This window comes from Pan troglodytes, chromosome 3 (assembly GCF_028858775.2).
Source record: "Pan troglodytes isolate AG18354 chromosome 3, NHGRI_mPanTro3-v2.0_pri, whole genome shotgun sequence".
Classification (NCBI taxonomy): Eukaryota; Metazoa; Chordata; class Mammalia; order Primates; family Hominidae; genus Pan; species Pan troglodytes.
In genome coordinates, this window is record NC_072401.2 from 53,974,505 (window position 1) to 54,494,691 (window position 520,187).

Sequence of the window (520,187 nt, forward strand, 5' to 3'; positions counted from 1 at the left end):
CCCCCATCTTTCCAGTATAGTTATGCCATAATTTTGTCTAGCTCAATATTCAATTCACATTATTGGGATTATGTGGAAACTGCACAATTGAGCCATGTAGTAACATTTCAACACTTTTCCTTTCTCATCTAATATTAACTGTCCCACTGGCTTAGTTTTCATGTATTTATTACCAATTCAACCCCAACCTTGTTGCTGATTGTCTAAGTCTCTCTCAAATTGTTCATCCTTATGAAGTAGCCTTCCCCAGAACCTGACTTGCTACAGTCTGGACTGGTTGCTCTCCAAGTCATCCTGAGGATTCCTGCCATCTGTGTTGGAGCTCCTAATGTCTTCCTCTTTCAGCATTGGCTCCATCTTGGCGGCAAACATCCTCTAGTAACTAACCGCCTAAGAAATAGGAGGTATTTTGTTTTTTAATAGTTTTTTTTTGTCTAAAAATGCTATTATTCTCCCTTCATAGTTGATCTATAACTTGGCTGGGAATAGAATTGTAGCTGGAAATAATTTGTATTCAGAAATTCAAAGGCATTTCTCAACTGCCTTCTAGCTAGTGTTACCATTGAGAAGTCTGATGCCATTTTGATTCTTGTTTTTGTGTGTGTGACCTCTTTTACTCTCTGGAAACTTCTTTGCCATCATGGTTCTGTTATTTTGGAACGTGCCTTAGTGTGAGTCTATTTTCATTAATTGTAATGAGCATTTGGTGAACCATTTTCAACCCAGCAGTGTCTTTCAATTATGATAAATTTTCTTGAATTATTTAATAATTTCCTCACCTGTGCTGCCTTCTTGAACAGTCACAAGTATACTATTTTTTTTTTTCTTTATTTTTGAGACAATGTTTCACTCCGTCACCCAGGCTGGAGTGCAGTGGCGTGATCGCTGCTCACTGCAGCGTCAACCTCTGGGGCTATTGGCGTGTGCCACACCTGGCTAATTTGGTCTATTTTTTTTTTTGGTAGAGATGGGGTCTCCCTATATTACCCAGGCTGGTCTCAATCTCCCCAGCTCAGTGACTCTGCTGCCTTGGTCCCCCAAAGTGCTGGGATTACAAGTATGAGCCACTGCACTTGGCCCACAAGTGTACTATTAACTCAATATCTGGTTTTCCCTCACTCAACTGTAAGTTCTCAAAGGCACAAACCATACCTTTTTTGTTTAGCACTCAGAATAGTACCAAGTACATAGTAGGACTCAATAAACTCTGAATGAACGAATAATAGGAAGAGACCAAATCTTGAAGGACTTTAAAGGACAGATTTTTCTCTATACTCTTTCTGAAATTATTGTATTAGTGTGCATGATATAACAGTGTGTGTGATAGAGGACTTTTTGAACTAGTCCTCTAGTTTTAGTTTCTCCTCAATTTTCCATCCTTGGTCTTTTTGTTTTTCTTTCTGAGAGATTTCTTCACCTTTATCTTCTGACACTTCTACTGGGTTTTTCATTTCTGGTAATAGCTTTAAAATTCCAATAGCTCTCTTTTGTTCTGCTAAGAATACCTTTCTTTGAAAATAATAACATCCTGATATTATTTCATGGTTACAATATCTCTTCCTATCTCTCTGCGGATATGTTCACTTTTTAAAAGTTTTATTCTCCTTGCAGTTAGTTTCCTCCAAGCTGCTTTTGCTGCTCTATTTGTTTTGACCTCTATACACTGTGTTAAAGGCGCTCCTCAGCTTGGTAATCCTTGCTGGTTTACTCATATATAAGAGTGGGACTTAAAAGCTGAATGGAAGTTCTGAGTGCCTTAGTGAGGCTTGCAAAGCGTGAGCTTTATTATAAAGCAGGATTTCTCAAACTCTGTAATAGTGGTATTTGGGGCCAGGTAATTTTTTGTTTGGGTAGGAAGGGAGTCTGTCCTAGAGTATTTTGCAGCATCTTCAACTTCTACTCAATAGATGCCTGTAAGATCTTCCCAATTGCAACCACCAAAACTGTCTGTAGACACTGCCAGATGTGCCAGGGGATGGGAGAAGTAGAAAACTGGCACCAGTTGAGAACCACTGCTATAATGTGATGTGGCTAAATCATTTATTTAGAGATTTCTGATGTCAGATGATTGTCTTTTCTTTGATACTGGTCATTTCACCCATAAAAAATTCTCCTATATCTTCCTGGAGGGTGAAGGCCTGGCTGCCAATGTTCTGGGAGCAGTAGGGGAAGGTGTGTATAGGCATGCATTTCCACTCAGTCTTCCACCATTCAGTAGGGCACTACCCACTCTCAATAATGTCTGGTGCCCCCAAGTCCAGAGACACTACTATTTTATTTTTTTTGACACTGACGGGGGGTGGGGGGGAGTCCCCACTGTGTTGCCCAGGCTGGCTGAACTCCTAGGCTCAAGCAATCCTCCCACATCAGCTTTCCGAGTAGATGGGACTATAGGCTGGTGCCACTGTGCCTGGCAAATACTATTTTAATCACTGTAGAGAAGAATCCTCCATTATTTTTCTAGAGTGGGGAAGAAGCATTCACTTGGCTGCACTGGGTCAGAAGAGGATTTGGGGAGCTCTAACTGCTTCTTAAATAGACTTTCAACCAGTTCCTCTCATTTTAACTACCCTTTACCCCAACTTATGAAGATACGTGATATCTCCAATTCCTGAGCTTCTGGCAGATTCCATAAATTAATCATTGGTTTTCCTTTCTGCTAGATTGGGGGGCTGTTTGTTTTTTTAAGGTAAGCTGAGTACTTAGCCATTAGACAATGTGCTAAATCAGGGGTGTCCAATCTTTTGGCTTCCCTGGGCCACACTGGAAGAAGAAGAATGGTTGTTTGTTTTTTTAAGGTAAGCTAAGTACTTAAGCGTTAGGCTATGTGCCAAATCAGGGGTGTCCAATCTTTTGGCTTCCTTGGGCCACACTGGAAGAAGAAGAATTGTCTTGGGCCACACATAAAATACACCAACAATAGCTGATGAGCTTTAAAAAAATCGCAAAAAACCTCACAATGTTTCAATAAAGTTTACGAATTTGTGTTGGGTTGCATTCAAAGCCATCCTGAGCCATGAGCCACATGTGGCCTGTGGGCCGCAGGCTGGACAAACTGCTGGTAAATCAAAGCTCCTTAACATGCTAAGGAAGGTCTTTCAGGATCTGGTTTCCACCTATCTGTCATTCATTCATTATTTATTTCCCCCTGTTATATGCCAGGCACTTGTGATGGGCATGGAACAAGAGGGACATGGTTCTTGCACTTATGGAATATATACTATTGTAAGGAAAAATTAGATTGATAAGTTATCTGTGACAAACAGTGAAAGAAGGCAGTGCAGTGGGTATGAGAGCATACTCAGTTTGTAGGAGTCAGACACTGGTCCACCATTCACCAACTTGCCCAAGCCAGAAAGCAGGAGGTTGTCCTTGAATCCTTACTTCCCATGTCCAAATACTACAAGGCTCATATATGCTATTTCTTAAGTATCTCTCAAATTTATTCTCCTAATTCCACTGCCAGATATAATCCAAGTCATTATCATCTCCTACCTGTGCAACTACAACAGACTCCTAAAAGCTCTATCTTCCTCAGGCATTCTGGCTCCTTCCAATCCATTCTCCACGGCAGCCAGAGGGATCTTCTAAAAACAAAATTCTAGTCATACTAGTCCTCTGCCTAAAACCCCTTAAAGGTTTCCCATTACCCTCAAGAAATAGTCTGAAATCCTTACCATAATTTACAAGGCAATATAATATAATGGTAATTCTTACAAATTGGGACTCTGGAGTGGAGAAACATGAGTCCAAAACTAGACTCCAGAACCTACCTGCAAGGTGACTTTGGGCAAGCTGCTTAACAACTCCAAACCTCAATTCTCTCATCTCACCTGCAAAATACAGTTACAGAATCTTCTCTATTTATTTATTCTGAGGATTAAATTATATTACAAGTACAATAGAGGGGGGCCACTCTTCCCCTCTTTTTCAGTGCTCCCCTTAGAGCTGTGGTTAGGAGTATTTACTCTGGAAACAGCCTGACCCTTTGGTACCTGTTTCCTCTTTTATAAATTGGAGATAGCAGCAACCCACCTCATAAGATAGCTGATTAAATTATGTAAAATGTCTAGAAGAGTGCCTGGCACATAGTAAACGCAACGTGTTTGCTACAATTCCATTCTCTTTCATTTCTTCCAACGTGCATCCTCTTTACTGCTTCTGCTCCGTCTACTCATCCTTCAGCACTGGGTTCAAATACCACCTCCTCGTGGGTGTTGCGGGGGTTCTCAACCCCGGCCCTGCTGCCCGACCTCCCAGGCCTGCTAGTTGATGAGGCAGCAACTTCAACCCTACCACATACAAATTCTAGCTGTCTACCGCGTATCCCTACAGTAACAACTTCAGCCTCTGCACACCTTTCCCAAAGAACCTCCCTACGGCAGTTTTTAAAGGACTCTCAGGCGGCACACCCTCGCGAGCGTCCCAGCATTTTACCTTAACAGTGACACCCCACAGCTTGTGAAGCCCACCGGAAGTGAGCTGGCTGGGGGCGTTCCCTCACAACCACCCACCTCCTACGCCCTTGGCGCCTTCCGGCCTCTTAGGCTAGGTCAGAAAGGAGGCGGAACTCGGTGATCTGGCTGGCGGTTTCCCGGCCGGACTGAGAAGGGGAGCGCGCTGCGCGTCGCAGGAGTAACCTACTTGGTCTCCTGCTTTCGCGACATGGCCTTCAATTTTGGGGCTCCCTCTGGCACCTCCGGTACCGCTGCAGCCACCGCGGCCCCCGCGGGTGAGTGATCCCCCTAGACCTTCACCCGGGAAGAAGGGGAAGGGTCTGGTCCGCCCCCTCTGTCCGAGACTCTCCGACCTGGGGATCCTGGAATCTCCCGCCGACGCGGAGACTTTAGAGGCATTGGAAAAGGGCGGGCGGCGGCAGAGTGGGCCGAGGCGGCACCCGAGGAGGCCACGGGGGTACTCGGGGTCCCACTAGAAGCTCGCTTGCCGCGCGTGAGTTTCCACAGGGCCCTGGCTTGAGCGGTTCGCTTCCCGCTGCCGGGGAGTCCTACTCAGAGAAATTGGAGGTTGCTTCCCTCTCCCCTTGCCCGAGAACCTCCCTCCCCTCTGCACCTCAGCCTCCTGGATGGGCGGGAACGCTTGCGTGGTTCCCGCTGCCGGACTCGGCGAGGATAGGGCTGGGGATCCACCGGCACTGCCCATTGACTCCCTTAGTTCCACCCCCGGCCCCCTGTGGTCCTCGCTGTGGGGTTTATCCGTCATGCTTCTTCCATCTGCCCCACCCCACCCCCACTCTGCTTTCTTAAACTGTTTGGAGCAAAACCAGGTTTGTTCACTTCTGTGAAACCTCCTGCTGATTCTTCTAATCCTTATCTTGCTTTCTTTTCTTTTTCCCTCTCCCCCTTTTTAAAATTTTGTTTCTTTGCCTACACGCCTATCAGGATTTGGTGGGCTTGAGACTGCCAACTCCACCGCCAGTGGGTTTAATTTTGGGGGTTTCGGATTAACTGCTAATCCTGCAGTGAACTTTAATATTGGGAATTTCGGTGTTTCTACTACCTCGGCGACTCCGTTCAATTTTGGTAACAGTCTGGCAAGTGCAGGTAGATACTGCGGGTTGTATGTGTAACCAGTGTTGGGAGCTGGAGTCCAAGAATATTGTGGTTCCTGGAGTTTGGGAAAGAACAGTTACTTGTCTAATAGGGAAAGGAAATTTATTTCCTTATCTCGAATCAAAAACATCTGTATCAAGTTTTTACTGCCTTAAAAGATGTGGTTTAGGAAAGTTTTGCAAGTTACAATGTTCCCTTATTAAATGTGCACTTATGTTCCAAATGATAAGCATTTGGATTATAATTTTGAATAGAATATATCTTTAAAATTATTAGGTAAGACTTCCAAAGTATAAACTCACCACCAGTCAAGCCCATCCTGGGATTCTTGGACTCCTGCAGTCATTTTTCATTTTTTCTGCATCTTTCATTGAGATTTCATTTTATTGTCCTTGTGTTTCCAAAGAGAAACAAGTCTTATACGAACAGCAGTAACCTGTTTTGTTTTTTAACTTGTGTTATAATGATAATAATGTATTTCTTTGGTCAACTCAGCAGATTAGGATACTATAAGATGTGTAATTTCTATAAGATTTGTAATTATAGAAAGAATCCCCAGTTCTTTGCTGGAATTTTGGGAAATGCTCAAAGAGAGCAGTTTAGTTTTATGTCATATAGCATCGAATTCTAAAAGGTAAGCTAGACGTCTTTGCATTCAAAAAGATAATTATGAAGATTTTCATATGCACGTGGGTTGTTTGCAGCTCATTAGAAATTTTGCAAAACAATAATGATATATACATTTAAAATAGGTTTATGTGTACTTTACATAGTGACACTGTAGAAAAAAACTTGTTCTTCAGCTGCTCGTATATGAATTTATCGTCCATAGTCTCTTACGTTATGCCTCTTGTGCCCATGCCAATTATATGCATTTGATAAACATTATTTACTCCCTAAAAGTTAATTGGGAAGTTTGTTATTTTGTTCATTCACTGGTTACTGCAATGTGATTATCACCCTAGCATCTGAGTTGAAAACAGTTCGAAGAATATTTGAAAACTTCAAAGACAAGATGATGCATTTTAATTAAGATGTATTCGAAGTAATCACATATCACTGTCCTTTGATGTGTTTACTTTTCCTTGTTTGCTTAAAATTGGCACTGGGTAAAACAGAAATCTTACTTTGAAATTTGTGTTTCCGAATAAAGCCACCCAGCTCATAATTCAACAACAATAAATAAACTTGTTGGTATTTGCTTGATTTCATGTTCATTTGGAGTTATCACTGTTAAGTTTTGAGTTATGATAATGTAACATGTTTTAACTACTTTTATATGTGTTAACCTTCAGCAAAAGGCTGATAGACTTTCTTGTTTACTTTTTATTTTGTATACTTGCAGATCTGCTGTTACTAAAACATTTTTGATGTTGTGGAGCATGATGAGAAACTGACTAGTGTTTCTATTGTGTAGCCAATTCAGATTATATCATAGTTATTCTATGGAAGTGAAGAATAATGAAAAGAAATTACAACAGTGCTTAGTACTTTAGGTGACTTTTATGAAAATGTTTATAGTTTGCAGTACTGCAGTAGAACCTACAAGTAAATAGAATATTTAGTTGTGCCTGCATGCAACATGCAGCTTACTCTTGAGTAGTTTTCCAAATCAGAATGAGGTGATTAATATAAAATGGTTGCATGTTTTTCTTCTTGTATTTTCTATATTGCAATATTGATGAATCTGTGTTGTATACCAGAAATAAATGAGATTAAAGGAAGATTCCAAAAAATCTGCAATATAATTCGACACTAATGGTTCAAACATTTGTCTTGAAAGGCTTTTTGATACCACATTGGTAATCAGCTGAAGACTGACAATAAGTTACAAAAATAACAAAACAATTTTAGATTGGCTAGCATTCCATTTATCTGTCAAATCTCTTCCTTCAAGAAACACATTCTTGTTGTTTGGAGGTAAGTATATTGGTATGCTTCCTTTGAAAAGTTACTTAGTCTTGACAGAGACTAAGTAGAAATATAAGTTAATTTAGACATAAATTAATTCACCAAAACCAAGGTTGCTAACTGGCAACAAGTCTGCCAATGTGATATGTTTGGCATGCTGTTTTCAAAACATTTGAATTCCTTGCAAAAAAAAGTAGTTGAATTAGGGTTTAAAAACCAATAAATTTTTTTTTTTTTTTTTTTTGAGACGGAGTCTCACCCTGTCGTCCAGGCTGGAGTACAGTGGCAAGATCTTGGCTCACTGCAAGCTCCACCTCCCGGGTCCACGCCATTCTCCTGCCTCAGCCTCCTGAGTAGCTGGGACTACAGGCGCCCGCCGCCACGCCCGGCTAATTTTTTGTATTTTTAGTAGAGACGGGGTTTCACCATGTTAGCCAGGATGGTCTCAATCTCCTGACCTTGTGATCCACCCCCCTCGGCCTCCCAAAGTGCTGGGATTACAGGCATGAGCCACTGCGCCCAGCCAAAAACCAATAAATTTTACATAGAAAATCCAGATTTCCTGTTTCTCTTGGGGTAAAAAATGGGAATATGTGACACTGCTAAACTACCTTTCTTGTATCTGCTGGAATTTAGGAACTGCTGATCTAAAAAACTATTCATTTTAAACAGTTCCACCTATCAGTAAACACATAGTCTACTTTACTCTTTACTGTTATCAGTCTAAATCTTCTAGGCATATGAATATGCAACACCTCCTCTAAAAGTACAGACATAGTCATTTTAGAATTATGGCAGTAGGCTTAATGTGTTTTCTCAGCTGTAACTGTTAACCACCCCTTTAATTGAAGGGTATATATTACATTGTGATATTTCTATTTTAAATGCTTAGTTCATTTCTTGTAACATTTTGACTTCTTGATTGGTAGTATAGTTTTTTAAAAAATTGATCTTGAAAGTAGAGAAAGGAAAAATTAGATCAATATATTTTGATTTTATATGTAGCAATTATAAAATAATTTTAAAAAGAAGTTGCCTTTATATATACAAAAGATTCTTCCTTTCTATTTTTGTTCTTTTTTAATTAGGTGGGTTTGGAGGATTTGGGACAACATCTACAACTGCAGGTTCTGCGTTCAGCTTTTCTGCCCCAACTAACACAGGCACTACTGGTAAGAGGCCATGTTAAGTCATTCGTAGAAGTAAATGAAGTAGAGGTCAGATTTTTTTTTTTTTTAACTTACGAAGTTCCAATTTTTCATTCAAAGGACTCTTTGGTGGTACTCAGAACAAAGGTTTTGGATTTGGTACTGGTTTTGGCACAACAACGGGAACTAGTACTGGTTTAGGTACTGGTTTGGGAACTGGACTGGGATTTGGAGGATTTAATACACAACAGCAGCAGCAGCAAACTAGTAAGTATGAGGTTTTCAGCTTCAAATACAAAACCGTAATGATACTAGCTGACATTATTGAGTGCATTCAGAATACTTTAGTGGACTTTTTATAAGAATTATTAATATATTCCAAAGGATTAGGAATGTTACTTTTCATGTTTAAATATGATAGCAACTGGGGAGAACACTGATTGGCACAGTTAGGATTATAAGGTCCCTGTGTTTAGGATCATTCCATTTAAATTTTTGTTGTTAAAAATAACAAATAGAGAAACTGCACAAAAGTACAGCTTAATGAATTATATATAAGTTTACAAAGGTTAACACCCTTGTAATCACTGCCCATGTCAGGAGATGGTTCCTGGCCAGCCAGTTCAGAAGCCTACCACATTTCCCTACCAATTGCTTCCCCATCAGAGGACCTGCAGTCTTGGCTTTTATGGTGATCATTTTCTTACTTTATATTTTGTCATTCAAGTATGTAAACAGTATTTGGTTTTGCCTGTCTTAAATCTCCATAGGCTCCACTTTTATCTCTCTTTTTTATTTATTTTTTATTTTTTGAGATGGAGTCTTGCTCTGTCGCCCAGGCTGGAGTGCAGTGGCACGACCTCGGCTCACTGCAACCTCCGCCTCCCAGGTTCAAGCGATACTTCTGCCTCAGCCTCCTGAGTAGCTGGGACTACAGGCGCACACCACCACACCCAGCTAATTTTTGTATTTTTAGTAGAGACGGAGTTTTACCATATTGGCCAGGCTGGTCTGGAACTCCTGACCTCGTGATCTGCCTGCCTCGGCCTCCCAAAGTGCTGGGATTACAGGCGTGCGCCACCGCGCCTGGCCTCTCTTTTTTATTTTTTAATTTGTTGAAGAAAACAGATCATTTATCCTATAGAGTTTTTTAGTCAAGACTTTTCTGATTGCACGCCTATGGTATAGTTTAACACATTCCTTTGTTCTCTGTATTTCTTGATGATTGGGTTAGATCTGGGGCGTACATATATATATTTTGTTGTTTTGTTGTTGTTTGTTTGCAAGACTATTTTATAGGCCTATTTTTTATCAGAAGACATATAATATCTTTTTTTTTTTGAGTGATCAGCCATTGAGCCATTGGTGATCATTACCTAGATCCATTAATTCATTAGGGGTTACAAATAGTGCCATTCCACCTGGATTCATTTATTTGTTGAAATACTTCTGTGAGGAGAAACTTGACTTCATCTGTTTGGTTGATTCTTTCTCTTTATTACTGGTTTTCAGAATAAAGAGTTGGTTATCTAGCATTCTCCAAAGATGACCAATTTTTTTTTAATGTCAGAAACTGCAGCCTTTAAACTAGTTACTATTTTTTAATCCATTGCAGTTACCATTCTTATTGATGCTTAAATTGTTACATCTTTGGCCAGTGCAAGCCTTTTCAAGTTGGCTCCCAAGTCCCTTTGAGACAGTCTGGTTATTAGTCTTTGATGGCTTCCTTACTAACCATCCTTACTAGGTGGTATGGCAGTAGGTTCCAGGGGTTGTTCTGTATGGATTAACTTATTCTCACAAGAACCCTGTGAAATAATACTTTTGTTATCCCCATTTTATGGGTGAAGAGAGGAACCTGAGAGATTGTGACTTACCTGTATACCTCTCTAGAAGAAGTACAGGGATGTAAATTCAACTACTCATTCTAGTGCTCTTTTCACTTTTCCAATCTGATGCCTCTTAAAATTACTTCTGTTTCATTTTTTTAAGTAACTTGATTGACTAGCTAAAATTCATCCTACTCAGTCATTGAAGATTAGTTATTAACTTATTAAACATGAATTTCAAGGATTGCCTAACAGTAGGATGAAGATAATAGAATAGTATTCTCAGAATTATTCTTTCAAGTATTCCAGTCATTCGTCTTTTCTACAATCCTGCAAAAATACAAAATTTGATGAAATATTTAAGTAGTTAAGGAAAGAACAGCAAAAGTGAAGTGTTTCCTTTGTTTCTTGAAATAAAGTCTCTCCAACTATGAGTAACTGTAGTTACATTTGGTTTTTTTAGGAAAATGGGAATTTGAATCTGGTGCTATTTTAAAATTGAAAGGGGCTCATTTTGTTATGTAATATCCATTTATTGTATATATCGTATGTCAGGCATTGGGTGTACAAGGTTGAAGACCACAATCCTTGCTTATAGTCAAGGAGATTCTAGGGTATCCACGCAGAGGAAATAACATGGCATGGTTTATGGCAGAGTATAATGCCTTTGGGACCAGTATAACTAGATCAGTGCAGTTTTTTTTAATGCATAAATGACCTCAGGGTCAGTGATGAGAGTTGGAGAGATAGATATGAATTGGATTATTAGCGTGCCTTATATGTTTTACTAAGGAGCTGTCCTTTAAGCAATTCTAAACTGTTGTAGGATTAAGCTAGACAGGAAAATAATCAGATTTTTAGAAGTATCTCTTAGAGAAATACAAAGATAGATTATAGGTGGGTTGGAATGGAGGCAGAGATCTGGTGAAGCTGTTGCCAAAATCTGAGCAAGATATAGTGAAGACCTGAATTAAGGCAGTGACAGTTAAGAATGGAGAGAAAAAACAGGATGTGAATTTGAGAGAGATTTAACTTGTAGAATCAATAAAAGCGAATGACTGGATAAAGGTATCTTGGGCTTCTGGGTGGCGTAACTGAAGGATCCCTTGCTCTTCACTAAGATCCAGAATACTAAAGCAAGAGCAGATGTTTGTGGGTAGATAATGAGTTTGAGGTGTCCCTTGGGTAGTTGTATATATTTATGAAAGCCATCAGAACATAAGTAGTATTTAAAGTGGTAGATATGGATGATGTAATTTAGGAGACCTGATTCCAGAGTAAGAGGAGAGTACTAGAACAAAACTCTTAGAAACACTAACACTTAAATGCTGCCATCTCCTACCCCCAAGCCAAGTAGGATTTTGACCATAAATTAGCGAGCAGCATTGTTAGGACCACTGCTTGTCCTATCTCAGTATAGAGATGCCCGTCCATGTATTCCTCATACTTATTAGCTCCCTTTTACTAATCACAGCTATTCCTATCTCAATTGGCAATACCTGTGAATCAAGGGGAAAAGTCACATTTGACTTTCTGACAACCGCCAGAAGTCCTTTCCAAGCCAAAGCATGGATTATCGAGGATCCTTCAGAAGACTGTTGGATCTTTCGACAACTGATACTTTCTGCTCTGTTAGCTCTTTCTGTCTTCACTACTCTAACTAGCTTAGATTCCATGGCCTTCCATTTCTATATCTCTTGCCAATATGCTAAACTTCCTTGTTTTTGTGTCACATTTGCCTGAAAAAACCCCAAGCCTTTGTAAGCCCAACTGTCTGTGTAGATATTGCTTGAGAAAGATCACACATTATGGAAGAGGGGATAATACCTCTCTAAATTCTTGGTCACCAACCTCAGGTCTCAATGTTGCCTGGTAATCCTGTGAAATTTCTACTTTCAACTTATTCTCCCGCTTTCTATAGCAGTAATTTTAAACCTTTATTCTCTTCGAATCTCAAATTTATCTGTTCTTACTTTTAGCAGATGGCCTTGACTGCTACTTCAAAGACAAAAAAGGGCTGAGCGCAGTGGCTCACATCTGTAATCCCAGCACTTTGGGAGGCTGAGGTGGGCGGATCACCTGAGGTCAGAGACCAGCCTGGCCAACATGGTGAAACCCATCTCCACTAAAAATACAAAAATTAGACGGGTGTGGTAGTGCACACCTGTAGTCCCAGTTACTCGGGAGGCTGAGACATGAGAATTGCTTGAACCCCATAGGCAGAGGTTGCAGTGAGCTGAGATCGCACCACTGGACTCCAGCCTGGGTGACAGAGCAAGACTCTGTCTCAGAAAAAAAAAAAACCAAAGAGAAAATAAAATCCCTTATTGCAATTCCTTCAACTTCCCTCCACCAAATCTATTTTTTTTCTCCCTCTATCCACCTTTTCCTCTTTTTACCTGACTCAGGATCTTATAACCTCCTGCCTTTTCAGGGCGCATGTGCTGTTGATTATTCTAGCTGTACTCCGTTCCGCAGTCTTCACCTTCTCATCCACATTTAAGTAACTCAAAGTTTATTTTTTCTTGAAACAGTAATAACAACAACAACAAAACTACTTTAATCCCACATTTCACTTCAGCTACCACTCTCCTCCCCTTTACAAACTATTTGCCAATCTGGTTTCTGTTTTCTTTATTTTATCAAATAAGTTAAGGTCATTAATCATCTCAGTAAATCCAGTGAACACTTACTGTTCTTTATGAAAAATGCTAACAAAGAAAAAAAGAAGTGATGTGAACCCTACTAGCTGGAGTCATCAAAAGTCAGAACTTGTTATTGTCCATCTCCTTTTTCCTTTTTTTAAATCACTGATGTATTTGAGAGCAAATCCCAAGCATGTCATTTCATGCTTACTTTACTATACTTCTCTCTTTAAAAATGTGTACCTCATTCCAACCCACAATAATTCCTTGGTACTATGTAATACCGCATCTATAACCAGAGTTCCCTATTTGTCTCAAAAGCGTTTTCTTATTTGGTTTGTTTGAATCATGATCCAAACAAGGACCACACATTCATTTTCTTGTCATGTCCCTTAAGTTCTTTTTAGTGTAGAGAATTCCCCATTCTGTTTTTTCCCTCATGAATTTTCCAGTTGTCTTGTTAAATGCCCCCCATTCTGTATTTTTCTTCTGCTTCCTTGTAATATTATTTAACTTTATCTCTCATAATTGTGGTAAATAAAGTTTGCTTTAGGGACTTGACGTTTGCTTTTTTGGTAAGAACATTTTGCAAGTGGTGCTGTGTGCTTCATATCACATCACATTGAGAGGCTATCTCACTTTTGGTGATGCTAAGATTGATCAGTAGGTTCAGATGGTGACAGCGTATCTTTATCTTACTACTTTAACCTAATGGTTTCATTCCTTGATGATCATTGCCTCAATCAGTTATCTTATTAGGAGTTGCAAAATGGTGATTTTCTAATTTCCTCCCTATCACACTGAAATTTCTTCTGTAAAAGGAACTTTTTCTTCATCCTCCAAGACTGCTTGATCACCCTGATGTACAGTTTGTATAGTAAAGGCAAGATAATTTTTTTTCTTTTCAATGGACAATTTTTGTAAAAAGGAGTTGGTGGTCTCATTATTTTTAATGGTATCCAAGGAGTTAGGATTTTAAAAAAATTTGATCTTTACTTTATAAAATTACCATTTTGAATGCATGGGCTTTAATAAATATGTTTCAGTTGTTGCATTTGGCCAGTGGGAGACCTTAACTTCTGTGACACTCCAGTCTAGTTTTTTCCTACCTCATTGTTAAGTCCTCCTTATTGCTTTTGTCCACTCATCTTCCTCTCTCTGTCTCTACAGAGATGTTACACATACTGTTGGCCTTTACCTCTACCCCATGGCTTAGCTGACTCCTTCCTTTAGGCCCTAACTGAAGTGCTAATGGAACTGTCTTCTCTTGACCCCTCTCTCAGGCTTGATCAGCTCCCTTATTTAGTACTCCCAGAACCTCTGTACTTCTCTGAAGGACTTATCACAGTTGTTAATATTTGTTTGATGTGTTTAGTTTGTTTAATGCACCTTGTCTACCTTGTTTACCACTGTGTCTTTAGTATTTGGCTCTGAGCACTTAGTAGGTACTCAGTAAGTATTTGTTGTATGAATTAATGGTGAATGAATGAATGAATGTGTTTATAAAAAACCAAGAGAGACTGTGTTGTCAGGAAATTTAAGGGAGAAGGGCTTTCAAGGAGGATGTGTATTCAACAGAAGGTGAAGATTTTCTTTGGGGGCCAAAGGAATAATCAACAGCATGGGAGGCTGACTGCATATGTCTCGATATAGAGATCACAGTTGATTCATCTCATTTAAAAGTTGAGGAAGATAAAGCCCAGGAATTTCTTGCTCAAGGATAGAAAGCGACCTTATAATAAACCAGGATTCAAGTGTTCTGAAGTCTAGTCCAGTTCTTGCCAATGTTTATATATACTAATTTGGGAATTAATACGTTTCTGGAGAGTAAAAGAGCCTCTCTCTAGCTCTGTAGAAGCTCCGTGGACCTTGTGGTACTTTCAATGTTTAGAGCGGAAAGAGAACTTAAACAATATCTAATACAGTGTTTTAAAACTCAGGTCATTTTGGTATTCACATTTTCTCCTTATCTACATACCATTTGTATTACTATTTAAGAATTTTCTTTAAATCAGTTTACTTTGAAACACGAAATACAGTTATTTTAAAGTAAAATTTATTGCTGCTATAAGTGGAAAATTAGTATCATTTGCTCTAAGGAAAAGGTAATTGAAATTAAGTACAAAGAAAATATAGTGTAAATAAATTCTAGGTAGATAACTTTGCCTTAAGCTCTGAGCCTTAGACTTGCTCCTCCCTTTGTTGAAAGATGACATACTTATCTCACACTTTGGGGCATATTTATCTGCCCTAAGAACTTGGCCCTTCTTTCCATTAGAGAAACTGGTATCCCAGAGAGGTTAAGTGATTTGCCCAAAGTTACACAGCCATCTAAAGTTTTAGCCTAGAATACTGATGGTTAATCCATTTGTTATTACTATATATATTTTTTAATAATGAGAGAAAGGAAAATGTTTAGTAAGCTGGTATTTGATATAACAATGATTTTTAGACTTTGTATCCCCCAATTTGTATTTATTATATAAATATAACAGCAATAAAGGTTATTTTAAAAAGTCCTACATCTTTACAAACTTTTTTTTATCCACATGCATCCCTTCCTCCCTCCCTCCATTCTTTCATGTGTAGGTTTAATATTGTGGACCCAATCTGTGTTCTGGTAATGGAATTAATTTGGATAACATCATTAGGGCTGGGCACAGTTGCTCATGCCTATAATCCCAGCACTTTGGGAAGCTGAGGCAGGAGAGTCGCTTGGGCTCAGAAGTTTTGAGACCAGCATGGGAAACATAGTAAGACCCTGTCTCTACAAAAAATAATTAAAAAAAATTAACCAGGTGCACATTGGTGCACTCCTGTAGTCCCAGCGACTCAGGATGATGAAGCAGGAGGATTGCTTGAGCCCAGAAGGTTGAGGCTGCAGTGAGCCATGATCTTGCCACTGCACTCCAGTCTAGGCAACAAAGTAAGACCCTGTCTCAAAAAAATATTATTAGAAAAACAAATTTAACGTTATAAGGTTTGGCCTAGTGTGTTAGTTTCCTATTGCTGCCATACCAAATTACCACAAACTTAGTGGCTTAAGACAATAAAATTTTATTATTTTATAGTTTCTGTAGATTAGAAGTCCAGAAGTGGGTTTCACTGTGCTAAAATGAAGGTCCTGGCAGTACTGTGTTATTTCTAGAGGCACTAAGGGGGAATCCATTCTCTTGCATTTTCCAGTTTTTAGAGTCTTCCTGCATTTCTTGGCTCGCGGCTCTTCCATCTTGCCATATGCCAACAGCATAGCATCTTCAGATCTGTTTGACTCTGAGCTCACTCTTCCACTTTTGAGGATCTTATGATTACGTTGAGTCCCTCCTGATAATCCAGGATAACCCTCTATCTCAACATGCTTAATTTAATCACATCTACAAAGGCCCTTTTGCTATGTAAGATAACATATTTATAGGTTCTGTAGATTAGGATATGGGCATCTTGGAGGGGGCCATTATTTTGCCTACCACGCCTAGGATCTGGATTAAGTTTTGTTTTGTTTTGTTTTTAAATACTAATTTTGGGTACATTTTTAGCATTAGGTGGTCTCTTCAGTCAGCCTACACAAGCTCCTACCCAGTCCAACCAGCTGATAAATACTGCGAGTGCTCTTTCTGCTCCAACGCTGTTGGGAGATGAGAGAGATGCTATTTTGGCAAAATGGAATCAACTGCAGGCCTTTTGGGGAACAGGAAAAGGGTATTTCAACAATAATATTCCGCCAGTGGAATTCACACAAGAAAATCCCTTTTGCCGATTTAAGGTATTATTAATACTATTTTTATCTTCAGTTGAAGATTTTGTATAACAGAAAATATATTTAGATTAATATCAAGATAACAATTGCTTGGATCTTTACTCCTTGAACATGGTATGATTATACTTTTATTTTGAAAATATAGAAATTATAAAATTGAAGTGATTTCATACATATGTGTGGTTGAAGGTGACCAGAATATGAATGAAGGAAGATGTGACTGGAATGTGATTTATAACTGAAGAAAAAAAATGTAAACAGGAGAATGGTTTGCCTGGCACCTGTAAAGGGGAGACACCAAACTACAATTTAGTGGTATTCATTTAACATTGGCCAGGAGAGTATACCCTAACCAGCAGACAGGAATTCCCCTTGGCATGTATAACCCCAAAGCTATTAAAACAATATTGCCCATTTTCTGTGTTCTTATTCCCTGCCTACCAAACAACCTTCTCATTTGTCTCTTCAGAAAATCTCTTTATCAGCCAGTGAGAGTATTTAGGTCCATTTGGTAATGCATTTTCCATAACAAATTATGTATTGCAATCCAGTTTATACCTCAGCCTCTTAGGAGTTATATTGGCCTACGTTGGTCTCTTAAACCTAATCAATATGTACATAACCCTGTGTTTGGAGCTGTAAGGCTGAGGATCAGATCCTTGAATAAAGTGGTCAGCCTGTCTTATTACAGAACATCTCTTTGTGTCATCACTAACAAAAAGTATATTGAGTGCATATAGTTGAAATTTTGATACATGTATTTAGTCGCTAAGAGGTATTCAATAATAGACATAAGTTGAATATAACAATAAAGTTGGTGTATAACATGGTAAAATGCATAATGTACACTTGAGTTAATTTAAATTCTTTTTTAAAAGTTGCAGATGAGTGGTGAAAAGGGATAAAAGGCTTCTATCTAAAAGAGCAATTATTTAGAAAAGTATAATTGGTCATATTAATATGTAAAAAAGCAACAACCCTGTTTCATAAAGTTTTGTATTATATAAACCAATAAAGTGATACAGACATTCTTTATAGTATTTGTAAGTTGACTGTCATTACTGTGATTTAAAAGTATTTATTTATAAATTACTTCTTTATATATTTAAAACTTAGTTTTAAGATTCCATGAATCAGATATACAGATACTCCTCAACTTATTATGGGTTACATCCCAATAAACCCATCATAATTGAAAATATTGTAATTCAGAAATGCATTTAATACACCTAACCTACCAAGCATCATAGCCTAGCCTAGCCTACTTTAAACATGCTCAGAACACTTACATTAGTGTACAATTGGGCAGAATAATCTAACATCAAGTCCATCTTATAATAATAATAATTTTATAATAAAAACTAAAAGATCAGAATTCCATGTATGGTTTACATGTATGTATATATGAATGCGTATTGCTTTTACACCCTATAAAATGGAAAAATCATAAGTTGAGAACAATCTGTATAGTGAAATAAATTATAATTAGTTGGTGATTTTTGCAGTCACTTTTATAATGACTTGCAGATGGTTCAGAAACAACCAACAATAATGAATATCAAAATTTTTTAGGGGAGAAAGCTGTTTAGTTACTCTCTCAAAGAGGAAATGTTAATCTTACTCTATAGGTTAATGTTATTCCTGGGTAAAATAGTTTTTCTTTATAATTTTGTGACCTCCTAGGGCACAAAATGGTGGGAAGAATCATTATTCCCTTAATTACCAGACATTAAGTTGTTTTTCCCATTTTAGCAGATATTAAGCTATTAATATTAAACACCTGATTTAAGATCTGTACATATTTTTTATATTGTTTATTTTGTCATTCCACAGGCAGTAGGTTATAGTTGCATGCCCAGTAATAAAGATGAAGATGGGCTAGTGGTTTTAGTTTTCAACAAAAAAGAAACAGAGATTCGAAGCCAACAACAACAGTTGGTAGAATCATTGCATAAAGTTTTGGGAGGAAACCAGACCCTTACTGTAAATGTAGAGGGCACTAAAACATTGCCAGATGATCAGTAAGTATACATAAATATACTGTTTATTTCTGTATATTTATTTCTGGTCCTAAGGGAGTGATCAATAATGTTTTTGTTGCTAAAGCACAAATTAATTCTCAGAGCAGAATGCCTTTTCTCAGCTAGTGATTATTCAGTATTGATAAAAACATTTATTTAAAAGTTTTTTTAAAATTTTGGATTTTTTAACTTACTAGATGCTAATAATTTTCTAGATTTTCATTCAGGCGAGGAAGGGACCATTTGTCATAGATGCGTGCAAATTGAGGGCCATAAAGATGTTATTGGAAAATGTTATTAACTCATTACTGTTCATGTTCATTCATGAATAAATATTATTGCTTTACTTCCCTTGACCTAAGTATAATTCTCAGTGTTAGTGGCAAGACATTTATTTTAGGATATTTGGAGGAATGATTATTAATGAGATGCAATAATTGAATCAGATTTTACTTGTGGTTGTAATTGCAGAGAAGCAACCCATAAATTTCACCAGAATTTCCTATAGTAAATAACATTTACATAGGATTTTGCAACTAAGCAAACCCCTTTATAAATATTATCTTATTGGCCGGGCACGGTGGCTCACGCCTGTAATCCCAGCACTTTGGGAGGCCGAGACGGGCGGATCATGAGGTCAGGAGATCGAGGCCATCCTGGCTGACACGGTGAAACCCTGTCTCTACTAAAAATACAAAAAAAATCAGCCGGGCGTGGTGGCAGGTGCCTGTAGTCCCAGCTACGAGGGAGGCTGAGGCAGGAGAATGGCATGAACCCGGGAGGCGGAGCTTGCAGTGAGCCAAGATCGCGCCACTGAACTCCAGCCTGAGGGACAGAGAGAGACTCCGTCTCAAAAAAAAAAAAAATACTATCTTATTTACCTGGTTCTTTTTAACTTTCATTTAGGTTGATTTGTAAATGAACATTACATGAAGTAAAACTTTCTTATTTTCCAAGATTTAAGAAGAAAACAGTTGGGCACAGCAGCTCATCATACCTGTAATCCCAGAACTTTGGGAGGTCAAGGTGGGAGGATTGTTTGAGACCAGGAGTTTGAGACTAGCCTAGGCAACATAGCGAGTGTCCGTCTCTCAAAAAAATTAAAAAAAAAAAAAATATATATATATATCATATATATTTATGTATACACACACACACACACGTAAGCTAAACGTAGCGGGTGTGCAACTGTACTCTCAGTTACTTGGAGGCTGAGGTGGGAGAATTGCTTAAGCCTGGGACATTGAGGCTGCAGTGATGATACCACTGCACTCCAGCCTGGGCAACAGAGCAAACCTTGCTCAAAAAAAAAAAAAAAGGAAACATTTTAATTGCCTCCTAAAACAACCATTTCTGAATTCAACTTAAACCCTTCTGAAATCACATGCTATGATATGCTGAGGTTTGTCGCTATGAGTTTTGTGCTCCATATTTTATAAATTGGTTATTCTTCCTTCAGGACAGAAGTTGTTATTTATGTTGTTGAGCGTTCGCCAAATGGTACTTCAAGAAGAGTTCCAGCTACAACGCTATATGCCCATTTTGAACAAGCCAATATAAAAACACAATTGCAGCAACTTGGTGTAACCCTTTCTATGACTAGAACAGAACTTTCTCCTGCACAGATCAAACAGCTTTTACAGAATCCTCCTGCTGGTATGTTTCTAGAATCACAGAGTTCAAAAAAAAAGAAAGATTTAGAACTAAACACTCCCCGTATTTCAGAGGTGTTGGTTGGTTATTAATGCTAATAAAATTAGTATCATCTTATCACATATCTACTTATTTGGGAAATAGTTTTGAATATTTGTATTCATTTAGTTTTTTATTATATAGCTAATATGTATATGTTAAAATAGAAATTTTGAGAAATAGTGAACTGAAGAAAAATAGTCCATAATCCATCTACCCAAAGGTAATTTACTAGTAAAATTTTGGCTTATTTTTTTCTAGCTTATCTCATTTTAACTGAATATTCAAGTAAAACCTGAATGTATTCTAACTGTAAAATATTCTGGATGGCATAACTAGATTGACTATGTGATAGATTACCTTTAGTTCCTTTCCCCGGAAGTAACTACTGTCAATTTATGGTACTATGTTTAATCCTTTATCTGTGATTTGAAATGTAAGCATATTTACATGTAGATCTTTTAAAAAAGGATTCTCCATATACACCTTCAGCTTGCCTTTTTACAGTATTTCTTAGCACTTTTCATGTCAATACATGAAGATAAATCTTACTGTATTTAAACATTGCATAGTATTCCATGGATACACCTTTACTTAACACCTCTAAGTTGTTTTCTTTTTACTATTATAAACTGTACAGTAATTAACAATATCCTTGTAAACATGTCTTAGAACACATTGGTATATATTTCTTTAGAATAGATCTCTGGTAATGAAATTTTTGAGTCAATATTATGTATGTTAGATATTGCCAAATTGCCCTCCAGGGAAAGTTCTACCGTTTATATTCATAACAGGAATGTTATTTTTCTGGCCACTGATGGCAAAATAATTAATTTAAAAATTAATACTTAATATGTTTATTAGCTACATTTATATTTTTTGTGAGTTACCTATTTGTGTCCTTTGCCCATTTTCTAGATTTTTTTGTCTTCCTTTTTGATGTATAGGAACTCTTTCTATATTCTGGAGGTTAATCTATTATCCTATAGGTTATAGATAGTTCCTTTCAATCTGTGCTTTTTTTGAACTTTATTTATTCTGCAAAAATTTGTATTTTTACCATGATCATATTTGACAGTCACTTTTCATTATAGCTTCTGGGTTTAGGGTCTTGTTTTAGGAAAGCCTTTGTCATACACATATTATAAAAATAGAAAATTGTTTTAGAAAAAATATTTTTTATTTGTGGTAGGTGTTGATCCTATTATCTGGGAACAGGCCAAGGTAGATAACCCTGATTCTGAAAAGTAAGTATGTCTTCATCTTGTTTCATTTAAGAACTAATATTTGCTGCTAGGAAAGCAAACATGGGAGCTATTAATTATAATTCTTACATATGAGGCAAGTTTATTTTCATTGTCCTGGCCTTTAAAAAATATTGATTATTGTCCAGCTAAAGCTTCAGCCAAAACAAAAAAAAAATAAGAAAAAAAAATTATGGTAAGGCAGGATAGCATAGTGAGAACTAACTAGGAGCGGAAAATCCTATTTGCATTTTCATTTAATAATGTAATGTTTTGACTGAACTGTATTTCCTCATTTGTAAAATAGAGAGGTTGAATAAAATCTCTTTGGCATAACATGGTTATCTCATAGTCATAGATCTGCCTTAGAGCCCTAGAAAGTTGATGTAAAATTACATGAGTGTTACTAAAACCTTCACTTCTTGTATTTTGTAGTAATAGGCTTAAGGTCTGAAAATTGTTCACTGCGTTTCTTCAGGTTAATTCCTGTACCAATGGTGGGTTTTAAGGAACTTCTCCGAAGACTGAAGGTTCAAGATCAGATGACTAAGCAGCATCAAACCAGATTAGATGTAAGCATTTAGCTTTTTATTCCCTGGCCCTGGAAGTAGGGAAAGGGATTATAGACATTTAATTCTTTTTAGTATATGTGCTACTGTTTTATCTTAATCAGGAAACAATGTAGCATACACTGCAATTTAATAGTTTTATACAACTACCTTCTTTATGATAGAAGTCCCCAAATCACATGAATCTGATTTGATATAATAATGAATTTAGAATTCTTGTCTTAGTGGATTAATTAGACTGTCATTTCCAGTTTCAGCCAGGGATTGCATATTATTATTTATGGGGCCTTATGAAAATGAAGGTTATAGTAATGATTATTTTATGTTGACATATAATTGTCTTGGTATATTATTGTATGTTGATGAAGCAAATTTAAAATTAATGCTTAAATATACTTAATATTTTATTTCATAAAGTAGACTTTTTTAGGAGACCAGGATGGGTGGATCACTTGAGATCAGGAGTTCAAGACAAGCCTGGCTGACATGGCAAAACCTGGTCTGTACTAAAAAATTCAAAAATTAGCTGGATGTCGTGGTGCATGCCTGTAATGCCAGCAACTTGGGAGGCTGAGGCATGAGAATTGTTTGAACCCGGGAGGCAGAGGTTGCAGTGAACAGAAATCGTGCCACTGCACTCCAGCCTGGGCGACAGAGTGAGACTCCTCAAAAAAAAAAAAAAAAAAAAACTTTCATAATTAAATACTTAAAGATTCTTAAAGGTCAGAGAAATTTCTATGATTTCAATTCTTTTAACTTTGCTAAGGTTTTTTTTTTTGTTTTTTTTGTTTTTTTTTTTTTTGAGACGTCTCTCGCTCTGTCGCCCAGGCTGGAGCACAGTGGCGCAATCTAGGCTCACTGCAAGCTCCACCTCCTGAGTTCACGCCATTCTCCTTCCTCAGCCTCCGGAGTAGCTGGGACTACAGGCGCCTGCCACCACGCCCGGCTAATTTTTTGTATTTTTAGTGGAGACGGGGTTTCACCGTGTTAACCAGGATGGTCTCGATCTCCTGACCTCGTGATCCACCCATCTCGGCCTCCCGAAAGTGCTAGGGTTACAGGCGTGAGCCACTGCGCCCGGCCAACTTTGCTGAGGTTTTATAACCCAGGAGCCTATGAAAATAATGTGTATTCTGCAGTCCTTGGGTGAAGTTTTCTATTAATGTCAGTGAGATCCAGTTGGTTGATAGTATTGTTCAGTTCTGTATTCTTGTTGTTTTTTCTGTCTGCTAGTTTGAGAAGAGATTTGAAATCTACAGCAACACTTACGGATTTGTGTTTTTCTCCTTTCATTTCTCAGTTTTTGCTTCATGTATTAATAGTTTGAAGGGCTGTTGTTATATAGGATTGTTGTGTTTTCTTGGCAAATTTACCTTTTATTATTATATCATATCCCTCTTAATCCTCGGTAAGTTTTAAATCTTCTCTAATGGCCTTTTCTTTTATTGTTTTTAATCGATACATAACTACATATTTATGGGGCATAGTGTGATAATTCAATACATGGATACAGTGTGTAATGATCAAATAAAGTAATTAGCATATCCATTACCCCATACATTTATCATTTGTTGGTATCATGGGAAATTCACTCCTATAGCTATTTGAAACACAATAAATGGTTGTGAATTATAGTTACCTATAGTGCTATAGAACACTGGAACTTAATCCTCCTATCCAGCTGTACTTTTGTATCTGTTAAGCAACCTTTGGCAGTTCCCTACTCCTACTCTTTCTCCACCTCTAGTAGCCACTATTCTACTCTTTTCTTCTACTAAATCAACTTTTTTTAGCTTCCACATATGAGTGAGAACATGCAGAATTTATCTTTCTGCACGTGGCTTATTTACTTAACAAAATGTCTTCCAAGTTCATCTATGTTGCTGCAAATGGTAGCACTTCATTCTTTTTCATGATTAAATAGTATTCTATTGTGTGTGTATATATGTGTACACATACACACCATGTTTTCTTTATCCATTCATCTGTTCATGGACACTTACTCAAGACACTCTGAAGTCTTTGTCTGGTGTTAACATAGCCACGCTACCTTTCTTTTGATAAAAAGTGTTTGTATGGCATACCTTTGTCCACCTTTTTGCTTTTAACCTACCTATATTGTTATATTTGAAGCGAGATTCTTGTAGACAGCAAAAAGTTTGGATTTAGTCCTACCATTTATTTGTTTTGTGTTTGTAGCCTCTGTTTTTCATTCCTGTTTCTACTTTTCTGCTTTCTTTTGGGTTATTTGGACTTTTTTTTTTTTTCAGCATTTCCTTTTAATCTATTATTTCAAGTCTTAGAGCAGTACTTCTTAGTAGTGGCTTGTGGTGGTGGTGGTGATTTTGTCTCCCAGAGCACATTTGGCAATATCTGGAGACTCTTGGTTGGGGAGTACTACAGGCGTCTAATGTGTAGAGGCCCAGATGCTGCACACATTCTGCAGTGTACAGAACAGTACTCCCACAACAAGGAATTACCCAAGATTAATAGTGCTGAAGTTGAGAAACCTTTCTCTAGGTAATACGATGTATCTCCTCCCACTAGAACTAGCAGACTTCCCTTGGAGCTCCCTTTCAGCATTTATGCTCATTTCCAGGTTTGAGGCTGGGTTGAAACCAGACTAGGGACGCCTGAGGGGAAAAATGGGTAAACTCACCACAAGTTTAATGGTACTTTAAATTCCTATCTTACCTGATCTTCCTGCCAGAGTTCCCAAATAGCTCCCCCATGTATTCCATCCAAGTTTTATAGCTATATTAAATGGGAGAGATTGGGGTTGCATATGCTTAGTCCATCTTGTCCAGAACTGAAATCATTCATATCTTTGGCCAGTGTTTCCACTGGGCTTCCTATTTTTTCTTTATTGAACTTCAGTAATCATTTACTCTAGATTGTAGTCTCTGTTTATAACATTGTAAATATCTTCTAGTTTCTCATCTCTTTGTTAATTCTGTCTTTGGTGTCTGTAGTTGAAGAGAAATCCTTAATTTTAATGTAATGATATCCATTAAATGTTTGCCTTGTATTTTCTTTTTGGGAATTTGCTTAAATAATTTTTCATCCCAAAGTCTGAGAGTATCCTACATTAAAAAAAATTTAGAGTTTAACCTTTCACATTTGAGTCTTTTGTTGTCATCATGAAGTTTACCTTTATATAAAATATGTGGTATGAACTCAGATTTATTTTTCTCTAAATAGTGGGTCCATTTTTTTTTTTTTTTTTTTTTTTTTTTTTTTGAGATGGGGGTCTCGTTCTGTCGCCCAGGCTGGAGTGCAGTGGCGCAATCTCGGCTCACTGCAAGCTCCACCTCCTGGGTTCACGCCATTGTTCTGCCTCAGCCTCCCAAGTAGCTGGGACTACAGGCGCCCACCACCACGCCTGGCTAATTTTTTGTATTTTTAGTAGAAATGGGGTTTCACCGTGTTAGCCAGGATGGTCTCGATCTCCTGACCTCGTGATCCACCCATCTTGGCCTCCCAAAGTGCTGGGATTACAGGCGTGAGCCACTGCACCCGGCCCTATATTTTTAATATTGCCTATAAAAATGTGATATTCCTCAATGATTATCAAAGAATTTAAATTACACTGTTTGCATATATATATGTGATCTATTTCTAGACCCTCTCTTATGTTTCATTGGCCAGTTGGTCTGTTCTTATACCCACCCATTCCACATTTTTTTAGTCTTATGGCTTTGTAGTGTATCTTAATATCTAGTAGCATGAATCTCTAATCTTGGTTCTTCTTTTCAAAGTTTTCTGGGTCTTTATGGGTCTTTATTCTTCCATAAAAACTTTAGAATCAATTTGTCAGAATGCTAGAATTATGGTTGGAATTGCATTAAATGCAAAGACTAATTTGTGGGAATTGAATTTTAATATTAAATCATTTCATCCATGAATGTGGTATGTCTCTTTAATCCTTGTAGTCTTTTATGTCCTTTAAAATAATTTTTAAATATTCCCTTTTAAAATCTTATGCGTTCTTTCTTGGATCAATTCCTAGATGGTTTTAGTATTTGTTAATAAATACTGTGGCTGATAACATGTCTAATTTTTTTAGTTATTACTGGTAGAAAATAATGTTGTAAGTACTCTTGTATCTAAAAACCCTGGTGATTTTTCAAAATTGGGATGGGGAGATTGCCTAGGTTTTGTAATATAAAACATGGCCACCTAATTTTGTCCTTTCAGCATGGCCTGGCATTGGAAAGTTTCTTTAAAAGGTGATGTGTGCAGGTGGATGTGCTAAAATATGTCTTGCACAATCTTAACCTCTTTCTTGTAACATGTTAATGTAAGCCAGTGGCATAGAATGATTAATTATGATAGAGACAATTATGGGATTAATTCTGATTGGGATGCTTTAATAAAATAGTGAGATTTTAACCTACCCTGTAAGGTTAAGACTTCCTAAGGCAGAATAGTGGGATTTCAGTCAGGTAAAACAGCAAGTCAAAGATCCAGAGGCATAAAAATGTATCCTGCTGCATAATTAATATCATTCCTTTTCCTCTGCACTCTTGATTACTCCCTCCAAGTATTCTGTAACAGTTAATGTTGAAATGTACTGTACTTGCTGTCAGTAGTTAGATACAGGGCTAATTGTCTATTAAGACACCCCCTAGATATCATCTTACACATCTTAACTTTTTCCACTCAGACCTGGTTGTTGGCTGTATTCCATGTTACTTCAGATTCCTTAATTATTTCTGAAGTATGTGTTGTCTTTTTTTCCTTTTGAGATAGGTCTCTCCCTCTCTCTCTGTCTCTCTCTCTCTCTCTCCCTCCCCCTCTCTCCCTCTCTCTCTCTCTCCCTCTCTCCCCCTTTCTCCCTCTTCTCCCTCTCCCTCTCCCTCTCTCCCCCTCTCTCCCTCTCTCCCTCTCTCCCTCTTCTCCCTCTCTCTCCCCCTCTCCCTCTTCTCCCTCTTCTCCCTCTTCTCCCTCTTCTCCCTCTTCTCCCTCTCCCCCTCTCCCCCTCTCCCTCTCTCCCTCTCTCCCTCTCTCCCTCTCTCCCTCTCTCCCTCTCTCCCTCTCTCCCTCTCTCCCTCTCCCTCTTGCCCATGCTGGAGTGCAGTGGCATGATCACGGCTCACTGCAACCCCAAACTCCTGGGCTCAAGTGATCCTCCCACCTCAGCCTCCTAAGGAGCTGGGATTACAGGCATGTAGCACTACACCTGGTTAATTTTTTATATTTTTTGTAGACACAAGGTCTTGCCATTTTGCCCAAGCTTGTCTCAAAATCCTGGTCTCAAGCACTCCTCTTGCCTTGGCCTCCCAAAGTGCTAGGCTTACAGGAGTGACCCACTGTGCCCAGCCGTGTGTGTGTGTGTGTGTGTGTGTGTGTGTGTGTGTGTGTGTGATGGAGTCTCACTCTGTTTTTTGTTTTTTGTTTCTGTGAGATGGAGTTTCACTCTGTTGCCCAGGCTGGAGTGCAGTGTCACGATCTCGGCTCCATCCCCCAGGTTTAAGTGATTCTCCTGCATCAGCCTTCCAAGTAGCTGGGATTACAGGTGCATGCCACCACACCCAGCTACTTCTTTGTATTTTTAGTAGAGACGGAGTTTCACTATGTTGGCCAGGCTGGTCTTGAACTCCTGACCTTAAGTAATTTGCCCGCCTCATCCTCCCAAAGTGGTGGGATTACAGGTGTGAGCCACCACGCCTAGCTTATTTTTTCTATGTATTGCCTCATTGCTAAATTTCCTAGAGCTCTAAAGATATCTTTGCATGATTCTTTTAAAAAAATTTTAGGTATGTAAAAAGGGAAGAAATATAAAGCACAGATTTATAGGGAAAGAGTTTATATTTTGAGAGATGAATCTCAGGCTTATCCCAAGATTAGAATTTCCACACAGGTGTAACTGATAAATAGTTGTGATATTTGATTAACCCTCCCCCCCAATTTTTTTTTAAACAGATCATATCTGAAGATATTAGTGAGCTACAAAAGAATCAAACTACATCTGTAGCCAAAATTGCACAATACAAGAGGAAACTCATGGATCTTTCCCATAGAACTTTACAGGTAGTAATTTGGATTTTCCCCCCCAGTGTTTATAAGACTATGTGTGTGAAATAATGTACTAAATATAGATTTTTAAAATAGAAAAAAAAATACTAAAATGAAAGAATAATGTGAAATTACAAGTACCGAATTCTTTCAGTAAAACTTTGAAATTGGAAAACAAGTCTCATAGGTTTGAGTGAGGAGAATAAAAATATCCTAAAGTTTATATTTTAGTGACAGTTTGAGGGAAAGCAGTGAAGAAATAAAGCATCTTAGTGCAAGGGAAGCTTCTGTGAGATTATTGATGTCTCATAAATTTCATAAAATAGTTTCATAAAATAGTTCAGAAAATTTTTTGAGTGCTAGAAAAAGGAGTGTAACCATAATGGTCGAAAAACAATAGAATTTCCAAATTAACAGGAGGAATTAAAAGAATAATAACTGAAATTATAAACTATCATGAAAACAGAAATATTACATACCAGAACCAGTGGGAAACAGCAAAATCTGTACTCAGAGGAAAACTTACAGCCATAAAAAATTCTCATTTAAAAAAATCAAATGTGAAAAATAAAGGAACTTAGTACTCATGTTAAATTAGAAAAGGAATATCAAGATAAGCCAAAAGAAACTAAAAAGAAAGATAAATGTGAAATTAGTGAAAGACTAAAAAATGTAATAGTGGAAAGAATAAATTAAAAAACTATTTCTTTGAAAAGACCATTAAAATTACTAAGCATCTCATCAGCTGGAAGAAGGGAAAAACAGAGTAAAATATACAAAATTAGTAGTGGGAAAAGAGGCATCACCATAGATATACAAAACAGAATAAGAAGATACTGCATGGGCCGGGCACGGTGTCTCACTCTTGTAATCCTAGAACTTTGGGAGGCCAAGGTGAGTGGATTGCCTGAGCTCAGGAGTTCAAGACCAGCCTGGGCAACACGGTGAAACCCCATCTCTACTAAAATACAAAAAAATCAGCCAGGCATGGTTGCTTGCGCCTGTAGTTCCAGTTACTTGGGAGGCTGAGGCACGAGAATTGCTTGAACCTGGGAGGCAGAGGTTGCAGTGAGCTGAGATCACGCCACTGCACTCCAGCCTAGGCTACAGAGCAAGACTCCATCTCAGAAAAAAGGAGAAAAAAAAAAGAAGATGCTGCATGTACTTTAGGGTAACAGATTTGGAACTCAGAGGAAGTTTTATTTTGATTTTTCTATGAAAATGAAAATTACCAAAATTAATCTACAGAGAAGTAAGAAAACAAATACCACAGAAACAGTTGGAAAAATGAAAGATGAAACATGAAAAAGGCCTCAGGGACAGATAGTTTCATTGCCAAATTTTGTCTAACCACAAAAGAGCTAATTCCAGTGTTATTTTAATTATTCTAGACAATTGAGGAATAATGTATACAGCTTCATTTGTTCTTTTTTCACAGCTTAAGATAATTCGCATACCATACTATTTACTCATTTAAAGTGTACAATTCAATGGCTTTTAGTATATTCAGAGACTTGTATAACCGTTATTACCACAATCAATTTTAGAACATTTCTATCACCCTACAGACAAATCCCATACCCATTGTCAGTCACTTCCCCGTTTCACTGCAAATCTGTCAGTCCTATGCAACCGGTTTTGCCTATATGGGTTTGCCTGTTCTGGAAACCTCATATAAATGGAATCATAACGATATATGGTCTTTTGTGACTGGCTTTTACTTAGCATAATGTTTTCAAAGTTCAACTGTGTTGTACCATGTAATAGTACTTCAGGTACTAATAAATGATTATTATTCATTTATTGCTGAATATTCCATCATATGGCTATACCACATTTTACTCAATTGATGGACATTTTGGTGGTTCTACTTTTTGGCTATTATGAATAATATTGCTATTAAAATTTATTTACAAGTGTTTGTTTGGACATATACTTCTATTTCTCTTGGGTATAAACCTAGGAGTGAAATTGCTGTGTCATATGCACACTATGTTTAACTTTTTGAGGAACTACGTAAACTGTTTTCCAAAGCAACTGTACCATTTTACATTTCTGTTTGTAGCATCTCAAAAAAAGAAATTATAAACAGCTATTTTAAAGAGATGCAAATTATGCTAAGTGAAAAAAGCCAGACTTAAAGGCTGTGTAAGGCATGATTCTATTTATATAACATTATACAAAAGAAAATTAGGGACAGATAACAGATTAGTAGTTGCCAGGGACTGTAGATGAAGAGAGAAGTGTGACTACAAGGGGCTTGGGGTGATGGAAATATTCTGTATCTTAATCACTGTGGTGGTTACACGACTGTATGTATTTGCCAGATTCATAGAACTGAACACCTAAAACAGGTGAATTGTCGTATGTAGAGTATACCTCAAATCGGACCAAAAAACCACATTCTAAATGAAGTATAAGCAAAGAGAATCCAGCTATTTATCAATTTCTTAAAAAATATACTATGACCAAGTAAAGTTTATTTCAGGAATGCAAGGTTGGTTTTAATAACAGGACATCTATCAACATGACTTATTATAGCAACACATTAAAGGAAAATATATAATAGAAACTGTAACCAAAAATGAATAGCAAATACTCAAAAAGGCAGAACACTAAAATCGCATTTAGAAACTAGACAACGGACACCCAATATTATCATCATTATTTGTTGCTATCTTGGAGGTTTTCATAAATAAAACAAGCAAAGAAATAATATAAACATTGGGAAGATGATTAAGTGATCTATTTTTGCTGATATGATTGTATATCTGGAAAACCCAAGGGAATAAACCATAGAATTAATGTAGTAAGCTGGCTAGATATAAAAGTACAAAAATCAACTTTCCTTTTTACTATCTGGAAATAGGAAAATGTTCCATTCACTATGGTGACAAAACTGTAAAATAGGAATATATTTCTGAGGAAAGTATAGGTATTTACAAATAGATAAACTATATTCTTAGATGAGAATACTTAATACCCACTTTACAAAATTAAAAATGAATTACAGCTTTTTAAAAATTGATTAAGCTGGGTGTGATGACATGGCACCTATAGTCACAGCTACTCAGAAGGCTGAGGCAGGAGAAGCACCTGAGCCCAGGAGTTTGAGGCTCTAGTGAGCTATGATTGTGCCTATGAATAGCCACTGCACTCTGTTGCCTGGGCAACATAGGGAGACCCTGTCTCTAAAAAAATTTTGATTAAAATTTCTTTAAGTTTATAAAGAAGGATAAGTGTTTGAGACTAGCTTGTTCAGGAACAAAAAAGAAATAGTGAAGGGGACTTCTTTACCAGATTTCAGAACCTATTTTAAACCTCTTATAATTGAATCAATATAGTGTCTGCATGGGATTGGACAGAACAATGCATGGAACAGAGTAGGGAATTTACAAATAGATGCAAGTGTGCTGAAAATTTAATATATGAGAAAGGTGGTATTTCAATTCAGTGGGTTTATTTAATAAATAATGCTGGAGTATAACTATCCATAAGGAAGAAAAGAAAATTAGACCATTGCATTGTATAAAAATAAAGTGGACTAAAGACTCTAAGAAACTTTCAAAGCTGTATGTACAGCCTGGGATTTGAGAGACATTGATCAAAAAGCTAGAAACTATAAACCAACATTGGCCACATAAAAAATTGTGTAGCAAAAGATACCAGAAGCCATTTGTCAATAGTCATGTGATAGAGTTTAGGAAAAGGAAATTTTGCAAACAGCATTCATTTTAGATTTAGTGTTCATATTCATATTATACAAAGAGATCCTATAATTTGACAGTAAAACCCAATTGAAATTTGGGCAAAAGATGTGTAAAGGCAGTTCATAGAAAAAGCAAATGCAAAATAGTTCTTAGTCATTAAAAGATGGTCCCTTTAATTTACTAGGAATCTGGGAATTGCAGATTAAAGAAAAAAAATGAGATCCTGGCCGGGCGCAGTGGCTCACGCCTGTAATCCCAGCACTCTGGGAGGCCGAGGCGGGTGGATCACGAGGTCAGGAGTTCAAGACCAGCCTGGCGAAGATGGTGAAACCCCAACTCTACTAAAAATACAAAAATTAGCTGGGCATGGTGGCGGGCGCCTGTAATCCCAGCTACTTGGGAGGCTGAGGCAGAGAATTGCTTGAACCTGGGAGGTGGAGGTTGCCGTGAGCCAAGATCACGGCACTGCACTCCAGCTTGGGTGACAGAGTGAAACTCCATCTGGGAAAAAAAAAAAAAAAAAAAAAAAAGAGATCCCTTTACACTCATGCGGTTGGGAAAAATTTAAACAACCACCACCTGTTCTTGACAGGAATGTGGGGAAAGAGTATTCTGATGTGTGGCCTATGGATCTAAATCATTAGGATCTTTTGAGAAAGCAATCTAACAGCTTTAGAACTGAAAACGTACATACTTTAAAACTCAGCCTCATTGTTAAAGATCTATACCAGTTAAATAGATATATGCACAGAAATGTTTATTATAGCATTGTAGTGTCAAAGCTAAAAAATTTATTACAGCATTGTTTATAGAGTCAAAGCTACAAAAATGTTTATTATGGCATTGTAGTGTGAAAACAAAATGTATATCCATCAAGACAGTAATTATTGATTATTGGTTAATAACATTTAAAAAGCATACAGCCATTAAAAATAACAAATTAGAGCTATACTTCTTAAGGCATTTCATGAGATTTTGATAATAAAATTATTTTAATTATAAAATTTAATGGTTAATATTGATAATAAAATTAATTTTGTTAATTATATATAATCCATTTTTAAAAACTTAGATGAGTAAAAAGCAGTCGGTCTATGTGTGTGTTTATGAAAAAGATATGGTTATAGGAGCATGGATGAGAGTATGGAAGGATTTGCACTGTTTTTAACAGAGTAAGCTGGGCTTGGAGAGTAGCAGCAAACCAAGAGTCTGCCTTTAGAGGCCGCTGCTTTAGACCCTTTCCCCCGATGCATTGTTAAATTGGAAAGAAAGAGAAGCGGCCTGGCACAGTGGCCCACGCCTGTAATCCCAGCACTTTAAGAGGCCGAGGCAGAAGGATCATTTGAGTTTAGGAGTTTGAGACCGGCCTGGCACAGTGGCCCACGCCTGTAATCCCAGCACTTTAAGAGGCCAAGGCAGAAGGAGCATTTGAGTTTAGGAGTTTGAGACCAGCCTGGGCAACATCGGGAGACCTCATCTCTACTAAAAAAGAAAAAGAAAAAAAATTAGCCAGGCATGGCGGTGAGCACCTGTAATTCCAGCTACTTGGGAGGCTGAGGTGGGAGGATTGCTTGAGCCTAGGAGATCGATGCTGCATTGAGCTGCCCTCCAGCCTGGGCAAGAAAGCAAGGTCGTCTCAGAAAAACAAAAACAACAACCAAAAAAAGGAACCATGTCACAGAGTGATATATACAGTTTAGTTTTATTTTGGATCTGTGTGTGTGTGCTCTCTCTGTATGATGAGCAAGGAGAAAGGTACAGGGGAATGAACATCAGTTAGCACTATTTGTCTTGGGGGTATGAGAGAAAATTTGTCTTTTACATTCTCGTATTGTTTCTTAACAAGTACATTTTGCTTTTGTAATCTCAAAAAAAATCCAAGAAATAATTTTTAGACCTAAATATTATAAACTCATCTTTAAAGAACACTTTATTTGGAAAGGCTGTGAGTAAATGTCTGAAACTGGTATTATGTTGTCTATTTTTTTGTACTGCTTTTAAGCCATACCATAGTTTTTGTCTGTTTTTTGTGAGAGAGTCTCGCTCTGTTGCCCAGGCTGGAGTGCAGTGGCGCGATCTAGGCTCACTGCAAGCTCTGCCTCCCGGGTTTTCCGCCATTCTCCTGCCTCAGCCTCCCGAGTAGCTGGGACTACAGGCGTGCACCATCAACGTCCGGCTAATTTTATGTATTTTTAGTAGAGACGGGGTTTCATCGTGTTAGCCAGGATGGTCTCAATCTCCTGACCTCTTGATCCACCCGCCTTGTCCTCCCAAAGTGCTGGGATTACAGGTGTGAGCCACCGCGCCCGGCCAAGCCATACCATAGTTTTAAAATTGTTGGCTTGGCAAAGTGTAAACCCAGCACTCTGGGAGGCCAAGGCTGGAGGATCACTTAATTAAGCCCAGGAGTTCAAGACCAGCCTGGGCCACATAGTGAGACCCCCCCCCACCCCGCCACAAAAAAAATTAAAAAATGTAACCAGGTGCGGTGGTGCACACCTGTGGTCCCAGCTACTCAGGAGCTGAGGCAGGAGGATCACTTGAGCCACAGAGGTCAAGGAGTGAGCTGTGTTTACGCCACTGCACTTCAGCCTGGGAGACAGAGCAAGACCCTGTCTCAAAAAAAACAATTAAGTCTATATCAGTGTATTTATGTGATAACTTTTGCCTAGTTAAAATGGACAGAAACATAATTCAAATCCTGAACTGTTGAACCCTACTGTTGTTTGATTTTCAGCTGATTTCTTTCAGCAACTAATTGTACTACTACTACTTGCATAACTAAAAAGAGATGATTCTGTTGTTATTGGTGGTTTTTATTTGTATAGGTCCTAATCAAACAGGAAATTCAAAGGAAGAGTGGTTATGCCATTCAGGCTGATGAAGAGCAGTTGCGAGTTCAGCTGGATACGATTCAGGGTGAACTAAATGCACCTACTCAGTTCAAGGTAACCACTTCTAAGACCATAATTCTAAAATTTGTTTCAGGTGGATCTGCAGACAAAAAGTTATGTAATCTTCAAGCAGGAATTTTGTATACTTGTGTTTCTTATCTCCAATTAGAACTTCCTTTCTAAAGTAAACTCAGTCATGGTTCTTTTGGCTAGTATTAGTGTTTCAAATATAATGTACAGAGAGAGAAATAGAAATTTTTAATAGATGGTTTTGAAACCATCCTTTCAGAAGAAAACATTGTCTTTTACAAGTCTTCGTCGGCAGTTGTAATTTGACTCAGTCTTAACTTTTAGGGCCGACTAAATGAATTGATGTCTCAAATCAGGATGCAGAATCATTTTGGAGCAGTCAGATCTGAAGAAAGGTATTACATAGATGCAGATCTGTTACGAGAAATCAAGCAGGTAAGTGTTACATGAGGCTGCATTATTTAAAGTGTGAGCTCACCACTTCACACCTATTAGGATGGCTGTTATCCTAATAAGAAAAGTGTTAGTGAGAATGTGGAGAAATTGGAACTTTCTTGCACTGTTGGGGGAATGTAAAATGGTTCAGCCTCTATGGAAAACAGTGTAGTGTTTACTCAAAAAATTAAAGATAGAATTACGATATGATCTAGCAGGTCTACTTCTGGATATATACCCAAGTACGTTGGAAGCAGGGACTCAAAACATATTTGTACACCCATGTTCATAGCATCTTTATTCAAAATAGTCAAAATGTGGAGATAACCCAAGAATCAATCAAGGAATAGAGAAACAAAATGTAGTATATATACACACAATGGAATATTATTCAGCCTTGAAAAAAGAATGAAATTCTGACACATGCTACAATGCAATTTGACCTTGAAGAAGTTATGCTTCATGAAATAAGCCACTCATAAAAGGGAAATATTTATGATTTCACTTATGAAAAGTACCTAGTAGTCCAATTAATAGAGAGTAGAAAGGTGGTTGCCAGGGTGTGAGGGGAGGAGGGGATGGGAGGAACTTAACTGGTACAGAATTTCAACTTGAGAAGATGAAAAGTTCTAAACAAAGTGGATAGTGTTGATTATTGCACAACAGCCTAAATGTACCTAATGCCACTGAACTGTATACTTAAAAATAGTTACAGGCAAAATTTTATGGTATGCCTGTTTTGCCACTGTTTAAAAAAGTGAATTATCCCTCTCCTCGCCAAAAAGATGAATTTAGAGGTAGTAGAGACACTAAAGTTTCCTAGACCTTGCTCCTTAAAGTGTAGGTAGTAGCCGCACCTGGAAGGTCATTAGAAATGCAAAATTTCAGTCCTTACTCCAGACGTACTCAATCTGCATTTTATCAAGATCATAGAATGATTTGTATGCACTTTAAAGTTTGAGAAGCAACTGCTCTAGATAATACCTTCCCTGCCTATATGTCGCATGTAAGTTATAAACATTTGGTTATTGATCTATCCCCTAAGCCCTCAGGAGATCTGGATGGAGGTAGGTTGAGGTGGCCAGAACCTCCAACCACTTTTCTAGGGTTTTCACATTGTGTGAAAAAGTTGGGAAACACTGCTTTGGCGTATTTTCATTAGTATAAATGCAGATTGGTTTAATGAAAATGAACAGTTGCATCTAAAGAAAATATATGAAGATGATTAACTTTGTGGAACATACTAGGTAGCTAGTGACTGTTGGCATGGCCCTGAGGATTTTAGATAAAGGTTATAAATGTCATCAACAAATCCAATTTTATTATGTTAGAATGGATATGGCTGGTTTTATGCAACCAAAAACTACTTTGGCTTCCAGGTTCTTGGATATTACACACATAACCAATTATATTCCATTGTTTTAAGTATTTGCAATAAATTAACAGGTTCCAGTATATTGAAATAAATAGTTGTATTAAATAGAGTTGATATATGCAATAAAACTGGGAATAATTTAAACACCTGTCTTTTTTAAAATTATGAGCAGTGTATTGTTTTGGGATTGAATCATGGTTCACCATCTACTTTATGACCTTGGGCAGGTTATTTACCTGTAGTTTCTTTAACTGTCGAGATGATAATGGTACCCCAAAGGGGGCTCAAAAGGATTTTAAATGAGTTAAGTGAGTGAATACCAGTACTGTTAAAACAGCACCTTAACCCATGAGGAGTCTTAAAAAAATGTTAGCATCTGTAGTCATCACCACCATTATCACTATGTACTTTGTACTTCAAAACATGAATATTCTCAGTTTTCAGAATGTTATTTTGCTAGTCATCTATATTTGAATACCTCCTTTGAGTTCTGTTTTATTATCATGCCTTTATCAAAAGTTGGTAAAAAAAACATTTTTGTTGGAAGATATTGTTCATTATATATTTGTTTGATTTTATTGTTCTTTAGAGTTTGTCTTTCACTGTTAGCAAAAGATGTAGTACAAATGTTTAAATATGCATGCCCTCTATATTTAGAGCACTTACTAGGTACTGTGTTGCTAGTAAAACAGTCAAAGTGGAGTCTTTTTTCCTGTGACTAGCTTGCAGTTTTAAGAAATTAATACATTAATATGTTGTTTCTTAATTTGTTCTAGCATTTGAAACAACAACAGGAAGGCCTTAGCCATTTGATTAGCATCATTAAAGATGATCTAGAAGATATAAAGCTGGTCGAACATGGATTGAATGAAACCATCCACATCAGAGGTGGTGTCTTTAGTTGACAGTTCACAAACTTGTGTAAAGGTTTGTGAAATGCATCTTCTTACTGCATCAGACCTTCCTTAAGAATGAAACCGACCACATGGAGGGAAAAAGAAAACAATTCTTTCTTGGCTTGGTTTTTTGAGAAGTTTACTGACAAATTACTGTTCATCAAATCTGAAATAGTCACCTCACAGCTCTTCAAAGAAAACCTTTGAAAGATTTATATCTAAAAGCTGTATTTACTTTAAAAGAAGTGCATAATTACCAAAATTGTATGTACTATTGTACATTTTTACAACAGCATTTTCTTAAACATAATCTGTGTTTAATGATTATTGTCCATTGAGCCTGTACTCTGCTTTCCATACCAAGTAAATATGAAATAATCTACTTTGCACATAACAGAAGAAACTATAATTACTTGGCTGTTGGAGATTTGTACTTGAGTATAAATGTACACCAGTTTTTGTATTTGTGAACTCATCTGTGGGAGGAGTAAAGAAAATCCAAAAGCATTTAATGTTTTGTTTTTGTTCTATAAAGATATGAAAATGTATTTTTATATTATTTTACTTATTTGGAATTTACAGAGCACACCTAAGCAATTAGGATATAACAAAATTACTTAACCATTTTTGCAACCATTTTGTTTTTTAAGCCTTTTTATTTCTAAAAAGATGAAAACTTACAAATAAATACTTAATTTGTAATTACTTTTATATAATTCTGTCTGGTGCTTTATTTGGCTTTTGAGGAATGACCATTTTTTGTCCACACAGGTACTAAATTCATAATCACAAGTCAGGAATTTTAGTCTTAAGTCTTATTTTTGCCTCCTAGGGATTTTTGTCAGTGCTGATGTATTTTGATTAGGGTATGGCAAGTAAAACTTACTTCAGATATCATCTAGTATTAAGAATTCCCTAATAATGTCATTAGTATTCGAAATACTAGAAAATCTGAGTTAAACAGATTAAGTAGTGTTAAATAGTGGGTCTTTAACCAGTGGATCATTTTAAACAGTATTTCTGACTACACTATATATTTGGGCTGCATCATGTTGGCCGCTTTTGAGATGCTTTAACTTTGCACTTCTCTGTGATGCTTTGGCTTGTATTGACAGGTGTTAGAAGAAACAGGCCCATGAATCTTGCTATTGTATTTACTATGGGGATGGTGAAGAGTGTGATGCACTGTATATCTGGAGTCCATCCTCTGAGAATCCACTGAAGAGATTTCTCCTCAGTTGTATAGGTTACAGTTGTGTAGACTAGGATTTTTTGTGGGGTTTTTTTTGTTTTTTTTTTTTTTTTGAGACAAGTCTCTCTGTCACCCAGGCTGGGGTACAGTGGCACAATCACGACTCACTGCAGCCTTGACCTCCTGGGTTTAAGCAGTCCTCCCACCTCAGACTCTTGAGTAGCTGGGACTACAGGCATGCACCACCACAACTGGCTAATATTTTTTATTTTGTGTAGAGATGGGGTCTTGTTATGTTGCCCAGGCTAGTCTTGAACTCCTAGACTCCAGCAATCCTCCTGCCTTGGCCTGCCAAAGTGCTAGGATTACAGGCCTGAACCTCCATGCCTGGCCAAGACTAGGAACTTTAAAACTGATTGTTTCTTTCCAAATTGACTGCCAGAAGTATGCAGCTACTTTTGCCAAGTTTATGGTGTGTAAATTTGTTACACTACTCTACTACCCTCTCATCATTCTTTCCTACCCATTATATTGCAATACCAACAGTGTTGGGACAGGAATTTCTCGCCTTGTCCACATTTTCTCCGTGGCCCAGAAGATCTGCATGTCCATCATTCTTACCCATGTAGCCAAGTATAGGAGTTTTTGTCCCTCTGCACACCCCCTTATAGTAGGAAGAGTTGTTGGTCTAATTGATGAGAATTGTTACTCACTGAGCTATATAATCTAGCGGATGGATCACTCATCATGCATACCATGGTCGCTTCTCTAGCCTTTGATTTTTCATGTTCTAATATTGCTGGTTGCTAGTTCAACCAGATAAATATACCAGACAGGGCCTAAGGTCAGCCTTTTAAAAAGGCAGGCCCAGTCATCCTGTTGGGTTTCTATCCCACTGGTGACTGCATATATAAGGCAGGCCTGTGGTCCTTGAGCATATAACTGGTTAGATAACTAGACTCAGTTATCGAAGCAAGTGTTACAGACTGAGTAGTTTGTGTCCTCAAAAAATTCATCTTGAAATCGTAACACTCAATATGGTGATTTTAGGAGGTATGGCTTTTGGGAGGTCATGATGAGGGTGGAGCCTTCATGAATGGGATTAGTGCTCTCTCTTGTCCCTTCTGCCATGTGAGATGGTGAGGAAAGGACAAGGAAGAGGGCACTCACCAGAAACTAAGTCTGCTGGCACCTTGATCTTGGACTTCCCAGCCTCTGGAACTGTGAGAAATAAATGTCTGTTGCTTACAAGTTACCTAGTCTACAGTGGTCTGTTACAGCAACCCAAACAGATTAAGACAAAGAGATGAGTAGACTATCCTTAAAGTTCTAATTCAGATATTAAATTGATGTTAAACACTAACAGTATTGAGCATACTGGCAATTCTGAAATATCTAATCAAAATCTTTTATTGAATTTAATCAGAAGTATACAGTTTTTGGGATTTTTTTCCATTGTAAGAGTAGTATACAAGTGAAAAGTTCTGTGACATATATCTGGACCAACTTTCTGAATTTGCAAAATGAATAACAAATATACAATTCTCATTTTATCCAGTGACTTTGGCCAACACGTTAAAAAATACATCATTCCTTTTGATCTCCTGTGGATCCCTATAGTTATTTCAAGTAAAGAATAAGAAAGATAAACAATGCATCAAACTACAGAGCAACAAAGAGATTTATAGCAGAAACACTGATTAAAATGATGACCATCCCAAACTGTGGAAGCAGCAGTTTGCCCGAGGATGCAGAAGGATGGCTTTTGGGACCTGGAACAGGAACTGGACCTGGAGCTGTTAACAAGAATACACAGTCACTGACACATCATTTTTTATGTCAAGTATCATCCACCTATAAAATATATCCTGAATATGTAAACAATGACACTAAAGTTGAAGTAGAAACTTACCTGAAATACTTCCAGCCAAAAGCAATTTTCAAATAAGTGTAATTCATTACAGATTTCAGGCTATATTTCCATATACAGTTGACCCTTAATATGGGCGTTGGGGTGCCAACCCCCACACAATGAAAACCTACATGTAACCTGATTCCCAAAAACTTAACTACTAATAGCCTACCATTAACTGGAAGCCTTACTGATAATAGAAATTGTTGATTAACATATTTTATATGTTATATGTATTATATACTGTATTCTGGTTGGGGCATGGTGGCTCACACCTGTAATTCCAGCATTTTAGGAGGCCAAGGCAGGAGGACCACTTGAGACCAGGAGTTTGAGCCTGGGCAACATAGCGAGACCCCATCTCTATTTTTAAAAAGATAAAAATAATTGATTAGCACATTTTGTAAATGTATTATATACTGTATTTTGGCTGGGCGTGGTGGCTCACACCTGTAATCCCAGCACTGTGGGAGGCGGAGGCAGGCACATCATGAGGTCAGGAGATTGAGACCATCCTGGCTAACATGGCAAAACCCCGTCTCTACTAAATATACAAAATTAGCCGGGCGTGGTGGCGGGCGCCTGTAGTCCCAGCTACTCAGGAGGCTGAGGCAGGAGAATGGTGTGAACCTGGGAGGCAGAGCTTGCAGTGAGCAGAGATTGCACCACTGCACTCCATCCTGGGTGATAGCGCGAGACTCCAGCTCAAATAAATAAATAAATAAACTGTATTTTTACAATAAAATAGAGAAAAAATATTAAAATCATAAGGAAGAGAAAACACATTTACAGTACTGTACTGTATTTACTAATACCCAAAGTTTACATCATCTGTTTATAAGATGAATTATCTGTCTGAAATGGCTGGCAACTGCAGCTGCAGACCTGAATCTATATATCAAGCAATTCAACTTTTTCTTGTAATGTCATGGCTTCTCTCTGCTTGTGAGACTTCCGGCCTCGCTAGTGGCACTTCCTTTGAGTCCTATGGTGTTATTCAAGGTTTTTGGTATTGCACCAAACATGACAAAAAATACAGGAGAACTGTGAGAGATCACTTTTTGCTGTGATGTGCAATTTACTGGAGATGAACTCCTCAGAGATGTTTAGCAACACATGGTGTTTTAAGAGGATACTCGAAACACCTGAACTCACTGCAATAGCAACAGGAGGTGGCCATGAAATGATTACAATGATACAGTATGTATTATAGTTAATTTTATGCAGTTAAGTTTTAATACCGCATCTTTACATTTACGTTTCTTTTGATTTTGAATGGTGCCACATATGGTCTGTGTGCACAAATTTGGATAAATACTAACGTTTTACAATAGATTTGTGTATGTTTTATGGTAGTAAATGATAAAAATAGACTAGCATCTACATACATTTTATGCATTCATGACATACTTTCTTTTTATATATATATATTTCTAGGTCATGCAGTTTGTCTGCACGTTTCTTCAAATTGATGCAAATATCCAAAAAGATTTCCAATATATTTATTTAAAAAAAATCCATGTATAAGTGGACCCATGCAGTTCAAACCTGTGTTGTTCAAGGGTCGACTATATATCATCAAGATCTGCTACGCTAGGTTTTATGTAGGATTTCACATGCTTTTACATTTCTATATAGCCAATATAATGATTTTCTGTTGTTCAAGTTCTCTAGCATTTTTTTTAGCAATTTTTCTATTTCCATTTTCTGTATATACATGCAAGGTAAAGTTTAACTCTGTGTGTCTTCTATTTCAAACAAGATAACCACCAACATACAACTGGATATACAGTCATCCCTCAGTATCCTTTGGGGACTGGTTCTAGAACCCCTGAGGATACCAAAATCCACAGATGCTCAAGTCCCTTATATAAAATAGCATACATAAATAAATAAAATAGCATACACAGTATTTGCATACACCTACACACATCCTCCTGTATACCTTATACTATCTCTAGATTTCTTATAATACCTAATACAATGTAAATGATATGCAAGTAGTTGTTGTACTGTATGGGTTTTTAAATTTGTATTATTTTTTCCCACAAATATTTTCGATCCACAGTTGGTTGAATCCCAGAGGATACAGAGGGCTAACTATAGCTGCATTGTTTTTTAAACACTAATCTCTGCAAGATGATAAAAAAAATAAATGTTTTTCCCTCCATATATACACTGCTGGAGAAACTCTTTCCCTTTCATTTGAACTAGTGGAGAGGAGCAGTGGAGTCCATCCACAGGATAAACTGTTTCATGCTGACCTAAACTCTTTTTGTTTGAACTACGGGGAAGCGTTGACTGGAAGTATCCAAATGGGATCACCACTCAGATTTCATAAATAAAACCAAGAAAAATAGCCAGTCAGATTTGTAAAAGCCCTCATATTATCAATGTACTTGCCATAGTTATAAACATGCAGTTAGATGTATACACACAGAGAAATGGATAGGCAGATGCACACATGCATTAGTACAGTCGTGCAACGCATAATGATGTTTCCATCAATGACAGACCACATGTATGACAGAGATCCCATAAGATTATAATTATAATAGAGCTGAAAATTTCCTACTGCCTAGCAACATCGTAGCCGTTGTAACATATTACGTGTTTGGGGTGATGATGGTGTAAATAAACCTACTGCACTGCCAGTTGTATAACTGTATAGCACATACAATTATATATAATACATAACATTTGATAATAAACAACTATGTTACTGTTTTATGTACTTACTATACTTTTAATCATTATTTTAGACTGTACTCCTTCAACTTATTAAAAAACGTTAACTATAAAACAGCCTGAGGCAGGTCCTTCAGGAGCTACTCCAGAAGGCATTATCATAGGAGGTGACAGTTCCATGCACGTTACTGCCTCTGAAGACCTTCCAGTGGAACAAGATGTGGAGGTGCAAGACAGTGATATTGATGATCCTGACCCTGTATAGGCCTAGGCTAATGTAAATGTTTGTGTCTTAGTTGTTAACAAAAGTTTAAAAAGTTTAAAAAAAGGTGATAAAAAAGCTTTATAGAATAGGATATAAAGAAAAAATATTTTTGTACTACTGTACAATGTGTGTTTTAAGCTAAGTGTTATTACAAAAGAGTCAGATTAAAATTAAGTTTATAAAGTAAAACAGTTACATTAAGCTACGGTTAATTTACTATTGAAGAAGGAAAATTTGTTATGAATTTAGTGTAGCCTCTGTATAGTATGTATAAAGTCTACGGGAGTGTACAGTAGTGTCCCAGGCCTTCACATTCGCTCAACACCACCCAGAGCAACTTCTGGGCCTACAAGCTCCATTCATGTTAAGTGCCCTATACACCTGTACCATTTTTTATCTTTTATATTTTTACCATAACTTTTCTATGTTTAGATACACAAATACTTACCATTGTGTTACCGCTGCCTACAGTACTCAACACAATAACATGCTGTAAAGGTTTACAGCCTAGGAGCAGTAGGCTATACCATGTAGCCTACATGTGTAGCAGGGTATACCATCTAGGGTTGGGTAAGTACACACTATGATGTTTGCACAACGACAAAATCACTTAACACATTAATCAGAACATATCCCCATCGTTAAGCAATGCATGACTGTATGTTACCACAGACCAGTGGTTCTCAGGGGGGCATTACTGCCCCAAGAGGCAGTTTGGATGATTGTCAAGAGTTTTTTGTTTTTTTTTTTTTTATCATTGCTAACAGCGGAGTGGAGGTAGAGGGCTAGATATCCTGCAGTGCTCTAGTTCTGGACCATGAAAAATTGACCAACTTCCTGCACAACTTTCAAATGTACTGCTAGACATACATGTAAGTTAAAACCTATTTAAAATAATCAAACTCAGAACCTAAAGCAGTTTTATGTATATTTTTAATAGTTTTGATAAACATTAAACATCAGTTTTTATTTAGTATCTACTCTGTTTCTTCACTCCATTTTCTTATACTTCCTGTATAGAATAGCTTTCAATCTTCTCTTCAACCCAAATTTATTTGCATAAATGTAAACATCTGTCTACTTTAGACATGATGTTGATTTTTATGGGTACAAATGCATCTCATCTATGGATCTTCTTTCTGGATAATATAAGGACTTTATAAAATACTTGTTATAAAGGGAGAATTGGGTTGAGAACCACTGTTCTTTTTTTTTTAATATATATTTTCTTTTTTATTTTTATATTTTGCTCCCAGTCTTCAGACTGGTAAGAACCACTGTTCTAAGAGTAGAAACTCTAGATACAATGGAAAACGATTATCGAAAAAACAAAGCTATATTGTCCCCAACACACACATGCACACACAAGCTTTTGGATATGACATTATACTCTGTTATTAAGATGCCTTAAACCCTTGCAACTTTGTTCCCTTTATTGAGGAAAAATAAATTTCTCACTTTTTCTATATTACAGAAGCAGGCATTTATCAACTGAGGAAATGAGATATTTCTTACTAGGATTGTTGATATTTCCTTGACTTTTATCTTCTAAAATATAAAGAGATTTTGAGTTAGTTATATTGTATATCTGTTTATCCAGAAAAGAAAGATCTGATTAAAAATTAAGCAAACTTGGTTATCTCTGTGAGTGGGTCTGAGGGGCAGGGTAATAGGTTTACGGGTATGTGTGGGGTTAGGGGAAGGGTTTAATTTGTTCTCATCTGTGCTCTTTGAATTTTTTTTCCCATCAATATGTGTTTACATAAAAATAAAAGTTAAAATTTTATTCACAAAAAGTATTTTCTACATATTGAACTTAGATTCCCAAGTACATTAATACCTACTATTGAGTGTTCACTATGTGCCATGCATTGTGCAAATGCTTTATGTACACTGTCACCTTTACTTCTTAGTCTTATTAGCCAGGTATAATTATCCATATTTCACAGATATTCCTTAAAACATTTATGAAATGTTTTGAGGAATGCCATGCATAAAATCACGGGGGTAATTGGTGCTAGAAATATCTAATTTCAAATTTGCTCTGAATTACTATGCTATACAGATGCTTCTCGACTTATGGTGGGGTTGTGTCTCAATAAATCCAATGTAAGCTGAAAATACCATAAGTCAAAAATGCATTTAACTCACCCAACCTACAGAACATCATGGCTTAACCTAGCCTACCTTAAACGTGCTCAGAACACTTACGTGAGCCTGCAGTTGGGCGAAATCAGCTAAGATAAAGCTTATTTTATAATAAAATATTGAATGTCTCATGTAATCTACTGAATATTGTACAGAAAGTGAAAAAGAGAATGGTATGGGTACTTGAAGTATGGTTTTTACTGAATGTGTATGGCTTTCAGACCATTGCAAAATCTAAAAATCCCAAGTTGAACCTGACAGAGCAGGAGCACCGTCATCTTGGACAAACATCACCACTTTAAATCCGAGCTCCCTTTCTAGCCTCATGCATTTCAAGGAAATCACCTCTTCTAACTACAAGCAGCCAGAAGGAGCAAACAGTAAAACACAGATAAAACAGCTCGGGCACAAAGGGAGGTGGGGGGAAAGTCTCTTGAGTAACTCCCAAACTTCGCCCTCATACAGTGGGCCCCAGTAAAACAGTGGGCCTTAATAAGCACATTCCTTTCTCTTCAGGTGCACTAAGTTAGGGAAGCTAAAAGCAGACTTGGGGAATATGCCTGCAGCTGCAGAATGATGTATGGGAACAGACACACAACGCTCCCTCCCAGATAAGCACAACAAAGAGACACAGAAGCAGTCCAAGCCTCTGATAAACTCTCCCACCCTAAATCCTTAAAAACTCTTAGTCTGTAAAAAAGTGGGCTTCTAACCTAACTCGGCCAGAAGGCGCCTCTCAAGTTTGTTTTTTCTAAAATAAATCTGTCCTAACTGGCAAGCCACGTTTTCGTGTTTCTTACAGACTGACCATTGTAACTTGGAGACCATCTGTACTACCAATGTGTGCCTAGCATAGAAATATTATGATATTACCATATTTTAACAGCTTTGAAGCCAAATACCAATTCTAGGTGCCCAGGATAGAAGTGGATAACTAAATCTGTTTGGAAGACAAGTGTAGCAAAAAGTGAACAAAGCTTGAAAAGTTTGAGTCCTGGTTGTCTCTAGCCTATTATAAATTTGTTAGCCTTCTTATGTTCCATGTTCCCATCTCTGAAGTGTCAATAATATTTATCTTATTGGATTAAATGAGCTCCTGTGTACTGTTTTCACATCACCTTTTAAAAAGCTACACATAGCTTTCCGGGAGAGGGCACAATACACTGTAGTCCCAACAAAATCTAGTGGCCTATTGGACGATATAGAGTGTGGTGAGGAGCACAGAATGGCTGGTCCCAGTATTGGCATGCTGCACAGTCCTCATTCACAGTTCTTGGATGATGCTATTTCTATGTCTACAGATTCCTTCACCCTGAGAAGCCTGCCTCATTCTGGAATAGACAGGCCCAGCTGGAAGCCAACTGTTCCAGTTTAAGATCAAGTGCCTTTTTTGATGTTTGGCCCAGAGAACCGTAATAGCAGCCTGCTGCTCACACTGAAAGAAATTCTCAACACTTTCTCTGTCTGGCTTGCAGACTGGGATATCAGAAAGTGTACAGCCCAGATGTCTTCCCCAGACCCCATAAGACTGAACTAACTGAATGATTATGGTAAAGGACTTAGAATCCATGGTGCCTCCACCCCCAATAAAGAATATATTACCAGGTTTTTCATTCAGTTGTATCATTTTTATTCCTAAACAAGAAAGAGGTTTTCAGATAATAACAAAGGCAGCTACCATTTACTACTATGTTACCACCATTCATTTTGCTAGGTACTTTGCTAGGTACTTTATCTCATCAGTCCTGCAAGACAGAAGCTTTCCTCATTTTACAGATGTGAAAGCAGGGGCATAGAAAGTGAAGTAACTTATATAAAGCTACTCAGAGGAAAGTGGCAGAGACTTCCTGAAGCCAGGTCTATCTGTCTACACAGCTCATGTTCATCTCCCACCATGCTCGGTGGCTGCCTTTCAGATAGCCAGATGAGCAAGATCCCAATGATGGCACTGTGCAAACTCAGGACTAGCGAGCTGAAGAGATGTAGACGCACAAGGTGTGTCATCAGTGTCACTAGAGGTTCACTTCAAAGTTGTGGCCAAATAAATCCAACAGTGCAAATTTGGGTCAATATAAAAGAGGTCCTGGACCGTTTTCTCTGAGCCTATGTTCTCTGAGCCTTTATTTAACTAATGGAAAACGTTGTTTCTTTATACAGCACGCAGCTTCCATTGACAGCAGCGTTACGTGAAGTTCAGCACTGTGTGGCTGGATATAGTTTTTAAGATGCCAAATATCTAATTTCCTTAACAGATCATCATTTCCATAATAACATAACCTGCAAAAAAATATTTCAAAGTACTACATGAACTCAGGAGAAAGGGATTTATGCATTGGACAGTGGCTTGCACCCTGAGATTCCATGGTTTTATAGTCCTTACAAATATTCCTGTCATGTACATGTGACTACTGATGGCTACATTTGATAGATGACAATTATGAGGCATAGAAAGTCCCATGCATATCTAATGGTGACTGTACTCCCCAAACTGGCATGTTCCCCTCTGGCATGCCTATCAGTTGCTTACCAGGTAGTGGAAAAGGTTCTGGAATTTTCATTCCTAAATGAGAAGGAAGTTTTCAATGACTTACAGTTTGCTCCACTGAGTATAATTTTCAAACTCTTGTCTGTTGAGCTTAAGAGATGCAAGCACCCAAGGCCCCAATGCACTATAGTTTCTAGCTTTTTATTTAAAAGTTCTGCTTATGTAAACCCTTATTATACAAATCCACACCAAGATTAGAGGAGTCTTCTGCCATAGCACTTCACTGAGCATGTTTATGCCAGGAGAATATCGTGTTTTGTTACCTGGAGATACAGGCAATGAGATGTTAGCCAAGACTAACAGTCAACTTGTGCGTAAAGGTAGGTTTCTATTGAATAACTTTAGCTGTAGAACCTGGAAGGTGTTGGACTGATGCATCCAGATCCCAGGACCCTTTCCCTCAGCCACATCCAGAGCAGAACTAACTTTCCTGCCCCAGAGACAATGCTCCAGGAGCACATGAATGCACAGGAGGAAAGAGACTTCTCTACGCTTCCCCAGCTAAATATTTGTAGATGACTGGCAGGTAGGTATAAGGGAAATATTCATGAATAATAGTCTCATGACAGTATTCTCTTAAATGCCTGGGAATCCTGCTCAACTCATTCTTGGGCTCAGGGAGTAAATAGAAAGCTGTCTTACCAGGTATTTGGGTGGGTTCAAGGATTTTCACACCTAAAGGCAGAAATAAATATTGGTTTGTATTAATCAGTTATCTTATACTGTTAATACTCTTCTTTTGTCTATATTTCCTCCATTTCCAACTTTCAAAAAAAAAAAAAAAAGGCAGGGGGAAAGAAAAAAGAAACAGCAACAACAAAAACACCTTTCAATGGCTCTTCATTCTCCATGTGACAGAGTCCAAACTCCTTAGCCTGGACTTCAAGAACTTCCACAATCTAACCCGTCTCTCCAACTTTATCTTCAGAAGGCAGTCCCAATATATCAGTTTTTGGATGAAACACTACTGGTTTTACATTTCTGCTTGGTTTAGCTCTATCGTAATTATAGTTATTAGCTCTGTGACTTTGGGCAGACTACTTAATCCCTCCTAACTTCAGTTTCTCACTTTGCAAGAGAAATATTTACCTCTTAGGTTTGTAGTTAGTGAAGATTGAAGGAAAGACTGCATAAAAGTGCTTGGTACACTGCACGGAGCGAAAAAAGGTACTCAATAAATGAAGTCCCTTTGTTCTTGTCTAACTCATTCCTCAAACTCTCCAGGCTCAGTAATATTTTTTTTTCTTTTTTGAGAGACAGGGTCTCGCTGTGTCGCTCAGGCTGTGGTGGGGTACAATGACACGATCATAACTCACTATGATTCTCCTGCCTATGCCTCCCAAAGAGCTGGGATTATAGGTGTGAGCCACTGTGCTGGCTTTTCACAATGTTCTTAATCCTAGGAATCCTTATTGTCTCCTAACCATGTAGCTAGTTTCAGTAAATAGATTATTTACCAGGTGAAACAGTGAGCCTCTGGCTTTTTATTCCTAAGGATGAGAATAAGAACTATTTAGTAAAAAAATGCAATCAGCTTGAAAATTAATTTGACCTTATACTTGACTTCCGTAGTAGAAAACTCAGAACGCTTTGAGAAATGGCAGAGGACAAGGTAACAAAAAGAAGAGATTTAACCCACTGGAGCCTAACTGATGATAAGAACTAAGGCTAGTGACCCAGAATCTCTCCTAGGTTAAGCACCTCTTGTTCGTTTTTTAAAAATTCAACCCAAAGACCTTGACCCAAAATTGGCATTGTATGTAATATATAAAATATGCTTCCTAACTATATAATACGTTATAGATAATTTGGAAAAATACAGAAAATTATTAAAAATTAAAGTTCTCTTAAAACTGCAGATCTCGGAAATACTCTACTCATTCTTAACATTTTTGGTGTATTTCAATCATTTTGCTATGCATACATATATATACATATACATTTTTAAAAGTTAATATTATACTCTATATGCAGTTTTATATCCAATTATTTACCATTGTATAAAGAGTACTTTCTTCTATCTTTAGATGGTTTTGAAAACATGATTTTTAAGTTGCTTAGTGTTTCATAATATAGATAGTATTTTATTTAACAATACCCAATGGCTGGACACAGGTTGTTTCTAAATTTTTGCTACTGTCAAATAAAAATTATAGGAGGCCATTGCTTCAGACTAAGTTTCTGCAGTAGGCCCCAACAGACCAGACTAAAAATCGAAACGGAGTCACCCATGCTAAAGTTCCACATCACCTAAACTAAGTTGTCTGACCTTCTAAGAAATCAGGAGAAAGAAATAACAGAATTTCCCAAATTGGCCATTTTAAAATCTTCAATCAGCTTGATAAATGAAGTTCCCGATGCTTCAATCCTTACACACAAAAAAGGTAGCCTGAAATAAACTGATGTTAACTAATCAGTTATTTTTCTACTGTTCTGTCTAAAAGTAATTAATATACTCTGTTCTTTGCTTCCACTTTCTTTGGCTCTTCTCTGTCTTTAAAGCCAAACTTCTGTGCTCAGCTCAATGAACGCTTATTCTATGGAATAAAGTGTTGCCCAATTCTAGAATCTCAAATAAAGCCAATTGATCTCTTTAAATTTGTTGTAATTTTGTCTTTTGACACTACCATAACACTGTGATAGGCATTTTTGTACACAAATCTTTGTGTTCATCTCTAATTTCCTTGGGACAAATATCCAAAAGTGTTATAACCGAGTCAAAAGGTACAAACATTTTTAAGACTAGTAATACATACTACTAAATTGCTCTCCAAAAAAGTTCCAATTTATAATCTCACCAGTAATTTATGAGACTGTTCCTGTCCCGGTATCCTTGAGGACATCTGAGTAATTTTTTTTTTTTCCAAGATGGAGTCTCACTCTGTCACCCAGGCTAGAGTGCAGTGGCGCGATCTCGGCTCACTGCAACCTCCACCTCCCAGGTTCAAGTGATTCTCCTGACTCAGCCTCCTGAGTAGCTGGGACTACAGGCGTGTGCCACCATGCCCGGCTAATTTTTGTATTTTTAGTGGAGATGGGGTTTCACTATGTTGGCCAGGCTGATCTCGTGATCCGCCCACTTTGGCCTCCCAAAGTGCTGAGATTATAGGCGTGAGCCACCCCGCCCGGCCATTTGAGTAATATTAAAAATAAAACAAAAACAAATACTTGAGGATAAGTTACACTTGGAATGTACTAAATAATCAAATGGATATAGCTAATGGCATATATTAATCAGATTGCTGGTGACAGAAATAAATACAAAGAATAGTCATTTTAATTTAGAAAAAACAACACTATTTGTTATGCCCTGCCCAATATCCTAGAGGTCACAAGAATGTGGGGAATAATTAGTCACACCTTCCTCTATTTGGTGGGATGACCTAAAGATTGTTAGACAGGAGAAACAGAGCTGCTATGTCATTTTTCTAAAGAATTCTACCTGAAACCCAGGAGAGTCTCTAATATACCAAACTAGTAAGCTAAGGTGAGCTCTGCCTTCCTCCCACTTCTCTTACCACGACATTCTTCCCTGTTCCCACATGTAAAGGGAGATATATTGTAAAATGTAAGCCCCCAGAATTTACATAAATGTCTTACCATGGTCTTCAAGCTTCTGGTTTTTCTCACCTGAGTTACAAAAAGAAGCTTATCAGTTTTAACAATGGAACAAAAGAATTGGCAGTTACTATAGCTACAGCAAAATTATTTTCAGTAAATATGAAAATATTCCCACCTGTAAAGGGAGGTATCTTGTAAAATGTAAGCCCCCAGAATTTATAAAAAATGTCTTACCATGGTCTTCAAGCTTCCAGTTTTTCTCACCTGAGTCACAAAAAGAAGCTCATCAGTTTTAACGAAGGAACAAAAGAATTGGCAGTTACTACAGCTACAGCAAAATTATTTGCAAGAAATATGAAAATATTCCCACCTGTAAAGGGAGGTATCTTGCAAAATGCAAGCCCCCAGAATTTTTTTTTTTTTTTTTTGAGACGGAGCCTCGCTCTGTTTCCAGGCTACAGTGCTGTGGCACGATCTCAGCTCACTGCAACCTCCAGCTCCCTGGTTCAAGGGATTCTCCTGCCTCAGCCTCCCGAGTAGCTGGGACTACAGGCATGTGCCACCACGCCCAGCTAAGTTTTGTATTTTTAGTAAAGATGGGGTTTTACTATGTTGGCCAGGATGGTCTCAATCTCCTGACCTCATGATCCTCCCGCCTCGGCCTCCCAAAGTGCTGGGATTACAGGCATAAGCCACCATGCCTGGCCAAGCCCCCAGAATTTATAAAAATGTCTTACTATGGTCTTCAAGCTTCTGGTTTTTCTCACCTGAGTCACAAAAAAGAAGTTCATCAGTTTTAACAATGGAACAAAAGAACTGGCAGTTACTATTGCTACAGCAAAATTATTTTCAGGAAATATGACTATAAAGAACCATTTGATATGTCCAGGAAACTACCCTACTAAACTTAAGTTGTCGGTCAGAGTCTAAATGTACCTTGGCTAATGAGCTGGAACATTCTCTGCCCCCACTATTAAGAAAAGTCATTACAAATAGCTTGTCTACCAGGGATCTCAAGGAGCCGAGAAAATGTCTTTGTTGAAGAGTCAGCTAAAGTCCCTGTGAAGTGATCAGTAGAACCTGTGACTGCAACGGAACAATAAAAAGAAGGGCTGCTAAGCAAGTCTTCAAGGCATAAAGTGTTTCACTTCTATCAGGACAGGAAGTATTTCCCCAAACATGAAATAAATTGCATGTTTTAAAAAGGCTGGAACCTCTTCTCTTTTCAACAAAGAAAAATTTATTGTAGCCACATGAGCCAAACACATGATAAGGAACCTATGTGCAAAGAAATGATTTGGGCCATATATCCTTCAGTGGAAACTTTAAGAGCATCTAATCACCTACATATTTTAGTTAAATCATAGTAAACATCAAGCGTCTGCATATTTGAGAGATGCAAACATGCTGAGTTTTGTATTTTTGTCTGAGTATTTGGAGTCACACAGGTTCATTTCAATGACTGAATACAGAGCTATACCTAAGAAGCCCTCATAACTGGTCAAGAATGACTCTAGCTCTTCATTCTCACCACCCGTATTCCCCAGAAAATTTCCATATTGTTCAGATCTCCACGAAGCCAATTCTCTTATTTGAGGAAGGTATATTTCCCTAGAATAGGTTCTTTATTTTTTTCCTCTCATATAGGCCAAGTCACTGCTTTATATCTGCAAATTTTCTTCAGCTAAGAAATACATTTGCTAAACAAGAAAGAGCTATTAAACATCCAGGTAAGGACTATTATTATTAACTTTGGAGACAGAGTTTCACCCTGTCACCCAGGCTGGAGTGCAGTGGGTGCAATCTTGGCTCACTGCAACCTCTGCCTCCCAGACTCAAGTGATCCTCCTGCCTCAGCCTCCCAAGTAGCTGGGACTACAGGTGCACACCACCATGCCTGGCTAAGTTTTGTATTTTTTGTAGAGATGGGGTTCCGCCATGTTGCCCAGGCTGGTCTCAAACTCCTGGGCTCAAGTGATCCACTCACCTCGGCCTTCCAAAGTGCTGGGATTACAGACGTGAGCCACCATGCCCAACCAAGATTATTTTTTAAAAATTAGAACATACTCACCAGGGTTGTAGACATAGATGGGCTGAAAATATTCTGAAATACAGACATGTTTTCATTACACGGTACTATGCTCAGATGTGAATGTCAGGATCAGTCTATTTCTAAATGTTCATTAAAAATAAAGATTGTGTTGGCTTATATTTAAGAAACATAAAAATACAGTTACTATAAGAGATATAAAATTTCAATTCAAAGACAAATGGATATGAATTCACTTTTATTTTTTTGAGACAAGAGTCTTCCTTTGTCGCCCAGGCTGGAGTGCAGTGGCACAATCCCGGCTCACTGCAACCTCTGCCTCCCGGGTTTCAAGCAATTCTCTTGCTTCAGCCGCCCAAGTAGCTAGGATTACAGGCGCCTGCCACCACACCTGGCTAATTTTCGTATTTTTAGTAGAGCCAGTTTCACATGTTGCCCAGGCTGGCCTCAAACTCCTGACCTTAAGCAATCCACCCGCCTCAGCCTCTGGATGTGGATTCATTTAAGTTACACGAAAAAAAAATTCACAGGAAAGCTAGCCAGAAAAACAGCTAGAAACAGAACCTTGCTTTTGAACTTTTTTTCTCTCTCTTCTGATACCTTTGGTATGTTTTTAAACTTTTTAATGAGGAAATCTTCAAAAGGATCCACCCAGAGCATGTCTTAATCCAAAGGCATTTTTGGTATCTTTAATTCAAATTTATTAGGCCTCTTTGATAATGCTGTTCCTTAATACTCTTAGAATTTTCTGTCTGCCTTCCCAAATCTTTCCCATAGTCCTCTAAGAAAGATTTTTTTTTTTTGGTCACATCCTCTTATTTTTCCCCGAGGAAGTTAAAATCTACCGCATTACCCTTCTGTCATCCCATTCTCCTCCTTCCTTGACCTATATTCATGCCATTCCTTCATTGGTCTCCCAAATGTTATTTCCTAAGATAACAAAATATAGGAACAGGAGCTAGCTCTTTGCATAGGAGTCAAGTGGGAAATGGCTGAAGATGTAGGGGAATTAAGGAGTCCTTAAACTCCTATAAGGTCAGGCTCAGATGACAGTGGCGTGTTCCCTTCATGCCCAGGCCAATGCAGTGTCTGAGAGAAGAGCCACAGGCAAGTCTTGGGGTGGGGATGAGGGTGGCAGTGGGGACTGGCAGCAAAGGCTCCTAGGCTCTCCACCTGAAAAGGTACTAGCAGTAGTAGCACAATTTAGCCTTGAGAAAATGATGTTTGACAGAACGACAGTACAGTGGTGGGGTGGCTCTGACCCATAGCTATGAGAAGTAACTGATAAAATTCCTATTATAGGGATAAGACTTTAAAGCGTATCTTACCTAGGTTCTCAATACAGTTTTCGGTTTTTAGTCCTGAAACACAAAGATAAAGCTTTATTAGTTAGACATAATCTACCCTAGTAAATATTTCAATTAATCTATGGCTATTGGTAACCTAATCTGTCAGCTCCTGGTTTATCAGACTCATAATTAGTAAGATGCAAATATCAGGCTGGGCATGTTGGCTCATGCCTGTAACCCCAGCATTTCGAAAGGCTGACACAGGAGGATCTCTTCAGCCCAGGAGTTCGAGACCAGCCTGGGCAACATAGGGAGACCCCATTTCTACAATTTTTTTTTTAAAATTAGCCAGGCATGGTGGCACACACCTGTAGTCCCAGCTACTCAGGAGGGTCAGGTGGGAGGATCGCTTGAGCCCAGGAGGTTGAAGCTGCAGTGAGCTGTGATCATGCTACTACACTCCAGCCTGGGCGACAGAGTGAGACCCTATCTCAATTATTTAAAAAAATTGCAGAACAATTATATTTTAGTATTTATAGTACAGCCACCAAACAGCCATATGACCTCTGACAAAACACCTAAGCTTTCCGGAATTCAGTTTTCTTATCTGTATCTTTTACTAGGAGACTGCTTCAAATGACTTTCAAGGGCCCATCCAGGGCTAATACTTTATCATTCTATTCTATACTTAGTCGGCAAAATTTAGGAGAAAATTTACCTGTCCAATTAATCCTCTCTTCAGATACTAAACGTCCTCAACAGCAAACCTATCCCTCTACTACAACAATTCCTATCCTTTGAAGAAGAAGAATCTCAATCAGACCTTCAACATCCTTTAACATTTGAACAAAGATCCTTCACATTCATATAAAGAAAACGGGTTGGCATGCCCCAGAATATTCATTTGTATATGAGGAAATCCACAATATTTGGAGAACAGAACGTGGCATCTGACAGTACTTTTTGAAAGGCCCTAGATGCTCTCACTGGTGATGCCCTAGAAAAAGTTGTCAGCACTGCAGTGATTCCCCTGAGACTTGACAGAAAGGGGAATCTACCAGCCAACAGCACTAAGGTAAGAAGGTTAGTGAGACAGTATACGATTTGGTGCAGTATGAGCCATACGGAAGGCCTACCAGAATGCATAACAAAGGTCCAGATGCCTCGTGGTCTCTACTTCATACCTGATGAACACACTAATCTAATCTGGAAGTTCAGCTACCTGAGGAGGAGCCTCTTTACCTACAATAGGAGAATCCCTAGAGAGGCTTGGCTCCTAAAAAAGATATATACTTCTATAATCTGCTCTCAAGTCCTGCTCCATTTGTTGTGAGTGTCTGAACCAAAAACCCAGGTGATTTGGTCCACTTTCTACTGGTCCAGAAAATAACAGATGTGTTAGAATCTGGACAGTGCCCTGAGGCTAAACTCAGGCATTTGACTAAACTAGAAATTTAAAAATTGGTTCTAGAGATTATTACAAAATGTTGTCTCAGGGTGTGGTGGCTCACACCTGTAATCTCAGCACTTTGGGAGACCAAGGGCGGGTGGATCACCTGAGGTCAGGAGTTAGACACCAGCCTGGCCAACATGGTGAAACCCCGTCTCCACTAAAAATACAAAAATTAGTCCAGCGTGATGGTGCGTGCCTATAATCCCAGCTAGTCGGGAGGCTGAGGCTGGAGAATCACTTGAACATGGGAGGCAGAGTTTGCAGTGAGCCAAGATTGCGCCACTGCACTCCAGCCTGGGTGACAAGAGCAAAACTCTGTCTCAAAAGAAAAAAAAAAATGTTGTCTCAGCAGGAGATGAGTGAGTACAAGCCTCATCCAGAGGGCTTATTTGAGGGTAAGGTGAAGGTGAGGGGAATTGTGGATAAGAAGGCTACAGATGTAAGTTGAAAGGTGCAGCCTGGGGACCAGGCACCAGGGGGATTTTAAAAGCCTTTTGTCTGTCGCACAAGTTAGAGCATGTTTCTCAAAGTGTAGTTTTCCAGCCACATACTTCAGAATCACCTGGGTGCTTATTAAAAAGGCAAATTCCAGGACCATAGCCAGGACTATTATTGCTACATACTTTCTAGAGGGGGATGCCTTGTGATCTGCATTTTAAATAAGCACTCCAAGTGATTTTTATGCACAAAATTTTTGAAGGCCTCCTGAATAGAAAAGAATGGGTATCTTTACTTATTATTATTTTTTCTTTTTGAGATGGAGTCTCACTCTGTCACCCAGGCTGGAGTGCAGTGGCACGATCTCGGCTCACTGCAACCTCCGCCTCCTGGGTTCAAGCAATTCTCCTGCCTCAGCCTCCTAAGTAGCTGAAATTACAGGCACCCACCACCACACCCAGCTAATTTTTGTATTTTTAATAGAGGCAGGGTTTCACCATGTTGGCGAGGCTGGTCTTGAACTCCTGACCTCGGATGATCCACCTGCCTCATCCTCCTAAAGTGCTGAGATTACAAGCATGAGCCACTGTACTGGCCTCTTTAATGTTTAACACAGAGTCATTTTGTTAAGATTGCATTTCTCCTCCCTATTTAAACTCTGGATTTAATCTTCTGTTTAGCATTTTCAATAGCAGTAATCAAACTATTTTGAGTTTCTAAAGAAATAGCAGGGTTAAAAATGGATAAGAGAATTGGTCCAGAAATAAAAGAAGAGGCATAAATATATAAGGAATGAAAAAGGAAACCTAACAACAGATTCAGCAGATGTAAAAAGATATGAGAATATTATGAACAGCTTTATGCCTACTAATTTGAAATACAAAGGCAAATGGACAAATTCCCAGAAAAATTTAACTTACCAACCCTTAAGTAGTTTAAAATTTTTCCAGAAAGAATATACCAAGATCAATTCAATTTTTATAGACAGAGTACCAGAGAGAAGGGAGTGGCACAAACAGAGAACTCCAGAGATCTGCAAAGGGTTTCCCTCAAGTATTCAGTGGAGTGCTGATCAGATTATATGTGTTAGAAAACTACCCAAGGCCAGAGAAAAAACCCACAAGGTCAAGAATAGTGTCTATTCCCATCAACCAGGCTGGAAAACCTTATAATTCACAGGCATTAGGTAGAGTATTGAGAAGGGTACAGCCTCAGCAGTGAGAAATAATGAGGCCTGGATTAAAGTGTCTCTGGTTCTGCCTAGAAAATCTGAAGAATAAGCCCTAAAACAATCAAACTGTTCTAAAGTAAATTAACTATGTACCAGAACAAAGCTCAAGAATATTTTTAGAAATATAAAATTACCATGCACACAACAAGGTAAAATTCACAGCATCTGGCACCCAATCAAAAACTACCAGCAAAGAAGCAGGAAAATACAATTCATCATGACAAGAGAACTCAATCTAATGAAACTAACCCAGAGCTGACACAAATGTTAGTGTTATCAGAAAAGTAAATTAAAGTAGTCATTACAACTGTATTCCATGTGTCCAAAAAATAGTTAAAGGTGTTGTCTTACCTCCAGCTGCCACACAAAATACCCTGACTGGATGGCTTAAACAACAGATTTTTATTTCTCATAATTCCAGAGCTGGGAAATTCAAGATCAAGGTAATGGCAGGTTCAATTTCTGGTAAAGGCTTTCTTCTTGGCTTGCAGATAGCCACCTTCTCACTATATCCTCATATGTCAGAGAAAGAACAAAGCTATGGTCTCCTTTCCTCTTCTTATAAGGACATTAGCCCCATCATGGGTACTCCCAGCCCTCATGACCTAATCAAAACCTAATCTAAACCTAATTACTTCTTAAAGGCCCTACCTCCAAATACCATCACAGTGAGGATTAGGGCTTCAACATATGAATTTTGAGGGGGATACATTCAGTAGTGTATGTCATTACTACTAACAGGTGTTAAGTAGAGACGTGGAAAATATAAAAAGACCCAAATTGAATTTCTAGAGATAAAAATTCTGAGATGAAAAATACACCAGATAGAATTACTGACAAACTAGACACTGAAGAAAAAAGATTAGCAAACTTGACATATTGTGGTATGCAGAATAATACCCTTCTTAAAGAGGTCTACATCCTATCCCCAGAACCTGTGAATATGTTATTTTACATGGCAAAAGAGAACAATGGTTGAAGATGCAAATAATGTTGCTAATTAGCTGGCCTTCAGGTGGGGCAATTATCTTGGATTTTCCAGGTGAGCTCAATCTAATAACATAAATTCTTAAAAGTGGAAAAAACAAGAAGTAGAAGAGATGATCAGAGAGATGCGAGGTGCGGAGGACTCAACATGCTGTTTCTTTCTTTTTTGAGATGGGGTCTCAGGGTCTCCCTCTGTCACTTAGGCTGGAGTGCACAGTGGCGCGGTCGTGGCTCACTGCAACATCAACTCTTGGGCTCAAGCAATCCTCCCATCTCAGCCCATCACAGGCAGCTGGAACTACAGATGCATGCCACCATGCCTGGATACTTTTTTTATTTTATTTTTTGTAGAGACAGGGTCTCGCTATGTTGCCCAGGCTGGTCTCAAACTCCTGAGCTCAAGTGATCCTCCTGCCTCGGCCTCCCAAAGTGCTGAGATTACAGGCATGAGCCACCACACCTGGCCATCAACATGCTGTTTCTGACTGAAGATGGATGAAGGAGGCCACAAACCAAGGAATGCGGGTAACCTCTGGAAGCTGGAAAAAGCAAGAAAACAGATTCTTGCCTAAGCTCCTGGGAAGGAATGCAGCCCTACCAACACCTTAATTTCAGCTCAGCAAGACTTATGTCAGGCTTCTGAAATACAGAATTTTATGATAATAAATCTAGATGTGTTGTTTTAAACCATTAAATTTGTGGTAATTTGTTATGGCAGCAATGAAGTACTGAAATATACAAAACAATAGAAAACATCTAAAAATGAAACCGAGAAAAATACTAATAACAAGAAACATTAGAGTTTCATTGAGCTGGGGACAACCTCAAGCAGTTTAATATACATATAAACAGAATCCCTAAAGGAAGAAGAGGGGGTGAAAAAATATTTGCACAAACAGTAGTCACAACTTTCCAAATATGATGAAAACTATGAACCTACAAATCCATAAGTTCAATGAACTCCAAGCACAAGATACATGAAAAAAAAAATGACACTAAGTTACATCATAATCAAATTGGTCCAAATAAGTATGATAAATACAAAGTCTTAAAAGCAGCCAGTGGGGAGCAGGGGAGCTAAATAAAGAGGAGCAGAAATGAGGAGCACAGCAGATTTTTTTGTCAGAAGCAATTTAAGTAAAACAACAGAGGAACAGTAAATTTGTAAACTACTAAAAGACAAAAAAAAGATCAATCTAGAATTCTATACCCAGTGAAAACAGCTTTCAAAACTGAAGGTGAAATAAACTTTTCATACATACAACACTTAAAGGTAAATCTGACGAAAGATGGAAAAGCCTTACACACTGAACACTATTTGGATACAGCTGACAGAAATTAAGACCTAAATAAATGGAGATTTTATGCTGTGTTCATGAGTTGGAAAAGTATATTTTTTTAAACTCTTCTCATATTGATCTATAAATGCAAGGCAAGCTTAATCAAAATCCAAGCAGAAATTGTAGAAATTGACAAGGTGATTCTAAAATTCATATGGAAGCATAAAGAACATATAATCACCAAAACAACTTTGCAAGAAAAGAATACAATGAACACTACCTGGTTTTGAGGTTTATTATATAGCTATAATGATCAATATATGATACTGGAATAAAGATAAATCACCAGGCACAGTGGCTCACACCTATAATCCCAGCACTTTGGGAGGCTGAGGCAGGTGGATCACTTCAGGTCAGGAGTTCAAGGCCAGCCTGGCCAACATGGTGAAACCCTGTCTCTACTAAAAATACAAAAAATTAGCCAGGCGTGATGGCACATGCCTGTAGTCCCAGGTACTTGGGAGACTGAGGCAGGAGAATTGCTTGAACCCAGGAAGCAGAGGTTGCAGTGAGCCAAAATTGTGCCACTGTACTCTAGCCTGGGTGACAGAGCGAGACTCTGTCTCAAAAAAAAAAAAAAAAAAAAAAAACAAGATAAGCTACAAATTCAGAGAAAATATTTGCAAATCACATATCAGACAAAAACCTTGTACCTACAATACATAAATAATTCTCAAAAGATAAGAAAACAACCTCATTAAAAATGGACAAAAATCTTTGAGCAGGTGTTTCAGTAGATATATACAAATGGCAAATAAGTATGTGAAAAGATGCTCAACATTATTACTCATTAGGAACATGCAAATTAAAACTACAATAAAATACCACCACATATCTATTTAGAACTGTTAAAAAGACATCTATCAAGTGTCGGCAAGAATGTGGTATAGCTAGAACTCTTATACACTCCTGGTGAGAATGTAAAATGGTACAGGTACTCTGGAAAACCATTTGGCAGCTTCTTTCAAAGTTACACATATACCTATCATATAATCCAGCCAATGCATTCCTAGGCATTTACTCAAGTGTAATGAAAGCATATGTCCATACAAAGACTTGTATATACATGTTCACAGAAGTTTTATTTGTAATAGCCAAGGACTGGAAACAACCCACGTACTCATCAACAGGTGAATAGACAAGTAAACTGTGTTATATCCACTATTCTACAACAGCATAAATAAACTATTGATACATGCAACAACACAGATGAATCTCAAAACAATTATGCCGAGTGAAAGAAGCCAGGCAAAAGAGAGAACATACTGTATGATAAGATTTGAATGAAACTCTAGACAGTGCCAACTAATCTGTAGTGACAGAAAGTACATTAGTAGATGCCTGGGGGGACTGGGAAACAGGGAAAGGGAGGAGAAAGGAATTGCAAAGAGGAATGAAACTTTTGTAAGCAACAAATGTAAAATGCTCATTGTCTTGACTGTAGTGATGATTTCATTGGCATATACATATATCAAAACTTACTAAATTTTACTTTATGTGCAGTTTATTGCATATCAATTATAACTCAGTAAAGCTATTTAATTTTTTTTTCTTAATTATGAGGATGGGATGAACAGGACAGGACTAGGTTTTGGATCTGGTCTCTAGTTCCCTACCAAAAGAAGCCCTCCACATCCCTGACTTGTTAAATACTGGAGATTACATGGCTGTCATGTTAGCAGAGAAGTCTACAGTAAGAAACATTAGACGCAGTCTGGACAAGAGTAAATAAAGCCCTCCCACAAGTTCCCTATCTCTTTCAGATCCAAAGAAATTACAAATGTCTATGACTATACTCACAGCTGATTAGAATCTCTGGCAACAAGGCTACGTCAGAATTTGTAGGTCACGAGGACTTCCTCTTTCTGCAGGGCTGCTACTGCTAGCCTGTTAACTGGGCCTAATCGAGACAGACTGTCTTATCGAAAGAAAAGTCATGATTCACTAAACCAGTATCTTATTATGCAATACGTTCTCTCTGAACTAAATTCCCATAAGGCTGGACGAACTCTCGAAAGCTCCACTGTCATATGGAAATCTTACCTCCAATAAAGGGCCAAACCTGGCTCCTAAAACCTAATCCACTTTCACAAACATGTGGCTGACCTGCCATTAGATCTGTGGTTTTTCTAAACAGTGGCTGAGGTGTTCACAGGGCTACCAAAGAATATTTTTATTTATTTATTTATTTTAAGATGGAGTTTCACTCCTGCCGCCCAGGCTGGAGTGCAATGGCGCAAACTCAGCTCACTGCAACCTCTGCCTCCCAGGTTCAAGTGATTCTCCTGCCTCAGCCTCCCGAGTAGCTGGGACTACAGGTACCCACCACCATGCCTGGCTAATTTTTGTATTTTTAGTAGAGACGGGGTTTCACCATGTTGGCCAGGCTGGTCTCGAACACCTGACCCCGTGATCTGCCCGCCTCGGCCTCCCAAAGTGCTGGGATTACAGACGTGAGCCACCGCGCCCAGCCTCCAAAGAATATTTTAAATTTCAAGAAAAACACAGCCAGGCTTGATATCTGTCAGACACCGTGTGAACTATTAGCTTGAGGTAGAACTCAGTTTTAAAGCTACACGTTATATCATGTTACAAACTGTTTGATGACATATATCTGTTCTCCCACTGCTATAAAGAAATATCTGAGACTGGGTAATTTATAAAGAAAGGAGTTTTGATTGGCTCATGATTCGGCAGGCTGTACAGGAAGCATGGCAGGGGAGGCCTCAGGAAACTTACACTCATGGCATAAGGTGAAGGGGAAGCAGACTCGTCTTACATGGCCAGAGCAAGAGGAAGAGGGAGAGGGGGAAGATGCTACACACTTTTAAACAACCAGATGTTGTGAGAACTCTATCATGATAACAGCACAAAGGGGATGGTGCTAAATAATTAGAAACAGCCCCCATGATCCAATCACCTCCTTCCAGGCCCCACCTCCAACATTGGAGATTACAATTGAACATGAGATTTGAGTAGGAACACAGATCCAAACCATATCATTTGCAAGGTAGGTCTTTTTAGCAATTGTTGTCGCAAAAAGCAAGTATATGTGAAAATCAGTGTGGAACAGGAAATGAGATAGTACACAATCTGATTCCAGGGTCTGAGAAGCTGTGAATGTCCAAAAAGCAAACACATCCCATTAGCAAGTAATTATTGTTAAGAATAAAATAATAGTACTTTTAAAAAGTATGTGCTATTTTTTCAAATGTTTACTAAGGTGTTAAGATATAAATATTTATTAATTTGGGGTATTGATAAATGCCACATTGATTTTCACATATACTTGGTTTCATTACAACAATTGCTAAAAAGATCCAGCTTTGCAAATTTATGATGTCATCAAACAGAATGTACTATGATATAACATGTAACTTTGAAACTGAGTTCCACCTCAAGCTAGTAGTTCACCCAGTGTCTGACAAATATCAAGTATGGCGGTGTCTGTTTTGAAATTTAAAAATATTCCTTGGTAGCCTGGTGAATTTGCTATAGCATTCAGGGACATTTCAGCCACTGTTTAGAAGTACGAATTTCTTATGGTGTTGGATATGTCACTTCCTATTAGGCCTAGAGACATGGATCTTATTGATGTCTCAATCCTAGACAATCCCAGACAACAGTACAGAAACTTTGCTACTCCCAGGAAATGCTAAAGAAAGGTGCCAATCAGAACCAATGGAGATACTTAACATTTAATAAGCACACAAGGGCTGGGGTAGATTTATAACAAATAAATCTGGATAGTCCTGTAGGCTCACCTTCTTTCCCCCTTTTGATGGCTTAGCAGAGAGCTGGCTCAACAGGTCTCAGTAAATTCTACAAAATAATACTACTAGCCACTGGAGTCTACAGGCTCCTCCTTTCTATCAAGGCTACTTTCCAGCCAGGGAACAATATTCCCTGGCCCTCTTACTCTATAAATTATGTAGAGCATTATACAGGCACGCTTCTCTCTATGGAAACATTGACCAAAATGCCAGATAATCTCTGCCTACTCTGTTCAGTAAAAAAGAAAAAAGAGAGAGTTCAGGGGATGATATGTGCTCTACTATTTCTCTGCATATAAATTTTCTTCCTATAAACCTGGTATATTTGCCCTGCAGGGTGCAGGGAGCCCCAAAGCCATGGCTTCCCACCAGGTATTTATAATTCATTCACCGTCCTCCCAATTGAGGTATAATTTTCCAATGGAGTAATTTTTTTAAGAGATGGGTGTCTCATTATGTTGCTCAGGCTGCACTTGAATTCCTCGGGTCAAGGGATCCTCTTGCCTCAGCCTCCCCAGTAGTTGGGTCTACAGGCACACACCACTGCACCCAGCCCCAATGGAGTAATTTTAAATGATAATGGATGTAGCTTGATTATACAGCTAACATTTCAACTTTATCGCATTTTCTAGAAAAATAGCATAAAAGTTAGTTAACCTGGGCTAATTTTCTATTGAGGAAGGAGAAGGGTTTCTGTAACTCCTTTTCACTCACATCAGCTTGGATTAATACCAAGATTAATGCCTATGACCACCAGGAACTATATTATCTAAAGAGATGTTGATATTCTCTCTGCTTCCTAACGAACAAAGTTTTCAGCTAACTAGTTTTTGAAAAACTCACAATATATTTTTATCTTGGAAATCACAGGCAAGTTTAAAACATTGTGGGACTGTGTTTAGCACACTAAACGTAATGCAGTAAAAATTTTTTTTACCCCTTTTAGAAACATTGTCTTTTTTTAATCCAAAGGCTCAGTTATATCCAGTCACAATGGAACAAGATTCTCACTACATCCTCCTTAGCTAGGGCTCTTAAAACACTTGGCCATTGTTCTTCACACTGTTTCAAACTGCCTGTCTTTAAAGGTTACTCCAGGGAGTTTTTGATCCTGACTTTCCATCTCTAGATGGCGGCAGAGGACTCCAGCCCAGGGTTAAATCAACACACTCGAGTACAATGGCTGACTGTCATAGCTCCCTAAACACATGGTACACGTGCGCCTCCACAATGACCTGCACTTCTCCACGCGGGTCTGAACTCTGGCATTTTCAGAATCAATCCAATAGAACCTCTTTGGTTCTTTCATAATCCCACTCAGAAACATGGAGTCTGTGGGCTCCATTGCCCACCTCAGCCCATCAACCAGACCCCTGTGCTACATTTAGCTTGTAGCCACTGCAGCCAGGGCTTTGATATAACTAACGGTTCCACAAACGGCATCTGGCCAAAGGCATCAAAAACACCAAAAGCGGTACCATTTCTGTCAGCCCAGCTGCAGCCGGGTTTTGGCTGTGCTATGCTGATAAAGTTTCACAAGATTGGTGTAGGGAGGGAGGGAGACCCTGGTTTGTAGTGTTTTCTGATTTCCATGGTATAACTCTAAACTATGCCCAACTTCAGGCTACTGTCACGTAGGGGGAGCAGGAAAGAAGACATGCATACCCACGATCAGTTCCCATGAGCTCGTCTAAACTGGCCCCAGCTGGCTTGGTTTTGGGTCAGGTCCAATGTATGGTTGGTGAGAATGAGCACTTTTCCTTTTTTAAAAACTGAATTTTATTGTGTATATTTAAGGTTTACATGATACCATGAAATACATATGGATAGTAAAATGGTTACTATAGTGAAGCAAATTAACATAGCTATCATCTCACATATTTTTGTATATGTAGCAAGAGAGCTAAAATCCTTATTTAAGTAAAATACAATTTTACTGACTTTAGTCCTCATGTTACACATTAGATCTCCAAATCTGTTCATCCTACCTGTCTGCTATTTGGTATCCTTTGATCTACATCTCTTCAGTTCCTCTCCCCACACCTGTGGTAACTACTGTTTCATTCTCTCTCGTTTTTGATCTCATATATATTCCACATATAACTGAGATGATGCAATAGCTTTCCGTGTCTGGCTTATTTCACTTAGCCTACTGTCCTCCAGGTCCATCCATGTTGTGGCAAATGGCAGAATCTCTCTCTTTTTTTAAGACTGAATAATATCCTATTGTATATATACCTCATTTTCCTTACCCCCTTGTCTGCTGGTGGACATTTAGGTTGTTTCTATATCTTGGTTACCGTGAATAATGCTGCAGTGAACATGAGAGTGCAGATATCTTTATGAGGCAGTGATTTCAACTCTTTGGGGTGTATACCCAAGAAAGGGATTACTGGGTCATATGGTAGTTCTGTTTTTCTGGGGGGAGGGAGCGGAGGGGGGACTCTTGTTGACCAGGCTGGAGTGTAGTTGTGCAGTCTCAGCTCACTGCAACCTCCTCTTCCTGGGTTCAAGCAATTCTCCTGTCTCAGCCTCCTAAGTAGCTGTGATTACAGGCACGTGGCACCACGCCTGGCTAATTTTTGTATTTTTAGTAGAGATGGTATTTCACCATGTTGGCCAATCTGGTCTCGAACTCCTGACCTCAGGTGATCTGCCCGCCTCGGCCTCCCAAAGCGCTGGGATTACAGGCGTGAGCCACTGTGCCTGACCAGTAGTTCTATTTTTAATTTCTATTTAAAGATAGAAACCTCCATACTGTTTTCCATAATGGCTGCACCAATCTACCTTCCTACCAACAGTGTTCCAGGGTTCCCTCTTCTCCAAACCCTAGCCAGCATTTCTCATCTCGTCTTTTGTCTTTTTTCCCCTATCTTTTTGATAAACACTTTTTCTTTCAACCAAATTTACTCATTTCAGCTTTCATCTGCTCTAACTAGAATCGTTCTTCTCAGGTGCAACTCAGATGCAGGACTAGGGTGAGGCAAATAAGGTGCCTAGAGAAAATTTAAGGAGGCACTCTCAGGAATATACAAGTGCAGGTACAGCCCTAAGAGTGAGGACTTCCTTAAAATTTTCACCCTAGGCACCTCAATAGCCACACAGCTTCTGCCATCCAATCATAAGTGGATCTGTCCCTACCCAGACATCAATGTCTCATTAGCACTTCTCTACCACCCAGCCTTTTTTATCTCATAGTACCTTGGCTACATTTAGTCAAGATCTAAAAGTCTATCCCACTTTGAGGCCTACTGCACACTTTACTTGACCCAGCAGCGATGGTTTTTGGTTCAGTTAGGCAATCACACCTTCAAGACCCAAAAAGGCCAACCCCTCACCAGTTTACTCAGTTTTGCAGAAGAATATACAGCAGTGAATAAAGCATACTGTCTAGCAGCAGAGCAGCATCAGATGTGTTCCTTTAATGCAAGTCTTCACAGGAGTCCAGGGCTGTTCTTTTGCCTCCAAATTACAGCTCAGGTTCAAGGAAACAAGATTACACAGGTGGGTGTAGGAGCCTCTCTAGTTTAGTAGCCTCATGCCACATATAAAATACAATATATTTTGAACCTATGCAGGATTGGTACGAGAGTACTGCTGTCCTTCCAGGACTCAACAAGAAGAACACCTGGGTATGTCACACCACATTCAGGAAAGCCCAAAGCTGTGGCTTCTCCTCAAGTATTTATAGTTCATTCACAATCCTCCCAGCTCAGATGCACTTTACCAATCAAGGGTTATGTTTACCACAGGCAATGCTGTAAGGTCACACAGCTGTCATTCCACCTTTCATAGATTGCAGAGAAAGAGTGCTGGAAGATCACCAGGAGGCCATTTTCACAGAAGACAGGAGAAGGAGTTTACTAACCCTTTGCTCACACACACTAAGGCACAACACCATAAAATTTCAGAATGTTGGGAATAAAGAAAACAACCTAAAACCTTCCAGATTTTTGTTTTTAAAAAGTCTTATTCAAAGTTTTAGTAATTAGAATGGCTTCATACCTTTCAACAACAGCTACAGAACCTAGAAGTCACTGGAGGAATATCTTCAAAATTCCAAGGAAAAATAGTTTCTAAAATAGAAATGCAAATCTACATAAACTATTAATCAAGCTTAAAGGCAGATCTCTCAGAGATGCAGAGACTTAGAAAATTTTCTTTAGTGGACCATTTCTCCGAAACTTCTGCAGAACCCCCATCCCCACCACACCAAACAAAGTAGTAATCCAAGAAAGAGTTGCAAATCCAAGAAATAGGAGATCTCTCATAGGGAAGAAGCAATATCTCAGAATGGTAATGAGAGATTTCAGGATGTTCAGCAGGCCTAAAGAGCTTATCATAGAGCAGTATGATGAGGGAATTATCCAGGGGAAAGAAGAAATTTATATTTCTGTCAAAGGATTTGGAGGTGAATTACTGATTGGATATTAAAAAAACTAAGGAAACAAACAAAAAAATCATAGAACAACCCTGGGGTAAAAGAGGGATTTAAGCACAGAAAAACCACTCTAACTCAGCTATGACTTGTCTTTACTATGCTGGGAGAATGGGAAGGGGGAAATGGACGTACATTGGGAAGGAGGGTGTTGGCTTTCAGAAACTTTTGGTTTACTGATCTAACAGCCATTTCTAATTCCCTTTTCCTTTGTCTCCCCCACACACTATATTCCCTTGGCTGGAGAAAGGCTAATTACCCCCTTCCCAAGCTTCTCTGGTAGCTATGGGTGACCAAGAAACTGTTCAAGTCAATGACCTGTAATCAGGAGTTTAGTAAGGGTTTCTGGGAAAGCTTTTACTTTCCTTACTGAACAAGTAGATTTGGCTGTCATCCCCTTTCCTTTCTTTTTGTCTTGGACATGGATTGATGCCTAGAGCTGCAACAGTCACAAGTGCAAACATGAATCAACAAACAAAACATGGTAAGGATGGTGGAACAGAAAGAAAGAGCATGAGTGACATGACATGGATGAGCCACTGCGCTGACTCTGAACAGCCTGCCTCTAAGACTTATTAAATGAAAGCTCAGTCAGGTTTTCTGTTATTTACAGCGGAACACATAAAAAATTCTTAACTAATACACGTAGATGAGGGTTACATAATCATTCTCTGTAGTAGGAAGTCAATACATGATGTCTAAAGATTTAAAAACCAAGAAATAACATGTTGAAGCATGTTATTTACTTGGAAACATGACAGTAAGCACCTGAAGAAATAGCTAAAAGAATGAAAACTGGATGCCACTGAGGAGTGGAAATTGAGGAAAGGTGGGGCTGGCGACTGCTATTTTTCTTTTTCTTCTTTTTTGAGACAGGGTCTTGCTCTGCTGCAAGACTGCAGTGCAGTGGTGTGATTACAGCTCACTACAGCCTGGACCTCTTGGGCTCAAGCAATCCTCCCACTTCAGCCTCCCATGCAGCTGGGACCACAGGCATGTGCCACCATGCCTGGCTAATTTTTAATTTATTTTTATTTTAGTAGAAATGGTGGTCTCCCTATGTTGCCCAGGCTGCACTATTTATTTATTGTAAGCCTTATAGTAGGGTCTCTCAACATCAGCACTACCAACATTTTGGGCCATATAATTCTTTGTTGTGTGGGGCTGTCCTATGCATTGTCTATCAGTGTTTCTGGCCTCTACCCATTAGATGTCAGTAGCAATCCCCCTTTTCCCCAACTGTGACAACCAAAAATGTTTCTGACCATTGCCAAATGACCCTGCAGGGCAAAACTGCCTTTGGTTAAGAACCACTGCCTTATAGTGCTAATTTTTTTTTAACTTTTAATAATACTGTAAATGTACAATTTTCATAAAATTAACTATGGGTAAAGAGATAGTATGAAAGAAGCTAGATGGAATGTCATTTCACCTTTCAAACACCTCTCACTCTCCTTTCACTGACCTTTCCCTAAGCCTAAGAATCCCACTCCTTCCCTCCCAGCCAAGCACAGACAGAGCAGACACTTACCACCTAGAAATGCACACTCATAATGGCTGCAGGTCTTGTTTATGCTTTGAAGGATAAGGTTATTGCCAGCCCCTTCCTGTGACACTTGAAAAACCTCATTCAGAGGTATTAAAGTAATTCTTTCACTTTCTTTATCAAGAAAATTTTCAATGTCAACTCCAAGGCATGTGTAGATGGATAACACAGTGAGCTCATCATTAGCAGCCTGAGGTTTGGCTGAATATGCCAAGGTAAAATGGCCAAACCTGGCTTGGTTTAGCCCTCCAAATGTAAATGAAGTGCCCTGGCTTGTTCTATATACCACATTTTTGGAACTGGCCTCACAAGGTCTTCTCAGCAACTGCAGGGCTCTTGTGAGGTAAAAGTGGAAAGCTTTGAACTGGAAGCCATAGATATAATCTTCTCGAGATTGGCCAGCCATCTTCACAGCTTCACTGAACAGATGGTAAAAGGGAGTTTGCTCTTGAGCTTCAGAAATATATGCCATCAGGGCTATTCCATGGTTATCCTTAAAATTCACAGGGAGAAAGATTTGAGTCTTTCGGGCTGCCCATTTGGCTTTTCCATTTTCCCACACAGTATCTAATTGCTGGTGGCTTGCTTTTTCCTCCTTTAGCAGTTGGGGAACGTATTTAATTTCCATCCTGTCTGTACATTTCAGGTATTCATCATCAAATGCATTATCTGCCATGTCTAACACTTCAGCCTTCACCTTCAAAGGAAAAAGAAATTAATACTCTTGAAATAAGAAATTTAGTGAATATCATTTTCTCTCACATTATTACCCCCACCTTCTCATCCCTTGCCAAAATTCTCGCCTGACTTATAACCAATTTTGGGTAGGTTTTTATGCAGGAAGTATATTCCGTCGCTATTGATAACTTTTCTCAGCTGTGACATATTTGTGTGAAAGAGTAAATGTCAGTGGGTGAGAGGTATGGGTGAGATTGTGCCTGTAGCTCATTTATCTGGACATTATGGCACAGAGCAAAGAACAATGGATGTGAAGCTAAAGAAATGGGTGGCAGTCCTGGCTTTGAACATCTTAGCTAGATTTCTTCGACCCTTCAAGGCTGTTGGGAATTTGAAGTATCATATGCAAAATATTATTCATGATCTATAACACATAATGACAAACATTACCCTTTTCCTTTGGAGTTGCCCCCTCCCTTGTCCATATGGCCTGGGTAGAAATGATTTTGCACCTCCTGGATAAGCAGGTGATCTAAAGTCTAGCAATCAGAGCTCCCAGAGGAAAAAAATGGATCTTTCTTCCTCTAAAGCTGTAAGCTCTAAGGATAATATTGACCTAGGGCTTCCAACAGTTATTCTTTAGTCCCATGGAGAATTCTGTCTTAAAATAAAGCAACAAATAAGGCTTGCTGAGCTGAGAGGTAGAGATGAGGCCCCGAAAACATACTTTAGACACTGGGCCTAACTGTACTCTTCACCAGTTGTAAGAATCAATAAATTCCCTGTTTGCTTCAGCTAGTTTGAACTGTATTTCAGTCACATACAACTGAAGAGGCATAATACCACATACAACTAAATTATACATATACATATGTTCACATACCATAAGAAGCAGGGTGGTGTAATGTAATTAACACCACTTTGAAGCCAGGCAGATCCGAGTTCAAATCCCATTTGTTACTAACTAGGTATGGGAAAGTTACTTGACATTTCTAATCCTCAAGTTTTCAATTTTAAAAAAAATGAGGATAAAAGGCCGGGTGCAGTGGCTCATGTCTGTAATCCCAGCACTCTGGGAGGCCGAGGCGGGCAGATCATGAGGTCACGAGTTCAAGACCAGCCTGGCTAACATGATGAAACCCCATCTCTACTAAAAATACAAAAATTAGCTGAGCGTAGTGGCAGGCACCTGTAATCCCAGCTACTTAGGAAGCTGAGGCAGGAGAATCGCTTGAAACCAGAAGGCGGAGGTTGCAGGGAGCGGAGACTGCACCACGGCACTCCAGCCTGGGCAAAAGAGCAAAACTCCATCTCAAAAAATAAAAAATAAATTAAAAAATGAAGATAAAGTGGAGGATATAGTATTTAACTGTGGGATGGCTGTGAGAATTAAATTACGTGATGAACATATGCAAAGCCCTCTGCCCCATGCCTGGCACATATCAAGTCTTTAACATGCCGTGGTTATTATTATTTTTTCATAAGGTCTTTCTCCAGTGTGATGTGTTTTTTTTGTATTATTTCATGCTAGGAATATATGTATTATACTGTTAGTTCCTTAAGGGTAGGATCTGTATCATTTTTATCTTTGAATCCTACACACCTAGCACAGAACCTGGCAAAATATTCAAGTGAACTACATTAGAACCCTGTACTCTGGCTTATGGATCAAAAAATAAGATGATCAAATCTCCCCAGGAATACCATTTATGAGTTTCTACAAATAAAAGGATAATGCCTCTTCCATTATTCTATACTTGTATGGTGCACAGTTGCATAAGTCTGCTTAGGGACCTCAGTTGGAGACTTTATAGACATATTTAGCCAGAAGCTGTTAAAGTTACAGATTCAAAAAAAAAAGTTACAGGTTCCATGTGAATGATACTTAAAAACTCTCTCTCTCTCTGTGTGTGTGTGTGAGAGAGAGAGAGTGAAAGAGAGAGAGACAGAGAGACAGAGAGAGACAGAGATACTAACTTGTAAAAGCAAAACAAAACTTGCTTCCATATCCTGCTCTAGGTATCTCCTTTCCCATCTCTCTTCTCTCCCTCACGAACAAACATCTTGAAAGAGATGTCTGTCCTTGCCATCTCCACTTCATTTCCCACGTATAGCTCAACCCTCACCATTATGGCTTCCCACCCATTTCTCCACCCAAACAGCTCTCACTTAAGGGGGCATTTCTTCTTAGACTCTTTTGCAGACCCAACATATTCCAGTTAGCCATTAAATGTTGGCGCTCCTCAAGGCTACGTATTTTCTAACTCTCAACTCTACGCTCCCCAGGCAGTTATATACATGCTTACAGTTTCAATTATGATCTAAATATATCTGATCTATCCTGTAAGTGCCAGTCCTATATATCAAATTTATCTGCCTACTTAACACCTCCACTTGAATGTTCAAAGACCCTTCAAACGTTAACATGTCTAAGACGAAACTTACAATCGTACAGCCACAACGACCTGGTTCTTATTTAAAACCATTTTTCATTTGCGAACTTTTCCTACATATTTCCTTCTCAGACACACTGTGTGGACACTCTATCACTAAGTTTAACAAACATCTCCAGAGTTCTTTCTATATGCCAGGCACTAAGTGTTCGGCAACCTTGTGAGGTAGGTACTATTATTAGCCCCCCGCCTTTTTTTTTTTTTTTTAACAAAGATGAGGAAACTAAGAGATTGAGACTTACATGGAATTGGAATTTGAACTCAGGCAGTCTAATTCCAGAGTCTTGTTCTTTTTTTTTAGACGGAGTCTCGCTCTGCCGCCCAGGCTGGAGTGCAGTGGCACTATTTCGGCTCACTGCAAGCTCCGCCTCCCGGGTTCACGCTATTCTCCCGCCTCAGCCTCCCCAGTAGCTGGGACTACAGACGCCCGCCACCACGCCCGGCTAATTTTTCTGTATTTTTAGTAGAGACGGGGTTTCACCATGTTAGCCAGGATGGTCTCGATCTCCCGACCTCGTGATCTGCCTTTCTCGGCCTCCCAAAGTGCTGGGATTACAGGCGTAAGCCACCGTGCCCGGCCGTCTTGTCCTCTTAACCAAACTGTTCTGTTGCCTCTAAAGAATCAGAATGTTTCCAATTATGAAGACCATGGACATTTATGTAGCACTTGAAAAACAGTGTAATTCTGTCTTCATTACAACATTTATAAAAGGTTAAACAAAAAATAACACCATTTTACAAACGAGGGAATTGTGCCAGCTTCAGAAACTATCTTGATTACTAGCCACAGAGAATTCTGCCATGGAAGTCATTAAGACCCCCGTAGTCCTGGGTTTGTAGGTCAGTTTCCTGACATGGGAATTTGAGCTTCAGGAGATCAAATCACTGCCATCTCATAGCCAAGAAATGCACTTTCCTCCACAGCACAGAATGTACCAGAGTGCAGCTTGGGTGCCAATGCCTGATTTATCTTCAAGACTTCAACACCGTATAAGACACCAGACCCTGAAAACACCTCCCACATTCCTTACATTATATCAGAGTTGATCTACTATGTTCCTGTCTTTTCCCTATGCCTCTAACCAGTCTCCAAATGTCTAATTTTAGACATCAAGTCTTTCTGGCCAGACACCATAGCTGATTGTGTATTTTGTATGGTGCGTGCCTTGAGCAGTGACAAAGTTCATAAATGCCACCACTATTCAGGGACAACTGAACAGGTACTAAAAAACAGGTACAAAAGGCTAGGTGAACAAGGTGATTATATTTCTCTGATATAACCACTGAGAAAAAAAGCCCATACTGATGAAATTCAATTACCAAAAATTTCTTACAAAAATATGGAAATGACCTAAAGGTCAAGGAGAGAAATTGGCTAAGCAAATCATGAAACAATTATAGAACAAATACACTTAAATTATGTTGCAAGAGTATATTGAAAACCAAATCAAAACCACAATGAAATACCACTTCATATCCTCTATGATGGCTATAAATGATGAAAAACCAAGTAACATGTAACACAAGGATGCAGAGATATTAGAACCCTAATATACTGCTGGTGGGATTGTAATACCATGCAGCTAGTGTGAAAAAGTTTGGCAGTTCCTAAAAAAGTTAACATAAAATTACCATACAACCTAGCAATTCCACTACTAGGTGTACATCCAAGAGAAGTGAAACATGTTCACAACAATAGGCAATTTTGCTATGAATCATAAATCATAACCCCCAAATTCATTCTTACATATATATTTCCTATATATAAGTAAACTTTACTCTGTAATGCTACCAAATAACCAAATAGTGTTTGTAGTATCTCAATATGTCAAGACTATATGATTAGAAAATGTTTTAAAAAGAAAAATAAAACACATGTTCACATAAAAACTTGTACATAAATGTTCACAACACCACTATTCGTAATAGCCATAAAGTGGAAACAACCCAAATGTCCATCAGCTGATAAATGGATAAACAAGATGCGGTACGGCCATGAAATAGAATATTACTCGGCTATAAGAAAGAATGAAGTACTGATAGGACTCCTGAGAACATTATGCTAAGTGAAAGAAGCCAGACACAAAAGGTCACATATTGTATGATTCCATTTAGGCGAAATATCCAGAATAGGCAAAACCATAGACACAGAAAGTAGACAGTGGTTGCCAGGGAATGAGGGATGGAGAAAATTGGGGCTGACTGCTAATAAGTACAGGGTTTCTTTTTGGGCTGACGGAAATGTTTTGCAATCAGATAGTGGTGATGGTTGCAGAACATAATGAATATACTGAAACCACTGAGGTATACAGCTAAAAATGGTGAATTTTTATGGTATGTAAATTATATTTCAATAAAAAACATACTGCAACACAGGCAACAGGATACACAATGATTCTATAGAAAATGGATTAGAATATTAAATTCAAAAAAGGATAACAGTTTAAGAATTTAAGGTATTTTTAAAAAGGCATCTAAAATGGTGCACAAATACCCACAAGTAATGTGGCAGCTAACAACGTGGGGAAAAAAAATCAAGTGAAATATTATATTTTACATAAAAATATGTTACAGGATACTTAAAGAGTCATTTGCAAATAAAATCATAAAAGTTCTGCCAGAAAAAAAAATGTGGGAAAATGGTCATTAATTAAAAAACATGTAATCAAACAATGCAGCATTATCTTATTTGGAGAAAAACATATATTCAGAATATCTGATGACATGCGTGACATGCAGCATAGTATTAACTTAAAATGCAAAGAAAAAATTCTATGTACAGTGTGAACCCATTTTTGTAAATTAAAAACAGTATACACATAGAAAAAAGCCAAGAAGCCTGTATACACCAACAGGTTGGGAATCATTCCCTCTGAGTGGAGGAATTATGAATAATCTTTACTTTCCTCTTTTTGCTTAATTTTAATTTTTTCAACTTTTTACAGTTAATCTGTCACATATTTAAAATGAAAAGAGCTACTTATAATAAATTAATTTACCTATCCTACCTACTTTCATTTCCACCATCAAGACACACAGATGCCTCAGGTAATGTTATATCAAGAATTTCCATTCCAGGCCAGGCGCGGTGGCTCACGCCTGTAATCCCAGCACTTTGGGAGGCCGAGGTGGGCGGATCACGAGGTCAGGGTATCGAGACCATCCTGGCTAACATGGTGAAAACTCGTCTCTACCAAAAATACAAAAAATTAGCCGGGCGTGGTGGCAGGCGCCTGTAGTCCCAGCTACTGGGGAGGCTGAGGCAGGAAAATGGCGTGAACCTGGGAGGCGCAGCTTGCAGTGAGCCTAGATCGCGCCACTGCACTCCAGCCTGGGCGACAGAGAGAGACTCCGTCTCAAAAAAAAAAAAAAAAACGAATTTCCATTCCAATGACCACATGCTTCCCATTCCCAACATTACCTGGAAAATGTCCACTAGAATCATGGTTGCCAGCAGCATGGTGACTATTTCAAAATGTCCCGTCTTCATTTTTCTAAATTAAAATAAAGAAATTTCAATTCAGTAGACTCAAAAAAGAGGTGTAGGGAAGTAGAATAGGATGATGTGTATTTTTTCATTTAGAATGTGAGTGGATAGCATCATGGTCAGGAAGTGATTATCAATAAATTCCTAACGGGCTACAAGAGCCATTAGGCTTTATCTAGTGGTCTAATGCTCTCATTCTACAGACGAGGAATCAAAAACGCCTTAGAATTTCAGTGATTTGCTCAAGATTAAGTCTGTGCATTTCCATACTCCTCCAGACATGTCATCTCTCCCACCACAGTCACTGGGAGTCATATTTTCTTCCCATCTCTAAATCTCCCCTCAGCATGCACAGGAAATAACACAATCAGACTAAAAAACAGCAGTCTCAAATTGGTCCCCTAGCTCCCAGTTTCTAAGAATTCCCCAGGAATATGTCCATGCACATTATCCATTCTTCTATCCTCTTTGCACATTGTCATGCCCTTTTGAGTGGGACAGAGGAGATGATGAGGTCAGTAGTGGTACAAAGCAGTGGATTGTCAGAGATGGCCCCCTTCCCCCAAATACAATCAAGAGAAGCCTGAGGGTAAAATAAGTGTCTTACATAACTTTCTGAAGGCGGGAACAAGAATAAGTAGGAACTGGGTAGGCAGCAATTCTAAGATTATACAACTATTGGCCGAATGCCTAATATTCATCCCAGTATTTATGATAATGTAACTCAAATGAAGCTTCTATTTTATCCTACCAATCACCATATTCTGGATTCTAAAAATGAGAATGAACAGCACAGGGGAAGGGAGAAAGTCTTCCCTTTTATAGATCATTTTGGCCTCAATTTCCCATATTTCTTCAGAAGCAGTTTTGTTTTGTTTTCACTAAAAATACTAAAATATAGTACCAACATGCTACTTTGCGTTAAACTTCTCTTTCCAAAAAAGATTTGAATATAAGATGATAGATATCTGTCACAAGGCAATATGTTTTAAGCAAGCTTTGATCAGGATTTTCCTAAAAATTGTTCATTTCTTTAGTCTGAGTGTAAATAAGTCAAAAGGTTTACCTGGCTTTTGTGCCTTTGGAGGAAGTTTAAGTGATGCTAGGCCTCAAACTGACTCCCCACTCTCAGTTGTGGTAAGCGAGTCTTCAGGATGGGATGTTGTTGACAGTGAGAGCTGAGACAGGAATGCTTTTCTTTTTATAAACACCCCCAGCAGTGGCTTGGCAGTGGCACATTACGCTACTTGTGTTCTGCTATTTATATCTGGCCCCCCCACACTATGCCTTGGAATCACTGCTGTTAACACTTTAAATCTCCAAGAGGCTTGTAAAGCCATAGCAATTCCCTTTAGCCACACAGCACATTCAGTTCTGAGCCCACAGTTCTGGGCTTCTCTCAGAGAGAAATGACTTCCCATTCCTAATCCTTTGACACTGAGATATCAAACTAAAGCATGGATTTTACTCTAGGCTAAGTGATTCACATAACTAGGGAAACTTGCTTTGTTAATCACTGGCAATGGTGACAGCTATCACCATTCGCTCAACTAGCTTACTATATTTCAGGTACCTTGTCAGGAGTCGGGATACATAAGCAAGTAAAACAAAGTACTAAAAAGCACTCAAAATCTAATAAAAAACATGAATACGCATACTTAACCAAAATACAACATGTTAAGAATCCCAAGTATAGACAAAGTCCAGTGATAACATTAAGGAGGGAAGGATTTGGTAATGCCTGCCACTACAGCTGTCATTTGAGTAACGCATACATGGTAAATATACTGACTGCAATGCTGAGGAACACTTAGGGTTCACTGACTGTGGATTTAAAAAACACAAAAATGTCCAAGGAAATTCACACATACATACACCAAAATACATTAATAGAATGTTGATAGTAGCACTATTCATCATAACCCCCAAACTGGAAACCAAATGTCCATCAACAGTAGAATGGTTAAACTGTAAGTGAAATTTTATATAGCAATGAAAACGAACAAACTCTGACCATATATAACAATGTGGATAAATCTCACAAACAAAATTTTGAGTAAAAAAAGAGATACAAGCATGTTTATACTGTATGATTTAATTTATATCAAGAACAAAATTAGGCAAAACACTTCCAAGGCATGAGAAGTCAGAATAGTGGTCACCCTGGGTAGTAGCTAGTAACTGGAAAGGGCACAGAGGAGCATCTCAGATGTTAGCTGGGTTCTGCTTTTTGCTATGGATGCCAATTACATTGACAAATTCAGTTTGTGAAAATTCAGTGAGCTATATACTTATGATATGTGTATTTTTTTGTACACACATATATTACTTCAAGAAAACATTTTAAATTATCATGAAATACACCTATATTTACAAAATCCAACTCTACTCTTTAGAATCGAGATACGTTCCAACCTTTTCCCACCTCACTGGCTTGGCAATCCAAGATTAAATACACAGCACAGACTCACTCCCAGAAATAATATGATTTTTTAAAAAGCAGGAGTTTGGTTAGAAAGAAAAGAGAAAGTTTGCATGTTTTCAAGCCTTAGGCTCACAACAACCTGCTTTTAAGTTCCAAGCATGTAGGCCTACAGGAAATGAGGTAGAGAAGTTCTCCTGTCGCTGGCCTCCATTCCTGTTTTGTTCCAGTTTTTAACTAAATTTCTTTCATTCATTCATTGAACAAATATTTGAGTCCTTACAATGTGCTAGGAACTGTTTTAGGTACTAGAGGTATACCAGTGAACAAAATGGATAAATATCTTGCCTTTGTGAAGTTTATATTCTTGTGAGAGAAGGTAGTCAAATAACTAAAATAAGTACGTAAATTATGCAAGTATGTTACAATGTAGTGAGTGCTATGGTTTTGGCTTTTGTTTATAAGTAGCACAAAGGAGACTAGGAGCGCATGGAGTGTTTGCAATTTAAATTGGATTGTTAGGGAAGACTCACTGAAAGGTGGTATTTGAGCAAAGACTTGAAAGAGATCAGCCATGAAGACTGTGGCAGTCAAACACAGTGAATAGCACCTACTAAAGCCCTGAGACAAGAGAATGCCTACTTTTGTTTGAGGAATAGTAAGCAGGCCAATATGGTTGGAACATACAAGATAAGGTCAGAGATGTAAGGGGGTGGTGGGAAGACCATGTCAATCTTTGTAGGCCACTGTAAGAACACTGGCTTTCACTCTAAGAGAAAAGGAGCAAATCACAGGTTTTAAAAAGAGGTATAAGATGATCTGATTTATTTTTTAAGAGGATCACTCTGGCTGTTATGCTGAGAATGGTCTGTAGCGTGAATGTAAGAAGACTAAATGACAGGTTATTATAATAATGCCAGCAGAGATTATGGTGGCTTGAATCAGGAAGGCAGCATTAAACGTAATGAGAAGTAGATGTGTGTGTATGTGTGTTGTTGCTGTTGCTGAGGTGGTATGAAGTGGATGTCTGAGTGTATGTTTATGTTGTTGCTTTGTTGTTTCTTTGGTTGTTAGAAACAGGCCATTTTTATTTGAGCCTGTTAAAAATCCGACTTTTGTAGATAAGACACAGTATTTCCTGATACGATAAGAAAAAGCATTTGTGGGTTCTAAAAGTCTACTGTATTTTCAAAAATGTAATAACTCACAAAAAAGTAAATGGAAATGATCTATAAAGATATCAATTTATTATACAGTTAAAGTGCTTGTAATCTCAGAGATTTGGAAGCCAGGGCAGGAGGATGGCTTGAAGCCAGGAGTCCTGGCCTGGGCAACACAGGGAGACCTTGTCTCTACAAAAAAATTTTAAAAATTAGCCAGGTGCAGTGGCACATGTCGGTAGTCCTAGCTACTTGGGAGGCTAAGACAGGAAGATCTCTTGAGCCCAGGAGTTCCAGATTACAGTGAGCTATGATGGTGCCACTGCACCCCAGCCTGGTCAACAGAGTAAGACCCTGTCTCAAAAACAAAAACAAAAAAAAATGTTTAGACTTAAATGCAGGATATAATTTGAAGATTGAGGCAACAGGATGTACTGACAAACTAGATGTGGGCTGCAAGAAAAAGAGGGGAGTAAAGAATAGTTCCAAGATTTTTAGCTTGAATAGCTGGAAGGATGGAGTTGTCATTGATTGACATGGAGAAGATCATGTGTGGAAAAAGTATCCTGGAACTCAAGTGAAGAAAATATTTACAAAAGAAAGGAAAGATCAAATGTGTTAAAAGCTTCTGATAGGTCAAGTAAGATGAGGACTGAGAACTGACCATTGGATTTAGCAATGTGGAGGATATTGAAAGTTTTGATTAAGAGCAGGTCTGATAGAACAGTGGAGATGAAAGCCTGGTTAGAATGGCCTAAGAAAGAATGAAAAGAGGAATTGGAGATGGTTAATATCTTCAACTCTTTCAAGGAGTTTTTCTATAAAGGACATAAAAGGAATGAGGCAGTATAGCTTGATGATGGGACCAGGGAAAAGGTAAAGAAGAGAGTCCAAGAATTTTTTTTTTTTTTTTTTTTGAGATGGAGTCTCGCTCTGTCACACAGGCTGGAGTGCAGTGGCACGATCTCAGCTCACTGCAGCCTCCGCCTCCCTATCTCGGCTCACTGCAGCCTCTGCCTCCCCAGTTCAAGCGATTCTCCTGCCTCAGACTCCAGAGTAGCTGCCCACTACCAAGCCTGGTTAATTTTTGTATTTTTAGTAGAGACGGGGTTTCACCATGTTGGCCAGGCTGGTCTTGAATTCTTGGCCTCAAATGATCCGCCTGCCTTGGCCTTCCAAAGTGCTGAGATTATAGGCATGAGCCACTGTGCTTGGTCAGAAATATTTTTAAAGACAGAAAAAAACCAGCATGTTGGATATGATCTAGTAGATAGAGGAAAAAACTAATAATATAGCAAAGAGATGGTAGAATGATTGGGTCAATCTTCTTGAGTAGGCAAAAGGGGATGAGACATAGCATACAAGCAGATGAGGTGGCCTTAGATAAGAGCAGGAGAGGTTCATCTAATATGAACAGGAGGAAAGGCACAGTATATTGGCAGATGCTGGAAAGAAGTGGGTTGCAATAAAAATTCTTTTCTACTTGCTTCAATTTTCTCAAAAAAGTAGTAACAAAAGATGATGGTTTAAGTGACAGAGATTTGAAGAAATTGGAGAAAGAATGAAATAGTCATCTAGAAAAGGAGAAGAGTGAATGCCTTATGATTGCTGGGCTGCATTAAGGGACTACTTGAATTTAAAATGAAATCACTTAAGATGGTTGTATTTTTCTCCAGCTACATTCAGTTCCATGGTAGATGCAGACTAAGCTAAATTGGATTGAATAAAGACTGTAGCTTTTTCAAGCAAGGATAAAATGATTATTTTATTGAATGATTATGGGCAAAAGATCTGAACTGACACTTCACAAAGGAAGATATATAAATGACAAACAAGTAGAAAACAATGTTCAACATTATTAGCATCAGGTAAATGCAAATTAAAACCACTATACATCCACTAGAATGGCTAAAATTAAAGACTAACAACATAAAATGTTGATGAGAATATGGAGCTACTGAAACTTTCATACATTACTGATGGGAATGCAAGATGATACAGCTATTTTTTAAACAATTTGGCAGTTTTCATAAAGTTAAACTTATATATTTACCATATGACCCAGTAATTCTACTTACAGGAATTCATTATACTTAAAAGAAATTATTAAAGTGTATGTTCACACCTGTCAAATGTTCACAGCAGGTTGATTCATAACAGTCAAAAGGTAGAAACAACCCAAATGTCATCAACTGGTAAATGGATAAACAAATGAAATAACACTCAGCAATAAAAAGGAACAAATGTCCTCAAAATGTTAAAACATAGGGTTACTACATGATCCAGAAATTCCACTCCTAGGCATATATCTTGGGTATATGCCCAAGATCCAGAAATTCCACTCTGAGGCCTACATCTTAGGTATGTTATATGTGCACGCAATCACTTGTGCACAAATGTTCATAGCAGTATTATCTATAATATAATATAAATATAAATATATCTATAAATATAATAGTCAAATGTGGTCTAGATTTCAAGCCAAATGTCCACCAACTAGTAAATGGATATACAAACTGTGATATACCCACACACTGGAATATTATTCCACAATAAAAAGGAATTAAGGCTGGATGCAGTGGCTCATGCCTGTAATCCCAGGACTTTGGGAGGCCGAGGCAGGCGGATCACTTGAGATCAGGAGTTCGAGACTGGCCTGGCTAACATGGTGAAACCCTGTATCTACTAAAAATACAAAAATTAGCCAAGTGTGGTGGCGCGTGCCTGTAATCCCAGCCATTAGGGAGTCTGAGGCAGGAAAATCGCTTGAACCCGGAAGGTGAAGGTTGCAGTGAGCTGAGATAGTGCCACCGCACTCCAGCCTGGGTGATAGAGACAGACTCTGTCTCAAAAAAAAAAGGAATTAAGTACTGATACATTTACATGAAATGTCCAGAGTAGACAGATCTATACAGACAGAAAGTAGATTAATGATTTTTTTAGGGCTGGACGTATAATGGGGAAATGAGGAAGACTGTTAATGCGTGCTAGGCTTCTTTTTAGAGTAATGAAAACATTTCATCTCCCCAAAAAAGTCACCACATGTCCTTTGTAGTCAATCTCCTCCCTTCACCCAAGGCTCTGGAAGTCACTGATCTTCTTCCTGTCACCAGTTTTGCCTTTCCCAGCATGACATGTTAACTATTATCATACAGTCAGTATGTAATTTTTTATGACTAACTTCTTAGCATAACACTATGAAATCTATCAATGTTGTTGCATGTATCAGTAGTTCTAAAAATGATTGCAGTGATGGTTGCACAAATCTGTACACACAATAAAAACTATTTAAGCCATGCACAGTGGTTGGAGTAGCTAAAGGAGGATCACTTGAGCCTAGGAGTTCAATGCCACTGGGGCAACACAGTGAGACCTCATTTCTTAAAAACAAAAACAAAAACAAAACCCATACAAGTGAATACTTTACATGAATGAATTTTTTTTCTTTTAAACTTTTATTTTAGGCTCAAGGGTACATGTGTAGGTTTGTTATATAGGTAAACTCGTGTCAGAGGGGTTTGTTGTACCGATTACTTCATCACCCAAGTACTAAGCCTAGTACACAACAGTTATTTTTTTTTGATCCTCTATCCTCTTCCCCTTCCCACCCTCCACCCTCAAGTAGGCCCCACTGCCTGTTGGTCCCCGCTTTGTGTCCATGTGTTCTCATGATTTGGCTTCCACTTACAAGTGAGAACATGTGATATTTGGTTTTCTGTTCCCGCATTAGTTTGCTAAGGATAATGGCCTCTAGCTTCATCCATGTTCCTGTAGAGGACATAATCTCATTCTTTTTTATGGCTGCATAGTATTACATGGTGTATATGTACCACATTTTCTTTATCCAGTCTTCCTTAATGAATGGTATTGTATGTGAATTATATCTCAATAAACATGCTTTGAAAAAGAATAAACTATTAATACATGCCACAATATGGGCATGAGGGAACACATTTTTTGGGTGATGAAATGTTTTATATCATGATTGTAGTAGATGTTACATGATGATATACATTTGTCAAAAGTCACAGAACTGTACACTTCAAATTTGTGAATTTTATTTACATAAATCATACCTAAATAAGGCAAATTTTAACAAACAACAACAAAAACTATCTTGCCTACATACTCCCTGAAATTTGTGTACCCCCAGATATATATGTATCCCAATTTGAAAACTACCACAGTAAAGTATCTGTAATGCAATGGCCCATGAAAGATGAGGAAAGAGAACTAGGTGAGTCAAAGGAGCCTAGGGTTGTGGTAAGATAAATACGAGGTATTTATATCTTAGAGACTGGATGCCAAGGCAGGACATTGCAGTGGTGAGTGCAAATTTCTATCAGCCAAAGACCAAGCAGGATCAGATACCTCGGGGAAGGCCAATGACCGCTAGAGGTCAGCACCAGAACAAGATATTTCTTCAATGGCAGGCCACTGCTCTTAGGAAGAAAAAGAACTCTGAATTTCAATATTTATTCAAAGAAAACTTTCAACTTTGAAGTGACTAAATTTTAATTGACAAGATTAAGTGTTTTTACTGTTACCAAATTTTAACTGACAAGATTAGTGTTTTACATGGGGGTTTGTGAACTACATTGATTTCCAATAAAGAGAAATACATATTCCTTTTTGCACATGATTCCTCACACTATGACATACTGACACTGGGAAAAATTGTAGTTTGTTCTCTGTTCTCTGTTAGTTCTAGCTGTTAGTCTGGTCTCCAGCAATGGTGACATTTAATTGCTAGCTCAGTAATTTAGTGTTTTTTTATAGATTTTGGGAAACTGTTTGCTAAATTCCCCCATCATAGCCTCCTGGCATTGGGCATTCTAAAGACAAACAATTTCTATGTCCTTTCACCCTGTTCGGTGGGCCTCCCACAAACTCAAGATGCACTCCTTTGCCCTTGGCGGGCATCTTCTTAAAGAAGATCATAAACTGGTTTGTACCCCAGTTACCTTCCCTAAGCCCAAAGGGAAACCTAGGAATTCTATCATGACAACTTTGATTTTAGAAAACTGGAATCTTTTGTCCTTTCCCAACTCATTCTGCTACTTTGTTATGTTCAACTTGTTAAATATAATGCTTTTTCTAAGAGACCTTAAAAATTCTCCAGTTTGCCCAAGTGATGGTGGCAGCCACTCCAGTTGGCCTGCCATCATCCCAGCTGTGGCAGGAAGGTGTGGCCAGGGCTGCCTGTTCCACAGAGCAGGCAGGAGCCCTGCCCTCCTGGGCAGGGGTGCAACCGCCCAAACTATGGCAGCAGACTCAGGTATCCCTGCACTCTTGGGGGCCTGGGAAGGCCCCCCTGCCCTCACAAGCTTAAAAGTGCCTGCTCCCACTGCTTGGCTTCTCCCTGCTGTTGGCTCCTGCTCCAATCTTGGAGCAAAGTCAGGCTGAGCCTGGGTGTCATGAGCAGTGGGAGGCAGAGTCCCAGGTGGAAGGGGGTGGGTCTCCAGTAAGGTCCTTCTGTCAGGTCAGGGAGGGCCTGAAGGCTGGGGCCCAGGCTGCCAGTTCCACTGACTGGAGTGGACACTGGTGCCTTTTCCAGGCCTGCCCATGACCACCCATGGGCCAACCAGTGTGCACTTCCTCCCTTCTGAGGCCCATAAATAGCCGGGCTCAGCCAGAGCTGAGCAGACGATGGGATGACCAGCAGCAGAGAGGAGCTACCCTCTCTGCTAATTACGCTCTCTGCTAATAGCTTCAGAGATCTGCAGAGACTGCCGAATGACCTGCCTGCAGAGAAAAGCAGACCTCAGGATGACCAGCGAGCAGAGAGGAGCTGCCATCTCCAGGGCCTCCTCTCTGTTGAGAGCTGAACACTTGACAGACGACCTGCCTGCCCACAGAGGGGAGCTACCCACTGTGGGTCTCCTTCTGAGCAGTTATAGCACTAAATAAATCTCCTCTTCTTCTTCCTCACCCTTCATTTGTCTGCATACCTCATTCTTCCTGGACGCAGGACAAGAAATGTGGCAAAGGCCCCACTGGCAACAGAGGTTTACAGGGGAAGAAAATCAACACCCCAAAGATCCTATAACACAAGGAGAAGTATGAAAAGAAAAAAATCTCTGCTGCTAAAAGATTCCCTGAAAATTACTAGGGTGTTTCTAAACCCCTACATCAATGCTTTCTAGGGTTTCAGTCCAGAGGAGCCACAGGAGTCTGAATTCTCTTTTCTCCTTTTCTCTGTTCTAGAATCAGGTCTTCCACTCCCAATTCCTGTTAGGCATACTTCCTATGTGCTATTTCTTTCACCTTTATCCTATGTACTTCTTATTCTGGCATTATCAACCTTTTCCTTCCTTCAGACTACTAAGGATAATCTTAAAGGTTACGGAGTACAGACAGACTTTATAAAGGGAATGAAACACATATCTATTTAGTATTTTCAAAATAATGCGTATTATCCCTACACCATTCAATATATAATGATTAGATTGCTTTATTATATTTAATATATTGATGTTATATAATACAACATATTCATATATGTATATATTATTATAATGTAATATTATATTTGTGGACACATCCTATTGGTAGATTTTAGGCCTCTAGGCTTTAATTCTCAACTTTCTTTCCCCCTATTTCAGTGAGAGAGACACATTCTTATCAAGGACAAGGAGTCTCTATGGTAATGATTTCAACGAGTGTGTGTGTGTGTGTGTGTGTGTGTGTGTGTGTGTGTGTTGGAGGGTTATATCAGAGTGTGGGAGGTTCAGGAGGTCCTTGAATAAGGCCATTTCATTATACCATTAATGAGAAAAAAAACTGATTCTCAGCCAGGACCACTGTCTGTGTGGAGTTTGTACATTCTCCCCATGTCTGTGTGGGTTTCTCCAGGGACTCTGGTTTCCTCCCACATCCCAAAGATCGTCATGTTAAGTGAACAGGTTTGGAAATGAATGAATGAACACCAATTATTGTAAAATAAAAATTCCAAAAGTATACAATAATAATACAAATGCACAAGATTAAATGATTCAGTACAAAAGCACTCAGTGAGCTCGCCATATTTGTAATTGTTTGTTTTTGAACTTTGTGGTGGTAAGCGGTGTGCCTCACAATTTTTGCTTTGCAAACACTTCCTCCTTGATTGAACTCACCACCACTATGGCTACCATTACTCACGCCTGTAATCCCAGCACTTTGGGAGGCCAAGGTGGGCAGATCACTTGAGCTCAGGAGTTCGAGACCAGCCTGGCCAACATGGTGAAACCCCGTCTCTACTAAAAATACAAAAATTAGCCAGGCATGGTGGCAGGTGCCTGTAATCCCAGCTACTCAGGACGCTGAGGCAGGAGAATCGCTTGAACCTGGAAGGTGGAGGTTGCTGTGACCCATGATCTTGCCACTGCACTCCAGCCTGGGTGACACAGTGAGACCCTGTCTCAAAAAAAAAAAAAAATTTACTCAGTATTCCAACTCCCATCTTTCTACCAACACTGATAATTGAAGCAATATTGTTAGTATATTTTAAAGCATCCACTTTCAATATTCTCTTTTTGGTACTCATTTTGTAATAAGAGGACGTTAGCACTGTTACCCTTCCCTTCACCTCCTTTCTGCCTTTCACCTCCCAGCTTCCATCAGTAGTTCTTTTATCTTTATGTTGTCAAAATGTAATAACATTTGCTTTTTGTTCTGTAGCCATGCTTTAAGTAAAGGTCTATTCTAAAATTAAAAATCAAAAGTATAGTTTACTGCAAGTTTATTGCAACCAGCTATATACTCTTTAGTATAAAGACAAGACACAAGTTAGAATTTTATTTCCATCTCTGCTGTTTCAATGTCATGATCACTATTCACACTCAAAACAAAACATTTTTATGTCAAGATCAAATGAATATTCCTTTCCCATACTCCACTAATCCCTTAAAATCATGCCCCACTTTTGTCTCTTTCATATTTAGATCACTAAAATTTTTTATTTTTCCTTTAGTTTCTGAGTGCCTTTTTTGGTGGTGATGGTAGTGGTGATCGTGGTGGTTGTTGGGAAAAGTAGTATTTGTCTCCATCGTGTACCTAATGTGCTTCTATTTCCAATTCTATTGCTTGGAATCCATTTTGTTCTTATTCTTGAAGACCAGTTCTAACCTGGACAAACTGCTCTCCAGGCCAACAACTAGGAGACTAGAAAATCTTTCAATTGAATCCCTGGGTACTTTTTCCATTTCTTGTACTCTACAGTGGTCTTATTTTTTTAATTTATTTTTTGTCTCATGCTACTGCATCTACAGCTTTTTGCTTCATATTTATCTTTGTTTTGTAGGAATATATTCTGAAATTATTTCCTTAAAAAAGATGCATGGAAGATAAACATTTTCAGTGCTTTCATTTTTGAAATGTGAATCTGATGAACAGTTGGCTAGTATATAATTCTAGGTTCAAAATAATTTTTTCCTCAGAACTTTGTATAATACATGAAACTCTAAAAGATTTGTATAAATTCAATGTTTAATGCCAAAATTATTCTATTTTTCACTATCATTGTTTTAAACTAATTTTCAAGTGCAGGCTTTATATTACTTTTAGCTTTCTTGTTTTTATGTTCTCCGAGTCTCTGTCAAATAATGATATATAAATACATGACTACTTAAATACCTATTGGGAAATTCTCATCAAAGGAATATATATGGCACAACCGGAGAGACCTTATTGTAAGTCCGTTTTCTAATTTTTTCAACAAAATTCAGGATTTTTTCCTAGTTTCTTTTTGTGAATCTTGTCTTCCTAACTACAGATTATAAGCTTCTTTTAATCTCATTTTAAACTCCTCATTTCTCTCCCCATTACTCCCAGCTTAAAATGGTATAAGGTACAGAGAATATATTCAAGACCTAGTTAAGAGAGATTTGGTCAGTGATGCTTTTAACTCTTTCTGAATTATGTCTTGAATCTAGTATATGCTTATTTATAATTGTAACAAGTTTTTGCAATGACTCATTCCTTCATTACATTTAATCTACAAATGTTTACTGAGCACCTACTATAGGCTAAGCACTATTCTAGGTGTTGGGATGTTGTCAGTGAACAAAATAAAAATCCCTGCCTCCAGGAAGCTTCCGTCCATGAAGTAGTAGAGAAAAAGAAGGAAGGCAATAAACAATGAAAATCAGAAATTAGTAATTACGCAGTGAAAGAGATAAAGAATGAAGAAGTGTGAAGTGTGGGGAGTTGGGGCACACTATAGTATTAAATAGAGTGGTCAAGGTAGGCCTCACTGAGAGAGTGAAATTTAGCAAAGACCTGAAGGAGGTAAGGGACTTAAATAAGTGATTAGCTGTAGGAAAGCATTCCTTACAGAGAGAATAGCTAGAAGTGTATTGTTCAATGGCCACTAGCCACCACATGTAGCTACTGAGCATTTGAATGTGACTTGGGGCCGGGCTCGGTGGCTCACGCCTGTAATCCCAGCACTTTGGGAGGCTGAGGTGGGCGGATCACGAGGTCAGGAGATCAAGACCATCCTGGCTAACACAATGAAACCCCATCTCTACTAAAAATACAAAAAATTAGCCAGGCATGGTGGCAGGCACCTGTAGTCCCAGCTACTCGGGAGGCTGAGGCAGAAGAATGGCGTGAACCCGAGAGGCGGAGCTTGCCGAGAGCCGAGATCGCACCACTGCACTCCAGTCTGGGCAACAGAGCGAGACTCTGTCTCAAAAAAAAAAAAAAAAAGATTTATTTTTCTTTCACATAAGGATGAGATGCTCTGAGATGCTTAAATCTCTGCAAAATGGTGGATCATTTTTAAATGCTTAGCAATAATGATAATTTATAACAATAGCTAGCCTTTATTAACTACTTAATTACACACAAGGCACTGTATATTTTATATTGACTAAACTGTATAGTTCTCATAATAAACCTAAAAAAATAGTTATTAACTTTTTTCCCAAGGTTGGAAACCCCCATGAAGTCACTATCATTAGAACATAAGTCAAATTTAAAAGAAAACTAAAGATACTTAATGCTTTTTAATGTAAGCTTACTCTCTCTGGAACAGGATATCTTAGCTTTTAAAAAATAGGAAGCAAAACTAAAAGGGGTAATCCCTCTTGCAGATAAGAACAGTGGATGATTACATGAGTAGGTCTGGTAGCTTTCTTACATGAGACCATCATCCATAATGACTTTCTCTTCTGAAGTAATTCTTTAGTGAGTTCCTGTCTATTCCTACTCCAAATACCAAACTCAAATGCTCTCTTCTTAGCATTTACATAAAACTAACAAAAGGTACCTTCAAACTATTCCAGAAACATTGCCATCTAAAATTGTCCTTTAGGGAAAGAGACTCTAGAAATTCGTGTAAAAATCCACTTCAGTGGTTCAGAATCCTTATTCTTTGGCATTCTTCTCATTTACTCTTTAAACCAACATTTACTGAGCCCCTAACTAAAGTGACAATTCAGTTGAAGACTAAAGAAGTAGGAGTTAGGGAAACAAAGAAAGGAGGGCCTTCCAGTCAGATAAAAAAGTATGTACAAGGCACTGATGGCATACATAGCACATGTTCAAGAAAATGCAAGCCATTTAATACAGCTGGACAGCATGATATGTTTTATGGAACACAAAGAGTTAAAAAGTTGGGGAGGAAAGAGGAATCAGATCATAAAGAGCCTTGTGTGTAATGCTTAGAAATTGGAACTTTACTGAAATGGCAATGGGAAACCATGAAGTAGAGGAGAAACATAATCTGATTGAAAAGGTCACTTTCATAGAACAGAAGAATAAATTACCAAGACATTTTAACGAGAGGCAGGAAGATGTGTTGGGAGATTACCTGAGAAATCCAAGTGAGAAGTGGTGGGAGCTTGACCTAAATCAGTGGTAATAAACCCCAAATCAAAATGATTTGGTATCAATTATATAGCGTAGGGATGTGTAGAGAAATAGTGTATTTTGAGAAAAGGAGTTTAAACTGACCCCCAGATTTCTGGCTAAGGAGTCTGAATGGTTAGGAGCAACATCAAGATAAAAAATATGAGCAGGTTTTAGGGAAAAGAGTTTTATCTCAATGTAATGAGTTTGAGGTTCCAGCCAGATACTGTAGAGAAGCTATCCAATAGGCAACTGACTAGTTCAGAGAAAGATCTGAGATAGTCATTTAAATTTGAGAGTCATTAGCTGCAGTAGTTTGTTACTGTTGCTGTGCAAACTATCATGACTTAGTGGCTTAAAATAATACACATTTCTTATCTTAAAGTTCCTAGATCAGAAGCCTAACATAGATCTCTGTAGGCTAAAATCAAAGTGTTGGCAGGGCTAAGTTACTTTCTGAGAGTCTAAAAGAGAATCAATTTCTTTGCTCATTCAGGTTGTTAGCAGAATGCAGTTCCTTGAAGACTTAAGATTGAGACCTGTGTTTCCTTGTTGACTGTCAGCTGAGGGCTATTCACAGACTCCAGAGGCCACCCACATTCCTTGGTTTGTGGTCCACTTTCTCCATCTTCAAAGCCAATAACAGCAAGTGGAATCTCTCTCATAATCAAATACCTCCTGCCTCTTCCACTGCATCTCTCTAACTGACTGCTCTGTCTTCCTCTTCCACTTTTAAGTGCCCATGTTATTACAGTGGGTCCACCCAATGTATATATGTATTTTGAGGTCCATAACTATAAGTCCAGTGTTCCTTTTGCCATGTAATATAACATATTCACAGATTCCAGGAATTAGGGCATGGAAATCTTTGGGGAATAATTATTCTGCCTACCATGTTAGCCAATAGGTGTGTAGGCTTGCAGATAGAGAGCATAATACCCTAGAGAACACTAGCATTTAGGTGCAGAGAGAGACAAGATTTCAAGAAGGAGATTGAGAAGGAGAATAAGAAGCCTCAAGAAAAGAGATTTTCATGAGAGAGAAAACAGTTGATTGTCACAGGCCAAAATAAATCAAACTGATATGAAATAAAAAGGGTTCTTTGGGCTTGGTTATATATTACCAATGTACTTATGATATCAGTAACTTATGATTCCACAATATTCTACAACAGTATTATGTTCCAAAATAGAAAAACATCTAACATCAGTAGGTTAAGAAGAAAATAGGACAAAGGCTTGAATTTGGGGTATCTTATATGTTAATTAGACTTTATAAACCAGGAACTACGGAAATGAGTTTTTTAAGACCTGACTCCATGCAAGGCAACAGGATGAGATGGAAGATAAATCAGACAAGGTTCCTTGCCCTGGAGGGACCTCTCAGGCTGAACAATCACCCTCACCATTTGACATCTATAGGAAAGTAGGTTCTGATTTCCTAGCCAGTGACTCACAAACAGATTTCTTCCATATAAACCCACCACATCTTCTTTGCTAATTCTATGTGTTAGTGTTACATATCTAACTTATATTTGGCCAGTGGTTTATTCTGTAGTCTTCATCTCTGTCAGACATGTACAAACTTGATAGTTCTCCAACTTGTGTTTATAAAGTTTGCCTGCTTTTTCTCTTAAGTAAATCCTCCTGTGCTTAATGCTACTAAACTTTACTAATTCATTTCTCTAAATTGTCAGAGTCACTCGTTACTTTAATTTAGGTGTCCATACAAATTGGGATTGCCTGAATATGTAATGAGAGTACTGAAAGGACATTTCTTTTTCCTTTAAGCTACCTACAAGGAGAAAAATTAGTTGAGAACATATTTAAGCAAAGAGCCACTTAATTACAGTTTTTTTAGTTAAAGAAAGAAGAAAGGTTCAATTCACAGCCTTTTAAATGCAAGACCAAGAAATAAACTTTTAAAAATAAATTTAACAGATTTTTTTTTAAAAATTCAATTCCATATTATAGTCAATTAAAAAGTAAGGATAGAGAAAAGGACTGGAGATGCAAATATAGCTTAGGAAAAAAAAAAAGGAAAAAAAAAACAAGAGAAAATAACGAGAAGACAGCAAGAAAACAAAATTGATCTTTGGACCTTGCAAAGCAAATATCTGCTATTAGATTCTTCCCCTGCCCCACCAATCCAAAGGCAACCAAAAAGTCTGTTAAATTAAGTTTAGCCTAAAGCTGTCTCTTTACATATTTTAAGTTCAGTCTAAAGGTTTCTCCATACATTGTGAACTATAACCTAAAGGTTTCTCCATACACAGTGAACTGTAACCTAACTGGATGTGTAAACAGACTGTAATCTACTCTTGTGCCAATCACCAAGTTTCAGCCAATCAAGGGCAGCCAGCTCTTCAAACTATGCTCAGATAAGGCAAACTTCAAGCTGTAATCAATCCAGCTGTTTCCGTACCTCACTTCCATTTTCTCTACATCACTTTCCTTTTTCTATCCATAATCTTCTTTCACCACACAGAGCTCTGGAACCTCTCTATTCTGGTTGAGGGGCTACCCAATTCACAAATCATTCTTTGCTCAATTAAGCTCTGCTAAATTTAATTTGTCTAAGGTTTTTCTTTTAACAAGCCACAATTCCTGCTGTTTACAAATTTTAATTCAATGCACAGAAAAAATAAATACCCTATGGAATGAAAAACAAGCTGCTTCTGCAGCAAAGACTACAGGCTTGTTGTGTTTGTGTGTATGTGTATAAATAGATAGGAAATTCCTGTTACTTTTCACACCTCTTAAATACTTTTCTCACCTCTTAAATATTGGTTTTCTTTTTCTTTTTGGCCTAAGAAACAGAAAGATAGAAATGAATATATCTAAACATATGAATCAGCAGTGATTGATTCCTAGAATTATGAAGCTTACTGAGTCAGTAACTGTCAATATATGCATTTAATCAACTCTCTATTTAACTCAAAGTCATTCTTCCTTTACAGCAACCAGTACCTTGTGAAACTTTACACCTCTGGCAATTTAAGGAAGCTCAGTCTCTGCATTAGGTACACTAATCAGACCAAACTCAAGCAATTCATTCAGACTGTCAAAGGTCTAATGTATAGTAATTCATGTTGTACTCTTTCTTCAATTTTAAAGACTACAAACAAAGTCATTGTTACAATAGCTGACAGTTTTTGAGTTTAAAAAATGTAATTTCAATAGTAAAATGAAAAAGGCATTCATACTAACCAAAGTACTCATGAGAGCAACTGCAGAATTTGGTTAAATTCTGAATGAAGTTTGAGTCTACTTAATCATATGGTACTTAATCATAACATAGTAATTATGAGCAATTAGCACTTTACTCACAGACTTTGACCAACTCAGATGGGATCCCCTAGTTTCCAACACAGTTGCCATCTACAATTGTTAGCATGCCATCAGAAGATTCTGAAGAGAGACTAAAACATGGTCATAGCATAGCTTTGAATATTACAAATAAAAACCAAAGTGAGTTGCTTTCCTATCAATGTTCGAAAGTAAATTATTCTTTGAAGGATTAAAAGAAAAGCCAAAAAACTTGTAACAGAGATTGCTTCACAGAAGAGTATAACTGAATCTTTTTAAACTATGTGCATATATAGCACATTGAAAGCCAGTATGCTGTAATTGATTTCTGGATCCAAAGTGCCTCAGTTCAAATTCCAACTCAGCCACTTTCTAGCTATGTGACCAATTCACAGCCATGTGACACTGGACATGCTTCTAACCTCTCTGTATCTAGGTCTCCTCATATGTCAAATAGGGATAATAGCAGTTCCCCTCACAGGGTTGTTGAAAAGAGCCAGAGTTAATAGATGCAGAGTACATGTGGCAAATAGGAAGCACTATATAAGTGTTAGATAGCATTATTTTTTAACTTTTTATTTTGAGTTAATATTAGATTTACAGAAGATAGTACAGAGAGTACCCTTATTTCCTTCACTCCTCTTCCCCTAATATTAACATCTTTTATGACCATAGTACAATTATCTAGAAGAGGAAATGAGCGTTGGTACTTGGAACCAATTGGAACATTGGAATATTGTTAACTAAACTTCAGACCTTCTTTTAATTTCACCAATTTTGCCACTAATATCCTTTTCCTAGGTTCCTGTCAGAACCCACATTGCATTTAGTTATTTCTCTTAAGTCTCCTCCAACCTGTAAGGTATTTCCTAGTAGATGGCAAATTTAATAAAATAATCAAGGTAAACATCACTAATAATAACACATATCAATATTATGAACCCTGATACAACATACTGAAAAGAAAACATAATTTTGTAGTTTTCATGCCAAAAATACAAAACCTCATTCCAATTATGAGAAAATATCAGATAAGACAAACTGAGGGATATTTGATAAAACAACTAATCAATACTCTTCAAAAGTGTCACTATTATTTTTTAAACTTTTTAAAGAATTAATAGTAAATAATCTTAATGAATATGTGTAAGCCATGATAAACTACTAAAGTATGGCTAACTCTTCTTTAATTCTAATTTACAGGTGATTCCCCTCTTATTAGTGGAACCTAATTCAAAAGTTCATTTGATAACCCACTGTTTTCTACCAAGATTTTTCTCATGATACTTAGAATCTGTATTTCAAGTTCATTATGAGGAAACTATTTTAGCAGGCTAGCCTAGAAATCTAATCTAGTATGTATTTTTTTTCCTAGGGAGAAAGGTATTCTAAATCTCAATGTGAGATGCCAGGAATACATTTCTTTCTCCTCCTCAGCCTGATGGGCAACAGGAACTTTGCGCCTTTCCTGGTCTCTTCACACACACTGTCCACCCCCAACCCATCCTCCCATTACTCTGGTGCTATTAAACTATAATGCCGGTTCTTGGCAATTTCCAGGCCCGCTGCCCCCTTACTCTAAACCTGCAACTCTTTTTCTCTTCCCCTAACCCTTGATTCCTGGCTTTTAAGACCTATTTTTAGAGTCCTTAGTTTTAGAATATGTTCAAAGGCCTCTCTGGCTTTCCAGACTCAGTTTCGGGCTCTGCATATTCATCAGATTTTGGGAAGACCCCACAAGTAGAGGTAAAAAGTCTCCCTCCACTAGTTTAACCCTTAGAAGCTTGATCTACTAACTGGGCTAATCCCTGGCACCCTTCCAAAAATGTAAACTCAAACTGCAAGGGTTCTGGAAGGAAAGGGACCTAGAATGAGCAGAGAGATAACACCTAGGGTTACTGGGACTCTGAGAAATAATTTAGAACAAAAGCTAAAGAAGGAGAAAGGTAGTGGGGTAGAGGGATGGCACTGAGGGAGCAGCACTGTCACCGAAGTCTTAAAGTAGTTTCGTTGCCTCCTTCTCTGTCCTTTCTGTTTCCTCTGGAAGGTCACAAGACCTTCATCTGGTATAAATCCTTAGGGACAGGAGTTGACCTGCTGGCTACCTATTGCACTGACATCAGTTACTGCCTCAGATCAGAGATTCTGTTCCTCACAGCTAAATGCAGAAAAGAACACAGGCTTCTCTCTTTTTACCCAGTCCCTGGAATAAACATTGGCTGTTCTGAAATTTTCTAAGGGTTACCACTACAAATCACAATGGGGAAGTAGAGGATAAACTTTACCAACAAAATGCAAGTTTTAACAAGTCTCACATAATCATTCTCCTCTTATTCAATGAAATATAAATTAAATGGGCTCTAGACACCTTCGCCAGCTTTCTTAATTCCTTTCTCACCAGGACCCTCAGATTTTATTTATCCCAAATTGTTCCACATTTAGTCTTCTGCTCTAATCTTCTTTTGCATTTTCTATTTTCCAGGGAGGCTTGGGTCTGGGAATTACATTGTCAGACCTTTGAGATGCCTTTCACTCCCGTTTCATCTCAGAAAGGAATTCTTGTGTTTTTCATTGCTGCTGTCCCCTGACCCCGCTTCTTAACTAAATGTGTTAAGTGATTTGGGGGAGTTATATAAACTCTTAAAGGCCCACTTTCTTCTTCTCTAAATTGCCACTAATGTCCTTTTTACAGTGCCCCTTCTTATAGAATTATTGTGAGGACTAGTGAGACACTATGTACATTACGTGCCACATGGGAGACATTTAACAAATGATGGCAATTATTCTGGACTCCATCACTCATCCAGTTACCACCACATACCCAGCCACCAACTGCACAAATACAAGGTGAGAGGTAGACACTCAGAGCTGAAGAGTGAGCCACATTTCTCTGACTACACCTTTTACTGCTCATACTGAAAGTAAGAACAGGGAAGTAAGAAACACAGAAAGTAAGCTAGGTTGTAGATTCAAAGGTGAAACCAGGATGTTAGAAAAGTCTTAGAAAAATGACAAGAGGCCAGGCATTGTGGCTCACGCCTGTAATCTCAGCATTTTGGGAGGCCAAAGCAGGAGACTTGCTTGAGGCCAGGAGTTTGAGTCCAGCCTGAGCAACATAACAAGACTGTCTCTAAAAAAAGAAAGAAAACAAGAAAATTGACAGAAATGTTTTATTGGCTTTTCATTACAAAGAAAATAGCATTCAGCACAATGTATAAAATTTTAGAAAACATAGCCTAAATATTTATTTATTTATTTTGAGACAGGGTTTCACTCTGTAGCCTAGCCTGGAGTGCAGTGGATGATCATAGCTCATTGCAGCCTTGATCTCCTGGGCTCAAGTGATCCTCCAGCCTCAGCCTCCCAAATAGGTGGGATTACAGGTGCACACCAGCACAATCAGCTAATTTTTTAAATTTTTAGTAGAGATGGGGTCTCACTATGTTGCTTAGGCTGGTCTCAAACTTCCAAGCTCAAGTGATCCTCCTGTTTCAGCTTCCCAAAGTGTTGGGATTGCAGGCATGAGCAACTAAGCCCAGCCTAAATATTTTAAAAGTATTATTTTTGTTTTGAATCCAAAAGAAAGTAATTTAAGTATCAAGATTATACAAGAAATAAAATAGCTAGAACAAAAAACATCTTTCCTGTCTTATTTTTTTTTATATTTGCACTCTCAACTATATCTATTTAAAACATTAAGTTTAATAACACTTAGTTCAAACTGGCAAATGATGTGTCCTGAAATACTCCTTATAAATGGTCATTTTACTATATTCTATTTTTTAAAAATACAAATAAATCCAATGAAGCTTCATACCTTGCAGACATAGCTCTTCTAACATTCACATGCAGGGGTCATCTCTCCAAGCAAGCTCCTTTGTGCATTTATTCTCTTTCCAACTAGCCCTGAAATAATATCGACCAGATCTATTTTCTCCTCTCCTCCAGCTTCTCTGAGTAGCAGAAGCAATAAACTAATAATGGTAAGTGAAGCTACTATTTCTCCCTTCTTACTGAATCAAGCTTCCTTCAGTTAGTTGCTTGTAAAGTTGCTCATTGCTTAATCTCTCACGTTTCTATCCCCTAACAATAGGCATGTTGTTTCCCAACTGGAAAAATTAACATGAACGTCTACATTGACCTGGCAGTTGTCGAGTGCAGTCATTTTCCAGGCAGCCAACTAAAGGCCATGCACAGAGCTGCTTTGTTGTGAGAAACATGATTTCTCTGAAGTTTATGGTGATGCTGAAGTTGTTTTGTACAACCCACTGTTCCTGGCTCAAATACATACAAATGACAGCAAACATTCTGACAGAGGTACAGAGGACATGGAAAAGAGGGTTAGTCTATTCAATGAGCTGGCAGAACTTGATCATTTCTACTTCTGTGTTCTAAACTTTAACATATGCGACTTTGAATTTTACCTACAATTTTAAAGGAAAGTAATTGGTTTTAAACCCATATTCTTTTTTTCTTCTGAATTCCTGTGGAAATAAATTAAGTAGCTTTTCTTTGACGACTGTTAATTATACCCTAATAAAATTAACTTGGCAGTAGACTTGGCAAAAAGTAATATTCCAAGGTAATTAAATTTGGTTATAGATAAAACAAACAATATTTATATACTGTGCTTTGCCAGGTTGAAAAAAGAGACAAATAATAGCTGGTTTTTTTTAGTAACTCTTCTACCAAAAAGGTAGAGAAACACTGTTTTCTTTTCAGAAGAGGAATGGTAGATCAAACTCTTAATTAATTTATAAGAAAATGACAGAGCTGTAGTTAATAAATCAGGTATAGCTTAAATGTTCCAGGAAGATTCTTCCTGTGCAATAAATTTAATTAAGCCAATGAGAAACAATCCAATTCCAGTAACAAGATAGAGATAACCTGTATGTGATCAGCATGAACAGGCATAGTTAAAAAACAAAGTAAATTGAACTACCAGTAACTATTTTTCAAATCCCTAATCACTGGAAACTAAAGCTTATTTCTTCTTTTTGTGCTCAACTTTCAGGGAACAAATAACTGCCCTTCCTTTAAAGTCAGAAATTTGGTACACACCAGCTGGGTGCAGGGGCTCATGCTTATAATCCCAGCATTTTGGGAGGCTGAGGCAGGTGGATGGCTTAAGACCAGGAGTTTGAGACCAGCCTTGCCAACATGGTGAAACCCCGTCTCTACTAAAAATACAAAAATTAGCCTGGTGCGGTGGCACAGGCCTGTAATCCTAGCAACTTGGGAGGCTGAGGCACGAGAATTGCTTGAATCTGTTTGCTTGAATCTGGGAGGCAGGGGTTGCAGCAAGCCGAGATCGTGCCCGTGCACTCCAGCCTGGGTGACAGAGCGAGACTCTGTCTTAAAAAAAAAAAAAGAAAAAGAAAAAAGAAATTGGGTACACGCATGTTCTCACTTACAAGTGGGAGCTAAATAATGTGTACACATAGACATAGAGTATGGAAGGATAGACAGTGGAGACTTGGAAGGGTTGGGGGCGGTGGATGATGAGAAACTACTTAATGGGTACCATGTACATTATTCTGGTGATGGATACACTAAAAGCCCTAATTTCACCACTATGCAATATATCCATGTAACAAAATTATATTTGTATCCCCCAAATTTATACTGACAAGGAAAGGAAAGGTAGATGGCTACCAGTGGCTCTCTCAAGCATGAGAAGGTCCGTATGGTGATAGGGTAGTCACTGAAAACTGGCCCTTATTTTGTGCATGCACTTGCGACTGCAATGTTTGGGGTAGCACATATCAAGGATGAAGTCATCCTTATAAAATGTGAGCACTGGTATATCTCATTCTCAAATACCAGACTGCATTAGCAGAATACAACCTTTGGAAATCTCTTCTTATGTCAAAGTCCCAGAAAGAGATAAAGCATATTGACCAGGCAGGTCTCAAAATCCTGACTTCAGGTGATCTGCCCACCTCAGCCTCCCAAAGTGCTGGGATTACAGGCGTGAGCATGGCGAAACCCCGTCTCTAATAAAAATACAAAAAAAATTAGCTGGGCGTGGTGGCAGGCGACCGTAATCCAGGCTACTCAGCAGGCTGAGGCTGGAGAAAGGCTTGAACTCAGGGGCAGAGGTTGCAGTGAGCTGAGATTGCGCCATTGCACTCCACTCCAGCCTGGGCAGCAAGAGCGAAACTCTGTCTCAAAAAAAAAAAAAAAAAAAAGAGAGAGATACAACCTAAACTCAGAAACATCCTTATTTAAAATTCATTGTCAGCCAGGTACAATGGCTTATGCCAGTAATCCCAGCACTTTGAGAGGCTGAGGTGGGAAGACCACTTGGGCCCAGGAATTCGAGACCAGCCTGGGCAACATGGCGAAACCCCAACTCTACCAAAAATACAAAAACATTAGCTGGCTGTGGACGTGTGTGCCCATAGTCCCAGCTACTCAGGAGGCTGAGGTGGGAAGATGGTTTGTGCCCGGGAGGCAGATACTGCGGTCAGCCGAGATCGCGCCATTGCACTCCAGCCTGGGTGATAGAGCAGGTCTAAAACAAACAAAAAATTCATCATCACTTTGGAACTCTTTTCAATGGCATTAAAACATGCACTATTCCTCAACGTCTTAATGATTTTAATGTTATTTATACAATTTACTCCAAGTTTTGAGGAAAAAGAGCCTTACCCAGTGCCTAATGGCTACCTTGAATATAGCCTGCAGAATCTGTCTCATTTCTGGGACGGGTATTTTAATAATATTATAAGAAACTCACAGTAGTATTCTACTAAGAGCTCTTAAAAAAAATCCACTGGCAGCTCCTTAAAGTCATTGGCATGCCTAAATCCCTTTATAAAAGAGCATCAGGTACTATACTACTGTACTTTTGAGAGGTGACAGTGTGCTGGCAGTCCTCACAGCCCTCACTTGCTCTCGGCACCTCCTCTGCCTGGGCTCCCACTTTGGCGGCACTTGAGGAGCCCTTCAGCCCACCGCTGCACTGTGGGAGCCCCTTTCTGGGCTGGCCAAGGCCGGAGCCGGCTCCCTCAGCTTGCAGGGAGGTGTGGAGGGACAGGCGCCAGTGGGAACCAGGGCTGCGCATGGGCTTGCAGGCCAGCTGGGGTTCCGGGTGGGCGTGGGCTTGGCGGGCCCCGCACTCGGAGCAGCCCGCCAGCCCTGCCGGCCCCAGGCAATGAGGGGCTTAGCACCCGGGCTAGCAGCTGCGGAGGGTGTACTGGGTCCCCCAGCAGTGCCAGCCCACTGGCACTGCGCTCCATTTCTCATCGGGCCTTAGCTGCCTTCCTGCGGGGCAGGGCTCAGGACCTGCAGCCCGCCATGCCTGAGCCTCCCACCCCCTCCATGGGCTCCTGTGTGGCCCGAGCCTCCACGACAAGTGCCACCCCCTGCTCCACGGCGCCCAGTCCCATCGACCACCCAAGGGCTGAGGAGTGCGGGCACACAGCACCGGGACTGGCAGGCAGCTCCACCTGCAGCCCTGGTGCGGGATCCACTGCGTGAAGCCAGCTGGGCTCCTGAGTCTGGTGGGGACATGGAGAACTTTTATGTCTATCTCAGGGATTGCAAATACACCAATCGGCCCTCTGTATCTAGCTCAAGGTTTGTAAATACACCAGTCAGCACCCTGTGTCTAGCTCAGGGTTTGTGAATGCACCAATTGACACTCTGTATCTAGCTATTCTGGTGGGGCCCTGGAGAACCTTTGTGTCGACACTCTGGATCTAGCTAATCTGGTGGGGATGTGGAGAACCTTTGTGTCTAGCTCAGGGATTGTAAACCCACCAATCAGCGCCCTGTCAAAACAGACCACTCAGCTCTACCAATTAGCAGGACGTGGGTGGGGCCAGATAAGAGAATAAAAGCAGGCTGCCCGAGCCAGCAGTGGCAACCCGCTCAGGTCCCCTTCCACACTGTGGAAGCTTTGTTCTTTCACTCTTTGCAATAAATCTTGCTGCTGCTCACTCTTTGGGTCCACACTGCTTTTATGAGCTGTAACACTCACCGCAAAAGTCTGCAGCTTCACTCCTGAGCCAGTGAGACCATAAGGCCATTGGGAGGAACGAACAACTCCAGACGTGCCGCCTTAAGAGCTGTAACACTCACCGCGAAGGTCTGCAGCTTCACTCCTGAGCCAGTGAGACCACGAACCCACCAGAAGGAACAAACTCCGAACACATCCAAACATCAGAAGGAACAAACTCCAGACGCGCCACCTTAAGAGCTGTAACACTCACCGTGAGGGTCCGCGGCTTCATTCTTGAAGTCAGCGAGACCAAGAACCCACCAATTCCGGACACATCTTGGCAACCACGAAGGGACTTTCGCCTATCGCCGAGCGGTAAGACCATTGCCTATCGCCGAGCGGTGAGACAATCGCCTATCGCCAAGCAGTGAGTACCATCAGACCCCTTTCGCTTGCTATTCTGTCCTATTTTTCCTTAGAATTCGGGGGCTAAATACCGGGCACCTGTTGGCCAGTTAAAAGAGACTAGTGTGGCTGCCGGACTAAAGACACGGGTGTCAGGCTGTCTGGGAAAGGGCTCTCTAACAACCCCTGACTCTTTGGAGTTGGGACCGTTGGTTTGCCTAGAACCAGCTTCCGCTTTTCCTGTACTTCTGGGCTGAGCCGAGGGTCGACAGAGAGGAAAGCCATGCAGCTCCAGGGTCCCGAAAACATGTTGGCTGACCCTGCGGCCATGAGCGGCACTCTCAAAAGCATGTCGCCCAAGCAAGACTCACCCATCTATCCTATCTATCCTCACCCTTGCCACCTGGGTCCTAATGCCTGCCAGACAAACTTCCTCTCGCCTGTCTTCTCTGAGGTTAGACCCACTTCTAAAAATTGCTACCTGTCCCTGGTGCTTTTCTAGTTTCTCCTATAAGAATGATTTATAGTATAAACTCCAGGACTCTGTTACCTTCTTTAGGCACCCAGGCTCACCAATCAGAAAGACATGATTTTTGCCCAAAGCCCCGTCATAGTGGGGACTACCTGGAATTTTAGGATCCCTCCTGAGACTAACAGGCCTAACAAAAGCTATTCCTGAAGCTAGGATATGGGGAGCCTCAGAAATTGTATCCTTCCTATTCATATAAGTGAGGAAAAAGGTGTCACTCTTCCAACCCTGAAGATCCCTTCCCTCCCTCAGGGTATGGCCCTCCACTTCATTTTTGGGGCATAACATCTTTATAGGGCAGGGGTAAAGTCCCAATACTAACAGGAGAATGCTTAGGACTCTAACAGGTTTTTGAGAATGCATCAGTAAGGGCCACTAAATCTGATTTTTCGTGGTCGGTCCTCCTTGTGGTCTAGGAAGACAGGCAAGGGTGCAGGTTTTCGAGAATGCATTGGTAAGGACCACTAAATCCGACCTTCCTCAGTCCTCCATGTGGTCTGGGAGGAAAACTAGTGTTTCCGCTGCTGCGTCAGTGAGCACAACTGTTCTGATCAGCAGGGTCCAGAGACTGTTGCGGGTTCTTGGGCAGGGGTTGTTTCTGCTGCTGCATCGGTGAGCGCAACTATTCCAATCAGCAGGGTCCAGGGACCGTTGTGGGTTCTTGGGCAGGGGGAGAAACAAAATAAACCAAAACCACGGGTGGTTTTGTCTTTCAGATGGGAAACACTCATGCATCAACAGGCTCACCCCTGAAATGCATCCTAAGCCATTGGGACCAATTTGACCCACTAACCCTGAAAAAGAGGTGGCTCATTTTTTTCTACACTATGGCTTGGCCCCAATATTCTCTCTCTGATGGGGAAAAATGGCCACCTGAGGGAAGTACAAATTATAATACTATCCTGCAGCTTGATCTTTTCTGTAAGAGGGAAGGGAAATGGAGTGAAATACCTTATGTCCAAGCTTTCTTTTCATTGAGGGAGAATACACAACTATGCAAAGCTTACAATTTACATCCTACAGGAGGACCTCTCAGCTTACCCCCATATCCTAGCCTCCCTATAGCTCCCCTTCCTATTAGTGATAATCCTCCTCTAATCTCCCCTGCCCAGAAGGAAATAAGCAAAGAAATCTCCAAACGACCATAAAAACGCCCGGGCTATAGGTTATGTCCCCTTCAAGCTGTAGGGGGAGGGGAATTTGGCCCAACCCGGGTACCTGTCCCCTTCTCCCTCTCTGATTCAAAACAGATCAAGGCAGACCTGGGGAAGTTTTCAGATGATCCTGATAGGTACACAGATGTACCTACATAGATGTCCTACAGGGTCTAGGGCAAACCTTTGACCTCGCTTGGAGAGATGTCATGCCACTGTTAGATCAAACCCTGGCCTTTAATGAAAAGAATGTGGCTTTAGCTGCAGCCCGAGAGTTTGGAGATACCCGGTATCTTAGTCAAGTAAATGATAGAATGACAGCTGAAGAAAGGGACAAATTCCCTACCAGTCAGCAAGCCATCCCCAGTATGGATCCCCACTGGGACCTTGACTCAGATCATGGGGACTGGAGTCATAAACATCTGTTGACCTGTGTTCTAGAAGGACTAAGGAGAATTAGAAAAAAGCCCATGAATTATTCAATGATATCCGCCATAACTCAGGGAAAGGAAGAAAATCCTTCTGCCTTCCCCGAGCGGCTATGAGAGGCCTTAAGAAAATATACTCCCCTGTCACCTGAATCACTCGGGGGTCAATTGATTCTAAAAGATAAGTTTATTACCCAATCAGCCGCAGATATCAGGAGAAAGCTCCAAAAGCAAGCCCTGGGCCCTGAACAAAATCAAGAGGCATTATTAAACCTGGCAACCTCGGTGTCCTATAATAGGGACCAAGAGGAACAGGCCCAAAAGGAAAAGCAAGATCAGAGAAAGGCCAGAGCCTTAGTCATGGCCCTCAGACAAACAAGCCTTGGTGGTTCAGAGAGGACAGAAAATGGAGCAGGCCAATCACCTGGTAGGGCTTGTTATCAGTGTGGTTTACTAGGACACTTTAAAAAAGATTGTCCAATGAGAAACAAGCTGCCCCCTCGTCCATGTCCACTATGCTGAGGCAATCACTGGAAGGTGCACTGCCCCAGAGGATGAAGGTTCCCTGGGTCAGAAGCCCCCAACCAGATGATGCAACAACAGGACTGAGGGTGCCCGGGGCAAGTGCCAGCTCATGTCATCACCCTCACTGAGCCCCGGGTATGTTTAACTATTGAGGGCCAGGAAATTGCCTTCCTCCTGGACACTGGCGCGGCCTTCTCAGGGTTAATCTCCTGTCCTGGATGACTATCCTCAAGGTCCGTTACCACCCGAGGAATCCTGGGACAGCCTGTAACCAGGTATTTCTCCCACATCCTCAGTTGTAATTGAGAGACTTTGCTCTTTTCACATGCCTTTTTTGTTATTCCTGAAAGTCCCACACCCTTATTAAGGAGGGATATATTAGCCAAAGCTGGAGCTATTATCTACATGAATATGGGGAAAAAGTTACCCATTTGCTGTCCCCTACTTGAGGAGGGAATCAACCCTGAAGTCTGGGCATTGGAAGGACAATTTGGAAGGGCAAAAAATGCCTGCCCAGTCCAAATCAGGTTAAAAGATCCCACCACTTTTCCGTATCAAAGGCAATATCCCTTAAGGCCTGAAGCTCATAAAGGATTACAGAATATTGTTAAACATTTAAAAGCTCAAGGCTTAGTGAGGAAATGCAGCAGTCCCTGCAACACCCCAGTTCTAGGAGTACAAAAACCGAACAGTCAGTGGAGACTAGTGCAAGATCTTAGACTCATTAATGAGGCAGTAATTCCTCTATATCCAGTTGTACCCAACCCCTATACCCTGCTCTCTCAAATACCAGGGGAAGCAGAATGGTTCACGGTTCTGGACCTCAAGGATGCCTTCTTCTTTATTCCCCTGCACTCTGACTCCCAGTTTCTCTTTGCTTTTGAGGATCCCACAGACCACATGTCCCAACTTACATGGATGGTCTTGCCCCAAGGGTTTAGGGATAGCCCTCATCTGTTTGGTCAGGCACTGGCCCAAGATCTAGGCCACTTCTCAAGTCCAGGCACTCTGGTCCTTCAATATGTGGATGATTTACTTTTGGCTGCCAGTTTGGAAGCCTCGTGCCAGCAGGCTACTCTGGATCTCTTGAACTTTCTGGCTAATCAAGGGTACAAGGTGTCTAGGTCAAAGGCCCAGCTTTGCCTACAGCAGGTTAAATATCTAAGCCTAATCTTAGCCAAAGGGACCAGGGCCCTCAGCAAGGAATGAATACAGCCTATACTGGCTTATCCTCACCCTAAGACATTAAAACAGTTGCGGGGATTCCTTGGAATTACTGGCTTTTGCTGACTATGGATCTCCAGATACAGCGAGATAGCCAGGCCCCTCTATACTCTAATCAAGGAAACCCAGAGGGCAAATACTCATCTAGTTGAAAGGGAACCAGAGGCAGAAACAGCCTTCAAAAGCTTAAAGCAGGCTCTAGTACAAGCTCCAGCTTTAAGCCTTCCCACAGGACAGAACTTCTCTTTATACGTCACAGAGAGAGCCAAGATAGCTCTTGGAGTCCTTAGACTCGTGGGACAACCCCACAACCAGTGGCATACCTAAGTAAGGAAATTGATGTAGTAGCAAAAGGCTGGCCTCACTGTTTAAGGGTAGTTGCAGCAGCGGCCATCTTAGCGTCAGAGGCTATCAAAATAATACAAGGAAAGGATCTCACTGTCTGGACTACTCATGATGTAAATGGCATACTAGGTGCCAAAGGAAGTTTATGGCTATCAGACAACCGCCTCTTAGATGCCAGGCACTACTCCTTGAGGGACTGGTGCTTAAAATACGCACGTGCGTGGCCCTCAACCCTGCCACTTTTCTCCCAGAGGATGGGGAACCAATTGAGCATGACTGCCAACAAATTATAGTCCAGACTTATGCCGCCCGAGATGATCTCTTAGAAGTCCCCTTAACTAATCCTGACCTTAACCTATATACCGATGGAAGTTCATTTGTGGAGAATGGGATACGAAGGGCAGGTTACGCCATAGTGATGTAACCACACTTGAAAGCAAGCCTCTTCCCCCAGGGACCAGTGCCCAGTTAGCAGAACTAGTGGCACTTACCCGAGCCTTAGAACTGGGAAAGGGAAGAAGAATAAATGTGTATACAGATAACAAGTATGCTTATCTAATCCTACATGCCCATGCTGCAATATGGAAAGAATGGGAGTTCCTAACCTCTGGGAACCCCCGCTGGATGCCACAGGGAAGTTATGGAGTTATTGCACATGGTGCAGGAACCCAAAGAGGTGGGAGTCTTACACTACCAAAGCCATCAAAATGGGAAGGAGAGGGGAGAACAGCAGCATGAGCGGCTGGCAGAGGTAGGGAAAGACCAGCAAGGAGGAAAGAGAGAAAGAGAAAGTCAGAGAAAGAGACAGAGAGGAAGAGACAGAGAGACAGAACGTTAAAGAGGGTGTCAGAAACAGAGACAAAGAAAAGGAGTCAGAAAGAGGGACAGACACAGAAAGTCAAAGAGAGAGTTAAAAAGAGAGGAAGAGACAAAGAAGTCGAAGAGAGAAAGAGAGAGATGGAAGTAGTAAAGAAAAAACAGTGTACCCTTTTCCTTTAAAAGCCAGGGTAAATTTCTGTCTTCCTAGCCAAGGCATATTCTACTTATGTGGATCTTCAACCCATATCTGCCTCTCAGACAGTTTGCAAGAAATAACGAAATCTATTCTTACTTTACAATCCCAAATAGACTCTTTGGCAGCAGTGACTCTCCAAAAACGCCAAGGCCTAGACCTCCTCACTGCTGAGAAAGGAGGACTCTGCACCTTCTTAGGGGAAGAATGTTGTTTTCACACTAACCAGTCGGGGATAGTATGAGATGCCGCCCAGCATTTACAGGAAAAGGCTTCTGAAATCAGACAACACCTTTCAAATTCTTATACCAATCTCTGGAATTGGGCAACATGGCTTCTCCCCTTTCTAGGTCCCATGGCAGCCATCTTGCTGTTACTCGCTTTTGGGCCCTGTATTTTTAACCTTCCTGTCAAATTTGTTTCCTCTAGAATCGAGGCCATCAAGCTACAGATGGTCTTACAAATGGAACCCCAAATGAGTTCAACTAACAACTTCTACCAAGGACCCCTGGACCGACCTGCTGGCACTACCCCTGGCCTAGAGAGTTCCCCTCTGAAGGACACTACAACTGCAGGGCCCCTTCTTCACCCCTATCCAGCAGGAAGTAGCTAGAGTGGTCATCGGCCAAATTCCCAACAGCAGTTGGGGTGTCCTGTTTAGAGGGGGGATTGAGAGGTGACAGTGTGCTGGCAGTCCTCACAGCCCTCGCTTGCTCTCGGCACCTCCTCTGCCTGGGCTCCCACTTTGGTGGCACTTGAGGAGCCCTTCAGCCCACCGCTGCACTGTGGGAGCCCCTTTCTGGGCTGGCCAAGGCCGGAACCGGCTCCCTCAGCTTGCAGGGAGGTGTGGAGGGACAGGCGCCAGTGGGAACCAGGGCTGCACATGGCGCTTGGGGGCCAGCTGGGGTTCTGGGTGGGCGTGGGCTTGGTGGGCCCCACACTCGGAACAGCCGGCCAGCCCTGCCGGCCCTGGGCAATGAGGGGCTTAGCACCCAGGCCAGCAGCTGCGGAGGGTGTACTGGGTCCCCCAGTGGGCTGGCACTGCACTCGATTTCTCATCAGGCCTTAGCTGCCTTCCTACAGGGCAGGGCTCGGGACCTGCAGCCTGCCATGCCTGAGCCTCCCACCCCCTCCATGGGCTCCTGTGTGGCCCGAGCCTCCCTGACGAGTGCCACCCCCTGCTCCACGGTGCCCAGTCCCATCGACCACCCAAGGGCTGAGGAGTGTGGGCACACGGCACCAGGACTGGCAGGCAGCTCCACCTGCAGCCCTGGTGCGGGATCCACTGCGTGAAGCCAGCTGGGCTCCTGAGTCTGGTGGGGACGTGGAGAACCTTTATGTCTAGCTCAGGGATTGTAAATACACCAATCGGCCCTCTGTATCTAGCTCAAGGTTTGTAAATACACCAGTCAGCACCCTGTGTCTAGCTCAGGGTTTGTGAATGCACCAATCGACACTCTGTATCTAGCTATTCTGGTGGGGCCCTGGAGAACCTCTGTGTCGACACTCTGTATCTAGCTAATCTGGTGGGGATGTGGAGAACCTTTGTGTCTAGCTCAGGGATTGTAAACGCACCAATCACGCCCTGTCAAAACAGACCACTCGGCTCTACCAATCAGCAGGACGTGGGTGGGGCCAGATAAGAGAATAAAAGCAGGCTGCCCGAGCCAGCAGTGGCAACCCGCTCAGGTCCCCTTCCACACTGTGGAAGCTTTGTTCTTTCACTCTTTGCAATAAATCTTGCTGCTGCTCACTCTTTGGGTCCACACTGCTTTTATGAGCTGTAACACTCACCGCGAAAGTCTGCAGCTTCACTCCTCAGCCAGCGAGACCACGAACCCACCAGAAGGAACAAACTCCGAACACATCCAAACATCAGAAGGAACAAACTCCAGAGGCGCCACCTTAAGAGCTGTAACACTCACCGCGAGGGTCCGTGGCTTCATTCTTGAAGTCAGCGAGACCAAGAACCCACCAATTCCGGACACACTTTTAAGAGTTTAGGATTCTACATTAATCTGTTCTGTCTATCTATATTATTTCAGGTGTCTATTACATGCCTGGCAACCTCTTCCCTAGGAGTGAGTCATCTGTCTTCTAACACTCAAAACAGGATTCTTTTAAGTCATACTTATTTATAATAAATGGAAACATTAGTTTCCATTTCTAACCCACTTTTCACTAACTTAACTGAATAAAATATCCTTGATACTACCTTTTTTCTTTTGTCAGGCAATATATTATTCAGAGACCTGGTGAATGCTGAGTTGGAAATTATTTTTAAATAGCTTACATTAATCTCTTTTAACTTGGAAACATTTTAAAATTCTACATTAATTGGCTAACTTAGCAGCATTAATAAAATTTCAGATGAAGCACAGATTACAGATTTTTTAAGCTGAAAGGGTGATTACTTATGGAAACTAGATTCCATCATTTCCTGGGATGCTCCTATGTCTTTAAATTAAAAGCAAAACTTATTTAAGTGGGTGAACCTGGGAAAATAAAATAAAGTAGTCCAATTCTGGAAACAATAAAAAAGGCCAACACTGCTAAGAACACAGAGAATGTATCTGATCTTTTTTGCATTTAATCAAAGAAAAAGAGCAATGAGATATAATGACTTAGAGAAAGAAGAAAACAACTAGGGAAATTTACAGGAGTTTGACAGTTATCTCTCTGCCTCTCCAACCTCAGCTTTAGTTTAAAATAAGTATGGAGTCAGTATATAATACATGCCAAATGAATAACTAGACCTTCACTGTCCAATATGGTAGCCACTAAACACATGTTATTATCAAGCATTTGAAATGTAGCTAGTTCAATTTGAAGACTTAGTAATAAAAGGTAAAATATTTCATTTAACATTTTTATATCCACATTGATTACACATTGAAATGATAATATATTTTCATGCTTAATTAAAGAAAATATATTTAAATTAATTTCATCTGTTTCTTTTTACTTTCTAAATGTGGCTATTGGAATATTTAAAATTATGTCCATGCCTTGCACTGTATTTCTACTGGATAAAGTTAGAAAAGACAGTAAGTTCTACAAAGTATAAAGGACAAGAAGATACCACGATATAATGAAAAAGGCTTCATGAAGACATCAAGACTTAAAGGAAGGAAAGGATTCAAAAGAGGAGAGGAAAGTGCATTTTCATGCTAGAAAAACCATATTATACAAATATAAAAAATAGGGATCTCTCAGGCTCACCAGATGAGGGGATGCTGTGAAAGAAGGTAATCTTCCTCATGTGATGTCAGAGAGTATAGAGCCAGAACAAGTCACAATCCTGAAGACACGTCTGACCCCACACATCTACAAAGCCAGCAGAAATCAGGCAGACTAACTTCTACAATAAGGCAGAAAGTTTGAAATTTGGAACACACGGAAAGGACTTGGTGAGTTTTGTTCACTGTTCTATCTCTAATACCCAAAAGAGTGCCAGACATGTGACAGACATCTAAAATAAACATTTGCTGAATGAATGAGTAAATGAATAAATGAACTACTATAGAAAAGGGTAGTGCTTTCCAGGACACTCTAAGGCAGGAACACTGGGAGGAAGAGCAGTAAAGAGGGAGAGAGTGTTATAGAAGGAGAGAGCATCCATATTAGCACCTGCTAAAGCCTAATTAGGCTTATTTTGTGGTTCAAGGAGATGAAGTGAAAAGGTTACAGCACAAAACCAATCCCTCTCCTTACTCTGCATAATTTTGGATCTATCACCTGAAGAAGTGAAGAACTAAATAAACCTCCCTCAGTTTTCAAACTGTGATTTAGCTCTGAGGAAAAGCAGACAAAGATGTGTCTACACGGGGGAGGGATAGCCCCCTCCTCTAGGGTCATACACAAGCAGCAGCCTCTGTGAGGAAGATTATGCAGTAGTCTTCTTCACAGAGAAAAAGGAAGAATTTTTTTTTCTCCCTGTCTTCTCCTCTGTCTCCTTCTGAAGTATCTACATAGTCCCTGACACATGGTGGGGGCGGGGGGGAGAACCTGATATAGTCTGATATAGAACTTGTTAGGCGAAATGTGTGTGTGTGTGTGCGTGTGTGTGTGTGTGTGTATCCAGTGTATGTGCGTATCCATCCAGAGGGAAGAAAACTAAAGCAGTGGTCATCTCTGGTGGTAAGGTTCTTATTACACATTTTCTAATGTTTGGTTTTTTGTTTTTTTGAGACGGAGTCTCTCTGGGTCACCCAGGCTGGAGTGCAGTGACGTGATCTTGGCTCGCTGCAACTTCCGCCTCCTGGGTTCAAGTGATTCTCCAGCCTCAACCTCGCAAGTAGCTGGAATTACAGGCATAAGCCACCATACCCGGCTAATTTTTGTATTTTTAGTAGAGACAGAGTTTCACCATGTTGGCCAGGCTGGTCTCGAACTCCTGACCTCAAGTGATCTGCCTGCCTCGGTCTCCCAAACTGCTGGGATTACAGGCATGAGCCACCATGCCCAGCTCTAATGTTTTTTTAAAATATCAGATATTACTTTTGCAGTAAGGAAGAAAATAAAACAATAGAAAATAAAATACAGTAGTCCCCTTGTTATCCTTGGGGGATACATTCCAAGACTCCCAGCAGAGTACTGAAGGAGAAAATTGTGATCCACAGTTTTTCTACACAGCTAAGTAGTAATTCACACATGAAGGCAAAAGGAAGAGTTTAGTCTTGTTTTATGTAAATTTGAATTATGTCTATTTTCTATTTAAAATAGTATAATGTAAAAATATGTTTAATAATATCAATTTCCAGGGTCTTTTTTAAAAAATTAAGAATCCCTATTTAAGAAATTGTCTTACACCAAAGCTATATGACAACACTTTAGCTAGTAAGCAGAAATATTCACTATTGTTTGTCTATATTATTTGAACTATGCTGTTGCATTCATGCACTTTCTGTAAGTGATTTTTATGATTAGTATGCTATTTTTATATTCATGGTTATTATAATTTAAAATATTTTTATATGCTATAACAATGTCAACTAATCTTTTATTAAGTGGTTGTGTTTGTGTTAATGCTGAAAAACAGCTGAAAACAAGCTAGATGTGGTATGCCAATTCAGGAAAGGACACTGATAATAATAATAGCAGTTAATACATTTTGAGTGCTACATATTTTTCTAAATGATTAATATGCATTACCTCTTTTAATACCTAGTTTATAACAGCCCTATGAAAAAGGGGTTTGAGACCAGCCTGGCCAACATGGTGAAACCCCATCTCTACTAAAAATACAAAAATTGGCTGGGCGTGGTAACACATGCCTGTAATCCCAGCTACTTGGGAGGCTGAGGCAAGAAAATCGCTTGAACCCAGGAGGCGGAGGTTGCAGTAAGCCGAGATCATGCCACTGCACTCCAGCCTGGGTGACACAGAGAGACTCCATCTCAAAAAAAAAAAAAGTACTATTATTATCCTCAGTCTATAGATGAGAAAATAGCCTAAAAAAGTTGAGATAACTTGTTCATAAATAACTGAATGTGGGCTGGGCACAGTGGCTCACGCCTGTAATCCCAGCACTTTGGGAGGCCAAGGCGGCAGGATCACCTGAGGTTAGGAGTTCAAGACCAGCTTGGCCAACATGGCTAAACACCATCTCTACTAAAACTATAAAAATTACCCAGGCATGTAGGCGCGCACCTGTAATCCCAGCTACTTGGGAGGCTGAGGCAGGCAAATCGCTTGAATCCAGGAGGCAGAGGCTGTGGTGAGTCGAGATCACACCACTGCACTCCAGCCTGGGCTACAGAGCAAGAATCCATCTCAAAGATAAATAAATAAATAAATAAATAAATAAATAAATAAATAAATAATCAATCAAGGGTGGATTTGAACACAGGCTGACTCTAGAGCCTTCCCTATTAACAACTATGCTCTACTGTGTTTCTAATGCTGAGAAAATGAAAAGCAACATTAAAAAATAATAACAGATAAGGATTTACGAGCTCCAAGAACACATTCCTTTTACTTTACCCATATTCCTGAGGGAAAATTAGTCTTTCTCTACATATGTTAAATGAATTAATGGAAAAGAAGGAAAGAATATTCCAGCTACTTGGAAATTAATTAAAATACAGTAGCCCCCTCACCTTATCCTTGGGGGATATGTTCCAAGACCCCCAATGAGTGCCTGAAACTGCAGATAGTACTGAGCCCTGTATATATTGTATTTTTTCCTGTACATATATACCTATAAAAAAGTTTGATTTATAAATTAGCCACAGTAAGAGCATCAACATTAATATATAGAACAATTACAACAATATTCTGTAATAAAAGTTAAGTGACTGTGTAGTCTCTCTCTCTTCAAATATCTTATTGTACTATACTCACTTTTCTAGTGATGCTGTGAAATGATAAAATGTCTATGTGATGGGATGAAGTGATGGAGCAAGATGATGTGAGATTTCATCATGCTACTCAGAAAAGTGCACAATTTAAAACTTATGAATTATTTCTAGAATTTCTCATTTAATGGGGGACTACTGTAAAAACTTTCAAAGGTTTTAAAGACTAGTCATGGTTGTTAAAGAATTTAAATGCAGGATTATATCTAAATAAATATATAATTTCAAGATAAAATGCAAATGATAATTCTCAAAAAAAGAAGTTGAATAAGATAAAATAATAATCTAAAAGTAATAAACTGGCTATAAATTCCCCAATTATACCAACTTTTATTGGTAAAACTAGGAAATAGGAGAAAATTCTTGAAAGAAAGTTACAGTGATTTTCTCATGTTACAAAGACAGGAGCTAAAAAAATATTATTGACGGTTGATGTAAATAATTAGAAAAATTCAGGTAAAAATCTTTTTAAAGAATTTTAAGAATATCAAAATGTAAAACAATGTATTCCTTTCAAATTACTTAAGGAAGGCCAAGCACCGTGGCTCATCCCCGTAATCCTAGCACTTTGGGAGACCAAGGCAGGAGGATTGCTTGAGGCCTGGAGTTCATGGCTGCAGTGAGCTATGATTGTGCCACTCGACTCCAGAATGGTGACAAAGTGAGACCCATCTCATTAAAAAAAACAAAAATGGCTTCAAAAAGTTAAATAAAATATATTTAAAGTTAGAAAGAAATCAAAGAAAACATAAAGAATCAGCAAGGAAGCATTTTAAAAATTACAGATTACCAGTTATAAAATATAAAATATATTTTATATATTTTATATATATTTTATATATTTTATATATATTTAAAAATTACAGATTACCAGTTATAAAATATAAAATACAGTAAATATATTTTATTAAGCTTACCCATTAGAAAGCTCCTTTGATATGATTTTCTTAAACATCTACAAGTGACACACTTAAAACAAAGATTTAGGAAGCTTAAGAGGAAAAGATAAAGACAAAAAAATAGTAATTACATCAAAGTAGAATCTCAGAGGTAAAACTATCACATGAGCAAAGAGGATCACTTTTTTTTATGATCCCTAATACAACTCATACAACTTCATGTACTAAGTAACAGTGCTAAAATATATATAAAGTAGCTTTCCACCATGGCCACCATTGGAGGGCAGCAGCCATGACACTGCACTACCCTATAGCTGTGGGCCTCAACAAGGGCCACAAGGTGACCAAGAATGTGAGCAAGCCCAGGCACAGCCACTGTGGGCGCCTGACCAAACTCACTAAATTTGTGTGGGACATGATTCCAGAGGTGTGTGGCTTCACCCCTAACGAGTGGTGTGGCATGGAGTTACTGAAGGTCTCCAAGGTCAAACAGGCCCTCAAATTCATCAAGAAAAGGGTAGGGACAAACATCTGCGCCAAGAGAAGGCAGGAGGAGCTGAGCAACGTCCTGGCTGCCATGAGGAAAGTAGCTGCCAAGAAGGACTGAGCCCCCTGCCATCTGCCTATAATGAAAGCTTTGCAGAATAAAATAAATATAAAATAAAGTAATAAAATTAAATTAAATTTAAAAATAAAATAAAGCAAAACAAAATAAAATATATAAAGTAAAAATTGTTGAAAATGCAAAACAATATGGACATAAATACAGAAATACAGGGAAACTTCTTTAGGCACTCATTTACAGGTAAAAATATGAAATTGAATAAAGGTCATCTGGTGTCAAATAATATAGGCCTTACCTATTATAAGAGTTTGGACTGAAAAGCAAAAGTGAGATAATAAAAAAAAGCTTTTCAGAATATTATTTTGTATAGATATGTGAAGGATGAAGGGTGGGTGAAAGGACCAAAAACAGAAACACAGTCTTCCTGAATGAATGACAATCAGAATTCCGCTGCCCAAAGTAGTCCGACAATTAAATGGATTTCTAGGAAAAGCTACCTTAAGAAGGCTGGTTACCATCTGGGTTTTCACAGTGCTTTCACATTCTTATCACTTTCAACACTACTGCAAATAGGAAGGGACAGTAACATTTAGAAGAGAACAAAACAGAAACTCTTGGAAGCAGGAAAGGTGCATGACTCAAAGAGGGAAATTCCTGTGCCATAAAAGGATTGCTGGTGTATAAAATGCTCTATATACGCCAATTATCAATTTCCTTTCATGTTCAGCATTTCTACTCCTTCCAAGAAGAGCAGCAAAGCTGAAGTAGCAGCAGCAGCACCAGCAGCAACAGCAAAAAACAAACATGAGTGTGAAGGGCATGGCTATAGCCTTGGCTGTGATATTGTGTGCTACAGTTGTTCAAGGTATGCAGTACTTTTTATTTCTCAACCTATAAGTTCCTTTTCTAATGTTTCAAATGTCTTTTCTTCCACTTTTATCCTAAAAGACATGATAAAGTTTTATTTAATCTCACAGATTAGAAGTTACTACAGCTTTAGCACAGAAATGGTGGACATGTTTAAGATACTAGAGATGATTATTGAAACTAGAAATTATGAACTTCATGGAATTTTTGATTTGGCTAGAATATCTGGCAAAAGCCTTTAGCAACAGTTTTAAATGTCTGTTAAGAAGATTTTATATAGCGATCATGTTAACAAGCTTCCCGGGAAAATATTTGAGGATAAAATCAAGGGGGCAAAACAAGCTTCACCTCCAATAAACTTCCTTCATGCTTCCCATTTGTTAGCGATTTGCTTACTAATTTAGTGAGAAAATAATCAACATCTTACTTAACTTTTCCCAGTAACAGTTGTGTTAAGTGCTATTTGACAAATTACTATCTTTACCCTTAATGAAAATTCTGCTCACGTTCACCACCAGCTATAAACCACAGCCATCTGTTGCAATCAGATGCATTACTAACTAATGCTATGATCTATTCTAGGCTTCCCCATGTTCAAAAGAGGACGCTGTCTTTGCATAGGCCCTGGGGTAAAAGCAGTGAAAGTGGCAGATATTGAGAAAGCCTCCATAATGTACCCAAGTAACAACTGTGACAAAATAGAAGTGATGTAAGTAATGAACTTGCTGAAGATGACAATGGTGCAGGCTTTTTTGTTTATGTATTTGCATCTAAACTTTAAGACTCTTATGTATGTTCTTTTAACAGTATTACCCTGAAAGAAAATAAAGGACAACGATGCCTAAATCCCAAATCGAAGCAAGCAAGGCTTATAATCAAAGTAAGTTACCAGAGTACTCCCATGTTATAATCTGTTTTATCCAAGACAGATCTTTTGAAAAAGAAAATAATGTGGACAACTACAGAAAGATTCTGCTATGATCCTGTGTGAAATATTCTGTTAAGGGGTCCTTGGTTGTAACAGCTTCCCCTTCTTACTACATGTTTTTAGATGTCCTGGGGGAAACAAGAACAGCCCAAGTAAATAAAACTCTTGTTTTCTTATTCCAGAAAGTTGAAAGAAAGAATTTTTAAAAATATCAAAACATATGAAGTCCTGGAAAAGAGCATCTGAAAAACCTAGAACAAGTTTAACTGTGACTACTGAAATGACAAGAATTCTACAGTAGGAAACTGAGACTTTTCTATGGTTTTGTGACTTTCAACTTTTGTACAGTTATGTGAAGGATGAAAGGTGGGTGAAAGGACCAAAAACAGAAACACAGTCTTCCTGAATGAATGACAATCAGAATTCCACTGCCCAAAGGAGTCCAACAATTAAATGGATTTCTAGGAAAAGCTACCTTAAGAAAGGCTGGTTACCATCGGAGTTTACAAAGTGCTTTCACATTCTTACTTGTTGCATTATACATTCATGCATTTCTAGGCTAGAGAACCTTCTAGATTTGATGCTTACAACTATTCTGTTGTGACTATGAGAACATTTCTGTCTCTAGAAGTCATCTGTCTGTATTGATCTTTATGCTATATTACTATCTGTGGTTACAGTGGAGACATTGACATTATTACTGGAGTCAAGCCCTTATAAGTCAAAAGCATCTATGTGTAGTAAAACATTCCTCAAACATTTTTTCATGCAAATACACACTTCTTTCCCCAAATATCATGTAGCACATCAATATGTAGGGAAACATTCTTATGCATCATTTGGTTTGTTTTATAACCAATTCATTAAATGTAATTCATAAAATGTACTATGAAAAAATTATACGCTATGGGATACTGGCAAAAGTGCACATATTTCATAACCAAATTAGTAGCACCTGTCTTAATTTGATGTTTTTCAACTTTTATTCATTGAGATGTTTTGAAGCAATTAGGATATGTGTGTTTACTGTACTTTTTGTTTTTATCCGTTTGTATAAATGATAGCAATATCTTGGACACATTTGAAATACAAAATGTTTTTGTCTACCAAAGAAAAATGTTGAAAAATAAGCAAATGTATATCTAGCAATCACTTTTACTTTTTGTAATTCTGTCTCTTAGAAAAATACATAATCTAATCAATTTCTTTGTTCATGCCTATATACTATAAAATTTAGGTATACTCAAGACTAGTTTAAAGAATCAAAGTCATTTTTTTCTCTAATAAACTACCACAACCTCACAACCTTTCTTTTTTAAAAAAAGATCTATATACTTTCCAGGACATTTGAGATGCCTTTAACAATTTTGCCTTATATTTCAGAAACATACACCTATCCGTCATCATGAAAAACTGTTTAGAAATATATTTTAATGGGTAGGTGGGAAAGACAGTTGTTTCTTTTGTCGGCGTTGGGGGGTCTTGATAGTCCAAACCCCCTTCTTACTTGGAGAAAATCCCTTATGTGAGTGTTGGTGGGAGGCCAAAAGAGAGAAGCCAAAGACAGGAAATCCTCTCCTGTAGCCACAACAAGGACTCAGCCATGCTGTTTCTACCCTAGACTTTGAACTCCAGCTGGCATCACAAAGATACTATTAGTAAGAAAATTATTTCAAGCCTGGCAGCAGCAGGAGAAACAATGAAAGTCTTACAGTAGTGTCTTCCCAATGTGTGTTCCTGTAGCATGACTCCGGCTAGTCCTTCCTATCACCTAGTTCCCTTAGGTCTTTGTCCATTTTCCAAGACTTATTCTCCATTGTCCTGTGGATTCTTCAACCTCCAACTAAATTCTTTTTCTCCTTAAGATAGCCAGAGTTGGTTTCTCTGCATGTAACCAAAAGCCTTGACTGATAGCAGTACTCTCTATATAGGCACCCATACATTTGAAAAATAAAAATATTTATTATAGGATTATAATCAGATATATCTATATTGCATTATTATATAGGTTATAGATACAATATAGATTTATAATAAATTGTTATATAAATCTATATAAATATCTATATAGAGATGCGACTTCCATATAAATTCCCTGGATAGTTTTAAGACCTGAATCTGGCTGGGTGCGATGGCTCACATCTGTAATCCCAGCACTTTGGGAGGCCGAAGCGGGCGGATCACCTGAGGTCAGGAGTTCAAGACCAGCATGGCTAACATGGTGAAACCCCATTTCTACTTAAAATGCAAAAAATTAGCCGAGTGTGCTGGCATGTGCCTGTAATCCCAGCTACTCAGGAAGCTGAGGCAGGAGAATCGCTTGAACCCGGGAGGCAGAGGTTGCAGTGAGCTGAGATCATGCCATTGCATTCCAGCTTGGGCAACAAGAGTGAAACTCCACCTCAAAAAAAAAAAAAAAGACTTGAATCTAATCTTTGACTACTTACAGTGATTTTTTTTTAAGTCTCTTTAAAAATAAAAATTCACATAGTCAGCTGGGCATGGTGGCTCACACCTATAATCTGAGCACTTTGGGAGACCGACATAGGTGAATGGCTTAAGCCCAGGAGTTCAAGACCAGCTTGGGCAACATAGCGAAAATTCATCTCTATAAAAAATATGAAAATTAGCTGGGTATGGTGGCACATGCCTGTAACCTCAGCTACTTGGGAAGCTGAGGTGGACGGATCACTTGGGTCTGGGAGGTTGAGGCTGCAGTCAGCTGTGATCACACCACTGCACTCCAGCCTGGGCAAAAGCCTGCCTCAAAAAAAAAAAAATCACAGAGTTAAGGCTGCATGATAAATTGGTATTTGTAAGAAGTATATTAAATATTATAGGCCAGTACATTATTATTGAGAAGAAAACACATACCTAAAGTTCTTCATAGCAAAATAAATATATGAAATATTAATAATTAACATATTTGAGCCAAGATCCTCCCCACCTTGGTACCTTTGCACATACTATTCTCTCTGCCCATTTCTTCACTAAGCTAATGCCTACTAATTGCTTAGGTCTCAGCTTAAATGACTTTTTCTCCAAGAAGCCTTTGAAACCACCACTTCAGCTTCAACTAGATTAGGTGTCCTATTTATTTATTTCCATAACACTCTCTATTTTTCCATCATACTACTTACTGCAATTGTAATTAATGAATGATTCCTGTGCCTAATACCTGCTCTCTCATAAGTGTAAAAGAAAGCCGCTGTAGCCCAGGCCAACAGTACAGTTTCTGGTGCATATCAGACCCTATTGAATGGCAATATAAACTAAGGGAAAAGGAATTTACAGCAGAGGAATGACACAAGGGAATGTACAGTAGTAGGAAGTATAAAGTGATTTTTAGGAATCATAATTAGATTCGTTTGGTTGGAAGGATGAAGGACATGAAACTGTAAATAAACAACCTTGAATTTTACTCTGTACAAAATGGGGATTCAATAAATGTTTGTGAAGAAGAGAGTGACCCTATCAAAGTCATTGGAAAATATTCTGGGAATTGCATGAATGGTTGATTGAAAGTGGGAAAGAGTGGAGGAGGAAAATCAGTTGGGATTTGCTGCAATAGCTGCAATATCTCAGGTCTGTATTTCCAAAACTTCAAGGCATTCTCATATCATCTTTACAATTTTTTTTAACATTTCTCTGTTTGATCTTCATTATATTTTTAGAAACTCTGTATACCACTTTATTTTACGTACATTTACATGAAAAGTAAACTTTCACTACTGTACATGTAAAATCGGTAATACATGCCATGGAAATAAAATGTAATGATAAAACAAAATACAATGAAAAAATACTAATATTCCCCCTGATTTAATTAATCAGAGGGTTTGAAGTTAAGAAGAGAATAATTCACTGATACTAAACGTTATTATCAATGTACATGGTAGTGTCCCACACTTTGGGAAACACTGGTGTGAAAAGTAATGGGGCTGGCTCTGCAATAAGTTAAACATAATTATAGTAATTATATATTACTATATAATCCAGCAATTCCATTCCTAGGTATATACCCAAAAGAACTGAAACAGCTCTTTAAACAAAAACTGGTACACAAATGTTCATAGCAGCATTATACACAACAGCCAGAAAGCAGAAACAACCCAAATATCCATCAACAAGTGAATGGATAAAATGTGGTATACACACACAATAGATTATTCGGCCATAAAAAGGAATGAAGTACTGATACATGCTACAACATGGATGAACCTTGAAAATATGCTAAGTAAAAAAAGCCAGACACAAGGGACCACATATTGTATGATTCCATTTTATAGGAAACATCTAGAGTAGGCAAAACCATAAAAACAAAAAGCAAATTAGCTGACTGGGGTTTGGGGGAGGTGTTAATGAGGAGTAACTACTTAATGAGTATGGGGTTTCTGGGTGATGAAAATGTTCTGGAACTAAATTATGGTGATGGCTTCACAGCACTGTGAAAGTACTTAACTCCACTGAATTGTACTCTTTTAAATGGTTAAAATGGTAAATTTTATGTTATTTGTATTTTACTATCATAAAAAGAAGAAGGGCTACACTAAGGTGGTATTGGTAAGAGTAGAAATATAATGACAAGTACACCGTACAAAAAGAATCAAGACAGTGATAGATTGGATGTGAAAGTTGAAGCTGAGGCCAGACACGGTGGCTCACGCCTGTAATCCCAGCACTTTGGGAGGCCGAGGCGGGTGATCACGAGGTCAGCAGTTCGAGACCGGCCTGGCCAACATGGTGAAACCTCGTCTCTACTAAAGATACAAAAAATTAGCTGGGCGTGGTGGTGCATGCCTGTAATCCCAGCTACTTGGGAGGCTGAGGCAGGAGAATCGCTTGAACCCGGGAGGTGGAGGTTGCAGTGAGCCGAGATCGCGTCATTGCACTCCAGCCTGGGCTACATAGAGCGAGACTCCATCTCAGAAAAAGAAAGTTGAAGATGCAAAAAAGAAACAAAGAACATGTTAAGGATTTGAATCTAAATTTAAAGCAGAGAAGAGACAAGGAAAAAAGGTTGAACTTCTGAGGTCTGAAAGAATAGTTCTGTCACTAACAGAAATAGGGATATGAGGGGGAAGATGTAGTTTAGCAGAAAAAACTGCAGATTCGATTTTAAATACATGGAACTTAAGATGCCAAACACTCACAGTGACTTAAAATTTCAGGACTGTTTCCTCTAATTAGCCAAGAAGAGCTTTCAAACAAATGGAGTAGTTTTGGATAATGCTATTAGAAAAGGAAAGATTATACTTAATTATTTTTGGCTACTGAGTACAGGACCTAATATGCCCACATGGAATTAATATACCTCTTTGTATCTGTTTCCGAAAAGATTTTCATAGCCAACAATTATAAATCTTTATGATATGGTCAGCACATTCTGTGGATTATAAGTAGTACACACACAAAAAAAACTGTTAGGGTTTTTTTTGGAGAAGGGGTGAATGAGGCAATTTTAGTTGCTTCTTCTTGCCTTGTCTGCAAATTTTATTAACCAGACACTGGTAATGAAATTGAGCAAGTCTGAGATTATCACATGACACTGAAACCATAGTTTCACTTAAGTACCTAAGAAGAATACGTCCTAAAAATCCTGGCACCGTAAGTACAGATGTATTCATAGTTCCTTAGTGCTGCTCAATAAACTGCTACTAAATTGGAAATGCCCTAACGTGAATTATAGACTCCATATAATAAATCCTGACTTAGCATTCTTCTTCAAATTGTTCACAAAGACAAACTGTCAATAAGAAGTTGAAGAAAACTGAATGATAATCTAAAATATGGAATAACAGGCACTACTGAACTATATCATATCTCAAGATTCCTCTTCTCAAAAGACAACCAATGATGAATCAATTAAAATTAAAACTAGACACTTTCTAAAGATTTTGATTAAAAATGGAACAAAGTATCACAAAATTCTAATTTATTTTGTTGAAATATCTTATTTATGGGAAGGAGAAAGAAATGCACCATACTTCCCCCAAACACATTTACTTTATTATAATGTCCTCCAATTTTGTCTCTTCCTCCAAATGATGAAATCTGCCATATTTGTAAAAGTCCTCTCAAGTGCACGAGTTCAGAAACACTGCATAGCCTAAAATGTATCCAAACAGAAGCTATTCTGAGCCTCTGCCTCCTCCAATGCCATGATGATTGTTAGGGTCTACCACCCACTTTGCCAGCACTCAGTTTGCCCTCTGCTTAGGCTGGCTATGAAGGATGAGACACATGGGTAATTGAAAAGTATGTAACCAGTATTACCAAACACTGTGAGCTCAGGGAATCTTTTGAGAGCTCAGAGTGAAAACTGTGAAGGGGAAGCTTTGCCCTGCTCTCCCATACTTTCCAAGGCATATTCTGCACCAGCTGAGGGGATTCCCAGTCCACAGAAATCACTGATGTCCTCCTGCTCACTTTTTAGAAAATTTCTTCTAAGCATAACAGTTTCCGGGAAAGCATTTTTGCCTTCGTCTGTGCTCATTAGTCTGTCAGGGCAGACTGTTCCTTTTTTCATTGTTGTCTTTTTTGGCCTGATGCCATAATCACAGGCTTAAAGATAAATCAATAGCAACTGAAACGGAAACTAAAGCAGGATACTTCCTTAACTTTCATTTTCTTTCAAAATTATCCTCAGATCAGTGAATTCTAGGAAAGTGATTATACCATAAACGTTGCAAAAATTGAGAGAAATATATAAAAAGAGTTATCATTTAGATTTTTATTCAAATGACACATGCAGTCTTGGCTTTGGGTGAAATAAGTAATAGTGGGCTTGCTACTGTCTCTAAAAGTTTGATTTTTTTTTTCTAAATGATTTTCCATGTTGACCACATTTGTCAGGTTTCTACCCTGAGCAGACCCCTCATTTAAAACAAGAAGAGAAGGGTCCTTCGTTTGACTCTGCTCACCAGGTACTGTTCTGATACTAATTCAATTTCCTAGGCAATCTGATCCCGGGAAAGGGGTGACTTGGATACCAAAACCAATCATCCTAGTCACTGAAAAGGTTCTCATTGAAAATGGATACACTGTCTTTTAATTTTCATCTTAGTCTGTTTTAGATTTGGTTAGCAGAGTTAACTCTCTGAGAATATGCTTACCGTGGATGATTAGGAAAAAATGAGAATTTCTGGACTGGAAAAACTGAGGACCAGATTTTATAGAATCCTAACACGGCATTATCACCTCTATGAGTCTACCAATCTTCCTCACTGGTTGGTTGGCTTCCCCCTTTACCATTTTTTGATGACATTTATCTGTAATTGCACAAGCTTTCCTCTCCTGGCCACTTATTTAAGTAACATTCATACTTTATGGCTCATCTGAGGTCTTTTTTTCTGAAGGATCTTCTGAAAACTTCTGACCTTAATGAGTACAGTCTCCTGTGAACCTCCACATTATTTATTTTCTATACCACTCATTTGGTACTGATCATAAAGTTTCTTTTATTCTTTTCTTTTTTTTGAAACGGAGTTTCGCTCTTGTTGCCCAGGCTAGAGTGCAATGGCGTGATCTCGGCTCACTGCAACCTCCGTCTCCAGGGTTCAAGTGATTCTCCTGCCTCAGCCTCCCGTGTAGCTGGGATTACAGTCGCCCAACACCACGCCCAGCTCATTTTTTGTATTTTTAATAGAGACAGGGTTTCACGATGTTGGCCAGGCTGTTCTAGAACTCCTGACCTAAGGTGATCCACCCGCCTCGGCCTCCCAAAGTGCTGGGATTACAGGCATGAGCCACCTTGCCCGGCCCATAAAGTTTCTCTTATGGATATTTATTGTTTCATAGTTTCTGGTCTTCCCAATTAGAATGTAAACCCATCAAGGATAAATATTGGATCTTATCCCTTCTAGTACTCCCTGAGATTAGCTTAGTTCCCTACACAAAGTGCACAGAAAATAATGAGAACGAGCCTACTTCTCCTTCTTCTAACACCATCCATGGCCATATACGTGATATGCACTGAGGATATTTGCATTCCTGCATTCATTCATTCAATGCTTAATTACAGATAAAAAACAGCAAATAACTAAGAAGCTTTTAGGGGTACCACTCTACATTTACCAGAGTTCCGGAATGAAGAGTCTGTCCTATAGCTAGCTGAGAATATCTATATTGATTTGACCTACTTAAATCTAAACTAACTTCTGGGGAAATTATAGTCTTCTTAAATTAAACTTGGTTCTTAAAGCTAAGGAAAACAATAATACTCATGTCCAGATTCAGAAATCTGATGAACAAATGGAAATACTTCTTGAAATACAATCCTGGTATGCTGTTACTTAAAGTCTGTAAAGATTCATTCAACCATCCTTCTATCCAATATTTACCAAATGCCTCTCATATGCATTTTAGTTCCCTGTTCTCCTGGGGCATACATTTTAGCATGGAGAAACAGACATTACACTAATTTAAAAAAATGAATGAACTGAATATCAGATAGTATGAAATGCCATGTAGAGAATTAAAGTCATGTCTGCTTCAGATTGTGTGACAAGAGAAGGTACAAGCCAGCTAAAATTTAAATGTCCAGAAGGAACTCTATGTGACGAACAGGAGAAAAAGCATACCAGATGGAGAAAACTGCCAGTGTATGGGCCACTGACTGGATTGTAGTGGTTGAGAAGGAATGATATGAGGTTGGACAAATAGGTAGCAGCCAGATCATAGAGGATTTAGTAAAGCAGCTTAATTAGAAATTTGGATTTTATTCTAACTGGAAGTTGTTTGAGGTCTTAAGCAGAAGAGTGACATGATCACTTACATTTTTAAAATAAAAAAAGTAAGCGATCATGTTCCACTGCTACATATGTACCCCACAAAATGAAAGCATATGCCCAGAAAAAAAATTATAAAAAAATCTTCGTAGCAGCTTTATATGTAATAACTAAAATCTGAACACAGTCAAGGTGTCCATCAACAAGAAACAAACTGATATGTTTGTGCAATGGATTACTACCCATCAATAAAGAGAAACAAATTACTAATTCATGCAACTACATCGATGAATCTAAGAAACATTATACTGAGCAAAAGATGTCTTGCACAAAAGAGTATATACTCAAGTGGTTCCATTTATATGAAGTTCTAGAACAGGCAAAAATAATCTATGGTGAAAAAAATAGAAGAGTGGCTGGGTCAGAGGTAGAAGTTATTATAAGAATAAAATGAGTCAATATGGTCAATATTCACAAAGCAGTTCAAACAATGCCTGGCACACAGTTAATGTAATACAATGTTTAGTAAAAATCAAATATTTTATCCCTAATAACAGATTTTTAGTCCATTTATCAAGTATCTCCTTTTTACATTGTCTTCTATATAGAGACATTTTAGCTGACAACTTAGATACCAACTAAAATAAAACTGTCACCATCTCTCATTTTGATTGTTTAATGTTGAACTTTTCTAGGCCTCTTCCATTCATGATGTCAGACATTTCTCTGAAATTTGTTGGCATTCTATTCACAGTAAAATGTTTGTTCTGCACAAATAGGTATGGAAGGATCCCTCCATGTCACTATTTCTCATAAGACTTTCCCTCATCAGAACGAACGCCTCTTTGTTAGGTGAAAGTCTTTTGGGTTCTGTCAGTCTCTACCTCACCTCCCTCTCTTTTGCCTTCCCGGTTTCCCACAGCTAATTCCACTGACTTATTCACTTGAAAGCTTAGCTCTATTCCAGTTCCTAGAACAGATTAACATGGGATTCAGCTCTCTAGCAAATTCCATTTACCCCAAGCAACTCACTCTCTGCTTTAATGATGGAGTTCCTACATTTGAGGATCCAAGTTTTATGTGCACCCAGTTTGCAGATACAGGCTTTATTCTTGGCCCCTGATACCAGGTTCTGAGACAGTATCTGCCTGGTACAGTAGCCTGATCCTAGGATGGAAGCTTTTCCATTCCCTGACCAATCCCTGCATTGTTGCAGCCCAGCTGACTATGAAAAGAACTCCCATATATTTTCCTAGGTTCTAAATATCACTTGCCTCAGATCTCTCATTGCAGGGTGGTGCCTGCTTTTGAAACAGTATTTCATCTTGGATTCCCTGTTACTAATCATTTGCAAAGAACACAACCAAGGACCACTATATCCATGGATACTGCTAAATTTCCACTCTCAGGTTCAACATGTGTTCCATTATGTGAGTATCATGTGCTTTCTACTGCTAGCTACTATGAATGATCAGTCAAGTACTATTGAATGCTGTGAAATTAAGTTTTGCCACGATTCATCATCCAGTTAAAATTGTGCCAATTTCAGTAATCACTATTACTAGCTCAATGGCCGACACTTTTTTTTTCTTTTTCTTTGCATTTAACAGTGTCTTGGAGCTGAACCCCATCGTAAATCAACCTGTTTCCCTTCTGTCTCAAGCTACTTTCCCAAGGTCTGTCTCTATGCATGCGCCCCCCGCTTTTAAATTCATTTCCTCAAAAAGCACCCTTTGTTTTTTACAATAACCCTAGGATAGCTATGAATCCTTTTCTCACACCATTCTAGATACCATCTTATGATGTTTTCATTCAGGGACTGCTATAAGACGTGAAACTTGTTTTAACACACCACAAATCAGATACCCAAATGAGCAGTGTTTTCCCTCAAAATAGTTATGTTGGAGGCTATTTACTTAATCTAATGGTGTTATGAATGATCAAAGCATTTATTGAATTATTTAAAACTTGCCAGTTCCAGATCTTTGACCCTGTCAAAGCAGGCCAGTCCTATTACTTTATAGTATTTGATCAAGGAGCACTGTCCAGGTAAATCACTGTTCTAATAATCAGGCACAACTTGCTGTTACCAAAAAATTAGGTTTACCTATAAAGGATGAAAAATTTCTATTACTGGGGATATTTTGAAAAATAACCTCTGAAAGTAACTGTAAAAGTTTGTGTTGAGAAAAAGCATTATAGTTAGAATGGATTGCAACCTTTGTTTTTTTCTATATGCAATGAAGTTCTTTTTTTCAAGAAACAGTTCATGTTTTGGAAAGTGAAACCTAATTCACTATTACCAAAAAAAGAGGAGCAGAGGGAAATTCCGTAACTTGGAGGCTACAATAAATAATATCTTCGAGTCTGCAACATGGGACTTCCCCAGGAACAGCCAGCAGGTTTTGCTAAGTCAACTGTAATGCCTTTATCCAATCAGAATTAGGGAGGGAAAATGGCTTTGCAGATAAATACGGCACACTAGCCCCACGTTTTCTGAGACATTCCTCAATTGCTTAGACATATTCTGAGCCTACAGCAGAGGAACCTCCAGTCTCAGCACCATGAACCAAACTGCCATTCTGATTTGCTGCCTTATCTTTCTAAGTGGCATTCAAGGTAAGGAACATCAAAGGATACTTAATTTGTAAAACGAGAAATAGGAATAGGTATAAATTCTAAAAATACAGAAATAATGTATTTGTAAAAGTTTCACTGCATGCTTATAAATAAGAGGGAAATAGAGATTCCCTCAGATCATAAAACTTATATGAATTGAAGTGAGAGAAACAAATAGAGTAAGAGAAAGAGAAGGAAAAAGGAAAGGAGGACAGAAGAGATGGGGAAGAGGGAGGATAGAGAGAGAAAATGTGAGGGAATGCGGACAGAGATGAGATACAGATACTTTCTTACCTAACTAAGCTCAATGAACCACATGAACTGTGCTTAAGGGTTTGACTTTATAATCAACAAGCTGCAATTCTTTTCTTCCAGATAATCAACTATTTAATCATTTACAGTTGTGTTATGATGTGATCCATTCCTCCTCAGATTAAGTGACTATTTGCTGATATGGGGATATAGGTTCTGCTAAATACCACCAGTCTACATTAAATGCCTAAAATGAACACTGTGCTAACCTTCTCTGCTGTTCCTCTTTTCCTACAGGAGTACCTCTCTCTAGAACTGTACGCTGTACCTGCATCAGCATTAGTAATCAACCTGTTAATCCAAGGTCTTTAGAAAAACTTGAAATTATTCCTGCAAGTCAATTTTGTCCACGTGTTGAGATCATGTGAGTGAAATCCCATCTGATTATCACTTCCCTGGTTGTAATTATATACTGTATTAAATATGTAATGATAATAAAAAAGGATCAGTAAAGGGTTTGTGATGATTCTAAAACTAATGTACAGCAAACAAAAACATGCAGAGTGAAACTTAAATGTCTGACTTCAGAACTGCGTATGCCATCTGTTTTATTGACCCAACACAGTTTTAAATATTTTCATCCCTATTTATTTCTACAGTGCTACAATGAAAAAGAAGGGTGAGAAGAGATGTCTGAATCCAGAATCGAAGGCCATCAAGAATTTACTGAAAGCAGTTAGCAAGGAAAGGTAGGTTTGCCGTTGCTTGCAGAATTGCTCTTTAGGAAACGGCAATCTTGGGAGTCAGAAATACTTGCATTGTGGTTTGCTGTGCAATCACTGGTTTAAAAATATGTTACCACCACGCCCTCCCCTACCTCCATTTATTTAAATGCTGAGGCACCATCTTGTGTGATAAGTATCAGAAGTTACCCTGATTACCTGTCAACCTTGAAGTACAGCTATAACTATCTAAGCAAAACTGACAACATTTTCCCCAAGTCTTCCATGGTTGAAAAAAGCAACCCCTGTAATCCATAATGAATGCATAGCAGCAGGAAAACTCAGTTATCTATGAACTCAGTACTTTCCAAACAGAACCCAATCTGAAGCCAGAGTCAGAGTATCACACTTTTATATCCCCTTTCTCTTCTTACAGGTCTAAAAGATCTCCTTAAAACCAGAGGGGAGCAAAATCGATGCAGTGCTTCCAAGGATGGACCACACAGAGGCTGCCTCTCCCATCACTTCCCTACATGGAGTATATGTCAAGCCATAATTGTTCTTAGTTTGCAGTTACACTAAAAGGTGACCAATCATGGTCACCAAATCAGCTGCTACTACTCCTGTAGGAAGGTTAATGTTCATCATCCTAAGCTATTCAGTAATAACTCTACCCTGGCACTATAATGTAAGCTCTACTGAGGTGCTATGTTCTTAGTGGATGTTCTGACCCTGCTTCCAGTATTTCCCTCACCTTTCCCATCTTCCAAGGGTACTAAGGAATCTTTCTGCTTTGGGGTTTATCAGAATTCTCAGAATCTCAAATAACTAAAAGGTATGCAATCAAATCTGCTTTTTAAAGAATGCTCTTTACTTCATGGACTTCCACTGCCATCCTCCCAAGGGGCCCAAATTCTTTCAGTGGCTACCTACATACAATTCCAAACACATACAGGAAGGTAGAAATATCTGAAAATGTATGTGAAAGTATTCTTATTTAATGAAAGACTGTACAAAGTAGAAGTCTTAGATGTACATATTTCCTATATTGTTTTCAGTGTACATGGAATAACATGTAATTAAGTACTATGTATCAACGAGTAACAGGAAAATTTTAAAAATACAGATAGATATATGCTCTGCATGTTACATAAGATAAATGTGCTGAATGGTTTTCAAAATAAAAATGAGGTACTCTCCTGGAAATATTAAGAAAGACTATCTAAATGTTGAAAGACAAAAATGTTAATAAAGTAATTATAACTAAGATGAAATGTCTTGTGTGTCACTTGGTTGGGATATTTATTTCATAAGAAACTTAGATTGGAGAATCTATGGCCTGGAGAAGAAGGTGGCATGGGCAGAAGACAAATGAGTTAGAGAATTACCACTCTCTCTCCTTCCAACTGTAATCTCCTGAAAGGCCCATCATATAAGATCCTACAGAACTAATGTAGCATAACAGAGCTTGGCCTAATCTCCAAATCCCTATAGCCAAATTTCTTTTTTTTTTTTAATCTCTTATTTTTTTAGACACAGGGTCTTCCTCTGTCACCCAAGCCGGACTGCAGTGGTGCAATCATAGCTCACTGCAGCCTCGAACTCCTGGGCTCAAGTAATCCTTTGACCTCAGCCTCCAGAGAAGCTGGGATTACAGGTGCAAGCCACCACATCCAGCCCTATGGCCAAATTTCTCTAAGACATATCCACTTGAATATCCCATAGGAACTTTAGTTTAAACTCCAAAATAAACTAATTCTCCTCACCCTGAGATCTGAGGACGTTTAATTGCACCATCATCCAATCAGTTTCCCAAACCAGAAACCTGGGAGTAATTCTATACTACTTCTTCCTTTCCTCCCACATCCAATTACTTACTAAGAAGATCTTCACAATACGTTTAGTTGGCAAATTATTAGCATCTAGAATATGTAAAGAATTCCCATAGATCAAAAAGGAAAAGACAAGGCTGGGTGTGGTGGTTCATGCCTGTAATCTCAGCACTTTGGGAAGCCAAGGCAGGAGGATTTCTTCAGCTCAGGAGTTTGAGACCAGCCTGGAAACACAGTGAGACCCTGTCTCTACCAAAAAAAACAATTTTTTTTAGCTACTCAGGAGGCTGAGGCAGGAGGATCACCTGAGCCCAGGAGTCTGGGGTTACAGTGAGCTATGACTGCACCACTGCACTCCAGCTTGGGCAACAGAGTGAGACCTCATCTCTAAAAGAAAAAAAAAGAAGAAAAAAAAAAAAGGAAACAGAAGTGAGTAAGAATTTCACAGAAGTAAGAACCATAAGCCCCTAACATACAAAGATGTTCAACCTCATTTGTAATCAAGGAAATGTACATTCAAATCATTGTGAAATAACATTTCACACCACTAAACTGGCAAAACTTTTAAAGTTTGATAACATCAACCATTGCCAAGGATGCAAGGCAATGAGGAACGCTCTTCCACTGCTGATGAAAGAAAAAATAGCTATGACTACTCTGGAAAACAGTTTGGCATTATCTCACAAAGCTAAACACTGGCATACCCCATGTTCCAGCAATTCTACTACTATGTATATACCACAGATATTCTTGCATAGGACATACATCAGAATGTGATATGGCCGGGTGCGGTGGCTCACACCTGTAATCCCAGCACTTTGGGAGGCCGAGACGGGTGGATCACGAGGTCAGGAGATTGAGACCATCCTGGCTAACACGGTGAAACCCCGTCTCTACTAAAAATACAAAAAAATTAGCCAGGCGTAGTGGCGGGCGCCTGTAGTCCCAGCTACTCGGGAGGCTGAAGCAGGAGAATGGGGTGAACCCAGGAGGCAGAGCTTGCAGTAAGCCGAGATTGCGCCACTGCACTCCTGCCTGAGCGACACAGCAAGACTCCGTCTCAAAAATAATAATAATAATAATAATAATAATAATAATAAAGTGATAGCAGCATTGCTTTTTTTTTTTTTTTTTTTTTTTGAGACAGGGTCTCGCTCTGTTGCCCATGCTGGAGTGGAGTGGCGCGATCTCAACTGGGATTACAGGGTGCCCAGCCAAGAATTGCTTTTTTATCAGATTGAATTTTTTTTATTTAACAAGCTTCAGTGTGCAGTACACTGATCTTCCTAGAAAGAAACAATAAAATCGTTGTAGTATAATTTTAACATAGTTCATTCAATTGCAAATACGCAGTTTATTTTTTAATAATGACTGTATTTTAAAACTCACATAATTCATGAAAATCTAACCATTAGCTCTCCCTAGCCAATACAAGCCATCACCAGAATAGTACTGCTTTTAGTCTCTGTAATTATTCTACTTTTCTTTTTTACTCCTTTCCTGAGTATTGCAAAAACACACTTAGTTCTAATCTTTTTGATATTTTTCATCTTTTGGTGGGGCCATTTTTTTCACAAAGAATCTTATTATGTTCAAATTCCCAATTCCCATGACTTCATTGGATTACTTCCTTTCTGGCATATGTTCTTTTTTTTTTTTTTTTCCTTGAGATGGGGTCTCACTCTGTCACCCAGGCTGGAGTGCAAATGGTGTGATCTCGGCTCACTCCAACCCCCACCTCCCAGGCTCAAGCAATCCTCCCACCTCTGCCTCCCATGTAGCTAGGACCACAGGCATGTGCCACCATGCCAGCTAAATTTTTTTTGGTATTTTTGGTAGATAATACAAATATGAGGCTTCACCATGTTGCCCAGGCTGGTCTCAAACTTCTGAGCTCAGGCTATCCACCCACCTCGGCCTCTCAAAATGCTGGGGTTATAGGCATGAGCCACCATGCTCAGCTCTGGCATATGTTCTTCATTTGCTTTGTTTAGATTCACTTTTATATGGCAATGTAAAATACAGTAAACTTGGTATTCCATTCATAGCACAGGGAGACTTTTCAGGGCATATTACTTTGTATTTAATATTTCTTGAATTTTTTTTCTTTCCAACTTTTATTTTAGGTTTAGGGAGTACACATGCAGGTTTGTTACATGGGTAAATCGTGTGTTGTGGGGGTATGGTGTATAGATTATTTCATCACGCAGGTAATGAGCATAGTACCAGATAGGTAGTTTTTGAATCTTCATCTTCCTCCCTACCCCCACTGCCAAGTAGGTCCCAGTATCTATTGTTGCCTTCTTTGTGTCCATGGGTACTCAATGTTTAGTTCCCACTTATAAGTGAGAACATGCAGTATTTGGTTTTCTGTTCCTGTGTTAATTTGTTTAGGATAATGGCCTCCAGCTTCATCTGTGTTGCTGCAAAGGACATGATTTTGTTCTTTTTTAGTATTCCATGGTGTATATGTACCACATTTTCTTTATGAAGTCCACCGTTGATGGGCATCTAGGTTGGTTCCATGTCTTTGCTATAGTGAATAGGGCTGTGATGACATACATGTGCACGTGTCTTTATGGTAGAATGATTTACACTTGTTTGGGTATATACCCAGTTATGGGATTGCTGGGTTGAATGGTAGTTCTATTTGAAGTTCTTTGAGAAATCTCCAAGCTGCTTCTCACAGTGGCTGAACTAATCAGTACCTCTTTCAGTGATACAAAGTTAAAACCAGGTAGGAAAGATGGTCTTGAATGGCCAATGCCACCCCTCTCCCTTCCCCTGGCAGTGGCCTTGTGGCATAGAAAGATAATCTGTGCACTTGGGGGAACCCAGTAATGCTCTGTCACAGTGGAAAGCAAAATTGGGCTGAACTCAGTGGATGCCCACGGAGGGAGCATTTAGACCATCCCCAGGCAAAGGGGAATCACCCATCCTAGTGGTTAGAAGTTGAGTTTTGGCAAGTCTTGCCTCTGCTGGCTAAAGTGCTCTGGGGTCCTAAATAAATCTGAAAGGCAGTCTAGGCCACAAGGATTGCAAGTCCTAGGCAGTCTTAGTGCTGTGCTGAAGAGCCAGTGGACTTGGGGAGTGCACAACCTAGTTGGGGGAACATGACCTAATGAGACACCAACCAGGGCAGCAAAGAGAGTGCTTGCACCACTCTTCTCAACCCCAGGCAACACAGCTCACAGCAATAAAAGCAACTCCTTCCTTCTGCTTGAGGAGAGGTAAGAATAAAGAGGACTTTGTCTTGCAACTTGGATACCAGTTCAGCCACAGTAGGATAGAGTGCTGGGCAGACAGTCATGAGGCCCCTATTCCAGGCCCTAGATCCTGGATGACATTTCTAGACATGCCCTGGGCCAGAAGGGAACCTGCTGCCTTGAAGGGAAGGACCCACTGCTCGTAGGATTCATCACCTGCTGACTGAAGAGCCCTTGGGCACTGAATAACCAGCAGCCAATACCCAGGTAGTACACAGTGGGCCTTGGGTGAGACTCAGATATGCTGGCTTTAGGTGAGACCCAGCACATTCCCTACTGTGGTGGTCATAGTGAGAGATTCCTTCTGCTTGAGAAAAGCAGAAGGAAAAGTAAAGGAGACTTTTTCTTGAACCACAGGTATCAGCTCGGCCACAGTGAGGTAGAGCACCAAGTGGGCTCTTGGGTCCCCAATTCCAGCCTGGGCTTAGATGGCATTTCTGGACCTGCCCTGGCCCAGAGGGGAGCCCACTGCCCTGAAACGTGAGTCCCAGGCTGGGCAGCATTCACCATAAGCAGACTGAAGAGCCCTTGGGCCTTAAGTGAACATTGGTGTTAGGTAGCCTGTCTGTGCATCCCATGGGTCTGTGGTGATGGGCATGAGTAAAAGGCTCCTCTGCCTCTGGAAAGGGGAGGGAGGAATGGGAAAGACTTTGTCTCATAGTTTGAGTGCCAGCTTAGCCGCAACAGAATAGAGCACCAGGGAGATATCTAAGGTTTTTGACTCCAGTCCCTGGCTCCCAGACAGCATCTCTGGGCCCATCTGGTACCTGGGAAAACTTGCTGCTTGCAGGGAAGGATATAAGCCTGGCTGACTTTTCCACATGCTGATGGTAGAGCTGTAGGGCCTTGAGCAAACACAGATGGTAGCCAGGTAGTGGTTACAGTGACATGCCTTGGGTGAGACCCAGTGCTGTGCTGGCTTCAGGTCTGACTCAGCACAACGTCAGTGGTGGTGGCCACAGGTGTGCTTGGTGTCACCCCACCCCCAACCCCAAGCAGCTCAGCACAGAGAGAGAGACTTCATTTGTTTAGGAGAAACTAAGGGAAGAGAACAAGAGTCAGCCTGGTAATCCAGAGAATTCTTCCAAATCTTATCTAAGACCACCAAGGCGGTATCTCTTTGAGTCTGCAAAAACTACAGTATTACTGGGCTTGGGGTATTCCTAACGCAAATATGGCTTAGATAGCAACACTCAAATATCTTCAAATACCTGGAAATATGTCTAGCAGCAAACTTTTCAGTGGAAACCTTACAGGCCAGGATAGAATGGCATAACACATTTAAAGTGCTGAAGAAAAAACATGTTTAACCTAGAATAGAATATCCAGTGAAAATATCCTTTAAACATGAAGGAGAAATAAAGACTTTCCAAACTCATTCTATAAGGCCAGTATTACCCTGATACCAAAATCAAAGACACATCAAAAAAGAAAACAACAGGCCAATATCTCTCATGAATATTGATGCAAAAATCCTCAATAAAATACTAACAAACCTAGGCCAGGCATTGTGCCTATAATCCCAGGCCAGGCTTGTGCCTATAGTCCCAGCACTCTAGGAGGCCAAGGCCAGAGGATCGCTTGAGCCCAGGAGTTCCAGACTAGACTGACCAACATGGCAAAAACCCATCTCTACAAAAAATACAAAAATTAGCTGGGCATGGTGGCGCATGCCTATGGTCCCAGCTACTCGAGAGGCTGAGGTGGGAGGATTGTTTGAGCCAGGTTGAGGCTGTAGTGAACCACAATCATGCCATTGCACTCAAGCCTAGGCAACAGAGTGAGGCCCTGTCTCAACAAACCAAAGCAAATCAAACCTTTTATACATATAAGCTCATTAGGCCAGAGCTTAATTCATTTACATTAAAAGTTATTACTGATAAGGAAGGTTTTACTTTGCCTTTCAGCTATCGAATTTTTTAAGTGTCTTATTTTTTGGTTCCTCAATTTCTCCATTACTTCCTTTTTTGGTAAGTAGTTGAATTTTTAGAGTGTACTATTTTGAGTCCCCTCTTTTCTTTTCTGTATATTTTTAGTTATTCTCTTACTGGTTACTTTGGGGATTATAATTAACATCCTAAACTTGTAACATCCTAGTTTGAATACCACCTTAGTTTCAACAGTAAACAAACACACTCTGCTCCTATACATCTGCATCCCTCCCCTTTGACAATTGTTATTGTCACAGATTACAGCACTGTGTGCTCATTAATACATATTTATAATTATGGTTTTATGCATTTTTTAATTCACATAGGAAAAATGAGAAGGTACAAACCAAAAGTGCAATAATACTGGTTTTTATATTACCTACATAGTTACCTTTACCAGTATTATTCCTTTATATGGCTTGGAGTTAGTATCCTTTCATTTCAGCCTGCAGGACTGCCTTCAATATGTTGTGTAGAGCAAGTCTACTAGTAATAAACTCTCCCTAGCTTCAGTCTATTTAAAAATGTCTTCATTTCTTTTTCATTCTTGAAGGGTAGTTTTGCCAGATATGGAATTCTTCATTGACAGATTTTTTTTTTCTTTCAGCACTTTAAACATGTTGTTTCACTGCTCTCTTGCTTCCTTGGTTTCTGATAAGAAATCAGCTGTTAATGTTATCTAGGATCCCTTGGATGTATATGATGAATCACTTCACTTGTTGCTTTCAAGATTCTCTGTCTCTTGAGTTTTAGCAGTTTGACTATTATGTATCTCAGTGTGGATCTTTTTGAGTTTAACTTGCTTGGAGTTCACTGAGCTTCTTGGATTCACGCAGATTCATACGTTTCATTGGATTTCGTTAGTTTTCAGTCATTATTTCTGCGAATAGTCTTCTGTCCCTTTCTCTCTCTTCTCCTTCCGAAACTCATATTAAGCATATATTGGTCCACTTGATGGTGTCTCATAGGTCTCTTAGGCTTTGTTCACTTTTCTTCATTCTTTTTTCTTTCTACTTCTCAGCCTTGAAAATTTCAATTGTCCTGTCTTCAGATTTGCAGATTCTTTCTTCTGCTGGCTCAAAACTGCTGTTGAACCCATCTACTAAATTTTTTCACTTCAGTTTTGCACTTTTCCACTCCATCATTTCTATTTGTTTCCTTTTTTATAATTTCTATCCCTTTATTAATATTCTCATTTTGTCTGGTTTCCTTTTGTTTTTTTGTACATGATTTCCTTTAGTTCTTTGAGTATATTTAAGACAGCTGATTTAATATCTTGGTCTAGTAAGTCCAAAGACTGTGCTTCCTCAGGGACCTCACCTTAACTTAATTACCTCTGTGAAAACCCTATCTCTAAATACAGTCACCTTCTGAGGTACTGGCAATTAGGTTTTCAACATAAGCATTTGGTGGGGGAACACAATTCAGCCCCTAACTTGTGTTTTCTTTTTTTTAATTATGAAGGAAATGAATTTAACAAAATGGAAAAAGCAAATATTTTCACTAAAAATGCATTAGAGCTTCCTAATCAAAATATGTAAAGAATTGATAGATATTTACAAGGTCAAAACTCTGACTCTACTTGACAAGTGGTCTTAAAAAGGTAGGAAATGCAGATGTTAAACCAATACAAAGTAAAATATCAATTTGTAAAGAAAATGGAATTAACACTAGTCTCTAGTGCCAATTTTCGCATGCTAAATGAACAAAAGTAAATAAAATGACAAGAGGATTGTGAAACAGATACATCTACATACTGATAGCCCAATCTTTCTGGCAAGCAATCTGTCAAAATGTTACAGAAGATACAGGAACGTTTTTTAACCTTTGTCCCTACAGTTCCAAAGATGGGAAATACCCCAAGAGAGTAAAATCTTTTTTAAAATAGTAAGATCACTGTTGTATTACTGAGACATTATTGGAAACAACTCAAATACGCAGAACTGAGAATGAAGAGGCTAGAAATATGAGAACATTTTACAAATATATGAACTATGTAGACACAAGGAAATGTTCAAGTAAAATAAGATTAAAGACTGGTGACAAGGGGCAGATATATATAAAGGTGTGTGTGTGTGTGTGTGTGTGTGTGTATAAATCTCATGTTATTCCCTTAGTTAAAATTCTGCAGTGTCTCCTCCCCACATAGAGATTCACAAGGCACTTCATCGTCTTGTTCCTGCCACATTTCTAGACCAATTTCTCACCACTCCATTATTCACTCTACCGTCCACCCTTGCTAAAGTACTTGCAGCTTCTCAAATTTGGCATACCTTCTCCCGCCTCTTGCTTAGAATATTCCCCCAACTTCTTCTTGTAACAAATTCCAGCCAATTCTCCTTTTCAGACCTAACTCAGACAGCTGCGTCTGAACCCATCAGCCAGGGTTGTGCACTTCTCTGTACCTCCAATTATTCTGTACAATCCTTTATCATACCACTTCTTCTATAATAAGTGTTAATGTACATGCTGTTTTCCCCCACTGAACTGTGAACTCTCTGAGGAAATCATTGTTCACATATGTGACCTCAGAGTCTAGAACCATAAGAATAAAAGTTTGGTGGATGAAATGAATGATAAACAGTAAATGAAGATTTTTAAGAATGTGGATTTTTTTCTTGTAAAATTACTTACATAGGCAATTTTAAAGTGACATTTTAAATAAATATGGATATTTTAAGTATAAACATGTTTTCTTTTCAGGATAATTTTTCTTCAAGTTAGTCAGCAGCTTCTTAGTAGCTATTGTTACATATCATCAGACTACAAGCTGACTTGCCTAAAGTCACCAAACAAAAATGTTGCTATTGTCAACATTTTGCAAAAGTTGTCCTTTACATCATGTCCTTAACATGCTCTCTCAAAACTGTTTATTCACAAACCTAACCCAGTCCTTAACTTTTACATGAGAAATATAAACCAAGAAGCCAGATAATAAGATTAGCAAAGGAAGAACTTGATCCTTTCTCTTAGTGACTTACATGCAGACAGGATATAAAACCTCCCACAGCTAGGATTTGCCTGCATGTAACTCACCATGTTGTATTTAGGAAGGAAGGAATGACTCCCTGCGTGGGGAGAGGAGAGGGAAAAAGAAAAATCAGAATATTCTCTTGGGGCTTCTAAGACTTTCAAGAAATAAACCCCTTTCTAGTCAGTTTAATACTAACAACAGCTGCCGAGAGGAGGGGAAGTCCACACTGTGAGAAATTCAAACAGGCCTGGAGGTTTCTTTATGAGAGAAACTTCTCCTCTCACAAGTAAAAAGGGAAGGCTCTTACCGTCCCTGCCACAGAGTCAGTCACACTGGATAATTAAACAGAACACCTCGATTCCACAACCAAAAAGATTCAAGAGGGAGGCTGGGCCACACTTGTGAAAACTAAGAATTCCGCTTTGTAAAGTTCTTTGGGGTTACATTAGCATTTGGATCCCCTACGGACACAGAACTGGAATTTTTCAAGGCACAGGAAGTTAAAATTCTTGTCCAAAAAGGAATTGGTAACTGTTGATTTCAACTCTAGATCATCCTTGGCTCCATTCCCAGGGCTGTGAGAAACGCCTGCAACATCCTCTCATCAGGTTTCTGTTTCTCCTAAAAGCCTTGTCTAGCCATAAATGCAACGATCAATGGGATTTTCTCCTTCCCGCTGCCTGCTTCCTGAGAGAATGTGGTTGCTCTCAGACTTTGCATGACAAGTTCCTAAACGAAGCCCAGGAAACCAGTGTCTGGACAGGCCTGAGCTGGGCGCAGCGGCCCCAGCCTGCTCAGAGGGGCGGGGCCCTACCCTACCATGGCAGAACAGTTTCACCGCGAAGCAGGGTCAGGCGAGAGAAGCCCTCCCATTCCGCTTGCTATCTCAGAAAATTAGCCCCTTTTTGGGTAACAAATACGATCTGGCCTCAGTGACTCCCAACTGACCCCAATACCGCCTTTCTCTTATCCGAAGGGCCTCTTTCCCAGTCACTGAAGCCCACGGCCCAGGGTTACCCCTAAGCCCAGTGCCCTGGCCCTTCTGGGGCCGTCGTTCCCTGCTGGCCTCACCCAAGCCTCGTGTGAAACCTGCAAAACGGGCCTCTTCGCTCATGGCCACCGCCGCTGAGAACCTTCCCACCCATCCCCAAAAGCACGGCCATCTCGGCTGGGGAGGCTGCGGGCCGCTCAGGGGACAAGAGAGGAGAGATCCTGAAGGCACAACCACTACCTTTTGCCCCCAAAGTGCTTCTCTTCGCCTCCGGCTGGATCAGCACTGGCAGCAAAGGTACCCAGCGGCAACACGAGCAGCACGAGCTAGCGTTGAGACCTCCGGGTATAACCTCCTCACTGAAGAAGGTTCTGGAAGACCAGTTGGCTGGGCATGCGCAGTACACGCACCTTGGGCCCGGCTGAGGTCGCTGCGTGGGAGGCCCCTGGAGCCAGGCAGCCCTTTGCAGACCCTGTCCAACTTCCAGACCTGCCGAGCCAGCTCCCAGCTCCTTCCCTCATGCGTGTGCGCTTACTGGGTGCTAGGCACTGTGTTCAGCACCATGCTCAGACGGGGAGCGTCGCAGCCTTCCTTGCCTAGTGGTGGAAGGAAATGTTAACCATAGGGTTGCAGGGAAACGTAGCGTTGCCGCGGACACGGGCTCAGCAAGGCCTCTGCAAGTGTGCGGTGAGAGCCCCTCTGGGGTTCAGGGAAGTCTTCCCAGGGAAATGATGCTGGCCTGGGTAACTATGGTGAGTAACTACTATGCAGGAGGGCAGGAATGAGGAGCATGCACAGTCACTCCAGGCAGAAGAATGGCATGAGCAAAAACAGTGCCATGGGAAGGAGCATTGTCCCCTTTGAAAACTGAGAGAAGGGCCGGGTGCAGTGGCTCACGCCTGCAATTGCAGCACTTTGGGAGGGCGGGCAGATCACTTGAGGTCAGGAGTTCGAGACCGGCCTGGGCAACGTGGTGAAACCCGGTCTCTACTAAAAGTACAGAAATTAGCCCAGCATGGTGGTGGATGCCTGTAATCCCAGCTACTTGGGAGGCTGAGGCAGGAGAATCGCTTGAGCCTGGGAGACGAAAGTTGCCGTGAGCTGAGATTGCACCATTGCACTCTAGCCTGGGCAAAAAAAAAAAAACAAAACTCGGTCTCAAAAAGAAAGAAAAGAAGAGGGGAGGGGAAGGAGAAGGAGAAAAGAAAAGAAAACTGAAAGAAGACAAAGTGATGGGAGCAGAGAGCTGTGCAAGAAGAGGCTAGAAAGGTGGGTAGCACCAACAGTGCTGGGCCTTAGTTCTTATCCTAAGAAATTTCCATCCTCCTTTCTTTGCTGGAAAGAACAGCCACTAGCCCTGTGATGCTTTGCAGTTGACAATCCGTCCTTGGCATTAATCTTAACACCCTGTGAGGTCTAATAATTTTCTTAAATGAGGGAGATGAAGCTCACAAAAATTAAGTATTTTGCACACAGTCATTAAGTGGTAAAGCAGGAACGTGAACCTATTTACACTCTATGCATTGCCACAGTCAGTACCAAAATTAAGCATGAGCAAATGGATAAGCTGTATCAATGGTCACCACGTGTTTTCTTCAAAAAGAATTCTGTAATTCCATTTAAGTATTAATAATCTGTATAGAAGTCAGTCAAAAAATGTGCACCATGTGACATGAAATGCTAATATCCATTTTCCTCCAATTCTACAGCATGCATTGTCAATGGGAAGAGGGGTAAATTGCTCCCAAGGGGGACAAAAATTGGTTCTTGGAGAGCTAAAAAGTTTTAGATATTGCAATGACTAGTGGCCTACCAAGGTTCAACCCTACCCAACAAAATCTTATTTCTTAGCATTTGATTTCTCTCTTTAGGAAGAAATTAAATTTAGTTTTCAGTTCATTTTATTTTTTCTCAGAGCAAGGTGAAATGTGTGTGTGTGTGTGGGTGCACATGCGCGCACACACGCATGCAGTGCTGAGTCCATAATGAAAAAAAACGTTGAGAAACATTGTTTTACAATAAGGAAATCTCCAATCTTTAGCTAGTCAACCAAAATAAAGATCATGTTTCTTAACTTCCCCTACAACTAGGTGTAGCCATGTGATTAAGGCCTGCCTCCATGGGAGGTGATAGAAAATGATGGGTGCAACTTCTAGGATGTCTAAAAAGGAGGGACATGCCCTTTTTCTGCCTTCTCATCATCCTATACCTGGAAATTGGACATGGTGGCAAGCCACCTTTGGCCATGTGCATGAGGGCAGCAATCTAGAGATGGTGACAACACAAGAAAGGAGAAGCCTGGAAGACCTCATGGGAAAGAGCCACTATCCAAGTGCTAATCCACCTACATCTCTCAGGGAGAAATAAGCTTCTATCTTAGCCACTGTTTTCTGGTTTTTTTTTTTTTATTTTTCCATAAGTTATTGGGGTACAGGTGGTATTTGATTACACGAATAAGTTCCTTAGTGGTGATTTGTGAGATTTCGGTTCACCCATCACCCAAGCAGTATACACTGCACCCTATTTGTAGTCTTTTATCCCTCACCCCGCTCCCACTCTTCTCCACAAGTCCCCAAACTCCATTGTATCATTCTTATGCCTTTGTGTCCTCATAGCTTAACTCCCACATACCAGTGAGAACAGATGATGATTGGTTTTCCATTCCTGAGTTACTTCACTTAGAATAATAGTCTCCAATCTCATCCAGGTCACTGCTAATGCCGTTAATTCATTCCTTTTTGTGGCTAAGTAGTATTCGATCGTGTATATATAAACCACAGTTTCTTTATTCACTCATTGATTGATGGGCATTTGGGTTGGTTCCATGATTTTGCAATTGTGAATTGTGCTGCTATAAACATGCATGTGCAAGTACATTTTTCAAATAATGACTTCTTTTCCTCTGGGTAGATACCCAGTAGTGGGATTGCTGGATCAAATGGTAGTTCTGCTTTTTAGTTCTTTAAGGAATCTCCACACTGTTTTCCATAGCGGCTGTGCTAGTTTACATTCCCACCAGCAGTGTAGAAGTGTTCCTTGATCACCAAGTCCACACCAACATCTGCTGTTTTTTGATTTTTTGATTATGGCCATTCTTGCAGGTGTAAGGTGGTATCACGCCGTGGTTTTGATTTGCATTTCCCTGATCATTAGTGATGAGCATTTTTTCATATGTTTGTTGGCTATTCATGTATCTTCTTTTGAGAATTGTATATTGATGTCCTTAGCCCACTTTTTAATGGGATTGTTTGTTTTTTACTTAATGATTTGTTTGAATTCATTCTAGATTCTGGATATTAGTCCTTTGTCAGGTATATAGATTGTGAAGATTTTCTCCTACTCTGTGGGTTGTCTGTTTACTCGCTGACTGTTCCTTTTGCTGTGCAAAAGCTCTTTAATTTAATTAGGTCCCAGCTATTTATCTTCATTTTTATTGCATTTCTTAGCCACTGTTAATTCGGGTCTCTTACATGCAACTGACCCCTTATTCTAACCAATCTATTAATTTAAAAAATAATACTGTAGCAGGAATGATACAGAATGAGCTTACCACTAGTAGAAAATGACCTGGTCCCAGAGGAAATTAAGGTGCTTTAAGTTAAGTGGGCAATATAAGAAAATATCAATGTAGCCATCTATTATACAGAAGGATATGCCATAAATAGTAAGGGAATTTGAAAAGTATATTATTTATCTGGACTTTAATATTTCCCATCTGGAAACCACATCTCCAACCTTTGTTGTATAACATTAGTATATTCATTATATAACCTATTCTTCACACAGGTGAGCAGCTGTGAATGTGCCAAAGGCTATCAGTGTTGCTGGTTTCACATCCCTTACTATAAACCACCCATTTATGTGAAATGGAAATAAAAACATGCAGAAATTCCCTTGGATCTGAGACTAGGGTTTCCCCCAGCACAATCAAGTTTGTGGTTAATTTAGTTAGCTCAGCTAAAGATACTAGCCAATCAGAGTTTAGGAGAGAAATGAATATCCTAAATAAATATGATCCCCAAAATGTGTTCTCTAAAGAATTTCTCAGGCTCAAAATCCAATACAGGAGTGACTTGGAACTCCATTCTATCACTATGAAGAAAAGTGGTGTTCTTTTCCTCTTGGGCATCATCTTGCTGGTTCTGATTGGAGTGCAAGGTAAGGGGTTCTGAGTTAGGTTGTAAAGTAAGAGAAGTGATTCACTGTAAAAGAATCTTGATTAGCCAGATAAAGGTGAATGTTCTGCCTGCATTGAAGAGTAATATTTGGTCAGTCATAAAAGCTTCTCAGTGACATGACCAGTTATCCAAAGTTCATAACTTCGATCTGCCAAGTCAAACACAAGTCTTTGTAGTCTAGGTGTATGAATTCCTAGTAAGTGTTCAATAAATGTTCATTGAACTGGGTAATAATGAGAACTCTACCTCCTAAATTATTTTCTTCTCCCTGATACTGTTTTTTGCTAAGTATATCTGTGGCTAACCAATTAAGGATCCAACCAATAATCAGAGAATTTGTCCCTAATCTATTTACTATCTTTGTTACCTTGGACAAATTACTTAATCTTTCTAGACCTCAGTTTCCTCATCATCTGTAAAACAGAACTTTGTAGTTATACCTTTTCTGACTGCTACACAATGTATGGCATATAGTACAATAAGTACCAAGTAAATATATGAATTTAAGAATTAAGATAATGTATTTTAAGGGGTTTTCAAAAATTTAAAACACTATTGAAAAGCAAGGCAGTGGGGAGGAGAGAGGATGAGGATGAAAGTGGTGATTGGTTACAAAGGAGTGCTTTCTATTCAACACCAACACCAGTTCCATTCCTTAAGGTCAGATAATAAATAATAGATGGTTTAGGAGTTGCTTAAGAAACTGTGATCAGCATAGCATACATGAATTAGTTATCTGTTTGTCTTGTGATAGGCATTTATTAAATATTGTGAAAGTCTCTTTTTCTCCCACGGACTTACGGTGTGGTAGTTAAGAGCAACGCCTTTGGACTCAGAGAGATCTGGGCTAAAACCCTGCCCCTGCTCCCTAAAAGCTGTATGACTTTGTTCTTAATCTTTCTGAACCTTAGTTTCCTTATGTATAAAATAGAGATGATACCTCCTTCAAAGGTTTGTGGTGATTATTTTTAGGCACTCGGTAAATGATAGCAATAATCATGACTCAGTCAAGTGTATCATTTTGATAGATCATCTAAACTGAAACATTGGCCTATACTGATGTGTTCTATCTTTTTCTTTCCCTCAGGAACCCCAGTAGTGAGAAAGGGTCGCTGTTCCTGCATCAGCACCAACCAAGGGACTATCCACCTACAATCCTTGAAAGACCTTAAACAATTTGCCCCAAGCCCTTCCTGCGAGAAAATTGAAATCATGTAAGTAACAACCCAGCTAACATGCATGCACCATATTGGCAAGAACATTAAATTTAGCATGAGTTTTACCCTTGGAGTGCTTGCCCATACAAACACTTAAAAATCAGATGGTTACCCCCTTCATAAATTTGGGTAGCTCCTTTCTTTTCTTCTCCTTAAAAATGCAAGGAATTTCTGGTAGATTAGGCCCCAAGAATGACACATGTTTATTGTACAAAATGTTTAATGCAGGTAACACAATAGAAGAAAATAAAAATCACTCATAATTCTACCCTTCAGTGACAAATACTGTTAACCCCTTAGTATACAGTTTTCTAAATCTTCCTTACTTGCTTCGTGTGCACATAACATAGATATGTTTTTACATACACATATATAAGCGCAAAAATTAAATCATATACTATACACTGTTTTGTAATCTACTTTTTCATTAACACTATATCATGAACATTTTCTCGTGTCAGTAAATCTCTAATAATGTCATTTTTACTTAATGTCATTTTTAATGGCCAAAGTGTATTTCATCATATGGATAAACCATAATTTATATGACCAGGGTTATTGTTGGAAATATAGATTATTTCCAAATTTTTACTGCTGAAATAAAACTTACTGTGGCAGTATTGTGCCTGTAATTCTTTCCTTTCTAGAGATTAGGATTGCTAGGTTGAAGGATGTGTGCATATTTTGTCTTTATAAGTCATCCTTGACTACTCTTATTCTCAGACTATACAGAAAAATTAAAGGAATATTTAAATTATTTCCAGACAGTCTACTGTAAGTAATTTTTAAAATTTAACCAGGGCCGGGTGCAGTGGCTCATACCTGTAATCCCAGCACTTTGGGAGGCTGAGGTGGGCAGATCATGAGGCCAAGAGATTGAGACCATCCTGGCCAATGTGGTAAAACCCCGTCTCTACTAAAAATACAAAAATTAGCTGCGCGTGGTGGCGCATGCCTGTAGTCCCAGCTATTCGGGAGGCTGAGGCAGGAGAATCGCTTGAATCCAGGAGTTGGAAGTTGCAGCAAGCTGAGATCGCACCACTGTACTCCAGCCTGGCAACAGAGCGAAATTCTGTCTCAAAAAAAGAAAAAAAAAAAAATTCAACCAGTGACTCATCTTGTCCTAGGAAATAATTTTAAGTAGTTTCATTAGAAAATTCAGCACAATTCATACTGATTTTCATTATTTCTGAGAAGAAGCATTTAAATTATTAATGAGAAAAAACTATCTCATTGCTATTTCTTTGGCAGTGCTACACTGAAGAATGGAGTTCAAACATGTCTAAACCCAGATTCAGCAGATGTGAAGGAACTGATTAAAAAGTGGGAGAAACAGGTTGGTGAAAAGGAAGATCAAAATTTTCTTTCTTTTAGAAATTAACTTTAGAAGACAAAGAATCTGCTTTTTCATTAACACTATAAGAATACATAACTTTTAAGAATACATTTTTCATTCATATTATGGTGCTTCTACTTTGTTCCTAGGACAAAATTAGGTTCCTACATATAGTATCCCCTCTCTGTCTCCCACTGGAAGAATGTGTGTTCCTTGGGGGTACAGAGCTTGTCCTTATTTAATACAATAAATATGTAATGAATTGAATGGTAGACACAGGATACAAAGATAATAAGGTATAGTCCCTTCCTGTTGTAGCGCATATGCTAATAATTATGGTACAATGTGAGAAATATAAAAGTATGCACAAGAATCTTGATGACATAGAGGAGGGAGTACTTAACTTTGCTGGGGGAATGGGGCAGAAGAAAGTGTTAAGGAAGATTTCTCATGTCAGGTGATATTTGATTTGGGTCTTGAAGGATAAATAATTTGCCAGGAAGGTAAGGACGGCATGAGCAGAAGAGTAGAATCATGAGAGAACCTGCTGTGTTCAGGGAGCCTCCATTAATGTGGCTGGAGTTTGTGTGAAGAGAGTGAAGGGACTGAGGCAGAAAAGTAGATCAGGACAAAGCGGGAGGAATCCTGCATGGCATACTAAGGAGTTGGATTTGAAGAGAGCCACAGAATATGTGGGTGGGAGATTGGGTTCTGGAGTCTCACAGACTGGAGGTTCTGCCACATACTAGCTGTCTAGATTTGGGAAAGTCACCCTCTCCAGAACTCAGCCTCCTCCTATGTAAAACGTGGATGATAATAGTGCCAACTTCAGAGGGTTGTAGCTGGGGCAGGTGAGTGGTAAGCAAGGTTGCCAGGAGAATGTAATAAGCCGGAAGAATAGACAAAAGACAGCCAGTTTGAAGGCTGTTGCCTCCTCCTCAAAGTGAGCAAAGTAGAGAGAATCTAAGGGAGCCCCTCTGAGAGTGAAGTGACTTTAATGTGGTTTTGAGACTATGTGGGTATGAGACGATGATCAGGAGAGTCCAAATAAAAGGAAGTAAAAATGGTAAGATTCAGAAACATTGCCCTTTTTCCCCTTCTTCTCACAGGTCAGCCAAAAGAAAAAGCAAAAGAATGGGAAAAAACATCAAAAAAAGAAAGTTCTGAAAGTTCGAAAATCTCAACGTTCTCGTCAAAAGAAGACTACATAAGAGACCACTTCACCAATAAGTATTCTGTGTTAAAAATGTTCTATTTTAATTATACCGCTATCATTCCAAAGGAGGATGGCATATAATACAAAGGCTTATTAATTTGACTAGAAAATTTAAAACATTACTCTGAAATTGTAACTAAAGTTAGAAAGTTGATTTTAAGAATCCAAACGTTAAGAATTGTTAAAGGCTATGATTGTCTTTGTTCTTCTACCACCCACCAGTTGAATTTCATCATGCTTAAGGCCGTGATTTTAGTAATACCCATGTCTACACAGATGTTCACCCAACCACATCCCACTCACAACAGCTGCCTGGAAGAGCAGCCCTAGGCTTCCATGTACTGCAGCCTCCAGAGAGTATCTGAGGCACATGTCAGCAAGTCCTAAGCCTGTTAGCATGCTGGTGAGCCAAGCAGTTTGAAATTGAGCTGGACCTCATCAAGCTGCTGTGGCCATCAACCTCTGTATTTGAATCAGCCTACAGGCCTCACACACAATGTGTCTGAGAGATTCATGCTGATTGTTATTGGGTATCACCACTGGAGATCACCAGTGTGTGGCTTTCAGAGCCTCCTTTCTGGCTTTGGAAGCCATGTGATTCCATCTTGCCCGCTCAGGCTGACCACTTTATTTCTTTTTGTTCCCCTTTGCTTCATTCAAGTCAGCTCTTCTCCATCCTACCACAATTCAGTGCCTTTCTCCTCTCCAGTGCACCTGTCATATGCTCTGATTTATCTGAGTCAACTCCTTTCTCATCTTGTCCCCAACACCCCACAGAAATGCTTTCTTCTCCCAATTCATCCTCACTCAGTCCAGCTTAGTTCAAGTCCTGCCTCTTAAATAAACCTTTTTGGACACACAAATTATCTTAAAACTCCTGTTTCACTTGGTTCAGTACCACATGGGTGAACACTCAATGGTTAACTAATTCTTGGGTGTTTATCCTATCTCTCCAACCAGATTGTCAGCTCCTTGAGGGCAAGAGCCACAGTATATTTCCCTGTTTCTTCCACAGTGCCTAATAATACTGTGGAACTAGGTTTTAATAATTTTTTAATTGATGTTGTTATGGGCAGGATGGCAACCAGACCGTTGTCTCAGAGCAGGTGCTGGCTCTTTCCTGGCTACTCCATGTTGGCTAGCCTCTGGTAACCTCTTACTTATTATCTTCAGGACACTCACTACAGGGACCAGGGATGATGCAACATCCTTGTCTTTTTATGACAGGATGTTTGCTCAGCTTCTCCAACAATAAGAAGCATGTGGTAAAACACTTGTGGATATTCTGGACTGTTTTTAAAAAATATACAGTTTACCGAAAATCATATAATCTTACAATGAAAAGGACTTTATAGATCAGCCAGTGACCAACCTTTTCCCAACCACACAAAAATTCCTTTTCCCGAAGGAAAAGGGCTTTCTCAATAAGCCTCAGCTTTCTAAGATCTAACAAGATAGCCACCGAGATCCTTATCAAAACTTATTTTAGGCAAATATGAGTTTTATTGTCCGTTTACTTGTTTCAGAGTTTGTATTGTGATTATCAGTTACCACACCATCTCCCATGAAGAAAGGGAGCGGTGAAGTACTAAGCGCTAGAGGAAGCAGTCAAGTCGGTTAGTGGAAGCATGATTGGTGCCCAGTTAGCCTCTGCAGGACGTGGAAACCTCCTTCCAGGGGAGGTTCAGTGAATTGTGTAGGAGAGGTTGTCTGTGGCCAGAATTTAAACCTATACTCACTTTCCCAAATTGAATCACCGCTCACACTGCTGATGATTTAGAGTGCTGTCCGGTGGAGATCCCACCCGAACGTCTTATCTAATCATGAAACTCCCTAGTTCCTTCATGTAACTTCCCTGAAAAATCTAAGTGTTTCATAAATTTGAGAGTCTGTGACCCACTTACCTTGCATCTCACAGGTAGACAGTATATAACTAACAACCAAAGACTATTGTCACTGACACACACGTTATAATCATTTATCATATATATACATACACACATTCTCAAAGCAAATGATTTTTCACTTCAAAACAGTATTGACTTGTATACCTTGTAATTCGAAATATTATCTTTGTTAAAATAGAATGGTATCAATAAATAGACCATTAATCAGAAAACAGATCTTGATTTTTTTTGTCTTGAATGTACCCTTCAACTATTGAATGTTTAATAGTAAATCTCATATGTCCTTATTTACTTTTCAGCTTTCTCTCAAATAAAGTGTAACACTAGTTGAGATAACACATGAAAGCTCTTTAAAGGGTCGATTGGGAACAGGAGAAAAAAACAACCTATGGAAGATATGACAACACTGCCTTACAACAACATTGATTTAAGAGTTATGTGAGGCTGGGCGCAGTGGCTCACGCCTATAATCCCAGCACTTTGGGAGGCCGAAGTGGGCGGATCACTTGAGGTCAGGAATTCGAGACCAGCCTGGCCAATATGGTGAGAGCCCATCTCTACTAAAATTACAAAAATTAGCTGGGCATGGTGGCATGCGCCTATAGTCCCAGTTACTTGGGAGGCTGAGGCAGGAGAATCACTTGAACTCGGGAGGTGGAGGTTGCAGTGAGGCAAGATCATGCCACTGCACTCCAGCCTGGGTGACAGAGTGAGACTCTTGTCAAAAAAAAAAAAAAAAAGCATTATGTAGAATTCAATGTATTTCCTAATCCTCAAGAGTAACACTATTCCAATGAGGTGTGTACCCAGGAAGCCAACACGTCATCTTTTCTATCCCTAAAATTGTATATGTTTAAATATTGTAAAGCCTCAAGTAGTTATGATGGAGACCTAAACACTGAAGGAATTATTTAAGGGTCCAGGAAACTTGGGCTGGAGGCATTACGCAGCGTGGAGTCTCTAAGAAGGTTGAGAGTGAGACGAAGAGCATCAGCCTGTACACTTGATGTACACTTTAGAGGCCAGACGGGTGTAATATTCGGGCAGATAACAGCTGCTAATGGTAGACATGAATCCTCACAAGGGCCTTCACCTGAGAGGCAACAGGACTCTGGAAGGAGCTAAGATCCTGGATTCTGAGATATCCTGGTTAGAATCAGGGGCCCACTACTTATTAACTGTGTGACCCTGGTTAAAGTATAATATTTAACCTCCCAGTGCATCATTTTCCTCATTCCAGATTGTTGTGAGGAGCAGGTTCAGCATAGGTCTTGGTGCAGAGAAAGTCCTCAATGTTTGTCCCAGATCCTCCCTAACCACTTACCTCTGCTGCATCTTCCTTGCAGCAGATGGATCCTACATCTCATAGAGAGAGAAATGTTTCCAGCACTGAAAAAACATGTTGGAGAAATGAGACTAAAAGGCTTCCTGACCAGTTCTCAATATCTGTATTTTATAATCCTAGTCCAGGCCATCGTCTCTTTCCTGAGCTACCTCAGTAGCCTGCTGTTTTCCCTGTTGGCTCTTCTTCTCAACATTTCTCTTGCTTCCCTAACTTCTATGACAACCAGAATAATCTTTTTAAAAAATAACTTACAGAATGCTGCCACCTTGCTTAAAATCCTGCAGCTTAGCATTAAGTCAAAACATACCATGAGCTGGCCTAACATAAGCTGGGATCTGCCTGCTTCTCTGATCATGCTCCCTCTACCCTCTCCTCCTTTGTTGAGCCTCAGCATCACCTTTTTTCTGTATGTCTCTTGAGCAAACTGAATTCATTGCCTTCTGGGGTTTTTGTTCCCTGTGGTTCTGGGTTGTACTATATCAACTTGGTTAGTCTTACAACTACATTTCCCAGAATCTCCTTCCCTGTGTGGTTCTAGGTTATAGTTAGCCAAAGAAGAACTCATGTGAGATTTGGGAATCAAAAGTGAAGGAGTGACCCTTAATCTTGATTAGACATATTGACAGACACACTGGTAGCCAGTGGATCCCAGCTTGTCCTTGCTCTTTTCCTCCACGTTCAGCTTATGCTCAGGACTGCTGGCCTCATGATCAGTGATGGTCCCAGGCCCCCCACCCAGATATTTGGCAGTGGACCCACAGAGGCGGTAGTTACACAGAAGCAACAGCTCCCATAGACCCTAGCAGCCCCAATTTGGCGCTGAACAGGCTTAACTTCTTGGATTTTTCACACAAGCTCTATTTGTCCAACTGTCCCAGTGCTTCTGATGGACCAGTCACTGATTCTTCCTCTGATCCCCTGGCTCTCCCTTCTAGATGTTCACTCCCTGAGATCCTTCCTCATCTGTGAGATCTGAATCCTATAGTAAATTTTTATCCTCATAATACTCATAGTGGCTCTGCTTCCCTGAAACACCTGGGCCTACACACACTTCTTTGCATGGCGGTTCTTGCCTCATCACTTAAGTCTCAGTTTAAATGTCACTTCACAGAGTCCCCTTCTCTTATGACCCTTAGTAAAATAACCACTCTTTCCCCAGACTCTCTCTCTGGTAGTGGTAGTGGTTCCAGTGTGTGTACCTTATGGAGTTGATGAAAATATTTAGAACTTACATTTTTGTCTAAAAAACAAGAAAAAACTGAAAATTGACTGTAAATCATTTGTCATGTGCTAATTTCCTGAGGAAAAGGTGAGATCGCCACAACTGAGGGGCTGGCATGTGCCCTCACTCAGTCATTCACCTTCTGCAGATTGCAACATGAGTTTCCATTTATGTGCATGTAGTTAAGGGGATTTAAGGATTACAAGACAGAGTGCTCACTAAGCCAACCTTCACAAAATGGGCAAGTGGCTCTAAAAGACTCCTGCTAAGAAATTCCTGTGGAAGATCATATTAATAATGCTAATATAAACTAACAAGAGAACAAAACATACATAGATGGGATGGCTGTTCTAATTTTAACTAGAAGGGTACACAATTTTAAAAATCCGGTGGCTAGAGTCTGTTTCATTTTCTTTTATCATGATTAGATATAATGATCAAACCATCACAATCTAAAATTACCTTTTAAAATAATGTGTGTACTTATATCTTCCCTCCTACCCTACCACATGTACAAATTTAGGTTCCTCGACCATGGAAACTTTGTCTTCCCCACTACTGCATGCCTAGAGCAGTGCCTGGCACTTAGGAAGCTCCTAATATGTATTTTTTAGTTGATTGACATATACTTCACCCTAAATTTTCATTTTAGGCCTTTTCCAAATCAATTTCAACTACTCTTGTCATGTTCATCTCATGCTCATTTCTGCCCCTCAGCATTGCTCATTCTTTTATTCGCCCTGTCCTACTTTCCAACTCATCTGACTCCCACCTACACATGATTCAAGTCCCACTTTTCCCATGACTCCATCCCAGAATCCTCCTGGCCACACTGATATCCACCTCCATGCCCTGTCATAAAATGACTTTAACTAGTAAGGATTGTTCTATGATTAAAATCTTCAGTTATTTTGCTATACTAGAAAGCAGTCTGTGCCTGAACAAATTTTATACATTAGAGCAATGGATAAAAGACTCAGACGTATTTAATCTGTAAACTATTCTTATGAATTTAAATGCTAGTGGCCAGGTACCATGGCTCACGCCTGTAATCCCAGCCAAGGTGGCTGGATCACTTGGGGTCAGGAGTTTGAGACCAGCCCGGCCAACATGGTGAAACCCTGTCTCTACTCAAAATACAAAAATTAGCTGGGCGTGGTGGCACACGCCAGTAATCTCCACTACTTGAGAGGCTGAGGCACAAGAATCGTTTGAACCCAGGAGGCGGAGGTTGCAGTGAGCTGAGATCGTGCCACTGCTCTCCAGCCTGGGCAACAGAGTGAGACTCTGTCTCAAAATAAATTAAATAAATAAATAAATAAATAAATGCTAGCGATCTCTAGGTCAGTTAACTGGGAGGAAGCTATCTGTAGTTGTTTTATCCTTACTGGGAAACTGGAAAGTTGCCTTCTTATTGGAAAGGAAGATAAAGAGAGACTACAATCACAGATACTTTAGGTGCTGTCTCGTTTTTGGCCTATATAGAGAGGAGATGAAATTAAATGAGAAAGAAAAACAGGCAACACTTCTTAATAGGGAGTGGAATTAGCTCCCAAGTCATCAGAAGCCAAGAAGTCACTTGAGGCATTTTGATACCCACATTGGTTTAAAGTTCTCAGGAGGGAACTTTCAACTTTGGACCCTACATTTTAAGGAGATGAATAAATCACAAAGGAACAGTCTAATCTAAGTCCATTAATAAGATTATGAACTGGGGCAAACTGACAAAAGATTAGAGGGAAAGGTATCAAGTTATACATAACTAGTTGCTTTCTTTAAAAGTCTGCTATACAGATTAAAAAAAAAACTCTTCCTTTAGATATAATATACTGTTTCAAGTCAACTGTTTTAATAAAGAATTTGTTTTGCTCAAAGAAAAAAAGAAGGAAGGACTTGCTGGTATCTCCATCTCCAGAAAACTAAATCTTGGCCTCTGCCTTCTGGTAGAGTATAGGACCAAGTAGGTACAGCCATCTACCACCAGCTTTCTTTAACCATTGGAGTAGACAACCTGCATTTCCTCTGGAATGAAGAACTAAAAATCACAATCTATTAGGTAAGAGGATACATGTCAAAATAAACTATATAACAGAGAGGGAAAAAATGTGTTGCTTAGAAAAAGAAATGCCAGCAATCACTTCTGCAATACCGAAAGCCTCAGAATTTACCTCAGGGCAGATGTCTCTTTTGTATGGAGCCTTTGATTAGGGAGAGATGGGCCTAGGACTTTTGATGGTATGGAAGTTAAAGCAAAACTAAGCTAAATTTCTCTGAATAATGGGGAAACAGGAATGATCTCTGGCAGCTAGGGAGAATGTTGGGGACCTTGGATCAGCAAAAAGAGAGGCAGTGGAGGTGGATGAGAAGCGAGGGCCTGTACCAATGACAAAATCTATCAGCCCTGATAGATTTGTCCAGAGGCAAGGCCAAAAGTTTTCACTGCCCACAGGAGCAAAGAAATACATGGGCTTGTGGGGAAAACTCATAACAAAGCTGTAAAAGAGAGAGAGGAGGAACAAAGTACAATAAAAGGCCGGGTGCGGTGGCTCACGCCTGTAATCTCAGCACTTGGGGAGGCCAAGGCGGACGGATCACGAGGTCAGGAGATCGAGACCATCCTGGCCAACATGGTGAAACCCCGTCTTTACTAAAACTAGAAAAATTAGCTGGGCGTGGTGGCGCATGCCTGTAATCCTAGCTATTCAGGAGGCTGAGGCAGGAGAACTGCTTGAACCAGAGAGTCGGAGGTTGCAGTGAGCCGAGATCGTGCCACTGCACTCCAGCGTGGCAACAGAGTGAGACTCCGTCTAAAAAAAGAAAGAAAGAAAGAAAGAAAATGCAATCAAAAATTAAATTAGCTTTAAGGACTATAATTCTCTATGAGATTTCTGTTGAGTTTGTGGGCATGTCAAATCATGTAACTTTCCCGTTAACAAGAAAAGCATGAGCTCCCTCTAGTGGCTAATCTAACAGTTTTTTTAAACAATAGGCCAAACATCGCAGCTCACACCTGTAATCCCAACATTTTGAGAGGCTGAGGCGGGAGGATCACTTGAGCCCAGAAGTTTGAGACCAGCCCGGGCAACATAGCCAGACCCACCCACCCGGTCCCTCATTTCTACAAAAAAATTTAAAAATTAACCAGGCATGGTGGTGCACACCTATAGTCCCAGCCACTTGGGAGGCTGAAGCAGGAGGATAGTTTGAACCAGGAGGTTGAGGTTACAGTAAGCCATGATTGTGCCACTGAACTTCCAGCCTGAGTGACACAGCAAGACCCTGTCTCAAATAATAATAATAATAAAACAATATATTTTAATCAGAAAAGGATGAAGACATGACTGGCTTTTCCGAACACAGTCAATATCACTGGTTTCTAATGAGAAAGGTAATAACAAGGATTCACACGTTAGTCACTTACTGATTTTCAGGTAAATTTTATCTGCGTGTGTCCAACATATTTTAAGTTCCTGCTTTAATAAATCACACAGTTGAAGAATTGGAAGAGTCATTAGAGATTATCCATGCATTCATTCATTCATTCAACAAATATTAACTGATTACCTATTATATGCATGCATTGCTCCAAGTGTACAGGATAGACAATGAACAAAACAGTCATCATTAAGCTCATATTCTAGTGCATAAAGACAGGCAATAAACAACTAAACTAGTAAGTATACGATATATCAGAGACGGATAAGGGTTATGGAGAAAATGAAGCAGGGGAAGGGAGTGTGGGGTGAGCAGAGGGCTGTGAGGTCAGGGAAGACATCTCTAATAAGTTGTCATTTGAGCAGAGACTTGAAGACAATGAGAGAGCAAGGCTTGTGGCACTTGAATCAGAGGAAACAGCAAGTGTGAAGGCCTGAAGCTTGACACATTTAAGGCAGCTAGGGGATCATTGCAGGGTTGAAGGGGTGCAGAGCAAGCAAAGGGGAGAGTGATGGGAGAGGAGCCCAGTGAGATAGTGTGGGGTCAGATCATATAAGGTTGTGGGCTGCTATAACAAATTACCACAGACTCGATGACTTCAACAACAAACATTTATTCCTCACAGTTCTGGAGGCTGGCAAGTCCAAAATCTAGGTGCCAGCAGATCTAGTATCTTTGTATTTGATGAGGCACTCTTCTTGATTTGCAAACAGATGTTTTCTCGTATCCTCACATGGCAGAGATCAGAGAGAAAGGAGGTACGCTTTCTTGTGTCTCTTCTTATAAGGATGATAATCTCATCATGAGGACCCCACCTTCATGAACTAATTACCTCCTAATACCATCCCATTGGGCGTTAGGGTTTCAACATATGAATTTGGCAGGACACAATCATGCAGTTCATAACAGCCTTCTATGCCACTGAAGAACTTCAGCTTTTACTCTGAGTGAGAAGGGAAGTTGGAAGAATAACCTGATCCATTTAAGGCTCTCTCTGACCACTACACGGAAATACAGTGTAAGAGGGTAGGGGAAAATGCAGAGAGACCAGTTAAAGGTCAATTACCAAGTGTGTTTCCAGGAGAAGGGAGAGACCAACTGTGTCCAATGCTGCAGGTTAAGTTAAATAATGAAAATTGATGTGATTGGTGATCTTGATAAAAAACAGTTTCAGTGGAATGGTAGAAGCAAAAGATTGACTGGCAGTTTCTTAAAAGTTACACGTAAACCTACCATATTGGTCCAGTCATTCTATTCCTAGACATTTACCAAGATATTTATGTCCACGTAGAGACTTGATGGCACGACATGGTGGCTTAAGCCTGTAATCCCAACACTTTGAGAGGCCAAGGGGGGAGGATCACTTGAGGCCAGGAATTCAAGACCAGCCTGGACAACATAGTGAGACCCTGTCTTTTATACATATATATATATATATATTTTTTTTTTTTTGAGACGGAGTCTTACTCTGTCACCAAGGTTGGAGTGCAGTGGCGCGATCTCGGCTCACTGCAACCTCCACCTCCTGGGTTCAAGCGACTCCCCTGCCTCAGCCTCCTGAGTAGCTGGGACTACAGGTGTGCGCCACCACGCCCGGCTAATTTTTTGTATTTTTTAGCAGAGACGGAGTTTCACCATGTTGGCCAGGATGATCTCGATCTCCTGACCTCGTGACCCGCCTGCCTCGGCCTCCCAAAGTGCTGGGATTACAGGCGTGAGCCACTGAGCCCAGCCAAAAATATATTTTTTTAAATTAGCTGGGCATGGTGGCACACCACCTGTAGTCCCAGCTACTAGGGAGGCTGAGTTTAGCAGTTCAAGGCTGCAGTGAGCTATGATCATGCCACTGCACTCCAACCTTGGTGACAGAGCAACACCCTATCTCTTAAAAAGAGACTTGAACATGAATGTTCACAGCCAAAACTGGAAACAACCCAAATATCCAGCAACTAGTGAATGGACAAACAAATTGCAATATGTCTATATGATGGAATACTACTCAGGAATAAAAGGAGTGAACTATTGATACATACAACACCATGGATACATTTCAAAATAATTATGCTAAGTGAAAGAACCTTGACCTCAAATAATAGGTACCGTATGATTCCATTTGTATACAATTCCAGCAAACACAGACATATCTTTGGTGACAGAAAGCAGATGTGTGTTTGTCTGGGGATGGTGAGGCACAAGGAACCTTTGGGGATGATGGATATAGTCACTATTTTGATTGTGATGATGGTTTTATGGGTACAGACATATGTCAAAACTCATCAAATTGTTCACTGGGTAGTTTGCTGTACCTCAATTATATCTTAATAAAGCTATAAAATAAATACATTATAACTTTAAAAATAAAGGATGGAATTTCACATGAAAGCAGAGATGTTGGCCTTAGATACCCAAATTATTTAACATCTGAAAAATATATATTCAGTTAGCCACTCTTAGTCTTAGAGTTCTCATTTATCAAAAACAAATCCTGCCTTCCATGCTGCTGGAGGTAAAATGAACTGACCTATATGCCCTCCTTAGAATAGCAATTAAAGCCTTTCATATCAGGACAATATAACCTTCTCGGCTCTTTCCCTGCTGCACCCTGCCTTCCCAGCCTTTAGTCACACCAAACTTATGGCTATTGTTTCAATATACCAGACATTTTCAAGTACCTGTATACAGTCTTTTTTCTTTTCTTTTTCTTTTTTTTTTTTTTGAGACAGGGTCTCACTGTATTGCCCAGGCTGGCGTGCAGTGCTTCACTGTGACCTTAACCTTCTGGGCTCAAGCAACCCTTTTGCTTCAGCCTCCTGAGTAGCTTGGACCACAAGCCTGTGCCACCATGCCTGGCTGATTTTTCAATTTTTTGGTAGAGATGGGGTCTCACTATATTGCCCAGGCTAGTCTTGAACTACCCAGCTCAAGTGGTTCTCCCACCTTGGCTTCCCAAAGTTCTGGGATTACAGGCTTGAGCTACCACACTTAGCCAGATTTTGTTTTGAGAATACTTTTTTTGCCCTCACTAAAACAACCTAGCCAAAAAATTTTAATTTAAATCTATTCTTTTTAAAAAAGATTTATTTCTTACATTTATTTCTTAACTTCACAGGTAACTGACTTGATAATTAATAAATAAGTCATTCTCCAAAAGCAGCTGAATAACATGGTTTGTGGAGCATTCTTTATTTTGTGCGCAGGTGTGATTACAGAGTTGTTTTGTTTGGGGCTCATTTTATCAACGTCACAGATGAGGTTGGCGTTCTATAAAATTGCTTTGGTTAAGCAGAACCCTATTGTCTGGCTATTTTGCCAGACCAGCAACCAGCTACCAGCTGTTAGGCTATGTTTTTTCTCATGTAGTTACAATCAAGACTGTCTAGATTGAAATCTCATCTTCCTCACAGGCTATGAATTGAGGCAGTCAACTTCCCTGAGCTTGTTTCCTCTTCTGTAAAATGGAGATAACAATAGCACCTATTTTAGAGGGTTGTTCTGAGGATTAAATAAGTTAATACAAGTGCTTGGAATAGTGCCTGGCACAGGGTGGGTAATTAGGTGTTTTTTTCTCTCTCTCTAATTCACAACACCCTACCTCATTCATTCAACCCTTATTGATTTTTTACACCTTGAGATTGTAGAAATGTATTCTCCTCTTCGAATTACCAGGATCTGAATTAAAAACTCTGACTGAGGAGTGCTTACAAAGCTTATAACGATGGTTGAATTTTAACGATTAATTGCATTTCTTAATGGTCAACATGATCACATTTTATCCAGCCCTCTTTTCCCTTGTATGGGTCACGCTAAGTTGAAACAACCAAAACCAAAATAAAAACATATCTAAAATCATACACATTAACTTATATGACCCTCGTTGCTCTTTTTTCCTCCTAAGAGGGAATAGTGCTATCTAGCGCCACGGTTCTTTTCAGTTTTGTTTTGTTTTTTATACGGAGTTTGGCTCTTGTTGCCCAGGCTGGAGTGAAATGGCGCAATCTCGGCTTACCACAATCTCCGCCTCCTGTGTTCAAGCGATTCTCCTGCCTCAGCCTCCCTAGTAGCTGGGATTACAGGCATGCGCCACCACGCTAGACTAATTTTGTAATTTTAGTAGAGACGGGGTTTCTCCATGTGGATCAGGCCGGTCTCGAACTCCCGACCTCAGGCCCGCCTTGGCCTCCCAAAGTGCTGGGATTACAGACGTCAGTTTCTAATTTTAGACTGCGGGATTAAAAATAAACAATTAATCCTCATTTATGTGCTTCGTATCGGTGTCGGGATGACGACAAATGCTAACACACGTGAAAAAATTTACATTTTAGATCCTTTCAGAAACGCAAGGCAGTATTAAGTAGTAGCATATGCCCAAGGGCGAGGGGCGGGTCGGCGGTGGCTGGCTCTCCAATACACCACAGAGTTATTTTGGCAACGAGAGTAATTTTGACACACTGAGGCTTCCGTAGCATAGCTCTCTCTAAGCACCGCTAAGGTGTCGCTTGCCTAGAGTCCCATGCGCTGTTTCCGGTCATACCCGGAAACACGAGTACAAGCTGCAGCTGGCGGGGATTGCAGGGTGCCGGCCGTCTGAGTTTTTTTAAAACTGCTCGCTGCGAAGTCTGTCTGCAGCCAAAATGTCCAACAGAAACAACAACAAGCTGCCCAGCAACCTGCCGCAGTTACAGAATCTAATCAAGCGAGACCCGCCGGCCTACATCGAGGAGGTGGGAGTGCGGCGCGGCAGACGCTAGAGGCCGGGTAGTGGATGGTTGAGACGCCGGTGCGGGAAAGCATGGAGTGGGGCTGGGATCCAGGCTCGCCGCCTATTTTTCTGTTAGGTTCAGGGGTCCCTCCAGAGGAGAGAAGGGGTTGGGGAAGGGACATGCCTTAGGGTTCGTTCCCCACCTCTTGAAAATCTGTTGCCCCTTTGGATTTTCTACCTGCCCTGCTGTCGCTGAAACACCTTTAAAACCTCATTTTGTTTTAAGATATTTTTCTTCGACCGCACGGAGGTGGAGAGAGAGAGAAATGGGCCGCACCCAGCCACCAACTTCCACGCGGGTTTCTCAGCCTCTTTTCAGAAATCCCAAACTTGAATTAGTCGGTAACCTTTGATGAATCGTATGTTAGAATGCTTTCGATTGACGTCCGTTTCTGAGAGCAGGCTGTGTACCCTGGACTGTGCCAGGAAAGGGGGGCGGTTTCTCAAGCACAATGGACAGACTCCGGAGCTTAGTATATTTCGTTAAGCCAGGATTCAAACTTACCGGAGACTGGCATGACTCGGATGTCAGAATTTGCTTCGGGAAAAGATTAGGTTGAAAAATTAGGCCCTCATTGTGATGGGCTTTGTGTACTGACCTCATATAAGTTGTGAACATTAGGGGTGTTTGAACCAAGTACCGACAAAACGAAAGTGGTTTTTGATATATTAATCTGACAGGTGCTTCCTTCAGACACTCATTTATCAGACAGGCATTAAACAGGTATCTCTGCTAGGCATTTGCTGCAATTACATGTTTGTGCTTCTACCAGATTGTGATTTGTTCAGTGGCTAACACAATTACTTATTTTTTTCATTGCCCTTCTCACTTCCCTCCTCCCCTAAATTTTCACATATATGTATTTTATGAGTGCTTTTTAACACATGGCAATCTCAGTGGCTTAGGTCGCCAGTAGAGAAAGCCTCTCCAAGGATCAAGGTAGTGGAAATAAAGAGTAGGAAACAAGTACAAGAAGTTAAGTAACATAGGCAAGGCTTTGAGATGCTTAAAGCATTGTATAGCCATTCGCAAAGAAAGTGGTAAGTTGAGAGTCTATATAATTCCGTTAGATAACTCCTGCTGCTGACTGTTGTTAACCAGTTGTGTAACCGAAGCAGGTTAATCGCTGAGCCTATGTGGGTATTTTAATATGTAAGAAGGGGGTAATAACTACTTCTTTAATTCACTTAAGTATATATGCAAAATCACATATAACTACTGTGTGTTGTTATTCTAGGTAGGCGTTGGGGTACAGTAATGAATAAGACAGATAAGAAAGCATTCTTCTCTTGGACTTACATTCAAGTGAGTGTAGACTTATTATGGTAGAGATTATGAAGAAAATAAAACTGGATGGGAATAAGTTAGAATTGGAGGCTTCTGATTTAGACCCCGTAAACAGGGAAGGTGGCTCTGCAATGATGATATTGAGCCAGGCAGGTAAACAACATTTTAGGTACAAGGAATAGAAAGTGCAGAAGCTACTGGTGGAAAAAAAGCAGAGAAGAAGCCAGTGTAGCTAAAGTGTAGTCAGCGTAGAAGAGGGCAGTGGAAGATGATGTAGGAAATGCAGGCAGGGGTCAGCTTATTCAGAGCCTCTTAGGCCCTGTTAACGAGTTTAGATTTCACTCTGAGCGCCTCGGGGAGTGATTGAAGAGTTTTAAGCAGGAGAGTGACATGATCTGACATATTTTTTTAAGAATTTACTCTGGAAGTTACATGTGGAATGGCTTGTAGAGGAGCAACACTGGAAGCAGGGTAACTAATATAATGGATCTCAGAATAACCAAGCAAGGGATTGTGGTGTCATTGGAATTATGGGCAAAGATTCGTGCTGTTCTACATGGAGGTAGAGCTAGTAGAGCCTTGGGATTTCTGGTGGAGTGGATGTGGGGGATAAGGAAAAAAGAAGGAATGAAGGATCACCCAGGTTTTTTATTTATGTGTCTAGGTAGATGATAGTGCCATTTCCTGAAGTTCATTCATTTGACAAATACTGTTGATTACCTGCTATATGTAAGGCACAATGCTGGGCCCTGGGACTACATAATATTGAGCTGTACCGATAAAAATTCTATGCTCATTAAATGACATTCTAGTAGGGGGTGATATACAATAACAAATAATATAGTATGTTAAATAATGAAAAGTGCTGTGAAAAAAAGACAATAGGAAAGTACTTATGTATGTTGGGGGTGAGATGGGTATTGCAGTTTTAAATTGGATAGTTAGGGAAGGTCCTCTTGAGATAGTAATCTTTGAGTGAAAACCTGAAGGACATGAGGGAGAGCTGTGCATATGTTTAGGAAGAATGATCTAGGCAGAAGGAACAGAAGGTATAAAGACCCTGGGGTAGGTATGCCTGGTAGATTTCAGGAACATAGAGGCCAGTGTGGCTCCAAATGGGGAATGAGGAAAGGGGGTGAATTTGGGATTCTACCTCCCAATGAGATGGAAGCCTTTACAGGGTTTTGAGCAGAAGAATACATGAACCACCCTATATGAGAATAAGATCACCGTTACTTGAGGATAGACTGTATGTAGGAGGGCAAAGATAGAAGCAGAGACACCACATAAGAAGCTATTGGAATTATCCACAGCAAGAGATGATGCTGGGTTGAGTGGTGCTAGGATGGTAACAGGAAGTAGTAAGAAGGGTGATTAGATCCTGGATTGGGTAGGTAGAGAAAGCCCTGGGGATTCCCAACATTTAAAGGCCAGTGAGTTTCTAAGTAACTGGAAAAAGGGACTGAGAAAGCAGCCAGTGAAGTTTCGAGGAAAACCAGGAGGTGTTCTGGAAGCCAAGTATAGAAGATGTTCCCAAGGGAGGGAGAACCCAAGCACATCAGATGCTGATGAGTCAAATAAGATGAATACCAAAAGTTGACCACCATTAAATTTAGCAACATGGGGTCGAGCACGGTGGCTCACACCTGTAGTCTCAGCACTTTGGGAGGCCAAGGTGGGTGAATCACCTGAGGTCAGGAGTTCAAGACCAGCCTGACCAACATGGTGAAACCCCATCTCTACTAAAAATAGAAAAATTAGCCAGGTGTGGTGGCAGGCACCTGTGATCCCAGCTACTCCAGAGGCTGAGGCAGGAGAATTGCTTGAACCTGGGAGGCAGAGGTTGCAGTGAGCCGAGATCGCGCCACTGCACCCTAGCCTGGGCAGCAAGATGAAACTCCATCTCAGAAAAACAAAACAAAAAAAAATTAGCGACATGGATGTCATTGGCTACCCTGATTCATTGAGCAGTTTGGGAAGAGGAATGGGTGCAAAAATCTGATTACAGAAGGTTTAAAAACAATTGGAGTATGATTCTATGTATATGAAATGTATATGAATAGAATATGTCCAGAATAGGTGCATCTATATGGATGGAAAGTAGACTAGTGGTTGCCAGAGCTGAGGGTAAGGGGTATAGGAAATAACTGCTAATGGATTGGGGTTTCTTTTGGTGATGATGAAAAAGCTATGGTTGTACAACTTGGTGGATATACTGAAGAACCGAACTGTATACTTTCAAAGGGTAAATTTTATGGTATATGAATTATATCTCAATTTAAAGGATTTTTTGAAAAAGGAGGGCAATTAGGTAACATATGGACAACTCTTTAAAGGACTTTTTCTGAAGAGAGAAATAGAGTAGAAGGTACAGAGTAAAGTGGAATCAAGAAAGGATTTTTTTTTTTTAAGACACAGTCTTGCTCTGTTGCCCAGGCCAGAGTTCAGTGGTGTGATCACGGCTCACTGCAGCCTCAACCTCCTGGGCTCAAGCAATCCTCCCGCCTCAGCCTCCAGGGTAGCTGGGACCACAAGTGTGCAACCACCATTCCCAGTTGATTTTTTTGTAGAGATGAGGTCTTGCTAGTTGCCCAGGCTGGTCTCCAAGCTGAAACCATGCAATCTTTCTGCCTCAGCCTCCCAAAGTGCTGGAATTACAGGCATGAGCCACCATGCCCAACCAAGAAAGGTGTTTTTTGTTTTGTTTTGTTTTGTTTTTAAGATGGCAGAAAGAACAGCATGTCTATATACTGATGGGGCAGAACCTGTTGAGGCAGGAAATGGGAGGTGGGGACTAGTGAAGCAAAGACCTTGATTGAGTGACATTACAGGGTTTAGAATCTAATGCATAACTGGAGGGGCTAGCCTTAGATGGTGGCCTGATAGCTTTTGTAATAGGAGAGAAGGTAAAGTAAATGGGCACAGGAGAAGATAGGTGGTTAAATGGAAATTATCCTCAGATTGCTTATATTCCTAGTGAAATTGGAGATAAGATCATCTGCTGAGAATGGGGACAGGGAAAAAGTGAGGTTTGAGGACAGAATGCAGAGTATGAAATGGTTGTCCAGAAAAGTGGGAAAGTGAAGGGACTAGAGAGAAATGTAATGAGATTGCTGGAGTACACGCAGGGCTTAATTGAGGTTTGTAGTTATGAATTTGTGCCTATAGTCCCAGCTAATTGGGAGGCTAGGGCAGTTGGATTGATTAAACCCAGGAGTTTGATGCTGCAGTGAGCCATGATAGCACCACTGCACGGAAACCTGGGCGACAGAGCAGGACCTTGGCTCTAAAAAAAATTAAAATGAAAAAAATAAAATGACACCAATTAGCCGATTTTCTCCAACCATGTTCAGCTCTGGGAGTGTAGCTGTAGAGAAGGAAAGCACAGGGTGGGCATTTTACCAAATGGGTATAATGATAAGAGAAATGGGCAAGTGAGTTGAAGTATATGCATGGAGGTGATTATAATGATTGATCATGGAATTGAAGCTGGATGAGAAGGGAAGTTGGCGTGGGGGTTACTTAGGTGCAGTGGAAAGGTAGTAGGCTTAGTAGACTGTGGATTCTGATGAGATTGAAGGATCATTGGAGTTTGGAAAATAGGAGATGTGGTTGGAGAGGAATATACCTCTAGTTGAGATTATGGAGTTGTAATATAGTTATTGGTAATGACAACATTTAGGGTGTGACCATGGAAGTGAGTGCTAAGATACAGTAAGTTCAAGATGATTAGAGGAGGAGAAGTCAGGGTAATGAGGGGCCAGTGTATTGGGAAGACCCTCCATGTGGATACGAAATCACCAAGTATTATAACAGGAATTGAGATAGAGGGTGAGAAGACAGTGAGCAAAGAGCTGAAATGTTGAAGGAATGTGAGGATAACCCTAGTCTTTAGATGACTACAAGGAGGAATAGTGGGTCTTGTGGCATAAGATTCAAAGCTGGGGGTGAGGACAGTTGAGGAGAAAGGATATTAATCTGGAGGGATATGAGTGCTCTGGAAGTAGCATTGATGAAAAAGGAGGATGCCTACTGACTCATCCATGCTGGGAGAAAGAAACGATGTAGCAGTGTGTCAGGAGAAAACCACTGTTCCCATAGAGCATCTGAATGACTGGGCTGTTTAAAAGAGATTTAGATGCCTTGGCCCCACCCCAAGAGTTTCAGGATTCTAGTGGAATGAGGATTACAGTGAGGAGGATGAGGGATGGCCAGGGAATACTGGGCTCTTGTGGTGACTGATGCACATAAAGGGTGTAATGAGATTAGTCCTGATCATCTCAAGGCGGGTAAATAGTGTTAGCTGGGCCATGGGTGGGGTGAGGGAAGAAATGGGGTGAGGATTTTGTCAGTAGCATAAAGAGTTGTGTAGCCCTCTCCTCACTCCTATTCAGTGGAGGTGTCGGGTCAAGAGAGAAGTGGTTCTATCTGAAGCATGTAGGGACTTGACTTCTGTTCTTAGAAAAAGCCTGGCAGTTTTGTTGAGGAAATCAAGTTGTGTTTTTTGACCATGCTAAGTTTACGATATCTGTTTAGACACCTAAACAGAGATGTCAGACAGGTGACTGGATATGTGAATTGGGAGTTCACTGGACCAGGTAGGGATGATGAGAAAGAGTGTGTGTGTGTGTGTGTGTGTGTGTGTTTGTGTGTGTGTGTGTGTATGTCACATAATTTAAAGACATAGACTATGTATGGGTGGAGAGTAGTTAGCTGTAAGGCATGGAACTGTGGAATTGAGGCCTGGTGAATTCCAACATTTGATTATCAGGTGGCTGTTACAACTAAACATAAGTAAGTGAGTTGATGTGCATAAGGAGCTTAGTACATAACAAGTGCTGAATAAGTGGAAGCTATTATTATTTCCATGTGTCTACTGCTATTGGCTGTTAACACATCCTGTCTAGAGCTCTAGCATAAAGTTACTGATACTTAAAAGAAGAGGTAAAAGAAGAGGGGAGCCAGGTGCTATGGCTCACACCTGTAATCCCAGCACTTTGGGAGGCCAGGGTGAGAGGATCACTTGAGGCCAGGCGTTTGAGTCCAGCCTGGGCAACATAAAGAGATCCCGTCTCTACAAAAAATAAAAATGAAAAATCAGCTGGGCATGGTGGTGAACGTCTGTGGTCCCAGCTACTTAGGAGGCTGAGGCAGGAGGACCTCTTGAGCCCAGGAGTTTGAGGTGGCAGTGAGCTATGATTGTGCCACTGCAGTCCAGCTTGGGTGACAGAGGGAGACCTAGTTTTTTTTTAGTTTTTTTTTTTAAGGTACCAAAACAGATATATAGACCAATAGAATAGAACAGAGGCTTCAGAAATAACGCCACACATCTACAACCACCTGATCTTTGACAAACCTGACAAAAACAAGCAATGGGGAAAGGATTCCCTATTTAATAAAACGTGTTGGGAAAACTGGCTAGCCATATGCAGAAAGCTGAAACTGGACCCCTTCCTTACACCTTGTACAAAAATTAAATCAAGATGGATTAAAGACTTAAACAAAAGTCCTAAAACCATAAAAACCCTAGAAGAAAACCTAGGCAATACCATTCAGGACATAGGCCCGGGCAAGACTGAATGACTAAAACACCAAAAGCAATGGCAACAAAAGCCAAAATTGACAAATGGGATCTAATTAAACTAAAGAGCTTCTGCACAGCAAAAGAAGCTATCATCAGAGTGAATAAGCAACCTACAGAATGGGAGAAAATTTTTGCAATCTATCCATCTGACAAAGGGCTAATAGCCAGAATCTACAAGGAACTTAAACAAATTTACAAGAAAAAAAAAAACCCATCAAAAAGTGGGCGAAGGATATGAACAGACATTTCTCAAAAGAAGACATTTATGCAGCCAACAAACAGTGAAAAAAAGCTCATCAGCACTGGTCATTAGAGAAATGCAAATCAAAACTACAATGAGATACCATCTCACGCCAGTTAGAATGGCAATCATTAAAAAGTCAGGAAACAGCAGATGCTGGAGAGGATGTGGAGAAATAGGAACTCTTTTACACTGTTGGTGGGAGTGTAAATTAGTTTAACCATTGTGGAAGACAGTGTGGCAATTCCTCAAGGATCTGGAACCAGAAATACCATTTGACCCAGCCATCCCATTACTGGGTATATACCCAAAGGATTATAAATCATTCTACTGTAAATACACATGTACACATATGTTTATTGCAGCACTATTCACAATAGCAAAGACTTTGAACCAACCCAAATGCCCATCAATGATAGACTAGATAAAGAAAATATGGCACATATATACCATGGAATACTATGCAGCCATAAAAAAGGATGAGTTCATGTCCTTTGCAGGGACATGGATGAAGCTGGAAACCATCATTTTCAGAAAACTATCACAAGGACAGAAAACCAAACACTGCATGTTCTCACTCATAAGTGGGAGTTGAACAGTGAGGACACATGGATACAGGAAGGGGAACATCACACATTGGGGCCTGTTGGGGTGAGGGGCTAGGGGAGGGATAGCATTAGGAGAAATACCTAATGTGGATGACAGGTTGATGGGTGCAGCAAACCACCATGGCACATGTATACCTGTGTAACAAACCTGCACGTTCTGCACATGTATCCCAGAACTTAAAAGTATAATTTTTAAAAAGGGGTGGCAGTGGGGGGGTGGGATTTTGACTGGAGAGCTTCATGTACTTGAGGTATAATTTATATTTCTGACCTGTTATTTTTCTGCTGATTTGAGTGCTCTGCATACATGGATATGGTAGTAGGGGTCATTTATTTTTATTTTTATTTTGTGAGACAGGGCCTCCGTGTTGCCTAGGCTGGAGTGCAGTGGCATGATCATAGCTCACTGCAGTCTCGACCTCCCTGGGCTCAAGTGATCATCCCATTTCAGCCTGTTGAGTAGCTGGGATTACAGGTGCACGCCACCACACCCTGCTAATTTTTGCATTTTTTGTAGAGACAAGGTCTCCCTGTGTTACCCAGTTTGGTCTCGAACTCCTGGGCTCAAGTGATCCTCCCACTTTGGCCTCCCAAAGTGCTGGGATTACAGGTGTGAGCCACTACACCCAGCAGTCGGGATCATTTAGATAGTAACTGGCAGAACAGGGCTACAATCTGAATTTGGGATTCATGCTTCTCTGTTCTTACACCATGCTGCCTAAACTTGTAGTGATAATTCCAAGGAAAAGTTCTTTAGATTATCTGTGATGTGCTCAGGTCTTTAAAAAGCGCACTTTGAAGAATGCAGATAAGGCAAAAGGAGTGTTTTTATATACTTTTGCATTACCTTTTTCTCCATGTGATCGTCAACAGTTTCTACTAAGAATTTCTCTACTGAATGTCTGTACTGAGAAAGTCATGTAATACAATGTGACAAACTTAAATTTTATTTTTCTATAGTTTCTACAGCAGTATAATCACTACAAATCCAATGTGGAGATTTTCAAATTGCAACCAAATAAACCCAGCAAAGAACTAGCAGAGCTGGTGATGTTTATGGCACAGGTAAGAATATAATTGCTTAAATAAAGACCGGTATTAACACACAGTTTGCCGAATGTTTTTTCACTAATACTCAACCTTATTCCACTCTGGAATGGGAACTTAATTAAAATATTTTTCTAACTTTCCCTTTTTGCAAATTTTATTTTCTCCCTATCATGAGTTAGAGAATGTCACTAGATCTTTTTGCATAACTAACCAGGACAAAACTTTAAGACTATTTTTTTTTCTTCAAATTCATCATAAAAGCAGGTACTAAATCATGCCATAAATATTACTAAGACTAGAGAACCCATGATAAATGTTGGAGAAATTAACATGTAGAAGGAAAAGAAGGTTGTTTGGAACCATCTACTTCTATGAAACATAGCCTTTTACTCTCGTTTTGCAGAACATCCTAAATGTATGCATCTGAATTATAGGAGAGAAAGAGAGCAACTTCAGAAGAGCCTTTGCTTTGTTACAGATTAGTCACTGCTACCCAGAGTACCTAAGTAATTTTCCTCAAGAGGTGAAAGATCTTCTCTCCTGCAATCATACCGTATTGGATCCAGATCTGCGAATGGTAGGACCAGTAGTTGGATGAATAAATTGTGCTGTGTTCATGTGTGCTGCGTTCATATGTATTTAAATGAGAACAGCCTCTAAGCTAATTATCTTCGGAAAACGTAAATTATAATGTATTATCCTTTCCTAAAAATCCTTCTATGGCTTCTCATTTATACTTAGAGTAAAACAGAAACTTAATAACCTGGCTCAAAAGTGCCTGCATGATCTGCTTCCTGCCTGTGTTTCTGATATCATATCGTTTTCAGCTACACTGTGATCTTTCTATTCTTCCAGCACACTAACCCTACAGGATGCTCTTTAACCTTTTGAGATGATTTCTTCTAGTCATTCAAATCTCATATGCATGTAGAATCCTAATCACAACTTGTCATTTTTATAATGCCTTAAATTAGTAAACTTACCCATTAGACAGTCAGTTTGAGCATTTCATCATTGTCCTTTTAGTGGTTGGGGTTGAGTCCTGGCTGACATTCCCTTCATGAGGCCCGTGTACCTGTTTGCCCCACTTGTTGTGAATGTCAGCTGCTGGTGGCCCTCAGCTGCCCTTTCTCTGGAACATTGTCCTCAGCTAAATCGGAGTCCTAGTGCCTGGGAGGTGTCCTCCTACCCTAGTAGCCCACAGCCCATTATCATGTGGTACAAAAGCCCAGCCCATTACCTCAGGGTGGCTCTGACTCCAATGCAGGATGTGCTCCAGTGTTTTCCTGTGTTGGGACTAAAGCTAGTCTCCAGTCAAGGACACATCCTTGCTTTGCTTTGCGTGTCTCTGCACTATCCTCCTTCCTTCACTTCCTTTCTGAGATCATACCCCCAACAAATCACTTGTAATAAATCAGTCTCTGCTTCTAGGGACTAAGACATTTCCAAATTTAATACATCTGCTTTTCAAACCTGTTTACAGCAGATAAGTACGCAAATATGATCACAAAACTTACTAATATCCTATAGCACAACTTGTAGAAATGCCAATTCTTTAGATGAATATTTGTTTTCTTTTAGACTTTCTCAGGTTTTTTGTATTTCTATCATTTTTATACTACTTTAGGATTTTAGTAATTTGATTAGGCCAAAAAGAAAAAGAATACTGTCTCAGACAAGCCAAGGTTTCAGGCCCTGGGTTGTCAACTGATTGATACTCAGCTGGTACATGGGACCTGGCAGTATAGCCCAAGGGACTCCAAACTTGAACCCCTAGTCTAAAGGCTTTTACCTATGTCATGTTACTCTTGAAGTCCTTGTAGGTCATAGAGATTTGATATTTTGAGTATAGAGACTTAATGGCTTTCCAAGTAATTAGGATTTCTTTAAGTTTTATTTTCCTGGCAGTACCCCACCAAACTGGTCTGTGGGCATTATTAAATTAATATATATGCCAGGTGCACCTGTAGTCCCTGCTTCTTGGGAGGCTGAGGCAGGAGGATTGCTTGAGGTCAGGAGTTTGAGGCTGAGGTGTGGTATGAGCATGCCTGTGAATAGCCACTACACTGCAGCCTAGGCAACATAGCAAGACCCCACCTCTAAATTTTTTTTTAAATGGAAAAAAATGTGTATGTATATTTCTTTATAGTGCTTTATGATGATTAGTAGGTTTTTAAAAAATAATAGAGATTTCCGCCAGGCGCGGTGGCTCACGCCTGTAATCCCAGCACTTTGGGAGGCCGAGGCAGGAGGATCACCTGAGGTCGGGAGTTCGAGACCAGCCTGACCTACATGGAGAAACCCTGTCTCTACTAAAAATACAAAATAAGCCAGGCATGGTGGTGCGTGCCTGTAATCCCAGCTACTTGGGAGGCTCAGGCAGGAGAATTGCTTGAACCTGGGAGGCGGAGGTTGCAGTGAGCCGAGATCGCGCCATTGCACTCCAACCTCTGTCTCAAAAAAAAAAAAAAATAATAATAATAGAGATTTCCTTTACTAGGAGATAAAGGATTGCGTCTGTATAGTTAGCATTGCTCTTTAGAGGAAGCATTGAACACACTGGAAGAAGCTCTTTTTAATTGGTTATTGGGATAACCAACAATTCTTATCAGCCACTGGGCTATCTTTCTACCTGGTGTATTTGCTATTTTTCCAAGACTTTTTGAATCATTCCCAAGATTTTGTTCACTCTGTCCTGCTTACACAGATAGAAACATTGTATTTTTTTTGGAAGAAATAAAATATCCATATATAGTAATTCTTACCTACTTAGTCAAATCAATAAAAGTCAAGTTATATGTATTTCATTGACATTATAACTATCTTTTTATGTACTTTAAAACTTTTTTTTAGTATTATTATTTTAATTACTTTATGTTCAGATTGTCACCACCTTGCCAGGGGAAGCTTCTTAGTCCTTTTAGCAATTTCCCTGAATTTTTTTTTTTTTTTTTTTTTTTTTTTTGAGACAGGGTCTGTCACTCAGCTGCCCAGGCTGGAGTACAGTGGTACGATCTTAGCTCACTGCAGCCTCAAGCTTCTGGGCTCAAGCAGTCCTCCCACCTCAGCGTACCAAGTAGCTAGGACCACAAGGTGTGTGCCACCACACCCAGCTGATTTTTTTTTTTTTTTTGTAGAGACAAGGTCTCACTACATTGCCCAGGCTGGTCTTGAACTCCTGGCCTCAAGTGATTCTCCCACCTCAGCCTCCCAAAGTGCTGAGATTATGGGTGTGGGCCACCATGCCCAGCCTTGCCCTTGTTTTTGAAAGCATCCTTGAATTCTGGCAGAAATAGTTCCAAATTCATTCTTACCGTTTTTCCTGCCCCAAGACTTGGAATCAACTATTCTTCAAGGATTGTATTTCATCTAATGAAGGATAACACAAAATTTGGGTGATAGGGCTACATGTAAGAGTTGGTGGTAAGCAAGAGTGCCACAGCTGCTAGGCGCATCAGCTCATGCCTGTAATCCCAGCTACTTAGGAGGCTGAAGTAGGAGCATCATTTGAGAAGTTTCCAGGAGCTTGAAACCAGCCTAGGCAACATAATGAGACTCTATCTCTTAAAAATGGAAAAAAAAAAAAATAATAGCTGGGTACCTACAGTCCTGGCTAATCAGGAGGCTGAAGCAGGATCGCTTGAGCTCAAGAGTTCAAGACTAGCCTAGGCAATATAGCGAGACCCGTCTCAAAAAAAAAAAAAAAAAAAAGGCGGGGGGGCAGGCATGCAACAACTGCTGTTGAGCCATTCTTAGTGCTGATGGTACTTCAGCAGAATGCCTTGTAAGGTCATAAACTCTCATTGATTATTCCAATTTAGTGTATTATGTTGTTATCCCACCTGTCTTTATGGATTCAGGGTTTTGCCATATGGTGACACTACAAAGAGACCTTACTTGACCTCCCTGTGGCCCTCCCTCAGTCACTGTTGATCAATTACATAACCCTGTTTTACTTCCTTCATGACACCTCTTTTCTTAGATCCTCCTTTTTATATGCTTACTTGGCTTGTCTGACCTCTGTTCTGCTCTATCCCCAGTGTAAGCTCCATGAAGGCAGAGACTGACTATTCTGAATCCTACAATAGTGTCTAGTTAGTAAAAGACATTAAGGTCTTGGGACATATACGCTCTATTTTCTCACCTTGTTAACTTTACCATTGTCTTATGGTATGTTTTTTTCCTTCCCGAGACATTTTGCAAAGCTTTGATCTTGCTGAGAAATAAGAATCTCATCAATCCATCAAGCCTGCTAGAACTCTTCTTTGAACTTTTTCGTTGCCATGATAAACTTCTGCGAAAGGTAAAGGGCAAAACAAATATTTCCCTGCATCTTCCTTGAGGCGACATAAAATTTTGTTGTCTCTTGAATTATCGATGCTTTACATTGTTAATAATAACTTTAACAGGAAAAAGCAACCATTGTGTGCATGCTATATGGTGTTAATAGCCATATTTATTGAGTGCGTACTTTGTGCCAGGCACCATTCTCAGAGCTTTGTGTATTTACTCATTTACTCACAAAGCCCTATGAGAGAGGGATCCTCATTATTATTATTCTTACTTTGCAGATGAAAGGGCTGAGGTTAAAGAGAGATAGAGTAACTTGCCCACTCTCACACTGCTTCTTAGTGGTGGGATTGGATATAAGCCCAGGCTCTGGTTCCAGAACCCAAGCCTTTTACTACTGCACCATACTGGCTGGCTAAATCAGGACATTGGTACTCACAGCTATAACTGACCCACTCCCCCACAAAAAACTTTTTTGTTGTTATTAACATTTTCCCATGATTTTTCATTTGCTTATATAAGATTAGAAGCTGAAGATTTATGAAAGAAATTTAAGATGGAAAAACTTGGCTGGGCACTGTGGCTCACACCTACAATACCAGCATTTTGGGAGGCTGAAGTGGGAGGATCACTTGAGGCCAGGAGTTTGAGACCAGCCTGGGCAACACAGCAAGACCACTGCTGTATTTAAAGAAAAAAAGGAAAGAAAAATTTAAGTTTACATTCATTAATTTAAAATTTTTTTCAAAGTATTAAGAGACTACCACTGTTTGATTTTAGCAATTGTACTTCTTGGTCTAATTTGTGGAATAAAAGTGGTCCATGGGAGCATGGTGTGGGCACCAGTGATATATGCATTCACAGTATTTTCCTGCATGCAGTTAGGTGCTTGGTAAATTGGAGCATTTTTTTTTAATAACACTTTTATTGAGATATAATTTATGTAAAATTCATCCACTTAAAGTGTACAATTCAGTGTTTTTTAGTGTATTCACAGCATGGTACAACCATCACTGCAATCAATTTTTGAACATTTTGTCACCCCCAAAAGAAACTCTATTCCAATTAGTAGTTAATCCTGTTCCTCATCCCTTTTAGCTCTAGGTAATCACCAGTCTACTTTGGGTCACTATAGATTTGTGTGTTTTGGAAATTTTATATAAGTGGAATCATAACAATATGTGGTCTTTAGTGACTAGATTCTTTCACTTAGCATAATGTTTCCAAGATTCATTCGTGTTGTAGCACGTATCAGTACTTTATTCCTTTTTGTTGCCAAATAATATTCCATTGTATGGATATACCACATTTTGTTTATCCATTCATCAGTTAGTGGAAATTTAAGTTATTTCCACTTTTTGGCCACTATGAATAAGGCTGCTATGAATGTTTGTGTGAACACTGATGTTTTCATTTTCTTGGATATATACCTAGGAGAATTGTGCCGTATTACATTAAACTCCATGTTTAACTTCTTGAGGACAACTTTGCTTTGCTTTGTAGTTGCTTTTTTGTTTGTTTGCTTGGTTTGGGTTTCTTTTGGGATAGAATGAAAAATAGGTAAAATTAAGTCATCCTGTACATTCATACTGTTCTCCAAATTTAGCAAGGTTAAAAATGTTGGTTAGGTTTAATGTATATATTTTTGTTTCTTTTCCTCAGACTTTATACACACATATTGTGACTGATATCAAGAATATAAATGCAAAACACAAGAACAATAAAGTGAATGTAGTAAGTACTCTTCTGTCTTCCATGTTTGCAGCATTGTACCATCAGTGTATTAAGTCTTCTTTCTCCTCCTTTTCTGCAGGTATTGCAAAATTTCATGTACACCATGTTAAGAGATAGCAATGCAACCGCAGCCAAGATGTCTTTAGATGTAATGATTGAACTCTACAGAAGGAACATCTGGTAGTGTATATATATTTGTCTCTTGAGAAGTAGACTCTTTTTTCATTTGTAATTAATACAGAGCACATATACAAATACTTTTCTTGAGCTTGAGCTCTTTAATATATTTATGTCATAGATTTAAGTTGGAAGTAAAAATAGAGGCAATTCAAATGACTAATGACATTGGTTATCATTTCTTGAGCAGCTACTGAGGTCGGGCACTTTGACATGACCTCACTTAGAACAACTTGAGAACAGAAGATGTAGCTTATCTGGAATTATCCCCATTTTATAAGTAATGACATGGAAGTTCTTAGAGTTAGTAAAAGTTTAGCTATTAAGAGGCAGAGCTGAAATTCAGACCCAGATCTAACTGACTCCAAAATCTGTGCTCTCTCTTCTGCCGCTCTGAAGATTTTCAAGTCAATTCATCCTATTTATATAAAATATCATGCTTCGTATACTTCAGTTTGTTGATACAGTGTCCCTAACTCATTTCTTTTGCTTTTCTTATTGACTAACATTTTTTTACTATAAAAGTAATATTCATTACAGCAGAAAATTTGGAGAAATTTAAAAAGTGGTTTTAATCAATTACTGTTAGTATTTATGGTATTTCCACCCAGTCTTTTTTGTTTAATGTGAATTTTTAAATATGGTTGAAATTTTTCTGTATTACAGTTTTTATTTTTTTTAATTTTTATTTATTTATTAATTTTTTTTGAGAAAGTCTTGCTCTGTCACCAGGCTGGAGTGCAGTGGCATGATCTTGGCTCACTGCAACCTCTGTCTCCTGGGTTCAAGCGATTCCCCTGCCTCAGCCTCCCGAGTAGCTGGGACTACAGGCATGCACCACCATGCTCGGCTAATTTTTTTTGTATTTTAGTAGAGACGGGGTTTCACCATGTTGGCCAGGATGGTCTCAATCTCCTGACCTCGTGATCCACCCGCCTCGGCCTCCCAAAGTGCTGGGATTACAGGCGTGAGCCACTGCGCCCGGCCTATATATTATAGTTTTTAAATTCTCGATTATTTTTGTTTGTTTGTTTTTTTGAGACAAAGTCTTGCTCTGTTGCCCAGGCTGGAGTGCAATGGTGTGATCTTGGCTCACTGCAACCTCCGCCTCCTGGGTTCAAGCAGTTCTCGTGCCTCAGCCTCCCAAGTAGCTGGAATTACAGGCACATGCCCAGCTAATTTTTTGTATTTTGTGTAGAGATGGGGTTTCACTATGTTGATCAGGCTGGACCCGAACTCTTGGCCTCCAGTGATCTGCCTGCCTTGGCCCTCCAAAGTGCTGGGATTACAGGAATGAGCCACTGTCCCCGATCTTCTCAGTTGTTTTTTTTTTTTTTTTTTTTTTTGCGCTTGACTAGCTTCCTATGTCATTAAAAATTCTTTAAATAGTCCGTCTTAATGGCTGCAAATTTTGTCGTAAGTCTGGGCTAAAATCTGATGAAATGTTTTACCTGTGGTTGAGTAATTTAGCAACTCATATCTTTTTAAAATATTACAATTGGGAATTCTAGTACGTCACAAACATTTGTTATATCATTTATTTTGTGCCATTGTCTGTGCTATGAAATACAGTAGAATGAAAATTTACTTCAAAGCATTCATTGTCTTCCCCCAGGAATGATGCCAAAACTGTCAATGTTATCACAACTGCATGTTTCTCTAAGGTCACCAAGGTGAGCACCTGTAGGGCTGTGTGTAAGCTCTGTCTGTGGATGGTCTGCTTCTGCATGCAGTTAGAAGAAAGCATCACTCAGCATAAACTGCATGCCTGCACACCAGGCATGCAGTTAGAAGTAAGCATCACTCAGCATAAGCTGCATGCCTGCACACCGGGCATGCAGTGATGTGCAGGCATGCAGTTTATGTTAAGTGATGCTTTCTTTGTTCCTATACTGCTTTCCTGGGTCATCTGAACTTTAAAAGAGTCAATAGAATTATGAGTTTTTAAATTGCTATGTAATAAATGATAGCCTCAGTGGTTTTTTAATGTTTTCTCCTGTGATTCTTGACTTCTGTTGGGCTTCGGCACTGCTAAAAGAAATTTAAGGTCAATGTTTGACTTTTGTCTGTTAGAAGAACTGCAATGTCACTTTTCTTATAGGGGATGTAGAAATTCTCGACAGTCTTGAAGGATAACTATATAGAGCCTAGCAGTTTTTATCTAGTTTTTAAAATTATTTATTAGAGAAATAACATAAAACAATTTTTAATTAAGAAAAAGTGAACAAAAATCCCACCACTCTTTGAATTTGTTCTTCAGATCTTAGTTCATGCACATGTATAAAGCATGCTCAAAAGGATTTATTCTTTATTTTAAGCTGAATCAAGTAGCTGACTTTTTTCTCATTGGTCTTTAGATATTAGTTGCCGCTTTGACATTCTTTCTTGGGAAAGATGAAGATGAAAAACAGGACAGTGACTCCGAATCTGAGGTTAGTTTAATCATAGCTGCTTCTGAATCTTACCTTTTATTATTGCCCTGAGTACACATTGTAAAGTCTATGACTGCTGAAGTTAGAAAGAAACTTAGATGACACCTTTGCCCTTTTATTGAATTCTGCCATGCTATTTTACTCTACTTGGAATTTGTCACTTGTATTCAGTAAGATTGGTTATATAATTAATAAAACAGATTTATTCAACCTTGATCTTAGTTTTAAAGTTATACCTATATCTCACTATGTAAATTTAGGATGAAAATTGTCACCAACATTTTTTTTTTTTTAAGACGGAGTCTCGCTCTGTTGCCCAGGCTGGAGGGCAGTGACGTGGTCTCAGCTCACTGCAAGCTCTGCCTCGCGGGTTCATGCCGTTCTCCTGCCTCAGCCTCCCGAGTAGCTGGGACTACAGGCACCCGCCACCACGCCTGGCTAATTTTTTCTATTTTTGGTAGAGATGGGGTTTCACCGTGTTAGCCAGGATGGTCTTGATCTCCTGACCTCACGATCCACCCGCCTCGGCCTCCCAAAGTGCTGGCCATCACCAGCATGTTTTTGAGGAAAAAAAAAAATCAAGATTCATGATGGCATAAAATATTAAAATAAGAATTTCTAAAAAAAAAAAAAAAATTATCCTTCCCCATTTTAGTGTTTTGGTAACCAAAGTACTGGAATATGTGATAACGTCTTTTAAACAGTATATGACTAATACATTTTATTGTAAATGGCAACCTAAATAACAAAAAGAGAGAAACTCTCTAAAAGCAAATGATACTTATTTCAGAATAGGGCAGTGGGAATACATATGCCATAGTAAACTATGTACATATTTGTAAAGGAAGACAACGGTCTTTGTTTGTGTGGTTTTTTTTTTGGAGCCGCGGACCTTCACTGTGAGTATTACAGCTCTTAAAGATGGCACGGACCTAAAGAGTGAGCAGTAGCAAGGTTTACTGTGAAGAACGAAAGAACAAAGCTTCCACAGCATGGAAGGGGACCCAAGCGGGTTGTCAACAACAGTTTTTAAAGGAAAAATGAGGGCTGGGTGCAGTGGCTCACACCTGTAATCCCAGCACTTTGGGAGGCCAAGGCGGGCAGATCACTTGAGGTCAGTAGTTCAAAACCATCCTGTCCAACATGGCAAAACCCATCTCTACTAAAAATACAAGAATTAGCCAGACATGGTGGCGTGTGCCTGTAATCCCAGCTACTTGGGAGGCTGAGGTGGGAGAATCACTTTAACCTGGAAGGTGGAGGTTGTAGTGAGCTGAGATTGTGCCATAACTCTCCAGCCTGGGTGCCAGAGTGAGACTCCATCTCAAAAAAAAAAAAAATAGTGCTACAGTGAAAATCTTTGTATGTACCTGTTTGTGCACACGTGGGCATATTTTTTCCACCTAATTTTCTTTTTTCCTGTTTTTTGAGACAGGCTGGAGTGCAGTGGCGTGATCTCAGCTCACTGTAACTTCCCCCTTCTGGGCTCAAGTGATGCTCCTGCCTCAGCCTCCTGAGTAGCTGGGATTACAGTTGTGCACCACCAAGCCCAGCTAAGTATTTGTATTTTTAGTAGAGACACAGTTTTGCTATGTTGGCCAGGCTGGTCTCAAGCTCCTGGCCTCAAGTGATCTACCCACCTTGGCCTACCAAAGCGCTGGGATTACAGACGTGAGCCACTGCGCCCAGTCTAAAAGTAGTATTCATTTTTAATAGCTGTGTGCAAAGAGTATAAGAACGAAGAAGTGGCTGAAAGGTTTACTCTTTCATTCTATGCAGATTTTCCTTGTTTACAATTTTACAAAGTAATTTCTTCTTTAGGATGATGGACCAACAGCAAGAGACCTGCTAGTACAATATGCTACAGGGAAGAAAAGTTCCAAAAACAAGAAAAAGTTGGAAAAGGCAATGAAAGTGCTCAAGGTGGGACTTGTATCTGGAAAATGAGATAGGAGTGATTAGAGTGAAGAATATGTTGTCGTTAGCCAGAGCTTTTAAGAATTTAAAATCAGAGTACCATTTTCAGAATACTTAGAAATGTTAGATAAATTTTTAAGCACTAATATTTTAGATGAATAAATGTATTCAGCTCTAGCAAAATCAGTGACTTGGATAAATTAGTTTAATTAAATTCACTTTTTACTTGTTCTGATCAAGGTGGCTTGTATTATGGTATCTTTGCTAGACATGTTTTGTCAGAAGAGTACATAAATGCAGTACATTTCATATTTTTGTAATGATTATTTTGAAAGTCATTAATTTGGCCCTTGTGTGTTTATTAATTGTATTAGTTTGTTTTCACACTGCTATAAAGAACAACCTGAGGCTGGGTAATTTATAAAGGAAAGAGATTTCATTGACTCACAGTTCTGCATGGTGGGGGAGGCCTCAGGAAACTTAAAATCATGGGGAAAGGCAAAGGGGAGGCAAGGCATGTCTTACATGGTGGCAGGAGAGAGAGAGCACTACAGGAGATCTGCCAAACACTTTTAAACCATCAGATCTTGTGAGAACTCACTATCACGAGAATAGCATGGGGAAAACTGCCCCTATGAGCCAATAACTTCCCACCAGGTCCCTCCCTCCAGGTCCTTCCCTCGACATGCAGGGATTACAGTTCGAGATGAAATTTGGGTGGGGACACAGAGCCAAACCATATTATTAATGTTTGCATTTCCAAATTCCTGTAAGTCTCATAGGTGCTAATGGTTGGAACACATTCCCCACATTTAATCTTAAAAGGCAAAAACCAACTTTAATTCTTCTAGTTGAAAAGGTTTTTAGAACAAAGTTTTTTTTCTTTTTAAAGAGTCTAATGGACTTATAACAGCCTTATTAGCACATTAAGTTCTAAGAGCGTCATCACTGTAACTCAGACTGAAAATGTTTTTCCTCTCCCTTTCAGAAACAAAAAAAGAAGAAAAAACCAGAGGTGTTTAACTTTTCAGCCATTCACTTGATTCACGATCCCCAAGGTACGTAATTATGACGTCCGAGTTCCTTGTTGGCCTTATCTCTGCCTATTTTATTTCCTGCCTTTGGGGTTTTCAGGGAATATAAGATCCCTGGCATTTAGTAGATAGTCAATAAATGCTTAGTTGTTACTAGTTGGTTGTAACCTACAAAATTGTCATCTAAAGCAGTGATTCCCAGTCTATCGCAGAACAAGAAAAATATGGAAAAACGGATCTTTCTGAGATTCATGTTTTTAACAACACAATTGTAATAGGCCATTATACTTGACCAAATAAACTGGCAGTCTTTTGTTGGTCCTTTTTTTAAAAAAAAAAAAAACCTAGTCTGTGGAAACCAAAAATCTGGGAAACCTTGTTCGAGAACACAAGTTCTCAAACTAGGCCACACATTGGTCTCACCTGGTGAATTTATAAAAACTGTACTGATGCTTGGGTCCTGTTATCTCCAGAGAATCTAATTTAGTTCGTATGGGGTGTAGCTGGGCATTGGGGCTCTCAGTACTCTAATGTATGGCAAGATTTGCTGACCCCTGCTCTAGATCAGTGTTTCTCAAACTTGCATGTAGATACAGATCACCTGGGGAGGTGGGGCCTGAGCTTCTGCATTTCCAATAAGCCTCCCCGGTGGACCAGCAGCTGCTGGGTCTGTGGACTACCCCTTTAAGAAGCAAGGATCTCGAGAGCTATTAAGTGAAGCGAGCACCTGTCAAACAGTCACTCTAGATGTTGATGCTAAAAAACTTGGGAATTATTAAGACTTAACTTTGGGCACCATTACATATATTGACATATTCACCTGTTTGTCAGTCTATTCACTGATCTAACTACTGTCTTTTCCTACGCCTGTTACATAAATGTCACATAGACCATAGACTCACAATGTACTTCTTTCATCCTCTCCTTGCCAGATTTTGCAGAAAAACTACTAAAGCAGCTTGAGTGCTGTAAGGAGAGGTTTGAAGTGAAGATGATGCTCATGAACCTTATCTCCAGATTGGTGGGAATTCATGAGGTTTGAATTATATTATGTTTCTCTTGGTGAATATTTGAAGTAGAATTTACCGTGGTAAAAGAAAAGCCATTAGGTAGAGCAGTGGCTTAATTTTATCCCTCATACATTTAAACACATAAAATTTACAGAAGAGTAACATCTCTGAAAATAACTATTTTTATCACTTCATTTTCTTTGCAGTAATGTGGACGTTAATTTGTACATATATTCCATTTATGGACAGGCTATTTTATTCTCTGCTTTTTTTTTTTTTTTTTTTTTGAGACAGAGTCTCCCTCTATTGCCCAGGCTGGAGTGCAGTGGTGCAATCTCGGCTCACTGCAACCTCCACCTCCTGGGTTCAAGTGAGTCTCCTGCCTCAGCCTCCCAAGTAGCTGGGACACAGGCGCATGCCACCACACCTGGCTAGTTTTTTTGTATTTTTAGTAGAGACGGGGTTTCACCATATTGGTCAGGCTGGTCTCGAACTCCTGACCTCATGATCTGACCACCTTGGCCTCCCAAAGTGCTGGGATTATAGGCGTGAGCCACCGCACCTGGCCTGTTCTGCTTTTTTACTTTCTTTTTGTTCACTTTGTTACGCATACACATTTTCTTGAGCCAATATAATGCACATATTTTAATTGACTTACTACATCTCACTGTTTGTTTAACCCTTCTTGGCTTTCCTGACTTCCAGATCCCTCTAGTAGGAAATTGTCATGTTTACAAATGTTAGTTGCAAGAGCTCCTCAGTGGTATATATATGGGAACTTTACACATACTGTTAGACTAGATGCCATTGTAGAAAAAGAGATACCCAGAAATTTAAGCCATGAAGAAATGACCATTAAGGTTTTTCCTTATCATTTTGATCTCGTGACTGGTGCTGCTCTGAACATACATTTAAAAAAACAAAAAGAAAAGAAAAGAAAAGCACTTTTCAAACAATATAGACATATATCAAGTTGAAAATGAAAGTACACATGAGTGAAAGTAATTGTTCCCTTTCTCTGAGAAAAACCTGTTAACATTTTGCTGACTACATTGCTTTTTCTCCATGGCTGTAGTCCCAGTGTAGGATCAATTCTTGTTACATTTGTGCAGCAATTTCATTCAGACTGAGTTGGAGCTCTACAGGAAAGAAAAAGTGATTTGTGATTTAAGCGTGGTTTGAGGGAAATGATACTGGAGTTTCACAACTGACTACAATTGAACATCCATCATTATGTTCAACCAAAGTCTTCCCTGCAACTTCTCAGTGGCCCATCCTACTTTTGCTCTGTGGCTAAAATAGAAAAAATTAGTTTATTCCCACCTAACTGATATACCTTGGAAAAGACCAGTTTATTTCCAGTTTCTCTTCTTGAAGTTAAACATTACCATTTCCTTAATAACCCTGGTCACCTTTGTTTAGGTGGACTTCAGAGTGTTAACGTTTTCCCTCTGAATTATGGTGCACAGAGTAACTCCTTCCGTGTGGTTGGACCCAACTCCTTCCACGTGGTTGGACTGGTATACAAGAATATAACCAGGAGTGAGCTTTGCTGATTAAATTATACTCGGTGCTATTCAGATTTGAATTCCGATCTTGTCTGTTGTTTTGGAGCCTTGGTATCAATGCTGTTCTTTCCTATAATCCCCTCTCCTTAGAACACTAAAAAGTTAGTTTCTGCAGCCACACCAGTTTTAAGAGTAGAAGAATGTACATTTTGTTTACCTTTCCTTCCTCTAGTTCATTCTGCATGTACTTGCTTCCTCCTTTACATAATGAGGATAGCAGCATAGCCTCATTTGAGAGAATTCCTAGCCTTGGTTAATATAGCATATTGAATCATCCTAGGGCATGATTGCTTACTGAGAAAAAAACGAAAGTGTTCCGCAGTTAGTTGAGCTTGGTGATATGTTTGCATTGAGAAGAAATGGAACTCCATAGTGTCAGCTGCATCAGTATTAAAGTCGGTTTTCTCTCCACAGCTTTTCCTCTTCAATTTCTATCCCTTTTTGCAAAGGTTTCTGCAGCCCCACCAAAGAGGTAAGCTGCCACTTGCCATGTTTCTTTGGTGGCCTTGGTAATAGAATAAACATGCAAAGTCTTTTGTTCTGGAATCACTAAAGACAGGAGTGCAGTGTGCTCTACATTAGAGATGTGAAGAGAAGCCCTTGTTTTCTTTCTAGAGTTTGCTATGGGTTTGTCGTTATCCTCAACTTTAAGAAACCATTGTTTTTTTAAAACAACAACAACTGCCGGGCACAGTGGCTCAGGCCTGTAATCCCAGCACTTTGGGAGGCCAAGGTGGGTGGATTACCTGAGGTCAGGAGTTCAAGACCAGCCTGGCCAACATGGTGAAACTTCATCTGTACTAAAAATACAAAAATTAGCCGGATGTGGTGGCAGGCACCTGTAATCCCAGCTACTCAGGAGGCTGAGACAGGAGAATCGCTTGAACCCAGGAGGCGAAGGTTGCTGTGAGCCAAGATTGTGCCCTTGCACTCCAGCCTGGGTGACAGAGCAAAACTCTGTCTCAAAAAGAAAAAAAAAGAAAACAACAACAACAAATTGGTTTCTCAAAGCAAGTCTTCTTGTAATACTGTAAATACTCATGGAAAATTCTTTTTTAAAAAATTGACGTTTTATTGCATCTTCATTTAAGATTTGATCTTACTGCTCACATTGACCTCGCATGCATTCTCAGTGAAAAACAACACAAAAGCAGGAAAGAAGAGATGATTGTTCTTGTCTTTGAACCTGAACCAAAGTAGGAAGGAAACTAACATTTATTCAGTATCTAACATGGACCAAGCACTGTGCTAAGTGCCTTACGTACGTCATTTTTTCTAATCCTCACATTAATCTTGTGAGGTATACAAAGAGAGGGAAAAAAAAGACTAGAGTCACTCAGCAAATAAATGGAAAATCAGGATTCACCTCACTTCTTTTGCCAGTGGCCTTGTTACCTATGCTATGCTGCCCCTTTGAAAAGAGACTGTGTGTGTGTGTGTGTGTGTGTGTGTGTGTGTATGCATTCATTCAGCAAGTATTTAATGATTTTTATGCCAGGCACTGCATTAAGACAGTACGAATTCCATAGTAAACGTAAAACAAGGTCCTTACCCTCATGGCTTACATCTGGAGGCAGATGTAGATGTGCTATATATAATATGTCCAGATAAAGATAAGTGTTTTGAAGGAAAAGGAAGCAGGATAAGGACAATAGGGAGTGTCGGGATGGGTTCTGTTTTACATTGTGTGGTCAGGAGAGACTTTTTGATAAGGCAGCTATTGAGCAGGGACCTGAAGAAAGTGAGGGGGTAAGCCAAGCAGATATCTGGGGATTGAGTGTTCCAGGTGGAATAAGCAGCAATACCATTTAGACCAGAATGAGCTTGCCATGTTTGCTGTGGTCCTCAGAGGCAGGGTGATACACTGACCGTGACCTTTCTGTTCTCTTATGTTTTCAGAAGTAACAAAGATCCTTCTGTTTGCTGCACAAGCATCTCATCACCTAGTACCCCCAGAGGTGAGAACCTGTAACCTGACTTCTGGACCTAGGGCATGGATGACAGTGTTACTGTTAGGTACTTCAGGATCTATCGGGGGAACCTGCCCCCGATAATTCAACGTGGGTTTTTTTCTATTTCTTGTCGGATGGTCTGAGAAATGAAGGGAAAGAGTACAAAAGAGAAAAATTTTAAAGCTGGGCGTCCAGGGGAGACATCACATGTCGGCAGGTTCTGTGATGCCCCACAAGCTGCAAAACCAGCAAGGTTTTATTAGTGATTTTCAAAAGGGGAGGGAGTGTAAGAATAGGGTGTGGGTCACAGAGATCACATGCTTCACAAGGTAATAAAATATTACAAGGCAAATGGAGGCAGGACGAGATCACAGGACCAGGGCGAAATTAAAATTGCTAATGAAGTTTCGGGCACGCATTGTCATTGATAACATCTTGTCAGGAGACAGGGTTTGAGAGCAGACAGCCAGTCTGACCAAAATTTATTAGGCGGGAATTTCCTCATCCTAATAAGCCTGGGAGTGCCACGGGAGACCGGGGCTTATTTCATCCCTTATCTACAACCTTAAAAGACAGATGTCCCTAGAGCGGCCATTTCAGAGACCTACCTCTAGGAACACATTCTCTTTCTCAGGGCTGTTCCTTGCTTAGAAAAATAATTCAGCAATATTTCTCCTATTTGCTTTTGAAAGAAGAGAAATATGGCTCTGTTCTGCCTGGCTCTCAGGCAGCCAGACCTAATGGTTATCTCCCTTGTTCCCTGAACATCGCTGTTACCCAGTTCTTTTTTCAAGATTTCATATTGTTTAAACAATTTGTGCAGTTAACACAATCATCACAGGGTCCTGAGGCTACATACATCCTCAGTTTATGAAGATGACGGGATTTAGAGATTAAAGACAGGCATAGGAAATCACAAGAGTATTGATTGGGGAAGTGATACATGTCTATGAAATCTTCACAATTTATGTTCAGAGATTGCAGCAAAGACAGGCATAAGAAATTATTAATTTTGGGAACTAATAAATGTCCATGAAATCTTCACAATTTATGTTCTTCTGCCATGGCCTCAGCTGGTTCCTCCATTCGGGGTCTCTGACTTCCCACAACAAGGGTCATTTTTCCCACAAGGGTTACTGTCCCCCCTTCCCTCACCGTTTTCTTCTTTTAATAGATAGAAGAGACACTAACTCTTAAGGGGATCTACACAGAAGTTCAGTTGTACATCTCATAAAAAGTGAAGTTTCCTTCAGACAAGTTGTTTAGAATTCTGATTTTCTTTAATAAGCAAATTTTGTATAACTAGGGGAGGTCAAGAATATTAGTAAATTTATAGAGTAATTCCTTTCTTTGGTTTAGTCTGAGGATAGCCAAGAAAAACACTGAATTCCTAAGTGGAGTGTTTTCTTCTGTCTTCCTTAATCTTGATTACTTCCAATTCCTAAACTGAAGGTGGAAGGCTGGGTTTTCCACTATGAATAATCTATTGTCCTTTCATTCTTAAGTGTTTGTGTATGCAGACATTTAATCAGCACCCATCTCTTTTTTGTTTCCAATTCAGATTATTCAATCATTGCTTATGACTGTGGCAAACAATTTTGTTACCGACAAGAACTCTGGAGAAGTCATGACAGTAGGGTATGTAGAATCTGGTTGGAGGCAGAAGATACATTGTTTTATGGACTAGATTTGCTATAAGTTACCAAGATGTAAGATTGTAGCTGGTAGTATCACCTCTATAAAATTGGTTTAAAATATATTTCAGTCTTTTTGGGAGGCTTGATAATATTTTTATTGGTCAGAATTTTGAGAAGGGAGCCAGAGAAAAGATACTTGTCCTTCTAATTAGCATTTTTGTTTTTTAGCAGTTTTACTTTTACAGATGAATAATTGATTAGCAAACTAAGTGCTTTTCCTCTGATCTCCCACCCTGAACTTTGTACTGCTAATAAAATAAATATTTGGCTCCTAGTTCTGGAGCTGGGAAGTCCAAGGGCATGGCATTGGTGTCTGTCTGGCACCTGGTGGGGGCCTCGTTGCTGCATCATTGGCAGAAGGCACAAGGGGAAGAGAGCCCAAGAGCCAACAGAGGGCCAAACTCACTTTTTTATAACTCACTGGTGATAAGGGACCTTCTCCCAAGATAACAACATTAGGCCTAATCACCTCTTAAGAGTCTCTCCTCTTTGAACTACAAACCACTGCTCAACGAAATAAAAGAGGATACCAACAAATGGAAGAACATTCCATGCTCATGGATGGGAAGAATCAATATCATGAAAATGGCCATACTGCCCAAGGTAATTTATAGATTCAATGCCATCCCCATCAAGCTACCAGTGGCTTTCTTAACAGAATTGGAAAAAAACTACTTTAAAGTTCATATGGAACCAAAAAAGAGCCCACATTGCCAAGACAATCCTAAGCCAAAAGAACAAAGCTGGAGGCATCACGCTACCTGACTTCAAACTATACTACAAGGCTACAGTAACCAAAACAGCATGGTACTGGTACCAAAACAGAGATAGAGACCAATGGAACAGAACAGAGCCCTCAGATATAATACCACACATCTATAACCATCTGATCTTTGACAAACCTGACAAAAACAAGAAATCGGGAAAGGATTCCCTATTTAATAAATGGTGCTGGGAAAACTGGCTAGCATATGCAGAAAGCTGAAACTGGATCCCTTCCTGACACCTTATACAAAAATTAATTCAAGATGGATTAAAGACTTAAATGTTAGGCCTAAAACCATAAAAACCCTAGAAGAAAACCTAGGCAATACCATTCAGGACATAGGCATGGACAAGGACTTCATATCTAAAACACCAAAAGCAATGGCAACCAAAGCCAAAATTGACAGGTGGGATCTGGTTAAACTAAAGAGCTTCTGCACAGCAAAAGAAACTACCATCAGAGTGAACAGGCAACCTACAGAATGGGAGAAAATTTTTGCAATCTACCCATCTGACAAAGGGCTAATATCCAGAATCTACAAAGACCTTAAACAAATTTACAAGAAAAAATCAACCCCATCAACAAGTGGGCAAAGGATATGAACAGATGCTTCTCAAAAGAAGACATTTATGCAGCCTAAAGACACATTAAAAAATGCTTATCATCACTGGCCATCAGAGAAATGCAAATCAAAACCACAATGAGATACCATCTCATACCAGTTAGAATGGCGATCATTAAAAAGTCAGGAAACAATAGGTGCTGGAGAGGATGTGGAGAAATAGGAACACTTTGACACTGTTGGTGGGACTGTAAACTAGTTCAACCATTGTGGAAGACAGTGTGGTTATTCCTCAAGGATCTAGAACTAGAAATACCATTTGACCCAGCCATCCCATAACTGGGTATATACCCGAAGGATTATAAATCATGCTGATGTAAAGACATATGCACACGTATGTTTATTGCAGCACTGTTCACAATAGCAAAGACTTGGAACCAACCCAAATGTCCAACAATGATAGACTGGATTAAGAAAATGTGGCACATATATGCTATGGAATACTATGCAGCCATAAAAAAGGATGAGCTCATGTCCTTTGCAGGGACATGGATGAAGCTGAAAACCATCATTCTTAGCAAACTATCGCAAGGACAGAAAACCAGACACCACATGTTCTCACTCACAGGTGGGAATTGAACAATGAGAACACTTGGACACAGGATGGGGAACATCACACACCGGGGCCTGTCGTGGGGTGGGGGTAGCGGGGAGGGATAGCATTAGGAGATATACCCAATGTTAATGACGAGTTAATGGGTGCAGCACACCAACATGACACATGTATACATATGTAACAAACCTGCACGTTGTGCACATGTACCCTATAACTTAAAGCATAATAATAATAAAACAGTGAAAAAAAAGTCTCTCCTCTTTAAACCATTACAGTGGCAATTAAGTTTCGACATGAGTTTTGGAGGGAACATTCAAACCATAGAACCCTGGAACAAGTGATTTATTATTGAAGCACTCTTTTTTCCTAGGGCAATTTAGTAGCCCTTTTGGTTGATTAAAAAACACTTCTTAATGAGTATAATCACTGGTTTAAGGATTGTCTAATCTGTCCTGATAAGTAAGTGATATGCTGAACAGCAGCTTTTTATTTTCCTTGGAAAATATTGCAGGATAATAGCCCTAAAGACTTTAACCTTTCTTATTTGAGCTAGTCCCATCTCTTCTTACAGTTGGCAAGTAAATGCTTCTCTGATTTAGTGTGCCGGACACTGTTCCTTATTCCACCAGTAGAGGAAATGGCAGTAACTGGAATAAAAGCCCTCTAAGGCTGCCTACCTCACATTCTCTAACATGCTGCAGTTTTGGAGACCTAAGCTATATAAAACCCAACGTGTTTTCCTTTTGAGTTAATCTTTTTAGGAAGTCTTCCTGTGTTGAATCATGAAAAAATTGCTATTCGGGCTCTTTTAAACTTTGTTTTTCTTTTTCTAGAATCAATGCTATAAAGGAGATAACAGCTCGATGTCCTCTGGCCATGACTGAAGAACTTCTCCAAGACCTGGCTCAGTATAAAACACACAAGGATAAGAGTAAGCTGCATGTTACTCTCTACACACCAAAGAGTACAGTGTGACTCCTTTTTACCTCATTGTACTCTATGGGCCAGAATTTCTAATTAAAAGTATTATTTTACAGATGTAATGATGTCTGCTAGAACTTTGATTCACCTCTTCCGAACACTGAATCCTCAGATGCTGCAGAAGAAATTCCGGGTAGGTAAAGCACACTTATGTTGGTCTAAAGGTTATGGTCTCACAAACTGAGAGAAATTTCCTACAATTAGGATTTTAGTACTTATGATGCTTCTGTTATGATTACATGGTTATGATGCACACGGTTGTATTCTTTAAGCTTGGAATCAAATACCATGGCCCTGAATATTTTATAGTTGGCACATATTCATTGATGATGACTGTGTCTTGAAGACCTATCAGGCTGTTTCAGCTTGAAAGCTTTTAATGTTATTAACAGATCGGAATCTCAAAGATCAGTCAGTAGCTGATGCCAGTTTTGTGAACAGGCTATTGCACAGCCAGATATTACCTCTTTCAAGTTGGAAGGGAGGAGGGATGCATGTATGTAACAGAAAGAGAGATGACGTTTTTCAAGACTTAAAAAATTAGAGCAGTTACTCTCTAATAACTACCAGTGTCTTGATCTAGATCAAAACACAACAAGAAAATAGCGGACAGATTGCTGGCTGGGGATTTATTTTGACCTGAGACATAAGCAAACTGTTTCTGTCATTTGGTTACCAGCATTTTTTATAGTGCTCCCTTTTAAATTCATAATTTTGTTAGCTGGGTGTGGTGGTGCGTGCCTGTAGTCCCAACTACTAGGGAGGCTGAGGTGGGTGGATCCCTTGAGCCCAGGAGGCGGAGGTTGTAGTGAGCTGAGATTGTACCACTGCACTCCAGTCTGGGCAACAGAGCAAGACCCTGTCTTCAAATAAATAAATAAAATAAATTCATAATTTCAGAGACTACCTTTCATGATTAAGGTTTTATGAGCTAAGCAACTTATTACAAACAATTTCTTTTCCTTTAGGGTAAGCCTACAGAGGCCTCCATAGAAGCAAGAGTACAAGAATATGGAGAATTAGATGCTAAAGATTACATTCCAGGAGCAGAAGTTCTGGAAGTTGAGAAAGAAGAGAATGCTGAAAATGATGAAGGTTGATTTTTATTTCACCCTTATTTTGGGCAAAACACTCCTGCAGTATCTGTGCAGACCTTTAAATTGTATACTATTTGAACATTCATTCAGCAGATATTTATTGAGCAATGACTATGTGCCACACACTGTTAGAAGTATGGGGGATCAATTGAGCATGGTTCCTCCTCTTGCGGAACTTATGTTCTAGCATAGGAAATGCCTTTTCATGACCTTCGGGGTGGCTGCCGCTCATCCAAGGGCATGCTGTTTGGTGCTTGAGAAAGACAATGATCTTGTGTTTGTTGCCTAGAAAAAATTACGGGGGTTAGCCCTTAGAGGAATCCCCCAAAATTCTCCTTGTTGAAGGAGAATGCATGTTGAATTTGTGGGCAAATACTCGAGGAACTCCATTCTAATTTCCAGAGTCGTGTATTCTTCCTGTCCATTCATTCATTATTCAGCAAATCTTTTTTTTTTTCCCCCACGTTGGAGTCTCGCTCTTGCCCAGGCTGGAGTGCAGTGGTACGATCTCAGCTCACTGCAACCTCCATCTCCCAGGTTCAAGCGATCCTCCTGCCTCAGCATCTTGAGTAGCTGGGATTACAAGCGTGTACAGCCATGCCTGACTTATTTTTTTATTTTTAGTAGAGATAGGGTTTCACCATGTTGGCCAGGCTGGTCTTGAACCCCTAACCTCAGGTGATCCTCCCATTTTGGCCTCCCAAAGTGCTGGGATTGCAGGCGTGAGCCAGTGCACCCAGCCTATTTGATCAAAGCCCTCTTAAGCATTTGCTGTGAGCCAGCCACTGCCAATGCAAAGATGAATGGTATTATTTCTGCTCTAGAGGGCTTCCAAAGGGCTGAAGAATGAAGTGTTAACAGGATTTATGATTGGAGTGGGTGGGGGCATAAGGGCAGGAGAGCAGTCAGGTCCACCTCGGAAGTTTTTTTTTTAGTTTTTTTTTTTTTTTTTTTTTTTTTTTTTGAGACAGAGTCTTGCTCTGTCGCCCAGGCTGGAGTACAGTGGCGTGATCTCGGCTCACGGCAAGCTCCGCCTCCTGGGTTCACGCCATTCTCCTGCCTCAGCCTCCCGAATAGCTGGGACTACAGGCACCCGCCACCACACCCAGCTAATTTTTTGTATTTTTTAGTAGAGACGGGGTTTCACCGTTTTAGCCAGGATGGTCTCAATCTCCTGACCTTGTGATCCGCCCGCCTCAGCCTCCCAAAGTGCTGGGATTACAGGCGTGAGCCACTGCGCCCAGCCTTTTTTTTTTTTTTTTTAAAGGGCTTTGGAGAGATGGTGACTGATGAGCCAGGTATTTGGCAAGGAATGCTAGAATAGCAGAGACTTTCCAGGCAAAGTGTGAGCAAAGTCTTGAAGGATTTAGGGAACTAACTATTAGAATGTAGGATACAAGATGGGACATAGAAAGACAGGAGGCTTGAGATAGAGTTTGGAGACCTTTTCATACTTGGTTATGTATATGCCAGACAAAAGAGCTGGCACGTTCTCTTAAAGATCATAGGGAGTCATGGAAAGATTGCAGTGTCTGTGATTTAGAAAATTTAAACTGTGGTGGCTCCATTAAGAAGCCTGATACCTTTTTATTGAGGTGTCTTCAGGATTCTTTAACATCCCAAATATTCTACCTCAGTTGTCTGAATGACTAACTAGATTCTCATACATGGGTAACACGCATAGGACAAATTAGATGCTTGCTGCGTGGCCAGGATAAATGTACAAGTGCAGTTTTGATGGACACAGTTGGTTTAGTTGAAAGAACATGACCCTAAAGGTAGACATGATTTTCATGATTTCAGTGTAGGATGCCTTTTTAGCGGTGTGGCTTGGGGCACATTACTTAACTCTGAGCATCTGTTCCTTTTCTTTGGAGTTATGAGGGTTAGAGAGAGTGATTTGTAAGGTTTTGACTCATGGTAGATACTTGATCAGTGCCTATTTCCTATTCCTTAGATTAACTAAAGGCACATTGCTTATTTAACAATAAATATTGCTCAGTTCTTGGTTAATAATGTATCTGTTCAAGGTTCATTACTTTTCTGTTGCTTGCTTCATCTCAACTTTATGTTGAATGTGCAACATAAAATGGCAGTAGTGGGTTTGCTTTTTTCACGCAGATGGATGGGAAAGTACTAGTCTCAGTGAGGAGGAGGATGCTGATGGTGAATGGATTGATGTGCAACACTCTTCCGATGAAGAACAGCAAGAAATCGTAAGTCTGAAAATTTCATCTTATAACCTGGTGTTTATTAAGACGTAATTTATTCTGGGCCTTGTTGGGAGGCTACAATTTAAATGGCTGAGCTCTCACTTGAGCTGGTAGCCATTTAAGCCCTTGTGTGGTTTCAAGTCCAAGAAGCTGAACAGCATGCCCATGGAGGAGCGGAAGGCCAAAGCTGCAGCCATCAGCACTAGCCGAGTTTTAACTCAGGAAGACTTCCAGAAAATCCGCATGGCCCAAATGAGAAAAGAACTTGATGCTGCCCCCGGGAAATCCCAGAAGAGGAAATACATTGAAATAGACAGTGATGAAGAGCCCAGGTAAAATGGCACATCCACTTTAGTACTTCAGTCAGCTCATGTGGTAATGAAAGCATCAGGAAACAGAATTCCATTCTTGTTTCATGTGTTATTTTTCCCTCACCCCAGGGGTGAATTACTTTCTCTTCGGGACATTGAACGCCTTCATAAAAAGCCAAAGTCTGACAAAGAGACAAGACTAGCAACTGCAATGGTGAGTGAGCATATCATTCCTAGTTTTTTAAACAGAAAGCAAATAAAATGAAACATAAGCCAGAACTTGTATAGCCACAGAATGGCAATTTTTAAAAATGTTTTAAATAAAGGTATAATTAACACAGAAATTAAAATGCACAGATATTAGATGTTCAGTTAGAGGAGGGGTTTTGTTTGGGTTTGCTTTTGTTAGTATGTTTGTTTGTTTGTTTTTTGCGACAGTCTCTCTCTGTCACCCAGGCTGTAGTGCAGTGGCACAATCTCAGCTCACTGCAACCTCTGCCTCCTAGGTTCAAGCGATTCTCCTGCTTCAGCCTCCTAAGTAGCTGGGGTAACAGGTGTCTGCTACCACGCCCAGCTAATTTTTGTATTTTTAGTAGAGTCAAGGTTTCGCCATGTTGGCCAGGCTGGTCTCAAACTCCTGGCCTCATGCGATCCACCCGCCTCAGCCTCCCAAAGTGCTGGGAGTATAGGCATGAGCCATTGCGCCCAGCCGGTTAGATGAGTTTTGACAACTGTATATAGCCATGTAACCACCACTCAAAACAAGGTAGAGAGCACAGGAAGGCAGTATTACATGTCTGTATTGTCGGGAAGCCACTATATTTATCAAAGCTAAGAGAAAAGTAGGAATGTGTTTACAGTCACCAGTGAAAAGCCAGAGCCAGTTGGAGTCTGCCTGTGGCTAGTGCTGTGGCTGCTCATGTCTGTGTCCTGCCTACATTTCCAACATCATTTTCTGTATCTCCACTTGTTTGAGACACTGTCCCCTCCTAGTTCCACCTCATCCTCTGTCTTCCATGTGTCCTTTCTCCTCCACACCTTTGTGTGCACTGTCCCTTCTTCCGGAAATGCTCTGTCTTTCCCCTCCTTTCCCTTACCATGAATGCCTTCATCCTGCAAAAAAACAAAAAAAAAACAAAAAACAGTCTACCTGTCTCCCTTTCTAGGAAGTTCCCCTGACCTCACCAGGCTAAATTATGACTTTTCTTCCACCGAGCTCCCCTTGCTCTGTTATAATACTGTATGGCCATTTCTTGGTCCCAAGGAGCAAAGACTGTGTCCTGTCCATTTTGTGCCCTTGGCTTCTGACACAGAGGAGACATTAATGTTGATTAGATGACTCCTAAAGTATGTTGTTGAAGAAGAAATATCAAACTTTTTGTTCTGGTAGGCTGGAAAGACAGACCGAAAAGAATTTGTGAGGAAGAAAACCAAAACAAATCCATTTTCCAGTTCGACAAATAAAGAGAAGAAAAAACAGAAGAACTTTATGATGATGCGGTATAGCCAGAATGTCCGGTCAAAAAATAAGCGTTCCTTCCGAGAAAAACAGGTGAGTTCCACTTGAAGCTTGGGTGGCAAGAACAGCACTGTAATTCCAAGACAGCTTTACATTTGAGACGGACTTGCGGCTTCTGAAGACTGGGCATTATTGTGTGTGTCTTGGGAGCATTGTTGGAGAGCATTGTTGGAGAGTTCCCATTAATGGGAGCATTGTTGGAGAGCATGGAGAGGTGAGAAGGATTCAGGGTATGTAAATCCCAGACCTGACTTGATTGAGACTCAGCTGTGGGACCAGAGGGGAATCCATTTTCCTCCAGTATAAGTAAAGGAATGCAAGCTAGATCATCCATGAGGTTCCTTCCCATGCTAAAATTCTCTGACATTTGACCTGTGAAATATAATATCAAAATTAATTGAATAACTTTTTAGTGCCAATTTTATGCCTGGTTTTTTGAGACAGGGTCTCACTCTGCTATCCAGGCTGGAGTGCAGTGGTGCAGTCACAACTCACTGCAGCCTCATGGCTCACTGCAGCCTCGACCTCCCAGGCTCCAGTGATTATTGCGGGATCTGGCCAGCAGCCCGCAATGCAACGGGGCTCTTTCTTTATTCCCAAGTGGAAAGGCAGGTCGAGAAATAAAAGACACAAACAAGATAGTGAAAGTTGGGTCCAGGGGTGGTCACTGCCTTCTGGTCCTGCGATGCTGCCAATGCACTGGATATACCACCATTTATTATTAAGTTTAGTGAGAGTGGGCGTAGGTTAGTGAGGGATTTAGGGTCGTTTGATTATGAGGTGAGATGGTCACATGGGGATGAAGTAATTCTTTAACATAACATTGGTATGCAGAAGTACAGTATACAGAGATAAGAATTTACAATATAGTGTGTGCATCAGCAATTTCTAACAGAGCCTTAAAACAGAAACACAGTCTATCCATAACCTACGTTTAGCAAGATATTAATCAGCAGTAACAGTTGCAGCAAAAACTGGTTGTAAACAATCAATAGAAACAGGACGTGAAGCTAGACAACTGGTTAGACCACAAATTCTCAGAAGGTAGTATGCCTTACTCTTGAAGAGACCTACAAGAGCCGTGGCAAGATAAGGGCGTTTATAACCCTATCTTATCCATATGGACAGGCGCCCCTCATGCATCCATTTATAGGCTCTCCACAAGGGTCACATTCCATTCCCAGAGCTATGAACATCTGCTTTTCTGGGATAGGAATCTTGGTGATGTGAAACCTCCCTGACTGCACGTCCGTTCATAGGCTCTCTGCAGGGGGAAGCACATCATGTGCTGTTGGCTCATTCTGGCAGCCCAACCTGGCATTGTTTTTACACAATCTTGCATGCAATTTTGTATTTACAATAATCAGGAGCATTTCATCTTTTATTCTGTAGCAATAGATTCAGGGGGTCTCCCTACAAGTGATCCTCCCACATCAGCCCTCCAAGTAGCTGGGACTACAGGCGTCTGCCACCACACCCGGCTAATTTTTGTATTTTTTGTAGAGATGGGGTTTTGCCATGTTGCCCAGTCTGGTTTCGAACTGCTGGACTCAAGCAGTCTGTCCACCTCAGCCTCCCATAGCGCTAGGATTATAGGTGTGGGTACTTTTCTCTTTTTTTTTTTTTTTTGAGACAGAGTCTCGCTCTGTCACCCAGGCTGGAGTGCAGTGGCGCAATCTCAGCTCACTGCAAGCTCTGCCTCCCGGGTTCACGGCATTCTCCTGCCTCCACCTCCCAAGTAGCTGGGACTACAGGTGCCCGCCACCACGCCTGGCTAATTTTTTTGTATTTTTAGTAGAGACGGAGTTTCACCATGTTAGCCAGGATGGTCTTGATCTCCTGACCTCGTGATCTGCCTGCCTCGGCCTCCCAAAGTGCTGGGATTACAGGCGTGAGCTACTACCGCGCCTGGCCCCAGGCGTGGGTACTTTTCAAAAACCAATAATTTTGTGCGGTGATATCTCAGAAACAGTTTCAGAAAAGCAATGCAAAATAAATAGTGTGTTGGCATGATCCTTCCTGTATGTGCCCTTTTGAAAGCCCTGATGTTTACAGGCTTTGGGATTACATTTTATCCATTCATGGCCTTTGAATGGTAATCCCATGCTACTTAGGCAGCTCGTTTATTTCAGTTATTCATTGTGATAAAACAAGTTTATGCTTTTGTATCTTTCTCTCCTTGTGGTGTAGCAGTGTATCCAAATATCATTCTGAAGAATTGCCAGGATATCAGCTCTGGGTTAAACAGTCTCATATTGTGAATCAGTGTTCCTAAATAGCTAGCCAAGGATCAGCCTGCCAGCACTGAATGTAACGGCCAGCCCTCTAGGGCAGTGCTGTGTCTGTGGGTTCCAAGTCAGTATTCACTGAATTAAGGTACCATTTAGCTCTCCCTGTTGACTCTTTCTAGTTCTAAACTGTGTTCAACAACATCATTTAAATAATGACAGCATTTTTAATAGAAGCTGTTGAAACTGAGGTGAAAGGAAAGGTGCCACTTAGGATTTTAAGTACTCTAAATTTTGCCACATTCTCCTAAAATTATAATAGGATTGACTTAAATCCATTAGTCTGTCCTTCACTGGCCCTTACTAACATTTCAGGGTTGAGGAAGTATTAATTACCCTGTTGGTAGGCCTTGTTTCATTATGAGGTTTCTGTGAGCTTGTTATATTTTAGTTAGGGCTCCCCCCACCCCTACTTCCTTTGTTTTTTAGCATGCCTTTTCTGGCATGAAGGGAAAGCCCAGCTTTGCTCCTTGCAAGCACCTCGAGTCATAAAATAACTCTCAAAGATTGAAGAATCTTTTTGAGAGTAAATTAAGATTTCATTGGACATATGCACTTGTTGGTTCAAGAATGTTTTTTCTTGTTCTCCAATTTTCTTGTCATTTGGAACCTGATATTAATCAGAATTTCTATGTGTGTCTCTTTGCCCTGTATTTTCTTCAAGATCTCTTCATTATAAACATAAACTTCTAAGTTCCTGATTTTCTCTGTTCTCCCCTTTAGACCAGTACTGTTCAATAGAAATATGATGTGAACCACATATATCACTTAAAAATAAACAAGTAAAAAAAGAGGAAATTGTAACAATATATCTTATTTAACCCAGTATATCTAAAATAGTATCGTTTCAACATGTAGTTCAACATATAAAAATTATGAGTGAAATATTGTACATTTTTGTTTTTGAGCTAATTGAAATCAGCATGTCGTTAACACTGCAGCACATCTCAATTTGGACTAGCCACATTTCAAATGCTCAGTAGTCACATGTAGTTAGTGGCTACCCTATTGGACAGAACAGTTACAGAGCATCCCCAAACTGCCCTGTGACCCCAAAGGCCCTGTGAGAAAGGAGCATCACACTTCACACCCTCCCCTACCCTTTGGTGATATTTCAGTGTCTTAAATAAAGGGATCTTACCTGGCTTGAAAGTGTACGTGAGGTCTTACTGTAAATTGTTAGAATATGAAGAGGTGACTGGGATGAGACTAGAAGAGGGAAGTAAAGCATAGGATAGGGAAGGAGAGGAGGATCTTGCAGTAAAGCCTGTAGAAAGATAAAAGAAGAAAAGGGGGATATACCTGTTCCTTTTCTTTAATTGGTGGCATTTGAAGGGGAAGGAACTGAAATATGTGTGAGAGTAGGCTGTGCTTTGCTACAAAGCTTAATGAGTGGGAGTAAATTCCCATAACCAACATTAGCTAACACATTTAGTTCTTAGCATGAGACTTCACTATTCCAGGGCTTTCCATTTATTAACTTGTTTAATCAGTAAAAAACAGTATGTGCAGTTACTGTGATTAAACCAATTTTGCAGATGAGGAAAATAAGATAGAATTAGATGAATCTGGAAAATACCTCCTTAGCCAAATTAAGTTGAAATGAACTTACAGATTTTTGTTCTGCCTTAAGTATCCCAGCTCTTCTGCTTTTCTGGAAAGACATACCAAGACCCAGGTGTGAGTTAAAGGCAAAGAGTCAACTGGAAATCATAAAATCCAAAAAGTTTGAACATTTGTATGTAGAGCCAGGTAACTTCTACCCCGAAACTGTTTTAGGTGTATCTTGTTAAAATTTAAGCTAGAATTTTAAAATAAAAATTAAATAAAAGCTAGAGATTTTTAAAAGTTTCTAGGACAAAGAATAGTGCTTGGGAATTAATGGAATAGTATCCATCACAAACTTAAGATGTATACATTGGTCTTAGTTAACTTTAATTTTGGTTTATTTTTGATCATCTTTAATACTATGTTTGCTTTCTTTTGACATGTAAAACTTTATAAGGGCTTTTGTAGGTTTGCTTCAGACACTGATCCTTCAGTCTTCTTTTTCTGTAGATGTTAAATTCTTCACCTTCCAGTTCTACCCTGGGGATCTTGAAGAACCCAGCCTCTGGTTAGAGACAAACCCCAGGAGATGAAAGCCTAGACTGAGTCTCATTATGATATACAATTCACTGTTTTCATTCTTTATGTTCACTTTACATACTTCCAACACAAAATAATTAAACAAGTTAAAAATTAGAGCCTGTATTAACTAGAATAAATATTTTGCCATAAGCTACAATTGTCAGGGCTTCAATTTCTGAGTTAATATCTTCATGTTTGAGCCATTATAAAGGGTTAGTGTTAGCATATACTTAGAACATTTTCTTAGTAAGGTATCACTTTTCTTTGTTTCAGATTTTATATTGATAGAGTTATCATAAATCTACACAAGTGCTGAATGCCATTTTAAAGTCTTTGAGTGATCCATACATGCCATATTTAGTGGAATATATGTGATATTGGGAAAGGTGATTGATTATGAAGAAAAATCTGTTTTCCTGTTACTTTTAATTTAGACAATGTATTCCATCCACAACTCCAAAATATTGAGAGCCACATAGACCAAATAAGTATTATTTATTATCCCTGGAGACAGGGATAATAAATAGTAGTCTCTGCATTCCATAGCTGCTCCTGTTTTGAGCTTATGCCTCCATGAGTTGGGAACAGCAGTCAAGAGTTTTGCATATTTCCTAGCAGTAATATGCCCCATCCTCGATTCAGATGTGATCTGTTTTGGAATATTTTATCATTTATAGTTTTTCAGGATGGTGTATTGACTTGGTGATTCCTTTTTAGTAAACTTTCATGTAACCAAATTCGTATAATAGGGTACCCAAGAGTTATCATGTTTCAATACTTTTTTATCTTACAGTTGGCACTACGAGATGCACTTTTGAAAAAGAGAAAAAGAATGAAGTAACTTCCTGGCAAGTTTTCCATTCCTAGAAGAATGCTAAGTTTGTGTCATTGCTCTGAAAATTGGTAAATCAAGCATGTTTGTTTACATTAAAAAGTCCAGACACACTGTATTGTGAAAACTGCTGAACATGTGGCAGCAATTTTGTGTTTTTATTTTGGAGACGGCTAATGGTAGGAATGTTAATGTAAATGGTGGTAATGTAAAATCATTTCATTTATCATTCATGCAAAAAAAAGTATGTATTGAGTGCCTATTCATTGTCACTGTAGATGTAAAACGAATGAGCTGTAACCCCTTCACTCAAGGCATTCACAGCTTAGCTGTGAGGGTGGACACACATATGTGTATTTACAGTGCAGTGTAAATAGTTCTGTAGTAGAGGTTAACTCCATATTTCTGTGAGGTCACTGAGGCCTTATGGACTAACTCTGTGAGGATAGGAGTTATATATTCTTATAAAACAAAACAAAACAGGACAATGTTACAAGAGTAAGAGGTTCTTACTTGTACATAGGCTTTCCTGCTGAAAACAGGCCCCTGCTGTACAGATTTTGGGTACATAATTTAGCTCTTTTAGTCAATCCAAGAGATTTAAGTGACCCCCTGTGTGGTTTTTTTTTTTTTTTTTGAATGCCATGTAAAGGCTTTTTGGTTAAGACCTCACTTTTAAAACTGCCTTAAGTATAAATAGTACCTTTGGAATATATTTAGTTCATCATTTGAGCTGCCTTCATACTGGTTTCCTCAGCCTTCCTTCAGCCTGTAATATTTTTAGCTCACTGTTTACCTTGTCTCAATAAAAGGTTTCTAATGCCAAATACGTACCTTTGTATGTGGAGTGGTGTGTGGTGTTCTACGTTCCACAGGCGTGCTACATCCATTTCAGGGGACAGTCTGTTTGCATGCAATTTTTTGCATTTGGAAATAGTTTGGTGCCTTTTGCTTCAGCTTTCTCAGATAATGTTGTGGTAGATGTTACCTCAAGTTAGAGTAAAGAGCAATTTTCTGCACTCAGAAAGCATTTTCTTTTTTATTTATTTATTTGTTTTTTTTTTTTTTTGAAACGAAGTTCACTCTTGTTGCCAAGGCTGGAGTGCAATGGCACGATCTTGGCTCACCACAACCTCCGCCTCCCGGGTTCAAGCGATTCTCCTGCCTCAGCCTCCCAAGTAGCTGGGATTATAGGCATGCGCCACCACGCCCGGCTAATTTTGTATTTTTGTTTTAGTAGAGACGGGCTTTCTCCCGATGTGAGGTGATCCCAGAGTGCTGGGATTACAGGCGTGAGCCACTGCGCCTGGCCTAGAAAGCAATTTCTAAAACCAGTGTTCTTATTTCCTTTCCAGTTTCTTCTGTTCACTTTCTACATTCAACTTCAGTTTTATTTCAATGAGACTTAGAGACTTTCCCTAAAATGCCCCAGATTGCTGTTGGGGGATTAGTCAAGTCACCAGAGTCAAGCCCCAGCAACTACAGTGCTTTACAGGAAGTGTTCGATGCAAATTTGTATATTTTAGACCTGAAACTGCTCCTTTTTTTTTTTTTTTTTTTCCGCATTTTTGAACTGGGTGTCTCCTCCCGTGTCTGGATCCAGAAAGTGAAAAAAATTCAATTCAAAAATAGCAACAAGTTTTTATAGCTTTATTGTGTGAATTGTGATGGCGCCTGGAAGTTTCATCCTTCCTCTAGATTTTCCCACTCAGATACCAAGAGACCAAAGTCCATTCTGTGTTCTGACTTCTGTTCTTCTACTGTGCCCTCACCCTCTTCTTAACTAGCCTTTCTTACATGCAAGACAGAAAGATACCGTATGTGGTTTATAAATGCATATTCTGAACTTTTATTTCTTTAATCCCATAGTATCTTATTTCTATCTGATTCCTTTTATTGTTTTCCAAATCTTCTCTTGAGAATATTTTGTTTGCTATCCATTTGAAGATGAGATTCTCAGAAGGGTGAATGCTTCAGTAGAGGGTAGGTGAGCTTGCAAGGTGAATTCTACTTTGAAGAAGTCATCAGTGTCTGAACATGAGCTATTTAGTCTCAAATTTTGTCAACATAGAGAATGAAGCCATTCAGGGATGAACTTAACTTTGTCCAGGCTCATAATATATAAAAGTGGTATATAAATCCAGAATGCTGATATATTAGCTATATGATCTCAGCAAGTGACCATGGTTAATATAAATGTTATTTCTTCATAGTCTAATCCTTTGAAAATTTACTCTGTATAGACTTGCATTGCAACTCCATTTCAACTAGAATGTTTACTCAGAATATTCTGTTCTTTAAACTATTTTAGATAACACATTTTAAAACCATATATAGATAATATAGTTCTACCAAGTGACAGTCTTTCATCAATTGCTTATGTTCTTTTGAAATGTACTTTACGAGATTTTTAAAAAGATCTTAAATATGAATAAAAATATAGGACAATGACTTGTAGCCTTTTCTCTTACAAGGTCAAGGCTCTAGAAAGAACCTTTCCGATCCTAGCAGAGTCTTTGGTCTGCACGTGTTTACAAATGCAAATAAAAGCAGAGAACACAGCTAATTCTGTACTGCTTAAATAGCATAAGCTTATATTTGTATAGACCATTTCTTAGGTAGTAAACTTATTTCCTTCTGTAGATTCTGCTTTCATGTTTTGTCAGTCCAATCCCAGTGTGAAGATGGTTGAATAAAACTATCATTTATCCACATGATAGAGTATTATGCAGCCATTATTATAATAAGCATTTCCCATTGTAAACATTTCCAGTGTTTACAATGTCTTTTGTTCTTTTCAAAACAGGCTGTTCGTGTTCTTTTCTGCCAAGGCAGGCAGATCACCTTGTTCTTTTCCAGCCCAGGCTGGAGAGCACTGGAACAATCTCAGCTCACTGCAACCTCTGCCTCCCGGGTTCAAGCGATTCTCCTGCCTCAGCCTCCTGAGTAGCTGGGATTACAGGTGCCCGCCACCACACCCAGCTGATTTTTGTATTTTTAGTAGAGACAGGGTTTCACCATGTTGGCCAAGCTGGTCTCGAACTCCTGACCTCAAGTGATCCACCTTTCTCAGCCTCCCAAAGTGCTGGGATTATAGGCGTGAGCCACTGTACCTGGCCACTATTATTTTCAAAAGCAGAGTATAAAATGATAAAGAAGCCTGGGCAACATGGTGAGACCTTGTAAAAATTAGCCAGGTGTGATGGTGCATGCTTGCCATACCAGCTACTCAGGAGGCTGAAGCAGGAGGATCGTTTGAGCGCCGGAGGTCAAGGCTGCAGTGAGTAAAGTTCAAGCCTCTGTAGTTTAGCCTGGAGCGAGACCCTGTCTCTAAATAAATAAAATGATCAAGTGGTTTTAAGACAATTTCTTTACACTTTTAATCTCTGAAATTGAGATGTTTAAAAATGTTTGCAGCCAGACAACAGTCTTGATGTAGTTGTCATTGCCTGCACATTCACAAACCTGGTCTGCTATTTTCACTTGACATCTGCTAACATGAAGCAGGGACCAACGTCAAAATTTGCAGAATGGGAATTAGTAGCCTCTATGAAAATTCCAGAAAAAAACTGGAATTTTAAAAAAATTCCAAACTCTTTATCGACATATAAAGAAGAGTACAAGTACCATCAAGTGTACTTAAACTCAATGAATTTTCACAAGCTGAATACATTCCTGTAACCAGCACTCAGATTAAGAAACATTACAAACACCTTGAAACCTCCTTCGTGAGTGGAGAACTTTTAAGAAATGAGGCATCACTAAGACTTTTATTTTTTCTTTCAGAGACTGGGTCTTGCTCTGTCACCTAGGCCAGAGTGCAGTGGTGCAATCAGAACCCACTGCAGCCTTGAACTCCTGGGCTCCAGAGATCCTCCACAGGCCCAGGCCAGTATGCCTGGCTATTAATCATTTTTTAAAATTTATTTTTAATAGAGACAGGGTCTCGCGATGTTGCCTAGGTTGGTCTCAAATTTCTGACCTCAAGTGATCCTCCCACCTTGGCCTCCCAAAGTGCAGGGATTACAGGTGGGAGCCACCATGTCTGGCCAGCACTAAGATTCTTTTTTTTTTCTTTTTTTTTTTTTTTTGAGACGGAGTCTCACTCTGTCACCCAGGCTGGAATGCAGTGACACGATCTCGGGTCACTGGGATTACAGGCGCACACCACCATGCCCGGCTAATTTTTTGTATTTTTAGTAGAGACGGTTTCACCATGTTGGCCAGGCTAGTCTCGAACTCCTGACCACCTCTAGTGATCCACCGTCCTCGGCCTCCCAAAGTGCTGGGATTACAGGTGTGAGCCACCACATCCAGCCAAGATTCTTAATGGCACAGAAAAGTGGTGTGGTGTGGAAAAACACGGGTATCTGTAGTCAAATGGTGATTCAGGAGAATCTAATTCTGAATGCAAAGAAGCTTAAGCAATACCTTAATTTATTTCACTTTTTAAAAACATAGAAGAGTAGATATGTGATTTTCAAATAATTTTGACAAAAAACTTAAGAAAACTCTTCCAATACATACACATTTTTAAATTCTAGTAAGACAGCGTATCATAGTTTAAATGGCAGTGAATTTTTCTTCAAGATACATAAAATAATGGTGCTTCGTATAACTACAATTTCATAAATATGCATATGAAAGTAGTTCTAGGTTTGGGTGATGGGAATATAACTGATTGGATTTTTTCCTTTACATTAAAAAAATTTTTTTTACAGCTCATGGCCATGAACTCCTTTACATTTTAAATATTTTGTAATGTTGCTTATCAAACATTTCTACTAAAAATTTTTTTAATCTAAAATACTTCTAGTTCCATCTTCGTAAGATCCAATTTTGTTGTACTTGCTATTCCTAATATCTATGTTACCATCAGAGGTGTTTTTAAAAGAAATTTGGCCAAGGAGGAAAAGAAAATTAAGAACAAAATGGAAACCCTAATTCTGGGAAATGTTACAAAAGGGGAAGTTTAAAAGAATTACATGGAAACTAAGAATAAATGATATTCAACAGAACATCTTGTTTTAAGGATACTTAAATCTTTTTAAATCTTTTAAACATTTTATCATTTTGTGATTTTTAAAAAACATACATATAGAAAATAATGAAACTTGTTCATCTCCAAGTTTTATTCAGTGTTAATATTTTGCTTTTTTAAAAAATTAAAAACTAGAACATTAAGAGTATAATTATGTCTCAGCCATTTCCCCGCCTCTTCTCAGGGATAACCCTTATCTAGAAGTTGATGAGCATTAAGAGTATAACTATGTCCCACTCAGCCATTTCCCACCCCCTTCTCAGGGATAATCCTCATCCAGAGGTTGATGCCTGTCATTCCTGTAGTTATTTTTTCTTTCCCTTGTATATTTGTATGTATATATAAATTTTTACATAAGCAGTATCATTGTATAAATTCTTTTGCTATGTAACTCAACATTAGATTCTTGATAGATGAAGATTCATTTTAATTGTTGTGTAGTTTCCATTGTTTATTCATACATCCACAATTTATCATTCTACCAAAAAGCAGTTAGGTTGTTTTCCACTTTTTTTGCTATTTAAAAACCTTGCAGGCTGGGCACAGTGGCTCACGCCTATATCCCAACACTTTGGGAGGCTGAGGCAGGCAGATCACCTGAGGTCAAGAGTTTGAGATCAGGCTGGCCAACATGGTGAAACCCTGCTCTACTAAGAAATACAAAAATTAACTAGGCATGGTGGCACATCCCAGATACTTGGGAGGCTGAGGCAGGAGAATCACTTGAAGGCAGGAGGGGGAGGTTGCAGTGAGCTGAGATCGCACCACTGCACTCCAGCCTGGGTGACAGAGTGAGACTCCCTCTCAAAAAAATTAACTGATTAATTAATTTAATTAAAACCTTGCTGCAGTAAGCATCTTTGAACATGTCTTCTAGGGTTCATGGTCTTAGAGTTTTTTCTTTAAACAAAGTTTAGATAGAAAACTAAAAATGGGCTGGGCACAGTGGCTCACGCCTATAATCCCAGCACTTTGGGAGGCCAAGGCAGGCGGATCACTTGAGATCAGGAGTTTGAGACCAGCCTGGCCAACATGGTGAAACCCTGTCTCTATTAAAAATGCAAAAACATTAGCCAGGTGTGGTGGTGTGCATCTGTAATCCCAGCTACTCAGGAGGCTGAGGCAGGAGAATTGCTTGAACTTGGGAGGCAGAGGTTGAGTGAGCTGAGATCACGCTACGGCACTCCATCCTGGGCGACAGAGCAAGATTTTGTCTCAAAAAAAAAAAGAAAAAAGAAATCCAGAAAACTGAAAATGAAATCACTGGGTTTGTAGGGTCTGCAATTCTTCAACTTTACTAGGCAATATTGAATTACACTATATTCTCGTCAGTAACTCATGTAAGTTTGTATCTTACTACATCCATGTCAACAAGATGTTATTAGACTTTGAAACTTAAGACAACCCTTTGTTTATGAAATGGTATCATGGTTTAATTTGCATTTCATTGATTACTAGAGAGGTTGAAATAACTTCACATTTTTATGTTCATTTGGGTTTTCCTCTTTTTATAGCCTTTTGTTTTCCTTTTTTTTTTTAGTAATAAAAACATAGGAGATCTTTACGTATTCTAGATACTAATTCTTTATCAATTACCTGTGTTGCAGATATCTCCACAGATAAACAATGCGATATCTATGATAAACTAAGTTCCCATGTATACTTTGGGCCTAGGATTTTCAAAACCATTTCTGGATCCTTTTTAACAGTCCTTGCTCTAGCTTCTCTCTTTCCTCTCATATTTGACTATAAGCAGCAAGAAGCCAGGTAGCAACTTTGACATTTTGCTTGGAGATCTAGCTAGAGTACCTAGTTCCTTAGGTACATTTTTCTGTGTTCCGCATTCCTCTAGGTGATCATGTTAAACATTCTGGCACTACATAACAAAGGAACCTCTTACTTCCAGTTTCCAATAACATTCTCACTTCTGAAGTGGCTAGTGCTGGCAGTCTCCTTCAAGACCATCAGACTGTTTCTTTCTTAGGATGGTTTGTTTCTCAAGGGATTTCTACTAATCATCAGACTTCTACTAATCATCAGTCTGTTAGGAACTTTAGGCTCTCATTAACATTCTGCTCAAAATTATTACAGTTTCTCCCTACTACCAGTTCCAAAGCAATACATTTTTAGGCATGTGTTATGGTAGCACTACACTTACGTTCCCAAACAAATCTATATTGATGATCTATTTGTCACATACCAACTTACCTCAAAACTTAGTGGCATAAGGCGATAAACATTATTTCACAGTTTCTTTTTTTTGGGGGGGAGGGGTACAGTCTCACTGTCACCCAGGCTGGAGTACAGTGGTGCGATCTGGGCTCACTGCAACCTCCATCTCCTGGGTTCAAGCAATTCTCCTGCCTCAGCCTCCCGAGTAGCTAGGATTACAGGCACCCCCCACCATGCCCAGCTAATTTTTATATTTTTAGTAGAGACGGAGTTTCACCATGTTGGCCAGGCTGGTCTCAAACTCCTGACCTCCAGTGATCTGCCCGCCTCAGCCTCCCAAAGTGCTGGGATTACAGATGTGAGACACCGTGCCCGGCCTGCTTCACAGTTTCTATGGGTTAGGAATTTGGGGGTGGCTTAGCTGAGGCAGGAAGGTCCACTTCCACTATGGCTCACTCAGATGGCTTGACAAGAAGCCTCAGTTCCTCTCTGGCTCTTGGTAGAAGCTCAGTTCCTCAACAAAGGGACTTTCTTTTTTCTTGTTTTTCAATTTTATTTACTTCTTTTTTGGAGACAGGGTCTCACTTTGTCACTTAGGCTGGAGTACAGTGGCGTGATCATAGCTCACTGCAGCCTCAAATTCCTGGGCTCAAGTAATCCTCCTACCTCAGCCTACCAAGTAGCTGAGACTAGAGATACGTGCCACCATGCCCGGCTAATTTATTTTTATTTGTTTGTACAGATGGGGTCTCACTGTTGCCCAGGCTGGTCTCCAACTCCTGGGCTCAAGCAGTCCTCCTGCCTGACTCTCCAAGTGCTGAGATTTGTGTCCAGCCACAAAGGGACATTTTCATAGGGCTTCCTCAGGACATGACAATGGGCTTCCTATAGTGAGCAATTCAAGAGAGCAAGGAGAAACCCACAGTGTCTTTTGTGACCTAGTCTCGGAAGTCAACCACCAGCAATTCTGATTCTATTCATTAAACCAAGTGACCTCAGATGATCAGCCAGCCAACGTGCTGGGATGACAGGCATGAACCACCATGTCTGGCAAGAAATTTTGTAATTCCTTTAAGTTTTATCCTTAAAAACAAGTGATTGATTATAAAAGTTGTATTTCTTCATCCTAAAATTGGTAAAAAATAAAAAAAATGTGTTTAGTTTCTACTATCCATTTAGTTGTTTTTTTTTTTTTTTTGAGACAAAGTTTTGCTCTTGTCACTCAGGCTAGAGTGCATTGGCACAATCTCGGCTCACTGCAACCTCTGCCTCCCAGGTTCAAGAGATTCTCCTGTCTCAGCCTCCCAAGTAGCTGGGATTACACCATCACGCCCGGCTAATTTTTGCATTTTTAGTAGAGACAGGGTTTCACCATGTTGGCCAGGCTGGTCTCAAACTTCTGACCTCAGGTGATCCACCCGCCTCAGCCCCCCAAACTGCTGGAATTACAAGCCTAAGCCACCATGCCTGGCCCTTTCATTTAGTTTCTACTATTCATGTACACATGTACCCTGTTTTACCCACAGACAACTGTGCTAACCGTTAAGAATGTCCCAGCCTTACTAAGATTTTCCTAAGTTTGTCTCCCAGACATTGGGAACTCAAAGGTGAGGAAACTTAGGTGTGAAGGTGGATTGTGGATTCAGACCTCCTTACTTGGAGGCCAGTGCAGAGACACACCAGCAGAGTGACCTCGGGTACATGGCTTCACCTCTCCAAGCCTCACGCTCCTCATCAGTAAAGCGAGGATTAGTGGAACCTACCTGTTGGCTTGTTTTGATGATTAAATGAGATAATGTCCGCAAAAAATATTTAGCAGATAAATGTTCACTAAAGTTTGAGCTTTTAAAAAATGTTTTACCAGCCAGTCGCGGTGGCTCACGCCTGTAATCCCAGCACTTTGGGAGGCCGAAGCCGGTGGATCACCTTAGGTCAGGAATTCGAGACTAGTCTGGCCAACATGGTGAAACCCTGTCCCTACCAAAAATACAAAAATTAGCCAGGTATGGTGGTGGACGCCCGCAATCCCAGCTACTTGAGAGGCTGAGGCAGGAGAATCGCTTGAACCCAGGAGGCGGAGTTGGCAGTGAGCCGATATCTCGCCGCCGCACTCCAGCCTGGCCAATAGAGTGAGACTACATCGCAAACAAACAAACAAGCAAACAAAGTTTAACTGAAAAGTCTTTCCTGACACCTTTTCGCTACTGAAAATCTTACAGCCCTCCCGGCCGCAGCCTACACTCCTTCGGCCCAAGCAGGTGCGTTGGAACCGGGAGTTGGTGAGAAGCCGGCTGCCGGCAGCCCCAGCCCTTAGCGGCCCCGCGGTCAGGGACCTCCAGGCCCAATGGAGAGTCGGGGCGGGCTAGTGGATGCGCGGCGGGGACGGGAGGTGTCGCCGCTCCGGCTTGCCGGTGACAGGGGCGGGCGGGTCGTGCGCGAGCCCCACCTCCAGCGATCGCGGCCCAGCCCCAGCTCCTCCTCCTCCACGGCTTACCCCGGCTCCGACAGCGGCTGCAGGTCTCTAAGTTGCGGCCGCTGGAGCCCGAGCCATGCGGACCGCGGACCGGGAGGCGCGGCCGGGGCTTCTGTCCCTGCTGCTGCTGCTGGCCGGGGCCGGGCTGTCAGCCGCCTCGCCCCCAGCAGCGCCGCGCTTCAACGTGAGCCTGGACTCGGCCCCCGAGCTGCGCTGGCTGCCCGTGCTGCGGCACTACGACTTGGACTTGGTGCGCGCCGCGATGGCGCAAGTCATCGGGTGAGCTGGGGCCCTGGACGGGGTCTGCGGGGACACCGGCCCTGCGGGTCGAAGTCAAACGCGCGCTGCTCAGAGTGCTTTAAACGGGGACGCTTTACTCCCCGCCACCCTTGGAGAACTGGTTTTGGCTGCCGCCCTGAGCAGCGTCGGGGTTGGGGAGAATCCAGCGCGGCAGGTTCGGCTTTCAAGTTCGGTGTCACCCGTGGCACGCCAGTCCTTGAGCCATTCCGGGTCAGCGTGGCGCGCGAGTTGTCGCCCGGGCTGCATAGCTACCGAGGAGGGGCAACCCGCGCCTTCCTTGCGGGCCTCGCGGGCCTTCCAAGCTTGCCCCTTTGGGACCAGCCTCACTCGCCCTCCCCATTCCGAGTTTTCTTACCCGCCGCCTTCCCCCCGCCCCCTTCCCCCCACTCCCGGGAGGCTGCAGATTGAGTGACGCCGCGCCTGGGCGTTCCACTGACTGGGGAGCCGTGGCCCTGAGACCTCACGCCCTAAGGTTGTAGCCCCGCTCGCAGTGCACACGCGGTCGCACGCCGCCGACCTCTGAGCGGGTCAGACGCCCTTGTGCTTTTTGTTTCTAGGGACCGAGTCCCCAAGTGGGTGCACGTGTTAATCGGAAAAGTGGTCCTGGAGCTGGAGCGCTTCCTGCCCCAGCCCTTCACCGGCGAGATCCGCGGCATGTGTGACTTCATGAACCTCAGCCTGGCGGACTGCCTTCTGGTCAACCTGGCCTACGAGTCCTCCGCGTGAGTGCCCCAAGCCGGCGCGGAGTAACGCGGAGCTTGCGGGGTCCTCCGACACAGACTAGCGGGAGGAGACATATTTTCCGTGTGATAAAAACAGGGAGGTGCCTGCTTGCCCAGAAACCTCCAGCGCTTCCTCTTTGCCTCTCTGGGTAAATCTGAGCTGCACATCGTAGGCTTCGAGAGGGAAAGCAGATTCTCCGATTCAACACTAAACTTTCCCTCTACGTGTAGCCCCGGGTTTTCTCTTCCCCAATCCAGGTAGCGTACTTTTAAAATTCTGCTCAAAGGCCGGGCGCGTTGGCTCACACCTGTAATCCCAGCACTTTGGGAGGCCAAGGTGGGCAGATCACGAGGTTAGGAGTTTGAGACCAGCCTGGCCAACATAGTGAAACCCCGTCTCTACGAAAAACACAAAAAATTAGCCAGGCGTGGTGGTGGGCGCCTGTAATCCCAGCTACTTAGGAGGTTGAGGCAGGAGAATCACTGGAACCCGGGAGGCGGAGGTTGCAGCGAGCCGCGATCGCGCCACTGCACACCAGCCCTGGCGACAGTGCGAGACTCTGTCTCAAAAAAAAAAAAAAAAAAAAAAAAAAAAAAAAAAAAATTCTGCTCAAAACGTACTTTTCCAGAAAGTTTTTGAAACTAAGCCTCCTCTCATCTGGACCCTTTAGTTAACTCAGTGGCCTTCCAGCTCTATACTGACAGTGGCTCATCTCTGCCCTTATTTGTCGCCCTGCATTTATCCTTTCATGTGTGTCGTGGCTGAAGTGTGTGTCCACCAGGGCTGGGGCGACAGGGAACACTGCTCTAATAGGGCCAGCCAGTGTTTGGACCGGGAAGTGGGCATGATAAAATGTGCATCCAGGCTGGGCGCGGTGGCTCACGCCTGTAATCCCAGCACTTAGGGAGGCCGAGGCGGGTGAATCACCTGAGGTCAGGAGTTCAAGACTAGCCTGGCCAACATGGTGAAACCCCGTCTCTACTAATAATACAAAAAAATTACCAGGGCCTGGTGGCGGGCACCTGTGAATCCCAGCTACTTGGGAGGCCGAGGCAGGAGAATCACTTGAACCCAGGAGGCAGAGGTTGCAGTGAGCCGAGATGGCACCATTGCACTCTCCAGCCTGGGCGACAAAGCGAGATTCCATATCAAAGAAAAAAAGTGCACCCAGAAGTGAAAGCAACATGGAGTGTGTGGTTGATCCCAGGCAAAGTGCAGGGGACCACTAAAGGTTTATGGGCTCAGTAATAGGCCCTGGAATAAAGAGAGGTTTTGACTTGGTTTCTTCCTTCAATACTTATTGTTTTGCCAGCAGACTAGCTTCATCTCGTAACCTCTTGTACATACTTAGAGCTTCTTGCTGCCTAAAGATGATGGGGGTAGAAAAGATCTTGGAATAATGAAACTTACTGGCCCAGGCATTTTCCCAGAACACCTAGGCAGAGTAAGCTAAAAAGCACTGGGACTGCCTTCCTCTTCAGGAAATGCTTTCAGGCACAGAAAAGACACAGGTCTGCTAAATAACATGCTTTTCAGTTGAACTAAGTTATTATAATTTTACCACCTCCCTCTCCTACCTCCAACTTTTTCCTATTTTTAACTTACAGCTTTCTCAATGAAAAATCACGAATCATTTTTACCCTCATCTGTTGGAGTCACCATATTCAAACAGATTAAAGCAAAAGTTCTAGTAAAAACATTCTAACTTTTGGATTTGATACTAAGGTATTTATTGAATTGCCTAATAGCACCATTCAATTCACTAGCATTAACAAAGGAAATGCTTTCTTCTCATGTTGGAAGTAAGCCTTCTTGAATTAGAATAATACTAGCTACCCTTTATTGAGCCTACTGGGTGCCAGGCACTTCATGAACACAGCCCCGTGGGGAAGATGGTATCATCTGTTTTGTGATGTGGAAACCAAGCCTCAGTGGGGCCACCTTGCTGGAAGTCAGGTGGCTGGTGAGTGCTAAAAGCATGGGAATCTCCAGTTCGCTGCAGTGCCTTTCAAAGCAGAGCCTGTTTCCTCATTTGTCTCCCGTGCTTGTGCACTGCTGCATCACACTACAACATTTGGGCCTGAGATGGAAGTATTGTTATCTTGCCAATTTTGAAAAATCGCCTTTGAGAGAGATCCCACAAACTTTGCTTTAGTACTTCCCATGTCTTACCAGTCCCCTCCCTGACCTGAACTCTTTGAAGTTAAGCTCAGAAACCTTGGAGGGAGGCCGGCCACAGTGGCTCACGCCTGCATTCCCAGCATTTTGGGAGGCTGAAGTGGATGGATCTCTTGAGCCCAGGAGTTCGAGACCAGCCTGGGCAACATGGTAAAACCTTGTCTCTACAAAAAATACCACAAAATTAGCCGGACGTGGAGGCTTGCGCCTGTGGTCCCAGATACTCAGGAGGCTGAAGTGGGAGGATCGCCTCAGCCCGGGAAGTCACGGCTGCAGTGAGCCGACATTGCACCACTGCACTCCAGCCTGGGTGACAGAGACTCAAAATAAATAAATAAATAAATAAATAAATAACAGAAACCTTGGAGGGAATTAAAACTGACCAAGTTTCCGTCTTTATTTTATTTTATTTATTTATGTTTGAGACGGAGTCTCACTCTGTTACTCAGGCTGGAGTGTAGTGGCACGATCTTGGCTCATCGCAACCTCCGCCTCCCTGGTTCAAGCGATTTTCCTGCCTCAGCCCCCCAGATAGCTGGGACTACAGGTGTGCGCCACCATGCCCGGCTAATTTTTGTATTTTTAGTAGAGATGAGGTTTCACTATGTTGGCCAGGCTGGTCTCAAACTCCTGACCTCATGATTCACCCACCTTGGCCTCCCAAAGTGCTGGGATTACAGGCATGAGGCACTGTGCCCTTGCCCAGCCCAAGTTTCCATCTTTAAACAAACAAACAAAAAGTAACACTTTTTTCCCCAATTATAAAAGTAACATGTAATCATTGTAGAAAATCAGTAAATGTAGAAAAGTAAAAAAACAAAGCTAACCACCATCCTGTTATTTTACAAATGACCAGAAAAACCCTTCAGGATATTTTCTCTCAGTTTTGTTCATGTGGATATACATATTTTTTCCTCTGGTATTGGACATACTGTATATAAATATTTTTTCATGTACAGTTAAATATTCTCAGAGAATATGGATAGATACTTAACAAGCCTCCTCCTCTTTTTCTCACAATACTTCTGTTCATAGAGATTCCCCCTTTTTTAAAATTATGATCTCTGTGCAAGGAGCTGGAGAGAGAAAGGAAAAATGCCAAGTCCCTTAAGAGCCAGCCATTTTCCCAAGGGGACAAAATGAAACATTTGTGAAACAATGGTTTAGTGTTACTTTATTTGCTCTGAGGAATTCATATATGGAGAGGTGAGCTTGAGCTGGCTTTGAATCATGTGTTAAATAGAATACATGCTGCCATGCAGAGGAAAAAGCAGAGTTCAGAGGTGTCCTGAGCCCAGGATGGGTTAGTTTCACTTCAGATTTAGACTGAGGATGAAATTCTCACTTACTATGCTTATGATGCCCTCCATGTGTGCTAAGGGTAAAGATCCTAGAAACACTGAATGAACACAGATGAGTTGTATCCAGTTGTGTTTTTCATCTTGAATTGTTAATCTATATTCTTATACAAGCATTATAGCACATATATCAGTTATAAGGAAGAAAAACTTTTACTTTGAGGATTTGTTTTACAAATGAAAAACTCCTTTTCCTTTTTTTTCTTATTTGTCTTATTCGTTCATGTTGGACTTTTCCCTTTTCTCAGATTCTGCACCAGTATTGTGGCTCAAGACTCCAGAGGCCACATTTACCATGGTCGGAATTTGGATTATCCTTTTGGGAATATCTTACGCAAGCTGACAGTGGATGTGCAATTCTTAAAGAATGGGCAGGTATAATCCGTACCATATAAGATAAAAAATCAGAAAGATTTGCAAACTCAAGTTAGCAGTCATTTGGATGGCCTGCTAACTTAAGTGTGTTATCAGTATAAGACACAAAAAAATCACACCCCTGGAAAAACAAAGCCAGAAGAGAGGTTTGCATCAATTATGCTTATAGGAAAGACGGTCATTTATTATTTATTATTGAGTGTCTACTTAAAGAGGTCACCCAGTTTTCCATAGGGAAATCTCTTTTAGAGAGTGATCAATCATCCACTTATGCAGAGTCAGCTCTTTCCTCTGCTTTCCCATGCCCAGGCTGCTTCTGGAATATGGAGGGGCTGGGTAGTGCAATAACTAGAAACACCCAACTTTGGGATCTGACAGTCCCAGGTTTAAATCTTGATTCTATCAATTACTGTACTTCCTTTGTGAACCTGAGAAATTACTCATTCCCTAATTTTGCAGACTACAGCTCATGGAGGCTCATAACTACTTTACTGCGATAGTTATAAATGTTAAATGAAGTAGTCTATGTAAAGTTGTAGCCAAATAATAAATGGTCCTTCATTCTGCAAGTGTGATTGACCCACACCACTTTCTTGTGTATGATCTTTAAAAAATTATACTTAGATTTTTTGTTTATAGCATGGTCCCTTTAAAACTATAATCTAGTGTGTGCTGTTGTCAACTGTGTAAACTTTTAGAGAGACAGAATTAATCAATGTTCATTGAGTACGCAAAGCATGTTTTGCTGTAAAACAGAATACAGAGTGCAAAAGCCAGATTTTGGCTGTAAGGACAAGGACTATATTCCCTTTGTTCTTTGCATTTAGGGGTTGATTCACAAATACTAAAAACTCATTTACTAACTACTCAGTCATCTGCTTTTACAAACACTTTTTTTCATAAAAAATTCAAACAGTACAGAAATATTTAAAGTAAAAGTTTCTCCTTTCCAGTCCCATTTCTTTACTTCGCCACTATTAACAATTTGATTTCTAGCTGAATTACTTTAAAAATGATTTTAAGTGGTAACGATAATATAAATGCATAATAAATTCTCAAAGGAAATCTGCTAAATATTAAGTTATTACTGAATGAAGGATAATATTATTTGTTATTTATTCATGTTTTTTCTCCATTGTTCTATAATGAGCTAATACTCTTATAAAGAGACAAAGGAATAAATGCAATGAAAATAAATTATTTCAGCTGCTCTGAAACTCACTCTAATAGTTGTTGCTTCATTTGTTTTTGTTTTTCCTGGAGTTCCCATGAAATAATCTATAGAGAAATAGTCTGTAGAGGTAGTTTTACTCTCAGTACTCAGGTGACTGTTACTGAATATAGACAGTTTACACTTGGGTATTGCTTTTCTATGGAGGACTCATGGCCAAGAAATTGTTTTATGAAATTAAGAACAGGTTATCCACAAAATAATTCATCTCTCATTCTTGTCTAGTGTTTGTAATCTTAAAAGTATTTTTGGCTGGGCGCGGTGGCTCACGCCTGTAATCCCAACACTTTGGGAGGCCGAGGCAGGCGAATCACGAGGTCAGGAGTTCAAGACCAGCCTGGCCAATGTGGTGAAACCCCGTCTCTACTAAAACTACAAAAAAAAAAAAAGAAATTAGCTGGGCGTGTGGGTGGGTGTCTGTAATCCCAGCTACTTGGGAGGCTGAGGCAGGGGAATCGCTTGAACCTGGGAGGCGGAGGTTGCAGTGAGTTGAGATCGCACCACTGCACTCTAGCCCAGTGACAGAGTGAGACTCCATCTCAACAACAACAACAAAAGTATTATCATACACAGGACCTCATTCGATCCCCCCAGCAGCCCTGTGAAGCAGGCATAAGTCAACATTTTAATCTTTACTTTCTAGATGAGGGGGCCCAGCTTCACAGAGACTGACTTGCCCCGAATCACAAGGCCTCTAGAGACATGGCAGAAGTAGGGCCAGAACCCAGGCGTTAGGCCTACTGATAGTTTTTGTTTACAGCCTTAATTAGGCTGGAAATTATTACTATTATTATTATTATTATTATTACTACTACTACTATTGTTTTTATTTTTGAGACAGAGTCTCGCTCTATCACCCAGGCTGGAGTGCAGTGGCATGATCTCGGCTCACTGCAACCTCTGCCTCCCAGGTTCAAGCAATTCTCCTGCCTCAGCCTCCCAAGTAGCTGGGACTATAGGAGGGTGCCACCACACCCGGCTAATTTTTGTATTTTTAGCAGAGATGGGGTTTCACTATGTTGGCTGGTCTTGAACTCCTGAGCTCAGATAATCCACCCACCTCGGCCTCCCAAAGTGCTGGGATTACAGGTTTGAGCCACCGCACCAGGCACCAGGCTGTAACTTAAAATTCCCTGCTAAGGGTTTGTTTATGTTAACTGACTAGGCAGAAACAACTGGGAAGTACAAACAGAAGTAAAGACAGATTTTCAGAGCTGCAAGATAAAATATCTTACAAATTATATCTCAAAATTATTTATAATTATGTATCGTAATTGAAAACTACGATGTGACTTTTGATCTCATAACTTCAATTTTCTCAGCCCTCCAAGAGTGACCCTGACGATCACGGTGTCACGCAAATGAGGTGGCCATATAATTACTTTTTATTTTCCATATAATTACATTTGAGTAGTAAGGAAGACTTATTTCTGCTTTACCACCATGCGTGGAGATGAGACATTCATGGAAGTCCTCAGTAAGTCTGAGGGCTGAGGTCATTTATAAAACTAAGGACACTGCATTCTCCCTTGTAATTCAGCCACCTTAAATTATTTTTACAAGCAGATAAGGTAAAAATAAATAATTAAATGAAAAACATTACTGACCTAATTTTTCTAAGGAAAATATCAATCTAGGACTATCTATTTCTTAAAACATAATGGTATTAGTTAACTTTTATTGAACAGTATGAGTCAGATACTGTTTTAAGTACTTTTTTTTTTTTTTTTGAGACAGAGTCTTGTTCTGTCACAGGCTGGAGTGCAATGGTGCAATCTTGGCTCACGGCAACCTCTCTACCTCCTGGGTTCAAGCGATTCTCCTGCCTTAGCCTCCCGAGTAGCTGGGACCACAGGTGCATGCCACCACACCCAGCTAATTTTTGTATTTTTGGTAGAGATGGAGTTTCACCGTGTTGGCCAGGCTGGTCTCAAATTCCTGGCCTCAAGTGATCTGCCTGCCTTGGCCTCCCAAAGTGCTGGGATTACAGGTGTGAGCCACCATGCCTTGCCAAAGTACTTCTTTGAAAATAAAATTTGGTATCAGAAATAACTGATAAAGGCTAGCTGTGGTGGCTCACACCTGTAATCCCAGCACTTTGAGAAGCCAAGACCGAAGGATTGCTTGAGCCCAGGAGTTTGAGACGAGCCTGGGCCACATAGGGAGACCCTGTCTTTAGGAAAAGCAAAAAAAAATTATGTATATATTTATATATCAGTCAGGTTTGGTGGCATGCACCTGTGGTCCCAGCTACTTGGAAAACTGAGGTGGGAGGATTGCTTGAGCCCAGGAGGTCGAGGCTGCAGTGAGTCATGACTGTACCATTGCACTCCAGCCTCGGTGACATACAGAGTTTGATTTTTCTCCTGCAGGTTACATAGTGGTATCTTGCAATCACTGGAGCTTGTGACCTTAATTTAAAGTAGGAGTGATGCCTATAATTCATGGGATAGTTGTGAGGATTAAATGAAAGAGCTTCGTTAAAGGATTTTTAAATATTTAAAATTTAAATGTGATTATTATTGGTGAACAGTCCCACTTTGACCTTCTAACTTCACAGAGCTTATAAAATATGTGATATTCATCTCTTATAATCAAATCAAAGCAAGTTTTATTTTATTTTATTTTATTTTTGAGACAGAGTTTCGCTCTTGTTGCCCAGGCTGGAGTGCGATGGCACTATCTCGGTTCACTGCAACCTCCGCCTCCCGGGTTCAAGTGATTCTCCTGCCTCAGCCTCCCTAGTAGCTGGGATTACAGGCATGTGCCACCACGCCCGGCTAATTTTGTATTTTTAGTAGAATCCAGGTTTCTCCACGTTGGTCAGGCTGGTCTTGAACTCCCGACCTCAGGTGTTCTGCCCACCTTGGCCTCCCAAAGTGCTAGGATTACAGGCATGAGCCACTGCTCCTGGCTTCAAAACAAGTTTTAAAGTAAGACTCCACTTGCTACTTCTAGGATGGGGCTTCTTAACCTGCTTTGTGCACCCCTTTGGTGAATACTGTTTTATAAATACATAAAATAAAATACGTAGGATTACAAAAAAAATCAGTTGTGTTGAAAACAGCCATTTCAATGTTACACTTTTTCTTAACACATTAAATAGTAAGGTTTAGCAGGGGGTCTAATAACTACCATGATTTCAAAGTAGTAAATTATGGATAGTGTTTCAAAATATCTGCAGCCAACATTGTGTATGTGAAAATATCTGTGATTTCTACTAGTGGCAAAATTATAGGCACCACTATGATTGTGTGATTTGTTGCATGCATTCATTATAGAAGGAGTTAAATTTCAGTTAGAGGTTAGTGAAAATAAAGATGCATCTTTTTTTTTTTCCCATCCAAGGTCACAAATCTACTAAAATCTATCTGTGGACCACACCCCCACCCACCCCAGCTTAAGGTTAAGAACCTCTGTCTTAGAAGACTATTTCAGAGTTTTATTCTATTATGTTGGAATTTATAAGAAAAAAATCCAGAAAATTGTGGGGCAGAACAGGTGATTTCAGTGTATTTGATTGGAATGGTGAAATGATCCATGTTATCTCTTGATTTCAGATTGCATTCACAGGAACTACTTTTATTGGCTATGTAGGATTATGGACTGGCCAGAGCCCACACAAGTTTACAGTTTCTGGTGATGAACGAGGTAATCAAAACAAACCCCTGTGTAATTTTAGCTACATTATTGTTCAGTTCTATCCAAGCACTTCCTTCACTCACCCAACAGAATATACAGAACACCCACTATGTGGCAGACACTTCCATCCCAGGGGGAGAAAGTGGACAGTATGCGTGGAAGCAATGAAGATTTCAGGTAGCAATAAGTGCTGCAAAGAAAGCAAAATAGGAAGCTGTGATAGAGAGTGAAGGAGGAGGTGGGGTGGTTAGTACAGGTCAGAGGGTCAGAGAAGGCCTGACCCATGTGATCCAGGAGCTAGTTCTGCAGAAGCCAGGGGAAGACCATTTCTGGTGGTCTTACTGCAAGGATGAAGGCCGTAGGTAGTAATAATAAGCTTGGTGGATTTCAGAAGCCAAAGAAAGTCAGTGTGGTTATGGCATGGGAGTAAGTGGGTAGTGACATTAGAAGTGAAGAAGAGGCTGAGGCCATGGTGCAGGGCCACAATGAAGAGTTTGGTTTTTAAGCATAATGGAAGCTGTAGGGGGATTGTAGGCCAGGGAGTGAACAGATGTGATTTATATTTTTAACTATTACTTTTGCTGCTCTGTAGAGATTGGGTTGTGTTAGGTTAAGATGGAAGCAGAAGACCATTTGGAAACTACTGTGATAATCTAGGGGATATAGGATGCTGTTATACAAGCAACATTTGTAAAGCACTTTCTGGTTTACCATGTACATCCTCACATGTCTTCTTCTTAGACCCTCACAACAGTCCTGTTAGGCAGGGCTGTTATTTTTAACTCCATTCGTTAGGCAGAGAAAGAAATAGGCTGTGAGATGAAATGACAGCTAGTAGTGGGAGAGGAAGTTCTCAGATTGCTCTCCTGGGTCCTGACCCAATTGCTCTGTTCATTGACATCCCCACTGCCATTCCCCAGATCTCAGGGCACACCATTTAGTTCCACAGTATGTGGGAAATCTAGAAATAAGTGAGCTCTGTGTCTGTCCTCAGCGTGCAGCTGAATCAAGGAGAAGGATATATACAAGGAGTATCTTGAAGTTTAGTGTTCCTCGTCTGATGAACCCTGATTGACTTCATGGTGTTGTTTTTTTGGGGTTTTTGTTTTGTTTTGTTTGTTTGTTTTTGTTTTTTTGAGACAGTCTCGCCCTGTTGCCCAGGCTAGAGTGCAGTGGGCGATTTCAGCTCACTGCAACCTCTGCCTCCCGGGCTCAGCCGATTCTCATGCCTCAGCTTCCTGAGTAGCTGGGATTACAGGAGGTGCCACCACACCCGGCTAATTTTTATATTTTTGGTAGAGATGGGTTTTCACCCTGTTGGCCAGGCTGGTCTCGAACTCCGAACCTCAGGTGATCCACCCACCTCGGCCTCCCAAAGTGCTGAGATTACAGGCGTGAACCACCATGCCCGGCCAGTGTTATTGTTTATTCTTATCTTTTTACATAAGGCTTTACCAGGAAGATGGTGATTGAGTATATATCAGTGTCCACAGTAAGCAGTTCTTTATCCTAATGTATTTCTTCCACATTTTCTCATATGTCAGCTATGTATAGTACTGGTTCTCAACCTGTGGTACCCAAACCACAGCATGACAATTACTAAGGTTTTTAATAGAATGCCTATAATTACATGTATATTTATTAAAAATGACTGGCTTTCATTTTGCAACTCAAGTTGTTTACCAAACTTGACTAGTAGAATCTAAGGTATGAGCAGTTAAAAATAACCAAGTTAGTCTACAACATACGCATTTAATGAAATACTGTCAAACTGCTTTTAGCCAGGCATGGTGGCACCTGCCTGTAGTCCCAGCTACGTGGGAGGCTGAAATGGGAGGATGGCTTGGGCCCAGGAGTTACAGGCTGCAATGAGCTGTGATATTAAGTCTCTGGACATTATGGGGGGTGCCAGCAATGCCTCAAAGCCACCCTAGGAAAGGATAAAGATATGAGGAGGACTAATGAATGCCACAGGGCATGGGGAGGCTTAACAAAACACCTGGTGGGTAACACCTCAAGACTCCAGGGCCAGCCTGCCTGGGTTTAAATCTTATTGCTGTAGCTGGGTGACCACGATCAAGGAGTTTAACCTGTCGGTGCTTCAGTTTCCTCATCTCGAAAGCAGGGATGGGCCGGGCGCGGTGGCTCATGCCTGTAATCCCAGCACTTTGGGAGGCCGAGGTGGGTGGATCACGAGGTCAGGAGATTGAGACCATCCTGGCTAACACAGTGAAACCCCGTCTCTACTAAAAAAAAAAATACAAATTTAGCCGGGCGTGGTGGCGGGTGCCTGTAGTCCCATCTAGGCGTGAGGCTGAGGCAGGAGAATGGTGTGAACCCGGGAGGTGGAGCTTGCAGTGAGCCGAGATCGCGCCACTGCACTCCAGCATGGGCGACAGAGCGAGACTCCATCTAAAAAAAAAAGAAAAAAAAAAAAAGCAGGGATGATAATAGCTGCTATGAGGATGAAATGAATTAACGAATATGAAATACAGCAGTCCCTGGCACAGAGCAAGGGCCACAGAAGTGTTTTTGTTGTTGTTGCATCTCCAGGCCTGGCCTCCTCTGAGTCCTAGACTGGAGCATCCAGCCATCTTCTCAGCATCTCCACTCTAACGTCTACTAGGCATCTTACACTTAACATGCCTAAGCAGATCTCTTGCTTTTTTCTTTTCCCTATTTTCTACCCAACTCTGCCTCTACTCAAATCTGTCCCTCTCCTCGTTTCCCATGTCTCAGAAAATGGCACCTCTACCCAACCAATTGCTACCAGAAATCATCACTGACCCCTCCCTCCCTAAGTCTTATCAGCTCTGACAGCAGAACTAGACTGTACCTGTCCATTCTACCTCCACTGCTGAGCTAGCCCCCATCACACCTGTACTGCCTGATCAGTCCACCTGATCTCCTTGCTACTATTTTTACTTTCTTATAATTCTTCCCCTACCCAGCAACTAGAATGGTCAGGTTGTTCCCCTGCTTAAAACCTACTGTGACAGATATTGCATGATTTCACTTATATGTGGAATCTCCAAGTTTGAACTCATAGAAGCAGAGAGTAGAATAGTGGTTGCTATGCACTGAGGAAAAAGGGAAATGGTCAAAGGGTACAAAGTTTCAATTAGACAGGAGGAATAAGGTCTGGTGATCCACACAGCAAGGTAAGTACAGTTAACAATCATGTATTATGTATTTCAAAATTGCTAGAGTGGGTTTTTAAAAATTAATTTTGTTATTGATACACATTACATGTGCATATTTTGGGAGCACATGTGATGTGTTACATTCATATAATCACATCAGAGAAATGCAAATCACATTTTTATTTCTCTTAATGATTAATGATATGGAGTATCTTTTCATGTGCTTACTGCCCATTTGTATATCTTCTTTGGAGAAATATCTATTCAAGTCCTTTGCCCATTTTTTTTTGTTTGTTTTGAGACAGAGTCTTTCTGTCTCAAATCACACATTCATAAATGCACGATCATGTGCGCACAATCTAATTGTGATATGTTACCTTAAATATTTGTCTTTTCTTTACACTAGAAACATTCAAATTCTAGCTATTTTTTTTGGCAGGGGGGGCATTAAAAATTTTTTTTTTAATTTTTTTTTTTAGTAGAAACAAGGTCTCACTATATTACCCAGGCTGGTCTCAAACTCCTGAGCTCACGCAGTCCTCCTGCCTCGGCTTCTTCCCAAAGTGCTGGGATTACAGGAGTGAGCCACTGCACAAGGCCTGTTTTTTTTCTTTTTCTCTTCTTTCTGTTTTCTTAAGACAGAGTCTTACTCTGTTGCCCAGGCTGGAGTACAGTGGCGGGATCTTGGCTCACTGCAGCCTCAATCTCCTAGGCTCAAGTTATCCTCCTACCTCAGCCTTCTGAGTAGCTGGGACTACAGGCATGTGCCATCATGCCTGGCTAACTTTTGTAGAGGTAGGGTTTTGCCATGTTGCCCAGGCTGGTCTAAAACTCCTGGGCACAAGTGATCCACCCACTTTGGTCTCCCAAAGTGCTGGGATTACAGGCATGAGCCACTATACCTGGCCAATAGTAGCCATCTTAATGGGTGTGAGGTGGCATCTCATTGTAGTTTTGATTTGCATTTCTCTAATGATTAATGATATGGAATATCTTTTCATGTGCTTACTGGCCATTTGTATATCTTCTTTGGAGAAATGTCTATTCAGGTCCTTTCCCCATTTTTTTTTTGTTTTGAGACAGAGTCTCACTCTGTCACTCAGGCTGGAGTGCAGTGACTCAATCACAGCTCACTGCAGCCTTGACCAACAGCGCTCAAGCAATCCTCTTGCCTCAGCCTCCCCAGAAGCTGGGACTACAGGCATGTGCCACTATGACTGGTAGTTTTTAAATTTTTTGTAGAGATGGGGTTTCACTATTTTCCCCAGGCTGGTCTAAAACTCCTGGGCTCAAGCACTCCTCCCACCTGGGCCTCCCAAAGTGTTGGGATTACAGGCTTGAGCCAGCACATCTGGCCCTTTGCCCATTTTTAAATTGGAATGTTTGTTTTGTTGTTGTTGAGTTTTAGGAGTTCTCTAAATACTCTGGATATTAATCTCTTATTAATGCAAATATTTTCTCTCAATCTGTGAATTGCCTTTTACTCTGTTGATACCATCTTTTTTTTTTTTTTTTTGAGACAGAGTCTCTCTCTGTCACCCAGGTTGGAGTGCAGTGGCCTGATCTTGGCTCACTGCAACCTCCGCCTCCCAGGTTCAAGCAATTCTCCTCCCTCAGCCTCCCAAGTAGCTGGGATTACAGGTGCCCGCCACCACGCTCAGCTAATTTTTATATTTTTAATAGAGACAGGGTTTCACCATGTTGGCGAGGCTAGTGTCGAACTCCTGACCTCAGGGGATCCGCCCACCTCGGCCTCCCAAAGTGCTGGGATTACAGGCATGAGTCACCGCGCCTGGCTAATACTGTCTTTTAATGCGCAGAATTTTAAAAATTTTTGTGAAATTCAATTTGTCCATTTTTTTCTTATATTGCCATTACTTAGCCTTGAATGAAAACTTTTGTTTGGCAATGAATCCCCTAACAGACTTTTAAAAGTTGTCCAAAAGTAATTTTGGGAAATGATTGCAAATTTGTATTTTTTTAAAATGTGAGCACAAATCACAGGTGTGGAAGATTCAAGTTCTCTATGTTCTTCCTAATATTTATTAAGACACTTCCCTTGATGACTACATAATTTTATTTTGCCTGGCATAATTAATAGAATTATTTCCTTTGACATAACTATCATTGTATCCTGGTACAAAAGATTCTGCTTTCAAAACTTGAGTGAATATCTCTCTATATTTCCTTGCTAAAATAACATATCTGTTTCATGTGTGTACATATATACACACACATATATAACATATATACTCAACTTGGCAGATAAAGGCTGGTGGTGGGAGAATGCTATCGCTGCCCTGTTTCGGAGACACATTCCCGTCAGCTGGCTGATCCGCGCTGTGAGTATATTTAATGTGGAGCCCTCCTTAACTCCACCTCCACCTTCTAAACTGTTCTGTGTCATTTAACAATGTTGCTTTTAATGTAAGGAGCTCCTTAAAAGAATAAGCATCTAAATGTCTGCAAAGTGCATATAAATCTTTTTGATAAATGTCAAAGATAAAGCCAGACACTAGTTAAAATGGTAAGGACAGATTGTAATCAGTATATGCTATTGGAGTAAGGAAGAGTCCAGTGTGAACTGAGCTCAACTTCGGTTTGTGCAGAGGTGATGGGTATTTTAAAAGGTGAGGGAACAAGGAGCTTAGGATAGTCAGAGAAGTGAAAAGTGGAAAGGCGGGATCGGTTCATGTGAAACCAATTTGAGTTTGCGAACTGGAACTTAGAAGTTATGCTCCAGGCAGGGCGCAGTGGCTCACGCCTGTAATCCCAGCACTTTGGGAGGCCAAGGAGGGTGGATCTCGAGGTCAGGAGATTGAGACCATCCTGGCTAACACAGTGAAACCCTGTCTTTACTTAAAATACAAAAAATTAGCTGGGTGTGGTGGCATGTGCCTGTAATCCCAGCTACTCGGGAGGCTAAGGCAGGAGAATGGCGTGAACCCGGGAGGCGGAGCGGGAGGCTGAGGTAGGAGAATGGTGTGAACCTGGGAGGCGGAGCTTGCATTGAGCCGAGATGGTGCCACTGAACTCCAGCCTGGTCAATAAGAGCAAAACTCCGTCTCAAAAAAAAAAAAAAAAAAAAATGAAGTTATGCTCCTACCCTCCTACAGAGACAGGGAGACAGGGGCCCTACCTTCAGTATTGGCTGGAACAAATGGCAAATTCTTTTGACAGCCTGGAGTTTTCTCAGACAGGCACTTAAAGGGGGACTAGTCATCTGAGAGACGTGGCCTTGAGCTGTTAGAAACTATTAGTATTTGTTCGAGTCTTTATAAGCCAGGGTCAAGGTCTAATAGAGAAGAGGTCTCAGAGGAGCCTGGCTAGAGTTTGGTTAAGGAGAGAATCTTGTCATAGGCTAGAGTTTTCCACAATAGCTGATTGAGATAGGAGATAATATTATGCTCTTCTACAGAGACAGATGTACTCTCCTTTTAAAATGTCCATTTGCAAATATCCAAACTAGCAAAGCAAACACATTAGAAGGCAGCTGTGCACACAACAAAAGGAACATCTGCTCTACAAGAACCTATTAGAATGTGCTGGGTTCCAGGCCACATCTACAGTAGTCTCCCCTTATTCTTGGTTTCTGTTACCCACAGTCAACTGTGGTCCAGAAATATGAAATGGAAAATTCCAGAAATAATTCATCGGTTTTAAATTGCACAATATTCTGAATAGTGGGATGAAATCAGTCACCTAGTAACTGTCTCAATTATCAGACTGTTACGCATCTCAGTGCTTGTGTTCAAGGAGCGCTTATCGTACTTAATAATTTGCCACAAAGTGCAAGAATAGAGATGCCAGCAACTTGGGTATGACAAAAAGAAGCTGTAAGGTGTTTCCTTTAAGTGAAAATGAAACGGCCTCATTTGTCTGGGGTGATACCTTAGATTTGTTGTCTCAGGGCCACAGAAAACTAGAATGCGGACACACCAGTGTGAGGTTAAGACTGGAAGTTTAACAGGCGAAAGAAAGAGAAGAGCAAAGAGGAGTCCCAAAAAAATGAGTTGCTGCTTCTGTGGTGAAATGAAGGAGGTTTTATGGATGAGCTTGAGGAGGTGGTATCTGATTTACATAGGGCAGCAAAGATTGGTTGGACCAGGTGTACCATTTGCATAGGGCATGAAAAGCTGTCTGCCCCCACCCTAATCTTTTATTATGCCGATGGATTCTCTACCTGGCTGGTGCCATGTTGCCTGCTTCTTTACTGTACACATGGTGACAAAGAAAAGGGAAGATGGGCCAGGCGCGGTGGCTCACACCTGTAATCCCAGCACTTTGGGAGGCCGAGGCAGAGAAGTGAGGAGGTCAGGAGTTCGAGACTAGCCTGGCCAACATGGTGAAACCCCATCTCTACTAAAAATACAAAAATTAGCCAGGTGTAGTGACGGGTGTCTGTAATCCCAGCCCCTTGGGTGGCTGAGGCAGGAGAATCGCTTGAATTCAGGAGGCAGAGGTTGCAGTGAGCCGAGATCACACCACTGCACTCCAGCCTGGGAGACACAGCAAGACTCTGTCTCAAAAAAAAAAAAAGAAAAAAGAAGGGAAGATGGAGCCTCCGTTTTGAACATACCTGGCTCCCAGGTAGCCCTTTTCTGTTGGCACAGCTGCTGGCATTCACCCGTGCAAGCTTCCAGCTTGCTTGTCTATGTTTGCAGCTCGATTTTTCAGGCTGCTCTTTGTTAGAAAAGAATAACTTCTTGGGCTACTTTTTGTTAGAAAGGAAGCCTTGCCAAGGACTCTTTTACCCTCACTATCTGCCTAATTTCTTTCTATCTCCTGTATCAAAAAGGTGAAAGTTCTTGATTTGATAAGGAAAGAAAAAAAATCCATATGCTGAGGTTGCTATGTTCTCTGGTAAGGACGAATCTGCTGGGTGTGATGGTGCTCGCCTGCAGTCCCAGACACTCAGGAGGCTGAGGCGGGAGGATCCCTTCTGCCCAGGAGTTCAGGTCCAACAGACAACATTGAGACCCCATGTCTGAAAAGAAGTAAATAAATGAAATAACAAAAGAAACTCTGGGACCTAGACTAAAAAAAAAAAAAAAAAGGAAGAAGAAAGAAAGTCCATGTCTATTAGCAGTCACTGCCCATTTCCTCCATTTCCTGAGATAGATGAGGCATTTGCACTCCCTGACTTTGTCGCCTGGGTAAAATAAGTCACCAGTGCCTTCAGTATTTTTTATGGATGTTCTTTTGCTTTACTGTCACAGGTTAGAGAAAATGAATTTGATAGTAGTTGGGGGATGGTATAGGCAACATAAGCAAACAAATATTTCATCACTCCTATTACCTCTGCAAAGGCCAAGGGAAAATTTCTTCTTTGCCTTCTGATGGTTCACTGAAAAGTCAACTCACAAAAGGCAGATTAATTGGAGAAAAGGCATACAAATTTATTTAACATGTACATGACATAGGAGTCTTCAGAATGAAGACCCAAAGATACAGGGGACATTGTCCATTTTTATGCTTAGGTTTAACAAAGTATGGAATGCCATGTAGAAATATGATTGGACAAAAAGGTAGATCCAGTGCTAATAGATGGAGTGGGGAAACCCAGCTAGGCCTGTGTGTCTAGATTCTTCTTGGCCTCTCTGACCATACATTCCCTTCTTCCAGGTACAGGGCAGGATCCTCTCTGGAAAGGGGATCATATGACCTACAGTCAAACAAGTTAGGACAGATCATTTCTTTTTTTTTTTTTTGAGACAGGGTCTCACTCTGTCACCCAGGCTGGAGTGCAGTGGCATGATCTCGGCTCACTGCAACCTTCATCTCCTGGGTTCAAGCAATTCTCCCACCTCAGCCTCCCTGAGTAGCTAAGTATAAGGCAGGAAAACTCTACAAAGCCCTGCCATGGGTTTTGTAGAGTTTTCTTGCCTTATAGTTATTGCTGTTAAGGTTTATGGTGCTGAATGACGGAGCCTTTGCAGACACCAATACCTTGAATTGTTCTTTTGTTTGACCCTATCACCACCTCCACCCTTGACAATGTGCCCTGGCAATATCCAGGATGGGTGAGCATACAGTGTACTTCCTTTAAAACATGGCAGCAGAGTGGTTGGGAAGGTGGAGACAGGAAGAACAGGCCCTCCACTGAAGGATATTCTTGAGCAGATCCGCTCTAGGAAGGAGCCCATATGGAATCTGAAGATTTGGGGAGTGATCCCCTTAAGTATCCTTGCCACAGGCCTTTGGAAGTCTTCATGGGCCCTCGGGGTGTCTGAACACCAATTAAGCTCAGGGCGCTAATGTAGCGCATGCTCTTTCATCCCCAAGCCATTGCCAGTCTAGTCCATCGAACTAGAACCCTCCTCCCCACTGCCACTCCTCACCCTGCAACCACCACTTTCACCACTCACTTGTGTTTGTCTCTTTAGCTTCAATTAATGCGATGCTTCCCAGCAGTACCTCCTCCACTGCCCTTGGTGAGGATGGGACCCCTACTGTGACGTCCATAGCATCTTATTCTCCTATGTGAACTCTCATTACACTGTGTCACCATTGGTTGTTGACTTTTCTGTCTTCCTCAGAGGCTTGGGGAGAGTAGGACCAGGCGACTCATTCACTGCTCTATCCCCCACCAGCACAGTGCCTGGCACAGTGTAGATATTCAAGAAAACCCTGTTGAAATAATAAATGAATGAAGAAGCACAAAAAGTCCTTTGTGAGGGTGATCTGCCTGGAGAGCACACAGCCCGTGTTTGCTGAGCCAGGCCTAGGGCTTGTCAACAGTTCTCTCCTCCTGTCAGAATTTCCTGCTGCTCCTGGCTCCCCTTTGAAGCTGAAATTTCTTCCATCTTAGGAGCCCTGATAACAAGAGGATAAGGTCAGAGCAGATCAAGGTGATAGTCATGACATAACATACCAGGAGAATGTGCTTTGGATCATTTTTGCATCATCTGGTGTGGACCCAACTGCAGGTGGGGTTGCTCACGCAAGTTCATCTTTTTGTTCAGACCCTGAATGAGTCGGAAAACTTCGAAGCAGCTGTTGGCAAGTTGGCCAAGACTCCCCTTATTGCTGATGTTTATTACATTGTTGGTGGCACGTCCCCCCGGGAGGGGGTGGTCATCACAAGGAACAGAGATGGCCCAGCAGACATTTGGCCTCTAGATCCTTTGAATGGAGCGTAAGTAGAATTGAAAGCTCTGGTCATTTTGTATCAAATAATCATTTTTTTAATTGGTGAAATGAGGGGTATTTTAAATTTGTTCATATGTCTCCTTTGCTATGTCATAAATTGCCTTGGACAAGACAAGATGATGTGCTCTGTTATAGGTGGTTCCGAGTTGAGACAAATTACGACCACTGGAAGCCAGCACCCAAGGAAGATGACCGGAGGTAGGCTGCTACGTGCTTTCTGGTTTGCAGTGTTTTCTTGTGGTCAGGAGAATATGCCCATTCTGTCACAGGAACTGGCAAGACCTATGGGTGCTATCCTCTCCCAGAAAATGTACCTGAGCCCCTTCGCCAGTGCCTTGGCCGGGAAGGGAGTGTTGTGTGGAGGAGAGCAATGGGCAGAGCCTCTCAGCAGCTGGGCGGGTGTTGGGAGGCTGTCAGGGTCAGGAGCCCTAGAGCCCACCACCAGCTCTGCTAGTGACTCACTGGGTGGCTCTCGGGCCTCTGTTTACCAGTCTGTAAAATGAAAGCAAAGGGCCAGGTTCACGGTCTTCTAGGCAAGATATTTTTAGAAGGAAATTATTTCCCTTATTTAAATAATAAATAAACCAGTCAAGGGTTTTTATTGTCCCTTCAAGTTGTAAACATTCTATAATTATAAGTCAGCACAGTTCCAAAGTGCAGGTAGCTATATACGTTGCCTTGGCTTTACTACCCCACAAGTTTGGCCACTGTTCAGTTCTGCAGCCACACATTTTCATCATCCCAGCTTTCTGGAGCAGATGGTGCCAACCGTCCCAGCTGCTGGATGAATTCCACTGTGGTGGGCTGGGCCTCAGCAGGAAACAGGCTTGGGGCCAGAATCTGTTTTGGAGAAAGGGAGATAATGAGACTGGAGCTTGCATTCTGCCTCCCAAAAATGACAGCTGATGGGCTTCAGTGCTTGTTGAAATGCCAAGTGAACTTCGACCTTTGTCCTTACAGAACATCTGCCATCAAGGCCCTTAATGCTACAGGACAAGCAAACCTCAGCCTGGAGGCACTTTTCCAGGTAACTTGTGTCACAGTGTCCTGCATACCTAGGATGTTTGGTGTTTTGTTAATAGTGAATATGAAAAACTCCGTGAAATCTTCTGGTAGATGAAAACGTTAGGGTAAAAGTTTTATTTGGTTGAAATCATTTATTAAAAGTGGTGGCTCACACCTGTAATCCCAGCACTTTGGGAGGCCTAGGCAGGCGGATCACGAGGTCAGGAGATCGAGACAATCCTGGCTAACACAGTGAAACCCCGTCTCTACTAAAAATACAAAAAATTAGCCAGGCGTAGTGGCAGGCGCCTGTAGTCCAAGCTACTGCGGAGGCTGAGGCAGGAGAATGGCATGTACCCGGAAGGCGGAGCTTGCAGTGAGCCGAGATTGCGCCACTGCACTCCAGCCTGACAGAGCGAGACTCCGTCTCAAAAAAAAAAAAAAGTATATGACATTTTCTCAACTTGCTTTTATATAAGTTAAAATGTCCATCTTCACCAAAGTTTTTCTTTATATTAAAAAAAAAAGGCATAGTTGTAATATATGTTCATTGTTTAAAAGAAAAAAAGAGAAAGAATTAAAAAGTCAGGCCAGATGCGGTGGCTCACACCTATAATCCCAGCACTTTGGGAGGTCAAGGCAGGAGGATCACTTGAGGTCAGGACTTCGAGACCAGCCTGGCCAACATGGTGAAACCCCGTCTCTACTAAAAATATATAAATTAGCCAGGCTTGGTGGTGTGTGCCTGTAATCCCAGCTACTTGGGAGGCCGAGGCAGGAGAATCGGTTGACCCTGGGAGGCAGAGGTTGCAATGAACCAACATCATGCCACTGCATTCTAGCCCAGGTGACACAGCAAGACTGTCTCAAAAAAAAAGTCTATATCACCTCAAGATACACTAAAGAGTGGTTATGTTCTTTCTCCAGACATTCTTTTTTTTTCTTTTTTAGTAAAGACAGGGTCTCTCTATGTTGCCCAGGCTGGTCTTGAACTCCTGGGCTTGAGTAATCCTCCCACGTCGGCTTCCCAAAGTGCTGGGATTACAGGCCTGAGCCACTGCACCCGGCCCTCCATAGATATTCTATGTGTATTTCTTCTACCATGTAATCTTCTCTATAATATGACTTTTTCCTATGCAGGTTTTGTCGGTGGTTCCAGTTTATAACAAGTAAGTGACTTGTTAAACATGTCTGTTCACACATCACTCCAGAACAGTGAACTCACTCACGTACTGTTTGGCTCAGCAAGGATCTGAGGGCTCCTGTAACCAGGCTGTAGGGGCACTCCTGTGGGGGCACTCCTGTGGGTACAGCTGCAAGCAAAACAAAGTCTCTGCTCTCATGGGACTAATATGGGTGGGGTAGGGGTGGTAGTGATAAACAAATATAAATCAGGTGAGAAGTCCATGAAGAAATCCAAAGGTAAAAAGAATAGAGTGACCCTGAAGGAGGCTCTGGGAATTTTTTTTTTTTCTTGAGCCAGAGTCTCGCTCTGTCACCCAGACTGGAGTGCAGTGGCGCAATCTCGGCTCACTGCAAGCTCTGCCTCCCAGGTTCACACCATTCTCCTGCCTCAGCCTCCCAAGTAGCTGGGACTACAGGCTCGTGCCACCACGCCCAGCTGATTTTTTGTATTTTTTAAGTAGGGACAGGGTTTCACCGTTTTAGCCAGGATGGCCTTGATCTCCTGACCTCATGATCCGCCCACCTCGGCCTCCCAAATTGCTGGGATTACAGGCGTGAGCCACTGCGCCCGGCCAGCTCTGGGAATTTTAAATTCAAACTTGGCCTTCCATAGTGTTGTCAAACTAGAAGGAAAAACACTTTGACTGGCTGACCTCTTGATTCCTACATTTGAAATATTCTGGCAGTGAGGTGTTCATCCTAACTCAGTCAGGTAGCTGTGGACAGCCTTCACCTGTTAGGAGCTCCTTAGAAATAAATTCTGAATACCTTTGGTTTTCTTTTATCCTCCGGAGGAATTTCCACTCTCTCCGAAGCTGTTCCTTGTTCCACTGACAATTCGCTTAGTTAATGTTCTTTTTTAGCCTGTACCCTTGATAGCAGCATTCTGTGAGCAATGGTTCCTCTAGTGTATAGCCTAGGATTTTACTCACATTCTTTTTAATTTCTTTTTCTTTCTTTTTTTTTTTTTTTTTAAGTGAAAGCAGGCTAGGTGTGGTGGCTCACGCCTGTAATCCCAGCCCTTTGGGAGGCCAAGGCGGGTGGATCACTTGAGGTCAGGAGTTCGAGACCAGCCTGGCCAACATGGTGAAACCTCGTCTCTACTAAAAATACAAAAATCAGCCAGGCATGACGGTGCACGCCTGTTATCACAGCTACTTGGGAGGCAGCGGCTGGAGAATCACTTGAACCTGGGAAGTCGAGGCTGCAAGTGAGCTGAGATCATGCCATGGCAGTCTAGCCTGGGCAACAGAGCGAGACTCTGTCTCAAAAAAAAGAAAAGAAAACTAATTAGTCAGTATTCTGCTACTCAAACAAATGAGCTATTTGGGTAACAAAGCATACCCAGTGGTCTGCTAGTAAACCAGCTCTTTGTGTGGGAAGGGACAAATGAAAAAATTCCCAAATTTGTAGCATTTGTTGACTTCCATGGTGTGAATACTCCCACATGGCTGATTTCAGGCTTATAGTTGGCTCATACACTTCCTGCATATTTAATAATTGGCCCTCACCAGACTGTAGGAGCTAGCTCCAATGCACTATTGACTGTACCCTTCATAGCGGGGCACAATGTTGCCCTTTTAATAGTCATTTTTTAAATGGGGGTTAATAAACTACTTTTGTGTTCTTATAGTTTTTTTAGGTAATTATAGAAGTGATGAATATATCTGGCTGGGCACGGTGGCTCACACCTGTAATCCTAGTACTTTGGGAAGCCGAGGCGGGTGGATCACTTGAGGTCAGGAGTTCGAGACCAGCCTGGCCAACATGGTGAAACCTCATCTCTACTAAAAATACAAAAATTAGCCAGGCGTCATGGCACGTGCCTGTAATCCCAGCTACTTGGGAGATGGAGGCAGGAGAATCACTCGAATCCGGGAGACAGAGGTTTCAGTGAGCTGAGATTGCACTCCAGCCTGGGCGACAGAGGGAGACTCCGTCTTAAAAAAAAAAAAAAAAAGAAGTGATGAATATATCTTTTAAAAATTAGTATTATAATAAAATAGTTACATTTATTTTAATAAAACAAAGCATTTTCTCTGCTTTGAACAGCCCTCATAATTTTACATGGTGGCAGTGGCCAGTTGGCTGTATTATAATTGAGTTAAGCATTCTCCAGTTGTTAGATTTTCCTCTATTAAAACTCTGAAATAAACATATTCGTTTGCCTCTCCCCTGCTTACTTTCAGATTATTTCCCTTGGCTGAATTCCCAGAAGTAGGATTACTGAGTTAACAGTTATGAATGTTTAAATGGTTTCTGAAATGGTTTGGTCAAAATAAAATTGTTAGAAATCATAAACAGTTTACCAAGTAGTGTTTTTCTCTGTTGTATACTTGAAAATTCAAGAGAAACTGCTTTTAAGTGACAATCACCATGGAGCCAGAATTAACACAGACTTTTGACTCTCAGGCCCTTTACATGTAATGATTAACCTCAACTGAGGCTGTTCAGTTGTATTAGGTTAATAGAAATAAGTGTAGCTGTATCTGAAAAAAAGAAAAAGAAAAACAACAACAAAGTAGTCTGAACAAAGGCAGTTGGCTCTATGCTGCCCCCTTGTGCCATGCTGCAAAATTACACCCACCTGCAATACATCTCCATCCTCTGCTGTGGCTCATCAGTAGAGAAAATACTAAAACAGTAATGGAGAGTAGAACTATGACTAAAGTAAACGAGCAATTAAGGTCCTGTTCAGGGAACCTCCATTACCCTTGGACGAGCTCTGCACTTGCTTACAGTGCTGTCTTTAACTGGGTGTATGATTTAGCTGTGGACCCAGTGCTACTAATTCTGCCTGTTTCTGAACAACCCAGCTCCGATATTTTGCACATGCACCTCAACTGGATTCCAAGACAAATGTGTGTGCATGTGGGCACATGTGCTCAAGTTGTTTAGGTCTCTTGTTATACGGAATGTGTAATCAATGACACTATACTTTTCATCCTTAGATCTGGGCAAGGTGGAGAGGCGGGGCAGGTGCCTTGATCCTGGAGCTTTAGAGGCCCTCCTCTGGAATTCCTCTAGTTGTGATACCACCCCCCCAAAGCATGGTGTAAGGAATCTGCTGGACCAAGGGCATTTGCCCACCTGGAGTCTGCCCAAGTTCCCAGGACCCTGTAATTGTCAGCCTGAACAGCCCCACCTCCACTTCCAGGGTTTGTGTTTTCCTCTTCCCTGGGTGGTATTCTCCTGATGGTGGTGCACGGCCACTGAGAGAGAGCACAGGGGCAGGTGCTTGCTGGGGAATGTGAAGGCGGTGATGTCACATGTGTGCAAGTAAGGCCCTTGTGGGTAGGACAGAGCCAGGGTGAGGGCCAAGGCTTCGTCTCCCCCACTGCCTTGGGGTAGAGCTCTGAGGAGTCTTGAGATTTTATTTATTTATTTTTTATGAGACAGAGTCTCACTCTGTTGCCCAGGCTGGAGTGCAGTGGCGCAATCTCAGCTCAGTGCAACCTCCGCCTCCCAAGTTTAAGCAATTCTCCTGCCTCAGCCTCCCGAGTAGCTGGGATTTCAGGCACCACCACACCCGGCTAATTAAGTCTGAGAATTTTAAGTTCCAACTTGGCCTTCCACAGTGTTGTCAAAATAGGAGGAAAGTGCACTTTGACCTCTTGATTCATAGATTTAAAATATTCTGGCATAAAGGGCCTTGTCCCAGATCTCAAGTGTTAGGGAAGCACTTGGTCATTTTCTTCCCTTTCTGGCATATTAGAGAAAATGATGTGTACATAAAATTTCCTCATAATTTTCAGCCTCACAATTTATACTACGGTAATGAGCGCCGGTAGCCCAGACAAGTACATGACTAGGATCAGAAACCCGAGTAGAAAGTAAGTCAGCAGAAGAGCGAGTTCACCCGTGCTGTGAAAGGTTTGTTGTTACTGTTTTGTGGAGAGGGGGTGAGGTGGGTGTGTGCTGGTATTTCTTACAGAGGGTGGTAACATCCTTAAAATGTATACATATATAATATTTTCTGACAAGCATCTAGCATTGTCATTTGTGTCAGATTGTCATCATTAGATATTTTATTTGGAATTGTTTGTATGAAAACCAATCTTCGGCGGGGCGTGATGGCTCATGACTGTAATTTCAGCACTTTGAGAGGCAGAGGCAGGCAGATCACTTGAGGTCAGGAGTTCAAGACCAGCCTGGCCAACATGGTGAAACCCCATCTCTACTAAAACTACAAAAAAACTGTTAGCCAGGTGTGGTGGTGGGTACCCAAAATCCCGGCTACTCAGGAGCTGAGGTAGGAGAATCACTTGAACTCGGGAGGTGGAGTTTGTAGTGAGCTGAGATCACACCACTGCACTCCAGCCTGGGAAACAGAGTGAGACTCCATTAAAAAAAAAAAAAAAATCAGTCTTTGAATTAAATGCATTTTTTTCTTCCCTTACAGATGATTTTTTTAAAAATGAAATTCTTGAAGAGCTGCACCTTAAAAAATAAGACAAAGTGAAAGTATTGTATTATGTTACAAACAATGCAGGCTCCTTCCTCATTTAACTTTACAACCTTGCGAAGTGGGTCCAGGAGATTTGGAGTTTGTGGTAAAGCCAGTAATGGGCATTGTCCTGCATTCCCTTCCCTTCATGGTTTGCCTCGATCCTCTCTAAGCTTCTATCCTGGCCTGAATAACTCAAAGATAATTGGTCTCAGAGATCAAGCCATATCCTCAGGCCTTATTTCCATCTTCTCATGATTCTGCCATCATACCTTTGCTTCTCCGCTAATGAAATGAGCTGGCAAGACCTCTGTTCATTGTGAAGTGCTTCTGAAAGAGCCTAAGAAAAAAGGCTCATCTGAAAGAAATGGAGAACTCTATTTCGAACCAAGCCTGTTTGAATGTGTGTTAGTCTGATCTTTGATCATGTGTTTCCATGTAATGGGAGTCTCGTTTTTTATAATGTTTCTAACGTTTTATTGAAAAACCTATGGCCCTCCTTCTTTCTCAATAGCTACTTTCTTACTGCTTTTTGAAAATAATATGCAACCAAATTATTTCTTAATGTCACATAAGTAATAAAATGTCAAAAGAAATGTTGGCAAGGAGAATAAAAAAATTTCCAAGCAACTTAGCGTTATGCTCTCGCTGCTTTCTTTACCTCCGAAGTCTTATGGTTCTGAACGGCTGTCCTGAGAAAGCAACTCTCTTAGTTGTGATGTTATTTAAGTGTCAGGATTCAAGGGAATGAACAGCTGCTTGGTAGAGTTTGATTTTTCACATGTGCGTGAAAGAAATGTCCTTGAGGATGAAGTCAGAAAAGGTTAAAAGTGTAAAAGAAAATGTGCCTGAAGCAGCACTCAGTCCATGAGAGGGTTATTTTGCCAAGGCTAAGGACGTGCCCGGGAAAAAGAAACACCAGTCACAGGAGGACCTGTCCTGTGCTTTTCCCAAAGAGGGTTTGAGGAACTTCGGTATTTAAAGGGGAAAGAGCAAGCAGGAGGGGGGGATAAAAAGAGGGTAGACAGTGAGGCAAATGGTTACATTCTTGTGAGCTCTTATTATTGGTGCTCAGTGAATCTACATTTAGCACATGAAAACAAGGGAATGGAGGGAAAGTCAATGATGCATTTGTCTCGTGCTCAGTAAATCTACATTTTACATAAGATAAAGCAACCGTGTGAAATTACAGCTATGTTTGGGAACAAAAGGAAGGCAGTTTTGGAGTGTCTCGGTTCCCAGGCTTAACTTTTCCTTTGGCATAGTAAGTAGAATGTCTAGAAGGAAGTGTTATCCAGGTACAGAACATCGCTCCCCTGACATACTGCAGACCTCTCTAGTGGCCCAGAATATTCATGTTTCTTCTTGGACAGTGTCGTATAAATACCGTTTAATTTTCATCATCCAATGCCCTTTTAAAAATCAAATATGAGAAGTAGTTTACTCATGCCAGCTGTATCACACATCACACAGCCATTGAAACTAGAAATTTCTACTCATTAGTCTTTTTTTTTTTTGAGACAGGGTCTTGTTCCACCACCCAAACTGGAGTGCAGTGGTGCAATCTCGGCCCACTGCAACCTCTGCCTCCAGGGTTCAAGCGATTCTTGTGCCTCAGCCTCCTGAGTAGCTGAGATTACCGGCATGTGCCACTATGCCCAGCTTATTCTGTATTTTTAGTAGAAATGGGCTTTTGCCATGTTGGCCAGGCTAAATTTCTTTATTTTTGTTTTGTTTTGTTTTTCAGACAGAGTCTCCCTCTGTCGCCCAGGCTGGAGTGCGATGGCACGATCTCAGCTCACTGCAACCTCCGCCTCCCGGGTTCAAGCGATTCTACTGCCTCAGCCTCCTGAGTAGCTGGGATTACAGGCGTGCGCCACCATGCCCGGCTAATTTTTGGTGTTTTTAGTAGAGACAGGGTTTCACCACGTTGGTCAGGCTGGTCTCGAACTCCTGACCTCGTGATCTGCCCTCCTTGGCCTCCCAAAGTGCTGGGATTACAGGCGTGAGCCACCGCGCCCAGCCTGGCCAGGCTAAATTTCTACTTATTAGTCTTATTCCATTTTTGTTTTCTTGAAAATATACCATGATCTTCGGAAATTTGGGGAATACCCTAATTTTAACCAGGCAAAGCCAAGGCATTGAGGGCTGTTCCTCAGGAAAATGATTTAAGTAATCCAACACTCTAGTTGCTTTTCAGATATTTGTGCTTTTTGTTGAAACCGCCTTTGCAAAGATGATGACAGTGAGAGAAGTCTAGCATGGCTGACTCCATCTTCCTTCTAGCCTCACAGGCTGGCTGTCCTTGCTCGTTCCTGGGCACAGACCAAGCTAATCGTGGGAGGAATTTAGTTTAGAGTTTAACTTTAAAGAAAGGATGATAATAACCCCACCCTCAGACTAACCTCTGCCCTGCTAGGTAGTAAAGCCACCTTTGTAAAACTAATGGAAGGCTATGAGATTACGATTATGGGAAGAACCCGAATTCTGCTAAATGTAGGCGTAGTTTCTATAATCCCTTACTGCTTAGGAGTCATGTGGCTAGAAGTCAAAGATTTGTGACTTCCCCAATTGTTCCTGTAGAGAACATCACTACTATAGCACCTAAGATTGGTCTTTTGAGATGTTTTTCAGACTTTTGCATTCTGGCAACCACTGGACCCCACCAGGACCTGTGACCATGAGTCAGCTAGTCCTGTGGCCCTCACCCAAAGGGCATACTCAGTGCATAAAGACTGTTTTCCATACCCCTGTAATTTCATCCCCAATCAGCAACCCCCTTCCTTAGCCCCCAGCTCACCAAATTATCCATTAAAACCCTAGCCTCTGAGTTCTTGGAGAGACTGATTTGAGTAATAACACCCATGCTCCTGCTAGGACTGTTAATTGAACTCTTTCTCTACTGCAATAGTATGATCTCAGTGAATTGGTTTTGTCTGTGCAGTGAGCAAGAAGAACCCATCAGGTGATTGTCAGGCCTCTGAGCCCAAGCTAAGCCATCATATCCCCTGTGACCTGCACGTATACATCCAGATGGCCTGAAGCAACTGAAGATCCACAAAAGAAGAGAAAATAGCCAGTTCCTGCCTTAACTGATGACATTTCACCATTGTGATTTGTTCCTGCCCCACCCTAACTGATCAATTGACTTTGTGACAAGACACCCTCCCCACCCTTGCAATAATGTACTTTGTGATATTCCCCCACCCTTGTGAATGTACTTTGTACGATACACCCTCCCCACCCTTGAGAAGGTACTTTGTAATATCCTCTCCACCCTTGAGAATGTACTTTGTAAGATCCACTTCCTGCCTGCAAAAAATTGCTCCGAACTCCACCGTCTATCCCAAACCTATAAGAACTAATGATAATCCCACCACCCTTTGCTGACTCCTTTTTTGGACTCAGCCCACCTGCACCCAGGTGATTAAAAAGCTTTATTGCTCACATGAAGCCTATTTGGTGGTCTCTTCACACAGATGTATGTGACAGTGATAACAGTGTCACGTGGTTTAACTACAATGTGTCCAGATATTGAATTTTGTTTAAGCCTGCTTGGGATTTGTTGTGCTCCCCAAATTTCAAATTTGTGTCTTTTGTTCAATTTTGGAAAATAGTCAGCTATCTCAGAATTGCTCACCTACATTCTCTTGTGTCTTTTCTCCTGAACTTTAAGTATGCTGAAGGAGCTCAGAACACACTACCCCAAATATGCCACTTTGGTATAAGGACTATTTTGAGCTAAAGGCACTTACAAAACCAGCAGGGAAAAGAAATTCACTCTGACCCTCCCCATTTTCTTCCTGAAAACAAGAGATAAAATCTCCATTTGGAAGATGTCCTTCCAATATCAGGAGGAAAGTAACACTCTTATCAACAATCTAAATATCCATCTAGGCATGAATGGATAAAGAAAATGTGGTATGTACACACTGTGGAATATTATTCATCCTTTAAAAAGAAGACAGACAGGCACAGTTGCTCACATCTGTAATCCCAGTTACTCGGGAGGCTGAGGAGTGCTTAAGCCCAGGAGTTTGAGACTAGCCTGGCCAACATAGCAAGACCTTGTCTCTAAAAAAAATTTTGTTTAAGGCTGGGCGTGGTGGCTCACGCCTATAATCCCAGCACTTTGGGAGGCCGAGGCAGGTGGATCACAAGGTCAGAAGTTCGAGACCAACCTGGCCAATATGGTGAAACCCTGTCTCTACTAAAAATACAAAAATTAGCTGGGCACGCACCTGTAGTCCCAGCTACTTGGAAGGCTGAGGCAGGAGAATTGCTTGAACCAGGAAGGTGGAGGTTGCAGTGAGCTGAGATCACGCCACTGCACTCCAGCCTGGGCGACAGAGTGAGACTCTGTCTCAAAAAAAAAAAAAAAAATTTGTTTAAACTTTGCTGGGAATGGGGGTGTGCACCTGTAGTCCCAGCTACATGGGAGGCTGAGGTGGGAGGATCACCTGAGCCCAGGAGTTTAAGGCTGCAGTGAGCTATGATCATGCCACGGCACTGCAGCCTGAGCAACAGAGTGAGAACTTGACTCTAAAAATTAAAAAAGATGGTCTCGCTGTGGGGGAGGAAAAATCAATTCCTCTACCCATCTTATGTCCTCAGCTGGGGCCTTGTAAATTAGACTGACAAAAGACAGATACATAACAACAAAAAAGATTAACAATTGAAAAAACAAATAGAAGTTGATTAACATGTGTACAGAATACGCAATATGGAGTACCCAGAGAAGAGTAACTCAAAGGTTTGTTTTGAACTTGTTTTTATATGGCATCTTAGCAAAGGAACTATAAATTTTTAGAGAAGTGACAAGACAAAGGAAAAGGACCTTGAGTCTCTCGGGGCAGCAAATTGTGGGAAGGAAAACATATAGTAACAAAAGATAGATGAAAGTTAATTGGCTGGGTGTGGTGGCTCACACTTGTAATCCCAGGACTTTGTGGGGCTGAAGCGGGCAGATCACCTGAGGTCAGGAGTTTGATACCAGCCTGGCCAACATGGTGAAACCCCATCTCTTCTAAAAATACAAAAACATTAGCTGGGCATGGTGGCGGGGACCTGTAATCCCAGCTACTTGGGAGGCTAAGGCAGGAGAATCACTTGAACCTGGGAGGTGGAGGTGAAGGTGAGCCGAGGTCACACCATTGCACTCCAGCCTGGGCAACAAGATCGAGACTCTGTCTCAAAAAAAAAAAAAAAAAGTTAATTATATGAATTGGGTCATTCTTGTCATGACCAACTAAAAAAGTCAAGACCAGGTGCGGTATCTCAGCGCTTTGGGAGGCTGAGGCAGGAGGATTGCTTGAGACTAGGAGCTTGGGCAATGTAAGGAGACTCTTGTCTCTACAAAAAACAAACAAAAAAATTAGCCAGTGTGGTGGATCATACTTGTAGTCCCAGCTACTCGAGACAATTGCTAGAGCCCAGGAAGTCAAGGCTGAAGTTAAGCTATGATTGCACCACTGCACTCCAGCCTGGGCGACAGGATATCTTGTCTCTAAAAATTTTTTTTTAATTATAAAAGGGCATTTAGAGGACAGGAAGAAAAAGCACACAGGGCACAAAACATTGCTCCAAGAATGCAATTCTTGGCAAGCTTGACTGCTGAAACCGTCGTTAAAACCTGAAACCAGTTTTATCTAGTAGCTACTGAAACAGCTGCTAAGACTGTAAGATTAATTTTACCCACTGCAGCCACTCACCAATCAGAGTTTGCCCCCTCCCCAAAACTTTACTAGTGCTGATGAACATTCTTTCAAAACAATATGTAACATTTCTCCTTTTTATAAAACTTCCAATCTTCTCTTTGTTCTTTGAACGTACCGAAGATCACCCTGTCTCTGTGGACGACCTGGAACTGCAATTCTTGCTTCCCCCCAAAAATGTTAAATTTGTCTCTATATTTTATTTGACTTAAACAGTAGATAAACGCTAGTTTGTACAGTTTGGTATGTAGATTTCTCTGGTGCCATGTCCAGGCCAATAAGGATCTAGAATTGTCTCTGGGGATTAGCCTTTGTCCTTCCTGAAAGAGGAAGAAGAGGAGCAAGACTATCTTCTTTTTTATTTTTTTAAAGCCGAGGTCTCACTCTGTTGCTCAGGCTGGAGTGCAGTGGCATAATCATAGCTCACTGCAACCTCAAACTCCTGCACTCAAGCAATCCTACCACCTCAGCCTCCCAAGTAGCTGGGACTACAGAGTCTTGCTCTGTTGTCCAGGCTGGAGTGCAGTAGAGTCTCGCTCTGTTGCCCAGGCTGGAGGGCAGTGGCATGATTTCCACTCACCACAGCCTCTGCCTCCCGGGTTCAAGCAAGTCTTGTGCCTCAGCCTCCTGAGTAGCTGGGATTATAGGCGTGTACCACCAGGCCTGGCTAATTTTTTTTTTTTTTTTTGAATTTTTAGTAGAGACCGGGTTTTGCCATGTTGGCCAGGATGTTCTCAAACTCCTGAGCTCAAGAAATCCACCTGCCTTGGCCTCCCAAATCACTGGTATTATAGGCATGAGCCACTGCATACTCTTTGCTGCTTTTTTTTTTCTTTTTTTGAGACAGAGTCTCGCTCTTGTTGCCCAGGCTGGAGTGCAATGGCATGATCTCTGCTCACTGCAACCTCCACCTCCTGGGTTCAAGCGATTCTCCTGCCTCAGCCTCCCAAGTAGCTGGGATTACAGGTTCCCGCCACCATGCCCGGCTAATTTTTGTATATTTAGTAGAGACGGGGCCTTACCGTATTGGCCAGGCTAGTTTTGAACTCCTGATGTCAGGTGATCCACCCACCTCGGCCTCCCAAAGTGCTGGGATTACAGGCGTGAGCCGCCATGCCCAGCCTGTTTGCTGCTTTTTAATTGCCTTTAGCTCAAAATAATTTTTTTTTTTTTTTAGGAGACAGAGTCTTGCTCTGTTGCCCAGGCTGGAGTGCAGTGGCGCGATCTCGGTTCACTGCAAGCTCCGCCTCCCGGGTTCACGCCATTCTTCTGCCTCAGCCTCCCGAGTAGCTGGGACTACAAGAGCCCGCCACCACGCCCGGCTAATTTTTTTAATTTTTGTTAGAGACAGGGTTCCACCATCTTAGCCAGGATGGTCTCTATCTCCAGACCTCGTGATCTGCCCACCTCTGCCTCCCAAAGTGCTGGGATTACAGGCATGAGCCACTGCACCCAGCCTAGCTCAAAATAATTCTTATTTCAAAGAGGTGTATTTTGGGGTGACATATTTTGGTTTTCTTCACTGCAATATGACAACCTGGAGGACATTATCTTAAATGAAATAAGTCAATCACAGTGCTTACTGGAATAATTCCATTTATGTGAGGTATCTAAAATAGTCAAACTCATAGAAGCAAGAAGTAGAGAGTGGTTGTCAAAGGCTAAGGGGCTGGGGAAATAGGAAGTTGCCATTCAACTGGTGTAAAGTTTCATTTATATAAGGTGAATAACTTCTAGAGATCTGTACGTCGTGCCTATTGTACACTTAAAAATCTGTTAAGAGGCCAGGCATGGTGGTTTATCTTATAATCACAGCACTTTAGGAGGCTGAGGTGGGGGTGAAACAGGAGAGTTCCCTGGCTCCCCTTGCAGGACACTCAACAGGGGTGTTGATCTCTGTTCAGCTGCCACAAGCTCAAACCCCTTATAGGAGCGGGAGGATACAGACAGGCAGGTGCAGGAACCAGAGTGAGCGCTTTTGGGCTCTGGCCCCAGGGCAGCTTCTAGGGGTGGTGCTTTGACTCCTGAAGCCCCAGTAGGCATGCTACAGTGCTCTTTTAACTCTGCCATCCACAGATGGCTTAAGTGTTAACCAGCTCAGTGTCCCCTTTGTACCCGGGCCCTTGTCCAGCACCCAGAAAGAATCAGGTTACACACAGACTTGAAGAGTGGTGAATATGGGGGTTTTATTGAGTGGTGGAGGTGGCTCTCAGCGGGATGGATGGGGAGCTGGAAGGGGGACGGAGTGGAAAGATGATCTTCCCTTGGAGTTCAGCAGTCCTGTGGCAGAACTCCTCTCCAACTGTCCCCAGCTGGACTCCTCTAGATATTCAGATGCTCCTTCTCTGCCATGCCGTTCTTCAGTTCTTTGGCTCTTCTGCTCATCTCCTCATGGACCCAGGGATTCGGGGTTTATATGGGTACAGGATGTGGGGTGTGGCGGGCCAAGATGCAACATTTGGGCACGAAAACAGGAATGCCTGTTCCCATTTGGGGCCTCGGGTTTCCAGGCTTTAGGGTGGGGCTTTTGGCAGGTAAATAAATCAAACAAAATAAATAACTTTCCAGTATTTCCCCGTCTCCTGTTCATATCAGGAAGATTGCCTGGGTCTATGACTTTGAGACCAGCTTGGGCAACATAGTGAGACCTCTGCCTCTACAAAAATAAAAATATTAGCTGAGAGTGGTGATGTGTGCCTGTAGTCCCAAGTACTTAAGAGGCAGAGGTGGGAGGATCCCTTGAGCCTGGGAGGTCGAGGCTGCAATGAACTGTGGTCATGCCATTGCATTCTACCCTGGGTGGCAGAGTGGGATCCTGTCTCAAAAAAAGAAGAAAATCTGTTAAAAGGGTAGATTTCATGTTGTGTTCTTACCAAAATAAAATAAATTTTAAAAACAAGAGGCAATAAAATTTTTTAATTAAAAAGTTAAAATTTATTTTTTTATTTTGAGACAGCATCTCACTCAGTTGCCCAGGCCAGAGTGCAGTGGTGTGATCTCAGCTCACTGCAAACTCCACCTCCCCAGTAGCTGGGACTACAGACACATACCACCATCCCCTGCTAATTTTTTGTATTTTTTGTAGAGACAGGCTTTTGCCGTGTTGGCCTGGCTGGTCTTGAACTCCTGACCTCAAGTGATCCACCCACCTCGGCCTTTCAAGTGCTGAGATTACAAGCATGAGCCACCACCCCTGGCCTAAAATAAATAAATAAATAAATAAATAAAATTGAAAATTTTGTTTAAAAAATTTTGGCTGGGCGCAGCAGCTCACACCTGTAATCCCAGCACTTTGGGAGGCCGAGACAGGTGGATTGCATGAGCTCAAGACCAATCTAGACAACATAGCAAAACCCCATCTCTACAAAAAATACAAAAATTAGGCGGGTATGGTGGTACATGCCTGTGGTCCCAGCTACTTGGGAGGCTGAGGCAAGAGGATTGCCTGAGTCCTGAGTCCGGGAAGGTCAAGGCAGCAGTGAGCTGTGATTGTGCCACTGCAAATACCAGCCTGGGCAAGTAAGACCCGTTCTCAAAATATATATATATATTTTTTTAAATAAAAATGGCTTGGCCTACAGAGCTTGCATGGCAGATGGAGAGAGCTGGTTTTCAAAATATTCTGTTTTTAAAAAGTACACAAGTGACTGGGCATGGTGGCTCACGCCTGTAATACCAGCACTTTGGGAGGCTGAGGCTGGCGGGTCACCTGAGGTCGGGAGTTCAAGACCAGCCTGACCAACATGGAGAAACCCTGTGTCCACTAAAAATACAAAATTAGCCAGGTATGGTGGCACATGCCTGTAATCCCAGCTACTCAGGAAGCTGAGGCAGGAGAATCACTTGAACCCAGGAGGCAGAGGTTGCAGTAAGCCGAGATTGCGCCATTGCACTCCAGCCTGGGCAACAAGAGCGAAACTCTGTCTCAAAAAAAAAAATAATAAGAAGAACACAAGTAACAGATTTCTAATATAAAAATAAATCAAACAGTACATAATGTGATCCTCTGCCTCTCTTCCCCACTTGTGGATGGCACTCTCCCCATGAGTACCCCTAGTGATAACTGCCATCTGTACTCATTAAGACATTTAAAAATGCATAAACGTTTTAAAATGTAGATTCTATTTTTATTCAGGTATGATAAGGCCAACAGATCAGGGGACAATTGCCATTTAAAAGATAGCTTATTACTCCTCGTTCCCAAGAGGAGAGGTTACACCTGCACAGCCATGGGAGAGAACACTGAGGTTGGTCACAGGCAGAGGACAGGAGAACTGTGGTTTTCGAGGGAAGGAATGGGTGAGGCAGGGTAAGGCGGCTAAGCAGGTGGAGGACTAGCTAGTCGGAATAGTGTCAGCTGACTCCTGACTGTAGACTGCACTGAGTTGTCTGATATATGATGTCAGGGTGATTAGGGTAGAGAGATAATGGCCTTGAGTATGAAAGTCCAAAAAAGGAGGGATTTGGTGGTAGGGCTCTAGATTGGTTAGTTTGCATCTCAGGGATCAGCTAATCCCGGGAGGTGTAGTCTCTCCCTGGTCAACAAGGCCCCAAAATGTCAAAGCATCAATATGGAAACTAGAAAATATGGGTAATACCACATAAAAAAATCTCTTAGGTTATTTTCCAACTTTTCCTAATCACAAATTATACAGTAATAAAAATCCTTATGTAGATTTTTGCATGGGTGTATAATTCTGTAAGATACTTAGAAGTATAATTTCTAGATTAAAGGATTTACATATTTTAAGTATGTAATTTAATAAATTACAATTAAAATTTAATTTAATTCCCCAAAAATGAAACATTTTAACGATCCCAGCAGTAGTATATGGAGAGGGTCCTTTTTCTCATACTCTCAGTAATACAGGATTTTATCAGTCTTTTAGTCAACTTGGAGAAAGAATGTTAGCAGTCAGCCACTAACAAAAACTAAGCTAATATCAGACAATGTTAATATCAGACAAAAGAGAATCAAATGCAAAAAGAATTTTAAAAGGCAGAGTGATATTTAATTTTTATGTCACCCTCTACCAAGACAGTTAAATGACAATAAGGCTTCATGTGTAATTACACAGTTGCCGATGGCAATTTTACATGGTTTACATTTAATATCTAATTATATAGCTTCAAAACGTGTAATGCAAAGACTCAAATACAAGGAGAATTTGCTAAATCTGTACTTGTCATAGAAATCTTCAAAATACCTCTTTCAAAGATGGTCAGATCAGGAAGAATAAACAAAGATAAAGAGGATCTGAATTAATATAATTAACAAATTTAGGCCGGGTGTGGAGGCTCACGCCTGTAATCCCAGCACTTTGGGAGGCTGAGGTGGGCAGATCACTTGAGGCCAGGAGTTGGAGACCAGCCTGGCCAACATGGAGAAACCCTGTCTCTACTAAAAATAGAAAGATTAGCTGGCCATGGCAGTGGGGGTGCCTGTAATCCCAGCTACTCGGGAGGCTGAGGCATGAGAATTGCCTGAACCCAGGAGACAGAGGTTACAGTGAGCTGAGATTGTGCCACTGCACTCCAGTCTGGGCGACAGAGCAAGACTGTCTCAAAATAATAATAATAATAATAATTAACAAACTTGACCTACTAGATATAGACAAACAGAATATCACTTTCTTTGAGAATTTCCATGGTGCATTTAGTACCTGCCAGAACACACACACGAGCATCTTAGATTAACTGAAAAAGTAAGTTGTCCAAGAATAGTGATTAACCACAGATTAGGTTATATCCTAAGGAAAGTGTCCATAGAAAGGGCAGGATATTTCAAGCAGGCTTTGCAAACAGAAAAGCCAGCCCCAACAAAGAATGCCTCCTATGTGTCTTCCGCTGAGGACTCCCCTTGGACTCCAGAGCCCCTAGGCCCCTGTGTCTTGTCAGCACTCTGCTATTTCAGGGCTAAGGAGCTCAGGCTTCTCAGATGTGGCCTGGGAAACACAGTCTTCTAATCCAGGAGAGTAAGAAGATTTAGGACTGACGTGGGTGCTGTTAGAGAAACCCATCTCCTTGGGTATATGGGAGATACCCCGACTATGCAGTCGCCCCCTTCAAATCCTCCTTGGGGGCCTGATCTGACTGACGTCAGGGGGTGCCTACTGCTTCGAGGCAAGAAGCCTGAACTTTCCTTCCTGTCACTGTGAATACTTGGCCAGGGCTGTGAATGTCACCATTGCTTTTCAGGAAGGAGACATGGCAGACTAGGGCTGCACCTTCTTTATGGGCTCTGTAGGTCTGAAAGAAATCAGATCAGCCTGGGATCCCTCAGCCAACTCTGAAGAGAGGACGGGGATCACGCCTGCCTGTTAAAGAGATTTCTGCCTTGTTGTGTCTCATGGTAAATAAAAAACCCAGCAAAGAAGGTAAGAACTTTCTGTCTAGCCTAAAGTAGAAATGGGTGAGAACAGGAGGGCGACAAACTTATGTTTTTACCTAGGAAATAAATACAGAGTTGTTTTGAGACAAAGGTCAAAGACAGCTCCTCTGTTATCTATCAACTCATCCAGATGGGGTCTTTGCTATCTGTGTGATGAGATCTTCAAGTGCTGGGTGACCATTCTGCCCTGGATTTCTTGGGCTCACTTAGTGGACAGATAAACACTTTTTTTTCCCGCCTAAGAGACAGAGTCTCACTATGTTGCCCAGACTGGAGTGCAGTGGCTGTTCATAAGTGCAATCATAGCACACTACAGCCTCGAACTCCTGGGCTCAAGCAGTCTTCTCACTTCAGCCTCCTGAGTAGCTGGAACCACAGGCATGCCGCACCACCACCCCTAGCTAATTTTTGTTTTTCATGATAATGTGAGGCATTGATGATGCTAAGTCAAATTCTAGAAGGAGAGGGGGTCTCACCCACGTGGGGTGGATGTACTAATCACCTGGAGAGATGGCTCAGCTTGGGAAATCATCAGGGGGAGAAGACAGCTGGTGATTACCAAAGGTGCTGATTCAACAATCTCGGGCTCCCTCAAGCTCGTTTTCTGTGGCTGACCTTATGAAGTTTTCACATTTTTAGTTTTTCCCTTGAGAATTATTCTACTTCCCCTTTCTGTTCATTTCCTTTTTTTTTTGAGATGGAGTCTCGCTCTGTCACCCAGGCTGGAGTGTAGTGGCGAGATCTTGGCTCACTACAACTTCCACCTCCCAGGTTCAAGCGATTCTCCTGCCTCAGCCTCCCAAATAGTGTAGCTGGGATTATAGGCATGTGCCACCATGCCCAGCTAATTTTTGTATTTTTAGTAGAGATAGGGTTTCACCATCTTGGCTAGGCTGGTCTCGAACTCCTGAGCTCAGGGTATCCACCCGCCTCAGCCTCCCAAAGTGCTGGGATTACAGGCATGAGCCACGGCACCCGGCCATTTTTCTTATTGATTTCTACAATGTTCTCTGCTTGTCTGTAGATGACTCCATCTTCTTCTCTTAAGCAGCCATATGGGATACCTATTTAGTCAGAGCCACTTTCTAATTTTTCTTATGTGTAAAAATTTTAGAAAAAATATCATTTATTGATTTTTAATTTCAAAAGCTGTAATAGAAGTATATAAGTTAAAAATGGAAATCTCTCACCCAACCTCTTTCTCCAGAGGTAATTACTGTTAATAGCTTGGTGTATAGTCTTTCATTTTTATATACTTACTGACTTTTTTAATATAGATGATATCACACTAGGCGTACTCTTCTGGAATTTGCTTTTCTTCATGTAACAATATATCTTGGGGCCGTTTTCATATGATTACATATCGACTTGCCTTGTTCTTTGTCATGGTGGAATACATTCCATTGTTTTTAAAGCATCATGATGTATTTTGTTGATTCTTTACTGGTAATTATTTAAGGTGGTTTTTATTTGAGGAGGAGAAGAACTTTAAGAGATTTTTGAGGATGTCATTTAAGAAAATTCCTTATCTATGTTTTTCATGACGATGACAAACATTTGCAAAGTACTCCTCATATATAACCTCACTTCACACTCCTAACAACACTGTAATGACGTTACCATTATCCATAAATAACAGAGAAACAGATGAGACCATGGAGCCCCAAGGCAGGGATCACATGTGCCTTTGCTGTTATAATGGTAGCTAGGTACCCCTTTTCCCCTTCCACATGACATAGGAAAACATATCCTTTTTGTCCTTGGTGACAAAAGGTCACCAAGAGTTAGTTACAACTACCTGATGGGAGACTTCATTTCTTTCATCTCTTGTGGTTGTTCTAAATAGTTTATTGGCCCATGATAGATATCAACTTCCTTACTCTAGGCAATGCTATATTTCTATCTCCAATAAATTCTTTGTAGGTCATCTTATTCTGCCACCATTTTTGAATTTATAAATTCATGAGAAAAAAAGTTGCCTAAGGGCAAAAGAGGATTTATTTAATAAAAATCTTTGACCCAGCAATAATCAGTATCCATCCTGCTGATTCATGCAGCATTGAAATAGTATGCCTTTTACTGCCTCCAAGAACATGTTTTCGGTTGTTGATATTTTAAAATAAATATGACATCAGATTCAGTCCATCAACATATATTGAGGTTTTATTGTATACAAAGCACTTTAAATATATTATTTATGATCCTTGAAGATACATAGATGAGAAAACTGAGTCTCTGAGAGCTTAAGTGCCCAAAATTGAGTGAGAAGGTGAACAAAAATTCTCACCCACATCAAACACTCTTAAATACACAACTTGGCTATGCAGGCAAGTTACCAATGTATCAAAGCAACTTGTGAGTCATTGATAAGCAGAATCATTGCTGAAGTCCCTTCTAGTTCTAAAACTGTGCAAATATTTAGGAGCAGTTTTGTTGGTTTGGACATGATGGCTTCTCACTTTACCCCAAACTCAGATTCTGGTTTCATGACATCTCATAGAACTAGGAACCATTTTGCACACAAAAAGAGATCACAGTCTTTTTTCCTCTGGTTGTTTATTCAAAATAAATTAGCCAACATAAGCAAGGTAAGACTTTAATTTTGATTTTCAGAGAAAAAGACAACAACTCTTTGATAATCCCCACTATCACAACCTTCAAAAATAGCGGAGGAGAGTGGGGTAGAAATGAGGTAGAGAAAAGAGTAAAAGAAGTGGGATTCACTCTTGATGTTAAGTCAGTACCTCTCACATTACCTCCTGAAGAAGAACTAGAGAAAGTGTCATCTTTGTTGTATAAAAAGAAATATGGCATAATGATCCAGCAATCCCACTACACTTTGGGTGTATATCCAAAGGAAGCAAAATCAGTATTTTGAAGAGACAATTGCATGCTCATGTTTATTGTAACATTATTCACAATAGCCAAGACATAGAATCAACCTGTATGCCCATCAGTGGATGAATGGATGAAGAAAATGTAGTATATATGTACAGTGGAATACTATTCAGCCATAAAAAGGATGAAATCCTGTTCTGTGTGACAATATGGATGAATCTGGAGGACATTATGTTAAGTGAAATAAGCCAGGCACAGAAAGACAAATACTGCGTGATCTCACTCATATGTGGGAGCTAAAAAAATTGAGATCATGGAAGTTGAGCATAGAGTAATGATTACTAGAGACTGGGGAAAATAGAAGGAAGCAGGAGATGGGGAAAGTTGATTAACAGATACAATGTTACCGTTAGATAGAAGGAATAAGTTCCGGCACTCCATTGTACAGTAGGGTGACTATATCTAACAATAATGCATTGTATATTTCAAATAGCTAGAAGAGAGAATTTTGAATGTCCTAATAACAAAGAAATAATAAATGTTTAAGGTGATGGATATGCCAGTTACCATGCTTTGATCACACAATGTATACATGTATCAGAATATCACATTTGTATCCCATAAATATGTATAATTATTATGTGTCAGTAAAAAATAAATAAGGCATAAAGTTTATTCAGTTAATATTTATGGAATCCCTACTACATGTCAGGCACTGTGCTAAATCCTGGGGATAAAATGATGAATTTTCTTACAGTCTTTCTCTGAAGGAACTCACAGTCTAATAGTAGAGAGATACAAGATTAAAGACTGTAATATGGTATTGCAGTGATGGAAATGTGAACAGGATATTCAGGAGCTCAGAGGAGGAGCAGGTCAAGCTGGCTTCTTTAAGGAAGGTGATACTTAAAGTGAGCCTTTAGCAATGAATAAAGTTAGCCAGCTTAAGAGAAGTGGGATAGAAAGAACATTCCAGGTAAGAGCAGAAACACAGAGGTCATGGTAGTTAAATCACAGAGTTTGAAGAAAGGAGAGAAGAGAGACGAGTGTTGGGAACAAGCCCCCCAAAATCTGGCCATAAACTGGCCCCAAAACTGGCCATAAACAAAATCTCTGCAGCACTGTGACATGTTCATCATGGCCATAACGCCCATGCTGGAAGGTGGTGGGCTTACTGGAATGAGGGCAAGGAACATCTGGCCTGCCCAGGGCGGAAAACCGCTTAAAGGCATTCTTAGGCCACAAACAATAGCTTGAGTGATCTGTGCCTTAAGGACATGCTCCTGCTGCAGTTAACTAGCCCAACCTATTCCTTTAATTCGGCCCATTTAGTTAATCGAATATATACAGAAACAATGCTAATGACTGGCTTGCTGTTAATAAATACGTGGGTAAATCTCTGTTCAGGGCTCTCAGCTCTGAAGGCTGTGAGACTCCTGATTTCCCACTTCATACCTCTATATTTCTGTGTGTGTGTCTTTAATTCCTCTAGCACCGCTGGGTTAGGGTCTCCCTGACTGAGCTGGTCTCGGCAGACGAGGCTTTTGGGGAAGATTTGTTGTTGTTGTTGTTGTTGTTGTTTTAGGCAGAGTCTTGCTCTGTCGCCCAGGCTGGACTGCAGTGGTTACACATCTTGGCTCACTGCAACCTCTGCCTCCCAGGTTCAAGCCATTCTCCTGCCTCAGCCTCCCAAGTAGCTGGGATTACAAGTGTGCACCACCACACCCAGCTAATTTTTTTGTATTTTTAGTAGAGATGAGGTTTCACCATGTTGGCCAGGCTGGTCTCAAGTGATCAGCCCGCCTTGGCCTCCCAAAGTGCTGGGATTACAGACATGAGCCACTGCACATGGCCTGGAAGATGGGTTCTGTTTGGAGTCTGAGACACCCCAATCAAAGTGTTTAGCAGGGAGCTGAGTATGTGGGGCTGAAGTTTAGGGATCATCTGGGATGGAGACAGATCTAAGAGGTAGGAAGTGATAGCTGAAAATGTGAGAGTTAATTAAACCAGCCAGGGAGCATATACCACGTGAGATCAACAGATATTTGAGACTAGAATGCAAATAAAAATCAACATTTAAGGGACAGACAGAGGAAAATGAGCTCAAGAAGCAGAGACAGTAAGTAGTCAGGAAGATGGGAGCAAACATAAGAGTTTAGTATCACAGAAGCTCAAGGTGTAGAATTGAAATAAAGATGTGGCCTGGCCAGGCGCAGTGGCTCACGCCTGTAATCCCAGCACTTTGGGAGGCCAAGGCAAGCGGATCACAAGGTCAGGAGATAGAGACCATCCTGGCTAACATGGCGAAACCTCGTCTCTACTAAAAATGCAAAAACAAAATTAACCGGGAGGCTGAGGGGGTGAGAATGGCATGAACCCAGGAGGCGGAGCTCACAGTGAGCCAAGATTGTGCCACTGCACTACTCCAGCCTGGGTGACAGAGAAAGACTCTGTCTCAAAAAAGAAAGAAAGAAAGAAAGAAAGGTGTGGCCTATGGAGACAGATGGCCTTGCTGTTCTGGCAAGGTAAGGACTGAAAAGATGAAGACATTAGAGGCATCAGGAAAGGCTTTGATCAATAGTGAGGATGAAAAAGGTGATTATGAGAGGAAGTAAAGAGAAAACTGTAGTCTACCCTTGAGATAAATCTGGATGAGAAGACAAGAGAGGTTGGGTGACAGTTAGAGGAATATAGGAGGTCAAGGGAGGAGGAGGTGGCGGATGAATTGCTTTGAGAATGCAAAATAAGAGATTTCAGTATGTTTCTAGACTGAAAGGAAAAGGCAGTGGAAAGGTTGAAAACGGGAGACCTAGGGAATGACAAATGGAGGGAACTCTCAGGGGAGGAACATCTTGTGCACTTAGACTGGAGAGGTGGGGAGGATACTCTCACATGATTCATAGACAATTTGGCCCACCCGATTTAATACTCTGCCTGAATCTCGTATTACAGATTCTCTCTTCATTTTGTCAGCAAACAGCTCACTGTCCTCTGGATCTGCTGCATCCTGCAGGAGCATTGCGCTTAAACTATGGGAAGCGGCACCTCCACCCAACATCATTTTGCTTTCCAGAATGCAGAGAGAGGTACGTGTTTCCCACTTTCCAAACCAGCTGTGGGTACCACAAAGCCCATATTGCATGGAGAGGGTTGGGGGTTCTGAGGGTAGAAGCAGAAAAACCCTTAAATTTCTCCTCAGGCCAACTCTTAGAGGTCAGCTTCTCCTCCTTGTGACATGCCCACCAAAATGTCCAGTTGAAGTATATTTGACAGAATTAACATTCGCTCAGGAAGTTAGTGTTGTCCATTGGGGTTGATCCCAAACTACCCAGGTACAAATGAATGAAATAAGGTTGGGAAAAGAGGGGATGAAACACATTCCAGGCAGAGGGTAGAGCACGTCCAAAGGTCATGAGGTGGGAAGAAGGAAGCATGAGCTCCCTCTAGTGGCCAATCTAACAATTTTTTTAAAACAATAGGCCAGGAGTTGTGGGTCACACCTGTAATCCCAGCATATTAGAAGGCTGAGATGAGAGAATCTCACCTGGGCCCAGGAGTTTGAAACCAGCCTGGGCGACAGAGCAAGGATCCTATCTCTACAAAAAAAAAAATTTTTTTTTTGAGACGGAGTCTTGCTCTGTCGCCCAGGCTGGAGTGCAGTGGCACGATCTCTACTCACTGCAAACTCTGCCTCCTGGGTTCAAGCGATTCTCCTGCCTCAGCCTCCCAAGTAGCTGGGATTTCAGGCGCCCGCGACCACGCCTGGCTAATTTTTGTGTTTTTAGTAGAGACCGGGTTTCACCATGTTGACCAGGCTTGTCTTGAACTCTCACTTCAGGTGATCCGCCTGCCTCGGCTTCCCAAAGTGCTGGGATTACAGGCGTGAGCCACCGTGCCCAACCTAAAAAAATTTTTTTTGTTTTTGAGACCGAGTTTCCCTCTGTGGCCCAGGCTGGATTGCAATGGCACAATCTCAGCTCACTGCAACCTCCACCTCCTGGGTTCAAGCGATTCTCCTGCCTCAGCCTCCCAAGTAGCTGGGATTACAGGCGGGTGCCACCATGCCCGGCTAATTTTTTGAATTTTTAGTAGAGACGGGGCTTCGCCATGTTGACCAGGCTGGTCTCGAACTCCTGACCTCAGGTGATCTGCCCGCCTCGGCCTCCCAAAGTGCTGGGATTACAGGAGTGAGCCACCATGCCCAGCAAAAAAAAAAAAAAAAAAAAATGAATTAGCTGGGTGTGGTGGCGAGCACCTGTAGTCCTAGACACTCGGGAGCCTGAGGTGGGAGGATTGCTTGAGCACAGGAGTTCAAGCCTACAGTGAGCTATGATCATGCCACTGCCCTCCAGCCTGGGTGACCGAGTGAAATCATTTCTAATATGGTAGGGATATCAACTGTGATATAAATTGCAAATATTTTTTCCCAGTTTGTCACTTGTTTGGACCAATTTTGGAATTAGCTTCAGCTCAGGGTTTCCTTATCTTGTGAATAACACGAATTCAACCCACACACGCCACAGGCTGAGACTTCCTATCTCACTGAATTCTGGGTCAGCTCAGCTCCTGCTACCACAGGGGCTGGTAGGCAGAGATTTATTAGATCACGCAAGGTACAGAAACTTCCCCAGCTCCTGCCTTTTCACAGACAGTCCAGTTACCACTCCCTGCCATGCACAGAACCCAGGAACTCACTCTCATCCCCATACAGGTGTTAAACCCCAGCTCCTGAGACATGTGTCTGGTTGAGATTCCCCTGGGGCCTGCCTGACTTCAGTGCCTCTAACTGCCTTTGGCTATGGGTTCCGTCATCATTTCTGGCACCCGGAGATCTCCCTTCAATGCTTTTGATTTCAACTATTGGTTAAAAAGAAATTTAGCTTATTTTATGCAGCTTTTTTTAATGTGTTGGAGTGTGAGGGAGTCCTACATCTGCTTAAGCATGCCATTTCTTATTGGAAGTCGATATTAGGCTCTCTATTTTCCTTAAAGGGATGTCATAATTCATTAAGTTTTTATTGCACCTTTTGGCAAGCTTATACTTCCATTACAGAAAGGTACTTCTTCCTAGAGGCATCATTTTTTTCCTTTAAATCAGTGTTGTATATAGAGACATAAATATTCTTGACAAAGATAATAAAAATAAGAGGGTAACCATCAAAAAAATTCTGTGTTCTATCTTTCTTAAATAATTTACCTATTCTCCCACACCCTACTGTGCATTGCCTTGGTTCACAATTTTCTCACAGTGTTGTTATATGTAGAGTTTTTACAGCCCAGGTGTATTTGTAACTTGTACCCTAATAATTTAGTTTACACATGGCCCAAGTAAGAGGGGCCTATACATTTTTGCATTGTGCTATTAAAAATACATGGTGGGATAAAGGATCTTAAAAGATCCTGCACTTTCCAGAGCCCATCTCAATTGAAAGCAAGCCAGCTCCCCACCACACCCTACCAGATAGTCAACCGGGAGGAAGAAAAAAAGAGGGAGAATGAAAGGTGTTGCCCACTTCTGCTGCCTGAGTAGCCAAAGCAAGACTGAGGATGTAATACGTATGTCTCATCATTGGCAGCACTGGCCATAGAATGCTCAGGGCAAGGTGTTAGCAGACAACATTGATGCCCATGATCTTCTTCAGTGGTCCTTAAACTTTAGCGCAGGTAAGAATTATGTGTGGAGCTTGTTAAACCTTCAGATTCCTTCCTGGATTCCACCAGTAGAGATTCTGATGTTACAGGTCCAGGGTGAGGTGTAGCAACCTGCATGTTTACCAGGAATCTCTAAAGAATCTGTAGCACCAGCCCTGGACCTTTCATTCACTATTCTCTTTTGTGTGTGAGTGTGTGTGTGTGTGTGTGTCAGAGTCTCTAGCCCAGGCTAAAGTGCAGTGGTACGATCTCGGCTCACTGCAACCTCTGCCTCCCAGGTTCAAATGATTCTCCTACCTCAGGCTCCCAAGTAGCTGGGATTACAGATGCCTGCCACCACGCCCAGCTAATTTTTGTATTTTTAGTAGAGATGAGGTTTCACCATGTTGGCCAGGCTGGTCTTGAACTCCTCACCTCAGGTGATCCACCAGCCTCAGCCTCCCAAAGTGTTAGGATTATAGGTGTGAGCCACCATGCCCAGCCTCATTCACTATTCTGAACATGGTTTTACAGAAGTCAGTCAGTGGGGTTCAACCTCATCGCTTACTATTTAGTGAGTGCCTTTGAGAAATACTAGTAGTATGAATTTTTTTCATAGGAAATCAAATTTATCTTTGTTTAAGTTCCTCCCAGCTTCTCTTTTCCCATGTCACCATCATCTTTCCTCTTAGGGAAATCAGCAAGAATTCTATTATCTGTCTAATGCAAACTAAACATATTAAATCAATCTGTCTACTCTTTATGAGGTTGACCTGAGTCAGCCTGCAGGATTTCTAATCCAGCTTTATCCACAAATAGTCCATTCATCACCAGCAGTGTACCTAAGCCTTGGAGCTTAAAAAGAATCTAGTTATGTGGACAGCTGTTCCCTTCTCTGGCAACAATACTTGACCACAGGTCCTAAACCTTATATAAAGAATGAAACTCCACACCCTAACCTGCCCTACCTGGTCACCTAGCACAGGTCCTGGCAAAAATGAGAGGCCCAGTGGCCATGTGGGGGACTGCATGGTCAGTGCTGTCTATCTTATGACGGGGGTGCTTAAAGCCTGTAGGGATATCATGGAACTGGGGATGGCAAGCATGGGAGCTGGGACACAGTTGCTACCCCCTGACATCGTATGATGCATTCATTTGAGTATTCGTTTATTGTTTGTTTTTCCTAGTCTTCATCTGGCCCCGCCCCTTTTCCAGATGAGGACATTGAGGCCCCAGATGACTTGTCTGAAACCACAGAGCTTGTCAGGGCAGTTCTAGGTCTAGATCCCAGGTGTCCTGACATCCAGTCTATTGTCACAATATCAAAATGTCCACCCCACCCCCGCATTATAACCTGTCAGGGATGCTGCATCCTTGCAATCTCATGAGTTGACATCTCCTTCTCGGAATCCTGGCAGTCCAACCTTTTCATCCCTATACAGAAATGTTTTCATCAATACATGGGAATTCTAATCAACCTACAGTGATATGAGTATAACCATCAGGCAGGAATGAAGGGGAGGGGCAGGAAATGGGGAAAAGCACTATTGCCAGCAGAAAGGGAAATACTTCCTATGGGCGTCAATGGGTAGTGCTTCTGCTCCATCTTGTCCTCACATATACAGTGGGAGAGGGCTGAGCAGCTTCCTCTCCCTACCCCCAAACCCCTGGCCCAGGGAGTCCGAGCTCACAGGCTTGCTTCTCCATCGGTGTCATAGCCTTCAAGGCAGCAGCCCTGATCCAGAGATGGTACCGGCGCTACGTGGCCCGCCTGGAGATGAGGCGGCGTTGCACCTGGAGCATCTTCCAGTCTATAGAATATGCTGGGCAGCAAGACCAAGTCAAGGTACAATGAAATGTGGGACGGAGCCGCCTCCTGCTCTCCCTTGGGCAGCAGGGCTCAGGTGCTCCTAAAGTGAGGCCAACTGGACTACTTGTGGGTTCTCTTTTCGCTCACCTCTAAAGCCACGTCTCCTTGGGTTCTTCTGCAGCTCCATGACTTCTTCAGCTATCTCATGGATCACTTCATCCCCAGCAGCCACAACGACAGTGAGTATGAACTGCCACATGTCATGTCCTCCTGTCGCAAGGCCATAGATTACACGGTGAGGTGGGGGATGCACAGGGAGTGAAACCGTGAATCTGGCGACAGCCAGGGAATAAGCAAGGGGCTGACGAGTAAATGGCAGACTGGGGTTTTATGCCAGGTTCTCCTGAACACACAGCTGGAGACAAGAGTTTGGACGCAAGGAATTCATTTATTAAGTTCAAGAAACCCTGGGGGTGGGAGGGAGTGGGGAAGGGATTCAGGAAAGGAATCACAGCCAGTCCAGCAACTCAGTGTGCCTAGGAAATAGTGCAAAACGCAAGCCTCAGAATTATACCCCCTGCAGGCAAAGGGAACTGGAGTTTTTCTGTGTCAACTCCAGGAGTCATTGGTTGAAAGCGGCTGGGGAGGTGGGAGAGAAGTATAGGAAGGAGGCTTTTTCTTTTCTTTCTTTTTTTTTTTTTTTGAGACAGAGTCTCGTTCTGTGACCCAGGCTGGAGTGCAGTGGCATGATCTTGGCTCACTGCAACCTCTACCTCCCGGGTTCAAGTGATTGAACCTCAGATACCCAAGTAGCTGGGATTACAGGTGTGCACCAACACACCTAGCTAATTTTTTATATGTTTAGTAGAGATGGGCTTTCACCATGTTAACCAGGCTGGTCTTGAACTCCTGGCCTCAAGCGATCCACCTGCCTCGGCCTCCCAAAGTGCTGGCATTACAAGCGTGAACCACTGAGCCAAGCCAGGAGGTTGTTAATTCCATAGCATTTCTGGCCTGCCATCCGGATCCAGGAAATAAGTCCTCAGTCTGGAGATGCCAATGCTGGCAGCTGGAAGCTGCTGGAAGGCACTGCCAGGTCTGATGCACCTGTTCCACTCACTAAATGCAACATAAATACCTGTGATTTTTCCACACTGGCTTTCCCCTTTCCTTCTGCTTGCAAATCCAGGTCCCTAAATTTCTGTACTCTCTAAGTCTGACAAATCTTGATCTTTTAGAATAAAAGTAGAAAGCATGACTTTTTCCTCCTGCCCATCCTAGACTGTTGTCACTTTCTCCTTCCTTTTTCCTCTTCTGTGCTGGAGCTGAAGCTGAAGCCAGATTAACCATGTCCTGCTTCAATAGTCCAGGGAAGGACTTTTTTTTTTTTTTTTTTTTTGAGACAGGGTCTCACTCCATCGTTCAGGCTGGAGTGCAGTAGTATCATCTCTGCTCATTGAAACCTCTGCATCCCAGGCTTATGTGATCCTCCCATCTCAGCCTCTTGAGTAGCTGGAACTACAGGTGTGCGACACCATGGCTGGCTAAATTTTTAAATTTTTTTTGTAGAGGCAAGGTTTCCCTATGTTGCCTAGGCTGTTCTCAAACTCCTGGGCTCAAGCAATCCTCCCTCCTTGGCCCCGCAAATTTCTGGGATTAGAGAGCCACCGTGCCCAGCCAAGGACTATTCTATAGTGCCCACAGACTGCATGATCAGATGATCATAAGCTGATCCCCCTTTTCTATCTGGACTAGGGGACTTCCTGACCCGCATATTCACTGAGGACAGATTCTCCCAGGACTCCGAGATGGAGAAATGCAGTGACTATGAGTCCATAGAGGTACCCGACAGTTACACGGGGCCACGCCTCTCCTTCCCACTCCTGCCTGACCATGCAACTGCCCTGGTAGAAGCATTCAGACTGAAACAAGTAAGCTCACCTGGGGAACCTGGGTCACTACCAACTCCATGAAATGTGTGAAGGGAGACCAAACCCAGCACAGAAAGAATGGCCCCAGATTTAGGGTGTTCATGTCATGTGTCCACTAGAGAGATTCTACCCCTGCTGTGCTTAGCCAGGACCTTGCAGTCAATCAGCCGGTACTGATGATTGACAGCTTTTCTTCCTAATCACATAATCTCTCATTGTTCATTCATCCCACACATAACTACTGAGCACTGCTTTGTGCCCCACATTGCTCTGGGCACTGAGGATACAGCAGTGAACAAAACAGATAAAATCTCTGCCCTTATGGGGCTGGCATTCAATCGGGGAGGCAGACAATGAACAATAAATAACAATAAATAAGACAATTATGCAGTATATTAGAAGGCGATGAGAGCTATGGAAAAGAATAAACTAAGTTACGGATGGAAGAAATAGCAATTTTATAGAGTTGTCTGGGAAGGTGATTTCTGAGCAAAGATCTAAGGTGGTGAGGAATGCGCCGGAGAAAGAGCGTTCCAGGTAAAGGGAGGAACACATGGAAAAGCCCTGAAGCAGAAACTTGCCTGGACTGTTCACGAACCTCAGGAGGCCACTGTGGCTGGAGAAGAGGGAGCCAGGGGAAGAGTAATGGAGGTGAGGGGGTGGACTTTTATTCTTCCGAAAGAGTCAGGGAGACAGCAGACATAGGAATGACATAATCTGACTTGTTTTTTTGTTTTGTTTTTTTGAGACAGAGTCTCGCTCTGTCATCCAGGCTGGAGTACAGTGGCGCGATCTCAGCTCACTGCAACCTCTGCCTCCTGGGTTCAAGTGACTCTCCTGCCTCAGCCTCCTGAGTAGCTGCGACTGCAGGCACCCGCCACCACACCCGGCTAATTTTTTTATATTTTTAGTAGAGATGGAGTTTCACCATGTTAGCCAGGATGGTCTCAATCTCCTGACCTCATGATCTGCCTACCTCGGCCTCCCAAAGTGCTGGGATTACAGGCGTGAGCCATCATACCAAGCCCTGACTTGTTTTTTAAAATAATCATTCTGGTTGCTGTATTAAGACAGTGTAGGCGGCAAGGGCCAAAGTAGGGTGACCAGTCAAGAGACTACTGCAATCGTCCAAGCGAAAGATGACAGTGGCTTGGAACTCTGATGGTAGGGTAGAGGTAGCGAGATAGTCAGCTTCTGGCTCTATATCAGAATTCAATCCTTCCCCTCTTCCACATGAATGTAACTCATTGCAGGAGGAGCTGAGCTGATATATTCCAGTAATGACAGGATCACTAAGTACCATCAACACACCTGCACTTAGTCATACTTTACTGAAACAATCACATAGTCTTCCCATGCTAAAGGCAAGGAAGCATTTAATAGAGTAGAGAGGAAAGAGAAAAGTAGCTCAATATTTGCAGGGGGGACAAGTGGGAATGATGAGAAGCAGAAACAAGGGCAGAAGTTGAGTGATAAAGAAAGAATCCGTGCATAGTCCCAGGAGCAGTTTACTGGGGTTACTTTTGGGGTCTTAGGTGATGGGGGTTGTTAAGCAGTAAAGGTAAGGACCATTTTCCCTCACGAATATCAGTGTTGTTTTCTTCCTTCCCTCCTCTTCCTCCCAGTAGCAGCTCCATGCTCGCTACGTCTTGAACCTTTTGTATGAAACCAAGAAACATCTGGTACAGCTGCCAAACATCAACCGGGTCTCAACCTGTTACAGCGAGGAGATCACAGTGTGTGGTAAGAGCTGGTCAGAAACGGCTTTCCATGCTGGACACAAAGAAGAACGCTCTACCTGTGTGGGGATGCAAGAGGAGTGGCGGGCTGCAGGGAGATGTGATGATAAGCCAAATTTAACCCCTTCAGATCCACGATTTGCATATTCACTCCACATTTACCTAAAAAAGAGGTGGTGGTGCAGCGAAGGGGATCATGGACCTCAGGGCCCAGCCTCTGCTTTATTTTCCCAAGCAATTCCTACTGACTCAAACTCATGTTCTTCATTCAAAACAAAATCTCTGCAAATAACCAGACCCTCCTTGTTAAAAGATGGTTTATTTAATGGTACTTGAGAAAGCCCCGATGACTAGCAAATTATTCCTCCCATCCACACACATTCCTCTCCTGGAAAGAAGTCCTGTTAATGACTGTTTTCCCCATCTTATGTTTCCAGTGATTTTTAACATCCACTGTAGACAGACATCCCACACCTTAACCTAGTGGAGGCTCCAGTGCAGGAGGGATTGTAACTGGCCCTGCTAGGGTCACCTGCAGCCTGCAGATGGTCTTGCTTGCCTTGCAATGTTCATAAAGTTTTTTTTTGTTTTTTTTTTTTTTGAGACACAGTCCCGCTCTGTCGCCCAGGCTGGAGGGCAGTGGTGCAATCTCGGCTCACTGCAAGCTCCGCCTCCCGGGTTCACACCATTCTCCTGCCTCAGCCTCCTGAGTAGCTGGGACTACAGGCGCCCGCCACCACGCCCGGCTAATTTTTTGTATTTTTAGTAGAGATGGGGTTTCACCGTGTTAGGCGAGATGGTCTTTATCTCCTGACCTCGTGATCCGCCCGTCTCAGCCTCCCAAAGTGCTGGGATTACAGGCGTGAGCCACCCGCCCGGCCCATAAACTTTTAAAAATGGTATTTCAACATTGGAAATTTGGAGGATTTTATATTATGATCTAGATTTTGCTTTAAAAGTCTCCTGAAAAATCTTTTAACACTGGCTCATAAGTGAGTAGCTGCTTTCTAGTTTAACGTGGGCAAAATCTCTCCAGTTCTCATCTAGGTTTGCAACCCTGCACTGTTCTATCGCATCTTTGCTTCAATAAAAATGTAGCTCATTTACTATTTATAATAATCCGGCAGAAAAAATATGATGCCTTCTGCTTTCAATACTATCTCTGCAATAAGGAGAAATTAATATTTATCCTTATCTTACATATGGAAAACTTTGTAGGGTTTTTTCTGTCAGATTCTTCTGGGTATTTTCTTTCTTATAATAAAAATCAGAAGCACTGGTAAGGAACAATCAGCATTGATATTCTTTTTCTATCTTTGTTAGGAGACTTACATGGCCAATTGGATGACTTAATCTTTATATTTTATAAGGTATGAATGTTCAAATTAAGTTGCTTTCTTGCTCTGAAGCTTAATTTAGAAGCTCAAATTCAGTATCAATTGAACAAATGCTTAAATATTACTTGAAGTTTTAAAATATTATTATTTATTTTTATTTTTTTGAGATGGGGGTCTCAATCTGTCACCTAGGCTGGAGTGCAGTGGTGCGATCTAGGCTCACTGCAACCTCTGCCTCCCAGGTTCAAGCAATCCTCCCACCTCAGCCTCCCGAGTAGCTGGGACCACTAGTGCATGCCAACATGCCCTAATTTCTTTATTTTTTTCAATTTTTCTTTTTCAAACCCTTGTGTCGAGGGCTGACTTTCAGTAGATCACAGCGAGGGAGCTGCTTTGCTCAGTGCGAAATCCTGACCCAGAAGCAGGTCATCTACGAACAGTTTAATGTCAGGTTCCCCACGAACGTGCCGTTGCATGACGGGTGAGGGGGCGGCCGCCTTTCCGGCTGCACCCGGTTTCCCAGGAGGAGGGACTCTCCGCACCGGCCTCGGGTACCTGCGCGCTTGCTGAGCCGAACTGCCGGCCGGCGGGGATGGCCGGAGACTGGCTATCCCAGGCCACTGGGAGACTGGCTATCCGAGGCCAACTGAGGCCCTGCAGCGCTGCCCTGTGGTTCAGCCTGGGCGGGATTCTGACTTAGAGGCATTCAGTCAAAATCCCACAGAGGGTAGCTTTGCTCCATTGGCTCCTTAGCCAAGCACATACACCAAATGTCTGAACCTGCAGGTTGGTACTGAGCAGGATTACCATGGCAACAACAGATCATCAGTAGGGTAAAACTAACCTGTCTCATGATGGCCTAATTTTTTTTTTTTTAAGACAGAGTTTCGCTCTTGTCACCCAGGCTGGAATGCAATGGCACGATCTCGGCTCACTGCAACCTCCGCGTCCCAGGTTCAAGCGATTCTCCTGCCTCGGCCTCCCAAGTAGCTGGGACTACAGGCGTGCACCACCACGCCCGGCTAATTTTTGTATTTTTAGTAGAGACAGGGTTTCACCATCTTGGCCGGGCTGGTCTCGAACTCCTGACCTCATGATCCACCTGCCTCAGCCTCCCAAAGTGCTGGGATTACCGGTGTGAGCCACCGCGCCTGGCCTACGATGGCCTAATTTTTAATATTTTTTATAGAGACGGGGTTTGGCCATGTTGGCCAGGCTGGTCTCGAACCCCTGAACTCAAGTGATCCACTCACCTCAGCTCCCAAAGTGTTGGTATTACAGGCGTGAGCCACTGTGCCCAGCCTAAGATATTATTTTTAATAATATTTGCTACTCTGTTGCAGCAAATAAATAATAGAAAAGTCAGCATTGCATTATATTCTAGTACATTTTTGCAAACTATTTAACAAACTTAAAATGTTTGGTTAATAACTAGAAGGGGCCAGATGCAGTGGCTCATGCCTGTAATCCCAGCATTTGGGAGGCCAAAGTGGGAGGATCACTTGAGGCCAGGAGTTTGAGGTCAGCCTGGGCAACATAGTGAGGCCCTGTCTCTTAAAACATAAATAAATAAATAAATATTTAGCAATTGATTTTCTTTCTTTCACATAAAGAAAACTGATTATTATCAAAACAACCAAAAGCTATTTTCATATATATTTTAGTTATAATGTGTAGAACATATAACAAGGGAGATGAGTATAATATTTTTTAATGGAATATTACTTTCTACACATACTACATTTCCCAAAGCATTTTCCCATGCATTATCTTGTTTAATCCTGAGAAATCTATGGCAGGTATTATTATTTCTAGTTAAAGATAGTGTGGCCAGGACTTAAAACTGGCCTTTGGATCACAAGTTTGGTGCCCTTTGCTCCACACCACATGGCAACACTCAGGCTTTGTCTAAAGGAGCATCTCCTAACCTTAGCCTCTCTGGAAAGGAAATATAAGACCAATAGAAGATACTTCCATCATTTACTGACATTTCATGCTTGGAGGAGACCTAGAAAGCACAGAATTGGTGTTAGACATGATGTGATTGTCAAATGCCTACTGGTTTTAACCTGATTTCCTATTTCCTTCCTCTCATTCATTCTTTCACTGGTCTCCTTGTTGAAAAGAATGGCCTCCCGTCGCCAGAACGGTCATATGTGTTCAACGGTGACTTTGTGGATCGAGGCAAGGATTCAGTAGAGATCCTGATGATTCTTTTTGCCTTCATGCTGGTTTACCCCAAAGAGTTCCATCTTAACAGAGGAAACCATGAGGACCATATGGTGAACTTACGGTACAAGTCAAAACATGCTTGAGTATTTGATGTTTGTTTGTTGTATGTAAAACGTTATTTCTCCAGAACTTCTTATTTGTTAAATGCCTTTAAAACTAGTTTTCCAATTTTTTTAAAAAGCAGAATACACAGTATATAACATTCAAAAAAAAATTTTTTTTTTTTTGGAGACAGAGTCTCACTCGGTCGCCTAGGCTAGAGTGCAGGTGCAATCTTGGCTCACTGCAACCTCTGCCTCCTGGGTTTAAGTGATTCTCCTGCCTCAGCTTCCCGAGTAGCCGGGATTACAGGCACGCACCACCATGCCCAGCTAATTTTTGTATTATTATTAGAGACAGGGCTTCACCATGTTGGCCAGGCTGGTCTCAAACTCCTGACCTCAAGTGATCTGCACCGCCTTGGCCTCCCAAAGTGCTGGGATTTACAGACGTGAGCCACCGCACACAGCCAGATTTTCTTTTTTTTGAGATGGAGTTTCACTCTTGTTGCCCAGGCTGTGCAATGGCACAATCTTGGCACACTGCAACCTCCACCTCCCAGTTTCAAGCGATTCTCCTGCCTCTGCCTCCCAAGTAGCTGGGATTACAGGCACCTGCCACCACTCCCGGCTAATTTTTTTTTTGTATTTTTAGTAGAGACGGGTTTCACCATGTTGGCCAGGCTGGTCTCGAACTTCTGACCTCAGGTGATACACCTGTCCCAGCCTCCCGAAGTGCTGGGATAACACGCATGAGCCACCGCGTCCAGCCCAGATTTTTTTTTTTTTTTTTTTTTTTTTTTTTTTTTTTGTGACGGAGTCTCGCTTGGTCGCCCAGGCTGGAGTGCAGTGGTGCGATCTCGGCTCACTGCAAGCTCTGCCTCCTGGGTTCACACCATTCTCCTGCCTCAGCATCCTGAGTAGCTGGGACTACAGGAGCCTGCCACCACACCCGGCTAATTTTTTGTATTTGTAGTAGAGACGGGGTTTCACCGTGTTAGTCAGGATGGTCTCGATCTCCTGACCTCGCGATCCACCCATCTCGGCCTCCCAAAGTGCTGGGACTACAGGCGTGAGCCACCATGCCCAGCCCAGATTTTTTTTTAAATTTACACATTATTTTACTATTCCAATGAAACCATTGAATTTGTTTTTGCATACACATACTCTATCATATAAATGATAGAGAGTCATGATAGTAAAGCAGGAAATACAGATAAGTAAAAGGAAGAAAATTAAAATATCCCATAATTTCTCTACCCAGGGATAATGATATAATTGTAAACATTTTGGTGATTATTCCTCAGTCTCTTTTCTATGTATTTAAGTACATATACCCAGAATATGCATTCTTCTAAAAATGTGATTATGCCCTGATTATTGTCACCCAGTTTACTCTAATATCTATTTGTGCTTCTAAATCTAGATATGGCTTCACCAAGGAAGTGATGAATAAATACAAGGTGCGCTGCCTTTAAAGACAAAAGTTTCTCTCAGTTCAGATAAGTTGAGTGAATTATTTGATAACATTTTGTTTATATCATTTTTTCCAGGTACACGGGAAGGAAATACTAAGAACCCTGCAAGATGTTTTCTGTTGGCTTCCACTGGCCACTCTGATAGATGAGAAAGTTCTAATTCTTCATGGTGGGGTGTCAGACATAACTGATCTGGAGCTTTTGGACAAAATAGAGAGGAGCAAGGTAGTGGTTAATGAAATAATACAAATTTCACCATAATGCCCAGTTTCATTGCCAATATAAATGTCATCTTACATGCTGACTGCAGTCAACTGATTATGGCTGTTAAGAGTGTGGAGGCCATTAAGAGTATGGAGGCTGGGCACAGTGTCTCACACCTATAATCTCAGCACTTTAGAAGACAGGAAGATTGCTTGAGACCAGGAGTTTGAGACCAGTCTGGGCAACATAGCAAAACTCTGTCTCTACAAAAAAATTAAAAACTTAGCTGGGAGTGGTGGCATGGGCCTGTAGTCTTATCTACTTGGGAGGCTGCAGTGAGCTCTGATTGCCATTGCACTCCATCTTGCAGGGACACAGTGAGAACGTGTTTCTAAAACAAAAAAGATTGAGAATCTGCAGTTGGGCTAGGGGGCAACTGTGCTGTAGTCACTTAGTCATGTCTACCATGTACATGCCAGTGGGGAGTAGCAACCAGTGCCGTGTTATCTGCCATTGGATCTAGATAATTCTAAATACTACCTCTCAATTATTGCCACCTAAAGAGCCTACGTTTCCCAAATAATTCATATTACCTTCAATTAAAGTCAAGAAATATGTATTTAGTGCCTACTACTACATTCAGAGAGCGTGCTAGTTGGCAGAAAAAAAAGATGAAGATCAATTTCAGTTAAACTCAACAAATATGCTTTGAGTGCTTACTATGTGCAAAGAAAGTGTTACAGAGGTAAAAAGATGAAACAGAGATGGTGCCTGCCCTAAAGGAACACAAAATAACCAGAATGTGTTGGGGTTGGAGGTGGAAGAGTACGAGACAGAATGTATGATTTACCAATAACAATAGATTTCTATTTTCCATTTCATTTTGGAAATGGAAAGCTAGGAAGCAAAGGTTCTATTTTCTTACACTTAACTCTTAAACTTGACTCATCCCACACAGGAAATGCTGCTACAACATCCATGACAACATTTTCCTGGGAAGTTCCAAAGACAGGGAACAATCAGTCTACTTCAACTTTGGGCAATTCTAATGGATATGGATATGAAAGTCTGTGTATATGAGACATACATGAAATGAAAGAATACAGCTTTAGAGTGAGACAGACCTGGGTTTGAACCCTGGAATAGGCAATTGTTGGCTGAAATGGCAGTTTGGTTCTATGAAGTTGTCCAGAGACCCAGGTTTCTTGTTACTCTGCCACCCCTAATGAGTGGTTTCTAGACTTAGCTACCATTTAGAAAGTAAGGACATGACTCCTTGTGGTTTGGTAACTAGAAATTGCTGTGTCCCTGTACACCCAAACTCAGGGTTTTCACTTACACATCTGTTTTATCTTTTTTTGTTTGTTTGTTTTTGAGACAAGGTCTCACTCTGTCATCCAGACTGGAGTGTGGTACCACGATCACGGCTCACTGCAGCCTTGACCTCCTGGGCTGAGGCAATCCTCCAGCCTCAGCCTCCCGAGTAGCTGGGACTACAGTCACACACAATCATGCTTGGCTAATTTTTAAAAAATTATTTGTAGAGGGCCGGGCGTGATGGCTCACACCTGTAATCCCAGCACTCTGAGAGTCGGAGGCCAGTGGATCATGAGGTAAGGAGTTCGAGACCAGCCTGACCAACATGGTGAAACCCCTTCTCTACTAAAAATACAAAAATTAGCCAGGTGTGGTGGTGCACACCTGTAATCCCAGCTACTCAGGAGGCTGAGGCAGGAGAATCGCTTGAACCTGGGAGGCAGAGGTTTTGGTGAGCTGAGCTCGTGCCACTGCACTCCAGCCTGAGTGACACAGCGAGACTCCGTGTCAAAAAAAAAAAAAAAATTATGCTGGATGCGGTGGCTCATGCCTGTGATCCCAGCACTTTGGGAGGCTGAGATGGGTGGATCACGAGGTCAGGAGATCAAGACCATCCTGGCCAACATGATGAAACCCCGTCTCTACTAAAAATACAAAAAAATTAGCCAGGCATGGCAGCGTGCGCCTGTAGTCCCAGCTACTCAGAAGGCTGAGGTAGGAGAATCACTTGAACCCAGGAGACAGAGACTGCAGTGAGCCAAGATTGTGCCACTGCACTCCACCCTGGCGACAGAGTGAGACTCTGTCTCCAAAAAAAAAAAAAAGTATTTATAGGGATGGGGTCTCACTATGTTGCCCAGGCTGGTCTTGAATTCCTGGGCTCAAGTAATTCTCCCACTTTGGCCTCCCAAAGTGTTGGGATTATAGGCATAAGTGACCACACCTAGCCATCAGTTGTATCTTGATTTTCTCACAAACTTTCAACTCAAACATTCTGTCCAGCTGCATGTATGTCTGGAGGCAGAGACAGCAAGCCACAGTAGAGCAAATTATCTCATGGGAAGAATCATATTTAATTATGTAAACATAGAAGAAGGAACTCTGGGAAAGAATGCTAACGAAAAGTTTATTTTCTGTGGCTTAGCAAAAAACTAACTTCCCAATGTTTGGTTTGCAAAGCTCTGGAGAGAGGGTGATGTAGCAAATGATACAGTCCAAGGACTACTTGAGAGAGAAGTACAGAGAGGTATGGGCTCCAGAGTCAGACTATCTGGATTCAGTCCTGGAAGAGTCTTAGTATTTTGTGCCTCAGTTTTCTTATCTGTACTATAAAAGATGCTATCTTATAGGAGTGGTATGGTGGTTAATCAACTAATTTATAGAAAATGCCCAGAACAGCGCCTATTTGGAAAAGGCTCAATACATATTAACACTATTAATCTCCTCAAGTTAGGGATGCTGCTTGGAGCAGATAACAACATCCTTAAAATAAAATTACCTGGGCCGGGCACAGTGGCTCACGCCTGTAATCCCAGCATTTTGGGAGGCCGAGGCGGGTGGATCACGAGGTCAAGAGATGGAGACCATCCTGGCCAACATGGTGAAACCCCCGTCTTTACTAAAAGTACAAAAATTAGCTGGACGTGGTGATGCGCACCTATACTCCCAGCTACTCGGGAGGCTGAGGCAGGAGAATTGCTTGAATCTGGGAGGCGGAGATTGAGCGAGCCGAGATTGCACCACTGCACTCCAGCCTAAGTGAGAGTGAGACCCCTATCTCAAAAAAAAAATAAAAGTAAATAATAACGTTTTAAAAATTCAAGTAATATTTAAGCATTTGTTCAATTGATACTGAATTTGAGCTTCTAAATTAAGCCTCAGAGCAAGAAAGCAACTTAATTTGAACATTCATACCTTATAAAATATAAATATTAAGTCATCCAATTGGCCATGTAAGTCTCCTAACAAAGATAGAAAAAGAATATCAGTTCTGATTGTTCCTTACCAGTGCTTCTAATTTTTATTATAAGAAAGAAAATACCCAGAAGAATCTGACAAAAAAACTCTACAGTTACTAAGTTTTCCATATGTAAGATAAGGATAAATGTTAATTTCTCCTTATTGCAGAGATAGTATTGAAAGCAGAAGGCACAATATTTTTTCTGCCTGATTATTATAAATAGTAAATGAGCTACATTTTTGTTGAAGCAAAGATGGGACAGAACAATGCCGGGTTGCAAACCTAGATGAGAACTGGACAGATTTTGCCCATGTTAAAGTAGGAAGCAGCTACTCACTTATGAGCCAGTATTAGAAGATTTTTCAGGAGACTTTTAAAGCAAAATCTAGACCTTAATATAAAATCCTCCAAATTTCAAATGTCAAAATACCATTTTAAAAATTTTATGAACATTGCAAGGCAAGCAAGACCTATCTGCAGGCTGCAGGTGACCCTAGCAGGGCCAGTTACAATCCCTCGTGTACTGGAGCCTCCCCTCCACTAGGTTAAGGTGTGGGACATCAGTCTACAGTGGATGTTAAAAATCACTGGAAACATAAGATGGGGAAAACAGTCATTAATAGGACTTCTTACCAGGAGAGGAATGTGTGTGAATGGGAGGAATCATTTGCTAGTCATCAGGGCTTTCTCCAGTACCATTAAATAAACCATCTTCTAACAAGGAGGGTCTGCTTATTTGCAGAGATTTTCTTTTGAATTAAGAACATGAGTTTGAGTCAATATGAATTGCTTGGGAATATAAAGCAGAGGTTTTGGTGAGCTGAGATCGCACCACTGCACTCCAGCCTGGTGACAGAGCGAGACTCCATCTAAAAAAATATAATAATAAAATACCTGAGAATCGGAAGAGGTGGGACTGGTGGACTGGCCCTCACTGTGTGCCAACAAGGAGCAAGAAGGTTGTTATGAGTTGGTTTACATTTTGTGGCTTTGCACTCTCTATGCCCAAGATTGGAACTGCCTAGAAAGTGATTAACGCTTGTCCAATGTCAGATAATAAGCTCTGTTCTATTCTCTTCACTCTGGACTGTCCTTCAAACATCAGTCAGCTCTGCTGCCCCTCTCTGGGTGTCCTTCTTTGTTCTTGCCCTAAGCCAGTCCAAGCTGGGACATGGCTTTCTTGTATCACAGTCCTTAGATCTATTTGCAGAAAGTTCTCGTTCTTTGATTATGTGCTCACACAGAGTTCCTTTTGTGAACAAGCCCTTTATTGTGGATATACCATGGAAGTCTTCCCCCTCGGGGTTCACCATAGCACTGAGGCACAGCAGGAATGGCTGCTCTCTCTTTTTGCTCGCTGCTACAATCTGCTCTGTGGCCTGACCCCTGATCAGAATTCGTGCCACTTATGTCCTCAGCCCAGTCCCAGTGCCATGATGACCGCAAGTGAGAGGGACTCTATTCAATTCCCTGTGGCAAGGAGTGTCTTTCTGATTAGGTCCAGGCTGAAAAGAGGAGCTCCCTCCCCTCCCCTGTCCTTCCCCAACAGGCAAGATAATGGGTACAAGAGCACTTCCTCTAAAGTACCATTAAGTGCTGCCTCCTCTGCAGCAAGAGTCAAGTTTTTCCTCTTCCTATTTCTCACCTATATACTTTGATTCTTTTTCTTTGTTTTAGCATCTGTGGAATGACAGGAAAGTCAATGAGGACTGGCCTGAGACAGAGTTGCCCTTTCCTATCCTTGTCTAAAAAAATCACTGGTCTCCCAGACAGAAACGATGAACTAGGTTAGTGTTTCTCGAATTATATGTGAAGGACCAGGTTTTATAAACTTCCAATTTGTTGCAGATCAATACTTTCGTAAAATACAATAAATATGAATTATTAGAAAAATGATGAAATAATATGTAAAACAACCCCCCGTGACATGTGTGTACCTATGTAACAAACCTTCACATATACCCCCAAACCTAAAATAAAAGTTAAAAAAAAAAAAGAAAAAGGAAATACAAACAAAAGATACAAGCCCACTGATCATGTGCTTGACTGTCATGACAATATCATATTGCTATAAATGTTTCTCAGACTTACTCTCAAGGGCTGTACTTACCTTGTCCCAGGCCAGGAACAGTGAACCGACCAGCACGTGTCTGTGGGCACCAGTGTTTAGGACTGACCTGGGTGTCAAAGTGGTACTCTCAAAGGACCTACAGTTCCTTCCTTCCTTCCCTTCTTTCCTTCCTTTCTCTCTTTCTTTCTTTTTCTTCCTCTTCTTTCTTTCTCTTTCTTTTTTCTTTCTCTTTCTTTCTCTCTCTCTTTTTTATTGTTTATTTTTTTTTGAGATGGAGTTTCACTCTTGTTGCCCAGGCTGGAGTGCAATGGTGCAATCTTGGCTCACCGCAACCTCCACCTCCCGGGTTCAAGCAATTCTCCTGCCTCAGCCTCCCAAGTAGCTGGGATTAAAGGCATGCACCACCACGTCCAGCTAATTTTGTATTTTTAGTAGAGATGGGGTTTCTCCATGTTGGTCAGGCTGGTCTCGAACTCCCAACCTCAGGTGATCAGCCTGCCTCGGGCTCCCAATGTGCTGGGATTACAGGCGTGAGCCACCGCACCTGGCTTCTCTGTTTCTTTTCTTTCTTTCTTTCTTTTTTCAGGGTCTCCCTCTGTTGCTCAGGCTGGAGTGCAGTGGTTCAATCTCAGTTTACTGCAGCCTTGACCTTCTGGGCTCAAGTGATCCTCCCACCTCAGCCTCCCTAGTAGCTGGGACTACAGGCATGTGCCGCCATGACCAGCTCATTTTTTTGTATTTTTTGTAGAGACAGGGTCTTGCCATGTTGCTCAGGCTGGTCTTGAACTCCTGGGCTTGAGTGTTCTGCTGGGCTCAGTCTCCCAAAGTTCTAGGATTACAGGAGTGGGCCACCACACCTGTCTGGGCCTACAGTTTCATTCCAGCATCTGTATCTCTTTCTGGACGTGTTTAGATAGTTTCCACCATGAGGTGCAAAACGAGACAGAAGAGTGAGAAGCAGATGGAGGAGAAGAGAAAAGCCAACCAGAAGAGCTCTGCACAGGGACCCATCCCATGGTTTCTCCCCGAAAGCCGCTCTCTTCCCTCTTCGCCCCTTCGGCTTGGCTCCTACAAGGCCCAGAAAACCAGCAGGTCCTCCAGCATCCCCTGCAGCGGTTCCCTGGACGGGCGGGAGCTCTCCCGGCAGGTGCGGAGCTCCGTGGAACTGGAGCTAGAGCGGTGCCGGCAGCAAGCAGGCCTCCTGGTGACCGGAGAGAAAGAGGAGCCCTTCCGCTCAGCCTCAGAAGCAGACTCTGAAGCCGGAGAGCTGCGGAAGCCCACTCAGGAGGAGTGGAGGCAGGTGAGCGTGGCCAGGCGCTGCTTCCTACCATGTGGCTGCCAACAGGTCAAACCTCTCCCTTCCATGGAAACTCAGGGTATGTTTTGAGGCCCCTCTTTCTCTCTCTTTCTGGGGTAACAACACCCCAGAAGGACACTAGTATTTGCCTAATGACTCATATGTTTTAGAGTTTTATAAAAGATGGGGTTGTGTGGCTGTTAGGCTCTATTGCCTGATAATACTTGGGTTAGTGATTGAGCACTAGTAGGGTAAGAAGATAAGCTACGATTTGTTGGATGCTATTGTGTGCTATTTTTTTTTAATGTGTCAGTAATATAGCTGCCATAGTTCAAGGCCAAAAGGGCTAGGCAGCCGCTTCTTTCCTCTGTTACCAGGCAAGAGCTGTCCCCAGATCTCTAGAACTGTGTCACATGGCCACCCCTAGCTGCAGGGGAGACTTGGAGAGTAAGTAGTATGCAGCGAGGCACCCTGCCACCCCAAACCCGCAGTTCTGTCAGTACGGAAGAAGGAAGAGGAGAATGGACATTGAGTAGGCGCTAACATTACTTGCCAAAATAGATGGCTTAGGCAGCCGACTTCTCCGATGATGACTATGGCAGAGAGAGCCCTGAAAAGGCTGTTGTAGCTGTCCAGGTGGGAGATGATTATTGTGAGCTTGTTTTGTTTTTGTTTTTGTTTTTCTTTGAGACAATGTCACTCCAGTTGCCCAGGCTGGAGTACAGTGGCATGATCATGACTCACTGCAGCCTGTACTTCCCAGGCTCAGATGATCCTCCTACCTCAGCCTCCCCAGTAGCTGGGACTACCGGTGTGCACCACCATGCCTGGCTAATTTTTGTATTTTTTGAAGAGATAGCATTTCACCATGTTGCCCAGGCTGGTCTTGAACTCCTGAGGCTCAAGCAATCACCCACCTTGGCCTCCCAAAGTGCTGGGATTACAGACGTGAGCCACTGCACCCAGCCTGAGCTGCTGTGCCTGGCCTGTAGTAGTGTTAACAGAATTATAGGAACTTGCTGGTATTCAACCATTTCTGACCCATAAGAATGGCAATCTCGTACAGTTCACCCAATAAATAAATGAATTCAGCCGGGCGCAGTGGCTCATGCCTATAATCCCAGCACTTTGGGAGGCTAAGACAGGTGGATCACGAGGTCAGGAGATAGAGACCATCCTGGCTAACACGGTGAAACCCCGTCTCTACTAAAAATACAAAAAAAAATTAGCCAGGCATGGTGGTGGGTGCCTGTAGTCCCAGCTATTCGGGAGGCTGAGGCAGGAGAATGTCATGCACCCAGGAGGCAGAGCTTGCAGTGAGCCGAGATCGTGCCACTGCACTCCATCCTGGGCGACAGAGCGAGACTCCGTCTCAAAAAAAAAAAAAAAAAAAAGAAAGAAAGAAATTCAGAATTATTTAAGAGCTAAAATTAGCAGAACTTGCTGATTGATTGGATGGAGGGTAGTGAGAAAGAGAAGTTGCAGCTGACTCTGAGTCTAGAAGCCTCGGAGAAAGAGATGGTGAGTTTAGTTAATGTTCTGTCAGTTATTGATCTGGGCTTCAACACCAATTTAGAATTGAAATTATAAAGTATAGGTCTTTCCTTTTGCAAACTGACTCAGTGTTAATGTCTTGATATTTACAAATCGAATGAAGTTTTTCTTTTCAAAAGTACTTTTAGAAAGCATTAAATGTTGGCTAAGTGTGGTGGCTCACGCCTGTAATCCCAGCACTTTGGAAGGCTGAGGTGGGAGGATCATCTGAGGTTAGGAATTCGAGAACAGCCTCTGGTTAACATGGTGAAATCCTGTCTCTACTAAAAAATACAAAAATTAGCTGGGCATGGTGGCACACGCCTGTAATCTCAGCTACTCGAGAGACTGAGGCAGGAGAATCGCTTGAACCTGGGAGGTGGAGGTTGCAGTAAGCCGAGATTGCACCACTGCACTCCAGCCTGGGCAACAGAGTGAGACTCTGTCTCAAAAAAAAAAACAAAAGAAAAGAAAGTATTAAATGACAATGACCAAAATTATTCAGTTATTTCATCTGAGTATTGTATGACTGGCAGTTATTGTTTTCCTGAGTATTAATAATAGAGTAGAAACTGAAATGCTAGAAAAATTTCTCAACTCTTCTGCAATTATTTATTTGTTTGTTTGTTTGTTTGAGGTGGAGTCCTGCTCTGTCACTCAGGCTGGAGTGCAGTGGCACGATCTCGGCTCACTGCAACCTCCCTCTCCCGGGTTACAGTGATTCTCCTGCCTCAGCCTCCTGAATAGTTGGGATTACAGGTGTGCGCCTCCATGCCTGGCTCATTTTTTTGTATTTTTAGTAAAGACGGGATTTCACATGTTGACCAGGCTGGTCTTGAACTCCTGACCTCAAATGGTCCACCTACCTCAGCCTCCCAAAGTACTGGGATTACAGGTGTGAGCCACCATGCCTGGCCTCTTCTGCAATTTGTAAAAAAAAAAAAAATTCTTAAACTACTTTAAGAAATAAAATGTCAATTGCATTTTTCCAGGACCACGTCTGGGGTCTTGTGAATATGCAAGAGACTCTCTTGCCAGTCCCAGGACTTGCGCCTTCTCTTTAGGGCAAATGTCCAGTAGCCTGGAGCATTGGCACTGACTGACGACTACTGGCCATGATCAAAGCTTCTAGCAGGACAACTTCATCTGTTTTACATACTGAGCTTTCATATCAGATTTATTTTCAAGAAAGTGGGTATATGCTTGTCGACAAATATGTAGGCATGCACACATTCATTTTGTGAGTAATAAGAAATTCTGGAACCTTAGAGGTCCAAAATATAAATGTATGTCAAATATTGCTTGCATGGACATTTATTCACTTATTTTTATTCAAATATTTTCCTCCTCCTCTTCCTTTCATTTGAATGACTGTGGATGAATATGTATCTAGTTTTTGGGAAGGAAATCATCTCTTGGTCTTCTCAGGTTGTAGATATCCTGTGGAGTGATCCCATGGCTCAAGAGGGCTGCAAGGCCAACACTATTCGAGGAGGAGGCTGTTATTTTGGGCCTGATGTGACACAACAGTTGCTACAAAAATACAACCTGCAATTCGTGATCCGTTCACACGAATGCAAACCTGAAGGCTATGAATTCTGTCACAACCGCAAGGTGGGTGCTCCCTCTGCAGCAGTACAGGCTTGTGTGTCACCAAAGTAGTCCGAAGGGCTCAGGCCTGGATGAGCAAAGGCTCTCAGTTTCTAACAACCTACAGACCTTGTATTTGTTACCTACTTGCTCAAAGCAACTAGGTCCTTTACAGTCATTTATCCTTGACTCTTATGTCCTCTTTAAAACCCAAAGTTTGATTAAGGCCACTGTCCACCAATGCCCTGACTGACATGGTCCCATTTTATGAATGGAAATATAAGGCCAGTGTTTTCTCAGCCACACCTCTATTCTTCAGGTCGCTCCCCAGGCAGGGATTCAGGATCATTTGTCTTCTCAGGAGCACAATTAACATCCTGACTAATCTTTGGACATCTCCAAATCCTACAATATTTGTCTCACCTAATACCACTGGTTATACTGTACAAGTTTCTTTATTGCAGGACTTCTGAGTACCTTTAGTTTCCTACCACTGTAAATCTTCAGGAAGAGATACAGTATCTAGCATTTCCCAACGTATTGACTGTGAAAACTTCTTTCATACACCATCTGAGGAGCCACAACATTCCGTAGAAAACTGCTTTAAGGCACCACATCAGCTCTCAGAACTCATCTTCTTGCTCATTGCAGTGGCCATCCTGGTTTATCATACCCAGCTTGCCTCTAAGTTGAAGCAAATATGGTGTTTTCTATGACCCTTGCTATTTTCACTTGGGATAAAAATGTGAAGAAGATACATTGTGAAACTATCGGAATTCAAATTTCTATGACTTGAGTCACAACTCTTGCCCTATTAGCATTGATGACTTTAGAAAAAAAAAAAGAAAGAAAGAAAGAAAGAAAAGGATTCCCAGATGAGCACTAGGAAAAACAGCAGCTTCTGCAGTTGAGTTGGGCCACATAGGATTGAGGGTGAAGGTTTCTTCAGTGAATGTGAACGCCTGTCTCTCTTCTGTTTTGATGTAGGTATTAACGATCTTTTCTGCCTCCAACTACTATGAAGTTGGCAGCAACAGAGGGGCCTATGTCAAACTGGGGCCAGCCCTGACCCCACATATCGTGCAGTATCAAGCTAACAAGGTGACGCACACACTCACCATGAGGCAAAGGCAAGACTTTTCAATGAGTGATTTTCAGAAAAAAAAAAAATTATAGTGTTCATAGAATCTTTGAATGAAGTGTCAAACGTTATATTTATGCAAATTCTACATGAGAATTCAGAATTTGGCTATGTCAGCATGAAGTTCTATTAATACAATAGACATTAGAGTAGGAGTCTCTTCCTTCTCCTCCACACACTCCTAATAGCTCTATCTACCCATCATTAATGGGAGAAACACATTTGTTTTCTGCAGAAATTATTCTCAGTGGGGCACAGTGGCTCATGCCTGTAATCCCAGCACTCTGGGAGACTAAGGCAGGAGGATAGTTTGAGCCCAGGAATTCCAGACCAGCCTGGGCAACATGGCAAAACCCCATCTCTACAAAAAATTCAAAAATTAGCCTGATGTGGTGGCGTACTCTTGTAGTCCCAGCTACTTGGGAGGCTGAGGTGGGAGGATGGCTTGAGCTTGGGAGGTAGAGTTTGCAGTGAGCCAAGATTGTGCCACTGCCCTCCAGCCTGGGTAACAGAGCAAGACTGTCTCAAAAAAACAAAAAAACAAAAAAAAAAAAAAAAAAAAAAAAAAGAAGAAGAAGAAGAAATTATTCTCCATGGCTGCGTCTTGGGTAAAGTCTGCTTACTAAACCACTAAGTCTTTCTGAAGTTACTCTTCTATTTTCTCTCATCTTTAACGGGTTTGTGTTACCCCTACAAGCCACAGCCAGAGGTTCTTTCACTGTCTGGAGATTTTGCAGGTGAAATTCAGTGCACAGATTTGTTAATGAGGCCCCTTTCTTTCTGGAAGGAAGCATATAATACTATTCGAATGGTAGATTTTGGCCGGGCGCGGTGGCTCACGCCTGTAATCCCAGCACTTTGGGAGGCCGAGGCGGGTGGATCATTGGAGGTCAGGAGTTTGAGACCAGCCTGGCCAACATGGTGAAACCCTGTCTCTACTAAAAATACAAAAAAATTAGCCAGGCGTGGTGGTACACGCCTGTAATCCCAGCTACATGGGAAGCTGAGGCAGGAGAATTGCTGGAACCCAGGAGGTGGAGGTTGCAGTAAGCCGAGATCGCACCACTGCACTCCAGCCTGGGCAACAGAGCAAGACTCCATCTCAAAAATAAAATAGAATAAAGTAAAATAAAAATAAATAAATAAATACATAAATAAATGGTAGCTTTTGAGATGATTCTGAGTTCTTAGTTGAGAGATTACAACCACAAAATGTTATAAAGAATTTATATGGACAGTCTCACAGTAAATTTATGCAACAGATATTGTTATTAATTTCAGTTTTGTAGAAGAGATTATTAAAGAACCGACGTTAAATCATCTGACCTGTGGTTACACAGCTAGTCCTTGAGTGAAGGTAGTCCTTGACCGAGGCAATTCTATTTCAGAACCCACACTTTTAATGTCTATGCAATATTGCCTCCTACAACGAAGATGGCCTCAGAGTATATAAGACGCTAACAGATACAGTTTTAGTGCTATTGAACATGCTTCTTTAAGTATTCAGCCTAACAGAGTTAGAAATTAAGATCGGCAAAGCTAGCATAAATCAGGTGGATAGAGAACATGTTAGTATTTAGCATTTACCCTTGTGTGAGTGCTGTAAAAGTGCATTATTTTAAATCATTCTCAAGTTATTAAATATAGGCCAGCCTCACTTAAAAAGAAGAATTATGTAAAAATATAAACCTACCAAGTGAATGTCAGACCTACTGTGCAGCAAAATCATCTGTGGAGCTTTATAAAAAATCAGCCATTTGAGCCTCATCCAACCCTACCAAATTAGAATCTCCAGGGGTGAGCCCTGGTACCTGGAGTGCAGAACTATGATCCCATAGGATTTAGGGGTTGTCACTGCAAAGAGTCACTCTAGGATTCCCTACAGTGAATCCTACAGTGAATAGTGTAGGATTCCCTGCAGTAGTAATAGTAGTAATAGTAATGTAGTAATGTAATGTAGTAATGTAATGTAGTAATGTAATAGTAATGTAGGATTCCCTACAGTGAATAGTGTGTTTCAATAAGATAGTCAAAAAGCATTCAACTCTTTGAAACCTTCATTGATTGCATTAAATAAGTACAACATCACCTGATTTACCCAGAAATCACTTATCCAGTGACTTCAACTGTATGAAGCATAATGGAGAACTTAGAAAAAAGGAGGGAAATGTCTCTGAGCAGCCATAATTGATGATGTCTCAATGTCCATAAACCGAAGATAACATCCTTGTTTTTCTTTTTTCTTTTTTTTTCTTTTTTTGTGAGACAGGGTCTCGCTGTGTCACCCAGGCTGTAGTACAGTGGCATGATGACAGGTCACTGCAGCCTCGACATGCTAGTCTTAAGAGATCCTCCCAACTCAGCTACTTCACACCTGGTACTACAGGCGTGCACCACCATGCCCAGCTAATTTTTAAAATTTTTTGTAGAGACGAAGTCTCATTATTCTGCCCAGGCTGGTCTCAAACTCCTGAGCTCAAGCGATCCTCCTGCCTTGGCCTCCCAAAGTGCTAGGATTACAGGTATGAGCCACCATGCCTGGCCTGATAACATGCTCTTCTTAGAGGAATCCTCAGTCAGAGTCCATTTACTTTTTGTTTCAATCCACTTCTCACAATAATAGAGAGCCAGCTTGGAGCCAGCATAGCCAGATAGGTATCTGGCCTCACTCCTTGGTAGCTATGTGACCTCGACCTAATTACTATCTCTGTCTGTAATGGGCATAATGGACTTCATGTTATCGTTCTTTCTTCAATGAGTGTTGAGGGATTTAATGAGATAATCCATGTAGAGCTCTGCATTTAGTAAGTGCTTACTAAGTGTTACTTGACGTAGGGACAGGAAAGCCTTGTACATCCAGATAGCTTTCAAGGGCATTGCCCTACTCCATCCCTGCATAACTCTCCATGACTACAGATTACCAGGAGCAGCTTAAATGCTTTGTCTAACTAGTGGTTCTTAAACTTTTTAGGAGTCCCATACTTCTGTTAGCCTCTGATAAAACAACAAACTGTCTACAAAAAATTCACATATGCTCACATACCTGTGAAATTTGGGGTGAATTTTAGGTGGTTCACACTTTCTTTTCCTTTTGTAGAGACAGGGCCTTGCTCTGTCACCAAGGCCAGGGTATAGTAGCATGATCATAGATAGCTTACTGTAACCTCGAACTCCTGGGCTCAAGCAATCCTCCTGCCATAGTCTCCCAAGTAACTGAGATTACAGGCATGCACCACCATGCCTGGCTAATTTTTAAAAGTTTTTTTTGTAAAGAAACCCAGCCTAGCTGTGTTGCCCAGGGTGGTCTTGAGCTCCTGGCCTCAAGTGATCCTCCCGCTTCAGCCTCCCAAAGTGCTGGGATTATAGGCATGAGCCACCATGCCTAACTGGTTCACAATTTTTTGTGTTTTTTGAGACAGGGTCTCACTCTGGTTGTCCAGGCTGGAGTGCAGTGGCACGATCTTGGCTCACTGCAGCCTCGACCTCCCAGGCTCAGGTGATTTCCCCACCTTAGCTTCCCAAGTAGCTGGGACCATAGGCACGTGCCACCATGCCAGGCTAGGTTCACACTCTTCTAAGGATCTATGTAGCCCACTTAAAGACTGTCATGTTAAATGCCTTCAATTGCAGTAAGATTTTCATCAAACATGATTTAATTTTTTTTAACTTTTAACACGGGAAAAGATAGGTTATCTGGTCATTATTTATAGAATGATTGGTTCCTCAATAAGACATTACAAGTAACGTATGCTTACCTTTTATCTCTTTTTATATTCTTTTTTTTTTTTTTTTTTTTTGAGACAGGGTCTTACTTTTTCACCCAGGCTGGAGTGCAGTGGTGTGATCTTGGCTCACTGCAGCCTCTACCTCCTGGGTTCAAGTGATCCTCCCACCTCAGCCCCACAAGCATCTGGGACTACAGGGACACGCCACCACGCCTGGCTAATTTTTTTTTTTTGTACTTTGAGTAGAGAGGGGGGTTTTGCCATGTTGCCAAGGCTGGTCTCGAATTCCTGGGCTCAAGGAATCCACCCACCTTGGCCTCCCAGAGTGCTGGGATTACAGGCATGAGCCACCACGCCAAGCCTCTTTTTATATTCTTGTTCATTCAACTACAGATATTTATTGAGCACTTACTTTGGGCCAAGTACTGTGCCCAGCATTACTCTATTGACCCAATAAGAATGAAAAAACTAAACTAGTGTTATTTTGTTATTCATAAATTTTGCCTTCTGTTTCACATGATAATAAATTACAAGAAATGCACAACAATTGTGATAATAGATACTATTTGGTGAGTGCTTTCTATGTGCCAGGCTTTCTTCTAAGTGCTGTACATGAAATTACTCATTGTAATCTTCACAATAATCCTGTGAAGTGGAGACAGGTACCATTTTAATCACTGTTTTACGGGTGGGAAAACTGAAGCACAGGATGATTAGATAACTTTACCACAGAGGTGATCCTTCTCCAGAACTTCTTCTCTAACCACTGTCCCATACCAGGAAGGACAGCGGCATTCCCCATACTCATCCTGTTTGTGTACAACAGGGAAGAGTAAAGGAGCTCTCCCTCAAAAACTGAGCTCTTGGGAGACTGATATGTTAAGAAAGAGAGAGTGGAAATATAGTAAAATCTCTAAGTATTTTTTCTATACCAGTGTGTTAAAATGTCGCTTTTCATCTCCTGTCCCAGGATTAGCAGAGTGGAGGAGTCGGCTCTGAGAGCTCTGAGGGAGAAGCTGTTTGCTCATTCTTCAGATCTTCTCAGTGAATTTAAGAAGCATGATGCAGATAAAGTCGGTAAGAATGATCAAGTTAAAGATTCACAGAGGAAGGAAGCTAGCCAGAAAATCTCTGTCTTACACTAGTTAGCAAATAAATATTTGTTGCTTTAATGAGTGACCAAAGTTCCCTTTGGCTATATCCTCCATTTTATTCAACTTAATGTCTCATTTATTCTAACTAAATTTTAAAATTGTAAGCTTTTAACAAAGTATGAACTTAGCCAAATAGAGAGGGTGAAAAGAAATAGAGTCACGGAAGGATAACATGGCCAGAACCAAGCAAAGAACAAGTGGGAGAAGTTATAAGAGTATAAGACTGGCAAAAGATGAATGACTTGACTTGTTGAAGCTGAGTCTGTGTTTACCTAGGTATTTCATGATTTATTATCCAAGCTAAAAATGTTGTCTGCTCAACTAATGGAATTTCTAATGGACATTGACAAAATATATCCCTATTTAAAAACAGCAGTAACATTTATGAATTCATAGTAATATCTTTTCACATACACATACTGTAGCCTTCCAAGAGTTTCAGTGGATATATTCTAAGGAATTTAGGTGGTTTAATTTTTTTAAATAACCAATGCTGTAGATATATAATATTTTATGATATCATTTACAAGACTTTTATGTGGCTTGCAGAAGTATTGCCAGATTTAGTAAACAAAAATGTAAAATGCCTAATTAAGTTTGAATTACAGACAAACAGACAACAAATAATTTTTATGCAATATTTGGCACTTTTATATACTTTACTGTCTGTCTTCAATTAAAATTTAACTGGACATCTTGTATTTTATCTGGCAAGCCTAGCTTCCAGCCAACTCTGCTACTATCAACAAAAATAGTGACAGTGCCCATTATTTCTATTACCTGTAGATAGTAAGAAGGATGTCAGGATAAAAATATACACACCATTGGGCAGGAAACTAGACTTCTAGGTGACAAGGCAACAAGTTAGCTCTCACCTGTAGGTTTAATCACCTTGAGTGACTGGGCAGCAGCGGTGGAGTCTGTGTTGCATCTAGGACTGCCATGGCGGATGCTGAGGCCACAGCTGGTGAACAGCTCAGCAGACAACATGCTGGAGTACAAGTCTTGGCTGAAGAACTTGGCCAAGGAACAACTGAGTCGCGAGGTAACGGTGTGGTAATGGTGGATGAGAGCACATGTGGACTACGATACTCGTTAGAGAGAACTTGATTCAGAAACAACCAACTAGTAATAACCCAGAAAGCTGGATGGGTGAGAAAGGGGAATAACTATTTCTTGAGTTTCTATGTGTCAGGCTTTTGTGTTAAGTGGTTTTCATACATTGCCTCAGTTAATCCTCAAAACCACTCCAAGAAGTACGTATTATCAGCACCATTACACGTATGAGGACACTGCCCACAGAGGTTAGCAACTTGCCTGAGGTCATAGAACGACTAAGTTGGGACTCAAGCCAAGGTCTGTCTTACCTCAAGGCCCATTTTCTTTCTTCAACACCATGGTGCTTACCCTACTTAAAAAGTATTTATTCAATAACTGCTTATAAAATATGTAACGTATGTGCAACCTTGGGCTAGGTACTTCTTTTAACAGTGTTACTGCAATATAATTTACATACCATGCAATTCATCCATTTAAAGTGTATAATTTGGCTGGGTGCGGTGGCTCACTCCTGTAATCCTAGCACTTTGGGAGGCTGAGGAGGGTGGATCACTTGAGGCCAGGAGTTCGAGACCAGCCTGGCCAACACGATGAAACCCCATCTCTTCTAAAAATACAAAAATTAGCTGGGTGTGGTGGCATATGCCTGTAGACCCAGCTATTGGGAGGCGAGGTGGGAGAATTGCTTGAACCCAGGAGGCAGAGGTTGCAGTGAGCCAAGACCATGCCACTGCACTCCAGCCTGGGCAACACAGCAAGACTCTGTTTAAAAAAACAAATCTGAAAGGCTCCAAAGTCCAAAACTTTTTGAGTGCCAACACGATGCCACAAGTGAAAAATTCCACATCTAACACCTTTGCTTTCTGATGGTTCAATGTATGCAAAGTTTGTTTCATGCACAGAATTATTAAGAATATTTTATAAAATTACCTTCAGGCAACCAGGCACGGTGGCTCATGCTTGTAATCCCAGCACTTTGGGAGACCGAGGCGGGCAGATCACCTGAGGTCGGAAGTTCGAGACTAGCCTGACCAAAATGGCGAAACCCCGTCTCTACTAAAAATACAAAAATTAGCCGGGCGTGGTGGTGCATGTCTGTAATCCCAGCTACTTGGGAGGCCAAGACAGGAGAATCGCTTGAACCCAGGAGGCGGAGGTTGCAGTGAGCTGAGATTGGGCCATTGCACTCCAGCCTGGACAACAAGAGTGAAACTCCATCTCAAAACAAACAAACAAAAATTACATTCAGGCTAGATGTATAAGGTGTATATGAAACAAAAATTAATTTTATGTTTAAACTTGGGTCCCATACCCAAGATATCTCATTATGTACATGTAAATATTACAATGTCCGAAAAAATCCAAAATTCAAAACATTTCTGGTCCCAAGCATTTCAGACAAGGCATACACAACCTGTATGTGCAACCATCACCAGTCAATTTTAGAAGATTTTCATCATGGGTGAGGTGCTTCTTAAACCACTAGATTATTTGGTGGGCTGAACTGGGTAGAGGGAATGGAGGGATGGCAAAATATTTTCAGGTTTTTTCAAGAATGTGTGATTGTCAGGGTTGATTGTGTGTTAATTATATATTGGAACAAGCCTAAGCATATGACAAAGAAGGAAAATGAATTTTTTCTTGCAGAACATACAATCAAGTTTGCTGGAAACATTGTATCGAAACCGATCCAACCTAGAGACCATTTTTAGGATCATAGACAGTGATCATTCAGGTAAAGGCACTCATTATTCTATCACTTTTGAAGCACTGCAAGTATTTTACCTTAAACCCTTAATCTCCTTCCTGATTCATCCTCATTCATCTCCACTCAGGCATTTGGAGAGCAAGGTAAGAAGATTAGTGCTTATAAATGACAGAAACTAGGAAAGTACTTGAGTAGTATAAGCAGCCCATAGAGAAAGAAGTGGGGCAGAGAAGAATGAAGACAAACTGAATGAGAGCTTCTTATAGGAAGAATAATTATTAGAAGATGTGATATCCTCTGGACATGGTGGCTCCTGCCTTAATCCCAGCACTTTGGGAGGCTGAGGCAGGTGAATCACCTGAAGTCAGGAGTTCGAGACCAGTCTGGCCAACATGAAGAAACCTAGTCTCTACTAAAAGTACAAAAATTAGGCAGGCGTGGTGGCACATGTCCGTAATCCCAGGTACTTGGGAGGCTGAGGCAGGAGAATTGCTTGTACCCGGGAGGCGGAGGTTGCAGTGAGCCGAGGTCGTGCCACTGGACTCCAGCCCCGGCGACAGAGTGAGACTCTGCCGCGGAAAAAAAAAAGAAGAAAGAAAGAAAGATGTGATATCCTTTATATTACCATCGAAGATAGCCACAGAGTAATGAAAAGTGCTTAGAATAGAAAGGCGTTTGCAACCTCACTCCCAAAATGTTTTTTTAACTTTAAATTTCGAAATAATTATAGATTCACAGGAAGTTACAAAAAAAATATGGTGAGGTCCTGTACATCCTCATCCTGTTCCCGCAATGGTCCAAAGGCTTTTTTCAATGTTATTATTGGTTTCTTTTAAGGCATAATTCACAAACCATATAATTCACCTGTATGAAGTATGCAACTTAGTGGTTCTCAGTATAGTCACAAGATTGTGTAACCATCACCACTATCTAATTTTAGAACTTTTTTTTTTTTTTTTTTTTTGAGACGGAGTCTCCCTCTGTCACCCAGGCTGGAGTGCAGTGGCACAATCTCGGATCACTGCAACCTCCACCTCCCGGGTTCAAGTGATTCTCCTGCCTCAGCCTCCTGAGTAGCTAGGACTACAGGCGTGTGCCACCACACCTGGCTATTTTTTTTTTTTTTTGTATTTTTAGTAGAGACAGGATTTCACCATGTTAGCCAAGATGGTCTCGATCTCCTGACCTCGTGATTCACCTACCTAGATCTCCCAAAGTGCTGGGATTACAGGCGTGAACCACTGCACCTGGCCTAGAACATTTTAATCACCCCAGAAAGAAATCTCATACCTATTAGCAATTACTCCTCATTCCCTATCCCTCCTCCACGAGTCCCTGGCAACCACTAATCTACTTTCTGTCTCTATGGATTTGCCTGTTCTGGACATTTGATATAAATGGAGTCAAAATATGGCCTTTGGTGTCTGGATTATGTCACCTAGCCTGTGTTCAAGATTCATCCATGTTGCAGCAGTATCAGTTTTTCATTCCTTTTTTATGACTGAATAATATTCCACTGTGTGGACAGAACTTTTATTTATCCAGTCATTAGTTGATTGACTTTGGATTGTTTCTACTTTTGGCTATTATGAACAATGCTGCTATGAACATTCATGTGTGACTTTTTGTGTCAATATGTGTTTTCAGTTTTCTTGGGTTTATATCTAGGAGTGTAATTGCCTGGTCATATGGTGATTCTATGTTTAACTTTTTGAGGAATTACCAAATCATTTCTCACAGTAGCTGTACATATTTATATTGCCACCAACAATGTATGAGGGTTCCAGTTTCTCTACATCCTCACCAATGCTTGTTATTTTCCATTTTTGTTTTTTGTGGGGTTTTTTTTTAGTTTTTATTATACCCATTCTGCAGTTTTGACTTTCATTTCCTTAATAACTAATGATGTTGAACATTTTCATGTGCTTATTGGCCATTTGTATATCTCTTTTGGAGAAATGTCTATTCAAATCCTTTGTCCATTTTTAAATTGGGCTATTTGTCTTTTTATTTGAGTTGTAAGAGTTATTCATATATTCTGGGTACTAGGATAGTATCAGACATATGCCTTGCAAATTTTTTTTCTGATTTTGTGGATTGTCTTTTCACTTTCTTGGTAGTGTCCTTTGATGCCCGAAAGTTTTTTTTTTTTTTTTTGAGATGGAGTCTCGCTCTGTCACCTAGGCTGGAGTGCAGTGGTACGATCTTGGCTCACTGCAACCTCCGCCTCCTGGGTTCAAGCAATTCTTCTGCCTCAGCCTGCTGAGTAGCTGGGACTACAGGCACCTGCCACCATGCCCAGCTAATTTTTGTATTTTTAGTAGAGACGGGGTTTCACCATATTGGCCAGACTGGTCTTAAACTCCTGACCTTGTGATCCGCCCACCTCTGCCTCCCAAAGTGCTGGGATTACAGGCGTGAGCCACTGCGACCAGCCTGATACCCAAAAGTTTTTAATTTTGAAAAAGTCCAATTTATTTTTTCTTTTGTTGTTTATGCTTTTGGTGTTATAGCTTTTTTTAGCTATAAAACTGTTGCATAGGCCGGTCACGGTGGCTCACGCCTGTAATCCCAGCACTTTGGGAGGCCGAGGTAGGTGGATCACGAGGTCAGGAGATCGAGACCATCTTGGCTAACATGGTGAAACCCCGTCTCTACTAAAAATACAAAAAATTAGCCGGGAGTGGTGGCGGGTGCCTGTAGTCCCAGCTACTCGGGAGGCTGAGGCAGGAGAATGGTGTGAACCCAGGAGGCAGAGCTTGTAGTGAGTTGAGATTGTGCCACTGCACTCCAGCCTGGGTGACAGAGCGAGACTCCCTCTCAAAAAAAAAAAAAAAAAAACTGTTGCATAACCTAAGATCACAAAGATTTACACTTATGTTTGCTTGTAAGAGTTTTAGAGTTTTAGCGCTTACATTTAGGTCTTTGATCCATATAGAGTTAGTTTTTTTTATATAGTGTTAGGTAGGTATCTAGCTTTACTCTTTTTGCATGTGAATATCTGCTTGTCCCCCATCATTGTTGAAAAAAACTATTATTTCCCCATTAAATGATGTTGGGACCCTTGTAAAAAAATCAGTTGACTATAGATGTGTGGGGTCCAAAGGATTTTAATGGCCAGAATAAATTAGGATATGTTTGAGATGATTAAATGCAGGGTTTCTCAACAGTGGTACTGTTGATAATTCTTTGTTTTAGGGTCCATCTTGTGCATTATAAGATGTTTGGCAGCATGTCTGGCCTTTCTTTATTAGATGCCAGTAGCACCTCACCTCCATCTTAGTCATAACAAACAACAATGTCTCCAGACATTGCCAAATGTCCCCTGGAGGGAGGGGAGCAAAATTACTCCCAGCTGAAAATCACTGGTGAGCCAGTGGGTTTGTGTGATCCTCTTGGGAGTTTAAATTAGATACTAGGATTTGTGTGTCTCTCTGTTTAGCAGTAGGGAGCAGGTGTCCTTGTAAGAATGTCAGAGAAAATGAACATTAAAAACTAGACTAACTCACTGAAGTGATTTCCTCCCTCTGATAAGGGTTCATCTCACTGGACGAGTTCAGGCAGACCTGGAAGCTGTTCAGCTCTCACATGAATATCGACATTACAGATGACTGCATCTGTGACCTTGCTCGGAGCATTGATTTCAACAAAGATGGCCACATTGATATCAATGAGTTCCTGGAGGCCTTCCGCCTTGTGGAGAAATCCTGCCCAGAGGGCGATGCCTCAGAATGCCCACAAGCTACAAATGCTAAGGACAGTGGCTGCAGCAGTCCAGGTGCACACTAAGAACAGCCTGGTCTTCATCACCCAAAGTGCCTCATAGGCAATGCTCAGCTTCTCACTAGACTATCTCCCTTATTCTCCATGTGAAACTTTATGCTGAAAATTTACCTATCCATATGCATCAGAATCACCTGTGTATTTCAGTGTGGAGCGGTGGGTTGGGGTGTTGTGTATGTATGTGTTTTAAGTATATGAGTGCCCCAACCCCACCTCACAATCTTCACAAAGTAGAACTTAGGTATAGTGTTTTCAAATTCTAAAGTCCACTTCAGTTAAGAACCACTGACAATGTAACTCTCTCATTGTTTTTATTTTATGCTTTTTTTTGAGATGGAGTTTCTCTCTTGTTGCCCAGGCTGGAGTGCATTGGCGCGATCTCGGCTCACCGCAAAGTCCGCCTCCCAGGCGATTCTCCTGCCTCAGCCTCCTGAGTAGCTGGGATTACAGGCATGCACCACCACACCAGGCTAATTTTGTATTTTTAGTAGAGACAGGGTTTCTCCATGTTGGTCAGGCTGGTCTTGAACTCCCAACCTCAGGTGATCTACCCTCCTCAGCCTCCCAAAATGCTGGGATTACAGGCATGAGCCACCGCACCCAGCCTATTTTATATTTTTTATTTATTGTCTTTAACAATGTCTATTGGTAAAGGAAAGTTATTTTTAAAAATTGTATTGTAATTCCATGACCCAAGCATATGGATTTTCTTCATTATTTACTTTTTCTTACTTGTTACTGTAGTGTTTATATAATTTTATGTTCTACTTTTAAAAAAGTAAATTAATGTCTAATTGTAAACCCTTTCCCATGTGCTTCCCTTGTGATTCTGTATTCTTCATGATAATTAGTTTAATGCTTGCATAATTTTCTTTGAAGTGAATGTGCTATAATCTATGCAGCCCTTCTCCAATTGTTAAACATGTGTATTATTTCCACTTTTTCATTATTAGAAATAACACTAGGGAGAGTGTTAGGACAAATACCTAATGCATGCGGGGCTTAAAACCTAGATAACAGCCGAGCGCGGTGGCTCACGCCTGTAATCCCAGCACTTTAGGAGGCTGAGGCGGGCGGATCACGAGGTCAGGAGATCGAGACCATCCTGGCTAACACGGCGAAACCCCGTCTCTACTAAAAAAATACAAAAAATTAGCCGGGCGGGTGCCTGTAGTTCCAGCTACTCGGGAGGCTGAGGCAGGAAAATGGCGTGAACCCGGGAGGCGGAGCTTGAGATCGCGCCACTGCACTCCAGCCTGGGTGACAGAGCGAGATTCCATCTCAAAAAAAAAAAAAAAACCTAGATGACAGGTTGATAGGTGCAGCGAACCACCATGGCACATGTATACCTATGTGTATACATATGTGTAACAAACCTGCATGTTCAGCACATGTAGCCAAGAACTTAAAGTAAAATAAAAAAAAACAACACTGTAGTTAATAACATAGTGCATACAGCTTATTTTACACAAATCTTTTGAATTTTACATTTTAGTGGTATAAAATCCCAGGAATGGGATTACTTTGACAAAGGATGTTGTATTAGTCTAGGTGCTTCAGAGAAACAGAACCAATATGAAATTTACATAAGTATTTACTATTAAGAATTGGCTTACATGATTATGGAGGCTGAAAAGTCCTGAGATCTGCAGCTGACAAGCTGGAGAACCAGGAGAGCCAATGGTGTCAGTTACAGTCTAAGTCCAAAGGCCTGAGACTCAGAAGAGCCAATGGAGTCAGTTCCAGTTCATGTTTGAGTAGGCAGGAAAAAACCAATGTCCCTGCTCAAAGGCAGTGAGACAGAGAAAAATAACTCTTTCTTATTCAGCCTTTTATTATATTCAGGCTTTCAACAGATTGGATGACGTCCACTCACCTTGGCAAGGACAATCTCCTTTACTCAGCCTACAGATTCAAATGTCATATCTCATCCAGAAACATCTTTACAGACACACCCACATATAATATTTAACCAAATATCTAAATATCCTGTGGCTCAATCAAGTTGACACGTAAAGTTAACCATCACAGGTATGAACATTTTAATGGCATGATACGTATTGCCAGGTTGCTCTTCAGAACTGGGCATATCAATTCTACCATAAACTCATAAGCTTTTAGTGGGATCATTTCTAACTTATGCAAAAGGTGAATGATAGTGCTTCCATGATATTTTACTATGCATTTATGTAATTAACATCCAATGTTGGGAACAAGCCCCCCAAAATCTGGACATAAACTGGCCACAAAACTGGCCATAAACAAAATCTCTGCAGCACTGTGACGTGTTCATCATGGCCATAACGCCCATGCTGGAAGGTGGTGGGCTTTCCAGAATGAGGGCAAGGAACATCTGGCCCGCCCAGGGCAGAAAACCGCTTAAAGGCATTCTTAAGCCGCAAACAATTGCATGAGCGATCTGTGCCTTAAGGACACACTCCTGCTACAGTTAACTAGCCCAACCTATTCCTTTAATTTGGCCCATCCCTTCATTTCCCATAAGGGATACTTTTCGTTAATTTAATATCTATAGAAACAATGCTAATGACTGGCTTGCTGTTAATAAATATCTGGGTAAATCTCTGTTCAGGGCTCTCAGCTCTAAAGGCTGTGAGACCCCTGATTTCCCACTTCACACCTCTATATTTCTGTGTGTGTGTCTTCAATTCCTCTAGCGCTGCTGGGTTAGGGTCTCCCCAGCCAAGCTGGTCTTGGCAATCCAAAGCTGTCTCCACAACCTTATTTTATTTATAAACTAAGGAAATTGAGGTTTAGAGAACTTGCTGTGTATATGTGATCTAAGTTACTAACACAGCCAGGACTGGAGCCCATGATTTCTGCTGCCACCTAGGATTCTTTCCAGTTATACCCATGACTGTATTATCTGTTTGGATTGTCTATATACAATCTATGGCTCTTTCTTGTGTGACAAGCAGACCCTATCCCTATAGTGACCCCCAACCCCAGTGATTTTCCACCTCATGGTGTTTGTGCCTTTGTGTGATCTCCCCATGAGTGTAGGTGGGACCTGTGACTTGCTTCTAACCAAGAAACTATGACACAGGTGATGGGGTGTTACTCTTGTGATTATATTACATTATATAAAATTCCATGTTAGTAGACTGAAGAAAGAGAGATTTTCCTTGCTGGCTGGACAAGCTAGGAGCTATGTTAAGGAAACTCACATAAGGAATGATGGGTGCCCTGTAGGATCTGCCAACAGCCTCCGACAAATGGCTACAAAAAGCTGGGGTCTTCAAAAATATATTCACAAGGAAATACATTCTCAAATAAGTTGTGTTAGTTTGGAAGCAGGTTCTTCCTTAGTTGAGCCTCCAAATGAGAATGCAGTCTGGCCAACACCTTGAATAAAGCTTGTGAGACCCTAAGTAGAGGATCCAGTAAAGCCATGCTCAGCTTCTTTATCCACTAAGTTTGTGGTAATTTGTTCCACAGCATAGAAAATATACCTTGCCACCAGGCGCGGTGGCTCACGCCTGTAATCCCAGCACTTTGGGAGGCCGAGGCACATGGATCACTTGAGGTCAGGAGTTCAAGACCAGCCTGGCCAACATGGTGAAACTTCATCTCTACTAAAAACACAAAAATTAGCTGGGCATGGTGGCACATGCCTGTAGTCCTAGCTACTCAGGAAGCTGAGGTGAGAGGCTCGCTTGAACCTGGGAAGCAGAGGTTGCAGTGAATCAAGATGGTGCCATTGCACTCCATCCTGGGCAACACAGTGAGACCCTGTCTCAGAAAAAAAAAAAAAAAAAAAAAAAAAATATATATATATATATATATACACCTTGCTTCCCAGAAAACGTCCTATTTTCTTATTCCACTATTCAGGAAAATCTGAATTTTCATCAGTGGGTAGAATCCAGAGAAGCGTCAAGGTCATTTTTGGTAAGGCATTTCAGTGAATACTTACGACCGTGGGTTTATCTTGCCTGACTTAGTAACTGAGAGGCAAAGTATTGGTTGCAAACGCATGTCTGCATCTGTCTGTCCTATCTTGTGCAAACAGCTCAAATTCAACAAAGTGCTTATTTATTTGAGATTGTGATTTATTGTGATTAAAAGTAAGCAAATGCTCTAAGACATCAAAAGAATAATTCAGAGACAATGGGGTAAAGCCCTGGGGGTTTACTCATATAGAGAGATACAAGAGGGAGAATAGCCCAGGAAGTCCATCTCTCTCCACCAAGGGCAAGGGGCTTATCAAGACAGAAGCCACAAAGCTACATAAGGTAAAGTGATTGGTCAGTCTAAATGAGTCTTTGGTTTGTCAATTCAGGATTTGTTGATAGTGGAGGTTGATGGGGGGCTTGCTGAACCCTGAGATCCTTTCTTGAGTCTAGATAGCATAGTCACCAATTCACATCAGGCTGTTCTGCTTATTCTGATGGGTTTTCTGCGAAGCTGTTGTTCCGGTTCCTTCTTCAGGGGCCCTCACTACTTGCTGTCTTATACTCTTCAGCCTCAGTATCCCACATGTCCTGTGCACATATGCAAGGCTCACAAAAAATTTCCTTAGTCAGTTAACACAGTGAATTAATAGGGGTTTGCTTCAAGGGAGTTTTAATCTAAAATGAATTTTTTAATTGTGCTAGAAAAACATAGCAAAATCATACCTCTAATCCAGTGATTTACCCTTGACTGCTAATTAAAATCATCAGGAAGAACTTTTCAAACCTAGAATGCCTATGGCCCCCTCCAGACCAATCAAACCAAAATCTCTTTGTGAGACGTCATGCCACTGGTATGTTGGTACGTTTGAGTTTTGCTTTATTTTTAATTGACTATTATTATTATTATTATTATTATTATTAGAGATAGGATCTCACTCTGTCACTCAGGATGGGGTGCAGTGGTGTGATCATAGCTCACAGCTCACTGCAGCCTCAAATTCCTGGGCTCAGATGATCCTCCTGCTTCAGCCGCTTGAGTAGCTAGGACTACAAGTGTGTACCACAATGCTTGGCTAAGTTTTAAAGAAAAATTTGTAGAGACAAGGTCACGCTACATTGCCAGGCAGGTCTCAAACACCTGGGCTCAAGCAATCCTCCCTCCTTTGTCTCCCAAAGTGTGGGATTAAAGGTGTGAACCACCACACCAGACCGACAAATAATGATTATATACATTTATGGAGTACAATGTACTGTTTCCTTACATGCAGACATTATGGAATGATCGAATCAGCCTAATTAACCCTAATTAACATATCCATCACTTCAAATGTTTATAATTTATTTTGGTAAGAACATTGAAAATAATCTCTTTTAGCTGTTTCGAAATCTACAAAACACTATTAACAGTTATAGTCACCATGTTGTACATGGCACACCGGAACTTATTTCTCTCGTCTAACTGAAACGTTGTACCCTTTGACCCAATGTCTCCCCTTTTCCCATCTATCCCCCTGTCTCTAGCCTGTGGTAACCATCATTCTACTCTCTATTTCTATGAGTTAGACTTTTTAAGATTTCACATATAAGTGAGATTATGTGGTATTTATCTTTCTGTGCCTGGTTTATTTCATTTAGCATAATGTATTCTAGGTTCATCCATATTGTCACAAATGACAAAATTTCTACTTTAGGCTGGTCTCAAACTCTTGAGCTCAAGAGATCCACCTGCCTTGGCCTAACAAAGTGCTGGGATTACAGGCATGAACCACCACACCCAGGAAAGGTTCTATTTTCTACACATCCCAGCCAATACTTGTTGTCACTCATCTATTTGATAACAGCCAATGTAACATGAGTGAGGTGATAACTCCTTGTGGTTTTACTTTGCATTTTTCTGATTATTAGAGACGTTTATTGGTATGTTTGAAATACTCCCCAGGTGGTGCTAATGTGCAGCCAGGCTTAGTACCGTTCATCGAATTGGTTTACCCTGCAATAATAAAGGGTGATTATTTGGTAAGACTATCCTACTGCTATCTGCACTGGTATAACCATCAATATGAGAAGTCAATTCAGAAACCAAACCTTTTCAGATTTAGATGACTAAACTGCTAAATACCCTCAAATTATATTAACAGACCCAAGAACTCTTGATGAAAACAGATTAAAACATACAAAGTTATCCAAGAATTATTAATTTTTTAAACTGGAAATTTACTATCATTAGTTTTTCTTTAGAAAGCTGGGACATATAAACCAGTTGAGACTTTACATTAGTACCACTCTAAAGATCTTCTCCCTTGGTTTTTACGCCTGAATATCCAACTGCTTTCTAGACATCTCCACCTACATCTCTCATGAACATCTCAAATATAACATGTTCAAATGTGACAATCTCTTCACCCCCAAACCGTTTTGGCTCCTAATTTCTGTATTTCAGGTTGGTACCCCACTTTCTATGCAGTCTGTTACCCAGGCTTAATTCCTCTACCTCTCTCACTCCCCCAGTCGCAACGGTTTCCAAGTTTTGAGAATTCTGCTTCCTAAATATTCCTGATCAACTCTCTCTTCTCCATCCCCACATCCATGGCTGAAATGCACACCTTCACTGTCTCTGGCCCTCTCCTGTTACAGCCTCCACTTCCTTGAGCCCCTTGCTCGGTTTGGTTCAGTCCCATCCTCTATCCTCCCCACCCTTCCCAAGCATCCAGAATGATCTATCTAAAATGCAAATTGGACTGTGTCACTTTTCAGCCTAAATCCTCTAAGTGGCTTCCCCAAACCCACAGCATAAAGTCTAAGTCTTTAATATGGAATGCCAGGCCCTTCACAGGCTGACTCCTGCCTGCCCTCCCATCTCATCCCTGCCCCTTATGCTCTAGCACAACACACTGCTCCTGATTTGGGCTTTTTGCTCACATTATTCCCCTCTCTGGCACACAGTCCCTCAGATACCAATGATCTATTTCTCTTTATCTTACTTGACCTATCAGTAGCATTTGACAGTTCAAATTACCATTCTCTTTTTTTTTTTTTAACTACCTGACAGCTTTCTCAGTCTCAGCTCACTGCAACTTCCACCTCCCAGGTTCAAGCGATTCTCCTGCCTCTGCCTCCTGAGTAGCTGGGATTACAGATGCGTGCCACTGTGCCCAGCTAATTTTTGTATTTTTAGTAGAGACGAGGTTTCACCATGTTGACTAGGCTAGTCTTGAACTCCCGACCTCAGATGATCCACCGACCTTGGCCTCCCAAAGTGCTGGAATTACAGACATGAGTCACCGCGCCCTGCCAGGCTGTTTTTCAACCTCTTTTTTCTTCTATCTTCATTCATTCCTTTGTTGATCTCATCCAGTCTCTTTTTTTTTTTTTTTGAGACTGAGTCTCGCTCTGTCGCCCAGGCTGGAGTGCAGTGATGCAATCTCGGCTCATTGCAAGCTCCGCCTCCCGGGTTCAAGCCATTCTCCTGCCTCAGCCTCCCGAGTAGCTGGGATTACAGGTGACCGTCACCACGCCTAGCTAATTTTTTGTGTTTTTAGTAGAGACGGGGTTTCACCGTGTTAGCCACGATGGTCTCGATCTGCTGACCTCGTGATCCGCCCACCTCGGCCTCCCAAAGTGCTGGGATGACAGGCATGAGCCAACACACCTGGCTGATCTCATTCAGTCTCATTGTTCTAAATGCAATCCATATGGTTAAGACTCTGAAGGTTGTATCTCCACCCGAGACAACTCCCCTAACACTTAAATATTTAATGAACATCTCAAACTTAACATTCCCCAAATAAGTTCACTATATTTCCCCTACATCTCTTCCTCCCTGGTCTTTTCTAATTAAATATCAATGCCATCCTACCAGTTCACTCAGGTGAAAGACAAAGCAAAAACTAAAACAAAACCCTTGGAATAATACTTGACTTCTCTCCTCATTTCCCACATCTGATCGATCTTGTTGACTTTCCCTTCAAAACACATCTAAAATTGAGCCATTTTTACTCCCCATTGCTACCACCTTAAAATCATTAGTCCAGTTATTTATTAGTCCATACTATTTCTCGCCAGTGTCTCCAATGCTTCTTTTGCCTCTATTGAAGTGCTTCTCAAATGTTTTCATCTCAGGATCCTTTTATACTCCCAAAAAGTACTGACGATCCCAAAGAACTTTTGCTGATGTGGCTTATATCTATTGATATTTACTGTATTAGAAATTAAAACTGAGAATGGCAAGGCATAGTGACTCATGTCTGTAATCCCAGCACTTTGGGAGGCCAGCTGATAACACATGGAGCAGAAGAATCACCCCAGTTAACTCACAGAATTGTGAAATATCATAGATGGTTATTGTTGTTTTAAACCACTAGCTTTTGAGGTATTTGTTATGTAGCAGTAGATAACTCAAAACATTGACAATCCAAGGAATTAAAGTTTAGTTGTATTAATCAAAATAGAAGGATAATTTCAGGAAGGGCACATAATTCCCAGAAACGATCTTTTCTGAGAAAATGCTAATAGTCATAAAAGAATTTCTCTGTTTTAGCATTTTTGACATGTCTTCAAGTTGTAAATAAGTGTTTTAGGTTTTGGTTATTTATTTAATTAATTAATTAATTTATTTATTTATTGAGACAGTTTTCACTCTTTTTGCCCAGGCTGGAGTGCAATGGCCCGATCTCAGCTCACCGCAACCTCCACCTCCCGGGTTCAAGCGATTCTCCCTCCTGCCTCAGCCTCCCGAGTGACTGGGATTACAGGCATGTGTCACCATGCCCAGCTAATTTTGTATTTTTAATAGAGACGGGGTTTCTCCATGTTGGTCAGGCTGGTCTCGAACTCCCAACCTCAGCTGATCCACCCGCCTTCGCATCCCAAAGTGCTGGGATTACAGGTGTGAGCCACCGTGCCCGGCCTTGTTTTGTTTTTTTTAAAAAAAATTATTACTAATGCTGGACATAGAACTCACATGCAGACATAATTAGGGTTTCATAAATCTCTAAAGACCATTATTTTATTTTATTTACTTATTTATTTGAGATAGAGTTTTGCTCTGTCACCCAGGCTGGAGTGCAATGGCACAGTCTCAGCTCACTGCAACCTCTGCCTACCGGGTTCAAGCGATTCTCCTGCCTCAGCTTCCTGACTAGCTGAGATTACAGGTACACACCACCACACCCAGCTACTTTATTTGTACTTTTAGTAGGGATGGGGTTTCACCATGTTGGCCAGGCCGGTCTCGAATTCCTGACGTCAGATGATCTACCCGCCTCAGCCTCCCAAAGTGCTGGGATTACAGGCATGAGCTACTGCGTTCAGCCATAAAGACCATTATTTTAAATTTGAGTGTTTATTTCTATAGAAATCAAAACCTCCTTTAGTCTGCATTTTAATTATTAAAACAAAGGGATAAAGTTTTTAATCCCTGTGTTAGTGTCTTGAAATATTTCTCAGTCACAGACTCAGAGACTGTTAAGAATTATAAGGAATTTCAGATATTAAGTACAACCTCTAAAGCATTTCTCTGGAGAAAAACCTCGAAAGATACAGGTGTCCTCCAGGCTTTGTGGAAATGCTCCAGGGTAGAGGTCACTGCTCCTACAGGCAGCCTAGTTCTGTATGTGGAGAGATATATGAATTAGAAAGTTTTTTTTCTTTTAACTTTTATACCAGGCATCGGCCTGGTATAAGAATGTGGAGTCAGAAGATTTGGATTTCAGTTCCTGGCTGTAGGATCTAGGTTATCTGAGCTACAGTGGCCACCCTGAGCTTCTGCGACTCTGCTTTTCAGGAGCAGGGAGAAGCTCTACCTACCTACATCAGTGTGTCGAGATTTCTGGGGGCGTGGGGGGATGGGTGGGGGAGATGCTAATTAACATACACAAAAAGACACAGAATTGTCATTGCCATAACCCTCATCTTAGTCTTAAACTAAATGATACAGAGCTGAATCTCTTTATTACTATTGATTGATCATAAACTGGTTTATTTTTCTCACAGATGAAGATAATTTTAGACATGATTTTTTTGTAAACAGATTAGTTATTAGATTTCATTTTAATTTTTTTAACTTTTTTCTTAAAGACAAAGTCTCGCTCTTGTCCCCCAGGCTGGAGTGCAATGGTGCAAACTCAGCCTACTGCAGCCTCCGCCTCCCGGGTTCAGAGCTCCTGAGTAGCTGGGATTACAGGCGCCTGCCACCACGCCTGGCTAATTTTTGTATTTTTAGTACAGATGGAGTTTCACCATGTTGGCCAGACTGGTCTCGAACTCCTCACCTCAGGTGATCCGCCCACCTCGGCCTCCCAAAGTGCAGGGATTACAGGCGTGAGCCACTGCACCCGGCCTAGATTTCATTTTAATTTTTGAACTGTTTTAAACACACTCGGTTTTTTTTTCTGTTCTGTAAACTAATTTTTATGGTTCTATTTATGGCAAATGATATTGATTTCTCTAGTACAGTATTGAGGTAATACTATCTTTTTTTTTTTTTTTTTTTTGAGATGGAGGACGGAGTCTCAATCTGTTTCCCAGGCTGGAGTGCAGTGGTGTGATCTCAGCTCACTGCAACCTCCGCCTCCCGGGTTCAAGCGATTCTCCTGCCTCAGCCTCCTGAGTAGCTGAGATTACAGGCGTGTGCCATCACACCTGGCTAATTTCAGTATTTTTAGTAGAGACAGGGTTTCGCTATGTTGAGGCTGGTCTCGAACTCCAGACCTCAAGCGATCCGCCCACCTCAGCCTCCAAAAGTGCTGGGATTACAGGCGTAAGCCACTGAGCCCGGCCGTGTTTTCTTTTAAAATAAAATTATCTAGAGTTTGAAAATCTCTTTGTCTTGCAGATAAAGTACAAACTCTGTGACCCAGCCTGTGCCATATGTGCAGTCTCAAAACTCTTTCTAGACACTTGGATCTTCCTGCAGCCTGCACACACACCACTCCTCTCACATTCTGTTTCCCCTCCCTGACTTGCCCTCCTTCCTGTGGGCCTGGCCTTTATTCTTCAAGACCCAGCTTCAACGCCCTCCCCTCTGTGCAGCCTTCCCTTGACTGCTTCCTCCTCACTGCCTCCTCTCAGGCACCAGCTTGCCTTATGTTGCTCAAGGTAGAGCCTGAATCACCCACTCATTGCAGTGACTGGTGTGCATGCCGGCGGCCTCCACTGCTCTGCGAGTTCCCTCAGAAGACAGGGCAGGTTTCATGTGTCTGCGTGGGCACACAGTAGGCACTCCATAAATATAATTTGAGTTCACAAATATTAATAAGGGTCCAAATATCCTTGTTTCTATGTTGGAATCCACCACCAGTTACAAATTCAGTATGAAATGTCTCTAGGAAGATAATGGTCAGAAAAAAATTGCATCACACAGAACCCAACCTAGTCACCACAACACCAAAAATTCATTTTTTCTTTTAAACAGAAAGATTAAAAGCCAACATGCACAAACGTTTTTATTTAAGTGATAATATTCTGGGGTTGTGAGCACACGGAGAAACAGGCACATTATTGGTAGAGGTGTAAATCAGAGCAAAAAATGCTCATTCTCTTTGACTCAGAATTCCATTTTCTATATGACTGTTGACAGAAACACTCTCAAGAATGCAAAGGCCATATGTACCAAGACTTCCTGGAAACATTGTTTGTAAAAGCAAAAGCCCCGAAATCTACCCATAAAGTCCACTAATAAGAGATGAGGTGAGCAATTATCCCCATCCCTATGTTCCAGGAAATACTATGCGGCCACTAGGAAGCATGATCTATGATTCACTGTGGGTACTCTTGGGGCTTGAGATCTGGTGGGATTTTCATTTTGCATTCAATGGTGCACCAGGAAAGACTTGAATGAAATTTCGGAAGCCAATCTGATTGCCAAGGCTATTACTATTCAGTATCTTTTGGGGTTTTTCTTATGATGATGAGTTACTTTTGTAATTAAAAATTACGATAAAATACATATTTTAAAATGAAACTAGTTTGATGTCTCTTTAGAAAAGGGCCATGGCCAGGCATGGTGGCTCATGCCTGTAATCTCAGCACTTTGAGAGGCCAAGGCGGGTGGATCACCTGACGTCAGGAGTTCGAGATCAGCCTGACCAACATGGCAAAACCCCATTTCTACTAAAAAATACAAAAGTTAGCTGGGCACGGTGACAGGCGCCTGTAATCTTAGGAGAATCGCTTGAACCCCCGGGGAGGCGGAGGTTGCAGTAAGCCGAGATTGCGCCATTGCACTCCAGCCTGGGAGACAGAGCAAGACTCCGTCTAAAAAAAAAAAAGGGCCACTACACCTCACTACATTATTTTTTTAAGAGCCACTAGATGTCGCTCTGAGCAAATGCTCTGTGTGGCAACAGTAGCTGCTAGAAAATGCTGATCCCTTATCACCAACTAGCTAGAAATAGCAATGTTACCAGGTCACAGGAAAACGCTGACTCCCAAGGAAGAGTCCCCATAGAATGCCTGCCTATGCTGGCACCAAATGGTAGAAATCAGGAAAGGAGAGGAGCAAACACACAGAGCTGAAGGGGCCGGGACGTCTGATGGGGGTGTGCAGGGCTAAACTTGGACCCAGAGTTAGAAAAGGGGTCCTCCCAGCCTAAACTGGGCACTTCATGGTCACAATTACGCAGGTCCCTCCTTAATTCTGGGCCATGATTTTATGTGTATTAGCTGCCTAGCCTTCACAATTGGTTTTGTTACCAAAATTTGTCCCTTTATGTAAGACCTTACAAGCACCTAGGAAGTTTTGAGAAAAAAAAAATTGGCCAGGAGTAGTGGCTCACACCTGTATTTCCAGCACTTTAGGAGCCAGAAGTGGGTGGATCACTTGAGCTCAGGAGCTTGAGACCAGCCTGGCCAACATTGTGAAACCCCTTCTCTACAAAATTACAAAAATCAGCTGGGCATGGTGGCACACGTCTGTAGTCCCAGCTGAGGCAGGAGGACCACTTGAGCCCGGAGACAGAGGTTGCAGTGAGCACTCTAGCCTGGAGGACAGAGCGAGACTCTGTCTCAAAAAAAAAAAAAAAAAAAAAAAGGAAAGAAAAAGAAAAAAAATTAACCCAAATCGAATCAAGCTTCTGGATCTACCTATTAAATTATAGGAGCTACAAGGCCCAGAGGAATGTGTTAAATGATGCCAGGAGGCTGTGGTCAGCGAAATCCAGACTGTGGGGACTTGGCAAGACAAATGGTTTCTTCAACAAATAAACTAAAAGGAGGCAAACAGAGAGAAATGAAGGGAAACCTATAGATTAAAAGAGACTTATGAGACATATCAACCAATTGCAATGTGTAGAACTTACTTGGATCCCTAATCAAAGAAGCTGTTTGTTTTTTAATTTCTTTTTCTGATAAAATGTACAGCAAACAAAGAAACTGTTTGTTTGTTTGTTTGTTTATTTATTTATTTATTTATTTATTTTTGAGACAGTGTCTCAGTCTGTCGCCCAGGCTGCAGTGCAGTGGCATAATATCGACTCACTGCAACCTCCACCTCCTGGGTTCAAATGATTCTCCTGCGTCAGCCTTTCAAGTAGCCTGGATTACAAGCATGCACCACTACACTGGGCTAATTGTTTTTGTTTTTGTTCTTTTGAGACGGAGTTTCGCTCTTGTTGCCCAGGCTGGAGTGCAGTGGCATGATCTCGTCTCACTACAACCTCTGCTTCCTGGGTTCAAGCGATTCTCCTGCCTCAGCCTATTAGTAGCTGGGAGTACAGGTGCCCACCACCATGCCCGGCTAATTTTTGTATTTTTAGCAGAGAGGAAGTTTCACCATGTTGGCCAGGCTGATCTCGAACTCTTGACCTCAGGTGATCCACCCCCCTCAGCCTCCCAAAGTGCTGGGATTACAGGCGTGAGCCACTGCGCCTGGCCAGAGGTTATTTTTTAAAAATTCTTAGAGATACATACTGACATAGTTACTGGGATTTGTTTCAAAATAGAGGCAGGGGTGTGAACAAAATGAGGCTGGCCCTGAGTTGATCGCTGTTGAAGCTGGGTGATGATTACATGAAGGTTAATTATACTATTTTCTAACCTTTTTTGTTTGAATTTTTCTATAATAAGCAGTTTTCAGACCTCAAGGTGGGAAGAATAAATGACATACTTGCCAAGGCAAACAAACTTTCTCAGGGCATGACTGGAGCCAGATGAGAACCATCCTTAGTCATTAAACCTTATGAGTGGAAAAGAGTTAAATAAACAAGAGTTCCATTTATTAGTTTTGTTGGATTTGGGGTGGAGGTGGAAATCACCTAATCTCTTTAAGCCTCGGCTTCCCCATCTGTAAGATGGGCATCATACAATGATATTTTTCAGAGAACATGAGATCTATTAAAGTAAATTAAAATGGAGACCAGGCCTGAAGAATCATTGAGCAGACAAAGCCAGCTAGGCCTCATAGGTGATCTTAACCTCGCTTGATTTGCAAACATAAGAAAAACTTATTTCTTGTAAATGTCTGTGTTAAAGAAAAACAGAACTTAAGCTCCACCTATCAGAAGTAGCCAACAAACTTATCTAAGTAGGGACTTTCCAGTAGTATAGACCAAATAAGGCAACTTTATAGCTGTAACAAATCAAATCTTTCCTATGTGTTACTTAGGTATTCATGGTATAAAAGCCTGTTCCTAGGGCTGGGCATGGTGGCTCACGCCTGTAATCCCTGCACTTTGGGAGGTGGAGGTGGATGGATCACCTGAGGTCAGGAGTTCGAGACCAGCCTGACCAAAATGGTGAAACTCCGTCTCTACTAAAAATACAAAAATTGGCCAGGCATGGTGGCGGTTGCCTGTAATCCCAGCTACTCAGGAGGTTGAGGCAGGAGAATCACTTGAACCCGGGAGGCGGAGGTTGCAGTGAACTGAGATCGTGCCACTGCACTCTAGCCTGGGCAAAGAGTGAAACTCCATCTCAAAAAATAAATAAATAAATAAAATAAAAGAGCTGTCCCTCTTTCATACTTCCTTAATGGAGCCCCTAAACTGCTCCTGGTTTGGAGCTGTGTGATTCATGATTCATTGTTTGCTCAAATAAACTTTAAAAATAATTTTTATTGTGCCTCAGTTTACCTTTTTAACAGACTAAAATGAGAGCAGCACATACAAAAGTATTTTGAAACCCATAAAGTGCAACCTAAGTGCTAAAAGTTGTTTATGTGATGACACTAGTTCATTTATTCACATACATATTCCATGAACTCTTATGGAATACCTAACTAAGGGACAGATACTGTGTTAGGCATAGCAACTACAAAAATAAATGACAGTTTTGCCCTACTTTGTCTAATTCAGTGTTTCTCAACATTGGACACATTGGAAAATACCTGGGCCTGGGTGTCACTCCAGACCAATTAAATCCAAATCTCTGGGAATGGGTCCTGGGCATCCGGATTCTTAAAGAAATTTTACAGGTGATCGATTCTAGCCTTAGCCAGGATTGAGAACCATTTGCCTAACTGATCTTTGATCATGAGTAGTTCTGAAACAATCATTAAGAAGACCAGGACTGGGAACAGTGGCTCATGCCGGTAATCCCAGCACTTCAGGAGGCTGAGGCCAGGAGTTCAACACCAGTCTGGGCAACACAGAGACTCTGTTTCTACAAGGAAATTAAAAAAGTTAACTGGGTGTGGTGGTGGCAGTGCACCTGTAGTCCTAACTATTCCAGAGGCTGAGGCAAAAGGATCGCTTGAGCCCAGGAATAATAGGTGACAGTGAGCTATGATTGCGCCACTGCACATACACACACAAACACAACACTGGGTCTTAGTTTCTACAGTTTTCAAGCAACTTTTAATGACCAGAAGTACCCTCCAGGAATTCATTTCCTAGAAGGATAGATCTTGTCCAACTGTGTACTCTTTGTGGCCATCTGACCCCATCTGACCTCCCAATTGCTGACACAAAGAGTCAGGCAATTTCAGATATCTCCAGTGGAATTTTCCATTGTGTTTCTCTTCCTTATAGGGATTTATTCTTTCTGATTATGCAAGGTTTTGGGTTTTGAAATTTTCCCAGTTTCAGATCTGAGCAAGGGTGACTGGCCAGAGTTCCTAAGTCACATTCCAAGTTAGACCTTTTGGAGTTTGCACCCCCTGAGTCATGCTGAAACCTTGGGGTTTGAGGTAGTAGAACAGTGAGCCTGGCCACACTATCCTATCCAACACAGAACTCCCCAGCAGCAGCTTCCTGTTTGATTTCTCTGTTTTTCCAGAAGAGTCCAAAAAGAAAGAAATAGGAGCAGCTGAAATGCCTAAGAAAGGAAAGAAAATCTTGATTAGGAGACTCAAGTTTCTGGGGAGACAAAATGAAATAATGCTGTGAAAGCACAGTCCCAGATTCTCCAGATCTCTTTACTGGATGCCAGAGCTGTGTAAAACTACAGATAAAAGATTTATTTGCAGTGGGGATCTTATTTTACTTCTTCCCTCTCCATATTCAGGCATCTTTCTTCCTCAATGCACATTCTCAAATGCAAGACACCTGCTGGGATATTTCTGGGCACAGAAAAGGTCTGGAGGGAGCCTGGGCAAGATGGTGAGACTCCCGCTCTACAAAAAATACAAAAATTAGCCAGACATGGTGGCACATGCCTGTGGTCCCAGCTACATGGGAGTCTGAGGCAGGAAGATCACTTGAGCCCAAGAAGCTGAGGCTGCAGTGAGCTGGGTTTGCATCACTGCACTCTGGCTTGGGTGACAGAGTGAGACCCTGTCTCAAAAAGAAGAAAAAGGGCTGGGCGCAGTGGCTCACGCCTCTAAGCCCAGCACTTTGGGAGGCCAAGGCGGGCGGATCACAAGGTCAGGAGTTTGAGACCAGCCTGGCCAATATGGTGAAACCCCGTCTCTACTAAAAATACAAAAAAAATTAGCCGGGCGTGGTGGCACACGCCTGTAATCCCAGCTACTCAGGAGGCTGAGGCAGGAGAATTGCTTGAACGTTGGAGGCAGTGGTTGTGGTGAGCCAAGATCGCGCCACTGCACTCCAGCCTAGGCGACAGAGCAAGACTCCGTCTCAAAAAAAAAAGAGAAAAAGTTCAGAGGGAGTAAAGCACACACTCTGGAATCACAGACCCAGCTCCATCCCTTCAAATTGTACAACTTTGAGTACAAATGCTTACATGTTTCCCTATCTGTACAGTGAGTTCATGATAGTATCTACTTCATCAGGTTGCTGAGAGGATTAGATGAGATAAGACATGCAGAATACTTAGTACAGGGTCTACCACACAGTATGCTATTAGGTTTACCATGGTGAGAAGTCTCCTAGAACAGTGCTTCCCAGCTTTACTGTGCATATGAACCACCTGGAGATCCTGTTTAAAAGTACATGTGGGGCCGGGCATGGTGGTTCATGCCTGGAATCCCAACACTTTGGGAGGCTGAGGCAGGTGGATCACTTGAGATCAAGAGTTCGAGACCAGCCTGGCCAACATGGAAAAACCCCATCTCTACTAAAAATACAAAATTTATCTGGGGTGTTGTGGCGTATGCCTGTAATCCCAGCTACTTGGGAGGCTGAGGCAGGAGAATCACTTGAACCTGGGAGGTGGAGGTTGCAATGAGCCGAAATTGCACCACTGCACTCCAGCCTGGGAGACAGAGCGAGACTCCATCTCAAAAAAAGAAAGAAACTAAAAAAAAAAAAGCACATTCAAGGTACAGAGTTTCAGTTTCAGATGATAAAAAAAGTTCTGGAGATGGAGTAATGAGGTTGTACGATAATGTGAATGTACCTAAAGCCACAGAACTGTACTTAAAAGTGGTTAAAACAGTAAATTTTATTATGTACATTTTACTACAATTAAAAAAAATAAAAAGCACATTCAATAGCATTTCTAGCAACTTCCTAGGTTAGGCTGATGATGCTGGTTAAAGACTACACTTTGAGTAGCAAGGTCCTCTAGGTAATGAACCACCACCATCAAATTGGTATTACACTTTACAGTTTACATAGGCATTCTATATTCCTTGTCTCTGTGATCCCCATGGTAACAGTACATGGTACTGTGTCCAGGCCAAATGCAAATCTTAGTCACCTGCAGACAACACCTTGACCTTGGGTAGTAGCCCTTTCTATCAAATTAGGGCTGTCTCTCTCTATAGGCAAATAGGATGTTATCTGAGAGGTCCTTGACTTTTTCCTGTTTTGACTGCTCCTTTTTTCAGGTCAAGTCTCCCAAGTAAATGCTTACTACATCAGTGTAGTCCTTGCCTTCCCATTTATGTTTCGTGTTCTGGCTAAAGACAGGCCCTCCAGCCTAAATAGGGAGCATTTGTTTTGCCACAGGATGCCTGTCTTCCTTACACCCTGGGAGTGGGTAGGCTATTCCTATTTCAAACATTTCCCTGTGTATTTACCATCTTTACTGATACAGTATATCGAAAACTGCTTTGTCGTGCCTGTTGAGTTGGGACAGACAGCATTGTTGAAATTCTAGTCTTCTTTGTTTAGTTGTCACTGCTACCAACAGCCGCTGAAAATAGAGCTGAGAGCTCTCAACCATGCTGTGTGAGCTGCACAGCCAACATCACATGTAAAACAAGAGTTCTCAAAGTGTTTCTCAGGCTAGTGAGAGATTATTCCCCTCAAGAGAGCTCAAATAGGATGCTAATGAGTTTATTTGCTAACAGCGGTTTTCTGTACCGGATGTTGATGCAAGTTTAGACTTTGGGCTGTCATTCTTCATCTTTCCTCAGAGGAGTCTGCAGTAGCCCTGCAGTAATGTGTTCATTTCCTGAGCTTTTAGGAGTAAGTATAAGATCACTGGACCATCCTTAACTGCACTCAAAAGAGCAAGATGTCCTGTCAACTTTCCCATTCTTACAGCGAACCATATTGCAGAGACCAAAGTGCCTGCTGCTGGCCCCGCAAATAGTAAGGTACCCTAGAAACCAGTAGCAGAAACTCTCAGGGGTCTCAAAACTCAAAGATGAAAGGATATGGACTCCAGGGTTCAAGTCCCTTAGAACAGTATTTCTCCACACTAGAATGGTCTAGGGAGGTGAGTGTTTTTTAAAAAAATATTGATGCCTTGGTCCCATCCCAGATCAAGTGAATCAAAATGTCTGAGGGTGGGACCCAGGCATCAACAATTATTTTAAAAAGTAAGTCTAACAAGGCCAGGCATGGTGGCTCAAGCCTATTATCCTAGCACTTTGGGAGGCCGAGATGGGCAGATCACTTCAGGTCAAGAGTTTGAGACCAGCCTGGCAAATATGGTGAAACCCCATCTCTACTAAAAAATACAAAAATTAGCCAGGAATAGTGGCAGGTGCCTGCAATCCCAGCTACTTGGGAGGCTGAGGCAGGAGAATCTCTTGAACCCGGGAGGCAGAGGTTGCAGTGAGCCGAGGTCACACCATTTTCTAGCCTGGGCAACAGAGCAAGACTCTATCTCAAAAAAATAAAACAAACAAACAAAATAACCAAAAAAAGTAAATCTAATATACAGTCACATTGTAAATCTCTAACTTAGAAAAATTTCCCCCCACTTAATCAGGACAAAAATTATAGTTGGAGACAAAGAGGCCACAGCTATAATCATCACAAAACATCATAAGATGCCATGGTTTTGTTTTTGTTTGTTTGTTTGCTTGTTTGTTTTGAGACGGAGTCTCACTCTGTTGCTTAGGCTGGAGTGCAGTGGCGTGATCTCAGCTCACTGCAACCTCCACCTCCTGGGTTCAAGCAATTCTCTGCCTCAGCCTCCCGAGTAGATGGGACTACAGGTGCACGCCACCACGCCAAGCTAAGTTTTGTGTTTTTAGTAGAGACGGGGTTTCACCATCTTGGCCAGGCTTGTCTTGAACTCCTGACCTCAGGTGATCCACCTGCCTCGGCCTCTCAAAGTGCTGGGATTACAGGCGTGAACCACTGCGCCCAGCCACCAGACGCCACAGTTTTTATTACAAAATGAAAACTCCTTTTTTTTTTTTTTGAGACGACGTCTCACTCTTGTCCCCCAGGTTGGAGTGCAATGGCGCAATCTCAGCTCACTTGCAACCTCCGCCTCCTGGATTCAAGCGATTCTTCTGCATCAGCCTCCCAAGTAGCTGGGATTACAGGTGCCTACCACCACGCCCAGCTAATTTTTGTATTTTTAGTAGGGATGGGGTTTCACCATGTTGGCCAGACTGATCTCAGACTCCTGACCTCAGGTGATCCGCCTGCCTCGGCCTCCCAAAGTGCTGGGATTGCAGGCATGAGCCACCGCTCCCGGCCCAGCAAAATGAAAACTCTTGTGTCAAAGCTAAGCAGCAGTTTTAACCACTGGAATTATGGTCACCCTGAGAATGAGAATTTGCCCTTATGTAAGAGCACAGAACCAAGGGCTAGTATTGGCCAGGTCCAGGTCCATTCTGCCCACGTGCAGTAAATCAATCACTGTAACACGGGTTTTGCAAAAGAGGGAAGATTTATTCACAAAGCCCCAGCACTAAGACAGGAGAACAGCTCTCAAATCCACCTGACCGAAGATAAAGCTTAGGGATATTTATGCATTAGGGAAGTGGGATGGTCTAAGGCATGGGGAAAGGTGATTGGCACTGGGGGAAAAAAGACGTTAACAGGTTTGTTCTGCACAAGTATAGTCAGGGCTCATGGCATTTCATAGGACATATGTACAGAAAATGGTGGTGTTAGCATGATCTGAGGGTGGAGTTTTTGGCCTTCTCACATCAAAAGGCCACCTCTTGAGCACTAGTGCAGGCCCAGTTGAAGCATTGGTGGTTTCCACCAGTTTGAACTAGACAGGAGCTGGCCCAAATTCCTGAGAAACAACCATCTTTTTGCTCCCATTACCATGGTGACCTACGAACACTGTCTACAAAGTAGTGAAGGTTAAGTTTCAGCATTCAGTGGCAAGGCCTTCAGCTACCTTGGCTTTCAGCTTCATGGAAAAAGGAAAACACATAACAAAAAGCAAGTGCCCGAAAGCAAGAAAGGCAGGCAGACCCGATCAAATTTACTCCTTGGTGTCAGGGCCAACGGCCACCTTAGGAACTTGTGTACTGCTGACTTGTCCCGGGAAGGACCTGGAGGGCAAAGGGGTTTGGTGTGCCTCACACAGGCAACGCTCACCAAATACCAGCTGGGTGCTTTGAATTTTGAAATAAAAACAGTTTCAACTATACAAGGAAATTTCCTAAACTAATCTTTACCTGGGAGATAAATTTAGAATTAGCTCTTCCATGAAGTAGAGAGAAAACAGAGCTTGGCAAAATGTTAATGCTTTTATCAAAATCGCTTAAAATGATTATGGATTAAAACTTGACTTTGAGAATTCCTGGCCACTTTGTCACATTTATACTTCTCCTTCCCCCGCCCCAATAAGAGACATATTTGTTTGACATGCTTTATTTATTTTTCTTGTTATTTTCTTGTTGTTGTTGTTGTTGCTGTTTTGTTGACAGGCAGGAATGCAGTGGTTCCATCTTGGCTCACTGCAGCCTTCACCTCCCCACCCTCCCCCACACCCTCCTCCTGCTCAAGCAATCCTCCCACCTCAGCCTCCTGAGTAGCTGGGATTATAGGCGCATGCCACCATTCCCAACTAATTTTTGTATTTTTTGTAGAGATGGGGTCTCACTATGTTGCCCAGGCTGGTCTCGAATTCCTAGGCTGCCTGCCTTGGCCTCCCAAAGTGCTGGGATTACAAGTTTGAGCCACCATGCCCGGCCTGGCTGCTTTTACTTTTTCCCTTTTTTCTTTCCTTATTTTCAGCTGCAGGAATGTAGCCAATTCAGAGGCCTTATTCCCCATAATTTGGAACCTTCCTTTGGATTTGATCAAGTCAGATAGAGTTGGTCAAACCCAAAATAAATCTAATATATTAGATTTATAATTTATATTAGATTAGATTTCTGAGTGCTCTAATGGTAAGAAGAAATTAAGACCAGCTGGTTGTTAATCTTTAGCCATTAAGGAGAATTTCCAAAACAAAACCCCAATTCAGCTACTTACCTAGGAATGGGGCTCAGGCTGAAGACTGCTCTCTGCCATCCTAGAAGCAGAAAAAAAACCTCAAACTCGCCTTACCTGTTCAAAGCAAGTTGAAACTCCAGAAAGGAGTTGCCTGCTCTCCATCATTATGGAAGCAGGAAAAGCTCACTTTCCTTGTTGAAAGTGAGTAAAACTCCAGAAAAGGAGTTGTACAGCAAAATAAACCTTAGATTTCAACCAAATTTTGGGAGATCAGGGATTCTCTGGAGGGGGCAGCTCCCACGCCTAAGCAAATTGACCTATTAGTTTGAGCAATAAAGATAGCTCCGGCCAGATAGGAGACTTGCCAAAGGTCAAGGGCATCTCCACCTGACTTCCTTCATGGTTGCCAATCTGTGAACCAAAAAGTATCTGAGACAGGCCTCAATCAACTTAGAAAATTTGGCTGGACACTGTGGCCCATGCCTGTAATCTCAGCACTGTGGAAGGCCAAGGCAGGCAGATCACTTGAGGTCAGGAGTTTAAGACCAGCCTGGCCAACATGGTGAAACCCCGTCTCTACAAAATTATCCAGGTGTGGTGGCAGGTGCCTGCAATCCCAGCTACTCAGGAGGCTGAGGCAGGAGAATCACTTGAACCCAGGAGGTGGAGGGTGCAGTAAGCTGAGATTGCACCACTGCGCTCCAGCCTGGGTGACACAGTAAGACCCCACCTGGGGAAAAAAAAAAAAAGAAATTTTAGAAAATTTATTTTGTCAAGATTAAGAATGCATGCCCAGGGGCCAGGTCTGTGCCTTCTCCAAAGATGATTTTAAGGGCTTCAATATTTAAAGGGGAAAGGACAGATATTGGGGAAAGAGAAATAAATTTTAAAAGATGTGGGTAGATAAGAGACAAACATTTGCATTCTTTTGAGCCTTTGGCCATCACCGAATACACAATTTACACGTGAGAGGGCCATAGAGGAAAGTTACTTACATCTTCGTCTAACTCAGCAAATCTGCATTTTTACATCAGTGGAAGCAATCAGACATGCATTTGTCTCAGGTGAGCACAGGGATGACTTAAGAGTTCTGTCCTTTGTCCTGCATCTGTGAAGATAGGCTGTCAATTTACCTTGCCAGAGTAAAATTCAACAGAACAATTTTAGGGTAAAGATCTTGGGGCCCACAAGAAATTTCCTAATGGGCAAATTGTGATGAAGGTATGTAGCTTTTTAAATTCTTTGTACCTATCTTATTTAGGAATAAAATAAAAGGCAGGTTTGCCTGACGCAGTTCCCAGCTTGACTTTTCCCTTTGGCTTAGTGATTTTGGGGTCTTAAGATTTATTTTTCAGGGCCGGTCGCGGTGGCTCACGCCTGTAATCCCAGCACTTTGGGAGGCTGAGGCGGGCGGATCACGAAATCAGGAGATCCAGACCATCCTGGCTAACACGGTGAAACCCCGTCTCTATTAAAAGTACAAAAAATTAGCCGGGTGTGGTAGCGGGTGCCTGTAGTCCCAGCTACTGGGGAGGCTGAGGCAGGAGAATGACGTGAACCCAGGAGCCGGAGCTTGCAGTGAGCCGAGTTCGCGCCACTGCACTCCAGCCTGGGCAACAGAGCAAGACTCCATCTCAAAAAAAAAAAAAAAAAAAAGATTTATTTTTCTTTCACATGAGAATGAGATGCTCTGAGTAGTTTGAAATTTGTATAACTATCTGTTGGGACTCAGAAGACAATATCCCCAAACAAAGGCCTCAGAAGCGAGTTTTCCTCTGACCTTCTCCTGTCCTCCTGTCTCTCAGTCCCATTGTTCCCAAGGCAGGTCATAGAAACCAGAACCCTGTTTCCCGAAAGCCAGTCATAAAACTTAAAATAACATCTAACTTTCCCTCCATCTTTTTTTTTTTTTTTTTTTTTTTTTTTTGAGAAGGAGTCTCGCCCTGTCACCAGGCTGGAGTGCAGTGGTGTGATCTCAGCTCAGTGCAGTGCAACCTCCACATCCTGGGTTCAAGTGATTCTCCTGCCTCAGCCTCCCGAGTAGCTGGGACTACAGGCGTGTGCCACCATGCCCAGCTAATTTTTGTATTTTTAGTAGAAACGAGGTTTCACCATATTGGCCAGGCTGGTCTCAAACTCCTGACCTTGTGATCCACCCGCCTCAGCCTCCCAAAGTGCTGGGATTACAGGCGTGGGCCACCGCAGCCCGGCGCCTCCATCTTTCTGTGTGAAACCTGACCATAAAGAAATGATCTGACCTACCTTGTTTGACTGTAGGTCATAAGACCCCCATTCCAGAGAGGGTTCTGCCCCATCCCCAGCAGGAAGGAATGTATGCACACAGAGGCCAAGAAGAATCTGAACAGACAGGCCTTACATTTCCCCACTCAGTCTATTGGCATTGGATCTACCCTTTTTGTTCAATCAGATTTCTACACAGCTGTCCATACTTTGTTGAACCTAAGCATAAAAATGGACAATGTCCTCTTTATCTTTGGGTCTTCACTCTGAAGACTTCTGTGTAAATTTGTATGCCTTTTCTCCTATTAATCTGCCTCTTGTCAGTGATTTTCAGTGAACCTTCAGAGGGTAAAGGGGAAGTTTTCCCTTGGCCTCTGCATATCTATAGTTTTGTAAAGAAGAAAAAAAATGAATTCACGGGAAAACTAGAGTCCTAGGGAATAGAGGTGAAAAAAGACTTACAGTTCTTGTAAATCCTTCCTTTTCCACAGCCTATCATTATTTTAATTAATTCTTTTTCGAGATGGAGTTTCACTCTTGTTGCCCAGGCTGGAGTGCAGTGGCGCAATCTCGGCTCACTGCAACCTCCGCCTCCCGGGCTCAAGCGATTCTCCTGCCTCAGCCCCCCGAGTAACTGGGATTACAGGCATGTGCCACCACGCCCAGCTAATTTTGTATTTTTAGTAGAGAGATGGGGTTTCTCCATGTTGGTCAGGCTGGTCTCGAACTCCCGACCTCAGGTGATCCGCCTGCCTCAGCCTCCCAAAGTGCTGGGATTACAGGCGTGAGCCACCACGCCTGGTCCGTAGCCACTTTTAAATAGCAGAATTAAATAACCTGCTTTTCAACATTGACATCCTGGTAAAAACAAATGGGTTAATGGTGTCAACTTCCTTTATGAAATTCTAATAGAATGTCTTTTCCTACAATCAGAAACACATTTCTATTTGCATCTATCTTTATAATTTAAATAACAACTTGAATCTGTTCCTTGCTCCACAAACCTTGTAATGGTGCTTGGCTTAAACAATGCAATTTTGTTTAACCTGAAACTGTAGCTGCTGTTTGCTATTAGGAAAAGTAGCACTTTAGAATTTGTTTGGTATATCGTAAGAACAGATTCCTAAAATTCTATTTTATTTACCCAGTAAACATAAGTCATTGGGCTAAAGAAGACACTCAAGGGCAGCAACCTCTAATTCAGAGCTTTTGCTTGAAGAACAATGTAGCAAGAGTACATGAGTAATCGGGGTAAAACAATCCTTTTTAGTTGTGAAACAAAAATTCTGAAGTAGGAGATGCCTTGTGATTTGAGAAGTGCCCCATTGTTGGAGCCATTTTTAATACAGTTTCCTTCTCTGTACTTAGGGGATAGCAACTTTATAAACTCCTCCACCCTTTTAGGAAATTTAGAAGAAGATACTTGAAAGAGAGTAAAATAGAAAGGATTGAATTCACTGGTAAATAAAATTTAAGGGAGCCCACTGTTTTTGACTGAGCTCCTGCACTTGGCCCCAACAGACCAAACCAAAATGGAGTCACTCACATCAAGCACCACACAATCAAACTGAAACTTTAAAAAACAGAACAATTTCCAAATAGGTAGTTTTCCCAAAAACCAAAGAGATTCACAGCAACCACTTGTAAAGGACCCAGTTAACCTGAGCAGACATGATAAGGAAGCCCCCTCTGCTTTAACCCATCAAGGAAAGTAACCTGAAGTAGTAACCTAATGTCACTTTTTGCCCTATGCTGTTTCCTTGTTCTTGCTCAAGCTATCTTATAAAAACCAACTGTTCTGCCATGCCCAAGGGAGCTCCCTCTAGTTTATAAACAGGATGCTGCCTGATTCATGAATTGCTAACACATGTCAGTTAGTTCCTTAAATTAAATTCACTGATATTTTGTTTTTTAATGTATTGTGAGATTCAGAAGTGGGAGTAATTTTAGGCAAAGATATTCTCACATTCAAAGAAAGCTTGATCTATTCTCTCAAACAATGATGGACCAAATTTAAAAGATTACCTAACTGAAAGTCATGGGAAACCAAGCTCTGAATCTACTAAGTGACATAATAATGTTTTTAATATTTATACGGCCAGAAATTAATGTCACTTTTGGCATCGTAAACACTGCTGGTGGCTGGGTGTGGTGGCTCATGCCTGCAATCCCAGCACTTCGGGAAGCCAGGGAGGGTGGATAGCTTGAGCTTGGAGTTCAAGAACAGCCTAGGCAATATAGCAAACTCTTGTCTCTACAAAAAATACAAAAATTAGCTGGGCATGTGGCAGGTGCCTCTAGTCCCAGCTACTTGAGAGGCTGAGGTGGGAGGATGATGGCTTGAGCCTGGGAGGTGGAGGTTGCAGTGAGCTGAGATCATGCCACCGTACTCCAGTCTGTGCAACATAGTGAGATCCTCTCAAAGTAAAAGAAAAAAAAGAAACATTGTTTATTTTGGTTTTGTTTTCTAATCAATTTTCTCTTGTCAGTCATGTATAAAATGGCTTTGAATTTCCTAGCATTTTGTGAAACATTTTTCACAATTTTTAATATATACTGTGAGAGTGCCCCATTTTCCTGCTCTTCTAATTATATAGATGGATGTGACCAAATTGTCTAGTAGTATGGTGTAAAAATATGCTGAATTTATTTTCCAAGTCACAGTTGCCAATACCAGATGAGTTCGTGCCTGTAAGTTATTTAAAAATACTTTACAAAATATTAAAATATATCTTCTGGCAATCTTTCTTCACAAATATTTTTTTTTAAACCTTCTAGATACTTTTACAAAATGGCAATAGACAAGAGGTGAACATTACAGACCAATGTTCAGTGAGGCCAGTTAGAGAACTGAAGTTCAGACCAAAGTATTAATACTTTGAGGCACAAATAATTGAATTTTTTTAGACAAAGTTATTTTCCTTGGTATTTATCCAAATTTGTACATTTTTATGTCACCTGAATCTAGTAAAAATGCTAATGGTCTCAAGATAAAGGTTTAATTGCCAAGCTACTGTGAGGGTAGTTAGCAAAGCTGATCAGACATTGGATTTAGGATTAGTTGTAGCTTTGCCACTTTGTCTGAGAGCAATGGTTAAAAATGACTTTGAACTATATGGCCAGAGCAGGATTCAAGTATTGGAAGTATTATCTTTGGAATTGTAATTTTTGCAATTCCTAAGTATATTGATTTTCCAGGGCTGAAGTAACCACAAACTTGGTGGCTTAAAACGAAAGATGATTGTTTTGTACTTTCAGAGGCCACAATTCAGAAATCAAGGTGTCAGCAGGGCCATGATCCCTCCGAAGGCTCTAGGGGAGAATCCTTCCAGCCACCAGAAGCTGCAAGGAGAATCCTTTCTGCTTCTGGTGGCTCTTAAAGCTCCTTGGCTTGTGGGATCATAACTTCAACCCCTGCCATTTTCACTTTTTTTTTTTTTTCCAGATAGAGTCTTGCTCTGTCACCCAGGCTGGAGTGCAGTGGCAGAATCTCAGCTCATTGCAACCTCTGCCTCCTGGGTTCAAGAAATTCTCCTGCCTCAGCCTCCCAAGGAGCTGAGATTATAGGTGCGTGCCACCAAGCCCGGCTAATTTTTGTATTTTTAGTAGAGATGGGGCTTCACCATGTTGGTCAGGCTGGTCTCGAACTCCTGACCTCAGGTGATCCGCCTGCCTTGGCCTCCCAAAGTGCTGGGATTACAGGCGTGAGCCACCAAGCCAGGGCATCTCCTACCATTTTGTTAGTCCATTATTTTTGTTGCTATAACAGAACACTTTAGACTGGGTAATTTATAAAGAAAAGAGGCTTATTTAGCTCACAGTTCTGTAGGCTGGGAAATTCAAGATTGGGTAGCTGCAACTGGTCAGGGGCCCACACCACTTCAACTCATGGAAGAAAGAGGAAGGGGAAGCGGGTGTGTGCCAAAAGATCACATGGTGAGAGAGGAAGCAAGAGAGAGAGTCTAGGAGGCTGAACTCACTGGTATAACAACCTGCTCTTCAGTAATTAATCCAGTCCCACAAGAATGAGAACACTCTCCACTGGGAGGGCATTAACCTGTTCATGAGAGACCTGCTCCCATGACCCAAACACTTCCCATCTCCCAATACTGCCACACTGGGGATCAAATTTCAACGGGAGTTTTAGTGGGGACAAACCACATCCAAACCATAGCAGCCTCCTTCTTCATATGACTGTCTCCCCTGTTTCTTTGGGTCTCAGATCTCTCTCATTGGATTAAATCCAGCATTATCTCATTTTGAGATCCTCAACTTAATTATATCTGCAAAGACCCCTATATCCAAATAAGGTCACATTCACAGAAAAAGGAGTGGGGTAGCTAGAGCTTATGCATATCTTTTTTTTTTTTTTGAGGCAGAGTCTTGCTCTGTCACCCAGGCTATAGTGCAGTGGTGCAATCTTGTCTCACTGCAACCTCTGCCTCCCAGGTTCAAGCAATTCTCCTGCCTCAGCCTCCTGAGTAGCTGGGATTACGGGCACCTGCCATCACGCCTGGCTAATTTTTGTACTTTTAGTAGAGATGGGATTTCACCATGTTGGCCAGCCTAGTCTCAAACTCCTGACCTCCGGTGATCTGCCTGCCTTGGCCTCCCACAGTGCTGGGATTACAGGTGTGAGCCACCACGCCCGGCTGAGCTTGTGCATATCTTTTGGGGGGACACAATTCAACCTACTGCATTGACCAAGTTCCATGGATTACACTCACCTTTCTCATCTGTCACGTGCTCCTTGGACTTGATGATATGCCAAGACACAAGCTAAACATGATACATCTTCTGGGACTATCAGCTTTTTCAAAATTTTTAAGAAAAATTTAAGAAATTTAACTGGTAATTTAATGTTAATATTATAATAAATATGTATTGTGGCATAAAATCCAAAATTCACATGAAATTTTAAGACGAAATGTGAGACTCCAGCATATTTTTTAGTTAGGCCATGACTTATTTTGGCGAGGCCTCCAGAAGAATGAATGGTATTTACTGTTTTGCTGATAGGGTACCTCAGGGTGAAAATCTGGGATTTATCATCACAGCTTTCATTATTTACAAGCAAACTAGAAATCTCTGACATGTAGTAATTTGTCATTTTATCAAGGTGGAAATTTCAATCATTTGTTGCCATAGGCTGCTTTCTAGGAACAAATTACCTACTGAGTCTTTCCAGTTGATCATATAGCTTGGGCTCCTGGGCTTAACAATATTTTTCTCTGGTTCTCACCTATTCTATGGGAGATATGATAAAATACAGGGTCATATGTGAATTTTAGAATTTGCACAAGTGATTTATTCAACACATATTTATTGTTTGATTGTATGGGATATAGGAGAGAACCCCGAAAAGAACCAATTCTTGCTCTTTCCAAACGGATAGATAGTTATAGACATTGTATAGATATAGATATAAACATAGACATAGATATGACATAGTACAGGTCTACCATATATCTAGAATTTATGTCAAAATAGGTGGCATACCTGCCATCAGTGCCCGTGCTTGATCAGGATAAACATTGCCAAGTGATCTTGGTGCTCTTTCCTGCTGAATCCTGATACGGCTTCAGGAACAAAAGACAGCTGTGCTTCCTGAATACCTTATTCACAAGACTGGTATCAAAAACAAGAGTGCTATATGTTGCTTTAACCAGTGATTTTGATAACGTTACATTTAGAGCAATGCTTTTTATTCATGTTTTTTTTTCCTTGAGATGCTTTGGCATCATTATTCACTTAAATTCATCCGAAAAATGAGAGAGCATTAAAAGTAACTCAATGGCTTTCAAAGGTTGCCTAAAGGCTTCACTGTGCTTACTTGATGGCAGATGTACAACCCATCACCAATATCCATTCTCTTTCCCATGGCAGACATCACTAAGGGAGCAGGACATCTTGCCCCACTGAGCAAAATGTGGTCTCATAATCTCAACCAAATTGCACCAGTGCACCAAGCTGTCATACAGGTAAAATCTGCTAGCCAATCCTGGCCAAGGCAAGTCGTCAAAAAGACCTAGAATAAATGAATTCTGCTAAAAACCAAGCAAAAACTTCATAGTGTTACCAGAAACACACTGAAATGATCTAATCTACCACTCAAGAAAGTGATTGGCTGTTTAAAGTCAAATGACTTTGGGAGGCTGAAGCAGGAGGGTTGTTGAGCCCAGGAGTTCAGGACCAGCCTGGGCAACATAGTGAGTGAGACTCCCATCTCTACAAAAAAAGTTTTTTAATATATAACAAATATAAATATGTCTGGTGCAGTGGCTCATGCTTGTAATCCTAGCACTTTGGGAGGCCAAGGCAGAAGAATTGCTTGAACTCATGAGTTCGAGACCAGACTGAGCAACATGAAAAAAAACCCATTTCTACAAAAAAATAGAAAAATTGACTGCGCTTGGTGCGGTGTGCATGTAGTCCCAGCTACTTGGGAGGCTGAGGTGGGAGGATCACCTGAGCCCAGAGGTTGAGGCTGCAGTGAGCTGTGATTGTGCCACTGCACTCCCAGTGACAGAGTGAGACTCTATCGCTTCTTCGCCTTTTGGCTAAGATCAAGTGTAGTATCTGTTCTTATCAGAGTGAGACCTTGTCTCACAATCAATAAGTAAATAAAGTCAAATATATGGCTGCAAAGACTTCAAAACTAAAAGCCATTGCTACACACTCTAATTATAAAAATTTCCATCTAATGCTCAAGGGCTTGGAAAAGATCCTAATGGTTATTTTATCTCTATTAAAGGCAATTGGATGTGCTTGTGCCCAAGTGGAGACATTTATATTTCATGCCTTTTAAAAAAATTACTATAATTTAGATGTAGTCAATAGGTACTTGGTGAGACTTTAATGCAGTAATAAACACCGAATAGATAAACTTCTCCATCTGTACTTCCTTAATAAGAGGAATAGAGTTCGATGTGCAGATATCTATAATACAACAATTTTCCAAGATCATTGTCTATTCTAACATTCTTTTGACAATGACTAAGACTTTTTACTCATGTAGACATACAGTTCTCTCACTTGATAATATTAATTTAATCAGTCTGAGCAATTTCAATTATATAAAGTAGGAAAGATAGAAAATGAAGACCAAAGCCCCGTTTTTAAAACACAAAGAATGATAAAGAATCAGATTGGTGGAATGATGACTCAATTATTATGTAACAGGCTGTACTAAAACATTCAAAAACAGTGACTCACAATGGGTCCATTTTCATCCAAGGTTCCACAAATCACTTCTTATATTGCTTTCAAATCAATTTGAATAAAAGTAACTGCCTTTCTTAACCAAAACAAGAAAAAAATACAAAACTATCACAGAAGTGTAGGCATTATACAAAACTACTGAAAGTTAGGAGACCTGTCAGGGCCGAGGGAAAATTTCCCCTTTACCCTCTGGAGGTTCTCTGAAAAAGTCATGGACAAGAGCCAGATTAATAGAAAAGGCATATAAATTTATTATTAACATGTGCACAAGAGCCTTCAGAACGAAGACCCAAAGATACAGGGGACAGTGTCCATTTTTATGCTTACATTCAACAAAGTGTGGAACAATGTGTAGAAATATGATTGGACAAAAGAGCATGCTACTAGACTGAGCGGAAACTCAGCAAGGGCTGTCTGTCTAGATTCTTCTTGGCTTCTCTGAGCAGAATTCCTACTTTTCCTTCCTTCTGGGTACGGGGCAGAACCCTCTCTGGAATGGGGGTCTTGTGACCTACAGTCAAACGAAGTAGGTCAGATAATTTCTTTTCTTTTTTTTTTTTTTGAGGTGGAGTTTCGTTCTTGTTGCCCAGGCTGGAGTGCAATGGCACAATCTTGGCTCACTGCAACCTCCGCCTCCCTGGTTCAAGCGATTCTCTTGCCTCAGCCTCCCGAGTAGCTGGGATTACAGGCACCCACCATGCCTGGCTAATGTTTTGTATTTTTAGTAGAGACGGGGTTTCGCCATATTGGCCAGGCTGGTCTCGAACTCCTGACCTCAGGTGATCCACCCACCTCAGCCTCCCAAAGTGCTGGGATTATAGGTGCCAGCCACCGCACCTGGCCAGATAATTTCTTTACGGCTAGGTTTTACACAGACAGGCAAAGGGAAAGTTAAGAGTGAAAAGGTGTTCTGGTTTCTATGACTTGCCTTGGGAAAGAGGGATTCTAGTTTCTAGCACTAGCTTTGGGGGATAACGGGACTGAGAGACAGGAAGGCAGAAGGTCAGATAAAACTTTTTGCTTCTGAAGCTACTTCTGAGGCCTTCATTTTGGAGTAGTGTTCTCTGAGTCCCAACAGAATAAAGAAAAGGTATGGAGAGCACAACTCAAAGTAATTTACATAAAAGAGGAACTAAGGAAAATGTTTCTATTTTTAAAATATATATATATACTTTTTTTTTTTTTTTTAAAGATAGGGCCTGGGTCTGTGTTGTCCAGGCTGGAGTACAGTGGCTCAATCATAGCTCACTTCAGCCTCAAACTCTTGAGCTCAAGTGATCCTCCTACCTCAGCCTCCCAAGTAGCTAGGACTACAGGTGAGTCACCACACCTAGCTAGCTAATTTTTTTTTTTTTGTAAGAGACAGGATCTTACTATGTTACCCAGGCTAGACTCAAACTCCTAGGCTCAAGTGATCCTCCCACTTCGGCCTCCTGAAATGTTTGGATTACAGGCATGAGCCACCATGCCTGGCCATGGCAAATATTTCTCTGCCCAAATAAATGTAAATACAGTGGAACACTTAAACCAAGGATCCTTGGTTTTGTAGTGAAGACAGGACCCAGCTACCACTGCCCCCCCATATTCTGCACCTTGAGCCTTCCTCATTATGAACACATTTTCTACAAAGCTAAATATAGATCGGAAGGGCTTATAAAACATTGTTGAAGATACTGCTGCATCATTTGAAAATGAGTTCTTTAAAAGCAATGGTATCTTCACAAATGGTTTATTTGTATCTTTAACACACATGCACACACACATGGGAAAAAAGAACTCAAAAACAAGGAAACTCTGGAAACAAATGGGCACAATAAATACATTTATTTTAAAATTTTGATGAGTGCTTAAATTCACTAAATGGTATTTTAGCCCATAGAAAAATTTCTCATTTAGAGGAGAGCAAACAAAAATGAGCCATACAGATCCACATTACTCCTTAATTAAAATGGGAAATTGCTTATCTCCATATTAACAAAGATTAAATACCTAACTAGAAAAAAATATTTGGCTGGGCATGGTGGCTCAGGCCTATAATCCCAGCACTCTGGGAGGCCGAGGCGGGCGGATCACCTGAGGTCAGGTGTTCAAGACCAGCCTGGCCAACATGGAGAAACCCCGTCTCTACAAAACTAGCTGGGCGTGGTGGCGCATGCCTGTAATCCCAGCTACTGGGGAGGCTGAGGCAGGAGAATCGTTTGAACCTGGGAGGTGGAGGTTGTGGTGAACTGAGATCGTGCCATTGCACTCCAACCTGGGCAACAAGAGTGAAACTCCATTTCAAAAACAACAACAACAAAAAAAAAAAAAAAAAAAGAAAAAATATTTATTGTGATCAAAACAGATTTATCAAGAACAGGAACTTGGTGGATAATATGAGAAACATTTTAGTCTATTACTATAAATTGCACAAAATGCCCATGTTAATTGCCTGCTTATAAAGGGCATTCCTTTGACTATTTTGGAAGGTAAAGGCAATTTGAAGGGAACTTCTTCTGGATAAATAATGTTCCATAAAAGTCACACATAAAACCAAGCAATCATGTGCCTTTGGATTTCATAACAAAGACAGGAACAAACCATGACAGCCCCCTCTCCTTTTGTTGAGGGCTCCTCATTATAATCCATGGGAGTGGTTGGGAGAAATCATCCTAGATCATTCTGCATGATGGTTGGTGAGGTTTCACACATTATTAGCTGTCTTGAAGGGTTGCTCCACTAAAACTCATTCCATGTAGTAAAGTCTCATCATTTTTAAAGTCTCAGACTTCATATCCCTAATTCTGTTAAATTCTCATAACTCAAAGCAGGTAACAAGATCTTTGAAACAATAGGACAGAAGCTCTCAAAATTTTAATTTGATTATGGAGGGTTCAGAATATATTACCCCAAAATATGGCACACTGGCATACTGAATATTTTAAGCTGAGGGATTTGAGAAATGGCAGGTGCTGGAAGGACTCTCTGAGCTTCCTTTGAAACAGCTTACAAGACCCTCATGTGAGAGGTGTCCTCCCTATATCTGCAGAAAAGGAGCATCCTTATCTCCAAAGACGGAAGACTGCTGAGAGGAACCCGAATGAATGTGCCTTGCCCCAGTTTACCACTCTTAGCTCATACCCCTTTTTTGTCCTATCACATTTTCCCACGATTTTCCACTCTTCATCGAGCTCGAGTTTCACCATTTATTTGGGTCTCCATTTCCTTATGAAGGCTCCCACAACATGTAAATTTTGTATTAAATCAATTTGCATACTTTTATTAGTCTATCTTTATTCAGTCTAATTTACTGGGGCCTCAGCCAATGAATTTAAGATGGATAGAAGGAACATAATTTTTTCCTCCCCTACAATTGTGAACAAGTAAATAGAATTCATTTATTCGGCCAATGTTTATGGAGTGCCCACTATATACCAAGCATTGATTGAGGTCCTGGGAATTCAGTGGTAGGAAAAACAATCTTCCTGCCCTCATAGCACTTACATCCATTCCTGTGGGTGTAGATACACAAATAAATAAATAGCCAAGTATTTTTAGAGAGTAATTAGTGTTACTAAGTGAATAAATAAGTGGGGGTAGGATGGCGACTGTTGGGTGTATTGATGGTAGGGTTGTCCTGCAGCCCCTGTCTCTCTCCCATCCCACCTTGTCTCTGCTTCATCCTACTCTGCAGATACACATTCTCTACTTCTCTGTGTACTCATCTGGTGAAGACATCTACTCCACAGCTCTCAGCTCACATCTTCCTGGTTAAAGAAGCCAGACCGGACTGAAAAAGAATACAGATATGAATTCCCCTAGTCTAGTCAACTATAGCCAAGATAGAAACATTTTAGAAAACAAAAGATAGAGTTTACTTACAAAGAAAGAGGGAGTTAGACTTTGGAAAAACAGACTTTTCAAATTAGAAAACAAAAACATATATTGTATATGTATATATTATATATGTGTGTGTATATATAGATATATATAATATATAATATATTATATATAGTATATATATTATATTATATATAATATATAGATATATATTATATATCAATATATATTATATATATCGATATATATTATATATATAATATATATATCTATATATCGATATATATTTTTTAGACAAGGTCTCACACTGTTTTCCAGGCTGGAGTGCAGTGACATGACCATGGCTCACTGTAACCTCAAAATCCTGGGCTCAAGCAATCCTCTTGCCTCAGCCTCCTAAGTAGCTGAGACTACAGGCATGCCCCACCACACCTGGCTAATTTTTGTACTGTTAGTGGAGACAGGGTTTTGCCATGTTGGCCAGGCTGGTCTTGAACTCCTGACCTCAAGTGATCAACCTGCCTTGGCCTCCCAAAGTGCTGGGATTACAGGCATGAGTCACCATGACCGGCCCCAAACAAACATTTAAAGGAAAAAAAGCCCCTCAAAGTTACCAAGATTATAATAGTTACATTGGCCAGCTTGTGGTGGGGAAACAGCACCATTCCCACATGATTAGCATTGTCACAAAGGTTATGATGTGTCTTCAGACATTCCTTAGCAAAAATCAGAGGTAAAATTATTTTGGTTAGGGAGTTTAGTTTTACAAGAAATAAGTCAAGGTTTTCTTATTTTAGAGATCAGAACTAGTCGGGGTGGTTTTGGTTTATCTCAGGGTGCAAAGCTTTGTTTGTCCTGAATTTGATTTGTAAAGTGCTCAATCATGTTGGAAACAGGGTGAAGTATCAGCTTTTGCTTCTACAAGTTATAAGGTACAAGCACAGCAGCCAGGGCCCATCCCCATGAAAGGAAGCAGTTAAGGAGGTCCCTCTGCACCGGACAGGCTTCCAGAAGAAAGTGCTTGCCACTGGCTGGACATGCTAAGCCTGGTTAAGCCTAACGACATAGCCATAGACTTCTATACTGCAGATTCCTGAGTCTCCGTGTTTGACCACTGCTTTTCATAAAGCATTTTCATGCCTGTTCATACAGCCAATCCCCTCATAGCCTGTGAGAATAGTTAACACTTATGAAGCACTTCCTCTATATGCCAAACAGTTAATGAACCTTTGTTAAGCACCAGGCACTATTCTAACAATGTTGCATGTCAACTGTTAATCCACTTAATTCTCATACTATTCCTATGAAGGTAAGGTATGATGATTGTCCGTGTGTTATGGATAATAAAATTGAAGTAATTTGCCCAAAGTCACACAGTTTGAAAGTGGTGAAGTTGGAATTTGATTCAAGGTATTCCAGCTCCACAGTCCATGCTTTTAACCATTGTCCTAAGTGGCCTCTCCAGAAATGAGTGTTATTCTAATTTTACAGACGAAGGAATAAGCGGTTTGCAGAAATTATGTAACTTGCTCAAAGTCACTATTAGAATTATAATGCAGCCGGGCACGCTGGCTCACGCCTGTAATCCCAGCACTTTGGGAGGCCAAGGTGGGCGGATCACAAGGTCAGGAGCTCGAGACCAGCCTGACCAACATGGTGAAATCCCATCTCTACTAAAAATACAAAAAAAATTAGCTGGGCATGGTGGCGCGCACCTGTAATCCCAGCTACTCTGGAGGCTGAGGCAGGAGAATCGCTTGAACCCAGCAGGAGGTTGCAGTGAGCCTAGATCACGCCATTGCACTTCAGCCTGGGCGACAGAGCAAGACTCCATCTTAAAAAAAAAAAAAAAGAATTATAATGTTGAGATTTTATATTAGGTCTTTTGACTTCCCACCAGGTTTCCTTCAATAATGACAAGAGCAGTAACAAAGTTAACACTTTCATATAGGGCTTACCATGTACTATGCACTTTACTTACATGGGCTCATTTCATCCACAGCTCTGTGGCATTCGTATTATTATTACTGCCATTTTACATGAAGAAGTTGAGGCATAGAGAGGTTAAATAACTTGCCCAAAGCCACACAGCTGGGAAATGGCAGAGTTAGGATTTGAACTCAGGCAGTCTGTTCTCAGAATCTACACTCTTAATTATGACATCACACAGCCTCTCCATGCTGTACACTTGTGTTTCTCAGGGGGACCCAGTAAGGGAAAAGAGGAAAGGGAAGGACACTAACATTTACTGGTTATGCTTCTGTATCCTCTCATAGATTATATTATTGTTGACATTTTCACTGCCCCTCTATATCAGATGTGTCCTTATGGGATTATGCTTTGCATTGATATTAGTTTGGACATGACTTGCTTTGGCCAATGACATGTGAATGGAAATGTTGCCACTTCAAAGCAGAAGTTATAAATGCCACTGTGAGATTCTGCCATCTCTCGTTTGCCTCTGTCACAAGACCTGCCTTTCCCAGAGAGAAGTTGCTGCTTTTTTTTGAGACAGGGTTTCACTCTGTTGCCCGGGCTGGAATGTAACGGCACGATCTCTGCTCATTGCAATCTCTGCCTCCTGGTACCAAGCGATCCTCCCACCTTAGCCTCCTGAGTAGCTGGGACTATCGGCATGTGCCACCACTCCTGGCTAATTTTTGTATTTTTTTTTTTTGTAGAGATGGGGGTTTTGCCATGTTGGCCAGGCTGGTCTCCAATTCCTGGGCTCAAGCGATACACCTGCCTCACCTTCCCAAAGTGCTGGGATTACAGGCATGAGGCACTATACCCAGCCAGAAGCTGCTTCTTCAGTGTTGGTCTTGAAATGAAGATTTGGAGCAGAGCCACAGCTGGCATGCCAAAGATATGAATGTGTACAAGAAGTACCTTTGGGTAAGCCACTGAAATTTAAGACTTGTTTGTTTCTACAGCATAACTCAGCCTAAGCAGACTTTTATGTGTGTATTAAAAGTTTAAGGCTGGGCGTGGTGGCTCATGCCTGTAATCCCAGCCCTTCGGGAGGCTGAGGCAGGTGGATCACTTGAGGTCAGGAGTTCGAGACCAACCTGGCCAACATGGTGAAACCCACTCTCAGGCCAGACGTGGTGGCTCACGCCTGTAATCCCAGCACTTTGGGAGGCTGAGGCGGGCAGATCACGAGGTCAGGAGATCGAAACCATCCTGGTTAACATGGTGAAACCCCATCTCTACTAAAAATACAAAAAATTAGCCAGGCGTGGTGGCCGGCGCCTGTAGTCCCAGCTACTCGGGAGGCTGAGGCAGGAGAATGGCGTGAACCTGGGAGGCGGAGCTTGCAGTGAGCTGAGATCGTGCCACTGCACTCCAGCCTGGGCAACAGAGCTTCCGTCTCAAAAAAAAAAAAGAAAAAAGAAGTTTAATAATTTTAATCTTCACAATAACCCTATTAGGTAGGTATAATTAGCTCCAGGAAGAAACTAAGATTCTTAGAGGTTTTGTAATTCGCTCAGAAATTTAAAAGTGTAGGAGCAAGAGTTTAGGTTTCCTTCTTCCTAACATAACCCTTGTTTTGTTTATGTATCTATCACACACCCTGAGAAGTGTGCTTTAAGAGGTGCTGCCCACTCACCTACTACACACCAGGAACGTGAGTGACTAACTGCAATTAGTCAAGGCAATCATGGTGGTTTCATTCCCTTTGACAGTAATAGGTTTGCCAGTAAATGGGTCTGTGAGCCAATTATGACCATAAAACAGGAAGATACAAATTGAGGATCTGAATACCAATCCTGCTTCAAATACAATTCTGTCCCTATCAGCACCAGTCACAGGTTTTGGTTGCCAGTTAAACTCATATGATATAACAGGCTTCATTCTAATACTTCATTTTTTAACTTTATTGAGTGATACAATACAGGAATACGGAGTGCATAGTATCTTCATGTCATCTGGAGGCTCAGAGGCTACTATGTATCATTTTCTTGGCCTCCATCACCTTTCTAGGGTGTGTATAGCTCCTGAGGAAGATTGAAGTGCCCGGCTTCACTTGGTAGGTCTCTCATCAGTTGTCTGTCTGGGTGCCAACTCATAGCTCTCCCAGTTCACGTGGAGATCCACAGATAGGGGATTTCACAGCAAACAAGGCAGGTAGTCAGTTCCTAGCACAAAGCATTCCTCAACTAGCTTAACTTGGTAGTTGCCAAGGGAACAGTGCTGTGAGAAGGCAGACCCAAGGTCACCTTCCCAGGTAGACCTAAACATGTTCAGAGATGTTAACCCTTACTGATAGGCAGTCGGCTGGAAGCTTCAAGAAAAGATTTCCAGGCCCTCAAAAAGAGACACAGACAATAAAGTCTCACTCCTCTGGACATTTTTGTGTCTGAAGTTGATGCTTGGAACTACATTTTCCTGGCCCATTCAGTTTCCCACACTCCACTCTAAGACATCTATCTTTATAATATCTCCACTTTCATCAAATTTCTTCCCCAGTTCTTACTTTCAATGGGTATCTTGCTTCCTGTTTAAATTAGAAAATGGAAGCAATGAGATAAAATTTTGACACATTCCCACCACCACAGACCCATCACTTTCCTTTTTAATCCATATTCTCCACCTTCTCTCCTGTTACTACAGATATATTGTTTATAAACCAATCCAAGGTTTCCCTTGCCACTGTGCTTTAGACCTTTTCCCCAAGGACGACTCTAGCACTGTAAACACCTCCTCTTTTCTAGCCAAACATTTCCATCAGTGTATTTCCTTTAGTATTTCCTATTTTAAAATATGTCTCCCTGTTGACCCCACATCCTACTCCAATTATTGGCTCATTTCTCAACTCTCTATGACAGCAAGATATCTCACGGGAGTTTTCTATGCTCATTTCCAAATATTCTAGTCTCACTTATTCTGAATTAGGTTCTCTGTTACTTATAACCCAAGTTACCTTAAATATTAAAATCTTTTAACTCAAAACTTTTTTCCTTTGAATACTGATTGTTACTATGACTCAAGATTATTAAATTGGGAGAAAGAGTGCTTTGATATGAGAAATTTGTCACTGAAATGGCAGCATATTGTTAACACCCTTCAAAAATGACCAAACAGAATAAAGATATGCTCATATCGAAACTTGAACAAGGAAGATACTGCTTTGAATTCAATATCTACATAATTTTTGTCATAATGTATTCATTTACTTGCCTTAGTATGAAAGTTTTGAGAGATTATGATTTAAGACAAATGAATGTCTTACTTTTGCAATGTACTTTGCAAAAGTACTTTGTGTACTTTTTCAACACTAGATGCTTTGTATTTATTAACAAGAAAAATACCAATTATATAAGATTAGAAAATTTTAAAGTTATTTAGATATATTAAATGAGGTTCAGAATCCTATTATCTTTATTATATGTTTATTCTGTATCTTTATTAGATATCTAATAGCACTTCTAATCCATAAGCAATCTCAATTATATAATGTGTTATAACTGATCTTAAATAAAAAAATAAACCCGAAATTTTATGAGTTTTCCACTGCATGAGCATATTGAATTGTGGCAGTAACATGGTGAGGTCCGCAGGGTAAAACAATTCCTCCACCAGTTTTTTTCTTTAGAGATGGAGAATATGAAGTGTTTATGATAAAAATCAGAATATAAAAAAGAGCCTGAAAGGCTGCAGCAATGTAGGGAACTTTACAAGTTGAAATTTAAACTGGAGCGTCCTTGGGAGTCAAAAAGAACAGCTGCTCAAATACAAAACTGCTTAACAACAGCACTTGTGGAAAATAAGCAGGCAACAAGTCTGCAATGCTACAGTGTCTCCTAAAAAGCTACTAAAATGTTGGACTACATTGAGAACATGATTTTTTTTTTTTTTTGAGGTGGAGTTTTGCTCTTGTCACCCAGGCTGGAGTGCAATGGCGCCATCGCGGCTCACTGCAACCTCCACTTCCTGAGTTCAAGTGATTCTCCTGCCTCAGCCTCCTGAGTAGCTGGGATTACAGGTGCACGCCACCACACCCAGCTAATTTTTAGATTTTTAGTAGAGGCGGGGTTTCCATGTTGGCCAGGCTGGTCTCAAACTCCTGACCTCAGGTGATCCACTCGCCTCGGCCTCCCAAAATGCTGGGATTACAGGCATGAGCCACCGCACCCGGCCTGAGAACATGATTTTAACAGCCAACATTTACTGAGCACCTTACCAGCCTTGCTTCACATGGAGTAAGTGGCTTTCAGACAAGGAAAGTATTCAAAACATGGAGGTGATTGTCTTTTCTGCTCAATCTGGGTACAGTGTACACAGACAGAGTTTATTCAAGGAACCACCAAGGAACACTTGAAAAAGCAGGGAAGATTGCCTAGAGAGCAGGCACGGGGGTACCTACTTGCTGCTTAAGACTGCAGGATCATAACGAAGCAAACTACAATCAACAACAGGAAAGCAGATTTCATCCCAACACATAAGGTAGAAATTTGTAGTGGTAAAAACTATCAAAATTGTGAAAGAGACATTAAAAAGAAAGGGGGCAGGGTGCAGTGGCTCACTGCCTTCCAACACTTTGGGAGGCTGAAGCAGGTGGATTGCTTGAGCCCAGGAGTTTGAGACCAGCGTGGGCAACATATGAGACCCCTGTCTCTAAAAATAAAAAATAAAAACAATTAAAAAAGAAGATAACTAGGTACTATGTACTACCACCTCCTATATATTTGTTATTCATTGCTGCAGAATAAATTATCCCCAAACTAAGTGGCTTAAAACAATACACACTTACCATCTCCCAATGTCTGTGGGTCAGAAATCTGGCATGGCTTTGCTAGGCCCTCTGCTTCAGGGTCTCTCATAAAACTACAATCAAGGTGTCAGCCAGGTCTACAGTCAGCTCATGTTCTGCTGGGGCAGGAACCACTTCCAAGCTCAGTTAGTGGTTGTTGAGCAGGTTGAGTTCTTTCTGAGCGGCTGGACTGAGGGCCTCAGTTCCTTGCTGACTGTCGGTGGGAGGCTGCCCCAGTTTCTTGCCAAGTGGCCCTTTCAGTTAGAGCAAGTGCTTAAGAGCCAGGAGAGAATACCAGGCAGATGGAAGAAGATGGACAAATATGAGAACTTTTTAGGCATTCAGACCAAAACTGAGGTAGTTATTAAAGATGAGTCTGAGCTGTCCTGTTTGTGCAATTGGATAAAAGATGGTGCCAAATTACTGAGATATGCATAAGAGAGGACCAGATATGGGGAGGAGAGGAACATGAGTTTGATTTTTAACATACATGTGAGATGTCTGAGACACTAGAGACAACAAGTGGAAATGAAGGTCAGAGAACTGACCTGAACATACAAATTTGTAAGAGACTAATATCTAGATCGTGGTTGACAGCTTTACACTATTACATCTCTCTCTTTATACTGTTACATTTCTCTTTTTTTTTTTTTTGTTTTTTGCTTTTTGTTTTTAAAGACAGAGTCTTGCTCTGTTGCTCAGGCAGGATGCAGTGGCGTGATCTTGGCTCACTGCAACCTCCATCTCCCGGGTTCAAGCAATTCTTGTATCTCAGCCTCCCCAGTGGCTGGGACTACAGGTGCACGCCACTATACCTGGCTGATTTTTGTATTTTTAGTAGAGATAGGGTTTCACTATGTTGGCCAGGCTGGTCTCAAACTCCTGACCTCAAGTGATCCGCCCGCATTGGCCTCCCAAAGTGCTGGGATTACAGGTCTGAGCAACCACACCTGGCCATTGTTACATTTCTTATTGACTAATGTGATAGGTACTTTGACCTATTTAGTTGTCCATTTGCAAAGATCTCAGTCTGAAACTAAATAAGGTGGGTGGGGTTTCACACAAACCTTTGCTGTTAAACGTATTATCCCCTTCCAACTGTACCTCCCCAGTTCCCCCTACCCCTATGTTATTTTGAAAACATCTTGAGACTAACAATTAGGTTCAAGAAAATAAAAGTATGTGGCAACTTAATGATCTCTATATTCTGGTAGTCATGCCTTTGTGTGATGCCCTATCCTGACGGTGGGTAGGACCTGACTGGCTTCTAACCAATAAAACATGGCAAAAGTGATGGGCAATCTCTCCCATGATTGTGTTACATCATATGGCAAGGTGATGGATGTCACCCCCGTGATCATGTTACATTATATGAGACTCAGTCTTGCTGCCTTCATGAAGCAAGTGAGCATGTTGAAGAAGCCCATTAGGCAAAGAACTAGGGGTTCTAGGGCCATTAGTAGCTGAAGGCACACTTCAATCAACAGCCAGCAAAAAAACTGAAGCCCTCAGTTTTACAGTTATAAGAAAATGAATTTTGCTAACAACCTCAGTGAGTTTGTGGAGCAGATTCTCTCCCAGTTGGCTCTGCAGATGAGTACACAACCTGGCTGATACCTTGATTGTGGCCTGTGACCGAGAGTGACATGACATACCACCTTCTGAAATGCTGAAGGAAAAAAGCCTTTTGCTCTAGAATAGTAAATCCAGTGAAAATATCCCTCAGACATGAAAGGAAAATAATTTCCAAGACAAAAGCTGAGGGATTTCATCAACACCAGATCTGTCCTACAAGAAATGCTAAAGGGAGTACTTCAGTCAGAAAGAAAAGGATGTTCATGAGCAGTAAGTAACCACCTGAAGGTTAGTACACAGAAAAACACAGAATATTATAACACTGTAATTGTGGTGTATAAACCACTCTTATTCTAAGTAGGAAGACTAAATGATGAACCTATCAAAAATAGTAACTACAACTTTCCAAGACATAGACAGTACAGTAAGATATAAACAATAGGTTAAAAAGTGGGGGGAGGGCTGGGTGCGGTGGCTCACGCCTATAATCCCAGCACTGGGAGGCTGAGGCAGGCGGATCACCTGAGGTCAGGAGTTTGAGACCAGACTGGCCAACGTGGAGAAACCCTGTCTTTACTAAAAATACAAAACTTAGCTGGACGGGGTGGCAGGCACCCGTAGTCCCAGCTACTCGGGGAGGCTGAGGCAGGAGAATTGCTTGAACCCAGGAAGCGGAGGTTGCAGTGAGCCGAGAATGCCCCACTGCACTCTAGTCTGGGTGACAGAGCAAGACTCTGTCTCAAAAAAACAAAACAAAACAAAAAAAAGGTGGGGGGAAACAAGGTAAAGGTGTAGAATTTTTATTAGATTTATTCTTGCTTGTTTACACTCTAGAATGTAAGTTATATGAGGAAAGGGACTTTGTCTTTTTCACCGTTATATTCCCAATGCCTATAGTTGAATGATTTAATACGTTTTGCTATACCAGTGAAGATTACTAGTTCTGATGAGCATCATGAGACCCTTAACTGGTTGTAACAAAACTATGAAACATAAGGGTTTGCTTTTTCTATCAGCATAATTTCAGACCAGTAACTCAACCCATTAAAATGTGAGCTGTCACTTTACCTCTTTTAGTAACTTTGGGTACTCTTTTCTTTTGGAGGTGCTAGAGGTATAAACTACACTTGAATAAGTTTCAAATCGTAAGGACAAATATGGTTTCATGCTTTATGATTATTGCTCCACTACTGTAGCCCTGGGCTGTCCCAGAGGAAAGAGCATGTGCTAAAGCAAAGTGAGAAAGGAGAAAGCAGAATTTATGTCATCTGTCATGTCTGTTTGGAATGCTGTAACAAAATACCATAGATCAGGTGGTTTATAAACAACAGAAATGTACTTATCCCAATTCTGGAGGTTGGGAAGTCCAAGATCAAGGCATTGGCAGTTGTGCTGTCTGGTCAAGGCCCACTTCCTCATAGACACATCTTCTCACTCTACTCGCACATGGCGGAAGGGCAAGGTGTCTCTTCAGGGCCTCTTTCATAAGGGCACTAATCCCATTATTGAGACCGCTGTCCCCAAGACTGTATTGTCTTCCAAGGGCTCCATTTCCCAATACCAACACCTTAGGGGTAAGAATCTTATCTACTGTACTAAGGACTCCAAACCGTAGGCACCTGCCATAGCTCACTGTGGTGAAGATGGAGAATGGTGGGAGTGTGGGGTCGGAGAGGTAACAACCGGACTGGAGACAGAGACCAGTTTAGGATGCTCACCAGCAAAAAATTACAGCTGGGGTTGGGAAGATGTCCCTTTGGCTCTGGGCTGAACTGTGCAGCTATGAGGCCTCCTGTCTTCTCTACTACAAGCCATCCTGAGTGACTGAGTTCAGCACAGCAGCACTGATTCTGCTGATGTTTCTTAATGAAGATCTTGGTGTTCTGTATTTACAAATTCTCACTCCTGATCCATTTTTCTTTAACCGTACGTTAGCCTGAAAGGTAGTCATTAACTCATGGTTCATTATGTGGTGTCAACTTTAGGAAGACCTCACCTATCTGAGCTGGTCTGGTGACGGTAATACAGTTCTTTCTCTGATGGCAAGTGCCACCTTAGGATGGCAGTAGTGGTGGAACATGGGCACAGTGCAGCATTCACGAGTGCTCTGTAACACACAGCTGTCTCCTTCATCAAGACAGTGACCTTCCTTCTCTTTCAAAAGTTGTGTCCTATTCCTGACCCCAGAAGGCAGATAAATACGTTATTTTCTAGCCCAGGCTATCTTGTCTTTAAGTAAACCCACTTCTTTAACAGGAAATCATTGCCAAGAACTCCAGTGCTGAATTTAAAAACGTCCAGACCCTTTTCCAACCTCTTCTTCTTCTGTACTTCTAACCCCCTCCAATCTTAGGGAATCATAATCATTGGTTTTAAAGAAGATTGTTTTTAACATTCAGTTATAGTTGTGTACCCCTAATAAGAAAAGTCGCCTCATCATTTTCACTTGCCTCATCTTTTATTAAGAATAAAATACTTTTAAGATGTAAAAAAAGGGAACCATGACCAAGGATTAAGTGAACGTATCTATTTTTATTATGAAACATTAAATTTTGACACATTGCCTCATTTGCTTTTTTAAAATCTATTATCTGACTTAAACCTATTCAGCAAAAATGCCAATAAATTATATTAATCATACTTTGGGTCTTTTTAAAACTAGGAACATAATATGTTTTATGATAAACAATAATACTAAATCTGAGTTGTATGAACTGTTAACTTGAAATTTGTTTTAGATGTTTAGCTTAAAACAAAAAGAAAACCAATCACATTAATACACTGTTGCAAAAGTTTCTCCGGAATGCCCTCCACATCACTGTGTGTCAGCATCCTTCGGCTTCTTCACTGAGGTATGGAATGCAGCCATATGTAGGTGTCAAGGCACTCATTCTAAGCTATCCTATCCTGCACATCTTAGCAATCACATTAGATGGAGGGCTGATGATATGCACTAACTCCCAGCCCAGGCTATCTTGCTTTTAAATAAACTAATTTCTTTAAAAGAAAATCATCAACTAAGGACTCAAATGCTGAATTTAGCAATAATAATTCCAATTCAATACACATTCAATCAAATGTGTTAGTACTTAAAAGTCACAAATTTTGCAAAGTAAACAACCAATGAACTAAGGCAAATAGCATTGTCACCACATGCCTTAAAATGGTATATTTTTGGTGTTTGAAGCTCTTTGCAAATTACATTTTGGGACAGTTCAGATGGATTTAAATAAAAGATGTGTGTTCTACATAAATTCAGTTTTAAGGTTTTCAACATGGATGGCAACATTACAAAAATATATCAATAGTCTTAATAGTGAATGTTTTCCACCTGGTTTCTAAATCTTTATTTTCCGTGGAGGTAAACCAAAGTTTAGAGTCCATCTTCAGAGTAATGATATAATCTCTATTGTTCCTAGAGATTTGAAAACTAGATATGATCTAGATCCTTGCCAGGATCTTCACTTTCATCATCCTCATCCTCTTGGTCTCCAGATTCAAGTTCATCCTCTTCTTCAACCTAGAGGAAAAAGACGTATTTAATATTGTGACAATCTGTTCATGTCACATTCAACATTTAACAATATATACTACTGATAATTTTTTTTTTTCTGAGATGGAGTTTTGCTCGTTACCCAGGCTGGAGTGCAATGGTGCGATCTTGGCTCACTGCAACCTCTGCCTGCCAGGTTCAAGCGATTCTCCTGTCTCAGCCTCCCGAGTAGCTGGGATTACAGGTGCCTGCCACCAAGCGCCCTGCTAATTTTTGTATTTTTAGTAGAGATGGGGTTTCACCATGTTGGCCAGGCTGGTCTCGAACCCCTGACCTCAGGTGATCTGCCCACCTCAGCCCCCCAAAGTGCTAGGATTACAGGTGTGAGCACTGTGCCCAGACAAATTTTGTATTCTAGTAACTATAGTAGAATATAAGCCATCTGATTTCTTTGATTTGATGCCAAGGCTCTCTGTCATTTCTAATATGAATGAGATATATCAGTTAACTTTGCTGATAAATGGCTACACCTCTTTACACACAAATCTGAAACAAACATGGCAAAAGATAATGACATGCTTGGGTGACTACAGTCTTGTTACCAATCAAATCAATTCACTTTCTAGGCTTACGGTCCAAAAGAAAATAGTCTATAAGTACTGAAAACTGAACCTAATCTGTGTATTAAGTAAATTCAATAAAAACAGTGAAAACAGTATAGATGGTACCATATTCATGAACCCACATATCCATTCCTATAATACAGGCACAACTTTTCCATGTTACATTAAAAATCTTTTAAATGCATTATACTAAAACATAATACAAATCATTTTTGGAGACATTTTAATCTTACTGGATGACCAAGATCCTTGAGTTTATTCTTCAATGACAGTATTTTCTGATCTTGATCGGCCAAGAGCACCAAGAGATCATCTTGTTCTTTTTTAGAATCTGTAATTTCCAACTCTAGTTTGTCTTTCTCAGTTTGTAAAATGGCAATGGTACTATTAGATGAATCCAGCTGCTCTTTAATGGCAGTTCTTTCCTCAGACAGAGCTTTAATTTCATTCTAGGAAAAGAAAGGTGAAAGGCAGGAATCTAAAATTAGCACTCACTTTCCTAGAGTTTTTAATAAATAGTTTCTTTCTATGACAAATCACTGTACCTGTTCAACCTAAGGAATTTAGGGGTGGAGGTTAAGGGTACAGGAGGTTTAACACACACACTAACATGAATTTATTAGACTGTTCATCAAAAATGGTTATTGCCAAAAAATAGTTTAACATCCAAAAAATAGTTTTAGTTAGCTATCCCTGAAAACACCTTTAAGAGACTTAAAAAAAACAGTACCATTTCAGATAATCAAAGGAGTAAACAGAAACACAAAGCATTTTACAGAACAAGTCTGATTAGTACCAGAATTTTAGAACTCAAAGCTCAAGTTAAAAAAAATTTTTTTATCCCAACTTCAAGCATACAATTAAATGAAAATAACTTCAAATAAAAATCTATGGTTTAAAAATAAAATAATTTGGCCACAATCCAAAAAGCACAATTATACATTATTTTCCTTATTTTCCTTAATGTGACCTCATTCCTTTCTTCATGCTATTTATTCTGATGTCTCTGTCACACAATAATATGCTGACAGGATTTAATGTGCCTGTGTTCCACGGCTTATGGAAAGCCTACATGTGGCTTGTGTATTAGCTAAATTTGTACTCCTTGTTTTGTTATTGTGATTAGATGTTGATCTTAAAAAGAAAACACAGGCCGGGAGTGGTGGCTCACGCCTGTAATCCCAGCACTTTGCGGGGGGCCAACGCGGGCAGATCACCTGAGGTCAGGAGTTTGAGACCAGCCTGGCCAACATGGCGAATCCTCGTCTCTACTAAAAGTACAAAAATTAGCTGAGCATGTTGGCAGGTGCCTGAAATCCCAGCTACTCAGGAGGCTGAGGCAGGAGAATCGCTTGAACCTGGGAGGTGGAGGCTGCAGTGAGCTGAGATCATGCCACTGCACTCCATCCAGCCTGGAACACAAAATTGAGACTCCGTCTCAAAAAAAAAAGAAAGAAAGAAAACAAAAATATTTTCAATAAATTTTACTTTTATAGTACATGCATATGTATGCTTATCTTACATATTATCATTATTTGAAATAGTATTTTAAAAGCTTCATTTGTGGCTGGGTGCGGCAGCTCACGCCTGTAATTCCAGCATTCCAGCACTTTCGGAGGCCAAGGCAGGTGGATCACGAGGTCAAGAGATGGAGACCATCCTGGCCAACGTGGTGAAACCCTGTCTGTACTAAAAATACAAAAATTAGCTGGGTGTGGTGGTGCACGCCTGTAGTCCCAGCTACTCAGTAGGTTGAGGCGGGAGAATTGCTTGAACCTGGGAGGCAGAGGTTGTGGTGAGCCGAGATCGCGCCACTGTACTCCAGTCTGGTGACAGAGCGAAACTCCATCTCAAAAAAACAAAACAAAACAAAAAAACCCACAACAAAAAAAATCTTCATTTGTGCCATCTTAAATCATCAATATAGGAGTGAAAATGTTGTGAGATAAAATTACACATCATTAGCTTTCTTCATAAATCTAAGAATTTGAAAGATATATAAAATTTCCTAGAGTTCATTTCATATTATATGCAGTAAATAAACGTTGCACCAAAAACAAACCTTTAACTCTTTGGTCTCTTGTAATAATGCTGACAGTCTTCCTTCTACATCAGTAGTTTTGGTGGCTATTATAGTCTCGGTCTCTCCTTGTACCTCAACTGATTTTGCCTGAAATTAGAAATTGGAAAAAAAGATGTCTCTTAAACATTACAATCAATATGAACTCCCAAAGGGTTATTTAATTTTTTTGCCATTTTGATATTTTACTTTCACTAACAGAAGATATAATTCCTTATGTATTTATGTGCAACAAAGTGCTCTCCACTGTCAGATGAGCTGTTCCCACATGGAAGAGCATCAAATCTCATAAGAGTACGAGGAAGGCTGGACTAAGGTGCCTCAAGGTAGGTAAGCCCAGAAAAGTAATCAGCAAGGCAGCTCTAATGTAACTGTAACCCAGCATTTAATAAACACAGAATATTTTTCAAAGCCTTTCCTTCATAAATTTCCTATAAGTCCATACTACCACCTTAGATAGGTAGATAAATTGAGCCAAATATCATTATTAGTGAAATGCAAATCTTTTCTCAAGTGCTAGAGGAGACACTCCTGAATAACAGTTTTTCAGTCTTTCCTTGTCTTTTTTCTAAAATACTAGGAAGTCGGGTGGTGACACAACAAATATCTAAAAATGTGGAAGTAGCTTTGGAACTGTGTAATGAGTAGAGGCTGTAAGAGAGGTGCATGGTAGACAAAGCCTGCATTACCTTGATGAGACTGTTGCTAGAGATATGGACATTAAGTGATTCTGGTGAGAGCTCAGAAAGAAAAGAGCGGAGTTGGAGAGAAGCTTCATGGTCATAGTGAGAAGAAGAATGCTGGCAGAAATATGAATGTTAAAGGTGCTTTTGGTGAGGTCTCAGATGAAAACTAGGAACATGTTACTGGGAATCGGAGGAAAGGCAATCCTTGTTATAAAGTGGCAAATAACTTGGCCAAATAGTGTTGCAGTGTTTTGTGGACAGCAGAACTTGTAAATAATGAATTTGGATATTTTACTGAGGTTTCTAAGCAAAGTGCTGGAGTGCAGCCTGGTTTCTCCTTGTTGCTTAAAGTTAAATGTGAGAGAAGAGAGATAAATTGAAGAAGAAATTGCTAAGCAAAAAAGAATCAGAATTAGAAGATTTGGAAAATTCTCAGTCTACCTATATTGCAAAAGTATGAGAAGGAATGTTCTGGAGAAAACAACAACGGTTTCTGAATATTTTATGATAGCAGAAAAACTGCCAGCTTGGACTGAAGGGACAGAAATAGAATGTAATACCAGCAAAATAAACTATTAAGTAACTGAATAAACTAATCTGGTGAGACTGACTATAAAACGACTGTCACCATGAACATGAAGCCTATGTTACTAGAATACCGGCTAGTAAGTAATCTAAAGAGAAGGTGCTATCTGATGAATTTGTTTCTTTTTAATTGTGGCTAAGAAATAATACATCAACCTTGTCTTTATTACCTTCCAGAGAAAAAAGAGAAAATACTTACAAACGCTTCTGTTTTCTGTAACAGTTCCTGCTTTTCTGTCTGTAGTTTGGTGATCTCCACAGATTGTGAGTTTAACTGAGACTTTAAAGTTGCCAGTTCCTAAGAGACAAAAATAGTTGAGTCATAACATTAAATGGTATTAATTTCATCAAGGAAATATTTACAGGGAGACATTTAAAAAAATGATTTACAACCTCCTAGTTTTAAAATCTAACTCTAAAGAACTATTCTTGAACTTTGGGTTCAAGATGGAAAATTCAACACATTCATTTACCTCTGCTCCCTCCTGAAATCCCATGCAAAAAAAAAAAAAAAATCATAAAAGACAGGAAGGGAGGGGAGAAGGAAGAAAGAAAGGAAGGATGGGAGGGAGAGAGGAAGAAACCCACAAAAACAAGAACAGTAAGAGAAGAGCGCAATTGGGGAATTTTGAGAAAGCAAGTAACAGTGATAACTAACTCAGCACACCTGAGAAAGCTGAAAGCTAGGATGACCACTGAGAAAGTTAAGATAGTACCTGACTTACAATGAATGCATTAACTACCAGAAAGGTTAGGAACTGGTATCATTAGATACCTCTGGAAGTACAGATAAAAATGAGGTTAAAAACTGCAGGCCTGGTTAAAAGACTATTTAAGAAATAGATCATCAGATCCCTGTCTCAATCTTAGGCATCAGGCAACCGTTCCTCCTTTCCTGGATGAAGACTTGAGGTTTATTATGTGGCTGGGCAAAACAGGACATCTTTAGACTAGGGACCACCAAACACAGATGAAAGCAGTAGTACTATAATGAAAACCAGGGTATTAATTGAAAGTTTTTATTAATGTTGAATTTCCAAACTTCTCACCTTCTCCTCCCCCAAAAAAAGTACAGGAAAAGAAAGGCAATTATAACAATGGCTCTCAGCAGGAGTGATTTCTCCCCATATCCCCCCATCCCCGAGGACATTTGGTAATGTCTGGAGACACTGAGTAAGTGGTGGGACAATGGCAAGTAAAAGGCTCTTTTCTTTTGGTTCTCTTTAAAATTTCTATCATGTACATTTGTGGCTTTTCTAATTTATTTTGTTTAGTTATTAAAATGAGTTATAGTTTTCTATATATAGTACTTTACTATATATTATAAAAAACAAAACTATCACTTAAAAATACATATATTTTAACAATCTAAAGTTTATAAAAGTAAATAAACTGGAGAAAGTAAAAAAACTAAAAGGCAATTCTCTTTTTATAAAAATATCTAATTAAAGTTTCACTGGGAAACATAATTAAATGGCTTATTTTTACTTAGAATTTACAAACTAAGGCTATATATTAGTAACTTAATTCCCTTTAATTTTAATACAGTTCTAGTATAGGTACACTTAATAAAACCAAGAGCATATTAATCTTCCCACACAAATAAAACATTGTGAACAAATATTGGAGACCTGAAAATCCTCAAATGATAAGTGATTCTTTTTTTAAAAAAAGGTCAGATATTTAGAATCTACTCTGAGGTACATGGACATTATCAAAATAAGACAAAATTTCTCTATGTTCAGTCATTTCTCTTTCAAAGCAGCCATGTCAGTGGACTAGGGCCAGTTGCTTAGTGGAGAGAGAAGGAAGACAGTTAGTCCTAGGTTAGTGAGGATGGTCATTTTTTAGTATTGCTTGGATTAAAAAAAAAAAAGAAGTATGCATTTCTTTTATAATAAGAAAGAAAGGAGGGAAAGAAGAAAAGAGAGAGAAGAAAAGAGAGGAGGAAAGAAAAACAACCCCAGAACCTGTTTAGGGATAATATACTCTAGAGTTTTCTTCCAATTGCTACATTATTTAATTGTAAGTATACAGAGTTCATTTCTCTCTTTTGATTCTTTTCTTGAACAATACATTTAAATTTTTTCATTGGATAAAGGTAAATCTGTATGATCTAGTTTAACAGGAATTTATAAATACTATAAGCAAGTAAAAAAAGTTTAACTTGCTTTTCTAGATGTTATAAATTACCACAGAAAAAGTTTATTTTGCTTTTTAGCTGGAGTCATTTAATTGAGATATAGGTAAGTTTACCTTTCTTCTCTTTTCCAATTCTAAATTCTATATTTTCTAGACAAAACAGTTTAAAAACCCCATACATTTAGTCAAGCAATTATCATAGTATATTAAAATTAGGCATAAGATTTTACATTTTCATATTTGCAAGTTATAAATTTAAATTTTTCCTTGTTAGTTCACTGATAATCTATAAATAACATGGGTGAGATGCTGAGATTTTTTAAAAGGAATACCTCTGAAAAATAAAAACACAATAAAAAGTAAAGCACTATTACCATATAAATAGAAACAGCTTCTGGATTTTCAAATGGCTGTCTTAACTTAAATTTTACTTACAATTGCTAATACAGTTCTAGATTTGTGAAACTATAGGGCTGTTATTCTATTATAATTAAAACATGACAAAGTAGAATTGGATCAAAGTGGAAAATTACCTGTTTTAATTCTGCAACTTGTTCAGAATCTCTAGCTGAAACTATTGCTGAAGACTGTTCATTTGTGCCAGATGTTTGGGAAGATTTCTGCAAATAGCACAGAAATAAACTATAAAATATATTCAGTCTAAAGAGATGAGAAAAAAAAAACAGAACTGTACACATATAAACTATATCATATGTGCTTACCAAAAAATTCACACCAACCTTTTAATTTTTATGCCCAAGATAAAATTCCAACACAGCACATATTGTCTACAACTTTTTCATGGCTAAAAATCCATTTGTAGGCTGGGTGCGGTGGCTCATGCCTGTAATCCCAGCACTTTGGGAGGCCAAGGCCAGTGGATTGCTTGAGCTCAGGAATGCAAGATCAGCCTGGGCAACACGGTGAAACCCAGTCGCTACTAAAATACAAAAAATTAGCCGGACGTGGCAGCGTGCACCTATAATCCCAGCTACTCGGGAGGCTGAGGCAGGAGAACTGCTAGAACCTGGGAGGTGGAGGTTGCAGTGAGCCGAGATTGTGCCACTGCGCTCCAGACTGGGCTAACAGAGCGAGACTCTGTCTCTAAAGAAAAAAAAATAAAATTTTTATTTTACCGAGCAATTTATTAAATCTAAGCATTTACCTGCGTTCATATGGAGAAAGAGCATAAAAGCAGACAAAGCAGACATTTATTAAATAATTTCCACCTATTAGAAGAGTAAATTAAATCTCACAACAATGAACTAGACATTACCACTACCATTTTATAGATCAGGAAACAAGTTTAAAGAGGTTAACTAAATTGCTTAAATTCAATGAGCCATTGAAGCTTAAACAGTTTGACTCTAAAGCTCATCCTGTAAAATCTTTTTTTTTTTTTTTTTTAGATGGAAAGTCTCCCTCTGTCGCACAGGCAATGAGGTGAAGTGGGGTGATCTCGGCTCACTGCAACCTCCACCTCCTGGGTTTAAGAGATTCTCCTGCCTCAGCCTCCTGCGTAGCTGGGACTACAGGTGCCTGCCACCATGCCCGGCTAATTTTTGTATTTTTAGTAGAGACAGGGTTTCGCCATGTTGGCCAGGCTAGTCTTGAACTCCTGACCTCAGGTGATCCGCCCACCTCAGCCTCCCAAAGTGCTAGGATTACAGGTGTAAGCCACTGTGCCTGGCCCATCCTGTAAAATCTTAACATACGATATTCTGGTTTAAGAGATCCAAGGGGAAAAAAAAAAGGCAGGATAATGAGAACCACTCTTGAACTCTTATTTTAACTTTTTAAACATTTACTTACCATATTTTCAATCACAGAGTCCTTTTCAGTCAGCTGGCTTTGTAAAAGTTCCTGATTACGTTTTAATTCTTCTATCTCTTCTCGCAATCTACCAATTTCTTCTGGCTGAATGCCATTCATCTGAGCCCCCTCACTGTAAGAACCTTGATGCTGATTGTCTTTTCCTGTTAGACAGACATAACATTTTAAAAGCCAACGGGAAACTTCAGTTTTTCATTTTTGAAGTAGAAGATTCAAATATGTAATTTTCTTCATTCAATTACTTTGGCAGCACTTTTGCAATCACATTTCATCTTTGCAGAATGGTATATTGATAAAAATAGTGAACTGATAGTATTTTCCAGATTTCTGGGAGAAAAAACAGCACAGCCTTGACTAAACTGCATGGTCTGGTGATCTATGATTAAGAATTACAGTAATTTTAATTCCAATTCTGTCAATTGAATATGAGAAAATAAAATCCTTTTAAAAAATCTTCACAAGCACCGTAGGATAATACTATTTAAAAGCAGTGGAGCTCTTGCCATTTTCCAGGCACAACTTAAATTTTTCATTTATTATATCATTTAGTTCTCAAATGTTATTACTATCTTCATTTTGCAGAAGAGGAAACTGAAAGATTACAGCGGTCATTCTTAATCAGCTATACATTAGAATCACCTGGTGGGCTTATACTAGTTACTGATCCCTGGACCTAATCCCAGATTTATTAAATCAGAAACGCTATTGTGGTATCAGCATTGGTTTTTTTTTTTAATAAAAGCATCTCAGGAGATTCTAATATACAGCCAGGGTTGAGAATCAATGGGCCAGATAAACAGGTAGCAAGAAGCTTGGACTTCAATCTCTAAAGGTCCAGTCTTAACTGCTCTTAACTATCATGCTATTTTGCTTTAAACTCCGATTTACATTTTTGTCACCATGATTAAGGTTAGAAAAATACTAGTCCACAGAAAGAATCTTTTACTTTGTCTAGCTCTTGAGGAAAGAATGACCTGAGTGCTATCATAGTGATGGCTTAGCTATGCTTACCTAGCTGTATTTTAAGAAGATTATACTGGTCTTTGTGCTGCTGGATCTGTGATACTTGCTGTGTGACTGCCGTCTGGAGCTGTTCATTTTGACATTTTAATGTAGAAACCTGCTGCCTTAATTCCTCAAGTTGGAGATCCTGTGAAACAAAACATAATTCATGTGTTTTAAAGTCATACTAGTTAGCATTAAGAAGGTGAACACATTTTAAAAATTAGAGGTCATATTGGGACAGTATGCTAAAGTGCTTAACACTTCCAAAATCATTCAGTAATTAAGCAACTTGGTGTGTTAATATATCCATCAAGGCCAATTAACATGCAGCAGAACTACAAGATTTCAAAGAAGGCTCCATTAATAAACATCATGGCATAGCCTGCAATTATAGTGGGAAATAAAATGAAAAAACTCCATTTTATGGTCATAAAACCATTTAAAAATTTACATCAAACTATTTAAGAAATTTAGTATATGTATGTATACATATGCTTCTATATTATTTTTAATATTAAAAGCCAATGAGAAAACAAATAAAGGAAATTGAAAAAAGAGCTTCCAACTTTTACCATCATAATAAAACTATAGTTGGTATTTGATGTATTTTTTTTCTTTTTTTTTTTTGAGACGGAGTTTCGCTCTTATCGCCCAGGCTGGAGTGCAGTGGCGCAATCCAGCTCACTGCAACCTCTGCCTCCAAGGTTCAAGCAATTCTCCTGCGTCAGCCTCCTGAGTAGCTGGGATTACAGGCGCCTGCTGCCATGCCCAGCTAATGTTTTTGTATTTTTAGTAGAGACGGGGTTTCACCATGTTGGCCAGGCTGGTCTCAAACTCCTGACCTCAGGTGATCCACCGGTCTCAGCCTCCCAAAGTGCTGGGATTACAGGCGTGAGCCACCGTGCCCGGCCGGAATTTGATGTATTTCTTTATTTTCTTCTAATTTTTTCCCAATCCATGGTTTAAAATTTGTCATAATAGGTATATATATAATTATGTAGCCTTTAATCTACTTAACATTCTATCATAATTTCCCCATATTGCTACATAGTTTTCAAACCATAATTTTTAATCCTATCTAATTAAGTAGATGCAATACAATTTATATTCAATGTTTTTGATGCTAAGGTTGCTTTCCATTTTTTTTCTTTTCTTTCTTTCTTTTTTTCTTGGGTTTTTTTTTTTTTTGAGACAGAGTTTTGCTTTTGTTGCCCAGGCTGGAGTGCAATGGTGCGATCTCGGCTCACTGTAACCTCCACCTCCCAGGTTGTTCAAGCGATTCTCCTACCTCATCCTCCTGAGTAGCTGGGATTACAGGCATGTGCCACCATCCCCAGCTAATTTTTTCTATTTTTAGTAGAGACAGGGTTTCTCCATGTTGGTCAGATTGGTCTCGAACTCCCGACCTCAGGTAATCTGCCCACCTCGGCCTCCCAAAGTGCTGGGATTACAGGCATGAGGCACCGTGCTCAGCCACTGCACTCCAGCCTGGGCAACAAGAGCGAAACTGTCTCAAAAAAAAAAAAAAAAAAAAAAAAAAAAAAAAAAAAAAGAAAAGAAAAAGAAAAATGGAAAGCAACCTCAGCATCAAAAACACTGAATATAAATTGTATTGCACCTACTTAATATTGCTTTCCATTTTTCAAAGTGACAAATTTCATTACATCATATATTTTAGTCCATATAATTGTTTTCCTGAATTTTGGAGAATTCCCTTAGGATGAATTATCAAATGTCATTCAAAGGATATAAACATTTTATAGTTCTAGATGCTTGTGGACTAATGCCAAATAGCATTCTAAATGGTAAGAATATTTAAAATGAACATTTCTAAGGAAGAGTCATTAGAGTAATTGTGTCAATCACTCTTTTCTTTTGCCAAATCAACTGTATTTGCAGCCCCAAGTATAGACTCTATATCACATTCCAACTATTTGTTTTTTTCACTGTTCCAAAGATATTATTACATTTTAGCAACTGGAAATGACTCCATCTTTGTACCCAGATATAGATGAAAAATCCTAATAACCATAGGTAGTTTGATGATTCAAATTTTACCATTCTAAGATTATAATTTATTGATTGATTTACTTTTAAACTGAAAAGCTTAGAATGAATGCTAAATATACCACAATATTTTCATTCTTTCTTAAAATTTTAATCTCAGTAGGCTGGGCGCGCTGGCTTATGCCTATAATCCCAGCATTTCGGAAGGCTGAGGCAGGGAAGGGAAGGGATCACCCGAGGTCAGGAGATCAACACCAGCCAACATGGTGAAACCTCATCTCTACTAAAAATATAAAAATTAGGCAGCGTGGTGGCACACGCCTATAATCCCAGCTACTTGCGAGGCTGAGGCAAGAGAATTGCTTGAACCTGGGAGGCGGAGGTTGCAGTGAGCCGAGACTGCGCCACTGCACTCCAGCCTGGGAAACAAGAGCAAGACTCTGTCTAAACAAAAAACAAACTAATCTCAGTAATGTAGATTGTGAGGAAGAAAATAAGATATAAACAGTTGTCAATTTAAAGGGTTCTATCTATGCTTTTACTTGCCACACCTGCCATAAACTGTGCACAATTAGTAGACAGGTGTGGAGAGCAGTAGAGGGAAGGGGATGAATCTGTCCCACAGGGTCTGCCACTATTGTATTTTTTTATGACACTGGAATTTTAACAATATTAATAACCTCATTTTTCAGCACTTTCTAGAATTCCAATCAAGGTAAATATCATAAGAAATTAAATGAGAGTAAAAGTCAAGAAAACATTCTGAAGGAATATAATGAAGGTTTAGGGTACTCAACACAATGCAAGTAATGAAAGTTCACTGGTATCCTGGAAAGAAAATGTCAACTGATGATTCCGCAATTGTAGTTTCATCTTTATCCACTCATCATTATCTAATAAATCAGCTGCATGGTGCTTAGCACATATTAAGCACTCTGTTTGTTGAATACTCAGATGCTTTGAAAAATGATGGGTTTTGCTTTCTATATCCTCTTTCATTTGAAATGTCAGAAAAAAAGGCTTCCTTAAAGCAGAAAGTGACTACTGGTAATCAGAGGGTATATACAGTTCATTAGTACTTACTTGCTCTCGAATCATATTTTTGTAGTGAGTCACAATATTGTCATGCTGTTCTAATGTTTTTTTCACCTCTTCTTCTTTTTTATCTTCTTCACTGGACTTATAAATAGCCTTAGTTATAACACCTATAAAAGGAAGCTTATTTAAAATTTGTTTTAAATACTATTTTACTACTAAGACTTAGTAAAAACATATAACCTAACTCCATGATAGGTAAGAAATAATCTTTTCAATCCTACTGAAAGCCAAATGTCCTTCAATGGGCTACAGATCAAGAGCTAGGAAGAAAATATACCTTTAGAGTTATCATATAACCTGTATGCATCCAGAATATACATGTACAATATAAATATAATTACTTTCCATCAAATATCAATATAAATCTTCAGTCTTACCTTCAAGTTCTTTTACCAGCTTCGTAAACTCATGATCAAATATCATGTATTCTGGACTGGGAAAGTTTGGCTGGGGTTTCTGAGATGCTCTGGAATACAACTCATGTTTGCTGATAAATCCTAGTTTCTCTATGAAATTCTCTTTGCCAATCCTCTTCTCAATCAGTTGTTTTAGCTTCTCTCTACGGAGATAAGCATATTGAGATGCTTTAAAAAAATAAAATCAAAACAAAACATAAAAGCTTGGTCTACATAATGCTTTGGCAAAAAAAAAAAGCATCATTATCTCTTGATGCCATTAGAAAACCATCTTCCCCTTACTTACTTCATGTAGCTCTCAAGTGAGTTATCATTGAAATAAATCGAAATGCCCAACAAAAGGGCACATAAGCCTTGGACCAACTGCTCTTCTTCTCCAAGATTTTCTGCAATTTGTCCTGTAAGCTGAAATCTTTGTTAAGGAGGCTAAGGATTGAAAATATCTAGTATATTTTGCAATTTGAATTTGACATACATTAATACTTCACATAAGAGTTCCCATAAGAAATTCCATATATAGGCTAGGTGTGGTGGCTCATGCCTGTAATCTCAGCACTTTGGGAGGCCAAGGTGGGTGGATCACCTGAGGTCAGGAGTTTGAGACCAGCCTGGCCAACATGTCTCTACTAAAAACACAAAATTAGCCGGATTGTGGTTGCGCACACCTGTAATCCTAGCTACTCAGGAGGCTGAGTGAGGCAGGAGAATTGCTTGAACCTGGGAGGCGGAAGTTGCAGTGAGCCGAGATCGCGCCACTACACTCCAGCCTGGGCGACAGAGCAAGACTTCATTTCAAAAAAAAAAAAAAAAAAAAAGAAATTTCATATATATATTCCAACCCAGCATAAAACAAACCACACACACACAACTTAAACAAGCATCATAACAACTTTAACAGTTTAAAAAGTTGCAACACAGATAAGATAGTGGAGAATTCAAATATTTTGGGCATAGAGCTACTTCTAACTGAGGAGAAAAACTAAAAAAGATATAAATACTTACATGTACGTTACTAAAACATAAAGGATACGAATGGAACATTGGCTGAATTGTGAAGAAAATGCGTTACTGCAATGGGACAATTGCTTAGCCAGGTACAAAGCAACATTAATAATCCAACTCTTGTTTGTATTTTGCTTCCCTGCAACAGATAAATTGGTAGAAATCTTTCCATTCATTTTATATTTTTCAAACTTAAAGTTGCCCTAAGATCCCTTCCATTTGCATGAAAAGAACTTTAACATCTTACAAGAGATGAGCCAGAAATCCAGTTTTAAAAAACTAAACAAGAGAATAAATTATTGTATGCACCACAGGCTGCACTTCCTAAAATGAACAGAGTGCAGAAATTAGAACTGATTCATGTTCAGAGGCATATACTGGGTTATTTAAAATATGATTAGTTTAAAAACCTTGTCTGCTAAGGAAAAAAATCAGTGTGGAGGCTTTAAAATAATCTATTAATCCCAAGACCCTTTACAATAAATTTGCCAAGCAAATTTATGATATTTCTGTCAGAAGTTTAAAAACAAGTTCCTGATAAAAGGAAAATTCTACTTCCTTCAAAAAAAAAAAAAAAAAAACAAAAAAATCAAGAAAAATACAAAAAATAATCCCCTGAATCATTTAGTCAAATTCCATGAGAGAATATATTCTCTAACAATAAATAAACCATACTACAAATTCAGTCATCACACACCAGATGAGAAATCACAAACATAATCAAGAGGAAGATTTAAATTAGCCAAGTGCCCCCAAACCATTAACAGCTGCCAAGTATAGTTAATAATGAAAATTAGCATATCCAGCAAAATTAGTTTTCAAAATTTTAATACAACACATTTACATCTCCTAGGTAGAATATTCTCTTAGTTCACAATATTGACAGTGCCCATATTTATATTCCTATAACCTGTATCTTTTTTTAAAAAAACAAAACAAAACAAAACTTGTTTGAAATAAAATAATGAAAATCAGAATAGTAATGCATCACTTTGGGGAAAGTCTCATAAAATGTCCGAAATATAATTCAAAGATCTAGACAAGGAATGAATTTAAAGTAATCATCACTGTGTTCCGAAAAATTTCTACCACCCAGACTATTCTAATTTCACAAACCTTGATGCCAATATCTTGACTCTTCTATAATCTATTTTTAGGTATATTTAATATTGAATTAAGTTCAAACAGGACCTCTTCAAATGATTTGCCAGGTAGGCACTGATACAAATTTAGTTTTTACATGATGCATTATTTTTACTGTTTCCTTGCCTCTACGTCATTACCATGCCCACAATATATCTTCAAGTCATCCATGTAAATTGGAAAGTTAAAAACCAGTCACTCTCAACTATGTGCCACAGAAAACTTACAACTACTCGAGTTACAAATGCAAATGTTTTGTTCATCTACCTGGTTATATATAAGTTCATTATTACTTAGCATAACCATTTGCAGGTACCAAATATACCAACATTGTATATATAAGAACATCCTATCAAATCACTGGCTGATGTATGAGTAAAAAAAAACAGAATAAGATTTAAATCAGAATCTTTCTAAAAGCATGGCTTTTGGGGTCTAATTGAAGGATAAGAAGAGCAAAGTCAAATATAACCAGTTAAAAGACAGAATGAAACACTCCATTTATTACAGAGACAAAAAAAGATAAAGTACTCAGGAGTGAACCTAATCAAAATGGTATAAAATCTAACCAAGGAAAATTTTAAAACACTCCTAAAGAGCACAAAAGTGGACATAAACCAATAGAAAGCCACCATGTTCTTAGATAGGAGACTCAACATCACAAAGGTATTAATTCTAAGTTAATTTATAAAATTAATGTGCCTGTAATCCCAGCACTTTGGGAGGCTGAGGTGGGTTGGATCACCTGAGGTCCAGAGTTCGAGACCAGCCTGACGAACATGGTGAAACACTGTCTCTACTAAAAATACAAAAATTAGCCAGGCGAGGTGGCACGCGCCTGTAGTCCCAGCTACTCAGGAGGCTGAGGCAGGCGAATCACTTGAATCTGGGACGTAGAGGTTGCAGTGAGCCGAGATCACAACACTGCACTCCAGTCTGGGTGACAGAGTGAGACTCCATTTCAAAAAAAAAAATAATTGTAAAATAAATTAAAAATAAATAAATGAATAAAATTAATGTGATTCAAATAAAAATTACTAAAAGGCTTTTTTTTTTTTTTTTTTTGCTTCTGGAACAAAACAACATGATTCTGAAGATCATATGAAAAAAGTGAGATTAACTAGGGACACTGTAAAAAAAAAAGAAAAAAGAAAGAGAATAATGGATCATGAACAAGCAGGAATCAAGAGACAGAATACAAAAATCCAGAAAAATGGGCCCATATACAAATGAGAATTTAGTATATGAAAAAGTAGCATACAATTATCAGTTGAGTTACAAATAGACTTAAAAGATTTTGGGACAACTGGATAGCTATCTAGAAAAAGATCAGTGGATTTGTATCTCATACAGTTCGCTGAGAAAAACAGAACAAAGAATTAAATGCAAAAAAAAAGAAACCAGAAAGTATAAGATAAACATTGAAGTATAATTCCTTACAAAGTCTTTTTTGGGGGGAGTGGAGACCGGGTCTCGCTCTGTCTATCAGGCTGGAGTGCAGCAATCATAGCTCACTGCAGCCTTGAACTCCAAAGCTCAAGCGATGCCCCCACCTCAGCTTCCAAAGTGTTAACATACAGGTGTGAGCTACCATGCCTGGCCTAGTAAATTCCTTAAAATCTGAACATGGAAAGGCCTTTTCTAAGTATGACTTAAAATGCAGAAGCCATAAAAGATAAGTCTGAGAAAAAAAAAATCCATAACAAAACACCAAGGTCAAAAGACCAATGACATACCAGAAAAAAAAAAATCTGTAACTCATATTAAAAACAAGGGTTAAGTACGTTAATATAAAATGGGCAGAGGATATAAATAAAAGGAAAAGTACACACCTCTTTTCAGAGCCCCTAGAGTGTGTGAACCATTGAGGAGATTTGAGAAAACAAATGGAGGCTAAAACTGTAATTTGAGAGCATTCTCGGGGGTAATTATAAACCACAGATTTTACACGATAAAAGAGAACTACAAACAAAATATTTGAAGCTGCGGGCTGGGTGCGGTGTCTCACACCTGTAATCCCAGCACTTTGGGAGGCCAGGTGGGTGGATCACCTGAGATCATCAGGAGTTCGAGACCAGCCTGGCCAACATGATGAAACCCTGTCTCTACTAAAAATACAAAAATTAGCTGGGCGTGGTGGTGCGCACCTGTAATCCCAGCTACTCAGGAGGCTGAGGCAGGAGAATCGCTTGAACCCGGAAGGCAGAGGTTGCGGTGAGCCAAGATCGTGCCATTGCACTCCAGTCTGGGCAACGGAGTGAGACTCCGTCTCAAAAAAAAAAAAAAAAAAAAAGAGCATGATGGAACTTTCTGGGATTATGAAAACGTTCTACATCTAGTTTTGGGTTGTGGTTACAGAGATACACTCAAACACCAAAAATCATCACATGAAACACAGAAGGTCTGTGCATTTTATTGTATATAAATTAATACCTCAAAAAAAAAATTCCCTTTCAAATGACTGACATGTATACTTATAAAATACTTTCCCTAATATAAAATTCTGCAGGCTAAAGCTGCAAAATATGTATGTGTGTGTGTAAGTTAATGACACATGTTAAATCATGCTGATACACAAAGATACAATTCATAACAGGACCTCATTTATTACTACCCACATTATTCAACTGAAACCCATGCCCAAACATAGATATTAAGGTACACTCCTTTTCTGCCAAATACTCACACAAAACAAAACAAAACAAAACAAAAATAGCCCTTTCCCCACACACAACAAAAACGAATCCTCAGTGGTAGCTGTAGCATATGGATTATATTCAGAATAATCCATAATATTTCATTTAAAATATTTCAAATTATAAAATTATACTTACTATTGCACATTTTAAATAATCTAGTATAAAAATCATCATCAGATTCTTTCATATGCTGATTAATTAAAGACAAAATTCTTAATCCTGAATTCTACTTCCTTTGAAATGGCTTCAGAGGAAATAAATAGGCAAGGTTGGAGAAAAAACACAAAAAACCGAAACCAAGGAAATCCAGAAAGTGCAGGCATCCCCAGAAGAAGCACAAGTATAGATTCAGATTCTCATTCCCACTGTGTTTAGTAACACCAATACAATATCCCATGGAGAAAAACTGGAGAGCCATTTACAATAGAAATAAATTGGCTGACACGCAAAAGTGTGAGTAGAGTGTAACTTCAAACAAGCAGTTAAAAAAAAACCAATCAGCAAAACCCAAGACAGAGAAAAAGCTTTGCTATAAGAGGAAAATGCCTAAGCTTAATCAAGTGATACATACCCGTCTGTCGATCTTATCACCCTGCAAATTATACATTACAAATTATTCATACATATTACTACTTTAGAAAAGTCTAAATCTGGAAAAATCCCTCAAATACTTTTTCATAGTCTCTCTACAAACTCAAGCCAATAATTTGGGACAGGATGGTTCTAATGATACTTCTTTTATACAATAAAAAGTTAGAGGATACATTTAGAGGCTATATATTTTAGGAGATAAAGGATAATTTTATAGCACTGTGATTACTTAAGAGTGGGGAAGACACCACCATCTTTAGCACTTCTCATCAGGCATTCATTGTAATTTCAATGTTAAAGTGAAGTCTGTGGTGATGGTGATGAGAGAGATAATTACTGTTTGGCTTTAAAATAAAACTGTTGTTAACAGATAGCAACATGAGAATGCCAAGTAATAAGTAAAGACATAAAAATTTGGGATAGTTTTTTTAATCTCTAAGAGATAAGTGATAAAGACAAAATAAGCTTTCAATTAAAGTAAACTAATTTTAAACTTCAACTTCCTTTTCACTATAGTTACTTTTTAAGCTTTCATTTATAATTTCTATGGATGGAGCTAATGTTTCTTTAAAAGCTCAAAATAAGGAAAAATTCAACGAGTGTGGCAGGATTAAAACTAAAGAAGGACACAACCACATTATTATGGGGAGTGGGTAGGATAACTACTGCTAGAGCAGTGTACAGAACAATTTTAGATTTAGTCACATTTTTACTTTCCCTGAGTGACTCTAAACGTCAATGACTTTAGAGTTTTGCTAAAGCATGAACTTGAACTGTTCAATAGCAAGGCTGGTACATGTGGGGAAATCACGTAACAAAAAGTGACATTCCTAAATGCCTAGCAACTACACTTCAATAAAGCTTTGTTGTTCTCATTAGGAGTCTAAGATATGCAAAAATTTTTTGTTATGTTTTCCTCCATCTTACTAGGTAAATTATATGCACCGGGGACTTAAGGATTTAAGAACTCACAAACTTCAAGGGGATATACTGTATAACTATACATACAAGGGACCACTGTTCCATTGTTTCTAGATGATCAATTGCTTTGGGAAGAGAAAGAGGGAAATACACAGCTATGAACTATTTTACTCCCTCCCATAAACTAACCTGAATTCAGTTACTGAGAAGAAAGAGAAAAATGACATGCAAGAACACTGTGGATAATTTAAAAACAAGACAAAACCCTCAAAATACCTTTCTGCCCAGAACATGTATTTTCATCACGATGCAGACCTTATAACTATTTAGCAAAACTATTCCTCTAAGAGTATTTATTGCTTTTTCTCCACAAAACTGTTTGATTATGATGAACTAATTAGCAGAATAAGTCTTCTCTGTCCTTTTTCATCTGCATCTTCTAAAGACATCCTTAAATCCTGTATCACTGACATCAAAATGTATAGAACTTTTTCCCTTATGCAAAACTTTACCTGTGAAAGAATATTGGTGCACTGTTGAAGTAAAGAAACTGGAGGGTTGCCAATACTTGTAGCAAGTTGAACCCTGAGCAACTGTTCTTTCTGGGTGGCATTTTCTTGCAACGCATGGGCAAGGGCCACAGCAGCACACCAGTTTGAAAGTGAATCAGTAGAAAACAAACCTCCACATAATAACTGGCCAGCTGAAACTGAATTACCTGTTGCTACAAAGATGGCAGGCAGACAATAAAAATATATTAGATTTTGACATAAACCAAATTTTAAATAAATTGTTTTCTGTACACATAAAATAGTGTGAAATACCATTAAATATAATCATTAAACATGTATTAATGAGTAGTATTAAATATACTTTCAAAATGATAAAAGTCTGCTTTTCAAAGCAAAATGAACAATGAGAGAAAGTTATCTTGGAAGAAAAGTAATAGAACAAAGAAACACAGGTGGAGGCTGGGCATGGTGGCTCACGCCTGTAATTCTCGCACTTTGGAAGGCTGAGGCGGGAGGATCCCTTGAGGCCAGGAGTTGGTGGTGCATGCCTGCAGTCCCAGCTACTCGGGAGGCTAAGGCCTGAGGATCACTTGAGCCCAGGAGTTTGAGGCTGCAGTGAGCTATGGACTGCGCCACTGCACTCCAACCTGGACAAGAGTGATACCTTATCTTCAAAAAAAAAAAAAAAAGGATAGAGAGAAAAGAAACATAGGTTGAGTATCCCTTATCCAAAATGCTTGGGACCAGAAGTATTTCAGAAAGAAAATGTGGTATATACACACAATGGAGTACTATTCAGCCATACAAAACAATGAGATCTAGTCATTTACAACAACACAGATGAACCTGGAGATCATTATGTTAAGTGAAATAAGCCAGGTATGTAAAGACTAACATTTGTTCTCACTTACTTGTGAGAACAAATAAAAATCAGAACTAAATTATTTACCATCAATGGTAGAAGGTAAAATTTATTTGCCTTTATTTGTGGGATCTAAAAATTTGTGGGAATTCATGGACACAGAGATTAGAAAGGTGGTTATCAGAGGCAGGGCAGGGTAGTGGGAAGTTAGAGGGAAGATGGGGATAATGAGTACAAAAATATTGTTAGAAAGAATGAATAAGATATACCATTTGATTGCACAACAGGCTGACTATAATAAAAAATGTGTATATTTTATTTTTTGTTTTTTTTTTTGGAGACAGGGTCTCACTGTTTGCCCAGACTGGAGTGCAGTGGTGCAATTTCAGTTCACTGCAGCCTCAACCTCCCAGGCTCAGGTGATTCTCGCACCTCAGCCTCCCATGTAGCTAGGACTACTGGTGTGTGCCACCATGCCTGGCTAGTATTTTTTTTGAGATAGAGTCTCACTCTTGTTGCCCAGGCTGGAGTGCAATGGCGTGATCTCGGTTCACTGCAACCTCCGCCTCCCAAGTTCAAGCGATTCTCCTGCCTCAGTCTCCCCCATAGCTGGGATTACAGGCATGCACCACCATGCCCGGATAATTTTTGTATTTTTAATAGAGATGGGTTTTCACCATGTTCGCCAGGCTGGTCTTGAACTCCTACCTTCAGGTGATCCACCCGCCTTGGCCTCCCAAAGTGCTGGGATTACAGGAGTGAGCCACCAAGCCCAGCCTAAATTTTTGTATTTTTAGTAGAGATGGGGTTTCACTATGTTGCCCAAGCTGTTCTTGAACTCCTATACTCAAGCAATATATCTGCCTTGGCCTCCCAAAATGCTGGAATTGCAGATGTAAGCCACCACGCCTGGCTTAAGTATACATTTCAAAATTACTTAATGAGTACAATTAGATTATTTGAAACGCAAAGGCTAAATGTTTGAAGGAATGTTAAAAAAAAAAAAAAGAAGCATTTCAGATTTCAGATTTGGGATGCTCAACTTGTATTACAGTATTTTCGGCATTAAACTGATGATGATAACATTCCAAAAAATTACCTTAATTAAAAACAACATTTCTAAAACAAACTTAAGGAAATGCCACATTTTGATCATTCTACTACATCAGGGTCTTATTTTCATTAATGATCAATAATTTTTTATGGTAATTTTTTACCAAATTTTTTTTGGTAAATATAATTAAACAGACTTAAATTCTAACAAAAAACCTCAATGTGTGTAATTAAAATGAGTTTTATTGATGTTTCCAATTACCTTTATGAAACTGCTCTTGAAGTTTAAAAGTTAACAAAGGTAAACATTTAAAAAATTTATCTTAGGTAAGATGAAATATTTAAAGACCCCATAAAAAGGGTAATGACTCTAACCTATACTAGAACAACAGACTGAAAGTTAAATGTGATTTAATGGTAAAATTCATCTTCTTTTTCTTAATTTTTATTTTTGAGGCAGAGTCTCTCTCTGTTGCCCAGGCTGGAGTGCAGTGGCACAATCTCAGCTCACTGCAACCTCTGCCTCTAGGATTTGAGCGATTCTCCTGCCTCAGCCTCCTGAGTAGCTGGGATTAAAGGCACCTGCCACCACGCCCAGCTAATTTTTGTATTTTTAGTAGAGACGGGGTTTCACCATGTTGGCTAGGCTGGTCTCAAACTCCTGGTCTTAGGTTATCTGCCCGCCTTGGCCTCCCAAAATGTTGGGATTACAGGCGTGAGCCACCGCACCTGGCAAAATTCATCTTTAGAATGACAATTATAATTAACAATAGATTCTGTTTACTGGCATCTATACATGCTAAGTTTTGGCGTGAGTACTTTATGTAATGTAATGCATGTAACTGCATTAATCCTCACAATGTTCCTAATGGGGTATTAACCCCACATAGAGATGAGTATTATTATCCCCCATAACTCAGTGAGGCTCAAGTTAAAAAGTTATATGGCAGAAGTTATACAGCAAAAGTGAAAATTCTGCAATGCAAACTCTGGTCTGACTCCAAAGCCTGTTGTCTAAATTTACCTGCAGGCCTTGGAATTCAGGTGTTTTTGTTTTTGTTTTTTCTCTCCTAAGCATGCAAAGTATTTTAGGCTAAAGCATAAAAAGAAAGAATCAATTAAAAGCTTGGAAGACAACGATTTACTTTTTCAAATAAAAATTAGAACTAAATTATTTACCATCAATGGTAGAAGGTAAAAGTGTTGACACGATTTCTCCTTGTCCTTTTTGGTTTTTATACAAGAAACACTGGAAACAATAGAGAACAGCACAGCGCAAAACAAATGGCTGCCTTTCATTAACCATGGACATGAGAAGTACTACAATTGCCGGTCTGTTGCATTTAAAAAGAAAAGAACAAAATGAAACATTGCAACCCAAGTATACAAGTCAATAACTAGTCATTTTTGTTGATTGAAGAATCATAACCAGAACACCAGCAAGTTAAGTATTTCCATCTCTATTTCACAGAAAACTGTAGCTGACAGAAGTGAAGTGACTGCTTGCTTAAGGCATACAGCTAGGATGTGGACGACATGATATCTGAATCTAAGTATCTAAATTCCAAAGACTACCAACTCTTTTAAAATATCAATATCATTTATCTTGTCAGATAATTTCTAGTTTCAAAACATACAACTAAACTTCTTTAAAAAGAGTAAGATGTGTATATGAGATACATTAACAACCCAAAGTTTTTACTTCCTCAGAGTAATCTCAGTATTTCCCTTTTTCTACCTTGGTGGGTTTGAAGGTGCATTTACAGATGCAAAGTAGTCTTGGTTTACTTGGCAGCCTCGAATAACTTCTGATACAGTATTTATGGTCTGTTAAGGGGAAGAAAGAAAAAGAACATTTAGAGAAATTAAGTCAAGAAGGAAAACATGTTTTCAATAGAAAAAAAATCTTATATCCCACTTTTTAAGTGCCAAAATTCAGGCACAAAAACATCAATGATAACATTATAATCTTGTAACACTTCCTCAAGGGAAAATTTTAAAGCATTAAGCATGGGTCTCCAATAAAATAACACTTGACAGGCATTTTAAATCTCAAAAACTATACTATTCTCTATGAGATAAAATATTTTATAAAAACAGAAAAAGGTTTTAAAATAATAATCAAAGAACAAATTTAAAGGGTTAAAAAATTCAATTTAAGGATAAAGTTAAAAAATAAAAAGACTATTTCAAAACATGTTATACAAGATAAATATATACCATTTTTGTTAATTAAAAATTAATTTTTAAAAAGACAAATTACCCAGAAAGTCTACTAATGGAGTTGCAGAAAGAGAACAGAAAAGAGGCCAGGCGTGGTGACTCATGCTTGTAATCCCAGCACTTTGGGAGGCCCAGGTGGGTGGAACACTTGGGGTCAGGAGTTTGAGACCAGCCTGACCAACATGGTGAAACCCTGTCTCTACTACAAATACAAAATTAGCTGGGCAAGGTGGTGTGCCTGTAATCCCCATTACTTGTCAGGCTAAGGCAGGAGAATTGCTTGAACCCAGAAGGTGGAGGTTGAAGTAAGCCGAAATAGTGCCACTGCACTCCAGCCTGGGAAATAGAGCAAGACTGCCTCAAAACAACAACAACAACAACAGCAACACAAAACAGAAAAGAGAAAATTATCAGGCAATGCCAAAAACATCCTCAGAACTGAAGGATGTATATTTCCAGCTGAAAGTGCTCAGTGAATGATGATAATAACTGGGGAGCAAGGGAGTGGGGAAAAGGTCCACAGTTCAGCACATCATCAGTAAATTTCAGAAAATCAAAAATAACAGATCTCAAAAGTTTCTAGAGAGAAAAAGATTACAATAAAAAAAAAAAGTAGGATTATAATGGCTTCAAACTTCAAACTTCCTAATAGCAACACTGGAATGATGTTTGGAAAGTTGAGTATTAGTGATTTCCAACCCTGAATTCCATATCTAGCCAAACATTAAATTAATTCTGAAAGTAGAGAAATGACATTTTCAGACATGAAAGAGCAAAAAATAAAAAAATTTCTCATTACTTATTCTTTTTTTTAGAAAATTAAGACAAATAATGGCCGGGTGCAGTGGCTCACGCCTGTAATCCTAGCACTTCACGAGGCTGAGGTGGGCGGATCACTTGAGGTCAAGAGCCTGGCCAACGTGGTGGAACCCCATCTCTACTAAAAATACAAAAAATTAGCTGGGCATGGTGGCAGTCGCCTGTAATCCCAGCTACTCTGGAGGCTGAGGCAGAAGAATTGCTCAAACCCAGGAAGCGGAGGTTGCAGTGAGCCAAGATCATGCCATTGCACTCCAGCCTGGGCAACAAGAGCGAAACTCCATCTCAAAAAAAAAAAAAAAAAAAAAGAAAGAAAGAAAAGAAAATTAAGAAAAATAAAGTTAATGAACCAAGGGATAGAGGAAAAAGATATGTGATCCAGGCCAGGAGCATTGGCTCCTGTCTGTAATTCCAACATTTCGGGAGGCCAAGATGGGTGGATCATTTGAGGTCAGGAGTTCGAGACCAGCTTGGCCAACATGGTGAGACCCTGTCTCTACTAAAATTACAAAAATTAGCCGGGCATGGTGGCGGGTGCCTGTAATCCCAGCTACTCAGGAGGCTGAGGTAGGAGAATTGCTCGAACCCGGAAGGCGGGGGTTGCAGTGAGCTGAGATCATGCCACTGTACTACAGCCTGGGCAACAGACTGAGACTCTGTACAAAAAATAAAAAATAAAAATAAAAATAAATAAATAAATAAATAAATAAAGATATAGGATCCAGATAATCAAGGAAGCCAAGTCAGGAGACAAGTAAAGGAAATCCTAGGAAGATGGCAAAAAAAAGTCCCAGGACAAGAGACATGGGGAAGAATTAGAGCACAGATTGGAGTAGGAGAATGGAGGGTCTGCAGGTGGCCTGTGGTGGGAAACAAAGTGTTAAGTATATGATTATTAAGCATATATACCTATGCATATATAGAGTAACAGTAAAATGAAGAACACAATTACAACTCATGGATGAGAAAAATATATATTTAAAAAAGGATATAGGGCTCTATTTGGCTTAGCAGGAATGGTATCAATACAGTTGTAAAAATATAAACCCCAACTACTGATTTAAATATAAATTCCATAAAATAATTATGAGGTGACATGAAGAAGTAAAGTGGGACTTACAGTAAGGACAATTGAGGCTGAAGGTAGTTATTTTTGTTATAAAATTTTTATTATTTGTACTTTCGATATTGCACGTGTTAATTTGAGAAAAATTTTAAAAATATAAACAAACTTTTTTTCTTCAAACTAACTTCTTTTTCTTATAGGTAAGCAACAGAGAATGCCACACATTAGGGGAAAAGAATTTACTATTCAATGAATCTGCCGGTTGAGTAAGACTAAGTCACTTTGTTCTCAAAATAAAAACGAAATCATACTGTGCACTCCTGTTGAATATAATAAAATTAATGAGAAATCTTTGTAGATGGATCTGCAAAGCTTTAACATTATTATTTATGTACTATAAAACTTGAGGGATGAGTATATCTTTTGGAATCAATACTTTTATCATTATGTGAATTATATTTTAGTAAGATCATTAAAAATTTTAACCTAAAAAATGGTTAACTATTGTAGTTTTTCCTTCAACAAATATCTAATTCTTCCTAGGATTCAGGATTTCAACTTCCACAGAGTTGGCTTTGACTTCATTTGCTTTACCTCAGTCAGGATATCAGCAGGAACCCCAGTAGCCATTAGGATAGTACAAAGCTGCTGCAATAACCCACACTGGAACATAGCCTTCTGGCAGCTACTGGTAGCACCAGGAGGGTTGGTGGGAGATACCAATACACGAACAAGCTGTGAAAGAAAGAGAAAACAAAATTTGTCTTTTAAAGATGTGAAAAGGCTTGAGGCAAATCTGATCTATGTGAACAAGAAAGTCTGCATGAAGTACTCCCTTAGCTGCTTAGCTACATTTAGGTGCTCTTTCTTTCGTGCTCCCATGGCAATAAGTTCTGTGATAGTAATATTACATTATGCCTCTTAAACTTAAGGTTGTCTTCTTCAGGTGACTGTGAACTCCCAGAGAGAAACTGCCTTGGTCATTTTTGTTTCCCAAAGAAGCATAGTACTTGTAACAGTACATATTTAATAAGTAAATGAATGAATAAGTTACAGAGTGGCAGATTTCTTTTCAAAGTTAATAATGAACTACCTAGTAAGAGAGCAGGTCTGAAAACAGAATGACCTGATGTGTGATAAATCTCCCCTAAACTGGAAATATTTAAAGAGAGGCTAAAACCACAACTGGAGAGATGGTAAAAGATTCATGTATTAGGCATGGGGTGGGCTCCATTGATTGCTAATGCCAATTAAATCCCTATGATTCTATGATTACTTGGACTGTAAACATAAAATTTCAGAAACATGAAAAAAGTCATCTCAAATAACTATTTAACACAGTTATGTCTCCAAATTCATTTTACATGTGTGTCACATTTTAAAACTAGAGTTATGTGTATATATATGTGCAAAATCTTCTAAATCAAGATCAAATGGGGGTATTTATGATAATACCTTGTTAACAACAAAGTGCTATATAAACATTAACCATTATTTTATAGGAGATACACAGAAGTAATCAATGATTTAAGAGAGTAAACTAAAACACTTGTATTACTACAGCCGACACATATTGTGATCTATGGATTGACTCCACTAAGAAAGGGGATTTTTTGTGAGGGAGGAGTTAAATACTAAAGCAAAAAAAAGTTTGAAAAGTGGTACTTTTTATTGTTGGTGAATAAAAAGGTAACCAGAAATCACTAGAATTAGAGAAAAACTTCAACCAGTAGTTAACTCAGTGAGTAATGACAAAACAGATTTAGATGTTTCCATGTCTGGCTTAACAGACATCTCAAAGAGGGTTCATTAATAAATTGATGTCACTAAAGAGAAGGTCAGGATTACATTGGTTCCTGTCCTTGGACTTTTCTAGTGAGATTTCTGGTGTTTTTTCCTCCCTTAATTTATTTCCCTCCTATCCTTACTACTTCTTTTCCTTCTTTTTTTGAGTATTTAAAACAAATACTACGCAATATGTCAATTGTACCACAAATAATTCTGTATGCATCTCCACTTGATATTTTTTGAAATATAATCATACCATTATTACAACGGACAAAATCAACAGTAATTTTCTACTATCCTCTAATAGCAGTTGAGTGTCTTTACTGATGATGTAAATAAAGAAAAAGGGAATATTTATGAGGATAAAAAGAGATCTAATAGCAACATGTAAATATATGAAATATTCACAAGGAATGAACATGTGTCATTCCAGAAAGCAAAAGTAAATTTACAGAAGTCATATCAAGACAGTTTATGACTTAATATATAAAGTTTCTAATAATTAAAACTACCCTAGAATGAAAATGATTATCTTATAAGGTTATGAACTTTCTGGGAGCTATTGGCAGTATCTTCCCAATAAAATGCCATAGAAGAGACTCCTGCAGGGATAAAAAGTAGACTAGCCATAAAACTATAATTTTTTAAAAAAATAAAATATTTTATAACTAAAAAACTTTTCAAAAGATGTTTTCCCTAAATATAGTCTGCAACATTTGAATTAAAACTCAGCAAGCAGATCAATTCTGTTTTTAGTAGCTCAGAATGCAATCATGATAACTGTGATGATGAATAGTTCCAACACAGAATGTGTATGTCCCAACAGGAAAACAATGATGCATTTTTATTTAGTGTATAATAGAGAACTTAAAATCCAAGCAACTCTAAATAAAGTTATACATAAAGTATTCCAACAGGTTCTAACAGAATAGCAGAAGATAACTCCTGGCCTGTAAAGTCATGAGTGAATCTACTATTCAGTATTGCAGGTGGAGAATATATTAAAATGAATTAAACTCAGTTCCTCTGCTTTGGAGTTTACGGTCTTCACGACAAGTGTAAGAGATAAAAGCTTTACTAAGCTACAGAAAGTCAGTTTATTCACTTTTTAAAAGTAAAGAATTCTTAAAGAATCAACTTGTTATATAACGAGAATACTGTATTTTTCTGTTTACATGCTGTACTCTAATAATTTTTTGGTAATTTTTTTTTTTTTTTTCCTGAGATAGAGTCTCACTCTGTTCCCAGGCTGGAGTGCGTGGCGTGATTATGGTTCAATGCAGCCTCAACCTCCTGGGCTTAAGTGATCCTGCCCTTCAGCCTCCTGAGTAGTTGGGACAATAGGTGGACACCACCACACCGGGCTGATAAAGACCATGTTGCCCAGGTTGGTCTCAAACTCCTAAGCTCAAGTGATCCCCACCTGCCTTGGGCTCCCCAAGTGCTGGGATCATAGGTGTGAGTCACCACACCTGACCTACTTTACTTTTTAACAGTGACACTTCCTTCAGAATAATTCTTTACATAGTACCCTAAACCATAAAACATGTGTAGCTTCCTCAAACAATTTAAATTTTCACTGTTTGATACGAAATACATGCTTTTTTATATCATCAGATTCTCTCACCCTCTCTAATCACATTTTGGAAATTACTTTTCTAGAGGAATTTCCTTATTTAAGAAAGCAGTGTAGGCCGGGCATGTGGCTCACACCTATAACAGCAGCACTTTGGGAAGCTGAGGCAGGAGAATTGCTTGAGCTCAGGAATTCCTGACCAGCCTGGCAATACAGTGAGACCTCATGTCTACTAAAAATAAAAAATCCAGTCAGGTGTGGTGGCTTGCGCCTGTAGTCCCAGCTATTCAGGATGCTGAGGTGGGGGGATTTCTTGAGCCAGGGAGGTTGAGGCTGCAATAAGCTGTGAAGACACCACTGCACTCAGCCTAGGCAACTAAGTAAGAACGTGTCTCTTAAACAAAACAAAACAAAATAAAGCAGTTTTGAACAAAGGTATCAAGGTTACCACTTGGTGACACTGTTTCTAAAACATTAAAAAACTATTAACTTCTTAAATGTATAATACCAACATTTGAAAACAGAAATGATGAGTTGGGAGTACAAATAGACTCTGTAACTAAGTTCTCCTCGAAAATACTTTTGTAACAGTTTTTAGGCATATTCTAACTAGGGTAACTGCATAATTTATAATCCAAACCAGGACACTTTTGAAGTGAAAGAGGATGCTATTAGTAATTACAAAACGAGTAATGTACTGGCAAACTGGGACACAGATTACCCTAATTATCAGTCCTAGGCAGGCAACTCCCACGGCATGGGACAACATTTAGCCTCTAATTACTAGCGGAGCTAACCATCTAGTTAGGTCCACAACTTCCGAGAAACACAGGTATAATTCAGAGACATTCAAAGGCCCACAAGAATTATGAGTTCATAAGTAAGGAGACTAGTATAAACTTAAGAGTTTGGAGAAGGAGGATTCAATAAAGGAGTAAGTAAGTAGACTACTTCAAAGAACTTCAACATTTTCTCTGATGAGGAAATAATTTGGGATCCTACTGTCCTCACTTTTATTATTACCACTAAGCTTTCACCATAAAGGATCAATAAATCACAGGTGGTCTGTCAATTTAACATGTTTTGGACTTAAAACTCAGACTAATCATCTTTGGGGGCAGGACATGATCATTTATTTCCTAGCATCCAGTGCCTGGCTCTCAGTAAATGCTTACTGAATGAATTTATTTGAACTTAATAGTTTGAATATTAAAATTTATCCTATTAGAGCCCTAAGTGAAGAAAGCAGGTTTTTAAAAATTCAAATCAACAATCTAACCTATTATTCCTTAATGTAAAACCCATCAGGAAACTGTATGTCTGAATTTGCTTTAAAATCATACAGCAAAGAGAGGAATAAACGATGAAACAAAATTGCCAGATGTTAATAACTGTCAAAGCTAAGTAATGGGTAGGCAAGATCTCTAGCTAGAGGATAACTGCAAATTTCCATATTACAGTTTTTTTAAGCCAACCTGAAATCCATCAAATATTCTGGATTTATCAAATACAAGCAATTTTCTTCTCTTTGAAAAGATCACTGTCAAAATTCTCACATTTATGTCTAAGGATAGTATACCTGTAGCATTAGATGTAGATTGGTCACTTTCTGTGCAGACCAGCCAGAATTTTCATCTCCAACTTCAAACCAAGGTTTCATACGTTGAATATATGAGCCTTCTTTAAAAAAATTTTGATTGGAGTTGTTGTTTTTTAATAAGTTTTGGAGCAAAATCAAACAATCTTCAACTACTATACCTGGGGAAATAATGTAAAACACAAGCGTTAAGGCTCGTAAAACCTGACGCAAAACTCCCAAACATTTTTAAAAAGATAAATCTCCATGCTCAGCATCTCTTCAATATGGCCAGGCAGATAGACAGTCTGCTCTGACACCTGATGGCCACAGGCCATAACCTGCATGCTCTTTCTCAGGTACCCCAAAGATCTCTTGACTTCTATGTCAAGTAACCAATCGCCTTAGTAACTCATCGTTTATCTTCAAATCCCAGCTTAAACATCATTTCTTCAGGAATGATTACCAAGACTACAGGACTAGGTTAGCGTCACCAGCTACATGCTCTTACAGTAGCCTTCTCCTTTTATTATTAGGTAGTGTTTGTCTTCTCCACTAGATTATAATTCACAAACGCTTGTGAACAGTCTACTTACCTCTGTATCTTTAGCAGAGACAGAGACATGATATCATGTATATACACAGTACTTAACTATTAAACGTTTGTTGAATGAATCAACCATATCTTATTTGATCTCTAAGAAGCTCTTAACATTGTCGGTTTGTCTCTTCCTTGAAACTTCCCTTGATTTCTAAAACATTATGCTCTCTTGGTTTTCCTTACAGCTCTGCAGGTGCTCAATCTTTCATTGTTTCTGTCCTCCATGGTTTTATCCTTTTTCTTCTTTGTTTACAGCATATACTCTCCAGGGCAGTTTCATCCACACTACAGCTTTCACTATTATCACAGTGAAAACTCTCCAATTGATCTCTACTTTACCAAGTACTAATAGATTAACCAATAGCCTCCGTTTCTTCTGATAAACATATTGACTGATGCTGGATGCCGTACGTAACGACGAGTAAGCTCATCTGGTACATCAACACTTTTATTCCTAATAGTTGAGCTGTATGTTGACAAAAATAAATTATTTTTTTTAAAAAAAGACATCATTTTTTAGAGCAGTTTTAGGCTTATAGAAAAAGTAAGTACAAATAGAGTTTCTCTACACAGACATCTACTTATTGGTTCTAGACTTCTGCAATAAAGCAAGTATCACAATCAAGTCAGTCCCACAAATTTTTTGGTTTCTTAGTGTATACAAAAGTTACGTTTACACTATAATGTAATTTATTAAGTGTGCAATAGCATCATGTCCAAAGAATGTACATAACTTAATTTAAAAATATTTCATTGCTAAAAAATGCTAATGACCACCTGAGTCTTCAGTGAGTCATTTTACTCCCAGTAGAAATTCTTTCAAAACTGGAGTCAATTCTCTCAAACCCTGACACTGCTTTATCAACTAAGTTGATGTAATATTCTAAATCCTTTGTTGTCATTTCACCAATGTTCACAGCATCTTCACCACTTTCTTTGCTCATCCATAAGTAATAACCCCTCATCTGTTAAAGTTTGATCATGAGATTGCAAAAATTCAATCACATTTTCAGGCTCCACTTCTAATTCTCCTGTTATTTATACCACATCTTCAGTTGGTTCCTCCACTAAAGTCTTGAACCCCTCCAAGTCATCCATGAGGGTTGCTGGAATCAACTTCTTCCAAACTCCTGTAAATCTTGGTATTTTGACTTCCCATGAATTACAAATGTTCTTAATGGTATCTAGAATGGTAAATCGTTTCCAGAAGGTTTTCAATTTACTTTGCCCAGATGTGTCACAGAAATCACTATCTATGTAGCTATAGCCTTATGAAATGTATTTCTTAAATATTAAGACTTGAAAGTCAAAATTGCTGGGTGCAGTGGCTCACGCCTGAATCCCAGCACTTTGGGAGGCTGAGGTGGATGGATCACTTGAGGTCAGGAGTTCAAGGCCAGCCTGGCCAACATGGTGAAACCCTGTCTCTAATAAATTACAAAAATTAGCTGGGCATGGTGTTGCATGCCTGTAATCCCAGCTACTCACGAGGCTGAGGTACGAGAATTGCTTGAAGCTGGGAGGCAGAGGCTGCAATGAGCCGAGATTGTACCACTGCATTCCAGCCTGGGGGACAGAGTGAGACTCCATCTCAAAAAAAAAAAAAAAAAAAAAAAATCAAAATTTATCCTTGATCCATGGGCTGCAAAATGCATGTTGTGTTAACAGTATGAAAACAATATTATTGGCTGGGCACAGTGGCTCACGTCTGTAATCCCAGCACTTTGGGAGGCCACGTGGGCGAATCACGAGGTCAGGAGTTCGAGATCAGCCTGGCCAACATAGTGAAACCCCATCTCTACTAAAAAAAAAAAATACAAAAAATTAGCCAGGCACAGTAGTGGGTGCCTGTAATGTTAGCTACTCAGGAGGCTGAGGCAGGAGAATTGCTTGAACCTAGGAGGCAGAGGTGGCAGTGAGCCGAGATCACACCACTGCACACCAGCCCAAGTGACAGTGCGAGACTCCATCTCAAAAAAAAAAGAAAACAGTATTATTCTCTTTTTACATCTCCATCAGAGCTCTTGCGTGATCAGGTGCATTGTCAATGAGAAGTAATATTTTGAAAATCGTTTTTTCTAATGCACTGGGCCTAGAAAACCATGCTCTTACACAGAAGTGTAAGAGATGTGTGTTCAGTAAATGTGTGCTCAGTAAATCATGCTATTACATAGATGTGCTGTCTTCCAGGCTTTGTTGTCCATTTATAGAGGGCAGACAGAGTAGATTTAGTATATTTCTTAAGGGTCCTAGGATTTTCAGAATGGTAAGTGAGCACTGGCGTCAACTTAAAGTCAACGGTGCATTAGCCCTTAACAAGAGAGTCAGCTTGTCCTTTGAGGCTCTGAAGCCAGGAGGTGACTTCTTTCTAGATACAAAAGTTCTAGATGGCATCTTCTTCCAATAGAAGGCTGTTTTGTCTATGCTGAACATTTAGCATAATTCATCAATTATCTTAACTAAATCTTCTGGATAAACTTGCTGCAGTTTCTACATCAGCACTTGCTGCTTCACCTTGTACTTTTGTTAGGGAGACAGCTTCTTTCCTTAGATCTCACGCAGCAACATCTGCTAGTTTCATGCACAATATCCATTCTTCCAACTTTCCTTGTGCAGCTTGTTCACCTCTCTCAGTCTTCACAGAATTGAAGAGTCAGGGCGTCACTCTGGATTACGCTTGGCTTAATGAAGTGTTGTGGCTGGTTTCATTTTCAATCTGGACAACTAAAACTTTCTCTATATCAGCAATAAGGCTGTTTTGCTTTCTAATTATTCATGTGTTCACTGCTGTAGAACTTTTAATTTTCTTAAGAACGTTTCCTTTGCATTCACAACTTGGCTATTGGGCCTAGCTTTTGGCCTCAGCTTTTAACATGCCTTCCTCTGTATCTTCAGCAGAGAAAGCTTAATCATTTCTAGCTTTTGATTAAAAGTGAGAGATATACAACTCTTCTTTCACTTGAACACTTAGAGGGCACTGTAGGGTTATTAATTTGCCTGATTTCAATATTGTTATGTCTCAGGGAATAGGGAGGCCCGAGGGAGGGAGGGGAAGAGGGGAAGACAGAGTGGGAGAGAGAGAGGATGGGCCAGTCTGTGGAGCTGTCAGAATGCATAAAACATTTTTGCTTAAGTTTGCCCTCTTATATGGGCACTGTTTGTGGTACCCCAAAACAATTACAATAGTAACATCAAAAATCACTGATCACATCACCATAACAGATATAATAATGAAACGTTTGAAATATTAATTGTGACAGAGACATGAAGTGAGGGCGTGCTGTTGGATAAATGGAGTCAACAGACTTATTCAATGCAGGGTTGACACAAGCCTTCAGCTGGTAAAAAACATATTCCCTGGGAAATACAATGAAATAATGTATGCCTGTACTTTCCAGTTCCCCCATCATTAATATATTGCATTAATGTGGTACATTTCTTGCAATACAATTCATAAATGAATACTAATACACTATTATTAATTAAAGTCCACAGTTTACATTAAGGTTCACTCTGTGCTATAAAGTTCTATGGGTTTTAACAGAGGTATAATCTCTTGTCTCCACCATTACAGTATCATACAGAATAGTTTCATGGCCCTAAAAAATACCCTGAGCTTCACCTATTCATCTCTTCCTTCCTCTATCCCCAAATCCCTGGCAACCACTGATCTAAATATTTATGGTCCACATAGTCTTGCCTTTTCCAGAATGTCATATACAGCCGACCCTTGAACAACAGTTGGGTTTGAACTGCATGGGTCCACTTATATATATGTTTTCTTCCTCTCTGCCATCCCTGAAACAGCAAGACCAATCCTTCCTTTTGCTCCTCAGCCTACTCAACATGAAGATGACAAGGATGAAGACCTTTATGATAATCCACTTTACTTAATGAACAGTAAATATATTTTCTCTTCCCTCTGATTTTAATGTTTTCTTTTTTCTACCTTATTTTACTGTAAAAATCGAGTATATAATACATACAACATACAAAATGTATTAATCCACTGCTTATGTTATTGGTAAGGCTTCTGGTAAACATAGTCTATTAGCGGTTAAGTTTTGGGGGAGCCAAAAGTTAAAAAGTAGATTTTCAACTGTCTGGGGCATTGGTGTCCCTAAATCCTAAGTTATTCAAAGGTCAACTATAGCTGGAATAATATATTATGTAGCTTTTTCAGACTGGTTTATTTCACTTAGCAATATGCCTTTATGGTTCCTTTATGTCCTTTCATGGTTTGATAACTCTTTTCTTTTCATTGCTAAATATCCCATTGTATAGATGTAGTACAGTTTATCTATCCATTCAACTACTAAAGGACATCTTGGTTGCTTCCAAGTCTTGGCAATTATGAACAAAGGTGTTTTAATATTCATGTGCAGGTGTTTGTGTGAATATGTCTTAAACTAATTTGGGTAAATACCAAAGAGCGTGATTGTTGAGTCATAAGACTATGTTTAGCTTTGTGAGAAACCACCAAACTGTTTTCTAAAGTAGTTGTACCATTTTGCATTCCCATCAGCAACAAATGTGTTTTTGTTGTTCCACATCTTCGCCATCATTTGGTGGTGTCAATGTTTTCTTTAGTTTTCCTCATTCTAAAAGGTATGTAGTGATATCTCATTGTTTTAATTTGCAGTTCCCTAGTGATATATAATGTTGAGCATCTTTTCATATGGTCATTTGCCATCTGTATATCTTTTTGGTGAGATGTCTGTTCAGATCATTTGTCTATCTTTAAATTGGCTTATTGTTTTCTTATTTTTCAGTTTTAAGAGTTCTAAATATATTTTAGATACAAGTCCCTTTTCAAACACGTGTTTTGCAAATATTTTCTTCTCATCTGTGAAGTATCTTTTCATTCTCTCAACAGAATCTTTTGCAGGGCACAAGTTCTCAACTTTAATGAAGTCTCATTTATCAATTTTTTTCTATGGATCACACTTTTGGTATTGTATCTAAGAATCAATTGCTTCATTCACAAACCTACCATGCTATTTGCACTGGTTATTAATTAAATACTATATAAAACTACCAAAATATGTGTGAAAACAGTTATTTTGCTGAAAATTAAACTTAAGTCTTTGGCAAAACTCAATGAAAGGACGTCACTAAAAATACAGCTGTTAAATATGGATAATACAATTCTAAAAGATAGAAAAGTAATTTTAAAAACCCAGATATATCCTGCAATCTATTTTAAAGAAAACAAAATGCAAATCCTACATGATATATTATAGGCGTGATGTATGCAAGGAAGATGATGAAAAACTTTAATCAGCATACCCATATTCAAGGTAGTAGTTCTGGCCCTATTCCAAAGATTAGTACATAAATATACACCTTTATTTTATTACATTTAACTTTAAAATGCTTAAGGTGCACATTTTAAATGCTTTTCAAGAATTCCTGATTTAACCAGACCTAATCTCTCCAGATTAGAGGCTTCCTCACCTCCTACTGAGGAACCATGTGGATCCTCATCTTATGAGGAGGAACCACTCTATCTGCCTCTTAGGTAGGACCATAAATATCTATTAAATATGGTCTGCCATTAGGACCATCTGAAGGCTTTGAAGGAAAAAGCATGTCAAAAGCCCTCACTACAACTGGCAGGCCTTCTTTCCAGCATGCACCTTAGTGAACCCTAGAGCCTTAATGGCCACTATCACTTACAAAGAGCCACTGAAACTTGTTTTAGCAACTAGGAAAACTTAGCAAATTCTATCTTTCCTTAAAACCCTATTTTCTTCAATTGCCTCCAAAAATGCACACCTCTCTGGTCATCTCTGCTTTCCCAGTTTTTCATTTTACAATAGTTTGCATTTCCCCTCTCCCATTTAATCTTTTCAAACCCTTTCATGATGCCATTGCCAACTCTCAGATATTGGTTAATAAAACACCCTGTAACCCAATTATATCTTGAAATGCTCCATTACTTTAAAGAATCTGCTTTATCTTGTACTGTTCTCAAGTGAAAGTAATTCATGTTCTCAATCCCATGTACCTTAGAGTCAGCATGTTGAAGCTGTGACCCTCCCAGCCCAGTGTACTTTTGAGAGACCATAGTTCCTCTACTCTCATAAAATCTCCTGTTCCCTTGAGGCTTGGCTATATGGCTGTACCATCTCTTACGACTTCTTGTTGCAGATATATAACAAATTCATAGTCACTATCCTTTGTCCACGGAAAACATCATTGGCATCTTGCTCAAAGTCTTCTTTCTCTAAGCTCTGCTGTCTACTTAATTTTAATTTCAACAGCAACCCGTCTAATACCTAGACCACTCAGTTTTTTTGCCTCATCTTTGGCGATAATCCTCTCTTACTAAAACCTATTTTTGTGGCTCAAGTATTTTCAACACATTTGTTCTATGGCTTCCTTGAGTCTCTTGGCCCACCAACCAAATGCCTTTTTTAGAAACCCCCTTGTTTTTATTTCCTTCCCTATCTAGCTTAGATTATAGACATTTTCGTTTCTTCCACTCTACAGAAGTGGAATAGGAATATACTATGTTCTCTTGTCTTACTGTCTTTTCATAGCACCTTCCCAGAAAAGGCCCAACCCTGTGAAAAACTATGAGTTTTTTTTCTATATTTGCACCTAGGCAGCTGAGTGCTGCTAGGGGAGAAAATAAATTACACACTCAAGTAGTTGGTGCTATTGTAAAATCATGGTGAATACCCTTAATGGGGCCCTTATCCCCCTTTTTATTTTTTTGAGGCAGAGTCTCATTCTGTTACCCAGGCTGGAGTACAGCGGTGTGATCTCAGCTCATTGCAATCTCCACCTCCCGGGTTCAAGTGATTCTCGTTTCTCAGCCTCCCAAGTAGCTGGGATTACAGGTGTTTACCACCACGCCCAGCTAATTTTTGTATTTTTAGTAGAGATGAGGTTTTGCCATGTTGGCCCGACTGGTCTCGAACTCCTGGCCTAAAGTGATCCACCCACCTCAGCCTCCCAAAGTGCTGGCATTACAGGTATGAGCCATCAAGCCCAGCTGGGGTTCGTATCACTTTGAAAATCTTCCTAATTACAATAATTAACTAGCTCTCCTATTCTCCAAAAGACTATTTCTAACCTTTCCCATTAATTCTCAATTGTGTCCTCCCTATTCACTCAGTATATAATTCTGCCTTCAACTCAACTCCCTATCACCAAATCTGCAAAAGGACATGCATAATAATCTATAGCTTCAGAAAAATAAAAGAAACCTAGCAATACAGTATTTGAAGAGATATAGGTGAGATTTTCTAAACAAGGAAAGACACCAACCTAGATTGTAAAAGCCTAACAAATATGAAACAGGATAAAGAGAAACCGATAGTCAACATGCCATAGTGAAAGAAAAACAAAGAGTATAAATAAGAGTCCCCATTTCTCCCTCCAACTGTATTCCCTATACCCTAACAAGTCAGTGAGTACAAAAGGAATGTCTTCAAATAATTTCTTCATACTATACCTCCATCACTGTTCCCCTCCTCTGAAATAATGTCCAGTAGTCTCTCGAAAGCATTTTCAAAAGCAACAATTTTCTGGATTGCACCATTGCTTCTTGTTAGTGCCTGCAGTAGTAAGACGCCCTATAGAGAAGAAAGATAATGTTTAGTGGAGTACAAAATTTATGAGACATTTTTAAATTACTTCAAAAATCACAGAATTTTAGAACTGGCAGGGATTTTGCAAGCCCAACTCCTTTACTTTATACATAAGGAAAACAAGAACAGAGTAGTTAAGCAATTTGTCTCCCTAAGGTTATAAACCTCAAAGAGACAGACACTAGACTAGAATCCTCTTCTAACAATTCCTAGTTCAGTTATCTTTCAACTTTATGATATAAACATACTAGAATTCCTTTATATTCATTAACCACTACATAGCTTTCGTTGCAGCTAAAGAGTTGAGCATGAAAGTATCTGTCTCAGGAATGCCACTGTACCAGCTTCACAAGAGTAATAATGAAAAACTTGCAATTCAATAATACAAATCAATGAACACCACCACAGTCTAGTAGAGAAAGTTCAGAAATTCTTGTAAACATCTGGCCTTCAAATCCCCAAAACTTGATTCTAAGTCAAAATAAAAAAGGAAGATGAAAATTGATGCTTCGTGAATGGCATGTCCAACACAAGACAATTCACAGCAGCCATTGCCTCTGACTTCCAGTTTTTCTCAGCTCCTGGTAAGCTGGATACAGTTTATATATTTTATAATATCTTTATCATTCAATAAAAACTCACTGTTACCCATTTTTGCTTATTTTGGTATTATGCAATTTATGAGCCCCTAAGTATTAAATAATAGCATGATGGTAAAAGAGACAACAAATATTTTACGAAAAAAAGCACAGATATTATTGTAGAGGAAGAGGAATAGCAAATAGGTAGTAAAAAGTCCCATAGAGGCAAACTAGCTGTTGGCTACCAGTACTGAGTAGGTAAGTATTCATATAAGACAAAAAATGCCTATGACTTTATTGGGCTTATTCCACTCATTTTCTTGTCAACTTTCAACATTAATATGAGAGAAAAAGGTGAAAACAGTTATTTTTGGATGTCAAATTCTCCCACTTAATGCTGCCAACTTCAGTTTAACTACTAACAAAGAGAAGAAGAAATACAGTGGAGAAAATATTTAGGCTCTGAGTTATATAAAGTGGGTTTAAAAACTGGTTGCCCAAACACTGTTCCCCAAAAACTAATGTTCCCCAAAAACTGTTCCCCAAAAACTAATGAAATAAAAAAATAAAAAATTGGTTGCCCTACTGACTAGTTGTGCCAACTTTAAGCAAATTACATGAACTTATAGTATACTCATGTAATATCTTTGTCACAGGGTTTTTATAAAGACTAAAGGAGACAAAGTAAGTTCTATAGAACCCACTAGCTTTCAAGGTCTTAGTATATTTTAGTTTCTTTTCTCTTTATCCTCTTGAATAGGTTTATTAAAATAAAAAAAGGTTATAAAACATGTAAAAACCAATAATCCAGACATTACAACAAAAACAGAACTTAATCTGTGATCATAAAATTAACAAAAACCAATATAAATAGACACTTATTTGTCTGTCTCAAATAAAAATTGAAAAAAGGTTAGGAGCAGAATAAAAAGGTAAAGAGTTAAAGGAAAACAGGAGATTCCAGAATTAATGCAGTTATTATTATTATTATTTTTTTGAGACAGAGTTACTTTCTTGTTGCCCAGGCTGGAGTGCAATGGCACAGTCTCAGCTCATTGCAACCTCCGCCTCCCAGGTTCAAGCGATTCTCCTGCCTCAGCCTCCCAAGTAGCTGGTATTACAGGCGCCCGCCACTACACCCAGTTAATTTTTTGTATTTTTAGTAGAGACAGGGTTTCATCTTGTTGACCAGGCTGGTCTCAAACTCCTGACCTCAGGTGATCCACCCATCTTGACCTTCCAAAGTGCTGGGATTACAGACATAAGCCACCACGCCTGGCCTAATGCAGTTTTTTTTTTAAGAGCACTTTTATATCTGAAAATGAAAATAAGTGGTAATGAAATTAAAAGATGTGGGGAGATATAATTTATGATTTGCATGATATCCTCTTATTTAAACTGCAGGACATGGAAAGAATAGAACAGAAGCTTTAAAGATACATAGTCATATTTTAGTCAAGGAAAGATACCCCAAATTTCTAATAGATAGATACCTAGTTAAATAAGACATTTCTTAAAAATGACATTTAAATACTAAAGAATAAAAAATGTACTTCTCGGCCGGGCGCGGTGGCTCACGCCTGTAATCCCAGCACTTTGGGAGATCGAGGTGGGTGGATCACAAGGTCAGGAGTTCGAGACCAGCCTGGCCAATATGGTGAAACCCTGTCTCTACTAAAAATACAAAAAAATTAGCTGGGGGTGATGTCACATGCCTGTAATCCCAGCTACTCGAGAGGCTGAGGCAGAAGAATTGCTTCAATCCGGGAGGCAGAGGTTGCAGTGAGCCGAGATCACGCCACTGCACTCCAGCCTGGGTGACAGAGCTAGACTCCATCTCAAAAAAATATGTCCTTCTTGTAAGTTACATACTGTATTAAGTTCACTACCTATAATACTGAATTGATATACATATTACAAAATTTTAAGTACAACAAATTTTAAAAACTGTATCCATAGACTAGGAGTTAAGAATGCTTCAGTTTTGTCTCTGCTTTGCCATTAACCAGTTATAAGGCTAAGAGCAATCCAAATGATATTTACTAAAACTTAGGATGAAAAAGTCACAGGGCCAATACCATAAATAAAAAGATGAGTAAGACATGGCTAACAAAGAACACTTAACTTTACTTGGTTTCTATGGGTCTTGGGCATTTCACTATAAATATGGAGATTTAATTAGCTTGATATGATCTCCTAGCTCCAGAATTTAATTTTTCTAATTGCTATTTTAAATATTACAGAATTTTTATCAAGTTGTAGGTAACAATAGAGAAAAATGCTTATGCAACAAAATATACAGCATCAAATACAAAATATTCAAACTTATATGCAAATATAAAATAAATCAGAATGGAAAATAAGTCCAGAGCAAATCATGCTCCATGATTAACAAGGCAAATCCTTAGAAATACACACTCAATCAAATAAGGGCAAGGATTCCAAATATAATGCTTTGTTGGGTTTACACAGTTCAATGTCTGGAGGTATCTCCGCTACTCTTTATGAGGAAAAGGAAATTGCAGAGGTAGAGTTTGGTGTCAAATACAACTTTTCAGCAGATAGTATAAGAAATCCTAAACTAATGGAAGAAATAAATTTGAATGGCAAAATGGTTTGTCTAACCCAAAATACTGGATAGCCAGGAAAGAATGAAACAATGTGGCCTTGTACAACTTTAAAAGGTCATTACTCCAGCCACGCTCAGTGGCTCATGTCTGTAATCCCAGCATCTTGGGAGACCAAGACAGGAGGATTGCTTGAGCCCAGAAATTCAAGACCAACCTGGGCAACATAGAGAGACCCCCATCTCTATTTACTAATTTTTAATTTTTTTAAAAAAGGTCATTACTCCAACTTTCTAAATCTAATTTCCTAAAACTCAACAACAAGGATTTCATTTGCAAGAGAAAAAAAAGCCACATATTTTTGTATTTCTTTTCGAAATTTAACTTACATCATTACGTATAACTTCCCTGGAATCCGCTAGTAAGTCCATCAATCTTGAAACACCTAGAACATACAACCATGTGAAAAATGCTGGCAGACCAAAAATACAAATAGTGACTCAAATTATTAACAATTTACTAACACACCATTTCAGTCCCTTTCTCTAGGAAATGATACTCATGCTTTAATCAAAATAATATAAAAAAGATAAGTCACTTACCCATAGGACTGACTAAAATAATTTGTTGCACCTGAGGCCCTAGTTGTTTTAAAAGAGAAGTAAGAAGCTTCACACCAGGCCAGCGGACATGGAAATCAAACTCCTGCAATGTAAGAATTCAAAATATTTAACATCTGTAATTCACATTTTCGAGAAAAACATTTTTTCCACTAATAACTTTTACCAGAAACTACAAGTAAAACATGGAAGTTTAGCATACTTTAAGTGATTACATAGTTCTTGAAACATGCATGTGGATCTCTTGCTATAATACAATAAACTTTACTACCTTTAAAGGTATATACATGTTACTTCCTCAATAACATCCAAAAGGCAACAAAAGCAGCTTATTAAGATGACAAAAACATCAAGGTTCCCTATTTACCTCCAATAAAGATAACAGAAGAGTGACATTTTCCTGCTGCTTAATGAAAATTTCTGTAAATTGGCTTCCCAAATCTTCACTCTGTCTTGTGGAATTTTCTTCTGTAGTATTCAAAAATAAAGAATTTCAATTTAATAGTAGGTTATTTTAAAATATCCTTTCATTGAAGAGTTAAGCGTGAATGATAATTTTCCTGGTAAACAATTCAACACTGGAACAGTGTGGCTGGTAGCAATATCACAATTACTATGTAAAGCTATATCCTTAAAATAATGTTCAAATTCATTTAAATACATTTTATTGGCTAAATGTTTAAATATGATATCTAAAAAAAGGATATTTAAATATTCATATTTTCTCAAGGGCATTTTTAGGTTACTCTTCTATTAGGGCATAAGGAAACAATTTGGGATAGAAATAGTCTATCTAGAATGTGGCAGTGGTGACACTTCTGTATACTTCTGCCCAAACTCAGACTACAATTCAGAGTAAATTTTATTGTATATAAGTTGTATCTTAAAACCCTTGTCCCCAAAACAATATTGAACATATAGTCCTTGCTGACTGTTAGTGTTACTGGGTTAAATAATTTAATTATGAAATTAAACCAATCTACTCCAGATTTCTCAGTATCTTTTTCATATACATATCCTACAAAATTCTTTGGCAATAAAATCAGAATTTGACATCTAATTTCTCACTTATTGTTTAAAGGATTTTACATTTGTCTTTAATGTTTAAATGTCTTTTAATTAAAGTATTTGTTGTCTCAATGTACTATGTAAAAAAAAAAAAAAAAGTAAAGGATCACTAAAAATGAAAGCAACAACTGCCAAAGCAAACTACTTAAGATCTGCCTATATTATAAACTCAAATTAGTGATGCAAACATACTACTTCCCATTCTCTCACTCACACCAGACACAGCTAATTAATCACAGCATTGGCTGAGCGTCAGAATACTTTTCCATATAGTACTCCACTAAGTGATTATCAGCCAATGGAGCTGAAAGTCAAGATCAAACCCATTATCCCTCAGAAAATTCTTTTCTATATGTGAGGGAAAAAACCCAGCAGATGACAGGAAAAGCAAAGCAATCCAAGATTGACAGTCATAATCCCATCTAATTGTTTATAGAGGAAAAAGAAGAGACCAAAAGTACAAATGAAATGTTTTCCAGTTGATTAATTACCTAAATATGCTGGGTTTATCCTTCAGAAACTCCAAGAAATATTTCTCTTAATCATCTCTTATATCAGTAAAAGAATTCACTGCTTTATACTTTCATTTTAAAAGGATTACTCTGGTTGCTATGCTGAGAACACACTGTCAGTGAGTAAGGAAAATAGGGAGACAGGTCAGGAGGCATAATCAAGAAAAGAGTCACATGAAGGTGGCTTAGACCTTAGATGTCATAATTTTTATTACAAAGGATTATGATTTGTTGACATGTTGCACAGAGGAGTGTGGGGAAAGAAAAGGAAGAGTGATTCCAAGCTTTTGGCCTAAAGAACTAGAAGGATAGGGTTGCCATTTACTGAGATTGGAAACACTGTGGGAGAAGCAAGCTGGAAGTATACAGAGAATCAGAAGTTTAGTTTTGGACATATTAAGTTTGAGATACCTTATAAAAATCCAAGTGCATATACCAAGTAAGAAGCTGGATAAATACTAACATAGATATCAGTGGAGAAGTCTGTGTGGATACACACATTAGAGTGGTAAACATATAAATGATATTTAAAGTCACAAGACTGGATGACAAAGTGCAACTACAAAAACCTTACAGCTAACATCATACTTAATGGTGAAAGACTGAATGTTTTCCTCTTTAAGATCAGAAGGAGGCAAGAATGTCCAATCTCATCAATTCTAGTCAACATTGACCTGAAGATCCTAGTCAGTGCCATAAGGCAGGAAAAAGAAAAGGAATACAGATTAGAAAAGAAGTAAAACTGTCTTTATTTACAGATGACATGTTTGTCTATGAGGAAAATCCTATGGAATCTACAAAAGAGCTAATAGAACTAATAAGTAAGCTTAGAAAGTTGCAGGATAAAAGGTCATACACAAAATTAATTGTATTTCTATTAATAGATACTAGTAATGACAATCAGAAATTAAAATTCAAAAAACAGTACCACTTTCAATAGCATCAACAAAAACATTTGACAATAGGTGTGTGCTACTTACACTCTGAAAACTCCAAAACACTGCTGAGAGAAATTGAACAGGCCAGGTACAGTGGCTCCCACCTGTAATCCTAGCATTTTGGGAGGCTGAGGCAGAATTGTTTAAGCTCAGGAATTCAAGACCAGCCTGGGCAACATAGTGAGAACTTGTCTCTACAAAAAATAAAAATTTAGGCTGGCTTGGTGGCGCATGCCTGTAGTCCCAGCTACTCGGGAGGCTGAGGTGGGAGGATCCCTTGAGCCCAGGAGTTAGAGGCTGCAGTGAGCTATGATTGTACCACTGAACTCTAGCCTGGGTGACAAAGTAAGACCCTGTCCCAAAAAAGGAGAAGAAAAAAAAAGAAATTAAAGAAGACCTGCAAAAATAGAGATATACTGTGTTCTTGTATTAGAAGGTACAATATTTTTATGTCAGGTTTTCACAAATTGATCTACAGTCAACAGAATCCCAAATTCTCAGTTGACCCTTTTTGTAGAAATTCACAAGCTGATTCTAAAATTGGTTTGCAAATGCAAAAAACCTAAAACAGTCAAAACAATTCTGAGCAACAGTTAGAGGACTTAACACTACATAATTTCAAGATTTATTATACAGCTACAGTAATCAAGATGATGTGCCATGCATAGATCAATAGAAGAGAATAGACCAAAAATACACCCATTAACTCAAAATGGATGATCTCCTGACCTCGTGATCCGCTCGCCTCAGCCTCCCGAGTAGCTGGGACTTCAGACGCCTGCTACCACGCCCGGCTAATTTTTTCTACGTTTAGTATAGATGGGGTTTCACTGTGTTAGCCAGGATGGTCTCCATCTCCTGACCTTGTGATCCGCCTGCCTTGGCCTCCCAAAGTGCTGGGATTACAGGCGTGAGCCACCATGCCCGGCCAAGAGTTACGAACTTTTAAAAGAAAAAGCCAAGCATGTTTATACATGTATCAAAAGTCATCAAATTGTTTATTTACATATGTTCATTATTTTACATTAATTAGATGTCAATAAAGCTGTATGTGTTAGGGGGTATCTAAGTAAAGATATTGAGTGAATATCTGAATATACAATGATGAACTTCAGTGGAGAGGTCTGGGTTGGACATGCACATTTGAGTGGCAAGCATATAAATTATATTTGAAGTTACAAGCCTAGATGAAATCAACAAGGGAGGGAAGGGGGAAGGAAAGAAATCTGTGCCCTGTGGCATTCTAATATTAAGAGGTTGGGGAGATGGGGAGGAAAACTGCGAAGGAGACAAAGAGTAACCAATGAAAAAGGAAGAAAGCCAGGAGACTTCGCAGACTGACAAACAAATGAAGAAAGTACTCAATGAGAAAGGAGTGACTATCAAATACTAATGATAGGTAGAATCCCCTCTGAACTTCAAGAAATGAGGTACATTACTAACACAGGTAGAGGTAATTTCCAATCATTTACAAAATGACTAGGGTTGAGTAGTTAAATACTTTCCTGAGTAGCAGTACAGTATAATGGAAGAAGCTCACAAAGATTTTTGAGTAAGACCAGTTAAACTCATATTCAACCACTTAATAGCCATGTTACTTTGGGCAAGTAGCCTAACTCTGTCAAGTCTCAGTTTCCTTATTTGTAAAATGGAGATAATGTCTTCACATGGGGTTTTCTGTGAGGATTTAAAATAAGTAAAACATCTAGCATAGGGCTTTGTAAATAATGTGCTCAATAAATAGAAGCACTGTCATCATCACCATCATCAAAATCATCATCCCCAAGACAGGATTTCTCAACCTTGGCACTCCTGACATTTCTGGCCAGGTACGTCTTTGTTGTATGACCTCCCCGTGCAGTTTAAGATGTTTAGCACTGTCCCTGGCCTTACCCACTAGACGCAGTAGCACTCTCTTACTTCCTCTTACTGTGACAACCAAAAATGTCTCCAGACGTTGCCGAATGTACTAGGAGTGGGGTAAAGGAGGGTAAATTGCCCTCACTTGAGAACCATGGTCCTAAGATTTATAACATAAGCTATATATTTACTAAGTTTTCAAATGAAACAGAATCTAACAATCTTCCTTTGATGATTCAGAATTTTGGATTCTTATAAGGTTATCATTAATTAAGTATTATCACCAAGATGCAAAAGACATAAGAAAAAGTATATCCTATACTTCCAGAAAGTTGTCTGTAAGTCTTGATATTTTACCTTATATTTCTCTCTTTCTCATAAAAGTTATATGCAACCTATCAAAAAAAGTAACTGAGTTCATAATTGGACTCTAAATAAAAGTAAACTCACTGTATTTTAATTAAAGTTTTATATCTTAGGTTAGTGGTGGCTTCAGAAGAATTATATCGGGAAGCAGTCACTACTTCCACTTCAGGAAAACAGGTAGAGGAGAGGATAAAGGATAAAAAACAAACAAAAAACAAACACCAAAAGTACACTTGAAAGCTATCATGTTACTACATAATCACAGATATACTGAGGGTATTAAGTGAAGGTGGCAGAGGATTGATGCTACAAAGGCCTGATAATAATCATAAGGAAGCCTAATACTCAAACATAACTAGAGTGGATTCAAGGGACATTCTCTGCTACAGATCTGCTTAAAGGATTTCCTGTTGTTCCTTTGTGAGCTGATAAAATTGTGTCCTAATTACTTACACACGCTTGAAGGTAAAACCTTGCTTGGTAAATTGTGATTTTCAAAGCTCAAAGGTGAACTTATGAATGGAGTTGGAAAAAAAAAAAAAAAAAGAACTGGTACCAGGTACATAGCAAGAACTGCACACCCTTCCCATTTTATTTACAAACTGACAGGATGATGGAAAAGGAGACTGTGAAAAAATTGGAAAAGATAATGGGAACTTGGGAGCTGGTAGAATCTTTTGAAAGCTTTCATCTTTAGAATCAGCTATGAACAGAAGTCCTGATTCCCACAGTATGGTAAATGCTACGTACCCAATAAAATCTCACAGGAGCTGGTGGGCTAATGAGCCTACCTTGTTTTTTAAGCCACCCCAGAACCCTAACAAATCATGGAGATGTTAGCCAAATTCTAGTGAAACTGTATAGATAAAAAAGCAGATAAAGAAATTATACAAAAAGGGCCCATTGGGAATGCATGTCAAATAAATTATTCTCCAAATACATGAGAAATCTATGTTCAAAAGACAAGTAATATTTTCTCAGAATTGTCTCCCTCAAGAAATTAAAATCACAGCAATATTAACTTAGTCATGGGTGCTTTGTAGGGCTAGTTTCCATTTGCATATATTCATATTTGTTGAATGAGATATATAACTTTAAAAATCATGCGTTTGAAAGTAATTTATAGCATAATTATTTTTTATCTCAGTGGTGTGAAGATAGCAGAGAATGAAAACTTGACTACAAACAAAAGACAGTAATGTGAGTGAGTGAAGCAGGCTAACATTAGAGGATGGGGAGTATATGCCCTGTCTAAGGAAAACAGCAGTTACTCAACTCCAGCTGCCTGTTGCCATGTAGGAATGCAGATCCAGGTATTGTCAATCTTCAGGTTTTTTCAAAAAGAAGTCTAAAATACAAACGTTGACACAAGCTCCCAATTTATAATAGTGGCAACTTATTCACCTTACTTAAAATACTATGTGGGTCGAACAGCCTTGCTTACAAGATAGACAATGCCCTTGGGCCAAAAGTTTGTGACCTCGTGAGAAAAGCTAAAAATTATAGTTATTGACATTTGGGAAAACATTAAAAATTATAAACTAATCTAAAAAGGAAGAAAAAAAACCACATATAGACTTGATGGATTCTTCCCCTAAAATGTTGAAATATTTTTACATATGTAAACATAAACAACTAACCAAGCCTTGGTTAGTATATTTCAAAACAAAGGATAGCGTGGCATGTTAATAGGTACATGGCAGAACTAAGCCCCTGTGGACAAATATATTTGGATTAAACAAAGTTGAACAAGATTTTTCACTGCAGGCTTCTCAGCACTTACTACACCAGTGTAAATTTTATGAAGCTTCAGAGGGGAATATAGTATTTATGTTTATTTAACTATGAACCTGTTTTAATACAGAACACTCTCTAGAACTTCTGTGCTATGCTTTAAGGAAGTCAGGTCTAATACCAGAAAGAGTTTAATTCAGTGTTTGCACTGGGCACAAGCAAATAACTTAGGAAGAAGTAGAGTTAATATCTTTAATTTATTCTGTAGCTATATTGTATAATATGCTGTAGCTTATCAGTATAGAATTAAAATTTACATTTTGAATTGAACTAGTAAAATATGGTCCTATTCCAAGGACAATGGTTCCTTCTGGTTTAACACTGTCAATTTTAAAAAGTGTGAGATATACGCCATTTCTTTTAAGTTACAGTCATAAGACAGCACTTCTGAACTTTAATGAAGTATCCCCAAATTAGCTAAGCAATTAAGGTAATACACAAAGCTTTAAGTGTGGCAGTAAATTAAGCTACAAACTACTATAAACTACTACACTAATATCTAAAAGTTGTGAACAAAAACTAGAACCATGAGAAATTATACCAATTATACGTGTAAGCAAAGGCATGAAACAAGTAAACCATCTTCTCTCATCATTAATCATTAGATTACAACCTTTATAGCTAAGTTTTTTATAGCCTATAGTTTATATATTATATTGTGTATTTATAACCTGTAAATCACCATTTATTGTAAGGTAAATGAAAAAAATAAGATAAAAATGAAATGGCCCTTTGTTACCATAGTAAAAATAAATTTAATATAGGAATGTAAAATAAAAAAATGCCCGTTCTAAGTACTTACACAGATGCTCCTCAATTTACAATGGGGTTATGTCCTGATAAGCCCATCAAAAACTGAAAATATCATAGGTTGAAAATGTATTTAATATGTTTAACCTACTTTAAATGTGCCCAGAACACTTACATTATCCTACAGCTAGGCAAAATATAACAGAAATCATATTTTATAATAAAGTATTATCTCATGTAATTTACTGAATACTGTACTGAAGGTGAAAACACAGAATGGTTGTATGGGTATTCGAAGTATAGATTCTACTGAATGTATATCGCTTTCACACCATCGTAAATCAAAAAATCGTGAAGTTGAACCATCATCTGTCTGTATAGCTCTGGATAGTTTTCAGGCCTGTTTATATGACTGGCATTTAAGTACGCATGCATAGATATATTTACTCTTCAAATGTATTTCTAGTAGTACTTTTTCCAGAGGTGTAAACAATATTTAAAAACATTTCTGGATCTTCTCTTTGGAATTCTATTCTATACTAAGTTCACAATCTATATTATGAAGAAAAGAAATTGCTTTATAAAAGGAGATATCCTAATAAAATCAGTCCTCAGAGTGAAGAAATATCAAATAATCTTCGTTTATACTGGTAGTTAATTAAACAGGTACACGTATACTTTTTTTGTTGTTTTTGTTTTGAGACGGAGTCTCGCACTGTCGCCCAGTCTGGAGTGCAGTGGCGCGATCTCTGCTCACTGCAAGCTCCGCCTCCCAGGTTCACGCCATTCTCCTGCCTCAGCCTCCCAAGTAGCTGGGACTACAGGGGCCCGCCACCACGCCTGGCTAATTTTTTGTATTTTTAGTAGAGATGGGGTTTCACCATGTTAGCCAGGATGGTCTTGATCTCCTGACCTTGTGATCTGCCTGCCTCGGCCTCCCAAAGTGCTGGCATTACAGGCGTGAGCCACCGTACCTGGCCAGGTACATGTATACTTTTTAACATTTATCTGAATATTCTATAAACTAGTTTTGTGAATTACATGATTTAATAAAGAACCCAGTCAGAAAAATAAAGAAAAATTGGCCACAATTTATTGAATTAAAAATCTAAGAAATACTTAAAAAAAAAAAAAAAAGGAAGGAAAAAATGTATTTAAAGATATTGTTCTGGCTGGGCGTGGTGGCTCATGCCTGTAATCCCAACACTTTGGGAGGCCAAGAAGGGCGGATCATGAAGTCTGGAGATCGAGACCATCCTGGCCAATATAGTGAAACCCCGTCTCTACTAAAAATACAAAAATTAGCTGGGTGTGGTGACACTAATCCCAGCTACTTGGGAGGCTGAGGCACGAGAATCACTTGAATACAGGAGGCAGAGGTTGCAGTGAGCCGAGACTGTGCCACTGCACCCTAGCCTGGCAACAGAGTGAGACTCTGTCTCAAAAAAAAAAAAAAAAAAAAAAAAAAGTAAAATTGTTCTTCTACTTACTCAATGATACCATATAAGTTACATCATCTCTGGGCTTCCATTTTCTCATCTTTAGAAAGTAGAAAAATACCACCTACCTCACTGGCTGCTATGAGGATTACATAAGATAAACATGAAAGATAAATTTTAAAGCTCTCTACAGTATCACAATAATAGAAACAACTACTGATCTTTACTACCCAACAAGGAAATAGCTTGACAAGAGTCAAGGCACAATGCTCTGGTATCATCTGATGTCAAACAAGAGATTCAAATGTCACAAAAGGTAATGCTTCATACTTTAATAAGTTAGTTTATTTGTTAGTATTTTTATTATATATAGGCAACTTTGTTATGTACCTTTTAAACACTGCTTTAGATAAGAATATTTCCTTCTTCATTTAAAAAAGTTAAGCACACCTCAAGGAAATTGGTAAAACAAAACAAACCAAAAAAACTTGGTTACTTTAGTTATGAAGAAAACAAGTATCAATGTTAAAAGTAAATGAAACTTAAAAGAGATTAGAGAGAAGAAAATAAAAAAAACTAGTGAGTTCTACGAGTTAAGGTAAGAAATGTCAGTAACTAAAACATCATTACTGAGTATGCATTATTTTAAAGGGACAATATCAATATACATTCTCTGAACTAGAATACCTTCCAGTTCTTACTGAATATAGGTAAAAAATATATGTATACATATTGAAATATTACTTTTATAGATTTTTGTTTGTTTGTTTTTTAGAGGCAGGGTTTCACTATGTTGTCTAGCCTTGAGTGCAGTGGGTATTCACAGGTGCAATCATTGCTCACTGCAGCCTCGAACTCCTGGGCTAAAGCGGTTTTCCCACTTTAGTCTCCCAAGTAGTTGGCACTACAGGCATGCACCACTGCACTTGGCAAGTATTTTTAAATGAACTGTCTAAAAACTTTTTTCCAGGAAATACACACAAAGTAATTTTGAATAAATTGTCCTACCAGAGAAAAAGCTTTAATTTTTATTTATTAATTTTTTTTTTTGAGACAAGTCTCACTCTGTCGCCCAGGCTGGATCGTGCAGTGGCACAATCTTAGCTCACTGCAACCTCTGTCTCCTGGGTTCAAGCAATTCTCCTGCCTCAGCCTCCCAAGTAACTGGGATTACAGGCACCAGCCACCACACCTGGCTAATTTTTGTATTTTTAGTAGAGACAGGGTTGCACCACGCTGGCTAGGCTGGTCTTGAACTCCCGACCTCAAGTGATCTGCCCGCCTTGGCCTCCCAAAGTGCTGGGATTACAAGTGTGAGCCACCACGCCTGGCCAGAAAAACCTTCAATTTTATTTAAAGGTGCACTAGAATATTTTATGTGTTCTGGACAGTAAACAGATTTAGTAGCTGCAGAAATAATAGTAATGTAAGTTTATTAAAATATTCCTCTTCAATTAAAGAATTCTTATATAGTAAAACAAATTTCAGATTTTTTTTTTTTTACCAGCCAGAAGAAACAGTACTTGACAGTGTCCTTTTATATTATCAGAAACTATGCCTAAAAGCATCATGCAGATGTAAATGCAATCTTTTACCTTCAACATCATCTGAAAAGGTAGATAAAAATAAACAAATAAAAAGTGGATGATAAAGACAATAGTTTTTTAATGTAGTAGTATACACAGTAAAATAGGAGCTTAAAAATGTTTAATAAGCTACATAATCCTTTGGAAGAAGAGATCCACATGTACTTTGGTCAAATACCTCAGATATACTAAAAGAGATTTAGCATACGCTATATTTTTAGGACTACGAGACAGATTTATCATCAGAGGGTTGTAAAACAGTCCTAAAGAACTCTAAAATGTAGTTCATTGTGTCAGCTAAGAATTACATTTCACGAAGCAATAAAAGCAAAGTATCAATAACAGAACTGAAGGACATGTCTCAATGTCTATTTTTATTTTTATTTTATTTTATTTTTGAGACAGAGTCTCCCTCTGTCACCCAGGCTGGAGTACAATGGTGCGATCTCCGCTCACTGCAACCTCTGCCTCCCGGGTTCAAGCGATTCTACTGCCTCAGCCTCCTGAGTAGCTGGGATTACAGGTGTGCACCACCACGCCCGGCTAATTTTGGTATTTTTAGTAGAGATGGGGTTTCACCATGTTGGTGAGGCTGGTCTCGAACTCCTGACCTCAGGTGATCCACCCACCTTGGCCTCCCAAAGTGCTGGAATTACAGGCGTGAGCCACCATGTCTGGTCTTTTTTTTTTTTTTTTTTTTTTTTAAAGACAGAGTCTTGTTCTGTTGCCCAGGCTGGAGAGTGCAGTGGCACAATCTTGGCTCACTGCAACCTCTGCCTCCCAGGTTCAAGTGATTCTCCTGCCTCAGTCTCTCAAGTAGCTGAGATTACAGGTGTGCAACACCATGCCTGGCTAATTTTTGTGTTTTTAGTAGAGACGGGGTTTCTCCAGGTTGGCCAGGCTGGTCTTGAACTCCTGACCTCAGGTGACCTGCCCGTCTCGGTGTCCCGAAGTACTGGGATTACAGGCGTGAGCCACTGTGCCCAGCCAATGTCTACTTTCTTTCTTTTCTTTTTTTTTTTTTTGAGACAGAGTCTCACTCTGGTGCCCAGGCTGAAGTGCAATGGCACAATCTTGGCTCACTCCAACCTGTACCTCCTGGGTTCAAGCAGTTCTCCTGCCTCAGCTTCCTGAGTAGCTGGGATTACAGGTGTGTGCAACCACGCCCAGCTAATTTTTGTATTTTTAGTAAAGACAAGGTTTCACCATGTTGGCCAGGCTGGTCTCGAACTCCTGACCTCAAGTGATCCACCCACCTCGGCCTCCCAAAGTGCTGGGATTACAGGCGTGAGCCACCGCGCCCAGCCCAATGTCTACTTTTTAACTGACTCTTTCAGGATGACTAAATTTTCAGAAAAAAAAAAAAAAAAAAAGGTCCTTAATAAAAGTGATTCTATTACTGTTTATCCAAAGGATCATTTTTGGATGCTAAATTAAAGAGCCTAAAAACACAAAGAAAAATGCAACAGGTGGGCTCTAAACATGATTATAAATTTATTAAAAAAAAACCTCCTAACTAAAAAATATTGTTGCTACACATTTTTTTTAAGAACAGAAAAAATTATCCCAGCAAATTAACTAGAAAAAGAGCTAAAATTTTAATCTGAAACAACTAAGGGGGATAAAAGGAAAGAAAAGAATGTCATTTTAAAAAATGTATTTGAACAACTGCGTTGCATCTAATTTTCTCATTGTAGAAATAACTAGGGAAAATAAGTATCTTTTTCTTCAAAGAATATTCTTGTGTGTATTGTATCTATGTATTGTCATGTGACTGACAACCTCTTTTTCCATGGGTACCAAATTACATTTACTAAATATTTTTCACCCTTAAGAAATTAATAAAGTTAAGCTATAGGATAGATATCATGGAGAAATTTGTTTAAAAAAATTTTTTTAAATGAGATGGGGTCTCACTTATGTTGCCCAGGCTGCTCTCGAACTCCTAGGTTCAAGCAATCCTTCCACCCCAGCCTCCCAAAGTGCTGGGATTGCAGACATGAGCCATAACACCCAGCCAAAATAAAAGTTTTTTAAAAAGGATATTTATGTCTAAGAAATTGTGACTATGCAACATGATCCAGTTTCAGATGTTCTCAATACTAGTATTCTGTGAAGTTAATATTGACATATATTCCTGCTCTACTTTTAATTTTAATAAAATATGAGCAAGGTCAGTATGTATCTATACTTCTTTATTATTTGTCTACTCAGAATTTTGAGAGATCATATAACTTCAGTCTAAATTAGATTTATAAAATGTATGAATATATTCACTGTTCTGACTTTACAGAATAATGAAAAATCTACTATGTCCTACTGTAACAGCCAATTTGATATGACAAATACACTCTTCAACAGAATTGTGAAATGTTACTGCGTATGTTTTGCAACATATAGAACAAAATGTATACAGGACAAAATGTATACAGACTTCCAATCAAGCTTCACACAGTGACAATAAATAAGACAGATAACTTTATGTTAAGTGTGCAAATATTTTAAAACAAAAAAGAAAATGAATGTGCCAAAGAAATGTGTGGATTTCAAACCGATTTATAGCAATGTTCACCAAACAGACAAAATGTAAAGAAAAAAAATCTAAATTTAAAAAATTGTTGCACTTTATAAATTAACATAAGTCCTATGTAAAAAGTTTAAGTATTTATTAGGAAAAACTCTCTAATTTTATATTGCTCACTAGATAATAATATAAATTTTCAATCAATAGCCATAAATAATTATTTAATCCAGAACTGGCTAATATGCATACTGCCTAACTAAAACCAAACACAAGCGGGCAAAAATATTACTTAAAAAGAAGGATCTTATTCCATCTCACTATAATGTTCTGACTTACACACAAAGCAATCATCCTAAAGACACTTTTCTAGATCTAAGCCTATGTGTTTATTAAATTTTTTAATGAAAAAAGTAAAAAAACTTATACATTTATAAAACAAGTCCAACTTTAAAACCAGCAAAATTAGCACAACCCAGTTGGTTTTATGTACAGAAAACACAGTAAAAATAACTGGAAACTTACCTACTTCTTCTTCTTCTTCATTAGATATTATATTATATAGTGTGTCCAAAGCATAACCTATTATTTCAGAATCTGAACTGGAAAAAAGAAATTATTACACTTATACACTGCTGATGAGAGTATAAACTGTTATGACCATTTTTAGTTATTTAGCAATTTTAGAAAATTCCATTTCTAAAGGCATACTCTAAGAAAATATCAGAGTGCAAACCGTAAAAAATGTGTAGTTTTATTTCTAATTGTGAAAATTTAGAAGCAACCTAAATGCTCAATAATAAAAAAACACAGTATGGCAAATTCATACATATAAGGTGGCAATTTAAAAAATGTATTTTGTGTTTTTACTTTGAATCCTGAGAAGCTAAAAAATGTATTTCCAAAGAATATTTAGTGACATGATAATTTTAAAAATTCTTGATATAATAGCAAGTGGAAAAATATAAAAATTTATGCACAGTTATCCCATTTAGTAAAATATATATGTATACGTTTGTATCTATGCATATTTTAAAACATTATAAATTTACAAAATAAGTACAACTTTAAAACCAGCAAAACTAGCATGACTCAGTTAATTTTATGTGTGTCTATGTATGTTTACATATGTATATATATGTATACATACATAAAAATCTAACTGTTCATATCTAGAGGAACAAAGTAGACTTAAAAATATAAAGAAAAGTAACTGTTATCTCTAGTTCAACTACTAGAGTGTTTTTCTTCTTTATATATTATTTTCTTAAAAAAAAATCTTATGGTGCCCGATGCGGTTGCTCACGCCTGTAATCCCAGCACTTTGGGAGGCTGAGGCAGGTGGATCACCTGAGGTTGGGAGTTCGAGACCAGCCTGACCAAAAGTAGAGACGGAGAAACCCCGTCTCTATTAAAAATACAAAATTAGCCGGGCGTGGTGGTGCATGCCTGTAACCCCAGCTGCTCGGGAGGCTGAGGCAGGAGAATCGCTTGAACCTGGGAGGCAGAGGTTGCAGTGAGCCGAGATTGTGCCACTGCACTCTAGCCTGGGCAACAAGAGCAAAACTCCGTCTCAAAAAAAAAAAAAAAATTATTATGAAAGACAATAAAGACCACTTTACATAAGAGATGCATTCTATTTTCCATATTGAGATGTTAATCATTTCATCATTAACTTTATAAGACTCAGTAATAAAATATGCGTGTGATTTAACACTCATAGAATAAAGAAGATTATAAGTATGTATAATCATCACACTAATCTGCTTCTTTTTTCCTGCTCTTCTAAAGGCCACCCACATTCTCTGGCTCACGGCTCCTTCTCTCCATTTTCAAAGCCACCAAGAGCAGGTTGAGTCCTTTTTTTCTATCACTACACTCTGACTTCCTCTTCTGCGTTCCTGTTTTACTTCTTTTTTTTTTTTTTTTTTTGAGACGGAGTCTTGTTCTGTCGCCCAGGCTGGAGTGCAGTGGCGCGATCTTGACTCACTGCAAGCTCCCCCTCCTGGGTTCTTGCCATTCTCCTGCCTCAGCCTCCCGAGTAGCTGGGACTACAGGCGCCCGCCACCACTCCCGGCTAATTTTTTGTATTTTTAGTAGAGATGGGGTTTCACCATGTTAGCCAGGATGGTCTCGATCTCCTGACCTTGGGATTCGCTCACCTCGGCCTCCCAAAGTGCTGGGATTACAGGCATGAGCCACTGCGCCCAGCCTTTTCCTGTTCTACTTCTAAGGACCCTGTGATAACACTGGGTCCACCAGGGTAATCCAGAATAATCCTCTCATCTCAAAGTCCTTAACTTAAGCATATCTGGAAAGTCTCTCTCACTATCTAAGGTAAAATTCACAGGTTTTGTTGATTAGGATATAGATATCTTTGGGAGGCCATAATTCTGTCTACCACAGTTACCTACTGTGATGTTAATAACACAGACAGTCCTGATGCATCCAATTCGCTTATTCAAATGCATTAGACTTAGTGGCTTTGAAAAGGTAGTCAATTTGAGTTACACTGTCTGGGGAGAAGAAAAAAGGTCCTAACTGTTATGGACAAGCAGCTGGGCATAACTGAAATATAACTGAAAACGAGTCTATGAGATTAGACAGGCAGTACACAGATCTTTAAAAAGCTTGTATCTTTAGCTTTGTTTGAGAAACATGAACTTCACACTTCACTGAACTGGTGAAAGCATTTCAGAAGGATAATTCTTGCAACATATAGACTGAATGGAAATACAAAGAGACTGGAGGAAAATAATACTTTGGAGATGATGATTGTTTTAAACTATGTCCAAAACTTTTCGATTCATCTCTTTTCAAAAAAGTGAAGCCTAATTCTCCTCTCCTTAAGTATAGGCTGTACTTATTAACCTGCTTCTAACAACTAGAATATGATGGGATTGCCAGTACCTGACTCTGGAGATTGAGTTATAAAAGGCACTGTGGCTTTCTATTTTTCTCTCTCTAGGATAGTTTGCTCTGGGAGAGCAGTTGCCATATCAAACAGCCTTACCAAGAGAGAAACATGTTGAGGAACTGAGGCCTCTTGCCAATAGCAATGTAAGACATCTTGGAATCAGATCCTCCAGCCCCAGTCAAGCCTTCAGATGACTGCAGACCTGGCTGATGGCTTCATGGCAACCTCATGAGAGACCCTGAGCCCACTTAGCTAAGTTGCTCCTCAATTCCTGATCCACAGAAACTATGAGGTGATAAATATTTTATTTTGAATGACTAAGTTTTGAAGTAATTTGTTACACGGCCAAAGATAACAAACACAGAGGCTGTGGAAATTATTTAAGTGATTGACACTGAGCCAGAACTAAGGCCAAAAAAGGAAACGGAAAGAAAATAATGGACTCTAGCTGTTTTTTGGCCTGTGTAGGCATGATGGGTTCAGGAGAGGAATGAGTTCCCTAAGAATCCTCCAGTTTCTCGCTTGAATGGAAAGATGCTCATGACTGAGATGAACTTAGGGTAAAAGTGGTCGAAGCGGGCATGGAAAGCCTAGAAGGATTGGAGGACCAGAGATAAATTAACTTTGAACATTTTGAATTTGAGAGGCTTATGAGAGAACTTGGTAGAGTAGAAATGTACAATGCACAGCTAAAGCTTGTAAGACACATTCAACTGTAGCTAAGATCTGGAAGCTATCCATGCACAGTTAATGAAAACCAAAGATGGAGATAAAATCTCTTAAAAAGAAATTGAGGGCCAGGTGTGGTGGCTCACACCTGTAATCCCAGCACTTTGGGAGGCTGAGGTGGGCGGATCACCTGAGTTCAGGAGTTCGAGACCAGCCTGATCAACATGGAGAAACCCCATCTCTATTAAACATACAAAATTAGCCAGGCATGGTGGCGCATGCCTGTAATCCCAGGTACTCGGGAGGCTGAGGCAGGAGAAATCACTTGAACCCAGAAGGCGGAGGCTGCAGTGAGCCTAGACTGCACCATTGTACTCCAGCCTGGGCAATGAGAGCAAAACTCTATCTGAAAAAAAAAAAAAAGGCTGGGCGCGGTGGCTCATGCCTGTAATCCCAGCACTTTGGGAGGCCGAGGCAGGTGGATCACGAGATCAGGAGATCGAGACCATCCTGGCTAACATGGTAAAACCCCGTCTCTACTAAAAATACAAAAAATTAGCCAGGCGTGGTGGTGGGCGCCTGTAACAGGTCCCAGCTACTTGGGAGGCTGAGGCAGGAGAATGGCATAAACTCGGGAGGCAGAGCTTGCAGTGAGCTGAGATCGCAGCACTGCACTCCAGCCTGGGTGACAGAGCGAGACTTAATCTCAAAAAAAAAAAAAAAAAAACATTGAAAGAGCTAAAAATGGGCTAAATGATGCTTCTTTTCTTTAAATTTATATTTATTTTGTCAAGACAAGGTCTCACTCTGCTGCCCAGGTTGGAATACAGTGGTATGATCACGGCTCACTGCAGCCTTGACTTCCTGGGCTCGAGTGATCTTCCCACCTCAGCCTCCCGAGAAGCTGGGACCACAGGTATGTGACAACACACCCAGCTAATTTTTATTTTATTATTTATCTTTTTTGTTTTTTTGAGACAGAGTCTTGCTCTGTTGCCCAGGCTGAAGTGCAGTTGCGTGATCTTGGTTAACTGTAATCTCCATCTCCTGGGTTCAAGTGATTTCTCCCGCCTCAGACTCCCAAGTAGCTGGGATTACAGGCATGCACCACCAGGCCTGGCTAATTTTTGTTATTTTTAGTAGAGACCGGGTTTCACCATTTGACCAGGCTGGTCTCGAACTCCTGACCTCAAGTAATCCACCTGCCTCGGCTTCCCAAAGTGCTGGGATTACAGGCATGAGCCACCATGCCTGGCCTAATTTTTATTTTTTATGTTGCCCAGACTAGTATCGAACTCCTGGGCTCAAGCAATCCTCCCACCTCAGCCTTCCAAGGTGCTGGAATTACAAGCTTGAGCCACCATATCTGGCAATCTTTCTCTTATGATAGGCTCATATTTAATACTTAACTCTTATTACTGCAGTTTATTTCTCTTAAAAAAGCAAGTCTGAATACCAAAATATGTATATTATATGTAAATGAATATCTACTTGCCCAGTGTAAATGAATACCACTTGCCCAATTCAAACTGAAAATCTCAAGGCATTAAAGAGTTGCTTTATCCCATTTTTATATGTCTGCTTTATGCTTAACACAGTGGCTTGCACTCTGTCCAATAAATCTTTATCGAAATGACATCTGAAGTAAAAACTTAACAGCTTTAGTATGTCAACAACTTTTGGGGCCAGGCGCAGTGGCTCACACCTGCAATCCCAGCACTTTGGGAGGCCGAGGTGGGCAGATCGCCTGAGCCCAGGAGTTCGAGACCAGCGTGGGCAACATGGCAAACCCCATCTCTACCAAAAAATACCAAAAAAAAGCAATCTTTTGGAATAGTGATGCTGACTCTAAAACAAAAGTTCAAGAAAAAGTAGGGAAAAAAATCATTAAACAGAGACTTACCGATCTGTTTGTAAAACATGAATAAGATGTTCCATAGCTTGTATACCCACTTCCAAGCGGTATTTCTGCACATAAAAAATAAAAATGTTACTAAAGTAACTAATATCCAACTTAAGAAACTTAAAACATTTACAAAGTTACAAACCTTAGATAATGATTTGAGAGCACGAACAGCATTTCTTCGATCATCCAATAAAGTAGATGAAGCTACTCTGTCACAAAGCTTTTGAATCTGTCATGAAAAAATAAAATGGCATTAAAAGAATAAAAAAAACCGTGAAATTTTTGTCCCCTAAATTTATGCCATGTAATTAAAAAAAAAATCAGCACATGGGATGTAACAGAAATGGTCTTTCAGAAATCTAACTATGCATTTAGGTAGTATTATAATCTCATTACAGAGATCAAATAGTTTTGCAGAGACTTAAAAAGTGGGAGGGGCTGAAAGAGAAGTCAAAATAAATCATATAAATAGTGGAATTAAAAGAAATAATTGGTAAAATCAGAGCTTTCTAATTAGGCCTATTATGACTGTTTGAACCAGGAGGGGAGCATAATCCAATATGGTTATGATAGAAGACAGAAAGTTATTTAAAATTTTTAAAATAGTAATTGTTTACATCATCTTTTTCCTAACATTTTCATCATATATCTGAACAAGAAGAAGTCAAAACTTTATATCAAAACTTTTAAGTGTGCCTCAAAATACACAAGGATGAAACGCTTCATTATAAAATAATTTATAGAAACCAAAAAAAAATTTTTTTTTTTTGAGACGAAGTCTCGCTCTTGTCCCCCAGGCTGGAGTGCGACAATGCGATCTCAGCTCACTGCAACCTCCGCCTCCTGGGTTCAAGTGATTCTACTGCCTCGGCCCCCCTGAAAAGATGGGATTACAGGCACCTGCCACCATGCCCGGCTAATTTTATTATTTTTAGTAGAGACAGGGTTTCACCATATTGGCCAAGCTCGTCTAGAGCTCCTGACTTCAGGTGATCCACCCGCCTCGGCCTCCGAAAGTGCTGGGATTACAGGTGTGAGCCACTGCGCCCGGCCAAAACCAAAATTTAAACTGAATTTTAAAATGAATCTTGGCCGGGCTCAGTGGCTCATGCCTGTAATCCCAGCACTTTGGGAGGCCGAGGCGGGTGGATCACCTGAGATCAGGAGTTCGAGACCAGCCTGGTAAATATGGTGAAACCCTGTCTCTACTAAAAATACAAAAAATTAGCCAGGGATGGTGGCACGTGTCTGTAGTCCCAGCTACTTGGGAGGCTGAGGCAGAAGAATTGCTTGAACCTGGCAGGCGGAGGTTGCAGTGAGCCGAGATTGCACCACTGCACTCCAGCCTGAGTGACAGAGTGAGGCTCCCTTTCAAATAAATAAATAAATAAAAATAAAATAAAATAAAATAAAATAATTTATAGAAACCAAAATTTCAACTGAATTTTAAAACAAATCTTGGAACATTATTAATAATAGGAAAAAACAGATAACAACTTAACTATCCAACATGAGAAGAAAGCTAAACAATTGTAATACATTCTTTGATGGAACGCCATGTAGGTATTCAAAAGAATTAACTACTGATATGAAAATACCATGGTATAATAATGAGATGAAAAAAAGCAAGTTATAAAACTAAATTTAAACTACGGATTCAGTAAAGCAAAAGTATCAGACTGTGCATATAAAATTACATTAAAAAAGAATTTGGAAACCTAAAACTGTAAAACTTCTAGAAGAAAGCATACGAGAAAATCCTCGTGACCTTGTTTAGGCGAAGACTTCTCAGATGCCACATTCATAAAAGAAAAATGTAGAATGGGCACGGTGGCTCACACCTGTAATCTCAGCACTTTGGGAGGTCGAGGTGGGTGGATCACAAAGTCAAGAGATCGAGACCATCCTGGCCAACATGGTGAAACCCTGTCTCTACTAAAAATACAAAAATTAGCTGGGTGAGGTGGCGCGCACCTATAGTCCCCAGCTACTCGGGAAGCTGAGGCAGGAGAATCGCTTGAACCCGGGAGGCAGAGGTTGCAGCGAGCTAAGATCGTACCACTACACTCCAGCCTGTTGACAGAGCGAGACCCTGTCTCAAAAATAAATAAATAAAAATTAAAAAAAGAAAAATGTAATAAATTAGATTTCATCACTTTTTTTTTTTTTAGATGGCGTCTTGCTCTATCTCCTAGGTTGAAGTGCAGTGGTGCAATCATGGCTCCCTGTAGCCTCAACCTCCTGTCCTCAAGCAATCCTCCCACCTCAGCCTCTCGAGTTGCTGGGCCCACAGGCACACAACCACAACTACATCTGGCTAATTTTCTTGTAATTTTTAGAGACAGGGTCTAACTATATTGCTCAGTCTGCTCTCAAACTCCTGGGCTCAAGCGATTCTCCCACGTTGGCCTCCCAAAGTGCTGGGATTACAGGTGTGAGCCACTGCACCCAACCCCACTTCTGCTGTTCAAAAGACACTATGAAGAGACTGAAAAGGTAAACCACAGACTGGGTGAAAATATTTGGAAAACATCTGATAAAGAACATAGTTTAGGCCGGGCGTGGTGGCTCACGCCTGTAATCCTAGCACTTTGGGAGGCTGAGGTGGGTGGATCACGAGGTCAGGAGATGGAGACCATGCTGGCTAACATGATGAAACCCTGTCTCTACTAAAAATACAAAAAAAATTAGCTGGGCATGGTGACGGGTGCCTGTAGTCCCAGGTACTCAGGAGGCTGAGGCAGGAGAATGGCATGAACCTAGAGGCGGAGCTTGCAGTGAGCCGAGATCGCACCACTGCACTCTAGCCTGGGCGACAGTGCAAGACTCTGTCTCGGGAGAAAAAAAAAAAAAAGAACATAGTTTAAAAAACACTTGGGTCCTTTCTAGCTCGGCCAATTAGTATTTTAACTTTTTTTTTTTCAAGACTATCATTAAAAAAGCAAGTATTTTAACTTACTAAAGAATGTACTTTAGGCCAGGAGTTTGAGACCAGCCTGGGCAACATAGTGAGACCATGTCTCTACAAAAAATAAAATTAGCTAGGTATGATGGTGTGAGCCTGTAGTCATAGCTACTCAGCAGGCTAAGGCAGGTGGATCACTTGAACTCAGAAGTTAGAGGTTGCAGCAAGCTATGATCACGCCACTGCACTCCAGCCTGAGCAACAGAGTGAGACCTTGTTTCTCCATTAAAAAAAAAAAGAAAGTATAAGTTTATTATATTCTTGAAAGATTCTGTACATTAAGATTTTGGCAATGCAAATGTTTGCACCCTACATATCTGAATTAATGGTGTTCAAATACATATAGCATTTCCCAAATTATGTTTTGCAGACTTCTAGTGTCCCAGAAGATATTAATAGATTCCCTACGATCACAGAACAAGTGGGAAACACAAGGTTATACGAAATTAACTCGGTTTGTGCATTGCATGATTTCTAGGAGTCTTTACAATTGCTGATTTGCATTTCTTCATATAGCAGATATAGCAGGATAACCAAGCCTAGATTTACATTCTTTCTTTATTCATTCTAACTGTTCATATTTAAAAATCATTCATGGAAATGATATAATTTTCTCTTTATTATATAACTGGTTGACACTTTTCCTAATATATACATATATATACACATATATGTATATGTATATTTTTTTTACTACTTAGAAAAACTACTTAGTTATCTCTTAAAAACATGAACCTCATTACTCTCAGCTTAAAGAATTTATTGAGTCAAAATAGTTTTCCAAAGCAAGACTGCAATTGCCTTTACTTAGGACTTGTACATCTTTTGCTCATTTTTTTAAGGTAGCTTATAGTTGATACTATGAATGGTAAATTTTTTTTCCAGGCGTTTTCTGCTTCTTCTTAGTCTTAGACCTCAAGTACTGGTTCTAGATCTGGGATTCTTATCTACCTTGAGGTACTTAGTCCCAGTACCATGCAGGGCTTGAATCTAGCCTCAACTTTACCTTTGGTTGGTGTATAGAGCTACTTGTCTCAAAATATAAATTTCCATGTCTGGATGCTCTTCAATCATTACTTGCTAAACGCAGAAATATAAAAGCTGTTCAATGTTGGTAGAGAAACTTAGCTTTAGAAATACTGGAGGATGGCCAGGCGTGGTGGCTCATGCCTGTAATCCCAGCACTTTGGGAGGCTGAGAGGGGTGGATTGCCTGAGCTCAGGAGTTCAAGACCAGTGTAGGCAATGTGGCAAAACCCCGTCCCTACTAAACTACAACAAATTAGCCAGGCATGGTCATGCACGCCTGTAGTCTCAGCTGTTCAGAAGGCCGAGGCACAAGAATTGCTTGAGCCTGGGAGGTGGAGGTTGCAGTGAGCCAAAGTAACACCACTGCACTCCAGCCTGTAAAAAAAAAAAAAAAAAAAAAAAAGAAATACCAGCTGGGCACGATGGCTCACGCCTGTAATCCCAGCACTTTGGGAGGCTGAAGGGGGCGGATCACCTGAGGTCAGGAGTTCGAGACCAGCCTCAACACAGAGAAACCCCATCTCTACTGAAAATACACAATTAGCTGGGCGTGGTGATACATGCCTGTAATCCCAGCTGCTCAGGAGGCTGAGGCAGGAGAATTGCTTGAACCCAGGAGGCGGAGGTTGTGGTGAGCCGAGATCGCACCATTGCACTCTAGCCTGGGCAAGAAGAGTGAAACTCTGTCTCAAAAAAAAAAAAAAAAAAAGGCCAGGTGAGGTGGCTCAGCACTCTGGGAGGCCGAGGTGGGCAGATCAGGAGGTCAGGAGATCGAGACCATCTTGGTTAACACAGTGAAACCCCATCTCTACTAAAAAAAAAAATACAAAAAATTAGCTGGGTATGGTGGCGGACATCTGTAGTCCCAGCTACTCAGGACGCTGAGGCAGGAGAATGGCATGAACCCAGGAGGCGGAGCTTGCAGTGAGCCAAGATTGCGCCACTGCACTCCAGCCTGGGCCACAGAGTGAGACTCCATCTCAAAAAAAAAAAAAAAAAAAAAAAAGTCAAAGGTGAATATAAGAACAACTTATGGCTGAGAATGGCGGCTCACACTTGTAATCCCAACACTTTGGGATACTGAAGTGGGAGGAATGCTTGAGGCTAGGAACTCAAGCCCAGCCTGGGCAACATAGTGAGATCCCATCTCTACAGAAAATAAAAAAATTAAGTGGGCGTGGTGGTATGTTTGTAGTCCTAGCTACTCCAGAGGCTGAGGTGGGAGGACTGCTTGAGCAGTCCGAGGCTACAGTGAGTGTGGCTGTGGATGCGTCACTGTACTTCAGCCTGGATGACAGAGCAAGACCCTGCCTCAAAATATAATAATAATTTTAAAAAGAACAACTTATTTACCTAGCACCATTAGACTGAGCTCTTTCAGATACCTCTGTCAAGCACCAAAATGGCCTTTTCATTTTAATGATTTCTGATGGTAATCTAAAATTAGTTACATGCTTCTCTAACTTCATAAACAAAGAAGAATGTAATTATGAGCTTTCTTAGCATATAAACCTAAATCCTCCCCTATATGATATAGAGGATGTCTTAGATATTAAATGAAATAATACATATAAAAGGCTTTATATAATACCTGGCACCTATGAATCTTCAATAAATGTTAGCAAATTTTATTATTACCAAGCTTATGACTTCTTTGTATTTTTCTTCCTTGTATTATTCTTCTATCCTATCAGGCTTTTGGCTATCATTTCCATCATATATACCTTTAATGGACCATTCAAATATTGCAGATTTAAATTTGCTACTGAGTGAGGTACTAAATAATTAAGTTGAATAGTAATATGTCTATACCCCAAAATTACTCAAGCTTGAAATCAAGATTGAGAACACGGACTATGCAACTTATACTTTTGCTACCTTGAGGCCTTATTACCTCCTAACAATATTCCAGATAGTTGAAGTTTCTGAAAAAGTGATCTCTCTATAAGAAAGCATTATGTTTGCTATTTACAGACAACTGAAGCCAAATGAAAGGAAAACATATTACTTATGTTCCAAACCCTACAAAGACCTAGTCATGTTTTAGTCTATACACAAGTCTATATTTTTCTGTTGATATTTACCAAACAAAAATTCTGTACAAAAGAACGCTTAGTTTCTACTCAGAAATTGTAGATCTCAAAACTATTATTCCATTTATTTCCTACTTGAAAAACCAACTCAGTGCAGTATAATTGTGCCACATTGTCCATTCTATCCTTCTTCCTTTCAGTTACTAGACGTCTCTGTGCTTTAGCTGGGCACATGGCTGTCCACCTATATGCTATTTTCAGGCTTTCCTTGCAGCTAGGCATGGACAGAAACTATAATACATTCTGGCCAATGAGTTGTGAGTATCTTTAAGTTCACGTCCCTAAAGGAAGCTACTTGTTCTTCATTGCTCTTTCTCCTTCCCTTGGCCTAGAACTTAGGCTGGTGGTTATTAGGCGCCTTTAACAATTCAAACTACAGCAAGAGGGAGGGGACAGGAAGATGGCAGAATAAGATAAAAAGCAGCACCTGGTCCCCTGGACCACCTAAGGAACAGAACTACATACCATAGGGATTATCTACTAGCTTGGACTTTTATCAGACAAAGACATAAATTTTTATCTTGGTTAGACTTCTGTTTCCTGGCCTGTGTTACAGCGGCTGAAACAATGCCCAAACTAATAAACTGGTTTTTTTTTTTATTTTTTTTATTTTTTATTTGACACGGAGTCTCACTCTGTCGCCTAGGCTGGAGTGCAGTGGTACAATTTCAGCTCACTGCAACCTCTGCCTCCTGGATTCAAGCGATTCTCTCACCTCAGCCTCCTGAGTAGCTGGGATTACAAACATGTGCCACTACGTCCGGCTAATTTTTGTAATTTTAGTAGAAACGGGGTTTCACCCTGTTGGCCAGGCTGGTCTTGAACTCCTGACCTCAGGTGATCCACCAACCTCAGCCTCCCAAAGTGCTGGAATTACAGGTGTGAGCCACTGCTCCTGGCTACAAACTAATAAACTCTTTATAAGGAAGAAATGAAGGCTCAGAAACATAGCAGTGCACCCCAAAATACACTACCAGTTTGGGAGCAGAGTCTAGATCCTAACCGAGCTATAGATGTATCACTCCAAAGTCCATACTCTTTCTCCTATGTAGAGAAATATGAGTCAGAGTATCTGTTGCGAACTACAGGGACTGCAAGAATTTTTTTTTAGTAACAAAGGAACATAGTAATACAGTCCCTGTGAATAGCTCCATTTGCACAACTGTCTACTAAACACCCTGACAAGCCTTTGACTAAACTGCCCAGCCAGGGCAGTTCCTTGTTCTAAGGAAATGAAAGCCTCAATTTGGGAAAGTTATAATCAGAAGCTACTAATTGAAAAATATCAGTACTAGATATATATATATAAAAGAAAGATTGCAAGGATTAATATACTCACTTTTAAGAATTAAACTAGCTGAGATAATAAGGACAAGGTGGAGTGGGGAGATTAAAGATAGAAAGAACAGGGCAGCTCATTACTATAACAGATAAAATAAGGTCAAAGAAGGCATTAATGTGATGGCAGTGGGCAAAGATTTGAAGGGATAAGGGAGAAGGTAAGGGAATAACGGAAAGACCTGAATTTAAGAGGCTTGGGGTCCTAAAAAATAAGGCATCTAGGACAGTCACTGTTTGGAATTCAACTTCTAGAAATTTGTTTTAGAGCAATATATGCACATGTACCGTCACAAGTACAGTAACAAATACTGCAGCAATAGAAAACAAAACACATCGGAAGTATCTTAATGTCCATTCATGGGGGCCTTTTACTTTTCATTTTATACACTTACACAGCATTTATTTAAACAATCATGTATTCAGATATTACTTTTATAATAAAAAAAAAAAAGGATAGGGGCTGGGCGCGGTGGCTTACGTCTCTAATCCCAGCACTTTGGGAGGCCAAGGCAGGCAGATCACCTGAGGTCAGGAGTTCAAGACCAGCCTGCCCAAAATGGTGAAACCTCGTCTCTACTAAAAATACAAAAAAGAGCTGGGTGTGATGGTGGGTGCCTGTAATCTCAGCTACTTGGGAGTCTGAGGCACGAGAATTGCTTGAACCTGAGAGGCGGAGGTTGCAGTGAGCCAAGATCACACCACTGCACTCTGGCCTGGGAGACAGAGTGAGACTCCGTCTCAAAATAATAATTATTATCGAATCAAAAAACAGCAGTGAATAAGCCAGCTGAAGTCTGATATCATGAATGAGCCATCATCCTTCCGTATCTCAGTATATACTCTGGGGTTTAGGAAAGTTAAAGGTCAAAGGAATAATACAGTCTGAAGAATTTATTGTGGTAACCCTGAGGCTGGTAATCCATTCATTTGTTCAACAAATACTAGAGTGCTGCCACACTTATGGGGGGGCCGAGATCACTGCAACCTGAAGCAGTGGTTTATAATAAACTAACTTCAGAAATAGAGACTAAGCATTTAGAAATCTCTATAGACAATGGATACCTTTATGGCTGTTGGATCTAATAAAAAAAAGAAAAACGGGCGAGGCACGGTGGCTCACGCCTGTAATCCCAGCACTTTGGGAGGCCATGGCGGGCGGATCACGAGGTCAGGAGATCCAGACTATCCTGGCTAACACGGTGAAACCCCATCTCTACTAAAAATACAAAAAATTAGCCGGCCGTGGTGGCGGGCGCCTGTAGTCCCAGCTACTTGGGAGGCTGAGGAAGGAGAATGGCGTGAATCCAGGAGGCGGAGCTTGCAGTGAGCCAAGATCGCGCCACTGCACTCCAGCCTGGGTGACAGAGCGAGAGTCCGTCTCAAAAAAAAGGGCTTGTATGTGATGTCATTTTTTCTAGTAATTGATTTTTATTGTATTTTATAACAAAATGTATTTACTGGCCTATGACGAAATTTGAAAAACAAACTAAAAAATCAACTGGTCCTTCACTACAGACAGTCTGGGAAACACCGTTCAAGTACTTAACATTTTGCAAGGCACTGGTCTATGCTGGGGAAATAGCAGAGAACCAGTACAGAAGGTACCTATTCTAATGAAACTATAATGGCAAAGAGACAGAATATATTAAAAACAAGTAAGACAAACACAGAAAGTGAGGGAAGTGAGACCGTGACTGAGTGAAGGTGCTACTTTGGACAGCACAGCCAGGCAGAGGGGCCTTAGAGAAACACGATTTTGGATACAGATGGAAGTATGAGTAAGGGTAACAAGAATGAAGCAAAAACAAGAGTAGGAAAACTGACTCAATGAGTATGTTACCATCAGAAGGAAAAACAATTTAATTGTACAGTTAAAAGATAACACTTATTCGGCCAGGCATGGTGGCTCACGCTTGTAATCCCAGCACTTTGGGAGGCCGACACGGGTGGATCACGAGGTCAGGAGATCGTGACCATCCTGGCTAACACGGTGAAACCCCGTCTCTACTAAAAATACAAGAAAATTAGCCAGGCATGGTGGTGGGTGCCTGTAGTCCCAGCCACTCGGGAGGCTGAGGCAGGAGAATGGCTTGAACCCGGGAGGTGGAGCCTGCAGTGAGCCGAGATTGTGCCACTGCACTCCAGCCTGGGCAACTGAGCGAGACTCTGTCTCAAAAAAAAAAAAAAAAAAAAAGATATGCTTATTCACTTTCCCAGATGGGATCCTGAAGCAGGCTTTGTTGCTGGAACCTCATTCTCTTGGAAACCGACCAAAGAAGCCGATTAGTAGTTTTAAGCAAAATTCATAAACTCACTGGTCATCTGAAGTCACAAACTCTTATCTTAGTTCTCAACGCTCTCATATACATGATAGGAAAGTTGGGAAGGATGTAAAACATTTAGATATCAGATTTTAATGTAATCTAGCACCTTATCAATTAACTCTTTGTTGCTATTAGTGATCAAAAGAGGGAGTTACAACACAGAAGAAATTGATCCACTCTATTTTCATGAGAAAGTCAGAAATGTTTGCCCCTAGGCCTTTTAACAAAGTATTTCTTATCTCAGCATACTACCAAGGCACACATTTCAACCATTCTGTACTCGAAACAAGTAACTTTTCCAAAATTTCACCATCTGAATAACACATATGTAAATACAGTCAAGATAGGTAAGATTACAGAATAGAAAAGTGTTAAGAAACAAATGCCTCAGCCTATTTGTTTGAAACAAATCTCCAATACCCACTGTTAAAAAATTTAAAATACGCATGGCCTACATAATGACATTCAAGTCAACAATGGACTACTGCACAGACGTCCCATATGATGATAATGGAAATGCAAAATTCCTATCACCTACCGATGTCCTAGCCTTAGCACAACACATTACTCATGTGTTTGTGGTGATGCTGGTGTAAACAAACCCACTGCACTGCCAGGCTTATGAAAGTATGGCACAGACAATTGTGTACAGTACATAATACTTGATAACAGTAACAAATGACTGTTACTTGTTTATGTATTTACTATATTATACTTTCAATGGTTATGTTAGAGTGTACTTCTACTCACAAAAAATAAAAGTTAACTGTAAAACAGCCTCAGGCAGGTCCTTCAAGAAGTATTCCAGAAGAAGGCATATTATAGGAGTTGACAGCTCTATTGCATGTTACTGCCCCTGAAGACCTTCCAGTGGAACAAGAGATGAGGGTAGAAGACAGTGATATTGATGACCCTGCCCTGTGTAGGCCTAGGCTAACAGGTGTTTGGGTCTTAGTTTTTAACAAAAAAGTGGCCGGGTGTGGTAGCTCACGCCTATAATCCCAGCACTTTGGGAGGCCGAATCACCTGAGGTCAGGAGTTCAAGACCAGCCTGGCCAACATGGTGAAACCCCATCTCTACAAAAATGGAAAAATTAGCCAGGCATGATGGCAGGTGCCTGTAATCCCAGCTACTCGAGAGGCTGAGGCGGGAGAATTACTTGAGCTTGGGAGGCGGAGGTTGCAGTGAGCCGATATTGCACCATTGCACTTCAGCCTGGCTGACAGAGCGAGACTGTCTCAAAAAAAAAAAAAAAAAGTTTACAAAGTAAAAATTTTAAAATAGGAAAAAGCTTATAGAAGAAGGATATAGAAGAAAAATATCGTACAATGTGTTTGTGTTTTAAACTAAGCATTATTACAGAAAGCTTTAAAAAAGTTTAAAACTTTATGAAGTTAAAAAGTTATAGTAAACTAAGGTCAATTACTGAAGAAAATTTTAAAAAATGAATTTAGTGTAGCCTTAAGTGTATAGTGTTTATAAAGTATACTTTACATAATGTCCTTGGTCTTCACATTCATTCACCACTCACTCACTTGACTCATCCAGAGCAACTTCTGGTCCTGCAAGCTCTATTCATGATTAAGCGACCTATATAGGCATACTATTTACTATCTTTTATGCCACATTTTACTGTAGATGCATAGATACACAAATATTTACCATTGTTATAATTGCCTACAGTATTCATTACAGTAACACGCTGTATAGGTTTATGGCCCAAGAGCAATAGGCTACACCATACAGCCTAGGTGAATAGTAGGCTATACTATCTAGGTTTGCTTTAAGTACACTCTAGGATGTTTGCACAACAAAACTGCCTAATAATGCATTTCTCAGAATTTAGCCCCAACACTGAGCTACCAAGAACGATCACAGTTACAGATTTTTATAAAGAAACTCATTTGTGTAAATATATATATTGGTAAATACAAAAGACAACACTGTAGAAGGATGTACACCAAACTTTACTAGAGATTACTTCGAGTGATGCAAAGTAAGATTGTGAAGGAAGAAAGAGGCAATTTTAGACTACATACTCATTTGGATTATTTACAGCAAGCATATTTCCATTATTGCTTCAATAAATAAATAGAAAAAAATTAAAGAAATTTCCATATTAGATCTTGCTTTTATTACCTACTCTAAAATACCACCTGATTGACTATTCATCTGCTTTATGAATATAACTGTTTGTTGCTATTTGCAGTAGCTATGTTTTATAAAGTTACCATGAAAACTGAATTAGTGAATACTAAACCACTGCTCCTAGGCCAGGCGCAGTAGCTCATGTCTGTAATCTCAGAGTTCTGGGAGGCCGAAAAGGAGGACTGCTTGAAGCCAGGAATTTGTGATCAGCCTGGGCAACACAGCTAGATCCTGTCTTTATTAAGAAATTTAAAAATTAACCAGGCATGTTGGCGAGTGCCTGTAGTCCTAGCTACTCAGGAGGCTGAGGCAGGAGGATCACTTGAGCCCAGTAGTTTGAGACTGCAGTGAGCCACAGTCGTGCCACTGAACTCCAGACTGGGTAACAGAGTGAGACTCCATCTCTAAAAAAAAAACCCACTGGTCCTAGAGAAAATACAGGGTTAGTTTCCCGCAAGCCTCTGATCACATTTTCATCAACTGATCAATATAAAACCTTTTATGTGTATTTCTGTTTAAAGACACATTTTTAAAATTTTTTTAGAGATGAGGTGTCACTATGTTGCCCAGGCTGATCTTGAACTAATGAGCTCAAGTGGTCCTCCTGCCTCTGTCTTCCAAAGTGCTAGGATTACAGGTGTGAGCTACTGCATGTGGCCAAAGACATCTTATTTAATATACATCCTTGACCATTAATATTGATCTCATGGCCAACAGCACTATAACACATGCCTCAGTGATGCTTACGTAATATACATATCACCTCTGTAAGGAACATCACAGCCTTCTTGTGCTTAGGAACACCAGACAACACTACACGGGGTCTATTTTTAATAGGGAAATCCCAAACAAAACAATACAAAGATGAGGCTGGGCGTGGTGGCTCACGCCTGTAATCCCAGCACTTTGGGAAGCTGAGGTGGATCACTTGAGGTCAGGAGTTCAAGACCAGCCTGGCCAACATGGTGAAACCCCGTCTCTACTAAAAATACAAAAACTAGCCGAGTGTGGTGGAGCATGACTGTAAACCCAGCTACTCAGGAGGGTGAGGCAGGAGAATCACTTAAACTCGGGAGGCGGAGGCAGAGCTTGCAGTGAGCCGAGATCACGCCACTGCACTCCACCCTGGGCAACAGAGTCAGACTCTGTCTCAAAAAAAAAAAAAAAAAAAAAGAAAAAGAAAAAATACAAAAATGCAAAAAGCATAACACTAAACAGACCATGAAAGGACACACTTACAGCATGAGAACTGAAACAAGAAGGCAAAGCATCACCTTCTTTGACCTCAATTGGAGATGTGTATGTTGGGAGAATCAAATTTTTCACTGCTGTACCATCTACAAATAACCATAAAGTGCTCAAAGTACTGATTTGTGTGATACAAATATATTTTAGTGAGTAGGTGAATTTGCAAGTAAGAAATTGACAAATAATGAGGATGGACTGTCCCTTAAATATAATCTTTTTAAGTAAAATTCATTATCTGCAAAATGGAAAGATAAAGTAGAATAACTCTAAGGTTACTTAACGCTCAAAATTTACAACACTTTAAAAAACCTGGCTGGGCTCAGTGGCTCACGCCTGTATCTCAGCACTTTGGGAGGCCGAGGCGGGCGGATCACGAGGTCAGGAGTTTGAGACCAGCCTGGCGAACCTGGTGAAACCCTGTCTCTATTAAAGATACAAAAAATTAGCTGGGCATGGTGGCGGGCACCTGTAATCCCAGCTACTCGGGAGGCTGAGGCAGGAGAATCGCTTGAACGTGGGAGGTGGAGGTTGCAGTGAGCCCAGTTTGTGCCATTGCACTCCAGCCTGGGCAACAGGGTGAGACTCCAAAAAAATAAACCAAACAAAACAAACAAACAAAAAAAACACTTGGCCAGTCAGGTCTGACAGAATTTAAAGGATAAAAAAATATATATATACTTGGCCCGGCACAGTGACTCTCGCCTGTAATCCCAACACTTTGGGGACCTAAGCCAGGAAGATTGCTTGAGCCCAGGAGTTCAAGAACAGCCTGGGCAACATGGCGAAACCCCTATCTCCATTAAAAATTTTTAAAAATTAGCCAAGCATTGTGTTGTACACCTGTGGTCACAGCTACTCAGGAGGCTGACGTGGGAGGATTGCTTAAAGCCAGGAGGTTGAAGCCACTGTAACCCATGTTTACGCCACTGCACTCCAACCTGCAAGACAGAGTGAGATCCTGTCTCAAAACAAACAAACAAAAAAAGACTTAATTTTTTTTTTTTGAGACGAAGTCTCACTCTGTCATCCAGGCTGGAGTGCAATGGAGTGATCTCGGCTCACTGCAACCTCCGCCTCCCAGGTTCCAGCAATCCTCCTGCCTCAGCCTCCCAAGCAGCTAGGCTTACATGCATGTGCCACCATGCCCAGCTAATTTTTATATTATTAGTAGAGATGGGGTTTGACCATGTTGGCCAGGCTGGTCTTGAACTCCTGACCTTGGATGATCCACTGGCTTTGGCCTCCCAAAGTGCTGGGATTACAGGCATGACCTACTGTGCCTGGCCCCCAACTTAATATTATAGAATTTTAAAAAATAATAGTGTATTAGCCAGGCCCAATGACTCATACCTGTAATCCCAGCACTCTGGGAGGCCAAGGTAGGCAGATCACGAGGTCAGGAGTTCGAGACCAGCCTGGCCAACATGGTGAAACTCTGTCTCTACTAAAAATACAAAAGTAAAAAATTGGCTGGGTGTGGTGGCACATGCCCGTGATCCCAGCTACTCAGGAGGCTAAGGCAGGAGAATCGCTTGAACCTGGGAGGTGGAGGTTGCAGTGAGCCGAGATCACGCCACTACACTCCAGCCTCGGTGACAGAGCAAGATTCCGACTCAAAATAACAATAATCATCATCATAATGTATTATATTTACTATATTATTTGAAAAATCTATTTGACTCATACAGCATTTAAAATAAATTTTAAGCCAGCATTTAAAAATCCAGATTTCTATGTTTTCTTCACTGTTCTTTTTTTAGAGCCAGGATCTTCTTGCTCTGCTGTACAGGCTGGAGTGCAGTGGCACTATTCATAGCTCACTATATCCTTGAACTCCTGGGCTCAAGCAATTTTCCCACCTCAGTCTAACAAGTAGCTGGGACTACACGCATGCAACACAGAGCTCAGCTTCAAATTTGTATCTTTTCTTGAAAAACATCAGCCTGACAGCTAATGGTAGCTAACACTCTTATTTTGTACAATTTGAGAAGCCATCAATTTTAAGACCCCCCATCTTTTTAATGAAATCACGAAGAAAAAAGAAATACCCCCAATTATAATTACAAGATGTATCCTGATTTCAAAGAGGTTTACATGCTAATGTGCATCTCAGAATTGGTAAAATGTGGTATCTATGCCAATTACTATGTGCTAACTCTGTCCTAATGTGTTTTACATTTTGAAATTCATTTAGTCTTCACAAAAACAGTAAGATAGGCAATATTACTATTTATATTTTAGAGATGAGGAAACAGAGGCACAGCGGTTAAGTAACTTGTCCACATTTATAAAGTAAGTAGTGGGATAGCATTCAGCCAAGTAGTTTGAGTGCTTTCCCACTATATTAAATTGGTTCTCTGGGCCAACATTTCATGAGGCAATAACTGGCTGGATTTGAGCACTAGCCACATCCTCAAATCAGGATATGCAGGCTGGAGTATCATCCCAAACCTCTGCCTTCTCTATGACCTGACCAGCTACATTGAACCTCCCCAATTGGACTTTGAATTTGTGACCCTTGTGTTAAACAACAGACTACTATATATTAACAAAAAAAGTGAAAAAGAAACATATATGAGTACAATTTAGCCCACTGTTTTATTTAGAAGGACCAGAAAGGAATGACAGTAGAAAAAAGAGACAGAAGTTTGACTAATCTATATTATGCTAACTAGGTATTAGGTGCTCTGAGAAACATAATAATGAATAAGACATGGATTCTATTATCAAGAAGCTTTTACAGTCTATTAGAAGAGACTATAGTGTAATTAACAAAAGTAACTGAAAATCTGGTATTTTAAAGTACCTCTGTATGTTTTAACATGGAAAGATCTCCAAACACATCAATGAAAAAGGTAAGCTGGCCAGGCGCGGTGGCCCACGCCTGTAGTCCCAGAACTTTGGTAGGCCAAGGTGGGTGGATCACATGAGGTCAGGAGTTCGAGATCAGCCTGGGCAACATGGTGAAACCCCATCTCTACTGAAAATACAAAAATTAGCCAGGCCTGTAATCCCAGCTACTCGGGAGGTGGAGGCAGAGAATTGCTTGAACCCAGGAGGCGGAGGTGAGCTGAGAACCCAGTGAGCTGAAATTGCGCCAGCCTGGGTGACAGAATGAGACTTTGTCTCAAAAAAAAAAAAAAAAAAAGGTAAGCTGTAGAACACAATAAACAGTATACCATTTATGTAAATAAGAATAAATATGCTAATACAAATATATATTTGTATATTACACAGAGGCATGATTACGTATAAAGGTCTGGAAGGATTTATGCCAAACTAGTAATAGTGGTTATCTCTGGAAAGAGAACTGAAATTGGTGACAGGAGTAAAGAGAACTTAAACTTTACTCATTTTGTCTGCCATTTTGTAAAATCAAAAAATGGTAACTGCTACATGATGTTCACAATTTCACTTACCAAGGGAAACATGAAAATGACAAACAATCCATTTAACAACTGGTAAATTGGACATAATCAGAATTATAGTCTAACAACTGGTCAATTAAAAAAAACATTTTTTGCTAGCCAATAGGGCTATTTATTTATATTCATTGCTACACAAAGATGACCAAAAAAGACACAATGGGAACAGGAGTGACTAGGAAAGAAAAAACTGAGATGAGGAATGTGAAAATGAAAAACTACTGGCTGGGTGCAGGGGCTCATGGCTGCAATCCCAGCACTTTGAGAGGATCACTTGAGTCCAGGAATTCAAGACCAGCCTGGGCAACATAGCAAGACCCTGTCTCTACAAGAAAATTAAAAATCAGCCAAGCGTGGTGCCTTGTACCTGTAGTCCCAGCTACTTAGGAGGCTGAGGTGGGAAGGTTGCTTGAGTATAGGAGGTTGAGGCTGAAGTGAGACGTGATCACACCACTGCACTCCAGCCTGTTCAACAGAGTGAGACCCTGTTTCCAAAAAAAGAAAAACTATCAAAAGATTAAAAAGAAGACAGCATAGAACTAGGATGGTGAAAGTACACTTAAAATTTAAAGGAGGAAGTCCTAATCAGAGCAATCAGGCAAGAGAAAGAATTGACATCCGAATAGGAAAAAATGACAAACTATCTCTTTGCTAATAATATGATTCTAAACCTGGAAAACCCAACAGGTTCCACTAAAAGGCACCTAGAGCTGATAAACGACTTCAGTAATGTTTCAGGATACAAAATCAATGTACAAAAATCAGTAGCATTTCTATACATCAATAACGTTCAAGCTGAGAGCCAAATCAAGAATGCAATCCCATTTACCCTAGACAGACAGACACACACACACCCCCCCCAAAACCTTGGAATACATCTAACCAAGGAGGTCTCTACAAAGAGAACTATAAAACATTGCTGAAAGAAATAATAGGTGATACAAACCACTGGAAAAACATCCCATGCTCATGGATCAAAGAATCAATATTGTTAAAATGGGGCCAGGTATGGTGGCTTATGTCTGTAATCCCAGCACTTTGGGAGGCTGAGGCGGGTGGATCACTTGAGGCAAGGAGTTTGAAACCAGCCTGGCCAATATGGTGAAACCCTGTTTCTACTAAAAATACAAAAATTGGCTGGGTGTGGTGGTGGGTGCCTGTAATCCCAGCTACTTGGGAGGCTGAGGCAGGAGAATCACTTGAACCCGGGAGACAGAGGTTGCAGTGAGCTGAGATTGTGCCACTGCACCCCAGCCTGGGCAACAGAGCAAGGCTCTAATTCAAAAAAAAAAAAAAAAAAAAAAAAAAAAAAAAGCCATACTGCCCAAAGCAATCTACAGATTCAACGCTATTCCTATCAAACTACCAATGTCATTTTTCACAGAATTAGAACAAACTATTCTAAAATTCATATGGAACCAAAAGAGCCTGAACAGCCAAAGCAATCCTAAGCGAAAAGAACAAAGCTGGAAAAATCACACTACCTCACTTCAAACTATACTACAAAGCTACACTAACCAAAACAGCCTATTACAGACATGGAGCAATGGAACAGGATAGAGAACCCAAAACTAAAGCCACACACCTACAACCATCTGATCTTTGACAAAATTGACAGTAACAAGCAATGGAGAAAGGACTACCTATCCAATAAATGGTGCTGGGATAACTGGATAGCCTTATGCAGAAGAATGAAACTGGGCCCTTACCTTTTACCATATACAAAAATTAACTCAAGATGGATTAAAGACATAAATATAAGACCTAAAACTATAAAAAACCGAGAAGAGGCTGGGCATGGTGGCTTACGCGTGTAATCCCAGCACTTTGGGAGGTCAAGGTGGGAGGATCACGAGGTCAGGAGATCGAGACCATCCTGGCCAACATGGTGAAACCCTGTCTCTACTAAAAATACAAAAATTATCTGGGTGTGGTGGTGTGCATCTGTAGTCCCAGCTACTTGGGAGGCTGAAGCAGGAGAATCGCTTGAATCCGGGAGGCAGAGGTTGCAGTGAGCCAAGATTGCACCATTGCACTCACTCCAGCCTGGGTGACAGGGCCAGACTCCTACTCAAAAACAAAAAAAAATCCTCGAAGAAAATCTAGGAGATATCATCCTGGACATTGGCCTTGGCAAAGAATTTATGACTAAGTGCCCAAAAGCAATTGTGACAAAAACAAAAATTGACAAGTGGGACCTAATTATACTAAAGAGCTTCTGCACAGCAAAATAAACTATCAACAGAGTAAACAAACAACTTATAACCTGGGAGAAAACATCTGCAAACCATGCATCTGACAAAGGTCTAATATTCAGAATCTGTAAGGAACTTAATTCAACAGGCAAAAACCAAAAACTCTTAAAAAATGGGCAAAGGACATGAACAGACACTTCTCCAAACAATACATATACATAGGCAAGAAATATATGGAAAAATGTTCCACACCACTAAATCATCTGACAAATGCAAGTCAAAACCACAGTGAAATACCATCTCCCACCAGTCAGAATGACTATTATTAAAAAGACAAAACAAACAAAAAACAGATGTTAGAGAGGTTATAGAGAAAAGGGAATGCTATATACTGTTGGTGGGAATGTAATTTTAGTTCAGTCACTGTAGAGAGCAGTTGGGATATTTCTCAAAGAACTTAAAACAGAACTACCATTCGACCCAGCAGTCTCACTACTGTATTTTTTCAACAAATATTTGTCATGCAGCTAATACAGACTTAATTTATTTTTTTTAATTTTTTTTTTGAGACAGAGTCTCACTGTGTTGCCCAGGCTGGACTGCAGTGGCGTGATCTCGGCTCACTGCAACCTCTGCCTCCTGGGTTCAAGCTATTCTCCTGCCTCAGCCTCCCAAGTAGCTGGGACTACAGGCGCCCGCCACCACGCCCGGCTAATTTTTGTATTTGTAGTAGAGACGGGGTTTCACCATATTGGCCAGGCTGGTCTCGAACTCCTGACCTTGTAATCTGCCCGCCTCGGCCTCCCAAAGTGCTAAGATTATAGGCATGAGCCACCGCACCCGGCCCTACAGACATGATTTTATGATATAACCTTACCTTCATGAAGCTTAAAACATTCCTAAAACAGAACTCCCCCAACTATGACTTTTTTTTTTTTTTTTTTAGATGGAATCTCGCTCTGTCTCCAGGCTGGAGTGCAGTGGCGCGATCTTGGCTCACTGCAACCTCCAACTCCCTGGTTCAAGTGATTCTCCTGCCTCAGCTTCCCAAGTAGCTGGGATTACAGGCACAGGTGCCACCATGCCCAGCTAATTTTTGTATTTTTAGTAGAGACGGGGTTTCACCATGTTGGCCAGGATGGTCTCGATCTCCTGACCTCGTGATCTGCCCGCCTCAGCCTCCCAAAGTGCTGGGATTACAGGCTTGAGCCACTGCGTCCAGTAACTATGACTATTTATTGTAAGACTAAAATAATCCATGCTAATAGTCATTTCAATTATAATGTTTTTAATGAAATAAGGGAAAATAAAGAAACATAAATCATTCTATCAAAAAGCCATATGCACTTGCATATTCACTGGAGCACTATTCACAACTGCAAAGATGTGGAGTCAACCTAGGTGTCCATCAATAGTGGACTGGATAAAGAAAATGCAGTACATATATGCCATGGAATACTATGTTGCCATGAAAAAGAATAAAATCATGCCCTTTGCAGCAACATAGATGCAGCTGGTAGCCATTATCCTAAGCGAATTAATATAGGAACAGAAAACCAAATACTGCATTTCCTCACTTACAAGTGGGAGCTAAACAATGAGTAAGCACGGACCTAAAGATGGGAGCAGTCAACACTGGGGACAACAACGGGGGGAAGGTGGGAGAGGGGGCGAGAGTTAAGAAACTACCCATCAGGTACCATCCTCACTACCTGGGTGATGGTTATACATCAAACCTTAGCAACAGGCAATTTACCCATGTAACAACCTGCACATGTAACCTTCTAAAACTTTAAAGTTATGGGGAAAAATATTGTTTAGAGAAATGTTTATTTTCATAAACACATTTGCTTATGAAACAATACTAATTTACGTTTAATCGTTTATAAAAATATAAAAGCAAAAAAATTAAAGGACACTAGTGTAATACAGCTTGCAGTATTTTTTCACAATTCTTTTTTTTAAGTATTCAGTAACTACTTAACTGACAGGAAAAAATAAAGAACAGGAATGGCAATTAAAATGCTAACTCTAACCAATCAATCATTTATCCAACAAATATTTGTCAAGCACCTAATATTGATTTAATTTTATGATATAATCTTACCTTGAAATTTAAAACATAGTTGTACCTTCCTAAAACAGAATTTCCCTAACTGTAAGACAAATAATTCATGCTAATAGTCAATTCACTTATGTTTTAGATAAAATAAAAATATTATTGTTTTAGATTACAAAAGTCATTTTTTTTTTTTTTTTGAGACGGAGTCTCACTCCATTGCCCAGGCTAGAGTGCAGTGGCGCGATCTTGGCTCATTGTAACCTCCACCTTCTGGGTTCAAGTGATTCTCCTGCCTCAGCCTCCCTAGTAGCTGGGATTACAGGCACCTGCCACCATGTCCAGCTAATTTTTGTATTTTTAGCAGAGACAGGGTTTCGTCATGTTGGCCAGGCTGGTCTCAAACTCCTGACCTCAGGTGATCCACCCGCCTCAGCCTACCAAAGTGCTGGGATTACAGGCATGAGCCACCAGGCCTGGCCCAGAAATTTGTTTTAAATTTAACTCTGTTACTGAGAAGACTTTATTAAAACAGCAAGAGCAAATCTTATCTTCATATGACCTAAATTATTATAATCTATAAAAAGAGATGTGGGAACATTAAAAAATCAAACACAAGTCTCTTTGTAGACAAATCCAATGAATCCATTTCCATTAGTCAGCCAAGTAATATACTGCTTCATTTATTCTCCATGCTCTTTCCCATAAATGAACTATGCTTTTCAAAGGGACATCCTTTTAAGCAAGGGGTCATAATGAAACATGTCTACCAAATAACCTATCACAAATGCTAGCATCTCAAAATCTAACACCACAAAAGTTTTTCTGTAATCCCAGCACTTTGGGAAGCTGACAGGAGGATTGTTTGAGGCCAGGAGTTCAAGACCAGCCTGGGCAACATATTGTGAGCCTGTCTCTTTAAAAAAAAAAAAAAGTTTTCAAATTAATGGTGAATAACTTTTGACACAAAAAATGTTTATGGCACTTCTGCTTGAGGTATAAAAATAATAAGCATAACTTTACTATACCTACAACAGACAAAAAGCAGAGTACAAAGCAGTAATATTAATAAATAATAAAAGGTAAATACATAAAAAGAAAGAGGAACAGTATTTGGTATCAACAAATGTATATAAGGAATTCTAATATTCTTTCCTAATCAGATTCAAGAGTAATGTTTTTAATGAAATAAAGGAAAATAAAGAAAAAGGCATCAGAATTATATATCCTCTTGGACAATTTTTCCCTAAGTATGCTTCTCAAAATAATAGATAACAAAGTTCCCTAGAGGAAAAAAAAAGGTCTGGTCAGATAAATTTGGCAAACAGCTTACTTTTTATCTACATTTTTAAAATATCTGAAACTATAACACAGTGCCTGCTTACAAAACCTTGCATAAATATTAGAGGTTTTTTCTTTGTTAGTGGTCGTTGCACACACTTCTTTGCTGACAAAATTTTTTTCATGGACATCTATTCAAATTTTTTGAAGCATACCTTGGTAATGCTACGGCATGTAAAATTTAAATGATTCTAACTTTTAAATGAACCCTATATAATCTACAAAATTAACCTTCCAAAAAGCCATATAGTATTCAATAGGCCCTACTTAAAAAGAGTGCTTCGATATAGAAATGACCAAAACACAAATCATTATTACAGTTCTCTCCAACATTGTTATTGCAAAACAGGCCAAGAGAGAAAACACATTCCAGTTATGACATTGACCTGGTTATTAATGTAGAATACATCAACCCAAATAGGAATTTCAGACTACACATTTATAGTAACATGTTATAAAATGTGCTTGACTGAACGAAAACTATGTCTAAATTTAAGTCCACACTCTTTAATAACAATTTTTATTAAAAGAAAATATGGCTGTGTTTATATTGTTAGCCCTTCTGCTTTCTGAGACAGCTGATGAAAGTTTGATCTGGAAAGAGACCCCATAACAATGTTCTAATTCTGTATGCTTTTTCTGGACATTAGCAACTTTCATGTCTCGGGGTCCAACTTGAGAACAGAAAATGCCTCTATGATTCATCATCAAATGTAGTTAACACTTGCTTGGAATTTTCAAGAAACTAGCTTTAAAAAAGGTACAAGTTGGGGGCTGGGCGCAGTGGCTCACGCCTATAATCCTAGCACTTAGAGAGGCCGAGGCGGGCAGACTGCCTGAGCTCAGGAGTTCAAGACCAGCCTGGGCATCACAGTGCAACCCTGTCTCTACTAAAATACAAAAAAATTAGCCTGGCGTGGTGGCGTGCGCCTGTAGTCCCAGCTGCTCAGGAGACTGAGCCAGGAGAACTGCTTGAACCCAGGAGGCGGAGGCTGCAGTGAGCCGAGATTACGTCACTGCACTCCAGCCTGGGCGACAGAGCGAGACTTCGTACCCCACCCCCCTACCCAAAAAAAAGGTGCTAGATAGAAGGCAGATATAACACTAAGCACACATAAGCTTACATTCAAAAGCATGAAGTCCCTGGTGGTCTAGTGGTTAGGGAAAAAGAGAAAACTAAAAAACAAAAGCATGAGTAGGATTTGTACTATAATAATGTGCACCCAGCAAACTGTGTCAAGGCTAAAGAGGCTTCAATCACCAGAAATCAGTGTCAAGTAAAAAAGAGAAATGAAATGTAAAAGTACACGACTCTGGGGCCAGGCGCGGTGGCTCACACCTGTAATTCCAGCACTTTGGGAGGCCAAGGCAGGCGGATCACGAAGTCAGGAGATAGAGACCATCCTGGTTAACACGGTGAAACCCCATCTCCACTAAAAATACAAAAATTAGCCGGTGCGGTGGCAGACACCTGTAGTCCCAGCTACTTGGGAGGCTGAGGCAGAAGAATGGCGTGAACCCGGGCGGCAGAGCTTGCAGTGAGCCAAGATTGCGCCACTGCACTCCAGCCTGGGCCACAGAGCGAGTCTCTGTCTCAAAACAAAACAAAACAAAACAAAAACAAAAACAAAAGTACATGACTCTAAAACAGAAAAAGTTTAATGTGGATGAAATTCTGAATTTAAAATATCCAGTACTTTATAGAATTGACTATCCTATGATAAAATATTTACTACTTGACAGGTTCTGAAGAACATCTTTCTTTTTGAGACAGTCTCGCTCTCTCGCCCAGGCTGGAATGCAGTGGCACAATCTTAACCACTCAGTGGTTGCTCACTGCCAACCTCCGCCTCGATTCTCCTGCCTCAGCCTCCTGAGTAGCTGAGATTATAGGCATGTGCCACCATGCCCAGCTAATTTTTGTATTTTTAGTAGAGACAGGGTTTCACCATAAAAATGTGCTTGACTCCAGAAAGGAGTTTGGCCAGGCTGGTCTCAAACTCCTGACCTCAAGTGCTCCATCTGCCTTGGCCTCCCAAAGTGCTGGGATTATAGGCGTGAGCCCCCAGCCTGAAGAACATCTTAATATCAGTCCAAAGTTACTCTTAACTAAGAGTATGAAAAGCTAGATACTATACAATCAATCACATAACTCTCACACATTTAAAAGATACGTAAATTCAATAAGAAAAAAAAAAAAAAACAAGAAAGCAGTCAAAGCATTTAGTAAATATGAAAAAATCCCTTAAGTAAAAAGCTTGACACAATGAACTTCATTTGAGAACTTCAGTTTCTAGTCTTTAAAAAGTGTTTTAGTACCTAGTAACGTAAGTTGCTATAATTACAGATCTGTGATTTCTTTCAAATAAAACTATAATTAATTCATTTCACAAGTATTTACTGGGCATCTACTACTGTGGAAAAACAAAGATTAAAATACATTATGAACCCTGCCCTAAAGACACTTTAAGAGTCTAGAAGGAATAAGATATATGCACACTGTAGTTAAAATGTAAAGGTAGCTCAGAAAGGAAAAAGCATCTGAAATGTGCTAGGGGAAAGTACAGATTAGGGGAGGCGCTGATGATGAATTTAAATAACAGGTCTAATTCAGACAAAGAAAAGAGCCCTTCCATTGGAAAAAAGATGTTAGAAAAAGCAAGAAAGATGGAAAGCCACCATGAAAAAAATTTAATTTTGCAGAAATGGAAAAAACTACAAAATAATAAATGATAATATAGAAGCTAGGGGTTCCAAGCTCTGGTAACTCAAATATTCTGGCCAGACTAAATCATCAATTAAAACATCTAAAATTGTATATACACTCCACTGATGCTCTATAAATACTTCTAAATTAGTAATCCATGACCCCTTTTACCTGTTGTACTTCCTGGTGGAACGAAATAGTGAAAAATTTTATTCATACTGTACCTCAGAATAATAATTTTCAGAAGGCAAATTGCTTTATTGTGGAGGTGATTAAAAAGAAAAAATAGAAGACAAATTACTTTTCCAATTTTAAATGTACATACTCAAAGTTAGGCAAGAACAAGAAAGGACCCTTTCAGTTTATATATACAACATACGCAAGTGATACTCAAGTTTCACTTTGAAATTGTGATATAAAAACTATGTTGTTCCATCCACAGTGGCAAGATCAAAATGTTCTAGCTCCAACTCTTCAACCTTGTGCAAGCTACTTTAGTGCTCTGTGCCTATAAAATGAAGAGGCTCTATCTGGGACTTTCTAGCTTTAAAATCCTATACACTGTGAATTCTATTCCATCTTTTCTACAGAAGTCACTGTGACAAGGCCAATAATAACAAAAACAGGAAAGGGTATTCTTCGTTCAACCCACACATAGTAAAAATTACCTCTCATTATACATCTACTAAGTGCCAGGCTCTTTCTACTTATTTCACTTAATCTTCATTACATCCTAAAAAGCAGGCATTTTCCTCATTTTACTTAGAGGGTATTAGCTATCTCTTACACATCCAATCCAATCAGGGGTGGAAAGCCAGGATTCAAATCAAAGTCTAACTCCACAAAGCAAGCTGTAATAAACCATATTTCATAACCTGGTGCCACAAACACAAATATCAGACAAAAAAGTGGTGGGCTGTGATTATGGTATGACTCTGGTAATCTAGACAGAACATGATCTAGTAGGGTAGCTCAGGCTGCCTTGTTGCCAAGTGGGAATGGATGAGTGAAGCCAAATGTGTGCGTGTGTTACAGTGAGAGACAGAAAAGTGATTTTCAAATGAAAGAAACAGATTTACCAGCTTTCATCTTATGCTTTAAACAATTCTAACCAGACCTGCGCAGTTATTTTTTTTTTTTTTGAGATGGAGTCTCTTCATGCTGCCCAGGCTAGTCTCAAACTCCTGGGCTCAAGCGATCCTCCTGGCTTAGCATCCCCTTAGCTGGGATTATAGGCCTGTGTCACTGCGACTAGCTGCAGTTAATTTTAGTAATACTATATAAAGTTCTCAAAAAGTATTGAAATACAGGCATGAGCAATAAAGTGAAGGCTTTGAAGTAAGGTACCTCTTGGTTGAATCCTGGCTCTATTACTAGCAGTGTGACATTGGTCAAGTTACTTCACCCCCCCACCCCTTTTTTTTTTTTTTTTTTTTTTTTGAGACAGAGTTTCGCTCTTGTTGCCCAGGCTAGAGTGCAATGGCACGATCTCTGCTCACCGTAACCTCCGCCTCCCGAGTTCAAGCGATTCTCCTGCCTCAGCCTTCCGAGTAGCTGGGATTACAGGCATGTGCCACCACAGCCGGCTAATTCTGTATTTTTAGTAGAGACGGGGTTTCTCCATGTTGGTCAGGCTGGTCTCGAACTCCCGACCTCAGGTGATCCGCCGGCCTCAGCCTCCCAAAGTGCTGGGATTAGAGGCGTGAGCCACCGCGTCCGGCCTACTTCACCCCTCTCAGTCTCATTTTTTGACTTTTAAGGTGAGAATACTCTCACCTATCTTGCAGGGTACTTAACGATTAAAGCATAATGTGGAATATAAAGAGCTCAGCACAGAACCTAGCACAAGGTAAGAGGTTGACAAATGAAAGCTACTATATTATCCCTCAGGATCCCATTAACAAAGTTAGCCATTAAAGTGTTATACTTAGTCTCTTTTATGTAGATCTAAAATTCTTCTCAAATAAAAAGTTTATTTCAAAAAGGCATACACCCTCGATTCCATTAAACACTAACCAAACTTCAAAATAAGTGTATTCTAAACCTAGAATCTAAGCAACTATTAAATAATGTTTTCAGCGGCTAACCATTTTTTTTTTTTTAAATAACGCCGCAAATCATGTCATTAGGAGTTCAGGCAGAAAGCGGTGGACGTGTCCCCAAAGCAGTTTGAGCGCTTAAGATCCCTACTACGTTCAAGGTAGCATTTGCCAAATGATATATATTTGGGTGAGCCCGAAAAGCCGGATCTGAACAAATAACACCAGGCAGAACGACCGCTCTTCCAGTTGATGGGACAGGAGCAGGTGGATTTGTCCTTCAAAGAATATCGTTTTATTCTTAGCCAAATGCTCTCACCAACAGCTGGGTTTTAAACCTTCTCGCAGTTTTCCCCAACGCCCCAGTTTCAGACTGCGAGGGAGGGAGCAGGACTTCAGGCTCCTCTCGGCCAGTGCAGACACAGGCGAAAGAGAAAGAGGGAGGGGCCCACGGCCCCGAGGGGCGTGGGAGGCAGTTCGGGCCAGCTCGGCCGCGCATCCGTCCCTTCCCGTGCGGTACCACCTGCGGACCACTCTCCTAGCCCGAGCTTCAGGGCCTACAGAGCTGCGGGGCGCGGCCGCCGTCAGTCCGGCCGAACGGCAGCAATGGGGACTGAGCTGGGGGCGTGATTGAATAACTCTGGGATTTCAGGAGCGGAAGGAGGGCAAAGGGGGAGGCGGCATGTGGATCCCCCCTCCATGGTGGGACGCTGGAGGTGACCTTCGGGTCTCCGAGTGCTCCGTCCCCGTCCCTGCCCGGACCCCTTCCCAAGTCCCAGACCCGCTGCTCCTCTCACCGTCTCGGCTTCTGTGTGCTGGGGTCCGGCACTCTGACCCCCCATTACCCCGCGGAGGAAATTCATCTTGCCGTTCAGCCACCAGGTTTACCGGCCCCTCCGGAAAAAAAAGAAGACAACTTCCCCGCCCTCCGCAGGGCCTGGCCCCCAATCCCGCACTCTACACTCTCCTACTGCTGCCACCACCGCCTCCAACTCGGCGGCCACTCCAGCCCTCTAAGCCCGGAAACAGCCGCCAGCAGCGGCCAAGATGCGCATGCGCGTAGACGTGGCATTACGTGGCGGCTCGAAGGTTGAAGGCAAAAGGGGAGCGGAGGCGAGAGGAACCTCTTAGCTAGGTTCCGCCGAAGCCCCACCCACTGCGCAGGCCCCGCCTCCCGCCGCAGGGGCACGCCTCCTACCCCCACCCTTCGCGGATTGATCCTGCTGGCCGCAGCCACCCACGTGGTGGAAGCCCGGCCCTGCAGGCTGGAGAGGATTTGATTAGACTACGCGTTTCGACTTGCAGGGTGTTTAATCGTCGCCAAGCGGGACTTACTGCAAGCTATCAAATCTGAGGTCTTATTTTGTTGAGTCGAAAGTGAAATTTTCCTTTGGCCAACGTGACAGGTAAGGCTTCCTGGCACCTGAGAGGGTTCGCTTGGTTTGACGGTTTACTGGTACCAGCATTGTGGCTTTCTGATCCCGGTAAATTGCATTTCTTTACAGGGCTTTGTTTGGTGGTAAAAAGGGTTACTAGACTCCCCTCATTCCACTGCCACTGGAGGGCGCATTTCTCAGCTCTTGCTCTTCAAACCTGCTGAAAGGAATTCCTAGATCTAAACACCAGGTACACCTCTATTTTCAAGTGTCGTCAGGAGGAAACCCATCAAACCCTACATTTAGCTTACTAGAGAAATACATTGTTCTGCTGTGTCAGTTTGGCGAGTAACATAATGTTTCGTTATTAACTCTCAACCCCTGTGTTTTCAGTTTTTTTTTTTTACATGAAAAATTGTCATTTTCTCTAATTGGTATGCCTGTTCCTTTGGCAGTGAGGTTGTCAGTACACATGCTTCTGGAATAGTCTTGTAAATTTCTTGAGGCTAAAAAGCACAGGTCTAGTTAGCTAACTGACTTATGCACCTCTCCCCTTGGATTCCCCACAGGTCTCAGATTCAGCATTTAAAATTGAACTCGTCATCTTTCCCTGCCTCCCTTAAAGAAAAAAAGTCAATATGCTGCTTCTACTGTGTGCGTGCCGTGCTCAGTAGTACCACTGTCCAAATAATTGCCTAAGCTAGACAGAGGAAGCTGGGAAGAATCTTAGACTCTGGCTTTCCACCCACACATGTCCAATCAATAGTCATGTCCTATCATTTCTATTTATAGAATATTTCTCAAATAGGTCTTCTGCTCTCCATCCTCTGTGCCTGTGACATAGATTATGTTCTTCTCATCATTTCTCATTGAGATGACAGCAACAGCCTCCTAATTAGTTTGTCTGCATTCAGCCCTGGCTTCCTTCCAGTCCAATCTCCAGTCCATCCTTGGGTGAGACTAACAACAACAAAACATCTGTTCATGTCACTCCTCTTAAAATCCTCCAGTTGTTCCCCATTCTGTCCAGAATAAAGTCCAAACTCCTTAGTTTGTCATACAGGCCTGTTATGATTTAGCTCCTGCCTACTTTTTCAGCTCCTGCCTCCCCCACATACTCTGGGCATTTTTCTCAGACCTGGATATGCCCTTCCCTTCCTTTCTCTTCATCAAGCAAACTCCTGCTAATTCCTTAAGACTCAACTCTGACATCATTCTTGAAAGCTTTCCCTAAAATGTAGGTACACATCTATATGTTAGCACTTTGCAGTTATTGATACTGTATATGGTGTACATTGAATAAATGCTTGCTAAACCAAACTGTTAAGGGCAGGACTATGTTATTCATTTTATATCTCTGTTGCTTACCACTGTCTCATAAAAGGTGATATTGATGGATAAATGAATAAATTATTGAAAGAATATATGAATATTATACTAAGAGGAGGTTCCCTTTTTTTAATCTGTAAAGTGAAATTGTAGGGAAGACATCATAAGCTATGCGTTTCCTAGTGCCAACGTTTTAAGCCTGGGCAACTTGGAGAATGGTGGGGTCATACTGCCAAAAATACTGTGCGCTAAGCATTGTCCTCTGCTTTAAAGCTATACACTTGACATTTTACCGTAGACATTTTCCATGGGAGCATTTTGTTGCAGCCTAAAAAAAGTAACCAGTAAGTTACTCAGCATTTTTGTTACTAAGAAATGCATGCAAAGAACTTCACTTAAGCCCCTAAGCCTCACCCCTCCCTGAACCTCACTTCACCTTGTCCCTGAACCTCACTCTACCCCATCATCAGGAATGAGGCTCATAGATGGAGTGGGCCACAAATGTCTATTACTCCTCTTATTTAATAATTAAAAAGAGTGCCTTGACATTTTAGCATAGTTGTTTAAAGGCACCAGCCTTGTCAAATGTCCTGTTTTGTTTTAAACTTTGGTGGGTACAGTAGGTTACTGTACTTCAGTGAGTAAAGTAGGTTACTATACTTTCGTGAGTGTAGTAGTAACAGCTTACTATGAATTTTCCCTGCATTTGACCTGTTTTCTTCCCCAGCAGCATCCCCTGCACAGGAGTGATGGACAGTTGGGTGCAAAGGTGATGAAGGTGGGATCCCTGAGGCATTGTCACTACAGAACAACCATGAAATAGACTCCTTATTTCAGAGGAAGAGTTACATATTAATCCACTTCTACTGATTTTGTAGAGGGAGAAAAGTCAGGGACTGTGTTGTATTCCTGTTTGCATCCTTTAATCATCTAGTATAATTCCTTTAATATGGTAGATGCTCAGGAACTACCTGAGTTAATAAAGGAAGAGAAAACTTGAACAAATTGTGACGGCCTGACTTGCACTGTTAATACTTCTGGCTTTCATAAATCTAAGCATTCAGGATAAGAGTCCTATGAATCATTAAAATACATATAATCAAAATTAAGAATGATCTTTTTCTAAACCAAACCTGACAATAGATCAACGAACAAAATTCATTGGTTTGAAATTCATTTTTTCAAATTGCTTTTTTCAGTGTCCCACTTAACTTTCTAGTGGAAAACTCGCAAAAACAACGAAATATAATTGCATAAGATTGTTTTTTAGTTGGGGTGGTAGTAAGGTGGAATGTTGTCTATGCCTGCTTGGGAGGATAAATATAAATGATCATTTGTATTTGAAATCTATCATATATAGGTTTTTATTTATTTATTATTTTGCTAGGTTATAAGCCCCTTCAGTATCATATATAGGTTTTTAAAGACGTAGCTCATGGCTATAATCCCAGCACTTTGGGAGGCCAAGGTGGGAGGATCATTTAAGCTCAGGAGTTCAACACCAGCCTGGGCAATGTGGCAAAACCCTGTCTCTACAAAAAATAAAATATTAGCTGAGCATGGTGGCATGCGCCTGTATTCCCAGCCAGTAGTCCCACTTACTTGGGAGGGTGTGGGAGGATCGCTGGAGCCTGGGAGATCGAGGCTGCATTGAGCCATGATTGTGCCACTGCATTCCAGCTGGGAGGATGGAGTGAGACCCTGTCCCAAAAAAAAAAAAAAAAAAAAAAAAAGACTAGTTGAGGCTGGGCGAGGTGGCTCACGCCTGTAATCCCAGCACTTTGGGAGGCAGAGGTGGACGGATCACCTGAAGTTGGGAGTTCCAGACCAGCCTGACCAACATGGAGAAACCCCGTTGTCTACTAAAAATACAAAATTAGCTCGGCGTGGTGGCACATACATCCTGGAACTCCTGGGTTCAAGAGCTCTTCCTGCCTCAGCCTCCTGAGTAGCTAGGACTACAGGTGCACACCATCATGCCTGGCTAATTTTTTTTTTTTGTAGAGATGAAGTCTTGCTATGTTACACAGACTGATGTCAAACTCCCGGCCTCAAGCTATTCTCCTGCCTCAGCCTCCCAAAATACTGGGGTTGCAGGTGTGAGCCAACTGCCCCAGGCTTCAAAATATTTTTATTTATTTATTTATTTATTTATTTATTTATTTATTTTGAGATGGAGCCTCGCTCTGTCACCCAGGCTGGAGTGTAGTGGCGCGATCTCGGCTCACTGCAACCTCGGCCTCCCGGGTTCAAGCGATTCTCCTGCCTCAGCCTCCCAAGTAGCTGGGAATAGAGGCACATGCCACCATGCCTGGCTAATTTTTTGTATTTTTAGTAGAGACAGGTTTTCACCGTGTTAGTTAGGATGGCCTCGATCTCCTGACCTTATGATCCGCCTGCCTCAGCCTCTCAAAGTGCGTGAGCCACCGCGCCTAGCCCTCAAAATATTTTTTTTTTTTTTTTTTGAGACGGAGTCTCGCTCTGTCGCCCAGGCTAGAGTGCAGTGACGCGATCTCAGCTCACTGCAAGCTCCGCCTCCTGGGTTCACGCCATTCTCCTGCCTCAGCCTCTGGAGTAGCTGGGACTACAGGCGCCCGCCACCGCGCCCGGCTAATTTTTTGTATTTTTGGTAGAGACGGAGTTTCTCCATGGTCTCGATCTCCTCATCTCGTGATCCGCCCGCCTCGGCCTCCCAAAGTGCTGGGATTACAGGCATGAGCCACCGCGCCCGGCCCCCTCAAAATATTTTTAAAAGCCTTAGGAAATCCTTGGGAGAGGAGAGTCCAAGAAAGAAGGTTTTGGTAGCTGGGCGTGGTGGCCTATCATTCCAGCTATGCGCAGGAGGCTGAGGCATGAGAATTGCTTGAAGTTGCAGTGAGTCAAGATTGTGCCACTGCACTCCAGCCCAGGTGACGGAGTGAGATCCTTTCTCAAAAAAAAAAAAAAAAAAAGGGTTCTGGGCCCTCCCATCCTGCTCCATTTGATTGGTTTCATTTGTTTATACTTCCTGTTTCGCTTGAACAAAAAGATTCAGAGGCTAAAATGTTGGACAGCTACCTCTCTCAGGAGATAAGAAATGAGACCAGGCCGGGCACGGTAACTCACCCTTGTAATCCCAGCACTTTGGGAGGCCGAGGCGGGTGTATCACCTGAGGTCGGGAGCTTGAGACCAGCCTGACCAACATGGAGAAATCCCGTCTCTACTAAAAATACAGAATTAGCCGAGCGTGGTGGTGCATGCCTGTAATCCTAGCTACTCGGGAGGCTGAGGCAGGAGAATCGCTTAAACTGGGAGGCGGAGGTTGCAGTGAGCCAGGATCTTGCCATTGCCCTCCAGCCTGCGCAACAAGAGCGAAACTCCGTCTCAAGAAATGAGACCAAGGTAAGGACTTGGAATAGTTGAGGTGTCTCACATGCTATAGAGCCCAGAGTTCCTGCTTTACTTTTTTTTAAAGGAATGGTAATTGTTGCCTCCTGTCGTTGTTTTTGGGATTTTATTAGATAATATCTGTAACGTTCATATTACTTAGTACTTGAAACATAGTAAGTACTCAATAATGATTAGAGTGGAGACCCTGATCATCTTCGGTATTATCAATTTCTTAACAACTGAACGTTTAAAGATATTACCCTGTAAGTCTTCAACTCCAGCCCTACTAGCTCATGTTACTGAGAAGTCTGTTACTTCAGATGAGGCTTAATCTGGGGTATCAAGCCAATTTCCCTGTGATCTGGGTTTCCACTATTTCTGGACTCTGCTCTCCTTAACTGTTTTTGTTTTTTTTTCTCTGGCTCCATGCGGGGCAAGATGGCTGCCAGGACCTATAGTCCTAGTATCCTAGGCCCAAGTTCATCAAAGACTCCCAACCTCTCTCCTAAGAGTCCCAGCAAAAGTCTCCTTGTGACTCATTGAACCTGATTGGGTCGCATGCCTATGTGGTGAGCTAATTCCTGTAGTTTAAGGTTTGAGATGTTCTGATTGGCCTTGAGTCACATTCCCACCTCTAAAGCAAGGAGTAGAAGTCTTCATCTCATCTCAAAGCATATGGCATAGGAGCTGGGGAACAGGGACATTCACATTTCTCCTAGGAAATCTGGAATAGTATGCCAGGAGAATGTTTATCAGGATAAGAAAAACGATACATGCTCACTGTATCCCCTAACGTACTTAAACTGCTTGCCAGTTTTTTTTGAAATTATTTTTCCAGCATTATCACTAGTGTATGCTAGCGTAAGTTCTGCCTCTGCAAAGATTCAAAAGATCATGTTACATTATTTAATAAACGTAATTTGACATTGCATTGTACTTAAATCAGCAAGCAAATCTATACCCTTTTTTTAAAGGAAGTATAACCCAGGTGTGTTTCCATTTTTAAGAAAATACAATAAGCAGAATTACTTATGAAACACCTAAAAAAAAAAAAAAAATAGAAAGAAAGAAGAAACACCTAAATTAGGAAATCCCATTTTCATTTCCAAAGGACTTTTTATTTTTATTTATTTATTTATTTTATTTGCAATTTTTTTTTGCGACGGAGTCTCACTCTGTCTCCAGGCTGGAGTGCAGTGATGCGATCTTGGCTCACTACAATCTCTGCCTCCCAGGTTCAAGCTATTCTGCCTCAGCCTCCCAAGTAGCTGGGATTATAGGTGCGTGCCAGCACACCCAGCTAATTTTTGTATTTTTAGTAGAGACGGGGTTTCACCATGTTGGCCAGGATGGTCTTGATCTCCTTACCTCGTGACCCACCCGCCTCAGCCTCCCAAAGTGCTGGGATTACAGGCATGAGCCACCATGCCTGGCCAAAGGACTTTTTATAAAACTGTTTATCGAGGGACAAGTTTATCAGATCCAGGCCCTAGCACTGTTTCTTGTGGAGAATTTGACTGTTACCTCCCAACACCATTGTCTCTCCCCCAACACCTCAAGCCAGCTGAACAAGTATGTCCTGAATAGCCAGGGTAGGGTTGCAGTCTTTACTGTCCCATTCGATAGCTAGACCAAAGCTTTTGAAGTTCGCATTGGGTGATGCCAAGATTCCATGTAAGCTTAAGATGATTTTAATGGAGTCATTGCCAACTTCCCAGCAAGCTATGATTTTAGAGTAGTTGGCAGCTGATCTCTGTCATTTGCCTGAGGCTATGCCCCAAGCAAGTATTTGTGGCGGGAGGGAATGACAGAGTTGTCTCTTGAGATCAGACTGGGCCTCCAGGCCAGCAGATGGTAGCTGACCTGGACCAAAACTTTCCAAAGTCAGCCCACACTTCCAAGGTCCCCTCTCTGCAACCCCCTTCTCCCAGGCTCAAGCGATCCTCCCATCTCAGCCTCCTGCGTAGCTGGGACTACAGGTGTGCACTACCACACCCAGCTAATTTTTATTTTATTTTATTGTAGAGATGGGGTTTCACCATCTTGCCCAGGCTGCTCTCAAACTCCTGGAGACCCACCCGCCTCAGCCTCCCAAAGTGCTGAGATTACGGGCATAAGTCACCATGCCCGGCCATAATTCCAGTTTTTTAATGAAGTTGACTTTAAGATGCCAATGGCCTGTGATTGACAGATACACTAGGGAGATAATCAGGATGGGCTCAGTAACCTGCAGATGTTATGTGGAGGGTCCAGAACTGGCATAGGCAGGTGGTTTGGGAAAAGGAGAGGTAGTTGGGTGTGGACATAATTTTCTGCCAGTAGCTTAGGAGTCCATGGGCAGAGGGATGGAAGATGAGAAGATTGTAAGTACAAAGAGGCAAAGAAGAGAAGTCTTCTGTTTGGCCTCTGCCCCTGATGCTTCCTTACAGGATCACACAAACGCCATACTAGTTGTGGGTGGTATAAAGAACTAGAAGAGGCTGGGCACAGTGGCTCACGCCCGTAATCCCAGCACTTTGGGAGGCCAAGGCGGGTGGATCACCTGAGATTGGGAGTTCGAGACCAGCCTGACCAACATGGAGAAACCCCGTGTCTACTAAAAATACAAAATTAGCTGGGCATGGTGGTGCATGCCTGTAATCCCAGCTATTCGGGAGGCTGAGGCAGGAGAATCGCTTGAACCTGGGAGGCGGAGGTTGCGGTGAGCCGAGATCGCGCCACTGCACTCCAGCCTGGGTGACAAGAGGGAAACTCTGTCTCCAAAAACAACAACAACAACAAAAACAAAACAAAGAAAAACAAAACAAAACAAAAAACCCAAGAACTAGAAGAGGGCCTGGTGTGGTGGCTCACGCCTGTAATTCCAGCACTTTGGGAGGCTGAGGTGGGCAGATCACCTGAGCTCAAGAGTTTGAGACTAGCCTGGCCAACATGGTGAAACCTCATCTCTACTAAAAATAGAAAAAATTAGCTGGCTGGGCATCATGGCACGTGCCTGTAATCCTAGCTACTTGGGAGGCCAAGACACAAGAATCTCTTGAACCTGTGAGGCGGAGGTTGCAGTGAGCTGAGATTGCACCACTGCACTCCAGCCTGAGTGACAGAGCAATACTGTGTCTCCAGGGGAAAAAAAAGAACTAGAAAAGATCCAACTTGCCCTTCCCACTGCCCTCTCCCCACCTCCAATACCTACACACATGACCTTTTCAGGACAGGGGCACAAAGTCTGTGACCCAAAGTGACCTAGACCCTAGTCCTAGATGTGCTCTCTCTTTCCCAAGTATGTGAGTATTGACTCCTAAATAGCTCAGAATCTAAGGTCTGTATAGGTTATTGCAGCAGCCGGTCTCCTTCATGTGAGGGTGCTGCTATCTAGGTCTCGTTCTAGTATCTGGGTCAGAGAAAAATGACTATACTGGTATTTTGGTATTTATGGTGTAATAAATACCAGGATCTTTGTTTTTTAAAAAGTTCGTAATTTGTCCCATTTAAAACCAATCAGTGAAAGGAAGTATTTAACACATTTCATTTTAACATATATTAGTGATTGCTATCAACTTCAGAAAAGCCCCGGGGCATGGCTGATGGGTTGATTAGCTTTCAGTGTCTTCTTTCCTGCACCTTTAACTCTGTTGCATGAAGCTTTTTGAGCCTCAGCCTCTGGATAGCTGCTTAGCTCTGGCCAGAGGCTAGGCCTTCCTGGTGCAGCAGTTTTGATTTTTTTCTGACAACCTGGGAAGGATGGTCCTTCTTGTGGTCTAACACTTGCCTGCCCCAGCTGAGTAAGCCACTGTGTTCAGAGAGCTTTTCACATGGGATCCATACTCTGCCCCTTTGATGGGGACATGAGTTGCAGGAGCTGATGGACAAAGAGAGGGTAGAAGGATTTCTGTGAAGGATACAGTGAGGATCGAATGTGAGAGAGATCCAAGAAACTGAATGAAATTGCTGACTAATATCTGCAGCAGCTAGAGTATTGCACCCACATAAATACAGTTTTTTTTTTTTTCCTTCAGTACTTAAAATAGCTCAGTATACCAGAATACTGAAAACAGATGTGCTTGGTTTCTTGAATTATTGATTCGGCAAACATTTGAGCCTCTGTCCTCTGTGCCAGGCCCTACCATAGGCAGTCTCCTGTGTGTTTTTCGTTCTGGACTGCTAGAAATTCTTATTCCTGTTTCACAGAGAGAGAAGCCTAGACTTCAGCATGATACAGACCAGAAAAGCATGTTTTCTTTGCAAACCTAGACAGATGTTGCCACTTTTGGACTGCTGTAACCTTGGGCAAATTATTTAATTTTGCTGTATCAATTGGATTACCACGTGCTGCAATAGAACACCAAACTAAAGAGTGTCTTGAATAAATTAGGAGGTAGGCAGTGCAGGACTAACAACAGAGGCTGTAGGATGCCAGCTTGGATGCAAGCTGGAATTTTTCTGTGCAGGCATCCTTGGCCTGAGGTTACAGGCTGACTGTTCTATCTCCAGCATCACATTTATTATTCTGGGCAAGAAAAGGGGCAAAGGTGAAGGGTAAAAAGTATCTACAAATGAGTGTGCCTTTCCCATTCTTCTACCCTTTTAACTTTTTATATTGAACTAATTTCAGAATTGCAGAGAGATTGCAAAAGGTGAACCTTTTTACCCCATTTGCTTTATCATTTCTTTTCTTTTTTTCTGACATGGAGTTTCACTTTTGTTGCCCAGGCTGGAGTGCGGTGGTGCGATCTCTGCTCACTGCAACCTTCGCCTCCCGGGTTCAAGTGATTCTCCTGCCTCTGCCTCCTGAGTAGCTGGAATTACAGGCACTCGCCACCACGCCCAGTTAATTTTTTGTATTTTTAGTAGAGATGGGGTTTCGCCATGTTGGCCAGGCTAGTCTCGAACTCCTGACCTCACGTGATCTGCCCGCCCTGGCCTTCCAAAGTGCTGGGGTTACAGGCGTGGGCCACTGTGCCCGGCATCATTTCTTTTCTTTAAATGTATATATTTCCCCCCTGAATATGTGAGAGGAATTTGTAGGCATGATGTCACTTGACCACCTAAATACTTCAGTGTCTAATTACTAAAGACAAAAGTATTTTCTCAATGATTTTAATAATCAAAACCAGGAAATGAACACTGATACATTGCCATTATCTAATTAATCTACAGGCCTTATTCAAATTTTGGCAGTAGTCCCACTAATTTCCTTTTTGGGGAAAAAGTTTTTTTCTTTTGGTCTAGGATCCAATTCAGGATTATGTGTTGTGTTTAGATGTCATGTCTCTTTAGCTGTCTTTAATCTGTAATAGTTACTCCATCTTTCTGTGTCTTTCATAATCTTGATGTTTTGGAGAGTACAGTATTGGTCAGTTATTTTGTAGAATGCCCCTCAATTTAGGTTTGTCTGAGCTTGCCTCACAATTAGAATATCACAGAAGTGCTGTCCTTCTCATAGTATATCCTCTCAGAAAGTATATGACATCTATTTTTCCCATTATTAGTGTTACCACTTTTTTGGTTTGTTTTTGTTTTTTGAGATGGGGTCTTACTGTGTCGCCTGGGCTGCAGTATTGTGCCCCATTCATAGCTCACTGTAACTTCAAATTCCTGGGCTCAAGGGATCCTCCTGCTTCAGCCTCCTGAGTCGCTAGGACTACAGGCACTTGTCAACATGCCTGACTAATGTATTTTATTTTATTTTGATTTCTGTTGAGAGTCTCGCTGTGTTGCCCAGGCTGGTCTTGAACTCCTGGCCTAAAGCAATCCTCCACCTTGGCCTCCCAAAGTGCCAAGATTACAGGCAGGATCCACCACTCCCTGCCAGTGATATCACTTTTGATTAATAGTTTAAAGTACTGTCTACCAGTCTTCTCCATTGTACAGTTACTATTTTTTCCCCTTGTAATTAGTAAGTATCATTTGGGAACATGCTTTAATAGTGTATAAATATCCTGTGTCTCATCAAACTTTCACTCTCCAATTTTAGCATCCTTTCATATTCTTGCCTGAATCATTGGTAGTTGCCAGTCTGCCTCCTGTATGAAAAGCTTTCCAGGAATCTCCATCTTTCAACTTCCACCTATTTTGTTAAGAACTGTGTCCATTCTTAGCTGCCAGAGTGCCTGGGAAATGAATTATTTTCTTGTTTTGTTTTGATATGGACATATTCTCTCAATAGAAGGGAGGATAAAAACTAGGTAAGCAACTTGCCAACCTAATAGCATTGGTGTAAGGATTAAATTGAATTATGATTGATACTTAAAAATACCCACCTCTAACCTATGGGAATAGGGTTTTGTTTATTTGTTTTGTTTTGTTTTTTGATCACTTTTGGTCACATAGCTAGTAAATGGCATAACAGATCTGCAACTCTAGTCTAGTCACTATACTATAGTTCCTTTTGCTGGTTTTAGAAATTCTATATTCTCTTAAATCTTTTGTCACTCCCTTCAGCTATATAACTAAGACTACTTCCATACTGTATTAATCTACAGAACTCTTTATGGAATGGTCTTATATACTAGATGAAGACAACATTATGTGTATATTAAGTAAAAAGCCTGATTCAAATTTCTTTCTATTTGGATATTTTCACCTCCCTTATAGTTCAAGATAATTGTTCACTTTTGGGGTTAATGGCTATTCATTTATTCTCCCAGTGATCGTAATCTAGAGGGACCTAGGAGGGGAAAATACTCAGAGAATAATGGCATTTGCTCAGCTTTATAAAGAAACACAATCATGTGTTGTATTGATTCTTTGCAGTTTAAAAAATATTTGACAGAGAGAACTGTAAAAATCTTTCCTCTTGTCAGTTGTAAGAACTGGAATTTTAACATTCTCTTCTCACAGAATCAATGTGAAAAACATGAAAATTTAATACCAGTTGGCAGTAAAATCTCACTTTATTTAACTGAGAATTTTACATTGAGTATGATGAGATCATGTACCTCAAAATAATGTTAGTATATGACAGAAATTAAAAATGATGGTAAAAAAGGAATAAATCAAGATATGAAATTACTGAATGATCCCAGCTAAGTTTAAAATATTTACACAGGAAGAAGCTTAGAAGGAAATGTAGTAAGATATAAACTAAGAGTAGATATATATGTATATGTATATATATATAAAATTGTTTAAATTGGCACATAATCATACATATTTATGGGATACAATATGACATTTCAATACATGTATACAATGTATAATGATCAAATTAGGGTAATTAGCGTATCTATCACCTCAAACAGTTATCATTTCTTTGTGTTGAGGACATTCAAAATCTGCTAACAGTAGTTGTATTTTGATGGAAGGGTTTTGTGTGATTATTTCTTCTTTCAATTGTTCCATAATTTCCAGCTTTTCTTTTTTATAATCACAAATAACAACAGACTTAGGGAACAAATTAAGTAGAAGCAGTTGTGGAAGAGAAATGTCATCTGGAACCCCAACAAAACTACTAGTTTGCTAGGGAGGAGAGACCCAAGGGGCTCCATGTTGCAGCTGATGCCCGAGCCTGAATTTCATCCCATCCTCTTTGGTACCATCTCTTTCTCCTTCCCTTTCATTCTTCCTTTCCTTTATATTATATTATATTATTTATTTTTTGAGATGGAGTTTTGCTGTTGTTGCAGAGGCTGGAGTGAAATGGCATGATCTTGGCTCACTGCAGCTTCCGCCTCCTGGATTCAAGCAGTTCTCCTGCCTCAGCCTCCTGAGTAGGTGGGATTACAGGCACGCACCACCATGCCCAGCTAATTTTTGTATTTTTAGTAGAGGCAGGATTTCACCACGTTGGCCAGGCTGGTCTCAAACTCCTGACCTCAGGTGATCCGCCCACCTTGGCCTCCCAAAGTGCTGGGATTATAGGCGTGAGCCACCATGCCCTGCCCCTTTCCTTTATTCTTTTTTTATTTTCCTCACACTATATGGTAGGTGATGAGAATAATTATAAGAGAGACAGACAGTAGGAAGAAAATTACTCTTTTTTTTTTTTCTTTGAGACGGGGTCTCACTCAACCGCCCAGGCTGGAGTGCAGTGGCACAATCTTGGCTCACTGCAACCACTGTCTCCTGGGTTCAAGAGATTCTCCCACCTCAGCCTCCCAAGTAGCTGGGATTACAGGCACCCGCCATCATGCCCAGCTAATTTTTGTATTTTAGTAGAGATGGGGTTTCACCATGTTGGCCAGGCTGGTCTTGAACTCCTGACCTCAGGTGATCTGTCCGTCTTGGCCTCCCAAAGTGCTAGGATTACAGGCGTGAGCCACTGCACCCGGCTGAAAATTACTCTTTAAAGCCAGACAGGTTGAATAGGAATGGTGAGAAAAGATAAAATAAAGCCAGACAGGGCCAGGCACGGTGTCTCCTGCTTATAATCCCAGCACTTTGGGAGGCCAAGGCAGAAGGATTGCCTGAAGCTAGGATTTCAAGACCAGCCTGGGCAACATAGTGAGACCCCCATCTCTTAAAAAAAAAAAAATTATCCAGGCCTAGTGGTGTGCACCTGTAGTTCCAGCTACGTGGGAGGCTGAGACAGGAGGATTGCTTGAGCCTAGCAGTTTGAGGATGTAGTGAGCTATATTACACTACTGCACTCTAGCCTGGGCAACAAAGTGAGACCCCGTTCCTGAAAAATAAATAAATAAAGCCAGACAGACTTAAATTTGAATCCTGGCTTCATCATTTATTTATTCAACAAATAAATAAGCGGCTAGTGAGCAGCTACTATGCCACTGGGGATTTAGCAATGATTAAAACAGACAAAAATGTTTGCTTTTGTGGAGCTTGTATTCTTGTGGGAGAAAGTTCAAACCCCTATTGTTAAAGGGTCAATTTTGCTTACTTCCCAGCTAAGTTAGCTCACTTGGGGAAGTACATAATTTATGAGATGTGGAAAAGTAACCAATAGATTACAGAGGCCTACTTACAGAGGAAGTGTTTCCCAGTTGTTTCTGGCCTGTGACAAAGCTGCAATCTTGTCAGAGCACATGGAGACAAGGAGAGACAGTCCTCTTGGTTTCTCATGTCGTCATCCACCAACTCGAGAAGCAGGCTGGGTGTGGTACTCACATCCGTAATCCCAGCACTTTGGGAGGTCAAGGCAGGAGGATTGCTTGAGCCCAGGAATTCAAGACCAGCTTTGGTAACATAGTGAGACTCTGTCCCTAGAAAAAATAAAAATAAAGCAGTCCAAACACATCCCACACCTTGTCATTTATAGAAGGTATCATTAACATTCAGTAATAGCTTGGTACCTAGCACATTACATTACCTAGTATGTGGTCATATGTTCAATAAGCTTTTTTTTTTCCATTAAATGGAATTAGCTGACCTTAGTCTATACCCTTTCAATAAATTCAAGCCAAGGGCCATCAGACCTGGTCTATTCTTACCCAAGTGAGGACCCAGAGTGAGTTGATGGAGTTGAAGGGAATAGGTTAGCAACCCTTGGAATAGATGACACTGTAAAAAACAGCATTATTTGAGCTGGGTGCAGTGATGTGTGCCTGTAGTCCTAGCTACTCCAGAGGCTGAGGTGGAAGGATCCCTTGAGCCCAGGAGTTAGAGTCCAGCCTGGGCAACATAATGAGACACGACCCCCTAACCCCATCTCTGAAACCCGCCCCACCACACACACACAACTGCATTCTTTAAATAAAAATGAAACCACAAATCAATCCTTCCTTCCTTCCTTCCTTTTTCTTTCTTTCTGAGATAGAGTCTTGCTCTGTTGCCCAGGCTGGAGTGCAGTGGCATGATCATGGCTCACTACAGCCTCTACCTCCTGGGCTCCAGCAATCGTTGTACCTCAGCCTACAGAGTAGTTGAGACTATAGGCATGTGCTACTACACCTGGCTGGTCGGTTTTTTTCATAGTAGGTTTTTTTTTTTTTTTTTTTTTTTTTTTTGAGACGGAGTCTCACCCTGTTGCCCAGGCTGGAGTGTGGTGGTGCAATCTCAGCTCACTGCAACCTCTGCCTCCAGGGTTCAAGCGATTCTCCTTCCTCAGCCTCCCGAGTAGCTGAGATTACAGGGGCCAACCACCGCACCTGGCTAATTTTAGTATTTTTAGTAGAGATAGGGTTTCACCATCTTGGCCGGGCTGGCCTCTAACTCCTGACCTTGTGATCCCCCTGCCTCAACCTCCCAAAGTGCTGGGATTACAGGTGTGAGCCACCATGCCCGGCCTGGCTGGTTGTTTTGTTGTTGTTATTGTTTCAGACAAGTTCTCTCTGTTACCCAGGCTGGAGTGCAGTGACCGGTTATGACTCACTTTAGCCCCCAACTCCTGGACTCAGGTTATTCTCCCACCTCGGCCTCCCAAGTACCTGAAACTACAAGTGCGCGCCACCATGCCTGGCTATTTTTTTGTATTTTTTATAGACAGGGTTTCACCATGTTGCCCAGGCTGTTCTTGAATTCCTGGGCTCAAGCAGTCCTCCTGCCTTGGCTTCCCAAAGTACTGGGATTACAGGCATGAGCCACTGTGCCTGGACCCAGCTATTTTTGTTTTTTATTTTTGTAGAGAGTCTCACTCTGCTGCCCAGGCTGATCTCAAACTCCTCAGTGCAAGCGATCCTCCTGCCTTGGCCTCCCAAAGTGCTGGGACTACAGGCATGAGCCACCATGCCCAGCCCAAACTTTGTAACTTAATGGAGAAGATCCCAGTGGAGAGGTTCAACCGGACCATATTATCATTATTGTATTCCCCAAGATGTATGGACCATCTCCTCAGGTCTCACAAATTACTGCTTCCACCAGCATAATTGCCTCTACGAGGCACTGCTTCCCCCTTTAAGGCTGCGGACCAGTTGCTGTGAATTATTATCTAGTCTACAGCTGAGCTGGGTTCTAGCTGCTAGGAGAAATAAATTATATGAGTGAGAGTGATGTCAATCGAGATCATGTGGCTTATAGAATTTGTTTACCCTCTGCAGCTCACGGGGATCCCTGTCTTCCTAGTTCTTGGGCTATTCATGCATACTGGGCCCTCTTTACTCCCAGCATCCAAGGAATCATTAGCCAGGCTTGATGGTAGGGGCTAGAGTAGAACAAAACATGTTTGCCAAGTTCTTTCTAAGAGCCAAGTCTAGTGGGGGAGAAGGGTATTCACCTAGATTCCTCAAGACTAGGCCAAGAAACAGGGCAAGGAAAAGGTCCTGACAGCCTTCTTAACACCTTCCCTGACAGTTCCTAGTTTTCTGGTTTGAAATTGAAAGGGGTACTTCCCTAAGGCAATACCTATCCCTCTAGCAGAGGGCAACCATTTCAGCACACAGCACAGTAAGTAACACTTTGTCGATGCACATAGTTGGTTATAGAGGGTCTGTTAATTACATATACATGGAATTTACTATGAAATAAATCTCAATTTTATGTATATATTGGCTGAAAAGCAGGTCATTTGTAGTAACAGTAGTTTAAAAAACCCAATGAGTTAATTAAATTAATGTTTACATTTTTATTCTGAAAATTAATATGTAATATTGAATAATATATTCTGCTTTCAGTAAATCCAGTTCTGCTCTAAGTAAATGCCACAAAGTTTGAAAAATGCAAGTTCATTTTAATTTCATAAAATTTATCTTTGACAGGACTAAGGCCCAATCAACATTTTTCTACATTGATTTGTTAAACCACCGGATTATAATTAAGCTAACCACTAATGATCCTTTATAGCAAAAACTTAAAAACTGATAATTGTCTTTTTTTTTTTTTTTTTTTTTTGAGTCTCGCTCTGTCACCCAGGCTGGAGTGCAGTGGCGCAGTCTCGGCTCACTACAAGCTCCGCCTCCCGGGTTCACGCCATTCTCCTGCCTCAGCCTCTCCGAGTAGCTGGGACTACAGGCGCCCGCCACCATGCCCGGCTAGTTTTTTGTATTTTTAGTAGAGACGGGGTTTCACCGTGGCCTTGATCTCCTGACCTCGTGATCCGCCCACCTCGGCCTCCCAAAGTGCTGGGATTACAAGCGTGAGCCACGGCGCTGCCGATAATTGTCTTAAGTGTTGTAGACATTATCTCAGGTCAATTTCTTTATCCCAACCTGGTTGTGAATGTCTAGTTTTTATTTGAGGGCTGGAGGGTCACATGTCCTGTACATACCTGTCTTTTATTATACTATTTTCCGTGTTTTCTGTTTTTTTTTTTTTTTTTTCAAGACGGAGTTTTGCCCTTGTTGCCCAGGCTGGAGTGCAGTGGTGCGATCTTGGCTCACCGCAACTTCCACCTCCCTGCCTCAGCCTCCCGAGTAGCTGGGATTACAGGCATGCGCCACCACGCCCAGCTAATTTTGTATTTTTAGTAGAGACAGGGTTTCTCCATGTTGGTCAGGCTGCTCTCGAACTCCTGACCTCAGGTGATCCGCCCGCCTCAGCCTCTCAAAGTGCTGGGATTATAGGCATGAGCCACCAAGCCTGGCCACTCTTTTCCCTTTTGCTGTTAAGGTTGTTAGCAGTTCCCCTTGCTGTGCATAATAGTCCTTTCCACTCCGATTTGCTGCTTGTCATTTAACATAGACCTTTAGTGGTGGTCAACTTTGACCATATTCTAGACATTGTTCTAATAACTTTGCATATATTAGCTAATATAATCTTCATAACCACCCTGTAGAGTAGGCAGTATCATTATGCTCATTCTTTTTTTTTTTTTTTTTTTGAGATAGAGTTTCGCTCTTGTTGCCCAGCCTGGAGTGCAATGGCACGATCTCGGCTCACCACAACCTCTGCCTCCTAGGTTCAAGCGATTCTACTACCTCAGCCTCCTGAGTAGCTGGTATTACAGGCATGCGCCACCACGCCCCGCTAATTTTGTATTTTTAGTAGACATGGGGTTTCTCCATGTTGGTCAGGCTGATTTCATTATGCTCATTCGGCTAATGTCACACCACAGCTGCTAAGTGGCAGAGCTCAGGATTCAAGCCCAATCTAGCTCCAGAATCCATAACAGTATACAAGAATACAATAGAGCAGCATGGCCCAGTAATCCCAGCACTTTGGGAGGCCAAGGCGGGAGGATCACTTGAGGCCAGGACTTAAAGACAGCCTGGTCAACATAGTGAGGCCCTATATCTACCAAAGGAAAAACAAAAACAAAAACACAATGCTGCCTCAATATCCAGGTTTATAAGAATAGCTGAAGTTCAAGTGTTTGTCACAAAGCAGCCCTGACACTGACCACCTCACTGCCTGCCCCTGGCCCACCTGACCCCTTCTCTAGAGCCATGCTGAATGTTTCCCTGCTCTCTAGGCATTCCAGAATGTTCTCACACCAAGCACAGTGGCTTGTGCCTGTAATCCCAGCACTTTGGGAAGCTGAGTGGGAAGATTGCCTGAGCCCAGGAGTTCAAGAATAGCCTGGACAATATAGTGAGTTTCCAAAGCACTCACCTATGAGTTACATCTGGTTACTTAACCTCTGTGAGCCTATATCATCATCTGTAAAATGGAAATAATAATAGAACCAACCTCATAGTGTCACTCCTTTCTGGTAACAATAGGGTTGTTGAGAGGATTAAATGAGTGGGGACATACATAATGTTATGTGTGTGTATACATATATATGTATATGTATATATATTGTGTATGGGAAGAACTAGAAATAGTGCCTGACACATAGCAAGTATTCATTATTCCAGTCACTGTTCCTATGCTCACTAAATAACTATTATGCATGAGTTTTAAGGGCAGTAAAATTTTATGGCATTTGCTGGTCTATAGATGTTGAGAGGCTGTTACACCTGTTCTTTCTTCATAGCCCACTTCCACAGTAAGTGTGTTAACTTCCTACCCATTCTTTTTAAGGCCCCCGCCTAGCTCACTTAGGAGATCCTGAATGTGGCTGTGGCAGAACTTCTGGAGGGACGGCCTTTCCACTACTCAGCCCTGATGCCTTTGTCCCTCACTCTCCTTCCCAGCCTGCCTTCCCTGCCATCCATCTTTCCTGGAAGGCCTCCCTCCTCCAGGCCTCCTGTAGGGTGGAATGTGCTCTTCTCTGGCTCTCCCAACCCACTCCCTGACCTGTGCAGGCCTTTTATTTTTCAAAATAAGCTTTACATCTGATCACCACAGGGAAGCGACTAGAGACAATACACAGGAAAATCCACTGGAAAGTAGGAATTTGACTTAATATGGCTCTGGTCTATAATTCCAGACTTCTGTTGAAATGGTAAAACATGATTTACTGTAGGTTGCCACCTCTTGTTTCTCTGTGTGTGCCTGTACCTCCCAGGTAGCCTGTAGGCGCAGCCCAGGCTTTTGTGGGCATTCTGTTTTCTGAAATGGGCTATCTGCATCTCTGAGGAACCCGAATGCTGGGAGGTCAGGCAGTTTAATGGACCTGAGCCCTCCACTGGGGAGGGGAAAGATTATCCCCTCTGGGCATGTTTTTCCCCAAGTATGGCAATGGGTTTAGATCAGGGGTGTCCAATATTTTGGCTTCCCTGGGTCACACATAAAATACACTAATGATAGCCGATGAACTAAAAAAAAAAAAATCTCAATGTTTTAAGAAAGCATATGAATTTGTGGCCACATTCAAAGCTGTCCTGGGTTGTGGGTTGAACAGGCTTAAATCTCAGGGCAGGCCTAGAGATAAAAAATTAAGACTGGGTGTGGTGGTTCATGCCTGTAATCCTAGCACTTTGGGAGGCCAAGGCGGGTGGGTCACCTGAGGTCAGGAGTTTGAGACCAGCCTGGCCAACATGGCAAAACCCCGTCTCTACTAAAAATACAAAAATTAACCGGGCATGATGACACACAACTGTAATCCCAGCTATTTGGGAGGCTGAGGCAGAAGAATCGCTTGAACCCAGGAGGTGGAGATTGCCGTTAGCCGAGATTGCGCCACTGCACTCCAGCCTGGGTGACAGAGCAAGGCTCTGTCTCAAAAAAATTAAATTAAATTAAAAAAATATATTGGGCCGTCACAGTGGCTCACACCTACTATTCTAGTACTTTGGGAGGCCGAGGCGGGAGGATTACTTGAGCCTAGGAGTTCGAGACCATACTGGGCATCATAGTGAGACCCTGTCTCTATAAAAAATTTTAAAAATTACCTGGGCATGGTGGCTCAAGCCTGTGGTCCCAGCTACTCAGGAGGCTGAGGCCCGAGGATCACTTGAGCCCAGGAGTTCCAAGCTGCAGTGAGCCATGATAGCACCACTGCACTCTAGCCTGGGTGACAGAGCAAGACTTTGTCTCAAAACAAAAAACAAACAAACAGGTCCGGCGGGGGCTCATGCCTGTAATCCCAGCACTTTGGGAGGCTGAGGTGGGCAGATCACGAGGTCAGGAGTTCAAGACCAGCCTGGCCAACATGGTGAAACCCCATCTCTACTAAAAATACAAAAATTAGCCGGGCATGGTGGCGCGTGCCTGTAATCCCAGCTACTTGGGAGGCTGAGGCGGGAGAATCCCTTGAACCCAGGAGGCGGAGGTTGCAGTGAGCCAAGACCACACCACGGCACTCCAGCCTGGCGACAGAGTGAGACTCTGTCTCAAAAAAAAAAAAGAAAAAAAAAAAAAACCTTTCATAGACATTACAGAGGACTATGCATTTTGCTTAAGAACTAAAATTTATTTATCAATCAAAAGAAGCATTTACTCTGAGATACCCTAGAAACATCGTGGTAAAATGAAATTATATTTAGGTTAAATTATCATTTAATTAAACTCTAATAATAAGAAAATGAAATGACCTTGGAAACATCTTATGAATCAAATAGATAGCCAAAGAAGGAAGGAAATTATGAATGAAAGGTAAGCTCAGGATCATTTTCCATTCACATCCTGGTGCCTGCTTATTCTTCAGTTTTCAGTCTGGAAGACTTCTCTCCCACTCTGTCAGAATCTGGTGCTCCCATATGCCTCTAGCATTGCTTTTATCCATTGTCTTAAACTCACCTCTTGCTATCTTGTATCCCCAGCTGAGGGGACCTCAATCCTCAAGAGGCTAAAAACCCTGTTTGTCTATTTCACAGTCGTATACATTTTAGGACTGGCTAAAAACCCTGTTTGTCTATTTCACAGTCGTATACATTTTAGGACTGGCCCTTTGTAGACATTTAGTAAATATTTATTCAATTAAAGGTCTAGGGGTTGGGGGAAACCAGTAGAAGTTGCATACGTGACTAAGGGTAAGTGGTGTGGATTGGGGGACTTTTGAGAGGTGGAGTGTTCTGGGGTGCTGGCTGCTGCCTCCGCAGTGTCTGGTCCTGGAGTGCTGTCTGGTTCTCATCACTGGTGCAGACACTGTTTAAGCCCTGTGAAATCTGCTTTTGCTATCTGAACCTTGCACCACACTCGTGTTTGATCATTTGTTAATGTGTAAGAAGAAATGTTAACTGTCTGAAGGAAGAGACTCCTCCTGTCCGCACATTCTCCCCATAGGAAGTTACAGGGAAGCCAGATTACAATCAGAAGGCTGCCTGGGGGAGCCTTCTTCATGCATTCAGTAAGCGTTTACTGAGTGCCTACTTAGCATCGCAACAAAAGAATGTAGGTGATTTTAAGGAGTGTCCTTCAGCTGAGGGAGTTTAGGAGCCTCGACTCCTCCCTGATATGGAGATCATAGTATTCCAATGGAGTGGCCAAGTGGCCCTTGCCCCAGATAATGCATGCAGAAATCACTCCAAAGCTGTTCCCTGGGCTCCTTCTTATCCTTTTAGGGTCTCACTGACTCCTTCTGTTGATATATTTACATTGCAGTCTGGTTATAGTGCAGTTTACTTCATGGAAGCATTTGGAAGTCTCTTTCATGTCCCTTGCCAAATCTCTGCTGTGTCTGATGCCTTTCTTATTTCCAAATTCCAGGGTTGATGGCATAGGTAGGGACATCCATGGCAGTAATTGCCTTGCTATAGATTCATCACAAATAGTGATGCTAATGTAACCATGCATAATGCTTGCTTCTATAGCTGCACCTGTATAGAAAAACTGTTCCTTTAACCTCTTAGTTTCCATTCCTGGGGGCCTGCAAATTATGACAAAAGATAGACTAGCAAGAGAAAAGACAAAATTCAATTGTACATCTTAGTTAATGCATTTACAGGAGTTCACAGAACAATGTAACTCAAAGAGGTGGTTAGAATTCGGGGGTCCAGGCGCGGTGGCTCACGCCTGTAATCCCAGCACTTTGGGAGACCCAGGCGGTGGGTTGCTTGAGCTCAGGAGTTCAAGACCAGCCTAGGCAACGTGGCAAAACCCCATCTCTACAAAAAATATAAGAATTAGCCGGGTGTGATGGCGTGTGCCCGTAAGCCCAGCTACTTGGGAGATGGAAATTACAGTAAGCCAAGATTGTGTCACTGCATTCCAGCCTGGGCAACAGAGCCAGACCCTGTCTCAAAAAAAAAAAAAAAAAATTGGGGGGTTTATATACCATCTTAAGGTAGGGGGGAACGGCACTTATAGGAAAATAAATGATTTAAAAGGGCCTTTAGAAGAATACATGGGAGATATGGTAGTTCTGTGACAATATCTGTTTAGGTGTGGTATGGAGACATCTCATCTTCTGTGATAAGAGCCAGTCTTCCCTGGTTGCTCCCAGGGAGGGAATTGATAACAATTGAATTATACTGGGAGACTCTGCTTTTAGATAGGTAAGATCTCAGAAGCTCAAATACCTTCTGCTTGAAATAGTTTTTATGCCATAGTGGCATATTCTGGACCTCTTCAAGGTCTATCTTTCTCATCTATAGAGTATTCCAGTGGGTAGAATATAAGTGGATAGAATTATTCTCCAAAATTGTATCAGTATTTGTGTTTGAGTCCAAAAGCCTTCAAACAAGTAGCTAAAATATAAAACAGGCTGGGCACAGCAGGTCACGCCTGCAATCCCAGCACTTTGGGAGGCTGAGGTGGGCGGATCACCTGAGGTCAGGAGTTAGAGATCAGCCTGGCCAACATGGTGAAACCCCATCCCTACTAAAAATACAAAATTAGCCGGGCGTGGTGGTGCATGCCTGTAATCCCAGCTACTCAGGAGGCTGAGGCAGGAGAATCTCTTGAACCTGGGAGGTGGAGGTTGCTGCGAGCCAAGATCCGTGCCATTGCCCTCCAGTCTGGGCAACAAGAGCGAAACTCCATGTGAAAACAAACAAACAAAATTAGCCGGGTGTGGTGGCACACGCCTGTAATCCCAGCTACTCAGGAGGCGGAGGTTGCATTGAGCTTAGATAGTGCCACTGCACTCCAGCCTGGGCAACAAGAGTGAGACTGTGTCTCAAAAAGAAATAAATGAAATATAAAACAAATATAAATGCAGTAACTAGAATATTATTTGCGGAGTCCAGATGACAGTGTTGTCCCAAGTCAACAAGATTCCTTTTTGCAAATTGGGGGGGATAAGAAAAATATTTTATTTAAACCAAATGGTTTAAAATTATTAGTCTGGCTGGGCGTGGTGGCTCACGCCTGTAATCCCAGCACTTTGGGAGGCTGAAGTGGGCGGATCACCTGAGGTCAGGAGTTTGAAACCAGCCTGACCAACATGGTAAAACCCTGTCTCTATTAAATATACAAAAAAATATATAGCAGGTGTGGTAGTGCATGCCTGTAATCCCAGCTACTCCGGAGGCTGAGGCAGGAGAATTGCTTGAACCCAGTAGGTGGAGTTTGCAGTGAGCTGAGATCGCACCATTGCATTCCAGCCTGGTCAACAAGAGTGAAACTCCACCTCAAAAAAATAAAATTATTAGTCTGATTTTGTTTAATCCTTTTCTCCCTTTTAAGGGTCATCTTAATAAATACTAATAGTGTATTTTCAGCATCCTTTTCTTTTTCTTTTTTTTTTTAACCATAAAATGAAATGGTCTCAGCTGGGCGCAGTGGCTCATGCCTGTAATCCCAGCACTTTGGAAGCCCAAGGCAGGCGGATCACGAGGTCAGGAGTTTGAGACCAGCCTGACCAACATGGTGAAACCCTGCCTCTACTAAAAATACAAAAATTAGCTGGGTGTGGTGGCACGCGCCTATAGTCCCAGCTACTCAGGAGGCTGAGGCAGGAGAATCACTTGATCCTGGTAAGAAGAGGTTGCAGTGAGCCAAGATCGCGCCACTGCACTCCAGCCTGGGCGACAGAGTGAGACTCCATCTCAAAAAAAAAAAAAAGAAAGAAAAGAAATGGTCTCATTCATTCAACAAATATTTCTTGTACCAGGCGCTATTGTATTTGGAAGTTTTATGTTAAACCTGATTCTGTGATATGTCAAAGATGGACAGGGAAACTAAGTACTGTGTTAAAAATATGGAAACCTTGCTACCAAAGTACCCCAAGGGAGAAGTGAACAAAAACTGATGATGTAGCTATCAAAAGAGAAAGGTTAAAAACCAGTGGTGTAAGCAGAGCAGCCCTAACTCCTGAAAGATTAGAGTTGGCAAATTGCAACTGAAACTGGAGAAAAGATTTAGGCCCATAAGAGAGACATTCAGTACCCACAAAATAATTCAGCAACATTCATCTTTGTGAGAGAGAGGACATGGGAATAAATTTCACTGGTATCTGTTGGGTTGACAGAATAACTAATCTAATTTGAATCTAGAAATTGAAAGAATAACAAAAGTTTGTAGAAGAGCAGTGCCAGGTTAGAGAACTTTGACCTGAGCTGGAAAGGGCTGAATTTAAAAAATAAAGTGTTGAGGAGATAATCTGTTGTAACTGCTTACAGGTCAGTTATTTGCCATTTAATATACTATATGCCTTCCATACATTATCTAACTTAATTCTGACAACAATCCAATGAAGTGCTAGTATTATTTCTACTTTACAGAAGATAAAAGAAATTATGTTAGGCTGAGTGCGGTGGCTCACACCTGTAATCCCAGCACTTTAGGAGGCTGAGGCAGGCGGATCACGAGGTTAGGAGATCAAGACCATCCTGGCTAACACGGTGAAACCCTGTCGCTGTTAAAAAATACAAAAAATTAGCTAGGCATGGTGGCAGGCGCCTGTAGTCCCAGCTACTCAGGAGGCTGAGGCAGGAGAATGGCGTGAACCTGGGAGGCAGAGCTTGTAGTGAGCCGAGATTGCACCACTGCACTCCAGCCTGGGCGACAGAGCAAGACTTCGTCTCAAAAAAAAAAAGAAAGAAAGAAATTATGTCACTGTTTTTATTAATGTTTTCATTTCGGTTTTTTCCTATGCTAAATTAAGCATTCAGGGCTGGGCGTGGTGGCTCACGCCTGTAATCCCAGCACTTTGGGAGGCCAAGTCTGGCAGATCAAGAGGTCAGGAGATCAAGACCATCCTAGCCAACATGGTCAAACCCCGTCTCTACTAAAAATACAAAAAGTAGCTGGGTGTGGTGGCACGTGCCTGTAATCCCAGCTACTTGGGAGTCTGAGGCAGGAGAATCGCTTGAACCGGGGAGTCAGAGGTTGCAGTGAGCTGAGATCACGCCACTGTACTCTAGCCTGGAGACAGAGCGAGACTCTGTCTCAAAAAAAAAATTCATATCATATATCCTTGAGTACTGGTGCTTTTATTTTATGTTGATTTCTTTGCATATTTTAACAATAATTGCAAGATTACTTTTCTACATTTGCGATGATTAGAACTAAAAAAAATGAAAATCTAGAAGGAAACAGAAGTGCTAACAGTATTTGTATTTGGTGATGTAATTATGGTAAGTATATTTTTTGTTTCCCATTTCCTACATTCTTATATTGAGCATGTGTTAAAATGAAAATAATAAATTTATGAATAAATAGTATAATATGGATTATAATAATATAGCCTCATGCCTAAAGAAATATTAATGAAATCCTTCTGAAAAACAACAACTATAAGAGAAAATATTATGTCAGTGTGAGCCATGACACAACCAGATAAGATCTGAAATATATTAGTTTCAAAATCAATATGTTATGGTTCATAAATGAATTGGAATCAAATCTAATAAACACTTTACAAGACATGTAACAAGGCCAGTGTTACAGGAGTCTGGCTAGGCAGTACAGTTTACATGTGAGTAAGAAACTAAAGTTTGAGGGCCAGGCTGAAGCAGTGAGTAGAAAGGGCATAGGCTTTAGGGTCAGGCTGAGTGTGATTTTGAATAAGTTGCCCAAACTCTCTGAGACTCTGCTCTTCTTCTGTACAATGGAAATAATGACTCCCACTGGGTAGAACTGTGCTGAGGATGGATTAACAGCCCATTGAAGTGGGTTCAAAAAGGATAGAAGAGGAATTGGAGACAGCAAGTATAAAAATCTCTTTTTAGGAGCTTTGCTCTAAGAAGGAGCAGAGAAACTGACTGATTGCTAGAGAGGGATATTGTAGGAGGAATTCTGTTGTTTTTACACTGGGTGCTTTAAAATCACGTCTGTATGCTGGTACAAATGAGCCAGTGGAGAGGAAAAATTTCACAATGATGGAGAACTACAGAAGCAATGTTCTTGAGGTGAGAGGGGAGGGATTGGTTTTAGACAGGAGCACAGTGTATTGAAAGTAACAAGTGGGATAGAGGAGTAGGTGGATACAGATGCTGGCATACATAAGTAGAGGTGGGAGAGTTTCAACGTTCTGGGCCAGTTGCAGGATGTGGTGGCTCAAGCCTGTATTCCCAGCACTTTGGGAGGATGTCTTGAGCCCAGGAGTTTGACACCAACCTGGGCAACATAGTGAGACCCCCATCTCTATAAAAATTTAAAAATTAGCCAGGTGTGGTGGCATGCAGCTGTGGTCCTAGCGCCTTGGGTGGCTGAGGTAGGAGAATTGCTTGAGTTTGAGGCTTCAGTGAGCTGTGATCATGTCACTGCACTCCAGCTTGGGTGACAAAGTGAAACCCTGTAGCAGATGAACAAAAAAGGAAGTTCTGGTTGCTCATGACCCCTTCGTAAGTATGTGGTGAAGTCCCTCCCTCCAGCAAACAGCATGACCCAAAAGAGAAGTTGGGAGATTTGAGGAAAGCTCAGAAGCTGTAAAATAGCTGTCTAGGAGAGTAGGAGGGTTAATTGGTGGGAAATATTGCATTATTGTAGTGTTGGCGGAGATAGGGACCCCTTCCAGCCCACTGGAAGTCAGTAGGCAAGAATTTAAAGTGGGATCAGATGGTATGTTGAGTGTTTTCCGGGCATAGTCACTGGGCTAACCTCTAGGTGTCAGCAGGGCTGCTTCCTTCTGAAGGCTCTAGGAAAGAATTGGTTTCCTTGCCCTTCCCAGATTCTAGAAGCCACCTGCATTTCTTGGCTCATGGCTCCTTCCTTCGTCTTCAGAGCCACCAACATGATGTCATTATATCTCCTTCACTGGCTGCTTCCTTCCTCACGTAGCCTTCTCTCTAACATTAACACTCTTGTCTCCTTGTTATGAGGACTCTCCGTATTACAGTGGGCTCCCCTAGATATTTCAGGATAAACTCCCCATCTGAAGATTTTTAATTTAATCATAGCTGCAAAGTCCCTTTTTGTTCTGTAAGGAAACATATTCACAGGTCTGTGGATTAGAACATGGACACCTTTGGGAGGGCCATTATTCTGTCTTCTACAATTAGTGAAGTTGAGTGTATTTATACTTATATATAAAAATGTATAAGTGGTTGTTTGTATTTCATATTTTTTTGTGTTTTTTGTTTGTTTGTTTGAGATGAAGTTTCACTCTGTTACCCAGGCTGGAGTGCAGTGGCACGATCTTGGCTCACTGAAGCCTCTGCCTCCCAGGTTCAAGGGATTCTCCTGCCTCAGCCTCCTGAGTAGCTGGGATCATAGGCGTGTGCCACTGCGCCTAGCTAATTTTTCTATTTTTAGTAGAGATTGGGTTTTGCCATGTTGGCCAGGCTTGTCTCAAACTCCTGACCTCAAGTGATCAGCCCACCTCAGCCTCCCAAAGTGCTGGGATTACAGGCGTGAGACACTGCACCTGGCCTGTATTTCTTCTTTTATGAATTACCCACTTATGAAATTTTTTTCTATTAGCTGCATATTGAAATACGCATATTGCATATTTTGCCCAGTTTATTGCTTGCCTTTCACTTGTTTACAAGATACTATCTAATTTACATAAATACATTAATTTTTAAAATCTATATCATGGAAAAAAGTCGAATAGTGTATTAAATCTCCACATACCCATCACCAAACTTAAATAATTATCGACACAAGGCTAATCTTATTTTATCTATACTTTTATCCACTCCCCCATATTATTATTTTGAAATAAATCCCAGACATCATATCATCCATAAGTATTTCAACAAAACACCTCAATTTCATGATTTTTTTTTTTTTTTTTTTTTGAGACGGAGTCTCACTCTGTCGCCCAGGCTGGAGTGTAGTGGCATGATCTCGGCTCACTGCAAGCTCTGCCTCCTAGGTTCACGCCATTCTCCTGCCTCAGCCTCCTGAGTAGCTGGGACTACAGGCGCGCGCTACCACGCCCAGCTAATTTTTGTATTTTTAGTACAGTTGGGGTTTCACCATGTTGGCCAGGATGGTCTCATCTCCTGACCTTGTGATCCGCCTGCCTTGGCCTCCCAAAGTGCTGGGATTACAGGCATGAGCCACAGTGCCTGTCCAACTTGTCTTTTTAAAGGGGATGAAAATAAAGTCTGAATATGTTGAAGAAAAGGGAAGATTTTCTTCAGCTTGTCTTTATGAGGAATGACCATCTTTAACTGCTTACTCGAGTATAGTAGGGCATCTACTGTGCGGAAAGTGCTGAGTTTAACTTCATGTTACTCTTGCATGCATGTGAACATGGACCTGTGTTGTGTAAAAGGATTACAGTTATAAAATTAGCAGGCTGCCCATTGGTGTCCACACTCCTGATTTAGTCCTCTTTCCATGACGACAATGATGATTGGGAACAACTGCTAGAAAGCTGGCAGTTGTCTGCCATGCTCACATCATTTACACATCTAATGTTTTTTACCAAGGCCACTGGGCACTGGGAAGTAAAAAGAAATGTACAAAGAGAAGGGAAGAACATAACTCCTTTCTTCATAGGCAGCCTGATGCTCAGTGACCCTTCCACACTCCCAAAACCATGGACACCATGATGCTTTTTTGACCCCATTCCACATGGTGAAGGACTGTTGGCAACCATGGGTGCATTAGGGAGCCGCTGGCTTCCACTTTGAAAAGGAAGAAATATAACAAGTTCAGTTATTCCTTAGGACTAGGTAAGACTAGGTGATCCAGGTGATTTCTGAGAATGCCAGACATAAAAAAGGGCAGCAGAGCCGGAGTTCAGTGTGTGCTTGTCATAACCTAGCAACTGCACAGCCCAAACAAACACAGCTCAAACCTTACTACCATAAATACTAGGGTTTGTCTGGCTCCTCTCTAACTTCCTCAACACCTACTCTCTTAACCCCTTGCAGTCTGGTTTCCACCCCTTTCTCTGAAAATCTTTTGAAGGTTACCTGCTTTTGGTCTATTTTGGTCTTTGTCTTACGTGTCCTTTCTTCAGTAAGTGGCTGTTAACCACCCCCTTCTTTAAATTTATTTTCTTCGCTTCTGTGAAGCTGTAGGATTCTGTTCATCTCAGGTGCTTTTCTGTTAACTTTTTTTTTTTTTTTTTTTTTTTTTGAGACAGAGTTTTGCTCTTGTGGCCCAGGCTGGAGTGAAGTGGTGTGATCTTGGCTCACTGCAACCTCTGCCTCCCAGGTTCAAGCGATTCTCCTGCCTCAGCCTCCTGAATAGCTGGGATTACAGGGGCCCACCACCATGCCCAGCTAACTTTTGTATTTTTAGTAGAGACGGGTTTTACCATGTTGGCCAGGTTGGTCTTGAACTCCTGACCTCATGTGATCCACCCGCCTCGGCCTCCCAAAATGCTGGGATTACAGGCGTGAGCCACCATGCCTGGCCTCAGGTGTTTTGGGCTTTTGTGTATACGTCTTTGACTGCCAGAGTAGCTGCCTCCTTTCCCTCCCTCCCTTAAATGTGGCTCCTCTATAGGCTTTGACAGTCATCTGTGTTTCTCTTGGCACTCTCTTCTTGGCTTCAGCTCTTGGGAGATTGCTCCCAAATCTCTATTTCAAGCCTAACTTTTTTCCTGAGTCCCATACCCACATTTTTGGCTAATTTCTGGGGAGGTCCAGGTTGACTTTGCTTACCTTAGACTTCTTAGCCCAGCTTCTGTCTTGACCCTCAGACCCTAGACACCTGTACCTGTCACCTCCAGGCACAGACCCGCCCAGTGCAGGAGACAATCATGGCAGCAACTGAGAAGGATTACAGCTTATGTGGATCTTAGAATTGAGTCTAATTGCTGCAAATCAGGCAGGCCTGAATGGACCCGGGGGCACCTGAGTGGCTGCAGCCACACAGCCTTCCCTCCTTGGGTCCTGGGTGCTGCTGTTATTACTGCCCAGTAACTTCACTCTCCCTCCAGGTCTGATGCCTTTTTTGTTTAGGCCCTGAAATGTTGATTAGTTTTACCATGTCTCTTCCCTGACAACCAAATCCTGTTGTGTTTTTTCCCAAGCCCATCAGTGCTGAGTTCCTATCTACAGTGGTTGAGTCTTCTGGATACTGGCTCTTGAGCCACAGGGCCATTATCCCGGATATTCATCGGGTCTTGACGATTACCTCTTCTCAGTCCTGCCTTTCTCTCTTGTCTTGCTGCTCCAGTTTCCTTCATGTCCTTATCACTTCCTGTCCAAATCTACTGAAAACCCCTTTGGCTGTTACTTCTGGATGTGATGTCGCAGTCTTTAGCCCATCCTGTCTGCTAGTGCCATCTGAAATCCTTCCTGGAACTTGGTAAGGTATAAAGACATAGTGGTTTTTTGTTTGTTTGTTTGTTTGTTTTTTGAGACAGAGTCTCGCTCTTGTTGCCCAGGCTGGAGTGCAATGGCGCCATCTTGGCTCACTGCAACCTCCGCCTCGCGGATTCAAGCGATTCTCCCACCTCACCCTCCCGAGTAGGAGTCTCAGGACTCCTTTTCTGAGACGGAGTCTCGCCCTGTCGTCCAGGCTGGAGTGCAGTGGCGCGATCTCGGCTCAGTGCAAGCTCCGCCTACCGGGTTCGCGCCATTCTCCTGCCTCAGCTTTCCGCACAGCTGGGACTACAGGCGCCCGCCACCACGCCCGGCTAATTTTTTTTGTATTTTTAGTAGAGATCGGGGTTTCACCATGTTAGCCAGGATGGTCTCAATCTTCTGACCTCGTGATCCACCCGCCTCGGCCTCCCAAAGTGCTGGGATTCCAGGCGTGAGCCACCATGTCCGACCCTAAAATATTTTTAAACACTCGTCCTGATCATGTTGTTGCATGGGAAAGTACCTTCAGGTACCTTGTACTTCAGGCCACAGCCCATACTTATCAATGTGCTATTTGAGGCCTTCCACACCTACTATTGTGAGTGTTATTAGTAGAGGGATTCTCCTCATCCTCTTCTTCCACGTTTTTCTCCGTCTCTTCCACTTTAATTCATTCATTTACTAAATAGTTACTGAACATCTAGTTTAGGGAAGCCCTGTCTCTTTAGCAGGGATTGAAACCTCAGATATGGCTGGGCATAGTGTCTCACACCTGTAATCCCAACATTTTGGGAGACCGAGGCAGGAAGATTGCTTGAGACTAGGAGTTCAAGACCACCCTAGACAATATAGTAAGACCCCATCTGTACAAAAATTAAAAAAAAAAAAATTAGCCAGGCTTGGTGGTGGCAGGCTTGTGGGCCTCGTTACTTGGGAGGCTAAGGCCTGAGGATTGCTTGAGCCCAGGAGTTTGAGGTTGCAGTCCAGCTCTTTTTTTTTTTTTTTTTTTTGAGACGGAGTCTTGCTTTGTCACCAGGCTAGAGTGCAGTGGTGCGATCTTGGCTCACTGCAAACTCTGCCTCCCGGGTTCAAGCAATTCTCCTGCCTCAGCCTCCTGAGTAGCTGGGATTACAGGTGCCTGCCACCGCGCCCAGCTAATTGTTGTATTTTTAGTAGAGATGGGGTTTCACCAACCTGGCCAGGCTGGTCTTGAACTCCTAACCTCGTGATCCACCAGCTTTGGCCTCCCAAAGTGCTGGGATTACAGGCGTGAGCTACCGCGCCTGGCAGACTCCAACTCTTAAAAAAAAAAACAAAAAAAACTCAGATACCTGGAGAGGCTGGCCAGTCAATACAGTGAAGCAGGTGGTGGTGGTAGCTGCAAAAAACTGGAGAGAGGATACCGCATCCCAAGGAAGTAGCAGCTACTGATGTCCTCATTGGTTCCATGTGGAACAGTGAGTCCATTGTTGCCAGACTGTCGTCTTTTTCGAGAGAAGCTAGACATCTGGATTTTTGTTGAAATTTCTCAGTTTTATTTTATTTATTTATTTATTTATTTTGAGAGGGAGTCGCACTGTGTCAGCCAGGCTGGAGTGAAGTGGCACGCTCTCGGCTCACTGCAACCTCCACCTCCCAGGTTCAAGTGATTCTCCTGCCTCAGCCTCCTGAGTGGCTGGGACTACAGGCGCGTACCACCACACCCATCTAATTTTTGTATTTTTAGTAGAGACAGGGTTTCACCATATTTGCCAGGCGGTCTCAAATTCCTGACCTCGTGATCCACCCGCCTTGGCCTCCCAAAGTTCTGGGATTACAGGAGTGAGCCACCGCGCCTGGCTGAAATTTCTCGATTTTAAAAGCCAGCAATCAGTTCAGAAACGTTTTGAACACTGTGAGGGCTAAACAGAACATTGGAGCTAGGTGCGGCCTGCAGGCCGCCAGTTTGCAACCCCTGCTCTCTAGAAACCCCTTCAAGACCCTCCATGTTGCTTGACACCTTGTGTTCTCATGACTTTTCCTTTTTTTCTTCATAGCCCATTATCTAGACTGCCCAACTTCATTCTCCTTGTTGATCTAAATACGAATTCCTACTTCATAAAGATAAATGGAAAGCCTGTTACATGGCATGCTTGGCTTTTCAGCAGCGGTAAAGACAGCATGAACAGGGAAAACCAGAATCAGAAAAGAACTGACGCTGGGTGCAGTGGCTCACACCTGTAATCCCAGCACTTTGGGAGGCCGAGGTGGGTGGATCACAAGGTCAGGAGTTCAAGACCAGCCTCTCCAATATGGTGAAACCGCGTCTCTACTAAAAACACAAAAATTAGCTGGGTGTGGTGGCCCGCGCCTGTAGTCCCAGCTACTCAGGAGGCTTAGGCAGGAGAATTGCTTGAACCTGGGAGGCGAAAGTTGCAGTGAGCCAAGATCACACCACTGCACTCCAGCCTGGGCAACAGAGCGAAACTCTGTCTTAAAAAAAAAAGAACTGACAGGTGGTCTGGTTACCAAATCCTGAGAGGTCAGCCAAGGCAGAGATCAGATTCTCAATCTACAAATCCAAGGTTCCAGGAAGCCAGAGCACAAGAGGTTCCTTAACTTACATTAGAGAGCAAGCACTAGGCACAGGGCTCTGAAGAACAGAAAGGAACATAATAGTGACAACACAATTGCTTTTTTGAAAAATAAAATTCTCCAATTTTTGAAGGGAAAGACAAAAGGAAAGGCAGCTAACATTTTTTAAAAACCTAATATGCCCTAGGTATGTCTCAAAGTCATACTTGAAGTTCCGAGAGATTAAATAGTTTTACACATCACAGAACTAATAAATGGCAGAGAATTTAGATTTTCAATTCTTTGGGAAAATCACTAAAAATTCTTTCAATTTGGGCTGCATATTAGAATCACCTGAGGAGTATGTGTGTGTATGTGTGTGTGTGTTTAGGTAATGTATCAGTGTATTATATCAATATATAATGTGTCTGGAGTTTGGTTCCCGGAGAGCTTTAAAAAAATGTGTATACCTATGTTGCTCCCCAGCCAATTAAATAGAATCTGTAGAGGTAGGACTCGGGCATCAGTAGCTTTCAAAGTTCCCCAGGTGATTTCAACGTGCAACCAAGTTTGGGAATCACTGTATTCATCCCCCAATCCCAGACTCCTGTTGATCGCTGCTCATACAGAGAAGGTAAGCAGTGAGTAATAAATAGGTGGAGGTCGGGGGTGGGGGTGGCAGAATGAAACTCAGGTAATGTGATTTTCATTAGCTTTGTCTTCAAATGAAAATGTACCTTTGGGATGGGCACAGTGGCTCACGCCTGTAATCCCAGTACTTTGGGAGGCCGAGGTGGGAGGATTGCTTGAGGCCAGGAGTTTGAAACCAGTCTGGCCAGCATAGTGAGACCCCATCTCTAAAAAATGAATAAATGAAGGCAGTGGCTCATGACCTGTAATCCCAGCACTTTGGGAAACATAGTGAGACCCCATCTCTAAAAAATGAATAAATGAAGGCAGTGGCTCACAACTGGTAATCCCAGCACTTTGGGAGGCTGAGGTGGGCAGATCACCTGAGGTCAGGAGTTTGAGACCAGCCTGGCCAACATGGCAAAATGCTGTCTCTACTAAAAATACAAAAATTACCTGGGCAGGGTGGTGCACACCTGTAATCCCAGCTACTTTGGAGGCTGAGGCAGGAGAATCGCTTGAACCTGGGAGGCACAGGTTGAAGTGAGCAGAGATTGTGCCACTGCACTCCAGCTTGGGTGACAGATCAAGAGTCTGTCTCAAAAAAAAAAAAAAAAGAATAAATGAAACAAAATGTACATTTGTACTCATTCTACTGATAACCCAGTCTGGGAGTCAGGGGAATAAAAAAGGAGGGACCAGTGAACGACACTGAGCCATTAAGATTATAAGATAATAGTTTTCCTGTTTTTTTGTTTTTTAAGTGTACAGTTCAATGGTTTTTATACTATATTCTCCGTGTTGTGTTACTATCACCACATTAAATTTTAGAACATTTTTGTCTCCCTGATACGGTGGCTCACACCTATAATCCCAGCTCTCTGGAAGGCCGAGGCAGGCGGATTGCTTGAGCCCAGGAGATTGAGACTACTCTGGCCAACATGGTGAAACCCTGTCTCTACAAAAAATTTGCCATGCATGGTGGCGCATACCTGTGGTCCCAGGTACTCGAGAGGCTGAGGTGGGAGGATAATTTGACCCCGGGAGGCAGAGGTTGCAGTGAGCTGAGATGGCGCCACTGTATTCCAGTGGGGGCGACAGAGTGAGAAAAGAACACTTTTGTCACTTCAGAAAGAAACTCCATACCTTTCAACCCTCAGTCCTGTTATTCCTCCACCCACTCATCCCCAGCCCTTAAGCAACAACTAATCTACTGTAGGTTTTCCTATTCTGGACTCTAATGTTGAGTTTTTTCTTTTTTTTTTTTTTTTTTTTTTGGAGACGGAGTTTTGCTCTTGTTGCCCAGGCTAGAGTGCAATAGCACGGTCTTGGCTCACTGCAACCTCTGCCTTCCGGATTCAAAAGCTATTCTCCTGTCTCAGTCTCCCAAGCAGCTGTGACTACAGGTGCCCACCACCACACCCGGCTTTTGTATTTTTAGTAGAGACAGGGTTTTGCCATGTTGGCCAGGCTGGTTTCGAACTCCTGACCTCAGGTGATCCGCCTGCCTTGGTCTCCCAAAGTGCTGGGATTACAGGTGTGAGCCACCGCGCCTGTCCTCTAATGTTGATTTTTAACCCAGGCGCTTCACTGAAGCAGGACCCATGATGACCTTTGTGATTTTAATTTTTTACTTTTACTGAAATATATTTACAGAAAAAAGCATAAACCATAAGTTTACAGATTAATAAAAATTGGCAAACTGAACTCTCCCATGTAACCAGCACACAGATCAGGATACCAAACCTTATTGCCACCCCAGAAGCTTCTCTTGTGCCCCACTTCTGACTTTGAAAATAATCAGTTTTGCTCCTTTTGAACTTTATACCCATGTAATTGTAAAATATATCTTCTTTTGTGTCTGGCGTCTTTTACTCAACATTATGTTTGTAGGATTTATGCATATTATTGCCTGTAGCCAAGACAGTCTTTGATGGTATTAAATTTGCCCCATTTCCTTCAGAACAAATTATTTGAAAAGGTTTATTGAAACTAAAATTCTTCAGATGATTTATTGAATAAGCCACCTCCCTTGGTCAGTGTAAAAATAATTTGATCCTGAAGGATTTGTTTGGGAATTTAAATTCAGAGGACTGGCATCATTGAGAACAAATGGTAGTAGCATCTTTCTCTTGCAGAGCTAGTTGTACAAGTCATTAAACTTGAAGTTCTTAGAAAGAGAATAGCAGTATTAAATTCAAAATGATTTACTAAGAATCACAGTATATTATAAACATTTGACAAATACAGGAGATTGAATTACTTATCTGGGTCTTCTTGGAATTATTTTTCCATTGGCATGATTTGGGAACTACTTTTTTTTTTTTTTTTTTTTTTTTTTGAGATTGAGTCTTGCTCTGTCTGCCAGGCTGGAGTGCAGTGGCGGATCTTGGCTCACTGCAACCTCCACCTCCCGGGTTCAAGTGATTCTCCTGCCTCAGCCTCCCCAGTAGGTTGCGCCACCACGCCTGGCTAATTTTTATATTTTTAGTAGAGACGGGGTTTTGCCATGTTGGCAAGGGTGGTCTCGAACTCCTGGCCTCAAGTGATCCGCCCACCTCCCAAAGTGCTGGGATTACAGGAGTGAGCCACCACGCCCAGCCTTTGGAAACTGCTTATAATTTTTCTCCCATTATTTTTTTTTTCTGTTTCACATCTTATATCCAATACCATAGGACAACCCCTTTCCTTGCCTAGGAGTGTTTAATAGGAGGAAAGACTAATGAGTAAACATATAGCTAGGGATGAAGTAGTGTTTTTACACCTACAAGGAAATGTAAGAATATGTCTTCTGAATTATTTATATCAGCAGTCATGGATTGATTGTCATGCTTTTGAAGTACACTATCAAGTACCATATAATTTACTCATCGTTTCCTTAGCAATTTCTTCTCTCTGCACACTTATCATTCTCAAACGAGCTAGTGGAATTCTTGCTAAACATGGCAAAGTAGTTTTTACAGAAATCTGTTCCCTATGGAATTTCTTTTTATGGATCATCCAAGGTTTTTGCCCTTCAGAGTAAAGGACAAGGAGGATTTTTGTGAATCAGGCCTTACCTAATGTATTTGAACATTCAGGTGCCTTGGAGAGGGTAAGGAAAGGGGCAGGGGATGCAGGTTTTGTGCTGTGTCCTCTTCCCCAAAATAAGTCTCAGTTGCTCACAGAGTGACTGGGTTATGAGATTGATATCTTTGATCGAGGCCAACTGGAACATTGAAAACAGAGCATTCAAAGCATTGAAAACAGAGGCTCTGTGACATTTAAAATACATACAACAAACAAAATAGCCATAAATATGCTCCCTTCATTGGATACTACTTCCCTGATGTTGTGCCAAACCTCTATCAATCTTAATGGGGGCCGGGTGTGGTGGCTTACGCCTGTAATCCCAGCACTTTGGGAGGCTGAGGCAGGTAGAACACTTGAGACCACGAGTTTGAGACCAGCCAGGTTAACATGGTAAAACCCCATCTCTACTAAGAAAGAAAAATATTTAAAAATAAACTCTCTGTTCTCTATTAAAAAAAAAAAGAAGGAAGGCACCAGGTTCAAGAAGCCAAAGAAGAGACCATAAGCCAGCAAAATGAGACGTAGAGTTTCATTAGGGGGTTACATACAGGGGAGAGAGTCCAGTGGCAGTATGCACCTTCCTATAGTTCAGTGACCATGGGCGGCACAGTGTAACTGCATAGCCCAGTGGCAGCAGGCTGGGCAGGAAAACTGCAGCCACCTGCAAACATTATGCAGTTTATATAGCATTTTTAACTTAACACCCTCCTAATAGCTTTCACTTGGCCACCTTCATTTAACACAAAACTCAGGGCCTCAAACCCTTGTATGGCCCATGTTCCACAGGACAGGCCAGGGGCTCAGTTATTTATCATAGACAAGAAGTGTATCTCCAAGTTGGCCACTCCTGGATTCCCTAGCTCAGAGCACACATTCAGGAGCATCTGTCATACGGGTCACTCTCAGGGCATGGTTAAGTTATTGCTTTTAGGAGTGTTTAGCCTACATGTGTGCCCATAAAATTAGCAATGATGTTTAGCCCTCACATTTGAGTTCTCCAAAAATGATTTGAAAAATGTATTCCTAAGCAAAGAGTTACAAATCATTCATCAGTTTTACAGGTTTCTATGACAAGTGTTGTCTCAGCTTCTGCTGTGATTCTTTTAGATCTCACATTTTATAGGAAAGGTCATCAGACCTCTATTAGTTTGTTTTCACACAGCTGGTAAAGACATACCTGGGACTGGGATGAAAAAGAGGTTCAGTGGACTTACAGTTCCACATGGCTGAGGAGGTCTCACAATCATGGTGGAAGGCAAGGAGGAGCTAGTCATGTCTTACATGGATGGCAGAGGGCAAAGACAGAAAGCCTGTGCAGGGAAACTCCTGTTTTTAAAACCATCAGATCTTATGAGACTTATTCACTATCATGAGAATAGCATGGAAAAGACCTACCCCCATGATTCAGTTATCTCCCAACTGGGTCCCTCCCACAACACATAGGAATTATGGGAACTATAAGATAAGACTTGGGTGGGGACACAGAGCCAAACCATATCAAGACTCCTGCCAGTTAAAAAAAAAATACTGCTTTTATGTATGTAGGTATGTATGTATGCATGTATTTAGAGATGGGGGTCTTGCTATGTCGGCTAGGCTGGCATGGAACTCCTAGTCTCAAGCAATCCTCCTGCCTCAGCCTCCTCAAGTGCTGGGATTGCAGGCATGAGCCACCATGCTCAGCCAAAAGTACTGCTTTTAAATGCTTTAAATCTCAGTTTACAGAGAAAAGTAGGGAGGAAATGCAGACTATTTATGGAAGTTAAGCCCAGATTTCAAAAACTTAATGTCTTTGCTCACCATAGAAATAGGTATTCTAAGATGAAAGTGCTTATTTGAACAAATATTTTTGCTAGAATGTATTTTATTTTTTTCTAGGGTTTATTATATACAGTGGGAAAACTTGAAGAAAAAATTTCTTTAAATGCCATTTCCCCCCTTTGTGAGATACCACACTATTGTAAGCCATGCTCTACTTTAGACTTGATCTTGTGGTAATACTGAATTGCTTGTGGTTGCCAGCACATGTTACTGCTGTGCCACCCGCCCCCCCCACCCCCACCCCCCGCCACCCACCCTTTGCTCTTGCTGTTCCTTCTGCCAGGACAGCTATGTCAACCACTGCACTTCCTTCGCTGGCTCATTCTTACACCACCCACCACCTTCAAGACTCAGCTCAGGTGTCATCTCCAGGAATTTGGAACCTGTAGTTTGACATTATTTCCCCATTTCCTCTGTTCTCACTGTACCCTGTACAAATCTGTCTGAAACCTTATTGTGTTACTGTGATATTAAAATTCTTTTTTGCCTGTGTCTCTTCCATTAGCATATACACTCCTTGAAAGCAAATGATTAATATGATTAACTATATGACCATCTTTTTGTTTTTCTTTTACTGGCCTTTTCCAGATTTTAGGTTTAGTTAAATAATCCTTAATGGAAAACATGTGCAGCTTTGGGAAATGAACACTATCATTAATTTGTCCATTGAACAAACCATTTAAATAAAGATTCTATCTAATTTTCAGTCTTTAAGCACACTGTTAGTGCTGAGCAAATATGGACTGGAATACCCATTTAAAAAAATTGTCTCATTCCCTGCTTTTGCTCTGTGTGTATGTGTGTGTGCACATGTGTATGTGCACACACTTCCCTTCCTTTCTTCCTTCTCTCCTTCCTTAACTCCATATTATTCTGTTACACTGGACACTTTTCTTCTAATTTTCAAAGGGCAGTTCCTTGTTTATGATAGTTACTGTCACTTTATAGATTTGGTTTCCAAAACTACTCCAAAGGAGACAGTTTATTTCCACTTAGGAACCATGTCTGGAAGCTATGTACCTGTCACCCAGTGAAGAGTGATGTCTGGGTTATGACCATACTGTCTAAAAATAATCACGATAGTTTATATTTATATGGTGCTTTGTGTGTCGGGCCCTGTGCTGAAAACCGTGTATGCAACAGTTCTAACTGCAATTGTGCCTTTTTATCAATGAGGAAAGAAGCTGAGGGAACTTAGTAACTTGCCTAGCATCATATAGGTTTTAAATCCAGAGCTGGGATTAAGAACCAAATACCATCAAATTTCAGGATCTGTGTTTTTGGTTTTTTTTTTTTTTTGAGACAGAGTCTCATTCTGTCCCCCAGGTTGGAGTGCAGTGACGCGATCTCGGCTCACTGCAACCTCCACCTCCCAGGTTCAAGCGATTCTTCTGCCTCAGCCTCCTGAGTAGCTGGGATTACAGACATGCCTCACCATGCCCAGTTAATTTTTGTGTTTTTAGTAGAGACGGGGTTTCACCATGTTGGCCAGGCTGGTGTCAAACTCCTGACTTCAGGTGATCCACGTGCCTCGGCCTCCCAAAGTGCTGGGATTACAGGCGTGAGCCACCATGCGTGGCCTGTTTTTTTTTGTTTTGTGTTTTTTTTAATAAACTTTTTAAAAAGTGTTTATTTTCAAAATAAAATATGTACAGATTAATAGGAAGTTGCAAAGAAATGTACAGGGAGGTTCTGTGCAACCTTCACCCATCTCTGCCAATATTGGTATCCTATATAACTACAGAACAAGATCAAAATCAGTAAATAGTTCAGCATCTCACAGTTATGACAAACTGAGGTCATTGATTAACAGAATTTTAGTGTAACATGACTTTTTAATAAAAAATAGTATTCTTTATACTATAAAGCCTTTATTTTGATAACTTATTACCAGGAAATATATCGAAAAAGAGCATGGTTTAGATAATTGGTTTTTAACCTTTTAGGACATAGACCCATTTTAGAAGACAATGAAATATGGATCTTTTCAGCAAAAAAAAAAAAAAAAAAGAGACATACATGTATACAGAATGTTCATGGTTTCACAAACATTCCCTATATCCACCCTTCCAAAATATGCTTAGGCTTCAGATTAAAAACTCTGGTTTAGCTGGGCATGGTGGCATGTTCCTAGGGAGGCTAAGGTGGGAGGATCACCTGAACCGAGGAGTTTGAGGCTGCAGTTTGCTTTGCCATGATTATGCCTGTGATTGAATAGTCACTGCACTCCAGCCTGGGCAACATAGCCAGACTCCGTCAAAAACAAAAACAAAAAACTTCTAGTTTAGAGCAACATTTAAATAAATACATTTACTTTAAAAAATCCAGAAACTTGTTATATTTTTTATGTTTTTATTTATGATTTTTATTTTTATTATTTTTATTTATTTATTTATTTATTTATTGACAGAGTCTAACTCTGTCGCCCAGGCCAGAGTGCAGTGGTGTGATCTTGGTTCACTGCAACCTCTGCCTCCTGGGTTCAAGCGATTCTTCTGCCTTAGCCTCCTGAGTAGCTGGGACTACAGGCACATGCCACCATGCCTGGCTAATTTTTTTGTATTTTTAGTGGAGATGGGTTTCACCATATTGGCCAGGCTGGTCTCAAACGCTTGACCTCGTGATCCGCCCACCTTGGCCTCCCAAAGTGCTGGGATTACAGGCATGAGCCACCGCACCCGGCCTATTTATGATTTTTAATATCTTTTTCCAGTTCTGCTTATAGCAAAGCTTCCCTCTGGCACCCACTCCCAACCTTCTTATTATTCCTTGAATTACTCATTGAAAGTCTCTTGGATTCTCCATAGCTCTTTGTTGCTTAGAGAAAAAAAAAATCCTCTGCTTCCAACATTGCCCTTACAAACACATTTTATCTAGGACTGCTTTCTTGTGCACAAAAGGCCTTTGGTCAGTAACTTTTGGTATTCTTTCCCTTTTCATGTCACCACCATAAACATGGGTATTTTACGGCATGGCTATGGAGTTAGGGGTCAGGCCCAGCAGGGATCACTGATACCCAGCTAGAAAAAGGGAGATAACTGGGAGCTCCTGTCAGTTCTGAGCCAGACACTAGCAGCCAGGTAATTTACTTCCACAACCAGGATTCACCTAGGTAGTGAGTCAACAGAGGCATATAAGTCAGAGTGGCAGTCCAGCAGGAGGATATAGATGTTTAAAAAGCCAGGCTTATGATCTAACCAGAAGTGCAGGTTACATCTTTATTCTTTTTTTTTTTTTAATTGAGATGGAATTTCGCTCGTTGTCCAGGCTGGAGTGCAATGGCACAATCTCGGCTCACTGCAACCTCCGCCTCCCAGGTTCAAGTGATTCTCCTGCCTCAGCCTCCTGAGTAGCTGGGATTACAGGTACACGCCACCACGCCCAGCTAATTTTTGTGTTTTTAGTAGAGACAGGGTTTCGCACCATGTTGGCCAGGCTGGTCTCAAATTCCTGACCTCAGGTGATCTGCCCGCCTCGGCCTCCCAAAGTGCTGGGATTACAGGTGTGAGCTACCGTGCTCGGCCTACATCTTTATTCTGAGGACCATTCCTGCCCTAGTTATAATCTCATGTATGCTTCCTGCTGAGGTAAAGCAGAGAGAAGTATTTTGCTGCCATGGAGCCAGATCCCCCAGTTTTGCTAGTCTAGACTCTACAAGGAAGTGGTTACACCTAGAAATGTGTGGGTGGAAAATGAGAGCTGATGCGGACCCTGCATGAGGGACTGGCTGTGTTCTGCTCCAGACTGGCCAAGGTAGAAGAAAGTCACAATGCGCTGTGTCTATCAGCTGCATGATTTCTTTCTTTCTTTCTTTTTTTTTTTTTTTTTTGAGACGGAGTCTCGCTCTGTCACCAGGCTGGAGTGCAATGGCGCCATCTCAGCTCACTGCAACCTCCACCTCCCGGGTTCAAGCAATTCTCCTGCTTCAGCCTTCCAAGTAGCTAGGATTACAGGCACACGTCACCCACCATGCCCAGCTAATTTTTGTATTTTTAGTAGACACGGGGTTTCACCGTGTTGGCCAGGATGGTCTCGATCTCCTGACCTCGTGATCTGCCCGCCTTGGCCTCCCAAAGTGCTGGGATTACAGGCATGAGCAACCGTGCCCAGCCCAGCTGCATGATTTCTTTATGGAGATCTTTTCCCAATGAGAAGTTTCACAACTACCAAGTTTTCTGTCTGCTGATGAAAGCCCTGTATTTTCCATACAGTTGATTTTTTACTACCCTGAATAGTTTTATAACCTGGGAGCTGAAAGAAATTAATAAAACACATTTGCTTTCAAAGATACTACACTATTCCTCCTTCGAGTTACCCATGTTCAACTGCTATCCAAAAATATTACATGGAAAACTCCAGAAATAAAGTTCATAATTTTTTTTTTTTTTTTTTTTTTTTTTGAGACGGAGTCTCGCTCTGTCACAAGGCCGGAGTGCAGTGGCACAATCTTGGCTCACTGCAACCTCTGCCTCCCTGGTTCAAGGGATTTTCCTGCCTCAGCCCTCCCGAGCAGCTGGGACTACAGGCATGTGCCACCACACCCACCTAATTTTTGTATTTTTAGTAGAGACGGGGTTTCACCATGTTGGCTAGGATAGTCTCGAGCTCTTGACCTCGTGATCCGCCTGCCTCGGCCTCCCAAAGTGCTGGGATTACAGGCATGAGCCACCGCACCTGGCCAACAGTTTATAAGTTTGAAAGTGCACACCATTCTGAGTAGTGTGATGAAATATTGCACCTTCCTCTGTCATCCCACCCAAGATGTTAATCATTCTTGTCCAGTGTATCCATGCTGTCTGCTCTACCCTCTGGTTGGTCATGTCATAGCCTTCTCAGTTATCAGATCAACTATCCCAGTTTCACTGTGTTTGTGTTCAGGTAACCCTTACTTTACTTAATAATGGCCCCAAAGTATAAGAGTAGTGATGCTGGCATATTGTTATAATTTTTCTTTTTTTTTTTTTTGAGATGGAGTCTTGCTCTGTTGCCCAGACTGGGGTGCAGTGGTGCGATCTTGGCTCACTGCAACCTCCGCCTCCTGGGTTCAAGCCATTCTCCTGCCTCAGCCTCCCGAGTAGCTGGGACTACAGGCACACACCACCACGCCCGGCTAAGTTTTGTATTTTTAGTAGAGACAGGGTTTGCCATGTTGGCCAGGCTGGTCTCGAACTCCTGACCTCAGGTGAGCCACCACGCCTGGCCTGTTATAATTTTTCTATTTTATCATTAGTAATTGTTAATCTCTTACTGTGCCTAATGTATAAACTTTATCGTAGGTATGTATGTGTAGGAAAAAACATAGTATATATAGGGTTTGGTATTGTCTGGTGTTTCAGGCATCCACTGAGGGTCCTGGAATGTACCCTCTGCAGATAAGGGGGGACTACTATATATCCTTTTCCTCCTCCTTCTGAATTTGACTATATTTATTTATTTATTTTTGAGACGGAGTCTCGCTCTTTCGCCCAGGCTGGAGTGCAGTGGCACGATCTCGGCTCACTGCAACCTCTGCCTCCCGGGTTCAAGCAATTCTTCTGCCTCAGCCTCCCGAGTAGCTGGGACTACAGGTGCATGCCACCACGCCCGGCAAATTTTTATATTTTTAATAGAGACGGGGTTTCACCAGGTTGGCCAGGCTGGTCTTGAACTCCTGACCTCAGGTGATCCACCCACCTTGGCCTCCCAAAGTGCTGGGTTACAGGCATGAGCCACCACGCCTGGCTGAATTTGACTATATTTAAGAGAAAGACTTAGGCCACGGTTTCTCTTTTTTTTTTTAATTTTTTATTTATTTTTTGAGACGGGGTCTTGCTCTGTCGCCAGGGTGGAATGCAGCGGCATGATCTCAGCTCACTGCAACCTCTGCCTCCTGGGTTCAAGCTGTTCTCCTGCCTCGGCCTCCCGAGTAGCTGGGACTACAGGCACATGCCACCACCACACCCAGCTAATTTTTGTATTTTTAGTAGAGATGGGGTTTCACCATGTTGGCCAGGATGGTCTTGATTTCTTGACCTCGCGATCCGCCCGCCTCAGCCTCCCAAAGTGCTGGGATTACAGGCGTGAGCCACTGCGCCTGGCTAGGCCACAGTTTCTTTACACTGCCAAACAACCAAGTATTTGTCCCAAGAGGAGAGTGGGGAATGGAAGGATGGATGGGAAACCTGGCTAGCTGTCTATGAAGTTGCGTGGCACTGTGTTGGGGTCCCCTGATGTTGAAGGTTTGCCTCGGTTTTATAACAGGAATCATGCACATATACACACTTTGCCAGAAAGTATGCTAAATGCCATAAAGAATCTTCAGAACAATCGTAAGTAGGCTGTTTATCCACTGAGGAAAGTCAAGGTCAGAGGAATGAACTAACCTGACTAGTGTCACAGAAGTAGTTAGTGAAGAAAATGCAATTTGATCCCATGTGTTTCATGCTTCTATATTTAAGTGGAGGATTTGCTCTCAGCCCTGACTTCTTTCAGTACAACTTCCTATCCCCCCTCAGAAGGAAATCTGTCTCTGACACACTCTTTTATATTAACTTAATCTATAAGAGACTGATGAACAAACCACAGGAGTTCCATTTCACAAAGGGATATGCCATCCAAAGACATAGAATATCTGCTGATCAGGCCCCCTTCTCTGTGTCACAGTGCTTGGTGAGGAGAGAATTGGATAACCTTGTGGCATCTCATATCCAGACTGTAAGGCTTGAAGAATTAAACACACCCTGCAGCCCACTGAGGGCTAGGATATTCCTGCCTGACAAATATAGTCTATCTTGGACAGTGTGAGATAAACACTGGTGAAATATTTCCTCTTTTCAAAGTCATTTTCTGGATTCAGGGCAAATGCCTCCTCATTCATTTATGTTATCTTTAGTTGTTCTGCTTTCCAGGATTATTTTATCTCTGAAAAGCACCTCATTTACTCAGCCTGAGGTGCTTTTAGCTGGCATCATGGCTTCAAGAGTGTTAAATGGAATCCATTAGAATTCACAAATTCAGGGTGGGTTATTTTCATAATCGATAATCTGATTTTTTGTATGTTGATTTTTTTATGAGACTGTTGCCTCTAAATTCTGAAGAAGTGACTTTCTTAGAACTTGCAGCCTTTGTTCTCTCAAACTCAGGTAGCATGTAGAATCTCACCTACTTATAGACTTTCATAGATATGATCAAAACAAGTTACATACCTAAAATCTACCACCTATAGCAGTCATTCATATTGTGACATTTTGTACTTCATCACACAGATTGGCAGGCCATTTCATGCACTTTTCTGGATGTGAGACATATTTTACACACTCACAATGATTGGAGAGGAAAACACTCCTTTATACCCTAACCTGTCCCAGCCTCACAAACAGATAATGGCTGGAAAGATTGCAGGGAGAAATTAACATTTGATTCTTTCTTTAGGTCATAATAGGCTTTCTCCTCTCTTGCTCTAAAATGAATGGATTCATCCTACTCATGGGAGTAGGTTTCTCTGTGCATTAAAAAGCTTCGTAAAGGATCCAGTTGCACCAAGAGAGAGCCCTGGGATTCTCAAGTAACATGTTTTCAATCAGTAAGTCTTGTTCAAAGTCTATAAAAGTTCATCATTTAGCAGTAGGACATGGTGTAGTGGCATGAGTCAGAGGGACTCTGGGCTCTCTTTCTAAATTGGCCATTTTTAGCTTTGTGCAGCTTGCCTGCTTTGTGAATTGCTTGTGAAATTGAAATGAGATAATGTGTTTGAAAGTGTTTTGAAAACTGTAAAATGCTATACAAATGTAAGTTGTTACTTCAGAACAAAGCAGTGGGCAGTCTGCGAAAAAGGAATCAGTTGAAAGCAATTGGTGCATATACTTTTTCAAGAACCGAACATTAAGTGCTGATGTTTATTGAGCACTTACCATGTGCCAGACACTGTTAAAATGTTTTACATGTATTGTCGAAACCTTACTGTACCCTAATAAGGTAGATATTATTATTGTCCCCATTTTACAGATGAGAAACACTGAGGCACATAAAAGTGAAACATCCTGCCTATAGTGATATACCTAGTAAGTGATGAGATAAAGCTGGGATTCAAATCCAGGCAGTGTGGTTCTGGAGCCCAGACTCTTTTTTATTTTTTTTGGAAATGGGGTCTTGCTATATTGCCCAGGCTGAACTCAAACTCCTGGGTTCAAGTGATCCTCCTGCTTCAGCTTCCCAAGTAGTGGGGACAACAAGCATACCCCATTGTGCCCAGCCAGACTCTTTAAATACTATGCTGTTGACAGCATTATCATTTGTTTTAGTCTATTTGGGCTGCTATAACAAAATACCTTCAGGTCAGGTGTGGCTCATGCCCGTAATCTCAACACTTCGGGAGCCTGAGGCAAGAGGATGGCCTGAGGCCAGGCAATCAAGACCAGATTGGGCAACATAATGAGACCCTGTGTACACACACACACACACACACACACACACACACAAGTTAGGCACGGTAGTGCACACCTGTGGTCCCAGCTACTCAGGAGGCTGAGAAGTCGAGGCTGCAATGAGCTATGGGCAGGGGCTATTTGTGTAGAGATATGTTTATGAGGTAAAAATCGCCAGTTAGAATAGGTTAGAGATATTTACTTAACATTGAAGATCGCTGAATCTTTTTTCCCATTAACTCCACTTATTGGTGTCTACTCAAAAGCAGGGTTACCTGAGGGCTGTTTCTGTATAGCCCTAGAGCTAAACTAAAAATGTTTCTTAAATTTTTAAAGGATGCGAGAGAGAGAGGAATATGCAACAGAAACCATACGTGGCGCTCAAAACCAAAAATATTTACTATCTAATCCTTCCCTTATCAAACCGTTTGCCTACCTCTGCCCTAGATCAGTGGTGTTTGTTTTTTTTGAGACGGAGTTTTCACTGTTGTCACCCAGGGTGGAGTGCAATAGCGCGATCTCAGCTCACCGCAACCTCCGCCTCCCGGGTTCAAGCGATTCTCCTGCCTCAGCCTCCCGAGTAGCTGGGATTACAGGCATGCGCCACCACGCCCGGCTAATTTTGTATTTTTAGTAGAGACGGGGTTTCTCCATGTTGGTCAGGCTGGTCTCAAACTCCTGACCTCAGGTGATCCGCCCCCCTCGGCCTCCCAAAGTGCTGGGATTACAGTCGTGAGCTGCCGCGCCCGGCCTATATCAGTGGTTTTTAAAATGTGGCTCCTAGAGCAGCAGTAGCACCATCAGCTGAGAACTTGTTAGAAGTGCAAATTCTCGGGCCTCTGTTGAATCAGAAACTTAGGGAGTGGGGCCCAACTATCTGTTTTAACAAGCCCTACAGGTGATTTCGGTGCACATTAAGGTCTGAGAACCACTGCTCTAGAGAAAGTTCTGCACCTCTGCAGGATACATGGTGAAGAATATTTATAATAGCATTGCACGGAAGAGCTCCAAACCGGAAACACTTGAAGGTTAGTCAGCAGTAGGGCAGATAAGTGAATTGCGGCAATTAGTACAATGGGAGTATTCTATAGTTTGCCTGAGGGTATGGACTGTGGAGGCAGATTGCCTGTGTTTGAATCCCAGCTCCAGTGAATAGTAGCAGTGTAGTCCTGGGTAAGTTACTTGACCTCTCCAAGCCTGTTTTCTCATCTGTAAAATGGGCATAAAAATAGCAACTACTGGCCGGGTGCGGTGGCTCACGCCTGTAATCCCAACACTTTAGGAGGCCAAGGCGGGCGGATCACGAGGTCAGGTGTGTTCGAGACCAGCCTGGCTAACATAGTGAAACCTCGTCTCTACTAAAAATATAAAAATTAGTTGGGTGTGGTGGCATGCGCCTGTAGTCCCAGCTACTAGGGAGCCTGAGGCAGGAGAACCGCTTGAACCCGGGAGGCGGAGGTTGCAGTGAGCCAAGACCGTGCCATTGCACTCCAGCCTGGGCGACACAGAGAGACTCCATCTTAAAAAAAAAAAAAAAAATATATATATATATATATATATATATATATATATATGTGTGTACATACATATAGCAACTAGCTCATAGGGTTACTGTGAGGCTCAGAAGGCTGTATAATTACAAGAATGCCTGGTATATAAGCCCAGTATATTAAAGGACAGCCGGCATGTAATGTATTTTGATGCTTTAAGGAAAAACATCAGGTTGATTTCATTTCATTAAAGTGATGGTCTGCCCAAATATTTTGCATATAACAGTATCTTTAAGCAGTCTAAAGGTAAAGATATTGTAGACTTTGGAGGCCCTAATGTTGGCATTGCCTCTGCCAATATTTAAGGTATTTGACGTATTGTCTTAACATGCCAAATACCTTAAAATTGCCCTTACAGGACTGCGAAGAAAACTGATGAGATGTACATGCTTGCGTCCACCATGTTTAGTTCGTAAGCATTCATTAATGTATTTTTTCCTTTCCGTTTCTTTGAACACTTCCTCAGTCCTTCATTCCAAAATTCCTGTGCTATCTCGGTATTCTCTGAAAACACTGCCAGACCTAAGATGCAAAGTGGCTTCCTTGACTACAAGATTTGGCTTGGCTTTTTCCATGAAACAAGGTCACCAGTGTCTCACCCTGGGGGCAAGTCTGGGCTTAGAGCTAGAACAGGACTGTAATCCTTGTATTTCAGGCCTTTTAGCTTTAGTATGTAAAATGCTTTAGTATCTACTGATATTTAGCCATGCCTAAATTCGTAACAAGGACACAAAGAAATAGTCTTTTCCCCCTCTGTAAAGCCCACGTCATGTTCTTCCTTTACTGCAGGGCCTCTTAATGGGGCTTAAAACCTAGGATGGGTTAAGTAAACAATGTAGGTGAGTTTAGTGTGCAAACAGCTGAAATCACCGGCTGCATTTTAAGCTCGTCTACAGCAGCAACCTGCAGACACCTAGTTCAGAGAGATTACTAAATTCCCTCCTTCCCATTAATAAAAAGGACCAGAATATCAGTCTACAAAAGACACTGCGTTGCTGCGAACCAGCTCTCGCTTGCGCGATCAGGAAAAAGGGCGGCAAGGCTGGAGCCTCGGGACCGGAGAAAGGCAGCCTGCTTGTGACGTCAAATCAGCGGACTCTTATCTTGGCTTTAGGCCGGTTCCGGTTCCCCGGCTTTCCGGGCGCGAGCGTGTGCGAGCGCGGCAGCGTACTGCGCGTGCTCCGCAGAGGGACACGGGAAGGTTGGGTCCGGCTCTGGAGGAGATGCGTGATTGGCTGACGCTGTGCTCGGGGGTTCCCTGGCCCTTTCGGCAGGGGTAAAACAATAAGAGGGGGCGGTGGCAAAGGGGGCGGGACGTCCGTGGTCCTTGTCGCACGTCGCAGCGCCTGGCGCCCGGGAAGAGGTGGTTGTGAGGCAGACGAACTCGCGGCTCTCCGGCTTCCGAGGCTTCCGAGTTGTCGGAGGAAGGGGGCGGCGAGCAATAAGAACCCGCCGCACCCGGTCCTCAGCGACTCTTCTGACCTCCGCGCGACGTACCCGCCGCCGCCGTTGGCTGGAGGTGTGTACGGGCGCCGGGAGGGGAGGTCGGTGTGGTGGTCGGAAAGGGACATTCCATTCGCGCTCCGCGGTGCGAGGCAATCGTCCGGTGTGTGAGCCCGGGAGCCGGAGGTGTAGCGGCAGAGACATTGTTCTTGCCGGCTCCCTACGGTGCCGTGTGTGCGTGAGAGAAGACCAGTCTTTCCTCTAGGTGAGGGGTGGGAGGCCGCCTGGGAAGGGAGGTGACTCGCGAGCGTCTTGCGGGCAGAGGGCTCCGAGTGCACAGGTGGGGTTGAGGTTTATTGGGGATGAGGTGGCGAAGTGGGGGGGGGGGGGCACGCAGCAGCTCCCGAAGGCGCGCTGATGGAAGCTTAATACAGGAAGTGTGGGAGTTGGCTTTCTGGAGGGGATGTTTTAGGGTGGGTAGCCCACCGTTCCTGTTTCCGAATCGTTTTCGGCTCTTGTACCTTGTTCCTTCGGAGCGGAGAGGCCGTCGCCACCCCGCCCGTGGGGGGAGGGGAAAAGAGGTTGTGTCGGCGGAGGCAGAAGCGACGCAGATGCGAAAGTAGCGGCCTCCGGGCACCATTTCTGTGCACGGAAACAGAATCCGGGTTTGAAGGCAGCCGCCGCTTCGCTTACCCAGTACCTAGTGTTCCGTCGTGTTTGACCAACCCCTTTCTCCCTGCCACCGCGGGTTTAATCCGAACGTGTTCGGATAATGGAACTGTAACGTGCGCCTTCTTCGTCCCCTTCTTATGCAGACGATCCCTTATTGACTCGGGAATGCCTTTTGGGGGATGGGTTCCCGCTTTTGTTGGGATAGGGAGACAGAAAGGAACATAAGCTTCCCTAGATTGTGTTGATTTTGTTAGTGGAATCTGATAGAATTTTTCCTGCGTCTCTAAAAGCAGATTTCTTAAGATGGCCCTGTGCCGCTTTGGGGCGAATATAGATTTTCGTCTATAATTTCCTGCATAGATCAGCTTTTTTCCCCAAGACATACTTAATGTTCTAACGGATTTGGGGGGTGGGAGGAGAGTGCCTTTTCCTTCATAACAACAACAAAAAAAAGGCACGTGCACTTTTAGCTGGAATAGTAAAGTCCTGTTCTCCCTGTATGATTGTTGTGGGATATTAACTTGGATTAAATACTGTGGTTTTAGGTTCAAGGCTCTGTACCTTGTTCTGGTCTTTCAAACGTTAGTGTTGCAGGTACCTGGATCTAGGAAACATTTACTGTCGTTAAGAGAGCCCCGGTGTACTAGAGTGGGAGATGATGGCAGTTTTTCTCTAGCTCCATATTTGGCAGTTAATATAGCCTTAGGCATGTGAACCAAGTTTCTAAGTAAACTTTTGGCCCTGTTAGCATCCAGTGGTCTTTTTGATAATCCAAGATTCCTGGTCTTAGGAGATAAACGGTACGATGAGTTTGAACCTCAGGATTGAATTATCCTTTCTTTGGCAGTAACATTTTTCTTAAATGTTTAAGATTACTCTTATGGGCCTTTATGTTATGATTTAATCTTTACAAACTAATTCTGAAAAGCAGTCAAGGAATTGTAGGAATAATAAGGACCTAGAATGAATTTCTTACTAAGAGCTGTCATAGTTCAGATTGATATTCAGGGTCGAAATATTAGTAATAGTGAAAAAACATCAAGAGTGAACCAGAATGCTTGTGGGATGGATGGGGATAAAAATTAGAAGGTAAAGAAGAAAACACATTATTTGATCATTTCGTAGAGTAACTAACTTAACTGTTCAGTTAGCAGCTGAGCAGTTGATTTGTCAGCAGGCAGCTCCTGGTTTGAAGAAAGTGTTGGCACTGTGTCTTTAGATTCTGAAAACTTCCCTCCTTATCCTGCAAAATTATCGCTGTTTATTACGCATAATTAGGATTGAACATTTTCCCCCTAGATTGCTTTAAAAAGACTTTCCACATATTTTGAGTGAATATGGAGACAGTGAATGACTCCTTTTCAATGTTGATTTTGAAAGGCACAAACTAAAGTGTTGCGTCTGAACTTAAATTCAGTAGAATTTAATGGACAAACATGACCTAGTTACTCTCTACTGGTAGACACTTGTTTTATATCCGATAGAATAAATTGGTCCACCCACCTTCAGGAAGGTCCTGGCCTACCTTCAGAAGCAATAGAATTAGTTTCTTGACTGTCGTGTTTCTGCTTACTTTTATCTGCTAATTTCCAAGTATTTTACCCTATCTTGAAACCATAGGTATATTGAAAATTATTCTTGGATTTTCTGTTGCTGTCCTGCTGTATTCCTTTGCTTTTCACTCTTCTCAACAGTTTCACATAAGCTAACAATTGCTTGTTTAAAATTAATTTTTTGTATTGTTGGAAGAGCTGGCTGCTCTTCCAAAGCGGTTGTTCCTAACCAAAGTGTAATGAAAACATCACTTGAGTCAGGAGTCAGGAGACCTGATTTCAAATCCTCTTTCTTTTTACTGTAACTGAGGGACCCCAAACACCTTTCCTTAGGCTCTCTAAACATCCTTTTCTGTAAATGAAGATAATGCCCTATCTATTTTAAAGACAAAAGAAAATAGTAGGTTACTTGTTAAACTTTAAAACATAGTATAAATACATGCTTTATTTTTGTGGACAGCAAGCATTTCCATTTCTTACTGCTTGGTCACTTTTAATAGCTTCTGAATTTTAAAACTAGCCTCCCTCAACTTCTGAGAAGGACAGAAAACAAAAAAACCTTTTGGAGCCTGAATAAGAGATTTAATCCATAACTTACTTTTATTATTTATTTGTACCACTATGATTCTTAGATCTTCTTTGTGAAGCTTTCATTCAATGGTGTACCACAAAAGATTGAAGATCATTTCTTTAAAAAGGTATAGTGTTCCTTAGATTGTTTAAGTTACTTCAAACAAAAACCATCTGGAATTTCAGAAAGTTCCAGTATTAATATGCATTTAGCTGTTGGAAATGGATATAGTCCATGGTTCAATTAAAATAAATAAACCTGACTAGTTTGAGCCCAGCTATGAGTGAGGGACTCCAGAGGGGAAAGGGGTAAGTATCCTATAGTGGAGATAAGCTGTGTCTTAGCACCCACATAACCTTTGGTAACAGTATCTGGTAAAGAGAACTGCCTCCTGTTACTAGAGGTCTTATTCTTTTTATAATAACTAATATCAAGTACGTACAACTCAGCTCACTGCAACCTCCGCCCCCGGGTTCAAGCGATTCTCCTGCTTCAGCCTCCTGAGTAGCTGGGATTACAGGCGCCCACCACTGCACACGGCTAACTTTTTTGTGTTTTTAGTAGAGATGGGTTTTGCCATGTTGGTCAGGCTGGTCTCGAACTCCTGACCTCAGGTGATCCACCCATCTCGGCCTCCCGAAGTGCTAGAATTACAGGCGTGAGCCACTGCACCCGGCCTCTTTTTCCTTTTGTAGTTTCTGGTACATACATAGTAGCCATAAAATAAATGTTGAAATGAATTTATTTTGTATAACCCATTGACTCAGCTTGTGGATGGGAATGAATGAAGTAACACAAAGGCGCAGAGAATGAAATTGCAGAGAATATTAGGTGATTAAAATATTTGTATAGAATTTGATACAGGGATGAGAAAGTATAGTAGGAGATAAATTTGAAAGGTTGGTTATGACATTGAATGTCAGACTGGATTTCTGTGTAGGGCCTTAGATGCCAAACTGAATGCAGGTGTTTGGATTTTACTCAGTACAGTATATACTACACGTGTGATACAGGGGCTTGAAAGACTTTTGAAGAATAAAAGGTCTGAACAGGGAGTGAAAAGGAGGGCACAAATTCCAACTTCTGAATTGTAAGGATTTCACAGTTTAAGTGGCAAAGCTAAAGGGGAGAAAGTCACGACTGAGCTTTCAAGTTGAGAAGATTATGACACTTTTAACAGAAATAAGGAAATAGCTTTCTTTGGTGCATGCGTGTATTGGGACATATGTGGGTCATGTCTAGGTGTTCAGTATGTGGTGACAAATGTAAAATTTGAACTTATGGTATAGACTAGATACACGTTTAGGTAGACATGAGACCAGAAGCTGAAATTGCCAGGTTAGAAGACAGAACCTTGAGAAATTCTGCGTTTGGATGAGAAGGAAAATTTGCCTTATAGAACTCTAGAAGAGTTAGGAGGAGGTAGTCAACATTGATAATGCAGATGGGTGGAGGATTGAGAAGTCATTCGATTATTGAGAAGAATTGTGATGTTTCCAGAGAATTGCATTCAAAGGAGAGCTGAGTTATAATATTTGAGAGGGGAATAGAAGATGAAGACAGGTGTACAGTTAGTAACTTAGGGCAGAGCATGATCAATAAACTGCTATGATAAAGGCCAAAAGTACTTTAAGAGTTAATAGAGAAGAGTTATATTCTGTTGAGGAATTCAGTGGGAGTAGAAAGATTTTCAAGGGGACAGGATTTCTGCTGGGCCCAGATAAATGCATAGGGTTTCAATCATTGCAGATAGGAAGGTGTGAGATGAGTATTGGAGGAGAAGTCAAAAGTCCTGCTTCTTGTTAACAGACTTTTAGGATCTTAGTGTTGGAATGGCCTAATCTTACTTTTTTGGATGTATGGACTCTACTATGTTTGTGCCAAATCATTCAGTTAGTCTCTGGAATACCTGTAGTGACTGGCTACTTGTTAAGTAGCTCTATTTGATATTTGGACAACTCGCGTTATTCTTGTGTTATGTTTAACCCAAATCTACCTTCTTATAATTTCCATTCACTATATTCAATTAGCATTTTCAACTCATTTTAGATATTACATCTAAATTAATGTAGCCTAAGATTGATTGTTTTGGAGGCAGCCCCATTATAGTTAGTGATTCACTGAACTTTAAATGGTAAACAAAAAACCTAAATGTTTCTTACCTAAAAGGTGACGTTTTAGTCAAAGTTTGAGGAAAGGAGAGTGATAACTTTGGTTTTTACGTTATTTTGAAACTGAGGAAATATAAGTTCATTGTAGGATAATGAAGCTCAATGTGACTTTCTTTTCTAATCTGCATGTATGTCTACCAATGCTCCACTCCCTCTCAGTGTGTATTATCTACCAATACTCCACTCCCTCTCAATGTGTATAATTAATAGATTCAGAAAATATGGTGACAAATATAGAGCAATTTTCCGTGAGAGCCGAAGTGCATGTGCTTCAGGAATTAGGCAAATGCAGAGGAAACATTTTAAGAAACAGGAATGAATAAAATATTCTGATGAAGATTCACTGGGATTTTAGGTGCGATAGGCAGAGTTGGAGAGTAAAAAGCCTCTAAACTATACTGGATAATGTTTTCGGTTTTTTGTTTTTTGAGACAGAGTTTCGCTCTTGTTGCCCAGGCTGAAGTGCAAGGGTGTGATCTCAGCTTGCTGCAACCTTTGCCTCTGAGTTCAAGCAATTCTGCTGCCTTAGCCTCCTGAGTAGCTGGGACTATAGGCGCGTGCCACCAGGCCTGGCTAATTTTTTGTATTTTTAGTAGAGACGGGCTTTCACTGTGTTAGCCAGGATGGTCTCGATCTCCTGACCTTGTGATCCGCCTGCCATTGCCTCCCAAAGTGCTGGGAAGTAGGCATGAGCCACTGCGCCTGGCCTTGGATAATGTTTTCATTTGACAAGTAAAAGACGGATTTGTTCCTGAGAGAGCTTTGACTGTGTATAGAGCTAATGTATCAGAGAAAATTTTACATTGTGCATTCCTGTGTGAGATTCTTCACATTTTCAGGTGTCATTGGAAGAAGTGGAGTGTGATATATTGTATTTAACTTTTTCTAAAAAGGTTGTTAGGTGAGGCTAACAACCACCTTATTGAAGATGGTAGTTATCTTTGAAGGTGCTAATCTAAGAACTTTCTAAAGATTTCTTTTTGTGTATAAGTATCCTTTAATCTTGGCTATCTTTTTTTTTTTTTTTTAAACAGTGTCTCACTCCTGTTACCCAGGTTTGAGTGCGGTGGTGCCACCTTGGCTCGCTGCAGCCTCGACTTCCCGGGCTCAGGCATTCCTCCCACCTCAGCTTCCCGAGTAGCTGGAGCTACGCTTGCACACTACCACGCCCCGCTAATTTTTTGTATTTTTTAGTAGAGACGGGGTTTTGCCATGTTGCCTGGGCTGGTCTCAAACACCTGAGCTCAAGCGATTCACCCACTTTGGCCTCCCAAAATATTGGGATTACAGGTGTGAGCCACTGCACCAGGCCTTCTTGGCTATCTTTATAGAACTGTATAGTCTTGTAGGCTTGACCAGGGATTTCTTCTCAATTTGTTAACTAGGAAATCGAGATCCAGTAAGGTCATGAGTTTTTCATGGCCATGGATAAGATAGTTGAAACCTTTTACTCCCATATTCAGAATTTTGTTTCGTTTTGTTAACTTTTTTTAAGAAATGGAAGGTCCCAGATCTAGAAATGGATTACCTATAAGGTGATTTGCTATGAATAATAAAAATGGCACAATTCTTTCTTCTTGTAATCACTTTTATTCTGAAAGTGTAATTTGGTTTTTTCCTTTTTCTCAACCTTCTTACGTACACTGTGCATGAATTATAAATACGAACTTTATATTACTTACTCAATTTTCATAGTCTTATTTCCTGCAATACCCAAACCACGTTGTTTGATGGTTGATCTCTAGTAATCATTTTCTGGTTGATTTCTATCAATTATATTTTGGCTCTCTAAATTCTGAGTCACTTCAAATCGGAGTTATGGTTAAAGAAGTAACTGATGTAATTAGTTGAAACACTGTTCTCTCAGTAAATCTTGATTTTGTTTTACCATTCCTTTGGGAGCCTCCTCTGCACCTTAAAAGCTCAGCTTTCTATATAACCTGTTATATGCCTGTTTAGATTTTACCAGATTAGCATTGCTTTACTTATTTACCATTTGAAGTTAACTTTTCAAGTTACTGCCTTCCAATAGTTCTAAGTATTAATTTATTGAGTATTGATTAATCAAATATTACTTCTACTGCCCTTCCCTGTCTCTCTGTTCTAAATTGATGGTATGTTGGCCATTATACTTCAATGACCATGTAGATAGTGGGCAATTTGAAGCTTTTTTTGAACCTTGTTACAACAAATCTTTAGAGCATTTTGACCTGTGATATTATATATGTATTATGTACCATTTTATTTTGGTTCGAGAAACAAATATGTAAGTGACAAAAATGATAGATCAGTATGTACTCTATGAATATGATGGGAAATTTGGGATAAATGACAACAGTGTTCCTGTAGAAAATCTGGAAATCCAGAGAGAAGAAAACAATTCCCAAACCCGGAAATTCCTAATAGTATTTCTGTCACTATCAATTTAAAGAAAACTATTTTGTGTATAGTTATTTTGTTCAGAGAGTAATGTAGTATTTTCCCATGTGTTAGTATTATTTTACCATCAATTTTTATGGTGTTAAAATACATATAATTTCCATGTTTTAGTTATCTTGTTAAATTTTACCAGGTAAGTCTACTGTTCTTTACCCACCCTCATTATTCAAAATAAAAATGTTAGTTGCTTAGCTGTGTGTGTGTGTGTGTTTGTTTGTTTGTGTGTTTGAGATAGGGTCTTGTTCTGCCACCCAGGCTGCGGTGCAGTATCCTGATTAAAGCTCACTGCACACTAGACCTCTTGGGCTCAAGCAATCCTCCCAAGTAGCTGGTACTACAGGTGTGCACCACCATGTCTGGCTAATTTTAGATGGGGTTTTGCCTTGTTGCCCAGGCTGGTCTTCAGCTCCTAAGCTCAAGCAGTCTGCCCACTTCGACGTCCCAAAGTGCTGGGATTACAGGTGTGAGCCACAGCCCAGTGCTTTGTTACTTTAAATGTAGCATATGTGAGTCCTTTTTGCATTAGGGTTGTTACCCTTATTGGGAGTTTTAAGTTTTCTGGAAAATCAATGACACCTGAAATGGCAGTATTTGGATCTGCTCTTTGTGAATTAACTATTTTTGAAAGCAAGTGAGGCATTATAAAAAATTTTAAACAGATTTGGGGATTTTTGTAAATCAAGTTTGAGAGTTTAAGAAGGACAGTTAGAGGAGGGATAGTTTGTTGGAAAGGAAGAAACAAGGAACCTAAAAAACATAATGTAAAAGTTGAATTGTGAGTCACTAGAATTATGTAAAGCTACACTCTATCTGTAAGCTCTACTATAGTTGGTATTTGATTTTTATTAAAAACAGCGTCACAATTTTAATGACCTATGCGGGGCTGTCTCTGAAATTGTTTTAGTTATTTAAAGTAAACACACATGGAAATTGACTTTTTATTTTTAATTTTTTGTATAGAGATGGGGTCTCTCTGTTGGCCAGGCTGGTCTTGAACTCCTGGCCTCAAGCTTTCCTGCCACCTCCACCTCCCAAAGTGCTAGGATTACAGGCATGATCCACTGTGCCAGCCTGCAGTGTTTTTTTGTCTGTTTGTTTGTTTTGAGACAGAGTCTTACTCGGTTGCCCAGGCTGGAGTGCAGTGGTGTGATCGCGGCTCACTGCAACCTTTGTCCCCCAGGTTAAAGTGATTTTTTGTGCCTCAGTCTCCTGAGTAGCTGAGATTACAGGTGTGTGCCATCAGCTCTGCTAATTATTTGTATTTTTATTAGAGATGGGGTTTCACCATCTTGGTCAGGCTGGTCTCGAACTCCTGATCTCAAATGATCCTCCCAGCTCAACCTGAAGTTTAAGCAGGACTTTATTTATTTATTTATTGAGATGGAGCCTCACTCTGTTGCCCAGGCTGCAGTGCAGAGGCATGATCTTGGCCCACTACAAACTCTGCCTCCTGGGATCAAGCGATTCTCCTGCCTCAGCTTCCCAAGTAGCTGGGACTACAGGCACCAGCCACCACGCCTGGCTAATTTTTGTATTTTAATAGAGAAGGGGTTTTACCATTTTGGCCAGGCTGGTCTCGAACTCCTGACCTCAGGCGATCTGCCCACCTTGGCCTCCTGAGGTGCTGGGATTACAGGCGTCAGCCACCGCACCTGGCTAAGCAGGAATTTAAACTGCATCCTGATTTACCCAGTAGATACACACTTAGGAATTATGATTTTTTTTTTTTTTTTAGTACTTTTAAGTTTAATAGGTCTTTTTAAAATAAAACAGGTGGCTAGGCACGGTGGCTCACGCCTGTAATCCCAGCACTTTGGGAGGCTGAGGCAGGTGGATCACGAGGTCAGGAGTTCAAGACCAGTCTGGCTAACATGGTGAAACCCCGTCTCTACTAATAATACAAAAATTAGCCAGATGTGGTGAAACGTGCCTGTAGTCCCAGCTACTCGGGAGGCTGAGGCAAGAGAATTGCTCTGCCGGGAGGCAGAGGTTGCAGTGAGCCAAGATCGTACCACTGGACTCCAGCCTGGGCAACAGAGCAAGACTCCATCTCAAAAATAAAATAGGTTATATTTCATATTTTTCTCTCCTCCTAATCTCCAATTTCTAATGTTGTAATTTTGACTGTTCTGGGGATTATATTCTTTTTTTTTTATTTGTTTTTTTGAGACGAGTCTCGCTCTGTCGCCCAGGCTGGAGTGCAGTGGCGCGATCTTGGTTCACTGCATCCTCCGCCTCCCGGGTTCAAGCAATTCTCTGCCTCAGCCTCCGGAGTGGCTGGGATTACAGGCACCCACCACCACACCTGGCTAATTTTTTTATTGTTAGTAGAGATGGGGTTTCACCATCTTGGCCAGGCTGGTCTTGAACTCCTGACCTTGTGATCCACCCGCCTCGCCTCCCAAAGTGCTGGGATTACAGGTGTGAGCCACCGTACCTGGCCCTGGGGATTATATTCCTACAGTAAATGATAAGTTTTGTTTGTGGCTCACACCTGAAGTGAGAGGATCACTTGAGGCCAAGAGTTTGAGACCAGTCAGGGGATTGTAGCAAGACCTCATCTCTGCTAAAAATAAAAATTAAAAAATTTTAAAAAATTAGCCAGGTGCATGCTTATAGTCCCAGCCACTCAGGAGATTGAGCGGGGAGGATCGCTTGAGCCTGAGCCTGAGCCTGAGCCTGGCAGTTGAGGCTGCAGTGAGCCATGATTGCACCACTAAACTCCAGCCTAGGTGACAGAGCGAGACCCTGTCTCAGAAGACAAAAATAGGAAATTGTATTTATTTCATGTTAGTTGTTCTTGTTGGTTTTAACTTTGAGGCACATTATCATAGCACCTAACCCATTCTGTTAAGTTTCCAGTTTGCTTGTTTATATTTCTTGACAGACTATAAACTCCTTGAGGGCTAGAGACTTATCTTGTTCACCAGAGTATTTCATTTATTATAAACAGTATCTCATGTAGTTAGATGCTTAATTAGTGGAAAGAAAGACATAATATCAAAGGTAAAAAATGATTCTCTCTAAGTACTGAAGTTATAGCTGGTGATTAATCATTGTTACCATTTTGAAAATGGTGAACTTAATTCCCAGAAGGAAAGAGAATACAAACACAAGTCATGGTGCTTTGCCATGAGTGTTATCTCTGAGTCTTAACTTGTGCCCTCTGTCTTGCTTCCTAGGATAAAACCACTGGAATCCAGGAATGTAGTAGATTTTGGTCCCCAAAGGAAAAAGGCACTGTGAATAGAAGGACTTGTACGTAGTCTGAGGCAGCATTGGACCTCCTGGGGATAAGAAATTGAACAAAGATGCTATTTCCCTTTACTGAAGGGTAGGGAAATCAAGAAAGAGAGAGAAAGGGAGACACAAATGTTGGAGGTTACCTTATGGATAGTAGTTAGGAATGTATTGTTTTGCTATTTGTTGTAAGTTGCTTTTTAATAGTGGCATTAATTTTGTTCCCATTTGTATGACTAAGAAAATTTATTTCAGGTTAGGCCGGGCACGGTGGCTCACGCCTGTAATCCCAGCACTTTGGGAGGCCGAGGCGGGCGGATCATCTGAGGTCAGGAGTTCGAGGCCAGCCTGACCAACATGGAGAAACCCCGTCTCTACTAAAAATACATAATTAGCCAGGTGTGGTGGCGCATGCCTGTAATCCCAGCTACTCGGGAGGCTGAGGCAGGAGAATCGCTTGAACCCGGGAGGCGGAGGTTGCAGTGAGCTGAGATTGCGCCATTGCACTCCAGCCTGGGCAAGGAGAGTGAAACTCCGTCTCAAAAAAAAAAAAAAAAAATTATTGCAGGTTAGTCTGATGGTAGTGGGTTATCAGAACTTATTAACATTAGTGTCACTAAAATTGGTATACAACTCCCCACGGCTAAATTTGGCTAAAAAGAAAATTTATTTCATGGTGGTTGATGACTAAGATGACTTTTTAATAGTTATTCTTGTGTTTGCTCCCTCAGCATTTGACATTGTGCAGCAAAGAAATGGTTATGGAGAAGCCCAGTCCGCTGCTTGTAGGGCGGGAGTTTGTGAGGCAATATTATACTTTGCTGAATAAAGCTCCGGAATATTTACACAGGTAAATTTTAAACAAATAATTTGGTATTTTTATCTACTTTTTTTTGGGTATGACTATATATATTTTGCATTTCCTGTCTCCTCATTATCTGACAATATCTTTGTAAACATGTCTAAACTGTATTCAATATTTTATTCATTTGATGGCAAAAAGTGTTTTTAACTGCAACTCACAGTAATAAAAACATTTTATGTCATATTCTGGTACATAACACTTTCATATCTATATATGCACACGCTTATTCTTATATGTACTCTAGTATTTTATTTTTAGAGTCATGGTCTCCTCTGTCACTCAGGCTGGAGTGCAGTGATATGATCATAGCCCACTGTGGCCTCAAACTTTTGGCCTCAAGCGATCTCCCAGCTTGCAGCTTGCCTGCCCAAAGTACTGGGATTACAGGCATGAGCCACCAAGCCCGACCTTTATTTCATTAAAAAAAAAAAAAAAAAAAAAAACTTTGGGGGCAGGTGCTGGAGAACTATATAAGGTTTACATGAGGCTGGACACAGTGGCTCGCTCACTCATGTAATCCCAACGCTTTGGGAGGCTGAGGCAGGTGGATCACTTGAGGGTCAGGAGTTTGAGACCAGCCTGGCGAACATGGTGAAGCCTCGTCTCTGCTAAAAATACAAAAATTAGCCGGGTGTGTGGCAGGCGCCTGTAGTTGTATCTACTTAGGAGGCTGAGTCAGGAGAATTGCTTGAATCTGGGAGGTGGAGGCTGCAGTGAGCGAGGATCGTGCCACTGCACTCCAGCCTGGGTGACAGAGTGAGGCTTCGTCTCAAAAGACCATATCTTGGGTTTGACCAACTAATGGGTTCCAATATGCAGTTTGAAATCAACAGCTTAAATCTTTTTTTTAAAGTTCTCCCAAACAGTGTTGGGGGATGAATCAGTTAAATGATTATACTGTGAAAATTTGTATTTCTTCTAATCTGTAAAATAGTATTCCTTTGTAAAACAGCAGTAATAACCTTACTGTTTTAACAAGAGGTGGACATCTGTAGGCTTGTTTTTTCCAGAGATTGAAGTGAAATTGATTTATATTATGGGTAGTATTTAATTTTTGTTCTTCTTGGTGTATCTTAGCAAGTAGAAGATAGGTGAAACTCTTACAAGAATTAGACTTTGTAAGTATTGCAGAACACACTGGCCAGATGGGTTAAGGATAAATATATTGCCACTTACTGTGAGAAAGGCTGTTTAAAAGACTTAAATTCCTTTATCTGTAGGTCATCTTAATTAGCATTTTAGTAGCAATTTGTCTTGCTCTGTTGAACATGTGTAATCTGTTTTACTTGAGGCATTTTTATATTTACTGTTTGCTTGGCTCTATTTGTAATTACTTTACGTATGTATATTATGTATTCCTTATGACAGTCTTAAAGTGAAGTTACTTTTATTAGCTCTCTACCTATTAGACAGTTGAGGTTAGTAATTCATCTAGGATCACTCAGTAAGTAAACAAGCTAACCATAGCCAGTATTCAGGCCCAGTTTTGAGTAGTGTCCCCAACCATTCTATTAGAATGTAGTATATATAAAGTGTAACTAACATGTATCTTCCCCTCAAATAAATGCAAAATGAATAACTGTATGTCATTCTCTAATTGTAAAAATAAAGATTTTTTTATGACAATGTATGTGAGGGAGTTTGGGGGAAGATACAGAATTAATAGGGCCTTTTGATATCTGAAATTTGGTCTTTTCATGATACAGGGTTTTTTGTTTTCTTTAGTGACCAAGAACAAATTTTAAAACAATAAGGCCCTACACCATCATGTTTAAACAGTAACCGACTTCTGTTTTAGACCTAGCTTATTTGACCAATTTCTTTCTTAATGAAAATTCAGGTTGTTATAATTTTCCACTTGTGGTAAGCAACACTAATGAATATCCTGAAACATGCATTATTTGTGCACGTTGCTAGTTAGTTATTTTCTTAGATACTTTCCTGGAAGAATTAATGCATCAAAGAGATGATCATTCTGAGGCTTTTCATGTGTATACACACACAGCCAAACTGTTCTGTAGAAAACATTGCCAGTAGTACATGAGAGAAAATAGTTTAATGATAAGAGTAGTGGTTAAAAGCATGGACTCTCAAGTTAGACTGACTAGGTTCTTATCTTGGGTGCCCCACTTGATAGGTATATTACCTTAGGGGAGTTAATTTAACCTCTTCTGAACCTCAGCTTGTTTATTTAGATAATAGCACTTCATGAGATTGTTAAGAAAGTTAAGTGAATCAGTACACATAATACACTAAAAACATTGCTTAGCATAAAGGAAGCTCTTACATGTTTTATTACTATAGGAGTTGTGTTTTCATTGTGAAAAAATTAGCTTCACGTCTTTGAGCTTAATTTAGAAAGATGTTAATTCTAATTGCTTTGGATAATGCCAATAAAAGACTAATTTACACATACTTAAGAACAGTACAAAAATATTAAAAAGAAATTAGATGCTGGCGTAATTTTGGATTTTAGACTTGGTCTCTGAATTATTTCAGTTATTTTAAATCTAAACAGTTTAAGCCTTTAGAATTAGTAATCATTTGGAGATCTGGATACAGTATTAAACTCTGATTCCCAAACAAATCTAGGTAGCTGAGTCTTTGTATCTGAAGAAAAAAACAGGGTCAATTACTATAGCATCTGTATTTAGAATGTACTAAATCATCAAAAATATCCGATTTTTCCACTTAACAAAAAATAGATGTGAATATCTAATGATTGTCTACTTACTGTGCCAGATAAACTAAGCCTTCTGTGTGCATTAGTCATTTAATCCTTACAACAACCATATGGAATAGTTCCTGTTCCAGTTTTATAACCAAGGAAGCTGAACTTGAAGACCTTAAGTAACTTACCTGTCCAAGATTACGCAACTAATTAGTGACAGAGCCGTATCCGGAACCTAGTCTATGACATCAGAATTCTGCTTCTTAGGCTTCTCTTGACAATTCAGTGTTAATCATCAATTATGGTTTTGCAGGTTTTATGGCAGGAATTCTTCCTATGTTCATGGTGGAGTAGATGCTAGTGGAAAGCCCCAGGAAGCTGTTTATGGCCAAAATGTAAGTATCAATTTCATATGTAGTTTAGAAATTTTGTGTTAAGATGGAGATTTTAAAAAATAGCCTTCTTGTGTCCATGGCTTTTTCTTTCTTTCTTTCTTTCTTTTTTTTTTTTGAGACGGAGTTTTGCTCTTGTTGCCCAGGCTGGAGTGCAGTGGTGCGATATCAGCTCACCACAACCTCCGCCTCCCAGGTTCAAGCAGTTCTCCTGCCTCAGCCTCCCAAGTAGCTGAGATTACAGGCATGCACCACCACACCCGGCTAATTTTGTATTTTTAGTAGAGACGGGGTTTCTCTATGTTGAGGCTGGTCTCGAACTCCCAACCTCAGGTGATCCGCCCGCCTCAGCCTCCCAAAGTGCTGGGATTACAGCCGTGAGCCACCGCGCCCGGCCGGCTTTTTTTTTTTTCTCCCAATATGATTGTTATTGGTAACTGAAATTTATGTTTGACAGTAATTGTCAGCATAAATTGTCAGTAGTTGCTCAGTTTGACAATAATTGTCAAACATGCTTGAGTTCTTAAACATCATTTTTGTATGAAACATGGTGTTATATTACGATGGCTACAAAGGAGAAAATGGTATGTTTTATATCATTGATGTATTTTATACATGAGATAGTTGAGACAGTGTATTAAGTTTATACAAATCTGAGCTAAACCCTATGCTATAGGAATGCACAGAAATGTATGTTTCCTATGGCCTAACAGGGAAGGAAGACTTTGTGTAGAGGATGTGAGACCACAAGATTTGGCCTTACCAAATAAGGAATTATAAGTAGACAAAAAATAGCATCAGCAAACACACAGTAAAATTATGTGTAAGTTCAAGGAGCAGTCAACACAATTTGTGAGAATGACCAAATACTTACTACAGAAAAGTGGGAGAAAGCTGTATAAAGCCCAGATTACTGCACAATATTGGAGAGCTATTGTGATTTCTTCTTTAGGAGCATCATTCTGGCAGTGATGCACAGCATGGTCGTTGGATTCAGTTCAGGAAGATTAGTTAATATTGCAGAGTTGTAAGGAAATCAATGAGGGTAGGTAATATTATTGTGTAGGTAATGCAGTATCACAGAGTTTATATTTTTCCCTCCCTCCCTAATAAAGGATATACACCACAAAGTATTATCTCTGAACTTCAGTGAATGTCATACTAAAATTCGTCATGTGGATGCTCATGCAACCTTGAGTGATGGAGTAGTTGTCCAGGTCATGGGTTTGCTGTCTAACAGTGGACAACCAGAAAGAAAGTTTATGCAAACCTTTGTTCTGGCTCCTGAAGTAAGTTTCTCATTTCACTTAGTTTTCATTTATATGGTTGCTAGTTGGTTGAAGTGTCCAGAGGTTTCTTCTAATAGGTTTAGATTTGCATATTGTTATTTTTGGGGAGTTTGTGTTTGACCTGTTGTTTGAGTGAGTGCGTGTGTGTACATGTGCTTTGACTATTTGGAATTAAAAATCAAATACTGATACAAGTTTGTAAATAGATGATTAAGATTACATTAATACAAAAAATATATTGGTATATTTGAAAGGTTACATTTGAAAACAAAATAGAAAAGTTCTTTTGGTTTCTTTTCTATTAAATAGCTGTTTCTTGAGTTCTACTAGGTTGGTGCAAAAGTAATTGCGAGTTTTGCTATTACGTTTTTTTGAGTGACCTTTTTATTTTATATAAACATCATAGCATGTTCAGCATTGGAAAATTATATTGAGTCAAGATCTCTAGTATTAAAATGAGAAATTGTGTATGCCATGTAATTTGCTCTTTTATATAATACCAGATTTCTGGATATTTATGGAATAAATGTTGTTTCCTATAGGGATCTGTTCCAAATAAATTTTATGTTCACAATGATATGTTTCGTTATGAAGATGAAGTGTTTGGTGATTCTGAGCCTGAACTTGATGAAGGTGAGGTTACTTTGAAGATATGAAGATAGAAGGGTTCTGTTGGTACTCTTTATGGACTAATTTCTATAAGTATGACATCTACGGAAATTTGCTTCTTTATTGTAACTGTGTCAAACATCCTTTTTTCATGGTTTTGTTGTTGTCGTCGTTGTTACAAAAAGATGTCCATTGTTTGAAAATATACAAAATTTGGATGTCAAGGAAAAAGGTTCCCCTCAGTCTCATCCTCTGTAGATAACCAAGTTTGGTGCCTATTGGAGAAGGTTTTTGGATTCTATACTTGGCAACATGTATTTTTATAAATGTGGAATTACACTGACTCAAAGCTTCCTTTTTTTTTAATGTAATATGTCTTTGTTGGCTGTCTATGTTGTGGCTATGCCATAATTATTTAATTGATCTTCCATTGATGTACAGTGGTTAGTTTATCATTATTGCTCTATTAAATATATGTGACAAAGGAAGCTAAATTGTGGCTTTAATATAACTTTTTTCCTTTTACTAAAAGATTTGTTTTTTTCTAATAGAGTACAATAAATATTAAGCTTCATCCTTGCTCTCCAGTTTTTGAGAGAACAGGGGATATTGTAGTTGAATGCCTTTGTTATTAAAAAAAAAAAAAAAATTGGGGGAGCCGAGCGCGGTGGCTCATGCCCGGAATCCCAGTGTTTTGGGAGGCCAGGGCGGGTGGATCACTTGAGGCCAGGAGTTCGGGACCAGCCTGGCCAATGCAGTGAAAACCCCATCTCTACTTAAAAAAAAAAATTAGCTGGGCATGATGGTGCATACCTATAACCCCAGCTACTCAAGAGGCTGAGGCAGGAGAATCGTTTGAACCCAGAAGGCGGAGGTTGCAGTGAGCCAAGATCACACCACTGCACTCCAGCCTGGGCAACAGAGCAAGACTCCATCTCAAAAAAAAAAAAAGGAAAGAAAATTGTCAAATTTTCTTTTTTGCTATCATACCACTTCCTTAAACATGTTAAAAATATGTCCGTTAGAAATTGTGAAGCCTCTTTAAAAAAGATGTGCTGTATTATGTATTGTCAGAATCAGAAGATGAAGTAGAAGAGGAACAAGAAGAAAGACAACCATCTCCTGAACCTGTGCAAGAAAATGCTAACAGTGGTTACTATGAGGCTCACCCTGTGACGTAAGCATACTATTTGCAAGGTTAAATTTGGTCTGAACTATGTCAGCAAGGTGGTTTTTGTTCCTAGAATTATTGTTGAAAGTAAATTCTTGATAAAACCACCTATTATGTCAGTATTTGAGTACCTATTGTGTATATGCAAGAAATTTGGAAAGAATGGTTTTATTTAATACAAAAATTGAACATGGCTTGCACCAAAACAGTGGTTCCTTACTGATTATGTAGAGTGTTGAAGACAACACAGAGTAAGCATTTTATTTTTATAAAAGATAAGGTTTATAGTTAGCACTAAAGTAAACATTCTTAGTAATTCAGTTTTGAAATGGTGGGGTTAAAGAACTGCTACTTGAGAGTATTATTCCTTCTGTCTTATAGCTCTTTTTGGAATTTTGCTTTGAATACTTTGTAGATCTAGAACAAGTTATTGGCATATAACTAGTTACACCCATTGGATTAGAGAGAAATTGAATTTTTTCTTACTTGAACTACCACTAAAAAGTGAACTAAATATTTTATTGTAGTAATGGCATAGAGGAGCCTTTGGAAGAATCCTCTCATGAACCTGAACCTGAGCCAGAATCTGAAACAAAGACTGAAGAGCTGAAACCACAAGTGGAGGAGAAGAACTTAGAAGAACTAGAGGAGAAATCTACTACTCCTCCTCCGGCAGAACCTGTTTCTCTGCCACAAGAACCACCAAAGGTTAGATCAAAGAACTCTTTAGACTTACAACATCACATGTTCAAATTTGGTGCTGTTAATGAAGTATGACCTTTTTCTATTATGTTAAATTGTTTAGTAAATTATTTTATGTATATGAAAGAAGCTGTGGGGTTTGTTACCTGAGAAAATGTTATTGTTTCCCTGCCCTGCAAAATACCCCTCTAAGAGTGAAACTTATAACTTAAGATGAATCCTTGTCTGTATGCATTGTTTAGTAACTTATATGAAATTATTTGGATCCATGTATAGAGCTGTCAGTTGTTCTTTCATTCTGTATTAAATTCTCTGAGCACAGATACACCAGGAATCATGCAGTTTCCCAACTTAAACAAGTTGGTCTATAATTAAAAGAAGAGATACCTGTTGTTTGTGGTTTAAATGGGATCAGTTTCCTTTCTACACCAATTAAACTATCTTGGAAAGATGAGTGACATCCTTAGTGTATCATGTAAGCCTACCTGAAACTTCTTTTATCTTTCTTCAAAGTCAAAGGTTAAAGTATATTTCAGTGGTGATAGGAGGAGATTCTTTGTTCAATTTGTGAATGTCAGAGTTTCCAGCTAATACTCTCTTTTTTCCTATCCTTCCCTCTCCCGTTAACACCATCACACACCCTATCTTACCCCCAAAGGGGAAATAAATTGTTTCTATTAGGTTCAGGTTTTTCTAGCATGTTTGTTAGTGGTTTTGTTTGCCACTTGCTCATCTACTTAGAGTACGTAGGAACTTGCTTATGGTTTTACTTAGTAGTCAGACAAAAGTTATAAATAAGCTTGCATAATGAGATTTTGAAAGCTGGCACATAGACTGGCATGTGTGTGTGTGCCTTTCTTTTAGGAGTCTTCCAATATAGAGCAATAGTTTAGAAATGAAAAGAAAATATATATTTGGAAGTTTCCCTATAGGAATGTTGGTGGTTTTCCATGATTAGTAGTCTAGGTTTGTTGCATTTCCTGCAGGCTTTCTCCTGGGCTTCAGTGACCAGTAAAAACCTGCCTCCTAGTGGTACTGTTTCTTCCTCTGGAATTCCACCCCATGTTAAAGCACCAGTCTCACAGGTAACCAATCTGTGAACACATTGGATTGTATCCTTGTTACATTGCCAATTGCTTATTTTTAAAATACTTTTAAAAATGAGTCAATCAGAAATTATGGATTAAATATACAAAAAACTTGTATTATATGTCAGTGCACCCATTTTAATGTCAAATCTCCATTCATCATCTACATAGGTGGTATTTGGGGTTTGGGTGTGTGAAATACAGATTAAGTTGGTTTTTACCAGTATATAATATTGTCATTTAAAAGGCTTCTTAAAATAACAAAAAGAATGTTCTTTTTTCAAAAACTTCAAATTCTATTTAGCAAAAATATTTTAGGTAAGAAATTCGGAGAGGCACAAAGTAGTGTGGAGTAATAAAGAAGCGTTTTTTTTTTTTTTTTTTAAAAGCAAAAAAAAAAAACCAGGAAACTTTTTAACATACGCTGCCTAAGCTCTCAGTGTGTAAGTGGTTCACACCACTTAATTGAAGCCTGTACCAACTTATGACTGTAGTGTTCACCTTAACTGATCATTCTAGTATTCTGCTTTTTGTCTGTTTGTCATCTTACCCATTTCAGAGCTTTCAAAAATGTGAAAATAAGACACTGCCTACCTAAGAAGTTTGTTAGATTTAGTTTAGAATGAACTAAATTCTAATTAAGTTTAGCAGCATATAAAGGGTGTCCAATTTTTTCCCTACATTTTGCATTAAACTTCATTCCACTAGAAAATTTATGTTTGAAATGTTAGTATATAAATGTATCTTTTATATGTTCTAAGCAGTGAAATTTTGAGGTTTTAAAAGTAGTAATTTTTAGTTTTTTGGTGTTGGGACACGTAATCAGCTACATAAAAGTAGAATACGCCCATGATACTTTTTTTTTTTTTCATTTGGGTATTCAGGAAATGCGTGGTTACCCTTATGCAAGATGGTCACCCAGAGTTCCATCTTAACAAAGGAAATTAGTTTGTGCAGTATTGTTTGTGCTTTTCTACCCATATGAAGACCCAATAAATAACTTTTGGCCCTTCTTTTGGAATCTTCATTTCCTATCAGATTTGGATTTGGAACCTTTGGATTATTTCATTTCAGAGAGTTTAAACAGTTAAAAGTTAAAATAGCTAGTGCTTATGCCTTTGATATGCGCCAAGCATTGTGTGAAGCACTTTTTGTTCATTTTCAGTGAATCCTCACAACCACCCTGTCAGGGTGGGTACTATTGTTTCTGTTTTAGAGATCAAAAAATTGAGGTCTAGAGTAACTCACAGACATTTATGTACATAGTAGGGTTGGGCTTTGAAGTCATGCAGTTGGACATGAGTCCATATGTGGCTCATGTAAACGTTTATTTTTTTGAGACAGAGTCTCGCTCTGTCGCCCAGGCTGGAGTGCAGTGGCAGTGGCAGTGGCGTTATCTTAGCTCACTGCAACCTCCACCTCCCCAGCTCAAGTGATTCTCCTGCCTCAGCCTCCTGAATAGCTGGGATTATAGGTGCCCGCCACCATGCCTGGCTAATTTTTGTATATTTAGTAGAGACGGGGTTTCACCATGTAGACCAGGCTGGTCTCAAACTCCTGACCCAAGTGATCCACCCGCATTGGCCTCCCAAATGGTGGGGATTACAGGCATGAGCCACTGCGCCCAGCCTCATGTAAACCTTATGCAATTCTCCAGCACCTTGCTGGAGAGTCATGTATCTTATCTGTATTTGCATCAAAGAGGACTCTTAAGACGTGCCTGATTAAATCCTAGTCTCTTGCCCAGAAAAATACCTTCATATTTATCTCAAGTAGTTTGCCTTAAATATATTTTTGAAGTTAGTTGTAGGAAATGAAGTTGTATTTCCTATGCCACCCCTTTAATAAAACAAAAATTTTAAATGTTTAGAATTTAAACTTTAAAAGAACTTTCTAATGTCTTTAGGCTATACTTAAAATGGATTCATGATATTTCTACTTGATTTAATAATCCTTCAATTTTAGTTTGTTACTTTTGTGTAGTATTCATTTCCTTGTACTTTGAACATAGATTATTGATAAAAGGAAGTTAATTCCAGGGTATTGGTAGGCATTAACTTAGAAGTAGGTAAGTTAATTTCTTGAATAAAAGATTTTGTCTGGAAATTGACTAGTTCACCTACAAAGCTTATGTTTAGTTGAAGGGCTTATTATTTGTGGTTATACCTGCTTTTATTGACTTGATTTGATGGTTCTGTACTTACTTCATATTCTGTTTGACCTTCATTTGTGGGTTTGTCATTTGATCATACTTTCTGGTTGCATGGAATTAATTTTAAGGCCCTCTACTGTGTGGCATATTGGCCATTTTATCTGTTCAGAAAAACTAGTTTTAATCATGAAACTGGAGACCTGAAGAATTATAAGTATGCAGCTGACTTAGTTAACATATGTCAATCAGTTACTGAAAGGGACAGTGTTAGCTTTTTGTTCTTGTATTTTTCTTGAACTGGCATCATCAGATATCTACTTAAAGTCAGATTCCTAAATCAATGGCATGAATTATTTGTAAGATGTTGGAAATTATTAATATTTAACTTTATCTGTTTTTAATTTTCATCCTTAAAGAATAAGGAAGAACTTTATTTTGCTACTTGTAGTTACTCGTGTTTTGATAATCTGTTTTGAAAAGAATTTAAATCAGTCAAGACCAGGGCCTCAAGTTCTTTGATAACATTTGGATTGAATGAGTCTAAGGTTTTTCTTAAATTTTGTAATAAAGGTGCATTTAGTGTTTTTATTAATTGCCAGTAATACACTCACTTTATTAAACTTTGACAGAGTACGTTTATTCTCTAATTCTGTTTATATTCATACTGAAGTATGCTTTTAGGCCCCCTTAGTTGAAGTTTCTAAATAACTGCCTTTTTCAGCATCACATTTTGCATCAAATTATTATATAGAATTAAACCCCAAATACAGATAGCGGTGGTCTCAGGGCTGTCACTTACGTATCTTTGTCAGACATAGAACATTATCCTGCATGTTTTGGGTCAGAGAACTAAAAATGTAATTTAATTTAAATGAACAAATAGTTACTGAACATCTATGTCTCATAGCACTGTGCTTGGTTCTTTGGGTGATGTAAAAGTAAGTTAAGATATGGGCCTTGGGCACTGGCGTGCCTGTAGTCTCAGCTGCTTGGGAGGCTGAGGCAGGAGGATCACTTGAGCCTAGGAATTTGAGGTTACAGTGAGCTATGATTGTGCCACTGCACTCCAGCCTGGGCAATAGAGTAAGACTGTGTCTCTCTAAAAAAATAAAAGATACAGACTTTATAGGAGTAAATACATATAAATAACAACAAAACCTGGAGAGAGTTATATAACTAGTAGAATTCTAGAATATGGTAAGCAACTTCATCTTGAGGGAATAGGACATTGACAGAGGAAAACAGAATTTAGGAAGAGGCAGGCAAACTTGGTTAAACTGTTAGCATAGGAGTTAATATTCCTTTTGGTTACAGTGGCTGAAATCATTTACATTAAATTGTCATTTTTGAAAGAAGCTTTTCTTTTTTTTTTTTTTTGAGACGGAGTTTCTCTCTTGTTGCCCAGGCTGGAGTACAATGATCTGCTCACCGCAACCTCCGCCTCCCAGGTTCAAGTGATTCTCCTGCCTCAGCCTCCCTAGTAGCTGGGATTACAGGCATGTGCCACCACACCCGGCTGATTTTGTATTTTTAGTAGAGACAGGGTTTCTCCATGTTAGTCAGAGTGGTCTCGAACTCCCGACCTCAGGTGATCTGCCCGCCTCGGCCTCCCAAAGTGCTGGGGTGACAGGCATGAGCTACCGCGCCTGGCCGAAGGAAGCATTTTTGTGTCAGAATTTGTCCTTGTAAATTACAATATCTGTTATATAAATGATTAAAGAGTTTGAGCCACTGCATGGACTGAGGTCCTCAGAGATGACCACTTTTTTATTTATTTACTTATTTATTTCTGTGAGAAGGAGTTTCACTCTTGTTGCCCAGGCTGGAGTGCAGTGGCGTGATCTTGGCTCACTGCAACCTCCGTCTTCTGGGTTCAAGCGATTCTCCTGCCTCAGCCTCCCAAGTAGCTGGGGTTACAGGTGCCTGCCACCACACCCAGCTAATTTTTTGTATTTTTAGTAGAGACTGGGTTTCGCTATATTGGGCAGGCTGGTCTCAAACTCCTGACCTCAGGTGATCCGCACGGCTTGGCCTCCCAAAGTGCTGGGATTACATGGAGATGACCATCTTTAAAGATGGGACTGAAATTACTAGCTTTCTGAGTTGAGGACATGTTCTCCATATCCTGTTGGGTGTTTTCAGCATCCTTTGTAGGCTCATATATTTGTCTCTCCTTGGACCATAAATATTTGGGTAGTAGAAGGTCTGAAGAGGTTGGGAATACTGAAAATGCTGTTGTCTTGAGGAAAAGGTAATAGCAGACGCCGATGTAATTTTGTTTTAAAAATAATTATATGTTTAATTCAGCAGTTGGCAGAAACTTTTGGGAGGCATCTTAAACTGTCCTATTACTCCCAGCCCCCTAGTTAAGGAAAATCGTTGGGACCAATACTTCAAATGCATATTTTTCTCATAAGGAAGAACAGTAGGGAGCTAAAGGACTTTAACTATTTGAGATGCTACATACAAGTTCCTATAAGTTTCTGTCATTTTTTTAACATGCATTTTAACCTTACAGGTAGCAATTTCAGGTGTTAGAGCAAGCTAATTTTTATACTTTGAACTATAAAAATACTGATTTTAAGATTATGGGCAGAGATTTAGGCAATACTACTGAGCACTGTTACATTTGAAGGATAGCAAATTAGATTTTCAGAAATTATGTGTTATGTATTCTTGTCTAAGATGAAGATGGCTTTTAATTTGGTTTATGTATTTACATGGAGTGGTTCATCTTGCATTTTTGTGATTTTTTTTGGTAGCAATACCTTTTATGCTATTTCAGTGTTGATATAACTTTAATGAAAAAATGTGACTGTAAAAAGCAGCTTATTGTGAGTTACACAGCATTAAGTGGGAAAACAAAAGCTACCTACAGTCCTAGATTGGTACAGAATATCTTGATAAAAATTTATTTTTCTCATACATAGGACACTATGTTAAAAACATTCTAAACTTAAAACTACTGTTATGTCTGCTAGTGACTTGTCGTTAGTTGCTTTGGTTGGTTTTTCTCCAGTGGAGTGTTTTTTATAATGTTTTTTTTTTCTTTATATTTTAGCCAAGAGTCGAAGCTAAACCGGAAGTTCAATCTCAGCCACCTCGTGTGCGTGAACAACGACCTAGAGAACGACCTGGTTTTCCTCCTAGAGGACCAAGACCAGGTGAGTCAGCTCCTTTATAGCCTTTAGCATTTAACATTTGTAAGGCTGTAAAAGACTGAACTTAAACAAAAAACTATGATGTGTTCTATACACAGACCCATATAGTCTCAAATTGCTTAAAGATGTGATGTGAGCAACCCGCTAAATAGTGTCTGGGGCCAAATAACCAATTTTTAGGGAGGATTGGTTGACATGCCATGGTGACATATTTTGAAGGTGTAAAAGACTTAAGTCTTATTTGGTTATTGTCACGGTTTTTTTTTGTTGTTGTTTTTGTTTTTTTTTTTTTTTTTTTTTTGAGGCGGAGTCTTGCTCTGTCGCCAGGCTGGAGTACAGTGGCGTGATCTCAGCTCACTGCAACCTCTGTCTCCCGGGTTCAAATGATTCCCTTGCCTCAGCCTCCCAAGTAGCTGGGATTACAGGCACGCGCCACCAGGCCCAGCTAATTTTCTGTATTTTAGTAGAGACAGGGTTTCACCATGTTGGCCAAGATGGTCTCGATCTGCTGACCTCATGATCTGCCCTACTCGTCCTGCCAAAGTGCTGGGATTACAGGCATGAGCCACTGCGCCCGGCCCAGTCACTGGTTTTAAGAGTTCAAAACCAAGCTGCCAATAACCTACTCTCTTAGCACTCTTATCTCTTCACAGATAAACAATAAGCCCATTTTGATTCTTAGGTATTAAGTAAGTTGCCATGATTTTTGACTTGTTTACCTTGTTAGCTACACATGTAATACTTTTATTTGAACTCTGTAAGAATGTTTAGATTGCTTTGGGGAGGAGATGGGAGAGATGGAGATAGTATATATCACATTTACAATGTGAATTTTTAAAGTGATATGTTACCAAACTAGAAGTCCTAAATTTGTCAGTGATTAAACTTGGGATCTTGAGTGAGACCCTTAAATTCTGAGCTTCTTTTATGTCAAATATTACACAAATTATTCTTGTATTGCCTGTTTTCCTCACTGTGTTCCTTGTGTTATTGGGAGAATCAAGATTTTATGTATATCTATATACATACACACTAATATGTATAGACTGCATAAATGTGATGATTGCTGTTAAAATTTACTGATTGCTGTAATGTCATAAAGCCAAAGAATTTTGAATTTCAAAAAACTAAGCAAATATTTAGTAGAGCTATACCTCACTATCTGAAATCTGCTTGGTTCCTGGGTGATGGCAACAGTTTGGTTAAGGAGGAATACGTGTAGTACTAATATTTGATTTTTGTATAATCCAGTAGATCTAGAAGAAGCTATTTTAGCAACCTAGTCATTGTCCTCACTTTACATTTTAGTGTCATGCTGTTTTCTAACCTACTAGTAATAAGTACTTTTGCCTCTTTTTCAAGAAGCTCACCTAGTCTTATTAAACTAAAACAGGAATATCAATATTAAGTGATTTTTACATTCATTCCTTTGAAGTAGTTTTTATGATATTGTAAACTTTAGTATCTGCTCTATTTCTATTCTCAGGCAGAGGAGATATGGAACAGAATGACTCTGACAACCGTAGAATAATTCGCTATCCAGATAGTCATCAACTTTTTGTTGGTAACTTGCCACATGATATTGATGAAAATGAGCTAAAGGAATTCTTCATGAGTAAGTGATTTATTTTGCTGTGGGAGTTTTTAAATTATTTTAAATTAAGCAAGAGGCATATGGAGCTTTTTTAATAACTATTTTTTTTAAATGTTTCTCTCTTTATACTGTGTCCAGCTACCAGACCCACCTTAATTGTGCAGAAGGGAATAGATGACTTATCTCACATGTTTCTCAGTGACTGCTTAGTGTTGATTTGGCCTGGCTCAGTAGTGTTTAGAAGAAACAGCTGGATAAATCAGTCATAAATTCAGAGATAAAGGATTCATTTGGCAAACGGGTCAATATATTAGGAGAAAATACATTGTCTTTCCAAAATTATGCAGTTAACTTTACTTATGAAAGGACTACCAAAGATGCAGAAAGGTAACACAGCAGGCGGGCAGGCTATTTGGTATCTTAGGGGATTGCCTGCTTGAGTAAACGTACCTTGGCTATCACTGTGTGTAGAAGCTTGCGAGTTTTATTTTAAAATCGATCGGGGAGATAACGATATTCATCCTGAACAATTAGAGCCATCAAGGTATTCTGTTAAAAATATTTAACCCTTGATGTAATGTATATTTTCACAGGTTTTGGAAACGTTGTGGAACTTCGCATCAATACCAAGGGTGTTGGGGGAAAGCTTCCAAATTTTGGTTTTGTGGTTTTTGATGACTCTGAACCAGTTCAGAGAATCTTAATTGCGAAAGTAAGTGATTTAAAGGGCATAATTCAAGACTTTATTATTTCTGTTGTATATATTAATTTGGGGTATTTAAAAACCATAGAAAATCTTTTAATAATAAAGCTAAAAATAGTTATTAAATGGTATTTATGCAAAGAATAAAGATTTGTTAGTTTGCAGATCATTTTAAATTTTGTTACTTGCTTTGCTGAAGAAGGTGGGAAAGATTGCATGTTAAGAATTTTGGCTGGGTATAGTGGCTCACACTTGTAATCCCAGCACTTTGGGAAGTTAAGGCAGAAGGATTGCTTGAGCCCAGGAGAGTTCAAGACCAGCCTGGGCAACAGTGAGACATTGTCTCTACAAAAAAAGAAAAATAGCCGGCCATGGTGGTAGACACCTATAATCCCAGCTACTCAGGAGGCTGAGGTGGGAGTATCACTTGAGCCCAGGATGTCAAGGCTGCAGTGAGCCATGCTTGTGCCACTGGCTGTCACCAGCCTGGGTGACAGCAGAGACCCTATCTCTTGGGGGTGGGGGGCTTATAAAAGTGTTTTATTCCTTATGCTTATCTGACTTACCTGTTCAGAGTAATCATTTCTATTGCTGTCTAACCTGCCCATGTAAATATTTTTCTTTTCTTTTATAAAGCCGATTATGTTTCGAGGGGAAGTACGTTTAAATGTGGAAGAGAAAAAAACAAGAGCTGCAAGAGAGCGAGAAACCAGAGGTGGTGGTGATGATCGCAGGGATATTAGGCGCAATGATCGAGGTCCCGGTGGTCCACGTGGAATTGTGGGTGGTGGAATGATGCGTGATCGTGATGGAAGAGGACCTCCTCCAAGGGGTGGCATGGCACAGAAACTTGGCTCTGGAAGAGGAACCGGGCAAATGGAGGGCCGCTTCACAGGACAGCGTCGCTGAAGCTCCACTGTTGGCAAAGTCTTGGCAGTGATACATTATTCATCGTGTTTGCATTCTTGTTAATTTTTTTTTTTGGCTTTGGAATGTGACACAGCCTTTTTGATCATTTCTTTGATGTGAAAAGCATCTTTGGTTATCAGTTAAATTGAGGTGGACATTATTTCCCCAATTTCACAACAGGATTCACATTGTTAATTTATAAATCTAGACTTGGAGAATTAAGGACTGAGAAATGACCATATCTTAAACTATCTACGACAAAGTGAACTTAAAAGGACATGCCCACTGAATTCAGGTCCTTTGAGTAAAAAAAAAATCTTCTGCTGCACATTTTGTTTAAGTGTTACTGTTTCTGCCTGTTAATGTTGGGAACACAAATAGTGCAATTTGTGCAATTGGAGAATCTTGCCTTTTTTCTTGGCTCCCCCCAAAAATACAAACCAACAGAAACTTGTTATGCACTCATCAAAATGTACTAATGGGTACTCTGAACTCATTAACATTGACATCTGCAACAGGAGGCAACAGGGAAAAAATCTTTCATCTTCTTTTCCAGTAGAAAATAGTTTGTGAAATGATGAGGGCATTTTATCTGCTTGCTGTGACCAGCGTGTGTACACATAAACCTTAACAAGACTACAAGTATATTCCAGAAGGAAATCATTTTAGTTATGAACTAAATAATAAAAATTAGAACTTCAAATGCGATGGTCTTGACTATTAGACCAGATTTAGTAGCTCCATATCTAAGATTTTTCTACCTGCCCCTCTTCAGTACAGGGATGGCTGGCTGCTCAACACACTCCTCCTCCCCTTTTTTCCTTTCTTTAAGCTGTGTACAGTGAAAATTGTCTTTACTGTATTTTTGTTCTCTGGTAATGTAATAAGCATGATGGTGCCTTCTATTAATACATCATTCCAGTCTTGCTGGTAATTTTGTACAGTATAGTGTATGAATTGCTGTGCTGCAAAGCCAAACAGCTGCAAAATGTTGAAAAATCATCGAAATGTATAAAAATTGCAGTATCTTTAAAATCAGTAAAATGGACTAGCATATTATTTATCTTGTTCTTCAGTTAACAACTTTGTGTTCTCTGTGGGAGGGAGGGAGTCCTGTGTGTTTGTGGGGAGAGGGAAGGAGGAAGTCAGTTATTTGAGTAAGTCTCTGGTTGACTTTTCTCTTAGCCTGAATGTGGACGTTGAAACGTATCACTTCAGGGCTTGGAAAAGTCAGTCAACTTGACGTACATTTTTAGTGACATTTTAAAAGCAGTCAGATTCTATAAATGGCAAGTAAGCCTGAAGTGAGGATACTGCAATTTTCGGAGAAAAGAACAGCAGCTCTTTAAGTGTTTGCATTTTCTATTTGGGGGGCAGGGAACTGTCATTCATTTTGCACAATTCTTGAACTGATGTCAGCACCCGAGTGGCTCCTGAATTTAAGTCTGGGACGACATCTTTTATTTTTACATGAATCTTTAAACAATTCTGTGAGCAAAGTTTGTAGCTGCTGGATTATTGTCTGTCTTTATAGCAAGTTCCAGTAAACCACAAGTATGGCAAAGCTTATCCAATTTTATGCTTGGAGCAGTCAGTACATACCAGTTTCTGATGTTTCAGGCAGGAGTGGGGTAAATAAGTGTGACCACTTAAAGCTGCTCGTTAGCATGGAAGACTTCTCCATTCTATCTTTGTAAAACAGACAAGATATGCACTTGACATACTAGCAAATTGGTTCTGAATTATGCAACTGTTTGCTATTTAGTAAACTAGCAAATGATGCATGTATTTTGTTTTTCATGTACTGGGCAATATGAGTAAAATCTGTCCCTTTTTCCCCCTTTGAATGAGGTCTTCCATGTTTGAGGGAAAGTCTTGCACTATTGCATATATTTTGGGGACACAGATTTTCATAGTTTCCATTTCTGGGGGGCTTAAGGATTTTTTTTTTTTTCTGTTTGAAACAGTTTTATACTTTCTGATATAGTACTTGAAATTCTTACCAGAAAATTACTTTGGAGTTTTGAAGCCTTTATTAATACTACTTTTAAAGAAGCAGTTGTTTTATTGTCAATGTTTTTTTTCCCCCAAGCGTATTTTCTTGTATTTCTGTTTCCATATATATATATATATATATATATGTAATTTCCAATTCAGGATATTGCCCTGCCATCCATGAAAACTGTTCTGGCACCAAAAGTAATGACAAATGTTAAGTGTAATAATAGAAAAGTAGAGCAAAGAGCCATTCAGCTTCAGTCTTTACATACCATGAATAAAACATTAAAACATCATATGGAGAAGTTTACATGGTGATTGTTCACCTGCAGTACTGTGGACTTTTAACATTTTGTCCTCTTCTCAGTGAAACAGAGTAAAAATATTCATCTACCATTACTGTTATTTGCTGATTTTGTTTTATTTTTTGATGGTAATATTCTATCCTTATGACACTATTGCAACCAAATTGGCTTTACCATCTTGGCTTTAGTAGGTATAGAAGACAATGGATTACCATCTTTATTGCTGTAATGTGTTAAGCATTATATGCTAGTAGAATCTAGTTTAATTGTTTCAGGTGGAAAGTATTCTTTGAGTTTCCATATTGAATGTGTTTGGACTAAACAAACAATAAACTACTGATGTCTGCAGCATTTATGTATGTCCCTAATTTAATCTATAGTTTTTATTGTTCCCAAATGTTTTCTCCCAGTTGCATTTCATACAAACTAAGTGGGAATAATAAGCAGTTGGGTTTTAAAACAATTTATTTGTGAAATTTGATATGTATAAAAAAAGTAAAACATTTAAGTAACACTTGACCATTGTAAGAGATCTATTCCAGTCCAGTTAGACTGCTGGTATACAGGTTGAATGTTAGAATAATAAGTAGTAAGAATGATGAGAATGATCTAAAGCAGATTACAACCTTGGATTTTCTAAAGTATTTTCTGCCTTGCATCTCACAAGAAAGGAGAAGGGAAGGGATGAGAAGATTGAGGTTACCTGAAGTTAATGGACATGACTCAAGTTCAGAAATTGGAACTAATTTATCAAGCTCTCCAAAAATATTGATGTAACCATTAGCCATATTTAGTCATGCTTTCAATGAAAAATGAGGTCCTAAGGCATGTGTAATTTCAGAACTTGAACCTTTTCCTTCCTAAAAGGGGATGATATAGTTGAATTTTACCTGCTATTAATAACACTCTAAGATTTCTAAATCAGTCTTCACAAACTTGTACTGGGGAGAAACCAGAATAACCATTGCTTCATCTTAGGGGGGAAGGAAGACTTAAACCTTTTGTAAACTGACTTCTAATTATAATGTAATTTATCCAACTCTGGCAATGGAAAAACATTTTTTAAAGGGGATAAAATGTGTATCTCACACTGTTGAAAATAGGTTCAAATTTAAAAGAGCAAATTATTACTTGGTCCCGGGAATTTATATGAACAACGTATTTGAAAACCTTAGCCACTCGAGGTTGAGTTGCTCATCATAACTTATATTTTAGCTACAGATCAATAGAGACCCTTGATTTTTTTTAATTTTGTGTTTATAAGACTTCCTAGTTAGAAGACTGTTTTGATCAGTTTGATGCCAGTGCTCTTTATTTATTTACAATTACTGGATAAACAAGTCACGAAAGAAATTTGTGATTTAAATATGTTCACATAGAAAATAATTTGCAACATTATCAATTCCTAAATAATGAAGTTTCTGGCAGTTTTTGATAAGGAATAAAATCTTTTAATCTATGTAGTACCTGTACACATTATGTTTCATATGCTTCGGAAATATAAGAAGTTTAGAATTTACGAAATTTTTCAAAAGTCTTTTTAGCATTATCAAATATTGGGCAAAATACTGTAAGTGCAGATTCAGAATTAAGTAATAACAGAAACATTACTAGCTTTCTGTTAATGGCCAAATTAACTGATCTTTGTCTTTGACCTCTAAAGTTTTTTTTTTTTTTTTTGAGATGGAGTGTTGCTCTGTCGCCCAGGCTGGAGTGCAGTGGCGCGATCTCAACTCACTGCAACCTCCACCTCCCAGGTTCAAGCAATTCTCCTGCCTCAGCCTCCCAAGTAGCTGGGACTACAGGCATGTGCCACCACGCCCGGCTAACTTTTTGTACTTGTAGTAGAGACAGGGTTTCACCATGTTAGCCAGGATGGTCTCGATCTCCTGACGTCATGATCTGCCCCCGCCCCGCCCCAGCCTCCTAAAGTGCTGGGATTACAGGCATGAGCCACCGCGCCCGGCTGACCTCTGAAATTTTGATGAAGCTGGCTGCCTCCTTGAAATGCTTTCACTTTTGTGACATTAATATTATTTTAACTGCTCCTGGTTGTTGTTGTTGTTGTTGTTGTTGTTGTTGTTGTTGTTGTTGAGATGGAGTCTCGCTCTTATTGCCCAGGCTGGAGTACAGTGGCTCGATCTTGGCTCACCACAACCTCCGTCTCCCAGGTTCAAGCAATTCTCCTGCCTCAGTTTCCCGAGTGGCTGGGATTACAGGTGCGTGCCACCACGCCCAGCTAATTTTGTATTTTTAGTAGAGACGGGGTTTTCCCATGTTGGCCAGGCTGATCTCGAACTCCCGACCTCACGTGATCCACCTGCCTCGGCCTTCCAAAGTGCTGGGATTACAGGCGTGAGCCACCGCATGCGGCCTCACTGCTCCTGTTTTTCTATTGTCACCATACCCTACTAGTTCCTTCTGTCCCTTGTCTATTTTCCCCACAAAATTTATCTGGATCGTTTTATTTAGGCCAGGCACTACACTGGCTTCAATATATTATCCACTCAGTAAATTCCATATACTATATGATGGTCAAGAGCAGAACTTTGGAGACAGCCTGGGCTTGCATGGCAGCTCCACCATCTAAGCATTTTCCTGTGCCTGTTTCCTTATTTGTGAAATGGGATGGGTGATTATGAGGACTCAGAGTTAACATGGAAAGCACCTAAAATGTCTGGTGTTAGCTGTTTTTTTTTGTGTTTTTGTTTTGTTTTGTTTTGTTTTTAGATGGAGTCTCGCTGTTGTTGCCCCAGGCTGGAGTGCAATAGCACAATCTCGGCTCACTGCAACCTCTGCCTCCCGGGTTCCAGCAATTCTGCCTCAGCCTCCCGCGTGGCTGAGATTACAGGCGCCCGCCACCATGCCCTGCTAATTTTTGTATTTTTAGTAGAGACAGGGTTTCACCATGTTGGCCAGGCTGGTCTTGAACTCCTGACCTCAGGTAATCCACCCGCCTCGGCCTCCCAAAGTGCTGGGATTATAGGTGTGAGCCACCACCCCTGGCCAGTGTTAGCTGTTATTGACTTAGTTGCATTTCTACTGTCTACCTACCCTGCATTCCAAACATGTCTTTAAATATCCTTTTGGCTAGTTCCCTTTTGATAATTCAAAATTGGTAAGTCCAAAACAATGTATTTTTTTTTCCTATGCAACTTAACCTGTGTATACCTGGCTCTGTAATGATGAACACCTCTTTTTCTGATTTAATCAGCCTAGAAATGTTTGAAGTCTCATCTTTTCCATTCAATACTTTCTGTCTTCCTCCTCCTTTATCGTCCATTTTCCCTTCCACAAGACTTGTTCATGTTATTCTAACTTCCACTGGCTCATTCAGTTCATTCATTAACCATTGAACTTCAAAATACCAAGCACTGTTCTAGGTACTACTAAGAAATGATTAAAGCCAGGCACGGTGGCTCACTCCTGTAATCCCAGCACTCTGGGAGGCCAAGGTGGGCAGATCACCTGAGGTCAGGAGTTTGAGACCATCCTGACCAACGTGGTGAAACCCTGTCTCTACTAAAAATACAAAAAATTAACCAGGCATGGTGGCGCATTCCTGTAATCCCAGCTACTCAGGAGGCTGAGGCAGAAGAATCGCTTGAACCCGGAGGCGGAGGTTACAGTGAGCCGAGATTGCGCCATTGTACTCCAGTCTGGGCAACAAGAGTGAAACTCCATCTCAAAAAAGGAAAAAAAAAAAAAGGAAATGATTAAACAAGATTCCCACTCTTAAGTTAAAAAGGCTCCTGAAGAAGCTCTATGGGGAAATTGAGTGGGTGCCTATTTAGAAGGATAGCTAGGGGTCAGACAGTACAGAGTCTAGTTGGCCTAACAGAGGTTGGTCTTTATTCCAACTAAGTGCAATGGGGAAGTTAGTGATTTTTGGCAGGTAGGTAGGTGTAGGGGGAAGGTAATTAGTGACAGGATTTCTATTTTGAAATGTCTCTTGCTACAGAGTAAACAAATTGAAGGAGTTCAATAATGATGTATTGGAGTAAACCAGGTAAAGGGTTTCAAGAGCTATGATAGCTTAGACTAGAGTGGCAGTGCTAGAAATCTAAAGTTGATGCATTTGGAAGATTTGAAGGTGATATGCCCAGGTCTTGGTGAGAAAAGGGGTAGTATTGAAGAATCTGAAGTTCCTCACTTGTATAATTGGAGAAGTAAAATGTTATATGAAGGATAGGAACACAAGAGGGGAAAAAGCTTTAAAGGAGGGACAGGAGTGCTAGAGAAATGCTTTATGGGATTTTGATGTAAGACTTGAAAAGATCAGTCTAGCTAGGAGTGTTTGTAACTTCGTACATTGTGTTTGGCTCCCTTGACTTATGCTCTTTTTATTTTGAAAATAATACATGAAATATGTGTATTTTACCACAATTAAAAACAAATACATGCTGTGAACATTATGGAAAATACAGATGATCCAAAATAATGAGCTCCCATAATGCAGCCCATACATGGTTCCTATAAATGACTTGGCATACGTATTTTTTTCTTCAGATATTTCTGTTATATATAGTTCATTGTTTTAGTGAAGACCAACCACTGAACAATGTTTATTTTTATTTATTTATTTATTTATTTTATTTTTTTGAGACGGAGTTTCACTCTTTGTTGCCCAGGCTGGAGTGCAATGGCGCGATCTTGGCTCACCGCAACCTCCGCCTCCCGGGTTCAAGTGATTCACCTGCCTCAGGCTCCTGAGTAGCTCGGATTACAGGCATGCACCACCACTCCCGGCTAATTTTGTATTTTTAGTGGAGACAGGGTTTCTCCATGTTGGTCAGGCTGGTCTCAAACTCCCGACCTCAGGTGATCCACCCACCTCGGCCTCCCAAAGTGCTGGGATTACAGGCGTGAGCCACTGCGCCCGGCCTGAATGATGTTTATTAAGCACCTCTGTGCACTAGGACCTATTCTTGATGTTAAAGATACATGAATGAATAGGCCATTGGTCTCCCAGAGAGTAGTTACTTGGTAATGGGGAAGTAGTTGTAAATGTGATGTACAACATTAAGATAATACAAAGCCTCTCAGTGGGAACTTGAGGCAGGTGTTACCCAGTCACATATTCTAGAGTTGACATTTAATGCAGGGGCACGCCACCAAAAGGACTAGCTAATGCAGTCTGTAAAACTGGAAAAGCTTGGAGGGTAACTGGGAGAGGCTGGATGGAGTGAGTCAAGGAGTGGCAAAGTGGTAAGAGGTGAGGTAGAAGACAGGATTCTCTCAGGATTGTAAGCCAGGGTAAGGAGTTTATTTAGATTTTTTTTCTAATTGCCATAGGAAGACATTAAAGTAGAAAGCAGCAGAGTGATAAAATATGCTTTACTGAAAATAGGTGCTATAATCACAAGAATGGAAGCAGAACTGGTAAGCTGTTGTAGTCCAGGTCTATTACATCTGAGGGAGAGAAATAGCATCTGATCTAAAGAAGCTAGGTGTACTTGTTTACAGCCAAAGATACGGAGGCTTAGGATACTATAGTATGAGACAATTTGAGTGATGGATTATCAAAGTGTTGATCTGCTTTAAAGGGTGACACAGGCTGGGCATGGAGGCTCACACCTGTAATCTTAGCACGTTGGGAGGCTGAAGCAGGAAGATCACTTGAGCCCAAGAATTCAAGACCAGCCTGGGCAACATGGCAAGACCTAGTCTCCACAAAAAATAAATTAACCAAGCATGTTAGCACATGCCTGTAGTCTCGGCTACTCAGGGGCTGATGTGGGAGGGTTGCTTGAGCCCAGGAGATCAAGGCTGCAGTGAGCCACGTTCACACCACTTGCACTCCAGTCTGGGAAACAGAGCGTGACCCTGTCTTAAAGGGCTATAAAATCAACCTCAGAATGAGTTATTTAATTTTAGAAAAGGGGTTTTAAACACCAGGAATGTAAACTTTGAATGGAATGCATTTTTATCCTTGCTTTATTTTAGAAAATTGTAAACTCAGTCTCTAGCACTAGCAGGCCTAAAATTAAGGATCCCTTAATCAGGAATTATATTGAGGAAGCAAAGCATTAAGTAATAAGGCAGAGTGGGGACTTGGAACAGAAGTTAATAGATGTTTAATACTGTGTCTATGAACTGAAAAAAGGGAATATTTTTTGATGACCTGTCATTTTATATACATTATACCTTTTATTCTGATAACCCTCTTTTTGTGTTTTAAGAGGTGAACTAAAGCTTGGAGAGGTTAAAAACAAACAAACAAAAAACTGCCTGACACAGTGACAAGCTTTTTGGAATAGAAAGCAGATGTGAGACATTTCATTGGAAGGTGACTTGGAATAACTTAGAGTGGTTATTTAATAACTTAAATAATAAAGTAACACATATATGTGAAAGATGTGAGTAGAACTTGCATAGCCATCAATGAATATTGGCACTGAATATGTGCCAGAAACTTGCCTAGATGCTGGCTGGAAGTACAGCAGACACAACCTACCTTTAGGAAATTTGCATTTTGAGAGAGAGAGGCAGCAAGCATGTTAATATCAGTTCTGATGTGTCCTGGGCAGAATACAACCTATTTAATCCTAATGGTAATCCTATGAGAGTAGTATGATTTACAGAAGGGTTAACTCAGGCACAAAGGTTTAGCTATTTGTTCAAGACCACATGGCTAATTGGAGTAGAACTAGTACAGGAGAATAGTGACTGGAGATGGGGCTGTTCTACCCAGGATGGTAATGAAAAGAGGTATACCTAAGATTTGAAGAGAAGGCAGACTTGAGTAAATCTAGGGGTAAAGTGTTCCAAGTGAAAATTTGGAGGCCCTGTTTTTGGAAGGAGCTTGGTATCTTAAAGGGCAATAAGAAGGCCAATATGGCTCTAATGATAATGCAGATGATATTAAGAGGTAGGCAGACATTAAGAGGTAGGAAGAGCTAAATTGAGGGTGGCCTTGTATTCTGAATTTTACTCGGGATGGTAAGGATCTGAACGTTGATGTGATCTGAATTAGGAGCTGTCAGATGACAGGTGATGGTAGCTTGGATAAGGGTTGTAGCAGTGGAGACGGTGGTTAGTGGTCAGTTAACAAGATATGTTTTCAAGGTAGAACCTATAAAGTTGCTTAGGGATTGGATTTTGAATGTGAGGGAGGGAAGATTGAAGGATGACTCATAGGATTTGGGGGCAGCTTGGATGGAAGGCTATGGTACTCACATAGGGAAAGAGGAGAAGTGGATTGTGGAGGGGAAATCAACAGTTCTGTTTTAGCCATGTTAAGTTTCACATGCCAATTGGATATCCAAGAAGAAATGTCAGGCAATTAAATGTGTGATTCTGGAGTTCTGAGAAGTCTGTGCTGTGAGTGGTGCAAACAGATCTTTGCAGCCTTTGGATTAGATGAGATCACTTAAGAGTATGTATAGAAGAGATGAGGCTGATGAATGAGACCTCAGATACTTCCAAAACTTAGGGTTATAGTACAGGAGAGGAGCATACAAAGAAAACAATGAGACAAAATATGATAAGTATTGGTGTCATGGAAAGCCAAGTTTCAAGAGTTTATCAGAAGGAAAGGATAGATAATTGTGTCAAATGCTGCTGAAAGTTCAAATAAAATAGCAAGGGAATTAGAGTGGGCTAACTGCTATAATAAATAGATACCAAAATGTCTAATGGCTCAGATACAATAGTTTTTTTTTTCCCTGCTTCCTGTAAAAAGTATTAGAGTGGCAGTGAAAAGACGAGTGGTCTGGCCCTCCCCCCGCGTAGCTATTTAGGGACACAGGTGAATGAAGGCTCTACCAACTTCAATAGGTGGCTTCAAGATCACGGAATCATCTCTAATATAGCCGACTAAAAGGGAAAAAGATTATGGAGGATCATGAGTGCTAGATTTTTATGTGCCAGGAATGGGAACGTACACATCTCATATTCCATTGGCTTGAATTCAATCACATAGCCATTCCCAACTTCTACGGAGGTTGCAAAAAATAAGCCATGCATACAGGCAAAAAAGACATCAGCTTATTGTGAGTAGCTAGTAAGCTCCACTACAGATGTCTTTGGCAGGATGTAGGTCATAGTGACTTTGGTAAGAACTATTTCAATGAAGTAATAAGGATGAAGTCCAAGAGAGGACTGGATATTGGAAATTGAACTAATGAACACCAACTTTTTCTGTAGTTTTGCTATAAGGATGAACAGAGGAATGGGGTGAAACTAGAAGGAAATGAAAAGTAAGTGAGGGTAATAAGAGGCATGTTACTAGTGCAAACAAACAGAAGGTATACTATTTTATTTATTACCATGGTTATCTAAGTAGGAAAGAATATATAGTATTTTTAATATTTGAGGAATGGATTCCTATGTTCACAACCACTATGGTATAGATGCTGGTGGCTGATACAGCAAGGTGTGATATATGTTGAACTTGGCAAAATAAGTGGCACATTATACTTTAGGTTTTCAAATCTAGTTGTCTTCATAATCTTTTAATGTAGTAATCAAGTCATTAAACTAGGTTTAGCAAATGTCCTCCCATCAAAAAAACTTAGAACTTCAAAATAAGTCAGTCCATTTTCTTAATAGAATGGGGAAATGTATTCATAGTTGCATGTTCTATAATATACTGATAATGAAGAACCTTTTGTAGTCTAAAGATTTTACGGCCCTTTCACTTGGTGACTCAATTGAGGTGATGCCAAAACCTCATCAGTCAGGATCTCATGGGGCCCGGGGGGACTAGTGGTGGACGGGCAAGAAAAGGGCCCAAGCACATTGTTTTTTGGATGTCAAGATATGTAGAAAATGATTGTTGTGGAGAGTAATTTAAGAGATGATTGCTAATGTGAGGAAGAATGGGTCTACTCTAAACTAAAATATATAAAATCATTGAAAAATATTTCTGGGCAGGCTTTAATTTCTAATCCCCCTCTAGTCTATTATTTTTAAGTTGAGATACAAATTACATAAAATTCACCTTTTCCAGCATACAGTTCAGTGGTTTTTAGTATATTCACAAGGTTATATAACCATCACCACTTCCTAATTCCAGAACATTTTCATCACCCCAAAAAGAAACCTCATACCTACCAGTAGTCACTGGTAGCCCCTGGTAACCACTAATGTACTTTCTGTTTCTATGGATTTGCCTAGGCTGGACACTTTATATAACATGTGCCTTTTTGTGTCTGGCTTCTTTCCCTTGGCATAGTGTTTTCAAGATTCATCCATCATGTATCAGCACTTCCTTTTATGGTTGAGTAATATTCCATTAAATTGAATACACCAAATTTTATTCCTCAGCTGATAGACATTTGAGTTTTTTCTATTTTTTTGGTTATTAATAATGCTGTTGTGAGCATTTGTGTGTAAGTTTTTATGTGAACATGTTTTTATTTCTCTTATAATACCTGGAAGTGGAATTGCTGGGTCATATGGTCCTTAATCTATTTCACATTTATTTCATTGCCATTGCCATCTCTCAAGCTGTCCTCTCTTGACATCTACCTCATGCACTCCCATACTGTTTTCTTTAGATTTTTAGAACATTTTCACTTTCTTCACTGATTAATGTCTTTCTCAGCCTCTTCCACTATAGTCCTACTTGGTAGTTCATGTTAATGAACTTTTCATACTGTGACCTCAAGTTTCTTTGAACTCAGTGACATTTTCCACTCAACTTCAGCTACCCAAGGAACAGCCAAATACTCCACCCTTTAGAACTGATCATCCTGTGCCATTTCCAACATCTGGAATACACAAACTGCTTTCTCTGATAACTTTTTCCTCCTATATTGCTCCTTTAAACTTATTATTCATGCCTATGATGACTTCCAGACCCTCAGTGCCTCCGTTTTCAGTTTATTAGCTAACTGCTGTCAAAATTTATTTTCCTATTTAGCAAGAGCCCATGGCAAGCAATTTTAATGGTATTTTCTTCAGCATCTTTGATTCCTTTTTTTTTTCTCAGTGATCCTTGTTCTGAAATTCCTTAACTCCTTTGTTTAATCTTTTTGCATTACCAGTTCTCTAAAAGAGGCGGCTTATATACCATCTATTTTCTCCATTCTTTCCTTTGGGGCTGCCCAATTCTGGGCAACAGTGTCAGTTGGTTCACTGTAAATTCATGGTATCCAGGCTCAAGTGAGCACATTTTTACTATTTTGTGTTCCTTTTATATCAAAATGACTTCTTAACTATTCTAACGTATTTCTGCTCTCAAATCCTTAAGCCTCTATCTCACCATTACCTTTTTATGCAAAAATAAAGTTCTTTTACTGAGATGGCCTGGGCCCACAGTGTATGCCCTACACTTTTCTCAGTTTTTTCCATTTTCTCTAAACCTCTTCAAGCCTAACCCCTTCTCATATATTATTACCTACTCTTCAGTACCTCTCCTTGGTTTTTCATTAATTATTCATTTTCTTGCCCCTTTAAGGTCTCTCTCCACTCTTTTTCCCTATAAATATTTCCCTCTTTAAAAAGAAAAAATAGGCCGGGTGCAGTGGGTCACGCCTGTAATCCCAGCACTTTGGGAGGCTGAGGCGGGCGGATCAACTGAGGTCAGGAGTTCGAGACCAGTCTGACCAACATGGCGAAAACCTGCCTCTACTAAAAAATGAAAAAAATTAGCCGGGCGTGGTGGTGGGGTCCTGTAATCCCAGCTACCCGGGAGGCTGAGACAGGAGAATCGCTTGAACCCAGGAAGCAGAGGTTGCAGTGAGCCAAGATCGTGCTGCTGCACTCCAGCCTGGGCAACAGAGTGAGACTCCGCCTCAGAAAAAAAGAAAGAAAAAATAGTAACACAATCCTGTTTCTACATAATACCTTCTCTATTAACAATCCTGTAGATGGCCAGAATGTGTAAGTCTTTAATAACCTCTGTCCTCTACAACTGGCTTTCAAACTCAGTTCTTACTGAAATTGTTTTTTTTGGTTTGTTTGTTTTCTTTTTTTCAGCCTCCCAAGTAGCTGGGAGTACAGGCGTTCATAACCATGCCCAGCTAATTTTTGTATTTTTAGTAGAGACAGGGTTTCACCACGTTGGCCTGGCTGGTCTCAAACTCCTGACCTCAGGTGATCTGCCCGCCTTGGCCTCCCAAAGTGCTAGGATTACAGGCATGAGCCACCGCATCTGGCTGAAATTGTTTCCTAAAGCATCACTTGTTCGCCAAATCCAGTATTTTCAGTCTTTATCCTTTGGTTCCCTGTGAGATATAAATAGATTATTTAAGCTTCTAGGCCTCTTGCATGAAGGGGCCTTAAAATGTTATATGGTTGAATATGATTATAAAGTTGCAAAAGTAAAATAGTTTTGCGCTCTTGTTCTTAAGCTTCAGGCCCAACAAAACTGAATCTACCCCCATATAAAAGAAGTTCATCCGATTCTCTTATAGCCTATAGAGGTACCAAATGGGACAGGGCTTCTCGCAACTTGGACACAGCTAAGGACAGAGCTAATTGCTACACTAAGAGTCATATCTTGAATTGACCAAATAATTCTATTCTTTCCATAACTAGGCCTCAGGTCTGGTTCTCAATATTACAGGTTCAGGAACTAGATTTTAAGCAGTTTGGCCAAGGTAATTAACCACTGGGAGATTAATGCAAACTAACCAAACTCACAAAAGACTATAAAAAGAATGTCTATTTCTTAATGTACAAGAAGGAATCAATACCTTAACATTAATGATTAATACCTTAATATTGACTAGGGTATATGGTAGACATTTGTCTATCCAGGACACTCTATTCCCTAAATCAAAGTAGTTTCGAGACCAAAATGATCATGAACATTTAGTTATCATGATTGAAAGTGTTATTTTACTGGCCTTATGGCCTCCTCGCTGCCTCAGATTCCTTGAAAATGGGGTAAGCTCTGTTCCTGTGTGATTTAAGCCTGTGCATGATTCTGACCTACCAGTCTTGCTCAGTCATGGATTGAGCTGCATTTTTGCATTTAAGGCAAGTTTTATCGCAAGCCCTAACTCCACCCCATTTGGCTGCCATATGCGGGTGCTGTGCGTGTCCTCCAGATCCCCAGCCATCCCAGCGCTTTCCCATTCCACTCATGCCCTCTCTTCCCCTTCCTCCATCTCAGTGTTTTCCCTCACTTTCAATGGCCAGACTGGCCTTCCCAAGGTCCCTCCTAACGTCAGGTCTGTCATCACCTACCTTCTTCCACCTTGCCTCGCCTACTAAT

At 40.5% G+C, this 520,187-nt stretch overlaps 11 protein-coding genes, 4 long non-coding RNA genes and 1 pseudogene across 58 annotated transcripts; 10 read left to right on the plus strand and 6 right to left on the minus strand.

Annotated features, from left to right (window-relative positions):
• Positions 1-1,379: 1,379 nt before the first annotated feature.
• Positions 1,380-4,476, minus strand: LOC134809882 (uncharacterized). Its single transcript, XR_010156562.1, has 3 exons — positions 4,438-4,476; positions 3,774-3,833; positions 1,380-3,587 (listed from the first exon to the last, which is right to left on the minus strand). It is a non-coding gene; the product is annotated as an uncharacterized LOC134809882 (long non-coding RNA).
• Positions 4,384-38,458, plus strand: NUP54 (nucleoporin 54). Of its 7 annotated transcripts, none has more exons than XM_063809533.1 (13): positions 4,522-4,732; positions 7,354-7,490; positions 8,570-8,653; positions 8,750-8,896; positions 16,640-16,866; positions 18,694-18,881; positions 20,341-20,537; positions 21,769-21,823; positions 22,299-22,392; positions 28,315-28,422; positions 34,946-35,065; positions 35,366-35,476; positions 37,628-38,458. In XM_063809533.1, the coding sequence occupies exons 6-13, from the start codon at positions 18,712-18,714 to the stop codon at positions 37,754-37,756; spliced, it is 984 nt and encodes a 327-aa protein (XP_063665603.1). In that variant the 5' UTR covers positions 4,522-4,732; positions 7,354-7,490; positions 8,570-8,653; positions 8,750-8,896; positions 16,640-16,866; positions 18,694-18,711; the 3' UTR covers positions 37,757-38,458. The 7 variants fall into 7 exon arrangements, with proteins under 7 accessions (XP_024211872.1, XP_063665603.1, XP_024211873.1 ...); XM_024356100.3 differs by lacking the exon at positions 7,354-7,490 and adding an exon at positions 5,400-5,561 and having other exon boundaries at positions 4,577-4,732; XM_024356104.3 differs by lacking the exon at positions 7,354-7,490 and having other exon boundaries at positions 4,384-4,732.
• A 1,873-nt stretch (positions 38,459-40,331) lies between these two features.
• On the minus strand, positions 40,332-141,774 carry ART3 (ADP-ribosyltransferase 3 (inactive)). The gene is given in 10 exon segments (NM_001280372.1): positions 40,332-40,735; positions 52,098-52,127; positions 52,293-52,322; positions 52,796-52,825; positions 52,995-53,144; positions 54,130-54,162; positions 55,437-55,469; positions 70,592-71,300; positions 77,156-77,228; positions 141,692-141,774. Coding segments are annotated over 5 exon segments (957 nt in total). The 5' UTR covers positions 77,225-77,228; positions 141,692-141,774; the 3' UTR covers positions 40,332-40,735; positions 52,098-52,127; positions 52,293-52,322; positions 52,796-52,825; positions 52,995-53,031.
• CXCL11 (C-X-C motif chemokine ligand 11) lies at positions 103,233-119,440 on the plus strand. 3 transcript variants are annotated; one of them, XM_009447714.3, is made up of 5 exons: positions 103,233-103,322; positions 117,068-117,205; positions 117,790-117,916; positions 118,015-118,087; positions 118,318-119,440. In XM_009447714.3, exons 2-5 carry the CDS (start codon positions 117,145-117,147, stop codon positions 118,339-118,341), a joined length of 285 nt encoding a protein of 94 aa, XP_009445989.1. In that variant the 5' UTR covers positions 103,233-103,322; positions 117,068-117,144; the 3' UTR covers positions 118,342-119,440. The 3 variants fall into 3 exon arrangements, with proteins under 3 accessions (XP_009445989.1, XP_063665607.1, XP_063665606.1); XM_063809537.1 differs by having other exon boundaries at positions 118,322-118,476; XM_063809536.1 differs by lacking the exon at positions 103,233-103,322 and adding an exon at positions 111,838-111,927.
• Positions 115,996-116,405, plus strand: LOC471199 (large ribosomal subunit protein eL36-like). The gene has a single exon (XM_054682980.2). It carries the CDS (start codon positions 116,068-116,070, stop codon positions 116,380-116,382), a length of 315 nt encoding a protein of 104 aa, XP_054538955.1. The 5' UTR covers positions 115,996-116,067; the 3' UTR covers positions 116,383-116,405.
• On the plus strand, positions 129,303-131,724 carry CXCL10 (C-X-C motif chemokine ligand 10). The gene is made up of 4 exons (XM_517217.6): positions 129,303-129,483; positions 130,033-130,159; positions 130,395-130,484; positions 130,894-131,724. Exons 1-4 carry the CDS (start codon positions 129,429-129,431, stop codon positions 130,910-130,912), a joined length of 291 nt encoding a protein of 96 aa, XP_517217.1. The 5' UTR covers positions 129,303-129,428; the 3' UTR covers positions 130,913-131,724.
• Positions 141,775-145,477: 3,703 nt separating the features above from the next.
• CXCL9 (C-X-C motif chemokine ligand 9) lies at positions 145,478-151,517 on the plus strand. Its single transcript, XM_526582.9, has 4 exons — positions 145,478-145,609; positions 146,717-146,843; positions 148,098-148,182; positions 149,292-151,517. Exons 1-4 carry the CDS (start codon positions 145,546-145,548, stop codon positions 149,391-149,393), a joined length of 378 nt encoding a protein of 125 aa, XP_526582.1. The 5' UTR covers positions 145,478-145,545; the 3' UTR covers positions 149,394-151,517.
• Positions 147,049-171,996, minus strand: LOC104006071 (uncharacterized). The gene is made up of 3 exons (XR_001716917.4): positions 171,821-171,996; positions 156,041-156,679; positions 147,049-147,918 (listed from the first exon to the last, which is right to left on the minus strand). It is a non-coding gene; the product is annotated as an uncharacterized LOC104006071 (long non-coding RNA).
• SDAD1 (SDA1 domain containing 1) lies at positions 161,732-202,792 on the plus strand. Of its 2 annotated transcripts, none has more exons than XM_001152368.6 (22): positions 161,732-162,028; positions 170,748-170,852; positions 171,241-171,414; positions 175,030-175,140; positions 176,790-176,861; positions 176,941-177,041; positions 178,654-178,711; positions 179,396-179,470; positions 181,292-181,393; positions 182,376-182,445; positions 183,354-183,457; positions 185,414-185,471; positions 186,899-186,957; positions 188,513-188,589; positions 191,426-191,523; positions 191,630-191,706; positions 192,542-192,668; positions 194,792-194,886; positions 195,025-195,215; positions 195,324-195,408; positions 196,585-196,746; positions 201,925-202,792. In XM_001152368.6, exons 3-22 carry the CDS (start codon positions 171,412-171,414, stop codon positions 201,970-201,972), a joined length of 1,773 nt encoding a protein of 590 aa, XP_001152368.1. In that variant the 5' UTR covers positions 161,732-162,028; positions 170,748-170,852; positions 171,241-171,411; the 3' UTR covers positions 201,973-202,792. The 2 variants fall into 2 exon arrangements, with proteins under 2 accessions (XP_001152368.1, XP_001152561.1); XM_001152561.6 differs by having other exon boundaries at positions 161,758-162,028; positions 171,316-171,414.
• An 8,801-nt stretch (positions 202,793-211,593) lies between these two features.
• NAAA (N-acylethanolamine acid amidase) lies at positions 211,594-241,835 on the plus strand. 15 transcript variants are annotated; one of them, XM_001152628.7, is made up of 11 exons: positions 211,594-211,928; positions 212,507-212,671; positions 216,457-216,583; positions 221,375-221,465; positions 226,865-226,941; positions 231,565-231,737; positions 231,887-231,949; positions 232,712-232,778; positions 233,897-233,925; positions 237,697-237,814; positions 238,344-239,018. In XM_001152628.7, exons 1-10 carry the CDS (start codon positions 211,726-211,728, stop codon positions 237,776-237,778), a joined length of 1,077 nt encoding a protein of 358 aa, XP_001152628.2. In that variant the 5' UTR covers positions 211,594-211,725; the 3' UTR covers positions 237,779-237,814; positions 238,344-239,018. The 15 variants fall into 15 exon arrangements, 13 of the variants coding, with proteins under 13 accessions (XP_001152628.2, XP_009445990.1, XP_016807065.1 ...); XM_009447715.4 differs by lacking the exon at positions 238,344-239,018 and adding an exon at positions 241,333-241,835 and having other exon boundaries at positions 211,608-211,928; XM_016951576.4 differs by lacking the exon at positions 238,344-239,018 and adding an exon at positions 241,333-241,482 and having other exon boundaries at positions 211,608-211,928; positions 237,697-237,774.
• Positions 241,836-255,936: 14,101 nt separating this feature from the next.
• PPEF2 (protein phosphatase with EF-hand domain 2) lies at positions 255,937-292,875 on the plus strand. Its single transcript, XM_016951580.3, has 16 exons — positions 255,937-256,417; positions 260,681-260,808; positions 260,954-261,011; positions 262,528-262,703; positions 264,332-264,446; positions 265,766-265,812; positions 267,906-268,072; positions 269,476-269,512; positions 269,603-269,752; positions 275,993-276,379; positions 279,338-279,523; positions 280,487-280,629; positions 285,336-285,442; positions 286,401-286,564; positions 288,226-288,313; positions 291,822-292,875. The coding sequence occupies exons 1-16, from the start codon at positions 256,363-256,365 to the stop codon at positions 292,073-292,075; spliced, it is 2,262 nt and encodes a 753-aa protein (XP_016807069.2). The 5' UTR covers positions 255,937-256,362; the 3' UTR covers positions 292,076-292,875.
• On the minus strand, positions 264,194-274,191 carry LOC107974283 (uncharacterized). 3 transcript variants are annotated; one of them, XR_001716920.4, is made up of 3 exons: positions 273,903-274,191; positions 264,502-264,604; positions 264,194-264,417 (listed from the first exon to the last, which is right to left on the minus strand). It is a non-coding gene; the product is annotated as an uncharacterized LOC107974283 (long non-coding RNA). The 3 variants fall into 3 exon arrangements; XR_010156565.1 differs by lacking the exon at positions 264,502-264,604 and having other exon boundaries at positions 264,194-264,501; XR_010156564.1 differs by having other exon boundaries at positions 264,194-264,604.
• A 14,870-nt stretch (positions 292,876-307,745) lies between the features above and the next one.
• On the minus strand, positions 307,746-329,322 carry LOC107974284 (uncharacterized). Of its 2 annotated transcripts, XR_001716921.3 has the most exons (6): positions 329,167-329,322; positions 327,012-327,135; positions 321,645-321,773; positions 314,900-315,012; positions 313,944-313,983; positions 307,746-308,232 (listed from the first exon to the last, which is right to left on the minus strand). It is a non-coding gene; the product is annotated as an uncharacterized LOC107974284 (long non-coding RNA). The 2 variants fall into 2 exon arrangements; XR_010156566.1 differs by lacking the exon at positions 313,944-313,983 and having other exon boundaries at positions 329,167-329,316.
• LOC112209157 (U2 spliceosomal RNA) lies at positions 322,686-322,801 on the plus strand (annotated as a pseudogene).
• An 8,704-nt stretch (positions 329,323-338,026) lies between the features above and the next one.
• Positions 338,027-427,628, minus strand: USO1 (USO1 vesicle transport factor). Of its 2 annotated transcripts, XM_009447726.2 has the most exons (25): positions 427,321-427,458; positions 399,752-399,838; positions 399,607-399,671; positions 394,643-394,719; positions 381,651-381,751; positions 381,266-381,368; positions 381,053-381,108; positions 377,380-377,500; positions 369,317-369,495; positions 364,968-365,108; positions 362,004-362,092; positions 361,445-361,599; positions 358,351-358,562; positions 356,898-356,918; positions 352,513-352,623; positions 351,769-351,887; positions 351,444-351,625; positions 351,052-351,173; positions 347,968-348,106; positions 346,936-347,099; positions 345,657-345,743; positions 343,181-343,279; positions 341,693-341,800; positions 339,864-340,079; positions 338,027-339,034 (listed from the first exon to the last, which is right to left on the minus strand). In XM_009447726.2, exons 1-25 carry the CDS (start codon positions 427,384-427,386, stop codon positions 338,945-338,947), a joined length of 2,910 nt encoding a protein of 969 aa, XP_009446001.2. In that variant the 5' UTR covers positions 427,387-427,458; the 3' UTR covers positions 338,027-338,944. The 2 variants fall into 2 exon arrangements, with proteins under 2 accessions (XP_009446001.2, XP_001153547.2); XM_001153547.5 differs by lacking the exon at positions 356,898-356,918 and having other exon boundaries at positions 427,321-427,628.
• G3BP2 (G3BP stress granule assembly factor 2) lies at positions 427,585-508,369 on the plus strand. Of its 17 annotated transcripts, XM_054682990.2 has the most exons (14): positions 477,418-477,596; positions 480,621-480,686; positions 488,352-488,503; positions 489,141-489,259; positions 492,259-492,340; positions 493,453-493,626; positions 494,169-494,259; positions 495,310-495,412; positions 495,934-496,114; positions 497,095-497,193; positions 502,410-502,512; positions 503,996-504,124; positions 504,697-504,815; positions 505,443-508,369. In XM_054682990.2, exons 4-14 carry the CDS (start codon positions 489,165-489,167, stop codon positions 505,713-505,715), a joined length of 1,449 nt encoding a protein of 482 aa, XP_054538965.1. In that variant the 5' UTR covers positions 477,418-477,596; positions 480,621-480,686; positions 488,352-488,503; positions 489,141-489,164; the 3' UTR covers positions 505,716-508,369. The 17 variants fall into 17 exon arrangements, with proteins under 17 accessions (XP_024211879.1, XP_054538963.1, XP_054538969.1 ...); XM_054682988.2 differs by lacking the exons at positions 477,418-477,596; positions 480,621-480,686; positions 488,352-488,503 and adding exons at positions 427,664-427,929; positions 428,029-428,149; XM_054682996.1 differs by lacking the exon at positions 497,095-497,193 and having other exon boundaries at positions 477,173-477,596.
• Positions 508,370-520,187: the final 11,818 nt, after the last annotated feature.

What these genes read in the sequence shown, in the direction of transcription:
- CXCL11 (XM_063809537.1), top strand. Translation starts at nt 117,145, where the DNA reads ATGAGTGTGAAGGGCATGGCTATAGCCTTGGCTGTGATATTGTGTGCT. An exon ending in TGTGACAAAATAGAAGTGAT is followed by an intron (nt 117,917 to 118,014) that starts GTAAGTAATGAA and finishes TTCTTTTAACAG; the next exon opens with TATTACCCTGAAAGAAAATA. An exon ending in AAGCAAGGCTTATAATCAAA is followed by an intron (nt 118,088 to 118,321) that starts GTAAGTTACCAG and finishes TATTCCAGAAAG; the next exon opens with TTGAAAGAAAGAATTTTTAA.
- NUP54 (XM_024356100.3), top strand. Translation starts at nt 4,666, where the DNA reads ATGGCCTTCAATTTTGGGGCTCCCTCTGGCACCTCCGGTACCGCTGCA. An exon ending in ACAGCAGCAGCAGCAAACTA is followed by an intron (nt 8,897 to 16,639) that starts GTAAGTATGAGG and finishes GTACATTTTTAG; the next exon opens with CATTAGGTGGTCTCTTCAGT. An exon ending in AGCATCAAACCAGATTAGAT is followed by an intron (nt 22,393 to 28,314) that starts GTAAGCATTTAG and finishes TTTTTTAAACAG; the next exon opens with ATCATATCTGAAGATATTAG.
- LOC471199 (XM_054682980.2), top strand. Translation starts at nt 116,068, where the DNA reads ATGACACTGCACTACCCTATAGCTGTGGGCCTCAACAAGGGCCACAAG.
- PPEF2 (XM_016951580.3), top strand. Translation starts at nt 256,363, where the DNA reads ATGGGAAGCGGCACCTCCACCCAACATCATTTTGCTTTCCAGAATGCA. An exon ending in AAGTGATGAATAAATACAAG is followed by an intron (nt 269,513 to 269,602) that starts GTGCGCTGCCTT and finishes CATTTTTTCCAG; the next exon opens with GTACACGGGAAGGAAATACT. An exon ending in AGGAACAACTGAGTCGCGAG is followed by an intron (nt 286,565 to 288,225) that starts GTAACGGTGTGG and finishes TTTTTCTTGCAG; the next exon opens with AACATACAATCAAGTTTGCT.
- SDAD1 (XM_001152561.6), top strand. Translation starts at nt 161,939, where the DNA reads ATGTCCAACAGAAACAACAACAAGCTGCCCAGCAACCTGCCGCAGTTA. An exon ending in AGAACAATAAAGTGAATGTA is followed by an intron (nt 176,862 to 176,940) that starts GTAAGTACTCTT and finishes CCTTTTCTGCAG; the next exon opens with GTATTGCAAAATTTCATGTA. An exon ending in GAATGCTGAAAATGATGAAG is followed by an intron (nt 192,669 to 194,791) that starts GTTGATTTTTAT and finishes TTTTTCACGCAG; the next exon opens with ATGGATGGGAAAGTACTAGT.
- CXCL9 (XM_526582.9), top strand. Translation starts at nt 145,546, where the DNA reads ATGAAGAAAAGTGGTGTTCTTTTCCTCTTGGGCATCATCTTGCTGGTT. An exon ending in GGTTCTGATTGGAGTGCAAG is followed by an intron (nt 145,610 to 146,716) that starts GTAAGGGGTTCT and finishes TCTTTCCCTCAG; the next exon opens with GAACCCCAGTAGTGAGAAAG. An exon ending in TTAAAAAGTGGGAGAAACAG is followed by an intron (nt 148,183 to 149,291) that starts GTTGGTGAAAAG and finishes TTCTTCTCACAG; the next exon opens with GTCAGCCAAAAGAAAAAGCA.
- USO1 (XM_009447726.2), bottom strand. Translation starts at nt 427,386, where the DNA reads ATGAATTTCCTCCGCGGGGTAATGGGGGGTCAGAGTGCCGGACCCCAG. An exon ending in GCTGGTAAAAGAACTTGAAG is followed by an intron (nt 351,174 to 351,443) that starts GTAAGACTGAAG and finishes TTCCTTTTATAG; the next exon opens with GTGTTATAACTAAGGCTATT. An exon ending in TCTTCTTAAAATACAGCTAG is followed by an intron (nt 347,100 to 347,967) that starts GTAAGCATAGCT and finishes TCTGTCTAACAG; the next exon opens with GAAAAGACAATCAGCATCAA.
- G3BP2 (XM_054682988.2), top strand. Translation starts at nt 489,165, where the DNA reads ATGGTTATGGAGAAGCCCAGTCCGCTGCTTGTAGGGCGGGAGTTTGTG. An exon ending in TGCCACAAGAACCACCAAAG is followed by an intron (nt 496,115 to 497,094) that starts GTTAGATCAAAG and finishes CATTTCCTGCAG; the next exon opens with GCTTTCTCCTGGGCTTCAGT. An exon ending in TCCTAGAGGACCAAGACCAG is followed by an intron (nt 502,513 to 503,995) that starts GTGAGTCAGCTC and finishes TTCTATTCTCAG; the next exon opens with GCAGAGGAGATATGGAACAG.
- CXCL10 (XM_517217.6), top strand. Translation starts at nt 129,429, where the DNA reads ATGAACCAAACTGCCATTCTGATTTGCTGCCTTATCTTTCTAAGTGGC. An exon ending in CTTTCTAAGTGGCATTCAAG is followed by an intron (nt 129,484 to 130,032) that starts GTAAGGAACATC and finishes CTTTTCCTACAG; the next exon opens with GAGTACCTCTCTCTAGAACT. An exon ending in TGTCCACGTGTTGAGATCAT is followed by an intron (nt 130,160 to 130,394) that starts GTGAGTGAAATC and finishes TTATTTCTACAG; the next exon opens with TGCTACAATGAAAAAGAAGG.
- NAAA (XM_016951576.4), top strand. Translation starts at nt 211,726, where the DNA reads ATGCGGACCGCGGACCGGGAGGCGCGGCCGGGGCTTCTGTCCCTGCTG. An exon ending in CTAGATCCTTTGAATGGAGC is followed by an intron (nt 231,738 to 231,886) that starts GTAAGTAGAATT and finishes GCTCTGTTATAG; the next exon opens with GTGGTTCCGAGTTGAGACAA. An exon ending in CCCAAGGAAGATGACCGGAG is followed by an intron (nt 231,950 to 232,711) that starts GTAGGCTGCTAC and finishes TTGTCCTTACAG; the next exon opens with AACATCTGCCATCAAGGCCC.